This window comes from Heterodontus francisci, chromosome 42, assembly GCF_036365525.1.
Source record: "Heterodontus francisci isolate sHetFra1 chromosome 42, sHetFra1.hap1, whole genome shotgun sequence".
NCBI classification, from domain to species: Eukaryota; Metazoa; Chordata; class Chondrichthyes; order Heterodontiformes; family Heterodontidae; genus Heterodontus; species Heterodontus francisci.
In genome coordinates this window covers 29605324-30182039 of record NC_090412.1, presented here as the reverse complement: position 1 = coordinate 30182039, position 576716 = coordinate 29605324, and the positions used below count along the sequence as shown (strand labels likewise).

The 576716-nt window shown below is 46.2% G+C and overlaps 4 protein-coding genes across 16 annotated transcripts in view; 3 read left to right on the top strand and 1 right to left on the bottom strand.

The window, feature by feature from the left end:
- Positions 1–156165: 156165 nt before the first annotated feature.
- On the top strand, positions 156166–239701 carry bms1 (BMS1 ribosome biogenesis factor). 2 transcript variants are annotated; one of them, XM_068020285.1, is made up of 23 exons: positions 156166–156213; positions 166729–166911; positions 177152–177342; positions 185075–185154; positions 186226–186414; positions 190089–190231; positions 191229–191350; positions 192409–192605; positions 197107–197246; positions 204736–205382; positions 213634–213732; positions 217090–217244; positions 220975–221056; positions 221536–221618; positions 223631–223807; positions 224309–224497; positions 225931–226111; positions 226961–227019; positions 232847–232969; positions 233925–234072; positions 234752–234927; positions 235974–236135; positions 237876–239701. In XM_068020285.1, exons 2-23 carry the CDS (start codon positions 166736–166738, stop codon positions 238098–238100), a joined length of 3744 nt encoding a protein of 1247 aa, XP_067876386.1. In that variant the 5' UTR covers positions 156166–156213; positions 166729–166735; the 3' UTR covers positions 238101–239701. The 2 variants fall into 2 exon arrangements, with proteins under 2 accessions (XP_067876386.1, XP_067876385.1); XM_068020284.1 differs by having other exon boundaries at positions 156183–156281.
- A 30422-nt stretch (positions 239702–270123) lies between these two features.
- fam149b1 (family with sequence similarity 149 member B1) lies at positions 270124–474323 on the top strand. Of its 11 annotated transcripts, XR_010970903.1 has the most exons (18): positions 270124–270262; positions 276994–277107; positions 282461–282596; positions 282818–282960; positions 297455–297574; positions 301150–301323; positions 306977–307167; positions 316040–316167; positions 329367–329426; positions 352445–352548; positions 368374–368424; positions 368771–368995; positions 419005–419125; positions 426850–426975; positions 442187–442268; positions 467276–467410; positions 469429–469557; positions 473888–474323. XR_010970903.1 is itself a non-coding variant. In XM_068020279.1 (17 exons), exons 1-17 carry the CDS (start codon positions 270216–270218, stop codon positions 469503–469505), a joined length of 2031 nt encoding a protein of 676 aa, XP_067876380.1. In that variant the 5' UTR covers positions 270124–270215; the 3' UTR covers positions 469506–474323. The 11 variants fall into 11 exon arrangements, 10 of the variants coding, with proteins under 10 accessions (XP_067876380.1, XP_067876379.1, XP_067876381.1 ...); XM_068020279.1 differs by having other exon boundaries at positions 469432–474323; XM_068020278.1 differs by having other exon boundaries at positions 469429–474323.
- An 11270-nt stretch (positions 474324–485593) lies between these two features.
- Positions 485594–547386, top strand: psap (prosaposin). Its single transcript, XM_068020270.1, has 14 exons — positions 485594–485701; positions 502721–502854; positions 507062–507136; positions 508663–508788; positions 509365–509541; positions 518305–518445; positions 524840–524896; positions 530489–530584; positions 533389–533484; positions 533861–534044; positions 535014–535177; positions 535689–535769; positions 537109–537216; positions 546708–547386. The coding sequence occupies exons 1-14, from the start codon at positions 485656–485658 to the stop codon at positions 546741–546743; spliced, it is 1521 nt and encodes a 506-aa protein (XP_067876371.1). The 5' UTR covers positions 485594–485655; the 3' UTR covers positions 546744–547386.
- A 23007-nt stretch (positions 547387–570393) lies between these two features.
- LOC137355295 (tetraspanin-5-like) overlaps positions 570394–576716 on the bottom strand; it is an 89919-nt gene continuing 83596 nt past the window's right edge. Inside the window, exons 6-8 of one of the 2 annotated variants that reach the window (XM_068020269.1) lie at positions 574245–574292; positions 573016–573135; positions 570394–572350 (exon numbers count right to left, since the gene is read on the bottom strand). In XM_068020269.1, the coding sequence (XP_067876370.1) occupies positions 572279–572350; positions 573016–573135; positions 574245–574292 (240 nt within the window). In that variant the 3' untranslated portion in view covers positions 570394–572278. Of the gene's footprint in view, positions 572351–573015; positions 573136–574244; positions 574296–576716 lie in introns of both variants that reach the window. The other variant, XM_068020268.1, reaches the window with a different exon arrangement.

Sequence of the window (576716 nt, the reverse complement as noted above, 5' to 3'; positions counted from 1 at the left end):
GATAACGGTAGTGGGTAAGTTTCACATTCTTTTACCCTAAGGAAATCCGATATCGCTAGATTCCTACTGACATCATGAAAACATACCGAGGTGGAACTGAGCTTCGGCAGAGCGCAGAACAGACGATTGCAAATCCGCAGCACGGTTTATATAAGGCTGCATTTGCTGACAACGTAACCACGAGGTGGCACAGTACTGGCACATGCGCAAGTGTAGCCTCATCCACTGAAACGTCACTATCCACGATATCTCAGGCAGCTGCCAGTAATAAAGATGGAGCTGCTCAATTTGATACACAAAAAGCGAATTGAACTTAAACCTCCTCAATGGCCGCGATCGCATCGCCACCTCCATATCTCCCAGACAGTTCCTGGCTCCCTCCATGTTTGCCACTTCTCTTCCCCACTCCCTCCCACAATGACCACTTGGGAGGGTGTGGAACTAGGGGTGGAGGAAGGTGGAAGTGGTGCCAGGGGAAGGAGCTGGGAGAGGGGAAGTGAATGCAGGGATCACGGGAGGATCACACAGTGAATTTGTTGTTGTGTGTCAGGTTTAAAAGCAGACGGGCAGCGAAGAGCTCCCCTCTGCTCCCGGCACTGCGCTCCCCTCCTTTCCCCACTCCTCACTCTGTTCTTTTCCTGTTTCCCACTCTCTTCTCGGGTGCTGACGTAGGTTGTGCATGCACAGCATCATACTGGCAGGATGAAAGTGTTCTGCTCGTGTGCACGGTTCGGACTGCAGTGATGATGTCGGCGCTTGGCTGCGTTGTCAGGAAACACCAATTTTTCTTGCTACATATCTAACCTATCAACAAACCGATGATAATACCACAGTGGCAGCAAAACACCGGGATTTTAATTGCACTGAGTGTAGTGTTACCTGATGAGGCAGTGCCAGACTGTCAGGCCTTGTCACATTACCCATTTTACTCTCCGATAACCCAAACTGCGTGCTGAAATCATGTGGAATACTTCAACTTAACAGCATTGTGGTTTTCCATGTGTCTCACAAGATTTGCCTTTCGGCCTGAGGAGGCAGCAGGTGCATAGGGACACAGTCACTTCTACATTCCCCTGACTTGGACATATATCCTTATGCCACATGTGGACTGCATTAAGAAGGCCCACCATCACCTTGAAAACATTGATTAGGCATGGGTAATAAATTCCAGCCATTCCAGTGATTCCAGCAGCCAAAAGAACGACTCAAAATCAATCCCCCTAGCCCTTTATCTGATACAATCTCCAGGATTTGTGTTGTTCAGTCTTTTTCATTGTGCTTTCTGCCTCAGTTAAATTAGCAGAAGCAGGAATTTTAAAGCAATGGATTTTCTTAAATCTGCAGGTATTCCAAAATGCAAATACTGTGCTGTAACCGGATTTTGTTTTATTTTACACGTCGCTGATTACACTAATGAAGTCGTGAATTTCCCATTTTATGGGATCTCAGACCCCGATCTAAACACATTCCTTCAACTCAGCAGAATTGTTACTGAGTTAACAAGTTTTCCACAGCACAAGAAACTCAACAGATCAATTACTTATTTATTTTACCACAGATCCGCTAAAAACTCCAGAGATATCTCTTGATCAATCGACTGGAGTATATTTAGAAGGAGAGACTGTCACCCTTACCTGCAGGTTGAACCGAGACTATCGTCGCCCAATCTTCTACTTTTACAAAGATAATCAACTGTTGTCCTCTCATCAACTCTTCATTAAGGACAACACTGGAACATTGAAGGTTGCCCGAATAAACCAAGGAGGCATGTACCATTGCAAATATGGAACCACCATCAAAACAAGGTGGTTAGAATCACAGCTCAGTGAGGCTGTAACAGTCATTATAGCTGGTGAGTGAAGGGGAGCAAAGATTGTTAATATAGCAGAAAGAGAAGTGATGCTAACATCAAAACCCAGGGATCGTGACTGTATACTTCCAGTCTGAAAAAGAATCATTCATCACCACTCTCTAATTTCTATCCCTTCGCCAATTTCAGATCCACTCTGCCACTGCCCTTTTAATTACATTTTGATGATAAGTCTATAATGTGAGACTTTATCAAATGTCTTTTGAAAGTCCATTACATCAACTGCACTTGCCTCATTAACACACCCCCTTACTTCCCTCTGTTCATCGCCACCTTTGACATGGTGAAGGGGCTTGTGTGCTCCGACGATCTTTTCAGCGATGCTGTCGGGAGCTCCTTTCCCCTGGTGGCACGCTCAAGGTGAAGTTCCAGACAAAGTGTGGTCCATAAAGTCCTGAATGGAAGAGCAAGTGAAGGAAAACTGTGCGTCTCACTGGCTGCGAAGGTGGAAGAAGGCTGCAGCAGCAAGGTGGACCCAGTCATCGTGGCTCAACACCGAAATATAACCACCAACTAGGGTATGATCATGTGAACAAGGACAGTGTCCCAAGGTCCCCATGTTAAAGTCATGCGCAGGCTTCTACCTGGGTTAATTGTGTTATTCTCGAATCAAGGGACAGCCAACAACATTAACTGTCAACCAACTTAATCAGGATTTTCCTTCAACAAATCCATGTTGTCAGTTATTTAATAACCCATGTTGGCAAATAGAGCTTCCAGCTCTATTGAAATCATGAATTCCCCTTTTGCTCAAGCTCATTCTGTAATGTAAACACTTCCGTTCAACACAACACAATCATTATTGAGTAACCATAGCACGTGAATATCCACAGACCCATTTTGCATTGTTGCTTCTTTTACCACAGATCCGCTAACAACACCGGGGATATCTTTTGATCAATCGACGGGGGTGTATTTAGAAGGAGAATCCGTCACCATCACATGCACAGTGAACAAAGAATATCACGGTATAACCTTCTATTTTTACAAAGATAGTCAACAGCTGACATCTCATCAACTTTTCACGAGGGACAACATTGGAATATTCCCGGTTACCAATATGAACCAAGCAGGGCGTTATCAATGCCAATATGGAATCTCCATGAAAACAAGGTGGTTAGAATCCCAAACCAGCGATACTGTGACAATCACTATAGCAGGTAAGTGAAAGGAACTAGAGATTGTTAATACGCCTTTTATAAAACTTCTATGTTCTAAAATTTTACTTTTTTCACTGTAACTGCTTTATATTTATGGTGAGGATCTCTGAGATTGACTCTTGACAGCATCTCTGCAACAATAGGTTCTGAAAACATAGGCTGACCCTTTCCTGCCAGCTAAAGCATAAACAAAGATCATTTATTCACATCGATCTCAATGTTAATATATTGTTATGACCAGGTGAGAAAGGTGTCTAGTGGTCCCTTTTAGCCTTCACCTGATCTTACTGTAACAGGATTTAATTTTTTAAACAGCGTGCTTTAAGCTCCTCCTTGTTCACTACTTTCCAATTATAAGGCAAAGAAATGAGCACAAGCACGCTTTCTTAGGTTTAAAGAAGAAAAGTGAAATTTATTAAAACTTAAACTCTAATTCAATTAACGCCTATGGAAACATGCCTTGCCCCACGCTAGCATGCATATGTGATACACATATGTAAGTAGAGCCAGAAAAGAGCTGAAGAAAAATAGTGGAGAGGTTTGAAGCAATCTCTAAAGAGGGTTTTTTGTTACTGTGCTTCGAGCTCGCTGTAGTCCTGGCTTGTAGGTAGATCTTGCTTTTCGTTGGGGCCCAGTATTCTTCTTTAGACCTTGTTCACTGTAGCAGACTTTTCTCTCTCGGGTTTCTTGTGTCTTCATTGGATTCTGAAGCTGGTGAGAGAGTTGAGATCAGACAGGAGAGAGATGTTCTCGATCCAGGAGTCAGGAGCTTTCTATCTCAGTTCAAAATTCTGTGGCAAGTTCAAATTCCTGGAACAGCCAGTTAGTCATGTGACTAAACTGGTCTGACCGCATCTTCTGTGTATTGGGGGGAGCAGGGACTGGTTCCTTTGTTCCAACACTATCTGCTAGTATGCAAAAATTGCTTTCTGGCAAGGGACCTGGCAATTCCTTGTGACAGGCCCTCCTTTCTTCCCAGCAACAATTTTAAGTTTAATGTCCATGTGGTGAAATTAATATTCCTCATTCTTGGCAGGTGGGGCCTGCATGACATCTCCACACCCAGGGGAATGAAATGCAATTTGAAAACAAAAAGGTGCATTTCATTAAAAGGATTGAGAGAAATATAAGATACAGAAGGAAAAACTGTGCATTTCACGCTTTCGATTCCATTCATTCATCAATCTTAAAGCCATTAAAGTTGTCATTTCTGGCTGCCAGTCCTGCTTTAATTTCCCCTTTTTGGCATCCCCAGGAACCAAGTGGTTTGTTGAGGAAGCTTTTCTTCAGGAAAGTTAGTCACGGGTGGGTCTATCCTGAACTCTCTTTCAGTGCTTTGCTGAGTCCATAGAACCATAGAGAAATTACAGAACAGAAGGAGGCCATTCAGCCCATCGTGACCATGCCGGCTGAAAAACTAGCTACCCAATCTAATTCCACCTTCCAGCACCTGGTCCGTAGCCTTGCAGGTTACAGCACCTCAGGTGCAGGTCCAGGTACGTTTGAAAAGAATTGAGGGTTTCTACCTCCACCACCATTCCTGGCAGTGAATTCCAGACACTCACCACCCTCTGGGTGAAAACGTTTCTGCTCATGTTCCTTCTAATCCTTCTATCAGTCACCTTAAATCTGTGCCCCCTGGTAATTGACCTCTCTGCTAGGGGAAACAGGTCCTTCCAGTCTACTCTATCTAGGCCCCTCATAATTTTGTACACCTCAATTAAGTCACCCCTTGGTCTGCTCTTCGAAGAAAAACAACCCTAGCCTATCCAATCTTTTCTCATAGATGCAACTTTCAAGCCCTGGCAACATACTTCTAAATCTCCGCTGCACTCTCTCCAGAGCAACTATGTCCTTCCTGTAATGTGGCGACCAGAATTGTACGCAATACTCCAGCTGTGGCCGAACCAGCGTTTTATACAGTTCCAGCATTACATCCCTGCTTTTGAATTCTATACCTCCGACCAATAAAGGAAAGCATTCCATATGCCTTCTTTACCACTTTACCTGTCCTGCCACCTTTAGAGACCTGTGGACATGCACTCCAAGGACTCTCACTTCTTCTACCCCTTTCAATATCCTCCCATTTATTGTGAAGTCGATCACTTTATTTGCCCTCCCCAAGTGCATTACCTCACACTTCTCCGGATTTAATTCCATTTGCCACATTTCCGCCCACTCAACCAAACCATTGATATCATTCTGGAGTCTACAGTCTCTTCACGATCAACTGCATGACTAATTCTTGAGTCATCAGCAAATCGCCCAATCACGCCTCCCATATTTAAGTCCAAATCATTAATATATACCACAAACAGCAAGGGACCCAACACTGAGCCCTGTGGAACATCACTGGAAACCGCTTTCCATTCATAAAAATATCCGTCAACTACTACCCTTTGCTTTCTGTCACTGAGCCAATTTTGGATCCAACCTGCCACACTCAAGAGGTGAGGTGAGAGTGACTGCCCTTGATATCAAGGCAGCATTTGACCGAGTATGGCATCAAGGAGTCCTAGCAAAACTGAAGTCTATGGGAATCAGGGTGGAAACTTTCCACTGGTTGGAGTCATACCTAGCGCAAAGAAAGATGGTTGTGGTTGTTGGAGGTCAATCATCTCAGCTCCAGGACATCACTGCAGGAGTTCCTCAGGGTAGTGTCCTAGGCCCAACTAGCTTCAGCTGCTTCATCAATTACCTTCCTTCAATCATAAGGTCAGAAGTGGGTATGTTTGCTGATGATTGCACAATGTTCAGCACCATTCGTGACTCCTCAGATACTGAAGCAGTCTGTGTAGAAATGCACCAAGATTTGGACAATAGTCAGGCTTGGGCTGATAAGTGGCAAGGAACATTTGCGCCACACAAGTGCCAGGCAATGACCATCTCCAACAAGAGAGAATCTAACCATCTCCCTTGACATTCAACGGCATTACCATCGCTGAATCCCCCACTATCAACATCCTAGGGGCTACCATTGACTAGAAACTGAACTGGTGTAGCCATATAAATACTGTGGCTACAAGAGCAGGTCAGAGGCTAGGAATCCTGAGGCGAGTAACTCAACTGCTGACTCCCAAAGCCTGTCCACCATCTACAAAGCACATGTCAGGAGTGTGATGGAATACTCTCCACTTGCCTGGATGGGTGCAGCTCCAACAACACTCATGAAGCTCGACACCATCCAGGACAAAGCAGCCTGCTTGATTGGCACCCCATCTACAAACATTCACTCCCTCCAGCACTGACGCACAGTGGCAGCAGTGTGTACCATCTACAAGATGCACTGCAGCAACGCACCAAGGCTTCTTAGACAGCACCTTCCAAACCCGCGACCTCTACCAACAAGAAGGACAAGGGCAGCAAATGCATGGGAACACCACCACCTGCAAATTCCCCTCCAAGTCACACACCATCCTGACTTGGAACTATATCACCGTTCCTTCACTGTCGCTGGGTCAAAATCCTGGAACTCCCTTCCTAACTGCACTGTGGGTGTACCTACCCCACATGGACTGCAGCAGTTCAAGAAGGCAGCTTGAACCTTCTCAAGGGCAATTAGGGATGGGCAATAAATGCTGGCCTGGCCAGTGATGCCCACATCCCATGAATGAATAAAAAAAAAACTCCCCTCTATCCCATGAGCTTTCACTTTACTGACCAGTCTGCCATGCGGGACCTTGTCAAATGCCTTACTAAAATCCATGTAGACCATATCCACTGCACTACCCTCATCAATCCTCGTTACTTCCTCAAAGAATTCAATTTAGTTAGTAAGACATGACCTTCCCTTAACAAATCCACGCTGACTATCCTTGACCAGTCCGTGCCTTTCTAAGTGGCAGTTTATCCTGTCCCTCAGAAATGATGCTCATAATTTACACCATCGAGGTAGACTGACCGGCCTACAATTATTTGGCCTATCCCTCGCACCCTTTTTAAATCATGGTATGACGTGCAATCCTCTGGCACCTCATCCGTATCCATTGAGGATCCTCAGCGTATCCATTATTTCCTCCCTGGCTTCCTTCATCAACCTGAGATGCAATCCATCTGGCCCTGGTAATTTATCCACTTTCAAGGATGTCAGACCCTTTAGTACTTCCTTTCTCATTATTTAATCGTATCTAATATTTCACACTCCTCCTCTTTAACTACAATATCTGCATCATCCCTCTCCTTTGTGAAGACAAAGGCAAAAATCTCATTAAGAACCCTGCCCACATCTTCTGCATCCACCTGTGAGTTCCCTTCTACATCTGAGAGGCCCTTAGCCTTTCCTTAGTTATCCTCTTGCTCTTAATGTACTGATAAAACATCTTTGGGTTTTCCTTGATGTTACCTGCCAATATTTTTTCATGCAGACTTTTGACTTCAGGGGATGGGTGGTTCCCTTTTTCTTTGACTGTGGGAGAGGATTCTTTGTTAATCTTCCCTTTGTTCTCTGGGACACTCCTCCTTCTTTGGCCTCCTTTTCTCGAGAGACAATGGGTAAGCGCTTGGAGGTGGTCAGTGGTGTGTGGAGCAGCACCTGGAGTGGCTATAAAGGCCAATTCTAGAGTGACAGGCTCTTCCACAGGTGCTGCAGGTAAAATTGGTTGTCGGGGCTGTTACACAGTTGGCTCTCCCCTTGCGCTTTTGTCTTTTTTCCTGCCAACTGCTAAGTTTCTTCGACTCGCCACACTTTAGCCCCGCCTTTATGGCTGCCCGCCAGCTCTGGCGAACGCTGGCAACTGACTCCCACGACTTGTGATCAATGTCACAGGACTTCATGTCGCGTTTGCAGACGTCTTTAAAGCGGAGACATGGACGGCCGGTGGGTCTGATACCAGTGACGAGCTCACTGTACAATGTGTCTTTGGGGATCCTGCCATCTTCCATGCGGCTCACATGGCCAAGTCATCTCAAGCGCAGCTGACTCAGTAGTGTGTATAAGCTGGGGATGTTGGCCGCCTCGAGGACTTCTGTGTTGGAGATACGGTCCTGCCACCTGATGTCAAGTATTCTCCGGAGGCAGCGAAGATGGAATGAATTGAGACGTCGCTTTTGGCTGACATACGTTGTCCAGGCCTCGCTGCCATAGAGCAAGGTACTGAGGACACAGGGACACTCCTACCTGCAGCTATATGTGCAGACTTGACTGCACACTCCTGTGGCACTTTGACTAGGCGAGGCATCACCCTCAGGTTTCTGTGTCTGCAGAGGTCTCACTTTGTCTCTGCAGGTTCCTGTAAATGCTGTTAGCAACTCTGGTGGGGAGCTTCTAGAGTCTGCATTTACATAGGAGGATGTGGGGTCTAACTTTTCACATTTTTCGGGGTTAGTTGAGGGTTGGGGGTTTTCATCCGAGATTCTTCCTAAACTTCCTTTAACTTCCCTCTTGGTCATTTTTTCCCTTTCTCTTTCTAAACTTTTGCCAGCCGTGTGCCTGCCTGTCACCTTTTGTTCTCAGCGGGGGTCCCATACGGTTCACCAGCCCTTGGCTGGAAGTTCTTTTTTTTAAAATTCATTCATGGGATGTGGGCGTCGCTGGCCAGGCCAGCAGTTATTGCCCATCCCTAACTTCCCTTGAAAAGGTGGTGGTAAGCTGCCTTCTTGAACCACTGCAGTCCATGTGGGGTAGGTACACCCACAGTGCTGTTAGGAAGGGAGTTCCAGGAGTTGAACCCAGCGACAGTGAAGGAACGGCGATATTGTTCCAAGTCAGGATGGTGTGTGACTTGGACGGGAACTTGTAGGTGGTGTTCCTATGCATTTGCTGCCCTTGTCCTTCTAGTTGGTAAAGGTCACAGGTTTGCAAGGTGCTGTCAAAGGAGCCTCCTAACACCAGTACAGGACTTGGGGGTGCAGGTTTCACTGTAGGTTGGGGTTTCCCCTCAACCTAGCACATGTGGCAACTCCTGCAGTACTCCACCACAACATTGTGGAGCTTTGGCCAGTCAAACTTCTGTCTTATACGGACTTTGGTCTTTTGTATACCAACATGTACAGCCACTGTAGTCTCGTGGGCCCTTTTTTAATATTTCTCTCCAGTACCTCTGTGGCACCACTAACTGGTGAACTAACCATAGAGTCATAGAGATATCCAGCACAGAAACAGGCCCATCATGTCCACGCCGACCATCAAGCGCCTATCTATTCTAATCCCATTTTCCAGCACTTGGCCTGTAGCCTTGTGTGCTCTGGTGTTTCAAGTGCTCATCTAAATACTACTAAAATGTTGTGAGGGTTCCTGCCTCTACTACCCCTTCAGGCAGTGTGTTCTAGATTCAAACCACCCTCTGGGTGAAACATTTTTTCCTCAAATCTCCACTAAACCTCCTGACCCTTAGCTTAAATCTATGCCCCATGGTTATTGACCCCTCCGCTAAGGGAAAAAGTTTCTTCCTGTCTACTCTATGCCCCTCATAATTTTGTATACCTCAATCAGGTCCCCCCTCAGCCTTCTCTGCTCTAAGGAAAACAACCCTAGCCTATCCAGTCTCTTTTTTTTATAGCTGAAATGCTCCAGCCCAGGCAACATCCTGGTGAATCTCCTCTGCACCCTCTCCAGTGCAATCACATCCTTCCTATAGTGTGTCGACCAGAACTGTACACAGTACTCCAGCTGTGTCCTAACTAGCATTTTATACAGCTCCATCATAACCTCCCTGCTCTTATATTCTATTCCTCGGCTAATAAAGGCAAGTGTCCCATATGCCTTCCTAACCACCTTATCCAGCTGTGGCTGCTGCCTTCAGTGATCTATGGACAAGTACACCAAGATCCCTCTGACCCTCTGTACTTCCTAGGGTCCTACCATCCATTGTATATTCCATTTCCTTGTTAGTCCTCCCAAAATACATCACCTCTCACTTTTCAGGATTAAATTCCATTTGCCACTGCTCTGCCCATCTTATCAGCCCATCTATATCATCCTGTAATCTAAGGCTTTCCTCCTCACTGTTTACAACACCACCAATTTTCATGTCATCTGCGAACTTACTGATCATACCTTCTATATTCACGTCTAAACCATTAATGTACTCTACAAACAGCAAGGGTCCCAGCACCAATCCCTGCGGTAAACCACTAGTCACAGGCTTCCATTCGCAAAAACAACCCACGGCCATCACCCTCTGCCCCCTGCCAGTAAACCAATTTTGGATCCACTTTGCCAAATTGCACTGGATCCCATGGGCTCTTACCTTCTTAACCAATCTCCCATGCGGGACCTTATCAAAAGCTTTACTGAAGTCCATGTAAATTACATCAACTGCTTTACCCTCATCTACACACCGAGTCATCTCCTCGAAAACTTCAATCAAATTTGTCAGACGTGATCTCCCCCTGACAAAGCCATGCTGACTATCCCTGATTAATCCCTGCCTCTCCAAGTGGAGATTAAGCCTGTCCCTCAGAATTTTTTCCAATAGTTTACCTGCCACTGATGTTAGACTCACTGCCCTGTAATTACCTGGTTTATCCCTATTACCCTCCTTGAATAATGGTACCACATTCGCTGTCCTCCAGTCCTCTGGTACCTCTCCTGTGGCCAGAAAGGATTTGAAAATTTGTGTCAGAGCCCCTGCAATCTCCTCCCTTGCATCACATAGCAGCCTGGGATACATCTCATCTGGGCCTGGGGATTTATCTAATTTTAAGCCTGCTAAAACAGCTAATACCGCCTCATTTTCAATGCTAATATGTGAATACAGATGAAAAGTAATCATTTAAAACCTCACCTACATCCTCCAGCTCCACACACACATTGGCAATTTGGTCCCTAATGGGCCCTACTCTTTCCCTGGTTATCCTCTTGCCCTTAATATACTTATAAAACGCCTTGGGATTTTCCTTTATCTTGCCCACCAGTGTTTTCTCATGCCCCCTCTTCGCTATCCTAATTACTTTTTTAAGTACCCCTCTACAATTTCTATACCCCATTAGTGCCTCCACTGTTTTCAGCACTCTGAATCTGCCATAAGCCTCTCTCTTTTTTTTTCCTTATCCAATCCTCTACATCCCTCGACATCCCGGGTTCCCTGGACTTGTTGGTTCTACCCTTCAGCTTAATGGGAACCTGTTGGCTTTGAACTCTCACTATTTCCTCTTTGAATGACTGCCACTGGTCTGATGTTGACTTTCCTTCAAGTAGCTGCTCCCAGTCCACTTTGGCCAGATCCTGTTTTATCATATTGAAATCAGCCTTCCCCCAATTCAGTACCTTTATTTCCGGTCCATCATTGTCCTTTTCCATAACTACCTTAAATCTTATAGTTATGGTCACTATCTCCGAAATGCTGCCCCACTGACCCTTCTACCACTTGTCTGGCTTCGTTCCCTAAGATTAGGTCCAGTACTGCCCCTTCTCTTGTAGGACTATCTACGTACTGGCTCAAAAAGCTCTTCTGTATGCGCTTTAAGAATTCTGCCCCCTTTAAGCCTTTTGCACTAAGACTATCCCAGTTAATATTGGGGAAGTTGAAATCCTCTACTATTATTATCCTATTATTCTGACACCTCTCTGAGATTTGCCTACATATCTGCTCCTCTATCTCTCCCTGACTGTTTGGCAGCCTGTAGTGCACTCCCATTAAAGTGATTGCTCCTGTTTTTGTCTTTAGGTTCTACCCATATGGCCTCATTTGAGGAACCTTCTAAGATATCATCCCTCCTTACTGCAGTAATTGACTCCTTGATCAATAGTGCAATACCGCCTCCTCTTTTACACCCCGCACCCTATCATGCCTGAAGATTCTATACCCTAGAATATTGAGGTGCCAGTCTTGCCCTTCCCTCAACCATGTCTCTGTGATAGCAATAATATCATATTCCCATGTGTTAATCAATGCCTTCAATTCATCAGCCTTACTAGTAAGACTCCTTGCGTTAAAACAGATGCAATTCAGCCTTGCATTATTCACTTCTGCCGTAACAGGTCTATATTTGTTCTGCCTTCCAGATTGACTCCGTTTCTCTTCTCTATTTGGCTGTGCATCACCCCCCTACTGTAACTCCACTCTGTATCCCATCCCCTTGCCAAATTAGTTTAAAGTCTCCCCAACAGCACTAGCAAACCTCCCATTCGTTGCTCTCGGGTCTGTGAGGAGAACTCCATTTCTTCATCAGTACTTCATTCTTTAGATGGTATCAATCTGGGACTCCCTCTTCTTCCCTTTCAGACTGGGCAGCCTGTGCTAACTCTCATAATATGGGGTCGGCTCGTTGAGCCTCAGATCGGGAAAATCCATTTAATTCATTCCCTGTGTCTTCTAACTTTTCGAAGAACGTCTCGGCCAGGCAGACCTCGTAGTCATCTGCCTGCAGTGCCAATGCAGTCTCCTCTAGGGGAGCTGGTTTGATCATGGCCTGATCCATTACACATTCAGGGATACTGCAGGGGTCTGTCTCCTGCCACTGCCCTGTCTCTTGGACCTCCTGTGGTCTTTCTTTGACTACGGGGGGGGAGGGGGGCACCACCTTCACCTCTACCAGATCATTGCCTGTGTGGAGTTTGCAAGTTCTCCCTGTGTCTGCGTGGGTTTCCTCCGGGTACTCTGGTTTCCTCCCACAGCCAAAAGACTTGCAGGTTGATAGGCAAATTGGCCATTATAAATTTCCCCTAGTATAGGTAGGTGGTAGGGGAATATCGAGACAGGTGAGGATGTGGTAGGAATATGGGATTAGTGTAGGATTAGTATAAATGGGTGGTTAATGGTCGGCACAGACGCGGTGGGCCGAAGGGCCTGTTTCAGTGCTGTATGTCTAAATCTAAAATCTAAAAATTACCTCGGAGCAGGTCAACCCCATCCACATGAGAATTGGGCACAATCCCTACGGTCACCGGTCCCGAAACTAAGTCACACTCCAGGTGCCCCCGCTCTACAGATACAGCCAAACACTGCCCTCCAATACCATTCACCACCAGTTTGGTGTTCACTGCACTCTCTGGGGGAAAGGACAGGTCTTTTCCCTGTAAAAGGGATCTAGTGGCCCCTGTGTCCCTGATAATCATTATAGGCTTGCTTGGCCCACTCAAGGGGTATGGGCTTACTTTCCCTTCAGACACAAAACCCTGATAACCTTCAGGAATCCTATTAACTTTTCCTACACTGTCTGCTAGTATGCAGAAATTACTTTCTGGCGAGGGGCCTGGCAATTCCTTGTGATAGGGGCTCTTTTCTTCTCAGCAACAATTTTAAGTTTAATGTCCATGTAGCAAAATTAATGTGTCTCATTCTTGGCAAGGTGGGGACCTGAATGACAATATGCAATGAAATTAACCTTGCATGGCAGCAGTGAGTGGGTGATTGAGTATTGCAGCATGCACTTGATTTGGTGTTTTGTTTAATCCAAGTCAGGCTACCCCCAATCTGATTTTATACCCCACTAAATCAGACTGTTATCACTTCAACCTCAACTAAGTCTTGGCCTCATAACTCAAGGTGACATAATTGTTTTTTATCCTAACCCACAAAGGCAGAGTCTAAAATGGATTGTGGATTAAAGACATCACATTACTGGTGGGTGGGTTAGAGTGAAACTGCTGCCTTTACATCAATACTGAGTTAATGCTGCTTTCCAGAGACAGGTCTTTGATTCAGTCATTGACATTGTGCCTGCTCGGCTGTTTTGAGTCAATGTGGAATAAGCAGGTTGTGTGATATTACTAGCAGATCGCCAGGCTTTTATCGTCACTGAGTGTAGTGTGACCTCAAGTCACCACCAGGTAGGTAGAGGACAGTTCTCCTGCCCAGAGGCCAATTCAACTACTTAAGTGACCAATTAAGGGCCTCGTCCTGCTGCCACTGGCATTTTTACCAGCAGCAGGAGAGTGGGGCCCTCCGTCGTGTGGGGAAACCGTCAGGTGAATTCTGGCAGCCTCTCAATGAGCTCTAGGGGACCTTCCTATTCAGACACTTTTTGGCCCATGGAGTGGTGCCCGCCCCCGCCCCCCCCCCCCCCCCCCCGGCTGTAATGGCCTTCCCCATCGCCCCCCCCCCCACCCCCACACAAGGCAACTGTACCACCTACCCTTACTAACCCTACCCACACCCCTTGTCAGGGCCTACCTTAATACGGACAGCGGCCCCAGCGTAATTGACTGCTGCTGAAAAGATATGGCCCTGGTTCCTACAGACTGCCGATGTGGGGACACTCCCTGCTTTCGGGCTTGACAGTAGAACCCCTGCCATGATGACGAAATCCAGCCCTATATGTCAAGGTTCCTGAATGATCCTTTTCTGGGAATAATTTCACTTAATTATTTTGTGGTTATCCATATCTCTCACTAGATTGCATTTCTGAAGCACAGTGTAAACAAGCCACCTCCTCCACCCAGGAGGACAAGGGCAGCAGGCCCATGGAAAACCACCACTTCCAATTCCCCTCCAGGTCACGCACCATCCAGACTTTAATATAAAGACTTTATAAAAAGTAATTAACAATGGGTCAAAATGCTGTAAGTCCCTAAGCTAGTAATGCTGTTGATGAGCGCTTCATTGCACAGCCTGTAGCAGTTCAAGCAGAAAGCTCATCACCATCTTCTCAAGGGCTGGGTAATAAATGGGCAATACACACACCCAAACGCATGTTAAAACATTCCAGCTAACTAAAACATAACTCCTTTGTTTAAAATGTGAATCCCCATGGCTTCATGGAGACCTTTACTCTTTACTTGTGCTTGTGCCATGGCTAATTAGCAGAAATTGGAATTTCAAATGAATGGATTTTCCTTGTTGGTATCCCAAAGAGAAATCACTGGCCGGAAACCTGACTATGGAACTAGAAACCCCATCTGATTTATATTTTATTGGCTTCTGTTTGATTCTGCTCATGAAATTGTGAATTCCTCATTTATGGAATCTTGATCTCCAGTGTAAACACAAAGCCGTTCTTATCAAGTGACCAATCTCCCACTGTAAATTAAATACTACAGATCCGCTCACATCACCAGAGATATCGCTTGATCAATCATCTGGAGTATATTTAGAAGGAGAGACAGGTACCATTACCTGCAGCGTGAATAGAGAATACAGTGGTAAAATCTACTTTTACAGAAATAATCAACTGTTGTCCTCTCAGCAACTGCTCACAAAGGACAACAGTGGAACATTCATTGTTACCAGCTCAAACCAAGGAGGGAGATACCAATGTCAATATGGAACCTGGGTCAAAACAAGGCAATTATTATCCCCGCTCAGCAAGGCTGTGATGGTCACTATAGCAGGTGAGTAAATGTGAACAAAGACTGTTAATTGTCTTTCAGTTATTTTCCAATGAAAATAATCCTTGTTTCAGTATAACAGTGTTTAACATTTACAAAGAGGGTCTCTGCTGTCAGCTCTTCACTGGGTCTCTGTAATAAAGGGCCCTGAATGCATAGAATGAGTGTTCACTGCCAGTGTAGCCATTACTGGAGATCCCTATGTTACTACATCAAACTGTGGAGTGAAATTTGTCTGAAATGGTAACACACAATAGACCTATTTTGCATTCCACTGATGTGAATGGAAGAGAATATTGAGCAGTCAGATAGACTGCTGATAGTTGACCCCCTATTTTACCATACCAGAGAAGAATACTTTCACCCAAGTTTTATTCTCTGAGCACTTCTTGCAGATACTTTGGTAACTGCTGCTGTTGTCCTTCTAGGTGGTGGAGGTCGTGGGTTTCGGATGAGCTGACAAAGAATCCTTGACGAGTTGCTACATTGCACCTTTACACAGTACACTCCGCGAGTTGATGGTAAAAGTGGTGACTGGACTGTGGATCAGGTCGATTTTTGTCTTGTCCTAGATGAGGTTGAGCTGCTTGACTGTTACAGCTGCACTACCCAAGCAATCAGAGAGCATTCCATCTCATTCCTGACTTGTACCTTGCAGGTGGTAGAGAGGTCTAGGGGAGTTAAAAAGTGAGGCACTTGCTGCAGAATATTCAGCCTCAGATCAGCTTTAGTAGGCATGACATTCATGTGGATAGTTCATTTGAGTTTCTGGGTTCTTGACAATACCCAGGATGTTGATGATGGGGGATTTATTGATGGTAATTCTGCTGAATGGGGAGGTAGTTAGACTGTCTCTTGTTAGAGAAAGTCACTGTCTGCCTCTTGTGTGATGTGAATGTTACTTGAAATTAATCATTGCAAATCTGAATATTATCTTGCTGCATACAGACATCAACTGCTTCATTTATCTGAAGATCTCTGAATGCATTCATCACAGAATAATACAGAAAACAGAGCATTTGAATGAGCTTATTAGTTCCAGCTTTTTGAAAAATACCACTGTCCTGCCCTTTTCCCACAGCCCTGAACAGTTCTCCTTATTAACCATGTATCCAATTACCTTTTGAAAGTTAGTACTGAATCATCTTCCACCACATTTTCTGGTAGTCTGTTTGGGATTATAAGAACTCGCTGTGTTCCTCCTTTATTTACTGCTGGAATTTTACCCAATTTTCATAAATATTCCTCCTCTAGTTATTGACTGTCCTGCCAGTGGAAACAGTTTTTCCCGATCTACTTCATCAAAACCTTTCATTATTTTTAACGCCTCCATTACAACTCCTGTTACTATTTTCTATTCAAAGGAGAGTAATCTCAGTTCATCTACTCATTACATAACTGAAATCCATTATTCCGAGTAACATTCTGGCAAATCTCTGCACATTCTCCAAGTCCATGACATTCTTCTAAAGTGTGATGCCCTGAATTGGGTTCAATATTTTAACTGAAGCCTAAATGGTGATTTCTAAATTTTCATCAAAACTTTCTTATGTACTCTAATACTGTACTTATAAAGTCATGGATCTGGTACGATTTGATTAGTTAGGATTTGCTATGATATGGGAAGTATCTCAGACTGCCATCAACAGTAGGAAAGGTTGAGCCGTCTTCTTTCTATTATAGCAACATGAGATAAATCAATGAATGAGAGTTGCCTGTTTTAGAATCGGTCATTCTCCTCATCCACCAAGGCCCATTGTTTAGACATTGAACAGTGCCTGAGATATCTGTCTGTGTGCTCGGATCCTGTATATGAAGCAATCCCCAGAGCTAAAATGATGTTCATTCATTTATCAGCTGCAGGTCTGGCAGCAATGTGTAGAGTTTGGTGGCATTAGTTGCACCTGTTGTACACTGATCCAAACTGAAATATACCAAAATAAGGCTGAACTACCAATGAATCTATCGTCACTGCTTGTTCCTTGTGAATTACAGATCTACAGAAACCAATTTTATCAGTGGACTCCAGTCTTCTGGCGAAACATAGGAAAATTAATTTTAATTGTACAAGCCCCTGGAAGCGTTCTGGCTTCACATTTTACCTTTATCGACATGGAGAGATGAATTACTTGGATGTCCAGCCTACTTCAGTACAGAACAATTCAGCTACCTTCACCATGATGAATATAGATCATGCTAATGGAGGAACATACACCTGTCTTTATAAAGTAGTTGTGAGGGGAAGGCTGCTAACATCGGCTCAGAGTGATCCTGCACATTTAACTTTAAGAGGTGAGTTTCAAACAGCTACTGTGTTCATCTGAGAGGCAGAAAATATGTTTCTTTTTTATTTTAACACCAAACGTTTATTAGTTTTTATTGCTTCAATTCTGATCAAAAGTTTTATTCTCTGGTTTTGTCTGTAGTTCCTCACCGATCTCACAGAAACACAGAATTGTAACAGCACAGAAGGAGGCCATTCAACCTGTTGTGTCTGCACCAGCTCTCTGAAACAGCAGTTTACCTAGTGCCACACACTGGCCTTCTCCCTGTAGCCCTGCACATTCTTCCTTTTCAGATAACCGTCCAATTCCCTCTTGAATGCTTAGATTGAACTTGCCTGCACCACACTCTCGGGCCATAGAGTCATAGAGTTATACAGCACAGAAACAGGCCCTTCGGCCCATCGTGTCCATGCATCAAGCACCTATCTATTCTAATCCCACTTTCCAGTACTTGGCCCGTGGCCTTGTAAGCTATGGTGTTTCAAGTGCTCATCTAAGTACTTCTTAAATGTTGTGAGAGTACCTGCCTCTACCACCCCTTCAGATGATGTGTTCCAGATTCCAACCACCCTCTGGGTGAAAAATATTCCCTCAAATCCCCTCTAAACCTCCTGCCCCTTACCTTAAATCTATGACTCCTGGTTATTGACCCCTCTGCTATCAATGCCCCTCATAATTTTGTATACCTCAATCAGGTCCCCCTTCAGCCTTCTCTGCTCTAAGGAAAACAACCCTAGCCTATTCAATCTCTCTTCATCGCTGAAATGCTCCAGCCCAGGCAACATCCTGGTGAATCTCCTCTGCACTTTCTCCAGTACAACCACATCCTTCCTATAGTGTGGTGCCCAGAATTGTACACAGTACTCCAGCTGTGGCCTAACTAGCGTTTTATACAGCTCCATCATAACCTCCCCCTCTCTTGTAGGACGTTCTACGTGCTGGCTCAAAAAGCTCTCCTGGATGCACTTTTAAGAATTTCGCCCCCTTGAGGTCTTTTGCACTAAGAGTATCCCAGTTAATATTGGGGAAGTTGAAATCCCCTACTATTATTACCCTATTATTATTTCACCTCTGAGATCTGCCTACGTATCTGCTCCACTATCTCTCCCTGATTGTTTGTTTGTTTGTTTGTTTGTTTAGAGGCCTGTAGTATACTCCTAGCAAAGTGATTGTCCCCTTTTTTATTTGTTTTTAAGTTCTACCCATATGGCCTCATTTGAGGAACCTTCTAAGATATCATCCCTCCTTACTGCAGTAATTGACTCCTTGATCAACAGTGCAATGCCACCTCCTCTTTTATACCCCCTCCCTGTCATGCCTGAAGATTCTTTACCCTGGAATATTGAGCTGCCAGTCCTGCCCTTCTCTCAACCATGTCTCTCTAATAGCAATAATTTCATAATCCCATGTGTTAATCAATGCCCTCAATTCATCTGCCTTACTAGTAAGACTCCTTGCGTTAAAATAGATGCAATTCAGCCTTGCATTTTTCACTTGTGCCTTAACCGGTTTATATTTGCTCTGCCTTGCAGACTGACTCAGTTTCTCTTCTATATTTGGCTGTGCATCGCCCCCTACTGTACCTCCACTCCTGTATCCCATCCTCCTGCCAAATTAGTTTAAACCCCTACCCCAACAGCATTAGCAAACCTCCCAGCAAGGATGTTGCTCCCGTTCCGGTTCAGGTGCAACCCGTCCAACTTGTACAGGTCCCACCTTTGCCAGAAACAGACCCAGTGATCCAGGAAACTAAAGCCCTCCCTCTTGCACCACCTACTCAGCCACACATTCATCTGTTCTATCCTCCTATTCCTATACTCACAAGCACGTGGCGCCTAACCACTCACTTTGTGAAAAGGTTTTACTTCATGTCACTATTGCTTCTTTTGCCAATTACGTTAAATCTGTGCCCTTTTGTTCTCGATCCACCAATGGGAACAGTTTTCCCTCTCTACCCTCTCCAGATGCCACATGATTTTGAATACCTCCATCAAATCTCCTCTCAATCTTCTCTCCAAAGTAAACAGTCCCAACTTCTCCAATCTATCTTTGTAATTGAAATTCCTCATCCCTGGAACCAATCTAGGGAATCTTTTCTGAACTCCAATGCCTTCACATCTTTCCTAAACTGTAGCACTCAGATCTGGACACAATACTCCAGTTAAAGCTGAACCAGTGTTCTATACAAGTTCAACATAACTTTCTTGCTCTTGTAATCTATGCCCCTATTAATAAAGCCCAGGATCCCGAATGCTTTCTTAATTGCTCTCTTAACCTGTCCTGCCACCTTCAATGATTTATACACATAGACACCCAGGTCCCTTTGCTCCTGGACCCCCTTTAGAATTCATAGAATTCATAGAATGTTTAAGGCACAGAAAGAGGCCACTTGGCCCATTGGGTCTGTGCCGGCCGAAAAACGATCCACCTATTCTAATCCTTCCTTCCAGCATTTGGTCCGTAGCCCTTCAAATTAAGGCACTTGAGGTGCATATCCAGACTCCTTTTGAATGAGTTGAGGGTCTCTGCCTCAACTACTCTTTCAGGCAGTGAGTTTCAGATCCCTACCACCCTCTGGGTGAAAAAGTGTTCCTCATCTCCTCTCTAATTTTTCTACCAGTCACTTTAAATCTATGCCCCCTTGTCACTGACCTCTCTGCTATGGTAAATAGACCCTTCACCTCTGCTCTATCCCAGCCCCTCAAAATGTTGTACATTTCAATCACATCTCCCCTCAGCCATCTCTGTTCCAAGGAGAACAACCCCAGCCTATCCAATCTTTCCTCATAGTTGTATTTTTCCAGTCCTGGCAACATCCTGGTAACTCTCCTCTGTACCCTCTCTAGTGCAATTACATCCTTTCTGTAATGAGGTGACCAGAACTGCACACAGTACCTTTGAATTGCACCCTTTATTTTATATTCTTTTCTTTCTTCCTACCAAAATGAATCACTTCACACTTCTCTGCATTAAATTTCATCTGCCACTTGTCCGTCCATTCCATCAACTTGTCTATGTCCTTTTGAGGTTCTACACTACCCTCCTCACAGTTCACAGTACTTCCAAGTTTTATAACATTCGCAAATTTTGAAATTGTGCCCTGTACACCAAGGTCAAGGTTCCTAATGTATATTAGGAAGACCAAGGGTCCCAATACTGACCCTTGGGGAATTCCACTGCAAACCTTCCTCTGGTCTGAGAAACATCCATTAATCACTACTTGCTGCTTCCTGTCACTCAGCCAATTTTGTATCCAACTTGCTACCGTCCCTTTTATTCCATAAGCTATAACTTTGCTCTCAAGTCTGTTGTGTGGCACTTTATCAAATGCTTTTTGGAAGTCCATGTACACCACATTAACAGCATTACCTTCCTCAACCCTCTCTGTTACCTCCTCAAAAAACTCCAGCAAGTTATTTAAATATGATTTGACCTTCACAATTCTGTGCTGGCCTTCCCTAATTAACCCACATTTTCCCAAGTTACTATTAATTTTGTCCCAAATTATTGTTTCTAGAAGTTTCCTCACTACTGAGGTTAAACTGACTGGCCTGTAGTTGCTGGGCTTTTTTGAACAAGGGTGTAACATTTGCAATTCCCCAGTCCTCTGGCACCACCCCCAAGTCCAATGAAGACTGGAAAATTCTGGCCGTTCCACAATTTCCACTGTCCCTTCCTTCAGTATCCTTGGATGCAACTCTTCCAGTCTTCTTGCCGTATCAACTTTAAGTACAGCTAGCCGATCCAATACCTCCTCATCAATTTTAAATCCTTCAAGTGTCTGAATTATCTCCCCTTTCACCATGACTTATGCAGCATATTCTTCCTTGATAAAGACAATGCAAAGGATTCGTTTAATACCTCAGCCATGCCCCCTGCCTCCATGTGTCAATCCTCCTCTTTCTGGTTTCTGATCAGCCCCACTCCTCCTTTTACTATTAATATGCCAATAAAAGACTTTTGGATTCTCTTTTATATCAGCTGCCAGTCACTTTCCATACTCTCTCTTTGTTTCTCTTTACTTTTTCACTTCCCCTCTGAACCTTCTATATTCCGTCAGGTTCTCGGTTATGTTATCCACCTGACATATCCTCCAAATAGTCTAGGGGTGTCTCCCAGAGAATCTGAAAAATGATAACATCAACACTAGAAATCTTTTCAAAAGGTAATTTCACCTAGTTAACAAAAGACTCCTGAAGATGCTGTAAATATATAACACATTTTTGGAAAGAGCAAGTGAGTTTGCACCAAGGTCCACACCTAAACATTAGCTCATCTGTTCTGCAGTCATTGCTCATTAAGTATAAGAAAAGTAAGATTAATTAAATAAAGCAGCTTAATGTGTGGCTGGAGAAATGGTGCAGGAGGAAAGTGTTCACATTCCTGGGCCATTGGAGCCAGTTCTGTAAAGATGGAAAGAGTGTACCTCAACATGACTGGGTGCAATGTCCTCGAGGAGAGGTTAACTATTGTAGTGGAGGTAGGTTTAAACTAATTTAGCAGGAAATTATGCAAGGAAATTTAGCAAGGTGAAGCATCAGAGAGGAGAAACTATGTGCACAGAGGTCTGGGAGAGACTGGCAACATTAGAATAAAGTGGTTCAGATATTGGAGGGATCAGACTGGAGATAAATGCAATCCAGACTAAGGTGTGTTTGGAGTGCATGTTTATGAATGCATGGAGTGTGGCCTATAAGGTAAAAGTTTTTATGTGAGAAAATACAAAATAGTGGCAATAATGGGAAACTGGCTTAAAAGGGGGAGGGGGGGGGAAATAGGGCTTTAATATTCCTGGCTACAATGGATTCAGGATATATAGAGAAGGAAAAAGGAGAGGTGACAATAAGATGCTGTTAAAAAACTAGAGAGGGATAATGTAGTTGAGGGTTCAAAGCCAAAACCTATTTTGAAAGAGTTAAGGAACAGATGAGGATCTGTTATGCTGTTGGGTGCATACAACAGGCCACCAAATAATCAGAAGGAAATGGAGTAAATTTGCATAAAAATTACAGAAAGACACAAGAACTACAGGGAAATGATAATGGGAGACGCAATTATCCTGATGTAGACAGGACAGCAAGTGTGAAATACAAAGAGGCGGTGGAACTCCTGAAATGTGTACAGGAGAACTTCCTTGGTCAGTGTGGCCAGTCCAATAAAGAAGAAAGCGGTGCTGGATCGTGTCCAGGGAATGAATAGGGAAAGTGGAACATGTTTCAGTGGGAGAGCATTTAGGAAACACTGATCACACTATCATTCAGTTTAGAGTAGTTATGGAAAATGAGAAAGAAAAGTCAAATCTGAAAATACTCAATTCGAGGAGAGCGAATTTTAGAGAGTTAGAACGGAATCTGGCCCAGGTGGATTGGAATCAAAGATTGGCAGGTAAAACGGTAATAGCAATGTCAGGCCTTCAAACAGGAGATAGCTGGGGGACAGAATAGACACATTTCCACAAGGGGAACCAGGGGTAGAGCTCCCAAAGAACAAAGAATAGTACAGCACAGGAACAGGCCATTCGGCCCTCCAAGCCTGCGCCGATCTTGATGCCTGCCTAAACTAAAACCTTCTGCACTTCCGGGATCCGTATCCCTCTATTCCCATCCTATTCATGTATTTGTCAAGATGCTTCTTAAACGTTGCTATCGTACTTGCTTTCACCACCTCCCCTGGCAGCAAGTTCCAGGCACTCACTCTGTGTTAAAAAAAAACTTGCCTCGCACATCCCCTCTAAACTTTGCTCCTCTCACCTTAAACCTATGTCCCCCAGTAACTGACTCTTCCACCCTGGGAAAAAGCTTCTGACTATCCACTCTGTCCATGCCGCTCATAATTTTGTAAACCTCTATCATATCGCCCCTCCACCTCCGTTGTTCCAGTGAAAACAATCCAAGTTTATCCAACCTCTCCTCATAGCTAATGCCCTCCAGACCAGGCAACATCCTGGTAAACCTCTTCTGTACCCTCTCCAAAGCCTCCACATCTTTCTGATAGTGTGGCGACCAGAATTGTATGCAATATTCCAAGTGTGGCCTAACTAAAGTTCTGTACAGCTGCAGCATGACTTGCTGATTTTTATACTCTATGCCCGACCGATGAAGGCAAGCATGCCGTATGCCTTCTTGACTACCTTATCCACCTGTGTTGTCACTTTCAGTGATCTATGGACCAGATCTCTCTGCCTGTCAATACTCCTAAGGGTTCTGCTATTTACTGTATTCTTCCCACTTGTATTAGACCTTCCAAAATGCATTGCCTCATTTGTCCAGATTAAACTCCATCTGCCATTTCTCCGTCCGTGTCTCCAACCAATCTATATCCTGCTGTATCCTCTGACAATCCTCATCACTATCCGCAACTCCACCGACCTTTGTGTCGTCCGCAAACTTACTAATCAGACCAGCTACGTTTTCCTCCAAATCATTTATATATATATATATATATAATACAAACAGCAAAGTTCCCAGCACTGATCCCTGCGGGACACCACTAGTCACGGCCCTCCATTCAGAAAAGCACCCTTCCACTGCTACCCTCTGTCTTCTATGACCAAGCCAGTTCTGTATCCATCTTGCCAGCTCACCTCTGATCCCGTGTGACTTCACCTTTTGTACCAGTCTGCCATGAGGGACCTTGTCAAAGGCTTTACTGAAGTCCATGTGGACAACATCCACTGCCCTTCCTTCATCAATCATGCTCGTCACTTCCTCAAAAAACTCGATCAAGTTCGTGAGACACGACCTCCCCTTCACAAAACCATGTTGCTTCTCACTAATAAGTTCATTTGTTTCCAAATGGGAGTAAATCCTGTCTCGAAGAATCCTCTCTAATAATTTCCCTACCACTGACGTAAGGCTCACCGGCCTGTAATTTCCTGGATTATCCTTGCTACCCTTCTTAAACAAAGGAACAACATTGGCTATTCTCCAGTCCTCTGGGACCTCACCTGTAGCCAATGAGGATACAAAGATTTCTGTCAAGGCCCCAGCAATTTCACCCCTTGCCTCCCTCAGTATTCTGGGGTAGATCCCATCAGGCCCTGGGGACTTATCTACCTTAATGTTTTTCAAGACGCCCAACACCACTTTTTGATATCGACATGACCCAGACTATCTACACTTCCTTCCCTAGGCTCATCATCCACCAAGTCCTTCTCTTTGGTGAATATTGATGCAAAGTTCTCATTTAGTACCTCGCCCATTTCCTCTGGCTCCATGCATAGATTCCCTCCTCTGTCCTTGAGTGGGCCAACCCTTTCCCTGGCTACCCTCTTGCTCTTTATATACGTATAAAAAGCCTTGGAATTCTCCTTAATCCTGTTTGCCAATGACTTTTCATGACCCCTTTTAGCCCTCCTGACTCCTTGCTTAAGTTCCTTCTGACTTTCTTTATATTCCTTAAGGGCTTCGTCTGTTCCCAGCCTTCTAGCCCTTACGAATGCTTCCTTTTTCTTTTTGACTAAGCTCACAAAATCCCTTGTAATCCAAGGTTCCCAAAACTTGCCAACCTTATCCCTAACTAAAGATATAGAGATTAAAAGAAAAACTTGCATTTATATAAACCCATTTCACAACCACCGGATGTCTCAAAGTGCTTTAGAGCCAATGAAATACTTTTGAAGAGCAGTCACTTTTTTTTCTTATTCATTCATGGGATATGGGCATCGCTGGCCAGGCCAGCATTTATTGCCCATCCCTAATTGCCCTTGAGAAGGTGGTGGTGAGCTGCCTTCTTGAACCGCTGCAGTCCATGTGGGGTAGGTACACCCACAGTGCTGTTAGGATGGGGTAAAAAGGCCCCCTCGACATAAAAAAAAAGAAAACAAAAACAGTGCTGTTAGGAAGGGAGTTCCAGGATTTTGACCCAGCGACAGTGAAGGAACAGTGACATAGTTCCAAGTCAGGATGGTGTGTGACTTGGAGGGGAACTTGCAGGTGGTGATGTTGCCATGTATTTTATGCCCTTGTCCTTCTAGTTGGTAGAGGTCGCGGGTTTGGAAGGTGCTGTCTAAGGAGCCTTGGTGCATTGCTGCAGTGCGTCTTGTAGATGGTACACACTGCTGCCACTGTGTGTTGGCGGAGGAGGGACTGAATGGCACCCCACTAACAAACAATCAAGTGGGCTGCTTTGTCCTGGATGGTGTCGAGCTTCCTGTCAACCCTGCCAGTCTTCAGCCAATTCAATTCACTCCATGTGATTTCAAGAAACGACTGAAGGCACTGGATACTGCAAAGGCTATGGTTCCTGACAATATTCCGGCAATAGTACTGAAGACCTGTGCTCCAGAACTTGCCACACCCCTGACAAGCTGTTCCAGTGTGTACCCTGCAATGTGGAAAATTGCCCAGGTATGTCCCGTACACAAAAAGCAGGACAAGTCCAACATGGCCAATTACCGCCCCATCAGCTTACTCTCAATCATCAGTAAAATTGAAGGAAGGTGTCATCAACAGTGCCATCAAGCGGCACTTGCTTAGCAATAACCTGCTCAGTGACGCTCAGTTTGGGTTCCACCAGGGCCACTCAGCTCCTGACCTTATTGCAGCCTTGGTACAAACATGGAAAAACGAGCAGAACTCAAGAGGTGAGGTGAGAGTGACTGCCCTTGACATCAAGGCAGCATTTGACCGAGTATGGCATTAAGGAGCCCTAGCAAAACTGGAGTCAATGGGAATCGGGGAAAACCCTCCGCTGGCTGGAGTCATACCTAGTGCAAAGGAAGAAGGTTGTTGTTGTTGGAGGTCAATCATCTGAGCTCCAGGACATCACTGCAGGAGTTCCTCAGGGTAGTGTCCTAGGCCCAACCATCTTCAGCTGCTTCAGTGACCTTCCTTCAATCATAAGGTCAGAAGTGGGGATGTTCGCTGATGATTGCACAATGTTCAGCACCATTCATGACTCCTCAGATAATGAAGCAGTCCGTGTAGAAATGCAGCAAGACCTGGACAATATCCAGGCTTGGGCTGATAAGTGGCAAGTAACATTCGCGCCACACAAGTGCCAGGCAATGACCATCTCCAACAAGAGAGAATCTCTCCACCACCATTCACAGCTGGATGTGGCAGGACTGCACAGCTTAGATCTGATCCGTTGGTTATGGGATCGCGGGCGGCACAGTGGCGCAGTAGTTAGCACCGCAGCCTCACAGCTCCAGCAACCCGAGTTCGTTTCTGGGTACTGCCTGTGTGGAGTTTGCAAGTTCTCCCTGTGACCATGTGGGTTTGCGCCGGGTGCTCCGGTTACCTCCCACAGCCAAAAACTTGCAGGTTAATAGGTAAATTGGCCATTATAAATTGTCCCTACTGTAGGTAGGGGAATGGAGGGGATGTGATAGGAATATGGGATTAATGTAGAATTGCCTGGCACTTGTTAATGGTCGGCACAGACTCAGTGGGCCGAAGGGACCGTTTCAGTGCTGTATTTCTAAATAAATAAATAAACCATCTCCCCTTGACATTCAACGGCATTACCATCGCTGAATCCCCCACTATCAACATCCTAGGGGTACCATTGACCAGAAACTGAACTGGAGTAGCCATATAAATACAGTCGCTACAAGAGCTGGTCAGAGGCTAGGAATCCTGAGGCGGGTAACTCACCTCCTGACTCCCCAAAGCCTGTCCACCATCTACAAGGCATAAGTCAGGAGTGTGATGGAATACTCTCCACTTGCCTGGATGGGTGCAGCTCCAACAACACTCATGAAGCTGGACACCATCCAGGACAAAGCAGCCCGCTTGATTGGCACCCCATCTACAAACATTCACTCCCTCCACCACCGACGCACGGTGGCAGCAGTGTGTACCATCTACAAGATGCACTGCAGCAATGCACCAAGGCTCCTTTGACAGCACCTTCCAAACCTGCGACCACTACCAACTAGAAGGACAAGGGCAGCAAATACATGGGAACACCACCACCTGCAAGTTCCCCTCCAAATCACACACCATCCAGACTTGGAACTATATCGCTGTTCCTTCACTGTCGCTGGGTCAAAATCCTGGAACTCCCTTCCTAACAGCACTGTGGGTGTACCTACCCCACATGGACTGCAGCAGTTCAAGAAGGCAGCTCACCACCACCTTCTCAAGGGCAATTAGGGATGGGAAATAAATGCTGGCCTGGCCAGTGACGCTCACATCCCATGAATAAAAAAAAAAGTAGAGAAGTGGTGTTGGGGAAATTGATGGGATTGAAGGCCGATAAATCCCCAGGGCCTGATGGTATGCATCCCAGAGTACTTGAGGAAGTGGCCCTAGAAATAGTGGATGCATTGTTGGTCATCTTCCAAGATTCTGTAGACTCTGAAATAGTTCCTACAGATTGGAGGGTAGCTAATTTAACCCCACTATTTAAAAAGGGAGGTAAAGAGAAAGCAGGGAATTATAGACCAGTCAGCCTGACGTCAATAGTGGGGAAAATCCTAGAGTCCATTATCAAAGATTTTATAGCAGAGCACTTGGAGAACAGTGGTAGAATCGGACAGAGTCAGCATGGGTTTACGAAAGGGAAATCATGCTTTACAAATCTACTAGAATTTTTCAAGGATGTAACTAGTAGAGTTGATGAGGGACAGTCAGTGGATGTGGTTTATTTGGACTTTCAGAAGGCTTTCAACAAAGTCCCACATAAGAGATTAGCATGTAAAATTAAAGCGCATGGGATTGGGGGTAGTGTATTGCGATAGATAGAAAATTGATTGGCAGACAGGAAACAAAGGGAAGAGATAAATGGGTCTTTTTCCGAATGGCAGGCAGTGACTAGTGGGGTACCGCAGGAATCGGTGCTAGGACCCCAGCTATTCACAACATACATTAATGATTTAGATGAGGGAACTAAATGTAATATCTCCAAATTTGCAGATGACACAAAACTGGGTGGGAGTGGGAGTTGTGAGGAGGATGCAGAGAGGCTTCAAGGTGATTTGGACAAGTTGAGTGAGTGGGCAAATGCATGGCAGATGCAGTATAATGTGGATAAATGTGAGGTTATCCACTTTGGTAGCAAAAACAGGAAGGCAGATTATTATCTGGCTATAAACTGAGAGGGGGGAATATGCAGCGAGACCTGGGTGTTCTCATCCACCAGTCGCTGAAGGTAAGCATGCAGGTGCAACAGGCAGTCAAAAAGATAAATGGTATGTTGGCCTTCATAGCAAGAGGATTTGAGTACAGGAGCAGGGATGTCTTGCTGCAATTATTCAGGGCCTTGGTAAGGCCACACCTGGAATATTGTGTGCAGTTTTGGTCTCCTTATCTGAGGAAGGATGTTCTTGCTATAGAGGGTGTGCAGTAAAGGTTTACCAGTATGATTCCTGGGATGGCGGGACTGACATATGAGGAGAGATCGAGTCAGTTATGATTATATTCGCTGGAGTTGAGAAGAGTGAGGGGGGATCTCATTTAAACCTATAAAATTCTAACAGGACTTGACAGGGTAGATGCAGGAAGGATGTTCCCGATGGTGGGGGAGTCCAGAACCAGGGGTCATAGTCTGAGGATACGGGGTAAACTTTTCAGGACTGAGATGAGGAGAAAGTGGGAACAGGTTACTGAGTTGATTGATCAGCCATGATCCTAATGAATGGCGGAGCAGGCTCGAAGGGCCAAATGGCCTTCTCCTGCTCCTATTTTCTATGTTTCTATGTTTCTATGTTAATACTGCATGGAATTTTGGTCTCCATATTTAAGGAAGGCTATACTTGCATTGGAGGCAGTACAATGAAATTTCACTAGATTGATCCCTGGAATGAGAGGGTTGTCCAATGAGGAGAGATTGAGGAGACTGGGCCTATATTCTCTGGAGTTTAGAAGAATGAGAGGTGATCTCATTGAAACATTCAAGATTATGAAAGGGCTTGACAGGGTAGATACTGTGATGTTGTTTCCCCTGACTGGAGAATGTAGAACACGGGGGCACCGTTTCAGAATAAGGAGCCGATCATTTAGGACTAAGATGAGGAGAAATTACTTCACTCAGATGGTTTTGAATCTTTGGAATTCTCGACCCCAGAGGGTTCTGGGATGCTCCATCACTGAATATATTTAAGGCTGAGAGAGACAGATTTTTGGTGTCTCAGGGAATCAAGCGATATGGGGAGGGACAGGAAAGTGGAGTTGAAGCCAAAGATCAGCCATGATCATATTGAATTCTGGAGCAGGTTCGACGGACTGCATGGTCTACTCCTGCTCCTATTTCTTGTGTTCTTGTAGCAGATACTCTGATAACCACCTTCCAACCTTCCTTAGATATGGGAGCAGTCCCAGAATTCTGGAAGATTCCAAATGTTACACAGCTGTTCAAAACAAATTTGAGGGAATAAACATGTTAGGCTGACTAGCCCGTAGTACCATCAGTGATAGGGAAAAAAATGACAGACTATAATCTGGACAAAGTTATTTGGGATCGGAAAAATATATGTTAATTAATTAAGGCCAGTGCAGATTTGTTAAAGGTATTTGATGGAGTTCTTTTATGAAGCAACAGAGATGATTGATGAGGATAATGTTTTTGTTGTTGTGTATACGGCCTTTCAAAAGGCACTTAATAAAATATATAATTAACTTTTTAGCGAAATTGAAGCTTAAAGCGGTAGTGGCAGCACGAATACAAAATTGGCTATGGGAGCGAAAACAAAGACTAATGGTGAAAGGTTGTTTTTTAGACTGGAGGGAAGCTTACAGTGGTCATAGAGTCGTACAGCATAGAAACAGGCCCTTCGGCCCACTGCGTCCAGTGGTATACCTGTGGGGACAGTATGAGGACCACTACATATTGGTGCCCTGGAATTTGGTATACAGGGCATAATTTTAAAGTTTACAGATGGTACAAAACTTGGGAAAAGTAGTAAACAGTGAGGAGGACAGTAGGAAACTAACGAGCGATGTGAACAGGTGGTTGAAATGGGAAGACACATTTAACTGAGAAACATGAAATGTTGCATTTTGGAATTGAATGAGGAGAGGCAATATCAGCTAAATGCAACAACTTTAAAGAGGTTGCAGCTGTAGAGCGATCTGGGGTGTATGCACACAAGTCTTTGAAGGCGGCGCAGTGGTTAGCACCGCAGCCTCACAGCTCCAGCGACCCGGGTTCAATTCTGGGTACTGCCTGTGTGGAGTTTGCAAGTTCTCCGTGTCTGCATGGGTTTTCTCCGGGTGCTCCAGTTTCCTCCCACAAGCCAAAAGACTTGCAGGTTGGTAGGTAAATTGGCCATTATAAATTGTCACTAGTAGAGATAGGTGGTAGGGAAATATAGGGACAGGTGGGGATGTGGTAGGAATATGGGATGCGTGTAGGATTAGTATAAATGGGTGGTTGATGGTCGGCACAGACTCGGTGGGCCGAAGGGCCTGGTTCAGTGCTGTATCTCTAAACTAAACTAAAAGGCGACAGAAAATGTTGAAGAAAATCATATGAGGGCCTTGATTTTATTTATAGAGGCATCGTGTACAAAAGGCAGGAAATTATGCTAAACACTTATCAATCACTTTTTAGGCCCTGGCTAGTTTATTGTTTTTAATTCTGGGCACTACATTTTTGGAAGGATGTCGAGGCAGAGAATAGAGAAACTGGGTTGTTCTCCATTGAAGCAGAGAAGTTTAAGGAAAGGTTTAATTGAAGTGTTCAAAACCATGAACGCTTATCCTTATTTACTCTATCAAAAAGAGTTTCCACTGGCAAAGGACTCAGAGATTTAAGGTAATTGGCAAAAGATGAGGAATAAAATATATTTTGTGTCATAATGATCTGGAATGCACTGCCTAAAATGGTGGTGGAAGCAGATTGAAAAACAACTTTAAAAGGTAAATCTGTGTACTTGAAGAGGAGAAAATTGCAGGACTACAGGGAAAGAAGAAGGCAGTGAGACTATTTGGAAAGCTCTTTCAAAACTTTGTGTTGTGTCATGTTTTCCTCCTAGTGTATGATGTCCTCCGAGTCTCGTATCACTCGCGACCTTATCACTGATTCACTAATTGTGTATCACTGTTTTAATGTATCAGAACAGTGTAAAACCAAGGAAGCGAGTGTTGGAAACATTGTGTCATCTCAACATTTAATTTTGTTCTTCTATTCTGGAGCTCACTCCGGATTGCACAACATCCCAGTGCCTATTTTTTGTTCCATTAGCAACTAATTACTTATTTCACATAGGAAGTGCTGGTTCTAACTTTGTTCCACTTTGTCCCTTTATCTCTTTCAGATAATTCCACTAGGCTAGAGGCTGGTGTTGCCTCTGCTGTGGTTCTGATTCTCATCCTTCCTGTGTTGGGCTTGTGCTTCTGGAAGAAAGGTGGGTTGAACTATATTCAATATCCATTCATTACAAATACATGGACTTAGTTAACTGTCATCTCTTTTCTGTTCCACTGCTAACCATTTCCCCCAAACATCTACCACTGAAGCCCTAGCCTCGGACAGTAAAAGCAAAGATACTGAAAGGTGAAATAGCTAAGGCCGAAGTTAGAAATGACCTAAAGTCTTTGTAGATGCAACCCTCAAACATAGGAACATACGAACATAAGAAATAGGAGCAGGAGTAGGTCATTCAGCCCCTTGAGTCCACTCTGCCATTCAATAAGATCATGGCTGATCTGATTGTGGCCTTATCTCCATTTTCCTGCCTGTTATATAGAAACATAGAAAATAGGAGCAGGAGTAGGCCATTCGGCCCTTCGGGCCTGCTCTGCCATTCAAAAAAGATCATGGCTGATTGTCTAATTCAATATCTTGTTCCCGCTTTCTCCCCATATTCCTTGATTCCTTTGGAATTAAGAAGTATATCTATCTCCTTCTTGAATATATTTAAGGACTTGGCCTCCACTACCACAAGTTCACCACCCTCAGTGAAGAAATTTCTCCTCATCTCGGTTCTAAATAGCATACTCCGTATAACCTCTGTTGCCCAATAACCCTTGACTCCCTTGTCAAACGAATATTTGTCTAACTCAGTCTTGAATATATTCAATGACCCAGGCTTCAGTGCTCGCTGGGGAAGAGAATTCCAAACCAGAACAACCCTCTGAGAGAAGAAATTCCTCCTCATCTCTGTCTTAAATGGGAGATCCCTTATTTTGAAACTGTGTCCCCTAGTTCTAGGTTCTCCCAATGAGGGGAAACATCCTCTCAGCATCTACCCTGTCAAGCCCCCTCGGAATCTCATACATTTTAACAAGATCACCTCTCAATTTTCTAAACTCCAATGAGTATAGGCCCAACCTCATAGAATCATAGGCCAGGATTTATAAATCCCGCAGCATTCCCAGTGGCAAAACTGGAAGTTGGCGTAACTTCTGCTTTTGACATTTTTCCCATAGCCCAAGCAATTCTATATATAAATGAACAGTGCAGCGACGGGAACAGGAGACACGTGTGATCATGCGGTAGGGAGGGCCTTTCATTGGTGGAACCCATCATCACTCGGTAAAGTACCATGAGTGCCACGGCAATAAAGCATTCCACATTTCAAGCCGCAAGGAGCTGCAGCCTTTGTGTTATGTAAGTCCCATCAGAGTTACCGCAATTAAATCTTTTACTTACTTGCAACTGCTCTTTCCTTCCTTTTACTTTTTCAAACCCAGCACCAACTCTCCATTTATTTTTCACTGAAGCAAGAGCAAAGAAAAGGTCAGCCAGTCGGCGGCATCTGCTCCACGGTTCAGTGATGCCTCCCTGCAGCTTGTCCTCCAGGCCATCATGGAAAGGTGTGCGGTCCCCTTCCCTCCAAATGGAGTCAGAAGACCCTTCCACCTCACCAAGGCGGTCTGGATGGAGATAGCAGAGGAGGTCCCGAACCATGGGATGATGCAGCGAACGTGGGTTCAGTGTTGCAAAACATATCAATGACTTACTCTGATTGGTGAGGGGAAGTGGTCTTGGCGAAGCTGTTCCATTGTTTTACTCCATGGATCTGTGACTTTAAGACAGAGGGTAAACTAGACATGCAGTGGACTGCGTGAGAAGGCTTGGTGCCATATAATTATCGATTTATGTGCAAAGTTGATGATTGGCATTGTTTACGTGCTTAGCTGTGTCATGTGAAAGCCAGTTGATTCGTGTGTACAATGGGTGTGATCATCATCTTCCAAAATTGTATAGGTTCTGGAGCGGTTCCTGCAGTTTGGAATGTCACCCCACTATTTAAGAAGGGAGGGAGAGAGAAAACAGGGAATTACAGACCAGTTAGCCTTATATCAGTCATTGGGAAAATGCTAGAATCTATTCTAAAGGATGTGATAAATGGACACTTAGATAATAATGATATGATTGGGCATAGTCAACATGGATTTATGAATAGGAAGTCATGTTTGACGAACCTGTTGGAGTATTTTGACGATGTTACTAACAGAATTGATAAAGGGGAGTCAGTGCACATGGTATACTTGGATTTTCAGAAGTTTCTTGATAAAGTCCCCCACAGGATATTGGTTAGCAAAATTAAAGCACATGGGATAGGAGGTAATATACTGGCATGGATTAAGGATTGGTTAACAGGATGAAAGCAGAGAGTAGGAATAAACAGGTCATTCTCGTGTTGGCAGGCCTTGACAGTGGGATACCACAGGGATCAGTGCTTGGGCCCCAGCTGTTCACAATATATATCAATGATTTGGATGTGGGGACCAAATGTATTAACATGATAGAATTTTTCATTAAGATGGAGAGTGAGGGAGTTCATTCCGAAACTGGGGTCCTGAATCTAAATAAAGGAAACTATTAAGGTATAAGGTGTGAGTTGGCTATGATAGATTGGGGAACATTACTTAAAGCGTTGACAGTGGATAAACAATGGCGAGCATTTAAAGAGCACATGGATGAATTACAACAATTCATTCCTGCCTGGCGCAAAAATGAAACAGGGTGGCTCAACCGTGGCTTACAAAAGAAAAATTAGGGATAGTATTAGATCCATGGAGGTCAGAATGGCCAGAACAAGCAGCAAAGCTGAAGATTGGGAGCAGTTTAGAATTCAGCAAAGGAGGACAAAGGGATTGATTAAGAAGGGGGAAATAGAGAATGATAGTAAGCTTGCAGAGAACATAAAAACTGACTGTAAAAGCTTCCAGAGATATGTGAAGAGAAAAAGATTAGTGAAGACAAATGTGGGTCCCTTGCAGTCAGAAATGGGGGAACTTATAATGTGGAACAAAGAAATAGCAGACCAATTAAATACATACTTTAGTTCTGTCTTCACAAAGGAGGACACAAATTACCTCCCAGAAATGTTGGGGAACATAGGGTCTAGTGAGAAGGAGGAACTGCATGAAATCAGTATTGGTAGGGAAATGGTGTTGGGGAAATTGATGGGATTGAAGGCCGATAAATCCCCAGGGCCTGATAATCTACATCCCAGTGTGCTTCAGGAAGTGACCCTAGAAATAGTAGATGCATTGCTGGTCATTTTTCAAAATTCTATAGACTCTGGAACAGTTCCAACAGATAGGACGGTAGCTAATGTAACCTCACTATTTAAAAAAGGAGGTAGAGAGAAAACGGAATTATGGACCGGTTAGCCTGACATCAATCGTGGGGAAAATGCTAGAGTCCATTATAAAAGATGTAATAGCAGAGCACTTGGAAAACAATGACCAGATCGGACAAAGTCAATGTGGATTTACGAAAGGGAAATCATGCTTGACAAATCTACTGGAAGCTTTTGAGGATGTAACTAGTAGGATAAGGGAGAACCAGTGGATGTGGTGTATTTGGACTTTCAGAAGGCTTTCAATAAGGTCCCACATAAGAGACTAGCGTGCAAAATTAAAGCACATGGGATTGGGGGTAAGGTACTGACATGGATAGAGAACTGGTTGGCACACAGGAAACGAAGAGTAGGAATAAACGGGTCTTTTTCTGAATGGCAGGCAGTGACTAGTGGGGTACCGCAGGGATCAGTGCTAGGACCCCAGCTATTCACAATATATATTAATGATGTCGATGAAGGAATTAAATGTATTATATCCAAGTTTGCAGATGACACAAAACTGAGTGGGAGTGTGAGCTGTGAGGAGGATGCAGAGAAGCTCCAGTGTGATTTGGACAGGTTGAGTGAGTGGGCAAATACTTGACACATGCAGTATAATGTGGATAAATGTGAGGTTATCCACTTTGGTGGCAAAAACAGAAAGGCAGATTATTATCTGAACCGCAATAGATTGGGAAAGGGGGAAGTGCAGCAAGACCTGGGTATCCTTGTGCACCACTTGCTGAAAGTAAGCATGCAGGTGCAGCAGGCGGTTAAGAAGGCAAATGGTATGTTGGCCTTCATAGTGAGAGGATTCGAGTACAGGAGCAAGGATGTCTTGCTGCAATTTGCAAGGCCTTGGTGCGATCACATCTGGAGTATTGTGTGCAGTTTTGGTCTTCTTATCTAAGGAAGGATGTTCTGCTATGGAGGGAGTGCAGCGAAGGTTTCATCAGACCTGGGATGGCAGGACTGACGTATGAAGGGAGATTGGGTCGATTAGGCTTGTATTCGCTAGAGTCTAGAAGAATGAGAGGGGATCTCCTAGAAACAGGTTCCATCGCAGCCCAGAGAACATTTGATCTGCCAGTTCATCAATGTGCTGCAATGCTGTAGCTTTCTATGTGTACGAGTTAATACCTTGATGCAGGACAATATTTCCAATGGGGACGCAGGTCACTTTTAATGAAGTTGATTATCATACAGGCATTAGGCATGTCTCCACTGAAGGTTCACATGCTGTTGTCAGAAGAGCCCTTCTTTTTGAATACAGTAATGAATAAGACCTCAGACGTAAATGAACATATTTGGAGAATGTTTGTTTTTTTTCTCCTTCCAATGTTCTTTGTTTCTTTCTCCCCTCCCAACATTCTTTATGAAGTGGATTATTGTTGGCTGAACCGTGCATAAATTAGGTTCTCCCTGATGTCCCTTGCATGCCTCTCCATGCCCCTTATACCTATAACGGCATTGTTTGCATTGTTGTCCTGCTCCTCAGCCTCCTCATCATCATCCTTATCTGAGGAGAACTGGTGTTCCTCCACCTGCAGAATGTTGCCTTGTCTAATTGCCAGGTTGTGCAATGCACAGCAGACAACGATTATTCATGACACCCTCTGTGGCACCTACTCAAGAGTCCCTCCAGACTGGTCAAGGCAACAGAAGTGCATTTTCAGTATGAATGTGTGTTCGATAATGGCTCTGGCAGATGCGTGAGCAGCATTGTATCTCTCTCCAGCAACACTTTAGGGATGCCGCACTGGTGTCATCAACAATGTACAAAGGGGGTAACCCTTGTCACCCAGGATCCTGCCGTCTACTTCAACTGATGCCTCAAAAATTCCAGGCAGCTGTGAGTTCCTCAAAATGTATCAGTCGTGACAGGTCCCTCGGAAACGTGCACAAACCTGCATTATTCTTCTCCTGTGGTTGTAGCTGAGTTGTATGTTCAAAGAGTGGAAGCCTTTGTGATTGATGAAGACAGCAGGTTGGTCCCAGAGTGCTCTAATGGCCACATGAGTACAGTCGATCATCCCTTTCACTCTAGGGGACCCTGGGATAGTGCTGAAAGCCGCAGACCTTGCTGCCTGGCTGTCCTCAATCTACAGGTAACTAGATGAAATCAAGGGCATTGGTCTCCTCTTTGATACACCTATGGGTTACAGGCTGTGATATGCCATATATGTCACCCATTGATCCCTGGAAGGCACTGTTAGCAAAAATAGTGAGTGCATCAGTCACCTTGAGGGCAACTGGCATGAGATTCCCACCAAACAAAGTGGTTGCAGGTCGTGCTGCAGGATCCTACAAATTTCTGTGACCATTTCATGTGACAGCTTTAGGTGTCTCGGGCATTGCCTCACTGACATTTGAAGGTAATTTGTCCTTGTCCTGAGGATGCAATGATGTGTCAGCACCCACCTTCAATAATGCCTTTCCTGAATGTTATCATTTAGAGCATCCTCACCTCCTTGTTCTGCCTGTTGATGGCGTTCAGGAATCATGTGTTGAGGGAAAAGAGCCCTCCTTAGTTGTTGCTCTGCGCTGCTTCACATGGTACTAGATAACCTGGGTGTATGAGACCCATGTCGCTGCAGCTTTACAAATAATGAAATGAGCAGAGTTCCAATTCACCCTTCTGTTGCCAGTCAGCTGAACCATCGAGGCATGGAGCAGTTTGCTTTTATGTGCCTTAAAATTGCAGACAGCAGGAAATCCCACCCACCATCATTTGTCTCTACCCACTCGCCTTGCATTCAAACATGGAACTGTGGCAAACAGTGAGGATGATAGAAACTGCCTGCAGCATGACATAGATAGGCTAGTGTAGTGGGCAGACATTTGGCAGATGGAATTTAATACTGACAAGTGTGAGGTGATGGATTTTGGCAGAAGGAATAGGGAGAGGCAATATAGATTAATGGTACAGTTCTAAAGGGTGTGCAGGAACAGAGGGACCTGGGGGTGCATGTGCATTGACCTTTGAAGGTGGCAGGACATATTGAGAGAGTGGTGAGTAAAGCATATGGGATCTTGGGCATTGAGTACAAAAGCATGGAAGTTATGCTGAACCTTTATAAGGCTCTGGTTAGCCCTCAACTGGAGTATTGCATCCAGTTCTGGTCACCACAATTCAGGAAGGATGTGAGCATCCTTGAGAGGGTGCAGAAGAGATTTACCAGAATGGTTCCAGGGATGGAGGATTTTAGTTACAAGGTTAGGTTGGAAAAGCTGATATTCTCCCTAGACTAAAGGAGATTGAGGAGATTTAATAGAAATGTACAGGATTGAGAGGCTTAAGTAAGTTAGCCAAGAGAGTAACTACAAAAAGGAAGCGAGTGGTTAAAGTAAAAATTGGTCCATTAGAAGCAGAGACTGGAGAAATTGTAAAGGGGAATGAGGAAATAACGAAGGCATTGAACAAATATTTTGTGTCTGTCTTCACATTAGAGGACATAATTTTCATACCAACAATAGACTAACCAAGGGGCTAAAAAGAATGAGGAAATTAATATCAGCAGAGAAAAAGTATTTGAAAACATCAGGGACTAAAATCCAACAACTCCCCAGGAACTGATGGCCTACACCCTCGGGTTCTAAAAAGGATAGCTGCCGAGATAGTGGATGCGCTAGGTATGATTTTCCAAAATTCCTTCGATTCGGTAACAGTCCCATCAGATTGGAAGTTAGCAAATGTTACACGGCTTTTCAAGAAAGGAGGGAACTACAGGCCAGTTAGCCTGGCATCAGTCGTGGGAAAATACTGGAAACTATTATTAAGGAAGTCTTAACGAGGCTCTTAGAAAAGTGTCATATGATCGAACAAAGTCAACGTGGTTTTATGAAAGGGAAACCCTTTTTGACAAATTTATTAGAGTTTTTGAGAATGTAACCAGGTAGATAAAGGAGAACCAGTAGATGCAGTATACCTAGATTTCCAAAAGGCATTTGTTAATAGGCAAGATAAGGGCTCATGGAGTTGGGGGTAATATTAGCATGGATACAGGATTGGCTAACAGACAGGACGAGCAAAGAATGGGCATAAACAGAGAATTTTCAAGTTGGCAGGCAGTGAATAGTGGAGTGCCGCAAGGATCAGTTCTGGGGCTTCAGCTATTTACAAACTATATTAATGACCTAAATGAAGAGACAGAGTAATGTATCTAAGTTTGCTGATGATACAAAGCTAGGTAGAAAGGTAAGCTGTAGGGAGGACACTGAGGCTGCAAAGAGCTAAAGACAGGTTAATTGAGTGGGCAACAAGATGACAGAGGGAATATAATGTAGGAAAGTGTGAAGTTATTCATTTTGGTTGTAAGAATAGAAAAGCAGAATATTCTCAAAAGGTACGAAACTTGTAAGTGTTGCTGTTCAAAGAGACTTGGGTGTGTTTGTACAAAGAACACAAAACGTTAACATGCAGGTACAGCAAACAATTAGGAAGGCAACTTTTTGCGTGAGATCAACCATGATCGTATTGAATGGTGAAGCAGGCTTGACTGGCCATATGGTCTACTACTGCTCCTATTTCTTGTGTTTTTGTATATGCCTGCTCAATCTTTCCTCATAAGACAAGCCCCTCACCCCAGGATTGAGCCTAGTGAACCTTCTGTGAACTGCTTCCAATGCACGTATGTCCATTGTAAGGTAGGCTCCCCACCTGTCAAGACCGAGGCATGTATTATTTCACCACATAAGCATTAAAACTTAAAACTGCAAGCCCCTGACTGGAAAGACATTTTCATAGTAACAGACAATGTTGAAACAATGGGGACACAGTCGCTGCTTCCCCCAATACACAAAAGTAGTGGTCAGACTAGTTTCACAAAGGACAAAGAACAGTACAGCACAGGAACAGGCCATTCGGCCATCCAAGCCTGCGCCGATCTTGATGCCTGTCTAAACTAAAACCTTCTGCACTTCCGGGGGCCGTATCTCTCCATTCCCATCCTATTCATGTATTTGTCAAGATGCCTTTAAAACGTCGCTATCGTACCTGCTTCCACCACCTCCCCCGGCAGCAAGTTCCAGGCACTGACCACCCTCTGTGTAAAGAACTTGCCTCGCACATCCCCTCTAAACTTTGCCCCTCTCACCTTAAACCTATGTCCCCTAGTAACTGACTCTTCCACCCTGGGAAAAAGCTTCTGACTATCCATTCTGTCCATGCCACTCATAACTTTGTAAACCGCTATCATGTCGCCCCTCCACCTCCGTCATTCCAGTGAAAACAATCCGAGTTTATCCAACCTCTCCTCATAGCTAATACCCTCCAGACCAGGCAACATCCTGGTAAACCTCTTCTGTACCCTCTGCAAAGCCTCCACATCCTTCTGGTAGTGTGGTGACCAGAATTGCACGCAATATTCTAAGTGTGGCCGAACTAAAGTTCTGTACAGCTGCAGCAGGACTTGCCAGTTTTTATACACTATGCCCCGACCGATGAAGGCAAGCATGCCGTATGCCTTCTTGACTATCTTATCCACCTGCGTTGCCACTTTCAGTGACCTGTGGACCTGTACGCCCAGATCTCTCTGCCTGTCAATACTCCTAAGGGTTTAGTTTAGTTTAGTGATACAGCACTGAAACAGGCCCTTCGGCCCACCGAGTCTGTGCCGACCATCAACCACACATTTATACTAATCCCATATTCCTACCACATCCCCACCTGTCCCTATATTTCCCTACCACGGACCTATACTTAGGGGCAATTGCTAATGGCCAATTTACCTATCAACCTGCAAGTCTTTGGCATGTGGGAGGAAACCGGAGCACCCGGAGGAAACCCACGAAAACACAGGGGGAACTTGCAAACTCCACACAGGCAGTACCCAGAATTGAACCCGGGTCACTGGAGCTGTGAGGCTGCGGTGCTAACCACTGCGCCACTGTGCCGCCGCTTACTGTATACTTCCCACCTGTATGAGATCTTCCAAAATGCATTACCTCACATTTGTTCGGATTAAACTCCATCTGCCATTTCTCCGCCCAAGTCTCCGACCAATCTATATCCTGCTGTATCCTCTGACAATCCTCATCACTATCCGCAACTCCACCAACCTTTGTGTCGTCTGCAAACTTATTAATCAGACCAGCTATATTTTCCTCCAAATCATTTAAATATACTACAAGCAGCAAAGGTCCCAGCACTGATCCCTGCGGAACACCACTAGTCACGGCCCTCCATTCAGAAAAGCACCCATCCACTGATCCCTCTGTCTTCTATGACCAAGCCAGTTCTGTATCCATCTTGCCAGCTCACCTCTGATCCCGTGTGACTTCACCTTTTGTACCAGTCTGCCATGAGGGACCTTGTCAAAGGCTTTACTGAAGTCCATATAGACAACATCCACTGCCCTTCCTTCATCAATCATCTTCATTACTTCCTCAAAAAACTCAATCAAGTTAGTGAAACACGACCTCTCCGTCACAAAACCATGCTGCCTCTCGCTAATAAGTTCATTTGTTTCCAAGTGGGAGTAAATCCTGTCCCGAAGAATCCTCTCTAATAATTTCCCTACCACTGACGTGAGGCTCACCGGCCTATAATTTCCTGGCTTATCCTTGCTACCCTTCTTAAACAAAGGAACAACATTGGCTATTCTCCAGTCCTCTGGGACCTCACCTGTAGTCAATGAGGATGCAAAGATTTCTGTCAAGGCCCCAGCAATTTCTTCCCTTGCCTCCCTCAGTATTCTGGGGTAGATCCCATCAGGCCCTGGGGACTTATCTACCTTAATGCTTTGCAAGATGCCCAACACCAGCTCCCTTTTGATAACAACATGACCCAGACTATCTACACTCCCTTCCCTCGACTCATCCACCAAGTCCTTCTCTTTGGCGAATACTGATGCAAAGTACTCATTTAGTACCTCGCCCATTTCCTCTGGATCCACACGTAGATTCCCTCCTCTATCCTTGAGTGGGCCAACCCTTTCCCTGGTTACCCTCTTGCTCTTTATATACGTATAAAAAGCCTTGGGATTCTCCTTAATCCTGTTTGCTAATGACTTTTCATGACCCCTTTTAGCCCTCCTGGCTCCTTGCTTGAGTTCCTTCCTACTGTCTTTATATTCCTCAAGGGATCCGTCTGTTCCCAGCCTTCTAGCCCTTACAAATGCTTCCTTTTTTTTTGACTAGGCTCACAATATCCTGTGTTATCCAAGGTTCCCGAAACTTGCCAACCTTATCCTTCTTCCTCACAGGAACATGCCAATCCTGGATTCTAATCAACTGATGTTTGAAAGACTCCCACATGTCAGATGTTGATTTACCCTCAAACAGCCGCCCCCAATCTGAATTCTTCAGTTCCTGCCTAATATCGTCATAATTAGCTTTCCCCCAATTTAGCACCTTCACCCGAGGACTACTCTTATCCTTATCCACAAGTACCTTAAAACTTACGGAATTGTGGTCACTGTTCCCGAAATGCTCCCCTACTGAAACTTCGACCACCTGGTCGGGCTCATTCCCCAATACCAGGTCCAGTACGGCCCCTTCCCTCGTTGGACTATCTACATATTGTTTCAAGAAGCTCTCCTGGATGCTCCTTACAAATTCTGCCCCATCCAAGCCCCTAGCACTAAGTGAGTCCCAGTCAATATAGAGGAAGTTAAAATCACCCACTACTACAACCCTGTTACTTTTACATCTTTCCAAAATCTGTCTACATATCTGCTCCTCTGCCTCCCGCTGACTGTTGGGAGGCCTGTAATAAACTCCCAACATCGTGACTGCACCCTTCCTATTCCTGAGCTCCACCCATATTGCCTCGCTGCATGACCCCTCTAAGTGTCCTCCCACAATACATCTGTGAAATATTCTCCTTAACCAATAATGTCACTCCCCCACCCCTTTTACATCCCCCTCCATCCCGCCTGAAGCTTCTAAATCCTGGAAAATGTAGCTGCCAATCCTGTCCTTCCCTCAACCAAGTCTCTGTAATATAAACAACATCATAGTTCCAAGTACTAATCCAAGCTCTAAATTCATCTGCCTTACCTGTTATACTCCTCGCATTGAAACAAATGCACTTCAGACCACCAGTTCCGCTGTGCTCAGCAACATCTCCCTGCCTGCTCTTCCTCTTAGTCTTACTGACTTTAGTTTAGTTTAGAGATACAGCACTGAAACAGGCCCTTCGGCCCACCGAGTCTGTGCCGACCATCAACCACCCATTTATACTAATCCTGCACTAATTCCATATTCCGACCACATCCCCACTTGTCCCTATATTTCCTTACCACCTACCTATACTAGGGGCAATTTATAATGGCCAATTTACCTACCAACCTGCAAGTCTTTTGGCTTGTGGGAGGAAACCGGAGCACCCGGAGGAAACCCACGCAGACACAGGGAGAACTTGCAAACTCCACACAGGCACTACCCAGAATTGAACCCGGGTCGCTGGAGCTGTGAGGCTACAGTGCTAACCACTGCGCCACTGTGCCGCCCCAGTTCCCCCTCAGTTATTTCACTTGATGTCCTACTGCTCTGGTTCCCACCCCCCTGCCACACTAGTTTAAACCCTCCCCAGTGACGCTAGCAAACCTCGCAGCCAGGATATTTGTGCCCCTCCAGTTTAGATGCAACCCGTCCTTCTTGTACAGGTCCCACCTATCCCGGAAGAGATCCCAATGATCCAGATATCTGAAACCCTCTCTCCTACACCAGCTGTTCAGCCACGTGTTTAGCTGCACTATCTTCCTATTCCTAGCCTCACTGGCACATGGCACAGGGAGTAATCCCGAGATTACAACTCTGGAGGTCCTGTCTTTTAACTTTCTACCGAACTCCCCCTGCAGGACCTCGTCACTCCTCCTGCCAATGTCGTTAGTACCAATGTGTACCACAACCGCTGGCTGTTCACCCTCTCCCTGAAGAATGCCCTCTGTCCATTTAGTCACATGACTGACTGTTGGAGTTTTTTGAATTTGAACTTCCAACAAGGAAAGAAATCAGAAAGTACTTTTCTCCTGGACTTATAAGGCCTCTCTTCTGTCTGCTCTCATCTCGCTCAAACCAGCTTCGGAAACTACTGAAGACATGTGAACCTCAAAGAGAGAAAAGTCTCCTACGTTGAACAAGGTTTAAGGAGAATACTGGGCCCCAATGAACAGTAAGAGCTGCCTACAATCAAAGACTCCACAGCGAGCTGGAACCACAGAAACAGTAACCAGAAACGCCCTTCAGAGACTGCCTCAAACCTTTCACCTTATATTTTCCTCTCTCCTTTCTGTCCCTATCTGCATATGTGTATCACATGTGCATGCTAGCATAGGCACGTTGTATATTCATAGGCATTAACTGTACTAGAGTTTAAGTTTAAGCTTTAATAGATTTCACTTTCTTTAAACCTAAGGAAGCCTGTTTATGCTCATTTCTTTGCCTTATAATTGGAAAGCTGTGAACAAGGATTCACAAAGGGGGAGCTCAAAACACAGTGTGTTTACAAATTAAACCCTGTTACAATAAGACCAGGTGAAGACAACGAAAGACCCCGAGACCTCTCTCTCCTGGTTGGAACAGAAATTTGGATGCTAGCGTCCGGGATTTTACCCACAGACGAATAAGAAAAATTGTAAGTGGGAAGCCAAATTGTTCCCAAGCAAAAAGAGCAAATTTCAATACAGGTTTTCTTGTGGTTGTCTGTGACTGAATACTAACATGTCTGCAACTGAAGCGAGTAGCTCTCCAAGCCAGGCTGAAGTAACTTGGGATAAGTTAAAGCACTCTCTATGGAGGAGTTGAGAAAAATGGCTGAGCAGTGGGGGATCACTGTCCGTGGCAAGGCTAGGAAGTCTGAGCTAATGCTAGCGGCCAACCATTTTTCCCTTGAATCGGAAGAAGCAGAAACAGAGTTAGAAGTAGACCCAGACAGGGTGCTGTTAGCAAAGATACAATTGGAACAGAGGAAACTTGAATTTGAGGAAAGGGAAAAAGAGAGAAAGAGGCAGGAGAGGGAGAAAGAGCGAGCCTTCCAAAGGAACATGAAGAAAATGAAAATCAGAAGAAGGAAAGAAAGAAAATATTGCAGAAAGAATCCGAAGAGCGGGAGCTGAAGTGGCTTGAATTAAGTAGGGGGCGACAGAGAAACCCCAGTGAAAGCATAGCCAATATGGAGGAGCATAATTCAGAGCTGGGTACAAGATTGCTAAAACTCACTCAATTAATTTCAAAATTCAATGAGGAAGATGTGGAAGCGTTTTTTGTGTCTTTTGAGAAACTGGCAAGGCAGCTAAAATGGTCAGCTGAGACCTGGTCTCTCATTGAGGTTTATTCCTTGTTGCCAGATGAGAGTTCATCAAATTATGAACTGACCAAAAATGCTATCCTCGGGGCATATGAATTAATACCGAAGCCTATCGCCAAAAGTTTAGAACTCTCAAAAAGCAACCCAATATTATCTGGAGTTTGAAAGAAGTAAGCAGCTGGCCTTTGACCAGTGGCTGAGGGCTTTAAAAATACAGCTCAGCTATGAGACTCAGAAGTAATCCTGTTAGAGGAATTTTAAAACTCTCTCTCCCATTCTCAAAAAAACTCATGTCAAGGAGCAGCGGGTTCAGGGAGCCCAGCAAGCGGGCTTTCTGGCTGATGAGTTTGCTTTAATTTATGCCAGTTTCCCGGGGAGAACCTTTCCTAATCATTCCCATGAATCTGAAAAGGACAAAGGATGGGAAGGTGATCTCTGCCCAGGCAGTCCAGGGAGAGAAAGGAAAGCAGGAGACACAGGGAGCCTTCCTCCAGCCAAAATGGAATGTTCTGTGAGCAATAGTGAGACCTGGAGACCTGAGTGCTTCCATTGTAATAAGGCAGGGCATTTAAAAGCTGACTGCTGGAAACTAAAGGGGAAAGCAGTAGGGTTAATCAGGGCACACCCTCTCAGTGTAGATGAAAAGCACAGAGCAAACAGTGGCATTTAACTGCAGTAAGAATGCAACCCAGGGAGGTTACGACGGCCAGTGCAGGAAAAGTTAATAGGATTCCTGAAGGTTATCAGGGTTTTGTGTTTGAAAGGAAAGTAACCCCATACTCCTCGAGTTTAGTTTAGTTTAGAGATACAGCACTGAAACAGGCCCTTCAGCCCACCGAGTCTGTGCCGACCATCAACCACCCATTTATACTAATCCTACACTAATTCCATATTGCTACCACATCCCCACTTGTCCCTATATTTCCTTACCACCTACCTATACTAGGGGCAATTTATAATGGCCAATTAACCTATCAACCAGCAAGTCTTTGGCTTGTGGGAGGAAACCGGAGCACCAGGAGAAAACCCACGCAGACACAGGGAGAACTTGCAAACTCCACACAGGCAGTAGCCAGAAGTGAACCCGGGTCGCTGGAGCTGTGAGGCTGCGGTGCTAACCACTGCGCCACTGTGCCGCCCTGAGTGGGCCAAGCAAGCCCATAGTAATTCTCAGGGACACGGGACACTAGATCCCTTTTACTGGGAAAAGGCCTGACCTTTCCCCCAGAGCGTGCAACGAACAACAAACTGGTGGTAAATGGTATTGGAGAGCAGTGTATGCCTGTGCCTGTACACCGGGTGCACCTGGAGTACGACCTAGTTTTGGGACCAGTGACCGTAGGGATTGTCCCTAGTTTTCCTGTGAACGGGGTTGACCTGTTCCGAGGTACTGATCTGGCAGGGGTGAAGTGGTAGCCCCCCCAGTAGTGAATGAAAGACCGCAGAAGATCAGAGAGACAGGGCAGTGGCAGGAGATGAACCCCTGCAGTTTCCCTGAATGTCGAGTGGATCAGGCCATGATCAAACCAGCTCCCGGAGAAGAGATTGCATTGGCACTGCAGGCAAATGATCATGAGGTCTGCCTGGCCGAGACTTTCTTTGGAAAGTAAGGAGACCCAAAAATGAATGAGATAAATTTTCCCTAGGTGAGGCTCAGCGAGCCGACCTAGTATTGTGAATGTTAGCACAGGCTGCCCAGTCTGAAAGTGAAGCAGAGGGAGTCCCTGATTGCGACTATTTGACATGTGAGAGTCTTTCAACATCTGACATGTGGGAGTCTTTCAAACATCAGCTGATTAGAATCCAGGACCAGCATGTTCCTGTGAGGAAGAAAGACAAGTTTGGCAAGTTTCGGGAACCTTGGATAACACGGGATATTGTGAGCCGAGTCAAAAAGAAAAAGGAAGCATTTGTAAGGGCTGGAAGGCTACGAACAGACAAAGCACTTGAGGAATAGAAAGACAGTAGAAAGGAACTTAAGCAAGGAGTCAGGAGGGCTAAAAGGGGTCATGAAAAGTCATTGGCAAACAGGATTAAGGAAAATCCCAAGGCTTTTTATACGTATATAAAGAGCAAGAGGGTAATCAGGAAAAGGGTTGGCCCACTCAAGGACAGAGAAGGGAATCTATGTGTGGAGCCAGCGGAAATGGGCGAGGTGCTAAATGAGTACTTTGCATTAGTATTCGCCAAAGAGAAGGACTTGGTGGATGATGAGTCTAGGGAAGGGAGTGCAGATAGTCTCAGTCATCTCATTATCAAAAAGGAGGAGGTGTTGGGTGTCTTGCAAAGCATTAAGGTAGATAAGTCCCGAGGGCCTGATGGGATCTACACTAGAATACTGAGGGAGGCAAGGGAGGAAATTGCTGGGGCCTTGACACAAATCTTTGCATCCTCATTGGCCACAGGTGAGGTCCCAGAGGATTGGAGAATAGCCAATGTTGTTCCTTTGTTTAAGAAGGGTAGCAAGGATAATCCAGGAAATTATAGGCCGGTGACCATTACGTCAGTGGTAGGGAAACTATTAAAGAGGATTATTCGGGACAGGATTTACTCCCATTTGGAAACAAACAAACTTATTAGCGAGAGGCAGCATGGTTTTGTGAAGGGGAGGTCGTGTCTCACTAATTTGATCGAGTTTTTTGAGGAAGTGACGAAGATAATTGATGAAGGAAGGGCAGTGGATGTTATCTATATGGACTTTAGTAAAGCCTTTGACAAGGTCCCCCATGGCAGACTGGTACAAAAGGTGAAGTCACATGGGATCAGAGGTGAGCTGGCAAGATGGATACAGAACTGGCTTGGTCATAGAAGACAGAGGGTATCAGTGGATGGGTGCTTTTCTGAATGGAGAGATGTGACTAGTGGTGTTCAGCAGGGATCAGTGCTGGGACCTTTGCTGTTTGTATTATATATAAATGATTTGGAGGAAAATGGAGCTGGTCTGATTAGTAAGTTTGCAGACGACACAAAGGTTGGTGGAGTTGCGGATAATGATGAGGATTGTCAGAGGATACAGCAGGATCTAGATCGGTTGGAGACTTGGGAGGAGAAATGGCAGATGGAGTTTAATCTGGACAAATGTGAGGTAACGCATTTTGGAAGGTCTAATGCAGGTGGGAGGTATACAGTAAATGGCAGAACCCTTAGGAGTATTGACAGGCAGAGAGATCTGGGCGTACAGGTCCACAGATCACTGAAAGTGGCAACGCAGGTGGATAAGGTAGTCAAGAAGGCATACGGCATGCTTGCCTTCATCGGTCGGGGCATAGAGTATAAAAATTGGCAAGTCATGTTGCAGCTGTACAGAACCTTAGTTGGGCCACACTTAGAATATTGCGTGCAATTCTGGTCGCCGCACTACCCGAAGGACGTGGAGGCTTTGGAGAGGGTACAGAGGAGGTTTACCAGGATGTTGACTGGTCTGGAGGGCATTAGCTATGAGGAGAGGTTGGAAAAACTCGGATTGTTTTCACTGGAACGACGGAGGTGGAGGGGCGACATGATAGAGATTTACAAAGTTATGAGCGGCATGGACAGAGTGGATAGTCAGAAGCTTTTTCCCAGGGTGGAAGAGTCAGTTACAAGGGGACATAGGTTTAAGGTGCGAGGGGCAAAGTTTAGAGGGGATGTGCGAGGCAAGTTTTTACACAGAGGGTGGTGAGTGCCTGGAACTTGCTGCCAGGGGAGGTGGTGGAAGCAGATACGATAGTGACGTTTCAGAGACATCTTGACAATACATGAATAGGAAGGGAATAGAGGGATATGGGCCCCGGAAGTGCAGAAGGTGTTAGTTTAGGCAGGCATCAAGATCGGCGCAGGCTTGGAGGGCCGAATGGCCTGTTCCTGTGCTGTACTGTTCTTTGTTCTTATTTGAAGAATGAGGAAATGGAGTTCTTCTCACAGACCTGAGGGCAAGGAGTAGACAGTAGTTCACCGGTTAGTGGTGCCACAGAGGTACCAGAGAGAAATATCAAGAACTGCCCACGAGACTACAGTAGCTGTCCATCCGAAAGACCAAAGCCTGCATAAGACAGCAGTTTGACTGGCCAAAACGCCACAAAGATGTGGTGGAGTGCTGCAGGAGTTGCCACATGTGCCAGGTTGAGGGTAAACCCCAGCCTACAATGAAACCTGCACCTCTACGTCCTGTACTGGTGTCAGGAGGACCCTCCAGCAGAGGGCTGGTGAACTGTAAGGGCCCCCACCGAGAACAGAAGAGTTCAGGCAAGCACACGGCTGGCAAAAGTTTAGAAAGAGAAGGGAAAAAGTGACCGAAAGGGCAGGTTAAAGGAAGTCAGGGAAGAATCCCAGATGAAAACACCTACTATCTGGTCAACCAATCCCGAAAAATGTGAAAAGTTAGACCCCAAATCGTCCTATGTAAATACAGACTCTAGAAGCTCCCCACCAGAGTTGCTAACAGCATTTATAGGAACATGCAGAGACAAAGAGAGACCTCTAGGGGGCACAGAAACCATGAGGGTGATGCTTCACCTAGTCGAAGTGCCACAGCTAAGTCTGCACAAATACCTACAGGCAGGAGTGTCCCAGAGAACAAAGGGGAGAGTAACAAAGACTCCTCTCCCACAATCAGAGAAAAAGGGAACCACCCATTCCCTGAAGTCAAAAGTCTTTGCATGACTCAGAGTTCAGGATAGACCCTCTCACTACTAACTGTCCTGAGGAAAAAAAGGGAAAATTAGAAACAGCCCTGGCACCCAGAACAGACCATTTTTGATAAGCTTTAAGATTGGTGAATGAATGGAAATGAAGGAGAGGAACGCAGGGTTTTTCTTTCTGTATCTTGTATTTCTCTCAAACCCGGTAATGAAATGTGCTATTTTTCCTCAAATCTAATTTCATTCTCCTGGGTGTGGAGATGTCAGGCAAGCCCCCCACCTGCCAAGACTGAGGCACACGTTATTTCACCACATGAACATTAAAACTTAAAATTGCAAGCCCCTGACTGGAAAGACATTTGTATAGTACCAGACAGTGTTGGAACGATGGGAACACAGTCGTTGCTTCCCCAATACGCAGAAGAAGTGGTCACATGACCGACTGGAGTTTTTTTGAATTTGAACTTCCAACAGGGAAAGAAATCAGAAAGTACTTTTTTCCTGGACTAAGAAGACCTCTCTCCTGTCTGCTCTCATCTCGCTCTCACCAGCTTTGGAAACCATTGAAGACATGTGAACCTCAAAGAGAGAAAAGTCTCCTACGTTGAACAAGGTCTAAGAAGAATACTGGGTCCCAATGAAAAGTAAGAGCTGTCTACAATCAAAGACTCTACAGCGAGAAACTGTAACCAGAAAACCCTTCAGAGACTGCCTCAAACCTTTCACCTTGTTTTTTCCTCTCCTCTTTTCTGTCTCTATCTGCATGTGTATATCGCATGTGCATGCTAGCATGGGCCGTTGTGTACCTGTAGGCCTTAACCGTATTCGAGCTTAAGGTTTAATAAATTTCACTTTCTTTCTTTAAACCCAAGGAAGCCTGTTTATGCTCATTTCTTTGCCTTATAATTGGAAAGCTGTGAATAAGGATTCACAAAGGGGGAGCTCAAAACACAGTGTGTTTAAAAATTAATCCCTGTTACAATAAGACCAGGTGAAGACAGCAAAAGACCCCTGGACACCTTTCTCACCTGGTCGGAACACCCTCCATAAATAAGGTGACCAAAACTGTACTCAGTACTCTAGGTGCTGTCTCAACAATGCCCTATACAGTTGTGGCGCAACTTCCCTACTTTTATCCTTCATCCCCTTTGCAATAAAGGCCAACATTCCATTTTCCTTCCTAATTGCTGTGCCTGCATGTTGACATTTTGTCATAAAAACAGAAAGTGCTGGAAATACTCAGCAGGTCATAAATCTGTGGAGAGAGAAGCAGAGTTAACGTTTCAGGTCTGTGACCTTTCATCAGAACCATTCTGATGAAAGGACACAGACCTGAAACGTTAGTTCTGCTTCTCTCTCCACAGATGCTGCCTGACTTGCTGAGTATTTCCAGCACTTTGTTTTTATTTCAGATTTCCAGCATCTGCGGTATTTTGCTTTTATTTTAGTGCTGACCATTTGTGATTCTTGTACAAGGACACCTAGATACCCAGATTCCTCTGTATTGCAGCATTCTGCAGTCTCTCCATTTAAATGATATTCTGCTTTTCTGTTCTTCCTGCCAAAGTGAACAACCTCACATTTTCCCACATTATACCCCATCTGCCAAACTTTTACCCACTCACTTAACCTATCTATATTGTTTTGCATACTCTTTGTATCCACTTCACAACTTGCTTTCCTACCTATCCCTGTATTGTCAGCAAATTTGGCTACAATACTGTTGGTCCCTTCATCCAAGTCATTAATATAAATTGTAAATAATTGAGGCCCCAGCACGGATCTCTGGGGTACTCCACTAGTTACCGTTCGTCATCCTGAAAATGACGCATTTATACCAACTCTCTGTTTACTGTTAGTTAGCCAGTCCTCTATCCATGTTAATATATTACCCCCAACACCATGAGCTCATATCTTGTGTAATAACATTTATATGTGACACCTAATCAAATGCCTTTTGGAAATCCAAATACACTACCACTTCTGGTTCCCCTTTATCCACCCTGCTTGCTACATCCTCAATAAACTCTAATAAATTTGTCAAACAACATTTCCCTTGCACTAAACCATGTTAACTCTGCTTGATTGTATTATGATTTTGTCAATGTCCTGCTCCTACCTCTTTAATAATGGATTCTAGCATTTTCTCAATGACAGACATTAGGCTAACTGGTTTAATTTCCTGCTTTCTGTCTCCCACCTTTCTTGAATAGAGGTGTTACATTTGCGGTTTTCCTATCTGCTGGGACTTTCCAGAATCTAGGGAATTTTGGAATATTGCAACCAATGCATCCACTATCTCTGCAGCCACTTCCTTTAAGACCCTCGAATGCAGGCCATCAGATCCAGGGGATTTTAGTCCCATTAGTATTCCCATAACTTTTTCTCTAGTGATAGTGATTGTTTTAAGTTCCTCCCTCACTTTTGCCTCCTGAGTTTCTAGTATTCTTGGGATTTTTTTTGTGTCTTCCACTGTGAAGACAGATACAAAATACTTGTTCAGTCTCTGCCATTTCCTCATTTCCCACTATTATTTCCCCAGTCTCACCTTCTAAGGGACTAGTGCTCACTTTAGCTACACTTATCCTTTTTATATATTTGTAGAAGCTTTACTGGTTATTTTTATATTTCTCTCATACTCCAATTTCTCCCTCTTTATTTGTTTTTTTTAGTCATTTGTTGCTGGTTTCTAAAATGTTCCCAATTTTTTGGCCTCCCATTAATCTTCGCAGCATCGTACACCTTTTCTTTCAATTTTATACTATCCGAAACTTCCTTATTTGGTCACAGATGGAACATCCTTCTGGTAGAGCCTTCCTCACTGGAATATATCTTTGTTGTGAGTTACGAAAGCCACTGCTTCTCTACCGCCTTACCCTTTAACCTATTTTCCCAGTCCAATTTAGCCAACTCTGTCTTCATACCCTTGTAATTGCCTTTATTGAAGTTTAAGACACTAGTTATGGTCCCACATTTCTCACCCTCAAACTAAATATAAAATTCTATCATTCAGCCCTTTGAGCCTGTTCCACCTTTCAGTTAGATCATGGATGATCTTTATCTTAACTCTACTTCTAATGCCTTAAATCTATAGTCATGGGGTCATAGAATCATTTATGGCACAGAAGGAGGCCATTCAGCCCATCGGGTCCATGCTGGCTTTCCACGGAGCGATCCAGTCAGTCCACTCCCCCGCTCGATTCCTGAAGCCCTGCAAGTTTATTTCCTTCAAGTGCCAATTTCCTTTTGAAATCATTGATTGTCACTGCTTCCACCACCTTCATGGGCAGTGAGTTCCAGGTCATTACCACTTGCTGCATCAAAAAGTTCTATCTCACATTTCCCCTGCATCTCTTACCCAAAATCTTCAATCTGTGTCCCCTAGTCCTCCTTCCATCCATTAATGGAAACAGTTTTTCTTATCTAAGCCTGTCATAATCTTGTACATCTCTATCAAATCTCCCCTCAACCTTTTTTGCTACAAGGAGAACAACCCCAACTTTTCAAACCTAACCTTATCACTAAAATCCCCCATCCCTGGAACCATTCTGCTAAATCTCCTCCGAGAAAGTCAAGATCAAACTGTACAGGGCTGTGGTCAGTCCTCACTGTGAGCATGCCTGCTGGGGCTAATCTTACCACACTCTTTCCTGTCCCACTGATCCCTCCCACTGCTGACCACATGAACTCAGCCAGTGGAACCCTGACCTCTTCTGCAGCCCACATTTTTATCTCTCCACCATTGGTGTTCGAGCCTTCAGCAGTCTAGGCCATAAACCCTGGACTCCCTCGCCAAACATTACCATGACCATCAGTCAGAAAGTAAAATTGTGTGACAGGTGTCTGATCCGAACACTCCTGTTTGTCACCCGGCATGTTAGGTTAAAATTAAAGCATTTGGGTTTGCTAATAACATAGTTGGATGTTGTGCTGGGACAGTTGTTTAACTCAAGGCGTATGTTTTAATTGACCAATGACGTTTTCTGGTCCTTGAATTTTCTCATGTTACAATTTTGTAACCCAATAGACTCAAAGAATCATAGAATCACAGAATAGTACAGTACAGCAGGAGACCATTTGGCCCATCTAAGTCTATACTGACTGTTGCGAAGAGCAATCCAGTTAGTCGCACTCCCCCGTAATTAGCTCCAGATTTCTAACACTTATTCTTTCTTCTCAGGAAAATCGAGACGCAGCAGGGAAATCAGGTGAGAATATTGTGTTGAACTGTCAGCTTTTTCATTCATTGATTTGCTAAACTGGACTACTGACCACACACAACCAAATTAACACCCAGACAAAAACTGTTAGCTGACAGGTGTTCTTACTTATAATGTACCCCTTAAAGTAGTAGAGTTGATAGCATAGAATTTTTAAGAAATACAATAAGTATTAGCAGTAATCTAATGTACACTTAACAGCAGTTACAGTAAAACTTTGTGAGCTCTTAACTGAAGAATCCAAAACAGAATACTGTTTTGAACTTGTGTTTTTCAAGTTGATCAGACCTCAATCGAGTTCCAAAGTATCCATTCCAACAGCTACTATTTATGTCTTTTCCCAATCATTCTACCTGACAATTTGTGTGTATTTTTAGTTACATTATATGGCTTTCATTCAACAACGATTTTAGCGTCCTGTCCTGGCAACCATAGATCCCTAATTTATACATTCTCTAACTTTCCAGATTTATGGGCTGGATTTTCAAAGGGCCGTCGGGTCAGGAGCCAGAGCGGATGGGATTTTGAAGACCATGGCCCTCTAGAACACAGTGCCTCCAGGACAATCCATGATTTTCAATGTCAGGGCGGGTGGCAGAGAACGGGCAAGTCGCTCGCCTCCAATTAAGAGTCCATTAACCTCCTTTAGGAGCATGTGAACAGGACGGGAGGTCGGACCACAGTTTTGGAGGGAGGTTCCGGCAAACCCAAACAGTCTGGTGCACGACAGTGCATAACTGTCGGGTTCACTGCGGGGCAAAGGGAAAGTTTTTAATGTTTAGAATTATTGGGAGCCTCTGTATCCTGTGCAGGGACCTGCACGGTACCTTTGGCTTGGCCATTTCGCCTCCATTCCATTTTATATTTGGTGCTGTCCCTCTGAGGAGCTGCCTGCTCCCTTTGGCAAGGCAGTGGCTCGCCCCAATATTGGCTTCTGCCTGCCTTTGCCACTGGTGCCAGGTAGGCGACTTCCACACTGAGCTCACCTCCTGCCCAATTAGGGCATTACCATTTAAAAATAGCATCGTGTGAGCAACGCAGTGCAGTTACAAGGTTGGGATGCAGAAATTATCCAGGCTTCGGGTTCCTCACCCTGAATTGAAAATCAAATCCATGGTCGGTCTTGGGTGGGTGTTGATCTTCAAGTAGGGTTAAAGGTTGTCCAAAGAAAGGGAGCTTTTCTATCTGTTCTGTGTCTGTGCAAAAGCTTTGCTTTTAACAAGTTATCTTTACACGGACTGGTACAGCCTCCCCACCTGGTTATCTTTACCATTCCAAACCAATCTCCTAATCATAGAATGGTTACAGCACAGTAATAACTGGAATGTCTTTTGATTAGATTTATTGGTCAAACTGATCGTTGCTTTAAGGTCTTTCTTAATTCAAAAATTAAGTGGTCACTGCATCTACATTAAACATGCGTTTGCATAAAATAAAGTAAGCCTGTTTTCTGATTGTACCGTTAGCAGACTTCAAGATCAGTGGAGAAATGAGGTGAGGACATTAAGTGTTGAATTGTCAACTTTTTCATTCACTCTTTTATTAAATTGGACCATGAATCACAATTAACAGAAAAAATATCTAATCCCAAACATGAAACTTCAACACACACACACAAGAATGCGTACACACACTGTTACGTACACTGTAAGTACGATGATACAACAATCATGGACTAACTCTGAAGAGTTATGAAAAATGGACTTTGTCTTTAAAAATGAACCTTTATTTTAAATGGTCCAAAATAACCCCTAAAAAGGGGGATTGGCCTTTTGTGTATTCAAGCAGTCTGACAAAGACAAAGGACACATTTTCAAATGCAAAAGTGTTAATGAAAGCCATCTTACACCCGTTCTTAAAAAAAAAAATTCCAAAATTGATTGTCGTCTTCTGAAACAAAGGAGGTATAAAGTAGCCACATCCAGGGCCATTGTGCAATCACCATGGGCAAGAGAGGAGAATGCTTCCTACCAGGAGGTGAGAGGCGATACCGTTTTACCTTAAAAAAGAGAGAGAGACTAATCCAGAAGATGAAGCTACTTGTAACAACTGGCATTCCACCAAGCCAGAAAGCACATGGCCTGCTGAAAAAATCTGATGTCTACATTATACAGCAGAGAGAGCTGGAAGTGACCCACCATCGTCAACAGAACCTTCAATCAAGAGAGAAATCTACAATCATCTCGGGCCTGCATCCATCTAGAATTTGATTCTCAAGAGTTTAACATAACCTTTCTCCCCACTGAAATCCACCTTCCTTTTTCCTTTCTCTATCTATCTGTTGCTTGTGTGTGTGTGTGTGTGAGAGCAAATGCGTGTGGATGCAGTTGTGACAATTTCAGGATAAGGCATATTGAGCAATAAATAATTGACTTTCTGTTTTTTAAAACCTACAAGAAAACCCGTTTCTGTCTGTTTATTTGAAAATTAAAACACCAAGGGGCTAAACTCTAATACAAATTCAATTGCTGCGGTCAGGTGAGTAGTTGAACGGGCAAAACACCTACATCACACCAAGTGGCCATAACACATACACACAAACACAGGAATGGAAACACACAGGATTGCACACTTACACACAGACAACAGAAATTCAAATACATTGCAGCCAATTTGCACACTGCAATGTCCTACAAATAACAATGAGATAAAGAATCAAACAATCAGTTTTACCACTAAATGCTGGCCAAATTTTTATTCTTTAGATAGTACCATTTGTGATGGCAAAAAAGGCCTCATTTTAATGTCTTGTACTAAAAATAGCATCTCCAAATGTGCAATATTCCCTCAGAACTGTACTGAACAATCAATTATGTACACCAGTTTCTGGACTGGAGGTGAACCTTACGAGTTTCTAATTTAGAACCAAGTTTGATACTGACGTAGCCTGTATGTGGAGGCGGAAGATGTTGGTATGGTTCTTAATCAATACTTCACATCTGTTTTCATAAGAGAGAGGAGTGATACAGCCATTGTGATTGGAGGAGGAGTGTGAAATATTAGATGAAATTAACATAGTGAGAGGGGAAGCATTAAAGGGTTTAACATCTTTGAAAATGGATAAATCCCCAGGTCTGGATGAAATGTATCCCGGGCTGTTAAAGGAAGCAAGAGAAGAAATAGTGGAGGCTCTGACCATCATTTTCCAATCCTCTCTGGCTACATGTGTGGTGCCAGAAGACTGGAGGACAGCTAATATGTTTAAAAAGGGAGAAAGGGACTGAGTAATTGCAGACCAGTCAGCCTAACCTTGGCAGTGGGAAAATTATTGGAAAATTTCTGAGGGACAGGATAAATCTTCATTTAGAAATGCATGGATGAATCAAAGACAATCAGTATGGATTTGTTGAGGAAAGGTTATGTCTGACTAACATGATTGAATTTTCTGAGGAGGTAACAAGGAGGGTTGATGAGGGTAGTGCATTTGATATAGTCAATATGGATTTTAGCAAGGTTTTTGATGAGGTCCCACATGGCAGACAGGTTCATGAAATTAAAAGCCTATGGGGTCCAAGGCAAAGTGGCAAGTTGGATCCTCAGTTGGCTCAGAGAGAGGAAGCAAATGGTAATGGTGGATGGGTGTTTCCAGTGGGATTCCGTAGGGCTCAGTACTGGATCCCTTGCCTTTTGTGGTATAAATCAATGATTTGGACTTGAATATAGGGGGCATGATTAAGAAAGTTTGCAGACAATACAAAAGTTGGGCCATGTGATTGAGAATGAAAATGAAAGCTGTAGACTGCAGGACGATATCAGTGGACTAGTTAAGTGGTCAGAACAGTAGTAAATGGAGTTCAATCAGGAGAAGTGTGAAGTAATGCATTTAGGGAAGGCTAACAAGGCAAGGGAATATGCAATAAATGTTAGGATACTGAGAGGTGTACAGAAACTTCAGCGTGCATGTCCACAGATCCCTGAAGATGGCTGGACAGGTAGATACTTGCCTTTATTAGCTAACGCATAGAATATAAGAGCTGGAAGTCTATGCTGGAACTGTATAAACACTAGTTAGGCCACAGTTGAAATACTGCATGCAGTTCTGGTCACCACACAATAGGAAAGATGTGATTGCACTAGAGCGGGTACAGAGGAGATTTACAAGGAATGAGATTTAGTTATGAGGAAAGATTGGATAGGCTAAGGTTGTTTACTTTGAAACAGAGGAGGCTGAGGGGAGACCTAATTGAAGTGTATAAAATTATGAGGGGTCTAGAGAGAATGGATAGGAAGGCCCTATTTCCCTTGGTTGAGGATTCCATAACCAGGGGGCAAAGATTTAGGGTAAGAGGTATGAGGTTTAGAGGGGACTCGAGTAGAAGTTTTTTCACCCAGAGGGTGGTGGGATCTGGAACTCAATGATAATATTTAAAAAGTACTTGGATATGCACTTGAAGTGCCATAACTTGAAGGCTATGGACCAAGGCCTGGGAAATGGGATTAGATTGGATGGCTCCTTGTAAACAGACATGGACAAAATGGGCCGAATGGCCTCCTTCCAAGCTGTAAATTTCTATGATTTAATGATTGGCAAAGGCAAACTTGTCCTGAGGGATAACTGCTTAGTATGAATTTCCATTCTCCAGAAGAGTCATTAGACCTGGCCCAGTGAACCTGATCAGATAATGAATTGCAATGGCACTACTGCGAGAAAAAGAGGGCTGTTATCCTGGTCTCCTCGACAATATTTATCCCTAAGCCAACATCACTACAATAGATTAATTGGATATTTATCTCTCTGCTATCTGGGATCTTACTATACAAAAATTGACTGGTGCATCTTATATTACAACAGTGAGTCTGCTTCAAATGTACTTCAGTGGCTGATAAGGTCTTTGGAATGACCTGAGATGATAAAAGCCTGTATATAAATGCAAATTCCTCCTTGTTTCTTATGATTCATTGACAGGAAGAATATACATATGTAGGATCTTTGTTGATGCCAAAAATTCCAAGCAAACTAATATAGAATCAGGGACAGTGACTCATCAAAATTAACAAAAACAAAATAACAGTATTGAAGAAAGTAATGGCACTAAAGAGTGACAAATTCCCAGGACCAGATGGTTTCCACCCCAGGGTTTTAAAGGAAGTAGGTGCGAACATTGCAGACCCCCGAATTATAATCTCCCAAAGTTCTCTCAACTCGATAACTGTTCCTTTGATTGGAAAACTGTACATTTCACTCCGCTATTAAAGAAAGTTGAGAGTGGAAAACCAGGGAATTATAGACCAGTTAGCCTAACATCTGTTGTCAGGAAATTACTAGAGGCTATAATTAAGGATAGAATGTCTGAACACCTTAAACTTTTAGCTGATCAGAGCGAGCCAGTGTGGATTTTGTTATTAAAGTGATTTTTTTTTTGTTAAGTATTTTTAAAGGAATTTATGGTTGAGCTCAAAATGTTGGACCAGGTTTTTTTTAAAAGGAAGCCATCAAGAAGACTGAGGGAGCCGGATTGGCAACAGTGTTGCTGGTTGTCACATGGCTTGGCTTGGAACAGAAACCCTAGCAACAAGGGCAGAAAAGTGACAAGTGCTCCTTTGATTGGACAAGCCCAGCAGTAACATACAGCATATGAATGGGCAGAAAAAAACTGTCAAGCTTGTGTGTCAAGGTTGCGAGTCAGTCTGCGCGTGTATGGTTTTACCTTCTTGAAGGAGATAAAGTCAAGTCTGAAGAAGAAGTCTAAAAAGGACAGAAGACCACATCCAGCTCGCTTTCCAGAAATTCCCTAAAAGAATCTGTGAAGTTCATTGTGTCGATTCATCTTGTTTCCTGTATTTGACAAAGGCCTGCGAAATTACTTTTCAACATCGCCTGAAGAGAACTATTCTGGAAGATTCTAGTGACCTATCTGTGTGTACTCGGAGGTTGAACTGTATGCTAGTTTGGTGCAGTGTGTACATCTTTTTTTTTTCAGGGGTGGGCAAGTGATCTGCCTGGGTGTTTTTTTGTCAGGAAAAGAGCTCTGATCTAAAAATTCTTTTTTATTTTTTCGGTTAACCAGTGTAGATGTGTGTGAGTGTGAAGGGACTAAGGTAAAAAGGGACTTTAAAATTTGGTTACAGTAGAAAGGATACTTTTTAAAAATTTAATATTGGAACTTTAAAAATTCGATCTGCCTGTTTATGTTTTACCTTATTTCTAGTCAAGACTTGTTCTATAATAAACTGTTAATTGTGTTGTTCAGTAAAGAAACCTGGTTAGTGTGTTCTATCCTGGGAAAAATCGTGCATCTGATTGACTGTTTCAGTACGTGGGAGAATTTTTTTTAAAACGTTGTGACCTGTGGAGAATTGGGACTGAATTAACAGTGCACTTCTCCAGCCTCGGTCATAACAATTTGCAAAGGGTAGGTCATGCTTGACGTACCTGATTGAATTGTTTGAAGAGGTGACTGAAGTAGTGGATAAGGGAATGTCTATGGATGTTATTTATAAGGACTTCCAGAAGACATTTGAGTCCCTCATAGGAGACTGTTGGCTGAAGTTGAAGCTCATGGAACTGCAGCAATTATTGACCTGGTTAGGAAACTGGCTGAGGGGCAGGTACTCTAATTGGCAGAATGTGACAACTAGTAAACCACAAGGATCTGTGCTGTGGCCTCAATTACTCACCATATTTATAAATGACTTAGATGATGGGATAGAAAGCCACATCTCCAGTTTGCTGATGACACAAAGAGGGCATTGTAAGCAATGTAGATGGAAGGATGAAATTGTAAAGAGATATTGATAGATTAAGTGAATGGGAAAAACTATGGTAAATGGATGTCAATGTTGGCAAATGTGAGGTAATCTAATGTGGATCTAAAAAGGCTAGAACAGCGTACTTAGTGAATGGTGAAATGCTAGAAACAGTGGCGATCCAAAGAGATTTGGAGATCCACGTACATAGATACTTAAAATATCATGAACAGGTACAGCAAATAATCAAAAAGGGTAATGGAATGCTGGCCTTTATACCCAGAGGAACAGAATACAAGGGGTTAGCAGTCATGCTTCAGCTATACATAGCTCTGCTTAGACCACACCTGGAGCACTATGGGCAGATATGGCCACTAGACCTTATGAAGGATATATTTTCCTTGGAGGGTGTACAGCGTTAATTTACTAGAATGATACCTGGATTTCAAGGGTTAAATTATGAGGAGAGATTAGACAAACTGCAGTTGTATTCCATGGAATTGAGAAGGTTAAGGGGTGATTTGATCAAAGTTGTCAAGATATTAGGCAGAATTGATAGAGTAGATAGAGAGAAACTTTTGCTGCAGGTTGGGGACTGTAGGACTAGGCAGCAGAGTCTAAAAATAAGGGATATGGGGCAAAGGCAGGTATATGAAGTTAGGTCACAGATCAGCCATGATTTCATTGAATGGTGGAACAGGCTCAAGAGGCTAAATGGCCTCCTCATGTTCCTATGTCATTATAAGCTGGGAATTAAATGGCACTATATTTGGCAATTTATGAAGCAAGTACAGTTGGTTGGAGCATATAAGTATTAGTAATCCAGTAGCCTGGATTAATGATCCGGAGACAGGAGTTCAAATCCCAACAAGGCCACTGGTGGAATTTAAATTCAATTCAATAAATTTGGAATCAAAATGCTGATCCTGGTATTGGTGGCCATGGAACAAACTTCATCTAGTTCACTAATGTTCTTTAAGGAAGGAAATTTGTTATTCTTACCTGCTTTGGCTTATAAGTGACTCCAAACCTACAACAATATGGTTGACTCTTAACAGCCTCTGAAATGGCCCAGTAAGTGGTGTAATGGTAATGTCACTGGACTAGTAATTCACAGGTAATAAAAATAAAAAGTGCTGGAAATACTCAGCAGGTCTGGCAGCATCTGTGGAGAGAGAAGCAGAGTTAATGTTTCAGCTCTGTGACCTTTCACCATTCTGATGAAAGGTCAGAGACCTGAAACGTTAACTCTGCTTCTCTCTCCACAGATGCTGCCAGACCTGCTGAGTATTTCCAGCACTTTTTATTTCAGATTTCCAGCATCTGCAGTATTTTGATTTTATTTTAGTAATTCAGAGGCATAGGCTAATGCTCTGGGGACGTGGGTTCAAATTTCACCATGCAGATGGAGAAATGTGAATTCAATTAATAAATATGGAATTAAAAGCTAGCCTGATGATGGCCATGAAACCATTGTCAGTTGTCGTAAAAACCCATCTGGTTCACTAATGCCCTTTAGGGAAGGAAATCTGCCGTCCTCACCTACATGTGACTCCAGACCCCACAAAAATGTGGTTGACTCTTAAATTCCCTCTGAAATGGCCTAGCAAGCCACTCAGTTGTATCCAAACCGCTATGAAGCCTAAGAAAAGGAATGAAACAGGATGGATCACCCGGCATCAACTGGAAACAACAAGAGCAAACCCAGCCCTGTCAACCCTGCAAAGCCCTCCTAACTAACACCTGGGGGCTTGTGCCAAAATTGGGAGAGCTGTCCCACAGACTAGTCAAACAACAGCCTGATATAGTCATACTCATGGAATCATACATCACAATGTCCCAGACACCACCACCATCCCTGGGTATGTCCTGTCCCACAGGCAGGACAGATCCACCTGAGGTGCAAACATAGTCAGGAGGCAGTTACCTCAAATAAAAACAAGAAATGCTGGAATCACTCAGCAGGTCTGGCAGCATCTGTGGAAAGAGAAGCAGAGTTAACGTTTCGGGTCAGTGACCCTTCATCGGAACTGACAAATATTAGAAATGTAAAAGGTTTTAAGCAAGTAAAGCGGGGATGGGGCAAGAGATAACGAAGGTGAAGGTGTTGGTGGGACAGGGTCACAGAGAATAACTGACCAGAAGGTCATGGAACAAAGGCGAATGGTATGTTAATGGTGTGCTGAAAGACAAAGCGTGAGTACAGAGAGGGCGTGAATGACTGTAAAGCACAGAGCACTCCAAGCACAAACATAAAAAAACACATTAAAAGATACAAAACAGTGGGTAAGCACAGTGGATACAAACTGAAAATCCTAAAATAAAATAACCAAATAAAAAAAGGAAAAAGAAAAAATAACTAAGCATAAAAAGGGGGGCACATCATGCTCTGAAATGATTGAACTCAATGTTCAGTCCGGCAGGCGATAGTGTGCCTAATCAGTAAATGAGGTGCTGTTCCTCGAGTTTGCGTTAATGTTGGCTGGAACACTGCAGAATGTCAGGACAGAGATGTGAGCATGAGAGAGGTGGGATGTGTTGAAATGGCCAGCAACCGGAAGCTCGGGGTCATGCTTCCGTTTATTCCTACTCTTTGTTTCCTGTCTGCCAACCAATTTTCTATCCATCACAATACACTACCCCCAATCCCATGTACTTTAATTTTACACGCTTATGTGGGACTTTGTCGAAAGCCTTCTGAAAGTCCAAATAAACTACATTCACTGGCTCCCCCTCATCAACTCTACTAGTTACATCCTCGAAGAATTCTAGTAGATTTGCCAAGCATGATTTCCCTTTCGTAAATCCATGCTGACTCTGCCCAATTCTACCACTGTTCTCTAAGTGCTCTTCTATAAAATCTTTGATAATGGACTCTAGAATTTTCCCCACTACCGACGTCAGGCTGACTGGTCTATAATTCCCTGTTTTCTCTCTACTTCCCTTTTTAAATATTGGGGTTACATTAGCTACCCTCCAATCTGTAGGAACTGTTCCAGAGTCTATAGAATCTTGGAAGATGACCACCAATGAACAAAGAACAGTACAGCACAGGAACAGGCCATTCGGCCCTCCAAGCCTGTGCCGATCTTGATGCCTGCCGAAACTAACACCTTCTGCACTTCCGGGGCCCATATCCCTCTATTCCCTTCCAATTCATGTATTTGTCAAGATGTCTCTTAAATGTCCCTATCGTATCTGCTTCCACCACCTCCCCTGGCAGCAAGTTCCAGGCACTCACCACCCTCTGTGCAAAACACTTGCCTCACACATCCCCTGTAAACTTTGCCCCTTTCACCTTAAACCTATGTCCCCTAGTAACTGACTCTTCCACCCTGGGAAAAAGCTTCTGACTATCCACTCTGTCCATGCCGCTCATATCCGTATGCCTTCTTGACTACCTTATCCACCTTCGTTGCCACTTTCAGTGACATGTGGACCTGTACGCCCAGATCTCTCTGCCTGTCAATACTCCTAAGGGTTCTGCCATTTACTGCATACCTTCTGCCAGCATTAGACCTTCCAAAATGCATTACCTCACATTTGTCCGGATTAAACTCCATCTGCCATTTCTCCGCCCAATCTATATCATGCATCCACTATTTATAGGGCCACTTCCTCAAGTGCTCTTGGATGTAGATTATCAGGCCCTGGGGATTTATCGGCCTTTCCCCAACACAATTCTCTACTAATACTGATTTCCTTTAGTTCCTACCTCTCACTAAACCCTGTGTTCCCCAACATTTCTGGTATGATATTTGTGTCCTCCCTTGTGAAGACAGAACCAAAGTATGCATTTAGTTGGTCAGTCATTTCTTTGTTCCCCATAATAAATTCCCCTGTTTCTGACTGTAAGGGACCTACATTTGTGTTCACCAATCTTTTTCTCTTCATATACCTTTAGAAACTTTTACAGTCAGCTTTTATGTTCCCCGCAAGCTTGCTCTCGTACTCTATTTTCCCCTTCTTAATAAATCCCTTGGACCTCCTTTGCTGAATTCTAAACTGCTCCCAACCCTCAGGTCTGTTGTTTTTTCTGGCGAATTTATATGCCTCTTCCTTGGATCTAATGCTATCTCTAATTTCCCTTGTAAGCCATGGTTTGGCTACCTTTCCCGTTTTACTTTTGCGCCACACAGGAATAAACAATTGTTGCAGTTCATCCATGCGCTCTTTGAATGTTTGCCATTGCCTATCCACCGTCATCCCTTTAAGTAACATTTCCCAATCCATCATAGCCAACTCGCAGCTCATACCTTCGTAGTTTCCTTTATTAAGATTCAGACCCCTAGTCTCAGAATCAACAACATCACTCTCCATCTTGATGATGAATTCTATCATTTTATGGTCGCTCATCCCCAAGGGGTCTCACACAACTAGATTGTCAACTATTGCTCTATCATTACACAATACCCAGTCCAGGATGGCCTGTTCTCAAGATGGTTCCTCAACGTATTGGTCCAGAAAATCATCTCGTATACACTCCAAGAATTCCTCCTCTATGGTATTGTGATTAATTTGATTTGCCCAATCTATATGCAGATTAAAGTTACCCATAATTACATATGTTCCTTTATCGCATGCGTCTCGAATTTCCTGTTTAATGCCATTCCCAACATCACCACTACCATTTGGGGGTCGATAAACAACCCCCACGAACATTTTTTGCCCCTTAGTGTTTCTCAGCTCTACCCATACAGATTCCACATCGTCAAAGCTAATATCCTTCCTCTTTAACCAGCAATGCAACTCCACTGCCTTTTGCTTTTTGTCTGTCCTTCCTAAATACTGAATACCCCAGATGTTTATTTCCCATCCCTGGTCACCCTGCAGCCATGTCTCTGTTATCCTGACGACATCATACCCGTTTACATCTATTTGCGCGATTAATTCATCCACTTTATTGCGAATGCTCCATGCGTTAAGGCACAAAGCCTTAAGGCTTGTCTTTTTAACGTTACTTGTCCCCTTCCCACTATTTTTCACTGTGGCCCTGTTTGATTTTCGCCCTTGATTTCTATGCCTATCTCTTTTACATAGAAACATAGAAAATAGGAGCAGGAGTAGGCCATTCGGCCCTTTGAGCCTGCTCCACCATTCATTATGATCATGGCTGATCATCCAACTCAGTAACCTGTTCCTGCTTTCGCCCCATACCCTTTGATCCCTTTAGATCTTCTTATTCCCCTTACTGACTGTTGTTCTTGTCTTTGATCCCCCGTCCTCTGACTCCCTGCACAGGTTCCCATCCCTCTGCCATTTTCATTGAAACCCTCCCCAACCACTCTAGCAAACACTCCCCCTAGGCCATCAGTCCGGGTCCTGCCCAGGTGTAACCCATCCAGTTTGTACTGGTCCCACCTCCCCCAGAACCGGTCCCAATGTCCCAGGAATCTAAAACCCTCCCCCTCACACCATCTCTTCAGCCACATATTCATCCGATATATCCTGCTATTTCTAATCTGACTAGCACTTGGCACTGGTAGTAATCCTGAGACCACTACCTTTGAGGTCCTACTTTTCAACTTACTTGCTAACTCCCTATCTTCTACTTTTAGGACCAATTGAAAACCAATTGCAAGAAATACTGAGGGTAGCATAGACACAAAACGTACTCTGCGTAAGAGACTTCAATGTCCATCACCAAGAACGGTTTGGTACAAAGAACAAAGAACAGTACAGCACAGGAACAGGCCATTCGGCCAACCAAGCCTGTGCCGATCTTGATGCCTGCCTAAACTAAAACCTTCTGCACTTCCGGGGTCCATATCCGCTTGTCAAGAGGAAGAAGGCGGCTTATGTTAGGATGAGACGTGAAGGCTCAGTTAGGGCGCTTGAGAGTTACAAGCTAGCCAGGAAGGATCTAAAGGGAGGGCTAAGAAGAGCAAGGAGAGGACACGAGAAGTCATTGGCGGATAGGATCAAAGAAAACCCTAAGGCTTTCTATAGGTATATCAGGAATAAAAGAATGACTAGAGTTAGAACAGGGCCAATCAAGGATAGTAGTGGGAAGTTGTGTGTGGAATCAGAGGAGATAGGGGAAGCGTTAAATGAATATTTTTCGTCAGTATTTACAGTAGAGAAAGAAAATGTTGTCGAGGAGATTACTGAGATACAGCCGAGATGGGATTGAGATTCACAAGGAGGAGGTGTTAGCAATTTTGGAAAGTGTGAAAATAGATAAGTCCCCTGGGCCAGATGGGATTTATCCGAGGATTCTCTGGGAAGCCAGGGAGGAGATTGCAGAGCCGTTGTTGTTGATCTTTATGTCGTCATTGTCGACAGGAGTAGTGCCGGAAGACTGGAGGATAGCAAATGTTGTCCCCTTGTTCAAGAAGGGGAGTAGAGACAGCCCTGGTAACTATAGACCTGTGAGCCTTACTTCGGTTGTGGGTAAAATGTTGGAAAAGGTTATAAGAGATAGGATTTATAATCATCTTGAAAAGAATAAGTTCATTTGCGATAGTCAGCACGGTTTTGTGAAAGGTAGGTCGTGCCTCACAAACCTTATTGAGTTTTTCGAGAAGGTGACCAAACAGGTGGATGAGGGTAAAGCCGTGGATGTGGTGTATATGGATTTCAGTAAGGCGTTTGATAAGGTTCCCCACGGTAGGCTATTGCAGAAAATACAGAAGTATGGGGTTGAAGGTGATTTAGAGCTTTGGATCAGAAATTGGCTAGCTGAAAGAAGACAGAGGGTGGTGGTTGATGGCAAATGTTCATCCTGGAGTTTAGTTACTAGTGGTGGACCGCAAGGTTCTGTTTTGGGCCCACTGCTGTTTGTCATTTTTATAAATGACCTGGATGAGGGTGTAGAAGGGTGGGTTAGTAAATTTGCGGATGACATGAAGGTCGGTGGAGTTGTGGATAGTGCCGAAGGGTGTTGTAGGGTACAGAGGGACATAGATAGGCTGCAGAGCTGGGCTGAGAGATGGCAAATGGAGTTTAATGCGGAGAAGTGTGAGGTGATTCACTTTGGAAGGAGTAACAGCAATGCAGAGTACTGGGCTAATGGGAAGATTCTTGGTAGTGTAGATGAGCAGAGAGATCTTGGTGTCCAGGTACATAAATCCCTGAAAGTTGCTACCCAGGTTAATAGGGCTGTTAAGAAGGCATATGGTGTTTTAGCTTTTATTAGTAGGGGGATCGAGTTTCGGAGCCACGAGGTCATGATGCAGCTGTACAAAACTCTGGTGAGGCCACACCTTGAGTATTGCGTGCAGTTCTGGTCACCGCATTATAGGAAGGATGTGGAAGCTTTGGAAAGGGTGCAGAGGAGATTTACTAGGATGTTGCCTAGTATGGAGGGAAGGTCTTACAAGGAAAGGCTGAAGGACTTGGGGTTGTTTTCATTGGAGAGAAGGAGGAGGAGAGGTGACTTAATAGAGACATACAAGATAATCAGAGGGTTAGATAGGGTGGATAGTGAGAGTCTTTTTCCTCGGATGATGATGGCAAACACGAGGGGACATAGCTTTAAGTTGAGGGGTGAAAGATATAAGACAGATGTCAGAGGTAGTTTCTTTACGCAGAGAGTAGTAGGGGCGTGGAACGCCCTGCCTGCAACAGTAGTAGACTCGCCAACTTTAAGGGCATTTAAGTGGTCATTGGATAGACATATGGATGAAAATGGAATAGTGTAGGTCAGATGGTTTCACAGGTCGGCGCAACATCGAGGGCCGAAGGGCCTGTACTGCGCTGTAATGTTCTAATTCTAATTCTAATTCTAATATCCCTCTATTCCCATCTTATTCATGTATTTGTCAAGATGCCTCTTAAACGTCTCTATGGTACCTGCTTCCACCACCTCCCCCGGCAACAAGTTCCAGGCACTCACCACCCTCTGTGTAAACAACTTGCCTCGCACATCTCCTCTAAACTTTGCCCCTCGCACCTTAAACCTATGCCCCCTAGTAACTGACTCTTCCACCCTGGGAAAAAGCTTCTGACTATCCACTCTGTCCATGCCGCTTATAACTTTGTAAACCGCTATCATGTCGCCCCTCCACCTCCGTCGTTCCAGTGAAAACAATCCAAGTTTATCCAACCTCTCCTCATAGCTAATGCCCTCCAGACCAGGCAACATCCTGGTAAACCTCCTCTGTACCCTCTCCAAAGCCTCCACTTCCTTCTGGTAGTGTGGCGACCAGAATTGCACGCAATATTCTAAGTGTGGCCTAACTAAAGTTCTGTACAGCTGCAGCATGACTTGCCAATTTTTATACTCTATGCCCCGACCGATGAAGGCAAGCATGCCGTATGCCTTCTTGACTACCTTATCCACCTGCGTTGCCACTTTCAGTGACCTGTGGACCTGTATGCCCAGATCTCTCTGCCTGTCAATACTCTTAAGGGTTCTGCCATTTACTGTATACTTCCCACCTGCATTAGACCTTCCAAAATGCATTACCTCACATTTGTCTGGATTAAACTCCATCTGCCATTTCTCCGCCCAAGTCTCCAACCGATCTATATCCTGCTGTATCCTCTGACAATCCTCATCACTATCCGCAACTCCACCAACCTTTGTGTCGTCCGCAAACCTATCAGACCAGCTACATTTTCCTCCAAATCATTCATATAAACTACAGACAGCAAAGGTCCCAGCACTGATCCCTGTGGAACACCACTTGTCACATCCCTCCATTCAGAAAAGCGCCCTTCCACTACTACCCTCTGTCTTCCATGACTGAGCCAGTTCTGTATCCATCTTGCCAGCTCCCCTCTGATCCCGTGTGACTTCACCTTTTGCATCAGTCTGCCATGAGGGACCTTGTCAAAGGCTTTACTAAAGTCCATATAGATAACATCCTTCCTTCATCAATCATCTTCATCATTTCCTCAAAAAACTCAATCAAATTGGTGAGACACGACCTCCCCTTCACAAAACCATGCTGCCTCTCGCTAATAAGTTTGTTTGTTTCCAAATGGGAGTAAATCCTGTCCCGTAGAATCCTCTCTAATAATTTCCCTACCACTGATGTAAGGCTCACCGGCCTATAATTTCCTGGATTATCCTTGCCACCTTTCTTAAACAAAGGAACAACATTGGCTATTCTCCAGTCCTCTGGGACCTCACCTGTAGCCAATGAGGATGCAAAGATTTCTGTCAGGCCCCAGCAATTTCTTCCCTTGCCTCCCTCAGTATTCTGGGGTAGATCCCATCAGGCCCTGGGAACTTATCTACCTTAATGCTTTGCAAGACACCCAACACCTCCTCCTTTTTGATAATGAGATGACTGAGACTATCTACACTCCCTTCCCTCAGCTCATCATCCACCAAGTCCTTCTCCTTGGTGAATACTGATGCAAAGTACTCATTTAATCCTCGCCCATTTCCTTTGGCTCCACACATAGATTTCCTTCTCTGTCCTTGAGTGGGCCTCTTGCTCTTTATATACGTATAAAAAGCCTTGGGATTTTCCTTAATCCTGTTTGCCTGTTCTCATAACCCCTTTTAGCCCTTGACTCCTTGCTTAAGTTCCTTTCTACTGTCTTTATATTCCTCAACGGAATCGTCTGTTCCTCGCCTTCCATCCCTTACGAATGCTTCCTTTTTCTTTTTGACGAGGCTCACAATATCCCGCGTTATCCAAGGTTCCCAAAACTTCCCAAACTTATCCTTCTTCCTCACAGGAACATGCTGGTCCTGGATTCTAATCAACTGACGTTTGAAAGACTCCCACATGTCAGATGTAGTACACTACTGACCAAGATGGCCAAGTCCTAAAAGATATAGCTGCTAGACTGTCTGCGGGAGGAGTTGAGGTAACCAACAAGAAGGAAAAACCCTCTTGACCTCGTCCTCACCAATCTACGTATTTCAGATATATCTGTCCATGATAGTATTGGTAGGAGTGGAGGCGAAGTCCCGTCTTCACATTGAGGGTACCTACCATCGTGTTGTGTGGCACTACCACCGTGGTAAATGGGATAGATTTCAAACTGATCTGGCAACTCAAAACTGGGCATTTATGAGGCACTGTGGGCCATCAGCAGCAGCAGAATTGTATTTAACAACAAACTGTAATCTCATGGCCCGTCATATCCCCCACTCTACCATTACCCGCCATCCAGGGGACCAACCCTGGTTCAATGAAGAGTGCAGGAGGACATGCCAGGACCAGGGCCAGGCATACAAAAAAATTGTGAAAGCTACAACACAGGACTACTTGCATGCCAAACAGTGTGATAGACAGGGCTAAGCGATCACACAACCAACGGATCAGATCTAAGCTCTACAGTCCTGTCACTTCCAGTAGTGAATTGTTGACAATTTAATTTAAGCTAACAATTTTAAAGATTAACAGGAGGCTCCACAAATATCTCCAACGATAGAGGAGCACAACATATCAGTGTAAAACAAAATGCTGAAACATTGGCAACAATCTTCAGCCAGAAGTGCCGAGTGGATGATCCATCTCTGCTTCCTCCTGAGGTCCAAGGCATCACAGATGCCAGTCTTTAACCAATCTGATTCACTCCACGTGATATCAAGAAACGGCTGAAGGCACTGGATATTGTAAAGACTACGGACGCTGACAACATTCTGGCAATAGTACTGCAGACCTGTGCTCCAGAACTAGCTGCACCCCTAGCCAAGCTGTTCCAGTACAGCTACAACACTGGCATCTACCCTGCAATGTGGAAAATTGCCCAGGTATGCCCTGTCCACAAAAAGCAGGATAAATCCAACCCGGCCAATTACCACCCTATCAATCTACTCTTGATCATCAGCAAAGTGATGAAAGGTGTCGTCGACAGTGCTATCAAGCGGCACTTGCTCAGCAATAATCTGTTCACGGACACTCAGTTTGGGTTCCGTAAGGACCACTCAGCTTCTGACCTCATTACAGGAACAATTTATTTTATTATCCGTTCATGGGATGTGGGCATCGCTGGCTAGGCCAACATTTATTGCCCATCCCTAATTGCCCTTGAGAAGGTGGTGGTGAGCTGCCTTCTTGAACCACTGCAGTCCATGTGGGGTAGGTACACCCACAGTGCTGTTAGGAAGGGAGTTCCAGGATTTTGACCTGAGACAGTAAAGGAACGACGATATAGTTCCAAGTCAGGATGGTGTGTGGCTTGGAAGGGAATTTGCAGGTGGTGTTCCCATGCATCTGCTGCCCTTGTCCTTCTAGGTGTTAGAGGTCGCGGGTATGGAAGGTGCTGTCTAAGGAGCCTTGGTGCATTGCTGCAGTGCATCATATAGATGGTACACACTGCTGCCACAGTGCATCGGTGATGGAGGGAGTGAATGTTTGTGCTTGGGGTGCAAATCAAGCGGGCTGCTTTGTTCTGGATGGTGTAGAGATTCTTGAGTGTTGTTGGAGCTGCGCTCATTCAGGCAAGTGGAGAGTATATCACCGTTCCTTCACGGTCACTGGGTCAAAATCCTGGAACTCCCTTCCTAACTACACTGTTGGTGTACCTACCCCCCAAGGACAGCAGGGGTTCAAGAAGGCAGCTCACCATTGACAATATTGGAAATGCTGGTCCCTTTAATTAAACAGGACTCATTTCAGTGTTAATACAGAGCAGGTAATGCTCATTATAGTTTTGTATTTAAGGGCTGGGTTTTTGCCCAGTTTGCAGTTGCCTCTGGATAGAGTTCGTCCAGAAGGAAAGAGTGAGAACTGATGTTTGGACTGAACTGTGAATTGCCAATAAAATAGTTCTGGATCAGAGACTGTCATCGGCTTCCTCATTTTGGTGACTGGATATCTGCCTGTTTAACAACCACCACCTTCTCAAGGGCATTTAGTGATGGGCAATAAATGCTGGCCTAGCCAGCGACACCCACATCCCATGAACAAATTTTTAAAAAGTTATATTCATTGAGGCAGCACACCAGCAACTTCTTGAGGGCAATTAAGGATGATCATTAAATGCTGACCTTGCCAGTGATGCCCACATCCTGTGAATGAATTTAAAAAAACACTTTTTTTGCAGTACAGTCTGAGAAGTAAATTGAGATGCTACAGCGGTTGGTGTAATTGCAGAATACTATATAAGTAGTTTACATTATAAAAATGAATCTAGGAATTTATAACGATAAAAGTTGGCACAAAACTGTGTTATGATCCTGTAGTTTTTTTTTCTGGGAAGAATGCTGTGTGCCTTTAAGGCTGGAAAGAGACATACTGCTTTGATGCAGCAAGCTCTAAAGACTGAGTCAAAGAATGCATTCTCATTGCCTTGGATACAGCCATTCGGAGACTGCAATTCAAAGGGTGCATTCTCATTGCCTTGGATACAGCCACTTGGACTGATCATCGAGAGATACATTTGTTACAATTTAATTTTGAACTGACTTATAGTGCAAACAGACTGTTCTAACAAGGGACACAGACAAACAGCTGTGTGTTAGCACCTGAAAGGAAATCTCTCAGACCATTTAAACAGAAAGAAGAGAATTTAATCTGTTTATTTATTATTCTCTCTCAAAATCTAAAACGTCAAGCCAAAACAGAGATCTCTGATAATTTAAACTGAAGGAAGGGAAGTTAGACTGTGACAATCTTTTATCTCTCAAAAATTCTAAAGCCAGATTGATTCTATTGAAAGTGGTTGTGAGTCGTTGATCTACTGCGGTCATCGCTGAAGAAGGAAAGCATCACTTACTGCTGGAATTAGACTACGGACTGTTCTACTGTTGAAGAACCCTTTTTCTCCCCATCAGACAGCTGTGAGGGCTTCAAGCAACCTTGGACTTTTTCATCTCCGGCAGGAGCGTAAATTTGCAAGGACTGTAATTTTTCTTTTCATAGTGTTTAAGAATTTAGTTTTTCTAATTAAACAGTTGCTGCCAGACAAAAAAGCTTGGTGGTTGAGTGCCAGTAGCAATGAGAAGGCATAAATATCGTGTGACAAGTTTACAAAGCCAGATTCCAATATCAAAGTGGCAGAGGTAAATAATTCAAAAATATTGACACAAAAGCGGGTCCAAAAGAAAACAGGAAGTAAGGATTTGTTGACAGTGCGATGATATCACGACATTGCAGATATGCAATAGATCAAAATTAATTTCTTCCTTGTCTGCATTTGTAAAATTGTAAAGCGAGGATGAATATGTATTAATAGTCAAAATTGGAAAGTGAAACAGTTAAGCAATCACTGTGACCAAAGGACAACTGAAGACTTAGGACATTAATGCTGCATTTGTGATATTCCAAAAATATCAAGCCATGGAAGTTCCTCCCAGAGGAACTTTGGCCTCTCCATTTCCTGGAGACGGAGAGGAAATAGGATGTGAACCCCGCATAGGAGGTACATTCACTACCTAGTGAACAACCAGAGATTCAGTGAGGGTTGCTGGTTGTTGAGGACCTGCTACTCCTCACTTTGGGCATCGTGGTTGTGTTCCATTCATAAGATGGTTTAGTAAAATTTCCTCTGGAGAAGAGAGTAGCCAAAGAAATAGACATCTTTAACAAAATAGGACAATGCTTTAAGTATTAGGGGAAAAAATGTATTATTTTCTTTGTTTTGTTTTATTTAGCTGCTGTCCTACAGGCACCGCCAAGGAGGGATGATGTAAGTTACAAATAGTCTGGGGGGTGATATCTTTCCTTTGATGTTGTCAAATCAACTGAATGTGTGACCAATTGTACCGTTCATTTCAGGGTCAGCGAGACACCTACTCCAGCATCTCAGCAATGGTGAAGCTGTAGAACATCAGCAGGTCTTCTGGACACAAGGCGCCCTCAACAAGACATCCAGTGGCGAGCAAAGTGATGGTCTTCAGCATTTCATCCAATTTAATGTTATCCAGAGAGACTTTGTATTTGCAAATAGCTGTATAGATAAATGTAAATTATGGGAAATGTCCGGCCCCCTCCCTGGTATTTGGTTTACTTTAAATGGAATTTTAATGCCTCTGTTAGCAGATGAATCACTGCTTCAGCGCAGGCTGAACATAAATCTCAAAATTGGCTCCCAGTGTGTGAAATCTGCTGTCTAGTTAATCATGGGATTGGGGATGCCCAATTTTGCAAAGGCTCTCTATCAGCTGGCAGCCTGCGCTAGGAAGGTAGGAGTGGTCTCTTTTATTAAAATAAACCTTCTTAACAACCAAGCACATTAAAGGAGGCACTTAACCATGAGAAACTTAAAATAGATTAGGAAGATGCATGCGGCATCTTTGCTCCATCCTTTCCAGCTGCATTTTCCCCACAAGTGAATCTTGCTCAGAATAATTTGGTTTAAAGGGGTAGATTCTGGTCTTTCATCACCTGGGTGTTCAGTATCACCTGACAGGAGCGCCAAAAGGAAAATGTGCCAGCAGATGATCGTGTGATGAGGAATTCTTATTTTTGTGCAGTGAGGAATTATGATCTGGAATGCACGGCCTAAAACAATGATGGATGTAAATTTAATAATAACTTTCAAAGGGAAATGGGATATATACTTGAAGTGGACAGCAGATGCCCCTCTACATTGCTTTCATTGATCTCACCAAAGCCTTTGACCTCGTCAGCAGACGTGGTCTCTTCAGACTACTAGAAAAGATCGGATGTCCACCAAAGCTACTAAGTATCATCACCTCATTCCATGACAATATGAAAGGCACAATTCAACATGGTGGCTCCTCATCAGAGCCCTTTCCTATCCTGAGTGGTGTGAAACAGGGCTGTGTTCTCGCACCCACACTTTTTGGGATTTTCTTCTCCCTGCTGCTTTCACATGCGTTCAAATCCTCTGAAGAAGGAATTTTCCTCCACACAAGATCAGGGGGCAGGTTGTTCAACCTTGCCCGTCTAAGAGCGAAGTCCAAAGTACGGAAAGTCCTCATCAGAGAACTCCTCTTTGCTGACGATGCTGCTTTAACATCTCACACTGAAGAATGCCTGCAGAGTCTCATCGACAGGTTTGCGTCTGCCTGCAATGAATTTGGCCTAACCATCAGCCTCAAGAAAACGAACATCATGGGGCAGGATGTCAGAAATGCTCCATCCATCAATATTGGCGACCACGCTCTGGTAGTGGTTCAAGAGTTCACCTACCTAGGCTCAACTATCACCAGTAACCTGTCTCTAGATGCAGAAATCAACAAGCGCATGGGTAAGGCTTCCACTGCTATGTTCAGACTGGCCAAGAGAGTGTGGGAAAATGGCGCACTGACACGGAACACAAAAGTCCGAGTGTATCAGGCCTGTGTCCTCAGTACCTTGCTCTACGGCAGCGAGGCCTGGACAACGTATGCCAGCCAAGAGCGACGTCTCAATTCATTCCATCTTCGCTGCCTTCGGAGAATACTTGGCATCAGGTGGCAGGACTATATCTCCAACACAGAAGTCCTTGAAGCGGCCAACATCCCCAGCTTATACACACTACTGAGTCAGCGGCGCTTGAGATGGCTTGGCCATGTGAGCCGCATGGAAGATGGCAGGATCCCCAAAGACACATTGTACAGCGAGCTCGCCACTGGTATCAGACCCACCGGCCGTCCATGTCTCCGTTATAAAGACGTCTGCAAACGCGACATGAAATCGTGTGACATTGATCACAAGTCGTGGGAGTCAGTTGCCAGCATTCGCCAGAGCTGGCGGGCAGCCATAAAGACAGGGCTAAATTGTGGCGAGTCGAAGAGACTTAGTAGTTGGCAGGAAAAAAGACAGAGGCGCAAGGGGAGAGCCAACTGTGCAACAGCCCCAACAAACAAATTTCTCTGCAGCACCTGTGGAAGAGCCTGTCACTCCAGAATTGGCCTTTATAGCCACTCCAGGCGCTGCTTCACAAACCACTGACCACCTCCAGGCGCGTATCCATTGTCTCTCGAGATAAGGAGGCCCAAAAGAAAGAAAAAGAACTTGAAGTGGAAACAGTTGCAATGCTCTGGGGAAAGAGCAGGGCATGGGATTAATTGGATAGTTCTACCAAAGAGCTGGCACAGGCACGATGGGCTGAATGGTCTTTTTCTGTGCTGTATAATTCTATCACTCTATGATTGGAATGAAACTGATTTTCTTCCCACTGAATTACCACTTCCTGCACCAATCCTGCCCCCGCCCACCTTTCCACCAGGGTTTCCTCTCTGCTCTCCTCCCTAGCAATGCTTAACATTCAGAGGGTGAAGACAAAAATCAGTTGCAGTACTACAGTGGGACGCTAGTTCTTTGTTGTAGGGGAACAATTGTTACTGTTACAGGCATTTAAGATGTTTCTAAGAGCTTTGTGAAATAATGTGCATTTCATTGTACAGTCAGTATGCTTTCAGTTTCTGAATAAATGGGGATGGAGTTTCACTGAATTGTACTGTAACAGTACAGGTGTTTATGGAGTTACTGCAGTCCAGTTTCATTGGATAGATCAATAAACACAAAGCTCCATAACCCAAAAGAATAGAAATAATTTACATTATATTGAAAGTTTGATTACTATATTTTCTTCTCCTTTCCCTCCATTTACAACCAGGACATGATCAATTGTTCTCAATTGGAGCAAGGCCAATTTTACTAAACTGAGGAGTGATTGAGCGAAAGTGGATTGGAAACAGCTAATTGAAGGTAAACCAGTGTCAGAACAGTGGGAGGCATTCAAAGGGGAGATTCAAGGGGTTCAGGGTAAACATGCTCCCACAAAGAAAAGGGTGAGGCGGCCAATCTAGAGTCCCCTGGATGTCAAGGAGCCTACAGGGTAAGATAAGGCAGAAAAGGAAAGCTTATGTTCGACACCGAGAACTCAATACTACAGAAAGCCAAGAGGAGTATAGAAAGTGGAGGTGTGAGAAACGTAGCCCACTTAATAATAATTTACACCAAGTCAAACTCTGAAGAAGTAAGTTTATTTAACGTTCTTGCAAGATCGGGTGTCCTACAAGCAGGCACACCGATCAACATATTCAGTTCATGTTTATACAATACAAATCCATTTTTCCACGCCTTTAGTTTACATTATTGGTTATAACATATTATGACACTAACCTATCCTATAGTTGCTACAGTTTACTTCTGTTTACTTCTCCCCCTACTCTAACTTTCTAGCCCCTGACTCTTGTTTTTGTTTTACCTTATTTGGCTCTCCATTGTGTGTTTTAACTTGCAGCTGTCAGCCTTTATCTTAGTGGGGCAGTTTCTTATTCACTACATCCTTTGTTCTAACTCTTGCTGTTTTTCTTTTCTCTGCCTAAGCACAATTTTTAACTGCTGTACTGTCTCAAGGTCTTTACTTACATACCCTTATCAGTTCTCTTTTTCAGTGATTTAATTATGTTGTGTAGAAATTACTTCTCAGTAATTTTCCACAAGCTGTAGAAACAACATTTCAGTATTTCTTATTCTCACAATTCCCCCTTTTCTTTTACTTAATCCTTGTTGTTTTCTACATACTGAGGAGGGGTCTCATATGTCCTCTCAAATACTCTGAGCATTATTTCAGCCGCCTTCTCAATGTCTGTACTCCCGTTGATACTATCCATTCTGTCATTTGGTTTCGGGCCTTGAATTCATCAGGTACCCTTCTTGGGACCCCTATGGAATCCAAGTACACCTGGTGGTCAAAAGAGTTCGCTATCGCTTCCCTTTTACCCCTTTCCCTCGTTATTATCTTTTGTTTCTCAAATGCCAAGGTGAATGGTATTGCCAATTGAACAATTGCGCACGTCCCCTTCCACTGGGAGGGTAGGGTCTGTCTCAGGATTTTTCCTCCGCAATACCACCATAAATCGGCTCTGGGGACATTCAATGATGAGTAGTTCCCTCCCCTGACTCTTCCAGTTCCGTCCTCAGTCTCTATGCATGACTTCAACTCTCCCATATTTCTGGTTAGCTCCGCACCGTGTCGACTTACGCATGATGTGTGATTCACACTGGTGACTAAAAATGAAGGGGGAGTCCTTGAATCTTTTTTCTCTAGGGGAGGGAACATTAATGACAAGGATATGCAAGTTTGAATACCCCAAGCCGTCTTATCCTGATATAGGGCTAACATGCATTCCATGCCCTTTCGGTCACGCTCCCACCCCAGCGGGAAAGGTACTACTTGAGCTATCGGTCTACCAGATGCACAAGCATAGCAATTGTTTTTGTTCAAACTTTTTACAGTATATTTTATCCATTCTACCCAGGCATTTGTCTGCCCGTAATCTCAAGACAATCTCAATTGCCTTTCTCAGGTCCTTTACCTCTATTATTTTTACTATGTTAGGATCGTTATGAGAGGTCCCTTTTAGTTTGTTAGATGGTTTACCAGTCTTATCTATTGTTACCTGAAAACAACATTTTAATTCACCTTTCTTTTTCCCTTCTCTAACTGTTACTCCAAACACCTTGTTGTCTAATTGGAAGTGGGTAGTTTTGATTTGTCGTTCTTCTGTTATTGAGCCATTCCGATGGCGTTGGATGGATATTCCACTAGTCGTTTCTGTCCACTCGGTTCTTTTTATTGTCAAATATATATAGGGTTGCATTCCTTATCTGGACAATCTGGGCCTGGTTTTATGGGGCTCTGGTGAATGGATATAATCAGTGGGAGTGGGTCTCCTGTTAGTAGTCCATCCCCATAATAATGGAGGGACTCCACATAATAATTTCTTTGGTTATGTATGCCCCCACATGGGATTAGGAAACATAAGCCTACTTCTACCACCTGAGGGTCCTGGCTCTTGGGGATTTCAATTCGTGTACCGTTGTCCCCGTCAGTTCCGTCCCACATTGTTATTTTTCCCATTACTGGGATGACTAATACTGCATTCAAAAACATCCAACCCATTTTATTTCCTGGCTACTTTTGAAAAGAAAGAGAGAGAGAGAAGGCACACAATATTACAGACAGTATTTCCGCGCTCGCGCCGCTATATAAAAAAAAAGTTCGTTACTCAAAGTCATTTTAGCTTTATTTTCAATGGTTCTTCTGTTAATTCGGTTGTCCAAGTTCCTTCCTCGGCCGGGGGTTGTACCGGCCCCTTGATTCTTGTGTAGTGGGTCCAACCTCTTTCTGCCGTTCTTATGGCTGTTTCAGTGGTTAGGAGAGTCTGGTATGGTCCTTCCCAGTTCAGTTGTAGTTTAGTCTCTTTCCATGATTTCACCAGAACCCAATCTCCTGGTTGGATCTTGTGCACTGCAAATTCGATAGGTGGGGTCTGTGCTAACAGGCCTTGCTTCCTGAGGAATGACAATGAGGAAGACAACGCCAGTATATAGTTCTTGAGAAACGAATCTTTAGTTTCTAAGGTTGGCATCTCGCCCCTGGTTCCCATATAGGGTAATCCGAATAGCATTTCATAGGGGACAGTCCCACATCTTTTCTAGGGGCTGTCCGAATTCTGAGTATCACTATAGGTAAACATTTGGTCCAGGGTAACCTTGTTTCAAGTACCAGTGCCATGCCTTTCTGCTCACTTCCACATTCCCCCCTTTTATCATTCTATGATAACCTTCTCTCCACTGTGGGGCGGCACAGTGGCGCAGTGGTTAGCACCGCAGCCTCACAGCTCCAAGGACCCGGGTTCGATTCTGGGTACTGCCTGTGCGGAGTTTGCAAGTTCTCCCTGTGTCTGCGTGGGTTTCCTCCGGGTGCTCCGGTTTCCTCCCACACGCCAAAGACTTGCAGGTTGATAGGTTAATTGGCCATTACAAATTGCCCCTAGTATAGGTAGGTGGTAGGGAAATATATAGGGACAGGTGGGGATGTGGTAGGAATATGGGATTAGTGTAGGATTAGTATAAATGGGTGGTTGATGGTCGGCACAGACTCGGTGGGCCGAAGGGCCTGTTTCAGTGCTGTATCTCTAAACTAAACTAAACTAAACTTATATATGATTATATATATTCACGAGGATTATGTGGATCTATTTACTCAAATAACATTTAAACAGTATAATATAAAAGCAAATATAAAAAACTCAGCAACTGTTGAATCAGAAGGGTAGGCTGAGCCACCCTCTAACAAGGGGGCGTGTATTAGCCTGGTCGGTATGTTTTTCATTCTAACTTTCCCCTAGGATTGTCATGTCTGGGTGATAAGAAGAGTGCTGTTGAAGTACAAAGTCTCTCTCTCTCTCTCTCTCGCTGTACCAGCTGCAAGGCCAAGTTGCCTCTGCAGCCCTGAAGTTATGAAGTCATTTCTGATGAGCTGTCCCTCCCTGCAGCACTGAAGCTAGCTTGTTAGCAATACATGACTGATTAATTGTTTCATCTTAAATGTTCCCATGTAATTCTGTTCTTAAAAATTCTAAAATCTAAATTCTGTTCTCACAGTCCCCCCTTTGATTCTTCAAAACATTTTTAAAAATCAATCCCTTGATCCCACCTAGGTGCCTTTAATGGTCTCTATTTGTCTAGAAACAGCCTTCAACACCCAGAGGGGTCGCACTCAATACGTCGCCTGCTTGTGCCATAAGAGGGGCCTGCGGTAACTCTGTAAAGGCATAAGTTTTGCAGGGGCTTCAACTACTTGTTTACAACATAAAAGGGTGGAACACTTGTACAATTACCATCTCATTTAAGCTTCACTGTTTTTCTCTGGCTTCATCTCTATTAACGAAAACTTTCTGCGCTTCTCTGAGCAGGTCATCCAATTGTTTTTCACTCCATCCATCTATCTTTTGAATTTTCTTTTGGATGTCTGGCCATGATTTTGTTACAAAATGGACTCGAAGGAGTCCTTGGGCAACCAGGTCTTCTGGATCTAAACCTGAATATTTCCTCATTGTGTCCCGTAATCTCTGTAAGAAATTTGAGGGAGTCTCATCCTTTTCCTGTCTTACTTCGAAGGCCTTATTCAAATTTTGTGATTTCGGGACAGATTCCCTAATGCCTTTTACTATCAGATTTCTAAGGTCTTTCATCTGGCCCCTATGGCCGACGTTATTGTTCTGCCACTGCGGGTCTTGATTAGGGTATTTTTGTTCGGCTGGTTCGTTTCCCCCTACCCCGGGAGGGTTTTCTCTTTCCCAAATTTTCATTGCAGACCGTCTAATCATTCCCCTTTCTTCACTCGTAAATAAGATGTTCATAATGGACATTAATTCCATCCAAGTATATATACTTGGACCGAGAAATTGATCTACTTGGTCTGCCAATCCTAAGGGGTCTTCTACGAGGACTTTCATTTCCTTTTTAAACGCTCTTACCTCTCCTGACGTTAATGGTGCACTAACAAATCCAATTTCATTATTTCCTATTGGTACCTCTCTCAAGGGCATCATTGTCTTAGGAGACTCTCTGTCTCTATCGTCGTCGTTATCGTCGGGTTTAGGGGTGGTCCTTCTTGCTATCCTTAAATCATATTTGGGTCTTTTTCTCCTTGGTTTTTGACTCTAAATCCCAATACTCCAACATCCGTCCCAATGGACTTTCTGGAGGGATGTTGCCGGCAGACTTTCCTTGTCTCCCATCGTCTTCCTTTTTAGACGATTTATTTCCCATGGTCTACAGTATTCACCTCCTAACTGAAGGGTCTTGTACCCTACGGTATTCACTTCCTAACTGAAGGGTCTTATACCATACAGTACTCACCTCCTAGCTGAAGGGTCTTATACTGCAGGACTGTAAAATTCACTCCTCAAGGACTTTTAGTACTTAGAAGGTCTTATCCTACAGTTAACCATAAGTCACCAAGATAATACTTAAAAGTCGTTTTTCTTACCTTGGTCCGTGCATGGAGTTGCCTGACTTCACGTGTGTACCTGCCGCACTAAATACTCGTTCAGAGTGACTTCCCTAGGATCGTTTTCAGTCGATTACTCGGGGTCCGCTACCGGCGAGAGAAACGAGACCGTTTTTAAATTAACGGGACGCGTCTTCTCGTCTTTCGTCGGCCGCGGTCCCGGCAATGATGAAGAGATCCCGGACGAGCCCCCAATTGTGAGAAACGTAGCCCACTTAATAATAATTTACACCAAGTCAAACCCTGAAGAAGTAAGTTTATTTAACGTTCTTGCAAGATCGGGTGTCCTACAAGCAGGCACACCGATCAACATATTCAGTTCATGTTTATACAATACAAATCCATTTTTCCACGCCTTTAGTTTACATTATTGGTTATAACATATTATGACACTAACCTATCCTATAGTTGTTACAGTCTCCTCTTCTGTTTACTTCTCCCCCTACTCTAACTTTCTAGCCCCTGACTCTTGTTTTTGTTTTACCTTATTTGGCTCTCCATTGTGTGTTTTAACTTGCAGCTGTCAGCCTTTATCTTAGTGGGGCAGTTTCTTATTCACTACATCCTTTGTTCTAACTCTTGCTGTTTTTCTTTTCTCTGCCTAAGCACAATTTTTAACTGCTGTACTGTCTCAAGGTCTTTACTTACATACCCTTATCAGTTCTCTTTTTCAGTGATTTCATTATGTTGTGTAGAAATGACTTCTCAGTAATTTTCCACAAGCTGCAGAAACAACATTTCAGTATTTCTTATTCTCACAGAGGGATGAAATCAAAAAGGAAATTAGGAAAGCAAAGAGAGGGCATGAAAGAATATTGGCAAGCAAAATCAAGGTGAACCCAAAGATGTTTTATCAATACATTAAGAGTAAGAGGATAACTAAGGAGAGAGTAGGGCCCATAAAAGACCAAAAAGATACCCTATGTGTAGGGGCAGAAGATATTGGTATCATTCTTAATGAATACTTTGTGTCTGTCTTCGCAAAAGAGGGGGAAGATGCAGATATTGTAGTTAAGGAGGAAGAGTGTGAAGTATTGAATGTGATAAACATAGGGAGAGAGGAAGTATTAATGGGATTAGCATCCTTGAAAGTTGATAAATCACCAGGGCCAGATGAAATGTATCCTAGGCTGTTAAAAGAAGCAAGAGAGGAAATAGCAGAGGTCAGACCATCATTTTTCAGTCCTCACTGCATACAGGTGTGGTGTCAGAGGATTGGCAAATTGCTAACATTGTACCTCTGTTTAAAAAGGGAGCGAAGGATAGATCAAATAATTACAAGCCAGTCAGTCTAACCTCAGTAGTGGGCAAATTATTGGAATCTATTCTGAGAGACAGGATAAACTGTCACTTAGAAAGGCACAGGTTAATCAAGGATAGTCAGCATGAATTTAAGAGAAGATCTTGTTTGACCAACTTGATCGAATTTTTTGAAGTAACAAGGAAGATAGATGAGGGTAGTGCAGTTGATGTGGTTTACATGGATTTTAGCAAGGCTTTTGACAACATCCCACATGGCAGACTGGTTAAAAAAATAAAATCCCATGGGATCCAGGGAAATGCAGCAAGTTGGATACAAAATTGGCTCAGTGGCAGGAAACAAAGGGTAATTGTTGACGGCTGTTTTAGTGAACGGAGGGCTGTTTGCAGTGGCGTTCCGCAGGGCTCAGTACTGGGTCCCCTGCTTTTTGTGGTGTATATTAATGATTTGGACGTAAATGTAGGGTGCATGATCAAGAAGTTTGCGGATGACACAAAGATTGGCCGTGTGGTAGATAGCGAGGAGGATAGCTGTAGGCTGCAGGAAAATATTGATGGTCTGGTCAGATGGGCAGAAAAGTGGCAAATGGAATTCAACTTGGAGAAGTGTGAGGTGATGCATTTGGGGAGGTCAAACAAGGCAAAGGAATACATGATTAAAGGGAAAATACTGAGAAGTGTAGAGTAAGTGAGGGACCTTGGAGTGAATGTCCACAGATCCCTGAAGGTAGCAGGACAGGTCGATAAGGTGGTTAAGAAGGCATAAGGAATCCTTTATATAATAAGAACAAGAAATGCTGGAACCACTCAGCAGGTCTGGCAGCATCTGTGGAAAGAGAAGCAGAGTTAACGTTTCGGGTCAGTGACCCTTCTTCGGAACTGGCTGAACCCAGTTCCAAAGAAGGGTCACTGACCCGAAACGTTAACTCTGCTTCTCTTTCCACAGATGCTGCCAGACCTGCTGAGTGGTTCCAGCATTTCTTGTTTTTATATCAGATTTCCAGCATCCGCATTATTTTGCTTTTATATAAGGAATCCTGTCCTTTATTAACCGAGGTATAGAATATAAGAGTAGGGAGGTTATGCTGGAACTGTATAACTCATTGGTTAGGTCACAACTTGAGTACTGTGTGCAGTTCTGGTCACCTCTACGGAAAGGATGTAATTGCACTAGAGAGGGTACAGAGGAGATTTACCAGGATGTTGCAGGACTGGAAAAATGCAGCTATGAGGAAAGATTGGATTGGCTGGGGTTGTTCTCCTTGGAACAGAGGAGGCCGAGGGAGATCTGAATGAAATGTACAAAATTTTGAGGGGCCTGGATAGAGTGGAGGTGAAGGGTGCATTCACCTTAGCAGAGAGGTCAGCGATGAGGAGGCATAGATTTAAAGTGATTGGTAGAAAAATTAGAGAGGAGATGAGTAAAAGCTTTTTTACCCAGAGGGTGGTGATGGCCTGGAACTCACTGCTTGAAAGGGTAGTTGAGGCAGAAACCCTCAACTCATTCAAAAGCAGTCTGGATATGCACCTCAAGTGCAGTAAGCTGCTGGAAGGTGGGATTAGAATAGGGGGATCTTTTTCAGCCGTCACAGACACGATGGACCAAGTGGCCTCTTTCTGTGCCTTAAACTTACTCTGATTCTATGCCTCTCCCAAGCTAGGCCATTCTGTGTCTATTGAGTTGAATACTTTGGCTGCCACTCCAGCCCCAAGTCAAGTAGGGCGGCACAGTGGTTAGCACCGCAGCCTCACAGCTCCAGCGACTCGGGTTCAATTCTGGGCACTGCCTGTGTGGAGTTTGCAAGTTCTCCCTGTGTCTGCGTGGGTTTCCTCTGGGTGCTCCGGTTTCCTCCCACATGCCAAAGACTTGCAGGTTGATAGGTAAATTGGCCATTATAAATTGCCCCTAGTATAGGTAGGTGGTAGGGAAATATAGGGACAAGTGGGGATGTGTTAGGAATATGGAATTAGTGTAGGATTAGTATAAATGGGTGGTTGGTCAGCACAGACTCGGTGGGCCGAAGGGCCTGTTTCAGTGCTGTATCTCTAAACTAAACTAAATTACATCAATGCTTTATTTTGTTTCTTAAGGATGAGATGGAGAGAAGGGCCTTTCCTGTCATCCAGCACATTTCATTTCTTACATTTCGGGTACAGCCGCCTCCCTCTCTTGCCCCCAATCCGAGTGCCTGCCACAACACAGCACAACCCATCTGTCTTCCGACTGCCACCTGCTTGAATTACTCCTCGTATAAGACTTTAGTCACCCTCTGCTTCACTGGGCAGCTTCCAAATCCATTTTTGAGACACCCATTACTGCCTCATCATGGGCAACAACCCGATATACCCCTCGTCGTCCTCTCTTGCTAACCCATCCTCTAGTGAGGTTATAATCCTGTCAACCCCCTCCCCCCATCGATGACGTCAGCCACACTCCCACTGCACCTTTAGACTGCTAGTGGATCAGAAACCGCTGCAGCTGTTCTCATTTCACCTCCAGAATGAAGGTTATTTCACCGCCGAGGCCTTTGCCGTCCCAGACCTGATTCTAGATGATTCAATTGACATTGTGGTTTTGACTGAAATTTGGTTCCATGGTGGCAATACCCAGCCCTAAAGGGCAGCTAATTCAATATTGCCTATTTTTACTGTTGCCCATGTTAAAAATTATCCCCTTTAATTTGTGTCAGTATTTACAGTGGAGGACATGCCAGACATCCCAAGGAAACTGAATCAGAGATAGAGACTCAGAAAAATTAACTTTAGCAAAATAATCGTAATGAAGAAAACAATGACACTAAAGAGTGACAAATCCTGGGGACCAGATGGTTTCCATTCAAGGATTTTAAGTGAAGTAGGTGAGAACATTGCAGATGCCGATGTCCTAACTATAATCTTCCAAAGTTCCCTCTATTGGAGAACTTTTCCTGTAGATCGGATAAATATGCATGTCACTTTACTATTTAAAATATGCATGGTACTCTGCTATTTAAGAAAGATGAAAGAGAGAAACCAGAGAATGACAGTTGGTATAACATCAGTTGTCAAGAAATTATTAGAGTGTATAATTAAGGAATATTGATGTCTATAAGTAAGGATATCATGACTGAAATCCTTGAAAATTTTCAGCTGATCAGAAACAGCCAGCATGGATTTGTAATGGGTCAGTGATGCTTGATGCACCTTTTGAATTTTTTGAAGAGGTGACTAAAGTAGTGGACAGGGGGAATGTTTATGGATGTTATTTATATGGACCTCTAGAAGACATTTGATAAAGTCCCTCATAAAGAGACTGTTTGCTAAAGTTGACGCCCATGAAATTGAAGGAAAATTATTGACCTGATTAGGAAATCGGCGGAGCAGCAGAAGACAGAGAGTAAGAATAAAGGGCAGGACTCTAATTGGCAGGGTGTGACTAGTGATGCCCTGTAAGGATCTGTTTTGGGGCCTCTACTGTTCACTGAATTTATTAATGACTTAAATGATGAGATAAAAAGCCACATATCCAAATTTGTGGTGACACAAAGATAGGTGCTATTGTAAGCAGTATAGATGGAAACATGACATTACCAAGAGGTATTGTTAAATTAAGTGGATGGGCAAAATTGTGAGAAATGAATTTCAGTGTAGCTAAGTGTGAGGTCATTTACTTTGGATCGAAAATCGATAGAACAGAGTACTTTCTAAATGCTAGCAAGCTAGAAACAGTGGAGGCCCAAAGAGATTTGGGGGTCCATGTACATAGATTATTAAAATGTTACAAACAGGTACAGAAAAATAATCAAAAATGCTAATGGAATACTGGTCTTTATATCCAGAGGACTAGAATACAAGGGGATGAAGTCATGTTTCAGCTATACAAAGCCCTGGTTAGACCACAGCTGGAGAACTGTGAACAGTTCTGGGCGCCACAACCTTAGGAAGGAAATGCTTTGGAGAGAGTGCAGCATAGATTTACCAGCATGATATCTGGACTCCAAAGGATAAATTATAAGGAGAGATTCAATAAACTGGAGTTGTACTCCATGGAATTTAGAAGGTTAAGGGGTGATTTAATTGAACTTTTCAAGCTATTAAGGGGAACTAATAGGGTAGTTGGGGACAAACAATTCTGCTGGTTGGGAACTCTAGGACTTAGGAGGTATAATCTAAGCCAAGCCTTTCAGGAGTGAAGTTAGGAAATACTTAGACATGCAAAGGGTGGTAGAAGTTTGGAACTCTCTTCCACCAATTGCAATTGATTCTAGGTCAATTGTTAATTTTGAAACTGAGATTGATGGAGTTTTGCTAACCAAAGGCATAAGGGATATGGGGCAAAGGTGGATATATGGAGTTAGATCGCACTCATTGAATGGCGGATTTGAATTGGGGGGCTAAATGGCTTCCTCCTGTTCCTATGATGTGTGGTATCAGCCAATGTTCCTTTAAGCTTTGCAGGTGTGTGGCTGTGAAGATTAGATTAGAGATACAGCACTGAAACAGGCCCTTCAGCCCACCGAGTCTGTGCCGAACATCAACCACCCATTTATACTAATCCTATATTCCTACCAAACATCCCCACCTGTCCCTATATTTCCCTACCACCTACCTATACTAGTGACAATTTATAATGGCCAATTTACCTATCAACCTGCAAGTCTTTTGGCTTGTGGGAGGAAACCGGAGCACCCGGAGAAAACCCACGCAGACACAGGGAGAACTTGCAAACTCCACACAGGCAGTACCCGGAATCGAACTTGGGTCCCTGGAGCTGTGAGGCTGCGGTGCTAACCACTGCGCCACTGTGCCGCCCACAGCGGTGAAGCAGTCAGGAATGTTGCACAGGAAACAAACTGGCCCTGCACAAGCAGCAACCCCAATAAGATGTGTGCATGCACAGTCGTGCATCAATCTTAAAGGGACTGCGCAGTGCAAGAAACAGGCTGTGCATAGTGATGGAAAATCAGAGGGAACATTAGTGCCAGCAGTCAACAGCACTGCAAAAGTGAGATCTGGAGACTGGGGTGAAACACCATCTCACACTCCTCCTTAGGCCTCCACTATCACAAAAACCAATCTTCAGCCAATTTGATTCACTCCTCATTATATCAAGAAACGGTTGAGTGCACTGGATACAGCAAAGGATAGGGGCCCTAATTATTGTACGAACGCTTCAATGTCATGTCCCTTTAAGATCTCAGTATGCTAATGAACTAAGTGCCAATATGTAGTCATGTGACTAGAAGCCAGCGTCACTCTGCAACTGGAACACCCAGATGAAGGTTCTGTAAATAGTTTGCTCTATACTGAATACACTTGTTTAGCTGCTAATAAGCATCAGACAACATAAAGAACTCATTACACCAATGACATTCCAACTGTAGTGCTGAAGAATTGTACTCCAGTACTAGCCTCTAGTCAAGCTGTTTCCAGTACAGCTACAATATTGGCATCTACTGTGCAATGTGGAAAATTGCCCAGGTATGTCCTGTCCATAAAAAGCAAGACAAATTCAATCTAGCCAGTTATTGGCCTATCAGTCTACTCCTAATAATCAGCAAACTGATGAAAGGTATCGTTGACAGTGCTATCAAGCGGCCCTTACTCAGCCTGCTCACTGATGCTCAGTTTGGGCCACTTGGCTCCAGATCTCATTGCAGCTGTGGTCCAAACGTGGACAAAAGAGAGGTGATGTGAGACTGCCTGCCCTTGACATCAAGGCAACTTTTGACCCACTCAAGGAGACAAATTGGTGTCATTGGAAATCAGGAGAAAACTGTCCATGGGCTGGAGTCATAGCGAGCACGAAGAAAGATGATTGTGGTTGTTGAAGGCCAATCATAAAGGTCAGAAGTGGGGATGTCCGCTGATGATTGCCGTGTTCAGTTCCATTCTGGACTACCCAGATATTGAAGCAGTCCGTGCACACATGCAGTAAGTGGCAAGTAATATTTGTGCCACACAAGTGCCAGGCAATGACCATCTCCAACAAGTGAAAATCTAACCATCTCCCCTTTGCATTTAACAGCATTAGTGTCACTGAATCTCCCACTATAAACATCCTGGGGGATACCATTGACCAGAAATTTAACTGGACCAGCCCCATAAATATTGTGGCTACAAGAATAGGTCAGAGACTGGGAATTCTGTGGTGAGTGATTCACCTCCTGACTCTCCAAAGCCTGTCCTCTGTCTACAAGGCACAGGCCAGGAGTGTGATGGAATACCCCACGCTTGCCTGGGTGAGTGTAGCTCCAGCAACACTCAAGAAGCTCAACACAATCCAAGACAAAGCAGTCCACTTGATCAGCACCCCGTCCACCACCTTAAACATTCACTCCCTGGAGCAACGTGGCAGCAGTGTGTACCAACTACAAGATGCACTGCAGCAACTCACCAAGGCTCCTTCGACAGCACTTCCCGAACCAATAACTTCTACCAACAACATCTTGCATTGATATAGCGCCTTTAACATGTCAAAACATCCCAAAGCATTTTAGACAGATGATCAATAGATTGTTGAAAGAGTTAAGTTGTAAGGATCATCTTAAAGGAGGAGAAAGAGGTAGAGAGGTGGAAAGGTTTAGGGAAAGAATTCCAGAGCTTAGAGCTCAGGCAACTGACAGCACGACCACCAATGATGGATCGATTAAAATAGGGGATGGACAAGAGGCCAGAATTGGAGGAGCTCAGAGATTGCTCAGGCTTGTAGGGCTAGAAGAGGTAGCAGCGATAGCGAGGTACGAGGCCATGGAGGGATTTGAAAGAAAGGATGAAGATTTTAAAATTGAGGCATTGGCAGACCAAGAGCCAGTGTGAGTCAGTAACCACATGGGGTGATGGGTGAATCAGACGTGTTGCAAGTTGTTACGGGCAGCAGAGTTTTGGATAAGCACAGGTTTACGCAGGGTAGAAGATAAGAGGCCAGCAGAAGAGCATTAAAATAGTCAAGTCAAGGCAGAACCAAGGCATGGATGGGTGTTTCAACAGCAGATAAGCTGAGACAGGGTCCCTGGATGCAGGGATAGAAGGTACTATAGCCAAATTTGCAGATGACACTAAAATAGGTGGGATAGTAAGTTGCAATAAAGAAATAAGAAATTTACAAATGGATATGGATAGGTTAGGTGAATCTGCCAAATTTTGGCCCATGGAGTTTAACGTGGATAAGTGTGAGGTTATCCATTTTGGTCGGAAGAATAGAAAGGCAAATTATTATCTAAATGGAGAGAAACTTCAGAATGCTTCGGTGCAGAGGGATCTGGGTGTCCTCGTGCATGAATCACAGAAAACTAGTATGCAGGTGCAGCAGGTAATAAGGAAGGCAAATGGTATTTTGGCATTTATTGCTAAAGGAATAGAGCTAAAGGAATAGAGTAGGGAAGTGTTGCTGCAACTGTACAAGGCATTAGTGAGACCGCACCTGGAGTATTGCGTACAGTTTTGGTCCCCTTTCTTGAGGAGGGATGTAGTTGCATTGGAGGCAGTTCAGAGGAGGTTCACTAGATTGATTCCAGAGATGAGGGGTTTGTCTCATGAAGAGAGATTGAGCAGTTTAGGCCTTTATTCTATAGAGTTTAGAAGAATGAGAGAGATCTAATTGAGGTGTATAAGATGATTAAGGGGATTGACAAAGTAGACGTAGAGAGGATGTTTCCTCTTGTGGGGCAATCTAGAATGAGAGGTCATAGTTTTAGGATAAGGGGTAGCAGATTTAAAACAGAGATGAGGAGAAATTACTTCTCTCAAAGGGTCGTGAGTCTGTGGAATTCACTACCCCAGAGTGCGGTGGATGCCGGGACATTGAGTAAATTTAAGGAGGAGATAGACAGATTTTTAAGTGGTAAAGGGTTGAAGGATTATGGAGAATGGGCAGGAAAGTGGAGTTGAGGCCGAGATGAGATCAGCCATGATCGTATTGAATGGCAGAGCAGGCTCAGGGGCTGAATTACCTACTCCTGCTCCTAGTTCTTATGTCAGAGTTAGGTGATCTTATGGAGATGGAAGTAGGCAGTCCTGTTGGTGGAGCAGGATAGGTGATCGGAAGCTCACCTCAGGGTCAAACATGATGGACAGGTTGCGAATGGTCTAGCTAACCTGCAGACAATTGCCAGGGGAAGGGATGGAAACCGTTGTCAGGGAATGGAGTTTGTGGTGGGGACCAAAGACAAAGGTTTCGGTCCTCAGTCTGTTCATCTAATGCCGGATGTCAAACAAGCATAGAGTCATAGAGTTATACAGCACAGAAACAGGCCCTTCGGCCCATCATGTCTGTGCCGGTCATCAAGCACCTACCTATTCTAATCCCATTTTTCCAGCACTTGGCCCGTAACCTTGTATACTATGGCGTTTCAAGTGCTCATCGAAATACTTTATAATCTTGTGATGGTTCCTGCCTCTACCACCTCTTCAGGCAGTGTGTTCCAGATTCCAACCACCCTCTGGGTGAAAATTTATTTTCCTCAAATCCCCTCTAAATCTGGTCTGATTAGTAAGTTTGTGGACAACACAAAGGTTGGTGGAGTTGCGGATAGTGATGAGGATTGTCAGAGGATACAGCAGGATATAGATCGGTTGGCGACTTGGGCGGAGAAATGGCAGATGGAGTTTAATCTGGACAAATGTGAGGTAATGCATTTTGGAAGGTCTAATACAGGTGGGAAGTATACAGTAAATGGCAGAACCCTTAGGAGTATTGACAGGTGGAGAGATCTGGGCGTACAGGTCCACAGATCACTGAAAGCAGCAACGCAGGTGGATAAGGTAGTCAAGAAGGCATACGGCACGCTTGCCTTCCATCGGATGGGGCATTGAGTATAAAAATTGGCAAGTCATGCTGCAGCTGTACAGAACCTTAGTTAGGCCACACTTGGAATATTGCGTGCAATTCTGGTCGCCACAGTACCAGAAGGATGTGGAGGATTTGCAGAGGGTACAGAAGAGGTTCACCAGGACGTTGCCTGGTCTGGAGGGTATTGGCTATGAGGAGAGGTTGAACAAAGTCGGATTGTTTACACTGGAACGCCGGAGGTGGAGGGGCGACATAATAGAGGTTTACAAAGTTATGAGTGGCATGGGCAAAGTGGATAGCCAGAAGCTTTTTCCCAGGGTGGAAGAGTCAGTTACTAGGGAACATAGGTTTAAGGTGCGAGGGGCAAAGTTTAGAGGGGATGTGCGAGGCAAGTTTTTTTATACAGAGGGTGGTGAGTGCCTGGAACTTGCTGCTGGGGGAGGTGGTGGAAGCAGGTACGATAGTGACATTTAAGAGGCATCTTGACAAATACATGAAAAGGATGGGAATAGAGGGATACGGTCCCCAGAGCTGCAGAAGGTTTTAGTTTAGACAGGCATCATGATCGGTGAAGGTTTGGAGGGCCGAATGTTCTTTGTTCTTTTTAAACCTCCTGCCCTTTACCTTAAATCTATGCCCCATGGTTTTTAACCCCTCCTCTAAGGGAAAAAGTTTCTTCCTATCTATTCTATCAATGCCCCTCATAATTTTGTATACTTCTATCATGTCCCCCCTCAGCCTTCTCTGCTCCAAGGAAAACAACCCTCGCCTTTCCAGTCTCTCTTCATAGCTGAAATGCTCCAGCCCAGGCAACATCCTGGTGAATCTCCTCTGCACCCTCTCCAGTGCAATCACATCCTTCCTATAGTGTGCCGACCAGAACTGTACACAGTACTTCAGCTGTGGACTAACTAGCATTTTATACAGCTCCATCATAACCTCCCTGCTCTTATATTCTATGCCTCAGCTAATAAAGGCAAGTATCCCATATGCCTTCCTAACCATTTTATCTACCTGTGCTGTTGCCTTCAGTGATCTATGGACAAGTACACCAAGGTCCCTCTGACCTTCTGTACTTCCTAGGATCCTATCATTCCCTTGCCTTGTTAGTCCTCTCAAAATGCATCACCTCACACTTCTCAGGATTAAATTCCATTTGCCACTGCTCCGCCCATCTTACCAGCCCATCTATATCGTCCTGTAATTTAAGGCTTTCGTCCTCACTATTTACAACACCAATTTTCGTGTCATCTGCAAACTTACTTATCATACCTCCTATATTCACGTCTAAATCATTAATGTACACTACAAACAGCAAGGGTCCCAGCACCGATCCTTGTGGTACACCACTGGTCACAGGCTTCCAATTGCAAAAACAACCCTCGACCATCACCCTCTGCCTCCTGCCACTAAGCCAATTTTGGATCCAAATTGCCCTGGATCCCATGGGCTCTTACCTTCTTAACCAATCTCCCATGCGGGACCTTATCAAAAGCCTTACTGAAATCCATGTAGACTACATCAACTGCTTTACCCTCATCTACACATCTAGTCACCTCCTCGAAAAATTCAATCAAGTTAGACACGATCTCCCCCTGACAAAGCCATGCTGACTATCCCTGCTTAATCCCTGCCTCTCCAAGTGGAGATTAATCCTGTCCCTCAGAATTGTTTCCAATAGTTCCCCAACCACTGATGTTAGATTCACCGGCCTGTAATTACCTAGTTTATCCTTGCTACCCTTCTTGAATAATGGTACCACATTTGCTGTCCTCCAGTCCTCTGGTACCTCTCCTGTGGCCAGAGAGGATTTGAAATTTTGTGTTAGAGCCCCTGTAATCTCCTCCCTTGCCTCACATAACAGCCTGAGATACATCTCATCTGGGCCTGGGGATTTATCCACTTTTAAGCCCGCTAAAACAGCTAATACTTCCTCCCTTTCAATGTTAATATGTTCAAGTATATCACAATCCCCCTCCCCGATCTCTACACCTACATCGTCCTTCTCCATAGTGAACACAGATGAAAAGTAATCATTTAAAACCTCACCTATATCCTCCGTCTCCACACACATATTGCCACTTTGGTCCCTAATGGGCCCTACTCTTTCCCTGCTTATCCCCTTGCCCTTAATATACTTATAAAACACCTTGGGATTTTCCTTTATCTTGCCCGCCAGTGTTTTGTCATGTCACCTCTTTGCTCTCCGCATTACTTATTTAAGTACCCCACTACACTTTCTATACTCCTGCAGGGCCTCCACTGTTTTCAGCACTCCGAATCTGCCATCAGCCTCCTTTTTTTTCCTGATCCAATCCTCTATATCCCTTGACATCCAGGGTTCCCTGGACTTGTTGGTCCTACCCTTCATCTTAATGGGTACAAGTTGGCCCTGAACTCTCACTATTTCCTCTTTGAGTGACTCCCCCTGGTCTGATGTAGATTTTCCTACAGGTAGCTGCTCCCAGTCCACTTTCGCCAGATCCTGTTTTATCATATTGAAATCGGCCTTGCCCCAATTCAGTACCTTTAGTTCAGGCCCATCTTTGTCCTTTTCCATAACTACCTTAAATCTTACAGAGTTATGGTCACGATCCCCGAAATGCTCCCCCACTGACATTGTCCAGCTTCATTCCCTAGGATTACGTCCAGTCCTGTCCCTTCTCTTGTAGGACTTTCTACGAACTGGCTCAAAAATCTTTCCTGTATGCATTTTAAGAATTCCGCCCCCTTTAATCCTTTTGCACTCAGACTATCCCAGTTGATATTACAGAAGTTGAAATCCCCTACTATTATTACCCTATTATTTTTACATCTCTCTGAGATTTGCCTACATATCTGCTCCTCTATCTCTCCCTGACTATTTGGAGGCCTGTAGTACACACTCAGCCAAGTGATTGCCCCCTTTTTGTTTTTATGTTCTACCCATTTGGCCTCATTTGAGGAATCTTCTAAGATACCATCCCTCCTTACTGCAGTAATTGACCCCTTTATCAACAGTGCAATGCCACCTCCACTTTTATCCCCTCCCCTGTCATGCCTGAAGATTCTATACCCTGGAATATTGAGCTGCCAGTCCTGTCCCTCCCTCAACCATGTCTCTGTGATACCAATAATATCATAATCCCATGTGCCAATCAACGCCCTCAATTCATCTTCCTTACTAGTAATACTCCTTGCATTAAAATAGATGCAATCCAGCCTTGCATTGTTCGTTTATGCCTTAACAGGTCTATATTTGCTCTACCTTCCAGACTGACTCTGTTGCTCTTCTATATTTGACTGTGCATCACTCCCTACTGTACCTCCACTCTGTATCCCATCCCCCTGCCAAATTAGTCTGAACATCCCCAACAGCACCAGCAAACCTCCCAGCAAGGATGTTGTTCCCATTCCGGTTCAGGTGCAACCCATTCAACTTGTACAGGTCCCACCTTTGCCAGAAACAAACTCAGTGATCCAGGAAACTAAAGCCTTCCCTCCTGTACCATCTCATCAGCCACGCATTCATCTGCTCTATCCTCCTATTCCTATACTCACTTGCACGTGGCACCCTTAGACATCCTGCTTTTTAATCTGCTACCTAGCTCCCTAAATTCTTGTTGCAGGACCTCATCCCTCTTTCTACCTATGTCGTTGGCACCAATGTGTACCACGAACTCAGACTGTTCACCCTCCCCCTTCAGAATGTCCTGCAGCCGCTCCATGACATCCTGGACCCTAGCACCAGGGAGGCAACATACCATCCTGGAATCACATTTGCAGCCACAGAAATGCCTATTTGTACCCCTTATGATAGAATCCCCTATCACAATAGCTCTCCCACTCCTTTTCCTCCCCTCCTGTGCAGCTGAGCCACCTGTGGTGCCACAGACTTGGCTCTTGCTGCATTCCCGAGAAGCTATCTCCCCCAACAGTATCCAAAGTGGAAAATCTGTTAGAAAGGGAGATGGACCCAGGGGACTCCTGCATTACCTGCCTAGTTCTTCTACTCTACGTGGCAGTCATCCATTCCCTTTCTGTCTGAGCAGTCTTTACCTGTGGTGTGACCACCTCCCTGTACTTGCTATCCATGATGTTCTCAGCCTCGCGGATGCTCCACAATGTCTCCAGCCACCACTCCAGATCCAAAACGCGGATTTCTAGTAGCTGCAGCTGGAGACACTTCCTGGACACGTGTTTGCCCTGAACACTGGAAGTGTCCCTGACTTCCCACATTGCACAGGAGGAGCACTCCATGTTGCTGAGCTGCCCTGCCATGACTAACCCTTAATTTACTCCCCTTAAATTATCCAAAAATTAGATTATTTACACTAGGGACCTTGATTCCCTAAAAAAGAACACCACCTACTATTTCAAAAAAAACTGTAACTTTTCCCTTTACTTTACTTACTTACCCAGCTATTTAGTCATTGCCTAACAGCAGTGACTCACCACCAATCACCTTGCAGCTTTCCTGTGACGTCACTGTTGGCTTTTTTTCAAAACTCCGTTGTGCTTGAAGAGGTCCGAATGTTCTCCACTCGAAGTGAAGGCCCTGAGCCTCGCACTGGATTTATCCGCTCCTGGTTCTTGGTGTTTCCAGACAGCAGTGCAATAAATTTGAAACAGTGGAGGAGTCAAGAGAGATGGTACCATCTCGAAGAACAAGGGGAGACAGTGACGTAGTGGTAATCTCACTGAATGAGTAAACCAGAGCCCAGGCTAATGACGTGGGGACATGGGTACAAATCCTACCACAGCAGCTGGTGGAATTTAAATTCAATTAATCAATAAAAATCTGGAATTGAAAGCTGGTCAGTAATGGTGCCATGAAACCATCATCAATTTTCGTAAAAACCCATCTGGTTCATTAATGTCCTTTAGGGAAGGAAATCTGCCGTTCTTGCCTGACGATGGCCTACACATAACTCCAGACCCACAGCAATGTAGTTGACTCTTAACTGCCCTCTGTCTTGCTAGGTCATTTCATTCGGTTCAAGGGAAATTGGGGATGGGCAACAAATACTGGCCTTTCCAGTGACACCCACATCCCATGAAAGAATTTTTAAAAACAGGCATATTGGGAACACTGCCATCTATAAGTTCTCCTCCTAGTCAGATACCAACCTGACTTGGAAATATATTCCATTCCTTCATCGTCACGGGGGCGAAATCCTGGAACTCCCTATCTAACAGCACTATGGGAGTAGCTTCACGATATACATTGCAGCGGTTCAAGGAGGCAGCTCACTACCACCTTTTCAAAGGCCAGCAATGCCTATATCCTGTGAATGGATTTTTAAAAATAAATTTAAGTAGCCATGTAATGACCCAATAATCTAAGCTGACGTGTCTCAGCAGAATCAGGTTGTATTGTCAGAGGTGCACTTCTTCAGATAAGACATTGTTGAGGTCAACGTAAATAAAATTGCAAGGTGCTTTTTGAAAGAAGAGTAAGGAGTTATCCCAATGTTCTGCCCAACATTTCTCACTTAACCAATTCCACCAATTCAAGTAAAATTGTAAAATCATCCTTAATCAATACCACTGTGCCCCCTCATCTTTTTTCCTTTTCTCGCATTCCTGAATACTTTTGGAACCAGAAATATTAAGAACCCATTCCTAGCTTTGTTTGAATCATGTCTCTGTTAATGCAAACAGGTCATAATCCTCTGCAGCAATTAATGTCTGCAGCTCACCAACCTTATTAGTTATACTATGGACACAGAGTCAGAGTCATTTACAGCACAGAAGGAGGCCATTCGGCCCATCGTGTCTATGCTGGCTCTCCGCGGAGCAATCCAGACAGCCCCATTCCCGCGCTCGATCCCCATCGCCCTGCAAGTTTATTTCTTCCAAGTTCCCATCCAATTTCCTTTTGAAATCATTGATTGTTTCCCTTTCCACCACCCTCGTGGGCAGTGAATTCCAGGTCATTACCACTCGCTGCATAAAAAAGTTTTGCTTCACATTCCTCCTGCATCTCTTGTCCAAAACCTTCAATCTCTGTCCTCTAGTTCTTGTGCCATCAGTTAATGGGAACAGTTTTTTCCTTGTCCACCATATCTAAGCCTGTCAAAATCTTGTACATCTCTATCAAATCTCCCCTCAATCTCCTTTGCTCCAAGGAGAGCAACCCCAGCTTTTCCAACCTAACCTTGTAAATAAAATCCCCCATCCCTGGAACAAAGAACAAAGAACAAAGATAATTACAGCACAGGAACAGGCCCTTCGGCCCTCCAAGCCTGCGCCGATCCAGATCCTCTCTCTAAACATGTCGCCTATTTGCTAAGGTTCTGTATCTCTTTTCTTCCTGCCCATTCATGTATCTGTCTAGATACATCTTAAAAGACTCCATCGTGCCCGCATCTACCACCTCCGCTGGCAATGCGTTCCAGGTGCCCACCACCCTCTGCGTAAAGAACTTTCCACGCATATCCCCCCTAAACCTTTCCCCTTTCACTTTGAACTCGTGTCCTCTAGTAATTGAAACCCCCACTCTGGGAAAAAGCCTCTTGCTATCCACCCTGTCTATACCTCTCATGATTTTGTACACCTCAATCAGGTCCCCCCTCAACCTCCGTCTTTCTAATGAAAATAATCCTAATCTACTCAACCTCTCCTCATAGCTAGCGCCCTCCATACCAGGCAACATCCTGGTGAACCTCCTCTGCACCCTCTCCAAAGCATCTACATCCTTTTGATAATGTGGCGACCAGAACTGTACGCAGTATTCCAAATGTGGCCGAACCAAAGTCCTATACAACTGTAACATGACCTGCCAACTCTTGTACTCAATGCCCCGTCCGATGAAGGAAAGCATGCCGTATGCCTTCTTGACCACTCTATTTACCTGCGTTGCCACCTTCAGGGAACAGTGGACCTGAACACCCAAATCTCTCTGGACATCAATTTTCCCCAGGACTTTTCCATTTACTGTATAGTTCACTCTTGAATTGGATCTTCCAAAATGCATCACCTCGCATTTGCCCTGATTGAACTCCATCTGCCATTTCTCTGCCCAACTCTCCAATCTATCTATATTCTGCTGTATTCTCTGACAGTCCCCTTCACTATCTGCTACTCCACCAATCTTAGTGTCGTCTGCAAACTTGCTAATCAGTCCACCTATACTTTCCTCCAAATCATTAATGTATATCACAAACAACAGTGGTCCCAGCACTGATCCCTGTGGAACACCACTGGTCACACGTCTCCATTTTGAGAAACTCCCTTCTACTGCTACTCTCTGTCTCCTGTTGCCCAGCCAGTTCTTTATCCATCTCGCTAGTACACCTTGGACCCCAAGCGCCTTCACTTTCTCCATCAGCCTGCCATGGGGAACCTTATCAAACGCCTTACTGAAGTCCATGTATATGACATCAACAGCCCTTCCCTCATCAATCAACTTTGTCACTTCCTCAAAGAATTCTATTAAGTTGGTAAGACATGACCTTCCCTGCACAAAACCATGTTGCCTATCACTGATGAGCCCATTTTCTTCCAAATGGGAATAGATCCTATCCCTCAGTATCTTCTCCAGCAGCTTCCCTACCACTGACGTCAGGCTCACCGGTCTATAATTACCTGGATTATCCCTGCTACCCTTCTTAAACAAGGGGACAACATTAGCAATTCTCCAGTCCTCCGGGACCTCACCCGTGTTTAAGGATGCTGCAAAGATATCTGTTAAGGCCCCAGCTATTTCCTCTCTTGCTTCCCTCAGTAACCTGGGATAGATCCCATCCGGACCTGGGGACTTGTCCACCTTAATGCCCTTTAGAATACCCAACACTTCCTCCCTCCTTATGCCGACTTGACCTAGAGTAATCAAACATCTGTTCCTAACCTCAACATCTGTCATGTCCCTCTCCTCGGTGAATACCGATGCAAAGTACTCGTTTAGAATCTCACCCATTTTCTCTGAGTCCAAGCATAACATTCCTCCTTTGTCCTTCAGTGGGCCAATCCTTTCTCTAGTTACCCTCTTTCTCCTTATATATGAATAAAAGGCTTTGGGATTTTCCTTAACCCTGTTTGCTAAAGATATTTCATGACCCCTTTTAGCCCTCTTAATTCCTCGTTTCAGATTGGTCCTACATTCCCGATATTCTTTCAAAGCTTCGTCTTTCATCAGCCGCCTAGACCTCATGTATGCTTCCTTTTTCCTCTTAGCTAGTCTCACAATTTCACCTGTCATCCATGGTTCCCTAATCTTGCCATTTCTATCCCTCATTTTCACAGGAACATGTCTCTCCTGCACGCTAATCAACCTCTCTTTAAAAGCCTCCCACATATCACATGTGGATTTACCTTCAAACAGCTGCTCCCAATCTACATTTCCCAGCTCCTGCCGAATTTTGGTATAGTTGGCCTTCCCCCAATTTAGCACTCTTCCTTTAGGACCACTCTCGTCTTTGTCCATGAGTATTTTAAAGCTTACGGAATTGTGATCACTATTCCCAAAGTAGTCCCCTACTGAAACTTCAACAACCTGGCCGGGCTCATTCCCCAACACCAGGTCCAGTATGGCCCCTTCCCGAGTTGGACTATTTACATACTGCTCCAGAAAACCCTCCTGGATGCTCCTTACAAATTCTGCTCCATCTGGACCTCTAACACTAAGCGAATCCCAGTCAATGTTGGGAAAATTAAAATCTCCTATCACCACCACCCAGTTGCTCCTACATCTTTCCATAATCTGTTTACATATTTGTACCTCTATCTCACGCTCGCTGTTGGGAGGCCTGTAGTGCAGCCCCAACATTGTTACCGCACCCTTCCTATTTCTGAGTTCTGTCCATATTGCCTCACTGCTCGAGTCCTCCATAGTGCCCTCCTTCAGCACAGCTGTGATATCCTCTTTCACCAGTAATGCAACTCCTCCACCCCTTTTACCTCCCTCTCTATCCCGCCTGAAGCATCGATATCCTGGGATATTTAGTTGCCAATCATGCCCTTCCCTCAACCAAGTCTCAGTAATAGCAATAACATCATACTCCCAGGTACTAATCCAAGCCCTAAGTTCATCTGCCTTACCTACTACACTTCTTGCATTAAAACAAATGCACCTCAGACCACCAGTCCCTTTATATTCATCATCTGCTCCCTGCCTGCTCTTCCCCTTAGTCACACTGACTTCATTATCTAGTTCCTTACAGGCTTTTGTTACTACCTCCTTACTGTCAACTGACCTCAATTGGTTCCCATCCCCCTGCCACATTAGTTTAAACCCTCCCCAACAGCGTTAGCAAAAGCACCTCCAAGGACATTGGTTCCAGTCCGGCCCAGGTGTAGACCGTCCAATTTGTAATAGTCCCACCTCCCCCAGAACCGGTCCCAATGTCCCAAAAATCTGAACCCCTCCTTCCTGCATCATCTCTCAAGCCACGCATTCATCCTGACTATTCTTTCATTTTTACTCTGACTATCACGTGGCACTGGTAGTAATCCTGAGATTACTACCTTTGAGGTCCTACTTTTTAACTTGGCTCCTAACTCCCTAAACTCTGCTTGTAGGACCTCATCCCGTTTTTTACCTATATCATTAGTGCCTATGTGCACAATGACAACTGGCTGTTCACCCTCCCCCTTTAGAATGTTCTGCAGCCGATCTGAGACATCCCTGACCCGTGCACCTGGGAGGCAACATACCATTCGGGAGCCTCGTTTTCGACCACAGAACCGCCTATCTACTCCCCTTACAATCGAATCCCCTACGACTATTGCCCTTCCACTCTTTTTCCCGCCCTTCTGAACAGCAGAGCCAGCCACGGTGCCATGGACCTGGCTACTGCTGCCTTCCCCTGGTGAGCCATCTCCCTCAACAGTATCCAAAACGGTATACTTGTTTTGGAGGGAGATGACCGCAGGGGACTCCTGCGCTGCCTTCCTGCTCTTTCTCTGCCTTTGGGTCACCCATTCCCTTTCTCCCTCAGCAATCCTAATCTGCGGTGTGACCAATTCACTAAACGTGCTATCCACGACCTCCTCAGCATCGCGCATGCTCCAAAGTGAGTCCATCCGCAGCTCGAGAGCCGTCATGCGGTCTAACAAGTGCTGCAGTTGGACACACTTCCTGCACGTGAAGGAGTCAGGGACATCAGCCATGTCCCTGAGCTCCCACATTGAGCAAGAGGAGCATGACACGGGTCTGAGATCTCCTGCCATTTTTAATCTTAAGCTTAACTTAGTTAAATGAAAAAGGAACGAAAAGTTTTTACCAATCACAATAAAACCAGAGAAATCGAAAAAGCCTTACCTTATAAACACCCCACCGAGTCCTTTTTTTTTGGTTAGAGGAGGACGGCGGGTGGGAGACACGACAAGTGTGGTGTCTCGGGTTCAGAAACCGCCCAAATATATAGTGTTTTACTTACCCAGCAGCCCCCTGGCCTCCGCCGAAAAACAAAAGGAAATTAAATTTACTTTCAAACCGACCTTCCCAGCTGCTCACTCGCTCACACACTGCTCCCGAAAAAGCTGCTGCAATGAAAGGAAAGTTATTTTAAACCGCCCAAATATATAGTGTTTTACTTACCCAGCAGCCCCCTGGCCTCCGCCGAAAAACAAAAGGAAATTAAATTTACTTTCAAACCGACCTTCCCAGCTGCTCACTCGCTCACACACTGCTCCCGAAAAAGCTGCTGCAATGAAAGGAAAGTTATTTTAAACCGCCCAAATATATAGTGTTTTACTTACCCAGCAGCCCCCTGGCCTCCGCCGAAAAACAAAAGGAAATTAAATTTACTTTCAAACCGACCTTCCCAGCTGCTCACTCGCTCACACACTGCTCCCGAAAAAGCTGCTGCAATGAAAGGAACCATTCTGGTAAATCTCCTCTGCACCCTCTCAAGGACCCTCACATCCTTCCTAAAGTGTGGTGACCCGAACTGGACACAATACGCTAGTTGAGACCTAACCAGAGCTTTATAAAGGCTCAGTATAACTTCCCTGCTTTAGTACTTAATGCCTCTATTTATGAAGCCCAAGATAACATCTGCTTTGCCAACCACTCTCACAATCTTCAAATATCGATGCACATGCACCCCCAGGTCCCACCATTCCTGTACACTCTTTAGAACTGTATCATTAAGTCTATATTGCCTACCCTTATCCCTTCTGCCAAAATGCATCATCACACACTTCTCTGTATTAAATTCCAACTGCCACTTGTCTGCCCATTCTGCTAGCCTACCGATGTCCTGTTGCAGGCAGTTTATAGCATCCTCACTGTTTGCCACTCCTCCAAGTTTGGTATCATCAGCAAATCTTGCAATTCTACTCTGTATTCCAAGATCCAAGACATTTATAAATAGGAAAAAAAGCAGTGGTCCTTGGGGAACACCACTGTCGATCATCCTCCAGTCTGAAAAAATAACAATTTCCCACGCTTCCTGACATACATACAATTTAATATTTCCTTTGTCACTCTTGCTAATTTTATTAATCTGGTCCTTGCAATTTTTGGGATATTTTAATTTTGCTGCTTTTTATATCTCACTGGTCTCTGATCTTATTTATGCTCCATTCTGCTATTTTCTGCTTCCCCTCCCCCTGCCAAATTATTGACAATCACAACATTGAAGGGTTTAAACTAATTTGTTAAAAGTTAGAAAGTAGCTACTCTGCTTCCTGTGACAATTAAACCACTGAATGGCCAACAAAGATGCCGTAGATTGTGGTGTATAAGTCAACCCAGCGTAATAAGATGACCCAATTTCTCTGGCCCCAAAAATCATATTTTTGCATATACTCGGTGTATGTCACCACCCCGCGCCCCCACCCCCACCGCCTCTTTTCAGCCAAGGGATTAAGCAGGCGATACAGGCTGCGTTGCGAAGATGCACGGGAGTTTAAGACACGCCCACACAGTGCAGAGCCCACGTGGCAAACAACGAAGAGAAATGGGTCCTCCAGCAAAGCGAGTGAAGTATGAAGCTGGTTTCAAGCTAAAAGTCGTAAAATTTGCATCAAATAACTGTGCTGCAGTACGGGAATTCGGTGTTAGTGAAAAACCGGTGCGAGAATGGAAGAAGGAATCCGCCCTGACAAAGACACCCCAGACCAAATGCGCCGTGAGAACAGGGACCAGTCACTGGCCTGATCCTGAGAAACATGTATCAGAATGGGTCTGCAAAAATCCTCAGAATAGTTATATTGTTACCAGAAATTCAAGGCGTACATACACACTTAGGTGGGACAAATCAAACCAAGTCCAGCAAAGATTTCAGAACAACAGCTAGTTGGTGTAGCCACTTTATGGAATGAAAATGTCTAATGTTGCGGCAGAAGACCAAGATTGCTCAGAGACTAGTTCAGCAATTCATCATCAGACAGTGGCAAAAATGCTTTGATTGTGGTTAGAATTAATTTATTCAACACACTGTGGCACATTAATTTAATATGAATTACCGGTGTTACTTTTTTTTCACATTTCAAAATGGCGACCACCCACAATGGCAGATCACATTTTATACTCGGCATATGACTCAGCCCCCGTTTTTGGAACAATAGTTGGAGGCTTCAAAGGTCGACCTATATGCCATGATCTACAGTATTTGCTTTAGGTGAGATTCTAGTTGGGAGTCCTGACCTACTGTGTCCTAACTCCCAGCTCGGGCCCTGACCTGCTGTATCCTAACTCCCAGCTCAGGCCCTGACCTGCTGTGTCCTAACTCCCATGCTCAGGCCCTGACCTGCTGTGTCCTAATGCCCAGCTCAGGCCCTGACCTGCTGTGTCCTAACTCCCATGCTCAGGCCCTGACCTGCTGTGTCCTAATGCCCAGCTCAGGCCCTGACCTGCTGTATCCTAACTCCCAGCTCAGGCCCTGACCTGCTGTATCCTAACGTCCAGCTCAGGCCCTGACCTGCTGTATCCTAACACCCAGCTCAGGCCCTGACCTGCTGTATCCTAACTCCCAGCTCAGGCCCTGACCTGCTGTATCCTAACTCCCAGCTCAGGCCCTGACCTGCTGTATCCTAACTCCCAGCTCAGGCCCTGACCTGCTGTATCCTAACTCCCAGCTCAGGCCCTGACCTGCTGTATCCTAACTCCCAGCTCAGGCCCTGTCCTGCTGTATCCTAACTCCCAATTCAGGCCCTGACCTGCCCTCTCATGACCTTTGATGACTCTGGCTGACCCAGAACCTGGGTATTTCCTTTTTATTAATTCTGACCCCTGGAGGTGGAATCTCACCGGGTTACCCTGGCAAGTGCCCTTGCTGAGTTTAAAGGAATGGAATCAGTTGAACCAAAACAGGTGTGAGCAGTTACTGAAATATACAACTAAATTCCATTGTTGGAGGCTTCTGTTTCTGACACCCAGAGGCCATTTTAACCCAACCTCCCAGGCAGCAGGATGGATGGCTCTAGATCGGCTGTCCGTTTCACCTGTTACAACAGTAATGTTATTGAGCAGCATTATTAAAGTACAGGATTCTTATCAAAGTGTTCTGTCACATTTCAGGATTGCAGACTATGCAACCACAACGGGATCTTGAGATGGAATTTTATGGGCTGTGCAAGAGTGGATTTGATGGTGTGCAGGCTGATGCAATTAGGCGGGATTCCCGACAGTGGGATATTTTAGAGAAATTCAGTTGGTGGTGGGTTTTCTGCGTTGGGAGTTCCTCGAGCACGGTGCAGTTTGCAGCTTTGCATTCATTTAAATAACAGGAATACTCATTAACCTACGCACAGTTACAATTCAATCCTATCTGCCAGACTAAGTGAACGGTGAGCGATATTCCCGTGCCACCCAGTTCACGATTGTTTCACCATGGTGTGCAGCAGTCAGATTTGTGCAGTTGAGTCTCAGTTCTGTGCTCTTTTCTCTTTACTCATCCGCTAAACTAACCACAGCATTGGAGTGGATGTTTGCCTCCAGACCCGGCACCAGCAAGGGTGAATCTTCGAGGGCAAAAGCATGGGTGGGGGCTACATGGAGGATCAGGGCAGGGTACTCAGGGAAGGAAGGGTGGGTGCATTGAGGAGCAGGGGAGGGTGGAGTGGAGCATCCAGGATGTGGAATGGTTGCTGTCGATGCATGTTGTTGGCTGCGAGAGTGGTGGGTGGATTATAGCATTATTGTGTGAAGATATTTGGCAAGGGCCTAAAAGGAAGGAATGAGTGATGTCAACGTCGGGGAGCTGTGGCGCAAATTGAGAGTACTGGCAAGCAGAGGGAATGGTCACAGTCAATGGGGGGAAATGGATTCTGTGCGGGGGGGTGGGGGGTGGGTCAAAACTAATGGGTGGGTATTCGACAGCTTCATATGGAGGGGAACAGGACTTGGCAACAATGGCCAGTTCGATGTGAGGAGGTTCAAGGGTAAGAGTCCGGCATATTGATAGTAATGGGAGTAGGAACAGGAGGAGGGATGGCATGAATACATTGATGATTACACAGTGCACGTTAATGGGAGGAGGTTCAATGGTAACATTGGGTGGGTCAAGGGTGATAGGTTCAAGCTGGAAGGTTGCGGGATGAGGTTGGAAGGTGGGGAGACTTGCCCTGAATTCCACACGCACCATTTTCATAAATGATAATGGAAACCATGTGGCCACTCAAGGATTGCAAGGAGAGTGGGAGGAGACAAACAGTAGTGGGTGTGTCTACTACCTGGCTACAATTTGAAGGCAGATACAAGGGAGCTGTTCATTGCCTCGATGTTTCAGCTCAATGGCAATAGAGGGCTGAATCACCACACTCTGCTTATTTATTGAACAGAAAAGCCACAGCAACATGGGTATCATACACTCAATTTGTCTAGTACCACGGCAACAAGAGCAAAGGGAGAGACTAAGGAAGGCTCTTTTCTCTCAATGCATGATGCCTGAATGCCAGCAACAGGCGGAACAGGAAGGTGAGGATGCACAAAATGACAACATCCAGGAATGTCCTTATTGAAGATGGGCACTAGCACGTCATCGCATCGTCAGGACACGGACAGATTACCTACTAATGTCAGACAGGCAATGCCAAAGATGTCATGTGAATTGGCCACAGAAATGTGTAGGATCTTTTGGCATGACCTGCAGCCACTTGGCTGCAGTGGGAATCCCATGCCAGTTGCCTTCAGGGTGACTTGCTGCACTCAATATTTTTTGCTTATGGGTCCTTCCGGGGATGCACAGGTGATATATGTGCCTTCTTGCAGTCTGCGACCCACAGGTGTATCAAAGAGGTGACCAGTGCCTTTTGTCGTCGTGCCAATGATTTCATCTACTTACTTGTAAACGAGGGCAGTCGGGCAGCAAAGTCTGCAGCCTTTGCAGAGGTGCCATCGCTGGGTTCCCTGGAGTGCAAGGGGCGATAGGCTGTACTCAAGTGGCCATTAGAGCTCCCTGGGACCAGCCTGCTGTCTTTGTCAATCGGAAAGACTTCCACTCTTAACATTCAACTGTTTTGTGACCACAGGAGAAGAATCACGCATGTTTGCACGTTTCCCAGGCAGCTGTCATGACTCCTACATTTTGAGGAACTCCCAGCAGTTCTCAAGGAACCAGTCAAAGTGGATGGATGGATCCCAGGTGTCAAGGGTTACCTTCTTTGTACATGGTTGATGACACCAGTGCATCATCCCCAAAACGCTGCTGGAGATACAATGCTGCTCACGCAACCACCAGAGCCATTATTGAACACACCATTGGCATAGTCTGGAGGGGCTCTTCAGTACATGCCACAGAGGGTGCCACAAATAATTGCTGTCTGCTGCACATTGCATCACCTGGCAATTAAATGTGGCAACATTCTGCAGGCGGAGGAACGCCAGTCCTGCTCAGATGAGGATGACTATGAAAAGGGTGAGGAGGAAGACAACAATGACATCATTGATATGAGGGCCATGCAGAAACTTATCTATGCATGTTTGAGCCATCAATAAGCCACATCATCAAGGAACATTGGGAGGAGAAACATAACAATTCTCCACAGAAATTCACTTTTCCCTGCGGTCTTATTCATCTCTGCAACCTTAGCGAAACATTGCTGCACTTTCATATGATTGGCATATGAAATTATCTACGGGCATTGACGAATGCGACTGCACACCACTGCAAACAGAAAACAAAAGTAAGGCATGACCTTAGTGGAAAAAACTAATAATCATCAATAGGAAACCAGCCATCATTAAAGAGTAAAGGCTCAAATTCCAAAGAGAAATGGACACTGGACATTTTCTGAGATGCTTTGCAAACATCAATGCATTCTTGCCAAAGGCCTCCAAAGAACATTTTTATTTCCATCTGAAACCAAACAAAATATTAATGAGTGTATATCAAATTTTAAATGAAATAAATATGCATTGAAAAATATTTTCTCTTCTCACAATATGTACAGCACCCGTGCCACCTTCATACTCAAAAGTGTTTCAATTTCCTTTTTCTCCCAATACATCTAGGTGCTATTTTGACATTAGCAGCTGAGGTGGAGGCAATCTACTCAGTGCGCTGACCCGTTGCAGTGGATGACCGTGGTGGACGTCCTTTGGAGGAATGGGGTCTTGATGGCTCCATCCTACTGAGGGTCTGTAGCAATGGTGCTTGAGTATCCCCCGTGTGTTCGCCTGCTGGAGGTAAGGGGATCAATGTTGGGGGCGGGGGGGGAATGAGATGCCGCTTACTCTGGGGGCGTCCTGAGAAGAAGGCCCCGGGGCAGCTGGCACACGCTCACCCTCCATCTGTGTGCACAATGGCACCTGCCTGTATCCCTGAGGGGAAGGGGCACCCAGAGGGAGGTCCAGATTCCTCGTTCCCCCTCTTGCTTAGACTCTGCTACATGGAGCCCATGGCAACAGTGATGGAGTGCAGGTCAGATCGCAAATGGCTCAAGTGGTCAACCAGGCTCACCACAGAGCTTGCCAGACTCTCGACTGAGGAAGCCATATACTCAAATGCCTGGGACATGGCAGAAGTCATGGCTTGCATGGACTCCTCCATGGCACGCGCACAGCCATGCTTGACCTCAGGCATCTCCGACATATTTGCTGCACATCCAGCAGACTTCTTGAAGCAACAAACAGTGGGGCTGAGCAAGAGCCTGGCCCCCAACAGTCCTCCGATTGTCAGGGGCCCAGCTGGCATATGCTCCCTCAGCTGCTGGGACATATCTGTGTCTTGACCACCAGCTTGTGACCCAGATTCTAACCTTAAACCCCCCGTGGACCATGTGGATGTCTCTGTGCTGGCAGAGGTGGAAGAAGAGGCAGGTGACGGTGCAGCCTCTGGGGCATTGGCTTCTTCTTCCTCCCCAGAGGAGCAGTCTTAGGCCATGTGGCGTTCCACGACTCGAGCGTGGGCACCTGCAGTAGAGGCAGAAATAGAGGCACTTTAAGCATCTGATGCACTCGCACGATTTCCTTTAGTGTGCATACAGGGCTGCAAGAGTGGAGATGACACTTCATCCTTACGCTTTGTGGCTCCTGCCTCGCCATCTCCATTCACCCTGCCTCTGTCCTCTCTCAATCACTGATGCCTCCTCCTCAGCCGTGGTCAGCACCCTGATGTCAGGGACCCCTCCTCCTGTTCTAGTACAGACATGCTGGTTGTAGCTGCGCTTACCCTGCAGCAGACAGTACAGATTTAATGATATGGCAAATGATACATCGCTGTCATTGCATACATGCACCAGCATCACTCATTCTGCAGTGGCTTTCACAGGATACATCCAAGCACGTAAACAATGCCAATCTTCATCTTGGCGCAAAATCATTTAGTGAATGACACCAAGGCTGCTCACGCATTCCACTGCATTCCTAGTGTATCCTCTGCCTTAAGGACACAGAGACATGGAAGAAATCAATGAAGCTGCTTCACCAAGACCACTTACCCTCGCTGATCTGAGCAAGTCATAAGAACAACACTGTGGGCGGCACAGTGGCCTCACAGCACCGCAGCCTCACAGCTCCAGCGACCCAGGTTCAATTCTGGGTACTGCCTGTGTGGAGTTTGCAAGTTCTCCCTGTGTCTGCGTGGGTTTTCTCCGGGTGCTCTGGTTTCCTCCCACAAGCCAAAAGACTTGCAGGTTGGTAGGTAAATTGGCCATTATAAATTGCCCCTAGTATAGGTAGGTGGTAGGGAAATATAGGGACAGTTGGGGATGTTGTAGGAATATGGGATTAGTGTAGGATTAGTATAAATGGGTGGTTGATGGTCGGCACAGACTCGGTGGGCCGAAGGGCCTGTTTCAGTGCTGTATCTCTAAACTAAACTAAACTAAACATAAGAAATAGGAGCAGGAGTAGACCATTCGGCCCCTCAAGCCTGCCCCGCCATTCAATAAGATCATGGCTGATCTGCCCCAGACCTCAACTCCTCTTTCGTGCCAGCCCTCAATTTCCCGATATTTCAAAACACTATCTACCTCCTCTAAATACTTTGTGATCTAGCCTCCACAGCTCTCTGGGGTGGAGAATTCCAGACATTCACTACCTTCTGAGAGAAGAAATTCCTTCGCATCCCAGTTTTAAATGAGTGTCCCCTTATTGCGGGACTGCACCCATGTTCTGCGCATCATCCCACGGTTTAAGACCTACTCTGCTACCTCCATCCAGGCCTCCATGTGAGGCAGGGTGATCTTTGCACTTCATCTGCATGGAAGAGACTTCCCACCTTTCCCTGGCGGCCTGGAGGAGAACCTGCAGAGAGGTATCACTGAACCATGGGGCTGGTCTCTGCCTACTAGCAGACATCTGACTCACTTTGGCTGCAGGTAAAATAAATGATGTGATGTTGGTGGTGACTTTCACAAAATAAGGGAGGCAAAAACATTTTGAAAGCAGTAAAAGCTTCAATTTAGGTTAATCTGAATATACTTAAAAGAAAGGAAGGCTGATGATCCTGGAGGCTGCAAGCACAGAATGTTTTATATCTGTGGTGATCATGGTGCTTGGCCCAGTGATGGCTGGTTCCACCAATGAAAGGCCACCCCCACCGCCTGATCCCAAGTGTCCCCTGTGCCTGTCATATAAATCGCGTGTAAAATGGGAACTGCAATGGAAGCGGAAGTTACGCCAACTTCCAATTCCTCCGTCAGGAATGCCGCGGGACCCATAAAATTCCACCCTTGGTGTAAGATACATTACAAATGCTGTGACTGAGTTAAACATAGGTTAAATTCACAGGACAGCAGGCTGGAACATGTAGATTAACTGGGACAATGTTGGCCTAACCTGCTCGATAAGAAGGTGAAGTCAATGGAACCAGGTGGGTTGGAACAGACAATTAAAGTCCAAATTCAGCACATTAAGCAATGGGGAGGCTAAGGATGAGTTGCTGTTTGTACAACAAAATGGTGCATCATAAGAAAATCGACCAGCAAGTTCTTGAGATTTGCAATTCACGTCGTATCTCAATCTCCTGAACTTGTTGGGTGATTTGTGCATTAATAACCAATTAAGTTCCATTCCCCTGCTATTTCCCCATTGCCCTGTAAAATCTACTTTTCAATAATTTATCCAATTCCCTTTTGAAAGTTACTCATGAATCTGCTTCAACCACCTTTTCAGGAAATGCATTCCAGACCACAACTAGTTGATCTGTTTAAAAAAAATTCTCCTCATGTTCCCTTTGGCTTTTCAGCGATCTTAAATCCGTGTCCTCTGGTTACTGACCATCCTGCCAGTGAAAACAGTTTTTACTTATCTACTTTAATCAAAACAGAATCACAGAATCATAGAATCACAGAATCAGTACAGTGCAGAAGGAGGCCATTCGGCCCATCGTCTCTGCACCGGCTCTCCGAAAGAGCAATTCACTCAGTTCCATTCCCCCGCCTTCTGCCTTTTTCATATAACTGTCTAATTCCCTTTTGAATGCTTCAATTGAACCTGCCTCCAGCACACTCTCAGGCAGCACATTCCAGACCTTAACCACTCGCTGCAAGAAAAAGTTTTTCCTCATGTGGCTTTCGCTTCTCTTACCAAATACTTTAAATCTGTGCCCTCTCATTCTCGATCCTTTCACGAGTGGGAACAGTTTTTAGAGTCATAGAGAGATACAGCACTGAAACAGGTCCTTCGGCCCACCGAGTCTGTGCCAACCAACAACCACCCATTTATACTAATCCTACATTAATCCCATTTTCCCTCACATCCCCACCTTCCCTCAATTCTCCTACCACCTACCTACACTAGGGGCAACATACAATGGCCAATTTACCTATCAACCTGCAGGTCTTTGGCTGTGGGAGGAAACCGGAGCACCCGGCAGAAACCCCACATGGTCACAGGGAGAACTTGCAAACTCCGCACAGGCAGTACCCAGAACTGAACCCGGGTCACTGGAGCGGTGAGGTTGTGGTGCTAACCACTGTGCCGCCCTAACTACGCCCTTTTCTCTAACTACTCTGTCCAGACCCCTCATGATTTTGAATACCTCGATCAAATCACCTCTCAGCTTTCTCTTCTCCAAGGCAAACAGTCCTAACTTCTCCAATCTATCTTCATAACTGAAATTCCTCATCCCTGGAACCATTCTCGTGAATCTTTTCTGTACTCACTCAAATGCCCTCACATTTTTCCTAAAGTGCGGCGCCCAGAACTGGATGCAATACTCCAGCTGAGGCTGAACCAGTGTCTTATACAAGTTCAACATAACTTCCCTGCTCTTGTACTCTTCTTTGGCCTCCTTATCTCGAGAGACAATGGGTAAGCGCCTGGAGGTGGTCAGTGGTTTGTGGAGCAGCGCCTGGAGTAGCTATAAAGGCCAATTCGAGAGTGACAGACTCTTCCACGGGTGCTGCAGAAAAATTTGTTTGTCGGGGCTGTTGCACAGTTGGTTCTCCCCTTGCGCCTCTGTCTTTTTTCCTGCCAACTGCTAAGTCTCTTTGACTCGCCACACTTTAGCCCCGCCTTTATGGCTGCCCGCCAGTTCTGGCGATCGCTGGCAACTGACTCCCACGACTTGTGATCAATATCACAGGACTTCATGTCGTGTTTGCAGACGTCTTTAAAGCGGAGACATGGACGGCCGGTGGGTCTGATACCAGTGGCGAGCTCGCTGTACAATGTGTCTTTGGGGATCCTGCCATCTTCCATGCAGCTCACATGGCCAAGCCATGTACTCTATGCCCCTATCACTCTTGTACTCTATGCCCCTATTAATAAAGTCCAGGATACTGTATGCTTTATTAACTGCTCTCTCAATCTGTCCTGCCACCTTTAATGAATTATGCACAGAAACCCAGGTCCCTCTGCTCCTGCACCCACTTTAGAATTGTACCCTTTATTTTGTATTGTCTCTCCATGTTCTTCCTACTAAAATGTATCACTTCTCTTTCTCTGCATTGAACTTCATCTGCCACCTGTCTGCCCATTTCACCAACTTGGCTATGTTCTTTGGAGTTGTACACTATTCTCCTCACAGTTCACAATGCTTCCAAGTTTCACAAACTTTGAAATTGTGCCCTGCACACCAAGGTCCAGGTCATTAATCAGGAAAAGCCAGGGTCCCAACACTGACCCCTGGGGAACTCCACTACAAACCTTCCTCCAGTCCGAAAAAACATCCATTAACTACTACTCTGTTTCCCATCACTCAACCAATTCCGTATCCATGTTGCTACTGTCCCTTTTATTCCATGAGCTATAACTTTGCGCACAAGTCTGTTGTGTGGCACTATACCAAAAGCCTTTTGAAAGTCCATGTACACCACATCAACTGCATTTCCCTCAGCAACCCTCTCTGTTACCTCTTCAAAAAAAACTCCAGCAAGTTAGAAAAAAGATGGAAACATAGAAAATAGGAGCAGTACTAGGTCATTCGGCCCTTCGGCCCTTTAAGCCTGCTCCACCATTCATTATGATCATGGCTGATCATCCAACTCAGTAGCCTGTTCCCGCTTTCCCCCCATATCCTTTGATCCCTTTCACCCCAAGAGCTATATTTAACTCCTTGGCCTCAACTGCTTTCTGTGGTAGCGAATTCCACAGGCTCACCACTCTCTGGATGAAGAAACTTTTCCTCTCAGTCCTGAAAGGTTTATCCCGTATCCTTTGACTATGAACCCTGGTTCTGGACTCCCCCACCATCGGGAACATCCCTCCTGTATCTACCTTCCGGAAACGGAGTGGAGAAGAGAGCAGTCGAACCTCTTCCAGCTCACCAGAGTTTTGAAAAAAAAGGCAAACAGTGACGTCAGAGGAGAGCTGCAAGCTGATTGTTGGTGAGAAGCCGCTGTTAGAATATCTTAACAAAAAGGGGACAGTTGTTTTTTTGTTGGAAAAAATCCTCTGGTGATAAGGTGAGTAATACTAAATATTTTTTTTTTAAGGACTTTAGATTGGAATTGGTAGAACAAGGCCCCTAGTATAATTAGTATTTTTTAATTAATGGAGTAACTAATTAACCTAAGGGTAAGTCATGGTAGGAGAGCTCAGCCCCGTGATATGCTCCTCCTGCGCTATGTGGGAAATCAGGGACGCTTTCAATGTCCCTGGTGACCATGTGTGCAGGAAGTGTATCCATCTGCAGCTACTGGCTACCCGCATTATGGAGCTGGAGCTGCGGGTGGATTCACTGTGGAGCATCCGCGATGCTGAGGAAGACATGGATAGCACGTTTAGTGAGGTGCTCACACCGCAGGTAATGGCTGCACAGGCAGAAAAGAGATGGGTGACCACCAGACGGAGTGGTAGGCGCAGACAGGTAGTGCAGGAGTCTACTGTGGCCATCCCCCTCTCAAACAGATATACCGCTTTGGATACTGTTGGGGGGGGCGGGGGATAACCTCCCAGGGGAAAGCAGCAACAGCCAAGTTCGTGGCACCACGGAGGGCTCTGCTGCACAGCAGGGGAGGAAAAGGGTTGGAAGAGCTATAGTGATAGCAGATTCTATCGTAAGGGGTGCAGGTAGGTGTTTCTGTGGCCACAAACGAGACTCCAGGATGGTATGTTGCCTGCTTGGTGCTAGGGTCAAGGATGTCTCGGATCGGCTGCAGGACATTCTGAAAGGGGAGGGTGAGCAGCCAGAGATCGTGGTCCATATTGGTACTAACGACATAGGTAGGAAGAGAAATGAGGTCCTGCAAAGTGAATATAGGGAGTTAGGCAGAAGGTTAAAAAGCAGGACCTCTAGGGTTGTAATCTCAGGATTACTCCCTGTGCCACGTGCTAGTGAGGGTAGGAATAGGAGGATTAGCCAAATGAATGCGTGGCTGAAGAGCTGGTGTAGGCAGGAGGGCTTCAGCTACTTGGATCATTGGGATCTCTTCTGGTGCAGAGGTGACATGTACAAGAAGGAAGGGTTGCATCTAAACTGGAGGGGGACCAATATCCTTGCGGAGATTTTGCTAGTACTACTCGGGAGGGTTTAAACTAGACTTGCAGGGGAGTGGGACCCAAAGTAGTAGTCTCTCCGATGTGACAGTTGAGGCAAATGTAGAGGTTAAAGCAAGCAAGTCCAGTGGGCAGGCCGGGCAGGGGCAGGACAGGGAGCGTGGAAGGTCTGGTAGGCTAAACTGCATTTACCTTAATGCAAGAAGCCTTACAGGTAAGGCGGATGAACTCAGAGCATGGATCGGTACATGGGATTGTGATATTATAGCTATTACGGAAATGTGGTTGAGGGATGGGCAGGACTGGCAGCTCAATGTTCCGGGGTACCGATACTTCCGGCGTGACAGAGGTGGAGGTAAGAGAGGAGGGGGAGTTGCACTATTGATTAGGGAGGACATCACGGCAGTACTTAGAGAGGATATCCCGGGAGGAACATCCAGCGAGGCCATATGGGTAGAACTTAGAAATAAGAAAGGGATGATCACTTTGATGGGATTATCCTATAGGCTCCCCAATAGTCAGAGGGAAGTGGAGGAGCATATATATAGGGAAATCACAGATAGGTGCAGGAATTATAGGGTTGTAATAGTAGATGATTTTAACTTCCCTAATATTGACTGGGACTGTCTTAGTGCTAAGGGATCAGAAGGGGAAGAATTTGTTAAGTGTGTCCAGGATAGTTTTCTGAAGCAGTATGTGGATGGCCCTACTAGAGAAGGGGCTACACTCGACCTCCTCTTAGGAAATGAGGATGGGCAGTGGTTGATGTGTTAGTGGGGAGCACTTTGGGACCAGTGACCATAACTCTATTAGCTTCAAGATAGTTATGGAAAAGGATAGGACTGGTCCTCAGGTTGAAGTCCTAAATTGGGAGAAGGCTAATTTCGATGGCATCAGACAGGAAATCTCAAAAGTTGAATGGGAGAGGCTGTTTACAGGTAAAGGGACATCTGGCAAGTGGGAGGCTTTTCAAAGTGAGATAGGAAGAGTTCAGGGCCAGAATGTTCCTGTTAGATGGAAGGGCAAGGCTGGCAAGTTTAGGGAACCTTGGTTGACGAGGGATATTGAGGGTCTGGTCAGGACAAAGAAGGAGGCATATGTCAGGTATAGGCAGCTGGGATTGAGCGAGTCCCTCGAGGAGTATAGGGAATGTAGGAATACACTTAAGAAGGAAATTAGGAGGGCGAAAAGAGGCCATGAGATTTCCCTGGCAGATAAGATAAAAGGAGAATCCTAAAAGATTCTATAAGTATATTAAGAGTAAAATGGTAGCTAGGGAGAGAGTAGGTCCCCTTAAGGATCAGTGTGGCAATCTATGTGTGGAGCCACAGGAAATGGGCGAGCTCTTAAATGAATATTTCTCGTCCATATTTCCCGTGGAGAAGGTCATGGAAGCTAGTGAGTTCAAGGGAGGGAACACCAATATCCTGGAGCATATCAACTTTACAAAGGAGGGGGTGTTGGAGGTTTTGAAGCACATTAAGGTGGATAAATCCCCAAGGCCTGATCAGGTGTATCCTAGGATGCTATGGGAAGCAAGGGAGGAGATTCCCGGGGCCTTGACAGAGATTTTTGGAGGATAGCTAATGTTGTGCCTTTATTTAAGAAGGGCAGCAGGGATAAGCCAGGGAACCACAGGCCGGTGAGTCTTACATCAGTGGTGGGAAAGTTATTGGAAGGGATTCTGAGAGACAGGATTTATATGCATCTGGAAAGGCATGGTCTGATTACGGATAATCAGCATGGCTTTGTGCGTGGGAAATCATGTCTCAGGAATTTGATTGAGTTTTTCGAGGAGGTGACCAAGAGGATTGACGAGGGCAGGGCGATTGACGTTGTCTACATGGACTTTAGCAAGTCCTTTGACAAGGTCCCGCATGGTAGGCTGGTCCGGAATGTTTGAACACATGGGATCCAGGGTGAGCTAGCAAATTGGATACAAAATTGGCTTGGTGATAGGAGGCAGAGGGTGGGAGTGGAGGGTTGTTTTTCAGATTGGAGGCCGATGACCAGTGGTGTGCCTCAGGGATCAGTGCTGGGCCCTCTGTTGTTTGTCATATATATTAATGACTTGGATGTGAATGTTAGGGGCATGATTAGTAAGTTTACAGATGACAACAAAATTGGTGGTATAGTGGACAGTGAAGAAGGTTGTCTAAGGTTACAACAGGATATAGATAAACTGGGAAAGTGGGCAAGGGAGTGGCAAATGGAATTTAACGCAGATAAGTGTGAAGTAATGCATTTTGGGAAGTTAAACCAGGGCAGGACATATACAGTGAATGGCAGGGCCCTGGGGAGTGTTGTTGAGCAGAGAGACCTTGGGGTGCAAGTACATAGTTCCCTGAAAGTGGCAACACAGGTAGACAGGGTGGTGAAGAAGGCGTCTGGCATGCTTGCCTTCATCGGCCGAGGCATTGAGTACAAGAGTTAAGACGTCGTGTTACAGTTGTACATAATGTTGGTTAGGCCGCATTTGGAGTACTGTGTGCAGTTCTGGTTGCCGCACTACAGGAAAGATGTGATTAAGCTAGGGAGGGTGCAGAAAAGATTAGAAGGATGTTGCCTGGTTTGGAGGGCTTGAGTTATAAAAATAGATTGGATAGGCTGGGTCTGTTTTCCCTGGAGCGAAGGAGGCTGAGAGGGGACATGATAGAGGTATATAAAATTATGAGAGGCATAGATAGGGTAGATAGCCAGAGTCTGTTTCCCATGGTAGGAGTGACTAAAACTAGAGGGCAGAGATTTAAGGTGAGAGGGAGGAGGTTTAAAGGGGATCAAAGGGGTAAATTTTTCACACAAAGAATAGTAGGTATCTGGAATGAGCTGCCTGAGGAGGTGGTGGAGGCAGGAACAGTAGCGACATTTAAGAGGCATCTGGACAGGTACTTGAATGAGCAAGGCATAGAGGGATATGGAATTAATGCAGGCAGGTGGGATTAGTATAGATAGGCATTATGGTCGGCATGGACGCGGTGGGCCAAAGGGCCTGTTTCTATGCTGTACGAATCTATGACTCTACCCTGTCAAGTCCTGTTAGAATTTTATAGGTTTCTATGAAATCCCCCTTCACGCTTCTGAACTGCAGTGAATATAATCCTAACCGACTCAATCTCTCCTCATACGTCAGTCCCGCCATCCCAGGAATCAGTCTGGTAAACCTTCGTTGCACTCCCTCTATAGCAAGAACATCCTTCCTCAGATAAGGAGACCAAAACTGCACACAATATTCCAGGTGTGGCCTCACCAAAGCCCTGTATAATTGCTGCAAGACATCCCTGCTCCTGTCCTCAAATCCTCTCGCTACGAAGGCCAACATACCATTTACCTTTTTTACTGCCTATTGCACCTGCATGCTTACCTTCAGCGACTGGTGTATGAGAACACCCAGGTCTCGCTGCATATTCCCCTCTCTCAGTTTATAGCGATTCAGATAATAATCTGCCTTCCTGTTTTTGCTACCAAAGTGGATAACCTCACATTTATCCACATTATACTGCATCTGCCATGCATTAGCCCACTCACTCAACTTGTCCAAATCACCTTGAAGCCTCTCTGCATCCTCCTCACAACTCACCCTCCCACCCAGTTTAGTTAAACATGATTTTCCCTTAACAAATCCATGCTTTCTTTAATTAACCCACCTTTGTCCACGTGACTATTAATTTTGTCCCAAATTATTCTTTCTGGAAGTTTTCCCACTACCGATGTTAAACTGACTGGCCTGTAGTTGCTGGGCTTATCTTTACACCCTTTTTTGAACAAGGGTGTTCCATTTGCAATTCTCCAGTCCTCTGGCACCATCCACAAGTCTAAGGAAGACTGGAAAATTATGGCCAGTGCTTCTGTGATTTTTACCCTCACTTCCCTCAGTATCCTTGGATGCATCTCATCCGGTCCTGGTGCTTTATTCACTTTTAAGTACAGACAGCCTGTCTAATACTTCCTCTTTATCAATTTTAAACTCTTCTAGTGTCTGAATTACCTCCTATTTCACCATTGCCTGGGTTGCATATTCATCTTTTGTAAAGACAGATGCAAAATATTCATTTAATACCTCAGCTATGCCCTCTGCTTCCATGTGTAAATCCCCCTTCTGGTCCATAATCGGCCCCACTCCTCCTTTTACCACCCTTTTACTATTTATATGTCGAGAGTAAGGATACCCTTTAATGTTAAGTGCCAGTCTCTTTTCATGCTCTCTCTTTGCTTCTCTTATTTACTTCTTCACTTCCCCTGAGAACCTTCTATTTCAGCCTGGTTCTCAATAGTATTTTCTACCCAACATCTGTCATAAGCACACTTTCTTCTTTATCTTAATCTCCTTCTTTGGTCATCCAGGGAGCTCTGGATTTGTTTACCCTAACTTTCCCCTTCGAGGGAACATACCTTGACTGTGCCTGAACTATCTCTTCTTTCAAGGTAGCCCATTGTTCAACTACCTTTTCTCCTGCCAACATTTGAACCCAATTTATTCGCCCCAGCTGCATTCTTACCCCATTGAAGTTGCCTTTCCCCCAGATAATTATTCTTACTCTGGATTTTGAATCATAGAAATTTACAGCACGGAAGGAGGCCATTTGGCCCATCGTGTCCACTCCTGGCGACAGCAGCCATCCAGCCTCATCCCATTTGCCAGCTCTTGGTCCATAGCCTTCAAGTTATGGCACTTCAAGTGCAGATGCAAGTATTTTTTAAATATTATGAGGGTTTCTGCCTCTACCACCCTTTCAGGCATTGCGTTTCAGATCCAAGCCACCCTGTGGGTGAAAAAAATTCCCCTTGAATCCCCTCTAAACCTCCTACCTAAATCTTTGCCCTCTGTTTATGGACTCCTCAACCAAGGGAAATAGGGCCTTCCAATCCACTCTATCTAGACCATTCATAATTTTATACACTTCAATTAGGTCTCCCCTCAGCCTCCTCTGTTCCAAAGTAAACAACCCTAGCCCATTCAATCTTTCCTCATACCAAAATTCTCCAGTCTGGGCAAAATCCTCGTAAATCTCCTCTGTATCCTCTCTAGTGCAACAGATCTTTCCTATAGTGCAGTGAGCAGAACTGTACACAGTACTCCAGCTGTGGCCTAACTAGTGTTTATACAGCTCCATCATAACCTCCCAGCTCTTATATTCTATGCCTCGGCTAATAAAGGCAAGTATCCTGTATGCCTTCTTGGCCACCTTATCTACCTGTCCAGCCGCCTTCCTGGATCTGTGGACATCCATTCCAAGCTCCCTCTGTTTCTCTACACTTCTGAGTATCTGACCATTTATTTTGTCTTCTCTTGCCTTCCCCAAATGGATTACCTCACACTTCTCCAGATTGAACTTCATTTGCCACTGTTCTGCCCATCTAACTAGTCCACATTGATATCTTCCTGTAGTCCACAGCCTTCTTCTTCATCATCATCAACCACACAGCCAATTTTTGTATCGTCTGCAAACTTCTTAATCACGTCCCTTACATTCAAGTCCAAATCAAATTCTTTACTCTCTTCTTTAAGCTCCTTGACATCCAGGGTGCTCTGGATTTGTAAGTCCCACCCTTTTCCTTTAAGCAAACATACTTGCTCTGAAACCTCACTGTCTCTTCCTTGATGCCTCCCACTGAGCTGGCACTGATTTACCCTCAAGTATCTGTTTCCAGTCCACTTTAGCTGCATCTCAGCTTGGTAAAATTACCTTTTCCCCAGTTGAGAACTTTTATTCCTGGTCTATCTTTGTTCTTTTCCATAATTACCCTAAATCTAACTAAATTATGATCACTTCCACCTAAGTGCTCCCCAACTGATACCCCTTCCACCAGCCCAGCTTCATTACCTAAAACTAACTAAACTGAACCACTCCCTGTCTTGTTGGCCTTGCTACATACTGGCTAAAAAGGTTCTCTTGAATGCAATTTAAGAATTCTACGCCCTCTGTCTTTCACACTAATCCTATCCCAGTTAATATTAGGGTAGTTGAAATCCCCGACTATTACTTGTCAAAGATTTAAAAGATTTTTCAAAGATTTTTTTTTGCCTTCATATTTGCTCTTCTATCTCCCAAGACCGTTGGGGGTCAATAACAGACTCCTAACAGTGTGACTGCCCCTTTTTTATTCTTCAATTCAACCCATATGGCCTCATTTGATAATCCTTCTACCATATCATCCCTCCTCACAGTTATAATTGTTTCTTTAATCAGTATTGCGACCACCCCCCCACCAAAAACCTGGTAATCATGAATGATGAGTGCCATTCCTACTCTTCCTTCAGCCATGTGACAGTAATAGCTATAATACCATATTCCCACGTGTCAATGTGTGCTCACAGCTCGTCTGCCTTGTTCCCTAGAATTCCTGCATTTAGCACTGCCAAACTTTCTTCTTGCCTATTTTCTAGCCGTTGTTTCCTCTGCCTTCCAAACATGCTTACTAATTTTATGCCTTCCATTTCAAACATTTTTCTCTCCCTTCTGAAACTACCATCAAGTTCCCACTCCCATGCCAAGCTAGTTTAAATTCTCCCCAACAGCATGAGCAAAACCTCCTGTGAGGATATTGGGCCTGGTCCTGTTGGGGTGTAACCCTTCTAGCTTGTACAGGTCCCATCTCCCCCAGAAGTGATCCCAATGCTTCAGGAATCTAAAGCCTTACCTTCTGCACCATTTCTCCAGCCACCTGTTCATTATCTCCATCTTCTTAGTTCTTTACTCCATAGCGCATGGCAGCAGCAGTAATTCAGACCTTTGAAGTCCTGTTTTTCAATTCTCTCCTAGCTTCCTAAACAATGCCTTCAGGACCTCATCCCTCTTTCTGCCTATGTCATTGGCGCCGATATGGACTACAACCTTTGGCTGTTCACCCTCCCTCCTCAGAATGTCCTGCAGACAATCAGTGACATCCTTGAGCAGCGAAGCAACATATCATCCTGAAGTTACATCTGAGGTCGCAAAAGCGCCTGTCTGTTCCCTCACTATCAAATCCTCTACCACTAGTACTTTTCCACTCTTCTTCCTCCCCCACACTCCCCACCAACCCCGGGCAGCTGAACCACAGTTCCGTAGACTTGGCTCTGGCTGCACTCCCCATTACACTCCCCAGGAACCATTACTCTCACCGGTTGAACAGTGAGATGCACTCATAGGATTGATGCCCTGCCTGCCTGGTCCTTCCTATCCTTGTCATTTCATCTCTGCCGGCACATATTTAAGCTGCAGGGTGATCACTTCCAGAAACATGCTGTCCACAAAGTTCTGAGCCTCACAGTTGCCCTACAGTGACTCCAGCTGCCAACCAAGCTCCAAAGCCTGGAGCTCAAGCTGCTCTAGCTGGTGACACTTTCTACATATGGCCATCCAGGCCATGAGAAGGAGCAAGATTACCCACATGGACCAGGATGTGCATTCCACGGGGCTGAGACTCCCTGCCATGCCTTTACTTTCTAGACAATTATGTAGAAACACTTATCAGCTACTCACCAATCAGCTCCTTCCCTGATTGGTATGTCACTATAGGTGTTTTGCAGATGTTACTTTTGCTGTCAGGGAGTTCACTGGCGGCTCTCTCCCCTGCTGTAACGGTTCGATCATTGCGCTCAGTCGCCACCTTGAACTACTACTACCACTACTACGTCTCTCAAATTCCCAAGGTTAAGTCCTCTGTAGAAGCAGTATTCCATCAAACTAGTCCTACTTCATGAATTAGCAAAAGCATCCTGTATTTATACTAGCAAAACTTTCAAAGATCTAATTCAGCCCCTGTTGACCAGGTACCAGTTCTAACCAGCTACCTAATTAACTGTGCAGCTGTCATTAGCAATGAGCCTTTTTACCACTGACTAACACAGTTAAGGTGAGAGTTAAGTTAAAAGTGAAATGCAAAACTTGACTAGATTTGACAGAGAGAACAACTCTTAAAATTACCTCACTCACTAAATTCCCTGAGTTAAGTACTCTGACAAAGCATTACTCCATCAAGCTGGACTTGGTGCTACTTACTCTATTGAACTTAGGGCACTTAGAGAACAGTGGTAGAATAGGGCAGAGTCAGCATGGATTTACGAAAGGGAAATCATGCTTGACAAATCGACTAGAATTCTTCGAGGATGTAACTAGTAGAGTTGATGAGGGGGAGCCAGTGGATGTGGTTTATTTTTTTTTTAAGAGATACAGCACTGAAACAGGCCCTTCAGCCCACTGAGTCTGTGCTGACCATCAACCACCCATTTTTATACTAATCCTAGATTACTCCCATATTCCTACCACATCCCCACCTTCCCTCAATTCCCCTACCACTTACCTACACGAGGGGTAATTTACAATGGCCAATTTACCTATCAAGCTGTAAGTCTTTGGCTGTGGGAGGAAACCAGAGCACCCAGCAGAAACCCACACGGTCACAGGGAGAACCTGCAAACTCCACACAGGGAGTACCCAGAACTGAACCCAGGTTGCTGGAGCTGTGAGGCTGTGGTGCTAATCACTGTGCCACCCATATTTGGACTTTCAGCAGGCTTTCGACAAAGAGATTAGCATGTAAAATTAAAGCGCTTGGGATTGGGGGTAGTGTATTGGATAGAAAATTGGTTGGCGGACAGGAAACAAAGAGTAGGGATAAATGGGTCCTTTTCCGAATGGCAGGCAGTGACCAGTGGGGTAGCGTAGGGATCGGTGCTAGGACCCCAGCTATTCACAATATATATTAATGATTTAGATGAAGGAACTAAATGTAATATCTCCAAATTTGCAGATGACACAAAACTGGGTGGGAACGTGAGTTGTGAGGAGGATGCAGAGAAGCTTCAGGGTGATTTGGACAAGTTGAATGAGTGGGCTAATGCATGGCAGATGCAGTATAATGTGGATAAATGTGAGGTTATCCACTTTGGTAGCAAAAACAGGAAGGCATATTATTATCTGAACTGCTATAAATTGAGAGAGAGGAATATGCAGCGAGACCTGGGTGCTCTCAAAACCACTTGCTGAAGGTAAGCATGCAGGCGGTAAAAAAAGGTAAATGGTACGTTGGCCTTCATAGCGAGAGGATTGGAGTACAGGAGCAGGGATGTCTTGCTGCAATTATACAGGGCCTTGGTGAGGCCACACCTGGAATTTTGTGTGCATTTATGCTCTCCTTATCTGAGAAAGGATGTTCTTGCTATAGAGGGAGTGCAGCGAAGGTTTACCAGACTGATTCCTGGGATGGCGGGACTGATGTATGAGGAGAGATTGAGTCGGTTCAGATTACAGGGCGGCACAGTGGTTAGCACCGCAGCCTCACAGCTGCAGCAACCTGGGTTCGAGTCTGGGTACTGTCTGTGCGGAGTTTGCAAGTTCTCCCTGTGACCGCGTGGGTTTTCGCCGGTTGCTCTGGTTTCTCCCCACAGCCAAAGACTTGCAGGTTAATAGGTAAATTGGCCATTATAAATTGCCCCTGGTATAGGTGAGGGAATGTGGTAGGAATATGGGATTAATGTTGGATTAGTATAAATGGGTGGTTGACTGCCTGTTTCAGTGCTGTATCTCTAAATAAATAAATATATTCACTGGAGTTCAGAAGAGTGAGGGGGGGATCTCATAGAAACCTATAAAATTCTAACAGGACTTGACAGGGTAGATGCAGGAAAGCTGTTCCCGATGGTGGGGGAGTCCAGAACCAGGGATCATAGTCTAAGGATACGGGGTAAACCTTTCAGGACTGAGATGAGGAGAAATTTCTTCACCCAGAGAGTGGTGAGCCTGTGGAATTTGCTACCACAGAAAGCAGTTGAGGCCAAAGCATTGTATGTTTCAAGAATGAGTTAGATATATCTCTTGGGTCTAAAGGGATCAAAGGGTATGGGGCAAAAGCAGGAACAGGATACTGAGTTGGATGATCAGCCATGATCATAATGAATGGCGGAGCAGGCTCGAAGGGCTGAATGACCTACTCCTGCTCCTGTTTTCTATGTTTCTATGAGCATCTCTATTAATTCTCCCCTTAAACTTCTCAGCTCCACAGAAAGCAACCCCAGCCTGTCTAGTCTCTCCATGTAACTGATGTTGCTCATGTCTAGTACCATTCTGAGACCAACTCATCTGAATATTATCAGGCAGTAGAATAACCTTCACTAAGTCAGTACACTGGGCTAGCTCAGGGTTAGAAATGGTATACTTGCAGCATCCTAAAGCCAGGTCTCAGAGTGAGGGGACAGGGAGAAGTGTCACACTGAGCTCCAAGATGGTGGCCCTCATCCAGTAGAGGTGGTTCTGCAGTAGCTGTTGCCAAACTGAAATAATCTTTTCATGAGGTGGGGAGGAGCCTTGACTGTGGGGCAGCTTGGGCTGAATGGAGGGATATGTGGCCAAGACTGTTAATGTCATCCATTCAACAATGTCTTAACATCCTGACCGAGTCAGGCAAGGTAGGAGTACAGCACCTTTTTGCAATGCAGTGAAGCCTTTGCAAAACACCCCACATGTCACTGCTGCTTCATGGTCAACTCCCCACTCCTCCTTGGCCCACTTTCCACGAGATAGCCACCTTCTTAAACCGCTCTTCCCTGTACCATCCACCCTCACCTCCAACGACAAGTGCGAGGAGCTCATAGACTTCTTTGTTACTAAGGTTGAGACCATTCGATTGGCTTCCCCTGCCACGTCCCTCACTTTGACCAACCCACTGAGTCAAACTTTCTCCTGCCCGAAACCCTGAACTTGCATCCTTCTCTAGTTTCACTCCTATTTCCCCTCATGCCTTCTCCGAGCTCATTTTATCCATGAGATCTATCCTTGACCTCCTCCTATTTCTCATCCATATACTGCTCCTCGGCGACATCATCCAAAAGCACAGCGTTAGATTTCACATGTACGCTGACACCAGCTCTACCTCATCACCACCTCTCTTGACTCCTCCACTGTTGCTAAAGTATCAGGCTGCTTATTTGACATCCAATAGTGGATACCATACCATACGACCATCTGAATTAGGAGCAGAAGTAGGCCATTCAGACCGTCGAACCGACTCCGCCATTTAATAAGATCATGGCTGATCTGTTTCTGTCTTGAATTCCACACTCCCGTCTCCCCCGATAATCTCTGATTCCCTTGCCTAACAAGAATCTATCTACCTCCGCCTTAAAAATATTCAATGACCCCGCCTCCACCACCTTCTGAGGCAGAGAATTCCAAAGTCGCACAACCCTCTGAGAGAAATAATTTCTCTTCATCTCTGTCCTAAAAGGGCAACTCCTAATTTTCCACATTCACCCTGAAAAGACCGTTCAGGATCTTATATACTTCAAAGAACAAAGAAAGGGGGTCGAGTTTCGGAGCCACGAGGTCATGCTGCAGCTGTACAAGACTCTGGTGAGACCGCACCTGGAGTATTGCGTGCAGTTCTGGTCACCGCATTATAGAAAGGATGTGGAAGCTATGGAAAGGGTGCAGAGGAGATTTACTAGGATGTTGCCTGGTATGGAGGGAAGGTCTTACGAGGAAAGGCTGAGGGACTTGAGGTTGTTTTCGTTGGAGAGAAGGAGGAGGAGAGGTGACTTAATAGAGACATATAAGATAATCAGAGGGTTAGATAGGGTGGATAGTGAGCGTCTTTTTCCTCGGATGGTGATGGCAAACACGAGGGGACATAGCTTCAAGTTGAGGGGTGATAGATATAGGACAGATGTCAGAGGTAGTTTCTTTACTCAGAGAGTAGTAAGGGCATGGAATGCCCTGCCTGCAGCAGTAGTAGATTCGCCAACTTTAAGGGCATTTAAGTGGACATTGGATAGACACATGGATGAAAATGGAATAGTGTAGGTCAGATGGTTTCACAGCTCGGCGCAACATCGAGGGCCGAAGGGCCTGTACTGCGCTGTAATATTCTAATCTAATTCTAAACAGTACAGCACAGGAACAGGCCATTCGGCCCTCCAAGCCTGCGCCGATCTTGATGCCTGCCTGAACTAAAAACTTCTGCACTTCCGGGGACCGTATCCCTCTATTCCCATCCTATTCATGTATTTGTCAAGATGCCTCTTAAACGTCATTATCGTACCTGCTTCCACCATCTCCCCCGGCAGCAAGTTCCAGGCACTGACCACCCTCTGTGTAAAGAACTTGCCTCGCACATCCCCTCTAAACTTTGCCCCTCTCATCTTAAATCTATGTCCCCTAGTAACTGACTCTTCCACCCTGGGAAAAAGCTTCTGACTATCCACTCTGTCCATGCCACTCATAACTTTGTAAACCTCTATCATGTCATCCCTCCACCTCCGTCGTTCCAGTGAAAACAATCCGAGTTTATCCAACCTCTCCTCATAGCTAATGCCCTCCAGACCAGGCAACATCCTGGTAAACCTCTTCTGTACCCTCTCCAAAGCCTCCACGTCCTTCTGGTAGTGTGGCGACCAGAATTGCACGCAATATTCTAAGTGTGGACTAACTAAGGTTCTGTACAGCTGCAGCATGACTTGCCAATTTTTATACTCTATGCCCCGACCGATGAAGGCAAGCATGCCGTATGCCTTCTTGACTACCTTATCCACCTGCGTTGCCACTTTCAGTGACCTGTGGACCTGTACGCCCAGATCTCTCTGCCTGTCAGTACTCCTAAGGGTTCTGCCATTTACTGTATACTTCTCACCTGCATTAGATCTTCCAAAATGCATTACCTCACATTTGTCCGGATTAAACTCCATCTGCCATTTCTCCGCCCAAGTCTCCAACCGATCTATGTCCTGCTGTATCCTCTGACAATCCTCATCACTATCCACAACTCCACCAACATTTGTTTTCCTCCAAATCATTTATATATACTACAAACAGCAAGGTTCCCAGCACTGATCCCTGCGGAACACCACTAGTCACATCCTTCCATTCAGAAAAGCAGCCTTCCACTGCTACCCTCTGTCTTCTGTGACTGAGCCAGTTCTGTATCCATCTTGCCAGCTCACCTCTGATCCCGTGTGACTTCACCTTTTGTACCAGTCTGCCATGAGGGACCTTGTCAAAGACTTTACTGAAGTCCATCTAGATAACATCGACTGCCCTTCCTTCATCAATCGTCTTTGTCACTTCCTCAAAAAACTCAATCAAATCAGTGAGACACGACCTCCCCTTCACAAAACCATGCTGCCTCTCGCTAATAAGTTCATTTGTTTCCAATTGGGAGTAAATCCTGTCCCGAAGAATCCTCTCTAATAATTTCCCTACCACTGATGTAAGGCTCACCGGCCTATAATTTCCTGGATTATCCTTGCTACCCTTCTTAAACAAAGGAACAACATTGGCTATTCTCCAGTCCTCTGGGATCTCACCTGTAGCCAATGAGGATGCAAAGATTTCTGTCAAGGCCCCAGCAATTTCTTCCCTTGCCTCCCTTAGTATTCAGGGGTAGATCCCATCAGGCCCTGGGGACTTATCTACCTTAATGCTTTGCAAGACGCCCAACACCTCCTCCTTTTTGATAATGAGATGACTGAGACTATCTACACTCCCTCCCCTAGACTCATCATCCACCAAGTCCTTCTCTTTGCTGAATACTGATGCAAAGTACTCATTTAGTACCTCGCACATTTCCTCTGGCTCCACACATAGTTTCCCTTCTCTGTCCTTGAGCGGGCCAACCCTTTCGCTAGTTATCCTCTTGCGCTTTATATACGTATAAAAAGCCTTGGGATTATCCTTAATCCTGTTTGCCAATGACTTTTCATGACCTCTTTTAGCCCTCCTGACTCCTTGCTTAAGTTCCTTTCTACTGTCTTTATATTCCTCATGGGAATCGTCTGTTCCTAGCCTTTCAGCCTTTACGAATGCTTCCTTTTTCTTTTTGACTAGGCTCACAATATCCCGCGTTATCCAAGGTTCCCGAAACTTGCCAAACTTATCCTTCTTCCTCACAGGAACATGCTGGTCCTGGATTCTAATCAACTGACATTTGAAAGACTCCCACATGTCAGATGTTGATTTACCCTCAAACAGCCGCCCACAATCTAAATTCTTCAGTTCCTGCCTAATATTGTTATAATTAGCCTTCCCCCAATTTAGCACCTTTACCCGAGGACTACTCTTATCCTTATCCACAAGTACCTTAAAACGTATGGAATTATGGTCACTTCAATCAAGTCTCCCCTCACTCTCCTAAACTCCAGTGAAAACAAGCCCAGTCTGTCCAACCTTTCCTCATAAGACACCCTGCTCATTCCAGGTATCAATCTCGTAAACCTCCTCTGAACCACCTCCAATGCATTCACATCCTTCCTTAAATAAGGAGCCCAAAACTTCACACAGTATTCAAGACTTGGTCTCACCAATGCCCTGTATAACTGAAGTATAACATCCTTACTTTTATTTTCAAATCCTCTCATAATAAAGGATAGCATTCCATTAGCCTTCTTTATTACCTGCAGTATCTGCGTGCAAGCCTTTTGTGACCCATACACTAGAACACCTAGATCTCTCTGCATCTCGCAATTCTGCAGTCGTTCCCCGTTTAATGAGCAGAAATTTCCTTTGATTAAATATTGGGAAGACTGAAGCCATTGTCTTCAGTCCCTGCCACAAACGCAGTTCCCTAGCCACCAATTCCATCCCTCTCCCCGGCAACTGTGGAAGTAAAACCAGTCTGCTTGCAACCTTGGTGTCATATTTGTTCCCGAGGTGTGTTTCTGGCCACATATCCGCGCCATCACTAAGAGCGCCTATTTCCATTTCTAATTTCGTCCGACTTCGTCCCTGCCTCAGCTCACCTGCTGCTGAAATCCTTATTCATGCCTTTGTTACCTCCAGACTTGATACTTTCAATGCACTCCTGGCTGGCCTCCACCATTCTTCTATTACGAACAGATGGATAGGGTTGTGGGTGGTTCCCACTGTTCACCTCCCAACTGACCACAATCATGTTTCGCTAAAAATAATGCATTAGCCCCTGAGCGTCTTTCGGGTCAAATAAACAGACAAATGACAGGTTTTCTCATAGGTTAAAAAAAAACTATTTTTACACAATTCCCAAAATGGTCGCAACCTCACCCACACACACACATTCACTCACACACACATACACAAGAATAGATAGATAGAGAGAAAAGGATAGTAGTTTAAAGTCCAAGGTGAGGTAAGTGCTCGTGGTTTACAGTAAACCTGTTGAATCTTCTTCGGAGGAATGTCTTTTTAAAGCTGCAGGCCTGTGTGTTTTGTAGTCCTGAACTTGTTGAGGTGTTGTAGAGTTCTAGTGGTTACAACTCAGCACAGAGCTGGTGGAGTGGATTTTATTACCTTCACAGATGGAGAGTCTGAAATTCACTTTATGGTGTCTCTGCTGTAGTGGCTGTTCAGTTGTCGTTCAACAGGGTTCTTCTTGATTGACTGTGGCTGGACTGACTTTCTGAAGTATTGGCTTGAACTTCCTTATCTCTCCAGAGGGCTACCTTTTTGAGGTAAAAATCCATCACATTAGAGTTTTTGTTCGGAGAGACATGGCCCTCTTCCCTGGTGTGACCACACAATGGACCAGGATATGATAACCATGGCTATCAATTGATGTCTGAATGGGGGTCAATCCATTAGCATGGTGCTACTTTACATCCATTCATTTTGGTTTGGGCTGTGAGTCAGTCTGTCTCGAGAATCCTTTGTTAGTTTGTTCATGTCGATAAGAGTCACTAATATGCAATAGTGCTCCTTTCAATTTAAAAGGGCTTCTCCCCAGAGCTAATTCAGGCAAGGGTAACGAGTATCATCTTTGCAGACAGGTTTATTGATTTCCAGTACGGGAGGGGGTCACGTGACTGCTACTCCATTTTGACTGTGGTACAAGTTTCCATATTCTTGTGGTTTTGTTTAGTAATCATCGAAAAATTATGGCACAGAAAGAGGTCATTCAGCTCATCGTGCCAGCACTGACTCAAAAAACTAGCCACCCATTCTAATCCCACCTTTCAGCACCTGGTCCGTAGCCTTGCAGGTTACAGCAGTTCAGGTGCCAGTCCAACTCTTAAATGAGTTGAGGGCTTCTGCCTCCACCGCTGTTCCGGGCAGCAAATTCCAGACACCCAACCCCTCTGGGTGGAAACATTTTTCCTCATGTCTCCTCTAATCCTTCTACCATTCACCTTAAATCTGTGCCCCCTGGTAATTGACGCTAGGGGAAACAGGTCCTTCCTGTCTACGCTATCTAGGCCCCTCATAATTTTGTATACCTCAATTATGTCACCCCTCAGCCTCCTCTGTTCTGAGGAAAACAACCCTAGCCTATCCAATCTTTCCTCATAGCTGTAACTTACAAGCCCTGGCAAAATTCTTGTAAATCTCCTCTGTACGCTCTCTAGAGAAGCTATGTCCTTCCTGTAATGTGGTGACCAGAACTATACGCAATACTCCAGCTGTGGCCTAACCAGCATTTTATACAGTTCCAGCATTACATCCCTGCTTTTGTATTCCATACCTCGTCCAATAAAGGAAAGCATTCCATATGCCTTCTTCACCACTTTATCTACCTGTCCTGCCACCTTCAGGGTCCTGTGGACATGCACTCCAAGGTCCCTCATTTCCTCTACCCCTCTCAGTATCCTCCCGTTTATTGTGTATTCCCTCGCTTTGTTTGCCCTCCTCAAATGCAGTATCTCATACTTTGCAGATTGAATTCCATTTGCCACTTTTCTGCCCACTCAACCAAACCATTAATATCATTCTGGAGTCTACAGCTATCCTCTTCATTATCAACTACACAGCCAATTTTTGTGTCATCTGCAAATATCCCAATCATGCCTCTAACATTTAAGTCCAAATCATTAATATATACCACAAACAGCAAGGGACCCAACACTGAGCCCTGTGGAACACCATTGGAAACAACTTTCCATTCACAAAAACATCCGTTGACCATTTCCCTTTGTCTCCTGTCGCTGAGCCAATTTTCAATACAACACGCCACATTCCCCTGTATCCCATGGGCTTTTGCTTTTCTGACCAGTCTGCCATTTGGGACCTTGTAAAATGCCTTACTATGTAGACAACACTTACTGCACTACCCTCATAAATCCTCCTTGTTACTTCCTCAAAAAATTCAATTAAGTTAGTAAGATAAGACCTTCCCTTAATAAATTCATGCTGACTACCCCTGATTAATCCATGCCTTTCTAAGTGACAGTTTATCCTATCTCTCAAAATTGATTCTAATAATTTGCCTACCACTGAGGTCAGACTGACCAGCCTACAATTATTTGGCCTATCCCTCGCACCCTTTTTAAACAATGGTGCAATGTTTGCAGGCCTCCAATCCTCTGTTACCTCGCCTGTATCTGGTGTGGATTTGAAAATGATCCTCAGAACATCCGCCATTTCTTCCCTGGCTTCCTTTAACAGCCTGGGATACAATCCATCTGGCCCTGGTGATTTATCTACTTTCAAGGATGTCAGACCCTCTGGTACTTCCTCTCTCATTATGCTTATCATATCTAATATTTCACACTCCTCCTCTTTAACTGCAATGTCTGCATCAACCCTCTCCTTTGTGAAGACAAAGACAAAGTACTCATTAAGAACCCTGCCCACAACTTCTGCATCCATGCATAAGTTACCTCTTACATCTCTGATAGGCCCTAACCTTTCCTTAGTGATCCTCTTGCTCTTAATGTACTGGTAAAACATCTTTGGGTTTTCATTGACTTTACCTGCCAATATTTTTTCATGTCCTCTCTTTACTTTCCTAATTTCCTTTTTTACTTCACTCCTGCACTTTCTATATTCCTCTAGGCTTTCGAAAGTATGATGTTTTTGTGACTGTCATGAACTTTCCTTTTCTGCTTTATTTTACCCTGTATACAAAGAACAAAGAACAGTACAGCACAGGAACAGGCCATTCGGCCCTCCAAGCCTGCGCTGACCTTGATGCTTGTCTAAACTAAAACCTTCTGCACTTCCGGGGTCCGTGTCCCTCTATTCCCATCCTATTCATGTATTTGTCAAGATGCCTCTTAAACGTCGCTATCGTACCTGCTTCCACCACCTCCTCCGGCAGCAAGTTCCAGGCACTCACCACCCTCCGTGTAAAGAACTTGCCTCGCACATCCCCTCTAAATTTTGCCCCTCGCACCTTAAACCTAGTAACTGACTCTTCCACCCTGGGAAAAAGCTTCTGACTATCTACTCTGTCCATGCCGCTCATAACTTTGTAAACCTCTAACATATCGCCCCTCCACCTCCGTCGTTCCAGTGAAAACAATCCAAGTTTATCCAACCTCTCCTCATAGCTAATGCCCTCCAGACCAGGCAACATCCTGGTAAACCACTTCTGTACCCTCTCCAAAACCTCCACGTCCTTCTGGTAGTGTGGCAACCAGAATTGTACGCAATATTCTAAGTGTGGCCTAACTAAAGTTCTGTACAGCTGCAGCATGACTTGCCAATTTTTATACTCTATGTCCCGACCGATGAAGGCAAGCATGCCGTATGCCTTCTTGACTACCTTATCCACCTGCGTTGCCACTTTCAGTGACCTGTGGACCTGTACGCCCGATCTCTCTGCCTGTCAGTACTCCTAAGGGTTCTGCCATTTACTGTATACTTCCCACCTGTATTAGACCTTCCAAAATGCATTACCTCACATTTGTCCGGATTAAACTCCATCTGCCATTTCTCCACCCAGGACTCCAACCGATCTATATTCTGCTGTATCCTCTGACAATCCTCATTACTATCCACAACTCCACCAACCTTTGTGTCGTCTGCAAACTCACTAATTAAACCAGCTACATTTTCCTCCAAATCATTTATATATACGACAAACAGCAAAGTTCCCAGCACTGATCCCTGCGGAACACCACTAGTCACAGCCCTCCATTCAGAAAAGCACCCTTCCACTGCTACCCTCTGTCTTCTATGACCGAGCCAGTTCTGTATCCATCTTGCCAGCTCACCTCTGATCCCGTGTGACTTCACCTTTTGTACCAGTCGGCCATGAGGGACCTTGTCAAAGGCTTTACTGATGTCCATATAGACAACATCCACTGCCCTTCCTTCATCAATCATCTTCGCCACTTCCTCAAAAAACTCAATGAAGTTAGTGAAACACGACTTCCCCTTCACAAAACCATGCTGCTTCTCGCTAATAAGTTCATTTGTTTCCAATTGGGAGTAAATCCTGTCTCGAAAAATCCTCTCTAATAATTTCCCTACCACTGACGCAAGGCTCACCGGCCTATAACTTCCTGGATTATCCTTGCTACCCTTCTTAAACAAAGGAACAACATTGGCTATTCTCCAGTCCTCTGGGACCTTACCTGTAGCCAATGAGGATACAAAGATTTCAGTCAAGGCCCCAGCAATTTCTTCGCTTGCCTCCCTCAGTATTCTGGGGTAGATCCCATCAGGCCCTGGGGACTTATCTACCTTAATGCTTTGCAAGACGCCCAACACCTCCTCCTTTTTGATAACAACAGGACCCAGACTATCTACACTCCCATCCCTAGACTCATCATCCACCAAGTCCTTCTCTTTGCTGAATACTGATGCAAAGTACTCATTTAGTACCTCGCCCATTTCCTCTGGCTCCACACATAGATTCCCTCCTCTGTCGTTGAGTGGGCCAACCCTTTCCCTGGTTACCCTCTTGCGCTTTATATACGTATAAAAAGCCTTTGGATTCTCCTTAATCCTGTTTGCCAATGACTTTTCATGACCTCTTTTAGCCCTCCTGACACCTTGCTTAAGTTCCTTCCCACTGTCTTTATATTCCTCAAGGGCTTCGTCTGTTCCCAGCCTTCTAGCCCTTACGAATGCTTCCTTTTTCTTTTTGACTAGGCTCACAATATCCCTCGTTAACCAAGGTTTCCGAAACTTGCCAAACTTATCCTTCTTCCTCACAGGAACATGCTGGTCCTGGATTCTAATCAACTGATGTTTGAAAGACTCCCACGTCAGATGTTGCTTTACCCTCAAACAGCCACCCCCAATTTAAATTCTTCAGTTCTTGCCTAATATTGTTATAATTAGCCTTCCCCCAATTTAGCACCTTCACCCGAGGACTACTCTTATCCTTATCAACAAGTACCTTAAAACTTACAGAATTATGGTCACTGTTCCCGAAATGCTCCCCTACTGAAACTTCGACCACCTGGCCGGGCTCATTCCCCAATACCAGGTCCAGTACGGCCCCATCCCTAGTTGGACTATCTACATATTGTTTCAAGCAGCTCTCCTGGATGCTCCTTACAAATTCTGCCCCATCCGAGCCCCTAGCACTAAGTGAGTCCCAGTCAATATAGGGGAAATTAAAATCACCCACCACTACAACCCTGTTACCTTTACATCTTTCCAAAATCTGTCTACACATCTGCTCCTCTACCTCCCGCTGGCTGTTGGGAGGCCTGTAATAAACCCCCAACATCGTGACTGCACCCTTCCTATTCCTGAGCTCCACCATATTGCTTCGCTGCATGACCCCTCCGAGGTGTCCTCCCACAATACAGCTGTGATATTCTCCTTAACCAGTAATGCAACTCCCCCCACCCCTTTTCCATCCCCCTCTATCCCGCCTGAAGCTTCTAAATCCCGGAACATTTAGCTGCCAATCATGTCCTTCCCTCAATCAAGTCTCTGTAATAGCAACAACATCATAATTCCAAGTACTAATCCAAGCTCTAAGTTCATCTGCCTTCCCTGTTATACTTCTCACATTCAAACAAATGCACTTCAGACCACCAGTCCCGCTGTTCTCCGCAACATCTCCCTGCCTGCTCTTCCTCTTCGTCTTACTGGCCTTATTTACTAGTTCCCCCTCATTTATTTCACCTGCTGTCCTACTGCTCTGGTTCCCACCCCCCTGCCACACTAGTTTATGCTTCTAGATAACCAGGGGCTCTAGGTTTGGCAGTACCACCCTTTTTCTTTGTGGGGATATATCTACATTGTGTTCGTAGAATCTCGCTTTTGAATGCCTCCCACTGGTTTGCCACTGATTTCCTTCAAGTAACTGTACCCAGTCCACTTTCACCAGATCACCTCTCAGCTTCATAAAATTTGCCTTCCCCCAGTTTAGAACTTTTGCACCTGTTCTATCTTTTCCCTTTTCCATAATAATGTTAAATCTAACTGTATTATGGTCACTATCTCCAAAATGGTCACCCACTTCATCCCCTTGCCCAGCTTCATTTCCTAAGACTAAATCTAGAATTGCACCCTCTCTCGTTGGGCTTGTCATGTGCTGGCTATAAAAGTTCTCTTGAATGCAGTTCAAGAATTTTGTGCCCACTGTTTGTATCCCAGTTGATATTGGGGTAGTTGAAATCCCCAACTATTATTGCCCTATTTTTATTGCGCTCAGCAATTTGCCTACATATTTGTTCTTCTATCTCCCTCTCACTATTTGGGGGTCTATAGTACACTCCTAGTAGTGTGGCTGCCCCTTTTTTATTTCTGATCTCCACCCATATGGCCTCATTTGCTCATTCATTTAGCATAACATCCTTCCTCACAGCTGTAATTGATTCGTTAATCAATAATGCTACACCCCTCCTTTTTTATCCCCCTCTCTATCCCACCTGAAAACTCTATATCCAGAGATGTTGAGCTGCCATTTTTGCCCCTTCTTACGACCAGGTGAGAAAGAGGTCTAGGGGTCCCTTTCAGCCTTCACCTGGTCTTACTGGAACAGGGTTTTATTTTTTTAAACACACTGTCTTTTTAGCTTCCCTTTGGTGAATCCTTGTTCACCACTTTCCAATTATAAGGCAAAGAAATGAGCACAAACAGGCTTTCTTAGGTTTAAAGAAGAAAAATGAAAAAATATTAAACTTCAACTCTAATTCGGTTAATGCTTACGGATACACGATGTGCCCACGTTAGCATGCATACGCGATACACACATGCAGATAGGGACAGAAAAGAGAAGAAAAAATGAAGTGGAAAAGTTTGAGGCAATCTCTGAAGCATTTACAGGTCTTCGAGCTCACTCTATAGTCCTTGCTTGTAGGTAGATCTTGCTTTTCGTTGGGGCCCAGTATTCTTCTTAAACCTTGTTCACTGTCGGAGACTTTTCTCTCTTGGGGCTCATGTGTCTTCAATGGATTCCGAAGCTGGAGAGAAAGAGATGGGAGCAGACGAGATAGAGATGTTCTCAGTCCAGGAGCAAAACTGCCTCTGCCAGTTCAAACACTGTCTCTACTACATAAAACTCCCCATGTTGGCCAGCAGGGTGGTCACGTGACCGACTGGTTTGACCAGGTCTGTTCTGTGTATTGTATGGGAGTAGGGGATAGCTGCTTGGTTCCAACACTGTCTGTTAATATGCAAAGATATCTTTCCAGCCAATGGGCCTGGCAACTCCTTGTAACAGGCCTTCTCTTCTTCCCAGCAACAATTTGAAACTTAATGACCATGTGGCGAAATTAATGTACCTCATTCTTGGCAGGTGGGGGCCTGCATGACACATTCACACACACATTTGAGGAGAGGCGCATTTCATTAAAAGGGTTGAGAGAAAATAAAATTTAGATTTAGATTTCGAAATACAGCACTGAAACAGGCCCTTCGGCCCACCATTAACCACCCATTTATACTAATCCTACACTAATCCCATATTCCTACCACATCCTCACCTGTCCCTATATTCCCCTACCACCTACCTATACTAGGGGCAATTTATAATGGCCAATTTACCCATCAACCTGCAAGTCTTTTGGCTTGTGGGAGGAAACTGGAGCACCCAGAGGAAACCCACGCAGGCACAGGGAGAACTTGCAAACTCCACACAGGCAGTACCCAGAATTGAACCCGGGTCGCTGGAGCTGTGAGGCTGCGGTGCTAACCACTGCGCCACTGTGCTGCCCTAAGATACAGAAAACCATGCATTTTTCTCATTCATTCCCATTCATTCATAAATCCTAAAGCTTATTAAAATTGACTTTTCTGGGTGCCAGTACTTCTTTAACTTCCCTTTTTGGCATCCCAGTAACCATGTGGTTCTTTGGGGAGATTTTCTTCAGTTTGCCCATTGTCATGACTGCCTAGGGTCTTTTTTTCTACTGAGGTCTTTTTTTTCAGGAGAGTTAGTAGTTGGTGAGTCTGTCCTGAACTCTCTTTCAGTGCTTTGCTGAGTCATGCAAAGGCTTTTAACTTCAGGGGATGAGTGGTTCCCTTTTTCTCTGACTGTGAGGGAGGATTCTTTGTTAATCTCCCCTTTGTTCTCTGGGACACTCCTGCCTGCAGGTATTTGTGCAGACTCTGCTGCATTCCCCTGTGGCATTTCAAATGGGTGAGGCATCACCTTCACAGTTTCAGTGCCTCCTAGAGATCTTTCATTGACTCTGCAGGTTCCTGTAAATGCTGTTAGCAACGATGGTGGGGTGCTTCTAGTGTCTGCATTTCTTTGGCAGATGCGGGGTCTAACTTTTTACCTTTTTCGGGGTTGGCTGACTGGACAGTAGGGGTTTTCCCCCTATTCCTCCCAGACTTCCTTTAACCTGCCCTCTTGGTCACTTTTTCCCCTTCCATTTCTAAACTTTTGCCAGCCTTATGCCTGCCTGACCCCTTTTGTTCTCAGTGGGGGCACTTACAGTTCAGGTTCTCAGTGGGGACACTGCTAGGGGATCCTCCTAACACCAGTACAGGACTTAGGGGTGCAGGTTTCACTGTAGGTTGGGGTTTCCCCTCAAACTGGCACATATGGCAGCTCCTGCAGGACTCCACCACATCTTTGTGGAGTGTTGGCCAGTCAAACTGCTATCTTATGAGGGCTTTGGTCTTTCATATACCAGCATGTAGTCTCGTGGGCCCTTCTTAATATAAGATGACCAAAAATGCTATCCTGAGCGCATATCAGCTGGTACCAGAGGCATACCGTCAAAAATTCTGAACGCTCCGAAAGCAACCTGAACAAACTTACACCAAGTTCGAAAGGGTTACAACTCGCTTTCGATCGATGGATGAGCTTAAGATAGACCCATCTTTGAAAATCTCAGAGAGGTAATCCTTCTAGAGGAGTTCAAAAACTCACTTCCCCTTTCCATAAAAACACAAGTGGAGGAATAAAAGGTTCCAAGAGCCAGGCAGACCACAACACTGGTTAATGATTATACACTTGTCCACAAGCCATTGCCCCAAGGGACATCCTTCCCTAGTCACCTGCAAAAACCTGAAAAGGATGGAAGGTGGGAGGGTCATAGGAAGCTATAGGAACATAGGAGCAGGAGTAGGCCATTCAGCCCTTTGGGCCTGCTCTGCCATTGTAGATTATCTGCCTCAGTGCCATATTCTCGCACATTCCCCATATCCCTTGATGTCATTGGCAACTAGGAATCTATCGATCTCTGTCTTGAACTATCTCAGTAACTGAGCTTCCACCACCCTCTGGGGCAGAGAATTCCAAAGATTCAGCACCCTCTGAGTGAAGAAGTTCCTCCTCATCTCAGTCCTAAATGGCCTGCCCTTTATTCTGAGATTGTGTCCCTTAGTTCTAGACCCCACAGCCAGGGGAAAGATCCTTTCTTCAACTACCCTGTCTATCCCTGTAAGTATTTTGTATTTTTCCAAGAGATTGCCTTTCATTCTTCTAAACTCCAAAGAATACAGGCCCAGTATCCTCAATCTCTCCTCATAGGACAATCCCACTATCCCAGGAATCAGTCTGGTGAACCTCCACTGCACTCCCTCTATGGCAAGTATATCCTTCCTCAGGCAAGGGGACCAGAACTGCACACATTATTCAAGGTGTGACCTCACCAATGCTTTGTACAATTGAGGCAAGACTTCTTTGTTCCTGTACTCAAATCCTCTTGCAATAAAGGCTAACATACCAGTTGCCTTCCTAATTGCTTGCCACCCCCACCCACCCTCCTCCCCGGCACCGGATTGAGAGGCTGGCGGCTGCTGATCTCTGCTTGTTCCAGGTCCCGTTTACCGGGTGGTGGTGGCACCCCTCCACCGCCTTTGTTCGGCGGAGAGTTTCATCTGTTGACTTTTTTTTATTAAAATAAATCCACCCAGTTTGTATTGCTTGCTGCACCTGCATGCTAGCTTTCAGTGACTTATGAACAAGGACACCTAGGGCCCTTTGGACATCAACACTTCCCAATCTCTCACCATTGAGGAAATATTATGCATCTCCATTCCTCCTTCCAAAGTGAATAACCTAACACTTTATCCACATTATATTCCATCCGCCATGTTCTTGTTCATTCACTCAGCCTGTTCAAATCCTCTTGAAGCCTCTTTGCATCCTCTTCACAACTCACATTCCCACCAAGTTTGGAAATATTACAATTGGTTCCCACATCCAAATCATTGATTGTGAGGAGGGAAAGCTGGAAACACAGCAAGCCCTCCGCAGGCCAAAGAGGACTGTGCTGAGAACAGGAGTGATGCCCGAAAGCCTGTATGTTTCCATTGTAACAAGGCAGATCACCTTTGAGATGACTGCTTGAAGTCACGGGAAAACCCGTAGGATTATTCAACATACACGGGACCAGTGCAGGAAAAGGGACCCTGATGGAAAGCAATGGCTGTGGCTCTAACTGCAGCAGTAAAACACAGTAAACATACTACTGTGAGTGTGGGAGAAATTTTTAAAATCCCTGAGAGCTACCAGGATTTTGTGTCCAAAGGAAATGTGATCCCATAACCCTCAAGTGAGGCGAATAAGCCCATAGTCATACTTAGGGCTACAGGGAATACCCAATCCTTTCTGCTGGGAAAAGGCATAAACCTTCCCCCAGAGAGTGTATTGAATGCCAGAGTATTAGAAAATGGTATCAGGGGAGGGCATATGCTCATACCTTTATATCGGGTGCACCTGGAATGCAACCTTATTGCAGGACCAGTATCCATGGGAATTGTCCCTGGTTTACCTGTGAATGGGGTTGAACTGCTCCTGGGTAATGATCTGGTGGGGGCGAAGGTAGTAGTTTCCCCAGTAGTCTTAGAGGGACCGAATGAGATCAGAGAAACAGAGCAGTTAGGGAGAACATAGAACATAGAACATTACAGCGCAGTACAGGCCCTTCAGCCCTCGATGTTGCGCCGACCTGTGAAACCATCTGACCTACACTATTCCATTTTCATCCATATGTCTATCCAATGACCACTTAAATGCCCTTAAAGTTGGCGAGTCTACTACTGTTGCAGGCAGGGCGTTCCACGCCCCTACTACTCTCTGTGCAAAGAAACTACCTCTGACATCTGTCCTATATCTATCACCCCTCAACTTAAAGCTATGTCCCCTCGTGTTTGCCATCACCATCCGAGGAAAAAGGCTCTCACTATCCACCCTGTCCAACCCTCTGATTATCTTATATGTCTCTATTAAGTCACCTCTCCTCCTCCTTCTCTCTAACGAAAACAACCTCAAGTCCCTCAGCCTTTCCTCGTAAGACCTTCCCTCCATACCAGGCAACATCTTAGTAAATCTCCTCTGCACCTTTTCCAAAGCTTCCACATCCTTCCTATAATGTGGTGACCAGAACTGCACGCAATACTCCAGGTGCGGTCGCACCAGAGTTCTGTACAGCTGCAGCATGACCTCGTGGCTCCTAAACTCGATCCCCCTACTAATAAAAGCTAACACACCATATGCCTTCTTAACAGCTCTATTAACCTGGGTGGCAACTTTCAGGGATTTATGTACCTGGGCACCAAGCTTTTTTTTAGTTTCGGTGACTGCAGCTTTGATAGTAACGGAGGTGCGTGAGCGGGCTTACAGCTGTGAAGTCAATTTCTGTGTAAGTTTAAAAGTGAATTCCCTTTTGTTTTCGGAGGACCAGGGGACTGCTGGGTAAGTAAAAAGTATATATTTGTGTGGTGGCTGTACCCGAGACACTACACGTGTAGTGTCTCCCACCCACCCTCCTCCTCTAACCAAAAAAAAGGACTCTGGTGTGTTGATAAGGTAAGCTTTTTATTTTAGAAGTTCTGTCCGTTGGATTGCTAACCTAACAAGTTTTGACTTTTTGTTTTTGCTTTTTCAGTAGATTTGTTGGGAATTTGGAATAGTGGGAATGGAGGTTAAGGCAGTTGTTTGTTCCTCCTGCAGAATGTGGGAGGTAAGGGTCGCCACGAGTGTCCCTGCTGACTGCATCTGTGGGAAGTGCACCCAACTCCAGCTCCTCGAGAACCGCATTAGGGAACTGGAGCTGGAGTTGGATGAACTTCGGATCATTCGGGAGGCGGAGGAGGTTATTGAGAGGAGTTATGGGGAGGTAGTCACACCTCAGGTAAAAGAAGTAGGTAGATGGGTTACCGTCAGGGGAAGGAGAGGGAACCAGCAGGCAGTGCAGGGATCCCCTGTGGCCGTTTCCCTCAACAACAGGTATACCGTTTTGGATACTGTTGCGGGGGACGACTTACCAGGGGTAAGCAATGGGGTACAGGTATCTGGCACAGAGTCTGTCCCTGTTGCTCAGAAGGGAAGGGGGAAGAGGAGCAGAACATTAGTCATTGGGGACTCCATAGTTAGGGGAACAGATAGGAGGTTCTGTGGGAACGAGAGAGACTCACGGTTGGTATGTTGCCTCCCAGGTGCCAGGGTTCGTGATGTCTCGGATCGTGTTTTTGGGATCCTTAAGGGGGAGGGGGAGCAGCCCCAAGTCGTGGTCCACATAGGCACCAACGACATAGGTAAGAAGAGAGATGGGGATTTAAGACAGAAATTCAGGGAGCTAGGGTGGAAGCTTAGAGCGAGAACAAACAGAGTTGTTATCTCTGGGTTGTTGCCCGTGCCACGTGATAGCGAAGCGAGGAATAGGGAGAGAGAGGAGTTGAACACGTGGCTGCAGGGATGGTGCAGGAGGGAGGGTTTTGGTTTCCTGGATAATTGGGGCTCTTTCTGGGGTAGGTGGGACCTCTACAAACAGGATGGTCTTCACCTGAACCAGAGGGGTACCAATATCCTGGGGGGGAGATTTGCTAGTGCTCTTCGGGGGGGGTTTAAACTAATTCAGCAGGGGAATGGGAACCTAAATTGTAGTGCCAGTGTACAGGATGTTGAGAGTAGTGAGGTCAGGGATATGGTTACAAGGACGCAAGAGGGCACTGGCAAGCAAGAACCTGGTTTAAAGTGTGTCTACTTCAACGCCAGGAGCATCCGGAATAAGGTGGGTGAGCTTGCAGCATGGGTTGGTACCTGGGATCTCGATGTTGTGGCCATTTCGGAGACATGGGTAGAGCAGGGGCAGGAATGGATGTTGCAGATTCCGGGATTTAGATGTTTCAGTAAGAACAGAGAAGATCGTAAAAGAGGGGGGGGGTGTGGCATTGTTAATCAAGGAGAGTATTACAGTGACAGAAAGGACGTTTGAGGACTCGTCTACTGAGGTAGTATGGGCCGAGGTTAGAAACAGGAGAGGTGAGGTTACCCTGTTGGGAGTCTTTTATAGACCTCCGAATAGTTCCAGAGATGTAGAGGAAAGGATAGCAAAGATGATTCTCGACAGGGGCGAGAGTAACAGGGTAGTTGTTATGGGGGACTTTAACTTTCCAAATATCGACTGGAAATACTATAGTTCGAGTACTTTAGATGGGTCAGTTTTTGTCCAGTGTGTGCAGGAGGGTTTTCTGACACAGTATGTAGACAGGCCAACCAGGGGCGATGCCACATTGGATTTGGTACTGGGAAATGAACCCGGCCAGGTGTTAGATTTAGATGTAGGTGAGCACTTTGGTGATAGTGATCACAATTCGGTTAGGTTTACCTTAGCGATGGGCAGGGACAGGTATATACCGCAGGGCAAGAATTATAGCTGGGGGAAAGGAAATTATGATGCGATTAGGCAAGATTTAGGATGCGTAGGATGGGGAAGGAAATTGCAGGGGATGGGAACAATCGAAATGTGGAGCTTATTCAAGGAGCAGCTACTGCGTGTCCTTGATAAGTATGTACCTGTGAGGCAGGGAGGAAGTTGTCGAGCGAGGGAGCCGTGGTTTACTAAAGAAGTTGAAGCGCTTGTCAAGAGGAAGAAGAAGGCTTATGTTAGGATGAGACGTGAAGGCTCAGTTAGGGCGCTTGAGAGCTACAAGCTAGCCAGGAAGGATCTAAAGGGAGAGCTAAGAAGAGCAAGGAGAGGACACGAGATCTCACTGGTGGATAGGATCAGGGAAAACCCTAAGGCTTTCTATAGGTATATCAGGAATAAAAGAATGACTAGAGTTAGATTAGGGCCAATCAAGGATAGTAGTGGGAAGTTGTGTGTGGAATCAGAGGAGATAGGGGAAGTGTTAAATGAATATTTTGCGTCAGTATTTACAGTAGAGAAAGAAAATGTTGTTGAGAATACTGAGATTCAGGCTACTAGGCTAGATGGGATTGAGGTTCACAAGGAGGAGGTGTTATCAATTTTGGAAAGTGTGAAAATAGATAAGTCCCCTGGGCCAGATGGGATTTATCCTAGGATTCTCTGGGAAGCTAGGGAGGAGATTGCAGAGCCTTTGTCCTTGATCTTTATGTCGTCATTGTCGACAGGAATAGTGCCGGAAGACTGGAGGATAGCAAATGTTGTCCCCTTGTTCAAGAAGGGGAGTAAAGACAGCCCTGGTAATTATAGACCTGTGAGCCTTACTTCAGTTGTAGGTAAAATGTTGGAAAAGGTTGTAAGAGACAGGATTTATAATCATCTTGTAAAGAATAAGTTCATTAGCGATAGTCAGCTCGGTTTTGTGACTGGTAGGTCGTGCCTCACAAACCTTATTGAGTTTTTCGAGAAGGTGACCAAACAGGTGGATGAGGGTAAAGCAGTGGATGTGGTGTATATGGATTTCAGTAAGGCGTTTGATAAGGTTCCCCACGGCAGGCTATTGCAGAAAATACGGAAGTATGGGGTTGAAGGTGATTTAGAGCTTTGGATCAGAAATTGGCTAGCTGAAAGAAGACAGAGGGTGGTGGTTGATGGCAAATGTTCATCCTGGAGTTTAGTTACTAGTGGTGCACCGCAAGGATCTGTTTTGGGGCCACTGCTGTTTGTCATTTTTATAAATGACCTGGAAGAGGGTGTAGAAGGGTGGGTTAGTAAATTTGCAGATGACACTAAGGTCGGTGGAGTTGTGGATAGTGCCGAAGGATGTTGTAGGGTACAGAGGGACAAAGATAGGCTGCAGAGCTGGGCTGAGAGATGGCAAATGGAGTTTAATGTGGAAAAGTGTGAGGTGATTCACTTTGGAAGGAGTAACAGGAATGCAGAGTACTGGGCTAATGGGAAGATTCTTGGTAGTGTAGATGAACAGAGAGATCTTGGTGTCCAGGTGCATAAATCCCTGAAGGTTGCTACCCAGGTTAATAGGGCTGTTAAGAAGGCATATGGTGTGTTAGCTTTTATTAGTAGGGGGATCGAGTTTCGGAGCCACGAGGTCATGCTGCAGCTGTACAAAACTCTGGTGAGACCGCACCTGGAGTATTGCGTGCAGTTCTGGTCACCGCATTATAGGAAGGATGTGGAAGCTATGGAAAGGGTGCAGAGGAGATTTACTAGGATGTTGCCTGGTATGGAGGGAAGGTCTTACGAGGAAAGGCTGAGGGACTTGAGGTTGTTTTCGTTGGAGAGAAGGAGGAGGAGAGGTGACTTAATAGAGACATATAAGATAATCAGAGGGTTAGATAGGGTGGATAGTGAGCGTCTTTTTCCTCGGATGGTGATGGCAAACACGAGGGGACATAGCTTCAAGTTGAGGGGTGATAGATATAGGACAGATGTGAGAGGTAGTTTCTTTACACAGAGAGTAGTAAGGGCGTGGAACGCCCTGCCTGCAGCAGTAGTAGATTCGCCAACTTTAAGGGCATTTAAGTGGTCATTGGATAGACATATGGATGAAAATGGAATAGTGTAGGTCAGATGGTTTCACAGGTCGGCGCAACATCGAGGGCCGAAGGGCCTGTACTGCGCTGTAATGTTCTAATTCTAAAAAAAAAGATCTCTCTGCTCATCTACACTACCAAGAATCTTCCCATTAGCCCAGTATTCTGCATTCCTGTTACTCCTTCCGAAGTGAATCACCTCACACTTTTCCGCATTAAACTCCATTTGCCATCTCTCAGCCCAGCTCTGCAGCCTATCTATGTCCCTCTGTAACCTACAACATCCTTCGGCACTATCCACAACTCCACCGACCTTCGTGTCATCCGCAAATTTACTAACCCACCCTTCTACACCCTGATCCAGGTCATTTATAAAAATGACAAACAGCAGTGGCCCCAAAACAGATCCTTGCGGTACACCACTAGAAACTATACTCCAGGATGAACATTTACCATCAACCACCACCCTCTGTCTTCTTTCAGCTCGCCAATTTCTGATCCAAAACACTAATTCACCTTCAATCCCATACTTCTGTATTTTCTGCAATAGCCTACCGTGGGGAACTTTATCAAACGCCTTACTGAAATCCATATAGACCACATCCACGGCTTTACCCTCATCCACCTGTTTGGTCACCTTGTCAAAAAACTCAATAAGGTTTGTGAGGCACGACCTACCCTTCACAAAACCGTGCTGACTATCTCTAATGAACTTATTCTTTTCAAGATGATTATAAATCCTATCTCTTATAACCTTTTCCAACATTTTACCCACAACCGAAGTAAGGCTCACAGGTCTATAATTACCAGGGCTGTCTCTACTCCCCTTCTTGAACAAGGGGACAACATTTGCTATCCTCCAGTCTTCCGGCACTATTCCTGTCGACAATGACGACATAAAAATCAAGGACAAAGGCTCTGCAATCTCCTCCCTGGCTTCCCAGAGAATCCTAGGATAAATCCCATCTGGCCCAGGGGACTTATCTATTTTCACACTTTCCAAAATTGCTAACACCTCCTCCTTGTGAACCTCAATCCCATCTAGCCTAGTAGCCTGAATCTCAGTATTCTCCTCGACAACATTTTCTTTCTCCACTGTAAATACTGACGAAAAATATTCATTTAACACTTACCCTATCTCCTCCGATTCCACACACAACTTCCCACTACTATCCTTGATTGGCCCTAACCTATCTCTAGTCATTCTTTTATTCCTGATATACCTCTAGAAAGCCTTAGGGTTTTCTTTGATCCTATCCGCCAATGACTTCTCATGTCCTCTCCTTGCTCTTCTTATCTCTCCCTTTAGATCCTTCCTGGCTAGCTTGTAACTCTCAAGCGCCCTAACTGAGCCTTCACGTCTCATCCTAACATAAGCCTTCTTCTTCCTGTTGACAAGCTCTTCAACTTCCTTAGTAAACCACGGCTCCCTCGCTCGACAACTTCCTCCCTGCCTCACAGGTACATACTTATCAAGGACACGCAGTAGCTGCTCCTTGAATAAGCTCCACATTTCGATTGTGCCCATCCCCTGCAGTTTCCTTCCCCATCCTACGCATCCTAAATCTTGCCTAATCGCATCATAATTTCCTTTCCCCCAGCTATAATTCTTGTCCTGCTGTATATGCCTGTCCCTGCCCATCGCTAAGGTAAACCTAACCGAATTGTGATCACTATCACCAAAGTGCTCACCAACTTCTAAATCTAACACCTGGCCGGGTTCATTACCCAGTACCAAATCCAATGTGGCATCGCCCCTGGTTGGCCTGTCTACATACTGTGTCAGAAAACCCTCCTGCACACACGGGACAAAAACAGACCCATCTAAAGTACTCGAACTATAGTATTTCCAGTCAATATTTGGAAAGTTAAAGTCCCCCATAACCACTACCCTGTTACTCTCGCTCCTGTCAAGAATCATCTTTGCTATCCTTTCCTCTACATCTCTGGAACTATTTGGAGGGCTATAGAAAACTCCCAACAGGGTGACCTCTCCTCTCCTGTTTCTAACCTCGGCCCAGACTACCTCAGTAGACGAGTCCTCAAACGTCCTTTCTGCAGCTGTAATACTTTCCTTGATTAACAATGCCACACCCCCCCCTCTTTTACCCTCTTCTCTGTTCTTAGTGAAACATCTAAATCCCGGAACCCGCAACATCCATTCCTGTCCCTGCTCTACCCATGTCTCTGAAGGTCCGGTATGTTCCCTGACACTATGGTGACCTGGTTCATGGCCAAACAAGCTCTGTCCGTGGAGGCTGAATGGGCACTGCAGACAGATGACCCTCCTGTCTGGTCATCCGAAACCTTTCTCAGGAATTTAGAGGAACCAAAGGACGTGTTAAGCAGGGCTTCCTTGGTTGAGGCCCAGCAAGCCAACACAGCGTTTAAAAGTTAGCACAGACTGTCCAAACTGAAGCTGAAGCAGAGGGAGTTCCGGAGTGTTACTATTTAAAGGATGAGGTGATGAGGAAGTGAAAACCTCCTCACAGACCTGCAGATGAAGAGAGGACAGTGGTTCACTAGGTAGTGGTGCCGCCGAGGTACCATAGGGAAATACTGGGAAAAGTCCATGAGATTCCAGTGGCAGGACATGTTGGTATCAGAAAACCCCAAGCCCACGTAAGACAGCATTTTCACTGGCCACAACTCCACAAGGATGTGGTGGAGTTCTGTAAGACTTGCCACACGTGCCAGGTTGTGGAGAGGCCTCAATCTGCAATAAAACCTGCACCCCTAATTCCCATACTGGCTTGTGGGGCCCCTGCTGGAAACAAGAGGGGATTACCAATATCTGCTCATCATTATGGATGTGGCTACCCAATTTCCAGAGGCTATCCCTCTAAGAACTATCTCTGCCAAAGTAGTGGTGGAGGGGTTAACCCAATTCTTCACCCGATATGGGTTGCCTGCTGAGATCCAGTCGGATCAGGGCACAAACTTTATGTCCAGCATTTTTCAAAAGATCTTGGGGAAAAGCTGGGCATATCCCAGCTAAAGTCCTCAGCCTATCACCCACTGTCACAAGGGGCTTTGTCTTTAGGGTCTGGCGATATGCTTCAATGATCAGGGCATACTGCTATGAGTACCCCAAGGACCGGGACAAAGAGCTGGGATTTCTTCTGTTTGTCGTTAGGGACTCACCCAATGAGTCCACTGGCTTTAGTCCCTTTGAATTAGTTTATGAACACAGGGTGAGAGGCCCTCTTAAACTAATCAAGGACAGGTTTCTGGGATCCAGCGATGAATCTTCCCGTTAGTCTACATCTTCATGTTCCGAATACGGCTCACAAGAGTCTGTGTGGTGGCTCATGACCATCGAAAAACCTCCCAGACAGCCATGAAAAGGCAGGCAGATAAACATGCCAAGGCCGGAACATTTTGGCTCATGTGTTAGTGTTACTATCAATACAGGCAGAACGTTGAAGGCCCAGTTCAGTGACCCTTACAGAGTAGTAAAGAGGTTTAGTGCGGTGAATTATTTAATCGACACCCCAGACCGCAGGAAAAAGCAAAGGCTGTGCCACATTTTTTAAAAATTCGTTTTTGTAGGATGTGGGCGTTGCTGGCTAGGCCAGCATTTGTTGCCCATCCCTAATTGCCTTTGAACTGAGTGGCTTGCTAGGCCACCTCAGAGGGCATTACTGTAGGTCCGCAGTCACATGTAGGCCAGACCAGGTAAGGATGGCAGATTTCCTTCCCTAAAGGACATTAGTGAACCAGATGGATTTTTACAACAATTGGCATTGGTTTCATGGTCATCATTAGACTAGCTTTTTCATTCCAGATTTATTATTCAAATTCAAATTTCACCATCTGCCGTGGTGGGATTCAAACCCATGTCCCCAGAGCATTAGCCTGGGCTCTGGATTACTAGTCCAGTGACATTACCACTACGCTACTGCCACCCCATCAATATGTTAAAATGGTATCACAGCTGGGAAAGGGACAAACAAGCCTAGGTCTGTCAGGAAAGAGGAGGGCAAAAGGGACAGTGAGGACGAGTTAGAGGGAGGCCTGGAGGATTCCCAAATCGAATCCCCTACCTTTCGGTTAGCTAACACTGAAATGTTAGGAAATTAGACACTGTACTCTCCTATCTAAACACAGAACAGAGAGAAGACCTAACCAGGCTGCTCACAATGATTAAAGAGATCTGCAGGGACAAACCAGGGTGCACAACCCTAACCTGACACCATGTGGATATAGGAGAAACCCCTCCTGTAAAACAAAATCTCTATCGCCTATGCCCCGGAAAACTGACCCAGGTTCAGGAGGAAATCCAGTCAATGTTGGATCACAAGCTGATTGAGCCTCGTCAGAGCAGCTGGAGGTGCCCAGTTATGCTGGTGCCTGAGCCCGATGGCTCAACAAGGCTCTGCATTGATTAGAGGAAAGTTAATGCAGTGACCAGAGCTGACTCCTACCCAATTCCCTGCCTGGAAGACTGTATCGATAGGTTGGGAAACACCATCTACATAACAAAAATAGACTTGTTAAAAGGATAGTGACAGGTTCCCTTAACCACCTGAGCTAAAGAGATCTCGGCTTTTGTCCTCCCAGAAGGCTTATTCCAGTGCTGGGTGATGCCATTTGGTTTAAGAAATGCCCCAGCCGCCTTCCAAAGGCTGATGAACCAGGTAGTGGCCGACCTGCCCAACTGTGTAGTGTACCTGGATGATCTATTAGTATACAGTGACACGTGGGGTGTAGGGGGGAGGCGGGGGCACCGAGACTAGTTAGAAGCCCACTTCTGAAGGTTACAGTCGGCTGACCAAGTGGCAAATCTTGCAAAGAGCAAGTTCGCTAAAGCTTAGGTAACTACCTAGGGCACGTTGTAGGTTAAGGGCAAGCGCTCTCCTGAACAGAGAAAGGTCAGGCGCTGATGGATTTTCCCATCCCCGCGACCAAACGGGAAATAATGCAATTTTTGAGGATGTGTGGGTTTTACCACAAGTTCGTCCCAAACTTCAGCAGAATAGCCGCCCCACTGACAGACGTATTCTGGAAAAGAGCAAAGGTATTATGGTCAGGGAGGTGCCAAACAGCTTTCGAGAGGTTGAAAGCTATCTTAACTGACAAACTAGTGCTGGCAGCTCCAAACTTTAATAAACCATTTAAAGTGGCAGTTAATGCTAGTGACCTAGGGGTAGGTACCAACCTGCTCCAAGATGATGAGTCAGGCATTGAGAGATCAGTTGGGTACTTCTCCAAAAAGTTAAACAGACTTTAAAGGAGATACTCTATTGTGTAGAAGGAAAATTTGGGACTGTTACTGGTTCTCAAGCACCTTGAGATATACGTTCAAAATGGATATAGACAGCATAGCTTTTACTGACCACAATCCTCTGACATTTGTGGAGAAATTCAAAATCCAGAATGCTAGGCTATTTCAATGGAGCCTGGTTTTTCAACCCTACCACCTAAAGATTACTCACAATTGCTGGACAAAAAAACAATGTGATAGGTGATGCTTTATCCAGAGTTTAACTCAGCACCACATCATCCCGGATGAAAATAAACCAGAGCATGTGTGAGATTGAGAAATGAGTGTTTTAGGATGATTGGGTGTGTACAATTTTCTTTTTTTAATTATGACCTTATAATGAATTGCTCCTATTGTCACAATTCATTCCACGTGATAAGAAGGTGTCACGGAAACGTGCCATGCCGAATGCTGACTTTCTAATCCACCCTTTGGAAAACTGAATTAAATTTTTTAAAAAGAAAAAGAAACAGATAAAAGGTGACTTTGCTAGCAGCTTAGATGGCCATAGCAATTTGCACCACTATACCCTGCATTCCAATGCATCGAGGTGGAAACGAGTTGTTTAGATTAGATTAGAGATACAGCACTGAAACAGGCCCTTCGGCCCACCGAGTCTGTGCCGACCATCAACCACCCATTTTATACTAATCCTACACTAATCCCATATTCCCAACAAACATCCCCACCTGTCCCTATATTTCCCTACCACCTACCTATACTAGTGACAATTTATAATGGCCAATTTACCTATCAACCTGCAAGTCTTTTGGCTTGTGGGAGGAAACCGGAGCACCCGGAGAAAACCCACGCAGACACAGGGAGAACTTGCAAACTCCACACAGGCAGTACCCGGAATCGAACCCGGGTCCCTGGAGCTGTGAGGCTGCGGTGCTAACCACTGCGCCACTGTGCCGCCCTGGGCAGAGTTGTCTGCCCAGACCCCTCAAGAACAATGACCTGGTGAATTTGAGTGAACCAACTATCCTGCTTCCATTAGCAAGACATTACGGCAATCACTTGGAACATTACACTGGTAAAGGCGAACCACTCAAAGCTAATCACTTGAACAATGGGACCCTGGTTGAGAGAAGGGAATTTATAGACATGAACTGATTAAGTTGCAAGAGGGAATACACACTGACAGCCACCACGTTGAATCACTGAGTGAGTCATGTGACAGGCCCACCATCTATGTGTTTAAGCTGGTGTTTTCTCTGCAGCAACCGTGTCATGAACAGATGAGAACCAATTGTAAATTGTGTTTTGTGCACTTGGGTATTATTGTCAACTGCCATTTTATACAGCATGTTTAAGTTTTTACTCCTGTGTTCCAATTGTTAAAATGGAAGATGGAGATCAGGTGGGACAGCTACTTGAAGGGGTCCAGTCACAGGACACAGAAACCACCTTTTTCAGCCTGCCTGGATTTGAAACTATAGCAATTGAGGGATCATCTCGTTCAGAAGCCACAGCTGCCTGAAGCTGCACACTTCTCTCGAAGGCCTTCCAGAAAGAAAATTAAAAAGAAGACAATCTGCAAAAACAGCAAGAAAACCTGCTTTCTGCTAGTTTCCTCTCTGTCTAAAAAAAAGGTGACTTCAGCAATTAAGCTGCCTCCATTTATATCTGAACGCAATAAGAAGAAATGGTAAGAGAAGCAGTATTCCCAACGGCTCCTCTCCCACTCGGCCTTTCCAGTCGGTGATCTCCAGTTTGAACTTTCCATTAATTAAAAAAAGGACTCTAGTTTTAACTGAAATCCATGTTAGCTTGTTGTTGAGCTAATGTTCTATTTGGGAAATAGAAAAATTTACCAAATGTCCTTGCCTTTTTTTATGCTTTTAACCTTTCTTTGTATGTTTGTAAGTGTGCATTGCGAAGTTAATTCCCTTCCCGAGTTTAAAAGTGTGTGTTAATAAACCCTACTTCTTTGTTTTAACTCTAACAACCGTATTATTGTTACGGTCATTTACTAGTCAGGGTTTAAAGGAGAGAAAAATTCAAACATAATCTGTTTATGAGATTATAAACAGGTAGATGAGGAATTAACTCCTGAAATTGACCCATCTCCCATCGCCAGAATGGAACTGGAAAAGTTCAGGATGGAACTGGAGTTTCAGGAAAGAGAGAGAGAGGAGAGAGAAAAAGAGAGAGAAACGGTTTTCCAGATTTAAAAAAAATGGAAATGGAGCTGAAGGCTCAAGCAGAGAGAGAGGACAGCTGGAGGCTGCTAGGGAAAATCTCTCTTCACCCAGTAACTGTCCAAATCTCCCTAACCCAGAATCAGGCTTTGAGGCTCTTAAGTTTGCTACGTTCAGACCAAAATTTGAAGAGGGTTAGGTGGAATCCACTTTTGAGAAGGTAGTGGGACAGCTATGATGGCCACAAGAAATGTGGGCGCTCATAATTCAGGGTCAGATCAGGGAAGGCTCAAGAGGTCTATTCTATGCTGACCCCTGAAATGTCTGCTAATTACGAGCAGACCAAAGTTACCATCCTTAGTGCATATGAGTTCGTCCCAGAGGCATACCGCCAGCATTTCAGGAATGCTCGAAAGAAACCGGTGCAAAGTTATCTGGAATTCAAAAGGTGAAAACAAAGCGCTTGCAACTGGTGGGTCCGATCTCTGAAAATACAGCGCACCTATGAGGAATTATGCGAGCTAATATTGCTGGAGGAATTCAAAAATTGTCTACCCCACCCCCCCCCAACCTGAGAATGCACTTACAGGAGCAGAGAGTCCGTACAGATAGAGAGGTTGCAGTTGCTGCTGATAGCTATGACCTCTCACATAGGCCTGGCAACTCAGGCAGATCATTACAAAGCCACCCCCAAAAACAGTGGGAGGATAAGAAAGGACAGTAGATAGAGAGGGAGCCACACCTGGAAAGGGGAGTTCAAGCGAGGGAACAAAGAGTCCACCCCAAGCCCACAAAGAGAAACCCCAGAGACCTGTGTGCTCCCACTGCAACAAAATGGGCACTCCAGGCTCGAATGTTGGAGGTTAAAAGGAAAGTCAAGCGTCTAATAGGTCTCTGCAAGGGTGGTCCTAAGAAGGATACCCCAGTAGAGAATGGAGCAGGACCGGCAGAGGCCCTCATGGTAGAGCTTAGACCCTCTGTGAGTATTATCCTATGTGTTGCTGGACTGGACAAAATCCCTGAGAGTTACTGGAGTTTTGTCCTCAAAGGAACTGTGTCCCCCTACCTTTCCCAGATGAGCAAGTCTATTGACTGCTCAGGGATACAGGGGCAACTCAGTCCTTAATGTTAGAGAACAGCTTAAGCCATTCCCCCGAAACCTCCATGAAAGCCAAGGCCCTGATCAACGGAGTGGGAGGAGGTTACCTGTCTGTCCCTGTCCATTGGGTCCACCTACAGTGTGACCTAGTCTCAGGCCCCGTAACAGTAGGAATTGTCCCAGAGTTACCGGTAGCAGAAAGAGACTTCCTACTGGGAAATGTCTTAACTGGCAGCTAGATAATAGCAACCCCTATAATCTCAGATCAGCCCAGTGGAACCAGGGAAACCGAACAGGAGGAAATACCAGGGATCTTCCCCGATTGTGTAGTGACAGGCCAGATTAGCTGAGAGGGAATCACTGCCCCAGCTGGATGAGCCGGAGGCCAGTATAGCTGAAACTTTCAAGGACCAGTCCAAAGGGGAGGAGGTGCTCAGCCGAGCCTCCCTAATTAACACCCAGCAGGCAGATCCAGAAATACAGCGCATAGTACAGACTGCTTGTTCTGAGGCAGAGATCACCCCGAAGCCAGCCAAGTCACCAACCTCCACAGACTGTATAACCAGTTTTTATTGCTCCAGACTCTAATCTGATCAAGCTATCCTTCCCCAGTCTGTAACCTATTTTGTATGTGTGTGTGAAAGTTTAATTTATTATTTTACTTTGATCAGTTTCAGTACAATAAAGCTAAACTCTTTCTTTGTTAAATGCAAGAAAACCTGTCCAATTTGTTCTTTTTTTGATCATAGCAGGTAAATAGTTAAACATTCACTGAATTGGCAAGTATGTCCACTTTAAAAAAACAAACAAACCTGTTGTGGTCAAACAAGGAGGGAAATCCTTCGACCCCTCCTCACCTGATTGTAGCATAAAAGATCCACGGTGTTGTTTCAAAGAGCTGGGGAGTTCAGCTTCGGGTCTTGACCAATATGTTTTTGTCATCCAACACCTAAAAATATGATTGCCTGATCATTGTCACTTAGCAGTTTGTGGGATCTTGCTGTGTAACTTGGCTGCTGTGTTTCCCATATGAGAGCAGTGATTACTTCAAAAGTAGTTCCTTAGCTATAAGGAGGACATGAGACGACCTGAGTATGAATTAACCTGTGTTCTATTTTAATAGAAATCACAGTTACTGTAAAAGAAAAACACATTTTCAGGAATTTATGGAATTCCAAAAGACAGAATTCCCTCAAGGCAGCCAATCAGAACCTGGGAATAGCAACCGGAAGTTGTCAGAGACCCGGAACCAAGGTCTCAGCAGACGGAGGCGGAGGGACAGTTTGAAGGGCGCACCGCCGACTTCCGGTAGGGAAACTTCATCGATAAAAACTGTTCAACTACACGTGCAGCAAGAAAAATAGGAAGAGACTGGGGTAAGAGTGAGAGAGAGAGTGAGAGGGGCGCAAGAGGGAGAGTGGCGAGGGAGGGGGAGCTGGGGAGAGAGAGAGAGAGAGAGAGTGAGTGAGTGGCGGGGGAGAGTGGCGTGTGTCCATGTGAGGGGGAGAGGCGTGAGGGAGAGGAGGGGAGAGGGAGAGGAGGGGAGGAGGGGCGTGAGGGAGAGGAGGGGAGGAGGGGCGTGATGGAGAGGGGGGGGGAGAGGGGCGTGATGGAGAGGGGGGGGGGAGAGGGGCGTGATGGAGAGGGGGGGGGAGAGGGGCGTGATGGAGAGGGGGGGGGAGAGGGGCGTGATGGAGAGGGGGGGGGGAGAGGGGCGTGATGGAGAGGGGGGGGGAGAGGGGCGTGATGGAGAGGGGGGGGGAGAGGGGCGTGATGGAGAGGGGGGGGAGAGGGGCGTGATGGAGAGGGGGGGGGGGAGAGGGGCGTGATGGAGAGGGGAGGGGAGAGGGGAGAGGGGCGTGGGAGGGGAGAGGGGGGGGAGAGGGGCGTGGGAGGGGAGAGGGGGGGGAGAGGGGCGTGGGAGGGGAGAGGGGGGGGAGAGGGGCGTGGGGGGGGAGAGGGGCGTGATGGAGAGGGGGGGGAGAGGGGCGTGGGGGGGGAGAGGGGCGTGATGGAGAGGGGGGGGAGAGGGGCGTGGGGGGGGAGAGGGGTGTGATGGAGAGGGGGGGGAGAGGGGCGTGGGGGGGGAGAGGGGCGTGATGGAGAGGGGGGGAGAGGGGCGTGATGGAGAGGGGGGGGAGAGGGGCGTGGGGGGGGAGAGGGGCGTGATGGAGAGGGGGGGAGAGGGGCGTGATGGAGAGGGGGGGGAGAGGGGCGTGGGGGGGGAGAGGGGCGTGATGGAGAGGGGGGGAGAGGGGCGTGGGGGGGAGAGGGGCGTGATGGAGAGGGGGGGGAGAGGGGCATGGGGGGGGAGAGGGGCGTGGGGGGGGAGAGGGGCGTGATGGAGAGGGGGGCGAGAGGGGCGTGGGGGGGGAGAGGGGCGTGGGGGGGAGAGGGGCGTGATGGAGAGGGGGGGGAGAGGGGCGTGATGGAGAGGGGGGGGAGAGGGGAGAGGGGGGGGAGAGGGGCGTGGGGGGGGAGAGGGGCGTGATGGAGAGGGGGGGGAGAGGGGCGTGGGGGGGGAGAGGGGCGTGGGGGGAGAGGGGCGGGAGAGGGGCGTGATGGAGAGGGGGGGGAGAGGGGCGTGATGGAGATGGGGGGGAGAGGGGCGTGATGGAGATGGGGGGGAGAGGGGCGTGATGGAGAAGGGGGGAGAGGGGCGTGGGGGGGAGAGGGGCGTGATGGAGAGGGGCGGGAGAGGGGCGTGATGGAGAGGGGGGGGAGAGGGGCGTGATGGAGAGGGGGGGGAGAGGGGCGTGATGGAGAGGGGGGGGAGAGGGGCGTGATGGAGAGGGGCGTGATGGAGAGGGGGGGGAGAGGGGCGTGATGGAGAGGGGGGGGGAGAGGGGCGTGATGGAGAGGGGGGGGGAGAGGGGCGTGATGGAGAGGGGGGGGGAGAGGGGCGTGATGGAGAGGGGGGGGGAGAGGGGCGTGATGGAGAGGGGGGGGAGAGGGGGGGGGAGAGGGGCGTGATGGAGAGGGGGGGGAGAGGGGCGTGATGGAGAGGGGGGGGAGAGGGGCGTGATGGAGAGGGGGGGGAGAGGAGCGTGATGGAGAGGGGGGGAGAGGGGCGTGATGGAGAGGGGGGGGGAGAGGGGCGTGATGGAGAGGGGGGGGGAGAGGGGCGTGATGGGGGAGAGGGGCGTGATGGGGGAGAGGGGCGTGATGGGGGAGAGGGGCGTGATGGGGGAGAGGGGCGTGATGGGGGAGAGGGGCGTGATGGAGAGGGGGGGGGAGAGGGGGGGGGAGAGGGGGGGGAGAGGGGCGTGATGGAGAGGGGGGGGAGAGGGGCGTGATGGAGAGTGGGGGGGAGAGGGGCGTGATGGAGAGGGGGGCGAGAGGGGCGTGGGGGGGGAGAGGGGCGTGGGGGGGGAGAGGGGCGTGATGGAGAGGGGGGGGAGAGGGGCGTGGGGGGGGGAGAGGGGCGTGATGGAGAGGGGGGGGAGAGGGGCGTGGGGGGGGAGAGGGGCGTGATGGAGAGGGGGGGGGAGAGGGGCGTGGGGGGAGAGGGGCGTGATGGAGATGGGGGGGAGAGGGGCGTGATGGAGATGGGGGGGAGAGGGGCGTGATGGAGAAGGGGGGAGAGGGGCGTGGGGGGGAGAGGGGCGTGATGGAGAGGGGCGGGAGAGGGGCGTGATGGAGAGGGGGGGGAGAGGGGCGTGATGGAGAGGGGGGGGAGAGGGGCGTGATGGAGAGGGGGGGGAGAGGGGCGTGATGGAGAGGGGGGGGAGAGGGGCGTGATGGAGAGGGGGGGGAGAGGGGCGTGATGGAGAGGGGGGGGAGAGGGGCGTGATGGAGAGGGGGGGGAGAGGGGCGTGATGGAGAGGGGGGGGAGAGGGGCGTGATGGAGAGGGGGGGGAGAGGGGCGTGATGGAGAGGGGGGGGGAGAGGGGCGTGATGGAGAGGGGGGGGAGAGGGGCGTGATGGAGAGGGGGGGGAGAGGGGCGTGATGGAGAGGGGGGGGAGAGGGGCGTGATGGAGTTGGGGGGGAGAGGGGCGTGATGGAGAGGGGGGGGAGAGGGGCGTGATGGAGAGGGGGGGGAGAGGAGCGTGATGGAGAGGGGGGGGGAGAGGGGCGTGATGGAGAGGGGGGGGGAGAGGGGCGTGATGGAGAGGGGCGTGGGGGGGGAGAGGGGCGTGGGGGGGGAGAGGGGCGTGGGGGGGGAGAGGGGCGTGGGGGGGGAGAGGGGCGTGATGGGGGAGAGGGGCGTGATGGGGGAGAGGGGCGTGATGGGGGAGAGGGGCGTGATGGGGGAGAGGGGCGTGATGGGGGAGAGGGGCGTGATGGGGGAGAGGGGCGTGATGGGGGAGAGGGGCGTGATGGGGGAGAGGGGCGTGATGGGGGAGAGGGGCGTGATGGGGGAGAGGGGCGTGATGGGGGAGAGGGGCGTGATGGGGGAGAGGGGCGTGATGGGGGAGAGGGGCGTGATGGGGGAGAGGGGCGTGATGGGGGAGAGGGGCGTGATGGGGGAGAGGGGCGTGATGGGGGAGAGGGGCGTGATGGGGGAGAGGGGCGTGATGGGGGAGAGGGGGGGGGGAGAGGGGGGGGAGAGGGGCGTGATGGGGGAGAGGGGGGGGGGAGAGGGGGGGGAGAGGGGCGTGATGGAGAGGGGGGGGGAGAGGGGGGGGAGAGGGGCGTGATGGAGAGGGGGGGGAGAGGGGCGTGATGGAGAGGGGGGGGAGAGGGGCGTGATGGAGAGGGGGGGGGAGAGGGGCGTGATGGAGAGGGGGGGGGAGAGGGGCGTGATGGAGAGGGGGGGGGAGAGGGGCGTGATGGAGAGGGGCGTGGGGGGGGAGAGGGGCGTGGGGGGGGAGAGGGGCGTGGGGGGGGAGAGGGGCGTGGGGGGGGAGAGGGGCGTGATGGGGGAGAGGGGCGTGATGGGGGAGAGGGGCGTGATGGAGAGGGGGGGGGAGAGGGGGGGGAGAGGGGCGTGATGGAGAGGGGGGGGAGAGGGGCGTGATGGAGAGTGGGGGGGAGAGGGGCGTGATGGAGAGGGGGGCGAGAGGGGCGTGGGGGGGGAGAGGGGCGTGGGGGGGGAGAGGGGCGTGATGGAGAGGGGGGGGAGAGGGGCGTGGGGGGGGGAGAGGGGCGTGATGGAGAGGGGCGTGATGGAGAGGGGGGGGGAGAGGGGTGGGGGGGAGAGGGGCGGGAGAGGGGCGTGATGGAGAGGGGGGGGAGAGGGGCGTGATGGAGATGGGGGGGAGAGGGGCGTGATGGAGAAGGGGGGAGAGGGGCGTGGGGGGGAGAGGGGCGTGATGGAGAGGGGCGGGAGAGGGGCGTGATGGAGAGGGGGGGGAGAGGGGCGTGATGGAGAGGGGGGGGAGAGGGGCGTGATGGAGAGGGGGGGGAGAGGGGCGTGATGGAGAGGGGGGGGAGAGGGGCGTGATGGAGAGGGGGGGGAGAGGGGCGTGATGGAGAGGGGGGGGAGAGGGGCGTGATGGAGAGGGGGGGGAGAGGGGCGTGATGGAGAGGGGGGGGAGAGGGGCGTGATGGAGAGGGGGGGGAGAGGGGCGTGATGGAGAGGGGGGGGAGAGGGGCGTGATGGAGAGGGGGGGGAGAGGGGCGTGATGGAGAGGGGGGGGAGAGGGGCGTGATGGAGAGGGGGGGGAGAGGGGCGTGATGGAGAGGGGGGGGAGAGGGGCGTGATGGAGAGGGGGGGGAGAGGAGCGTGATGGAGAGGGGGGGGGAGAGGAGCGTGATGGAGAGGGGGGGGGAGAGGGGCGTGATGGAGAGGGGGGGGGAGAGGGGCGTGATGGAGAGGGGCGTGATGGAGAGGGGCGTGATGGAGAGGGGCGTGATGGAGAGGGGCGTGATGGGGGGGAGAGGGGCGTGATGGGGGGGAGAGGGGCGTGATGGGGGGGAGAGGGGCGTGATGGGGGGGAGAGGGGCGTGATGGGGGGGAGAGGGGCGTGATGGGGGGGGAGAGGGGCGTGATGGGGGGGAGAGGGGCGTGATGGGGGGGAGAGGGGCGTGATGGGGGGGAGAGGGGCGTGATGGGGGGGAGAGGGGCGTGATGGGGGGGAGAGGGGCGTGATGGGGGGGAGAGGGGCGTGATGGGGGGGAGAGGGGCGTGATGGGGGGGAGAGGGGCGTGATGGGGGGGAGAGGGGCGTGATGGGGGGGAGGGGCGTGATGGGGGAGAGGGGCGTGATGGGGGGAGAGGGGCGTGATGGGGGAGAGGGGCGTGATGGGGGAGAGGGGGGAGAGGGGCGTGATGGAGAGTGGGGGGGAGAGGGGCGTGATGGAGAGTGGGGGGGAGAGGGGCGTGATGGAGAGTGGGGGGGAGAGGGGCGTGATGGAGAGTGGGGGGAGAGGGGCGTGATGGAGGGGGGGGGGAGAGGGGCGTGATGGAGAGGGGGGGGGAGAGTGGCGTGATGGAGAGTGGGGGGGGAGAGGGGCGTGATGGAGAGTGGGGGGGAGAGGGGCGTGATGGAGAGTGGGGGGGGAGAGGGGCGTGATGGAGAGGGGGGGGGAGAGGGGGGGGGAGAGGGGCGTGATGGAGAGGGGGGGGGAGAGGGGCGTGATGGAGAGTGGGGGGGGAGAGGGGCGTGATGGAGAGGGGCGTGGGGGGGGAGAGGGGCGTGGGGGGGGAGAGGGGCGTGATGGGGGGAGAGGAGTGTGATGGAGAGGGGCGTGGTGGGGAGAGGGGTGTGATGGAGAGGGGCGTGGGGGGGGGAGAGGGGTGTGATGGAGAGGGGCGTGGGGGGGGAGAGGGGTGTGATGGAGAGGGGCGTGGGGGGGGAGAGGGGCGTGATGGAGAGGGGGGTGATGGAGAGGGGCGTGATGGAGAGGGGGGGGAGGGGCGTGATGGAGAGGGGGGGAGAGGGGCGTGATGGAGAGGGGGGGGAGAGGGGCGTGATGGAGAGGGGGGGGAGAGGGGCGTGATGGAGAGGGGGGGGAGAGGGGGCGTGATGGAGGGGGGGGGGAGAGGGGCGTGATGGAGGGGGGGGGGAGAGGGGCGTGATGGAGAGGGGGGGGGAGAGGGGCGTGATGGAGAGGGGGGGGAGAGGGGCGTGATGGAGAGGGGGGGGGGAGAGGGGCGTGATGGAGAGGGGGGGGGAGAGGGGCGTGATGGAGAGGGGGGGTGAGAGGGGCGTGATGGAGAGGGGGGGGGGGGGAGAGGGGCGTGATGGAGGGGGGGGGGAGAGGGGCGTGATGGAGGGGGCGTGGGGGGGTAGAGGGGCGTGATGGAGAGGGGCGTGGGGGGGGGAGAGGGGCGTGATGGAGAGGGGCGTGGGGGGGGAGAGGAGCGTGATGGAGAGGGGCGTGGGGGGGGAGAGGGGGCGTGATGGAGAGGGGCGTGGGGGGGGAGAGGGGTGTGATGGAGAGGGGCGTGGGGGGGGAGAGGGGCGTGATGGAGAGGGGCGTGGGGGGGAGGGAGGGGCGTGATGGAGAGGGGCGTGGGGGGGGAGGGGGGCGTGGGAGGGGGGGGGAGAGGGGTGTGATGGAGAGGGGCGTGGGGGGGAGGGGAGGGCGTGATGAGAGGGGCGTGGGGGGGAGGGGAGGGGCGTGATGGAGAGGGGCGTGGGGGGGAGGGGCGGGCGTGATGGAGAGGGGCGTGGGGGGGAGGGGAGGGGCGTGGGGGGGGAGGGGCGTGAGGGAGAGGGGAGGGAGAGGAGGGGCGTAGGGGGGAGGGGGAGGGCGGAGTGAGAGGAGGGGGCGGAGGGGGAGGGGAGAGGGGCGTGAGGGAGAGGGGAGAGGGCGTGAGGGAGGGGAGGGGCGTGAGGGAGAGGAGGGGGAGGGGTGTGAGGGAGGGGGCGTGAGGGAGAGGAGGGGGGGAGAGGGGCGTGAGGGAGAGGAGGGGGGGGAGAGGGGCGTGAGGGAGAGGAGGGGGGAGAGGGCGTGAGGGAGGGGGGAGAGGGGCGTGAGGGAGGGGGGCGAGGGGCGTGAGGGAGGGGGGAGAGGGGCGTGAGGGAGGGGGGAGAGGGGCGTGAGGGAGGGGGGAGAGGGGCGTGAGGGAGGGGGGAGAGGGGCGTGAGGGAGAGGGGAGGGGGCGTGAGGGGGAGGGGAGGGCTTGGGGGGGGGGGGGAGAGGGGCGAGAGGGGAGGGGAGGGCGTGGGGGGGGAGAGGGGCGTGGGGGGTGAGAGGGGCGTGGGGGGTGAGAGGGGCGTGGGGGGTGAGAGGGGGCGTAGGGGGGGGGAGGGGGCGTGAGGGAGAGGGGGGGGAGGGGGCGTGAGGGAGGGGGAGGGGAGGGAGGGGCGTGAGGGAGAGGGGAGGGGAGGGGGCGTGAGGGAGAGGGGAGGGGAGGGGGCGTGAGGGAGAGGGGAGGGGAGGGGAGGGGGCGTGAGGGAGAGGGGAGGGGAGGGGGCGTGAGGGAGAGGGGAGGGGAGGGGGCGTGAGGGAGAGGGGAGTGAGGGAGAGGGGGGAGAGGGGCGTGAGGGAGAGGGGCGTGAGGGAGAGGGGGGAGAGGGGCGTGAGGGAGAGGGGGAGAGGGGCGTGAGGAGAGGGGCGTGAGGGAGAGGGGCGTGAGGGAGAGGGGCGTGAGGGAGAGGGGCGTGGGGGAGAGGGGGGGGGGAGAGGGGCGTGGGGGAGAGGAGGGGGGGAGAGGGGCGTGAGGGAGAGGAGGGGGGGAGAGGGGCGTGAGGGAGAGGAGGGGGGGAGAGGGGCGTGAGGGAGAGGAGGGGGAGAGGGGCGTGAGGGAGAGGAGGGGGGAGAGGGGTGTGAGGGGGGGGGGGGAGAGGGGTGTGAGGGGGGGGGGGAGAGGGGTGTGAGGGGGGGGGGGAGAGGGGTGTGAGGGGGAGGAGGGGGGGAGAGGGGTGTGAGGGGGGGAGAGGGGTGTGAGGGAGAGGAGGGGGCGAGAGGGGTGTGAGGGGGCGAGGGGTGTGAGGGAGAGGAGGGGGGGAGAGGGGTGTGAGGGGGGGAGAGGGGTGTGAGGGAGAGGAGGGGGGGGAGAGTGGTGTGAGGGGGGGGAGAGGGGTGTGAGGGAGAGGAGGGGGGGGGAGAGGGTGTGAGGGAGAGGAGGGGGGGAGAGGGGTGTGAGGGAGAGGAGAGGGGGAGAGGAGAGGGGGGGAGAGGGGTGTGAGGGAGAGGAGGGGGGGGGAGAGGGGTGTGAGGGAGAGGAGGGGGGGGAGAGGGGTGTGAGGGAGAGGAGGGGGGGGAGAGGGGTGTGTGAGGGAGAGGAGGGGGGGGGGAGAGGGGTGTGAGGGAGAGGAGGGGGGGGGAGAGGGGTGTGAGGGAGAGGAGGGGGGGGAGAGGGGTGTGAGGGAGGAGAGGGGAGGAGGGGGGGGGAGAGGGGAGGAGTGGGAGGGGGGGGAGAGGGGAGGAGTTGGGTGGGGGGGGGAGAGGGGGGAGTGGGAGGGGGGGGAGAGGGGAGGAGTGGGAGGGGGGGGAAGAGGGGAGGAGTGGGAGGGGGGGTGAGAGGGGAGGAGTGGGGTGGGGGGTGAGAGGGGAGGAGTGGGGTGGGGGGTGAGAGGGGAGGAGTGGGGTGGGGGGGTGAGAGGGGAGGAGTGGGGTGGGGGGTGAGAGGGGAGGAGTGGGTGGGGGGTGAGAGGGGAGGAGTGGGTGGGGGGGTGAGAGGGGAGGAGTGGGCGGGGGGTGAGAGGAGAGGGGGGAGAGGGGGAGAGCGGCGTGAGGGAGGGAGGCGTGAGGGAGAGGGGGGGGAGGCGTGAGGGCGAGAGGGGGGGGAGGCGTGAGGGCGAGAGGGGGGGGAGGCGTGAGGGCGAGAGGGGGGGGAGGCGTGAGGGCGAGAGGGGGGGGGAGGCGTGAGGGCGAGAGAGGGGGGAGGCGTGAGGGAGAGAGGGGGGGGAGGCGTGAGGGAGAGAGGGGGGGGGAGGCGTGAGGGAGAGAGGGGGGAGGGAGGCGTGAGGAGAGAGGGGGGGGGGGAGGCGTGAGGGAGAGGGGGGGGGGAGGCGTGAGGGAGAGAGGGGGGGGGAGGCGTGAGGGAGAGAGGGGGGGGAGGCTGTGAGGAGAGAGGGGGGGGAGGCGTGAGGGAGAGAGGGGGGGGAGGCGTGAGGGAGAGAGAGGGGGGGGGGAGGCGTGAGGGAGAGAGGGGGGGGGAGGCGTGAGGGAGAGAGGGGGGGGGAGGCGTGAGGGAGAGAGGGGGGGGGGAGGCGTGAGGGAGAGAGGGGGGGGGAGGCGTGAGGGAGAGAGGGGGGGGGAGGCGTGAGGGAGAGAGGGGGGGGGGAGGCGTGAGGGAGAGAGGGGGGGGGAGGCGTGAGGGAGAGAGGGGGGGGGAGGCGTGAGGGAGAGAGGGGGGGGGAGGCGTGAGGGAGAGAGGGGGGGGGAGGCGTGAGGGAGAGAGGGGGGGGGGAGGCGTGAGGGAGAGAGGGGGGGGGAGGCGTGAGGGAGAGAGGGGGGGGGAGGCGTGAGGGAGAGAGGGGGGGGAGGCGTGAGGGGGGGGAGGGGCGAGGAGGGGCGTGAGGGAGAGGGGCGTGAGGGCGAGGAGGGAGAGGGGCTGTGAGGGCGGGAGGGGCGTGAGGGCGAGGAGGGGCGTGAGGGCGAGGAGGGGAGAGGGGCGTGAGGGCGAGGAGGGGAGAGGGGCGTGAGGGCGGGGAGGGGAGAGGGGCGTGAGGGCGGGGAGGGGAGAGGGCGTGAGGGCGGGGAGGGGAGAGGGGCGTGAGGGCGGGGAGGGGAGAGGGGCGTGAGGGAGAGGAGGGGAGAGGGCGTGAGGAGGGAGAGGAGGGGAGAGGGGCGTGAGGGAGAGGAGGGGAGAGGGGCGTGAGGGAGAGGAGGGGAGAGGGGCGAGGTGGAGAGGGAGAGGGGCGAGGTGGAGAGGGAGAGGGGCGAGGTGGAGAGGGAGAGGGGCGAGGTGGAGAGGGAGAGGGGCGAGGTGGAGAGGGGAGAGGGGCGAGGTGGAGAGGGAGGAGGGGCGAGGTGGAGAGGGAGGAGGGGCGAGGTGGAGAGGGAGGAGGGGCGAGGTGGAGAGGGAGGAGGGGCGAGGTGGAGAGGAGGGAGGAGGGGCGAGGTGGAGAGGGAGGAGGGGCGAGGTGGAGAGGGAGGAGGGGCGAGGTGGAGAGGGAGGAGGGGCGAGGTGGAGAGGGAGGAGGGGCGAGGTGGAGAGGGGAGAGGGGGGAGTGGCGTGGGTCCAGGCGAGGGCGAGGGGCTGGGGCTGAGGGAGGGGGAGAGGGGCTGGGGTGAGGGAGGGAGAGAGCCCTGCCCCACTCGCTATTCATGCTGTTGATTGCAGCCTCGCGAGGGGTCAATCTCTTCAGCTGAGAGTAACATGGAGGTTCTGAACAATTTGGCGCACGTGGGGCTGGGGGTAATATTCTGCAATGGATTGAGAACTGATTAACGGGCAGCATGTATGGGTCATTCTCAGGATGGCAGGCTCTTACTGGTGAAGTACTGCAAGGATCAGTAGTTGAGCCACAGCTATTGACAATCTATAAAAATGTCTCGTGAGGAGAGATTGCAGAAACTGGGGCCTGTATTCTCTAGAATTTCCAAGAATGCGAAGTGATCTCATTGAAACTTGCAAGACTCGTAGAGGGAATGATGGGCTGGATGTAAATAGGATGTCTGGCTGGTGAGTCTCGAACAAGGGGACACAGTCTCAGAATAAGTGGCAGGCCATTGAAGACCGAGATGAGGAGTAATTTCTTCACTCAGGGTAGTGAATCTGTGGAATTCTCGACCCCAGAGAGCTGTGGAAGCTCAATCATTGAGCATGTTCAAAACAGAAATCAATAGATTTCTCAATACTAATGACATCAAGGGATATGGAAATAGTGGGGGAAAATGGTGTAGGGTTAATCAACCATGTTCTGTTTGAATGGTGGAGCAGGCTCGACAGGCCAAATGGCCTGCTCCTGTTTCCTATGATCCCATAATTTAATGAAATGTGAACAGCTGCAGATGTAATTGATTTTGTCATTGGGCCAGGAGAACCATGGAGGAGGAGAAGAAGAAGGCACATCGACAGCGACACAGCGGGCCCAAAGCAGCAAGGAAGAAGCAGCGCCGCCTGAAGAGGCTGGGGGTCGGAGATGAAGAGGATCCAAGGAAGAGAAATCCCAAGGCTTTCACTGTTCAGTCTGCAGTGCGCATGGCTAAAACTTTCCACAGGTAACTAAGCAACAGCTGGAGAATTTGCTCTGCTGGTGACGGAGGGAGATCAAATTTGGCTCAAATACAAAAGCAAAATACTCCAAATCTGAAACAAAAACAGAAAATGCTGGCAGCACTCAGCAAGTCTGGCAGCATCTGTGGAGAGAGGAACAGTTTCAGGTCAATGACCTGAAATGTAATAGGTTTTGAGCAAGTGAAAGTGGGAGAGGGAGGAAGAACAAAAGGGAAATTCTGTGATAAGATGGAGAGATTAATGACAAAAAGTTTTACGGTAAACAGCATTCTGAAGGGGCCATTCCCTTTGTGACACTCCGGTCCACTCCTTTGTCATCCCCAATATCCTGCCCCTTTCCTACAACACCTTCCCATACAAGCACAGGAGATACAATACCGGCCCTTTTACCTCCTCCATTCCCGTTGTCTAGGGTCCCAAACACTAATTCACTTGTACTTCTTTCAATGTAGTAGACGGTGTTCGCTGCTCACAATGTGGTTGCCTCGACCTTGGGGAGATAAAACGCGGACTGGGTAACTGCTTTATGGAACACTCCGCTCAGTCTACAAGCGTGATCCAAGCATTATGTCGTTTGTCATTTCAATTCTCCACCTTGCTCCCACTCTGACCTTTGTCCTTGGCCTGCCACAGTTTTCCACTGCAGCTCAACGTAAGCTTGAGGAATAGCACCTCATCTTTCAACTGGGCACTTTACAGCCTTCTGGATTCAACATTCAGTCCAATAATTTTACATCATAACCTCTTTTTGCTGGTTTGTTTCTACCGCCCCCCCCCCCCCCCCGTTTCTTTTTTAATCCCTTAACTTTGTGTTCGAATGACTGCTATCTTTCCATTTACGCCTCATCCAGACACATCTTTTGTGTCTTTACTTCGCTTTGTCATAGTTATACAGCACAGAAACAGGCCCTTTGGCCCATTGTGTCTGTGCCAGCCATCCAGCAATCAACTATTCTAATCCCATATTCCTGCACTTGGCCCGTAGCCTTGTATGCTATGGCGATTCAAGTGCTCACCTAAATACTTATTAAATGTTGAGGGTTCCTGCCTCCACCACCTCTTCAGGCAGTGCGTTCCAGATACGGACCACCCTCTGGGTGAAAATTCTTTTCCTCAAATCCCCCCAAACCTCCTGCCCCTTACCCTAAATCTATGCCCCCTGGTTCTTGGCCCCTCCGCTAGGGAAAAATTTTCTTCCTAACTAACCTATCATAATCTTGTACACCTCAATCATGTCCCCCCTCAGCCTTCTCTGCTCCAAGGAAAACAACCCTAGCCTTTTCAGCTTCTCTTCATAGCTGAAATACTCCTGTCCAGGCAACATCCTGGTGAATCTCCTCTCCACCCTCTCACATCCTTCCTATAGTGTGGTGACCAGAACTGTACACAGTACTCCCGCTGTGGCCTAACTAGCATTTTATACAGCTCCATCATAACCTCCCTGCTCTTATTCTATGCCTCCTGCCACAAAGCCAATTTTGGATCCAATTTACCAAATTGCCCTGGATCCCGTGGGCTCTTACCTTCTGAACCAATCTCTCATGCGGGACTTTATCAAAAGCCTTACTGAAATCCATGTATATCACATCTACTGCTTTACCTTCATCGACACATATAGTCACCTCCTCGAAAAATTCAATCAAGTTAGACATGATCTCCCCCAACAAAGCCATGCTGACTATCCCTGATTAATCCTGGAGATTAATCCTGTCCCTCAGAATTTTTTCCAATATTTTCCCAACCACTGATGTTAGGCCTGTAATTACCTGCTTTATCCCTACTACCCTTCCTGAATAATGGTACCACATTCGTTGTCCTCCAGTCCTCTGGTACCTCGCCTGTGGTCAGAGAGGATTTGAAAATTTGTGTCAGAGGCTCTGCTAGCTCCTCCCTTGCATCACATAACAGCCTGGGATACATCTCATCTGGGCCTGAGGATTTATCCACTTTTAAGCCCGCTAAAACAGCAAATATTTCCTCCCTTTCAATGCTAATATGTTCAAGTATATCACAATCTCCCTCCCTGATCTCTACACCTACATCATCCTTCTCCATAGTGAACGCCGATGAAAAGTAATCATTTAAAACCTCACCTATGTGCTCCAGCTCCACACAGATTATCGCGTTGGTCCCTAATGGGCCCTACTCTTTCCCTGGTTATCCTCTTACCCTTAATATACTTATCAAATGCCTTACGATTTTCCTTTATCTTGCCCGCCACTGCTTTTTCATGAATCGTTTTGTCATTTAATCTCTCCTGTCCTCCACGCTATCACTGACCTTCCCTTTTATTCTTTTCCCCACCCTCCTCACCGAGGAGGTGACTAGATGTGTAGATGAGGGTAAAGCAGTTGATGTAGTCTACATGGATTTCAGTAAGGCTTTTGATGAGGTCCCACATGGGGGATTGATCAAGAAGGTAAGAGCCCATGGGATCCAGGGCAATTTGACAAATTGGATCCAAAATTGGCTTAGTGGCAGGAGGCAGAGGGTGATGGTCGAGGGTTGTTTTTGCGATTGGAAACCTGTGACCAGTGGTGTACCGTAGGGATCGATGCTGGGACCCTTTCTGTTTGTAGTGTACATTAATGATTTAGACGTGAATATAGAAGGTATGATCAGTAAGTTCGTAAATGACATGAAAATTAGTGGTGTTGCAAATAGTGAGGAGGAAAGCCTTAGGTTACAGGCTGATATAGATGGGCTGGTAAGATGGGCAGAGCAGTGGCAAATGGAATTTAATCCTGAAAAGTGTGAGGTGATGTATTTTGGGAGGACTAACAAGGCAAGGGAATATACAATGGATGGTAGGATCCTAGGAAGTACAGAGGGTCAGATGGACCTTGGTGTACTTGTCTATAGATCACTGAAGACAACAGGGCAGGTAGATAAGGTGGTTAGGAAGGCATATGGGATACTTGCCTTTATTAGCCGAGACATAGAATATAGGAGCAGAGAAGTTATGATGGAGCTGTATAAAACGCTAGTTAGGCCACAGCTGGAGTACTGTGTACAGTTCTGGTCACCACATTATAGGAAGGATGTGACTGCACTGGAGAGGGTGCAGAGGAGATTCACCAGGATGTTGCCTGGGCTGGAGCATTTCAGCTATGAAGAGAGACTGGATAGGCTAGGGTTGTTTTCCTTAGAGCAGAGAAAGCTGAGAGGGGACCTCACTGAGATATACAAAATTATGAGGGACATTGATAGGTTAGATAGGAAGAAACTTTTTCCCTTAGTGGAGGTGTCAGTAACCAGGGGGCATAGATTTAAGGTAAGGGGTAGGAGGTTTAGAGGGGATTTGAGGAAAAATGTTTTCACCCAGAGGGTAGTTAGAATCTGGAACGCACTGACTGAAGGGGAGGTAGAGGCAGGAACCCTCACAACATTTAAGAAATATTTAGATGAGCACTTGAAACACCATAGCATACAAGGCTACGGGCCAAGTGCTGGAAAATGGGATTCGAATAGATAGGTGCTTGATGGCCAGCACGGACACAATGGGCCAAAGGGGCTGTTTCTGTGCTGTATAACTCTGACTCCTCCTTGCTTAAAACCTATTACATTTCTAACTTTTCCCAGTTCTGATGAAGGGTCATCCCTGAGTGGAATGGGCCTATACTCTGTGGAGTTGAGAAGAATGAGAGCTGATCTCATTGAAACTTACAAGATTCTGAGAGGGTTTGACAGGATAGACACTGAGAGGCTGTTTCCCTTGGATAGAAAGTCTAGAACTAGGGGTCAGAGTCTCAGGATAGGAGGTTGGCTATTTAAGGCTGATAAGAAATTTCTTTACTCAGAGGATTGTGAACCTTTGGAATTCCCTGCCCCAGAGAGCTGTCAATCCTGAGTCATTGCATGTATTCGAGATTGAGCGATACGCTTTTTGATTCTACAGGAATCATGGGATATGGGAATCGGGCGAGATGGGGAAGGTGGAGTTAAGGTTGAAGATCAACCATGATTTTATTGATTGGCAGACTGTTTTACTCCAGAAAGCCAGTTGGTGAAGGATAAAACTGGAGCCAATCTTTACACACTTATATTTATTTGCGGAGTTACATATTACAAGTATACACCTCCCAACCTAACAATCACAGTTTTGTATGTATAAAGGGGGCTCAAGTGAAACCCCAGTTAACGCCCGCCACGTGCATACAATTAAATGCAATTAGTATAGAATTAGCACAGGCTCAAGGGGATGTATCGCCAATTCCTGCTCTTATTTCTTATGTGACTAATCTGGGCTAACATTCTTTGAAAGAGCTATCCAATTGGTCCCGCATCCCTGCTCTTCGCCTGTGGTCCTGCAAATTTCTCCCCTTCTAGTATTTACCCAATTTCCTTTTGAAAGTTACTGATGACTCTGCTTCTGCCACCCTTTCAGACAGAGCATTCCAGATCACAACAACTCGCTGCGTTTAAACAAAAACTCATCTTTGTCTCTTTCACAAGTTACCTTTTATGTGTGTCTTCTGGTTACCGACTCTTCTGCCAGCGAAAACCGTTTGTCCTTATTCTATAAGCAGGAGACATATATAACTTTATAACATGAAAATAGATTGTTCAGCCCAACCAATCAATGTTGGTGTTTACCCTTCATGTGAGTTGTAGATTGTACAGTAATTGTCCTGTGAATTAGATGGGGTGCCCAATACTGTAATTGGCCTGTGGATTAGGAAATATAATTTAAAATCAGGAAGTAGCATATTTGCTAAATAATTGCTTTGCATCAGTCTTGATCGTTTTTTTTTATTCATTCATGAGATGTGGGATGTGCCCATCTCTAATTGCCCTTGAGAAAGGTGGTGGTGAGCTGCCTTCTTGAACCGCTGCAGTCCATGTGGGGTAGGTACACCCACGGTTAGATGCAACTGAGTGGCTTGCTAGGCCATTTCAGAGGGCATGTAAGAGTCAACTACATTGCTGTTGATCTGGAGTCACATGTAGGCCAGACCAGGTAAGGACAGCAGATTTCCTTCCCTAAAGGACATTAGTGAATCAGATAGGTTTTTACAACAATCGACAATGGTTTCATGGCCATCATTAGATGTTTCCAGATTTATTAATTGAATTCAAATTCCACCTTCTGCTGTGGTGGGATTTGAACCCATGTCCCCAGAGCAATACCCTGGGTCTCTGGGTTACTAGTCCAGTGACAATACCACTACGCCACTGCTTCCCACTTAGTAGAGCTAAAAAACTGAAACTAGATCAAGGAGAGGCACTTACTAGATTTAAAACAAGGGAGAAGATGGTAATGATGAAAGTAATGAGTCTAAAGATAGATAAATCTCTGGGCCTTATGGTTTCCACCTTTTAGGTATTAAAAAAATATGGGTGAGGAAATTCCAGATCTTCTAGAACTCCTATGATTCAGGAATTTTCCCCCTTAGGTTGAAAAATTACTGATGCCACTTTGTTATTGTCTGACGGGTAGGAGAGATGTGATCAGGAAATTAAAGGCCTATTACTTTAACATCTATAGGTATATCAGGAATAAAAGAATGACTGGAGATAGGTTAGGGTCAATCAAGGATAGTAGTGGGAAGTTGTGTGTGGAATCGGAGGAGATAGGGGAAGTGTTAAATGAATATTTTTCGTCAGTATTTACAGTGGAGAAAGAAAATGTTGTCGAGGAGAATACTGAGATACAGACTACTAGGCTAGATGGGATTGAGGTTCACAAGGAGGAGGTGTTAGCAATTTTGGAAAGTGTGAATATAGATAAGTCCCCTGGGCCAGATGGGATTTATCCTAGGATTCTCTGGGAAGCCAGGGAGGAGATTGCAGAGCCTTTGTCCTTGATTTTTATGTCGTCATTGTCGACAGGAATAGTGCCGGAAGACTGGAGGATAGCAAATGTTGTCCCCTTGTTCAAGAAGGGGGAGTAGAGACAGCCCTGGTAATTATAGACCTGTGAGCCTTACTTCGGTTGTGGGTAAAATGTTGGAAAAGGTTATAAGAGATGGGATTTATAATCATCTTGAAAAGAATAAGTTTATTAAAGATAGTCAGCACGGTTTTGTGAAGGGTAGGTCGTGCCTCACAAACCTTATTGAGTTTTTTGACAAGGTGACCAAACAGGTGGATGAGGGTAAAGCCGTGGATGTGGTCTATATGGATTTCAGTAAGGCGTTTGATAAGGTTCCCCACGGTAGGCTATTGCAGAAAATACAGAAGTATGGGATTGAAGGTGAATTAGTGCTTTGGATCAGAAATTGGCTAGCTGAAAGAAGACAGAGGGTGGTGGTTGATGGCAAATGTTCATCCTGGAGTTTAGTTACTAGTGGTGTACCGCAAGGATCTGTTTTGGGGCCACTGCTGTTTGTCATTTTTATAAATGACCTGGATGAGGGTATAGAAGGGTGGGTTAGTAAATTTGCGGGTGACACGAAGGTCGGTGGAGTTGTGGATAGTACCGAAGGATGTTGTAGGTTACAGAGGGACATAGATAGGCTGCAGAGCTGGGCTGAGAGATGGCAAATGGAGTTTAATGCGGAAAAGTGTGAGGTGATTCACTTCGGAAGGAGTAACAGGATTGCAGAATACTGGGCTAATGGGAAGATTCTTGGTAGTGTAGATGAGCAGAGAGATCTTGGTGTCCAGGTACATAAATCCCTGAAAGTTGCCACCCAGGTTAATAGGGCTGTTAAGAAGGCATATGGTGTGTTAGCTTTTATTAGTAGGGGGATCGAGTTTAGGAGCCACGAGGTCATGCTGCAGCTGTACAGAACTCTGGTGCGGCCGCACCTGGAGTATTGCGTGCAGTTCTGGTCACCGCGTTATAGGAAGGATGTGGAAGCTTTGGAAAAGGTGCAGAGGAGATTTACTAGGATGTTGCCTGGTATGGAGGGATGGTCTTACGAGGAAAGGCTGAGGTACTTGAGTAAAAGCAAAATACTGCGGATGCTGGAAATCTGAAACAAAAACAAGAAATGCTGGATTCACTCAGCAGTGAGGTACTTGAGGTTGTTTTCGTTGGAGAGAAGGAGGAGAAGAGGTGACTTAATAGAAACATATAAGATAATCAGAGGGTTGGACAGGGTGGATAGTGAGAGCCTTTTTCCTCGGATGGTGATGGCAAACACGAGGGGACATAGCTTTAAGTTGAGGGGTGATAGATATAGGACAGATGTCAGAGGTAGTTTCTTTACTCAGAGAGTAGTAGGGGCGTGGAACGCCCTGCCTGCAACAGTAGTAGACTCGCCAACTTTAAGGGCATTTAAGTGGTCATTGGATAGACATATGGATGAAAATGGAATAGTGTAGGTCAGATGGTCGGCGCAACATCGAGGGCTGAAGGGCCTGTACTGCGCTGTTATGTTCTATCTGTTGTAGGGATGTTACTAAAATGTGTTATTAGGGACAGAGTAACTGAGCATTTGAACAAACATGAATTGATCAGAGAGCCAGCATAGATTTGTAAAGGGTAAGTCTTGTCTAATAATCCTAGTTCGTATTTTGAATGTGGTAGACAAAGGAGTATATATGACGCATAACTTAGAAATGTGATAGTAAGGAAGGTAATAGATTTCAAGAGGACTTTGACAAACTGGTGGAATGGGTGGATACATGGCAGATGAAATTCATCGCAGAAAGGTGTGAGCTGATGCATTTTGGTAGGAAGAATGGGGGGGGGGGGGGGATGGGAATATAAGCTCAATGATACAATTTTGAAAGGGTGCAAGAATCGAGAGACCTGGAGGTGTTTGCACACAAATCTTTGAAGCTGGCAGGACAGGTTAACAAAGCAGATAATAAAGCATGTGGGATCCCGAGCTTAATAATTGGAGGCATAGCGTACAAGAGCCAGGAAGTTATGCTAGACCTCTATAAAACACTAGTTCGACTCCAGGTGGAATATTATGTCCAAATCTTGATTGTTTTTTTTAAATTCATTCATGGGATGTGGGATGTGCCCATCCCTAATTGCCCTTGAGAAAGGTGGTGGTGAGCTGCCTTCTTGGAGCGCTACAGTCCACGTGGGGTAGGTACACCCACGGTTAGATGCAACTGAGTGGTTTGCTAGGCCATGTAGGCCAGACCAGGTAAGGACAGCAGATTTCCTTCCCTAAAGGACATTCGTGAATCAGATAGGTTTTTACAACAATCGACAATGGTTTCATGGCCATCATTAGATGTTTCCAGATTTATTAATTGAATTCAAATTCCACCTTTAGGAATGATTGATGGCTTTGGAGGTGCAGAAGAAATTTACCGGGATGCTTCCTGGGATAGGGATTATTGTTACATGGATAGACTGGAGAACTTGGCCTTGTTCTCTATAGAGCAGCGAAGGCTCAGGGGACATTTGATAGAGGTGTTTAAATCATGAAGGGTTTAAATAGAGTAAATAAAGAGAAACTGTTTCCAGTGGCTGCAGGGGCAATAATCAGAGGAGACAGACTTAATGTGATGGCGAGGTGAGAGGTGAACATGAAAAATGTGTCTATGCAATGAGTGGTTGGGATTTGGAATGCACTGCCTGATAGGGTGGTAGATACAGACTCAATAGTGTCTTTCAAAAGGGAATTGAAGAAATACTTGAAGGAGAAAAAATTGCAGGGATATGAGGAAAGAGCAGGGCTGTGGGACAAACTGGATTAGTCTTTGAAAGAGCTGGCAGAGACTTGATGGGCTGAATGACCTCCTGTGCTATACTATTCTGTGACTCAATGCTATTTATGTGGACTTCCAGAAGTCATTCGATGTGGTTCAGTATAAGATACTGTTAACAAAAATGTGTGTGCATGGAATTGGAAGTTACCAATTGATGTGGGTAGAGAATTGGTTAGGAGGTAGGAGACAGAGTAGGGATAATGGGCATATACTGAAATTGGCAGGATGTGACGGGGTGACCCCCTAGGAATCTGTACTTGGGCCTCAGTTTTTTTTCTATATTTATAAATGATGGCTGAATGAATGAATATTGAGCTATATATCCAAGTCTGCTAATGACACCTAGTGAGGTGGCACAGGTTCAATGTTGGGGAAGTATGAGGTCATCCACTTTGGACCTAAGATAGATAGATCAGAGGATTTTCTAAATTGAGAGGTCAAAATACAGAAATCACTAAAAACTAGTGGACAGGTACAAAAAAAATTTAAAATCCAATGGGATGTTGGCCTTTATCTCAAGGGGGCTATAATACAAAGGAGTGAAAGTTGTTACAGTTTATATAAAGCTCTGGTTAGATCCTATCTGGAGTACAGGAAGGATATATTGCAGTGCAGATTTACCATAATTGTACTGGGGTTGGAGGGGTTAAATTATGAGCACAGGTTGCATAAACTCAGGTTTTATTTCCTTGAATATAAAAAATTGAATGGTGATATAATTAAGGTGTTTATGATGGTTAAAGGAGTTGATAGGGTAGATAGAGATAAACTATAATCTCTGGTGGGGAAGTTCAGAGCAAGGAGGTGTAGTCTTAAAATTAGAGACAGGCTGTTCAGGGGTGATGTCAGGAAGCACTTCACACAAAGGGTAGTGGAAATCTGGGACATTCCCTAAAAAGCTGTTCCATCAATGGGTCAGTTGGAAATTGCAAAACTCAGACTGATGCATTGTTGCTAGGCAGATGAACTGAGACAGGCGAAGTTGGAGATGGAAATAGTGTTGGCACAAATATGAAATCGGAAGCTCATCTCAGGGTCAAATGTAACACCAAGGTTGCAAACAGACCAGCTTAATGTCAGACTGTTGCCAGGGACAGGATGGAGTCGGTCGCTAGGGAATGGAGTTTGGAGCAGGGACTGAAAACAATAGCTTCAGTCTTTCCAATATTTAATTGGAGGAAATTTCTGCTCATCCACTGCTGGGTGTTGGATAAGCAGTCTGATAATTTAGCAACAGTGGAGGAGTCAAGAGAGGTGGTGGTGAGGTAGAGCTGGATGTTGTCGGTATACATGTCAAAACTAATGCTGTGCTTTTGGATGATGTGACCAAGGGGCAGTGTGGAGATGAGAAATAGGAGGGGGCCAAGGATAGATTCTTGGGGGACACCAGAGATAACAGTGCAGGATCAGGAAGAGAAGTCAATACAAGTAATTCGCTGGCTACAACTAGATGGATACGCATGGAACACACTCGAGTCTGACTGGCCTACTCTTGTTGCCATGTGAAGCACCCTATATGGTAAGTACCCTATTCAACCTGTAGCTTGAGAAAAGGAACCCTGTGTGATTACAATTAAGTTTATTTAACATTATCATGAACAGGGCCCAGGACTTGAAAACTAAAAAGCACCACATTCCCATGATTGACCGAACACCATTGGAGCCCCCACCTATTGTAGTTGTTGTCGTAGGACCCCCAAAAGTGGGAAAGAGTACTTTGATTCGGTGCCTTATTCGAAACTTCACCAAGCAAAAACTAACAGACATCAGGGGTCCAGTTACTATAATTACAGGTAAGTCTATAAATGTAAGTATTTGAAGTGATTTGAATAAAATGTCTGATCCACATAGTTTGCCACAGAACAACTGGCATTGATATAGTACCTTTAAAACAAAAAAGACACTTACGACTGAGGCGGGAGGAGTGCACTGTTTATTCTAGTCCCACTTCTCCACAGGCCATAACATATATTTAAATTTTCTCACTTGCCAGAACAGTCAATCATATGCTCTCTTTTCCCCAGAATAAAGCACACCAACCACGTTTCTTGAATAAACAACAGAATTATAAGATTATTATAAACCAAGTTTTAACCAATAATGAAGTAAACCGTGTACACAAATTGAAATATTAAAGCCCCTTTTGATCCTAGCCCTCACACGCACACACAGACATACACACACACCGATTAACCAAGAAAGAAAGTGTTTTTTGTTTCTTTCTTTTGGGCCACCTTATCTCGAGAGACAATGGATACGCGCCTGGAGGTGGTCAGTGGTTTGTGAAGCAGCGCCTGGAGTGGCTATAAAGGCCAATTCTGGAGTGACAGGCTCTTCCACAGGTGCTGCAGAGAAATTTGTTTGTTGGGGCTGTTGCACAGTTGGCTCTCCCCTTGCGCCTCTGTCTTTTTTCCTGCCAACTACTAAGTCTCTTCGACTCGCCACAATTTAGCCCTGTCTTTATGGCTGCCCGCCAGCTCTGGCGAATGCTGGCAACTGACTCCCACGACTTGTGATCAATGTCACACGATTTCATGTCACGTTTGCAGACGTCTTTATAATGGAGACATGGACGGCCGGTGGGTCTGATACCAGTGGCGAGCTCGCTGTACAATGTGTCTTTGGGGATCCTGCCATCTTCCATGCGGCTCACATGGCCAAGCCATCTCAAGCGCCGCTGACTCAGTAGTGTGTATAAGCTGGGGGTGTTGGCCGCTTCAAGGTTTTTTGTTTACAGCTGTTACAAAGCAATAGAAGGAATAATAATAAAACCATTTAGGCTGAAAAGGTATGGAAAGTTGACCTTTATTTTGGTTTGGCGTCCCAAATGCGTGTCGATGGCTGTCAATGGGATCTTCCTAGAAAAGTTTTTTCCAAGTGGTGTTAATGATCAGTTTGGGTAGGCTTTCCAAGAGCTGCAGCTACAGAGGACAAATAGGTTGTACAGCAAGAATGCAACAAGAAGGTTTTAGTTCCCACACATTCAACATGCAAAGTTTCTTCAAATACTGGAGGAAATAGGAGACTGTCATGCTGGAAATCCAGGGTTTCTTTTCAAGCGAAAGATATGAGTTGTCTTCTCCTGGCAGGCAAGAAGTAGTTAGCTTTTTTTAAACAGTTCAAATTGAAACCAAAACTTTCCAGGAGTCAAGTCTCCTGATGTCTATAAATCTTGGCTTGTCACTCCTTGTAAACATCTCTCCAAGTCAAAAACAACCCCTGTTGGGTTTTTATTTGAAAACGGATGCCTTCCAGTAACTGTTTACAGTTTAAACTCAGTCCAAACTTTCCAGTGACCTTTTATTAAAAAACACTTAAATTAACAGTCAGCCTGACGTCGGTAGTGGGGAAAATTCTAGAGTCCATTTTCAAAGATTTTATAGCAGAGCACTTGGAGAACAGTGGTAGAATCGGGCAGAGTCAGCATGGATTTACGAAAGGGAAATCATACTTGACAAATCTACTAGAATTCTTCGAGGATGTAACTAGTAGAGTTGATGAGGGGGAGCCAGTGGATGTGGTTTATTTGGACTTTCAGAAGGCTTTCGACAAAGTCCCACATAAGAGATTAGCGTGTAAAATTAAAGCGCATGGGATTGGTGGTAGTGTATTGCAATGGATAGAAAATTGGTTGGCAGACAGGAAACAAAGAGTAGGAATAAATGGGTCATTTTCCAAATGGCAGGCAGTGACTAGTGGGGTACCGCAGGGATCGGTGCTAGGACCCCAGCTATTCACAATATATATTAATGATTTAGATGAGGGAACTAAATGTAATATCTCCAAATTTGCAGATGACACAAAACTGGATGGGAGGGTGAGTTGAGAGGCTTTAGGGTGATTTGGACAAGTTGAATGAGTGGGCAAATGCATGGCAGATGCAGTATAATGTGGATAAATGTGAGGTTATCCACTTTGGTAGCAAAAACAGGAAGGCAGATTATCTGAACGGCTATAAACTGAGGGGAATATGCAATGAGACCTGGGTGTTCTCGTACACCAGTCGCTGAAGGTAAGCATGCAGGTGCAACAGGCGGTAAAAAGGTAAATGGTATGTTGGCCTTCATAGCGAGGGGTTTCGAGTACAGAAGCAGGGATGTCTTGCTGCAATTATACAGGGCCTTGGTGAGGCCACATCTGGAATATTGTGTGCAGTTTTGGTCTCCTTATCTGAGGAAGGATGCTCTTGCTATAGAGGGAGTGCAGCGAAGGTTTACCAGACTGATTCCTGGGATGGCGGGACTGGCGTATGAAGAGAGATTGGGTCGGTTAGGACTATATTCGCTGGAGTTCAGAAGAGTGAGGGGGGATCTCATAGAAACCTATAAAATTCTAACAGGACTTGACTGGGAATATCCTTCCTGCATCTACCCTATGGTGGGGGAGTCCAGAACCAGGGGTCATAGTCTCAGGATATGGGGTAAACTTTTCAGGATTGAGATGAGGAGAAATTTCTTCACCCAGAGAGTGGTGAGCCTGTGGAATTCGCTACCCCAGAAAGCAGTTGAGGCCAAAACATTGTATGTTTTCAAGAAGGAGTTAGATATAGCTCTTGGGTCTAAAGGGATCAAAGGGTATGGGGCGAAAGCCGGAACAGTCTACTGAGTTGTATGATCAGCCATGATCGTAATGAATGGCGGAGCAGGGTCGAATGGCCTACTCCTGCTCCTATTTTCTATGTTTCTATAGAATTCTCCTCAGTTTTAAACACATGCTCAAATTTTAACAAAAACTGGGAATACTCGTAACAACTCCCAAGGTATTTCACTGATAGAAAGCACCTGTTGAACCATGGGGACAAATGGGAGGGTGACTGAAACCTGTCCACAGTCACAACCTTGGCCCAGTGGCATCAGCTGTTGTACTTTAGTGAGTCATCTGACCTTTGTGAGAATTTACTCACAACCCTAAATCCACTGGTATGGTAGTGAGACCTGAGGGTGTAACAGTGAAACCCCTTGTGAAAGATGAGGGCATCTGCTCCACATCAGATGTCTTTCTTCATCTCTGTGGTGGTGGCCCAAGTTATTACTATATTAGACTAGGCTTGGTTTTAAGCAGCTTTATTGTAGAATATGGTGAAAGGAAGGAGTTGTGATCAGACGGTACAACTTCACTATCTGCAATAACAAGAAAATGCATCCACTTAGGTGGGTCACTGTGCTTGGTTTACACTAACCCAGCACCCTGTCCTACAGACCAGGGTGGAAATACTGCCTTTTTAGTGTCTATGGAAAAAAGATACTGCGCTCTGTAGTTGAGAACGAGTCTCAAAGGCTGTATTGCCTGTCTGGTGCCAGGGTTAAGGACATCTTGGGGCGGGAGGGGAAGGATCCAGTTGTCATGGTCCATGTAGGTGCCAACAACATAGGTAGGATTAAGAAAGAGGTTTTGCCAAGGGAGCATGTGTGGCTGGGGGCTAAATTAAAAAGCAGAATCACAAAGGTGTGATAATCTCTGGATTACTACCTGAGTCACAAACAATTTGGCATAGGGTAAATAAGATTAGAGTTGAATGTGTGGCTCAAAGATTGGTTTAGGAGAAATGGGTTTTGATTCATGGACACTGGCACCAGTACTGGGAAAATAGGGAGCTGTATCATTGGGACTGGCTTCACTTGAACTATGCTGTGACCAGTGTCCTGGAGAATTGTATAATTAGGGCTGTAGAGAGGCTGTAAAATAATGGCACGCGGTTGGGGTGGGGGAGGGGGGGAGAGATTTAGAAAGTTAACGAGAAAGGATAAGGTAATAATGCAGTGTAGCGATACGGGTAGTAACCAGTGTGATGGGAAGGGACAGAGTGTACAAACATAAGAGTGCACCAGAAAATAGGGTCAGACTAGGGGAAAATAGTAAAATGACAGAATTAAAGGCTCTTTATCTGCATGCATGCAGCATTCGTAACCAGATGGATCAATTGATAGCACAAATAGAAATAAATAGGTATGATATAGCCATTAGAGAGATGTGATTGCAAGGTGACCAAGGCTGGGAACTTTATATTCAACGGTATTTGACATTCTGAAGGATAGGAAGAAAGGAAAAGGAGGTGGGGTATTTCTGTTAATAAAGCATGAGATCAGAAGGGTAGTGAGAAATGATCTTGGCTTAGATGATCAAGATGCAGAATCAATTGGGATGGAGATAAGAAATAGGAAGGGAAAGAAGTCACTAGTGGGAGTAATTTATAGGCCCCCTAAAAGTATCCATACTGTAGGACAGTGTATCAATCAAGAAATAATGGGGGCTTGTAAGAAAGGTACTGCAATCGTGGGCAATTTTTAATCTTCATTTAGATTGGACAAATCAAATCGACAAAGGTAGCCTTGTGGATGAGTTCATAGTGTATATTCAGGACAGTTTCTTAGAACAATTAAGGTCATAAGAACTAGGAGCAGGAGTAGGCAATTCAGCCCCTCCAGCCTGCTCTGCCATTCAATACAATCATGGCTGATCGCATTGTGGAACCAACCAGGGAACAGGCTATTTTAGACCTGGTAATGTGTAATGAGACAGGCTTAATTAATCTCATAGTAAAGGATCCTCTAGGCAAGAGTGATCATAATTAATTTCAGTTCAATCTGAGGGTGAGAAACTTGGATTTGAAACTAGGGTCTTAAATAAAGATAATTACCAAAGTTATGAAGACAAAGTTGGTTACAGTGGACTGGGAAAATAGGTTAAAAGGTAACACAGATAAGCAGTGGTAGGCATTTAAGGAGATATTTCATAATCCTCAACAAAGATGTAGACCATTGAGGAAAAAAGACTTTACGAGAAGGATACACCATCTCTGGCTAACTGAGAAAGTTAAGGTTGGTATCAAATTGAAAGAAAAGGCGTACAATGCTGTGAAGATTAGTGATAGGCCAGAAGATTGGGAAAATTTTAGAAACCAGCAAAGGATTACAAAAAAAAAGAGGGAGAAATGAGAGTAAACTAACAAGAAATATAAAAAAGACAATAACCACTTCTAAAAAAAGCTAAAGTATGCATTGGTCCCTTAGAGTATGAAACTGGGGGATTAATAATGGGAAACAAGGAAATGGCAGAGACTTTGAACAAGTATTTTGTAATAAAAACAAGAAATGCTGGAATCACTCAGCAGGTCTGGCAGCATCCGTGGAAAGAGAAGCAGAGTTAACGTTTCGGGTCAGTGACCCAGTATTTTGTATCTGTCTTCACAGTAGAGGACTCAAAACAAAAAAATCCCAAGGATAGTAGAAAAGCAAGGGGCAAAAGGGAGGGAGGAACTTAAAACAATCACTATCACTAGAGAAAAAGTACTAGGAAAAGTAATGGGAGTAAAGACTGACATGTGTCCTGGTGCCTGCATTCCAGGGTCTTAAAAGAAGTGGCTGCAGCAATAGTGGATGCATTGGTTCTAATCTTCCAAAATTCCCTAGATTCTAGAAAAGTCCCAGCGGATTGGAAAACAGCAAATGTAATACCTCTATTCAAGAAAGGAGGGAGACAGAAAGCAGGAAACTATAGGCCAGTGAGCGTAACACTTGTCATGGGGACACGGGTTTGAATCCCACCACGGCAGATAGTGAAATTTGAATTCAATTAATAAATCTGGAATTAAAAGCTACTCTAATGGTGACCATGAAACCATTGCTGTAAAAATCTATCTGGTTCACCAATGTCCTTTTAGGGGAGGAAATCTGCTATCCTTACCTTCTGTGGCCTACATGTGATTCCAGCCCCACAGCAATGTGGTTGACTCTTAAAATGCCCTCTGAAGTGTCTTAGTAAACCGCTCAGTTCAAGGGCAATTTGGGATGGGCAATAAATGCTGGCCTATCCAACGACGCCCACATCCCACAAAAAAACGAATTTTTAAAAATTGGGATAATGCTGGAAACCATTTTTAAGACAGTAGTAGCACAACGTTTAGAAATATCATGATAAAATCAATCAGAGTCGGTGTGGTTTTGTGAAAGGAAAATGGTGTTTGACAAGTAGATGTAGTGTATTTAGATTTCCAAAAGGCATTTGATAAGGTGCCACAACAGGTTACTGCACATGATAGGAGCTTATGGTATTGGGGGTAATATATTAGCACGGATAGGGGATTGGCTAACAGAAAACAGAGTCGGGAAAATTGGGTCATTTTTAGGTTGGCAAACTAACTGGGGCGCCATAGGGATCAGTGCTGGGGCCTCAACTATTTACAATCTATATTAATGACGTGGATGAAGAGACTGAGTGTATTGTAGCCAAATTTGCTGACAATTTTACGATGGGTATGAAAGCAAGTTGTCAAGAGGACATAGAGTCTGCAAAGAAATATAGATAGGTTAAGTGAGTAGGCAAAAATTTGGCAGATGGAGTATAATGTTGGGAAAATGTGAGGTTGTCCACTTTCGTGGGAAGAGTAGAAAAGCACAACATTATCTTTTTGTCCAGAGAATGTGCCTCAGAGCAGCTGTATTGTACTAGTGCAACAATTACCATATCCAAATCTTCCATTGTATACCCTGTAACTGTTGTCAATTATCACCAAACAAGCGATAGTTTTGTGGTATTGGCCCATGCATCCTAGAAGTCTGTACAAAACCTTAAGACCTCAGTTGGAGTAATGGGCTCCATACTAGGAAGGAATTAGGCTTCAGAGATGGTACAGCACAAATTCAATAGGTGCTGCCTAGTATGAGGAAAGACCTGAAAATTTAGCCCATTTTTAGAACAATGTAGATTAGGAAGGGGGAAATGATAATGTTTATGATTTATTTATTTAGAGATACAGCACTGAAACAGGCCCTTCGGCCCACCGAGTCTGTGCCAACCAACAACCACCCATTTATACTAATCCCTATATTAACCCCATATTCTCTACCACATCACCACCATTCTCCTACCACCTACCTACACTAGGGGTAATTTACAATGGCCAATTTACCTATCAACCTGCAAGTCTTTGGCTGTGGGAGGAAACTGGAGCACCCGGCGGAAACCCACGCAGACACAGGGAGAACTTGCAAGCTCCACACCGCATGTATGTGTGGGACAGAGTAGTTAGAAGATGGATGAGGGTCAGGAAAGAGGGACCATTGATGCAAGACAGGGCAAGAGGAACTTCCTTACACACTGGGAGTTGTGAGCCTCTCCGATTCACTTCCAGCATTAGTGTTTGAGGCAGAAAGTGTCAGCATTCAAGCTTAGATTGGATAGGTGGGTGAAGGGATTTTGGAATGGGGCAATTGGGCCAAATAGCCTATTTCTGTGTTGCAACCTTTGTGTTGCTATGAACTAGAATGAGATTGTTGAAATTGATTTTAATTGAGATCATTTGAGGACACTTTCATCCGAGGTCCCAGGAGTGAAAAAACATTGACTGATCCATCAGTTCCTGTATCCCTATTGTGAATATTCTATTATTTTAAACATGCTCTCCAAGATTTATCATCTTTAGTTTTTCCGTGTGGAATCTGGGCTTATTTTCTTCATCTTCTTGGTCTTCCTTTGCATAGTCCTTACAAGTCTTTGTAAGTAATCAGATGCTTTGGTTTCCAATAGGCAAAAAGCGGCGTCTGTCCATCATTGAATGTGGGAATGATATGAACTCGATGATCGATTTGGCCAAAGTGGCCGATCTGGTGAGGAATCATTTTGCATTCTGAAATTTTAAAGTTTAAAAACTTGGCTGTTTTGTTAAATTGCTTGGTAAAATGAGTGCTGCTGCCAAATGGCATAGACCACAACATGCATTTATATAGCACCTGTTAAAATAGTAAAATGTCCAAGGCCCTTCACAGGAGCGTGATCCAACAAAATTTGATCCACAGCCTGTGAAGAGATATTGCGGCAAGCTTTATCAGAGAGACTTTAAAGTGCGCCTTCATGGAGGGTAGAGGGGCGGAGAGGTTTGGGGAGAGAATTCCAGAATCTAAGGTCGAGACAGCTGAAGGCATGGTCGCTGGTGGTGGAGTGATGAAAGTCAGGGATGTGTAGGAGAGCAGAGATCCCAGAGGCTTGTTGGGCTGGAGGAGGTTACAGTGATCGGGAGGGGTCAGGCCGTGGAGGGATTTGAGCACAAGGATGAGAATTTTCAAGTCAAGCCATTCCAAGATTGTCAGCCACTTTAGGTCAGCAAGCAAGTTAGAATACAGGCAGCAGAGTTTTGGGTGAGCTGCAGTTTTTTGGAGGTTGAAGATGAGATTTCAATTAAGCCTGTATTGCTTATTTTGCTAAATAAAGAACTACTTTAAACTATTAAGTGACCAAGTGGCACAGCGAGTTAGCACACTGCCCTTTTTTATCTTATAGAGCGAGGTTTTAAATGTGGTTTAGCTTGTAAGAAAGTCTCTGCCAGTTGGCAGGCCTGCATTGAGGAAAGATAGTCTACAGGGGTGTTGGGTACTTTCACTCTGATGCATTAGGCAGTTTATGGATGTGGAAAATAGCAATGTTTTACAAATGAGTGGGATCCTTTTTCTGAGGTTAAGCGAGTGTGAAGGAAGCGTTTTGCTGTATCAAAGCCATGCTATAACTGATAGTATTTGAATGGACACTGCTGGCAATGAAAAGCTATTGACTCCTCACCTCAAAAAACACTAATTCATGAAAATATAAGAGGTAAATGAAACACACAGAATCTTCCTGAAGACTTTTCTCGAGGTATGTTGTGTGTACAGCCACAGTGGACTAAGTAAACCTCTCTTCTTCAGGTTTTAATGCTGACAGATGCCAGCTTTGGCTTTGAGATGGAGACATTTGAGTTCCTGAACATCTGTCAAGTTCATGGTTTCCCCAAAATCATGGGGGTCCTCACCCATCTCGACACCTTCAAAAACAACAAGCAGCTGAGGAAGACCAAAAAAAGGTTGAAACACCGGTTCTGGACCGAGGTCTACCAGGTATGAGCCATTGAGGGGGAGATCAGAGAGCTGATCGACCCTTGAAAATGAAGACATCCTGTAATGTGGCACGGAGCCATGGCTATCAGGAAGATCCTGAGTTGGATCCACGCTCAGTGATGGATTAGCTAATCTTAGCCGCATGTCTGATCAAGTTAGTTCAGTTTGTTTCAGGCTGTATCAAAGGTGGCAATCAATAGGGATGCAATCCCAATCCATGATTACTGCCAAGTGCCCTTGCTGGAAATGCTTTGCTTTGATTTGAGGATAGAATCGATCTTTGCTATGATCTCTATCAAGTTGAATAGTTCACTGAGCCCTGTCTAGACATACTCTCAAATGTCACTTGGGTAATGTACTGCAAGGAGCATTGGTGTGTTTGATTACAGGAAGCCCATTATCCAGAAACTAGTTCTGTTTTAGTGATTGGGGATATTTTCAGTGCTGTCCTATCCTGAAGGTTGGGCAGTGGTTCCACAGGTACTGACAGTCTCCAGTACTTGACAAATGGCCGTTTCTTGAGTTTGAGTCCACTGAGCATTGACAGACTGTTTATCTTTGGATGTCATCATCACAAAGATTTCCAGCACAAGTTACTGTACAGCAATTAGGAGCACTAACCTCCTTCCCTCCCTCCGCCATAGCTCACAGGTGCCCAGGTTAATTTGTGCACATCAACTTTTGCACAGTAAGAAATAGGAGCAACAGTAGGCTGTCTCAGCACAAACTGGGATCAAACTTGGGCTCATGTGACCTGTAGGGTTTAGTCTCCTATTGGGTAATGCATTAACCCACTCAGCTACTGGGGGGCTTGTGTTAAATTTCATTTGTTAGTAAAACATCGAGGCTTCTTGCAGAGTTCTGAGTGTGGTTCTTGCAGACATATTAAACAATTTGGATTTCTATAGCACCTTTCGTGACTTCAGGATGTCCAAAGCACATCACAGCCAATGAAGTACTTCTTGTTGTATAATCACTGGTGTAACATAGGAAGTGCAGCAGCCAATTTGTGCACAGCAAGATTCCACACAAACAGCTGAGAGATAATTACCTACAGGTAATATATACTACAGGTCTTCTCAACCAACTGGTCCATTCCACACGAGCCGCCTCCTGCCCTATTTCATCTAGCCCAGTCAGCATAACCTTTTATTCCTTTCCCCCTGTGCTTGTGTAGCTTCCTCATAAATGCATTAATGCTATTCAGCGCAACCACTCCCTGTGATAGCAAGTTCCCCATTCTCAACACTCTGTTAGTAAAGAAGTTCCCCCTGAATTCCATAAAGAATTTATTAGTGGCTATCTTGTATTTATGACTAGATAGTCTTTAGTGACGCAGTTGAGGTAGAAGTAATAGACAGGACATGAGGGAACACTTCTGCTGTTCTGCGAACAATGTCATGGGATCTTATACATTCACCTGAGGGGGAAGATAGGGCCTCAGTTCAACATCTCATCTGAAGGACAGCACCTCCAACTGTTGTTACGACCGACCGCTCCAGTCAAAGCCCCCAATCTGAATATACGATTCTGATTATGGTGGGAGAAACGCACTGTTAATTCAATCCCGTCCCTCCATAGATTGCCTAACACATCATTTTAATCTTTCCAAATTAAAGAAAGATGCAGCCAAATTGTACCATCTGTTAACCCCCGAATGAGGCTAACCAAACCAGGTGTTTTTAAATCAATAAATTAACTGTTTAATTAGAAAAATTAAATTCTTAAACACTAAGATATAAACAACATTTAACATACAAAAATTTAGAGTCCTTGCAGATTTACACTCCTGCCGGATGTGGAACAGTCCAAGGTTGCTTGAAGTCCTCACAGCCGTCCGATGGGGTGAAAAAAGGTTCTTCAACAATAGAACAGTCTGTAGTCTAATTCAGAAGTTGCAATTGCTTCTCCTTCTCCAGCGATGAATTTCAACAATTAATAACTTGCAAGCATTTTTTAATGAACCAATTTGGCTTTAGAATTTTTTGAGGGATAAAAGATTGTCACAGTCTAACTTCCCTTCCTTCAGTTTAAATTATCAGAGATCACTGTTTTGGCTTGACATTTTAGAATTTTGAGAGAATAATAAATAAACAGACTAAATTCTCTTCATTTAGTTTAAATGGTCTGAGAGCACTCCTTTCAGGTGCTAACACACAGCTGTCTGTCTTTCTCAGAACAGACTGTTTCCACTATAAGCCAGGTCAAAATTAAATTGTAACATGTGTCTCCCGATCTCTGGTTCTGAATGGCTGTATCCCGGGCAACTAGAATGCATTCTTTGACTCAGCTTCTGGAGCCTGCTCCCTTTCCTGCCTTAAAGGCACACCGCATTCTTCTCGGAAAAATAACTATAGGATCATAACACTGTGCAGTATTGCACTGAAGTGTCAGCCTGGATTATGTGCTCAAGTTATGGAGCTACAACATCTGACTCGGAAAAGTGCTATTTACTGAGCCACAGCTTATACCTTGGTGTTGTTGAAACATTGATGTATTTAAGGGAGGCTTAATGCATGCGTGTGGGAGAAAGGAATCCAGAGATACAGGGTCAGGATGATAAGTAATTATAGTGGAAGGAGGCTTATGTGGAGCATTGACCAGATGGCCTGTTTCCTTGCAGTAAACACATAAATTAAAGAAAAAGAGATGCCAAAGGCAGAAATGCATGGACACTTCTTTTAAAAATTACTTCAATGCAGTGAGGCTTTTATAAGGGACTTGTAAATAAACTCTCTGTAAATGTTAAAACTAATTAAGGAGCCAGACAGTTTTGTAGTGCCTTTTCATCAGTATGTTCTGTAACTATCAGTGAACCAATAGAATCCATCCCTGGGCCTGGCCTTTCTTATCCGATAACATAAATGCGAACAGGAGTAGACCATAGGCCCCTCGAGCCTGCTCTGCTATTCAATCCGATCATGGCTGATCTTCTGCCTCAACTCCATTTTCCTGCTCACACCCTATATCCCTTGATTTCCTGAGTGACCAAAAATCTCTATCACAGCCTTAAATATATTCAGCGATGGAGCATCCACAACCCTCTTGGATAGAGGAGTGACGAAATTTCTCCTTATCTTGGTCCTAAATGATTGGCCCCTTATCCTGAGTCTGCCCTGTGTTCTAGATTCATCACCAGTAGAAACCATCTCTGTGTCTTCCCTGTCAAGCCCCTTCAGAATCTTGTATGTTTCAATGAGATCACCTCTTATTCTTCTAAAGTCCAGAGAATATAGGCCCAATTTACTCAGCCTCTCGTCAAAGGACAGCCCTCTCATTCCAGGGACCAATCTAGTGAACCTTCACTGTACCGTCTCCAAGGCAAGTTAAAGTGCTGCCTCCATCACCAACCTCTGAACTGTTTCTGGTATTGGAGGGAGGGAGTTGTTTATTAAAACAATCTGGGACTGACGGCAAAAGATCAGCTTCCACAAGCAAAGCACAAAATATTTTTCAATGGCAGAGCCCATCACAGTTCACACTGAAAAATGTATTTATGCCACCCAGTGGTGGTGTATGTCAGTGCAGCAGGTGAGAAATGCATTGATGGTGAAAAGCCAGATTGCTTATAATGTGGCTGTTGGTGAGGCGCTGCCCCGCAATTTCTGATGACTGCCATTGACTATACTTTGTTCACTAAAGCAAACCTCAGCAGCATCTTCTGGGTTTTCCAGGGTGCAAAGCTCTTTTACCTATCGGGAATGGTTCACGGAGAATATCAGAAACAGGAGATTCACAACCTGGGCCGATTTATCTCTGTGATGAAGTTCCGGCCACTAGTGTGGCAAATGGCACATCCTTACCTCTTGGCTGACAGGTATGTACAAGTATCCAGCTTTTCTTGGGAAATCTAGATGAAGAGCTATTGAAGTAGTCGAGACGTAATCCGGGTAGATGACCCTAGATCAAAATTGCAGGAGGAGGGACATGAGGCTGGGAAGAATGATTTAGTGTGAGGATAGGGGTTGTACCCCTCCTAGAATTCCTTCCCTTTCCCACATAAATTACATTAACTCCCATCTGTCTTTGGATAGTTTATGTCACCAGTTTTATTGCCCTGTTCCTTTTATTTTTTTTAAATGTCTTTTCTCTTTTGTTAATTTTCTAATTGGGCTGATTTCTTAGAGTTTTCCCAAAAGTAATGCTTTGGGTTAGGAATAGAGAGGGGAATGCACTTTTAGACAGAATAGTGCTCATAAACTAGCAGGCATTGTGCATTATTGTATCAAATGTGATGAGAGCAGACAAAAGAACCCAACCAGCTCTTAGATGAGAGGTGTAAGACCTCACTTCGGTGAGTGAATTGTGGTATTTTCTGTGGTATATGCAAGGAAGCAAACTACTGTTATGTCCGAGGAGCTGTCAGTGCTGGGAGATGGGCTGCATTCATTTTGCATCTATTTATTTTAAAGCAGTAGCTGCTGAATCAAGAGGTGTTGGTATTTGAATCTGTAGTCAGTATTCCTTTTCTCCATTATTTCTGAACTCCGAATTTGTGTATATGAAGGAGAAAATGGTTTGCTGCTCCAAGGAGGTCTGGTGTATATTATACATTCTGTAATCTATGTATTACTGTGGACTCCTCCTCCCAAAGCTCCACAAATGGCAATGGCCCAAAACTGCAGAACTGCCTCTGGAACTGTGGATTCCCCCAACCAAGCAAGCCTTGGGGATCATCAACAAATGCCTTGCCCTCCAAAAAGTGTGCTGTACCCAGCATGTGCTCAGCCATGCCAAACATCACAATGTAGCAACATGTGATCATTGAGTGGAAAAGTGAAAACAAAATTGAGAAAATGTCACTGCTTTTTCAGAATGGAAGATCTGACCAATCCTGAGGACATACGCCAAAACCATAAATGTGACCGTAAAGTTTCAATGTATGGGTACCTGCGCGGGACATACCTCAAGAACAACAGTCAGATTCACATTCCAGGTAGTGTACGCCTTAGATCCATTGAAATTGCTTATGGGCTTAAGCGTGTCATGTGGTGAGGAGCTACAAACCAGAAGAGACCAGGTTCAGCCTGTAGTTTGTGCTGAATTAGTTGCTCTCAGTTGGGGCAGTTTGAACACCATAAAGGGTTTCTGTGCTGGTCGTATAGGGAGGGCAAAAAAAAAATCAGCCATAGTTCTACTCTGGATCCCAATGAAACAATTTATGCCAGAAAAAGTTCATATGTATAGGACACAGTCAGGTTCAACTGTGATGATGGGGCATTAGAAGAGGGGTAGGTCATTCAGTACCTCAAACCCATTCAATCAGATCATAGCCTATCTACACCTCAACTCCATTTACCCAGCTTTGCTTCACGTTCCCTTGACATCATTGCCTCGCAAAGATTTATCTCTGTCTTGAAAATTCTAATTGACTGCAGCCTTTTGGGAAACAGAATTCCAGATTTCCACTACCCTCTGTCAGGAAAAGTCTATCCGGATTTCATTCCTGAATGGCTTAGCGCTAATTTTTAGATGTCCCTTTGTCTGGATTGCCCCACCAGAGGGAATAATTCTTCTGTCTACACTGTCAAATCACAGAATCTGACAACACAGAGGGAGGCTGCTTGGCCTGTCTTGTCTGTGCTAGCTCTTTGAAAGAGGTATCTGAGTGGTCCCACTCCTTTTTTGGCATTCTAAATATCTGTTGGATCATTCCTCAACCTTTCTAAACTCAAGTCAAGTTTATGCAACCTGTCCTCATAATCTAACCCTTTAAACCCAGGGATGGAAGAGAAGCTGCTTATAGTAAATATGACCACTTCTTGGAGGGTTATTGGCAGCTTTTGAATGGATCTCAAGTTTCGGGGGAGGAGGGAACCTTTTGGAGTTTTTAAATGTGTTATGTTGTGTGGCTTGTAAAATCTGCAATCTTTGCTAATCAGACACTGTAATGAGGTGTGTTCTGTGATACTACAGTATATCTGACCTATTCGTTCAGAACATCACTTGGACACAATCCACATACTTAAAGGTATGTCCTTTTTTGCTTTCTAGGTGTAGGTGATTTCACCGTGAATGAAGTTGGCTTCCTTCCGGATCCCTGTCCCCTCCCAGAGCAGCAGAAGAAACGGTCCCTGCATGAGAAAGAGAAGCTGATCTACGCCCCAATGTCTGGTGTTGGGGGTATTGTTTATGATAAGGATGCCGTATATATTGATCTGGGTGGGAGCCATGCTCATAGAGATGAGGAGGTAATGAGTACGCTTCAACTCTCTCATATTTAATTTTCCTCTTGCCAATTTATCTTTAGTTTCCTTCCTTCCCATGAAATATTTTGATTGCTCCCAGCCCTCCAGTGCCTGACCCAACTAGCTGTTGAACTGTGATCTTGGTAAGTAGCGTTGATATTCTGTTCAACAATAGATGTCACAACTGAAAATGGTCCTGTTGTTAAAGGGCACAGCTGTGCACTATGCAACACAGGCAGTGGTCTGGGATGGATGTCATGCTTGGTTTTACCCCATGGGCTGCTGAGGCTAGTTGTAACCAGCTTTGTTTTAATTAAAATCTTCATAATTAGACCCCATTTTACTGCCCCCTTATCTAGCAGTGGAACCTCTTCCTTTCCAGACTGAACTGGGAGTGGAAGCTGAAATAAAAACAAAATGCTGGAAATAGTCAACAGGTCAGGCAGCATCTGTGGAGAGAGAAGCAGAATTAACGTTTCAGGTCTATGACCTTTCAATAGAACTGGCAAAGAAAAGAATTAGGTTTTAAGCAAGTGAAGGTGGTTGGGGGGGGGGGGTAGTGGTTGGTGGGGACGAAAACAAAAGGGAAGATGTGTGCTAAAGCAGAGGGCAGGAGAGATTAAATAACAAAGCTGTCATGGGACAAAGGCAATGAGCGTGTTAATGCTGGTGTAAGACAAAGCATTAGTTCAGAGAGAGTGTTAATGGCAGAGTAATGAGCAAGTCTGACTACATGAAAAAACATTCACATGGTTTAACAAAAAGAAAAGAAAATTTTTTTTTTAAAGTCATGCTCTGAAATTGTTTAACTCAAGGTCGAGTCCACGAGGCTGTAGAGTGCTTAATCGAAATATCAGGTGCTGATCCTCTAGCTTGTGTTAATGTTCAGTGGAACACTGCAGCAGGCCAAAGACACAAATGTGGGCATGAGAGTGGTGGGGGGGGGGGAGTGGGGGTTGGGTTTGTTGAAATGGCCGACAACCAGAAGCTTGGGGTCATGCTTTCAGACTGAGTGGAGGTGTTCCGCAAAGCGGTCACCCAATCTACGTTTGGTCTCCCCAATGTAGAGGCATTGTGAGCAGCGAATGCAGTATACTAAATTGAAGGAAGTGCAAGTAAATCACTGCTTCACGAGTGAGGAGAGAGGAGGTAAAAGGTATTACACCTCCTGCTTGCATGGGAAGAGGATGAGGTGTCTGGGGTGATGGAGGAGTGGACCAGGGTGTTGCGGACGGAATGATCCCTTCAGAATGCTGGCAGGGGAAGGGAAGATGTGTTTGGCGGTGGCATCACGCTGGAGTTGGCAGAAATGGCGGAAGATGATCTTTTGGATGGAGGCTGGTGGGGTGGAAAGTGAGAACAAGGGGGACCCTGTCGTGGTTCTGGGAGGGAGGGGAAGGGGTGAGGGCAGAAGTGAGGGAAATAGGTCGGACACGGTAGAGGGCCCTGTCGACCATAGTGGGGGGGAATCCTCGGTTGAGGAAAAAGGAAGACATGTCACATGTCAGAAGCGCTGTTGTGGAAGGTTGCATCATCAGAGCAGATGTGTTCCACTTTCCACCCCATGAACTTGTCTGACAGGTGAAATGTGAAGTGACAGAGAAGTGTGAAGTGATGAATTTTGGTAGGAAGAATGACAAAGGGCAGTGTAAAATAAATGGTGTAAGTTTATTGGGGTTGCAGGAATAGAGAGGCACAAATCTTTGAAGGTGACAGAATAAGTGGATGAGACTATTTAAAAAAAAAAAAATACGAGATTCTAGGTTGTGCAAATAAAGGCTTCAAAGTACCTTTAAAGCTGCGCTGACCCTGTATAAATCATTGGTTAGGCTCCAGCTCCGAGTATTGTGTAATAGTAACTTCCGAAAGGGAATTGGATAAATACTTGTAAAGGGAAAATTTACAGGGCTCTGGGGAAAAACCAGGGAAGTGGATCTAATTCGATAGCTCTTTCAAATAGTCAGCACAGGTACGATGGGCTGAATAGCCACCTGTGCTGTAAGATCCTGTGATTGTTCTCTCCACAGACCTGACCTGAGTGTTTCCAGCATTTACTGATTTTATTTCAGATTTGCAGCGTCTGCAGTATTTTGCTTTTCGTTCACTGGTTTAGATCCTGCAGTTTCATGATTTGCACTGGGAGTTTTATAGATTGAATTGTGCTGACCAGTTTCAGAAGTGGCCAGTATGTTAGAATTGTTTTACATCTAGAAGTACGTTGAAACTACAACATGAAAACAGACCGATCAGCAAATCCAGTTTGTGTTGCCATTGGCCTCCAATGCACGCACATAATCCCAATCACAGGCACCTGCCCTGTTCCCATATCCCTGCTGTCTGATGTCTCGAGTGCCTTTCTGTTCTGTTAATTCAAACCCTGAGGTCTTATTTAAACTGTACCAAGGCTCCTTAGACAGCACCTTCCAAACCCGCAACCTCGACCACCTAGAAGGACAACGGCAGCAGATGCATGGGAACACCACCACCTGCAAGTTCCCTCCAAACCACGCACCATCCTGACTTGGAACTGTATCGCCTTCACTGTCACTTGGTCAAAATCCTGGAACTCATTTCCTAACAGCACTGTGGGTGTACCTACCCAACATGGACTGCAGCGGTTCAAGAAGGCAGCTCACCACCACCTTCTCAAGGGCAATTAGGGATGGACAATAAATGCTGTCCTACCCATGAAACGAATAAAAACAAAAGGAAACTGGCCATGTAAACTGTCACGCTGTAATTGCACCACCCTGCTCCTCAGCTTGTATGACACAGGCACTCTAGCACTGCAATCAACTCTACTTCTCAAATGCTGCAAGTTTTTTGGAAGTATATAAACATAAGGATGCATCACTTTAAAATGGAGACTGAATTACTTCTGAAATTCCCTACCCTAGATTAGATTAGAGATACAGCACTGAAACAGGCCCTTCGGCCCACCGAGTCTGTGCCGAACATCAACCACCCATTTATACTAATCCTACACTAATCCCCTATTCCTACCAAACATCCCCACCTGTCCCTATATTTCCCTACCACCTACCTATACTAGTGACAATTTATAATGGCCAATTTACCTATCAACCTGCAAGTCTTTTGGCTTGTGGGAGGAAACCGGAGCACCCGGAGAAAACCCACGCAGACACAGGGAGAACTTGCAAACTCCACACAGGCAGTACCCGCAATCGAACCCGGGTCCCTGGAGCTGTGAGGCTGCAGTGCTAACCACTGCGCCACTGTGCCGCTCAATCCTGTTTCCCTGAAGACTATGTTCTACTTTCGCTCCCATGAACACTGTCTCCGGTGAACGATAGACCTTAATATGCTGCGGCTGGCTCGTTGTGGTTCTGGCTTTTTATTGTTCCTGGAAAGTTTTTCTCTATATTCCATTATACTTTCAGAACCCCCACTCCCCACCACCAAGACCGTGACTGAAATTTGCAGTAGGGGTTGTATAATGTCTGACCTGTGATGGACATATGTTTTTGGATATACTGGTTGACCTCCCGTTGCATTCTGCAAATTAAATAAAACAGTAGTTTGGTCTCTGTTGTCCTCATGTTTGCTGTTTCTGTTTGTGTCTCTCATGCTCCACTTTTCTGCTTTTCTCTGTTTTCTTTCTCGCAAGATCCTTTTGCTTCTCTCTCTCTCTCTCCAGTTCTTCTCTGTGCCCTTTTTCTTTTGGTAGTGTTGTGGAACAAACAGGGCCCTCAGCAGCTCCCGTTGCATCTGCTACCCCATCACCGTCCCACTGCTAAAACCCTATCCTATCACCGCTCACTTCAATCTCTATCACTACCCCTACATCGTCCCATGTGAGAGCATGAAGTAAGGTTTTATAGCAGAAAGATTGTTAATGGAATATGGACTTCCTTTTAATGGCTTTCAGTTCTTCACTCCTCTTCATCCCATCTTCCCCAGATGCTATCACCTGTAATCCTATTGAGTATTCCCTCATCCAGTTCTTCTACACTCCATTGCTTCTGGCTGCAACCTCCTGTCTCCAGCCACCATTTCCACCTGCCCCTTCTCCCACCAGCATCCCTGTCAGTCTTTCCTGTGATTCTTTCTTGAGCACCTTCTCTCTCAATCATCCATGTTGCTCAAGCTGCACTATACATTGCCCCTCACCCTCCTGCATTCCCTAAGCCTTAAAGAAAAGCATGTTAGTCATACTTAGATTTGTGACATGCAAAAGAGAGAGGAAATCAAGGAAGGACAGATTTATAGAAAGGAGACCAAAATAATGAAAGAAAGTTTATAATGCACCACCGTGTAACAGCCTTTGAGAGAAAGGGGGGAACAGACATTCAGGGCAATTGACAAAGCATTCAAGTGGGAAATATAAAATAATTTTGTCCCTGAGCAATTAGTAACGTTTCAGTTATGTATTATAATGGTGATGACGCTATGCAAAAGGGTATCCTTAACACACTATTAACAATACTATGGAAGATTTTGTTACTACATGTTTATATAAAAATAGTATCATCTTTGTCTGTAGGAGGAGCAAAGGCCAAACCATGAACTTGTGCAGAGCCTCATTGCAACGCACAGCACCATCGACACCAAGATGGCATCTAGCAAAGTTTCTCTCTTCATGGACTCAAAGCCACTGGCATCTGAGGAATTGGAAGAAAGCGGGTAGGCAAAAACTTTGATATATTCAATTTCAGCCCATCACTTTCAAACCTGGCCATTCTTCACACCCTAGGTGCTTGCCCAGTCCTGATGTGATTCTGAGAAATGGTATTTTTGCTCCTTGTGTCATGATATTGCTGCCCTGCAGTCTTAGTAATCACCTGCTTCTTGTATAGTGGGCTAGGAAGTCCCAAGTTGTCCAATTTTCTTCCCTCCTCGGGTTTTGAGAAGTACTTGAAGCGCCAGTGTTGCCTTCAAAGCCTGGCACAGCAGTTGCTAAGCTGTTGGTGTTTTGCCTGTTTTTCTCTGTTTAACTCTGTGAGCTCAGCAGAGGGTGATTACTGCCTCTGCTATATCTCCAGTAAGTTAGTCTTTCTAGATAATCTAGCAAGGTCATCTCCCTTTAAGACCAGATTCATTATTTGCAAAGCCTATTAGTGTCCTTCCTCTGTGTACAAGCTTAATTAATGAAGTAATCAATTCCCAAAATGCTTGAGCAACCAGCACAATCCTTTCAATTGAACTAGTATGTTTACAGAAATATAGTGTCTTTTTTTTTTTAGAAGAAACACCTTTAGCTGAGATTTTAACCAATGGTTTATCTTCCTCTGCTACCCTCCTCCAACTTGTCTACCCTCTGCCCTTACTCTGTCTCATTCTGCACACTCGTTGTCCTATCCATTCCTATGGCTTTAGCCACCTCTGAAGATCTCTCTCCATGCCATTTCTGGTCACTTTCTCCTTTCCTCTTCTACCCTAATCCTCTGTTATCACACTCCATTGCTGTAAAGGTACTACTGCCTCCTTGAGCCCCCTGAACAACAACTTTGCCTCCACTTTCAATACCCTCCTCTCTATCAAAACATTCTCAATGCAAAATCCAGTATCCCATCCTCGAATTCATGGGCTGTCAGATCAATTGCTTATCGAGTGCGCTGCCCAATGCAACTTGAATTAGTACCATTTTCTAATTCTGGAAAGCAAACGCATCCTAAAGATTTTTAAAACAATTCTCAATTACATTCTTATCTATCGAATATAGCCAGAGAATCACCTGCAATGGCTTCTCTCCCCGCTCCCGCACTGTTACCTCTGGTGTCGTTCCGCCTCCCCCCACACCCGGCCATGGTCTATCCTTGGCCCCCTCCTATTTCTCATTTACACACTGCTTCTCGGCAACATCATCCGAAAACACGACGTCAGTTTTCACATGTACGCTGGCGACACTCAACACTATCTCACCACCACTTCTCTTGACCCCTCCACTGTTTCTGATTTGTGTCTCAACTTGTTTGACATCTTTATTGGATGTGCAGAAATTTGCTATTGGGGAGCCATTGTTTTTGGTCACTGCCACAAATTGCATTTCCTCATCACTGACTCCATCCTTCTCCCTGGCAGCTGTCTGAAGCTGAGCCAGGTTGTTCGCAACCTTGATATTGTATTTGACCCTGAGATTCTAACCAGATATCCACATTCTCACTAAGACCTCCTGCTTCCATATCCAACATCACCTGATGCCAATCCTGCCTCAGCACATCTGCTGAAACCCTCATTCGTGCCTTGGTTACCACTAGACTATTCCAATGTTCTCCTGGCTGGCCTCTTTTCTTCCCTCCATAAACTTGTGCTCATCCAAAACTCTATTGCCCATAAGTTAATTGACACTAAATTGTGTTCACCCATTGGCCTACACTGGCTCTTGATCCGGCACGTCTCAGTTTTAAAATTCTCATCCATGTTTTGAAATTCCTCATTTGCCTTGCTGCTCCCTATCTCTAACTCATACAGCCCTAGAAGCCTTTGAGACCTCTGCAATCCCATCATAATATCTTGAGCATTCCTGATTTTAATTGCTTTATCATTGGCCATGCTTTCGGCTGCCTTGGCCCTAAGCTGTGGCATTCCCTCCCTAAATCTCTCTGCCTCTCTACCTCCCTTTCCTCCTCTTAAGATCCTCAAAACCTACCTCTTTGACCAAGCTTTGGTCATTTGACTTGATATCTATCTCCTTATGTGAGTCGGTATCAGTTTTTAATGCTCCTGTGAAGTACCTTGGGATGTGTTGCTATGTTAAAGGTGCTATATAAATACCAGTTGTCTTTGTTAAGTACCTAGCAACTCTTGAGTTATCTCTGTCATTCATAACTAATGTCAGATGTGCTGAAATTAAGAGCTGATGTATTTCTTTGCCTCTAACTTCGAGACTGACATTCTGTCCAGCTTCACTTCAGCTGTCAGACCTAACTCAGCTTTAACCTCACAATTCTGTGATAAAGCAATAGCTTTGTTCCTATCACAACCCCAGCGCTTAGCAGGCTAAAATCTTCCATTAAAACTCTCCTTGTGCATTCTTGACTGCCTTCAGCTCCAGAATACTCAATTATCCCTCCTAGGCCCTGCTTCATTATACATTACATCTCACCTCAAAGTCCTCCATAAACTCTTCCTCTTTAACTTGCCTCCCCTAGTCCTCCAGTACTTTTTAAAGTTCATTCTTGTGATGTGGGCATTGCTGGCAAAGCCAGCATTTATTGCCCATCCCTTATTACTCTTGAGAAGTTGGTGGTGAGCTACCACCTTGAACCACTGCAGTCTGTGTGGTGACTGTACTCCCACGGTGTTACTATCTAGGGGGGGGTTTCTGGATTTTGATTGAGCAATGAAAGAGGAATGGTGACGTGTACAAGTCAGGATAGTGTGTGACTTGTAGGGAAACTTGGAGGAGCTGGTGTTCCCATGCACCTGGTGCCCTTGTCCATCTGGGGCGGAAGCTGTCGGTTTGTGGGGTACTGTCAAAGGTGTGTTGCTGCAGTACATCCTGTAGATAGTGCGCACTGCAACCAAAGTGCACCGGTGGTGGAAGGGGGGAATATTTAGGCGAGTGGATAAAGTGCCAATCGATTAGACTGCTTTGTTTTGGATGGCGTCAAGCTTCTTGAGTTTTCAAGCTGCACCTATCAGAGTAAGTGGGGAGTCGGGAGGTGAGCCACTCTGCACAGAGTACTCAACTTCTGGCCTGCTCCAGTAGCCATGGCATTTATGTGGTGGCCAGTTAAGTTTATGGTGGAGGATTTTGTGATGGTAATGTCAGAGGTGGTTAGACTAAAATAAAAGCACAATTCTGCAGATGCTGGAAATCTGAAATAAAAACAAAGTGCTGGAAATACTCAGCAGGTCAGGCAGCATCTGTGCAGAGAGAAGCAGAGTTAACGTTTCTGGTCTGAATCCAGTTCTGATGAAAAGTCACAGTCCTGAAACGTTAACTCTGCTTCTCTCCACAGATGCTGCCTGACCTGCTGAGGTGGTTAGACTCTTTCTTTCTTTGGAGATGGTCATTACCTGGCACTCGTGGGCATGAATGTTACTTGCCACTTATGAACACATACCAGAGTATTGTCCTGGTCTTGCTGTATGAAGACATAGACTGCTTCATTACCCGAGAAATTGCGAGTGGAGCTGACACTACAATCCTCAACAAACAGCCCCACTTCTGACCTTATTTTAGAGGCAAGGTTATTGATGAAGCAGCGGCCTAGCACGCTGCCCTGAGAAACTCGTGCAGCGATGTCCTGGGATTGAGATGTGAGACGACTTTTTGAAAAGAGGGACAGTGATGTTTCAACACAAAGCATTTTCTCTATGCTGGTTGATTTCTTGTAAAGCAGAGAAGTTACGTATAACTTGTACAGAACCTTTGCTAGACTGCACTTCGAATACCGTGAACAGTACTGGTCGTCAGAAGATAAAAAGTTCGGGTCTCTTGCTGTCAGTAAGGTCCTGCGCATGCGCAGTCTCCGTTTTTGGCAGGACTAGTTTGTGCATGTACATGAAAACATCATCGCGTACTGGAATGGCATCCAGCCCCCACCACCTGGCAGGAACCCACCTTCCTCCCTCCATCAGTCTCTCGCTTGCAGTCTCCCACCCCTCCCCTGCCTATCCCAATCTTGCCACTCTCCCTCCCCCGCCACCCCCGAGCTTCACCAGATGACCTCTCAGCTTTACAAAATTTGCTTTTCTCCAATTTATAAGTTTTACTCCTGTTCCATCCTTGTTCTTTTCCATAATAATGCTAAACCTAACTGTATTACGGTCACTATCTCCAAAATAGGCACCCACTGCTCTTTCATGCACTTGTCCAGCTTCAATTTCTAAGACTAAATCTAGAATTGTGCCCCCTCTCATTGGGCTTGTTACATACTGGCTAAACAAGTTCTCTTAAAGAGGTGACCTGATAGAGGTCTTCACCATTATGAAAGGGTTTTATGGTGTAGATGGAGAGATAATGTTTCCACTTGTGGGTGAGACCAGAACCAGAGGCCATCAATATAAGACAGTCACTAATGAATCCTTAGGGAATTCAGGAGAAATATCTGTACCCAGAGAGTGGTGAGAATGTGGAACTTGTTACCACATGGAGTAGTTGAGGCAAATAACATAGATGCATTTAAGAGGAAGCCAGATAAGCACGTGAAGGAGAAAGGAATAAAAGGATACGTTGGGATTAGAGGAAGACGGGGTGAAGCATCAACTCCAGCTTGTGGAGCAGAATGGCCTCTCTCTCTGCTGTAAATAACATGCACCTGTGATTTACTGTTGACTAGCTCGTAGACAATTAAAATTGGTTACTGTTAGCCTTTGCAAATAAAAATTGTGATTTGGTATGCCAAAACATTCATTGCTTTTAAATGTGTTGCTGTTGAAGAAAAGGATGTTTCATATACTCGGGGGCTGTGGGGTCAGTTTAAAGAAATAGTAATGTTGAAACTGAGGAGACTCCATTGTGTAGAACCAATGGAGCACCTCCATTAATTTGCCAATCTTCAATACTCTTGTCAGGGAGAGAGTTGAGGGAGTGGTGGAGAATCCTGTTTCCTTGCCAATGTTCACAGCCAGTTTCTCCCCCAATTCTCTTCTGGCCTGAATATATCTCCCTACAGACTTTGGGCACACTTTTTGCCTTGTGCAATTAGCGATTTTTGAGTCTGCAACCAGGAGGGATATTATGGCTGGCCTCGCCTGAAATCCACACTAGCCATTTCTGGCAGGGGTTGGTGGGAAGTAACCAGATTGGATTTTCCCCTTCCCTAACCCAGAGGCACTGGGGATAGCTATGTTTCAGCTATCATGCTAGATGTGATCTGCTAATTTACAGACTAAGGATTGACTCTGGGACCTTTTAGTCTGTGGGTCAGTAGCACACCTGAGAATGTCTTTATCCAATAAGCTATTGAGCAAACTTGCCACTTCTTAATAGAATGTTTCAGCACACAAACAGACCATTCAGCACAATTGGCCTGTGTGCTGTGCTCCAGATGTCCTAGTATCTTATTCTGGGATTGTACTAAAGAACAAAGAACAGTACAGCACAGGAACAGGCCATTTGGCCCTCCAAGCCTGGCCGATCTTGATGCCTGCCTAAACTAAAACCTCTGCACTTCTGGGAACCGTATCCCTCTATTCCCATCCTATTCATGTATTTGTCAAGATGCCTTTTAAACATCGCTATCGTACCTGCTTCCACCACCTCCCCCGGCAGTAAGTTCCAGGCACTCATCACCCTCTGTGTAAAGAACTTGCCTCGCACATCCCCTCTAAACTTTGCCCCTCTCACCTTAAACCTATGTTCCCTAGTAACTGACTCTTCCGCCCTGGGGAAAAGCTTCTGACGATCCACTCTGTCCATGCCACTCATAACTTTGTAAACCTCTATCGTGTCGCCCCTCCACCTCCGTCGTTCCAGTGAAAACAATCCGAGTTTATCCAACCTCTCCTCATAGCTAATGCCCTCCAGACCAGGCAACATCCTCGTAAACCTCTTCTGTACCCTCTCCAAAGCCTCCACATCCTTCTGGTAGTGTGGCGACCAGAATTGCACGCAATATTCTAAGTGTGGCCTAACTAAGGTTCTGTACAGCTGCAGCATGACTTGCCAATTTTTATACTCTATGCCCCGACTGATGAAGGCAAGCATGCCGTATGCCTTCTTGACTACCTTATCCATCTGCATTGCCACTTTCAGTGACCTGTGGACCTGTACGCCCAGATCTCTTTGCCTGTCAACACTCCTAAGGGTTCTGCCATTTACTGTATACTTCCCACCTGTATTAGATCTTCCAAAATGCATTACCTCACATTTGTCCGGATTAAACTCCATCTGCCATTTCTCCGCCCAAGTCTCCAACCGATCTATATCCTGCTGTAACCTCTGACAATCCTCATCACTATCCGCAACTCCACCAACCTTTGTGTCGTCCGCAAACTTACTAATCAAACCAGCTACATTTTCTTCCAAATCATTTATATATGCTACAAACAGCAAAGGTCCCAGCACTGATCCCTGCAGAACACCACTAGTCACATCCCTCCATTCAGAAATGCACCCTTCCACTGCTACCCTCTGTCTTCTATGACCGAGCCAGTTCTGTATCCATCTTGCCAGCTCACCTCTGATCCCGTGTGACTTCACCTTTTGTACCAGTCTGCCATGAGGGACCTAGTCAAAGGCTTTACTGAAGTCCATATAGACAATATCCACTGCCCTTCCTTCATCAATCATCTTCGTCACTTCCTCAAAAAACTCAATCAAATTAGTAAGACACGACCTCCCCTTCACAAAACCATGCTGCCTCTCGCTAATAAGTTTGTTTGTTTCCAAATGGGAGTAAATCCTGTTCCGAATAATCCTCTTTAATAGTTTCCCTACTACTGACGTAAGGCTCACCGGCCTATAATTTCCTGGATTTTCCTTGCTACCCTTCTTAAAGAAAGGAACAACATTTGCTATTCTCCAGTCCTCTGGGACCTCACCTGTAGCCAATGAGGATACAAATATTTCTGTCAAGGCCCCAGCAATGACTTCAGCTCCATAAAATAGCCTGTATTTCATGCTGGTGAATGATGAGAAAAAAAGATTCACCGGAACCAACCTGTTGGTCAGTTCCTACTTGAAATGAGAATTTTCAGTTTCTTTTCCCTTTTCCCATTATAAATGTTTACATAATGATTTTCAGTATTAAATGGTCACAAAAGGGTTGACTCAGTCTTGATACAGGCTGTAATGTGGACAGAATTTTTAAAAACAATTTGTATTTTTTGATACATATTTACTTGTTAGTCTTTTTTTTTAACAGTTTTGCTTAGAAGTTTAAACCTGTAATCATCTGAGGTGATGCAGTGTCATTCATTAGCGACTGAAAGATTCTGTGAAGACATTGGAATAAATCCAGTGGCATGAAAATGGGTGGGGATTTCTGTACAAGATGCTTGAACATGTTATTGACTGTTTGCCACATAGTGAGGATAGTGAAGTCACTGCCCAAGATGCAGGGAGTTGGGACTTGACAATGAAAGTGATCTAAGACGCAAAAGCTGACACACTGTAAGCAAATGGAGCAATGTGTTTGTCCTGTTCCTGGCACAGGCTAAATGTGGAAACCAATTTTCTGTAACAAAACTATTAAAATTCCAAATTCTGTCCATAAAACAGGTGCACAATGCCGAAAGAGGAGAAGCTGATTGACCCAGAGAGTGGACGGGTGCGACGCAGAGCTGTCTTTGATGATGATGAAGAATTGAATGAAAGTGAGGACCAAGAGAATGATTCTGAAAGTGGGGAAGAAGCAGAGAATGAAAGTGAAGAAGAGGTTGGCAATCAGGACCAAATTGATTGTGAAAGAGAAACTTATCCTGAACCCCACACAGTCTCGAAACTGGGGGAAGTTACAGTTGAAAGACCAGTATTTGCAGATGGTGATGACGACTTTGACTTGGATGCAGAGGCAACTGATGAGGAAGATAATGAGTCTGATGATGAGGAACAGGACTTGACTGGTGATTCTGAAGAAGTTTTTGTGAATTCTAGTAATAAAAAGGCGAAGGGGTCAGTGGCAAAAATAGATTTGCAAAGGACTTTGAATGGCAGACAGATAGATGAGGAAATAACTTTATGCTTGGAGATAGATACTTCTGATGAAGGTGAAGAAGATTTGGACTCCACAGTGGACCTGACACAAGAAAAAAAATTGAGTGATCCAGAGAGATCAGAGAGCAAGGTCCTGAAACGAACAAGCAATGACATTGAAGAACTTAAGGAAGATGATGAAGAAACGATCAATTCAAGTCTAGAAACCACAGGTACTTCAGGTTATTTCTGGACCCGTTTGAACAAGATGTTGCTTCGGACTTTATCTGTTGCATTTGGTTGAACAATTAAAACAGGCAAACCTTGCAGCCTTTAACATTAAATCCCTCCTGCCCATCGTCCCTGCCTCATCAGCTGACCTGTGCTGGATCCCAACATATTGAATTTTAAACCTTTGTCTTTAGACCAATCTGCTCCCTCATTCGTATTAAGAACAAAGAACAGTACAGCACAGGAACAGGCCATTCGGCCCTCCAAGCCTGTGCCGATCTTGATGCCTGTCTAAACTAAAACCTTCTGCACTTCCGGGGACTGTATCCCTCTATTCCCATCCTATTCATGTTTAAGAGGCATCTTGACAAATACGTCGCTATCGTACCTGCTTCCACTACCTCCCCCGGCAGCAAGTTCCAGGCACTCGCCACCCTCTGTGTATAAAAAAAAAAAACTTGCCTTGCACATCCCCTCTAAACTTTGCCCCTCGCACCTTAAACCTATGTCCCCTTGTAACTGACTCTTCCACCCTGGGAAAAAGCTTCTGACTATCCACTCTGTCCATGCCACTCATAACTTTGTAAACCTCTTATCATGTCGCCCCTCCACCTCCGTCGTTCCAGTGAAAACAATCCGAGTCTATCCAACCTCTCCTCATAGCTAGTGCCCTCCAGACCAGGTAACATCCTGGTAAACCTCCTCTGTACCCTCTCCAAAGCCTCCACGTCCTTCTGGTAGTGTGGCGACCAGAATTGCACGCAATATTCTAAGTGTGGCCTAACTAAAGTTCTGTACAGCTGCAGCATGACTTGCCAATTTTCATACTCTATGCCCCTTAATGGTAACAGACACCAAGCCAGAGGTGACAGAATTATGAAAGCTTGGTCAGAAAGGCTAAGGTTTTTAAAGGTGGATAGTGGGGTTAAAAAAAGCAGAAGAATTGAGAGTGGAGGGCTAAGGGGTAAGTTTTGTCCTCATCACCTCAGTCCTAGAGTTTTTTTGATGTCGTCCCCTGTCCCCTTCACCCTGTCATTGTTGACATACCCCTCAGCCCTCCACTCTCTCAATTCTTCTGCTTTTTTTAATCCCTCTAGCCACCTTTAAAAACCATAGCCATTTCTGACCAAGCTTTCTCACCTCTGGCCTGGAGTCTGTTACCATTGATTTACTCTGTTTCCCTGTTGTGTAAAGTGCTTTGGTGAATTTTCTTCATTAAAGGCACAAAGAATCAGCAGATTAAGAACTGGAACCCCAGGATTGCTCATCACTCGTCGCTGCTCGGTGTGGTTAAGTTGATCAGTTATTGGACAAAAATAGATCTTTTTTGGTAGGCTTGCGTCTGGACACTTTTTAGAAATTGCACAGTCGTTAACTCTAAATTTTTTTATATAAAGAACCTACTACAAGTTTAAAATGGTGAACTGGAGGTGTGGCGGGGTTGGTGGGGGGGGGGTGCGGTGTGCTCCCAGGCTGTTGGAGGCGGGGCGCAGGAAAGAGGACGTCCAACTGGTAACCCAATGTCTTTCTGCTTCGCTCTGGATTTCCTTGGGTGGGTTGCCAGCGCAGAGGGGAACCACGTGGGTGAAACGCGCAACCAATTAGAACAGTTAAGCCAATGAAGAGCCATTTTGCACATGTAGTGGCTCTTTCCCACTGGCGCAAGAGTTTCATGCTGTGTCAACTAGGCTGAAGGTAAGGAAGGCGAGTACACAGCGGGCAGTTAGTGAGGGCTCAGCCCACCATCATTGCAGCACCATAAAGGGGGAAAGCAGCCAGCCATAGTGTAACTTTAACTGATGGGAGAAACTCCTTGAGGCAAGTAGTTTGGAGCAAGAGGAACTTGGTGTCATTTTATTGAGACCAGTTGGAGAGATAAATGGCTGTATTGACCTTTTAAGGCTGTGTCCTTACAAAGGGACATGGGTTCCACGTATTCTGAGGCTGGCTGGCCTACTGTTGCCGTCCTTTGGAAAGAGCACCTGCCTCCATGCCCTCACATCTTCCACCTGAAGTACCGCATTTGTGATTTCCCCTTCTGGCATCCTTCTTCCTTCTCTTTTTGCTTCTCCAAATATGTTAGCCACAGCTCACACTTCTGCCACTGTACATGCTGCCAGTGTCCCTTTTTAAATAATCAACCCTCATTTGGGCTTCTGACTGCTCTGCCTGCCTGCTGCACCTAACTGGTTGCCAAACCCTGGCTGGCCCCCCAAAAATTCATCTAGAAGACCAGCAATGCCTTGATTTTAAAATTCTCATCCTTGTTTTCAAATCCCTCCATGGTCTCACCGTCCCCTCTGTAACCTCCCCAGCCCCAGAACCTTCTGAGATATCTGTGCTCCTTTAATTCTGGCCTCTTGACCATCCCCAATTTTAATTGCTCCACCATTGGTGGCCATGCCTTCAGCTGCCTGGGCCCTAAACTCTGGAAATCCCTCTCTCGACCTCTCCGCCTCCCTACCTCGCTTTCTATCTTTAAAGCTGTCCTCAAAACCAACTCTTTGACCAAGCTTTTGGTCATCTGCCCTAATATCTCCTTTTGTGGTTCTGTCATATTTTGTTTTATAATGCTTCTGTGAAGCGCCTTGGGACATTTTATTACATTAATATGAACATACAAATTAGGAGCAGGAGTACGCCATTCAACCCCTTCGAGCCTGCTCCGCCATTTAATAAGATCATGGCTGATCTGATTGTGACCTCAACTCCACTTTCCCGCCTACTTCGATACCATTTGACTCCCTTGTTAGTCAAGAATTTATCTACCTCTGCCTTAAAAATATTCAATGACCTTGCCGCCACCACACTCTGCAGAAGAGAGTTCCACAGAATCTCAACCCTCAAAGAAAAAATTCTCCTCATCTTCATCTTAAATGGGCGACCCCTTATTTTTAAACTCTGTCCCCTAGTTCTAGTCTCTCCCACAAGGGGAAACATCCTTTCAGCATCCACCCTATCAAGTCCCTTCGGGATGTTATGTGTTTCAATAAGATCACGTTTCATTCTTCTAAACGCCAATGGATACAGACCCAACCTGTCTAACCTTTCTTCATAAGGTAACACCACGCATCCCAGGCATCAGTTGAGTGAACTTTCTCTGAACTGCCTGTAATGCTATATATCCTTTCTTAAATAAGGAAACCAAGACTCTACACTGTACTCCAGATGTGTTCTCACCAATACCCAATACAACTGTAGCAAAACATCTCTACTTTTATATTCCATTCCCCTTGAAATAAATGACAACATTCCATTTGCCTTTCTAATCCCTTGCTGTATCTGCGTGCCAACCTTTTGTGGTTGTACCAGGACACCCAGATCCCTCTGTACCTCAGATTTCTGCAGTCTCTCTCATTTTAAATAATATGCTGCTTTACTATTCTTCCTGCCAAAATGGATTTGTTCACATTTTTCCACATTAAACTCCATTTGCCAAATTTTTGCCCACTGACTTAACCTACCTATATTCCTTTGCAGATTCCTTATGTCCTCTTCGCAATTTACTTTCCTACCTATCTTTGTGCCATCAGCAAATTTAGCAACCATACATTGTTTGTAAATAGTTGAGGTCCCAGCACTCATGCTTGTGGCACTCCACTTGTCACATCTTGCAAAACTGAAAATGACCCATATATGCTTACTCTGTTTCCTGCTAACTAACCAATCCTCTGTCCATGTTAATATGTTACTCCCAATGCCATCCGCTCTTATTTTGCTTTGTAACCTTTGATGTGGCACCTTGTCAAATGCCTTCTGGAAATCTAAGTAGAGCACATCCACAGCCTCCCCTTTATCCACATTGTTACTTTCTCAAAGAACTCCAATAAATTAGTCAAACACGATTTCCCTTTCATAAAATCATGTTGACTCTGCCCGATTACAGTGAGATTTTCTAAGTGCCCCGCTATAAACTCCTTCATCATAGATTCCAGCATTTCTCATCTGCAGATGTTAAGCTAACTGGCCTGTAGTTTCCTGCTTTCTGTCTCTTCCCTTTCTTGAACAGAGGAGTCACATTCGCTATTTTCTTATCCAGAATCTAGGGAATTTTGGAAAATTAAAGCCGATGCATCTGTCTCAGCAGCCACTTCTTTTAAGACCCTAGGATGAAGTCCATCAGGACCTGGGGACTTGTCAGCTTTTAGTTCTAATAATGTTCGCAGTTTCCTTTCCCTAGTGATTGTTTTTTTTTAATAGAGATACAGCACTGAAACAGGCCCTTCGGCCCACTGAGTCTGTGCCGACCAACAACCACCCATTTATACTAACCCTACAGTAATCCCATATTCCCTACCTACACTAGGGGCAATTTACAACGGCCAATTTACCTATCACCTGCAAGTCTTTGGCTGTGGGAGGAAACCGGAGCACCCGGGGAAAACCCACGCGGTCACAGGGAGAACTTGCAAACTCCACACAGGCAGTACCCAGAATCGAACCCGGGTCCCTGGAGCTGTGAGGCTGCAGTGCTAACCACTGCGCCACTGTGCCGCAGAGGGTATCTCTCTCCCCTTTCACCTCCTGATTCACAATTATTTCTGGGAAGTTATTCGTATCCTCTACAATGAAGACAGATGCAAAAATCTGTTCAATTCTATCGGCCATCTCCTTATTTTCCATTATTAATGCTCCAGACACACACTAGAGGACCAACGCACACTTTTCTTTTTTTTTTCCTTTTTAAATACTTGTAAAAACTCTTACTATCTGTCTTTCTATTTCAAGCTAGCTTTCTCCTGTACTATAATTTCTCCCTGAAAGAACAGTACAGCACAGGAACAGGCCATTCGGCCCTCCAAGCCTGCGCCAATCTTGATGCCTATCTAAACTAAAACCTTCTGCACTTCCGGGGTCCGTATCCCTCTATTCCCATCCTATTCAGTATTTGTCAAGATGCCTTTTTAAATGTCGCTATCGTACCTGCTTCCACCACCTCCCCCGGCAGCAAGTTCCAGGCACTCACCACCCTCTGTGTGAAAAAAAAACTTGCCTCGCACATCCCCTCTAAACTTTGCCCCTCTCACCTTAAACCTATTATTAACCTTTTAGTCATTCTTTGTGGCTCTTTACATTCTGCCCAATCTTCTGACCTGCCACTCATCATTGTGGAATTATAGAATCATAGCAAGTTTAAGGCACAGAAAGAGGCCACTTGGCCCATCGTGTCTGTGCTGGCCGAAAAATGATCCACCCATTCTAATCCCACCAGCTTTTCATCCATAGCCCTGCAGATTACAGCACTTGAGGTGCATATCCAGACTCCTTTTGAATGAGTTGAGGGTCTCTGCCGCAACTACCCTTTCAGGCAGTGAGTTCCAGACCCCCACCAGCCTCTAGGTGAAAATGTTTTCCCTCATCTCCCCTCTAATTTTTCTACCAATCACTTTAAATCAATGCCCCCCCCCCCCAGCCCCCAGTCACTGACCTTGATCTCCACTCTACCCAGGCCCCTCAAAATTTTGTACATTTCGATCATCTCCCCTCAGCCTTCTACAACCCTAGCCTATCCAAACTTTCCTCATAGCTGTATTTTTCCAGGCCTGGCAACATCCTCATAAATCTCCTCTCTACCCTCGTGAGTGCAATTATATCCTTTCTGTAATGGGGTGACCAGAACTGCACGCAGTACTCAAGTTGTGGCCTGACCAATGAGTTATACAGTTCCAGCATAACCTCCCTGCTCTTATATTCTAAACCTTGGCTAATAAAGGGAAGGATTCCCTCTGCTGCCTTAACCACCTTATCGACCTGTCCTGCTACCTTCAGGGATCTGTGGACATTCACTCCAAGGTCCCTCACTCCCTCTGCACCTCTCAGTATTTTCCCATTAATTGTCTATTCCTTTGCCTTGTTTGACCTCTCCAAATGCATCACCTCACGCTTCTCCGAGTTGAATTCCATTTGCCACTTTTCTGCTCATCTGACCAGACCATCAATATCTTCCTGCAGTCTACAGCTATCCTCCTCACTATCTACCACAGGGCCAATCTTTGTGTCATCTGCAAACCTCTTGATGCCCCCTACATTTATGTCCAAATCGTTAATATAGACCACAAAAAGCAGGGGACCCAGTACTGAGCCCTGCAGAACGCCACTGGAAACAGCCCTCCAGTCACTAAAACACCCATCAACAATTACCCTTTGTTTCCTGCCACTGAGCCAATTTTGTATCCACCTTGCTGCATTTCCCTGGATCCCATGGGATTTTATTTTTTTAACCAGTCTGCCATGTGGGACCTTGTCAAAAAGCCTTGCTAAAATCCATGTAGACTACATCAACTGCACTACCCTCATCTATCTTCCTTGTTGCTTCTTCAAAAGATTCAATTAAGTTGGTCAAACAAGATATTTCCTTAGTAAATCCATGCTGACTATCCTTGATTAACCTGTGCCTTTCTAAGTGACAGTTTATCCTGTATTTCAGAATAGATCCCAATAATTTGCCCACTACTGAGGCTAGACGGTCTATCCGTTGCTCCCTCTTTAAACAGAGGTACAACATTAGCAGTTCTCCCAATCCTCCGGCACCATACCTGTATCCAGTGAGGACTGGAAAATGAGGGTCAGACCTTCTGCTATTTCCCCTCTCGCTGCTTTTAACAGCCTGGGGTACATTTCATCCGGCTCTGGTGAGTTATCAACTTTCAAGGATGCTAATTCCATTAATACTACTTCTCTCCCTGTGTTTATCACATCCAATACTTCACACTCCTCCTCCTTAACTACAATTTTTCCATCGTCCCCCTGTTTTGTGAAGACAGACGCAAAGTTTTCATTAAGAACCATACCAACATCTTCCGCCCCTACACATAGGTTACCTTTTTGGTCTTTTATGGGTCCTAATCTCCTTTTCTTTTTGAGATATACAGCACTGAAACAGGCCCTTTGGCCCACCAAGTCTGTGCCAACCAACAACCACCCATTTATACTAATCCTACATTAACCCCATATTCTCTACCACATCCTACCACCTACCTACACTAGGGGCAATTTACAATGGCCAATTTACCTATCAACCTGCAAGTCTTTGGCTGTGGGAGGAAACCGGAGCACCCGGCAGAAACCCACGCAGACACGGAGAACTTGCCAACTCTGCACAGGCAGTATCCAGAACTAAACCCGGGTCGCTGGTGCTGTGAGGCTGCATTGCTAACTACTGTGCCACTGTGCCGCCCCTTAGTTATCTTCTTACTCTTAATGTATTGATAAAATGTCTTTGTGTTCACCTTGATTTCCCCTACTACCACTACGTTCCTGTTGGCTCCTCCCATTTGAATGGCTTCCTGTATCATGGTGACATGATCAGTTTGCTCATCCACCATTCAGCCCCCGCTTTCATCCATTCAAGTTGCAAGAACCTTTTGGACAATTGCAAAGGCTGAAGCTCCTCTACTTCTACATTCTGGGCCCCCATACCTGCCTCACTTGCAGTCATACCTTCCTGTCCCTGACCATGGACCAAATCAGAAGACCCTATCCTAAGAGATGTGACCGCCTCCTGATACAAGGTGTCCAGGTAACTTTTCCCCTCCCTAATGCATTGCAGTGTCTGCAGCTCAGCCTCCAGCTCACTGACTCTGAGCTGAAGTTCCTGCAGCCGCAGACACTTACAGCAGACGTGTTTGCCCTGGATCACACTGGCATCCAGAAGCTCCCACATCATGCAGTCGCAACACATCAACTGCCCTGCCATTTCTATTATGTGGTAATTAATTTATTTACTTGTCTTACAATTAATAAACCCTGGTGCTCTCAATAAGCTTTATTACTGCTCGTAAACTTCTCTAATACTAATAAAATATACAATTACTGATAAATTACCTGAGTTTTGAAAGAGAAAGCTCTTGGACCGCTCTCCTCAAAGCAGCAAATCTCACCAGCCTATCGGTTTATGACTTTGCTGTGATTTGAGTTCCTGTGCTGTTTCTAATCTTTCTTCCCCCCACACCCCCCCCCCCCTCCCCCTTCCCCTTCCCGATGTGCTCTGCCATTAAAGGTGCTATATAGATATCGGTTGTTTTTGCTTATTGGTGGCACTATGAAGAATCATATGTGAATGAACCTTCCAGTGACAGCTCAGTATTTCCTCTCTTCTCCCCCTCCTCCAGCCTACTCTGTCTAATATTCTCATTTGTTCTTGGCCCCTTCTTCCTCTTGTGTCTTTCCAGCATTTTCTGTTTATATTTCTATTTTCCAGAATCTGCAGTATTTTGCCTTTGTATGAATACATTTGCTTTCTTATTTCTGAAGGATCATTGAAGTGGAAAGAAGGACTAGCACAGCGAGCAGCTGATGTCTTCTTAAAGCAGCAGTCGGCTGTAAACCTCCGGAAACTGGTCTACGGAACAGGTATAGAAGCATAGAATAGTACCTGGCAAACTGGTCAGAAAAGTAAATGCCCATTGGATCCAAGGGAAAGTTGGATCCAAAATTGGCTCAGTGGCGGGAAGCAGAGGATAATGTTTGGGTGTTTTTATGCTTGGAAGGCTGTTTCCAGTGCGATTCCGCAGGTACTTGGTCCCTTGTTCCTCGTGGTGTATATCAGTGACTTAAATTTAAATGTAGGGCGCGTGGTTAAGAAATTTGCTAGTAATACAAAAACTTGGCTCTGTAGTTGATGGTGAGGAAGAAAGCTGTATGCTGCAGGAAGATATCAATGGACTGGTCAGGTGGACAGAAAAGTGGTAAATGGAATTCAGTCCAGAGAAGTGTGAGGTAATGCATATGGGGAGGACAAACCAGGCAAGGCAGTACACAACAAATGTTAGGATTCAGAGAAGTGTAGAGGAACAGAGGGATCTTGGAGTGCATGTCCACAGATCCCTGAAGATAGGGCAAGTCGATAAGGTGGTTAAGAAGGCATATGGGATATTTTCCTTTATCTAAGGCTTAGAATATAAGAGCAGGGAGGTTATGCTACAACTGTATAAAACGCTAGTTTGGCCACAGCTGGAGTACTGCGTACAGTTCTGGTCACTGCATTATGGGAAGGATGTGATTGCAATAAAGAAGGGAGATATGAGAATGTTGCTCGGAATGGAGAATTGTAGCTTTAGGAAGGATTGGGTAGGCTAGGGTTGTTCTCTTTGGAACAGAGGAGGATGAGGTGTATAAAACTACAAGTAGCCTAGATAGAGTGGATAGAAAGGTCCTCTTTCACTCTGCAGAGGGGTCTGTAAGCAGTGGGCATAGATTTAAAGTAATTGGTAGAAGGACCAGAGGGGAGTCGAGGAGAAATCTTTTTGCCTGGAGGGTGGTGGGGATCTGGAACTCACTGTCTGAAAGGTTGGTAGAGGCAGAACCCTTCATTACTTTTCAAGAGTACTTGGATATGCACTTGAATGGCTGTAACCTACGTGACCACAGACCGAAAGCTGGATAATGGGATTAAGCTGGATAACATTTTTTTTTGGCCAGCACAAACGTGATGTAAGTTTCTTTGATTCTGTGATTCTATACAGCACAGAAGGAGGCCATTCAGCTCTTTGTGTCTGTGCTGGCTCTTTCGAAGAGCAAGCCAGTTAGTCTGACTCCCTCCGCTCTTTCCCCTAGTTCCCATAATTTTTACTCCAAAGCATTTGTCCAATTCCCTGTTGAAAGTTACTACTGAATTTGTGTCCACCACCCAATCAGGCAGTGCATTCTAAATCTTAATCACTCATTGCATGAAAAATGTTTTTCCCCATGTCTGTTTTATTTTTGCCAGTCACCTTAAATCTGTGCCTGCTATTGGAAATATTATCATATTTACTCTATCTAAATCCTTCATGATTTTAAACACCTCTAACAAATTTCCTATTCGGCTTCTCGATTGTAAGGAGAACAACCCTGGTTTCTCTACTCTATCCACGTAACTGTAATCCTCGTGCCTGGAACCAATTTAATAAGTACCCTCTCCAAAGCCTTCACGTCATTCCTAAAGTGTGTTGCCAGCTGGGGCCAAACTAGTGTTTTATCTCGGTTTAGCACCATTTCCTGCCCGTTGCATTTTATGCCTCTATTTATAAGCCCAAGATCATATATGCTATATGTTAATAAACTGTTTTGTCAACCTGTCCTGCCTCCTTCAAAGATTTGTGCACAAGCACCCCCAGGTTTCTGTCATCTTGCACCCCTTTTAAAATAGTACCATTTAGCATATATTCTCTCTCCTTGTTCTTGGTACTAAAATGTATCGCCTCTCTTTTCTGCATTGAATTTCATCTACCATCTATCCACCCATTTCACCAGCCTGTCTATGTCCTCTTGGAGTCTTCTATGTTCCTCACTGTTTACTGCACCTCCAAGTTTCATGTCATCTGTATATTTTGAAATTGAACCCCCAACTGCATGCCATTAATGTGCATCAAACAATGTATATCAAAGCTCGTACTAAACATTGGGAAACTCCACTGTATACCCCTCTCAGCCCAAAAAACAGCCAATCACCACAACTGTTCCCTAACCAGTAGCCAATTTTTGTATCCATCCCGCTATTGCCCTTTTTTATTTCATTGGCTACATGGTGCATTATCAAATGCCTTTTGAAAGGTCGTATACATTGTACAATATCAACTGCACTGCCGTCATCCACTCTGTTACCTCATCAAAAAACTCAATTGAATTAGTTAAGCATGATTTTCCCTGAACACATCCATGCAGCCTCCTTTATTAGTTCATGCTTATTCAAGTGGCTGTTAATTGTTTCTAAAGACTTTCCCCACCACTGACATTAAACTGATTGGCCTGTAATTGCCAGATTTATCCTTACACCCTTGTTCAAAAAAGGGGACAACATTTGAAATCCTCCAAACCTTTGGCACCATCCCGGTATCTAAGGAGAATTGGAAGATTGTAGCCAGCACCTCGGCAATTTCCACCTTTTGATTCCCTCAGCACTCTAGGATGCATCCCACCTGGACCGGGTGACTTATTCACTTGAAACACTGCCAGCCTTTTTAATACCTCCTCGAATTATATTTATCGCACCCGTAACCCAGCTATCCAGCTGATTTATTATTTTTTTAATGTTTTTGGTGAATATTGTGCTGATCAAGGAATAGAACTCTCTCAATTTCAATCACCAAAAACCACCCAGGTTGAGCACAGTTTAACACATTTCCACTGTCACCTCCTGTGGTCTCTGAGTGAGGCTGCAGATTAGGAGAGTTGTGTGTGGTGGAGTCTTGCGTCAGGTGCAGCCCAAACCTCATTTCACACAAGACCCTTGGAGTGAACTGTCTGGAGGCTTCAGCCCATCAGTCAGGACTGCATTTCAACCCAATTCCCAGAGAGTGTGGTGGAGGCAGGTACAATCAGGACTTTCCAAAGGGAATTTAATAAGCACCTGAAGAGAAAAAAATTGCAGGGCCATGGAGAAAGGATGGGCAGATGGGATGAGCTGAATTACTCTTGCAGAGAGCCAGCACAAACACAAAGGGCTGAATGGCCTCCTTCTGTGCTGTAACCATTCTATGATTCAAAGTAAAAGATGGGCATCAACCCCATTACAGCACCATATTTTTGTTAAAGGTGGCTAAATGCAGTTGAGAAAATGATCATGATCTAAATGAATAGAGGGGCTAGCCAGAAGGGCTGAGCAGCTTCCTCCTGGTCCTGTGTATCATTAATGTGCTGCAGACAATATCTATCACTGGCATTTTAAGGGGCTGATGGGCTCTTTTCATGGGAGTGAGATAAAATATTCCTTTTACATCTTTCTTTCAGTCAATGAAGACAAAGAGGAAGATGAGGAAGGTGATGATACATTGGGAGGAATCTTCCACATTAGCAGACCTGACAAAGGATCCAAAAGGAAGGGCAGTGGCCTGGATTCCTCAGTATTTCCTGTTAAAAACCCTCGTGACTGGGACTTAGAAGAGGTGAGGCCATCAGCAGAAAATGATAAATTGTGGAGTGGATTTTCTTTTAGCTGCCATAGTTTGAGTTCTGTTTTACTGCATTGTTCTGTGTTCCCGTGGTGCAGCTGTTTCCCTGCTTAATCTAAACATCTTCATTACATATCCTGGTTTCCAAGTCCAGCTCCCTGACCCCAGATACCATCCTGGTGAATAGGCAATGGATTTTCTCCAAGGTCAGTGTATCTCCCCTAAGGGACTGGTCCTAAGACTGAGCACAGTATTCCAGGTGAGACCTGACCAGCACACTATAGCTGTAGGTGTACAGCCATGCTTTTATCTTCTAAACTCCTTGTGATGGAGTCCCACATCTCCTGAGGTCACTGTTTAATCAGTGGGCTAGTGGAATGTCATGTGTGCCGAATTCCCAAATCTCTTTGTTTATTCAGTCCTCTCCTCTACTTTTGGTCCAGAGAGCCTTCCCATTTTTATAATCATATGCCCAAAATGTGCTGCCTTGCACTTTGAGTTAAACTGCTTTTACCATCATTCTGCCCACTTAGTCTATCTGTGTCTTGCAATCTTCTTCATTCCTTCATAATTCACTACATCACCATATGTGTTTGTACCTGGAGTATCAGACCAGCTGACATAGCGCTGTGGCGATTTTTAAAAGCCCTTTCCCCTGCTGGTTTAGTGGGTAAATGCACACATACTAATGCATAGAGCCTCTGTTCTCGTACACCAGTCGCTGAAGGTAAGCATGCAGGTGCAACAGGTGGTAAAGAAAGGCAAATGGTATGTTGGCCTTCATAGTGAGAGGATTCGAGTACAGGAGCAGGGATATCTTGCTGCAATTATACAGGGCCTTGGTGAGGCCACACCTAGAATATTGTGTGCAGTTTTGGTCTCCTTATCTGAGGAAGGATGTTCTTGCTATAGAGGGAGTGCAGCAATGGTTTACCAGACTGATTCCTGGGATGGCAGGACTGGCGTATGAGGAGAGATTGAGTCGGTTAAGATTATATTCGCTGGAGTTCAGAAGAGTGAGGGGGAATCTCATAGAAACCTATAAAATTCTAACAGGACTTGACAGGGTAGATGCAGGAAGGATGTTCCCGATGGTGGGGGAGTCCAGAACCAGGAGTCATAGCCTAAGGATATGGGGTAAACCTTTCAGGACTGAGTAGAGAAATTTCTTCACCCAGAGAGTGGTGAGCCTGTGGAATTCGCTACCACAGAAAGCAATTGAGGCCAAAACGTTGTATGTTTTCAAGAAGGAGTTAGATATAGCTCTTGGGTCGAAAGGGATCAAAGGATATGGGGGGAAAATGGGAACAGGTTACTGAGTTGGATGATAATGAATGGTGGAGCAGGCTCGAAGGGCCGAATGGCCTACTCCTTCTATTTTCTATGTTTCTATCAGGTCCTAGTGCCGGTCCCTGGGCTATGAGTTAAGGCTGTTTTTGTCTGTGGTGCTGGTATTAGAATTGGCTTCATTTTCTGTATGGAAGGGACGATGAACTGCTGCTGCTGACTACCATCAAGTGTAGATGTGAGCTGAGGATAGCGAAGGTTGAATCAGCATGCTGACTTTTCTTCGTGAGGTGCACGCTGTCAAACTGGTCCCAGGGAGTCCGCATCGGCAAGGAGTGAGAAATAATTTGAAGAAAAACCCAGATTCCAAAAACTGTATAGGAGCATTTACACACTCTGCATGTTCCTGTTTCTGGAAATGGGTATCTAATATTTCCTGAAGTCTTTTTTAACTCTGGTGAAGTCACTGAACAGTTAAAAGTAAACAGAAGAACGATGGAACATTTTAGTCTCCACGAGATATTCTTTCTGGCTTAACATTGCAGACTGGGTGTGCCCAATATCGTTTTTTAAATTCTTTTTCATGATGTGGGCTTTGCCGGCAAAGCCAGCATTTATTGCCCATCCCTATTTGCTCTTTACAACTGAGTGGCTTGCCAGGCCATTTCAGGTGGCAGTTAAGAGTCAACCGCATCTCTGAGAGTCTGGAGTTACAAGTAAGCCAGACCATGTAAGGATGGCAGATTTCCTTCCCTAAAGGACATTAGTGAGCCAGATGGGTTTTTAGGACAATCGATAGTTTCATGGCACCATTACTGAGACTAGCTTTCAATTCCAGATTTTTATTAATTAATTGAATGTAAATTCCACCAGCTGCTGTGGCTGAATTTGAACCCATGCCCTTGGGGCATTAGCTTGAGCCTCTGGACTACTTAATATCACTGACGTTACCACTATGCCACCGCCTCCCCATATTGTTTGCTGGATTGACACACAGAACCACTGTGAGTGCTTGCTGCTTAGTGGCTTTGTGAGGAGACTTGACAGTACATCTTTGTTCCACTTAGTCTATCGGACTCACTGTCAATGAGCATTTCTTTGCTTGCTCATAAACACAGCAATACTTTCTGCTTTTTAGCCATGTGCTGATAAGGTTTCTTGGCCATGAATTGGCATTATTCCCTTTCTTCCCACAGCTCTTGCTTTTTTTAATCAAAACGCAACTAAACAATTTGCATTTATAATGCCTTTAACATAAAACATCATAAGGCATTTCACAGGAGGATAAACAGACAAAAGTTGGCAAGGCATAGAAGGTGATATTAGGATGGCTAACTAAAAGCTTGGTCAAAAAGTCAGGTTTTAGGGAGTGCCAAAGCAGATGGTGAGGTGGAGAATTTGGGGAGGGAATTCCAGAACTTAAGGCTGCAGGCACAACTGTCAGTGTTGGGGCAAAGGGAATAGAGGAGGCACAAGAGGACAGAGTTGGAAGAATGCGGAGTTCTTGGAGGATTGTAGGGCTGGAGGACGTTACAGATATAGGGAGGGGCAAGGTGTTGGTGGACCAAGAACCGGCATAAATGACTGAGCATAGAAGATGGATGAACAGGACTTGTGGGTTAATCGGAATATGGGCAGCAGAATTTTGGCTGAACTCGTTTATGGCAGGTGTACATGGGAGGCTGGCCAGGCTAACATTGGAATAGTAGATTCTGGAGCTCACAGTCATGGATGAAGGTTTCCTGAGTTCCCAAGATAGAAAGAACTTGAGTATATATGGCACCTTTCATGACTTCAGGATGCCCCAAAGAGTTTAACAGCCAATTAAGTACTTTTTTTGACGTGTAGTCACTGCTGGATTGTAGGAAACATGGCAGCCAATTTGATTTCAAAAGGAAATTGGATGGGCAATTGAAGGAAATAAACTTGCAGGGCTATGGGGGATAGAGTGGGAAAATGGGACTGACTGGATTGCTCTGCAGAGAGCAGCATGGACTCGAATGGCCGCCTGTGCTGTAATGACTGTATGTAAAAACTGGTTCCCCATCTGTAGTTAATGTGTCCAAAGAGCAGCAGGGAGCTGAGGGAGCCAAGAATGGATCCTTGTAGACTCCTGAGATGACACTGTGAGGTGGAATTAGAAGCTATTGCTGGAATACGCTTGATACAGTTAGGTGGAGCCAAGCTGGACAATTGAGGATAAAAGAGGTGGTCAAGATGTTGTTGAGAACAGAATACAGACAGACTCTTTCCCAGACCCAGCAAGCTAAAAGCTTTTGTTTTCCTGGCCCTTTGAAAGAGCTATCTAATTAGTCCCACTCATTCCATATAGCTATGCAATTTTTTTCTTTTTCAAGGAGTTGATACCTCACCCGTTAAAAGTGAAGGGAAGAATTCATTTTAAAATGTGCTGAAAGTGTTTATTCTGTCTGCATAGGTAATGAACAGTGTCCGGGATTGTTTTGTGACGGGAAAATGGGAGTCAGATAAGGATGCAACTACTGTCCTTGAAGAAGATGGTAGGTGTGAGATGCAGTAAGACCATTGAATTCTCTATTGCTGAACAACACCCAGAGATACGATTATAGACCCTGTCCTTCAAACATGGCTTATATTGAAGAGGGCTTTGAGCTTATAAAATTATTGTCCTGGGTAAAATTTGAGGCGAGAAAATCATCCCACTGCGAAGAGCGTCACCCGACAATGATTTTTGTTCCTTTGTTGCCAACATTTACAGTCACTTGGCATTGATTTAGGTAATCTCTTGGCTGAATTTGATGTGTATTTCACTCTGACCCCTTCCCATTCACTCCACCCTCCTCTGACCTGCAGAAGGAACATATTTGCACAGATGAGTTCCTGATGGGAAGGGAAAACGCAGTTTATTCTCCACCCCGGCTGATTTTTTTTCTTCCATTATGGATCTGCTGCTGACTTGCGGCCGCAGTGAACATCACCCTCATCTCTTACTGTTTTCACCTGTTGTTTTTTCTTCCAGATTCTGTGTATGGAGCATTTGAGGACCTGGAGACAGGAGAAGTTCACGAGGGGAAACCTGTTGAACTAAAACAAAACCAGGAGGTTTGGGTTTCTTCATCCTAAATGGCACTTAATGCATGGAAAACCTTTTTTGAAAGATTCAGGCTTAATAATAAAAATTGCTATGGAGTTTATACAGATGGCTTTATTGCACCAGTCTCAGACTTGGTGAATCTTCAGTCTGCAGATATCCTTGCTTCACAAGATACTGTCCAGTCAACTGACCAAAGTACCTCGTAAGAGACTGACAACAAGGCACTGGCTATTAAAGGGAATCTAGGCTAATGGATTGCGGGGTCGGTGGAGCAGATACAATTTAATGTGTGTATTACATTTTCAGAGAAGAACAGTTAAATTGTAAGATGTTTAAAGGTGAGGGTACGGATAGAAAAGGCTGATTTTTTTTTTTAAGGAAACGGCAAATAGGATTCTACATTTTTGCTTGGGCTATGGAATATGAAAGGAAGGAAGTGATGTATGAGACATTATTTAGACCATTTTTGGAATATTACATGATGTTTCGGAGTCCCTGAAATGTCTCAGCATGCAGCATCAATTCTACATCAGTGTTTCTCCACATTGGCTCCCTTGTTGAATCCCACTCTCCTGCTCTCTCCCCTTACCCTTTAAAATTCCACCTGGGAAGAGGTTGCATTTTTGTGGGATTAATTGAACATCTCTATCAAAGCAGTGGTACAGACGTGGTGGGTCGAATGGCCTCCTTGTGTGCTGTATCATTATATAAAGCCTTGAACTCTGACGTGGTTTCAAACAAAATTCCCTTATAGGTCAAGTTGCTGATAATCTCTAATCGTGATCTTCCTCTAATTCTTTTTGTGATTGTAAATATGTGTGCCTTTTGTTATCATCTCATTAAGCAGTGCAGACAATCAAATGCTGTTTATTCTAATGTGGCCCTTCATAATGTGGAAGCCCTGTATGGGGTTACCCGTTGTCGTCTCAGTTCTTGTGGGAAAAGCCTCTCCCTCCTGGTCTCTCCACAACTGCAAACTCACGTCACATGCAGCAGGCTTGTCCTCAAACTACAGAATGCTTCTGCTGTTGCCTAACTAACGTTCAATGTAAATTCAATACCATTTCCTTGCTTTTGTGTTCTATGCTTTTTTTGCCTAAATCGGTCCCTAGATGGGCAAAGGAGGCACTTAGAAGAAATGTTTTCAAATGTCAGGTTATTAGAACATAGTCATTTATGGCACAGAAGAGACAATTCAGCCCATCGAGTCCATGCTGGTTCTCCACAGAGCAATCCAGTCAATCCCATTCCCCTGCTTGATCCCCGTAGCCCTGCAAGTTTATTTCCTTCAAGTGGCCATCCAATTTCCTTTCGAATTCATTGATCGTCTGTTTCCACCACCAGTGTGGGCAGCAAGTTCCAGATCATTTCCACCCGCTGCATCAAAAAAGTTCTTCCTCACATTCCCCCGATCTCTTGCACAAAGCCTTCAATCTGTGTCCCAGAGTCCTTGTGCCGTTAGTTAATGGGAACAATTTTTCCTTGTCTAGTTTATCTAAGCCTGTCATAATCTTGTACACCTATTAAATCTCCAATCATTCTCCTTTGCTCCAAGTGACTGACACTGAGCTCCACAGTGGCTTTATGAAACCGTGTGTCAGTAGAATCTCTGCTTTTCTGGTCTATGCAGCATTAATGGATGTTAGGCAGTTAGCCTCAGTCACCCAAAGGGATGGGGACATCAGCCAGGTCCCTGTTGCTTTTGGCTGTACACTTAGCTCAGCTGTAAAGTACATCTGAATGGCCGTCACCTGAAAACAGGATTGGGATGGGCTATCATATCCAGCAAAATCTGGCAACACTGGCTGTCTTGGCTCAATGATTAGAACTGGCCATTGAAGCAAGCTGCTGGAACTTGTGGGATCATATCCCAGGGAACAAGTTGGAAATTAGTCAAAATGTTCCAAGCTTCAGGATTTGATGGTTGGAAACAGCAGAATCAGACATGTTTTACTTTGTGTTGTAACATCTGGATGTAGAAATTAGCTTTAAAACTGAACAGAATTGTCTGCTGTATTAGGGAGAGGATGAGGAAGATGATGAAGGTATTGGTGATCCCAGAGGCACAGAAGAGGAGGAACAGACCAAGCGTTTGGAGAAGAAGCGCAAACTGAAGGCAATGTTTGATGTGGAGTACGATGATGGCGAAGGAACCTATTTTGATGATCTTAAAGATGAAATGCAGAAGCAGGCACAGGTAGGGATAAACATTCACAAACTGCTTGAATTCTACACCTGCTCTAATGTCATCACTAGTGTAACTGGTGAAACACACTGGTCAGGAATCTAAACATCTAAAGTTCAAGATTGTATGAACGCGTTAGCAGTGCTTTGCTTGGCCCAGCTTCTCCTTTCTCTTTTATTGACTGCTCCTGTTTGGTTGTTTTCATTCCTCAGTAGTCACTTAGTTGCTCGCTTTTCATCCGTTCCCGGCTCACTGAGCTGCGTTTCCTTTTTTTTATGAATGAAATTTGAGCCAGTTTGGTGCAATTGTAAGACGGATTTTGTAAGTGAAATGCAGAGTTATTAATAAGATGCATGCATGGATAGAGGAATTCCCTTGCACTTTTCCTTTGGGTGAATGCTGTAAGAAATTGCTATAATAACAAAGTTGTGTCTCCCATATAACCCACAACCCCTGCACTGTCCAGTGCCCTGGTAATTTCTTTACTCTAACGTGCTTTTCTTTTTCAAACAGCTTAACCGTGCCGAGTTTGATGACCAAGATGATGAGACCCGAATTCAGTACGAAGGTTTTAGACCCGGAATGTATGTACGGGTTGAGATTGAGAATGTGCCTTTTGAGTTTGTCGTGAATTTTGACTCCTGCTATCCACTGATACTCGGTGGCTTAGGAAGCAGCGAAGGAAATATTGGATACTTGCAGGTAATAGTTCAACAGTCACAAGAACTTGCATTTATATAGTATCTTCAACAAAGGAAAACATCCCACGGTTTTTCACAGGAGCGTTGTCAGACATAAATTGGCACTGAGTTAAAGAAGTCGATATTATGACAGGTGACCAAAAGCTTTGTCAGAAATATAGGTTTTAAGGAGGCTCTTAAAAGAGGCATAGAGAGGTGGAGAAGTTTAGGGAGGGAATTCCAGAGCGTAGGACCGAGGTAGGTGAAGCGATGAAAATCGGGATGCTCATCAGTCAGCAGCAACCCAGTGTGTTTGAAGTATTGCTGTAGCCAGTCTGATGGCAGAGGAGCAGTATGGAGGCCTGTGCCCATAGACACACAGTTGTTGCACACAGGCAGAATACCAGCTTTCTGATTTACTGTTCATGACCGAAGCTAAAACATGTCAACACTGCTGCAGTGTAGCAAATTGATGTAATGTGAGTTCTAGTTTTTGAGAACTTTACACTCCAATAGTAATCATTGTAGGAATCTCATTGAGTTGCAGTATCATAAAATGTATATTCCAAAAGAATCCCCACTGCTTGGTGCCACTGAAGGAGCCAGGGGTCTGGGCTGCTCCCTGGTTTTGGCTTTGGAGGCCAAGTGCACAGGAGCACTTGCAGGCTACTGAACAGCAATACTGCCTGACTTTCCTGTTTCCTGACCCAGGAGTGTTACAGCCAACTACTGTTGCAGCTGATGATTTAGCTGTACCCATAAAGAACAAAGAAAATTACAGCACAGGAACAGGCCCTTCGGCCCTCCAAGCCTGCGCCGATCCAGATCCTCTATCTAAACATGTCGCCTATTTTCTAAGGGTCTGTGTCTCCTGCCCATTCATGTATCTGTCTAGATACATCTTAAAAGGCGCTATCGTGCCCGCGTCTACCACCTCCGCTGGCAACGCGTTCCAGGCACCCACCACCCTCTGAGTAAAGAACTTTCCACGCATATCCCCCCTAAACTTTTCCCCTCTCTCTTTGAACTCGTGACCCCACTCTGGGAAAAAGCTTCTTGCTATCCACCCTGTCTATACCTCTCATGACGTGCAAACGCGCCACAATGCAAGCCCTACTGACAATCTTAAATTGATTGTCAGCGTAATTCTTAGCACACTGAGGATTATTTAGCAAATGTTGTCCAGTTTAATGTTGGACACTGTGTTTTGAGTTTTGCAAGCATGGGCTGGAATCTAAGACCTTACTGCAGTCTGTTATTCAGACTTTCACCATAGAGAGCGTTACATTTGGCAGATGAACCATCTGTTGAGAAGAGTTACATTTGTCATAAGCGCAAAGTTTAACCTACATAATTGCAACAAGTATCTAGGTGCAATGCTACTGAGATGGCTGCAACCAAAAGGGTCATTGTAACTAGCATCCACTAACATTCCTTTGTTTCCTGCTGAACCAGATGCGTTTGAAGAAGCATCGATGGCACAAAAAGATTCTGAAGACCAGAGACCCTCTGATCTTCTCCCTTGGCTGGAGACGCTTTCAGACCATCCCAATGTATTACATTGAAGACCACAATGGACGCCACAGACTGCTCAAATACACACCTGAGCACATGCATTGCTGTGCTACCATCTGGGGTAAGAGACTTCCCCACTTCTCCCTGTCCTCTCCCAAAGGGTGACTCCTGGGTGTGGGGCCATGGGTGATGGCGCACACATTTTCATGTGAGTTCAGACAGTGAGTGCCAGTGATGTCATTGCTTCCAAGGCACAAGCTCAACTGAATTTTTGCCTGATTCAGGAGGAATCCAGCATGATGATCAGAAGTGGAAACTTTGCATTTTAGCCTCCCTCTCCCTCCCCTGTGGCCGAAGCAGTGAGCTCAGTTTATCGTTCCCAGCTGCTGCCTGGTTGAGTTTACCTGACTCGATCTAAACTATTGATTTAAAGCTGAGGCTTTGTAAAGTTGTAAGAGCTTTCTGACTCCCTGGGACAAGCCCTTGTATAACTCATCACCAAAAGCAAGGCTGAGGTTGGCTCTATCTACGTAAGAACATAAGCAGGAATAAACCATTTGGTACTTCGAGCCTGCTCTACCATTCACTGCGATCATGCCTGATCTTCTACATGCTCAGGGGTCACATAACTATAGGTCTAAAGGTTTATAGACCTTTCTGTCCAACTGTGCCAATAATCGGGTTGGGCAGTGCAGGGGCAGCCTGATTGAATCAGATTTGACGAACATGGATTAAAGGGGGATGCTGTAGAGAGCGCTGCTGGCAACTGAGGCTGTTAATGTGACATCAGATACTTAGTCATCAGTCTTAAATTATTCCCACAGCATTTGGAATCATTGCCAAGGAGTCCCCCACTACCCTCTCCAGATTAATACTGTTGGAGCCTATGCTGTAATGCAGCAAGTCCTGTTCATGTTTTCAGTACAGAAGTTTTGTATAACTTCCAGATCTTCTTCTTTCCCCACTCCAGGTCCGATTACTCCACAAGGCACAGGGTTTTTCGCCATTCCATCTGTAGCTGGTGTTTCGGTAAGTTTCTGCAGATGGGGACATAAAGCAGCTGATCTGGGAGTAGGGCTGACAGTTAGTTCCAGCAGTCTTCTCTCATTCCACCTCCCCCCACCCTCTAACATCTTCACTTCTCAACCCTCCCTCGTTGCTCACTGACTGATGATGTCATGGAAACTTGTAAAGATGAGTCAACATTGTCTGCCATGTATCTGCCCATTTCACCAGTTCTGAAGTCTGCTACAATCCTGCTCACTAGTCACTACGTTGCCAAGTTTCGTATTATCCGCAAACTTTGAATACCCAAGTCCAGGTCATTCATGTCTAACAAGAAAAGCAATGGTCCTAATGCCAACCCCTGGCGAACCCCGCTGCATACTTCTCTCCAGTCCAACAAGCATCCATCCCCAGTACTCTCTGCCTCTTATTCCGTAGCCAATTACAAACCTAAGTTACCACCTTCCTTTTCATCCCAGGTGTTTCTATTTTTTGAGTAAGTCTGTTATGTGGTACTTTATCAAATACACGTTCTTCATCAAGGAACTCAATCAGATTAGCTCTGCAAAATTTGGCTTTAACAAATCCTTGCTGGCTGTCCATTATTAGTATGTGCTTCTCCAAGTGAGAATTTTGTCCTTGACAATGGTCTAGAAGTTTTCCCACCACTGATGTTGGACTGCAGTTACCAGTTTTATCCCTCTTCCCTTTTTTAAAAGATCTTCTGGCACCACTTCTACACCCAAAGATGATTAAAAGATGGTTTCAGAGTTTCTGCTGCCTGCTATCTCCAACCCAGCTTCCTCAGCAACCTAGGGTGCATTCTATCTGGAGCAGCTTTGAGTGATGCCAACCTATTTCTATCCCCTCCAATATCTTTCCCCCCCCCTCTCCAAAGGTTACATTAACTTATCCATTTGTGAAGACAGATGCAAAGTACTCATTTCAGTACCTCAGCCATGCCCTCTGCCACACTCCAAGAAAATTTTGTTTCTTTTTTGTCCAAATTGGTTTTGCAATTTTTTTTAACTATTTACCTTTTTAATATGTTTATAAAAGATTTTTGATTTCCCTTTTACGTTATTTGGTTATAGTTATAGTTTCTCAGACTCTCTCTTTGCCCTTCTTAGTTGCTTTTTCAGTTTCCCTCTGTATTCTGCCTGGTTTTCAGTTGTATTCTGTACTTGACATTTGTCATGACCTCCATTTTCTGTTTTATTTGAGCCTCTACTTCCTTTGTCATCCGGGGCGTTCTTGTTCTGGATGCCCCGTCGTTCCTCCTCTTGGGAATATGCTTGGTTTGGACCCAAAGTAAAAGAAATAAAGAATTGCATTTATTATAACGCCTTTCATAACCACCAGACGCCTCAGAGTGCTTTACAGCCAATGAAGTACTGTTGAAGTGTAGTCACTGTTGTAATGTAGGAAATCTGTAAATGTAGTTTAGTTCCCATTCCTGCCCACGTATAAGCCAGGTCTCTATTTTGTCACTATATCATAATACATTTTGGCAACTTGCCCCTGCAGCTTATCAATCTTATTTATAACACTCCTCACATTACCACCCATGCATTCCATTACCATGCTAGCCTGCTTTGTGTGTGTTTTTTTTCTCCATTTGATTCCTGCTATTAATACGCTATTCTTTATTCTGTTGCTGTTTGTTTCTCCTAGGCTAGGTTTTTTTATTCATTTAGAGCATGTGGGCATTGTTGGCAAGGGCAGCATTTATGCTCATCCCTAATTTCCCATGAGAAGATGATGGTGAACCACCTTCTTGAATACAACTGAGTGGTTTGTTAGGCAATTTCAGAGGGCAGTTAAGAGTCGACCATATTGCTGCTGTGTCACATATAGACCACTCTGGGTAAGGACAGCAGATTTCTTTTCCAAAGGGCATTAGTGCACCAGGGGAGGCGGTGGCATAGTAGTATTATCACTGGACGAGTAATCCAGAGACCCCTGGTAATGCTCTGGAGACATGGGTTCGAATCCCACCACAGCAGAAGGTGGAATTTGAATTCAATTAATCTGGAATTAAAAGCTAGTCTAATGATTGTCATGAAACCATTGTCGATTGTTGTAAAAACCCATCTGGTTCACTAATGTCCTTTAGGGAAGGAAATCAGCTGTTGTTACCTGGTCTGACCTACATGTGACTCCAGGCCCACAGCAATGTGGTTGACTCTTACATGCCCTCTAGCAAGCAACTCAGCTGTAACTAACCACTATGAAGTCAATAAAAAAGAAGGAAACCGGACAGACTACCCAGCATCAATCTAGGTACCGGAAATGACAATGGCAAACCCAGCCCTGTTGACCCTGCAAAATCCTCCTTACTAACATGCCAAAGTTGGGAGAGCTGTCCCACAGACTAGTCAAACAACAGCCTGACAGTCATACTCTCAGAATCATACCTGACAGACAATGTCCCAGACACTGCCATCACCATCCCTGGGTATGTCCCGTCCCACCGGCAACACAGACCCAGCAGAGGTGGTGGCACAGTGGTATACAGTCGAGAGGGTGTTGCCCTGAGAGTCCTCTACATTGACTCCGGACCCCATGAAGTCTCATGGCATCAGGTCAAACATGGGCAAGGAAATCTCCTAATTGCCAAATACCGCCCTCCCTCAGCTGATGAGTCAGTACTCCTCCATGTTGAACACCACTTGGAGGAAACACTGAGGGTGGCAGGGCACAGAATATACTCTGGGTGGGGGACTTCAATGTCCATCACCAAAAGTGGCTCGGTAGCACCACTACTGACTGAACTAGCCGAGTCCTAAAGGACATAGCTGCTAGACTGGGTCTGCGGCAGGTGGTGAGGGAAAAACATACTTCACGTCGTCCTCACCAATCTGACTGCCGCAGATGTATCTGTCCATGACAGTATTGGTAGGAGTGACCGCCGCACAGTCCTTGTGGAGACAAAGTCCCGCCTTCACATTGAGGATACGCTCCATTGTGTTGTGTGGCACTACCACCGTGCTAAATGGGATAGATTTCGAACAGATCTAGCAATGCAAAACTGGGCATCTATGAGGCGCTGTGGGCCATCAGCAGCAGCAGAATTGTACTCAACCGCAATCTGTAACCTCATGGCCTGGCATATCCTCCACTCTACCATTACCATCAAGCCAGGAGACCAACCCTCGTTCAATGAAGAGTGCAGGAAGACATACCTCAAAATGAGGTGTCAACCGGGTGAAGCTGCAACACAAGACTACTTGCATGCCAAACTGCTTAAGCAGCATATGATAGACAGAGCTAAGAAATCCCATAACCAACGGATCTGATCTAAGCTCTGCGGTCCTGTCACATCCAGCTGTGAATGGTGGTGGACAATTAAACAACTAACTGGAGGAGGTGGCTCCACAAATATCCCCATCCTCAATGATGGGGGAGCCCAGCACATCAGTGCGAAAGATAATGCTGAAGCATTTACAACAACTTTCAGCCAGAATTGCCGAGTGGATGATCCATCTCGGCCTCCTCCTGAAGTCCCCAGCATCACAGATGCCAGACTTCAGCCAATTCAATTCACTCTGCGTGATATCAAGAAACAACTGAAGGTACTGGATACTGCAAAGGCTATAGGCCCTGACAATATTCCGGCAATAGTACTGAAGACCTGTGCTCCAGAACTTGCCGCGCCCCTAGCCAAGCTGTTCCAGTACAGCTACAACACTGACATCTACCCAGCAACGTGGAAAATTGCCCAGGTACGTCCTGTACATAAAAAGCAAGACACTTCCAACCCAGCCAATTACCGGCCCATCAGTCTACTCTCACTTTGCATCACGTTACTGATGATTATCATCAGCAGTGCAATCAAGCGGCATTTGCTTAGCAATAAACTGCTCAGTGATGTTCAGCTTGCGTTCTGCCAGGGCCACTCAGCTCCTGACCTCATTACAGCCTTGGTTCAAACATGGGCAGAAGAGCTGAACTCGAGGTGAGAGTGATTGCCCTTGACATCAAGGTAGCATTTGACAGAGTATGGCATTAAGGAGCCCTAGCAAAACTGAGGTCAATGGGAATCGGGGAAAACCCTCTGCTGGTTGGAGTCATACCTAGCACAAAGGAAGATGGTTGTGGTTGTTGGAGGTCAATCATTTGAGCTCCAGGACATCACTGCAGGAGTTCCTCAGGGTCGTGTCCTAGACCCAACCATCTTCAGCTGCTTCATCAATGACCTTCAATCATAAGGTCAGAAGTGGGGATGTTTGCTGATTGCATAATGTTCACCATTCGTGACTCCTCAGATACTGAAGCAGTCCGTGTAGAAATGCAGCAAGACCTGGACAATATCCAAGCTTGGGCTAATAAGTGGCAAGTAACATTCGTGCCACACAAGTGCCAGGCAGTGACCATCTCCAACAAGAGTGAATCTAACCATCTCCCCTTGACATTCAATGGCATTACCATCACTGAATCCCCCACTATCAACATCCTAGAGGCTACCATTGACCAGAAACTGAACTGGAGTGGCCATATAAATACCATGGCTACAATAGCAGGTCGCATGCTAGGAATCCTGCGGCGAGTAACTCACCTCCCGACTCCCCAAAGTCTGGCTGCCATCTACAAGGCACAAGTCAGGAGTGTGATGGAATACTCTCCACTTGCCTGGATGGGTGCAGCTCCAACAACATTCAAGAAGCTTGACACCATCCAGGACAAAGCAGCCCGCTTGATTGGCACACCATCCACAAACATAAGCTGCCTCCACACCGACGCACAGTGGCAACAGTGTGTACTGTCTACAAGATGCATTGCAGCAACGCACCAAGGCTCCTTGGACAGCACCTTCCAAACCCATGACTTCTACCAACGAGAAGGACAAGGGCAGCAAATACATGGGAACACCACCACCTGCAAGTTCCCCTCCAAGTCACACATCAACCTGACTTGGAATTATATCGCTGTTCCTTTACTGTTGCTGGGTCAAAATCCTGGAACTCCCTCCCTAACAGCACTGTGGGCGTACCTGCCTCCCATGGACTGCAGCGGTTCAAGAAGGCAGCTCACCACCACCTTCTCGAGGGCAATTCGGGATAGGCAATAAATGCTGGCCTAGCCAGTGATGCCCACATCCCATGAATGAATAAAAAACTTGGATTTTTACAGCAATCCAGTAGTTTCGTGGTCACCATTACTGAGACTAGCTTTTTATTCCAGTTTTGTATTTAATTGAATTTAAATCCCCCAGCTACCCTAGTGAAATTTGAACTCTCAGCTTTAGATCATTAAATACTTGGATCCCATATGCCTTTTTAACCGCTTTCTCAACCTGCCCTGCCGCCCTCAGTGATTTGTGCATATATACCCCCAGGTCTCTCTGTTCCTACACCACCTTGTCGCTCCTCATTGCTACATCCTGGTTCCCTTCCCCCTGCAAAATTAGCTTAAACCCTCCCCATAAGGAATTGGTCTCTGTTTAGGTACTGTGCATCTGACTTGTACAAGTCCTTCCTGCTCAGAACCAGGCTCATTGTCCTAGGAATCTGAAGCCTTCCCTCCTGCACCACTTTGAACCACACATTCACCTCCACTATCCTCCTGTTTCAGTAATCACTCACACATGGTACTGGGAGTAATCCAGAGATTTTCCATTTTTGAGATTCTGTTCTTTAATCTTTTTCCTGCCTCCTGAAACTCTGCCTATAGGACCTCAGCCCTTTCCCCATCAATGTTATTAGTTCCAATATGGACCATGACTTCTGGTTGACCCCCTTCCCCTTACGGAATACTCTCCACCTGCTCAGTAATAACCTTTCTTCATTATTTTCCTTGTCATTGGTGTGAGTCAAGCTCTTGAGACTAACTGTTGGTTTTATCTTTGCAGAAAGATTTCAGGATAGCAGCAACGGGTGTGGTGCTGGACCTCGATAAATCTGTAACTATCGTTAAAAAACTCAAGTTGATTGGGTGCCCATTCAAGATCTACAAGAACACGGCCTTCATAAAGGTGACCAGCTTCTTTACTGCTGCCAGCAGTAATCTTCCTCTTCTACTCTGCCCATCCCCTCCTTCCTCCACATCATTTACTCCCCTCCATCCCACTCCGTTATTTCAGTGAAGAACTCAAGTTTATCTGACACTGTTTGCCTTTTGGCTATCATTTATTAGCCAGTGTTCTTTCAAGGGATTATTAATTTTGTCTCGGATTATGATCTCTGGAAGTTTCCCTACGACTGATGTTTGCCTGATTAATATGTAGTTACCAGGTTTATATCTCCCCTTTTTTGAACAAGTGTGTGACATTTGCAATCATCTTCATCTATTTTTATCCTATCTAATTTCTCCATCTCTTCCTTTGCTGTGACATTGGTCTTCACTAAAGAAGAGAATACAGCCAATGTAAAGTACACATTAACTATCTCAGACATGCTCTCTGCCTCCACAAGAAGATATTCTTTCTGATTCCAAATTAGCCCCACCCTTCCTTTGACTATCCTTTTAAGATTAATTATTAATAAAAGACTTTTGGGTTCTCTTTTCTGTTGCTCTTTTTTGCTTTTACAGTTCTCCTTTGCACTTTCTGTATTCTGCTTGATTGATTCTTAACTGTATTATGATCCTGACATTTATCACTCGTCTCATTTTTCTGTTTTTAAGTTCCCAATTTCTTTAGTCACCCAAAGATCCCTCGCTTTGGATGTGCTTCCTTTCCGTCTCATGGGAATGTGTTTAGTCTGTACCTGAACTACTACTCCTTGATGGCCTCCTATTTTGTTATTAGGTCATTTGCTAATTTTCCCGATAATCTTTGTTTCATTCCACCTGGACCAGATCCCCCTTCAACTCCCTGAAATTACCCCTGTCACCATGACAGACTTTGGGTGATTGGTTGATCAGGTGTGTGGTGTGACAGTCAGTCTGTTCTCTTGGGTTGCTGATGGATGCTTTGTCTCTAAACACAGGGAATGTTCAACTCTGCCCTGGAAGTTGCTAAATTTGAGAATGCGTCGATCCGAAGTGTAAGTGGGGTTCGTGGTCAGGTGAAGAAAGCTCTTCGCACCCCAGAGGGTGCATTCCGAGCCTCCTTTGAGGACAGGTTGCTAATGAGCGGTGAGTGATGTGTCTTCAAATGCAATAGTTAAGGAAAAGGTCTCAATGTGATATTACAGAGTTCACTGAATGCTGACATCCCTGTTCTTTAACAACAGATTTTTTTTGTTCCCCATGAATTTTGTGGCCGTTGAGGTAGGGGCATTAGCACTGAGCAGTTGGAACGCTTTCTATTTCTGGCAGCATCAAGCCGTCTCAGGTCTGGCGGAAGTTATACCCCTCGCTCAACAATAAGCTTCAGCCCAACCTAGAGCACCCATGCTTAAGCCTTAGTGCATCTGTGCCACCTAATCTTACCAGCCATCCTGTGACTTTACTGAGTGTGATTGCCATTTGAATGCCTGCTAGAAATTGTTTTCAGGCTGTTGGGGCTTTTCCAATAATGACATTGGAGCAAGTGCAAGGCTTTTTCTTTTTTTTGGGCATTCTGTCTTTCCCCCCTTCCCATCATGGGAATCAGCTTGAACCTGTGTCCCACCATCTGTAATATCCACAGTTTGAGTTTGAATGAGCTATCATAGAAAACCCTTAACTTTCATCAATTTGGAGACTGACTTTAGTCTACCAGTAATCACTTTTTTGTTTTAATAATTTTAATAATTTAATAATTTTGTTCAGTAATCGTATTGTAATGTGTTAGCCAGTATAAAGCTAAATTGCTTGCTTTGTTGATTCTCAGATATTGTTTTCATAAGAACATGGTATCCAGTTTCACTACCAAAGTTGTATAATCCAGTCACGTCGTTGCTTAGGCCAAGCAGTGAGAGGGAGACCTGGGCTGGAATGAGAACTGTTGGACAACTCAAACACGACTTGGGCATTAAGATAAAACCAAATAAGGATTCCTTGTACAGGGTAATGTCAGATTTATATATTTCTAATGTCAGCAGTACAGTTTAGCAGCTTAGGACTGGGCTAATGCCAAGTGTTGAACTTCACATATAGAATCCTGAGGAGAGGCACTGGAGGGCTGCAGCACTTGTGATTCTGATTCCTTGTACCAATTGGGTCAGTGCCCTCAGGAAAGGAGTGGAGAAGATTGGGTTCGGACTCCTTAGGGAGCTGTAACAATATCACAGGTTCAGGATGGAAGTCTGATGGTATCTGAATAAGCTCTTAGATTAAGCATGTTACATTAAACATTTATAAATCACTGGTTAGGCCCCAGTTGGAGTATTGTATCCAATTCTGGGCACCACATTTTAGGAAAGATATCATGGTCTTGGAGAGGGTGCAGAAGAGATTTACTAGAATGGTACCAGGGATGTGGGACTTCAGTTATGTTATGAGACTGGAGAAACTGGGGTTGTTCTCCTTTGAGCAGAGAAGGTTAAGGACAAATTTGATAGAGACATTCAAATTATGAATCATTTTGACAGAGTAAATAAAAACAAACTGTTTCCAGTGGCTGAAGAGTTAGTAACCAGAGGATACAGATTTAAGGTAATTATCAAAAGAATCAATGGGGAGATGAGGAATTAGTTTTTTTTTTTACACAGCAAGTTATGGTCTGGAATGCACTGCTTGTAAGGGTGGTGGAAGCAGATTCAACAATAACTTTCAAAAGGGAACTGGATAAATACTTGAGGGAAAGGGGAGACAAGCGGGACTAATTGGAATATCTCTTTCAAAGAGCCGAAACAGACCTCATAGGCCAAATGGCCTCCTTCTGTGCTGTATGATTCTATGATCTATTTCAGACCTGTGGCTTAGAATCCAGGCAGTAAAGAATCAATACATCGAGGCACCGAGTCCCTGATAGTGAAACATCTTTACACTGCCATGGTGTTTGTGTTCCCCAGTAATTGATTTTATTACTGGTTCAGATCCTGTGACCCTGAGGTGATTGAGCTGTGTTGTGCTGTATTTGCCATGTTTCTAATTGTATGTGTTTCCTGTAGCCCATCGAAAGGAAGGTGAAGCATTTCAATCCCCTCTACGTCCCCAAGATGCTGCAGAAAGCCCTGCCCTTTAAGAGCAAGCCCAAAAATCAAGAGAAACCGGCCAGAGAAACGCGGGATAGGCAGCGGGTCGCCGTTATAAAAAGCGCACACGAGAAAAAGGTATTGTGCAAAAAACCGAAGAAATTCACAGCCCCCTGTTCAGGGTCAATGGGTGACGTTAGTGCACCAAGAAAACCAGCTGTCTCAGGCTGCTGTCTGCTCTACCTTTTTCTGTCCATCCTACAGTCTTGTAGGATTCCTCCTCTGGAGATGATTTTTATGATCCTTATTTTAGTGTCTCTGTCATTGGATATCTTTTGTCTGATTGTTTTCTTTTGGCACACCTGTACATTTTAGCAGCCAGAATTTGAGCCGCAGAATTCGCTACCTCTTTTCAAACCTTAGGATGCAGGCGATCAGATCCAGGGGATTTATTGACTTTTAGTACCCATTAAATTCCTCCAATACTATTTATTTATTAATACTATTTAATTTCCTCATTCTCACTAGACCTTTAGTTCCCTACTATTTCCAGAATGTTTTTTGTCTCCTCCCATGAAGTCAGATACGAAGTATTCATTTAATGTCTCTGACATTTCCTAATATAATTTCTCCTCTCTGCCTCCAAGGACCCATGTTTACTCTCCCTCATCTCTTCTTTACCTATAGAAGCTTATGCAATAAGTTTTGATGTTTCTAACTAGTTTTTTGTTGTCCTATTTTCTCTTCCTTGGTCATCCTTTGCTGAATTTTAAAATTCTTCCAGGCTTTTACCACTATTCTTAGCAACATTATAAGCCTCTTCCCTTAATCTAATTCTATATTTAATTTCTCTCATTAGCTGCTGTTGGACCACTATTCCTGTGGGGTTTTTAATTCTTAAGGGAATGTATATTTGTTGTGAATTATGAAATATTTCTTTACTTCAAATGTTTGCCATTGCTTATCTACCATCTAATCTTTTGATCTAAGATAGATATTATCTAAATGGTGAGAGATTGCAGAGCACTGAGATGCAGAGGGATCTGGGTGTCCTAGTGCATGAATCACAAAAGGTTATGCAGGTTCAGCAAGTAACTAGGAAAGCTAATAGAATGTCATCATTTATTGTGAGAGGAATTGAATACAACAGTAGACAGGTAATACTTCAGTTATACAGAGCATTGGTGAGACTGCATCTGGAGTACTGTGTACAGTATTGGTTTCCTTATTTAAGAAAGGATGTAAATTCATTGGAAGCAGTTCAGAGAAGGTTTCCTAGACTAATACCTGAAATGGGTGGGCTGTCTTATGAGGAAAGGTTGGACTGGCTAGGCTTGTATCCACTGGAGTTTAGAAGAGTAAGAGGCGACTTGATTGAAACATGTATGATCCTGAGAGGTCTTGATAGGGTGATTGTGGAAAGGATGTTTCCCCTTGTGGGAGAATCTAGAAGTAGGAGTCACTATTTAAAAATAAGGGGTTGCCCATTTAAGACAGAGATGAGGAGAAATTTTTTCCTCAGAGGGTCGTGAGTCTTTGGAACTCTCTTCCTCAAAAGACAGTGGAAGCAGAGTCTTTGAATACTTTTAAGGCAGAGGTAGGTAGATTCTTGATAAGCAAGGGGGTGAAAGGTTATTGGGGGTAAGCGGGAATGTGGAGTTGAGATTACAATCAGATCAGCTGTGATCTTATTGAATGGCAGAGCAGGCTCGAGGGGCTGAGTGGCCGACTGTTAATTTGTTTGTATGCATGATCTAGTTCCCCAATCTATGCAACTCCCTAAGTTCATGGCAATCATCAACATTCTCCACATTTAATCTGCAGTCAATGCCAGATAATAGGCTTCATGTGTTTAAAAAAACAATGTTTTGTCCTCAGATCTCAGCCCTGCTGTCTGCTCTGAGCACAGTGAATGCGTACAAAGTACAGAAACAGCACAGAAAAGCACACCAGCAGCACAAAGAGTTCCTCACACAGAAACAGAAACAGCAAGAGGATAAAATTAAGAGGCAAAAAGAAGCCCGCAAGAAAATCTATCGTATGTTGGGTCAGAAGGAGAAGCGTAAAATGAAATCCAGCTTAAAGGGATCTGAAGAAGCCTGAAACAGTAGGCCTTGCCACTTTTCATGCAGAGAAAGTCGCCTACAGAAGCTGCAAACTGTTGTCTGTATTAACACGAGAGGCCATTGGTCACATCTGTAAAACTTTTAAATTGTATCTTTCTGGGACAGTTACTTTACGAGGTAACTGCGAACAACTTGGTCTTGGTGCAGATTTTGATCCACAAAGGCTAAAGTGGAGTGTGACAAACACACGATGCAGAATTAAATACTCCGTGCTCTATGATGCACAGTGTATTTATGAAAACAGTAAAATTCTTCTTAATGTACTGCATGGCTAATGATTTCTTTTCCAGTTCCTATCTTCCAACGTGGCTTGTGGAATTGGTGTCTGATACAACCTAGTTCTGGAGGGCAACGTTGGTTTTAAGGGTACTGAGTTTCCTGAAGTGGGAGGCAATAGAAAAGTACACCACTAGGGCCCTGTCTTTCTGGGGTGCACAGAAGATCTCCATGGAGTTAGCTTGTAAAAGTTGCTGGTGTCAGGCTGACCTATTTAACTCCACTTGTAAGGAAAATTGTGTACTGGAATAATTGGTGCCCTGCTCCAGGGAGCACATCCCTGCTCTCACCTACACTGTCCACTATTGGGAACCACATAGTCACCTCCAGGCAGCTGTTGTGCAGGATGTTGTGCAGAGAGACCTAGAAATAGAAATGAGAGAAAATACCTTAAAGAATATGGAGTCTCATCCTAAGAACAAAGGCAGGGGTTAGTGAGAGATGTACAAGTGTGTAAGAATTCTTCCTAATTTTCCATATCTGCTATTTTGGGGTCGTCAACAAACTTTAATATTATTCCTTGTACCTGTATTCAAATGAAAAGGTGCCAGTAGATAGAGAGATCTCGGGAACTCTTCCTACCAATCTGAAAAACACCAGCTTACCCCTTGGTTTTTGCTGTCTGGCCTCTAACTATCCAGGATTGAGCTGAATCTGTGATTGTGCTATGGGATGTCTGTCCAAAGAACATAAGAAATAGGAGCAAGAGTAGACCATACGGTCCCTCACACCTGCTCCACCATTCACTCCGTTCATACTGATCTTCTGCCTCAACTCCACTTTCCTCCCCACTCCCCAAACCCCTTGATACCCTAAGAGACCAAAATCAATCTATCCCAGGCTTAAATATATTCAACAAAGTAGCATCCATAACTTTCTGGAGTAGAGAATTCCAAAGATTCACAACCCTTTGAAGAAATTTCTCCTCATCTCAGTCCTAAATGATCAACCCCTTATCCTGAGAATGTGCCCTCGTTTTCTAGATTCCCCAGCCAGGGAAACAGCCTCTCAGTATCTACCCTGTCAAGCCCCTTCAGAATTTTGTATGTTTCAATGAGGTCTCCTTTTATTCTTCTTAACTCCAGAAAGTATAGGCCCAATTTACTTAGCCTCTCATAGGACAACCTTCTCATCCCAGAAATCCTCGTTGTACTGCTTCCAAGGCAAGTATATCCTTCCTTAGATATGGAACCCAAAATTGCACAGTACTCCAGATGTAGTCTCTCAAAAGCCCTATATAATTGTAGCAAAATTTTCTTATTCTTGTACTCCAATCCACTTGCAATAAAGGTCAACATGCCATTTGTCTTCCCAGTTGCTGTTAACTGCATAACCCACCTGCGTGTTAACTTTGTGTTCCTCATACGAGTACACACAAGTCTCCCAACATCAGCATTTAGAAGTTTCACACCTTTTTTAAAAAATCTGCTTTTCTATTAAAAATTGAATAACCTCACACTTCCCCACATTATACTCCATCTGCCACCTTGTTGCCCACTCATGTTTTTACAGCCTCTTTGTGTCCTCCTCACTGCTTACATTCCCACCTATCTTTGTATCATCAGAAAACCTGGACACATTACTCTCAGTCTCTTTGTTTAAGTCATTCTTATAGATTATAAATAGTTGGGGCCCCAGCATTGATCCTTGTGGCACTCCATTAGTTACAGCCTGCCAACTTGAAAATGCCCCATTTATCCCTACTCTCTGCTTCCTATCTGTTAACTAATCCTCTATCCATGCTAATATATTACCCCCAACTCCATGAGCCCTCACGTATTAATCTTTTGTATGGCACCTTATCAAATCCAAGCATATTACATCTACTGGCTCCCCTCTATCCTAATAGTTACATCCTCCAAAAAAACTAAAATTTGTGAAACATATTTCCCTTTCGTAAAACCATGTTGACTTGTTCTGATCATACTTTGATTTTCTAAGTACATTAAGACTTCCTTAATAGATTCCAGTGTTTCCCCAATGACTGATGTCAAAAGAGAGTAGTTCTCTCTTTTTTTCACTCTCTCCTTTTTGTGAATCGAGGTGCTACATGTGTTAACTTCCAATTCTCTAGAATTGTTCTTAAAATCTAGTGTACTTTGGAAAATCATAAGCAGCGCATCAACGTCTCTGCAGCTACCTATTTTAGAACCCTTAGATGTAGGCCATCTGTTCCTGGGGATTTGTCAGCTTTTAGTCCCTTCATTTTCTCCAATACTTTTTCCTTTGCTGATATTAGTTACTTTAAGTTCCTCACTCTTATTAGCCCCTTGGGTACCTTCTATTTCTGGTATATAATTTGTCGTCTTCTGTGAAGACAGACACAATATTTGTTCAAGGTCTCTGACACTTCCTCATTCCCCACAGTAATTTCCCCTATCTCTGCCTCTGGAGACCAATGTTTGCTCTAGCTACTCTCCCCTTTTTATGTACTTATATAGAAGCTCTTGCAATCCATTTTTATATTCCTGGCTAGTTTACTCTCATTCTATTTTTTTCCCCTTTTTCTCAACTTTTTGATGGCCCTTTGCTGGTTTCTAAAACTTTCCCAATCCTCAGGCTTACAATTATTCTTTTAATCTAATATGATCCTTAACTTCCCCTGTAAGCCATGGATGGATCTTTCCTTTTGAGTTTTGTTTTTTAATGGGATGTATTTTTGTTGAACATAGTTTCTTTAAATGTTTTGCACAGTTTATACATTGCCATAACTTTAATCTATTTACCCAGTCAACCTCAGCCAGCTCTTCCCTCATACCTATGTAATTGGCTGTATTTAACTTTATAGTTAATATAGTATTGTTATCACCTTTTCCCAGCAGGCCGTTTACTTCAATTACTAATTAAACCTGTTCCATTGTACAATACTAGATCTAGTTGTTATGGGAAACTGTCATGAAAGCATTCTACAAACTCATCTTCCAGACCACCTTTGCCAATTTGATTTGTCCTGTTACAACCATTTCTTTGACATAGACTCAGAACTTAACAGCTCCCAGACTTTGAGAGGTGAGGCGTTAGTGCCTGAACCTTTGCTACTCCCTCGATGCACATCGATTGTTCTCATCAATGGTTCAGCATTTGATGAGATTAGATTTTCTACTGTCACCTATTGTACTGACATTTCAATTAAGCTGTTTTATGCATCAAGCCACTATTTCAGTCATGTAATTTTACAGTAGAGGTCACTCAGCCTGTACCAGTAGACCTGTATAGAGCATTAAATAGAATAAACTAATTGGCATTTTATAATAGGTTACAATTCACATGAAATACGTACACAACTGAAACAGACAGGCGTTTACCACAACAGGGAGTATGGAGATGGAATTTCAATAGTGCATGTAAGAGGAGTCCTTTCTTTGGCAATAAAGATTGCAAGAGATCAAACATCCAATGTGGACACAACAAAAGGCAACAACTTTTTTTTAAATTCCTTCGGGGGCTGTGGACATCACTGGCAAGGCTAGCATTTGTTGCCATCCCTAATTGAACTGAGTGGCTTCCTGGGCCATTTCAGAGGGCAATTAAGAGGCAGCCACACTGCTGTGGTCCCAAAAGAGCATTAGTGAACCAGATGGGTTTTTATACCAATTGGTCATTTCATGGCACCATTACTGAGACTAGCTTTCAATTCCAGATTTTATTAATTTATTGAATTTAATTGAATTTAAATTCCACCAGCTGCCATGGTGGGATCTGAGCACATGCTCCCAGGCCATAGTTTGGGCCTCTGGATTATTGGTTCAGTGACATTACCACTACACCGTCTCCCTGAAGTAATGTTGACATCTGATCCACACATTTGTCCTACTTAATAAAGCGTACAAGAATACAACATTCTGACGCTCAGCAAACGATCTCAATTTATTCTCTCTGAGGCTAGCATATGTAGCAAAGATGTCTTCTGAAGAGTGAGCATTATTTTCTTTTATTCATTCATGGGATCTGGGCATCAATGGCAAGGCCAGCATTTATTGCCCATCCCAAATTGCTCTAGAGAAGGTGGTGGTGAGTCACCGCCTTGAACTGCTGCTGTCTGTGTGGTGTAGGCACACCCAGGGCTGGATTTTATGGTCCCCCAGTGTTGGGGTCCATGGAATTGCAATGGGTGGTGGGGACGGAGGACCCATTGCCGCCCCATCACCAAACAATTTTACTGAGGGCAGAATAGGCCAATGACGGTCTTCCTGTCCAGAGGCCAATTGAGACCCTTATGTGGCCTTTGATAGGCCACTTTTGGCGTGCCTCTGCCATGCGGGGAGGACACCTTGTAAAACGAGATGCCCTCCCTGTGGGCTTGGAGGTGGTAACCTCTTCTGGGCAATCTGTAGCCCACAGAGGACCCCTGCCAGCAAAACACCCACCTTCATGTACACCCCCTTCCCCTTGGACATCACGCCCATCCTCTCACCCCACCTCGCGAAGGCTTTTCGGACTGTTCCCAGCAACCCCACCTCATCTACTGCTGTTCGGGGTTCCAGCGCTGGGCTTGCCTCTGCGATAGTGCTGGTGCTGCCAGTCCTGTGATTAGCCGGCAGCTCGTGGAGACAGGATCCCTGTCTTTTAAGGGACAGGGATCCCGGCAAGGGACACTGGGGCAGCAAAATGATGGAGGATCGCTCCGAAACGCACAAAAAGGCCAAGACAGCGTTTTTCCTGCCTTTTTGGCCTGGCACTGGGAGCCCTGCCTTCTCTACAATTTATGTGGCTGTTAACCTTTTGATCAATGGTGCCCCCGCGCCCCCTGCCCCCCCCCCCCCCCCCCCCCCCCCAAACTAGAATATTGATGGTGGGAGGTTCAGCAATGGTAATGCTGTTAATTGTTAGGGGAAGAGGCTCAACTCTCTCTTGTTAGAGATGGTCATTGCCTAGCACTTGTGTGGCACGAATGTTACTTACCACTTATCAGTAAAAGGTTGCATGTGGATACAGATTACTTCAATGTCTGAGGAATTGCAAAAGGAACTGACCACTCTGCAATCATTGGTAAACATCCCCACTTCTGACCTTATGGAAGGAAGGTCATTGATGAAGCATCTGAAGATGGTTGGGTGTAGGACACTGCCCTGATGAATATTAGATTAGATTAGATTAGAGATACAGCACTGAAACAGGCCCTTCGGCCCACCGAGTCTGTGCCGACCATCAACCACCCATTTATACTAATCCTACACTAATCCCATATTCCTACCAAACATCCCCACCTGTCCCTATATTTCCCTACCACCTACCTATACTAGTGACAATTTATAATGGCCAATTTACCTATCAACCTGCAAGTCTTTTGGCTTGTGGGAGGAAACCGGAGCACCCGGAGAAAACCCACGCAGACACAGGGAGAACTTGCAAACTCCACACAGGCAGTACCCGGAATCGAACCCAGGTCCCTGGAGCTGTGAGGCTGCGGTGCTAACCACTGCGCCACTGTGCCGCAGCAGTGTCCTGGAGCTGAGATGATTGCCCACCAACAGCCACAACCTTTGCACCAGATATGACTCCAGCCAGTGAAGAGTTTTCTCCCAATCCCCGTTGACTTTAGTAGGGCTGTTTGGTGCCACATTCAGTTAAATGCTGCCTTGTTGTCAAAGGCAGTCATTCTCACCTCAGCTCTGAATTGAGCTACTTTTGTCCTTCTTTGCACCAAGGCTGTAATGAGGTCCAGAATCGAGAGAATGTGGCAGAACCCAAACTGGCCATCAGTTAGCATTATTGATGACATTTTCCATCACTTTGCTGATGGTTGAGAGCAGGTTCCACTTCCAAGTTCTCCACCATTCTGACCCAGAAATATATTGCCGTTCGTTCATTCTTGCTGGGTCAAGATCTTGGAAACCCCTACCCAACAGCATTATGGTTGTATCTTCATATAGAGTGGTTTAAGAAAGCGTCTCACCACCACCACCACATTCTCAAGGCAATTAGGGATGGGCAGTAAATCCTGCCAGTGATACCCAGATCCTAGGCCCAACCATCTTCAGCTGCTTCATCAATGACCGACCTTCCTTCAATTATAAGGTCAGAAGTGGGGATGTTTGTTGATGATTGCACGATGTTTAACACCATTCGTGACTCCTCAGATACTGAAGCTGTCCGTGTAGAAATGCAGCAAGATTTGGACAGTATCCAGGCTTGGGCTGATAAGTGACAAGTAACATTCACTCCACACAAGCACCAGGCAACGACCATCTCCAACAGGAGAGAATCTAGCCATCTCCCCTTGACATTCAATGGCATTACCATCGCTGAATCCCCCACTATCAACATCCTAGGGGCTACCATTGACCAAAAGCTGAACTGGAGTAGCCATATAAATACTGTGGTTACAAGAGCAGGTCAGAGGCTAGGAATCCTGTGGCGAGTAACTCACCACCTGATTCCCTAAAGCCTGTCTACAAGGCACAAGTCAGGAGTGTGATGGAATACTCTCCACTTGCCTGGATGGGAGCAGCTCCAACAACACTCAAGAAGCTCGACATCATCCAGGAGAAAGTAGCCTGCTTGATAGGCACCCCATCTACAAACATTCACTCCCTCCATCACTGATGCACAGTGGCAGCTGTGTGTACCAGATGCACTGTAGGAACACACCAAGGCTCCTTACACAGCACCTTCCAAAACTGCAACCTCTACTAACGAGAAGGACAAAGGCAGCAAATGCATGGGAACACCACCACCTGCAAGTTCCCCTCCAAGTCATACACCATCCTGACTGGGAACTATATCGCCATTCCTTCACTCGCTGGAAAAATCCTGGAACTCCCTCACAGCACTGTGGGTGTACCTACCCCACGTGGACTGCAGTGGTTGAAGAAGGCAGCTCACCACACCTTCTCAAGGGCAATTAGGGATGGGCAATAAATGCTGGCCTGGCCAGCGACACCCACATCCCATGAATGAATTTTTTAAAAATCCTGTGAATGATTTTTTTTTTAAAGTTTGATGGGGCAGTTATTGGCCAGGTAAGATTTATCCAGCTTTTTGTGGACAGGACAAATCTGGGCCATTTTTCACTTTGTCAGATAGCTGCCAATGTTGTAGATCTACTGGAACAGCCTCGCTACTGCCACAGCTAGTTTTAAAGCACAAGTCTTCAGCACTATAGCCAGGATGTTGTCAGGTCCATAGCCTTTGCTGCATCCAGTCTTCTCAGTTTTCCTTGATATCATGTGGATGCCCCATCCACTGACCATCCTGCCAAACCTGGCTTCCAAATTCCTAGATTCTGGACATTAAGACTATACTCCTGCACTGGACTATACCTAAGACTCAGGTGTGCTTTGTTACTTAAATTTTAAAGTAATTTTGTTCAGTCTGTCAATCCAGCTGGCACTTCCCAGTACTAACTCTGCTAGCGGATCAGCTCTCTCCACTCCTTTCGGCACCTCCCTCCAGCATGTCTATTCACTTGTGCACAGGGCCCTTGCCATCCATGAGCTCTTTGTGGATGATTGCATCGACATCATAGCCTGAATGGAAACCTGATGGGTGTGATTACACCTTCCCTCTTAATGAAGCCTCCTTGGCTGGCTATCCCTTCCATCACTTGCCCTGTCCAGACCATTACGATGGTGGTGTGGCTCATCACCAAATTACACCTTGGTCTGACCAACAACCCCCGGCTCCTCTGGCACTTCCTGCTCCATTGAGCTTGTCACCTTCCACCCTCCCACTTCCCATTTAAAATCCTTTCTCTCTACCACCCACCTAAGTACCATAAAAATGTTACTGAGATATCTTCACTGCTTTCCTCCCTCAGCTTCTGCACTGAGTGACTTCTCATTCTTAGTGATTTTGACCTCCATCACAACTCATCATGTTCTCTTTACTCTTGAGTTCACTGCCCTCTTATCTTCCTAAATCTCTCCCTCCATGTCAACTCCCCAAGCCATATTCATAGTCACCCCCTTGACCTTGCTGTCTCACATGACCTTTCTACTCCCATCATGTCAGTCAAAGATAAGGCCATCTCTGATCACTTCCTTGTATTGCTTTCAACCCACATACCCCTTCTGCCTCTCAACCCTACTTTCTTCTGTGTCCGCCGCTGGAAGAATTCTCCCCCAATTTACTTGGGCCCTCCGTTCACCAGGGCATTTCTGCAGTTATCAATCTGCAGCTATCCATGCAAACCTGAATGGATGTGGCAGACAAATAGTTTAGCCATCACAACATAAAGTCCTGCTCTCAACTGTCCAGGATCATCCTGAAATGCAAAGATAGCCCCGAGCTTCTTTTCTCTACTGAAAACCCTCTTAAACCTCCCTCCCCGTCTCCTCCATCCTCACCTCCAACAAGTGCGAGGAGCTCATAGACTACTCTGCATTAAAGATTGGGACCATCCAATCAGCTACCTCTGCTGCTTCCCTCCATTTCCCCAAGCACACCAGACCAACCTCTAAGGTTCATCCCAGTCCTAGCCCTGAACACATATCTGTAAAATTTGATAAGATGGGGTGGTTTATGCCCCTTTCTAAGGTGGGAACAGACTTGGCAGCACAAAGCTTGTTGTAAATCAACCTGATTGAGATAAAGGCAAGCACAAGTTTATTAAGTTTTCAGATAAACCATATTCACAAAGTCAGGCAGTGATTAACAGTCTAACACAGGTATTACCCTCATTAGAGACTGGACGTCAGTACGCATAACTCTCTAGAAGCTTTTGGTCTTCAAGTTTTTTTAGTTTAGTTTAGAGATACAGCACTGAAACAGGCCCTTCGGCCCACTGAGTCTGTGCCGACCATCAACCCATTTATACTAATCCTACACTAATCCCATATTCCTACAATATCCCCACCTGTCCCTATATTTCCCTACCACCTACCTATACTCGGGACAATTTATAACGGCCAATTTACCTACCAACCTGCAAGTCTTTTAGTCAGTCTCTCTCTCTTGTTTCTTGTTCGAAAACTCTCTGCTGAATTGGGACACAGTCAAGGCTTCTTTTGTCCTGGCTTCTTTCCAATTAGCCCTCCCTTTCCCCAATTGGTGATTAGTCTTATATTAAAGAATGCCTTTCTTAACCAATTAAGGATCATTCTTTGGCTATTGCTAACCTTTCGGATTTACATAGGTTATACCCCCTTTGTGTTGACTACTTTATCTCAATGCTTTTACATTTCGTGGTCCCTTATCTCATTACAAGACAAATCCACATCTTGTTCTCACAGAAGCTGTTTTCACTGTCTGCTCTCAAGGTCTCACCCTTTTACTGCAAAGTAAGCATTTTAAAACTTGACAATCTCCCAGAATCCCTCTACCTTGAGATCTTGTCTATACTGTGCTCTGTTTCCTAAGTTTTCCCACTTTACCATACTACAAAGAAGGGTTCTAATAAAGCTAAATGTTACTTTATAATAAGTCAGTTGTTAGTTTATATAATATATTTTAACAACTAGTATTCTGGTTAGTAACTTTTTAGTAGCCTAATAATCTTACACATCTTTCTCTAGTTTCTCTCCTATCTCACCTCATGCCTTCTCTGAGCTCATCTTGTCCATGAGAGCCACCTCCTGTTCCCTTGATCCTATTCCTGAGTCTGATGACTACCAAACTTCTTTTCCTGGCTCCCACATTAGTTGATATTATTAACGGTTCACTCTCCTCAGGTACTGGCCCCCTTTCCTTCAAAATCTGTTGTCATCACCCCTCCTCAGAAAAACATACCTTCACTCCTCCACCCTTGTAAACTAGCTCCCCATCTCTAAACACCCTTTCCTCTCCAAAGTCTTTGAAAATATTGTCACTAAAGGCCTGCTCAGGTCTGCAAATGAAACCCGACCCGAGTCCGACAGAACCACATCTGACCCGGCCCGAGTCCTTTGACCTTTTCCCACGGCCAACCCGACCACCAATCAACTTTATTGAAGAGGTTGTGCTCTACCTTGGATGGAATTCCTCACGGCAGACTAGTGAGGAGTCCAAATGCATGTTTCCCGCCTTGATGTCCTGGCTGTCACTGTGTCTGAGCTCGAATGCTGGACCCGGAAGAGTGACCTAACCCGACCTAATTTGTGTCGTCGGGTTCAGGTCAGCTAGCCATGCTCTAATTGTCACCTCCCAAATCTGTGCACATCTTTCCAGGAGCTTAATATTTGAATCCTTCCAATCAGGTTTCTGCCCCATCACAGTACCGAAATGGCTTTAATCAAATACACAAATCTCATCCTATGTGACTGTGACAAAAGTAAACTACCCCTCCTTCTCCTTCTTGACTTGTCCTCAGCCTTTGACACAGTTGACCACGCCATCCTCCTCCAATGCCTCCCCACTCTCATTCATCTGGCTGAGCCTGCGTTCACATGGTACTATTCTTATCTATCGAGTCATAACCAAAGAATAACCTGCAATGGCTTCCCTTCCTGCTCCCACACCATTACTCCTGTACCCTAGCCTTGGCCCTCTCCTATTTTTCATCTATATGCTGCTCCTCAGTAATATTGTCCAAAAACACAATGTCCAGTTCCCACATATAAGCTGATGATCCCCAGCTTTTCCTTACCACCCCCCTCTCTCGACCTCCGACATCTAGTACTGGATGAGCAGAAATTGAGCAGAAGAACTGCAATCCTATCGCGTGAGCTATCAAGACTCCAAATTGGCATTTCCGCCCACAGCAAGACCCACCTTCCAAGGGAGGGGCAGCTTATTTTTTATTTGTTCATGGGATGTGGGCATTGCTGGCTAGGCCAACATTTATTGCCCATTCCTAATTGCCCTTGAGAAGGAGGTGGTGAGCTGCCTTCTTGAACCGCTGCAGTCCATGTGGGGTAGGTACACCAACAGTGTTGCTTGGAAGAAGTTCCAGGATTTTAACTCAGTGACAATGAAGGAACAGCGATATAGTTCCAAGTCAGGATGGTGTGTGGCTTGGAGGGTAATTTGTAGATGGTGGTGTTCCCATGCATCTGCTGCCCTTGTTCTTCTAGGTGGTAGAGGTCGTGGGTTTGGAAGTTGCTGTCTAAGGAGCCTTGGTGCATTGCTGCAGTGCATCTTGTAGATGGTATACGTTGCTGCCACTGTATGTCGGTGGTGGAGGGAGTGAATGTTTATGGATGGGGTGCCAATCAAGTGGGCTGCTTTGTCCTGGATGGTGTCGAGCTTCTTGAGTGTTGGAGTCACACTCATCCAGGCAAGTGGAGAGTATTCCATCACACTCCTGATTTGTGCCTTGTAGATGGTGGACAGGCTTTGGGGTGTCAGGAGGTGAGTTACTGGCCGCAGGATTCCTAGCCTCTGTCCTGCTCTTGTAACCATGGTATTTATATGGCTGATCCAGTTCAGTTTCTGGTCAATGGTAACCCCCCCAGGATGTTGATAGTGGGGGGTTCAGCTATCATAATGCCATTGAATGTTATACAGTCAGAGTTATACAGCACAGAAACAGGCCCTTCATCCCACCATGTCCGTGCTGGCCATCAAGGGGAGATGGTCATTGCCTGGCATTTGTGTGACGTGAATGTTACATGCCACTTATCAGCCCAAGCTTGGATATTGTCCAGGTCCTGCTGTATTTCTACGCGGACTGCTTCAGTATCTGAGGAGTTGCAAGTGGTGCTGAACATTGTGCAGTCATCAGCGCACATCCCCACTTCTGACCCAATGATTGAAGGAAGGTCATTGACGAAGCAGCCGAAGATGGTTGGGCCTAGGACACTACCCTGAGGAACTCCTGCAGTGATGTCCTGGAGTTGAGGTGATTGACCTCCAACAACCACAGCCATCTTCCATTGCGCTAGGTATGACTCCAACCAGCGGCGAGTTTCCCCCGATTCCCATTGACTCCAGTTTTGCTGGGGCTCCTTGATGCCATACTCAGTCAGATGCCGCCTTGATGTCAAGGGCAGTCACTCTCACCTCACCTCTTACGTTCAGCTGTTTTGTCCATGTTTGAACCAAGGCTCTAATGAGGTCGGAAGCTGAGTGGCCTTGGCGGAACCCAAACTGAGCAGGTTATTGCTAAACAAGTACCGCTTGATAGCACTGTTGACGACACCTTCCATCACTTTACTGATGATTGAGAGTAGACTGATTGGCCAGTTTGGACTTGTCCTGCTTTTTGTGTACAGGCCGTACCTGGGCAATTTTCCACATTGCTTGGTAGATGCCAGTGTTGTAGCTTTACTGGAACAGCTTGGCTAGGGGCACGGCAAGTTCTGGAGCATGGGTCTTCAGTACTATTGCCGGAATGCTGTCAGGGCCCATAGCCTTTGCAGTATCCAGTGCCTTCAGTTGTTTGATTATGACCTGGAGTGAATCGAATTGGTTGAAGACTGGCATCTGTGATGCTGGGGACTTCAGGAGGAGGCCGAGATGGATCATCCACTCGGCACTTCTGGCTGAAGATTGTTGCCAATGCTTCTGCCTTATCTTTTGCATTAATGTGCTGGGCTCCCCCATCATTGAGGATGGAGATATTTGTGGAGCCACCTCCTCCAGTTAGTTGTTTAATTGTCCATCACCGTTCACGACTGGATGTGGCAGGACTGTAGAGCTTAGATCTGATCCGTTGGTTATGGGATCGCTTAGCTCTGTCTATCACTTGCTGCTTATGCTGTTTGGCATGCAAGTAGTCCTGGCTTGTAGCTTCACCAGGCTGACACCAGCAGAAGGAACAAGCAGATTAGAAACACCTTCTACTGGAAAGGAAAGGCTGAACGTGACCCTCATGTCCAGGAGCTGGTTTTGCCATCCAGAATAGGAGCTTCGATGCACTGTCAGAACTCCCCAACTGCATAAATGCTAGAATCATGAAACTTCACCTACAGCTCAGCGATAATCAATATGAGAACATCATCACTTTTGCTCTGACCCTTGACTCTGATGAAGAGGTTAAGGAAAAGTTCTATTCTGACCTTGATGAAGTCCTCACTGCCATCCCAAAATAAGATCATCCTTCTGGGGGACTTTAATGCCAGGGTTGGCCGTGACTCCGATGTCTGGAGAAGAACCATTGGGAAAAACGGGGTGGGAAAAGCCAATACAAATGGTGTCCTCCTGTTGACGAAGTGTACTCAGCATAGCCTCATTATAAAAACATCCTCTTCTGCCAGAAGGACAAATACAAAACCACATAGAGGCATCGTAGATCAAAGCACTGGCACTTTCTGGATTATGTCATTGCTTGAGTCAAAGATCTAAGTGATGTCTGTATCGCTCAATCCATGTAGGAAGCTGAAGCTTGCTGGACAGATCATCGACTTGTTTGATTGGTGATGATCATCCACCTAGCACCAAGGTATGGCAAGACCCAAAAGTCCAAGAGGAAGATTATCAATGTCTCAACCACAGAGCAGTCCGACCAAAGAGAGGAATTCCTAGTGCTACTCACAACTAATCTGGAAAATCTTCACACATCCAACTCAATTTCTGAACAGTGGGAACAAATAAAGTCAGCTGTACTAGACTCCTGTGTCCAGACCATTGGGTTCGAGCATCATCGTCACCAGGACTGGTTCAACGAAAACAATGCTGAAATACGTCACCTCCTGGAACAAAAACGAGCAGCCTTCATTACCTGGCAGAACAACACAAGGTCGCAAGTCAAGGAGGCAGCATTCCAACAGCTCAAGGCTGACACACAAAGACAAATCCAGAAGATAAAGGACAACTGGTGGGAAGAGAAAGTCCAAGAGATCTAACAATTTGCTGACCATCATAACAGACAAAGCTTTTTTGAAGCCAACAGGTCCAAATAATCAAGGTCAAATGGACAAAATCCCCTTCACTCACAGTTCTTAAGGATGACAATGCCATCCATCAATGCTGGAAAGAATATTTTCAACAATACCTCAACTCTGAATCCACAATTTCAGCTGATATTCTTCAGGCTGTCTCCCAGTATCCTGTGGTAGAATCCATGGATGAACCACCATTGATGGGAGAGAACCATAGAAAAGTTTTGGCACAGAAAGAGGCCATTCAGCCTATCGTGTCTGTGCCGGCTGGAAAAAAACAGCCGCCCATTCTAATACCACCTTCCAGCACCTGGTCCGTATCCTTGCAGGTTACAGCACTTCAGGTCCAGGTCAAGGTACCTGTAAAATGAGTTGAAGGTTTACAGGCAGCGAATTCCAGACACTCACCACCTTCTGGGTGAAAAAGTTTTTCCTCATGTCCCCTCTAATCCTTCTACCAATCACCTTAAATCTGTGCCCCTGGTAATTGACCTCTCCGCTCGAGGAAACAGGTCCTTCCTGTCTACACTATCTCGGCACCTTATAATTTTGTACACCTCAGTTAAGTCACTCCAAACCCTCCTCTGTTCAAGGAAAACAACCCTAGCCTATCCAATCTTTCCTCATAGCTGCAGTTTTCCAGCCTTGGCAACATTCGAGTAAATCTCCTCTGTACTCTCTCCAGAGCAATTATGTCCTTCCTGTGTGGTGACCAGAACTGTACGCAATACTCCAGCTGTGGTCGAACTAGCACTTTATATAGTTCCTGCATTACATCCCTGCTTTTGCATTCTATACGTCGGCCAACAAAGGAAAGCATTCCATGTGCCTTCTTCACCACTCAATCTACCTGTCGTGCCACCTTAAAGGTCTCTCACTTCCTCTCCCCATCTCAATATCCTCCCATTTATTGTGTATTCCCTTGCTTTGTTTGCCCTTCCCAAATGTATTACCTCACATTTCTCCGGATTGAATTCCATTTGCCACTTTTCCACCCACTCAACCAACCATTGATATCATTCTGGAGTCTACAGCTATCCTCTTCACGATCAAGTACATGGCCAATTTTTGTGTCATTTGTAAATTTCCCAAGCATGCCTCCCACATTTAAGTCCTTCTTTCTTCTTTGGCCTCCTTGTCTCGAGAGACAATGAGTAAGCGCCTGGAGGTGGTCAGTGGTTTGTGAAGCAGCACCTGGAGTGGCTATAAAGGCCAATTCTAGAGTCACAGACTCTTCCACAGGTGCTGCAGATAAAATTGGTTGTTGGGACTGTTACACAGTTGGCTCTCCCCTTGCGCTTCTGTCTTTTTTCCTGCCAATTGCTAAGTCTCTTCAACTCGCCACACTTTAGCCCTGCCTTTATGGCTGTCCGCCAGCTCTGGCGATCACTGGCAACTGACTCCCACGACTTGTGATCAATGTCACAGGACTTCATGTCGCGCTTGCAGACGTCTTTAAAGCGGAGACATGGACGGCCGGTGGGTCTGATACCAGTGACGAGTTCGCTGTACAATGTGTCCTTGGGGATCCTGCCATCTTCCATGTGGCTCACATAGCCAAGCCATCTCAAGTGCCGCTGGCTCAGTAGGGTGTATATGCTGGGGATGTTGGCTGCCTCGAGGACTTCTGCGTTGGAGATACAGTCCTGCCACCTGATGCAAAGGATTCCCCGGAGGCAGCAAAGATGGAATGAATTGAGACGTCGCTCTTGGCTGACATACGTTGTCCAGGCCTCGCTGCCGTAGAGCAAGATACTGAGGACACAGCTTGGTACACTCGGACATTTGTGTTCCATGTCAGTGTGCCATTTTCCCACAATCTCTTGGCCAGTCTGGACATAGCAGTGGAAGCCTTTCCCATGCGCTTGTTGATTTCTGCATCGAGAGACAGGTTACTGGTGATAATTGAGCCTAGGTAGGTGAACTCTTGAACCACTTCCAGAGCGTGGTCGCCAATATTGATTGACAGAACATTTCTGACGTCCTGTCCCATGATGTTCGTTTCCTTGAGGCTGATGGTTAGGCCAAATTCGTTGCAGGCAGCCGCAATCCTGTCGATGAGTCTCTGCAGACACTCTTTCGTGTGAGATGTTAATGCAGCATCGTCAGCAAAGCGGAGTTCCCTGATAAGGACTTTCTGTACTTTGGTCTTTGCTCTTAGACGGGCAAGGTTGAACAACTTGCCATCTGATCTTGTGTGGAGGAAAATTCCTTCTTCTGAAGACTTGAACGCATATGAGAGCAGCAGGGAGAAGATGATCCCAAACAGTGTAGGTGTGAGAACACAGCCCTGTTTCACACCACTTAGGATAGGAAAGGAGTCTGATGAGGCGCCGCTATGCTGAATTGTGCCTTTCATATTGTCATGGAATGAGGTGATGATACTTAGTGGCTTTCGTGCACATCCGATCTTTGCTAGTAGTCTGATAGGACCACGTCTGCTGATGAGGTCAAAGGCTTTGGTGAGATCAGTGAATGCAACATAGAGGGGCATCTGTTGTTCAAGGCATTTCTCCTGTAGCTGGCGAAGGGAGAACAGCATGTCAATGGTGGATCTCTCTGCTCGAAAGCCACACTGTGCCTCAGGGTAGATACGCTCAACCAGCTTCTGGAGCCTGTTTAAAGCAACTCGAGCGAAGACTTTCCCCACTATGCTGAGCAGGGAGATTCCACGGTAGTTGTTGCAGTCACCGCGGTCACCCTTATTCGTATAGAGGGTGATGATATTGGTAAAGCGCATGTCCTGTGGTACTGCCCCCTCATCCAAGCAGAGGCAAAGCAGTTCGTGGAGTGCTGAAAGTATAGCAGGCTTGGCACTCTTGATTATTTCAGGGGTAATGCCGTCCTTCCCAGGGGCTTTTCGACTGGCTAGCGAATCAATGGCATCACTGAGTTCCGATTTTGTTGGCTATACGTCCAGCTCATCCATGACTGGTAGAGGCTGGGCTGCATTGAGGGCGGTCTCAGTGACAACATTTTCCCTGGAGTACAGTTCTAGGTAGTGTTCCACCCAGCGGTTTATTTGCTTGCGTTGGTCAGTGATCGTGTCCCCTGATTTAGATTTGAGGGGGGCAATCTTCCTGATGGTTGGCCCAAAAGCTCTCTTGATGCCATCATACATTCCTCTGATGTTTCCAGTGTCGGAGGCCAGCTGAATATGACTGCATAGGTGTTGCCAGTCGTCATTTGCGCAGCGCCTGGCTGTTCTTTGTGCAGCGCTTCTGGCTCCTTTAAGTGCTACGGATGTTAACTCGCTGGGGGCTTTCTTGTAGTTCAACAGTGCAATGCGCTTAGCGGCTATGACAGGTTCCAGCTCTTCAAAGTGAGATTGAAACTAGTCTGCATTCTGCTTCACACGTTTGCCATAGGTGGTCATTGCTGAGTCATAGATAGCACCTCTGATGTGGGCCCACTTGGTCTCTGCATCCCCTGTCGGAGTGTTTTGAAGGGCTTTTTCAAGTGAATTTAGAAACTTATGTAACAGCTGTGGATAAGAAATTTTGCTAGTGTTGATGCGTGGGCGGCCCTTCTGCTTGGAATGATGCAGCTTCTTTGGTTAGAGTCTAACCTTGCTGCACACCAGGGAGTGGTCGGTGTCACAGTCCGCACTGTGGAAGCTGCGTGTGATTTGAACGCTGTTTAAAGGGGCTCGCCTTGTGATGATGAGGTCCAGCTGGTGCCAACGACGTGATCTTGGGTGCCTCCAAGAAACCTGGTGACAGGGTTTAGTATGAAAGAACGAGTTGGTGATGCAGAGGTTGTGATAGGTACACAACTCAAGCAGTCTCCGTTCATTCTCATTTGTCCTTCCAATGCCATAGCGCCCAAGGCAGGAGGGCCATGAGTCATGGTCAGCCCCAACCCTGGCATTAAAGTCCCCCAGCAGGAATGGTGTTCGGTATTGGGAATGCTACTAGTGGAGTTCCTTGGAGAACTGGTCTTTAACTTCAGGTGGGGAGCAGAGTGTTGGAGCATAGATGCTGAGTAGGTGTACTGGACCAGAGGCGGTCAGCAGTCGGATGGACAGTATGCATTCCGAGCCATTTGAAGGTGGCTCTATCATGCTGAGCAAGGAGTTTCTGATGGAGAAGCCCACTCCATGCTGTCTTGGTTCTTCAGGATCCCTACCCTGCCACAAGAAGGTGTCGTCTTGCTCTCTTAGAGATCCACTTGCAAGGAAGTGTGTCTCCTGAAGTGCTGCAATGTCTACATTGAGTCTACTGAGCTCGTTGTTAATGATGGCGGTCTTCCGAGAATCGTTGATTTGTGTAAGGTCTTACGACAGGCCAGGACACATAGTTCTGACGTTCCTGCTTGCAAAATGAAGGGCTGGTACCTTCTTTCCTTTTTTTGTCGTGCTGTTTGGTGCGGTGTTGCAGTCCACTTGTTGGGCAATGACCCTGAGCTCCAAGCACCCATTGAAACAGGTGGACTGTGGCGGGATAGAACCTTACTGACTGGGGGCTGCCCGGTTTGAGGCGGGCAGTAGCTGTCCAGTGAGATGCGATGACCTCTCACACCGACAAAGGCAACCCGTGGCACCCAATCTCTACGCCAATTGAGCAGGACTTATAACCCGTAACTGCTGCCTTCCGTGTTGTTTTGGTCGCTGTGAGGCGACTATGGAGTGACCTCTCCATGGCGCATGCCTGGGCAGATGTCTGGAGGTTGTGAGTTGCCCAAGCATCAAAACCCACCTCTCGGCCTTCCTGGTTTTGGGGGAGCATGGGGTCCGTGAACAATGGGGAGGTTGTGACTGAGCTGGAAAACACTGTTCCTATATAAGGTTAGGATAGAGTGCCAGAGCTGGCGGGCAGCCATAAAGACGGGGCTAAAGTGTGGCGAGTCGAAGAGACTTAGTAGTTGGCAGGAAAAAAGACAGAGGCGCAAGGGGAGAGCCAACTGTGTAACAGCCCCGACAAACAAATTTCTCTGCAGCACCTGTGGAAGAGCCTGTCACTCCAGAATTGGCCTTTATGGCCACTCCAGGCGCTGCTTCACAAACCACTGACCACCTCCAGGCGCGTATCCATTGTCTCTCGAGATAAGGAGGCCAAAGAAGAAGAAGAGTGCCTGAGTGCAGTAGTAGTGCTGAAGGGTGTTAAATGCACCTGGAAAACTCCATCTATGATTTCGAGTACATTATTCAGTGCGAAAGGCGGCACGAGTGCCCATGAAGCAGTTGTCAAGGCTCAGGACCTCAATCCGGCCTCAGTCATCCTTCCACCATCACTGCTGGGAGCCAGGAAAGAAACTCCACCGTCCGCCTGGAGGACGCTGATATCGAGGAGGCCGTGCAGGCTGTGGACTGGCCCATTCGCCAGGAACGCAACCCCTGCCGGATGCCTCCCCCCTGGCATCCCCTTCCCAGCTCACCCCGCACCCACCCCTGCTTGGAGAGTAAAAGGCATTAAAAGCCCCTGCTCCTCAAAATTCTTGGTGCAGTGAGTGAGGGGTAGACCTGGCAGGATCGATTTCATCCCATGAATCCTAGAAGAAAATATCACGAATAAATCACGGTAGTTTTAAACTTTTTTTAAAAATTAGACCGGCAAAATTTTGTGTCGAGGTTGAAACTACACAAGGCAACCCCAACCTGACATGGGGACTGCATTGTGAGGGAGCTGATGAAATGATTTATTACCTGCACCCCCTCCCTCCCCGCATCCCCTTCCCCCACCACCTCATACCGGCATCCACCTATTCCTGAGCAGGGGCCCTAACAACCCCACTGCCTTGTGGGCGTCTCGGGAGAGACCAAAGCTAAGGGAGTAAACCCTAACAGAAAATCCGGAACGGAACCCCAAAGTCAGTCATGTGTCACCTTTGGCATGTTTCCGGCAGTTCCTGCAGCCATACCGGTGCCAAACATTTATGTCCAAATCATTAATATATACCATAAACAGCAAGGGACCCAACACTGAGCCCTGTGGAACATCACGGGAAACCGCTTTCCATTCGCAAAAACATCCGTTGACCATTACCCTTTGTTTCCTGTTACTGAGCCAATTTTGAATCCAACTCGCCACATTCCCCTGTATCCAGTTTTTCTGACCAGTCTGCCAGGTGTCCTTGTCAAATGCCTTACTAAAATCCATGTAGATAACATCCACTGCACTACTATCATTAATCCTCCTTGTTACTTCTTGAAAGTTGGTAAGACACGACATTCATGCTGACTATTCCTGATTAATCCGTGCCTTTCTAAGTGACAGTTTATCCTATCACTCAGAATTGATTCACCACTGAGGTCAGACTGACCAGCCTATAATTATTTGGCCTATCCCTCGCACCCTTTTTAAACAATGGTACAATGTTTGCAGACCTCCAATCCTCTGTTACCTCGCCTGTATTTGGTGTGGATTTGAAAATGATCCTCAGAGCATCGGCCATTTCCTCCCTGGCTTCCTTTAACAGCCTGGAATACAATCCATCCTGCCCTGGTGATTTATCTACTTTCAACAATATCAGACCCTCTAGTACTTCTCTTATTATGCTTAACGTATCCAATATTTCACACTCTTCTTTAATTACAATGTCTGCATCATCTCTCTCCTTTGTGAAGACTGAGAAAAAGTACTCACTAAAAACCCTGCCCATATCTTCGGCATCCATGCATAAGTTACATTGTACATCTCTGATTGGCCCTACCCTTTCCTCAGTTATCCTCTGCTCTTAATGCACTGATGAAACATCTTTGGGTTTTCATTGATTTTACCTGCCAATATTTTTTCATGTCGACTTTTTTCTTTCCTAATTTCCTTTTTCATTTCACCCCTGCACTTTCTATACTCAAGGCTTTCTAAAGTATGAAGTTTTTTTGTGACTATCATGAGCTTTCTTTTTCGGCTTTATCTTACCCTGTATGCTTCTAGATAACCAGGGGGCTCTAGATCTGGCAGTACCACCCTTTTTCTTTGTGGGGACATGTCTACACTGTGCCTGTAGAATCTCGCTTTTAAATGCCTTCCACTGGTTTGCCACTGATTTACCTTCAGGTAGCTATATCCAGTTCACTTTCGCTAGATCATCTCGCAGCTTTGTAAAATTTGCCTTCCTCCAATTTAGAACTTTTACTCCCATTCTATCTTTGTCCTTTTCCATAATAATGCTAAATCTAACTGTATTATGGTCACTATCTCCAAAGTGGTCATCCACTGCTACTTCATCCATTTGCCCAGCTTCATTGCCTAAGACTAAATCGAGAATTGTGCCCCCTCTCATTGGGCTTGTTATGAGCTGGCTAGAAAAGTTCTCTTGAATGCAGTTCAAGAATGTTGTGCCTTCTGTGCCCTTTGCACTGTTTGTATCCCAGTTGTTTGAGGGTAAATCAACATCTGACATGTGGGAATCTTTCAAACGTCAGCTGATTAGAATCCAGGACCAGCATGTTCCTGTGAGGAAGAAAGACAAGTTTGGCAAGTTTCGGGAAGCTTGGATAACACGGGATATTGTGAGCCTAGTCAAAAATAAAAAGGAAGCATTTGTAAGGGCTGGAAGGCTAGGAACAGATGAAGCACTTGAGGAATATAAAGACAGTAGGAAGGAACTTAAGCAAGGAGTTAGGAGGGCTAAAAGGGGTCATGAAAAGTCATAGGCAAACAGGATTAAGGAAAATCCCAAGGCTTTTTATACATATATAAAGAGCAAGAGGGTAACCAGGGAATGGGTTAGCCCACTCAAGGACAGAGATGGGAATCTATGCGTGGAGCCAGAGGAAATGGGTGAGGTGCTAAATGAGTACTTTGCATCAGTATTCACCAAAGAGAAGGACTTGGTGGATGATGAGCCTAGGGAAGGGAGTGCAGATAGTCTCAGTCATCTCATTATCAAAAAGGAGGTGTTGGGTGTCTTGCAAAGCATTAAAGTAGATAAGTCCCCAGGGCCTGATGGGATCTACCCTAGAATACTGAGGGAGGCAAGGGAGGAAATTGCTGGAGCCTTGACAGAAATCTTTGCATCCTCATTGGCTACAGGTGAGGTCCCAGAGGATTGGAGAATAGCCAATGTTGTTCCTTTGTTTAAGAAGGGTGGTAAGGATAATCCAGGAAATTATAGGCCGGTGAGCCTTACGTCAGTGGTAGGGAAACTAGAGAGGATTCTTCAGGACAGGATTTACTCCCATTTGGAAACAAACAAACTTATTAGCAAGAGACAGCATGGTTTTGTGAAGGGGGGGTCGTGTCTTACTAATTTGATTGAGTTTTTCGAGGAAGTGACGAAGATGATTGATGAGGGAAGGGCGGTGGATGTTGTCTATATGGACTTTAGTAAAGCCTTTGACAAGGTCCCGCATGGCAGACTGGTACAAAAGGTGAAGTCACACGGGATCAGAGGTGAGCTGGCAAGATGGATACAGAACTGGCTCAGTCACAGAAGACAAAGGGTAACAGTGGATGAGTGTTTTTCTGAATGGAGGGATGTGACTAGTGGTGTTCCGCAGGGATCAGTACTGGGACCTTTGCTGTTTGTAGTATATATAAATGATTTGGAGGAAAATGTAGCTGGTCTGATTAGTAAGTTTGCGGACGACACAAAGGTTGGTGGAGTTGCGGATAATGATGAGGATTGTCAGAGGGTACAGCAGGATATAGATCGATTGGAGACTTGGGCGGAGAAATGGCAGATGGTGTTTAATCCGGACAAATGTGAGGTAATGCATTTTAGAAGGTCTAATGCAGGTGGGAGGTATACAGTAAATGGCAGAACCCTTAGGAGTATTGACAGGCAGAGAGATCTGGGCGTACAGGTCCATCGGTCACTGAAAGTGGCAACGCATGTGGATAAGGTAGTCAAGAAGGCATACGGCATGCTTGCCTTCATCGGTCGGGGCATAGAGTATAAAAATTGGCAAGTCATGTTGCAGCTGTACAGAACCTTAGTTAGGCCACACTTAGAATATTGCGTGCAATTCTGGTCGCCACACTACCAGAAGGACGTGGAGGCTTTGGAGAGGGTACAGAGGAGGTTTACCAGGATGTTGCCTGGTCTGGAGGGCATTAGCTATGAGGAGAGGTTGGAAAAACTCGGATTGTTTTCACTGGAACGACGGAGGTGGAGGGGCGACATGATAGAGGTTTACAAAGTTATGAGCGGCATGGAAAGAGTGGATAGTCAGAAGCTTTTTCCCAGGGTGGAAGAGTCAGTTACTAGGGGACATAGGTTTAAGGTGCGAGGGGCAAAGTTTAGAGGGGATGTGCGAGGCAAGTTCTTTACACAGAGGGTGGTGAGTGCCTGGAACTTGCTGCCAGGGGAGGTGGTGGAAGCAGATACGATAGCGACGTTTAAGAGACATCTTGACAAATATATGAATAGGAAGGGAATAGAGGGATATGGGCACCGGAAGTGCAGAAGGTGTTAGTTTTGGCAGGCATCAAGATCGGCGCAGGCTTGGAGGGCCGAATGGCCTGTTCCTGTGCTGTACTGTTCTTTGTTCTTTGATATTGGGGTAGTTGAAATCCCCAACTATTATTGCTGTATTGTTTTTGCACTCAGAAATTTGCCTACATATTTGAGCTTCTATCTCCCTCTGACTAGTTGGGGTCTATAGTACACTCCTAGTAGTGTGGCTGCCCCTTTTTTTTATTTCTGAGCTCAACCCATATGGCCTCATTTGATCATTCATTTCGCATATCATCCCTCCTCACAGCTGTAATTGATTCCTTAACCAATAATGCTACATTTTTTTTATTCCCCTCTCTATCCTGCCTGAAAACTCTATATCCAGGGTTGTTGAACTGCCATTTTTGCCCCTCTTTAAGCCAACTTTCAGTTATAGCAATGACATCGTGTTGTCATGTGTCTATCTGTGCTCTCAGCTCCTTGGCTTTATTTGTTATACTCCTTGCATTTAAATAAATACCTTTTAACACTGCCAAATAGTGTACTGTACTTTGCTTCTTCTGCCTTTCAGTCACTCATTAATTTTTGTCCTCCCGTTGCCTGCTCTGAATTTGTCCTATCTTAAACTGCCCTCAGGTTCCCATCCCCCTGCCAATCTAGTTTAAACCATCCCCAACAGCACCAGCAAACCTTCCTGCAAGGATATTTGTCCCAGTCCTGTTCAGGTGCAGACTGTCCGGCTTGTACAGGTCCCACCTTCCCCAGAACCGGTCCCAATGCCCCAGAAATCTGAAGCCCTCCCTCCTGCACCATCTCTCCAGCCACGCATGCAACAGGTATATTTTCCTATTCCTATACTCACTAGCACGTGGCCTCGGGAGTAATCCGGAGATTACTAATAACGAGCAATCAAACGGATGAAAAACAACGACGATGTTCTTGGCCACGATGGTATTCTAGCTGAAGTCTTCAAAGTTGGTCGGCTTTTTCACACTTCAAGACTCCATGCACTCATCCTACGGATTGGGAAGAAAAATAAACTCACTCCACCACACCCCCACGCCCACCTCACCCCCAACCTGACTTCAGGAATACAACAATTGTCATTATCTTCAAGAGAATTTAACCCTGAAAAGTGTGAGGTGATACACTTTAGAAGGAGTAATGTGACACACAAGTATTCATTGAATGGCCTGACACTGGAAAGTTCCGAGGAACAAAGGGACCTTGGCGTGTTTGTCCATAGATCTCTGAAGGCAGAAGGGCAGGTTAATAGGGTGGTGAAAAAGGCATATGGGACGCTTGCCTTTATCAATCGAGGCATAGATTACAAAAGCAGGGAGGTCATGTTGGAGTTGTATAGAACTTTGGTAAGGCCATAGCTGGAGTACTGTGTGCAATTCTGGTCGCCACATTATAGGAAGGATGCGATTGCACTGGAGGGGGTGCAGAGGCGATTCACCACGATGTTGCCTGGGATGGAATATTAAGCTATGAAGAGAGGTTGGATAGGCTTGGGTTGTTTTCGCTGGAGCAGAGAAGACGGAGGGGTGACCTGATCGAGGTGTACAAGATTATGAGGGGCGTGGACAGGGTGGATAGGGAGCAGCTGTGCCCCTTAGTTGAAGGGTCAGTTACGAGGGGACACAAGTTTAAGGTGAGGGGCAGGAGGTTTAAGAGGGATTTGAGGAAGAACCTTTTTACCCAGAGGGTGGTGACGGTCTGGAATGCACTGCCTGGGAGGGTGGTTGAGGCGGGTTGCCTCACATCCTTTATAAAGTACCTGGATGAGCACTTAGCATGTCATAACATTCAAGGCTATGGGCCAATGCTGGCAAATGGGATTAGGTAGACAGATCAGGTGTCTTTAATGCATCGGTGCAGACTCGATGGGCCGAAGGGCCTCTTCTGCACTGTATTATTCTGTGATTCTGTGAGGGGAGATATATCTTGCTCTGGAAACTGTTGAGGTATTTCCCTCTTGTCCATTGCAGGGAAAATCCTGACACGCATTCTCTTGAATCACCTACTTCCTGTGACTGAGGAAATCCTCCCGAGACAGTGTGGCTTTAGACCTTCCAGAGGAACCTCTGACATGATCTTTGTTGCTCGACAAATCCAGGAAAAATGACTAGAACACCAGGAACTCTTCATTGCATTCATTGACCTGACCAAACCATTTGACTAAGTAAATTGCAAGGCTCTGTGGATTGTGCTTCAAAGATTTGGATGTCCAAGAAACTTCATCACAGTCCTGCAATTGCTCCACGATGATATGACTGCACCTGTCTTGAGTGGGAAATCTGAAACAGAGGCCTTCAAAATCCAGACTGGGGTCAAGCAAGGCTGTGTGATAGCCCCCATACTATTTACAGTCTACCTGACAGTGGCTATTCACCTCCTCAAAGATCAGCTACCCTCTGGTGTGAGCCTTAAATACCGCCAAGATGGAAACTCTTTAACCTCAGTCGCCTCCATGCCAGAACCAGAGGGCATAGATTTAAGGTAAGGGGCAGGAGGTTTAGAGGGGATAAAAACAAGAAATGCTGGAAATACTCAGCAGGTCTGGCAGCATCTGTGGAGAGAAGCAGTGTTAGCGTTTCAGGTCAGTGACCCTTCTTTAGAACTGGCAAATATTAGAAATGTAAAAGGTTATAAGCAAGTAAAGCGGGGGTGGGGCAAGAGATAACAAAGGAGAAGGTGTAGATAGGACAAGGTCATAGAATAGCTGACCAGAAGGTCGTGGAGCAAAGGCAAACAATATGTTAATGGTGTGTTGAAAGACAAAGCATTAGTACAGATAGGGTGTTAACGGACTGAAAATTGAACAGCCGCAAGTACAAACATGAATAAAACAGTGGGTAAGCAAACTGAACAAACTAAGATGAAATAAAATAAAATAAAATAAACACAAAAAAATACATATATAAAAAAAGGAAAAAGAAAAAAATAACTAAAACTAAAAGTAAAATGATGTGAACATCAACGCAAGCTCGAGGAACAGCATCTCATTTCCGAATTAGGCACGCTCCAGCCTGCCGGACTGAACACTGAGTTCAATAATTTCAGAGCATGACGGGCCCCCCATTTTACTTTTAGTTTTAGTTATTTTTTCTTTTTCCTTTTTTATATATATATATTTTTTTGTGTTTATTTTATTTCATCTTAGTTTGTTCAGTTTGCTTACCCACTGTTTTTTTTCATGTTTGTACTTGTGGCTGTTCAATTTTCAGTCTGTTAACACCCTATCTGTACTAATGCTTTGTCTTTCAACACACCATTTAATATATTTGCCTTTGCTCCACGACCTTCTGGTCAGCTATTCTGTGACCTTGTCCTATCTACACCTTCTCCTTTGTTATCTCTTGCCCTACCCCCGCTTTACTTGCTTATAACCTTTCACTTTTCTAATATTTGCCAGTTCTGAAGGGTCACTGACCTGAAACGTTAACTCAGCTTCTCTCTCCACAGATGCTGCCAGACCTGCTGAGTATTTCCAGCATTTCTTGTTTTTCTTTCAGATTTCCAGCATCTGCAGTTTTTTGCTTTTATTTGAGGTTTAGAGGGGATTTGAGGAAAAGAATTTTCATCCAGAGGGTGGCTGGAAGGGGTGGTAGAGGCAGGAACCCTCAACATTTAAGAAGTATTTAGATGAGCACTTGAAACGTCATAGCATACAAGGCTACAGGCCAAGTGCTGGAAAATGGGATTAGAATAGCTAGGTGCTTGATGGCCGGCACAGACATGATGAGCTGAAAGGCCTGTTTCTGTGCTGTATAACTCTATGTCTCTATATGTTGAAGCAGAGACTTTGGAATATGTTGAGCACTTCTTGGCAGCCACCTCTCTCAAAAGGCCACCATTGACGAGGAGATCCAACACCAGATCAGCTATGTCAGCTCAGCCTTCTACAAACTATGACAGCGTGTGTTTAACAACAAAGACCTCTGCAAGTCAACAAAAGTCCTAGTGTACAGAGCAGTTGTTTTCACCACACTCCTGTACTGCAGTGAGACCTGGACTGTATATCAGCAACACATAAGTGAGCTAGAGAAATTCCATCAGCAATGCCTCTGCCGCATCCTCCGGATTCAATGGGAGGACCGTCGAATAAACACTAGTGTCCTTCTTGAAGCCAAGGCAAAATTCCTACTTAACCAACTTCGAAGGACTGGACACTGTGTCCGGATGGCCGAAAACTGTCTCTTCCGCCAGCTCCTGTTTTCTCAACTCTCAACTGCCCAGTGTTCCGGGGAGGACAAAGAAAACACTTCAAAGACACTCCGAAGCTCCCTTTGAAATGCAGCAGCAGTGACATTGATGACTGGGAGGAGCTTGCTACCGATAGTTCAAAATGCCCATCAAGCAGCATAATGCTTCAAGTCGAAATGCCTTAATGATGAGGCAGAGAGGCAGCAGAGAAGGCAAGAAAAAGAAGCAAATCTTGCATCCGGATCCCACTACCTCATTGAATGTTCTGCCCATGTGCCCAAAGATCTGTGGATCGAGAATTGGACTGTTCAGTCACCTGAAGACTTGTGACCTTGAGTAGATATCATCCCCGAATCGAAGGACAGATGACGACTCAATGCCTCTCTTTAAGAATCACACCAGGTCTGCAGTTTACCAGTGACAGATGGCAAGTTGAATGAGAACAGCCAACGCTTTATTGAAACCGGCAGTGGAGAGCTTATTAAGATTATTGAAGATCCAATTTAATGGCATTTTACCTGGCTGTTCGAATTTTACGAAGATTGCACCGGACATTGGAGCCGCAGCAGATATTTAAGGGCAGTGACACGGCGGCAGCTGAAGTTGTTGCTGCATTCAGCAGCCGTGGGGTTAGGCAGTTTGCCTTCACAGAAAGGCTGGTGCAGCGTGACCACAATGTTTAATGTGGAAGAGGGGGAGTTGAGGAGCCAGGGATCTGGACTCGAGCCTCCATCACACCATCAAGCCTCTGGTACGGGGGGTCAGTCAAGAGGGGGCTGGGTGGGCACTGTTGAGAAAGCAAGTGGTGGGGGGCCCTTCAGACCGGTAAGTGCCATGGGCATCATCCATTCAAGAGGCGGGTCCTCCATTGAGGAGAAGAACCTGAGAGGGAAGGAGGCGCAGGCACACAGATCTGGTCAGCAGCAACTCAGGGCTACCTGCAGGGGCGGCCTTGGGATGGGCAGGTGGCAGGTGCCCGCACTGGTGACCTCTTCGCCCTCTCCCAATGGCAGGTCCACACTGCTGGTTGGATGTCTTCTGAGGCTGCTGGGCAGTAAGGTCACTGCTGTGCTGGGCTAATGCTGTTGGGCGGGAATGGTCACTCTGCTGGGCAGGATGGTCACTCTGCTGGGCGGGATGGTCACTCTGCTGGGCAGTAAGGTCACTGCTGTGCTGGGCTAAGGCTGTTGGGCAGGATGGTCACTCTGCTGGGCGGGATGGTCACTGGCTGCTGGGCAGGATTGTCACTCTGCTGGGCGGGATGGTCACTGGCTGCTGGGCAGGATTGTCACTCTGCTGGGCGGGATGGTCACTGGCTGCTGGGCGGGATGGGCTGAAGTGGGGTTCCGGTGCTGGCTGCCCTTTAAAGAAGGTGTTTGCACATCCCACCCTGTTAACTGACGATGCATCTCCCGCCATCAGTCCCTGCCTCCAGCCGGAGAAAGATCCAGACCCGGCCGAGTGCAGTGAGATTGCTGCAAGAGCGGAATCGCCAGCGGCCGCCGCTTCCAGTCCCTCGCCGTCGGCTCACACAAAATACCGGCCTTGGAGTGGCACCGGCTTTTCCACCAGCTCATCTATAGAGACATCCTGTCTGCTTATTCCACTCATACTCTCCATTCCCTGTTCAGCGGCCGGCTCCTGATCCTCAATCCGTTCCCGGTTTTCCTCCAAGAATATGTCCCATTCCATCTCCCAGCAAGCCCTGGGCCTTAGCTGATTTCCACGGCAGCGGAGCCCAGAGAGAGAGAGAGAGAGAGCCCGGGGCCCAGAGAGAGAGCACGGGGCCCAGAGAGAGAGAGAGCCCGGGGCCCAGAGAGAGAGAGAGAGAGAGCCCGGGGCCCAGAGAGAGAGAGAGAGAGAGAGCCCGGGGCCCAGAGAGAGAGAGAGAGCCCGGGGCCCAGAGAGAGAGAGAGAGCCCGGGGCCCAGAGAGAGAGAGAGAGCCCGGGGCCCAGAGAGAGAGAGAGAGAGAGAGAGCCCGGGGCCCAGAGAGAGAGAGAGAGAGAGCCCGGGGCCCAGAGAGAGAGAGAGAGAGAGCCCGGGGCCCAGAGAGAGAGAGAGAGCCCGGGGCCCAGAGAGAGAGAGAGCCCGGGGCCCAGAGAGAGAGAGAGCCCGGGGCCCAGAGAGAGAGAGAGAGCCCGGGGCCCAGAGAGAGAGAGAGCCCGGGGCCCAGAGAGAGAGAGAGAGCCCGGGGCCCAGAGAGAGAGAGAGCCCGGGGCCCAGAGAGAGAGAGAGAGCCCGGGGCCCAGAGAGAGAGAGAGAGCCCGGGGCCCAGAGAGAGAGAGAGAGCCCGGGGCCCAGAGAGAGAGAGAGCCCGGGGCCCAGAGAGAGAGAGAGAGCCCGGGGCCCAGAGAGAGAGAGAGAGCCCGGGGCCCAGAGAGAGAGAGAGAGAGCCCGGGGCCCAGAGAGAGAGAGAGAGAGCCCGGGGCCCAGAGAGAGAGAGAGAGCCCGGGGCCCAGAGAGAGAGAGAGAGAGAGCCCGGGGCCCAGAGAGAGAGAGAGCCCGGGGCCCAGAGAGAGAGAGAGAGAGCCCGGGGCCCAGAGAGAGAGAGAGAGAGAGAGAGCCCGGGGCCCAGAGAGAGAGAGAGAGAGAGCCCGGGGCCCAGAGAGAGAGAGAGAGAGCCCGGGGCCCAGAGAGAGAGAGAGAGCGCCCGGAGCCCAGAGAGAGAGAGAGAGAGCCCGGGGCCCAGAGAGAGAGAGAGAGAGCCCGGAGCCCAGAGAGAGAGAGAGAGCCCGGGGCCCAGAGAGAGAGAGAGAGCCCGGGGCCCAGAGAGAGAGAGAGAGAGCCCGGGGCCCAGAGAGAGAGAGAGAGAGAGAGCCCGGGGCCCAGAGAGAGAGAGAGAGAGAGAGCCCGGGGCCCAGAGAGAGAGAGAGAGAGAGCCCGGGGCCCAGAGAGAGAGAGAGAGAGAGCCCGGGGCCCAGAGAGAGAGAGAGAGAGAGCCCGGGGCCCAGAGAGAGAGAGAGAGAGAGCCCGGGGCCCAGAGAGAGAGAGAGAGAGAGCCCGGGGCCCAGAGAGAGAGAGAGAGAGAGCCCGGGGCCCAGAGAGAGAGAGAGAGCCCGGGGCCCAGAGAGAGAGAGAGAGAGAGCCCGGGGCCCAGAGAGAGAGAGAGCCCGGGGCCCAGAGAGAGAGAGAGAGAGAGAGCCCGGGGCCCAGAGAGAGAGAGAGAGAGAGCCCGGGGCCCAGAGAGAGAGAGAGAGAGAGAGCCCGGGGCCCAGAGAGAGAGAGAGAGAGAGAGCCCGGGGCCCAGAGAGAGAGAGAGAGAGAGAGAGAGCCCGGGGCCCAGAGAGAGAGAGAGAGAGAGAGCCCGGGGCCCAGAGAGAGAGAGAGCCCGGGGCCCAGAGAGAGAGAGAGCCCGGGGCCCAGAGAGAGAGAGAGCCCGGGGCCCAGAGAGAGAGAGAGCCCGGGGCCCAGAGAGAGAGAGAGCCCGGGGCCCAGAGAGAGAGAGAGCCCGGGGCCCAGAGAGAGAGAGAGCCCGGGGCCCAGAGAGAGAGAGAGCCCGGGGCCCAGAGAGAGAGAGAGCCCGGGGCCCAGAGAGAGAGAGCGCCCGGAGCCCAGAGAGAGAGAGAGCCCGGGGCCCAGAGAGAGAGAGCGCCCGGAGCCCAGAGAGAGAGAGCGCCCGGAGCCCAGAGAGAGAGAGAGCCCGGGGCCCAGAGAGAGAGAGAGAGAGAGAGAGCCCGGGGCCCAGAGAGAGAGAGAGCCCGGGGCCCAGAGAGAGAGAGAGAGAGAGAGAGCCCGGGGCCCAGAGAGAGAGAGAGAGAGCCCGGGGCCCAGAGAGAGAGAGAGAGAGAGAGCCCGGGGCCCAGAGAGAGAGAGCCCGGGGCCCAGAGAGAGGGAGCCCGGGGCCCAGAGAGAGAGAGAGAGAGAGAGAGAGCCCGGGGCCCAGAGAGAGAGAGAGAGAGCCCGGGGCCCAGAGAGAGAGAGAGAGAGCCCGGGGCCCAGAGAGAGAGAGAGAGAGCCCGGGGCCCAGAGAGAGAGAGAGAGAGCCCGGGGCCCAGAGAGAGAGAGAGCCCGGGGCCCAGAGAGAGAGATAGAGAGCGAGCCCGGGGCCCGGAGAGAGAGAGAGAGAGTGAGCGAGCCCGGGGCCTGGAGAGAAAGAGCGAGCCCGGGGCCCAGAGAGAGAGAGAGCGAGCCCGGGGCCCAGGAAGAGAGATAGAGAGCCCGGGGCCCAGGAAGAGAGATAGAGAGCCCGGGGCCCACCAAGAGAGGCAGGGAGAGCCCGGGGCCCGGAGAGAGACAGGGAAAGCCCGGGGCCCAGGGAGAGAGAGAGAGAGAGAGAGAGAGAGGCAGGGGGAGCCCGGGGCCCAGGGAGAGAGAGAGAGAGAGAGAGAGAGAGAGAGAGACAGGGAGAGCCCGGGGCCTGGAGAGAGACTGGGAGCCTGGGACCCAGAGAGAGACAGGGAGAGAGCAAGACAGAGCCCAGGGCCCAGGGCAAGAAAGAGAGCCCGGAGCCCAGGGAGAGAGAGAGAAAAAGGCTGGGGCCCAGGGAGAGAGAGAGAAAGCCCAGGGATTGGGTCCGGGTTGAGGAGGCAGTGGACAGGACGATGCACTGTGCCCGGATCACCCTACAGAACAAAGCGGCGGAATGATCCACAGATACAGTCGGAGGCCAGTCTCTAACAGGCCGGAGATGTGAGTGAGGGGCTGCGGGCCGGGGTCACTGTGGAGCTGACCTGATCCTTTGGTGGGATGGGGAGCCAGGCCCTCGGTTCCTCCCCAATGGGACAAACTGAGGCCTTTCAGCCCCTCCACCCTTTGTTGGTGTTTGGGCAGAAGCTGCTGCGTCTCGACTGGTGTACAGTGGCAGCAGTGCGTACCATCTACAAGATGCACTGCAGAAACTCACCAAGGCTCCTTAGACAGCACCTTCCAAACCTACGACCTCTGCCACCTAAAAGAACAAGGGCAGCAGATGTATGGGAACACCACTGCCTGTGAGTTTTCCTCCAAGCCACACGCCATCCTGACTTGGAACTGTATCGCCGTTCCATTCACTGTGGGTGAAACATGTGGGATTCCAGTTATGTGGAGAGGCTGGAGTTGATCTCCTTAGAGCAGAGGAGGTTAAGGGGAGATTTAATAGAGGTGTTCAAAACTACGAGAAGGTTTTGTAGAGTAAATAAGGAAAAACTGTTTCCAGTGGCAGGAGGTTCCATAACCAGAGGGCACAGATTTAAGATAATTAGCAAAAAGATCAGAGGGGAATGAGAATTTTTATTATGCAGTGAGTTGTTCAGGTCTAGAAGGTTTTGCCTAAAATGATGGTGGAAGCAGATTAAATAATAAATTTCAAAAGAGAATTGGAATAATATTTGAAAAGAAGAACATTGTAGGGCTATGGAGAAAGCAGGAGGAGTGGCAGTAACTGGATTGCTGTCGAAGGAACCAGCACAATGGCTGAATGGTGGCCTCCTGTGCTGTTGGAGTCTCTTGATTCCTTCACCAGTCTCTTTCTCTCTGACAGCAAATGTTCTCTCTCCCTCTCAGCTTTCAGAAGTTTATAGAATACAAAATCAATAGCAAGTAAAGTCATTTTCTTTGTCTCCTCTCTTTCAAAAGAAATTCATATTATCTTTATCCGAATGAAACATTTTGAAATTTGCCTTCTAGTTTTTCAAATACTTTTGAAAAGCGAGAGTGGAAATTGCTAGAAAAACATTTAATCGATACAGCTGACTAACCAGTGTGGAATCATGTTGGGAAAATGAAGTACACTGCACTTGTTCAGAGATTCCAAACTCTGTCACAAGTTTAGGTGGAAATATGAAATCTGAGCCCAGGTTTTACAGAGACGGGCACCCTTTAAGTGGAAAGTTTAATGAAAAGACATATGAACATAAGAAATAGGAGCTGGAGAAGGTCTTGCAGTCCTTCCAGTCTGCTCTTCCATTCAGTAAGATTATGGCTGATCTACCTCAGCTTCAGCTTCCCACTCTGTCCCCATATTCTTTCATTTCCTTAGATTCACTAGATAAGTTTAGTCATGTGATTGTACAATATGTAATCACTCAAATCTTTATCATATCCAGGATTCAAAATGAGGATTCCAACATAAAGAGAAAGAAACAGATCATATATTTCATAATGATGTGCTTAAGCTTGGCGAGAAAATGGTCCTTTGTGTCTGAGTAACTAATTTAAGTGACGATACTGCCACCGAGGGCCATGATTAAAGACTGTGAACCAGGGAAAACAACAGGGGAAGGCCAGGAGTGAGGCAAGACCATGAGCTCCCCAATCCTCCATTGGCGAATTTATGCTAGAGTTTGTTGTAGAACTCATTAGAAGCGGTGGAGCGTGGCAATCCAGGAGTGCGGATACCTGTGATCCCAGAGTGTGGAGCATAGATAACGGCAATGTGGGAGTGCATATAGCTCCAATCCAGGAGCATGGAGCACGGATAGCACCGATCTAGCAGTGATGATAGCTGTGATCCAGGTGTGCACAGCATGGCAATCCAGGAGTGTGGAATGTGACGATCCAGTGAACGGATAGCTGCGATCCAGGAGCGCGGAGTGCAGGCGACGGCAATGCAGGATTGTGGAGTGCAGACAGCTTTGATCCAGGAGCATGGATAATGGGAGTGTGGAGTGCAGATAGCTCCGATCCAGGAGTGATGATAGCTGTCCAGTATGCGGAGCACGGCAATCCAGGAGTGTGGAATGTAACGATCCAGTGAACGGATAGCTGCGATCCAGGAGTGCGGCGTGCGTTGATCGAGTCCGTGAATAGCTGCGATTCAGAAACGCGGGGTGTGGCAAGCGAGGAGCGGCCAATGTCTTGGTCCCGTTGCTAATGGTGCGTCAGGCCAACCCCACTTTCCAGAAACTGTTACAATACTCTTTACATTTTCCTCAGTCTATCCCAGTATCTTGGAGGTTTTTCCCAAATTAGGAAGCTGGAAGATTTCACAAAATGATTATCAAGTGCTGATATTTTGTTTTACATCAGAGAGACAGCCAACTGGGGGGAAATTCAAGCGCTGTGCTTCATTCTGTTTTCACTGTGAATTTTAGATTAGTCATTGGCAGATTTATTTTGAATCGCAGGCTGATTAAAAACTGTAGCACGGAAAGAAACTAGTTGACCAATCACACCTGCTCCACTGCTGAATTTTCAACTGAAGAGATCTGCTCTGATCCCCTTTCTCTGTATTCTTGTATATTTTTAATTTTCAAATACTTTACATTTCCTTGTAATTCAACTTACAGTCTCAGCAGCAATAGCCACTAACGCTGATACGTTCCATGTTCTAATAACTATTGTCTGTACTCCTTTGTTATTTATTCACTGACCAGAGAAAACAATCTCTCCCTATTCACCCTCTCATTCTTTCATCATTTGAAAGACCGGTATTAGGACGCACTGTTTCAGTGGGAGAAATGCCAATTTTTCAAGCCTTCATAACTGTAACCTCTTATTCCTGGTGGTGTTCTAATAAAATTTTATTCTTTTTCTCTAATATTGTGCAGCTGTGCTCACTAGTTATTTAGCTGCCTTGGGTTGGGGGAATATTGCGTTCCAGAAACCAATCAAAAAGAATTCATTTTCACTGGACAGAAGCTTCTTTGCAAACTCTTTCAATGGAGCTGAGCATTTCTCTCAAACTTCTAACCCCAGCATCATCTCAGACTCACCTTGAAAATATCTGTGTGATAGGTATCTAGAATCATAGTTTAAGGCAGAAAGAGGCCACTTGGCCCATTGTGTCTGTGCTGGCCAAAAAACAATCCACCTATTCTAATCCCACGTTCCAGCATTTGGTCCATAGCCCTGCAGATAATGGCACTTGAGGTGCATATCCAGATTCCTTTGAATGAGTTGAGGGTCTCTGCCTCAACTACCCTCTCAGGCAGTGAGTTCCAGACCCCCACCACCCTCTGGGTGAAAACATTTTTCTCCTCTCCCCTCTAATTTTTCTACCAATCACTTTAAATCTATGCCCCCTCGTCACTGACCTCTCTGCTAAGGTGTCTAGACTCTTCAGCTCCACTCTATCCAGGTCGCTCACAGTTTTGTACATCTCAATCAAATCTTCCCTCAGCCTTCTCTGTTCCAAGGAGAACAACCCCAGCCTATCCAATCTTTCCTCATAGCTGCATTTTAGCAGTCCTGGCAACATCCTCGTAAATCTCCTCTGTACCCTCTCTAGTGCAATTACATCCTTTCTGTAATGAGGTGACCAGAACTGCACACAGTACTCAAGTTGTGGCCTGACCAATGAGTTGTACAGTTCCAGCATAACCTCCCTACTATTATATTCTATGCTAATGAAGGAAAGGATTCCATATGCCTTCTTAACCACCTTATCGACCTGTCCTGCAACCTTCAGGGATCTGTGGGCATTTTCCCATTAATCGTGTATTCCTTTGCCTTGTTAGACCTCCCCAAATGCATCACCTCACAAGTGTCCGGGTTGAATTCCATTTGCCACTTTTCTGCCCATCTGACCAGACTTGCAGCCTCGCTATCTACCACAAGGCCAATCTTTGTGTCATCTGCAAACTTCTTGATCATGTCCCCTACATTTACTTCCAAATTGTTTACATATACCACAAAAAGCAGGGGACCCAGTACTGAACCCTACGGAACACCACTGGAAACAGCCCTCCAGCCTAGAGGCCTGCTTTAGGTCGGGAAAAAGAACCCAACTGAACCACAGCGGGCCCGACCCGGCCTGAGTCCCTCCGATTTCGCCCCGAGCCCGACCCGACCCGACCCGACCCGAACCCGCCACTAGTTGGCCGGACCCGACCATCACTTTACTTACGTTCCTGACATCAAACCTGTAAGAAGCTGCAGCGCATGCGCATGACGTCATAGTGACGTCACACGCTCACTGCGCAGACTCAGTTTCGTCCCGGACTCCCAGCTCAGTTAAGTTTTTATATTTTTAATACTTATCAGCAGAGCACTTACCATGTGTGTCCGGCCCGACTCGATCTGGACTCGGCCCGACCGGGCCTAAGCCCGAAAGCCGGCCCCGGAAGATGGGCCCGACCCGATCCAAACCCAACATGTCGTCGGGTCGGGTCGGGTAGCAGTCCTCTACTCCAGTCGTTGAAACACTTTGTTTCCTGCCACTGAGCCAATTTTGTATCCGCCTTGCTACATTTCCCATGGGATTTTTTTTTACCAGTCTGCCATGTGGGACCTTGTCAAAAGCCTTGCTAAAATCCATGTAGGCCACATCAACTGCCCCACCCTCCTATATCTTCCTTGTTACTACTTCAAAAAATTCGATCAAGTTGGTTAAACAAGATCTTCCCTTAACAAATCCATGCTGACTATCCTTGATTAACCTGTGCCTTTCTAAGTGACAGTTTACCCTGTCTCTCAGAATAGATTCCAATAATTTGCCCACTACTGAGGTTAGACTGACTGGCCTGTAATTATTTGGTCTATCCTTCGCTCTCTTTTTAAACAGAGTTACAACGTTAGCAGTTCTCCAATCCTCTGACACCACACCTGTATCAAGTGAGGACTGGAAAATGATGGTCAGACCTCTGCTATTTCCTCTCTTGCTTTTAACAGCCTAGGGGACATTTCATCTGGTACTGGTGATATATAAATTTTCACAGATGCTAATCCCATTAATACTTCCTCTCTGCCTATGTTTATCACGTCCAATACTTCACACTCCTCCTCTTTGACTACAGTATCTGCATCGTCCCCTTCTTTTGTGAAGACAGACGCAAAGTGTTCATTAACAACCATACCCAACATCTTCGGCCCCTACACGTAGGTTACCTTTTTGATCTTTTATGGGCCCTACTCTCTCCTTCATTCTCCTCTTACTCTTAATGTATTGATGAAACATCTTTGGGTTCACCTTGATTTTGCTTGCCAATATTCTTTCATGCCCTCTCTTTGCTTTCCTTATTTCCTTTCTGATTTCACTCCTCCACTTTCTATTACTCCTCTCCACTTTCTATAGTATTGAGTTCTCGGTGTTGGACATAAGCTTTCCTTTTCTGCCTTATCTTACCCTATAAGCTCCTTGACATCCATGGGGCTCCAGATTTGGCCTCCTCACCCTTTTTCTTTGTGGGAACATGTTTACTCTGAACCCCTTGAATCTCCCCTTTGAATGCCTCCCACTGTTCTGACACTGATTTTCCTTCAAGCAGCTGTTTCCAGTCCACTTTCACTAAATCGCTCCTCAGTTGTAAAAATGGCCTTGCCTCAATTGAGAACTCTAACTCCTGTTCTATCTCTGTCCGTTTCCAAAATTATGTTAAAACTGACTGAATTATGATCACTATCACCAAAATGCTCTCCCACTGCCTCCCCTTCCACCTGGCCATCTTCATTTCCTAAAACTAAGTCTAAAACTGTACCCTCTCTTGTTGGACTTGCTACATACTGGGCAAAACAGTTCTCCTGAATGCACCTCAAGAATTCTGCTCCCTCAATTCCTTTCACATCAAAACTATCCTAGTTAATATAGGGGTAGTTAAAATCCCCTACTATTACTGCCATATTGTTCTTGCACTTCTCAGAGATTTGCCTACTTATCTGCTCTTCTATCTCCCTCTGACTGGCAGTCTATAGTACACTCCCAGCAGTATGATTGCTCTTTTTTTGTTCCTAAGCTCAATCCATATGGCCTCATTTGATGAACCTTCCAACATTTCCTCCCTCCTCACAGCTGTAGTAGTTTCCTTGACCAAAATTGCCACTCCCCCTCCTTTCTTCTCCCCCTCCCTATCGCGTCTGAAAACTCTGTAACCAGGAACGTTGAGCTGCCATTCCTGTCCCTCCCTAAGCCATGTTTCTGTAATAGCTATGATATCATACAGCCATGTGTCTATCTGTGCCCTCAGCTCATCTGCTTTATTTGCTATACTCTTTGCATTGAAATAGATACCCTTGAGCACTGCCAAACTCTTCTTTTCTTTTTTCTAACCTTTGTTTCCTCTGTCTTCCAGACTCATCCATTAACTTTCTGCTTTCCATTTTCATTTCTGATTTTGTCCCAACTGAGTCTACCCTCAAGTCCCCATCCTCCTGCCAGGGAACACTTTGTTACAAATGCAGAAGCCTTTCAATAAAGAGACAGAATGACGGTCATTAACCTGGAGCCAGAAATCTACAAATTTAAACTTCTATAATAAATGACCTCATCAGCTACATTCGCTGGGTTTGTCTATTGAGAACAGTGACCTTAAAAGAATAGGCCAGGTTGTCAGCTAACTGTGCTCGCGACCCTGCACTAGATGTGAGCAAATGCATGGGAAAGTCACCTATCTATCTATCCTATTTTTTATCTATCTGCAATATAATCAGAATAATTATTTGTGTTTTTGGAAAGGTGAAAAAAACAACCAATTTGATTTAAAAGTTGGCTTCTATTTCCACAGACAAGACCTGTTGCGACGCAGCATAGAAAATCACCCACCGCCAGACAAACTTGAAGAGTTTTCAACTCCCTCTCCCATCACCAGTGTTGAGGACACGGACTCCACCTGTAGTGGGTATGAGCTTCACTTGTTCCAGCTCCTTATTAACAAGTATCACAACAGTGTGTCTGCAGCAACTGAAGAGTCAGCCTAATGGGTAAAAGCACCGTTTGTGCAGAATCATGCTGACCAGAGTGTCCGAGACAAGATTTGTAGTCAAGGTTGATGGAGTTTATCTCAGGAAGGATACAGTTACCAACCCCAGCACCGTTGTGCTACAGAGGGGAGAAATCAAGCAGGGCTCCTGCTTGTTCTGTGCAGGGAGAGAAGTTTGTAAGGATGTCTGGTGAGGATGTCTGTGAGCTGGTTCGAGCCTGTTGATACTGCTGCCTCACACGTAAAGAATGGTGACAGTTCGAGCTGTCGATGCAAGGTTCATAAATAACGTTCTGGCCATTAATTATCCCTCAACCAAATTCAGTAGTCACATTACTGTTTTTGGGACCTTGTTCCAAATTGACGTTTGTTACGGCCATGTGGTGAGTCGTGTGAGTGGTTCCCACTGTTAAACTCCCACCTGACCGCAGCAAGTGTTTTTGTTATTGGAGTATTAACCCCTTTGTGTTTTATTTGTCAAATAAACAGATAGCAACGGATTTTCTTGTAGGTTTAAAACAGAAGATGAATTATTTGTTGAGCGATATGATCCCAAAATGATCGCAACACCACTCACGCACGCATTCACTTTCATACACACTCTCGAGATAGATACAAAAGTACAGGGTGAGAGGTGTTCAGAGTTCAGGTTGTAAAAGTCTTTTGTTTCAGGAATAAACTGTGGGATCTCTTTGGAAGGTGAATTTTTAAAGTTGAAGGCCTGTTTGTTGGTTGTCTGGTATTCATAGAAACATAGAAAATAGGAGCAGGAGTAGGCCATTCGGCCCTTCGAGCCTGCACCACCATTCAATACAATCATGGCGGATCGTCCAAACTCAATAACCTGTTCCCGCTTTCTCCCTGTATTCCTTGATTCCTTTAGCCCTAAGAACTATATCAAACTCTTTCTTGAATATGTTTAATGATTTGGCCTCAACTGCTTTCTGTGGTAGAGAATTCCACAGGTTTACCACTCTCTGGGTGAAGAAATCCCTCCTCATCAAAGTCCTAAATGACTTACCCCTTATCCTTAGATTGTGACCCCTCGTCCTGGACTCCCCTACCATCGGGAACATCCTTCCGGCATCTAGTCTGTCCAGTCCTGTTAGAATTTTGCAGGTTTCTATGAGATCCCCTCTCATTCTTCTAAACTCTAGCGAATACAAGCCTAATCGACCCAATCTCTCTTCATATGTCAGTCCTGCCATCCCAAGAATCCGTCCTGTGAACCTTTGCTGCGCTCCCTCCCGAGCAAAAACATCCTTCCTCAGATAAGGAGACCAAAACTGCACACAGTACTCCAGATGTGGTCTCACCAAGGCCGTGTATAATTGCAGCAATTCAATCCCATCAGTTTCCCTAACACCATTTCCCTACTAATACTGATTTCATACAGTTCCTCCTTCTCACTATACCCTATGTTCCCCAACATTTCTGGGAGGTAATTTGTGTCCTCCTTTGTGAAGGCAGAAGCAAAGTATGTATTTAATTGGTCTGCCATATCTTTGTTTCCCATTATAAATCCCCCCATTTGTCTTCACTGGGTTGTTGCAGTCTCATGGCGGTTCACTTTGGGTTGGAGATGGTACTGATGTCTTAGGTCAATTTTCACCTGTAGAAAAGTCGTTTTTGCAAAGGCACTCTCTTGTCTCTTTCTGATGAAAGGTCACTGACCTGAAACGTTAACTCTGCTTCTCTCTCCACAGATGCTGCCAGACCTGCTGAGTATTTCCAGCATTTTTTGTTTTTATAATTCTCTTGTCTCTGTTGTACCTAGCTTCCACTTGTCCCAGCAGGGTTCAACTGTATTGGCTGGGAATGATCTCTCTCTCACTCAGCCTTGCTGGAATTCAAGATGGCTTTTGTTGCATTGTGTGGCTGAGGAGAGACCAGACTGATGATGATCTTTCTAGTCCTGTCCTGAAAAGACTACCCCTTTGTTTCACAAAGCGATCATCTTTTCTTCTTCTGCTTCTTTGGCCTCCTTGTCTTGAGAGACAATGGGTAAGCGCCTGGAGGTGGTCAGTGGTTTGTGAAGCAGCGCCTGGAGTGGCTATAAAGGCCAATTCTAGAGTGACAGACTCTTCCACAGGTGCTGCAGATAAAATTGGATGTCGGGGCTGTTACACAGTTGGCTTTTAAGGTGAATATTTTTACAAAGGTTGGCTTCGCCCATGTGACTTCAGGTTTCACTCCCAGCTGGGCTGTATAATGGCCTTGATGATGGCCCCATTCTGAAGGAGGTTATTTGGAGACGAGAATTCTGTGTAAGGTCTGAGTGTGTTTGAGTATAGCTCATGTGATTATCTGTCACATTTCCATGCAGACGGGCTAAATTGAATGTCATTATCGTACCTGCTTCCACCACCTCCCCTGGCAGCAAGTTCCAGGCACTTACCACCCTCTGTGTAAAGAACTTGCCTCGCACATCCCCTCTAAACTTTGCCCCTCTCACCTTAAACCTATGTCCCCTAGTAACTGACTCTTCCACCCTGGGAAAATGCTTCTGACTATCCACTCTGTCCATGCCGCTCATAACTTTGTAAACCTCTATCATGTCACCCCTCCACCTCCGTCGTTCCAGTGAAAACAATCCGAGTTTATCCAACCTCTCCTCATAGCTAATGCCCTCCAGACCAGGCAACATCCTGGTAAACCTCTTCTGTACCCTCTCCAAAGCCTCCACATCATTCTGGTAGTGTGGTGACCAGAATTGCACGCAATATTCTAAGTGTGGCCTAACTAAAGTTCTGTACAGCTGCAGCATGACTTGCCAATTTTTATACTCTATGCCCCGACCGATGAAGGCAAGCATGCCATATGCCTTCTTGACTACCTTATCCACCTGCGTTGCCACTTTCAGTGACCTGTGGACCTGTACGCCCAGATCTCTCTGCCTGTCAATACTCCAAAGGGTTCTGCTATTTACTGTATACTTCCCACCTGCATTAGATCTCCCAAAATGCATTACCTCACGTTTGTCCGGATTAAACTCCATCTGCCATTTCTCCGCCCAAGTCTCCAACCGATCTATATCCTGCTGTATCCTCTGACAATCCTCATCACTATCCGCAACTCCACCAACCTTTGTGTCGTCCGCAAACTTACTAATCAGACCAGCTACATTTTCCTCCAAATCATTTATATATACGACAAACAGCAAAGGTCCCAGCACTGATCCCTGCGGAACACCACTAGTCACATCCCTCCGTTCAGAAAAGCACCCTTCCACTGCTACCCTCTGTCTTCTATGACCGAGCCAGTTCTGTATCCATCTTGCCAGCTCACCTCTGATCCCGTGTGACTTCACCTTTTGTACCAGTCTGCCATGAGGGACCTTGTCAAAGGCTTTACTGAAGTCCATATAGATAACATCCACTGCCCTTCCTTCATCAATCATCTTTGTCACTTCCTCAAAAAACTCAATCAAATCAGTGAGACACGACCTCCCTTTCACAAAACTATGCTGCCTCTCGCTAATAAGTTTGTTTGTTTCCAAATGGGAGTAAATCCTGTCCCGAAGAATCCTCTCTAATAATTTCCCTACCACTGATGTAAGGCCTATAATTTCCTGGATTATCCTTCTTAAAGAAAGGAACAACATTGGCTATTCTCCAGTCCTCTGGGACCTCACCTGTCGCCAATGAGGATGCAAAGATTTCTGTCAAGGCCCCAGCAATTTCTTCCCTTGCCTCCCTCAGTATTCTGGGGTAGATCCCATCAGACCCTGGGGACTTATCTCCCTTAATGCTTTGCAAGACACCCAACACCTCCTCCTTTTTGATAATGAGATGACTGAGACTATCTGCACTCCCTCCCCTAGGCTCATCATCCACCAAGTCCTTCTCTTTGGTGAATACTGATGCAAAGTACTCATTTAGTACCTCGCCCATTTCCTCTGGCTCCACACATAGATTCCCTTCTCTGTCCTTGAGCGGGCCAACCCTTTCCCTGGTCACCCTCTTGCTCTTTATATATGTATAAAAAGCCTTGGGATTATCCTTAATCCTGTTTGCCAATGACTTTTCATGACCCCTTTTAGCCCTCCTGACTCCTTGCTTAAGTTCCTTTCTACTGTCTTTATATTCCTCAAGGGATTCATCTGTTCCCAGCCTTCCAGCCCTTACGAATGCTTCCTTTTTCTTTTTGACTAGGCTCACAATATCCCGCGTTATCCAAGGGTATCCCGCGTTATCCAAGCTGAGGGTCATGCGTTGTCCTCCATTTTGCTGACAGTATATTGACCACGTTTTAAAAGTCTATTTTTATAATTCTTCAGTTTGAGTTCTGCATTTTCAATTGTTGCATTTTACATGAGCATAACACTGTTATATTTCCTAAATTACAAAAGTGACCACACTTCAATAGCAATTCATTGGCTGTAAGGTGCTTTGGGATGCCCTGAGGTTGTGAGAGGTGCTATGTAAAGTTATTTTGTTTTAAAAAAGCTAATATGTGGGGAGAGAATGAGGCATTGCATTCTGGTGGGAAATTTCTCCATTCCTGTCATTTCTCCTTTGTAAACTTTTTTTCTCCTGGTGCATTTTTTAACGTGTGAAAGTAAACAGTGGAGCGACAGGCTAGCCGCGTTTGTTCCTGTTTTCACACGATGTCCATACGTGCAGCTCCAGCAGGTGCCACTGGACGGTCAGGGACAGAAACTGTGGTCAGTGTTTCCCTCTGTAGTTCATAGAGGTCATATCCCAAGTGCTGCCGTGACTAGCTCCGCACAGTGTATGGAGTCTCACACCTTGTGATTTGCACAGCTAGTCAAACAGAACCAATGGACACAGGGAAAACAGCCTCATAATCTGAGTGCTTTCAAGGGATTGCTATTTAACTTGTTCCAAAGATCCCTTTTAATCAGGTGTCTGTATAGATGTGCAGAAGGACAGATGTGGAACACTATCCCAGCATGAGTCAGCACCACCAGGAAGGGGAAGAATTTCTGACAGCGTAATAATGGGTCATGTAAAGATTGAAGATGGAGTTTGTTTTCCCTGGCTGGTGTGTTTGGAACTTGAGGAATATTTGGAGGAGCATTGGTATTAATAAGGAAACCAGAAAGCTAAAAATATTGGTATTATCTTGACTGCTTTCTAATCAGCATCCCAATTTAATATTTTCAATATATCCTTCAAATGGTTGCTTTCTGCTGGGCAGGACTTGAGAAATTTGGGTTCTGTTCCTCCAATAGATGTTTTGCTTCTGTGCATGCAGCATTTTTCCCACGGTACAGGTTTGCACTGATACCTAACTGATGATGTTGCAGTGACTCCGAGATTTCTGAAGACACTAGCAGCCAGCCTTTGCTGGACGATTTTGGACGCCCTTGGTCTGCCATCAATAGCTACTCAGGAACCCGACTCTCCACTGCCTGCAGCTCTACCTTCTCCTGGGGTGACAATGTGAGTAGTGCTTTCCCAAGTGTCTGTACTGCATGTTGAGTGAGTAAATTCTCTGAGTGGTGCAGCTCTGTGCCGTACAGATAGGAAGGTCTTGTGTGGTGCTACAGTGCTTTTACCCCACTGGCTGTCAGAGGACCTCAGTCTTTTTTAAAATCCTGTTTAAATTTCAGTGCTGAAAGTGAAAGATGTATTCTTCTTTTCCATTGTATTGCATGTCCTAGGAGTTCGAGAAAGCAACTTCACAGCAGGTTCAACAGATGTTCAGTGAGATTGATGAGCTTCTGTTTGAAGAGAAGAAATGTTCTCGTGTACAGAGCTTGGAGAAGGAGTGTCAGGAATGGAAATGCAGCTTCCCACATTTTCGGTAAGGAAAGAATAAAGTGCTTAATGTCTCTGACGAGATGTTTCTATTCTCTCAGTGCACAAGTTACAGATAACAAAAATAATCTCTTCCACAGCACCACCCCTCACCACCTCATTACCCTTTTTTTCATCTTGTCTCCTGAAGGCATTGCTTTTTCTTGGGATACAGTTTCATGACCTGTATAGAATGTTGGCGCACAGAAACAGGCATTTGGACCTATGCCGGTGTTTGTTTCAGACAAGCCTCCTTCAACCCCTCTTCATCTTTTTGATGACTGGCTGCTTAGGATCATATGAAACAACAAGGACGTTGATGCTGAAATAACTGGTATCAGCTGGAGTGAAAGCCTGTTTTGGATAAATTATAGACCAGTTAGCCTAACATCTGTTGGTGGGCAATTACTTTCTTTCTTTTGGGCCTCCTTATCTCGAGAGACAATGGATACGCGCCTGGAGGTGGTCAGTGGTTTGTGAAGCAGCGCCTGGAGTGGCTATAAAGGCCAAATTACTAGATTATAAATAAGGATAGGGTGACTGAACACCTTGAAAATTTTAAGCTGATCAGAGAGAGCCTGCGTGGGTAAAGGGTAAGCCATAGTTGACTAATCCAATTGAATTTCGTCCCTCATAGTAAGACTGTTAGCTAAGGTTGAAGTATATGGAATTGAAGGCAAATTATCGACCCAGTTAGGAAATTGGCTGAGCAGCAGGAGACAGAAAATGGGGCTGATGGATAAGTACTTTAATTGGCAGGGTGTGTCTAGTGGTGTCCCGCAAGGATCTGTGTTGGGGCCTCAACTATTCATTGTGTTTATTAATGACTTAGAGACAAGAGTCATTGCAGCATAGAAGGAGGCCATTTGGGCCATCGAGTCCATGCCAGCTCTCTAGAGCAATCTAGTCAGTCCCATTCCCCTGCTGTGTCGCCTTAGCCTGCAAGTTTATTTCCCTCGGGTGCCCATCCAATTTTCCTTTTGGAATCCTTCATAATTTCTGCTTCCATTACCCTCATATGCAGCGAGTTCCAGGCCATTACCACTCACTGCATAAAAACATTCTTCTCCTCATCCTCCCTGCAGCTCTTAGAGTCATAGTGTTATACAGCTCAGAATCAGGCACTTCGGCCTATCGTGTCCGTGCCAGCCATCAAGCACCGAACTATTCTAATCCCATTTTCCAGCACTTGGCCCGTAGCCTTGTATGCTATGGCATTTCAAGTTCTCATCTAAATACTTCTTAAATGTTGTGAGGGTTCCTGCCTCCACCACCTCTTCAGGCATTTTTTGGACAGCAGCTGTTAGTAATGATTCTGCTTTTTCCATTTCCACACCCTCTGGACTCTTTTTTACTTATCCTATTGCAATCCTCTTTTGCTTGCATTATCATCCCTTTCCTGCCTTCCACCCTATCACAGATCTTCCCTTTTGTTCCTCCCTTCCCTCCCCCTTGCCCTGCCTGTCTACTTGCTTAAAACAATAACAACTTATGTTTATAAAGTGCCTTTAACATAATTAAACATCGCAAGGTGCTTCACAAGCATTATAAAGCAAAATTAGACACCGAGACACACAATGCGATATTATCCGGGCAGATGGCCAAAGGTTAGTCGAAGGTTTTAAGAGTGTCTTGAAGAAAGAGAGGTAAAGAATCGGAAAGATTTAGGGAAGGAATTCCAGAGCTTAGGGCCTAAGCATCTGAAGGCAAGGCCACTAATAGAACAATTAAAATTAGGGATTCTCAAGAGGCCAGAGTTAGATGAGCGCGGATATCTTGGAGGCATGTGGGGCTGGAGGCGATTATAGAGATGGGGAGGGACAATGCCATGTAAGGTTTTGAAAACAAGGGTGAGAATTTTAAAATCAAGGTGTTGCTTGATTGGGAGCCAATGGAGGCCAGCGAGCACAGGGATGGTGGGTAAATGAGACTTGGTGCAAGTAAGGACAAGGGCAGCAGAGTTTTGGATGGCCTCAGGTTTACAGAGAGTAGAATATGGGAGGCCAGCCAGGAATGCATTGGAATAGTCAAGTCTGGAGGTCACAAAGACACGAAGGAAGGTTTCAGCAGCAGATGAGCTGAGGCAGGGACGATGTTCCGCAGGTGGAAATAGGCAGTCTCAGTGATGGAGTGGATATGTGGTCAGCAGCTCAGCTCAGGATTAAGTATGACCACAAGGTTGGGAACAAACTGGTTTAGTCTCAAACAGTTGCCAAAGAGAGGGATGGTGTTGGCAGCTAGGGAACAGAGTTGGAGTCGGACCAAAGATAATGGCTTCACTCTTTCCAATATTTAATTGGAAGAAATTTCTGCTCATCCGGTACTGGACGTCAGATAAGCAGTTTGATAATTTAGTAACAGCAGAGAAGTCGAGAGAGCAGGTGGTGAGGTAGAACTCATCTCTTTTTGTAACCGATATAGTTCAATAATGTGTCTCCTTTCTATATCGAGCTAACAAAGGTCTATTGTGTTCGGTGACTGTATGTCTGCGTGGATTAACTGGTTCATTTCAGCTGTCGTCAATATCTATTAACCATTTCTGCTTATGTCTCTCAAATCTACACTGTGTAGGGGCCAGATTGTATACTTACAGGGTGATGAGTTTTCATGGAAATTATTAATGTGGATATAAGAACTTATTTTGGAACAAAAGTTGACACGAAAGGTGACCAGAAACATAAAATAAGATTTTGTGAAATTGTGCTTGGGACAATATCAATTTCCCTTGTCACATAGAGCAGGAGTTGCGGTCAAGCAGGTTAGAGGGCGGGTGATAATTGGGTGGGGTGCTGAGGGAGGAGGGTGAGAAGAGGTGGAAGGGTGGAGATGGTTTGAGGTGGATGAGGCAGAAGATAAAGTAGGTTTGTGAGCAGGGAAAAGTAGACTAGAATTATAGGCATGAGAGAAAGGGTGAAGGTAAAGCAGGGATGCAAGTCAGGGATAGGGTGGAGGAGGAAGGTGAAGGATTAGAGGCCAAGGAGAGGGGGAAGGTAAAACATAGTAAGAGGTTATGGTAGAGTTGAAGGTCTGAGGAGGAGAGAATCAAAGAATAACTAGCGCTGAGAATAAAGACTGCAAGGAGGATGGGCAATTTGACTGTGGCACAACGGACAGAAGGCTATTCAAGTTGTGGGTGGGGGTGGTAGTGGTATAAAGGAATGTGGTAGTGATTGAGGATAATACAATCAGGGGGATAGATACTGTTCTCTGCAGCATGACCGGGAGTCTGAAGTTTTTGTTGCCTGTCTGGCAACATAGTGAGAGAGGAAGTACTAAGGGGTTTAATACCTTTGAAAGAAGATAAATCCCTAGGCCCGGACGAAATGTATCCTCGGCTGTTAAGGAAAGCAAGAGAAGAAATAGCAGAGGTTCTGACCATCATTTTCCAATCCTCTCTGGCTAAAGGTGTGGTGCCAGAAGACTGGAGAATTCCTAAATTTATACCATTGTTTGTTGAATAGGATGGGAATAGAGGGATACGGACCCCGGAAGTGCAGACGGTTTTAGTTTAGACAGGCATTAAGATCGGCGCAGACTTGGAGGGCCGAATGGCCTGTTGCTGTGCTGTATTGTTCTTTGTTCTTTGTTTAAAAAGGGAGAACAGGATAGACGGAGTAATTACAGGCCAGTCAGCCTAACCTCGGTGGTGGGAAATTATTGGATAAAAAAATCTGAGGGACAGACTAAATCTTCATTTAGAAAGACATGGATTCATCAAAGACGGTCAACAAGGATTTATGCCTGACTAAAATGATTGAAATTTTTCAGGAGGTAATAAGGAGACTAATTGAGGGTTTTTTTTTATTCATTCATGGGATGTGGGCGTCACTGGCCAGGCCAGCATTTATTGCCCATCCCTAATTGCCCTTCAGAAGGTGGTAGTGAGCTGCCTTCTTGAACCGCTGCAGTCTATGTGGGGTAGGTACACCCACAGTGCCGTTAGGAAGGGAGTTCCAGGATTTTGACCCAGCGACAGTGAAGGAACAGCGATATACTTCCAAGTCAGAATGGTGTGTGGCTTGGAGGGGAACTTGCAGGGGTGGTGTTCCCATGCACCTGCTGCCCTTGTCCTTCTAGTTGGTAGAGGTCATGGGTTTGGAAAGTGCTGTATAAGGAGCCTTGGTGCGTTGCTGCAGTGCATCTTGTAGATGGTACACACTGCTGCCACTGTGCGTTGGTGGTGGAGGGAGTGAATGTTTGTAGATGGGGTGCCAATAAAGCAGGCTGCTTTGTCCTGGATGGTGTCAAGCCTCTTGAGTGTTGTTGGAACTGCACCCATCCAGGCAAGTGCCATCAAGTATTCCATCACACTCCTGACTTGTGCCTTGTAGATGGTGGACAGGCTTTGGGGAGTCAGGAGGTGAGTTACTCGCCGCAGGATTCCTAGCCTCTGACCTGCTCTTGTAGCCATGATATTTATATGGCTACTCCAGTTCAGTTTCTGGTCAATGGTATCCCCTAGGATGTTGATAGTGGGGGATTCAGCGATGGTAATGCCATTGAATGTCAAAGGGAGATGGTTAGATTCTCTCTTGTTGGGGATGGTCATTGCCTGGCACTTGTGTGGCGTGATTGTTACTTGCCACTTATCAGCCCAAGCCTGGATATTGTCCGGGTCTTGCTGCATTTCTACACGGACTGCTTCAGTATCTGAGGAGTCACGAATGGTGCTGAACATTATGCAATCATCAGCAAACATCCCCACCTCTTTCCTTTGCGATAGGTATGACTCCAGCCAGCGGAGGGTTTTCCCCCTGATACCCATTGACCTCAGTTTTGCTAGGGCTCCTTGATGCCATACTCGGTCAAATGCTGCCTTGATGTCACCTCTTGAGTTCAGCTCTTTTGTCCATGTTTGAACCAAGGCTGTAATGAGGTCAGGAGCTCAGTGGCCCTGGTGGAATCCAAACTGAGCTTCACTGTGAAGGTTATTGCTAAGCAAGTGCCACTTGATGGCACTGTTGATGACACCTTCCATCACTTTACTGATGATTGAGAGTAGGCTGATGGGGCGATAATTGGCAGGGTTGGACTTGTCCTGCTTTTTGTGTACAGGACATACCTGAGCAATTTTCCACATTGCAGGGTAGATGCCAGTGTTGTAGCTGTACTGGAACAGCTTGGCTAGGGGCGTGGCAAGTTCTGGAGCACAGGTCTTCAGTACTATTGCCGGAATATTGTCAGGGTCCATAGCTTTTGCAGTATCCAGTGCCTTCAGTCATTTCTTGATATCACGCGGAGTGAATCGAATTGGCTGAGGTCTGGCTTCTGTGATGCTGGGGACTTCAGCAGGAGATGGATCATCAACTCGGCACTTCTGGCTGAAGATTGTTGTAAATGTTTCAGCCTTATCTTTCACACTGATGTGCTGGTCTCCCCCATCATTGAGGATCGGGATATTTGTGGAGCCACCTCCTCCAATTAGTTGTTTTATTGTCCACCACCATTCATGGCTGGATGTGGCAGGACTGCAGAACTTAGATCTGATCCGTTCGTTAAGGGATCGCTTAGCTCTGTCTATAGCATGCTGCTTACGCAGTTTGGCATGCAGATAGTCCTGTGTTGTAGCTTCGCCAGGTTAACACCTCATTTTGAGGTATGCCTAGAGCTGCTCCTGGCATGCCCTCCTGCACTCTTCTTTGAACCAGGGTTGGTCTTCTGGCTTGATGGTAATGGTAGAGTAGGGGATATGCCGGGCCATGAGGTTACAGATTGTGGTTGAGTACAATTCTGCTGCTGCTGATGGCCCACAACGCCTCATGGATGCCCAGTTTTGCATTGCTAGATCTGTTCGAAATCTATCCCATTTAGCACGGTGGTTTAGCACCCCTTCCCCCCACCGGCATCCACCTGTCCCTGAGCAGGTGCCCGAACAACCGCACTGCCTTGTGGGCGTCTCAGGAGGGACCGAGGCTAAGGGAGTAAACCCTAACGGAAAATCCGGAGCAGAACCCCGAAGGCGGTCATGTGTCACCTTTGGCATGTTTCCGGCAGTTCCTGCAGCCATACCGGTGCCAAACGTCGTGCTCTGCACTCCTTTGGAGCCCACCAGGAAGGCCGAGAGAGGGGCTTTGAAGTGTGGGAAACTCAACCTCCATACATCCGCCCAGGCATGCGCCATGGAGAAGTCACTCCATAGTCGCCTCACAGCGACCAAAACAACACGGAAGGCAGCAGTTACGGGTTATAAATCCAGCTTAATTGGCGTAGAGTTTGGGCGCCACGGGTTGCCTTCATCGGTGGGAGAGGTCATCGCATCTGACTGGACAGCTACCGCCTGCCTCAAACCGGGCAGCACCCGGTGAGTAAGGTTCTGTCCTGCCACAGTCCATCTGTTTCAATGGGTGCTTGGAGCTCAGGGTCATTGCCCACCAAGTGAACTGTAACACCGCACCAAACAGCACGACCAAAAAAGGAAAGAAGGTACCAGCCCTTCGTTTTGCAAGCTGGAACATCAGAGCTGTGTGTCCTGGCCTGTCGGAAGACCTTACACAAATCAATGATTCTCGGAAGACCGCCATCATTAACAACGAGCTCAGTAGACTCAATGTGGACACTGCAGCACTTCAGGAGACATGCCTCCCTGCGAGCGGATCTCTAAGAGAGCAAGACTATACCTTCTTCTGGCAGGGTAGGGATCCTGAAGAACCAAGACAGCATGGAGTGGGCTTCGCCATCAGAAACTCTTTGCTCAGCATGATAGAGCCACCTTCAAATGGCTCGGAACGCATACTGTCCATCCGACTGCTCACCGCCTCTTGTCCAGTACACCGACTCAGCATCTATGCTCCAACACTCTGCTCCCCACCTGAAGTTAAAGACCAGTTCTACGAGGGACTCCCTAATATTAGTAGCATCCCCAATACCGAACATCTGTTCCTGCTGGGGGACTTTAATGTCAGGGTTGGGGCCAACCATGACTACTTCATCCGGAATAAGGTGGGTGAGCTTGCAGCATGGGTTGGTACCTGGGATCTCGATGTAGTGGCCATTTCGGAGACATAGGTAGAGCAGGGGCAGGAATGGATGTTGCAGGTTCCGGGATTTAGATGTTTCAGTAAGAACAGAGAAGATGGTAAAAGGGGGGGGGTGTGGCATTGTTAATCAAGGAGAGTATTACAGCGGCAGAAACGACGTTTGAGGACTCGTCTACTGAGGTAGTATGGGCCGAGGTTAGAAACAGGAGAGGAGAGGTCACCCTGTTGGGAGTCTTCTATAGACCTCCGAATAGTTCCAGAGATGTAGAGGAAAGGATAGCGAAGATGATTCTCGACAGGGGCGAGAGTAACAGGGTAGTTGTTATGGGGGACTTTAACTTTCCAAATATTGACTGGAAATACTATAGTTCGAGTACTTTAGATGGGTCAGTTTTTGTCCAGTGTGTGCAGGAGGGTTTTCTGACACAGTATGTGGACAGGCCAACCAGGGGCGATGCCACATTGGATTTGGTACTGGGTAATGAACCCGGCCAGGTGTTAGATTTAGATGTAGGTGAGCACTTTGGTGATAGTGATCACAATTCGGTTAGGTTTACCTTAGCGATGGGCAGGGACAGGTATATACCGCAGGGCAAGAATTATAGCTGGGGGAAAGGAAATTATGATGCGATTAGGCAAGATTTAGGATGCGTAGGATGGGGAAGGAAACTGCAGGGGATGGGCACAATCGAAATGTGGAGCTTATTCAAGGAGCAGCTACTGCGTGTCCTTGATAAGTATGTACCTGTCAGGCAGGGAGGAAGTTGTCGAGCGAGGGAGCCGTGGTTTACTAAAGAAGTTGAAGCGCTTGTCAAGAGGAAGAAGAAGGCTTACATTAGGATGAGACGTGAAGGCTCAGTTAGGGCGCTTGAGAGTTACAAGCTAGCCAGGAAGGATCTAAAGGGAGAGCTAAGAAGAGCAAGGAGAGGACACGAGAAGTCATTGGCGGATAGGATCAAGGAAAACCCTAAGGCTTTCTATAGGGATATCAGGAATAAAAGAATGACTAGAGTTAGATTAGGGCCAATTAAGGATAGTAGTGGGAAGTTGTGTGTGGAATCAGAGGAGATGGGGGAAGCGTTAAATGAATATTTTTCGTCAGTATTTACAGTAGAGAAAGAAAATGTTGTCGAGGAGAATACTGAGATTCAGACTACTAGGCTAGATGGGATTGAGGTTCACAAGGAGGAGGTGTTAGCAATTTTGGAAAGTGTGAAAATAGATAAGTCCCCTGGGCCAGATGGGATTTATCCTAGGATTCTCTGGGAAGCCAGGGAGGAGATTGCAGAGGCTTTGTCCTTGATCTTTATGTCGTCATTGTCGACAGGAATAGTGCCGGAAGACTGGAGGATAGCAAATGTTGTCCCCTTGTTCAAGAAGGGGAGTAGAGACAGCCCTGGTAATTATAGACCTGTGAGCCTTACTTCGGTTGTGGGTAAAATGTTGGAAAAGGTTATAAGAGACAGGATTTATAATCATCTTGAAAAGAATAAGTTCATTAGCGATAGTCAGCACGGTTTTGTGAAGGGTAGGTCGTGCCTCACAAACCTTATTGAGTTTTTCGAGAAGGTGACCAAACAGGTGGATGAGGGTAAAGCAGTGGATGTGGTGTATATGGATTTCAGTAAGGCGTTTGATAAGGTTCCCCACGGTAGGCTATTGCAGAAAATACGCAAGTATGGGGTTGAAGGTGATTTAGAGCTTTGGATCAGAAATTGGCTAGCTGAAAGAAGACAGAGGGTGGTGGTTGATGGCAAATGTTCATCCTGGAGTTTAGTTACTAGTGGTGTACCGCAAGGATCCGTTTTGGGGCCACTGCTGTTTGTCATTTTTATAAATGACCTGGAAGAGGGTGTAGAAGGGTGGGTTAGTAAATTTGCGGATGACACAAAGGTCGGTGGAGTTGTGGATAGTGCCGAAGGATGTTGTAGGGTACAGAGGGTCATAGATAGGCTGCAGAGCTGGGCTGAGAGATGGCAAATGGAGTTTAATGCGGAAAAGTGTGAGGTGATTCACTTTGGAAGGAGTAACAGGAATGCAGAGTACTGGGCTAATGGGAAGATTCTTGGTAGTGTAGATGAACAGAGAGATCTTGGTGTCCAGGTACATAAATCCCTGAAAGTTGCTACCCAGGTTAATAGGGCTGTTAAGAAGACATATGGTGTGTTAGCTTTTATTAGTAGGGGGATCGAGTTTCGGAGCCACGAGGTCATGCTGCAGCTGTACAAAACTCTGGTGCGGCCGCACCTGGAGTATTGCGTGCAGTTCTGGTCACCGCATTATAGGAAGGATGTGGAAGCTTTGGAAAGGGTGCAGAGGAGATTTACTAGGATGTTGCCTGGTATGGAGGGAAGGTCTTACGAGGAAAGGCTGAGGGACTTGAGGTTGTTTTCATTGGAGAGAAGGAGGAGGAGAGGTGACTTAATAGAGACATATAAGATAATCAGAGGGTTAGATAGGGTGGATAGTGAGAGTCTTTTTCCTTGGATGGTGATGGCAAACACGAGGGGACATAGCTTTAAGTTGAGGGGTGATAGATATAGGACAGATGTGAGAGGTAGTTTCTTTACTCAGAGAGTAGTAGGGGCGTGGAACGCCCTGCCTGCAACAATAGTAGACTCGCCAACTTTAAGGGCATTTAAGTGGTCATTGGATAGACATATGGATGAAAATGGAAGAGTGTAGGTCAGATGGTTTCGCAGGTCGGCGCAACATCGAGGGCCGAAGGGCCTGTACTGCGCTGTAATGTTCTAAAAAAAAATGACTCATGGCCCTCCTGCCTTGGGCGCTATGGCATTGGAAGAATGAATGAGAATGGACAGAGACTGCTTGAGTTATGTACCTATCACAACCTCTGCATCACCAACTCATTCTTTCACACTAAATCCTGTCACCAGGTTTCTTGGAGGCACCCAAGATCACGTCGTTGGCACCAGCTGGACCTCATCATCACAAAGCGAGCCTCTATAAACAGCATTCAAATCACACACAGCTTCCACAGTGTGGACTGCGACACCGATCACTCCCTGGTGTGCAGCAAGTTTAGACTCAAACCAGAGAAGCTGCATCACTCCAAGCAGAAGGGCCGCCTGCGCATTAAAACTAGCAGAATTTCTTATCCACAGCTGTTACATAAGTTTCTAAATTCACTTGAAAAAGCCGTTCAAAACACTCCTACATGGGATGCAGAGACCGAGTGAGCCCACATCAGAGGCGCCATCTATGAGTCAGCAATGACCACCTCTGGCAAACGTGCGAAGCAGAATGCAGACGGGTTTCAATCTCACTTTGAAGAGCTGGAACCTGTCATAGCTGCTAAGTGCATTGCACTGTTGAACTACAAGAAAGCCCCCAGCGAGTTAACCTCCCTGCACTTAAAGCAGCCAGAAGCGCTGCACAAAAAACAGCCAGCATGCGCAAATGACTACTGGCAACGCCTATGCAGTCATATTCAGCTGGCCTCCGACTCCGGAAACATCAGAGGAATGCATGATGGCATTAAGAGAGCCAACCATCAGGAAGATCGCCCCCCTCAAGTCTAAATCAGGGGACGCAATCATTGCCCAACACAAGCAAATGGACAGCTGGGTGGAGCACTACCTAGAACTGTACTCCAGGGAAAATGTTGTCACTGAGACCGCCCTCAATGCAGCCCAGTCTCTGCCAGTCATGGATGAGTTGGACGAGCAGCCAACAAAATCGGAACTCAGTGATGCCATCGATTCTCTAGCCAGTGGAAAAGCCCCTGGGAAGGACGGCATTACCCCTGAAATAATCAAGAGTGCCAAGCCTGCTATACTTTCAGCACTCTACGAGCTGCTTTGCCTGTGCTGGGATGAGGGAGCAGTACCACAGTTGATGCGTGATGCCAATATCATCACCCTCTAGAAGAATAAGGGTGACCGCGGTGACTGCAACAACTGCCGTGAAATCTCCCTGCTCAGCATAGTGGGGAAAGTCTTCGCTCGAGTCGCTTTAAACAGGCTCCAGAAGCTGGCTGAGCGCGTCTACCCTGAGGCACAGTGTGGCTTTCGAGCAGAGAGGTCCACTATTAACATGCTGTTCTCCCTTCGCCAGCTACAGGAGAAATGCCGCGAACTACAGATGCCCCTCTACTTTGCTTTCATTGATCTCACCAAAGCCTTTGACCTCATCAGCAGACGTGGTCTCTTCAGACTACTAGCAAAGATTGGATGTCCACCAAAGCTACTAAGTATCATCACCTCATTCCATGACAATATGAAAGGCACAATTCAGCATAGCAGCACCTCATCAGACCCCTTTCCTATCCTGAGTGGCGTGAAACAGGGCTGTGTTCTCGCACATACATTGTTCGGGATCTTCTTCTCCCTGCTGCTCTCACATGCGTTCAAGTCTTCAGAAGAAGGAATTTTCCTCCACACAAGATCAGGTGGCAGGTTGTTCAACCTTGCCCGTCGAAGAGCGAAGACCAAAGTATGGAATGTCCTCATCAGAAAACTCCTCTTTGCTGACGATGCTGCGTTAACATCCCACACTGAAGAGTGTCTGCAGAGACTCTTCGACAGGATTGCGGCTGCCTGCGACAAATTTGGCCTAACCATCAGCCTCAAGAAAACGAACATCATGGGACAGGACGTCAGAAATGCTCCATCCATCAATATCGGCGACCATGCTCTGGAAGTGGTTCAAGAGTTCACCTACCTAGGCTCAACTATCACCAGTAACCTGTCTCTTGGTGCAGAAATCAACAAGCGCATGGGAAAGGCTTCCACTGCTATTCCAGACTGGCCAAGAGAGTGTGGGAAAATGGCGCACTGACACGGAACATAAAAGTCCGAGTGTATCAAGACTGTGTCCTCAGTACCTTGCTCTACGGCAGCGAGGCCTGGACAACGTACGTCAGCCAAAAACGACGCTTCAATTCATTCCATCTTCGCTGCCTCTGGAGAATCCTAGACATCATGTGGCAGGACCATATCTCCAACACAGAAATCCTCGAGGCGACCAACATCCCCAGCTTATACACCCTACTGAGCCAGCGGCGCTTGAGATGGCTTGGCCAAGTGAACCGCCTGGAAGATGGCAGGATCCCCAACAACACATTGTACAGCGAGCTCGTCACTGGTATCAGACCCACCGGCCGTCCATGTCTCCGCTTTAAAGACGTCCGCAAACGCGACATGAAGTCCTGTGACATTGATCACAAGCCGTGGGAGTCAGTTGGCAGTGATCGCCAGAGCTGGTGGACAGCCATAAAGGCGGGGCTAAAGTGTGGCGAGTCGAAGAGACTTAGCGGTTGGCAGGACAAAAGACAGAAGCACAAGGGGAGAGCCAACTGTGTAACAGCCCCGATAACCAATTTTATCTACAGCACCTGTGGAAGAATCTGTCACTCTAGAATTGGCCTTTATAGCCACTCCAGGCGCTGCTTCACAAACCACTGACCACCTCCAGGCACTTACCCATTGTCTCTCGAGACAAGGAGGCCAAAGAAGTGCCACACAACACAAAGGAGGGTATCTTCAATGTGCAGGTGGGACTTCGTCTCCACAGTGACTGTGCGGTGGTCACTCCTACCAATACTATCATGGACAGATGCATCTGCGGCAGGCAGATTGGTGAGGACGAGGTCAAGTATGTTTTTTCCCCTCTTGGTTCCTTCACCACCTGCCGCATACCCAGTCCAGCAGATATGTCTTTTAGGACTCGGTCAGTAGTGGTGCTACTGAGCCACTCTTGGTGATCGACGTTGAAGTCCCCCACCCAGAGTACATTCTGTGCCCTTGCCACCCTCAGTGCTTCCTCCGAGTGCTGTTCAACATGGAGGAGTACTGACTCATCAGCTGAGGGAGGGCGGTAGGTGATAATAAGCAGGAGGTTTCCTTGTCCATGTTTGACCTGATGCCATGAGACTTCATGGGGTCCAGAGTTGATGTTGAGGACTCCCAGGGGAACTCCCTACTGTATACTACTGTGCCGCCACCTGTGCTGGATCTGTCCTGCCGGTGAGATGGGACATACCCGGCGATGGTGATGGCAGAGTCTGGGACATTGTCTGTCAGGTATGATTCCGTGAGTAGGACTATGTCAGGCTGTTGCTTAACTAGTCTGTGGGACAACTCTCCCAACTTTGGCACAAGCCCCCAGATGTTAGTAAGGAGGACTTTGCAGGGTCGACAGGGCTGGGTTTGCTGTTGTCGTTTCCGGTGCCTAGATCGATGCCGGGTGGTCCATCCGGTTTCATTCCATTTCATGTGGGCTATATGGATCTAAGTAAGGTTTTTGATAAGGTCCCACATGGCAGATTGGTCAGGAAAGTAAAAGCCCATGGGATCCAAGGGAAAGTGACAAATTGGATCCAAAATTGGCTCAGAGTTAGGAAGAAAAGGATAATGGTTGATGGGTGTTTTTGTGACTGGAAGTCTGTTTCCAGTGGGTTTCTGCAGGGCTCAGTACTAGATCCCTTGCTTTTTGTGGTATATATCAATGATTTGGACTTGAATGTAGGGGACATGATTAAGAAGTTTGCAGCTGATACAAAAACTGGCCGTTTGGTTGATAATGAAGAAAGCTGTAAACTACAGGAAGATATCAATGGACTAGTCAGGTGGACGTAACAGTTCAATCCAGCAAAGTGTGAGCTAATGCATTTGGGGAAGGCTAACAAGGCAAGGGAATACACAATAAATGGTAGGGTACTGAGAAATGTCGAGGAGCAGAGGGATCTTGGTATCCATGTCCACAGATCCATGAAGGTGACTGGACAGGTAGATAAGGTGGTCAGAAAGCAGACGTGATACTTGCCTTTATTAGCTGAGGCAAAGAATATAAGAGAAGGGAGGTTATGCTGGAACTATATCAAACACTAGTTAGGCCACAGCTGGAGTACTACGTGCAGTTCTAGTCACTGCACTATAGGAACGATGTGATTGCACTGGAGAGGGTACAGAGGAGATTAATGAGGATGTTGCCTGGACTGGAGAATTTGTTGTGAGGAAAGATTGGATAGGCTACAGTTGTTTGCTTTGGAACAGAGGAGGCTGAGGGGAGACCTAATTGACGTGTATAAAATTATGAGGGGTTTACAGGGAGTGGGTTGGAAGGCCCTATTCCCCTTGATTGAGGGGTCCATATCAAGGGGGCATAATTTAGGATAAGGGGTACAAGGTCTAGAGGGGATTTGAGTGGAAATCTTTTCACCCAGAGGGTGTTGGGGGTCTGGAACTCACTGCCTGAAAGGGTGGTAGAGGCAGAAACCCTCATAACATTTAAAAAGTATTGTGATATTCACTTGAAGTGCCTTAACCTACAAGGCTATGGACCAAGAACTGGAAAGTGGGATTTGGCTAGATGTCTCCTTGTCGGCTGGAGCGGACAATATGGGCCAAATGGCCTCCTTCCGTGCTGTAAATTTCTATGATTCTGTGATTCTATAACCTCTGAACCTTCTATGTATTGTCCCATTTGATGTAATTTAGCATTAATATGCATGCTCATTAATTGGGATCCTTACTACTAGGAGTATTTATTTTTTTCTGGCAGAATTTTGGGAAAACAAATAGTGGCTCCTGTTGATGAAGCCTATTGCTGGTATCCTGGCCCAGAGCGGATTACTACTCCACTACCAACATCCAGCCCAGGCCCTGGTGCAGATGTGAATGAGTAAGTATAAGCAAGGATTAACAATAGAATCTAACTACTCAGATTAAATGTATTTACACTCTCAGTTTTTAAAGCCACATTAATTGGTGTATTCAGGTTGAAGTCCGCCTATTGTGGCTGTCCCTGTGTATCATCTTTTCAGTTTGGAAATCCTGATCACATCTATACATTTCCCATGTTCTTCCCGTACTCTAGCCATACATCTAGCTATGTGCTTTGTGCTGGCTGGAAGTGCAGGCTGCTGCCAGTTTTGTTTTTGATCCAGCTATTGACATGCATAAGAATAATCCAGGGTGAAATGAGAGGCCAGTGAGAGGGCAGGCAGCAAAGGGTGTTTGGCTTGAATTGGAGTTCAACACTGAAGTGTAGTTAGTTGGCTTGAAGCTGCTTTTATTTACTTTAGTCTCTGTCTATTTAGTATGGCAGAACACTGGAAGGCAGTGTTGAGAGAAACTTCCCTGATATGGGAGTTTCTGGCAGCTATTAATGTCCCAAATAACCACGAGTATAAGTAGAGTCTCCAGGTAGAGGTTAAGGAACTGAGCTTGGGGAATAGTTGGAAGCATTCCACACTGAGAGTTTCTGGAGTACGCATTGGTGGAAATGGACAAGCCACAGCTAGAGAGGAATCGTGAGAACTGACGGCAGCTAGTAGACGCAGTTGTGATACGGTGGACTTTTAAATACTATTAATTTCAGGAAGACCAATGTCGAGGATAAGCACTGCTTGGTACAAATGACAGTGGAATATATTCTGAGATGAAATTACAGGACTGTGCAAACAAGTACACTTCATCAGGTAAAAAGTAAAGCAGAGAAGGAAGAAATCTACAATGGACAGCAAAACTTCTCAGAATCTTTGGAAACAGAGTTGTGTCTAAGACTGGAAGGTAGCAAATGTGTGTACTGCTGTTAAAGAAATGGAAAAGGGCTAAGCCAGGAAATGATAGACCTGTCAGTCTATTGTGAGCTGTGTAAATTTGAAGGGTTAAGAATAGAGTGTGAGATTAGTGAACAACTTAGAAAGTCAGGGAGAGTCGGCGGGGGAGGTTAACAGGGGTAGAGTCAGCCGGGGGGGTCGGGGGGACGGGGCGGGGGGGAGAGAGTCGGCGGGAGGGGGCCACAGGGGGAGAGTCGGTGAGGGGGGCTAACGGGGAGAGTTGGAGGGGTGGGGGGGGGTGCTAGTTGTAGAGAGGTAGTGTCAATTTGTAAATGGTGATGCATAAATTATTTGGTGAAATTAGAGTTTATTGATTTATAAAATTTTAATATATATATAACTTTAAATTTATAAAACTCTGGTTTGGCCTCAGCTGGAGTATTGTGTTCAATTCTGGGCACCATACTTTAGGAAGGATGCGAAGATTTTAGATTGGTGCAGAAGATTTACGTCAGTGGTTCCAGGGATGAGGGTCTTCAGTTAGGTGGATAAATTCCTTCAGGAAGAGAAAGTTGTGATGAGATTTGATAAAGGCACTCAAAATCCTGAGGTCCTAGACACGGTAGATAGGGAGAAACTGCTCCCACTAGTGGAAGGGTTGAGAACCAGGGGATACTGATTTAATGTGATTGCCAAAAGAAGCAATGGTGACAGAGGAAAACCTTTTTTATGTGGTGAGTGGTTATGATCTGGAATGCACAGCCTGAGTGTGTGATGGAGGCAGATTCACTTGTGGTTTTCAGAAGGGAATTGGATAAGCACCTGAAGAGAGAAAATTTACAGAACTTTGGGGAAATAGTGAAGGAGTGGGACAAGCTGCGTTCTTCTTGCAGGCAGCTGGCACAGACAGGATGGACCAAATGGCCTCCCCCTGTGCTCTAACCATTCTATGATTAAAGAAAATAAGTGGTTAATTTATTATGTATAGGAGATTTTATCAATTACTTCATGAAGCATATACCAAAATGAAGGCCTGTGGGAGTAAAGGGGAACACGAGTCTGAATTTATTAGATTGGCGAGATTTGTGACCCAAGGACCTGTAAAAAAAGATTTTATTTTGTTTTCTATTTTATATAAATAAATGATTTGGATATTGGTGTTAGAGGAAATTATTTGAGTTTGCTGATGGTGCCATTGCCAACATGCCAAATTGTTAGACTAAATTGGCAGGAGATGCAGCGCAAAGTCACATTGTGCATTCGGGACAAAGAACAATACAAGGATGCAAGTCCTAAAGAGTAATATCCTTACCAGACTGGAGAAGCAAGAAGATCTAGGAGTGAGATACAATGATCTTGATCACGGGTATACATATTTACTACCTTCCAATACTTTTAGAAAAGTTCATCAAAGGAGGTTTATACATGGGACATTGAACATAAACCAAGGACAAGACATTGCTCAGTTGGAGTATTACTTGTATTTCTGGGCTGCACAATATCAAAGATATGAGAACCACAGAATGATCTCAGTAATGGAAGATTATGGTTATAAAGAAAGTCTTGAGAAATTGAGTTTTTTTTTACTGGAACAGAGAAGATTAAGGGGGCTGTAGTAGAGGGTGAATGATGCAAGACTGTCTCAACTAATAACAATGTGGCAGAGACTGAGGATTATCACCAGCAAAATCTTGTGCTTTACTACTAGTGGCTGTTGAGTACAGACTAATAAGATGATTTAAAATGGAATTGGATAGGTACTTAAACAATATGGGAAAAGGGTGGGGTAATGCAATTAGAGTAACATGCTCCAGTCACGAGTGATGGCAGAATTGCTTGTATAGACCAAAAGGTTCTCATGTGCAGCCTAATGTATGTAATGAATTAATTGATTGAGGTTAATCAATTCCCAATGAATCCTTGTAGCTAGCAGACAGAGCAGACTTCCATCACGTTAAACCAGGCTGAATTTAAATCCAGATGTGAGGGGTTCGTATCTATGTTTTATTCCAGTTTTCTCTGCTGAAGGCACTGATTTGTACAGGAATTGGGCTCATTGGTGCTGAGTACTCTTCATTCAGGTGGTTGTTCATATGTAGTTCTGACAGTCAGCAAGTGATTTGACTATGGAGATATTGCAACCAAGCTTGATCATGTCTTCACCCATTGTGAGGAGCAGGAGCTCTGGTTCAATTTTCTGCTCCCAGCCCTGGACACTCAGGATAATTGCAGCAACTCAAGCACCACCCTGTTTACAATCAGCTGACTGGCTCTGGATCAACCCTGGAACCTTCCCAGTCAGTATGGCTCAGCTGCATGCTGTCTTTACCAACTGATTATTGGGCAGCCGAACGAGCAATACTTAATTCATTACACAACTACCTTTCCCAGTTTACTTTTAACTACTAAAATAAAAGCAAAATACTGCAGATGCTGAAATCTGAAATAAAAACAAGAAATGCTGGAAATACTCAGCAGGTCTGGCAGCATCTGTGGAGAGAGAAGCAGAGTTAACGTTTCAGGTCAGTGACCCTTCATCAGAACATCATCAGCTCTGATGAAGGGTCTCTGACCTGAAACATTAACTCTGCTTCTCTCTCCACAGATGCTGCCAGACCTGCTGAGTATTTCCAGCATTTCTTGTTTTTATTACTTTTAACTACATCTGTAGTTAATTATCTTTTCTTTCTTTTAGACTCTGTGTTCTTGGTAAAAAAGTGACCTTCTCGGGGCTTCCTCAGTGCAAAGAAAGTGACTTTATGCAGAAGATTGCCACATTTCCTGGGGAAGAGGATGAAGAGGCAGAGAACGGTGTGATTGTTGCAGAAGGCTTTGTGGAGGAATACCTGGCATTTCATCACAGAGACCTGTTAGTATCAAGGAAACATGATTCCTATTTAATAACTAATTTCATGACTTTTTGAATTAGCACGAACAAAACATTCTCTGTTCAGAGCCTTCTGGTAAAGTTTAGTCCCTACCCAGAGGACTGGTCACCAACACTTTGTGATGACAATTGGTGCTCACTCTCCGATCTCTTCAACAACAAGATCAACTTTCATCTATATAGCACATTTAATGTAGTATAATGATCCAGATGCTTCACAACAGTGTAATCAGACAAAAAAAATTGGCATTGAGCCAAAGGAGACATTAGGATAGGTGATCAAACAAATGTTTAAAGAGGTTTTAAGCAACATTTTAAAGGAAGAGAAAGGTTTGGGGAGGGAATTCTAGAGCTTAAGGGCCTAGGTGCCTGAAGGCACAATCGCTGATAATAGGGTGAAGGAGATGCACAAGAGGCCAGAGTTGCAGGAACACAAAGTTTCGGAAGATTCGAGTGCTGGAGGAGGTTACAGAGGTAGGGAGGGTCAAGGCCATGAGGGGCTTGAACACGATAATGAGAATTTTAAAAATGAAGCTTTGCTGGACCGGGATCCAATGTAGGTTTGTGTGCAAGGGTGATGGGTAAACTGGACTTGGTGTAAGTAAGTATACGGGCAGAGAATTTGGATGAGCTCAAGTGTATGGAAGATGGTTAAAGAGGAAATTTACTCTATTTGGCCAGTTGTGTCTTTACCAGCTTAAAAAAATCTATCCTGCCGAATTCTACTTCCCAGCCCTTGGTCCATAGCCCCGTAAGTCACAGCATATCCAGGTATTTTTTAAATGCAAAGGAGGGTTTTTGCCTCTATCACCCTTTCAGGCACTGAGTTCCAGATCCCCAGCACCCTCAGTGAAAATGTTTCTCCTCAACTCCCCTCTAATCCTTCCTATGTGTTGGCATCCTTCCATCTACAAAAGATGATGGACATGCAGCAAACAGTCTATTTAGGTGGGGTGTCTTCTCATGGTGCACCTTTGCTGATGGCTGTGAAGGCCAATCCTTGAGAAACAGGTTCTGCTACAAGTGCTGCACGTGAAGCTGCCAAGTGACGCTGTGACCCACTTGAAATCTATGCCTTTCTGCTAACGGAAATAAATCTCTCCTCTCCACTCTAGCTAGCCCCCTCATAACTTTATATGCCCCAATTAAATTGCCCTTCAGCCTCCTCTGTTCCAAAGAACATAACCCGAACCTATACAATCTTTCCTAGTGGTTAAAATTCTCCATCCCTGGCAAAATCCTCATAAGTCTCCTCTATACCCTCTCTAGTGCGATCACATCCTTCTTGTAATGTGGTGACCAGAACTGCAGTGCTCTGGCTGTGACCCAACTAGTGTTTTATTCAGTTCTTGCATAACCTCCCTGCTCTTCTATTCTATGCCTCAACTACTAAAGGAAAGTATCCCATATGCCTTCTTAACCACCTTATCTACCTGTCCTGTTATCTTCAGGAATCTGTGGACATGCACTCCGAGGTCCCTCTGTTCCTCTACATTGTCACTGTCCTACCATTTATTGTTTACTCCTTTGCCTTATTTGCCCTCTCCAAATGCATTACCTCACACTTCTCAGCATTGAATTCCATTTACCACTTTTCTATCCTCTTGACCAGTCCACTGAAATCTTCCTGCAGTCATTCTTCCTCACCATCAACCACATGTCTAATTTTGTATCGTCTGCATACTTAATCATTCTCCCTACATTTAAGGCTAGCTCATTGATTATATACCACGAAAAGCAAGGAACTAGTACTGAGCCCTGCAGAATACCACTGGAAACAGCCTTCCAATTACAAAACAACCGTCGGCCATTACCCTTTGCTTTTGCGACTGGGCCACTTTTGGACCAACTTGCCACTTACCCTCAGATCCCATGGGCTGTTACTTTACGAACTCATGGACTTCTTTGTCACCAAGATTGAGATCATCCGATCAGCTGCCTCTTCCCTCTCTTAACCCACCAGACCAAATCTGCTCTTAAGTCTTCCACTTGCCTGAACCCTGAATATGTATCTTTCTGTAGTTTCTCCTCTCTCCCCTTGTGCCCTCTCTGAGCTCATCTTGTCCATGCAACGTACATCCTGCTCCCTCGACCCTATTCCCATTAAACTGCTGACCATCCAACTTGCCTTTCTGGCTCCCATGTTAACTCTTATTGCTTACAATTCTCTCTCCTCCGGTACTGCCCTCTCTCCTTAAATCTGCCATCATCACCCCTCTTGTCAAAAAACAACCCTCGACTCCTCCACCTGCGCAAACTACAGCCCTATCTCCAACTTCCCTTTCCTCTCTAAAGTCTTTGAACATGTTATCATCTCCCAAATCCATGCCCGTCTTTCCCAGAAGTCCATGTTTGAATCTCTTCAATCAGATTCTTACCCCTCCCTCAGTACTGAAATGGCTTATATCAAATTCACAACCTTGTGACTGTGATAAATGTAAACTATCACTTCTCAACTTGCCTGCAACCTGTGACACGCTTGACCACACCATTCTCCTCCAGTGCCTGTCCATCGTTGTCTAGCTGGGTGGGACTGCACTCGCCTGGTTCCATCTTATCTCTCCGGTGGTGGCCAGAGAATCCCTGCAGTGGCTCCTCTTCCTGCTCCCGCACTGATACTTCGGGTGCCCCCCCTAGGTTCTATCCTTGCCCCTCCTATTTCTCATCTACATGCTGTCCTTTGGTGACATCATTGGGAACTATGTGTCAGATTCCACATGTAAGCTGATGACACCCAGCTCTACCTCATCACTATCTCTCTCAACCCGTACACTGTCTGTAAATTCTCTCACTGCTTGTCCGATATCCAGTACCAAATGAGCCGAAATTTCCTCCAACTAAATGGCAACATTTTCTATTTTTATTTTAGATTTCCAGGATCTGCAGTATTTTGCTTCCTGACCTGCTGAGCATTTCCAGCATTAGCTGTTTTTACTGTAAATTGCTTCATTCCCTGTCACAAACTCCATTCCCTCGCTATTGACGCCATTCCTCTCCCTAGCAAACCTGAGGCTGAACCACACTGTTCGCAACCTTGATATCGTTTTTGACGCCGAAATGAGTTTCTGACCACACATCCATGTCATCACCAAGACCATCTAATTCCATCTCTGCAATATTGCCCAACTCTGCCCCTGCCTCAGCTTATCTATAGTTGAAACCTTCATCTATTTCTTTCTTAACTCTAGACTTAACTATTCCAATACTCTCCTGGTCAGTCTCACATCTTCCACCCTTCATAAACCTGAGGTCATCCAAAACTCTACTGCCCATATCCTAACTTGCCCTTAGTCCCATTCACCCAACACCCCAGTGCTCATTGACCTACCTTGGCTCCTGGTCTGACAGCGCCTCAATTTCTCTAATCCTTGTTTTCAAATCCCTCGACGACCTCAATATCCCTATCTTTGTAATCTCCTTCAGCCCTACAACCCTCCGAGATATCTCTGCTCCTCTAATTTTTACCTCTTCAGCATCCCTGATTTTAATCACTGCACCTTTGGCAGCTGTGCCTTCAGCTGCCAAGCCCTAAGCTCTGGAGTTCTCTCCCTAATCCTGTCTGCCTTTCTTTCCTCCTTAAGATGCTCCTTAAAACCTATCTTTTTGACCAAGCTTTTGGCCATCTACCCTAATAACTAATTAGGTGGCTCGGTGAAAAATTTTGTTTGAAGCTCCTGTGAAGGGCGCTGGGACGTTTGATGTTAAAAGCGCTTTATAAATACGGGTTGTTGTTGCTGTTGACTTCTTTCTACATGTTTCTGACTAGGGTGTTCTAATTCTCTCTTTGTGAGTCACTGTTGATGCATTTTTACAAATATTATAGGATCAGCAATGGCATAACACAAACCATCATTTCTAGAAGCTCCAGTTACAAACTATATAAAGCGTATAAATGTAGTATCTGTGTCCAGTCCAGGGGGAATGTGACGTTTACATTACTCATGCAGCATTTGTTGGTTAAAAAGCTATTCTCCTAATTTTTACTTTATGGCTGTCCTTTTTTCAAATTCATTCATGGGATGTAGGTGTCATGGACAAGGCTAACATGTAATGTCTATCCCAAATTGCCCTGGAGAAGGTGGTGTGGTGGGCTGCCTCCTTGAACCACTACAGTCCATGTGGTGAAGGTGCTCCCCCAGTGCTATTAGGTGGGGAGTTCCAGGATTTTGACCCCCTGGGCATTGAAGGAATGGCAATATATATCCAAGTTGGAAGGGGGTGCGACTTGGAGGGTAAATTGGAGGTGATGGCGTCATCATTCACCTGCTGCCCTTGTTCTTCTAGGTGGTGGAGGTTTGAAAGATGCTGCTGGAGAGTCCTTGGCGAATTGCTATAGTGCATCTTGTAGATGATACACACTGCAGCCACGATGTTCCAGTGGTGTTGGGAGTGAATGTTTAAGCCAGTGGATGGGGTACCAATCCTAGTTCTATCCTAGTGTCAAGCTTACACAGTTTTGTTTGAGCTGCATCCATTCAGGCAAATGGGCAGTGTTCCTGGAAAGGCTTTGGGGAATCAGGAAGTGTGCCGCTTGCCTTTTGCCCCAACCTCTAGTCGGCTCGAGTAGCTATGGCATTTTTGTGCCTGGTCCAGTCAGTTTCTGGTCAATGGTCACTCCCATAATGTTGAAGGTGAGGGAATCGGCAATGACATTGCCCCTGAATGTCAAGAGGTGGTGGTTATGTTTCTCTTCTTGGAAATGGTCATTGCCTGTCACCTATGTGGCCGTGAGCTTTACTTGCCACTTACCAGCCAAAGCCTGGATGTTGTCTAGGTCTTGCTGCCTACAGGCACAGACTGCTTCATTATTGGAGGAGTTGCAAATAAAACAAAACACTGCAATCCCACTTCTGATATATGGTGAAGAGAAGGTGATGAAGTAGCTGGAGATGTTTGGGCCTATGACACTACTCTGAGGAACTTGCACTACGATGTCCTAGGGATGAAATGATTGGCTTCCAACTACTACAACCATCTTTCTTTGTGCCAGTTATGACTCCAGCCACCTTTGTGAAAACTATTGCTGATGAACGGTACTTCAACTAAGTGTGTCGTCTTTTTTTGTGAGCCTAGCCAATGAATGTTGGTAGGCTGTTCATCTGTAATAGGCATTGCAAGTGAGTCTGATCTATTTTCATCCGATATCCACACATGCACTTTCTAGCAGAGGTGATTGGCTAAGAATCAGAAGGGGTAATCCTATATGATTCCTGAACCACTCCCACCTCTTCCGCCTCCTCCACCCCCCACCACTCCCAACCCCACCTGCCTCTAACCCAGACACTAAAGCGAATTGTGGTACCCTGCTGAGATCAGCTAACTTAGCCCAGAATAGAAATCGAACCCAGGATTCTCTGGTGTAGCCTGTAGCTTTGCCCACTGCAACACTGTGTTTATAAGGGAGGGTGTTGGGCTAAATGGTCTATACAAACACTAAAGTGTTATTCTCTATGATCCGTGGTCATGCAATATTCATGGCAGATATTGCCAACTGGTCTATTGTGGAGCCTAATTTGCTATTGTTTCAGACTCCTGGTGTTCTCTGGATGTAACTGTAGAAATCAGTGCAAGTGAATGTGTTTTCCTCTGCATGTTAATTTGCTATGCTTAAGGTTTGTGCCATGTGTCCACACAGGGAAGATGACTCCTGTGAGAAGAAGGTGGGTCTTGTCTTGCAATATGAAAGCAGGCTGGGGTTGCCTCCAGTCTCTCCAAGGCAATGCAGGAGGAATACAATCGTGGCAGAACTCTTTGATGAGGTGTGGCTGGAAGTCCTGGGGTGTATGGAGGAGCTGATCCATAAGCACTGGGAAGGGCATGTTTCAGGTACAAAGGCAACTGAACTAGAGGTAGAACATTATGAAAATTGTTCCCGTAGTGATGAAACACATTATCAGTTTCAGAGCCTGTAACTCTAAGCTGTGACATATCAGCTGCTATGTGAAGACTTGTGTTAAATGCTAAATCTGGAATTTACTTCTGTCTAAATCACTTTATAAAAATTGTATACAGCTCTCAATGAACTCGTCAGTCAACATGCTGCTGAGTGAGCCTTAAGCTTCATCAATCAGATGGCTCCAGATTCACACTCTACTGTCTGCTAAGTTGGCTGATCTGGACTGGTGCAGCAGGTGGATTCTGTGGGTGGCCATGGTACCTCTGGGCTTGGGAGGGGAATAAATCACTAAGTGTTCCTGCTTCTGATTGTAATCCAGTATCTTTGTTGGAAAGTATGGCTGTGTGTGTTGCTGTGATACCCTTATGAATGAATAACATGTCAGCACTGGCAGACATGAAATGTGGCCCTTGGATGGTGATCATTGCTGATGGAACCATAACTCAACAAGAGTTGTGAGAGAAGAGGAATACTTTAAAATAAGATGGCATTTGATTTTTCATGGATCTATTGCACCAGTAATTATCAGACTGCCAACTTGATATTCATGGAGTAGGCCAGAGCAACTGAACACCTTGAAAATTTTCAGCTGATTAAAGACAGCCAGCATGGATTTGTAAAGGGTAGATAATGCCTGACGAATCCGATTGAATTTTTTGAAGAGGTGACTAAATTAGTGGACAGAGGAATATCTATGGATGTTATTTATATGGACTTCCAGACAACATTTGATGAAGCCCCTCAGAAGAGACTGTTAATCAAAGTTGCAGCTCATAGAATTGAAGGCAAATTATTGACCCGCTTAGGAAATTAACTGAGCGGCAGAGAATAGAGATAGTGGACAGATACTCTAATCACAGCCCGTCGTGTCTGTGATGGTTCTCCGGAAGAGCAATTTACCTTGTGCCACTCATCCACCTTCTCCCTGTAGCTTTGCACGTTCTTCCTTTTCAGATAGCAATCCAATTCCCTCTTGAATGCCTTGATTGAAAGAATGTGACTAGTGGCAGCCTGCAAGGATCTATTGTGAGGACTCCAGGGTTAAGGTACAAGGAGTGATTAAACAAACTATGGTGTTTTCCCTGGAATTTAGAAGGTTAAGGGGTGATTTGATTAAAAGCTTTCAAGATATTAAGGGGAACAGGAAGAGTGGATTGGGAGAAACTATTTCTGCTCATTGGGGAGTCTAAGACTAGGGGGCATAGTCAAAAAATTAGACCCTGGCCTTGCAGGATTGAAATAAGGAAACACTTCAATACACAAAGGGTGGTAGAGTTTGGAACTTTCTTCCACAAATAGTGATTGATGCTAGATCTATTGTTAATTTTAATACTAAGATTGATAGATTTTTATTAGCCAAAGGTGTTAAGGGATATGGGGACAAGGTGGTTAAGTGGAGTTAGGTGGCAGATTAGCCATGATCTAATTAAATAGTAAAATCAACTCGAGGTGTTAAATGGCCTACTCCTGTTCCTACGTTCCTATGCTCTGTTACTGATTTACCCTGTAATCACCTTTTCCAATCTACCTGTCCTGGGTCCCTTCTTAAATCACTGAAATTAGCTCCTCCCAAGTTGAGCATTTTTACCTTCGATAGTTCCTGGTCTCCTTCCATAATTGCTTTAAACCAAATTCTGTTGTGGACGTGAGATTAGAAGGAAGAGATCAAAAAGATATAAAGACATTTAGGGTAGAAAGGGAGAGATTATTGATAAACTAATAAAGCTTAAGATAAACCCCTGGTTAGGATGGATTGCATCCTCACATATTAATGGATGTTAGGGAAGAGACTAGTGGGGTACCACAGGGATCAGTGGTAGGACCCCAGCTATTCACAATATATATTAATGATATAGATGAGGGAATTAAATGTAATATATCCAATTTTGCAGACTACACAAAGCTGGGTGGGAGTGGGAGCTGCGAGGAGGATGTAGAGAAGCTTCAGTGTAATTTGGACAGGTTGAGTGAGTGGGCAAATGCATGGCAGATGCAGTATAATGTGGATAAATGTGAGGTTATCCATTTTGCTGGCAAAAACAGAAAGGCAGATCATTATCTGAATGGCGATACGTTGGGAAAGGGGGAGGTGCAGCGAGATCTGGGTGTCCTTGTGCATGCAGGTGCAGCAGGCAGTTAAGAAGGCAAATGGAGTATTGTGTGCAGTTTTGGTCCCCTTATCTGAAGGAGTGCAGTGAAGTTTCACCAGACTGAATCCTGGGATGGCAGGACTGACGTATGCAGAGAGGTTGGGCTTGTATTCGCTAGAGTTTAGAAGAATGAGAGGGGATCTCATAGAAACCTACAAAATTCTAACAGGACTGGACAGACTAGAGGCAGGAAGGATGTTCCCAATGGCGGGGGAGTCCAGGACCAGGGGTCACAGTCTAAGGATAAGAGGTAAGCCATTTAGGACTGAGAGGAGAAATTTCTTCACCCAGAGTGGTGAACCTGTGGAATTCTACCACGGAAAGCAGTTGAAACCAAATCATTAAATATATTCAAGAAAGAGTTAGATATAGTTCTTGGGGCTAATGGGATCAAGGGATACAGGGAGAAAGCAGGAACAGGTTACTGAGTTTGGATAATCAGCCATGATCGTATTGAATGGCGGAGCAGGCTCGAACGACTGAATGGCCTACTCCTGCCCCTATTTTTCTATGTTTCTATAACATGTATAGTAAAATTCGTGAGAAAAGTAAATTGTGCCAGAGGATTGTCGGACAATTAATGTGGTTCCGAGATGCAGAGAGGATGTTCCTGATGGCTGGGGAGTCCAGAACCAGGGGTCATAGTCTCAGGATACAGGGTATGCCATTTAGAACTGAGAAGAGAAATTTCTTCGCTCGGATGGTGGTGAACCTGTGGAATTCTCTACCGCAGAGGACAGTGGAGGCCAAGTCATTGAGTATATTCAAGAAGGAGATAGATATATTTCTTAATGCCAAAGGGATCAAGGGATATGGGGAGAAAGCGGGAACAGGGTACTGAATTAGACGATGAGCCATGATCTTTTTTGAATTGCCTACTCCTGCTCCTGTTTTCTATGTTTCGATGAAATTCAGTTGCGTGTGCAGGCTCACTAACTCAATTGCAATACAGGGGCAACACTCATTGCTACAGTGGGAAAAAAATGGACCGCAATTTTACATTAAGTTTAATTTTTTAAGGGACTCTGATGTTGTGGATCCTTTTTTAGCATATCAGAGGTAACTAAAAAGCCACTTGCTCCTGAAGGATTTTGGCAGAATAAATCAGGAAAAATTGTTGCCAGTGACAGGACAGTTGGTAACCAGAGGTTGCAGATTTAAGTTATTTGGCAAAGAACCATAGGGGAGATGAGAATTTTCTTCATATGACAAGTTTTTATGATCTAGATTGCATTGTCTGAAAGGGTGGTGAAGGCAGATTCAGTGGAAACTTTCAAAAGGAAATTGAATAAATACTTGAAGAGGAAAAATTTGCCTGGCTGTAGGGAAGAGTGGGGCTAATTGGGTATCTCTTTCAATCTGCCAACCCAGGCATAGTGAGCCAAATGGCCTCCTCATGTGCTGTATCATTTTATGATTCCATATTTAAAAAGAGAGATAGAACAAGTCCAGGGAATTCTAGACCAGTTGGTTTAACGTCTGTGGTAGGAAAGTTAGTAGAATCCTTACTCAAAGATGTGATAGAAAAACATCTAGAAACCAGTTGAAAAGGGAAGATTGTGCTTTACCAACCTTATTAAATTCTTCAAAATAGTAACATTTAGGTTAAATGAGGGTAATATAGTAAACGTAATATATTTGGATTTTGTTAAGGTATCATACAATGGCCATTGAAGGAGGCCATTCGGCCCATTATGTCTTTGCCAGCTCTCTGCAAGAGCAACTCACCTAGTTCCATTCCCCCACCTTTTCTGCGCAGCTCTGCAAATGTTTTCTTGGCGCAGTGGTTAGCACCGCAGCCTCACAGCTCCAGCGACCCGGGTTCAGTTCTGGGTGCTGCCTGTGCGGAGTTTGCAAGTTCTCCCTGTGTCTGCGTGGGTTTCCGCCGGGTGCTTCGGTTTCCTCCCACAGCCAAAGACTTGCAGGTTGATAGGTAAATTGGCCATTGTAAATTTCCCCTAGTGTCGGTAGGAGAATGGTGGGGATGTGGTAGAGAATATGGGGTTAATGTAGGATTAGTATAAATGGGTGGTTGTTGGTTGGCACAGACTCGGTGGGCCAAAGGGCCTGTTTCAGTGCTGTATCTCTAAATAAATAAAAAAGTAAATAAGATAAATAATTATCCAATTCTTTTTTGAAGGCCTTGATTGAATCTGCCTCCACCACCCTCTCAGGCAGTGCATTCCAGATCCTAACCACTCACTGTGTAAATAGTTTTTGCTCATGTCGCCGCTGCTTGTTTTGCCAATCATCTTATCTCGGTGTCCTCTGATTCGGGATCCTTCCGTCAATGGGAACAGTTTCTCTCTATCTGTCCAAACCCCTCATGATTTCCGAAAGTGTGGTGCCCAGAACTGGACACAGTAGGCCAGTTGAGCGAACCTGTGTTTTATACAGGTTTATCATAACTTCCTTGCTTTTGTACTTTATGCCCCTGTTTATAAAGCCCAGGATCGCATAGGCTTTATTAAACGCTTTCTTAACCAAACCCTGCAACCTTCAATGATGTGTGCACATATACTCCCAGGTCCCTTTGCTCCTGCACCCCCTTTAAAATTGTACCTTTTAAATTTATATTGCGTCTCCTCATTCTTCCTACCGAAATGAATCACTTCACACTTTTCTGTATTAAATTTCATCTGCCACTTGTCTGCCCAGTTCTATGTTCCCTTGAAATTTATCACTATCCCCGTTACAATTCACAATACTTCCAAGTTTTGTATCATCCGCAGATTTTGTCTTGGGTGTACAGGACACAATTTCTAGGTCATTAATCTATATCAAGAAAAGCAGGGATCTTGTCACCGATCTCTCGGGAACCCCACTGTAAACCATCCTCCAGTCCGAAAAACAACTGTTCATCACTAGTCTCTTCTTCTTATCACTCAGCCATGCTGCTTCAGTCCCTTTTATTCCTTGGGCTCTAACTTTGCTGACAAGCCTGTTATGTGGCACTTTATCAAATGCCTTTTGGAAATCCATGTAACCTCATTGCCCTCATTAACCCTCTCTGTAACCTCATCAATAATCTCAAGCAAGTTAGTTAAACACAATTTTCCCTTAACAAATCAATGCTGGCTTTCCTTAATTAATCCACATTTGTCCAAATGACTATCAATTTTGTCCAGAATTATCATTTCTAAAAGCTTTCCCACCACCAAGTTAAACTGACTGGCCTGTAGTTGCTGGGCTCATCCTTAGGCCCTTTTCTGAACAGGAATGCAACATTTGCAATTCTCCAGTCCTCTGGCACCGGCCCTGTATCTAAGGAGTGGAAGATTATGGCCAGTGTCTCTGCAATTTCCACCCTCACTTCCCTCAGTATCCTTGGATGCATCTCATTCAATCCTGATGACTTATCAACTTTAAGGATGGCCATCCTATCTAATACCTCCTCTATCAAATTTTAGCCCATCTAGTGTCCGAACTACCACTTAGTAGACTCAACAAAATCAGAGCATATGGTATCAGGGGACAAGTTAGCAGCATGGATACCAAGCTGGTTATTAAACAGAAAAGTATAGGTGTTAAGGATAGTTACTCAGACTGAAACAAGGTGGGAAGTGGTATTCCACAAGGATCGGTTCTGGGATCACTGTTCTTCACCATTTACATGAATGATTTGGACTGAGGAATTGGAAATACAATTTCAAAATTTGCAGTCAACACCAAATTGCGGGGTATAGTTAATACAGAGGAAGACTGTGACAGATCACAGGAAGACATTAATAAACTTGCAGAATGGGCATAGAAATGGCAAATGAACTTCAATATAGTTAAGTATGAGGTGGTACATTTAGGCAGAAAGAATAAGGGTGCCATGCACTCCTTTGAAAATAAGAGTCTAAATGGGGTAGAGGAGCAGAGGGATCTGTGGATACAGATACAAAAATGAGTAAAAGTAGCAATGCAGGTTAGTAAGGCATAAAGAAAGGAAACTGGGGTTCATTTCTAGGGGATAGAATTTAAAAAACAGAAAAGTTATGCTTAACTTGCACAGAACCTTGGTACTTGGAATAATTCTGGTCCCCATATTGTTCAAGGGATATAACGGCACTGTCGAAGATGTAAAACAGATTCACTTGAATAATACCAGAACTGAGAGGTTACACCTATTTGGAAAGTTTGAACAGGCTAGAGCTCTTTTCTCATGTCTGGGGGTGACCGAATAGAGGTCTTTAAAATTATGAAAGGATTTGATAGGGTCAGCGTAGAGAAGATGTTTTCACTTGCGGGAAAGACCAGAAGTAGGGGCCATCAATATAAGAAAGTCACCAATAAATGCAATAGGGAATTTTGGAGAAACTTCTTTATCCAGGGAGTAGTTAGAATGTTGGACTTGCTACCACAAGAAGTTGAGTTGACCTGTATAGATGCATTTAAGGGAAAGCTAAATAAACGTATGAGGGAGAAAGGAATAGAAGAATGTGTTGATGGGATTAAATGAAGGGAGCAGGGAGGACGCTCATAGAGAGCATAAACACCAGAATAGATCTTTTGGGCTGAATGGCCTGTTTATGGACTTTGGAACTAATCCACATCCTGAGCACTTTTGAGGCTTAACCCCTTAGAGACCAAATGTGAATTTACAACAAAATTAAAATATAAAGTAACCCAAAATCCCCTTCTAGACTAAAAAGGCTAAAACTTGCTAAAACAATGGCTGAATTCTGGATTTCAAAGGATTGAGTTGGGATGGAGTAATTTCTTTTCAGTGAGAAACTGATTGACAAGCTTGCTAAAATTATAAAGCAGATTGATTTGGCATGTGAATTGGATAGTGGTTTGATGGGTAGAGGAACTGCTTGAGCTATTCGGAACACCCCAGACTCTCTCCCCAGGTCTGTGCTGAATTTGCACATCGTGACCAGCTGGGACATTAAAATTACTGTGAGCTCCCCTCCGCTGCCACCCTGCACTGGAACAAGTTCACACTGCTCATCTGCATCAAGTGAGTGCTGCTGACACTGTGCAGCTATCAGATAGGCTTCAAGAGGACATAGATAGGCTGGTGGACTGGGCGGACAGTTGCCAGATGAAATTTAATGCAGTAATACCTTTTGGTCGGAAGAACCAGGAGAGGCAATATAATCTAAAAGAGTACAATTCTAAAGCGGATGCAGGAACAGAGGGATTCGGGGTATATGTGGGTGTACCTACCTCACATGGACTGCAGCGGTTCAAGAAGGCAGCTCACCACCACCTTCTCAAGGGCAATTAGGATGGGCAATAAATGCTGGCCTAGCCAGCGATGCCACATCCCATGAATAAATTTTTTAAAAATACTTCAATCATGAAAGGAGGCAATGCAGACTGAGAATGTGATTAAAAGGTATATGGGATCCTCGGCTTCATAAATAGAGGAATAGATTACAAAAGCAATGAAGTTGTGATGAACCTTTATAAAACGTTGGTTCAGCCTTTGCTGGAGTATTGTGTCCAATTCTAGGCACCACACTTTAGGAAGGATGTGAAGACTTTAGAGAGGGTGCAGAAAAGGTTTACGAGAATGGTTCCAGAGATGAGAGACTTCAGTTATGTGGATATCTGGGGCTGTTCTCTGAGAAGAGAAGATTGAGAGGAGATTTGATAGAGATGTTCAAAATCATGAGGGATCTAGACAGTGTAGATAGGGAGAAACTGCTTCCATTGGTGGAAGGAGCGAGAACAAGAGGGCACCGATTTAATGTAATTGACAAATGAAGCAATAGCGACACGAGGAAAAACCTTTTTATGCAGTAAGTGGTTAGGATCTGGAATGGAATACAGTGCCTGAGAGTGTGGTGGAGACAGATTCAGTTGTGGTTTTCAAAGGGAATTGGATAAGCACCTGAAGAGAAAATAATTTGCAGGGCTATGGGGAAAAGGAGGGAGAATGAGACTAGCTAATTTGGTCTTACAGAGGGCTGGCATAGACACAATAGGTCAAATGTCCTCCTTTTGTGTTGTCACCATTCTATAATTCTTTGATTCATTGAGGGTGAGATCGAGCTCAGCTATAGTGTTCCATAGCCTCGCACACTTTGGTAAGTTCCAGTGGTGACTGGTGCCAGTGAAACTGTCTCTCAGCAAGTGGTGTTATTAGGATGTGAGGAGAGAAAGCCATTTTCTTTAAAAAAAAACCTTGCTATTGGGTGAGACAGCAGGTTGATTTCTCCTGTCTATAGCTTTAGTTTTGTACATTGAGTTTCCATTATTGGCTGGGGTGCAAGACCCTTGGATGGAGGGAAAAGATGAGGGACGGTTTCAAAGAATTATAGAATGGTGACAACACAGAAGGAGGACGTTTGGCCCATTGTGTCTATGTCAGCCCTTTGTAAGAGCAAATTAACTAGTCTCATGTCCCCCCACACCCCCCACTGGAGCTCGGCATCTCACCAGCCTGAGGAGCTTGGGAATCCATCAGCCCTCGGAGTCTCACTGGCCCACCATTTTCAGAGTGGGGCTTGCAGAGATTTGGAAGGAACAACAAAGAACAGTACAGCACAGCACAGGAACAGGCCATTCGGCCCTCCAAGCCTTGCTCTTAAAGGAAAACTCAATGGGATGGGGGAAACCCCAAGAATAGAAAGGGAACAATTGTCTTTCAGAGATTATCATGTTTAACCTTCATAGCTGAGACTGATCTTTATTCAATCTGTGTGTTCTGCAGATGAAGAGAAGAGTATTGCCTCAGACGAAAGTGCAGGAATGGAACCTATGAATTTATTCTTGCCTCTTAAAACACAGTTGTCACAAGTTCAAGTGCCAGCTTTCAGCTCATATTTCACAAAATCTCAGGTTAGTGTGGACGTACGAATGGAATGTAAATTAAAGCACTAGTTAGGCCACAGCTTGAGTACTGTGTACAGTCCAGATCACCACATTACATGAATGATGTGATCACACTTGTGAGGGTACAGACGAGATTCATGAGGTCGTTGCCAGGACTGGAGCACAGGAACATAGAAATAGGAGTCGGACATTGAGCCACCAACCCCTCTCTTCCCCCCCCCCCCCACCCCCGGCCGCCCCCACCCCGAGCCTGTTCCACAATTCAATGAGATCATAGCTGATCTGCAACCTAACTCCTTGGGCCTTTGCCCCAAATCCCTTAATATAATTGGTTTAAAATATCTATCAATCTTAGTTTCAAGTTTAACAATTGGTCTAGCATCAATTGCTGTTTGCGAAAAAGAGTTCCAAACTTCTGCGACCCTTTGTGTGTAAAAAAGTTTCCCAATTTCATTCCTGAAAGCTGAGACTCTAATTTTTAGCCTATGCCCTCAGTCCTCAACTCCCCAACCCCCCAGTGGAAATAATTGCTCTCTATCTACCCTATCTATTCCCCTTAATATCTTGAAAACTTAGATGAAAATACCCCTAAACCATCCAAATTCTAGGGAATACAATTGTAATTATTGTAATCTCTTCTCATAATTTAACCCTTGGAGTCCGGATTCTTCTGTCTTTTTTTCTTTCTTTTGGGCCTCCTTATCTCGAGAGACAATGGATATGCGCTGGAGGTGGTCAGTGGTTTGTGAAGCCTTGGAGTAATTTAACCCTTGGAGTCCGGGTATCATTCTGTTAAATCGACAATCCACTCCCTACAAGGCCAATATATTCTTCTTAAGGTGTGGCATCCAGAACTGCTGATCGTTCTCCAGGTGTGGTCCAACCAGGGCTTTGTATAGCTGAAACATGACTTCAATCTCTTTGTATTCTAGTCCTCTAGATATAAAGGCCAGCATTCCATTTGCCTTTTTTGATTAGTTTCTGTAATTGTTCAGCATGTTTTAATGATCTATATAAGTGGACGCCCAAGTCTGTTTGGACCTCCATGTTTCTAGCTTTTCAGCAATTAGAAAATATCCTGTTCTATCCTTGCTACATCCAAAGTGGATTTTCCCACTTTGAAATCCATTTGCCACAGTTTCTCACAAAGATACAAGAAATAGGAGCAGGAGTAAAGCAGCCCGTCGAGCCTGCTCCGCTATTCAGTGCGATCATGGCTGATCTTGGGCTTCAATTCCACATTCCCACCCACCCGTCATGTCCCTTGATTCTCTGAGAGACCAAAAATCTGACATTCTCAGCCTTCAACGATGGAGTATCCACAACCCTCTGGGGTAGAGAATTCCAAAGGGTCACAACCTTTTGAAGTAATTTCTCCTCATCTTAGTCCTTAATGATTGGCCCCTTGTCCTGAGACTGTGCCCCCATGTTTTAGATTCCCCGACCAGTGGAAACAATCTCTCAGCGTCTACCCTATCTAGTCCCTTCAGAATCTTGTATCTTTCAATGAGATCGTCGCTCATTCTTCTAAACTCTGCCTAGTTTACTCAGCCTCTCATCCTAGGACAACCCCCTTATCCCAGGGACCAATGTAGTAAACCTCCAATGCAAGTATATCCTTCCTTAAATATGGAGACCAAAACTACACACAGGACTCCAGATGTGTTCTCACCAAAGCCCTGTACAATTGTAGCAAGACTTTTTTATTCTTGTACTCCAATCCCCTTGCAATAAAGGGCAACATGCCAGTTGCCTTCCTAATTGCTTGCTGTACCTGTATGCTAACTTACTGTGTTCCTTGTAGCACACCCAAGTCTCTCTGAACATAGGCACTTACAAGTTTCACACCGTTTAAAAAATATTCTGCTTTTCTATTCTTACGACCAAGGTGAATAACTTCACATTTTGCCAAATTATACTCCATCTGCCATCTTGTTGCCCACTCACTTATCCTGCCGATATCTTTACAGCCTCTGTGTCCTCTCCACAGTTTACCTGTCCATTAGCAAACCTGGATACGTTGCCCATTCACTTAATCTAGCAATATCTCTTTGTAATATTATGCTTGCATCTACACTGCTGAAAATTCTGCCTATCGTTTTGTCATCACAGATTTGGATATGTGGCTTTCTCTCCTGTCATCCAAGTCGTTAATAAATACGGTGAATAGCTGAGGCCCCAACTCAGATTTTTGTGGGACACCACTAGTCGTATCCTGTCAATTAGAGTACCTGCTTAGTATGTGGGAGTTTGAGGACAGCAAGACTGTACTGAGCGAACACATCTGCAGGCATGTCTCCAACTGGAATCTCTCTGACTCAGAGTCATTGAGCTGGAGCGTGAATTGGAGACACACAGGCACATAAGGGAGGGGAAACAGTATGTGGACAGTTTGCTGTAGATTTCAGTGACATCTCAGAGAGGGGTTGGTGTGACCAAGAGTGCAAAGTAAGCGGAATCCAGGTGAGATAGAGAAGGAGCAATCACAGAAACTGATCCTAATCAAACTGTGAGGATGAGAATAAAGACTGTCAAAGGGAAACCAAAACATGGACCATGGCACCTTGGCACAGGAGGCTGTCCAAAGGAGGGAGGAGGAGGGGAGGGGAGTGTAATTTGGTAGTTGTGGATGATTCAATAATTAGGGGGACAGAAAGCATCCTTTGTAAGTAGGATCAAAAGCCCCACATGGTATGTTGCTGTGGTCCATTTTGAGACCAACAAGATAGGGAAGAGCAGGCAAGACATCAATATTTGAAGAGTACCAGGAATTCAGAGCTGAATTAAAAGAACAGGACCTCAAGGGTTATAATCTCTGGATTATTAACTGAGCCATATGCAAATTGGAATAGGAATAAGCCGATTAGGGAGTTGAACTTGTTCATTAGAGCAGAAGCACAGGATACGTTGTGTGACCCAAATAAGCATTCAGTAAATAAATGCAGAGAGTATAAGGAATCTCTTTGGCCTCCTTGTCTTGAGAGACAATGGGTATGTGCCTGGAGGTGGTCAGTGGTTTGTGAAGCAGCGCCTGGAGTGGCTATAAAGGCCAATTCTAGAGTGACAGATTCTTCCACAGGTGCTGCAGATAAAATTGGTTGTCGGGGCTGTTACACAGTTGGCTCTCTCCTTGCGCCTCTGTCTTTTTTCCTGCCAACTGCTAAGTCTCTTCGACTCGCCACGCTTCAGCCTCACCTTTATGGTTGCCCGCCAGCTCTGGCGATCGCTGGCAACTGACTCCCACGACTTGTGATCAATGTCACAGGACTTCATGTCGTGTTTGCAGACGTCTTTAAAGCGGAGACAAGGACGGCCGGTGGGTCTGATACCAGTGACGAGCTCGCTGTACAATGTGTCCTTGGGGATCCTGCCATCTTCCATGCAGCTCACATGGCCCAGCCATCTCAGGCACCGCTGGCTTAGTAGGGTGTATATGCTGGGGATGTTGGCCGCCTCGATGATTTCTGTGTTGGAGATACGGTCCTGCCACCTGATGCCAAGGATTCTCCGGAGGCAGCGAAGATGGAATGAATTGAGACGTCGCTCTTGGCTGACATACTTGTCCAGGCCTCGCTGCCATAGAGCAAGGTACTGAGGACACAGGCTTGATACACTTGGACATTTGTGTTCCGTGTCAGTGCGTCATTTTCCCACACTCTCTTGGCAGTCTGGACATAGCAGAGCAAGCCTTTCCGATGCGCTTGTTGAATTCTGCATCGAGAGGCAGGTTACTGGTGATAGTTGAGCCTAGGTAGGTGAACTCTTGAACCACTTCCAGAGTGTGGTCGCCGATATTTATGGATGGGGCATTTCTGACTTCCTGACCCATAATGTTCATTTTCTTGAGGCTGATGGTTAGGCCAAATTCGGTGCAGGCAGCCGCAATCCTGTCGATGAGTCTCTGCAGACACTCTTCAGTGTGAGATGTTAATGCAGCATCGTCAGCAAAGCGGACTTCCTTGATGAGGACTTTCTGTACTTTGGTCTTCACTCTCAGATGGGCAAGGTTGAACAACCTGCCATCTAATCTTGTGTGGAGGAAAATTCCTTCTTCTGAAGACTTGAACGCATGTGAGAGCAGCGGGGAGAAGGAGATCCCAAACAGTGTAGGTGCGAGAACATAGCCCTGTTTCACACCACTCAGGATAGGAAAGGGGTCTGATGAGGCGCCGCTATGCTGAATTGTGCCTTTCATATTGTCATGGAATGAGGTGATGATACTTAGTAGCTTTGGTCGGCATCCAATCTTTTCTAGTAGTCTGAAGAGACCACGTCTGCTGATGAGGTCAAAGGCTTTCGTGAGATCAATGAAAGCAATGTAGAGGGGCATCTGTAGTTCACGGCATTTCTCCTGTAGCTGGCAAAGGGAGAACAGCATGTCAACGGTGGATCGATCTGCTCAAAAGCCACACTGTGCCTCCGGGTAGACACGCTCAGCCAGCTTCTGGAGCCTGTTTAAAGCGACTCAAGCGAAGACTTTCCCCACTATGCTGAGCAGGGAGATTCCACGGTAGATGTTGCAGTCACTGCGGTCACCCTTGTTCTTATAGAGGGTGATGATATTGGCATCGCACATGTCCTGTGGTACTACTCCCTCGTCCCAGCACAGGCCAAGCAGATCGTACAGTGCTGAAAGTAGAGCAGGCTTGGCACTCTTGATGATTTCAGGGGTAATGCCGTCCTTCCCAGGGTTTTTCCGCTGGCTAGAGAATCAATGGCATCACTGAGTTCTGATTTTGTTGGCTGTTCGTCCAGCTCATCCATGACTGGCAGAGACTGGGCTGCATTGAGGGCAGTCTCAGTGACACCATTTTCTCTGGAGTACAGTTCTAGGTAGTGTTCCACCCAGCGGTCCATTTGCTTGCGTTGGTCTGTGATTGTGTCCCCTGATTTAGATTTGAGGGGGGCAGTCTTCTTGATGGTTGGCCCAAAAGCTCTCTTAATGCCATCATACATTCCTCGGATGTTTCCGGTGTCAGAGGCCAGCTGAATATGACTGCATAGGTGTTGCCAGTAGTCATTTGCGAAGCGCCTGGCTGTTCTTTGTGCAACGCTTCTGGCTGCTTTAAGTGCTACGGATGTTAACTCGCTAGGGGCTTTCTTGTAGTTCAGCAGTGCAGTGCGCTTAGCGGCTATGACAGGTTCCAGCTCTTCAATGTGAGATTGAAACCAGTCTGCATTCCGCTTCACACGTTTGCCATAGGTGGTCATTGCTGAGTCAGAGATGGCGTCTCTGATGTGGGCCCACTTGGTCTCTGCATCCCCTGTGGGAGTGTTTTGAAGGGCTTTTTCAAGTGAATTTAGAAACTTACGTAACAGCTGTGGATGAGAAATTCTGCTCGTGTTGATGCGCGGGCGGCCCTTCTGCTTGGGGTGATGCAACTTCTTTGGTTTGAGGCTAACCTTGCTGCACACCAGGGAGCGGTCGGTGTCGCAGTCCGCACTGTGGAAGCTGCGTGTGATTTGAACGCTGTTTATAGAGGCTCACCTTGTGACGATGAGGTCCAGCTGGTGCCAACGACGTGATCTTGGGTGCCTCCAAGAAACCTGGTGACAGGGTTTAGTGTGAAAGAATGAGTTGGTGATGCAGAGGTTATGATAGGTACACAACTCAAGCAGCCTCTGTACATTCTCATTCATCCTACCAATGCCATAGCACCTAAGGCAGGAGGGCCATGAGTCATGGTCTGCCCCAACCCTGGCATTAAAGTATTCCAGCAGGAACAGCTGTTCGGTGTTGGGGATGCTACTAATGATATTATGGAGTTACTCGTAGAACTGGTCTTTCGCTTCAGGTGGGGAGCAGAGTTTTGGAGCATTGATGCTCAGTAGGTGTACTGGAACAGAGGCAGTGAACAGTCTGATGGACAGTATGCGTTCCAAGCCATTTGAAGGTGGCTCTATCATGCTGAGCAAAGAGTTTCTGATGGCAAAGCCCACTCCATCCTGTCTTGGTTCTTCCGGATCCCTACCCTGCCAGAAGAAGGTATAGTCTTGCTCTCTTAGAGATCCACTCGCAGGGAGGCGTGTCTCCTGAAGTGCTGCAATGTCCACATTGAGTCGACTGAGCTCGTTGTTATTCACCTTATATTGGCATGTTCTGGTTCTCAACCCTTCCTCCAATGGGAAATGTTTCTCTCTATCTGCTCTGACTTTATCCCTCATGATTTTGAACACCTCTATCAAATCTCCTCTCGGCTTTCTCTTTTCTAAGGAGGACAATCCAGTTCGTCAATCTATACTCATAACTGAAGTCCCTCACCCCTGGAACCATTCTGGTTAATCTTTTCTGCATCCGGTCCCATCCTTCCTAAAGTGTGGTGTCCAGAACCGGACGCAATACTCCAGTTGAGAGCCAAGCCAGTATTTCATAAAGGTTCACCATAACCTTCCTGCTTTTGTACTCTATGTCTCTATTTATAAAGCCCAGGATCCCGAACCATTTTCTCAACCTGCTCTGCCACCTTCAACTATTTGTACACATATACCCCCAGGTCCCTCTGCTCCTGCACCCCCTTTAGAATTGCATCCTCTGTTTTACATTGCCTCTCCTTGTTCTTCCTTCTAAAATGCATTACTTCACACTCATCTGCATTAAATATCATTTGCCACATGCCTGCCGTTCCACCAGCCTGTCTGTGTCCTCTTGAAGTCTATCACTATCCTCCTCACAATTCACAATACTTCGAGGTTTTGTGTCATCTGTAAATTTTAACAGTGTGCTCTGCACACCAAGTCTAGGCCTTTACTATATATCAAGAAAAGCAGTGGTCCTAGTACCAACCCCTCGGAACTCACTGTATACCTTCCTCCAGTCCGAAAAACAACCATTCACCACTACTCTCTGTTCCCTGTCACTCAGCCAACTTGGTATCCATGCTGTCACTGTCCCTTTCATTCCATGGACTCCAGCTTTGCTGACAAGCCTGTTATGTGGCACTTTATCAAATGTCTTTTGAAAGTCCACATACACCATATAGAAACATAGAAAATAGGAGCAGGAGTAGGCCTTTGGGCCTGCTCCGCCATTCAAAAGAGATCATGGCTGATCATCTAATTCAGTACCCTGTTCTCGCTTCCTCCCCATTTCCTTTGATCCCTTTGGCATTAAGAAATATATCTATCTCCTTCTTGAATATATTTAATGACTTGGCCTCCACTGCCTTCTGCAGAATTCCACAGGTTCACCACCCTCTGAGTGAAGAAATTTCTCCTCATCTTGGTTCTAAATGGCATACCCCGTATCCTGAGACTATAACCCCTGGTTTTGGACGGCCTAGCCATCATTCAAATTAGGAGCCGAGAAATTAAAAATGTCAATGGGGCTAAATATGACAGTAGATGACTATTAGCACAGAGCACATCTAGAGTTGTTAATTAAAATTAATAGTTGAAACAAAGTACTAACTAAATTCGAACAGAGGGAATGGAGATTTTTTAGATCATGGATGGGCAGATGAGACCTGTTGCTTGCAATTCTTGCACCATTTGGGAACTTCAGGTCACTTCATGTGTCTTAGGGGATCACGGGCTGAACTTAGTGGCGCCAGCAGGGCTCCCAGCGCTGGGCTGAAAAGGCAGGTAGAATCCCACCTCGGCCATTTGGAGCCCTCCCCGGTGTGATTCTATGGCGCCCGGTCAGTAACAGCGCAGCGTCAGGATCCCTACCTCCAAGAGCTGCCGGTCAGTCACAGGGCCGGCAGCTCAATAGTATCGGCAGCGCCACCAGGAGAAGTGGCCACTGTCAGTACTGCACTGGGCCTTGGACCCAGGCCCAGCATTGGAGACCCAGACCTTAGGTAAGGGAGGCGGGGGGTTGGTGGGCATTGAGTACATGGGCAGGGGGGCCAGGTAGGTGGGTTGTTAGCTAGCGGTGGCCCTCAGTAGGCCACAGATTGCCCACGGAGGGCCACCCTCACCCCAAGCCCATAGGGAGGTTGTCTCGTTTTACTGGGCGACCTCCCATATGGTGAAGGCCCACCACCCACTGCTGGCTTAATGTCAGCAGCAGGGGGAAGTGGCCCACAGTGCTGTTAATTGGCCTCTGGGCACGAAGCCTGTCTTCGGCCAGTCCCGCCCCTGTCTAAATTGCAGTGCGACGGGAAGGTGACAGGCACCCCACCTTGTGTCGCAATTCGATGGGTTCTCCCCCCCGACCTTCTATCCTGTCTCCAGGGTTCCATAAAATTCAGGCCCACGTATTTAGGAAGTGTATCCAGATGCTTGATCTCTGGTGCAGTATTTCTGAGCTTAAGGCGAAGCTGGAGTCACTGCAGAGCATCAACATCCTGGGGGTTACCATTGGCCAGAAAATTAACTGGACCAACTATATAAATACCATGGCTACAAGAACAGGTCAGAGGCTATAAATTCTGCAAAAGGTAACTCACCTCCTGGCTCCCTAAAGCCTGTCCACCATATACAAGGCACAAGCCAAGAGCATGATAGAAACGTAGAAAATAGGAACAGGAGTAGGCCATTCGGCCCTTCGAGCCTGCTCTGCCATCCATTCTGATCATGGCTGATCAACCAACTCAGTAACTTGTTCCTGCTTTCGCCCCATACCCTTTGATCCCTTATCTAACTCCTTTTTGAAAACATACAATGTTTTGGCCTCAACTGCTTTCTGTGGTAGCGAATTCCACAGGTTCACCACTCTCCGGGTGAAGAAATTTCTCCTCATCTCAGTCCTGAAAGGTTTACCCCGTATCCTTAGACGATGGCCTCTGGTTCTGGACTCCCCCACTGTCGGGTACATCCTTCCTGCATCTACCCTGTCAAGTCCTGTTAGAATTTTATAGGTTTCTATGAGATCCCCCCTCACGCTTCTGAACTCCAGCGAATATAATCCTAACCGACTCAATCTGTCCTCATACGTCAGTCCCACCATCCCAGGAATCAGTCTGGTAAACCTTCGCTGCACTCCCTCTATAGCAAGAACATTCCTCCTCAGATATGGAGACCAAAACTGCACACAATATTCCAGGCGTGGCCTCACCAAGGCCCTGTATAATTGCAGCAAGACATTCCTGCTCCTGTACTTGAATCCTCTCGCTGTGAAGGCCAACATACCATTTGCCTTTTTTACCACCTGTTACACTTGCATGCTTACCTTCAGTGACTGGTGTATGAGAATACCCAGGCCTCGCTGCGTATTTCCCTCTCTCAGTTTATAGCCGTTCAGATAATAATATGCCTTCCTGTTTTTGCTACCAAAGTGGATAACCTCACATTTATCCACATTATACTGCATCTGCCATGCATTTGCCCACTCACTCAACTTGTCCAAATCAACCTGAAGCCTCTCTGCACCCTCCTCACAGCTCACCCTCCCACCCAGTTTTGTGTCATTTGCAGATTTGGAGGTCTTACATTTAGTTCCCTCATCTAAATCATTAATGTATATCGTGAATAGGTGGGGTCCTAGCACCGATCCTTGCGGTACCCCACTAGTCATGGCCTGCCATTCGGAAAAAGACCAGTTTATTCGTACTCTTTGTTTCCTGTCAGCCAACCAATTTTCTATCCATCGCAACACACTACCCCCAATCCCATGCGCTTTAATTTTACACGCTAATCTCTTATGTGGGACTTTGTCGAAAGCCTTCTGAAAGTCCAAATAAACTACACCCACTGGCTCCCCCTCATCAACAACACTAGTTACATCCTCGAAGAATTCTAGTAGATTTGTCAAGCATGATTTCCCTTTCGTAAATCCATGCTGACTCTGTCCGATTCTACCGCTGTTCTCCATGTGATGGAATACTGTCCACTTGCCTGGATGAGTGCAGCTCCTACAACACTCAAAAAGTTCAACACCATCCAGGACAAAGCAGCCCACTTGATTGGCACCCTATCCACCACCTTAAATATTCACTCCCTCCACCACCAATGCACAGTGGCAGCAGCAGTTACCATCTACAAGATGCACTACAGCAACTCAACAAGGCTCCTTCAACAACACCTTCCAAACCTGCAACCTCTACCACCTAGAAGGATAAGGGCAGCAGATGCATGGGAACACCACTGCCTGCAAGTTCGCCTCCAGGCCACACACCATCCTGACTTGGAATTTTATCGCCGTTCCTTTACTGCTGCTGGGCCAAAAACCTGGAACACCCTTCCTCACAGCACTATGGGTGTACCTACACCACATGCAGCGGTTCAAGAAGGAAGCTCACCACTATTAAACTCCAGAAAGCATGTTGAAGGATTATGCTGGAACCGATCTTTACTTACTCTTGCATTTATTTTATAAAATAAAAATGTAACAAACATGCATCTTCTCACTCAAACCTTCACCCAGTTTCAGTAAATGACTCACAAACAAGAAATGCTGGAAATACTCAGCAGGTCTGGCAGCATCTGGAGAGAGAAGCAGAGTTAACATTTCAGGTCAGTGACCCTTCATCAGAACTGGGCAATGAATGCTGGCCTTGCCAGCAATGCTCACATCCCATCAAAGAATTAGAAAAAAATCAGGGAGGCTGAGAGTTTCCTAGATGGTGGTGGAGGTCTGTAATATGGCATGCCCCCTTGTTGGATGGAGGACATATTGTTTCAGATAACTTTTCTGGACACACTCAAGAAATTTGTTATCTTTCTCGCATGATTATCCCAAGCTTATATGAAAGTTAAAATCCTGCATTAAAACCACTCTGCCTCTATGACATGCCTGTCTAATTTCAGCATTTATGTATTCTGCCACTTCACAGCTGCCACCAGTGGGCCTGGACACAGTTTTAAACACTCTCCCTCTACAGTCTTAAATCCTTTTCTATTTCTTAATTCTACCCATGGAGTCTCCACTCCCTGCATACCTCTTGTGAGATCTTTTATCATTTCATGCTTAATCACAGAGGATACTCCTCATCCCATACTAGATTTCCTTTCCTTATAGGAGACCTTATAGCCTGGTATATTTAGTTCCCAGACCTGCCTATCTTGCGGCCATGTCTCAGTAATGTCTATCTTGCCATACCCTCTTCAGTTGAATTTGTGCCTGCCATCCATTCAATTTGTTCATTATACACTTTTTTTGGGCCTCACACCTGAACCTGTCTCTAATATTTTACTGACGTCATTTCTTATTTCCCTCTCCTCATTAAATTACTTCACATCTTTTATATTTTCCTTTACCTAGCTCAATTTCTGACAGTTACTGTACTTCCTTTTCGTTTCTTTTACAACTATTATTTATATTACCTCTTCCACCTCACCCCTCTCTTCTCCCCCCGCCACTGCCCCACCAATTTACTAGTTTAAAGCCCATGCAACGACCCTATTCATCCTTTCCACCTGGACCCTGTTCCGAGCCTGGTTCAGGTACAGTCCTTCCTTTCCCAGTACTAGTGGGAATGAAATGGAACCCCTCTTTCGCACACCACTCTACCAGACACGTGTTCACCTCCCTAATCTGTTTTATCTATGCAAATTTTTATGTGGTTCAAATAAAAATCCAGAGATTAAACACTTGAGGCCCTGGTTTTTAATTAAGCTCCTGTTGCCCTCTGAACAGGATCTTTTGAGTTACTGAATGATATCTATAACCCCTGGTCTGTGTGTCCCCACCCTCTAACACTGCCTGCACCTGATGGCAATATTTGATGCTAACTTCTCTTGCACAATACCATAAGTGTTCAACTTATAATATATTCTAATTCTAACCTAAGACACACACTCCACTTTGAATCTCTTATGTTAACCTTACATATGAGCATACTACTTTTCTGTTCCATTTCTCTGTAGGGTCAGTAGGGTGGATTTTATCTCAGCTACGGGGGTCTCGGCCACCAGCTGAAGTGCTGGTGAGAGCCCCGCGTCACCTCCTCTGGGGAAGGTCTGCCACATTACATGCCAATTAGGCACTTAAGTGGACAGTGGCGGGCCTTCCTTGGGATTAAGGATCCCGGTGACGGAAATCCTGCCTACTGAGAGCTGACGGTGGCTGCTGCAGGTAATGGACTGACCGGAGGCGAGGGACCAAGGCCACAGGTAAGTCAGGGTGGGAGGAGTTTTACGGGGGAGGATGTAGGGGTTTTAAGGGGATTGGCAGCAAGGGCAGGGGTTGGCTCTGAGCGGGCCCTTCGATCAGGCACTAAGTGCCTTTGAACAAGGGACCTATCCCCTCCCCCTCCCAAGGTAGAGCACAACCTCTTCAATAAAGTTGATTATATTCTGGTGGTCGGGTCAGGCATGGGGAAAAAATGAAAGGACTTGGGCTGAGTCGGGCTCGGGTTGGATGGGGTTCTGTCGGGCTCGGGTCAGGTTTCATTTGCAGACCCGAGCAGGCCTTTATTGCACTCTACTTTTATACACCTTTTGAACCACACCTAAGTTAGAACTGCTCAGTCAGATTCCAGCTCACAATAATTACCCCATTCAAGCAGTCACAGCTAATTGACAAGTCATCTGTTAATTCCTTTGCAGTTTTTAAAAGTTCAACATTAAATTCTAAATGCTAAGATTAAATTTCAGTTTGACCAACTCGCCCAGTACTTAGCAGAGAGTCCAACTTCCCACTCTCATCAAATTCTCAACTTCTCACTTTGTTTATGTTGCAGTCATTTCATGTTGTGATCTGTAGTTTGACTCACCTGACAGAGTGGTGAAGACGAGGTCAAGTAGGTTATTCCTTTGTGTTGGTTCTCTCACCACTTGCAGCAACCCAGATTGGCACCTATGTCCTTTAGTACTTGGCCAACTCGGTAGGTAGTGGAACTACTGAGCCATTCTTGGTGATTGACATTGAAGTCCCCCATCCAGAATACATGCTGTATCTTTGCTACCTTTAGTACTTCCACCAAGTGGTGTTCAACATGGAGCAGTTCTGATTCATCAGCTGCGGGAAAATGGTAGGTGGTAATCAGCAGCAGGTTTCTTTGTCCGTGTTTGATCCATTGGCTTGAGTCGTCATTGGGTCCGGAGTCAATATTGACAACTCCCAATGCTCCACTGTCCAAGGATAGTGATATTTGGGATGTTGGATGATACATATGATTCTTGACTTGTCTGTGGGACAGCTGTGCCCAACTTTGGCACCATTCTGCACATGTTAGTAAGGAGAACTTTGCAAGGTTACCCAGGATGAAATCTTCCTTTCTCATGTTCTGATTCAGCACCAAGTTGAGTAGTCCATCCGGTTATATTTGTGTTTTCCTTTCTAGCGTTTTGATACAACTAAGTGACTTGCTTTGCAATTTCAGAGGGCAGTTAAGAGTCAACCACGTTGGTGTGAAACTGGAGTCACATGTAGGACAGACGAGGTAAGGATCCTAAACGACATTAATAAAACAGTTGGATTTATATGACAATCCAACAGCTTTGTGTACTAGTACCAGCTTTTTATTTCCAGAGTTTTTGTTAAATTGAATTCCAAAACTGGATTTGTATCCCCTGGATATTGATCAAACCCTCTAAATTACCAGCCCAGTAACATAACCACTACAAAACCCATACCATAAACAGCACAGAAAGAAGCTGTTTGGCTCTTTACACTTGTAGTGGATTTCTAAAAATAGATTTCCAGTTAGTCCTTTGCTCCACACCTTTTTAAAGTAAAATCAGAATTTTACAATGTGGAGGTCTGTGAGTACATTGGAATCTTCCCAAGTGCCAGTCTGTATTCAGCTTCCTGTATCCCTGTCTTTCCTCCTATAATTTTCATACCTTTGATAATGCCTAACTAATTTCCTGATTTTCCATGTCTTTTACTCTTACAAAGTTTGGCAACAGTCTGCACTGCGAACCTTGGCTCTTCAACTCTACGGAGTGAACCTTTTTACAAAGTATTTACAACGCAGGAAAAAAAACATTCAGACCAACAGGTCCATGCCAGTGTTTATGCTCCACATGGGCCTCCTTCTATCCTACTTCATCTCATCCCGTCAAAAGATCCATCTATTCCTTTCTACCAAATGTGCTTATCTAGCTATCCCTTAAATGCATCTATGCTATTCACCTCAGCTACTCTTGGTGGTATCGAGTTCCACATTCTCACCACTGTTTGGGTAAAGAAGTTTCTTCTGAATTCCCTATTGGATTTATTAGTTGTACCTTATATTGATGGCCCTGAGTTCTGGTTTCGCCCATAGGTAGAAACATCTACTTCTACCCTATCAAACCCTTCATGATCTTGAAGACTCCATCAGGTAATAGAGTCACTTACGGCAGGGAAGAAAGCCATTCAGCCCATCGTGAGTAAGCCAGCTCTCCGTAGAGCAATCCGGTCTGTCCATTCCCCAATTCTATCCCCTTAGTCCTGCCAGTTTATTTCCTTCAAATGCCCATCCAATTTCCTCCTGAAATCATTCATGGTTTCACTTTCACCACCCTTGTAGGCAGCAAGTTCCAGGTCATTACCACTCGCTGAGTAAAATGTTCTTCCTCACATCGTAGATGCATCTCTTGCCCAAAACCTTAAATCTGTGTCCTCTAGTCCTTGTCCATCAGCTAATAGGAACAGCTTCCGGTCTATCTTATCCAGACAGTCATAGAGAGATACAGCACTGAAACAGGCCCTTCGGCCCACCGTGTCTGTGCGACAAACAACCACCCATTTATACTAATCCTACATTAATCCCATATTCCCTACCACATCCCCACCATTCTCCGACCTACCTACACTAGGGGAAATTTACAATGGCCAATTTACCTATCAACCTGCAAGTCTTTGGCTGTGGGAGGAAACCGGAGCACCCGGCAGAAACCCAGGCGGTCACAGGGAGAACTTGCAAACTCCGCACAGGCAGTACCCAGAACTGAACCCAGGTCGCTGGAGCTGTGAGGCTGCGGTGCTAACCACTGCGCCACTGTGCCATCTAAACGTGTCATAATCTTGTACACCTCTATCAAATCGCCCCTTAATCTCATAGGAACAGAGGAAATAGTAAAGGTGTAGGCCATTCGGCCCCTTGAACCTGCTCCCACTCAACTAGATCATGGCCGATCTTCTACCTCAATTCCATTTTCCTGCACTATCCCAATATCCCTTATTAACTTTAATATCTAGAAATCTATCAATCTCTGTCTTGAATATACTCTATAACTGAGCCTCCACAATTCTCTGGGGTAGAGAGTTCCAGGGATAGGCACCAACATGTTGCACCACGGATACTTGACAAAATTACCAAACACCAAAGTGTACCGTCTACAAGATGCAGCAACTCACCAAGACTCGTTCGACAGCACCTTCCAAACCCACGACCTCTACCACCTAGAAGGACAAGGGCAGCAGATGCACGGGAACACCACTACCTGCAAGTTCCCCTCCAAGCAACGCACCATCCTGACTTGGAACTATATCGCCGTTCCTTCACTGTCGCTGGGTCAAAATCCTGGAACTCCCTTCCTGACAGCACTGTGGGTGTACCTACCCCACATGGACTGCAGCGGTTCAAGAAGGCAGCTCACCACCACCTTCTCAAGGGCAATTAGGGATGGACAATAAATGCTGGCCTAGCTAGGGACGCCCACATCCCTCGAACGAATAATAAAAAAAATTGACTTAGCCACGGACATGGGGACAATTAATCTGTATATAAAATGTATAGCCAACCTAATGCCATCAAAACACAGTCCGATTTAAAATGCAGTTAGAGTCATAGAGAAAGAGAGAGATACAGCACTGAAACAGGCCCTTCGGCCCACCGAGTCTGTGCCGACCATCAACCACCCATTTTATACTAATCCTACATTAATCCCATGTCCCCGACCACATCCCCACCTTCCCTCAATTCCCCTACCGCCTACCTACACTAGGGGCAATTTACAATGGCCAATTTACCTATCAATCTACAAGTCTTTGGCTGTGGGAGGAAACCGGAGCGCCTGGCGGAAACCCACGCGGTCACAAGGAGAACTTGCAAACTCTGCACAGGCAGTACCCGAAATTGAAACCGGATTGCTGGAGCTGCGAGGCTGCGGTGTTAACCACTGCGCCACTAGTTCTCTCTATTTAGTGAGATACCTGGCATTGTTTTTGATTGCACAAGTAGTCAATGTCTGCTGCACAGTTGATGGAGCGATGTGGGAAATCTGGATAGATGTCCATCTATCCGGAGTGATCTTGATCGCTTTTTCTCCGCTCTTTTTTGCTCTGTCCCTCTCTGTATCAATCCCTATTCTTTCTCTTGTTTCCATCTCTCACCCCTCTCACTCGCCCCTTTCTGTGTCCATCTCCTACCTCTGTTGGTGTCCATCCTCTCTCTCTCTCTCTCCCCCCCCCCCCGTCTCTTTGTCGCTCCCCCCGCCCTCTGTCGCGCCCCCACTCTCTCCACACTCTTCCTCCCTCCCTCACTTCCTCCCTCTCTCTCCCTCTTTCCCCTCTCTCCCTCCCTCCCTCTCCCACCCTCCCTCTCCTCTCTCCCTCTCCCACCTGCCCTCTCCTCACTCCCTCCCCCTCCCAACCTCCCTCTCCCTCTAACTCACCCTCTCCCTCTCCCCTTCCCAGCCTCCCTCTCCCTCTCTCCCCCTCCCAGCCTCCCTCTCCCTCTCCCCCTCCTCCCCCACCCTCCCTCTCTCACCCTCCCTCTCCGTGTCTCCCCCTCGCACCCTCCCTCTCCCTGTCTCCCCCTCCCACCCTTCCTCTCCCTGTCTCCCACTCCCCCTCCCGCCATCCCTCTCCCTGTCTCCCCCTCCCACCCTCCCTCTCCGTCTCTCCCTCTTCCCCCCCCCTCTCTCCCTCTCTCCCTCTCTCCCCCTCTCCCCTTCCCACTCTCCCCGTCCAACTCTCCCCTTCCCACTCTCCCCCTTCTCCCTCTCCCTCTGTCCCCCTCCCACCCTCCACCTCCCTCTGTCACCCTCCCTCTGTCCCCCTCCCACCGTCCCCCTCCCACCCTTCCTCTCCCTCCCTCTCCCTGTCTCCCCCTCCCACCCTTCCTCTCCCTGTCTCCCACTCCCCCTCCCACCATCCCTCTCCCTGTCACCCCCTCCCACCCTCCCTCTCTGTCTCTCCCACCCTCCCTCTCTGTCTCTCCCACCCTCCCTCTCTGTCTCTCCCACCCTCCCTCTCTCCCTCTCCCACCCTTCCTCTCCCCCCTCCCACCCTCCCTCTCTCCCTCTCACCCTCCCTCTCTCCCTCCCTCTCTCCCCTTCCCACTCTCCCCGTCCCACTCTCCCCTTCCAACTCTCCCCTTCCCACTCTCCCCCTTCTCCCCCTCCCTCTGTCCCCCTCCCACCCTCCACCTCCCTCTGTCACCCTCCCTCTGTCACCCTCCCTCTGTCCCCCTCCCACCGTCCTCCTCCCACCCTTCCTCTCCCTCCCTCTCCCTCTCTCCCCCTCCCACCCTCTCTCTCCCTCTCTCCTCCCCCTTCCACCCTCTCTCCCTCTCCCACCGTCCCTCTCTCCCTCTCCCACCCTCCCTCTCCCCCTCCCTCTCTCCCTCCCTCTCTCCCTCTCTCCCCTTCCCACTCTCCCCTTCCCACTATCCCCGTCCCACTCTCCCCTTCCAACTCTCCCCTTCCCACTCTCCCCCTTCTCCCGCTCCCTCTGTCCCCATCCCACCCTCCACCTCCCTCTGTCTCCCTCCCACCGTCCCCCTCCCACCCTTCCTCTCCCTCCCTCTCCCTCTCTCCCCCTCCCACCCTCCCTCTCCATTTCTCCCTCTCCCTTTCTCCCTCTCCCTTTCTCCCTCTCCCTTTCTCCCTCTCCCTTTCTCCCTCTCCCTTTCTCCCTCTCCCTTTCTCCCTCTCCCTTTCTCCCTCTCCCTTTCTCCCTCTCCCTTTCTCCCTCTCCCTTTCTCCCTCTCCCTTTCTCCCTCTCCCTCTCCCTCTCCCACCCTCTCTCTCCCCCTCTCTCTCCCCCCCTCTCTCTCCACCTCTCTCTCTCTCCCCCTCTCTCCCCCCCTCTCTCTCTGACCCCCTTTCTCTCTCCCCCCTCCCTCTCGCTCTCTCTCACTCTCTCCCCCCCATTTTCTCCCCCCTCGCTCTCTCCCCCCCACTCTCTCCCCCCCCTCGCTGTCTCCCCCCCTCCTCTCTCTCCCCCCCCACTCTCTCCCCCCCTCTCTCTCCCCCCTCTCTCTCCCCCCTCTCTCTCCCCCTCTCTCTCCCCCTCTCCCCCCCTCTCTCCCCCTCTCTCCCCCTCTCTCTCTCCCCCCACTCTCTCCTGCCCCTCTCGCCCCCCTCCTCACCCCCCCTCCCTCTCCTCCCCCCCCTCTCTCTCTGTCCCCCCCTCGCTCTCTCTCTCCCTCCCATTTTCCCCGCCCCTCTCTCCCCCCCTCTCTCCCCCTCACTCCCCCCCACTCTCTCCCCCCCACTCTCTCCCCCCCCTCTCTCCCCCCCCACTCTCTCCCCCCCACTCTCTCCTCCCCCTCATCCCCCCCACCTCTCCCCCCCTCTCACCTCCCCTCTCTCTCCCCCCTCTCTCCCCCCCCCTTCTCTCCCCCCGCCTCTCCCCCCTCTCTCTCCCCCCTCTCTCTCTCCCTCCCTCTCTTCCCCCCCCCATCCTTCCTCTCCCTCTGTCCACCCCCACCCTTCCTCTTCCCTCTCCCTCTCTCCCGCTCCATCTCTCCCCTCCCACCCTCCCTCTCCCTCTCTCCCCCTCCCCACCCTCCCTCTCCCTCCTCCCCCTCTCTCCCCCTCTCACCTTCCCTCCCTCTCCTCTCTCCCCCTCAAACCCTCCCTCTCCCTCTCTCCCCCCTCCAATCCTCCCACTCTCCCCCTCCCCCTCACCCCCTCCCTCTCTCTCACTCCCACCCCCTCTCTCCCCTCTCTCTCTCTGTTCACCCCCTCTCCCCCTCTCTCCCTCCCCCCCTCTCTCTCGCCCCCTCCCCCTCGCTCGCTCTCTCTCCCCCCCGCCCCCTCGCTCGCTCTCTCTCTCTCCCCCCCTCCCCCTCTCTCTACCCCCCCTCGCTCTCCCCCTCTCTCTCTCCCCCCCCCCTCTCTCAACCCCCCCACTCTCTCTCCCCCCCCACTCTCCCCCCCCCCACCTCCACTCCCCCCCCACTCTCTCTCCCCCCCCACTCCACTCCCCCACCCACTCCCCCCCCACTCTCTCTCCCCCCCCACTCTCTCTCCCCCCCCCCACTCTCTCTCCCCCCCCACACTCTCCCCCCCACTCCTCACCCCACCCCCACTCTCCCCCCCCCACTCTCCTCCCCCCCACTCTCTCTCCCCCCCCACTCTCTCTCCCCCACCCACTCTCTCTCCCCCCCCACTCTCTCTCCCCCCCCACTCTCTCTCCCCCCCCACTCTCTCTCCCCCCCCACTCTCTCTCCCCCCCACCACACTCTCACCCCCCCCCCACTCTCTCTCTCCCCCCCCACACTCTCCCCCCCCCACTCTCTCCCCCCCCACTCTCTCCCCCCCCCACTCTCTCCCCCCCCCACTCTCTCTCCCCCCCCCACTCTCCCCCCCCCCACCTCTCCCCCCCCCCACTCACTCTCCCCCCCCCCCACTCTCTCCCCCCCCCACTCTCTCTCTCCCCCCCCACACACTCTCCCCCCCACTCTCTCCCCCCCCCCCACTCTCTCTCCCCCCCCCACACTCTCTCCCCCCCCCCACTCTCTCTCCCCCCCCCTCACCTCCCCCCCCCACTCTCACCCCCCCCCACACTCACCCCCCCCCACTCTCACCCCCCCCCACTCACTCTCCCCCCCCACTCACTCCCCCCCCCCACTCACTCTCCCCCCCCCCACTCTCTCACCCCCCCCACCCACTCTCTCCCCCCCCACCACTCTCTCCCCCCCCACACACCTCTCCCCCCCCACACACTCTCCCCCCCCACACTCTCTCCCCCCCCACACTCCTCCCCCCCCACTCTCTCTCCCCCCCCCACTCTCTCTCTCCCCCCCCACTCTCTCTCCCCCCCACACTCTCTCCCCCCCCACACTCTCTCCACCCCCACCTCTCACCCCCCCACTCTCACTCCCCCCCACACTCTCTCCCCCCCCCACTCTCTCTCCCCCCCCACTCTCACTCCCCCCCCCACACTCTCCCCCCACCCCCACTCACTCACTCCCCCCCCACTCTCTCTCCCCCCCCACTCTCTCTCCCCCCCCCACTCTCTCACCCCCCCCACTCTCTCTCCCCCCCCCACTCTCTCTCCACCCCCCACTCTCTCTCCCCCCCACTCTCTCTCCCCCCCCACACTCTCCCCCCCCCCCCCACTCTCTCTCCACCCCCACTCTCCTCCACCCCCACTCTCTCTCCACCCCCACACTCTCTCCACCCCCACTCTCTCTCCACCCCCACTCTCTCTCCACCCCCACTCTCTCTCCACCCCACACTCTCTCTCCACCCCCACTCTCTCTCCACCCCCACTCTCTCTCCACCCCACACTCTCTCCCCCCCACTCTCTCCCCCCCCCCACTCTCTCCCCCCCCCCCACTCTCTCCCCCCCCCACTCTCTCTCCCCCCCCACTCTCTCCCCCCCCACTCTCTCCCCCCCCCACTCTCTCCCCCCCCACTCTCTCTCCCCCCCCACTCTCTCTCCCCCCCCCACTCTCTCTCCCCCCCCACTCTCTCACCCCCCCCCACTCTCTCCCCCCCCACTCTCTCTCCCCCCCCACTCTCTCCCCCCCCCCACTCTCTCCCCCCCCCACTCTCTCTCCCCCCCCCACTCTCTCTCCCCCCCCCACTCTCTCTCCCCCCCCCACTCTCTCTCCCCCCCCACTCTCTCCCCCCCCCACTCCACTCCCCCCCCCACTCACTCTCCCCCCCACACTCTCTCTCCCCCCCCCACTCTCTCTCTCCCCCCCCCACTCTCTCTCCCCCCCCACTCTCTCTCCCCCCCCACACTCTCTCCCCCCCCACTCTCTCCCCCCCCCACTCTCTCCCCCCCCCACTCTCTCTCCCCCCCCACTCTCTCTCCCCCCCCACTCTCTCTCCCCCCCCCACTCTCTCCCCCCCCCACTCTCTCTCCCCCCCCACTCTCTCTCCCCCCCCACTCTCTCCCCCCCCCACTCTCTCTCCCCCCCCCCACTCTCTCTACCCCCCCCACTCTCTCTTCCCCCCCCCCACTCTCTCTTCCCCCCCCCACTCTCTCTTCCCCCCCCCACTCTCTCTTCCCCCCCACTCTCTCTTCCCCCCCCACTCTCTCTTCCCCCCCCACTCTCTCTTCCCCCCCACTCTCTCTCCCCCCCCACTCTCTTCCCCCCCCCACTCTCTCTTCCCCCCCCACTCTCTCTTCCCCCCCCACTCTCTCTTCCCCCCCCACTCTCACTCCCCCCCCACTCTCTCTTCCCCCCCACTCTCTCTTCCCCCCCCACTCTCTCTTCCCCCCCCACTCTCTCTTCCCCCCCCCACTCTCTCTTCCCCCCCCACTCTCTCTTCCCCCCCCCACTCTCTCTTCCCCCCCACTCTCTCTTCCCCCCCACTCTCTCTTCCCCCCCACTCTCTCTCCCCCCCACTCTCTCTCCCCCCCCACTCTCTCCCCCCCACTCTCTCTTCCCCCCCCACTCTCTCTTCCCCCCCACTCTCTCTCCCCCCCACTCTCCTTCCCCCCACTCTCTCTTCCCCCCCACTCTCTCTCCCCCCCCCACTCTCTCTCCCCCCCACTCTCTCTCCCCCCCACTCTCTCTCCCCCCCACTCTCTCTCCCCCCCCACTCTCTCTCCCCCCCCACTCTCTCTCCCCCCCCACTCTCTCTCCCCCCCCACTCTCTCTCCCCCCCACTCTCTCTCCCCCCCCACTCTCTCTCCCCCCCCACTCTCTCTCCCCCCCCACTCTCTCTCCCCCCCACTCTCTCTCTCCCCCCCACTCTCTCTCCCCCCCCCCACTCTCTCCCCCCCCCACTCTCTCTCCCCCCCCACTCTCTCTCCCCCCACTCTCTCTCCCCCCCACTCTCTCTCCCCCCCCCACTCTCTCTCCCCCCCCACACTCTCTCTCCCCCCCCACACACTCTCTCCCCCCCCACACTCTCTCCCCCCCCACACTCTCTCTCCCCCCCCACACTCTCTCTCCCCCCCCACACTCTCTCTCCCCCCCCCACACTCTCTCCCCCCCCCACACTCTCTCTCCCCCCCCACTCTCTCTCTCCCCCCCCCCACTCACTCTCTCCCCCCCCCCACTCACTCTCTCCCCCCCCCACTCACTCTCTCCCCCCCCCCACTCACTCTCTCCCCCCCCCACTCACTCTCCCCCCACACTCTCTCTCTCCGACCCCCACTCTCTCTCTCCGACCCCCACTCTCTCTCCCCCCCACTCTCTCTCCCCCCCACTCTCTCTCCCCCCCACTCTCTCTCCCCCCACTCTCTCTCCCCCCCACTCTCTCTCCCCCCCCCCCATTCTCTCACCCCCCCCACTCTCTCTCCCCCCCCCACTCTCTCTCCCCCCCCCACTCTCTCTCCCCCCCCCACTCTCTCTCCCCCCCCCACACTCTCTCCCCCCCCCACTCTCTCTCCCCCCCCCACTCTCTCTCCCCCCCCACTCTCTCTCCCCCCCACACTCTCTCCCCCCTCACTCTCTCTCCCTCCCCACTCTCTCTCCCCCCCCCACTCTCTCTCCCCCCCCCACTCTCTCTCCCCCCCCACTCTCTCCCCCCCCACTCTCACTCCCCCCCCACTCACTCTCCCCCCCCACTCTCTCTCCCCCCCCACTCTCTCTCCCCCCCCCACTCTCTCTCCCCCCCCACTCTCTCTCCCCCCCCACTCTCTCTCCCCACCACTCTCTCACCCCACCCACTCTCTCTTCCCTCCCCACTCCCCCCCCACTCCTCTTCCCTCCCCACTCCCCCCCCACTCTCTCCCCCCCCCCTCTCTTCCCCCCCCTCTCTCTTCCCCCCCCCACTCTCTCTCCCCCCCACTCTCTCTCCCCGCCACTCTCTCTCCCCCCCCCACTCTCTCTCCCCCCCACTCTCTCTCCCCCCCCACTCTCTCTCCCCCCCACTCTCTCTCCCCCCCACTCTCTCTCCCCCCCCACTCTCTCTCCCCCCCCACTCTCTCCCCCCCCACTCTCTCCCCCCCCCACTCTCTCCCCCCCACTCTCTCTCCCCCCCACTCTCTCCCCCCCCCACTCTCTCCCCCCCCACTCTCTCTCCCCCCCCACTCTCTCTCCCCCCCACTCTCTCTTCCCCCCCCACTCTCTCTTCCCCCCCCCACTCTCTCTCCCCCCCACTCTCTCTCCCCCCCCACTCTCTCTCCCCCCCCCACTCTCTCTCCCCCCCCACTCTCTCTCCCCCCCCACTCTCTCTCCCCCCCCACTCTCTCTCCCCCCCCACTCTCTCTCCCCCCCCACTCTCTCTCCCCCCCCACTCTCTCTCCCCCCCCACTCTCTCTCCCCCCCCACTCTCTCTCCCCCCCCACTCTCTCTCCCCCCCCACTCTCTCCCCCCCTATTCTCTCCCCCCCTATTCTCTCCCCCCTATTCTCTCCCCCCCATTCTCTCCCCCCCATTCTCTCCCCCCCATTCTCTCCCCCCCCACTCTCTCTTCCCCCCCCACTCTCTCTTCCCCCCCCGCTCTCTCTTCCCCCCCGCTCTCTCTTCCCCCCCCCCCGCTCTCTCTTCCCCCCCCCCGCTCTCTCTTCCCCCCCCCCCGCTCTCTCTTCCCCCCCCCCCGCTCTCTCTTCCCCCCCCACTCTCTCTTCCCCCCCCACTCTCTCTTCCCCCCCCTCTCTCTTCCCCCCCCCACTCTCTCTCCCCGCCACTCTCTCTCCCCCCCACTCTCTCTCCCCCCCCACTCCTCTCCCCCCCACTCTCTCCCCCCCCACTCTCTCTCCCCCCCCCCACTCTCTCTCCCCCCCCCACTCTCTCTTCCCCCCCCACTCTCTCTCCCCCCCCACTCTCTCTCCCCCCCCCACTCTCTCTCCCCCCCCACTCTCTCTTCCCCCCCCACTCTCTCTTCCCCCCCCACTCTCTCTTCCCCCCCACTCTCTCTTCCCCCCCCACTCTCTCTTCCCCCCCCACTCTCTCTTCCCCCCCCACTCTCTCTTCCCCCCCCACTCTCTCTTCCCCCCTCACTCTCTCTTCCCCCCCACTCTCTCTTCCCCCCCCGCTCTCTCTTCCCCCCCACTCTCTCTTCCCCCCTCACTCTCTCTTCCCCCCACTCTCTCTTCCCCCCCCGCTCTCTCTTCCCCCCCCGCTCTCTCTTCCCCCCCGCTCTCTCTTCCCCCCCCGCTCTCTCTTCCCCCCCCGCTCTCTCTTCCCCCCCCGCTCTCTCTTCCCCCCCCGCTCTCTCTTCCCCCCCGCTCTCTCTTCCCCCCCCGCTCTCTCTTCCCCCCCCGCTCTCTCTTCCCCCCCCGCTCTCTCTTCCCCCCCCGCTCTCTCTTCCCCCCCCGCTCTCTCTTCCCCCCCGCTCTCTCTTCCCCCCCCGCTCTCTCTTCCCCCCCCGCTCTCTCTTCCCCCCCCGCTCTCTCTTCCCCCCCCGCTCTCTCTTCCCCCCCCGCTCTCTCTTCCCCCCCCGCTCTCTCTTCCCCCCCCGCTCTCTCTTCCCCCCCCGCTCTCTCTTCCCCCCCGCTCTCTCTTCCCCCCCCGCTCTCTCTTCCCCCCCCACTCTCTCTTCCCCCCCCTCTCTCTCCCCCCCACTCTCTCTCCCCCCCACTCTCTCTCTCCCCCCCCACTCTCTCTTCCCCCCCCACTCTCTCTTCCCCCCCCACTCTCTCTTCCCCCCCCACTCTCTCTCCCCCCCCCACTCTCTCTCCCCCCCACTCTCTCTCCCCCCCCACTCTCTCTCCCCCCCCACTCTCTCTCCCCCCCCCACTCTCTCTCCCCCCCCCACTCTCTCTCCCCCCCACTCTCTCTCCCCCCCACTCTCTCTCCCCCCCACTCTCTCTCCCCCCCACTCTCTCTCCCCCCCACTCTCTCTCCCCCCCACTCTCTCTCCCCCCCACTCTCTCTCCCCCCCCACTCTCTCTTCCCCCCCCACTCTCTTCCCCCACCCCCACTCTCTCTCCCCCCCCACTCTCTCTCCCCCCCCCACTCTCTCTCCCCCCCCCTCTCTCTCCCCCCCCCACTCTCTCTCCCCCCCACTCTCTCTCCCCCCACTCTCTCTCCCCCCCACTCTCTCTCTCCCCCCCCACTCTCTCTCCCCCCCACTCTCTCTCCCCCCACTCTCTTCCCCCCCCCACTCTCTCTCCCCTCCTCTCTCTCTCACCCATCGCCCCCCTCTCCCCCCCACCCACCTCTCTCTGCCCCCCCCCTCTCTCTTCTCCTCTCTCTCTCCCCCTCTGTTTCTCTTTCCCCTCTCTCTCTCTCTGACTCTTGCTAAAAGCACCCACAGCACTTTCTGATCTCCGGACAGATAAAAAAAAAATCTGAACCCGCCGGAAAAGCCAAATCTGTTTGGAGTTCAGAAGTGCTGTTCCCACTCAGGAGCACCTGTCAACTGTGAAAGTGACACTTGCGATTTTTTATTTGAAAGCCGGTCTGAAGAAGCCAATGGGAAATTTCTCATCCCTGAAATTATCAGTCATAGACTCAAAATCTTTTATCACGGACACTGGTGTCTCTGTTTGGGCACGTTGCCAACCTGTAGAGAATTCCAAAGATTCGCCACATTCTGAGCAAAGAAATTTCTCCTCATCTCAGTCCTAAATGGCCTACTTCTTATTCTGAGGCTCTGTCCCCTGGTTCTAGACTACCCCTCTCCCACAACCAGCAGAAACATCTTTCTTGCATTTACTCTGTTGAATCCTGTAAGAATTTTGTATGCTTTAATAAGATCACCGCTCATTCTTATAAACTCTGGAGAATAGAGACTCAGACTCTTCAATCTCTCCTCATAAGACAATTGCGCCATCCAAGGAGTTGTCTGGTGAACCTCCTTTACACTCCCTCTCTGGCAAGTATATCCTTCCTTAGATGAGGAGACCAAAACTGTACACAGTACTCCAGGTGAGGTCTCAGCAAGGCTCTATACAATTGCAGCAAGACTTCTTTACTGCTGCACTCAAATCCTCTTGCAATAAAGGCCAACATTTTGTTCTCCCCCAGGCATTGGGGTTCATGGCGGGGGTTGGGGGGGTGGGTGGGTGGCCTGAAGATGCCCGCCACACACTGCAACTCTGGAGAGCCCAGCCCAGTATGACCAGCGTTGGCGAGGCCTCGTGGCGGCCCCACCACCGCTCAGCGATGGGACCCCCATTTGACTATTTAAATAAATTAAAATGAATGCAGTAATGATACTCACATCACCGTCAGATGTCCTGCTGCAATCTTCAGCCTAGTGGCCAGCGCTCCTGCGCCTTTGGATCCCTGTCCGAACACATGGAGGCAGAGGGCATAGCTGAGGTACTAAATGAATACCTTGCATCTCTCTTTACCAAGGAAGAAGATGCAACCCAGGCAATGGGAAAAGAGGAGGCATTTCAGGCATTGGAGGGGTTTAAAATTGATAAAGAGGATGTATTAGAGAGGAAGAACAAAGAACAGTACAGCACAGGAACAGGCCATTCGGCCCTCCAAGCCTGCACCAACCTTTATGCCTGCCTAAACTAACACCTTCTGCACTTCCAGGGTCCGTATCCCTCTATTCCATTCCAATTCATGTATTTGTCAAGATGTCTCTTAAACGTCGCTATCGTACCTGCTTCCACCACCTCCCCTGGCAGCAAGTTCCAGGCACTCACCACCCTCTGTGTAAAAAAACTTGCCTTGCACATCCCCTCTAAACTTTGCCCCTCGCACCTTAAACCTATGTCCCCTAGTAACTGACTCTTCCACCCTGGGAAAAAACTTCTGACTATCCACTCTGTCCATGCCGCTCATAACTTTGTAAACCTCTATCATGTCGCCCCTCCACCTCCGTCGTTCCAGTGAAAACAATCCGAGTTTTTCCAACCTCTCCTCATAGCTAATGCCCTCCAGACCAGGCAACATCCTGGTAAACCTCCTCTGTACCCTCTCCAAAGCCTCCACGTCCTTCAGGTAGTGTGGCGACCAGAATTGCACACAATATTCTAAGTGTGGCTTAACTAAGGTTCTGTACAGCTGCAACATGACTTGCCAATTTTTATACTCTATGCCCCGACCGATGAAGGCAAGCATGCCGTATGCCTTCTTGACTACCTTATCCACCTGCGTTGCCACTTTCAGTGACCTGTGGACCTGTACGCCCAGATCCCTCTGCCTGTCAATACTCCTAAGGGTTCTGCCATTTACTGTATACCTCCCACCTGCAATAGATCTTCCAAAATGCATTACCTCACATTTGTCCGGATTAAACTCCATCTGCCATTTCTCCACCCAAGTCTCCAACCGATCTATATCCTGCTGTATCCTCTGACAATCCTCATCATTATCCGCAACTCCGCCAACCTTTGTGTCGTCTGCAAACTTACTAATCAGGCCAGCTACATTTTCCTCCAAATCATTTATATATACTACAAACAGCAAAGGTCCCAGCACTGATCCCTGCGGAACAACACTAGTCACATCCCTCCATTCAGAAAAACACCCATCCACTGTTACCCTCTGTCTTCTATGACTGAGCCAGTTCTGTATCCATCTTGCCAGCTCACCTCTGATCCCATGTGACTTCACCTTTTGCACCAGTCTGCCATGCGGGACCTTGTCGAAGGCTTTACTGAAGTCCATATAGACAACATCCACCGCCCTTCCCTCATCAATCATCTTCGTCACTTCCTCAAAAAACTCAATCAAATTAGTAAGACACGACCTCCCCGTCACAAAACCATGCTGTCTCTCGCTAATAAGAGCAATAGTAATAGGGGATTCTATAGTCAGGGGAACAAATAGGCGCAACTGTGGCCGTCAACGTGACTCCAGGATGGTGTGTTGCCTCCCTGGTGCCAGGGTCCGGGATGTCACTGAACGGCTGCAGGGCATCCTGAAGGGGGAGGATGATAAGGCAGAGGTCATGGTACATGTTGGTACCAATGGCATAGGTAGAAGGAGGGATGAGGTCTTGCATCAAGAATTCAGGGAGTTAGGCAGTAGACTAAAAAGCAGGACCTCTCGGGTTGTAATCTCTGGATTACTCCCAGTGCCACGTGCTAGCGAGTATTGAAATAGGAGAATAGCACAGATGAATGCATGGCTTAAGACTTGGTGCAGGAGGGAGGGTTTTAGATTCCTAGACCACTGGGACCGTTTCTGGGGAAGGTGGGACCTGTACAAGCGGGACGGTCTACATCTGAACCAGAGGGGGACTAACATCCTTGCTGGCGGGTTTGCTATTGCTGTTGGGAGGAGTTTAAACTAATTTGGCAGGGGGAGGGGACGCAGACTCCTAGCAGAATAGGGACACAGCTAAACACAGGAAAGCAAACAAGTTGGAGGGAAGACAGCGGAAGTAAGTTTCAAGGGCGTAAGACCAGGATGGATGGCCTCTACTTTAATGCCAGGAGTATTACAGGTAAAACGGATGAGTTAAGGGCAACGATTGACATGTGGAATTGTGATATAGTAACCATCACGGAGACATGTTTGTGGGAGGGGCAGGATTGGCAGCTCAATATCCCGGGATATAGAATCTTCAGGCGAGACAGAGGAGGGGGCATTGCAATATTAGTTAAGGAGTCAGTTACTGCAGTAAGAAGAGATGATATCTTGAAGGGGGCATCAAATGAAGCTTTATGGGTAGAGTTTAGGAATAAACAAAACAAGGACAGCCATATTGCTAGGTGTTTATTATAGACTCCCAGATAGTCAGCAGGAAACTGAGGAGCAAATATATGCGCAATTCGCAGAGGTGTGTAAAAATAATAATAGGGTAATTATATTAGGCGATTTCAACTTTCCCAACATTAATTGGGATAGTCATCGTGTTAAGGGCTTAGATGGAATGGAGTTCTTAAAATGTATACAGGAGAACGTTTTAGCTCAATATGTAGAGGATCCAACAAGGGAGGGTGCAGTGCTGGACCTAATTCTGGGGAATGAAGCCGGACAGGTGGATGATGTGTTGGTGGGGGAACATTTTGTTGTTAGCGACCACAACATGGTACAATTTAAGCTTGTTATGGAGAAAGAAATAGACAAGTTGCAAAAAAAGGTTTTGGATTGGGGGAGAGCCAATTTTAGTAAAATAAGGCAGCATCTGGCCAAGGTCGACTGGAAAGAGTTACTTGTCAGGAAATCTACAGAAGAGCAGTAGGGGGCATTCAAAAAGAAAATGTGGAGGGTACAGGCCCAACATGTTCCCTCTCGGGTAATAGGTAGGAGCAACAAGCCCAGAGAACCATGGATAACCAGAAACATTCAGGGTACGATGAGAAGGAAAAGAGAGTCTTTTAGCAAATAAAAGGAGACAAATCAATGGAAGCATTAGTGGAGTACAGAAAGTGTAGGATGGAGCTTAAGAAAGCAATTGGGAGAGCAAAGAGGAGATATGAGAAAGCTCTGGCTGGTAAAAGTAGGGAAAATCCCAAGATATTCTATAAGTATATCAATGGAAAGAGGATAATCAGGGAAAGAGTAGGACCCTTTAGGGACCAAGAGGGAAATCTGTGGGTGGAGCCAGAGGACATTGGTAGGGTGTTGAACGAATACTTCACATCTGTCTTCACCCAAGAGAATGAGGATGTAGATATGGAACTCAGAGAGAGAGACTGTGAGGTTCTTGAGCAAATTGTCAAAGGGAGTGACAAGGTATTGGAGGTTTTGGCAGGCTTAAAAGTGGACAAATCTCCAGGTCCGGACGATTTGTGTCCCAGGTGAGTTACCATTCACCAGAAACTGAGCTGGAGTAGCCATATAAATACCGTGGCCACAAGAGCAGGTCAGAGGCTCGGAATCCTGTGGCGAGTAACTCACCTCCTGACTCCCCAAAGCTTGTCCACCATCTACAAAGCACAAGTCAGGAGTATGATGGAATACTCTATTTTACATCGAATAGCAAGACTCTTTCGATGACCTCAATGTGTTGACATCACCAAACCTAAAGCAAGTAGAGCTTTTATACTCCCTAACTTATATTCCTTGCATCGATCCTCACTACTGAGTGAATCAAAATAACTCTTTAACTAATCTGTTCCACATAGTGTAGATGTGCAAGCACTATCTAAAACGGCACAGTTGAACAAGTCCATAACTAACGCATTCATCACAGGACTAAAACTCATTATGACTAGTGCGATTCATTTTGATTCATCATTGTCTTCATTTTCTGCCTCAGACTTTTCTGTGTCATGTGTCATTTTGAGAACCTGGCCTTTCCACTTTGGGCAATTCATTGCATAATAATACTTCGAGTCACACCTGAAGCTCCTATTAACTGTTCAGTGGGCATTCCTGGGATTCATGTGCCTATTATTGCTGTTCCAATTCTGTCTTCTGCTGTAATAGCCAAATCTGCTCAAGATGCTTCCATCCTCATTCCACCTGTCTGTAACCGTTCCATCATACTGAAACCTGCGTCCAGTATCTGGACCATTTCGAAATCTGGCAATCATTGAGTCCTCTATTCTGTCACCACGGAATGTCCTATTTGTGCCACCAAGGCAGCAGGGAATGACTGTTTCCCCAGGAATTGTTTCAAGGCAGCAGAATCTGATCTGGTAGGGAGTCTTCACCAAGAACCAAACGCCAGTTCGAACCAGGAGCCTGTCCCTATGTGACACTTCAGCACAATCCAGCTATTTAAATACTCGCACTGAACCAAGGATCTCTAAATTGAATTTCCTCAATCTTCTGTGCAGTCTGTTAAAGTCCATGATATATTCCTCCATTGAATAATCATCTGTTTTACGAACCTATCAAAGTTTTACCTGCCTCATGTGAATTTAACAGATCATCTTTCTGGTAAATATCATCCACGAACTTTCATGGAAAGTTCAAACGTTCATCACTATCTAACTTATGGGCATCCAGTTTTCACAAAATACTTTATTTCTGATTTTACTTTTAGTAGGAAGCGTCACTGTCAAGGCGATACCTTGTTGCCTCTTTGTTAGGGACATATCCCGTGTCTACATATCACTTAATCCTTCCAATGGCTATATGGCTCAAGATTCCAAGAACATTGAAGGGTAATCATACCCTGATAATTTACACTTGCTTTCTGCCATTTCTCACAATGGCTACTAGGATTGTAGTCTTCTGTCTGAATTTTCTTCTTAGTTTCCTACCTACGCCTATAGGCAAATATTGTCTTCTGTCATGTTATATTCCAGAAAGCCAGTTGGTGAAGGATAGTACTGGAGCCAATCTTTGCGCAGTCTATAATATTTATTTACAATGTGAAACATTACAAGCATACCCCTTCTAACTCAACTACACCACAGTTTCAGTAAATGTCTCCTTATATATGCTCAAGTCAAACCCTAATTAATGCCCTCCTCCTGCGTATAATTTAACACCATTGATATAAAATTAACAATGAACCTTGGTCCGTCCTTCTGCTGAATGAGCCTTGGCCTTTGCCCTGCATTGTGCCTCTTGGCCCTTTCCTTTGCGGAGTGAACCTTGGCCTTTACTCTGCAATGTACACATTGGCCTTTTCCTCTGCAGACTGAACCTTGGCCCTCTCCTGTTCTGTGTTAATGTTGGCCCTTCCCTCTGCAGAGTCAACCTGAGCCATGTCAGACATAGCTCAGCTGTTGACACTCTTGCCTCTTGAGTCAGAAGTTTGTGCGTTTAAGTTCAACTCCAGAGACTTGAGCAGAAAAACCTAGGGTGACACTCCAATACAATACTGTCAGAGGTGCCATCTTTTGAATGAGACATTAAATCGGGACCTCGTATGCCCTCTCAGGTGGACTTATAAGACCCCTTGGCACTATTTTGAAGAAGAGCAGGGCAGTTACGTCTGGTATCATGGACAATATTTATCCCTCAATCATCGAGTCATCATGGCACAGAAGGAGGCTATTCGACCCATCAAGTCATAGAATGATAGAAAGTTTAAGGCACAGAGAGAGGCCACTTGGCCCATCATGTCTGTGCCGGCTGAAAACGATCCGCCTATTCTAATCCCACCTTCCAACATTTGGTCTGTAACCCTGCAGATTACAGTACTTGAGGTGCATATCCAGACTCCTTTTGAATGAGTTGAGGGTCCATGCTGGACAACATCACTAAAACATTAGCTTGTCATTATCACACTGCTGTTTTGTGGGATCTTGCTATGCACAAAGAGGCTACTGCTTTTCCTACATCACAACAGCGACTGCACTTCAAAAGTATTTCATTGGTTGTAAAGTGCTTTGGGACATCCCAATGTCATGAAAGCCTTTCAAGTCTTTCCTTTTGACTCTTCCCTTTGCAGGGTGAACTCTATCCCTTCTACAGTATGGCCATGAACTTTTCCTCCATAGAGTGAAGCTTGGCCTTTCTGCAGTGTGAATCTTGGCCCTCCCTCCTCGCTCTGGCACCCTGTCCTTTGATGCTGCTAACGTTGATGCAGCTGGTGTCGCAAACTATGTGGTATTAAGGGTTCAGACTGCACATCATCACTGCTGGGCAAGGAATGTAATGATCGCAAAGATAACAACAGATCAGAGAGGCCATTCAGCCCATCTTGTGTCTAGCTGATCCTCAAATGACTGCAGAGTTTTTGTCTCTACTGCCCAGACATTAATGACTGTGGGAAGAAGTATTTACTGACCTCAGTCTTGAATTTGCTTTTAGTTTGTAATGTGTCTCCTTGTCCTGCAGTCTGAGGCTAACTTGAAATTGTGTTTGCAATTCCACTTAATATCATAAGGTTCTGTCTCATTTGCCTCCCTTCATGGTTGAACAGTGTGATTATTTCTAACCTTTTGGTCCTCTATGGATCAGCCTCAAGCTCTTTACTGTACCGTTTCCAGGGAGTGAACCTAAATGGTTCTGGTCCAACAAGTACAAGGCATTACTGGATCGAATTCTAAGAAAGAAAGTGGGCAAAATACAGAATGTAAAGTTGGGGAGCATGTAGGAAAAGCAACCATAAGACCCTAAGAATTAGGAGCAGGATTAGGCCATACGGCCTTTTGATCTTGGGCTTCCAGCCCACTCCCCATATCCCTTAATTCCCTGAGAGACCAAAATTCTGTCTATCCCAGCCTTAAATGTATTCAACGATGCAGTATCCACAACCCTCTCAGAATTCCAAAGATTCACAACCCTCTGAGTGAAGTAATTTCTCTTCATCTCAGTGCTGAATGATTATACCCTTCTCCTGAGACTGCACACTCGGCTGTGGGGGGGGTGTGGAGGGGCGGCATAAAATTCCAGCCCTCATGTTTTATATTCCCCAGCCAGCGGAAACAACCCCTCAGTGTCTCCACTGCCAAGGCCTTTCAGAATCTTCTAAGTTTCAATGAGATCACCTCTCATTCTTCTAAACTCCGGAGAATATAGGCCCAATTTACTCTGCTTCTCATCATAGGACAACCCTTTTATTCCAGGGATCAATCTAGTGTACCTTGACTGTACCGCCTCCAATGCAAGTATATTCTTCCTTAAATATGGAGACCAATACTGCACACAATATTCCAGATGAGATTCTGTGTTACTTGTATGAGTACACCCAAGTCTCTCTGAACATCAACATTTCCAAGTTTCACACCTTTTAAAAACTATTCTGCTCTTCTATTCTTACAACCAAAGTGAATAAAGTCACACTTACCCACATTATACTCCATCTGCCACCTTGTTGCCCACTTCCTTAACCTGCTCTATATCTCTTTGCAGCCTGTGCCCTCCTCACAGCTTACATTCCCACCATAAGATAGGTTAAATATAGAAAAAGAGAAGGAACAATTAAAAATAAAGGTACCTGACTGAGAGGAATGGCCAATTTCAATGAGATAAAAAGGAGACCAACCGAGATAAACCAAAAGGAAAAATTGACAAATATTACAGTATCACAAGTAATGGGAAATATTCATCTGGGAGATGATTCAGATACAGACTAGGCACATTCCCACAGGGTGTAAAAGTGGTGCATCAAAATCTGGAGCTCCTTGGATTAGTAATGAAATTAAAATGTAATCAAAAAAGGCAAATAATAAACCTAGTGCCATTAATATACAAGAAAAACAAGGCAAATATGGAGGGCAAGCAAAAAAAAATTAGGATGAGGGTGCTTAGTAAGAAAGACTGGCAAAGGAGTTAATAGTAAAGGAAACAATAAGAGATTTTCTAAACACCTTAAAGGAATAGTTAACGGGTGGGTTGATTAAAAATGAAAAACAATATTTTACGGAGTTTGAAGAAATGGAAAATACTAAATGGAGACTTTAGGAATGGAACTGGTGGGGGTGGATGGGGATGCAGTTTTGTGTTTGGGAAACCCGGAAGAGCAGGTTGTCCTCAGCTGCTGCCGAATTTAACACCAGGACCCGATTAACATTTTGGCCACAGCCAAGGAGCGGAGAGCAGGGAGGGAGGGATCAGAAGGGGGAGGGAGATCAGAGGCCAGTGTGGGAGAGATTGGATCAGATGTTGGGGAGTTCAGAAGTGTCAGGAGAGATAAGAGGCTGGTATGGGGAAGATCAGAGGCAGGTGCAGGGGTGATCAGAAGGGTGGAGGAGGGTTGTGCAGCGGAGGCTGGGAAGGATCAGAAAGACCAGGCTGGTGGAACATTGAGACTTGGGGTGGTTTGGAGGGTGGGGGGGGGGGGCAAGGTGGAGATCCTATCACAGAGGTCCTAGCACACAGGGGACTGGCGATTGTGGTTGGGAGAGGGGGCAAGCAAGTTAGCTTTGTGGCTGGGTTGAAGCACTCCAGCTCCTTTCAAATCATAGCCTAGGCCCCCATTATTTGTTTCTTTCATTGTTGGTATTGATTCTGCTATTCCCATTAAAATCTCCTCTACCTTTATTTTGCTTCTTTACTTGTTCCATTACCATCTTCTTTTGCCTTGTGCCATCATCCCTTTTGTCATCTAATCTCTTCTGCCTTCCACCCTATCACTGACCTTCCTTTTTCTTCAAAAGTAAAATACTGCAGATGCTGGACTCTGTTCTGACGAAAGGTTGTCCACCTGAAACATTAAGTGTACCTCTCTCCACAGATGCTGCCTGACCTATTGAGTATTTACAGCATTTTTTGTTTTTATTTCTATCTCCCCTTCACTGATGCTGTGTTGTCAAACTTTTTGTCCAATTTCTTGGATGAGCCACAATTTCTTCCAGCTAAGCATTGCAAAGACCAACACCATTGTCTTCAGCCTCCATCAGAAACTCCATACACTTAGCACCAAATCCATCCTCCTCAGCCACTGTCTCAGGTTGAATCAGATTGTACATACCTGCGGTGTCCAATTCAACCCCAAGCTGAGCTTCTGACCTTATATCCTCTCCCATCACAAAGATACCTACTTCCATCTCTGTAACATTGACTGCCTCAACCCCTATCTCAGCAAATCTGATGGTGACATCCTCATCCATGACTTTTTCGAGTCATAGAGTTGTACAGCACAGAAACAGGTCCTTCGACCCATCGTGTCTGTGCTGGCCATCCAGCACCCAACTGTTCTAAACCCATATTCCTGCACTTGGCCCATAGCCTTGTATGCTATGGCGTTTCAAGTGCTCATCGAAATACTTAAATGTTGTGAGGGTTCCTGCCTCTACCGCCTCTTCAGGCAGTGCATTCCAGATTCCAACCACCCGCTGGGTGAAAAATTTTTTCCACAAATCCCCGCTAAACCTCCTACCCCTTACCCTATACCTATACCCCCTGGTTCTTGACCCCTCCGCTAAGGGAAAAAGTTTCTTACTACCTAACCTATCAATGCCCCTCATAATCTTGTACACCTCAATCATGCCCCCTCCTCAGCCTTCTCTGCTCCAAGGAAAACAACCCTAGCCTTTCCAGTCTCTCTCCATAGCTGAAATGCTCCAGCCCAAGCAACATCCTGGTGATTCTCCTCTACACCCTCTCCAGTGCAATCGCATCCTTCCTATAGTGTGGTGACCAGAACTGTACACAGTACTCCAGCTGTGGCCTAACTTGGCCAGCCCCTTATTCTGTTCCCTCATTCAAAAATCTGCCCAGGTTCTGTCACACAAATCCTATTCAGCCATCACTCCTGTTCACACTGACCTACATGGCCCTATATCTCAAATGTAAAATGGTTAAATCCTCTCATGACTTCATCCCATCCTATTCCTGTTAACTCCTTCAGCCCAGTAATCTTTTTCTTCAACCCCACTGAACTCTCCATTCCTTTGAATTTGGACTCTTTTGTCTTCTCCCCTCTTTTTACCACTCCGTTGGTGGTCATGCTTCACTGACTAGGCCTCACATCCTGCAGTTCCATGCCTAAATCCCTCCATCTCACTCGTCCTTCTGATAACCCACCTCATTGACCAAATCTTTGGTCGCCCTTCCTAATAGCTCCTTCTTTGGCTTGGTTGCCATTTTTGTCTGATTGCACCACTGAAATATCATAGGAGCTTTTTCTACATTAAAGATATTATATAAGTGTAAGTTGTTGTATTCTGTCCTTATTTTTGCATGCAGGTTCCGCAAGCACACATTGGGACAGTACAGAACCGGCCAAATAGTTTGCAGATCCAAGGATTTCCCTTTCATCAGAGAAACCCCCCACTTCCTGGGAAGATTCAGTAAGTACTGTTCCTAGATTTGGACCTTATTGTCAGTTCATTAGCAAATGTCTTGAGTCCCGTGGTGTTGCTCACTTTCTCAGTGTCACTCTTGTTTTTTATTGAGTTGTCTCTGTCCATCACATTGAGAGAACTGGGAGAAAAAGACCACATCCAGTACTCAGAGAGGGTTTTAAAAAATCAAGTATGTATCTGGTTATGGTGGAGGCAGAACCATGCTGCAGCCTCTGTATATTATCTTTGTTTTTTTTTCATTCGTTCGTGGGATGTGGGTGTCGCTAACTAGGCCAACATTTATTGCCCATCCCTAATTGCCCTTGAGAAGATGGTGGTGAGCTGTCTTGAACTGCTGAAGTCCATGTGGGGTAGGTACACCAACAGTGCTGTTAGGAAGGGAGTTCCAGGATTTTGACCCAGCGACAGTGAAGGAACGGCGATATAGTTCCAAGTCAGGATGGCGTGTGGCTTGGAGGGGAACTTGCAGGTGGTGATGTTCCCATGCATCTGCTGCGCTTGTCCATCTAGATGGTAGAGGCTGCGGACTTCGAAGATGCTGTCGAAGGAGCCTTAGTGAGTTGCTGCAGTGCATCTTGTAGATGGTACACACTGCTGCTACTGTGCATCAATGGTGGAGGGAGTGAGTGTTTGTGGATGAGGTGCCAGTCAAGCGGACTGCTTTGTCCTGGATGGTGTCGAGCTTCTTGAGTGTTGTTGGAGCTGCACCCATCCAGGCAAGTGGAGAGTGTTCCATCACACTCCTGACTTGTGCCTTGTAGATGGTGGACAGGCATTGGGGAGACAGGAGGTGCGGGATTCCTAGCCTCTGACCTTCTCTTGTAGCCACAGCATTTATGTGGCTGGTCCAGTTCAGTTTCTGGTCAATGGTCACCCCCAGGATGTTGATAGTGGGGGATTCAGCGATGATAATGCCATTGAACATCAAGGGAAGATGCTTAGATTCTCTCTTATTTGAGATGGTCATTGCCTGACACTTGTGTGGCACGAATGTTACTTGCCACTTATCAGCCCAAGCCTGGATGTTGTCCTGGTCTTGCTACATCTGGCCATGGCTGCTTCAGTATCTGAGGAGTCACGAATGGCACTGAACATTGTGCAATCATCAGCGAACATCCCCACTTCTGACCTTATGATGGAGAGAAGGTCATTGATAAAGCAGCTGAAGATGGTTGGGCCTAGGACACTACCCTGAGGAACTCCTGCGGTGATGTCCTGGAACTGAGATGATTGACCGCCAACAACTACAACCATCTTCCTTTGCGCTCGGTTTGACTTCAACCAGCGGAGAGTTTCCCCCTGATTCCCATTGACTCCAGTTTTGCTGGGGCTCCTTGATGTCAAGGGCAGTCACCTCTGGTGTTCAGTTCTTTTGTCCATGTTTGGACCAAGGCTGTAATGAGGCCAGAAGCTGAGTGGCACTGGCGGAACCCAAACTGAGCGTCAGTGAGCAGGTTATTTCTGAGCAAGTGCCACTTGATAGCAATGTCGACAACCCCTTCCGTCGGTTTGCTGCTGATCGGGAGTAGACAGATAGGGCAGTAATTGGTTGGGTTGGATTTGTCCTGCTTTTTGTGTACAGGACATACCTAGGCAATTTTCCACGTTGCTGGGTAGATGCCAGTGTTGTAGCTGAACTAGAACAGTTTAGAGTTGTTTGGCAGAATTCCCGTAACCTGGGATGGAAAATATCTCCAGCTGATTGCTTGAGGCATTGCTCATGGTGAGTTGGACAACACACTGTTTTATAATGGTAGGAGTGTTATGTAATAGACACGATGATTTATAGTCATGCCCTGGGGTTTGTACCTCCTGAGTGGCCTTGATTGTGATATTTACAGATCAAAACCCCAGGGAGCCAGGGAGGGTTGGGGGGGGGAGTGAGGTACTGCTGGGGACATGGAGACCCTGCTGAATTTAACAGAAGGCCCCATTGTATTTTCTAACCACCTGGCAGCCAGGCAGATTGACAGGCTACTTGGCTGCCAGGCAGGAAAACCCCAATGGCAATTCAGAGAGCCCGGCAACGCGAGAGAGAGGGATCAGAGAATGGGAGGAAATTGCCAATCTCGGCAGCAAGAATTGGCTGCGATTGGCAGAAGAGAAGACGACGGCTTTCTTGAGTGGCCAGGGAGCAGCATTCCCGATCCTCCTGGCCCACCAGGAGTGCTATTAAAAGCACAAACCTGCTGGAGCCTGGCAGCTTTCACCTCCATTATGATGGGCTTCCTGAGCCGTGGGAAACATTGTCTGCAGTAGTTAAATTTAAATCAGGCTCCCAGTTGCACTGTGGGTGCCTGAATTAAATATAATGAAATGTCCTGCCTTTCTAAAATGGCACACATGCACATCATACAACTGATTGCCATATAAATGGCAGGTGTGTTTGCAGCAGATTGGGGATGTGTTATCTGATTTTTAATTATTAACCCCCCCCCCCCCCCCCACACTGCCCCCGACTCTCTGCCACCTGTCAAAATTGGGCAGGGATGAAGGGGGTGTTGGTTGGAGGTAAATATCAAGGCTGTAGAATCATATAGTACAGAAGGAGGCCACGTGATTAGTTGTCTATGCCGGTTCTTTGAAAGAGCTTTCCAATTCATCCCACTCAACTGCACTTTCCCCATAACCCTGCAAATTTCTCCTTTTCAAGCATTTATCCAGTTCCTGTTTGAAAGTTGCTTTTGAGGCTGCTTCCACGACCTTTTTAAGGTAATGCATTCCAAATCGTAACAACTCACTACATTGTAGCAATGATCAGATAAGTATTTAGTGATGTTGGTTGAGTGTTTAATATTGCCCAGGACACTGGGGAGAAGTCCACTGCTGTTTTTCAAAGTAGTGTACTAGGATATTTTCAGAACATAAAAAAAGGAGGCCATTTAGCCCCTCGGGCCTGTTCTGCCATGCAGTGAAATTGCGGCTGATTTGTGATCTAACTCCACATACCTCCATTCCCATTAGCGATAAAGAAAAGCTGTTCCCATTAGCTGATGGTAAAAGGACCAGGAGACACAGATTTAAGGTTTTGGGCAAGAGATCCAGGGGGTTGTGAGGAAGAACTTTTTTATGCAGCGAGCGGTAATGACGTGGAACTCGCTGCCTAAGCGGAGATGATGAATGATTTCAAAAAAGGAAATTGGATGGACACTTGAGGGAAATATTTACAGGGCTATGGAGATAGAGCCGGGGAATGGGACTGATTGGATTGCTCTGCAGAGAACTGGCATGGACACAATAGGCCTAATGGCCCCCTTCTGTGCTATTATGACTCTGTGTCCCGTATCTGCCGGCTGAAAAAGAGCTATCCAACCTTATCCCACCTGCCAGCTCTTGCTACGTAGCCCTGTAGGTTACGGCACTTTAGTGCATATCCAAGTTATATCCTTATTTATAGACTCTAGTAATTTCCTGATAACAGATATGAGGCTAACTGGTCTATAATTCCCAGATTTCCCTCTCTCACCTGTTATACTCCAGAAAGCCAAGCGGTGAAGGATAGAACTGGAGTTAATCTATACACACTTTTATAAGCATTTATTTACAGAGTTACAAATTACGCGCATGCACCTCCTAACCCAACAACCACCGTTTCAGTCTGTTCCTTTTTATCGGAGCACAAGTGAATCCCTAGTTAATACCCAGCACCTGCATACATTAAAAGCAACTGATATACAATTAATTGATCCCTTCTGTCTCTTTAAACAAAAGGTAGACTTTATATGTACAAAATTTCAAAACATATTCAATCAAAGACCTCCATATTCCGTACAAAGCATTACATTGTGGGATGCACCTCCTCTTCAACACTTAATAATTTCTTCACATATGCATTTCTTTTTGTAAAACAATCCAACAGTTGATAACTTGCATCCACCCATTTAATTATGGCTGCATTTCCTGACAACGCAGCTACTTGGTGGCGCAGTACTGGCACATGCACTGTCACTGTTTGTGACATCTCAGGCAGCTGCCAGTAATAAAGATGGTGCTGCTCAATTTGACACAAAAATGAATTAAACCTAACCCCCCTTTAGTGACTGCAATCGCTGCCACCATCCCAGCCCCAACAGTACCCTGCTCCCTTTCGCCATTGCTGTTTCTCTTCACTGCTCCCTCTGGCGACTATCTGCTCGCCGCTCACTCTTGGCCTCACCGCTTCTGCCACCCTGCTCGTGCTTGCTCCCTGCCGTGCTGTCTGGAGCGAGCAGCCGAATCAGCAAGGTGGGAAGCGGCGAGGCGAGGTGGGGAGAGAGCAGCCGAGGGGGAGAAGCGACACTGCAGGGAGCGAGTGGCCGAAGCAGCAAGGGGGGGAGCGAGTGGCCGAAGCAGCGAGGTGGGGAGCGAGGGGCCGAAGCAGCGAGGTGGGGAACGAGCGGCCAAAGCAGCGAGGGGGGGAGCGAGCGGCCAAAGCAGCGAGGGGGGGAGCGAGCGGCCAAAGCAGCGAGGTGGGGAGCGAGGGGCCGAAGCAGCGAGGTGGGGAACACGTGGCCGAAGCAGTGAGGTGGGGAGCGAGCGGCCGAGGGGGGGGGACGCGGCATTGCAGGGAGTCAGCGACCGAAGCAGTGAGGTGGGGAGCGAGCGGCCGAGGGGGGGGGGACGCGGCATTGCAGGGAGTCAGTGACTGAAGCAGCGAGGTGGGGAGCGAGTGACTGAAGCAGCGAGGTGAGGAGCGAGTGGCCGAGGGGGGGGGGGGACGCGGCATTGCAGGGAGTCAGTGACTGAAGCAGCGAGGTGAGGAGCGAGGGGCCGAAGCAGCGAGGTGAGGAGCGAGCGGCCGAGGGGGGGGGGATGCGGCATTGCAGGGAGTCAGTGACTGAAGCAGCGAGGTGAGGAGCGAGGGGCCGAAGCAGCGAGGTGAGGAGCGAGCGGCCGAGGGGGGGGGGGACGTGGCATTGCAGGGAGTCAGTGACTGAAGCAGCGAGGTGGGGAGCAAGTGGCCGAAGCAGCGAGGTGGGGAGCGAGTGGCTGAAGCAGCGAGGTGGGGAGCGAGGGGCCGAAGCAGCGAGGTGAGGAGCGAGGGGCCGAAGCAGCGAGGTGGGGAGCGAGGGGCCGAGGGGGGGGGGGGACGCGGCATTGCAGGGAGTCAGTGACTGAAGCATCGAGGTGGGGAGCGAGTGGCCGAAGCAGCGAGGTGGGGAGCGAGGGGCCGAAGCAGCGAGGTGAGGAGCGAGGGGCCGAAGCAGCAAAGTGGGGAGCGAGGGGCCGAAGCAGCGAGGTGGGGAGCGAGTAGCCTAAGCAGCGAGGTGGGGAGCGAGGGGCCGAAGCAGCGAGGTGGGGAGCGAGTGGCCGAAGCAGCGAGGTGGAGAGCGAGTGGCCGAAGCAGCGAGGTGGGGAGCGAGTGGCCTAAGCAGCGAGGTGGGGAGCGAGTGGCCTAAGCAGCGAGGTGAGGAGCGAGGGGCCGAAGCAGCGAGGTGGGGAGCGAGTGGCCTAAGCAGCGAGGTGGGGAGCGAGTGGCCTAAGCAGCGAGGTGAGGAGCGAGGGGCCAAAGCAGCGAGGTGGGGAGTCAGCGGCCGAGGAGGGGGGGGACGCGGCATTGCAGGGAGTCAGTGACTGAAGCAGCGAGGTGGGGAGCGAGTGGCCAAAGCAGCGAGGTGGGGAGCGAGGGGCCGAAGCAGCGAGGTGGGGAGCGAGTGGCCAAAGCAGCGAGGTGGGGAGCGAGCGGCCGAGGAGGGGGGGGACGCGGCATTGCAGGGAGTCAGTGGCCAAAGCAGCGAGGTGGGGAGCGAGTGACTGAAGCAGCGAGGTGGGGAGCGAGTGGCTGAAGCAGCGAGGCGGGGAGCGAGTGGCTGAAGCAGCGAGGTGGGGAGCGAGTGGCTGAAGCAGCGAGGTGGGGAACGAGTGGCTGAAGCAGCGAGGTGGGGAGCGAGGGGCCGAAGCAGCGAGGTGGGGAGCGAGAGGCTGAAGCAGCGAGGTGGGGAGCGAGAGGCTGAAGCAGCGAGGTGGGGAACGAGTGGCTGAAGCAGCGAGGGGGGGAGCGAGGGGCCGAAGCAGCGAGGTGGGGAGCGAGGGGCCGAAGCAGCGAGGTGGGGAACGAGAGGCTGAAGCAGCGAGGTGGGGAGCGAGAGGCTGAAGCAGCGAGGTGGGGAGGAGTGGCTGAAGCAGCGAGGTGGGGAACGAGTGGCTGAAGCAGCGAGGTGGGGAGCGAGTGGCTGAAGCAGCGAGGTGGGGAACGAGTGGCTGAAGCAGCGAGGTGGGGAGCGAGTGGCTGAAGCAGCGAGGTGGGGAACGAGTGGCTGAAGCAGCGAGGTGGGGAACGAGTGGCTGAAGCAGCGAGGGGGGGAGCGAGTGGCTGAAGCAGCGAGGGGGGGAGCGAGTGGCTGAAGCAGCGAGGTGGGGAGCGAGGGGCCGAAGCAGCGAGGTGGGGAGCGAGAGGCTGAAGCAGTGAGGTGGGGAGCGAGTGGCTGAAGCAGTGAGGTGGGGAGCGAGTGGCTGAACCCTCATCACAAAACACATGAGCATTTGAGGTACAAAGTGCTTGTTTATTTCTATCAGCCGCTCAGAAATCGAGATTTTGCAGTTAGTTCCAATTAATCGTGAGGAATGAACCTAAACAGTTTGATTGCCTGTTTGATAAGCTACTGTAATACCGTCACGACCTTACAAGGATTTTCTATTCCCAATGACCCTCTCTTTTATAGTAGACTGAAGCTCCTGAATTGAGGTCCAATATGATGCCTCAGTACTCTCCAAATTTGCTCTGAGACATCAGCCTAGAGGAAAGCCTGTCTCCCTACATGCAAAGCATTCAAATGTGAAGAAAAAATTGATCTAATTGTAGTAGCTTCCAGAGCAGGAGGACTCTCGCAGATGCAGCTATCCATGACGGTATTGATAGGAATGATGAACCCAAACAAATTATCCTGATCACAAAAAGTTTTAGTCCTGTGATGAAAGTGTTAATCGCACACTCCGAGAACTGTGCATTTATCTTTCTCCTCTTGCTCAGAATTTTCCTTGTCATGTGTCATTTCAAGGATCCTGCCTTTTTGCTTTGGGCAGTTCACAGCATAGTAATACTTTGAGTCACACCTGCAGCATCTATTAACTGTTCCTTGGGCATTCCTGGGACTCTTTCGCCTATTGATGCTGTTCCAATTTTGTCTCCTGCTGTAATAGCCAGATCTGCTAAAGGTGTTTTCATCTCATTCTACGTGCCTTTAATCCTTCTGTCATATTGACTCCTACGTCCGGTATCAGGACTGTTTTGAAATCTGGCAAATATCGAGTCTTCTATTCTTTGTTTCACTGTGGAATGTCACATTTGTTCCATGCGGGCTGAAGGAAATGACTGTTACCCCAGGATTTTTTTAATGCAGCAGACATCTAATCCAACAGAGTCTCCTCCTCTGAGAACTAAACACCAGTTGGAACCAATTGCCAGTCCATATGAGACACCTTTGTGCAATCCAGTAATTTAAAATGCCAGCACCTATTCAGGGTTCCCTAAATTGTACTTTGGCAACCTTTTATACAGTCTGTTGAAGTTCATGATATATGGAATGACCATCAGTTTTCCGAAATCTATCAAAATCTGAATCTGCCTCGAAGGCATTTAATAGAACATCTTTCTTGTAAATTTCATTCAAGAACTCTAATAGACAGTCCAAACCTTCATTACTATCCAACAGACGGGCATCCGACTCACAGAAATGACAACGCTAAGGAAATACCTTGTTTTCTCTTTATTAGCTCGTAACCCATGTCCACCTTGCACTTCATTCTTCCAGTGGTCATATCAAATATCAGAGGGTAGTTGCTTTTCCACAATGGTCACTAGAATTTTAGTTTTATGTCTGAAAAATTTTTCATGGTTTCCAACCTTCACCTTTCGGTAATCATTCTCTGCTACCAACTTCTACTCCATGAAGTCAGGCAGTGAAAGCAGAACTGGAGCCTAAATCTTTACACACTTTTATAAGCTTTTATTTGCAGAGTTTTAATCTGTTTCTATTTCTAGGAGCACAAGTGAATCCCCAGTTAATGCCCCTAGCTGCGTAAATTAAACACTCAATTTATGTACAATTAACAACAATTTCCCTTTCATAAATCCATGTTGACTCTGCTGAATCGTTATGATTTTCTAAGTGCCCTGTTAACACATCGCTAATAATAGATTCTAGCATTTTCCCTACTACTGATGTCAGGGTAACTGGCCTGCAGTTCCCTGTTTTCTCTCTCCCATCTTTCTTGACTAGTAGGGTTACATTTGCTACCTTCTAATGCACGAGATCCATGCAAGAATCTAGGAATTCTGGAAGATCAAAACCAATGCATCCACTATCTCTGTAGCCACCTCTTTTAAAACCCAAGGATGTATGCCATCAGGTCCAACAATTGCCTCCTGTGATGGGATTTGAACTCACCACCTCCAGTTTATTAGTCTAGTGCCATGACTTTTACACTATTTCGGCCACCAAAGCTGAATCCTGGAAGGATGCTTTTCACAGCCCTGGTCTTGCTGTAGCCATTCCTACCCTTAGTAGCAGTATAGCTTTAAGTTGGTCAGTGTAATATTGTACTATTGTAACACAACGTCAGATGGTTGTACTAGTGCTGCTTACAGTCCCAAAGGGAAAGCACTCCCAATGTCATATAGCCAATATCATATTAGGAGCCTCATAGTATTTTATATAATCATTATTCAAATTTGGAGGGAGATTCTGAGTAAAAATCCTGTACTTAAAATGTTTCACCTCTTCAGGCAAGATTGATAAAACGTTTTAAATGCAAAATTTGTACACCTGGCCCAGCATGGATTTTTAAGACCCAGCATGCCTTTAAGACCCAGAATTCGCTTTTTATTTTGGCTGCATTTGCTAACAATGCTACCACTAGGGGGCGCTGCTGTGGCACATGCGCAAATGCAGCATGTGCCACTAACACGTCACAGACTGCGACTTTAGGCAGCTGCCAGGACTGAAGATGGCGCTGCTCAAATAATCACACGGAGGCAACATAACAAACACATGTCAGCACACAATGGCGGAGTGAGACAGCGAACGAGCGTGCCGGGGCGTGGGGAGGGGGGTGGTGTGGACCAGGCCTGGTAGGAGTGGAGCGGCTGGCGAGTGGGCGACCGAACGGCCCGATGATGGAGGGGAGCGGTGCGGGCCTGGGGGGAGCGGAGTGGCCGGCGAGTGGGCGAACGAACGGCCCAGTGACGGAGGGGAGCGGAGCGGCCAGCGAGTGGGCGAGCGAAAGGGCTGGTGATGGAGGAAGCAGAGCAGCCGGAGACAGCAGCGTGGCGTGGGGTGGGGGGGAGGTGCGTTTTTCTGCGCATGCGCCATAAATTTGCAACGTCAAAAGACTTACCCGCACCCGGCGACACCAAGGTCTTCAGCCACTCGCTCCCCGTGGCTCTCTACGGCCTCTCGCTTCCGGTCCCCTCCATCCAGCCGTTCCCTCCAGCTGCAGATCCCCCATCCAGCCGCTTTCCCCCTTACTTCTCAACTGTACTTCAGGCATTGCAACTGTCTGGTCCCTGCCTTTTGCATCCCCCTCCAGGAACTTCTGAATTTAACTCCCTCCCACTACACCCCCACACCCCCTCTCCCCCCACCCACCTCTCTACCTCCCCCTACCCCCTCTCTACCTCCCCTTCTCCTCCCCTCTCTTCCTCCCCCTCTCCTCCCCTCTCTACCTCCCCTTCTCCTCCCCTCTCTACCTCCCCCTCTCCTCCCCTCTCTACCTCCCCCTCTCCTCCCCTCTCTACCTCCCCCTCTCCTCCCCTCTCTACCTCCCCCTCTCCTCCCCTCTCTACCTCCCCCTCTCCTCCCCTCCCCCCCCCCCCACCTCCCCCTCTCCTCTCCACCTCCCCCCACAAATCACCTCTCCCAAAGGCCACACCACAGTTGAATATCTGAAGTGCAGTTGCAAAGTCGGAAAATATCATCAAAAACCTCAACAATTCCAGTTTTAATTATTGAGAAATTTTATTAAGTACATTAAGCATTCAAGGCACTGCTGTGCATGGATACATGAGTGTTGTGTCGCCAGCATTCCCGTGAGACAGACAGGCCAAGTCTCTGCTATGCAGAACTAAAGAGATTGTTCCTGGAGAGCCTTGTGGTGAATGAACGCTTGGCTCTCTATTCCACTACTGTATTGTCCATGTGAAGAAGGCAAAGTCACAAGAGTCTGAGCTCAGTCTATTCTTGGTGAATATTCCCCAAACGCATCCCAATGTGCGTTCCCACTACCTCCATAAATGCAAGGTTCCTTTCCACATCGTGACAAGCTCCGCAGCATGATCCAGTTGCTTGAATGCTGACCTTAAATCTCAAGGATTGTTTTCTCGACGGCATGTTTTACATGAAAAGAAATAAGGAAAGAACATCAGTGTCAGAGCTTTCCACCTCCAATGAAATTACTGTTGAGCATGCTTTATGTTCTGCAGTATAGGCATGTACTGATAACACCGCCAATGAATCACTTAGTACCCACCTCAGCTGTAGGAGTCAGGATGATGTTACTGCCCCTATCTCGTGATGGTTCAATGCTGCTCTCAGGCAAAACATGAATGATTTGAGGGGGCTGGAAAAAGAAGGACATTTCTTTTGGACTATGAACCTAAAGCAGGCCATTTAGCCCAGCAGTTCCCTGCTAGTGGTTATGCTACTCGTGCGCCTTCCCATCCGCTCCCATTTAATCCTGCCTACTACTGTCAGCATCACCTTCCATTTCTTTCACTCTTATCTACCTTTGCCCTAAAACAATATTGAGGATGGAGAACGGTGTGGCTGCACTCCCACCTCACCAGTTGTGTACACAGCAAGAGCATTCACATTTGTGCTACCACTGGACACGGAATGCTTGTTTCTTTTAGTGCTCAGTCTCTTGCTGAATGTTCCCCAAGTTATTGACTGTTTTGGATGCCCTCTCTGCTTGACATCAGCAGCTGGCAATTGCGGAGTCTCACAAGGCTCTGCATGGTTGTTTCAAGGGCGGATGGGGATACATGTGGCTGTGTGTCCATGTGCACGGCTCTGATGGGTGCAGGAGCAGGTGGCTATGTGTCCATGTGCACTGCTCTGATGGGTGCAGGAGCAGGTGGCTGTGTGTCCATGTGCACTGCTCTGATGGGTGCAGGAGCAGGTGGCTATGTGTCCATGTGCACTGCTCTGATGGGTGCAGGAGCAGGTGGCTATGTGTCCATGTGCACTGCTCTGATGGGTGCAGGAGCAGGTGGCTGTGTGTCCATGTGCACTGCTCTGATGGGTGCAGGAGCAGGTGGCTGTGTGTCCATGTGCACTACTCTGATGGGTGCAGGAACAGAGCAACTTATAACAGGGACTGGAGCACATGTACTGCCTGCACATAGTCCCAGACAATGGAAAGGATTTTAGTGCAGTGCAGTGGACTGGAGCACATGTAGTGCCCCAGACAATAGAAATGTTTTCAGAGCAACTTACAACAGGGACTGGAGCACATGCAGTGCCCCAGACAATGGAAATGTTTTCAGAGCAACTTACAACAGGGACTGGAGCACATGCAGTGCCCCAGACAATGGAAATGTTTTCAGAGCAACTTACAACAGGGACTGGAGCACATGCAGTGCCCCAGACAATGGAAATGTTTTCAGAGCAACTTACAACAGAGATTGCAGCACATGTAGTGCCCCAGACAATGGAAATGTTTTCAGAGCAACTTACAACAGGGACTGCAGCACATACAGTGCCCCAGACAATGGAAATGTTTTCAGAGCAACTTACAACAGAGATTGCAGCACATGTAGTGCCCCAGACAATGGAAATATTTTCAGAGCAACTTACAACAGAGACTGCAGCACATACAGTGCCCCAGACAATGGAAATATTTTCAGAGCAACTTACAACAGGGACTGGAGCACATGCAGTGCCCCAGACAATGGAAATGTTTTCAGAGCAACTTACCTTGGAGCAATCTCCTCTTTCTGATAAAAATGAAACAGACTGAAATCTTCAAAACGACTAAATAATTGCGACAAAATGCCTGACAAAACCTCTCCTCCTTCCACTTTCAGAAACTCGCGCCGGAGTTTGACGCATGCGTGAATATCCAAAGGTTGACGCATGCGTGAATACCCGTTAGCGTTGCATAAAGCGCATGCACAGAGGTCGCCCAGGCACGTTGTCCGAAGATGCAGACGTCATGCGATGATGTCATCGGTGCATGCGCTTAACCAGTCCTGGCAAGCCGGAACGCAGCGGATGCGTGGAGAGCAGGAGACCATCTGCGCATGTGCGCACCACAGCGCAGCCTGATGACGTTAGTGGCGGCCAGCGTTGTTAGGAATCACTTTGTTTTATTTTTGACAGCAAGACTGGCCAATCACAGAGATATAGGAATAGGCCACTCAGACCCTCAAGTCTATTTCACAGTTCAGTTAGATCATGGCTGATCTGTATCTCAACTTCATTTACCCATCTTGGTTCCATATCCTACACATAACAAAAAATATCGATCTTTGTGTTGAAGATTTGTAGTGACACAGCATCCACAGCATTTTTCGGGAAGTGAGTTCCAGACTTTCCACAATGCTTTGAAAAATGTGAAAAGTGCTTCCTTGTTTCACTCCTGTATGCCTTGGCTCTAATTTCAAGATTATACTTCCGTGTTCTGGATTCTGCCAGCAGAGGAAGTAGTTTCTCCATACCTACCCTATTGACTCCATAATCATTTTAAATACTTTAATCAAATCACCCCTCAACCTTCTATACTTGAGAATACAAGCAATACAGGTTATGCAACCTGATCGCATAGTTTTTCTTTGATATATTTTGCATCGGTATTCACCAAGGAGAGGGACATGAGGTTAGGGACAGATGTTTGATTACTCTACGTCAAGTCGGCATAAGGAGGGAGGAAGTGTTGGGTATTCTAAAAGGCATTAAGGTGGACAAGTCCCCATGTCCGGATGGGATCTCTCCCAGGTTACTGAGGGAAGCGAGAGAGGAAATAGCTGGGGCCTTAACAGATATCTTTGCAGCATCCTTAAACATGGGTGAGGTCCCGGAGGACTGGAGAATTGCTAATGTTGTCCCCTTGTTTAAGAAGGGTAGCAGGGAAAATCCAGGTAATTATAGACCGGTGAGCCTGACGTCAGTGGTAGGGAAGCTGCTGGAGAAGATACTGAGGGATAGGATCTATTCCCATTTGGAAGAAAATGGGCTTATCAGTGATAGGCAACATGGTTTTGTGCAGGGAAGGTCATGTCTTACCAACTTAATAGAATTCTTTGAGGAAGTGACAAAGTTGATTGATGAGGGAAGGGCTGTAGATGTCATATACATGGACTTCAGTAAGGCGTTTGATAAGGTTCCCCATGGTAGGCTGATGGAGAAAGTGAAGTCACATGGGGTCCAGGGTGTACTAGCTAGGTGGATAAAGAACTGGCTGGGCAACAGGAGGCAGAGAGTAGTAGTGGAAGGGAGTTTCTCAAAATGGAGACGTGTGACCAGTGGTGTTCCACAGGGATCCGTGCTGGGACCACTGTTGTTTGAGATATACATAAATGATTTGGAGGAAAGTATAGGTGGTCTGATTAGCAAGTTTGCAGACGACACTAAGATTGGTGGAGTAGCAGATAGTGAAGGGGACTGTCAGAGAATACAGCAGAATATAGATAGATTGGAGAGTTGGGCAGAGAAATGGCAGATGGAGTTCAATCAGGGCAAATGCGAGGTGATGCATTTTGGAAGATCCAATTCAAGAGTGAACTATACAGTAAATGGAAAAGTCCTGGGGAAAATTGATGTACAGAGAGATTTGGGTGTTCAGGTCCATTGTTCCCTGAAGGTGGCAACGCAGGTCAATAGAGTGGTCAAGAAGGCATACGGCATGCTTTCCTTCATCGGACGGGGTATTGAGTACAAGAGTTGGCAGGTCATGTTACAGTTGTATAAGACTTTGGTTCGGCCACATTTGGAATACTGCGTGCAGTTCTGGTCGCCACATTACCAAAAGGATGTAGATGCTTTGGAGAGGGTGCAGAGGAGGTTCACCAGGATGTTGCCTGGTATGGAGGGTGCTAGCTATGAAGAGAGGCTGAGTAGATTAGGATTATTTTCATTAGAAAGACGGAGGTTGAGGGGGGACCTGATTGAGGTGTACAAAATCATGAGAGGTATAGACAGGGTGGATAGCAAAAAGCTTTTTCCCAGAGTGGGGGATTCAATTACTAGAGGTCACGAGTTCAAAGTGAGAGGGGAAAAGTATAGGGGGGATATGCGTGGAAAGTTCTTTACGCAGCGGGTGGTGGGTGCCTGGAATGCGTTGCCGGCGGAGGTGGTAGACGCGGGCACGATAGCGGCTTTTAAGATGTATCTAGACAGATACATGAATGGGCAGGAAGCAAAGAGATACAGACCCTTAGAAAATAGGCGACAGGTTTAGAGAGAGGATCTGGATCGGCGCAGGCTTGGAGGGCCGAAGGGCCTGTTTCTGTGCTGTAATTTTCTTTGTTCTTTGTTATCACAAACAAGGTAAAAGCATATACCAGCTAATTTTGAAAGCACAAGCTACATTTACTATGAATAGACTATCTACCACAAGTTTCTTTCTTTTGGGCCTCCTTATCTCGAGAGACAATGGATACGCGCCTGGAGGTGGTCAGTGGTTTGTGAAGCAGCGCCTGGAGTGGCTATAAAGGCCAATTCTGGAGTGACAGGCTCTTCCACAGGTGCTGCAGAGAAATTTGTTTGTTGGGGCTGTTGCACAGTTGGCTCTCCCCTTGCGCCTCTGTCTTTTTTCCTGCCAACTACTAAGTCTCTTCGACTCGCCACAATCTAGCCCTGTCTTTATGGCTGCCCGCCAGCTCTGGCGAATGCTGGCAACTGACTCCCACGACTTGTGATCAATGTCACACGATTTCATGTCACGTTTGCAGACGTCTTTATAATGGAGACATGGATGGCCGGTGGGTCTGATACCAGTGGCGAGCTCGCTGTACAATGTGTCTTTGGGGATCCTGCCATCTTCCATGCGGCTCACATGGCCAAGCCATCTCAAGCGCCGCTGACTCAGTAGTGTGTATAAGCTGGGGGTGTTGGCCGCTTCAAGGACTTCTGTGTTGGAGATATAGTCCTGCCACCTGATGCCAAGTATTCTCCGAAGGCAGCGAAGATGGAATGAATTGAGACGTCGCTCTTGGCTGGCATACGTTGTCCAGGCCTCGCTGCCGTAGAGCAAGGTACTGAGGACACAGGCCTGATACACTCGGACTTTTGTGTTCCGTGTCAGTGCGCCATTTTCCCACACTCTCTTGGCCAGTCTGGACATAGCAGTGGAAGCCTTACCCATGCGCTTGTTGATTTCTGCATCTAGAGACAGGTTACTGGTGATAGTTGAGCCTAGGTAGGTGAACTCTTGAACCACTTCCAGAGCGTGGTCGCCAATATTGATGGATGGAGCATTTCTGACATCCTGCCCCATGATGTTCGTTTTCTTGAGGCTGATGGTTAGTCCAAATTCATTGCAGGCAGACGCAAACCTGTCGATGAGACTCTGCAGGCATTCTTCAGTGTGAGATGTTAAAGCAGCATCGTCAGCAAAGAGGAGTTCTCTGATGAGGACTTTCCGTACTTTGGACTTCGCTCTTAGACGGGCAAGGTTGAACAACCTGCCCCCTGATCTTGTGTGGAGGAAAATTCCTTCTTCACAAGTACAGTCAGCAATTACAGTAAGAATCAAACACAGGCAAGATTGAGGAGAAACTCGACTAGTGGTGACAGACATGAGTGGCAGTGTCTCAAAGCAGGTCTTTATAGTTTGTAACGTATTATAAATATTTGCAGCAGCTGCACTTATTTTATTTGTTTTACTATCTAGAACTCAAAAAACAACTATAAGCAGTGGCAACTTCTGGATGGACTGTACCATGTAAGTTTGGAGAGAGATTCTTGATTTTTTTTAAAAATCTGCAATTTAAACATGTATACTTAAGTAAAACATTTTGGCAATGCTGTTTACTGCTGTTTCAGACTGGGACAGGATTGATGCTGAGCTGCAATGTCGGTAACATTTGACCTGTTGGTTCTTGCACTGTAACGCAGCACATAGATCTCCAAACATGTGTTCTCATATATTGCTGACACATCTGGGGTTGTGTTATTGGCAGTGAAGGAAGAGTGGGGCAGTCTTGGGAGTTGAGGTATGTGTGTGGGGAGAAGGAGAAGGAGGTGACAGATGGATTGTTGATGGTGTTTTATGGTGAACTTGATTACAGGGATCCAGATGAGCGACCTGTTCTACGACCACGTTCAAGCACCACCTCTTCAAACCGTTTTCGTACGAACCATCTGCAGGAGCATAGTGTTTCCTCTCTGCCCCACTCTGTCCATTCTGCACGAAGACGCAATCCTCCTCGGACACTCCACCCAATACATTCCAGTTTATTCCACTCTGGAACTCCAGTTGGATCCATTGATGATGTGGTGCAGGGAATACGGCTGTAAGTACAATGTATGACAGTGTAGAACGTAGGGAAGTATAGAACTGGAAAACATTCCAGAATGCAGCTGGCAGCTCCCAAAATTAATGGCTTCATCAGTCATTCCACCTTAGATCTCTCAAATTCTCCCTTAGATTCTCTCACTTCATTGTACCTCCACTCCCTTTCATGTTGACCACTCAGCATAAAATAGTCCATCCTAAACTGTGCATCTTTCCTCTTAAGAGTTCTGTTCCTGGTACTAAAGTTTATGACCATCTCATATATATCTGTTCTGTTAAGAATCTTGAATATTTGTGTCTACTATTGTTTCTTACAGTTCTTACAGTGACTTACAGTTCTCTTTCAGTTAACCACTTTAACTATCTTTTTAGTGTTGCAAATGTTGCTATTGTGTTACCCTATATCAATCCAGACCATTTACATATATTAATTAAAACAGTGATCTTAACACTAATCCCTGAGGAGCGCCAGTACTCACATCCCTCCAGACAGAAAAGCAACAAACTTTATCAAAAGCCTCCTATATAGCACCTTATCGAACACAACCTTTACTGCATGTAAATTTGAGCTGTCCGTATCCTAACTTGCAGTAAATGTTACATTCTTAGTTGAGAGTGTTAACTTTAAGACGAGATATGAACTCCCCAGACCGATTATGAGGATTACATGACAAGATTTCACGTTTTAAGACTTTTACTATAAAAACTAAACTAAAAATCAACATGAACTAAACAGGTCTTCGGAAGCTCATACAATAAATTACAGAGAAAGGTATTTCCCAATAACTTATTGAAACACTTGAAAATATCACACCACATTTATATGTTACACAGTGTCCTCATCAAAAAGGTATCCTTGCAGTTCAAGGTCCCAAACTACTTCCATTTGCAGTGGTTGGATCTTCCAGCGTCCTTAACAAAGCCAATGTCCTCTTCACTCACTTCTTCCAAGCACACTTGATTGGTCTTCTGTTAATAAGGCAATTTCTGGTGACCCACTGTTTTTTTTCATGTTTGTACTTGTGGCTGTTCAATTTTTCATTCCGTTAACACCCTATCTGTACTAATGCTTTGTCTTTCAACACACCATTAACATATTGTTTGTCTTTGCTCCATGACCTTCTGGTCAGCTATTCTGTCCTATTTACACCTTGTCCTTTGTTATCTCTTTTCCCATCCCCACTTTACTTGCTTATTACCTTTCACATTTCTAATATTTGCCAGTTCTGAAAAAGGGTCACTGACCTGAAACGTTAACTCTGCCTCTTTCTCCACAGATGCTGCCAGACCTGCTGAGTATTTCCAGCATTTCTTGTTTTTCTTTCAGATTTCCAGCATCCACAATATTTTGCTTTTATTGTTATAACCTTGCACTCAGTTTTCAAAACGGCCTTTGATCTGGGTTCCTTGTGTCATGGTAACCAAGACCGCTTGGCTTCTCTCTGGGCAGACATTACTGCAGTAATGATTTTTCTACAACATTATCAACATATAACATTGTAAACATTCCAATCATTTACATTTTACACAAGTAACAACAGTATTTTCATCTCTCCAAGTTGTTTTCCTTCATTATGCCCTTTCTTTAAATTCTGGACAGAGCATCTGCAATTACATGTACAATCTTTAGGGTAAATGGTTGATAAGTTAAGCTCCACCAGAATAATCTGGCGTTCTTGGTCTTGAATTTTTCTAAAAACCTTAATGGGTTATGGTCCGTATAAATACCCATCTGGTTCACTAATGTCCTTTAAGGAAGGAAATCTTTCATCCTTACCTGGTCTGTCCTACATGTGGCTGCAGACTCTCAGCAATGTGGTTGACTCTTAAATGTCCTCTGAAATGGCCCAGCAGGCCACTCAGTTCAAGGACAATTAGGCATGGGCAATAAATGCTGGCCTAGCCAGCAAAGCCCACATCCCATGAATGAATAAGAAAAAAAAATGGCTATTTCCCCTTGGCTACCTAGCTACTTTAAAGGGCTTGCTAAATTTTGGTGCTGCTAGGACAGGTTCATTTATCAAAATGGCCTTTAATTTTTCAAATGCAATTTTGGCACGATTCTGTTCACTTGACCTTCATGTTTTTCTTTAATAAATTCATTAGTGTACTAATGTACTACTGTACGGAAGTTAGGAACAAAATTTTGGTAGAACCCACACATCCCTAGGAATCGTTGTATCTCCTTTTTTTGTCTTGGGGACTGAAAAGTCTATTATCGCCTGAACCTTACTCTCTCTAGGAAACACTTGACCTTGACCCATGACATGCCTCAAATAGGTGACCTTAGCCTTGGCAAACTCCCTCTTTGCTAAGTTCATTACTGAATTGGCTTTCTCCAACTTTTCGAATGGAGCCTTTAAGTGTTCCACTTGATCTTTTCAAGTGTCACTGTATACCAACAGATCATTAAAAATAACAGCACAATTCTTAGTCCAGCAATCACCTGGTTAGTCAATCTTTGAAATGTGGCCGGTGCATTTTTCATATCAAACGGCGTGATCTTACACTGAAATAGGCCATCTACGATCCCAAAGGCAGGAACCTCTTTAGTGTGATCAGTCAAGGGAACTTGCCAATATCCTTTCAGTAAATCAATCTTACCAAAAAAAAGGCTGAATTCCTCACTGTCAATACAATCCTCAAGTCGTGGGATTGGATAAGAGTCTGTTTTAGTCACTGCATTGACTTTCGATAATCAATACAAAATCTTTTGGAGCAGTCTGATTTTGGTACCAGTACAACTGGAGAACTCCAGCTGCTTTGACTGGGTTCAGTTATATAATTCTTTAGCATATACTGAACCTCTTCTCTGACTTGAACCAATTTGTCAGGGTTGAGTCAGTAAGGGTTCTGTTTAATGGGTGTAATTGTCCCTACATCAGCCCCATGAATGGCCAGAGGAGTTCGACCAGACTTATCTGCACGTACTGCTTTAAATTTTTTTAACAGCTCAGCTATGTCCTTTTTATGTTGCTCAGAAAAATAGTGTGGAACTGTGCCTAAATTTTCTCACATTAAGGTGTTTGCCAGTTTCACCACAAAGGGTTCAATTTGAGAGTTCTTGGTCTGTGCCTCTCTATCCAGCACGTTAAAAGTAACACTATCCTTATTCTCGTCTTCTGTCATTTGGCATACATTTACTGGCCGACAATGTTCCCGGTCATAGTATGTTTTCAACATATTCATGTGACACACCCGATGACTTTTCTGTCTGTCTAGGGTACTAAACAAAGAGTTCACCTCACTGCCCTTCCTCTTAATGAAGTAAGGTCCACTGAACCTAGCTTTCACTGGTTCCCCAGTCAAAGGCAACAAAACTAACACCTTGTCTCCAAGTTGAAAACTACATGCCTTAGGTTTTCAACACTTGCTGAGAAACCTTGAGATGTTCTCCAGCCATCACACAAGCTCTTGAGAATTTCTCTTGAAACTCTTGACACATAATCTAGGAGGGCAGTTTCCTCTTCCTGTGCTTAAAATCTCTCCTTAATGAGTTTAAGGGGACCCCTAACCTCATGCCCGTAGACCAATTCAAATGGACAGAAGCCAATAGATTCATTTGATGTGTCCCTGGTGGCAAATGATGAAAATATCCCAAACATGGGGATACTCAAAACAATAAGCCTTTATCAAACTCTTTAGGGTTTGGTGATATCTTTCTATAGCACCTTGTGACTGCGGGTAACATAGAAACATAGAAAATAGGAGCAGGAGTAGGCCATTCGGCCCTTCGAGCCTACTCCGCCATTCAATACGATCATGGCTGATTATCCAAACTCAGTCACCTGTTCCCACTTTCTTCCTCTATTCCTTGATCCCATTAGCCCTAAGAACTATATCTAACTCTTTCTTGAATATATTTAATGATTTGGCTTCAACTCCTTTCCTTGGTGGAGAATTCCACAGGTTCACCACAGGTGAAGAAATCTCTCCTCATCTTAGTCCTAAATGGCTTACCCCTTATCCTTAGACTGTGACCCCTGCTCCTGGACTCCCTCGCCATCGGGAACATCCTTCCTGCATCTAGTTTGTCCAGTCCTGTTAGAATTTTGTAGGTTTCGATGAGATCCCCTCTCATTCTTCTGAACTCTAGCGAATACAAGCCTAATCGACCCAATCTCTCTTCATACGTCAGTCCTGCCATCCCAGGAATTAGTCTGGTGAGCCTTCTCTGCACTCCCTCCATAGCAAGAACATCCTTCCTCAGATAAGGAGACCAAAACTGCACACAGTACTCCAGATGTGGTCTCACCAAGGCCTCGTATAATTGTAGCAAGACATCCTTGCTCCTGTACTCGAATCCTCTCGCTATGAAGGCCAACATACCATTTGTCGTCTTAACTGCCTGCTGCATCAGCATGCTTACTTTCAGCGACTGGTGCACAAGGACACCCAGGTCTCACTGCACTTCCCCCTTTCCCAATCTATTGCCGTTCAGATAATCTGCCTTTCTGTTTTTGCCACCAAAATGGATAACCTCACATTTATCCACATTATACTGCATCTGCCATGTATTTGCCCACTCACTCAACCTGTCCAAATCACACTGGAGCTTCTCTGCATCCTCCTCACAGCTCACACTCCCACCCAGCTTTGTGTCATCTGCAAACTTGGATATAATACATTTAATTCCCTCATCTATATCATGAATATATATTGTGAATAGCTGGGGTCCTAGCACTGATTCCTGCGGTACCCCACTAGTCACTGCCTGCCACTCGGAAAAAGACCTCTTTATTCCTACTCTTTGTTTCCTGTCTGCTAACCTGTTCTGTATCCATGTCAGTACCTTATCCCCAATTCCATGTGCTGTAATTTTGCACGCTAATCTCTTATGTGGGACCTTATCGAAAGCCTTCTGAAAGTCCAAATACACCATATCCACTGGTTCTCCCTTATCTATTCTACTAGTTACATCCTCAAAAAATTCCAGTAGATTTGTCAATCATGATTTCCCTTTCGTAAATCCATGTTGACTTTGTCCGATCCTGTCATTGTTTTCCAGGTGCTCTGCTATTACATCTTTTATAATGGACTCTAGCATTTTCCCCACTACTAATGTCAGGCTAACCAGTCTATAATTCCCTGTTTTCTCTCTACCTCCGTTTTTAAATAGTGGGGTTACATTAGCTACCCTCCAATCCATTGGAACTGTTCCAGAGTCTATAGAATTTTGAAAAATGACCAGCAATGCATCTACTGTTTCTAGGGCCACTTCCTTAAGTACTCTGAGATGTAGATTATCAGGCCCTGGGGATTTATCGGCCTTCAATCCCATCAATTTCCGTAACACCATTTCCCTGCTAATACTGATTTCATACAGTTCCTCCTTCTCACTAGACCCTATGTTCCCCAACATTTCTGGGAGGTAATTTGTGTCCTCCTTTGTGAAGACAGAACCAAAGTATGTATTTAATTGGTCTGCCATTTCTTTGTTCCCCATTATAAATTCCCCCATTTCTGACTGTAAGGGACCCACATTTGTCTTCACTAATCTTTTTGTCTTCACATGGAAGCTTTTACAGTCAGTTTTTATGTTCTCTGCAAGCTTACTCTCAAACTCTATTTTCCCCTTGTTAATCTATCTTTTTGTCCTCCTTTGCTGAATTATGAACTGCTCCCAACCCTCGGGTTTGCTGCATGTTCTGGCTATTTTATATTTCATCTCCTTGGATCTAATACTATCCCTAATTTCTTTTGTAAGCCACGGTTGAGCCCCCCTTCCTTTTTTATTTTTGCACCAGACAGGCATGAACAATTGTTGTAATTCATCCATGCGCTCTTTAAATGCTAGCCATTGCCTATCCACTGACAACCCTTTAAGTAAGGTTCCACAATCTATCATAGCCAACTCGCGCCTCATACCTTCATAGTTTCCTTTATTTAGATTCAGGACCCTAGTCTCAGAATCAACTCTCTCACTCTCCATCTCAATGAAGAATTCTATTATGTTATGGTCGCTCTTCCCCAAGGGACCCCGCACAACAAGATTGTTAACTAATCCTTTCTCTTTACACAATAGCCAGACTAGGATGGCCTTCTCTCTAGTTGGTTCCTCAACCTATTGGTCCAAAAAACCATAACGTACGCACTCGAGGAACTTCTCCTTTACAGTATTATTGCTAATTTGGTTTGCCCAATCTATATGTAGATTAAAATCACCCATAATTACAGTTGCACCCTTATTGCATGTGTCTCTAATTTCCTGTTTAATGCCATCCTCTACATCACTGCTGTTTGGGGGTCTGTATACAACCCCCACCAACGTTTTCTGCCCGTTGCTGTTTCTCAGCAGATGATTTGAGCTGTCTCACTCCCAAATTACACATGATCTCTTGAAACATGAATTTTGACCCCTGGTCTTACTGAATTTCTTCTAGCAACCCGTATTGAGTGAAAAACTGAATCAACCCCTCAGTCACAATTTTCGCTGTCTTTTTCAAGGGTATTGCCTCTGGAAACTGAGTGGGCAAATCCATAATGGTTGGGAGAAACTTGTGACCTGACGTTAGTCAAAAACAGCTATCAGTATTAATGGTGCTGGCTTAATCGAAGGCTGTGGCTTCCCAATCATCTGATGTGTGGCATGTCTTACAGAAGTCGGCCGCATTCCTGTGCAGCTTCGGCCAGTAAAAATTCATCATTACCCTAGCCTGTGTCTTCCGAATACCCCAACTGACCTCCTACTGGAATCTCATGGGCAGTTCTCAAAATTTCACTGTGATTTTAGACAGCCGGATTTTAGGGCGGCACAGTGGCGCAGTGGTTAGCACCGCAGCCTCACAGCTCCAGCGACTTGGGTTCAATTCCGGGTACTGCCTGTGCGGAGTTTGCAAGTTCTCCCTGTGACTGCGTGGGATTTTGCTGGGTGCTGCGGTTTCCTCCCACAGCTAAAGACTTGCAGGTTGATAGGTAAATTGGCCATTATAAATTGCCCCTAGTATAGGTAGGTGGTAGGGGAATTGAGGGAAGGTGGAGATGTCAGAGGGTAATGGGATTAATGAAGGATTTGTATAAATGGGTAGTTGATGGTCGGCACAGACTCGGTGGGCCGAAGGGTCTGTTTCAGAGCTGTATCTCTAAATAAAATAAATAAATAAATCCAGCTTGTCCTTTATAACCACTGATTCTTTCTCATCTTGTTTAATCCTTTTTTTAAATTTTATTTTAAGATGCAGCACTGAAACAAGCCCTTCAGCCCACCGAGTCTGTGCCACCAACAACCACCCTATTTTTAAACTCTAACCCCCTAGCAATTAAGGCCAAAATTCCATTTGCCTTCCAAATTACTTGCTGCACCTGCATGCTAACCTTTTGTGTTTCATGCACAAGAACACCCAGATCCCTCTGTACTGCAGTATTTTGTAGTCTTTCTCCATCTAAATAATAATCTGCCTTTTTATTCTTCCTACCAAAGTTGATTACCTCACACTTTCCCACATTGAACACCATCTGCCACATTTTTGCCCACTCACTTAACCTATCTATATCCCTTTGCAGATTCTTTGTGTCTTCATCACAACGTGCCTTCCCACCTATTTTTGTATCGTCAACAAATTTGGATACACTACACTCTGTCCCTTCCTCTAAGTCATTAATGTAGATAGTAAATAGCTGTGGCCCTAGGACCAATCCTTGTGGCACCCCACTAGTTACGGCTTTCCAACCTGAAAAAGACCCATTGATCCCGACTTTCTGCCTTCTGTGTGTTAGCCAATCCTCAATCCATGCCAACACATTACCCCCAATACCCTGAGCTCCTATTTTGTGCAATAACCTTTTATGTGTCACCTTATCAAACGCCTTCTGAAAATCCAAATACACAACATCTACTGGTTCACCTTTATCCACTCTGCTTGTTATCTTCTTCTTTGGCTTCCTTGTCTCGAGAGACAAGCTCCTGGAGGTGGTCAGTGGTTTATGAAGCAGCGCCTGGAGTGGCTATAAAGGCCAATTCTAGAGTGATAGACTCTTCCACAGGCGCTGCAGATAAAATTGTTTGTCAGGGCTGTTACACAGTTGGCTCTCTCCTTGCGTTTCTGTCTTTTTGCCTGTCAACAGCTAAATCTCGTTGACTCGCCACTCTTTAGCCCCGCCTTTATGGCTGTCCGCCAGCTCAGGCGATCACTGGCAACTGACTCCCACGACTTGTGGTCAATGTCTTCATGTCGTGTTTGCAGATGTCTTTAAAGCAGAGACATGGACAACCAGTGAGGCTGATACCAGTGATGAGCTCGCTGTACAATGTGTCCTTGAGGATCCTGCCATCTTCCGTGCGGTTCACATGGCCAAGCCATCTCAAGCGCCGCTGGCTCAGTAGGGTGTATATGCTGGGGATGTTATATCCTCAAAGAACTCTAACAAATTTGTCAAACATGATTTCCCTTTCATAAAACCATGTTGACTCTGTTTGATTGCATTATGTTTTTCTAAATGTCCTGCTATTTCTTCCTTAATAATCGACTCGAGCATTTTCCCAATGACTGATGTCAAGCTAACTGGTCTATAGTTTCCTCCTTTCTGTCTGCCTCCTTTCTTGAATAGGGGTGCCACATTAGCAGTTTTCAAATCTCTGCAGCCACTTCTTTTAAAACTCTTGAGTGCAGGCCATCAGGTCCTGGCGACTTGTCTGCCTTTAGTCCCATCATTTTGTCCAGCACCTTTTCCCTTGTGTTGGAGATTGTTACAAATTCCTCCCTCCTATTTGCACCTTGTTCATCTATTATTGTTGGGATGTTTATAGTGTCCTCCACCGTGAAGACTGATGCAAAATATTGGTTTAAATTATCTGCCATTTCCCTGTTATTAATTCCCCATTCTCATCCTCTAAGGGCCCCACACTTACTTTAGCTACTCTCTTCCTTCTAATATACCCATAGAAGCTCTTACTTTTTTTATATATTTCTTGCCAATTTACTTTCATAATCAATTTTCTCCCTCTTTTTTAGTTTATTTAGTCATCTGCTGCTGGTTTCTAAAAACTTCCCAATCCTCTGGCCTACCACTCGTTTTCGCCACATTATATGCCTTTGCTTTTGATTTGATACTCTCCTTAACTTCCTTTGTTATCCACGGGTGGCTCATCGTTCTCTTCGAGTCCTTCCTTCTGACTGGAATAAATGTTTGCTGAGTGTTATGAAATATCTGCTTAAAAGTCTGCCACTGCTCATCTACTGAATTCCACTGTAGTCTATCTTCCCAGCCCGCTTTAGACAACTCTTTCTTCATACTTCTGTAATTGCCCTTGTTTAAGTTGAAGAAACTGGTTTGAGACATGAGTTGCTCACCCTCAAACTGTATTTGAAATTCTACCATGTTATGATTGCTTCCCCCTAAAGGATCCTTAACTATGAGATCTCTTATTAATCCTACCTCATTACACAATACCAAATCTAAAATAACCTGTTCCCGGGTAGGTTCTGCAACATATTGCTCTAAGTAACAAACCCTGAGGCACACTACAAATTCATCTTCCATGCTACCCTTGCCAATTTGATTTGTCCAGTCTATATGCAGGTTAAAATCACCTATGATAATTGCAGTGCCCTTCTTACATGCCTCCACATTATTTCCTGATTAATATCTTGTCCTACAGAGAGGCAACTCTTCGGGGGCCTATAGACCACTCCCACCCGTGAATTCTTTCCCTTGCTGCTCCTTATTTCCACCCAAACTGATTCTACATCATGATCTATTACACCTATATCATTACTCACAACTGCACTGATCCCTTCCATTAATAACAAAGCTACCGCACCTCCTTTTCCTTTCTGCCTATTCTTCTGGAACGTTGAATATCCATGAACATTTAGATTCCAGTCCTGGTCATCTGCAACCAAAGCTCAGTGATAGCTATCAAATCATACTCATTTATTTCTATCTGTGCCGTCAGCTCATCTATCTTGTTACAAATGCTACGTGCATTCAGATAAAGAGTCTTAATCTTTGACTTTTTACCATTTTTACCTACCCTGGTTCTAATTTCTGCTGTACTCTTGTGCATGTAGTATCCAAATCCACCCCTTCAATATGCAATTCAGGGACGATTCCCACTGTTACAGGACCAGTGACTAAATCGCATTATAAATTAACCTTATATAATGGAATGGGTAAAAAAAACTCCCTCTGTCCCCTGCACTAGGACTTTCTCATTCATTAAACTACTTGGAGGAAAATTCACATCCCTTGCTACCATTAATGACTGGGTTGCCCCTGTATCTCTAAGCAGCATGATCGGCTTGCCTGCTTCACCAGATGGATATGGGGACACCTTACTCTTGAACACAAAGCTTCTATAATCTTCAGACACCTGATTTAATTCATCGGCATACAGGGGAGAACACCTCCTTAGTCAAATTCACTGGATTGTCAGTAGTGCCTCCTCTTGGGGCATCCTTTTCAGTACAGGTTTCTGGCAAACCTACCGCAGGTTTGGCTTTTAACTTCTAGAATTCTGATTTCACATGCCCTCTTTTATTACAAAAATAACACATTGGTCCTTTTGACTCAACCCTGGTCTCCTGATTATCTTTTTACTACTCTGAGGATTGCCTGTATCGCTCACCAAAACCAAATCTCTTTTCAACCTTCCTATCTCTCCAACTTCTCTGAAAGCTTCCAAACTGAGGCCTGTAACTGCTTTTTGTGCATCAATTCGTGCAGCATCCCTTATTTTACCAACTTTATGTCCTTTCAGGTAGGACCTTATTCCAGGCGGGGCACTATTTTTAAATTCCTCTATAGGATATTAGGATTACTTCCTTAAGGGTCTCAAAAGTCTTGCTCATTGACCTATACCACCTATAAAACACCACTTTTTAAAAAATTTATTTTTGTGGGATGTGGGCATTGCTGGCTGAGCCACCATTTATTGCGGAGTTGAATTAAATTCATCCTCAAACCTTCCTGTTCATTGAACCTAAGCTTTTCTTTGTCCATTGCAAATTTCCTGGCTTCTCTTTCTGTAAGTCTATTTTTCTTCTGAGCTCAAGCTTTTTCAATTCAAGTTGTAAGTGTCTTTTTTTCCTTCTTTTTCAAGTTCCACTTGCCTCATTTGTAACTGAATTCATTTTGGAAGGTCGAATTTGAATGCAGAATACAGGCTTAAAGACAGGATTCTTGGTAGTGTGGAGGAACAGAGGGATCTTGGGGTCCATGTCCATAGATCGCTCAAAGTTGCCACCCAAGTTGATAGGGTTGTTAAGAAAGCATATGGTGTGTTGGCTTTCATTAACAGGGGGATTGAGTTTAAGAGCCGAGAGGTTATGCTGCAGCTCTATAAAGCCCTGGTTAGACCACATTTGGAATATTGTGTTCAGTTCTGGTCGCCTCATTATAGGAAGGATGTGGAAGCTTTAGGGAGGGTGCAGAGGAGATTTACCAGGATGTTGCCTGGACTGGAGGGCATGTATTACGAAGAAAGGTTGAGGGAGCTAGGGCTTTTCTCATTGGAGCGAAGAAGGATGAGAGGTGACTTGATAGAGGGGTACAAGATGATGAGAGGCATAGATAGAGTGGATAGCCAGAGACTTTTTCCCAGGGTGGAAAGGGCTATCACCAGGGGGCATAATTTGTAGGTGATTGGAGGAAGGTTTTGGGGAGATGTCAGAGGTAGGTTCTTTACATAGAGAGTGGTGGGTGTGTGGAATGCACTGCCAGCGGTGGTAGTAGAAGCAGATACATTAGGGACATTTAAGCGACTCTTGGATAGGTACATGGATAATAGTGGAATGAAGGGTATGTAGGTAGTTTGATCTTAGAGTAGGTTAAAGGTTCGGCACAACATCGTGGGCCGAAGGGCCTGTACTGTGCTGTACTGTTCTATGTTCTATGAATTCTAGCTAACTCAATCTGAGAGCTACCAAGATCACTCTTTTCTTCCCCAAGGTTAAAATGCCAAGCCAATACTTCACCATTTTCTGCCTTTTTAGCTTTTGATTTTAAACTAACCCCACTTGCTCTGCTATAGCTATTAACACATCCACTGTTAACTATGTTAAATTATTAAGGGTCAAATCTTCTCTCTACACAAAGGCGTTAAAAGTAAGCATGCTGACTTTTCTTTGAGTACAGCAGAAGTAATTGCGAAATCGTGTTCATTTAAATTCTAGCAAATTCCAATGTACCCGTTTTACAGCCTCTGAATTCATATCCCAGACCCGAGCCCCCAATTTGTTACGACATCGGTTGAGAGTGTTAACTTTGAAACAAAAGATATGATCTCCCCAGATCAATTAAAGGATTACATGACAAGAGTTCATGTTTTAAGACTTTTATCATAACAACTAAACTAAAAATTAACATGAACTAATCAGTACTTAGTATGTTGCTAATACACAAAATTACAAAGGTATTTCCCATGAACTTATTAGTTTAGTTTAGTTTAGAGATACAGCACTGAAACAGGCCCTTCGGCCAACCGAGTCTGTGCCGACCATCAACCACCCACTACACTAACCCTACACTAATTCCATATTCCTACCACATCCCCACCTGTCCCTGTATTTCCCTACCACCTACCTATACTAGGGGCAATTTATAATGGCCAATTAACCTATCAACCTGCAAGTATTTGGCATGTGGGAGGAAACCGGAGCACCGGGAGGAAACCCACGCAGACACAGGGAGAAATTGCAAACTCCACACAGGCAGTACCCAGAATTGAACCCGGGTCGCTGGAGCTGTGAGGCTGCGGTGCTAACCACTGCGGTGCTAACCACTTATCACACTTGAAAATGCCACACCACATTTATACATTACACAGTGTTCCAATCAAAAAGGTATCCTTGCAGTTTTAAATACCAAACTCCTCCCAGTTGCAATGGGTTGGATCTTTCAGTGTCCTTAACAAAACCAATGTCCTCTTCACTCACTTCTTCCGAACACACTTGACTGATCTTCTGTTAATAAGGCAGTCTCTGGTGACCCTGTTCGTCTTTTCCGCAAAGCATGAGCCTTCAAACTGGGTTAAAATCTTAGCAGCCTTTCACTGTATCAGTGTTCTGAGAGCGGTTGTTTTTTTCTCTCTCTCTTTCATTTCTGAGGATGTGCAGATCTTTCTGGTTTCTTCATGTCTTCCTTTTTTACTTTCTTCCTTACAACCTGTTGGACTTAAGAAAACCTGTTGAATTTAGTCAGAACCAACGTCAATAGTCGTTTTCTTTTAACAATATTCAGAGTCCGTAAGTCTGGCCATATCAAAGCCACATGGGCCTTCCTTTGTTTCCAGGTGTCAGCAATTGCAACTCGAATTTGCATTTTCAGAGCCCCTGGCTCCTTGTTTACAATCTGAGAGTCTGGGAGAGTGGAACTCATTATCCATCAGGTGTTATAACCTTGTACTCTGCTTTCAAAAGGGTCTTTGATCTGGGTTCCTTGTGTTCATAGTAACCAAGACTACCTGGCTTGTCTCTGGGGAGACTTGATGTGAGGTCACATGTCTCCTCCAAATCCTTTTTTTTTAAATCCAGTTTTTAAAACATAGTCATACTACAAAGTTTCGTGTTCATAACGCCATGCCCTGTGCACCCATCACCCCTCTGCTCACTGATGTCCACTGGCTTCTGGTCCAGGATTTAACATGTGTTTAAATCCCTCCATGACCTTGCCCCCATCACTGTAACCTCCTCCAGCCCTAAAACCTTCTGAGCACTCGATGTTCTTCCAATTCTTGTGATCCCTGATTTCTATCACTCCACCATTGGCTCCATGCCTTCAGCTGCGTAGGTCCCATATTCAGAAACTCCCTCCCTAAAGATCTCTCCCTGTCCACCTCTCTCTCGACCTTTAAGACACTCCTTAAAACCTACCTCTTTGAGCGAGCTTTTGGTCACCGGTCCACATATTTCTTCAAGTAACTCAGTGTCAATTTTTGTTTGATTGCTCCTCTGAACTGACATAGGATGTTTTACTACGTTAAAGGTGCAATATAAATGCAAATTGTTATTATAATGTTCCAGTTCTCTCTCAAATTTATTTGAGCTCATTTCCTTTTTATTTCATTGAAATTTGTATTTTCCAGTTATTCAAAAAGGGAGGGAGACAGAAAGCAGGAAACTACAGGCTAGATAGCTTAACATCTGTCTGAGGGAAAATGTTAGATGCTATTATTAAAGACATTATAGCACGGCACTTAGAAAAATTCAAAGTAACCAGGCAGAGTCAACATGGTTTTGTGAAAGGGAAATTATGTTTTACCAATTTATTGGAATTCTTTGAAGAAGTAGCATGTGCTGTGGATAAAGGGGAACTGGTGGATGTACTGTGCTTAGATTTCCAGAACGCATTTGATGAGGTGTGACATCAAAAGTTATCGCGGAAAATAAAAGCTCATAATATAGGGGGTAACATTTTGGCATGGATAAAAGATTGGCTAGTTAACAGGAAACAGAGTAGGTATAAATGGGTCATTTTCTGGTTGGTAAGATGTAACAAGTGGTGTGCCGCAGGGATCAGTGCTGAGGCCTCAATTTTATACAATTTATATAAATGGATGAAGGGACTGAAGGTATGGTTGCTAAATTTGCCGAAGAGACAAAGATAGGTAGGAAAGTAAGTTGTGAAGAGGACATAAGGAGGCTGCAAAGGGAAAAAGATAGGTTAAGTGAGTGGGCAAAGATCTGACAAATGGAGTATAATGTGTGAAAATGTGAAATTGTCCATTTTGGAAGGAAGAATAAAAAAGCATATTATCTAAATGGTGAGAGATTGCAGAGCTCTGAGATGCAGAGGGATTTTGGTGTCTGAGTGCATGAATCACAAAAGGTTAGTATGCAGGTACAACAAATAATTAGGAAAGCTAATAGAACGTTATTTATTGTGGGGGAATTGAATTCAAAAGGAGGGAGATTATGCTTCAGTTATACAGGGCCACATCTGGAGAACTGTGTATAGTATTGGTCTCCTTATTTAGGAAGGATGTAGATGCGTCGGAGCAGTTCAGAGATGGCTTACTAAACTAATACCTGGACTGGGAGGATTATCTTATGAGGAAAGGTTGGACAGGCTGGGCTTGTATCCACTGGAATTTAGAAGAGTAAGAGGCGACTTGATTGAAACACAAGATCCTGAGGGGTCTTGACAGGGTGGATGTGGAAAGGATCTTTCACTTGTGGGAGAATCTAGAACTAGGGGTCACTATTTAAAAATAAGGGGTTGCTCACTTAAGACAGAGATGAGGAGAAACTTTTTCTCTCAGAGGGTGGTGAGTCTTTGGAATTCTCTTCCTCAAAAGGCGGTGGAAGCAGAGTCTTTAAATATTTTTAAGGCAGAGGAAGATAGATTCTTGATAAGCAAGGGGATGAAAGGTTATCGGGGGTAGGCAGGAATGTGGAGTTCATGTTACAGTCATATCAGCCGTGATCTTATTGAATGGCAGAGCAGGCTCGAGGGGCTGAGTGGCCTACTCCTGCTCCTAGTTCGTCTGTACCTTCTATTTGTACCAACTCCTTTACAATTTTTATGTTAGTCCCCATTGTTTTGTTGATGTTTCCCTATATTTAGATTATCCACTTCCTTCATTTCTTTTCCTAGAAATGGACCCAACACTTCCTGGTTAGATGAAGGTAATTATTGAACTTGAGGGCATTCCTGGACACGTTGTTGAAACTCCTTACCTTCTTTGTCACTTACATTACTTTCACTCCATCTTTAGACAGAACTGTTATTACTGCATTTTACTCACATTTGTTTACATATCTGGTTCCTTTACCTCCTTTCCACAGTTCAGTGACCTTTAAAAACTCCAGAGTGTTCCTTCATTCTTGACCAAATAGTTCAGCTTTTGCTCCATCCCCTGATTTCATCCTTTGATATCTGCTGCCATAGTTTTTACCCGACGATCCTGATTATCCAAGAATAATTAGTTTCCAGTCCAGCACTGATAGCATCTCACTTAATGTCATTAAATATACTCCAATAGCAATTCATCCCTCGAGCTCTCAGAATGCTTTGTGGATTTACATGCACAGAACTCAAGCTTATCTCTGGCAAGCCTTTTAATCCCTCCTCATTCTAATCTGTTCTTAATGATTTCTGTTCTTCTCTGTACCTCCATTGTTCCCTTACTCTCTTTTTCCCTTACCCTACTTTATTAGCACAATCCCTCCTCTCTGCACAATTTTTCCTCCAACTCCTGCCCTAAAATTGTTCCAATGCCCCAGGAAATTGAATCCTTCCTTCCAACTGTCTCTCCAGCCATACAATTACCTGTTCTCCTCCTGTACTGAACTGGAATGTGACAGTGGGAACAATGCTGAGCTTACTCCCTTGAGCCACACTCTGAACTATCTAATTCATGAAACTTCCTTTGTAGAATGTCAGTTCAATTCCGTCCTATGTTGTTACTTCCAACAGGAACCTCTAGCTGTCCTTCCTACTCCAAAATCTTTTGCACCCACTCCATTGTATCCTGTCCCTGGTACCCAGTAGGACCATTGGCTGTGGCTATCTAAGTGTCTATATCCCTGACAACGGAATCCTCTGTTACTACACTTTCTGCACTTCAATTCTCTCTGCCCCCTCCCCCCCCCCCCCCATCCCCCCAGCTTTCACTTGATTCATGATGCTCATGATTAATGACCTCAGAGTAAAGGCACCTGGAGGTAGCAGCGACCACAATATGATTGAATTTTACATCCAGTTTGAAAGAGAGAAGAGTGAGTCTAAGACTTTTAAACTTAAATAAGGACAAGTATGTGGGTATGAAAGCTGAGCTAGCTGAAGTCAGGGGGAGATCGCAAATTTGATTTAATTTTTCGAGGAGTTGACTAAAGGTATAGAGGGTAAAGCAGCTGATGTAGTATACATGGACTTCAGTAAGGCTTTTGATAAGGTTCCGCATGGGAGATTGGTTCGGAAAGTAAAAGCCCATGGGATCCAGGGTAATTTGGCAAATTGGATTCAAAATTGGTTTCGTGGCAGGAGGCAGAGGGTGATCGTCGAGGGTTGTTTTTGTGAATGGAGGCCTGTGACCAGTGGTGTACCACAGGGATCGGTGCTGGGACCCTTCCTGTTTGTCGTGCACATTAATGATTTAGACGTGAATATAGGAGGGATGATCAGTAAGTTCACAAACAACACGAAAATTGGTGGTGTCGTAAATAGTGAGGAGGAAAGCCTTAGACTACAGGATGATATAGATGGACTGGTAAGATGGGCGGAGCAGTGGCAAATGGAGTTTAATCCTGAGAAGTGTGAGTTGATGCACTTTGGGAGGACTAACAAGGCAAGGGAATATACAATGGATGGTAGAAACATAGGGCGTACGGAGGGTCAGAGAGACCTTGGGATGCTTGTCCATAGATCACTGAAGGCAGCAGCACAGGTAGATAAGGTGGTTAGGAAGGCATATGGGATACTTGCCTTTATTAGCCAAGGCATAGAAAAGCAGGGAGGTTATGCTGGAGCTGTATAAAATGCTAGTTAGGCCACAGCTGGAATACTGTGTACAGTTCTGGTCACCACACTATAGGAAGGATGTGATTGCAATGGAGAGGGTGCAGAGGAGATTCACCAGGATGTTGCCTGGGCTGGAGCATTTCAGTTATGAAGACAGACTGGATAGGCTGGGGTTGTTTTCCTTGGAGCGGAGAAGGCTGAGGGGGGACCTGAATGAAGAATACAAAATTATGAGGGGTGTTGATAGGATAGATAGGAAGAAAATTTTTCCCTTAGCGGAGAGGTCAATAACTAGGGGGCATAGATTTAAGGTAAGAGGAAGGCAGTTTAGAGGGGATTTGAGGAAGATTTTTTTTCACCCAGAGGGTGGTTGGAATCTGGAACACACTGCCTGAAGGGGTGGTAGAGGCAGGAACACTCACGACATTCAGGAAGTATTTAGATGAGCACTTGAAACATCATAACATACAAGGCTATGGGCCAAGTGCGGGGAAATGGGATTAGTTAGGACGGGTGCTTGATGGTCGGCGCAGGTATGTTGGGCCGAAGGGCCTGTTTCTGTGCTGTAAAACTCTATGACTCTATGAAGTGAACTGGGATACTAGGCTAGGAGTTAGATCAATAGAGGAGCAGTGGCAAACATTCAATGGGATGTTTCAGAATACTCAGGATAAGTATGTCCTACTATAAAGAAAAATTCGAAGGGGAGGACCCATCATCCGTGGTTAACTAAGAAGTTGAGGAAAGCATAAAACTTGAGGAAAGAGCATATAATTGCTCAAAGATGAGTAGCAGGCAAGATGATTGGTCAGAATATAAAGAACAGCAGAGAATGACAAAAAGGTTAATCAAGAGAAAGAAGTTAAGAGTATGAGAGGAAGCTAGCTAGAAATGTAAAAATGGATAGCAAGAGTTTCTACAGGTATTTAAAAAGGAAAAGAGTAAGTAAAGTGAGTCTTGGTCCTCTAGAGAGTGAGAATGGGGAGCTAATAGATAATAATGAAATGGCGGATGAAATGAACAAATATTTTGCTTCAGTCTTTACTATAGAGGATACAAAAAACATTCCAGTCATAGCTGTAAATCAGGAGGTGGAAGGAAGAGAGGAACTTGGTGAAATTACATTCACCAGGGAAGCGGTGCTGACCAAACTGTTGGAGCTGCGGGCTGACAAGTCCCCGGCTTCATCCTAGAGTCTTAAAAGAGGTGGCTAATGAGGTAATAGATGCGTTGGTGTTAATTTTTCACAATTCACTAGATTCTGGAAAGGTTCCATCAGACTGGAAAGTAGCAAATATAAACCCTCTATTCAAGAAGTACGGGGGAGGCAGAAAACTTGTTAGCAGTTAGCTTGATGTCTGTCATGGGGAAGGTGTTAGAATTGATCATTAAGGAGGCTATAGTTGGGCACTTGGATTGCCCTTTTAAGACAGAGATGAGGAGAAATTTTTTCTCTGAGGGTTGTGCGACTTTGGAGCACTCTACCTCAGAAGGTGGTGGAGGCAGGGTCATTGAATATTTTTAAGGTGGGGGTAGATAGATTCTTGTTAGGCAAGGGAATCAAAGGTTATCGTGGGTAGATGGGAGTGTGGAATTCCAGACACACACACATCAGCCATGATCTTCTTGAAAGGCGGAGCAGGCTAGAGGGGTCGAATGGCCTACTTCTCATAATTCGTGTTCGTATGTTTGTATCATGGGATATCTCTCCCTGCTGCACAAACTCCTTAGCATTAAATGTGGCCATTTCTTTTGTTCCTAGCACTGTAGAGGAAAACAGAAGAGTACAAGAAAACCTGTTTGTTTACCCTTCCACAATTTAGAGGTCAATTTTCCCTCCCGTTTTCCAAATTTCCCGTTTGTCTGGCAGTTCAGATCCCAGACAAGCCCCCAATTGGTTACGGCCACCTGGTGAGGGTGGTTTGCACTGTTCAACTCCCACCTGACTGCAGCAAGTATTTTTTGGTTATGAGGGTATAACCCTAACTTGTTTTATTTGTCAAATGAACAGCTGCCTTGTGGGCGTCTCGGGAGAGACCACGGCTAAGGGAGTAAACCCTAACAGAAAATCCGGAGTGGAACCCCGTAGGCGGTCATGTGTCACCTTTGGCATGTTTCCGGCAGTTCCTGCAGCCATACCGGTGCCAAACGTCGTGCTCTGCACTCCTTTGGACCCCACCAGAAAGGCCGAGAGGGGGGTTTTGACGCTTGGGCAACTCTCAACCTCCATACATTCGCCCAGGCATGCGCCGTGGAGAGGTCACTCCATAGTTGCCTCACAGCGACTGACACCACTGACCACCTCTAGGCGCTTACCCATTGTCTCTCGAGACAAGGAGGCCAAAGAAAGAACCCTAACTTGTTTTATTTGTCAAATGAACAGCTGCCTTGTGGGCGTCTCGGGAGAGACCACGGCTAAGGGAGTAAACCCTAACAGAAAATCCGGAGTGGAACCCCGTAGGCGGTCATGTGTCACCTTTGGCATGTTTCCGGCAGTTCCTGCAGCCATACCGGTGCCAAACGTCGTGCTCTGCACTCCTTTGGACCCCACCAGAAAGGCCGAAAGGGGGGTTTTGACGCTTGGGCAACTCTCAACCTCCATACATTCGCCCAGGCATGCGCCATGGAGAGGTCACTCCATAGTTGCCTCACAGCGACTGACACCACTGACCACCTCTAGGCGCTTACCCATTGTCTCTCGAGACAAGGAGGCCAAAGAAAGTTGGGCACTTAGAAAAACTCAAGGTAATCGGGAACAGTGAGCATGGCTTTGTGAAAGGGAAATCATGTTTAACCAATTTATTGGAGTTCTTTGAAGGATAACATGCGCTGTGGATAAAGGGGAGCCCGTTGACGAACAGTACTTGGATTTCTAGAAGGCATTTGACAAGGTGCCAAAAGGTTATTTGTCCAAAGTAGGAGCTCATCGTGTAGGGGGTAACATATTAGCTTGAATAGAAGATTGGCTGGCTGGCAGAAAACAGCGAGTATGCATAAATGGGTCCTTTTCTGATAGGCAGGATGTGATGAGTGGAGTCCTGCAGGGGCCTGTGCTAGGGCCGCAACATTTTACAATTTATATCAATGACTTAGATGAGGGGAGTGATGGCATGGCAGCTAAATTGTATAATGTTGCAAAATGTTCGAAGTGTTCACTTTGGCAGAAAGAATAAAAAAGCAGAGTATTACTTAAATGTAAAACAACAGCAGAATTCCGAGGTGCAGAGGGATCTTAGTGTTCCAGTGCATGAGTCACAAAAGGTTCGTATGCAGGTACAGCAAGTAATAAAGAAGGCTAATGGAATGCTATCCTTTATTACGAGAGGAATTGAAAATAAAAGTAAGGATGTTATGCTTCAGTTATACAGGGCATTGGTGAGACCACATCTCGAATACTGTCTGCAGTTTTGGTCTCCTTATTTAAGGAAGGATGTAAATGCATTGGAGGCGGTTCAGAGGAGGTTTACTAGATTGATACCTGGAATGAGTGGATTGTCTTATGAGGAAAGGTTGGACAGACTGGGCTTGTTTTCACTGGAGTTTAGAAGAGCAAGGGGAGACTTGATTGAAGTTTATAAGATCCTGAATGGTCTTGACAAGGTGGCTGTGGAAAGAATGTTTCCTCTTGTGGATGAGTCCAGAACGAGGGGGCACTGTTTTAAAATTAGGGTGGTCCCTTTAGGACAGGGATGAGGAGAATTTTCTTCTCTCTAAGGGTTGTGCGACTTTGGAAGTCTCTACCTCAGAAAGTGGTGGAGGCGGGGTCATTGAATATTTTTAAGGCGGAGGTAGATAGATCCTTGTTAGGCAAGGGAATCATAAGTTATTGGGAGTAGATAGGTGTGTGGAATCCAAGACATAAACAAATCATCCATGATCTTATTGAATGGCAGAGCAGCCTCGAAGGGCCGAATGGCCTACGTCTGCTCCTAATTCGTATGTTAGTCTTGCTCCTGATTGCTCTCCTCCAAGTTATCATTGTCTCAGCTTTCAGCACTTCCTCCTGTCTCCTGCTCCTACCATGATAGATGGTCACCTACTTCCCTTCTTCAGTATTCACTCTGCTTAAGGGATGACCATCAGGAAAATCCAGGAACATTTGAACCACCAACCACCAAAAACTTTGATAAAAGCAAAATACTGCGGATGCTGGAAATCTGAAATAAAAACAAGAAATGCTGGAACCACTCAGCAGGTCTGGCAGCACCTGTGGAAAGAGAAGCAGAGTTAACGTTTCGGGTCAGTGACCCTTCTTCGGAACTAGCAAATATTAGAAATGTCAAAGGTTATATGCAAGTGAGCCGGGGGTGGGGCAAGAGATAACAAAGAAGGTGTAGATTGGACAAGGCCACATAGCTGACCAAGAGGTCATGGAGCAAAGGCAAAGAATATGTTAATGGTGTGTTGAAAGACAAAGCATTAGGACAGATAGGGTGTTAACAGACTGAAGATTGAGCAGCAGCAAGTACAAACATGAAAAAAAAACAGTGGGTAAGCAAACTGAACAAACTACAATGAAATGAAATAAACAAAATAAAAAAGATTGTAAAAAATGTAAAAAAGAAAAAATACCTTTGCTCCATGACCTCTTGGTCAGCTATGTGACATTGTCCAATCTACACCTTCTCCTTTGTTATCTCTTGCCCCACCCTGGGCTCACCAAAAACTTTGAACTTCCTTCACTTCATTTCCTTGACTAGAACCAACACAACCTCCTTCCTTGTGGGTTTGAAGTAATTGCTGAAGTCGAGAGCAGTGCTGGATATATTGTTGTGCTATAGGATACTTTACATCCACTTGAGAGGACAGACGGGGGTTTAATGTCTCATCTAAAAGACGGTTCCTCCAACAATGCAGTTCTCCCTCTGACAGTACTGCACTCCCTCAGTACTTTGCCTCTGTCAATGCACCGCTCCCTCAATATTGCGTCTTTGGCAGTGCAGCACCCTCCCGCTCAGTACTGCCCCTCCAACAGTACAGCACTCCCTCAGTACTGACCCTCTGACAGGACAACACTCCCTCAGTGCTGCCCTCATGACAGTACAGAACTCCTACAGTACAGCCCCTGAGACAGAACAGCATTCCCTCAGTACTGACCCTCTGACATGACAGCACTTCCTCAGTACTGCCCCTATGACAATACAGCACTCCCACAGTACTGCCCCTATGACAATACAGCACTCCGTCAGTACTGCTACCATGACAATACAGCAGTCCCACAGTACTGCCCCATGGCAGCACAGCACTCGTTCAGTAATGACCCTGCACAGCACTCCCTCAGTACTGACCCTCTGACAGGACAGCACTCCCTCAGTACTGCCCCTATGAAAATACAGCATTTGCATGGTACTGCCCCTATGACAGTGAGCATTCCCACAGTACTGCCCCTCAGTATTGCACTAGGAATGTCAGCTGAAATTATGTACTCTGGTCTGGAATGGAACTTGAACCCGTGACTCTCTGACTCAGAGGCAAGTGTTGCCACTGAGCCGAGACTGACAGTTTGGATTACTGTAATGTATAATGTAAAACTCATACAAGAGACATTAAGGGTAAAAGACAATGCTTCACACAAAAGTTATAAATGTGTAATGCTTTGCCACAAGTGGTGATTGAAACTGCATCAGAAAGAAATGTGTAACATCTTGAAGAAAAATTTGTAAGAATATGGAGGCAAAGCTGTGAAATTAGATTGGAGATGATAGCCCAGATTTTCCATTGGACTTGCACCATTCTAACAGCACATTTACATTGTAGGGCCCCTTGAGTGGAGGAAAAGAACAAAGAAATTGTGGAGTAAGTCAATTACTCTGTTACGTATGCTAAGTAATATTTTCTTGGGGATTTTGTGTTGTTCCTCCAGCAGTGCAACACTCCCTCAGCATCGGCCCCCATTTTAGCTGATACCATCAATGGTTCTCTCTCCTCAGGAACTGACCCACCCCTCCTCAGAAAAACAGCCCTTGACCCCTCTGTCCTTGTAAACTACCACCCAACTCTAACCTCCCTTTCCTGTTGACCCCTCTGTCCCAACTCTAACCTCCCTTTCCTCTCCAAAGTCCTTGAACGTGCTGTCGCCTCCCAAATCTGTGTCCATCTTTCCCAGAAATTTAGGTTTGGAGCCCAGCTTGATGAGGTGAAAGTTTCTTCTGCTGCTATAATTGTTCTAAATGAAAGGAGCCTCAGAGAATTACTGTAAGGCATTTTTTTACAGCTTAACAATGCCCCTAATTCAGCATTAAGCTGGAGTGTCCATAAGGTGGTAGGTATGGAATATAGAAAATGCCACTCTGAGCCACTAGACCTTTGTTGTTCTGAGGCACATGTCGGCTGGACTCTGCATCTAACTAAGCTTCACATTCAAGGTGTCCCCAAGTTAGCATGTGTATATGCAGATGATTATCTGATCTAATACTGACACTGCTGACAAAAATAGGAAGTGTTCCATCTAACAATACTGCCATCCATCACAAAACTCAAAAAAGAAAGTTTTTTAAAGACTCATTTGATTATGAGGCTCAGGAATGTCAGCTTGGCTCAGTTAGTAGCAGTTTTGCGTAAAGGTGTGATTTGAAGCCCCACTCCACACTGTTACTTAAATGCTGTACTGAGGGAATGCTGCTATGTTCAGAGTGTCTTCTTTCAGAGAAGCCATATAAGAATACAGATGTTCCAATGATTTGTGAACCTGACAGTAGCCAGCCAAAGAACATCACACTGGTCTAGATATTAATCAAAGTTACCTTTAATGACAATATGGCAGACAGCATTAAAACAGTTTACAAAACACAAAGACAGCATCAAGCAATACATACAACCTTTAAACCCAGGAATTCAGCATCAAGGCAGAAACACAATCAGCTCATTTGTAATTCTTGATTTTTTTCTTGTTCTTGAGCATCCTTCCAAGGGGCGAATCTTCTTAAGTCTCCTCCTACTTGTCATAATGTCTTCTTTTCATGTTGTTTCTGCTGATTAAGGTGTAAGTATAAGTTAGGCGAAGATCCATTTTGTCCAATCAGGCATTAATGACGGATGGTTAGTTGTTTAGATGTGTTACTTAGCTTTCCTGGATGTTACACCAGGTGCAACCCTTCACCCACAGCCTGTCCTTCTAGCTCACTTGTACCAGACTCTGGAATGCATAGGCCACTCTTATCAGTATCAAAACTCTCTCAAAGTCTGCTTCACACAGACATGTCCTGCTCTTCCCAATGATTTCTAATGGTAGCAGCCTTTCATCAAAGATTGTTTAAGTTTACTCATTCCATTCGTATCAGGTGTTTTGGGGTTTTTGCAGCAGTTTCTGTACAGGCTGCCTTTTTGTTTTGAATTCATATTATCCCAGTGATTTAAATGTGCAATGTCTTAGGGATCAATGTTAACCCTTTTCAATCCTTCAGACATTAAACTGAGGTCTTTAGGGCAATATAAAAGATCTTTTAAGACTCTTTGAAAAAGGGCAGGGAGTTTTCCCAATATTGTGGCCAAAATTCAGCCTGCAATCAAACAGATTAAGGAGTCATTCATTTCATTGTCGTTTGTGCACAAAAATTGGCTCCTGCATTCGTCTACATAGCAATAGTGACTATACTTCAAAAGTAATTTTGAAACAGAGTAATAGGCCATTCATCCCCTTGAGCTTGTTCTCCCGTTCACTTAGATCATGGCTGATCTGTATCTCAACTCCATCTATCCACCTTGCTTCTGTCATCTTTAATTTCTTTGCCTAACAATATTCTACCAATCTCACTTTTTACATTTTCAACTGACTTAGCATCCACAGCTTTTTGGAGGAGAGTTCCATATTTTCATTACCCTTTACATTAAGAAGTGCTTGGGACATTGTGTATAAGACGACATAAATAAAGTTGCAGAATCAGTATGCAATTGGCAAATTAATCTCAATATAGTCAAGTGTGAGATGTTACATTAAGCAATAAGGAGGACAAATACTGTTTAGGGAATAAGATTTTAGATGGGGTAGAGAAGCAAAGGGATCTCTGAGTCCAGATACAGAAATCATTAAACGGATCAACACAGGTTAATAAGGCCATACGACCATAGGAGCAGAAGTAGGCCATTTGGCCCCTCAAGCTTGCTCCACCATTCAATAAGATCATGGCTGATCTGTTTGTGTCTCGAATTCCAAACTCCCATCTCCCCCGATAACCTTTGATTCCCTTGCCTAACACGAATCTAAGAATCTATCTACCTCCACGGTAAAAATATTCAATAACCCTGCCTCCACCACCTTTTGAGGCAGAAAGTTCCAAAGTCCCACAACCCTCTGAGAGAAAAAAAATTCTCCTCATCTCTGTCATAAAAGGGCAATCCCTAATTTTAAAACAGTGCCCCCTCGTTCTGGACTCACCCACAAGAGGAAACATCCTTTCCACAGCCACCTTGTCAAGACCGTTCAAGATCTTATAAACTTCAATCAAGTCTCCCCTCACTCTTCTAAACTCCAGTGAAAACAAGCCCAGTCTGTCCAACCTTTCCTCATAAGACAACCCACTCATTCCAGATATCAATCTAGTAAACCTCCTCTGAACCGCCTCCAACGCATTTACATCCTTCCTTAAATAAGGAGACCAAAACTGCAGACAGTATTCGAGATGTGATCTCACCAATGCCCTGTATAACTGAAGCATAACATCCTTACTTTTATTTTCAATCCCTCTCATAATAAAGGATAGCATTCCATTAGCCTTCTTTATCACTTGCTGTACCTACATACTAACTTTTTGTAACCCATGCACTAGAACACCTAGAGCCCTCTGCACCTCGCCATAAAAAAGTAAACCAAGCACTTGGATTCATTTCTAGTGGAGCAAAATTGAAAAGCAGAGAAGTTATGCTTAATTTGTATAGAACTTTGGTGAGACCACGCTTGGAGTTCAGTGCACAGTTCTTTCTGGTCCATATTATACAAAGGATACAGAGGCACTGGAGAAGGTGTAAGAAGGACTCACCGGGATGATACCAGAACTGAAAGGCTAAACAGTCTGGGCTCTATTCTCCAGAAAAACAGAAGGTTGCAGAGTGACCTTGTATGATCTTTAAAATTGTGAAGAGGTTTGATAATGTAGATGTAGAGAAGATATTTCCATTTGTAGTGTAGAACAAACTATGGCTATAAGTAGAAGATAGTCACTAGTAAATCCTATCAGGAATTCGGAGAATCTTCTTTACCTGAAGAGAGGTAAAAATGTAGAACTCAGTATCACAATCCTTCCAGAATCATAGAAACATACAGCACAGAAGAAGGTTATTCGGCCTGTCATGCCTCTGCTGGTTCTTTAAATGAGCAGTTGTGCTTCATCCCATTTCCATAACCCTGTAAGTCCTTCATCTTCACCTACCTGTCCAACTTCCTTTTAAATGTATTTATGGAATAAGCTCGACCTACCTTTCCAGAATCATCTTGATTATTAACTAAATCATGCTCCTCATTTCCCGGCGGAGCAGCAGGAGAAGGTAGCGACTCTTCGGTGGGTGGGTGAAGGCATCAGGAGCTGTGTTTTAAAAGTAAGTACTTACTGTTTTACTTACTGTTTTCCTTGTCTTTGAGTTTCTTTTGGCGCCGGAGGAACCGGAAGCTGGTCGGCAGCGAGGACTCCTGGGTAGGTATTTTCCTTAAAGGTGCGGAGCTGAGTAAACCCGAGCCACTACACATGTAGTGTCTCCCACCCATCCTCCTCCTCTAACCTAATAATAAGACCCTTTTTACCCTCCTCCTCTAACCAAAAAGGACTGAGCAGGTAAGCTATTTACTGTTTTTGTTAATATCTATAGTTGTACTTAACTAAGGGGTAATTGAATAAAAGAAATGGCAGCCAGTGTAGTGTATTGCTCCTCCTGCAGAATGTTCGAGGTGAGGGAAACCTCCGGTGGCCCTGCCGACTTCACCTGCTGGAAGTGCATCCGTCTCCAGCTCCTATCAGACCGTGTTAGGGAATTGGAGCTGGAGCTGGATGAACTGAGGATCATTCGGGAAGCTGAGGGGTTGATAGATAGAAGCTACACGGAGGTCGTTACTCCACAAATCAAAGGCAGCTGGGTAACAGTTAGAGGTGGGAAGAGGTCAGTGCAGGGATCTCCTGTGGTCGTTCCCCTCAACAACAAGTATACAGTTTTAGATACTGTTGGGGGGGACGGCCTATCGGGGGCAGGCTGCAGTGACCGGGCCTCTGGCACGGGGTCCTGCACTGTGGCTCAGAAGGGAAGGAGGGAGAATGGGAGAGCACTAGTCATCGGGGACTCGATGGTGAGGAGTACGGACAGGCGGTTCTGTGGGCGCAGGCGAGACGCACGGATGGTTTGTTGCCTCCCTGGTGCCAGGGTCCGTGATGTTTGTGATCGCGTCTTCAGGATCCTTAAAGGGGAGGGGGAGCAGCCAGAGGTCGTGGTGCACATTGGCACCAACGACGTAGGAAGGAAGGGTGGCACAGATGTTAGAAGTGAGTTTAGGGAGTTAGGCTGGAAGCTGAAAGCTCGGACGGACAGAGTTGTTATCTCTGGTTTGTTGCCGGCGCCACGTGATAGTGAGGCTAGGAATAGGGAGAGAGCACAGCTGAACACGTGGCTGCAGGAATGGTGTAGGAGGGAGGGCTTCCAGTTCTTGGATAATTGGACTGCATTCTGGGGAAGATGGGACCTGTTCAAACAGGACGGGCTGCATCTGAACCAGAGGGGCACCAATATCCTGGGAGGGAGGTTTGCTAGTACTGTTCGGGAGGGTTTAAACTAGTTTGGGAGGGGGATGGGAACCGGACTTGTAATCCAGGGACCAGTGGGTCCACTCAGAAAGACAAAGAGTGTAGTGAGGTATTGGGGAAGGTAGCACTGTCACAGAGGACAGATGGGCACGGAGAAGGGTTAAAGTGCGTATACTTCAACGCAAGAAGCATCAGGAATAAGGTGAGTGAATTGAAGGCGTGGATGGGCACTTGGGACTACGATGTTGTGGCCATCACTGAAACGTGGATAGGTGAGGGGGAGGAATGGTTTTGTTGGGGGAGGGGGTGGGGGGGAGGGGGGGGGGTGTATAAAGGAGGTATTGTGTATAGGGGGGGGGGGTGGGGAGGGTGGAGGGGGTGTGGGAGGGGTGTAGGGGGGGATGGGTGGGGGGGGGGGGGGGGGGGGGGGGGGGGGGGGGGGGGGTGGTACTTAGTCCTGTGATGTATGAGGAATGGTTTTTGGAGGTACCTGGTTATAGATGTTTTCATAAGATTAGGAATGGTGGTAAAAGAGGTGGGGGGGTGGCATTGTTAGTTAGAAATAGTGTAACAACTGCTGAAAGAATTTTCGAGGAGGATCTGCCGACTGAGGCACTGTGGGTTGAGGTCAGGAACAGGAAAGGAGCAGTCACCTTGATGGGAGTTTTCTATAGGCCCCCCAATAGCAGCAGGGAGGTGGAAGAGCAGATTGGGAAACAGATTTTGGAAAGGAGCAGAAGTCACAGGGTAGTAATTATGGGGGATTTCAACTTCCCAAATATTGATTGGCAACTCTTTAGATCGAATAGTTTGGATGGGGTAGTGTTTGTGCAGTATGTCCAGGAAGCTTTTCTGACTCAGTATGTAGACTGCCCGACCAGAGGGGAGGCAATATTGGATTTGGTACTAGGTAATGAACCAGGGCAAGTGATAGAGCTGTTGGTGGGCGAGCACTTTGGAGATAGTGATCACAATTCTGTAGCATTCACTGTGGTAATGGAGAGGGATAGGTATGTGCAACAGGGCAAGGTTTACAATTGGGGGAAGGGTAGATATGATGCTGTCAGGCAGGAACTGAGGAGCATAAGTTGGGAGCATATGCTGGCAGGGAAGGGCACGGTCGAAATGTGGAACTTTTTCAAGGAGCAGATAGTAGGGGCCATTGATAAGCATGTCCCTGTCAGACAGGGAAGGGATGGTCATGTGAGGGAACCGTGGTTGACAAGAGAGGTTGAGAGTCTTGTTAGGAAGAAGAAGGATGCGTATATAAAGTTGAGGAAAAAGGGCACAGGCATAGCTCTGGAGGGATACAAGATGGCCAGGAAGGATCTGAAGAAAGGGATTAGGAGAGCTAAGAGAGGGCATGAAAAATGCTTGGCGGGTAGGATAAAAGAAAACCCCAAGGCCTTTTACGCGTATGTCAGAAATATGAGGATGACTAGGGGGACCATAGGTCCGGTCAAGGACAATAGCGGGAGACTGTGTGTTGAGCCGGAAGAGATAAGTGAGGTTTTGAATGAGTACTTCTCTTCGGTATTTACGAATGAGAAGGGGTGTATTACTGAAGAGGACGGTGTGAAACAGACTGGTAAGCTCGAGGAAGTGCTCGTTAGGAGGGAAGATGTGTTGGGGTTTTTGAATAACTTGAAGATAGACAAGTCTCCCGGGCCTGACGGGGTATATCCAAGGATGTTATGGGAAGCAAGGGATGAAATTGCAGAGCCGCTGGCAATGATCTTTTCATCTTCTCTGCTGACGGGGGTGGTACCAGGTGATTGGAGGGTGGCAAATGTTGTGCCCCTGTTCAAGAAAGGGAATAGGAACAACCCTGGGAATTACAGGCCAGTTAGTCTTACTTCGGTGGTAGGCAAGTTGATGGAAAAGGTGCTGAGGGATAGGATTTCTGAGCATCTGGAAAGACACTGCTTGATTCGGGACAGTCAGCACGGTTTTGTGAGGGGTAGGTCTTGCCTCACAAGCCTGATTGAATTCTTTGAGCAGGTGACCAAGCAAGTGGATGAGGGTAAACCAGTGGATGTGGTGTACATGGATTTTAGTAAGGCATTTGATAAGGTCCCCCATGGTAGACTTATGGAGAAAGTCAGGAGGCATGGGATAGTGGGGAATGTGGCCAGTTGGATTAAGAATTGGCTAACTGATAGAAGGCAGAGAGTGGTCTTAGATGGTAAATACTCAGCCTGGAGCCCAGTTACCAGTGGCGTGCCGCAGGGATCAGTTCTGGGTCCTCTCCTGTTTGTGATTTTTATTAACGACTTGGATGAGGAAGTCGAAGGGTGGGTCAGTATATTTGCAGATGATACAAAGGTTGGTGGAGTTGTGGATACCGAGGAGGGCTATTGTCGTCTGCAAAGGGACTTGGATAGGTTGCAGTGCTGGGCTGAAAAGTGGCAGATGGAGTTTAACCCTGAAAAGTGTGAGGTCGTCCATTTTGGAAGGACAAACACGAATGCAAAATACTGGGTTAACGGTAGGGTTCTTGGGCATGTGGAGGAGCAGAGAGACCTTGGGGTCTATGTGCATAGATCGTTGAAAGTTGCAACTCAAGTGGATAGGGCTGTGAAGAAGGCATATGGGGTGTTAGCGTTCATTAGCAGAGGGATTGAATTTAAGAGCCGTGAGGTGATGATGCAGCTGTACAGGACCTTGGTAAGGCCTCATTTGGAGTACTGTGTGCAGTTCTGGTCGCCTCATTTTAGGAAGGATGTGGAAGCCTTGGAGAGGGTGCAGAGGAGATTTACCAGGATGTTGCCTGGAATGGAGAATAAGTCTTACGAGGAAAGGCTGAACATTCTAGGCCTCTTCTCATTAGAACGGAGAAGGATGAGGGGTGACATGATAGAGGTTTATAAGATGATCAGGGGAATAGATAGGGTAGACAGTCAGAAACTTTTTCCCCGGGTGGAGCAAAGCGTTACAAGGGGTCATAAATTTAAGGTGAAGGGTGGGAGATATAAGGGGGATGTCAGGGGAAGGTTCTTTACCCAGAGAGTGGTCGGGGCATGGAATGCCTTGCCTGGGGAAGTTGTTGAGTCAGAAACTTTAGGGACTTTCAAACGGCTTTTAGATAGGTATATGGATAAAGGAGAATGATGGGGTATAGATTAAATTGTCCTTGACAGAGGACAAAGGATCGGCACAACATCGTGGGCCGAAGGGCCTGTTCTGTGCTGTATTTTTCTATGTTCTATGTTCTATGATATTTGTCTTAAACCTCTTTTTACTGTTTTATTTTAACTTTTTATTTCCTTTGTCATCCAGGGTGCATTAGCTTTAGTTGCCCAGCCTTTTCCCTTCAAAGGAATATACCTAGTTTGTACGTAAACTATCTCTTCTCTGAATGCCCTCCATTTCTCTGTTACTGCTTTACCCTGTAATAGCCTTTTCTAAGCTGCCTGTGCTGGGTCTTTTAAATTACTGAAGTTGGTTCTCCAGTTGAGTATTTTTATCTTTGATATTATAGATCATAGAACATAGAACATTACAGCGCAGTACAGGCCCTTCGGCCCTCGATGTTGCGCCGACCTGTGAAACCATCTGACCTACACTATTCCATTTTCATCCATATGTCTATCCAATGACCACTTAAATGCTCTTAAAGTTGGCGAGTCTACTACTTTTGCAGGCAGGGCGTTCCACGCCCCTACTACTCTCTGAGTAAAGAAACTACCTCTAACATCTGTCCTATATCTATCACCCCTCAACTTAAAGCTATGTCCCCTCGTGTTTGCCATCACAATCCGAGGAAAAAGACTCTCACTATCCACCCTATCTAACCCTCTGATTATCTTATATGTCTCTATTAAGTCACCTCTCCTCCTCCTTCTCTCTAACGAAAACAACCTCAAGTCCCTCAGCCTTTCCTCGTAAGACCTTCCCTCCATACCAGGCAACATCCTAGTAAATCTCCTCTGCACCCTTTCCAAAACTTCCACATCCTTCCTATAATGCGGTGACCAGAACTGCACGCAATACTCCAGGTGCGGCCGCACCAGAGTTTTGTACAGCTGCAGCATGACCTCGTGGCTCCGAAACTCGATCCCCCTACTAATAAATTTTTTGGTCTCTTTCCATAATTATTTTAAACCAAGTTATGATGTGGTCACTGTTAGCTAAATGATCTCCTACTTTAACACATTCTACTTGCCCAACACATTTCCCAGAAACCAGATCCAATACTCCTGCTGAAAGATCACTGACCTGAAACATTAACTCTGCTTCTCTCACCACAGATGCTGCCAGATCTGCTGAGTATTTTCAGCAATTTCTGTTTTTACTTCCACTACTCCTTCCTTCCTTCCGCATTGAGAAAGTTCTCCTGTGCACATATCAGAAATTCCTCTCTTTTCCTACCCTTAGTATTATGCTTTTCCCAGTCTAGAATAATGAAAGTCTCTTAATATTTATACTCTACTTTTATTCCACACTTTTGAAATTTGCTGACAAATTTACTCATCTACTTGTCACTGTTCGGAGCTCTATATAAAAAAAACTGTCCCTCTGTTCTGCAATTCAATCCAAATTTTTATTCGTTCGTGGGATGTGGGCGTCGCTGGCTAGGCCAGCATTTGTTGTCCACCCTAATTGCCCTTGAACTAATTGACTTGCTAGGCCATTTCAGAGAGCATTTTAAGAGTCAACCACATTGCTGTGGATCTGGAGTCACATGTAGGCCATGTCCCTAAAGGACATTAGTGAACCAGATGTGTTTTTATGACAATTGACAATGGTTTCATGGTCACCATTAGGCTAGCTTTTAAATTCAAGATTAATTGAATTCAGTTTTCACCATCTGCCATGGTGGGATTCGAACTCATGTCCCCAGAGCACTAGCCTGGGACTCTGGATTACTAGTCGGGTGACATTACCACTACGCCACCACCTCCCCTGTAAGTAAATAAATTCTGTAAATAAATTCGGTCCTAGAACCATCTAGTAAATCCTTTCTGTTTAGAACTGTATCATCATCCTTAATCAATGCTGCTGCGTCCACTCCTCTTTTTCTATCATTCCTGAATACTTTAGAACCAGGAATATTAAGAACCCATTCCAAGTCTTGCTTGAGCCATGGCTCTGTTCATGAAATCAGGTCATAATCCTATGTAGCAATTACTGTCTGCAGCTCTCCAGCCTTATTAGCTACACTTAGTTTAGAGATACAGCACTGAAACAGGCCCTTCGGCCCACCGAGTCTGTGCCGACCATCAACCACCCGTTTACACTAATCCTACACTAATCCCATATTCCTATCACATCCCCACCTATCCCTATATATTTCCCTACCACCTACCTATACTAGGGGCAATTTCCAATGGCCAATTTACCTATCAACCTGCAAGTCTTTTGGCATGTGGGAGGAAACCGGAGCACCCGGAGGAAACCCACGCAGACACAGGGAGAACTTGCAAACTCCACACAGGCAGTACCCGGAATTGAACCCGGGTCGCTGGAGCTGTGAGGCTACGGTGCTAACCACTGCGCCACTGTGCCGCCCTAAATATCCACACTATGGATATTGACATACATACAATTTAACATCTCCTTCGTCATTCGTGTTATTTTTCTCAATCTGCTCACTGCTATTAATGGGATATTTCTAATTTTGCTGCTGGTTATATCTCTCTGACCTCTGATCTTATTTCTGCTCCTCTCTGTTATTTTCTGGTTCCCCTTCCGCTAGCTAACAGTACTAGTTAACCTCTCAGTAAGAACATTGGTCCCAGCTTTGTTCAGGTGCAACCAGTTCCTCTTGCACAAATGTTTCTTTCCTAGAACTGGTCTCAATGCTCCAAGAATCTGAAACATTCCCTCCTACACCACTTCTCCAGCCATGCATTTACCTGCATTATCTTCCTGTTTCTGTACTCACTGGCATGTGGTACTGGAAGTAATCCTGAGATTACTAATAGACTTTTAGAACCATTTTAAAACATCTTTTTCCTGAAACCTTGCCTGGAGTACTTCAACACTTTTTATACCTATGTCATTAGTTCAACATCAATACTTATATTTATATAGCGCCTTTACCATCATAAAATGTTCCAAGGCACTTCACAGGAGCATTAGAAAACAAAATATGACACTCAGTCACATAAAGAGATATTAGGGCAGATGTCCAAAGAGGTAGGTGTTTAGGAGTGTCTTAAAGGAGGAAAGTGAGGTGGAGAGGTGTAGGGAGGGAATTCCTGAGTTTAGGGCCAGGGCAGCTAAGGTAAGGCCATCAATGGTGGGATTAAAATCAGGGATGCTCAAGAGGCCAGAATTAAATGAGCTTAGATATCTCGGAGGGTTGTGGGTCTGGAGGAGATTACAGAGATAGGGAGGGACAGGGACATGGAGGGTTTTGAAAACATGGATGAGAATTTTAAAATCAAGATGTTGCTTGACCAGCAGCCAGTGTGGGTCAGCAAGTCATCGGGTGATAGGGGAACGGGACTTGTTAAAGTTAAGTTACAGGCAGCAGAGATTTGGATGACCTCAAGTTTACGGTGGGTAGAATGTGGGAGACCAGCCAGAAGTGCGTTGGAATAGTCAAGTCTAGAGGTAACAAAGGCATTTCAGCAGCAGATGAGCTGAGGCAGGGGTGACATCGAGCAATGTTATGTCGGTGAAAATAGCTGGTTTTAATGACCTGAATATGTGGTCAGAAACTGATCTCGGGGTCAGATATGACACCAAGCCTGTGAACTGTCTGGTTTAGTCTCAGGCTGTTGCCAAGGAGAGAGTTGGAGCTGGTAGCTAGGAAGTGGAGTGTGGAGTGAGGATCGAAGACAATGGCTTCAAGTCTTCCCAATATGTAATTGGAGGAAATTTCTGTTCATCCAGTACTGGATGTCGGATGAGCTGTCTGATAATTTAACAACAGTGGAGGAGTTGAGAGAGGTGGTGGTGAGGTAGAGCTGAGCGTCACATCATACATATGAAAAGTAATGCTGTGCTTTCGGATGATGTTGCTGAGAGGCAGCATGAAGATGAGAAATAGGAGGGGGACAAGGTTAGATCCTTGGGGGACAGCAGAGGTAACGGTGCAGGAGCGGGAAGAGAAGCCACTGCAAATGGTTAACATTAGATAGATAAGAATGGAACCGGGTGAGAGCAGTTCCACCCAGCTGGACAGCATTGGAGAAGTGTTGGAGGAGGATGGTGTGGTCAACCTTGTCCATGGCTGCAGAAAGGTCGAGAAGGACGAGGAGGGAAAGCTTACCTTTGTCACAGTCACATAGGATGTTATTTGTGATTTTGATAAGGGCTGTTTCGGTACTGTGGCAGGGTGGAAAATGATTGAAAAGATTCAAACATTGAATTTTGGGAAAGATGAACACAGATTTGGGAGGCAACAAGGCATTCAAGGAATTTGGAGAGGAAAGGGAGATTGAAGATGGGAGATGGGGCAGTAGTTTGCAAGGGCAGTGGGGTCAAGGGTTGTCTTTTTGTGGTGAGGGGCAATGATGGCAGATTTAAAGGAGAGAGTTTAGTTTAGTTCAGTTTAGAGATACAGCACTGAAACAGGCCCTTCGGCCCACCGAGTCTGTGCCGACCATCAACCACCCGTTTACACTAATCCTACACTAATCCCATATTCCTATCACATCCCCACCTATCCCTATATATTTCCCTACCACCTACCTATACTAGGGGCAATTTCTAATGGCCAATTTACCTATCAACCTGCAAGTCTTTGGCATGTGGGAGGAAACCGGAGCACCCGGACGAAACCCACGCAGACACAGGGAGAACTTGCAAACTCCACACAGGCAGTACCCGGAATTGAACCCGGGTCGCTGGAGTTGTGAGGCTGCGGTGCTAACCACTGCGCCACTGTGCCGCCCCGAAGAGGGACAGTAAGTGAGAGAACTGTTAACAATATTGGCTAACATGGGCACCAAGGGGAAGTTGTGTGGTCAGCAATTTAGTGGGAATAGAGTTCATGGGAGCAGGAGATGGGTCTTGTGGACAAGATGATCTTGGAGAGGGTATGAGGGAAGGTAGGAGAGAAACTAGAGAAAGATGCAAGTTCAGGGTTAGGGCAGCCGGGAACTTTAGAGGAAGCGTGATTAAGTGGGCTAGTGGAAGGGAGTGATGTGGCAGAAGCAGCTGATTGGATGGTCTCGGTCTTAGTGACAAAGGATTCCATGAGCTTCTCACACTTATTGTTCGACATGAACCAAAACTTCTGGCTGTTCCGCTTATCCTCACGGAATGTCCTACCCCTCTTGATGGCATCCTTTGCTCTGACACCAGGGAAGCAATATACCATTCAGGAATCATGTTTGCATTTATAGAAATGCCTGTCTGTGCTCCTAATTATTCAATCCCTGTGACTACTGCATTTCTATTTTTTTTTTTTACCCCTGTGTGCAGTCAAATTTCCCACGATGACGGGGATTTTATTCTTACTGCATTCCTCCAAGGAGTTGTCAACTCCCCGGTATTCAAAACTGGAGGGATTCCCTGCACTTTCTGTGTCTTCTACCTACCCTGTCTAGTGGCAATCCATTCCCTCGCTGAAATCTCGTGGAGTTCCCATATAGAACTGGATGCATGTGCAACGGGTCCCCACTGGCCTGCAGTGGTAGTCAATCACTGAGACCCTGAAGATGAGAACACTTGAGACTGAACTCTAAATATGTAAGAAAATAAGACACTGAGACACTGACCTATAAAAACACTAAGAATATAACTGAAAGACAGAGATACTAAAATGGTAAAAAGTTAACTAAAGGCACTGGAAACCATATCAGTAAATCCAAAACAAAACAGAAGTGACCATCCAGTGAATTTCTACAGTGAAACAACAAACAATTTAAAAAAACAAGCAGACACTTAACTGTTACCCACCAATCCACTTGCTTCACTGCAGTGATGTCACTTTTAAATTTGCTTCTTAATTTTCTACTTTCAACACGTGCTCTGGCTCTCACTTGCCCTCAGGACCACTCTCACTGACTCTCCGCCCTCACTGACTCTCTCTCTGCTCTCACTGACCCTGTCTCCGCTCTCACTGTCTCTCTCTCCGCTCTCACTGACTCTCTCTCTGCTCTCACTGACTCTCTCTCTGCTCTCACTGACTCTCTCCGCTCTTACTGACTCTCTCTCTGCTCTCACTGACTCTCTCCGCTCTCACTGACTCTCTCTCCGCTCTCATTGACTCTCTCAGCTCTCATTGACTCTCCCTCCGCTCTCATTGACTCTCCCTCCGCTCTCACTGACTCTCTCCGCTCTCACTGACTCTCTCCGCTCTCACTGACTCTCTCCGCTCTCACTGACCCTGTCTCCGCTCTCACTGACCCTGTCTCCGCTCTCACTGACCCTGTCTCCGCTCTCACTGACTCTCCCCGCTCTCACTGACCCTGTCTCCGCTCTCACTGACTCTCTCTCCGCTCTCACTGACTCTCTCTCCGCTCTCACTGACTCTCTCTCCGCTCTTACTGACTCTCTCTCCGCTCTCACTGACTGCTCTCACTGACTCTGCTCTCACAGACTCTCTCTCCGCTCTCACTGACACTCCGCTCTCACTGACACTCTCTCCACTCTCACGGACTCTCTCTCCGCTCTCACTGACTCTCTCCGCTCTCACTGACTCTCTCCGCTCTCACTGACTCTCTCCGCTCTCACTGACTCTCTCCGCTCTCACTGACTCTCTCCGCTCTCACTGACTCTCTCCGCTCTCACTGACTCTCTCCGCTCTCACTGACTCTCTCCGCTCTCACTGACTCTCTCCGCTCTCACTGACTCTCTCTCCGCTCTCACTGACTCTCTCTCCGCTCTCACTGACTCTCTCTCCGCTCTCACTGACTCTCTCCGCTCTTACTGACTCTCTCTCCGCTCTCACTGACTGCTCTCACTGACTCTGCTCTCACTGACTCTCTCTCCGCTCTCACTGACTCTCTCTCCGCTCTCACTGACTCTCTCTCCGCTCTCACTGACTCTCTCTCCGCTCTCACTGACTCTCTCTCCGCTCTCACTGACTCTCTCTCCGCTCTCACTGACTCTCTCTCCGCTCTCACTGACTCTCTCTCCGCTCTCACTGACTCTCTCTCCGCTCTCACTGACTCTCTCTCCGCTCTCACTGACTCTCTCTCCGCTCTCACTGACTGCTCTCACTGACTCTGCTCTCACAGACTCTCTCTCCGCTCTCACTGACTCTCTCTCCGCTCTCACTGACTCTCTCTCCGCTCTCACTGACTCTCTCTCCGCTCTCACTGACTCTCTCTCCGCTCTCACTGACTCTCTCTCCGCTCTCACTGACTCTCTCTCCGCTCTCACTGACTGCTCTCACTGACTCTGCTCTCACTGACTCTCTCTCCGCTCTCACTGACCCTCTCTCCGCTCTCACTGACACTCTCTCCGCTCTCAGTGACCCTCTCTTCGCTTTCGCTGACCTTCTCTCCGCTCTCACTGACTCTCTCCGCTCTCACTGACCCTCTCTCCGCTCTCACTGACCCTCTCTCCGCTCTCACTGACCCTCTCTCCGCTCTCACTGACCCTCTCTCCGCTCTCACTGACTCTCTCTCCGCACTCACTGACACTTTCTCCGCTCTCACTGACCCTCTCTCCGCTCTCACTGACTCTCTCTCCGCTCTCACTGACCCTCTCTCCGCTCTCACTGACTCTCTCTCCGCTCTCACTGACTCTCTCTCCGCTCTCAATGACTCTCTCTCCGCTCTCAATGACTCTCTCTCCGCTCTCACTGACCCTCTCTCCGCTCTCACTGACTCTCTCCGCTCTCACTGACTCTCTCCGCTCTCACTGACTCTCTCCGCTCTCACTGACTCTCTCCGCTCTCACTGACTCTCTCCGCTCTCACTGACTCTCTCCGCTCTCACTGACTCTCTCCGCTCTCACTGACCCACTCTCCGCTCTCACTGACTCTCTCTCCGCTCTCACTGACTCTCTCTCCGCTCTCACTGACTCTCTCTCCGCTCTCACTGACTCTCTCTCCGCTCTCACTGACACTCTCTCCGCTCTCACTGACACTCTCTCCGCTCTCACTGACGCTCTCTCCGCTCTCACTGACGCTCTCTCCGCTCTCACTGACGCTCTCTCCGCTCTCACTGACGCTCTCTCCGCTCTCACTGACGCTCTCTCCGCTCTCACTGACGCTCTCTCCGCTCTCACTGACGCTCTCACTGACACTCTCTCCGCTCTCACTGACACTCTCTCCGCTCTCACTGACACTCTCTCCGCTCTCACTGACACTCTCTCCGCTCTCACTGACACTCTCTCCGCTCTCACTGACACTCTCTCCGCTCTCACTGACACTCTCTCCGCTCTCACTGACACTCTCTCCGCTCTCACTGACACTCTCTCCGCTCTCACTGACACTCTCTCCGCTCTCACTGACACTCTCTCCGCTCTCACTGACTCTCTCCGCTCTCACTGACTCTCTCTCCGCTCTCAATGACCCTGTCTCCGCTCTCACTGACGATCTCCGCTCTCACTGACGCTCTCCGCTCTCACTGACTCCGCTCTCACTGACTCTCTCCGCTCTCACTGACTCTCTCCGCTCTCACTGACTCTCTCCGCTCTCACTGACTCTCTCCGCTCTCACTGACACTCTCCGCTCTCACTGACACTCTCCGCTCTCACTGACACTCTCCGCTCTCACTGACACTCTCCGCTCTCACTGACACTCTCCGCTCTCACTGACTCTCTCCGCTCTCACTGACTCTCTCCGCTCTCACTGACTCTCTCCGCTCTCACTGACTCTCTCCGCTCTCACTGACTCTCTCTCCGCTCTCACTGACTCTCTCTCCGCTCTCACTGACTCTCTCTCCGCTCTCACTGACTCTCTCTCCGCTCTCACTGACTCTCTCTCCGCTCTCACTGACTCTCTCTCCGCTCTCACTGACACTCTCTCCGCTCTCACTGACACTCTCTCCGCTCTCACTGACACTCTCTCCGCTCTCACTGACACTCTCTCCGCTCTCACTGACACTCTCTCCGCTCTCACTGACACTCTCTCCGCTCTCACTGACACTCTCTCCGCTCTCACTGACACTCTCTCCGCTCTCACTGACACTCTCTCCGCTCTCACTGACACTCTCCGCTCTCACTGACACTCTCTCCGCTCTCACTGACTCTCTCTCCGCTCTCAATGACCCTGTCTCCGCTCTCACTGACGATCTCCGCTCTCACTGACGCTCTCCGCTCTCACTGACTCCGCTCTCACTGACTCTCTCCGCTCTCACTGACTCTCTCCGCTCTCACTGACTCTCTCCGCTCTCACTGACTCTCTCTCCGCTCTCACTGACGCTCTCTCCGCTCTCACTGACGCTCTCTCCGCTCTCACTGACGCTCTCTCCGCTCTCACTGACGCTCTCACTGACACTCTCTCCGCTCTCACTGACACTCTCTCCGCTCTCACTGACACTCTCTCCGCTCTCACTGACACTCTCTCCGCTCTCACTGACACTCTCTCCGCTCTCACTGACACTCTCTCCGCTCTCACTGACACTCTCTCCGCTCTCACTGACTCTCTCCGCTCTCACTGACTCTCTCCGCTCTCACTGACTCTCTCTCCGCTCTCACTGACTCTCTCTCCGCTCTCAATGACCCTGTCTCCGCTCTCACTGACGATCTCCGCTCTCACTGACGCTCTCCGCTCTCACTGACTCCGCTCTCACTGACTCTCTCCGCTCTCACTGACTCTCTCCGCTCTCACTGACACTCTCCGCTCTCACTGACACTCTCCGCTCTCACTGACACTCTCCGCTCTCACTGACACTCTCTCCGCTCTCACTGACACTCTCTCCGCTCTCACTGACACTCTCCGCTCTCACTGACACTCTCCGCTCTCACTGACTCTCTCCGCTCTCACTGACTCTCTCCGCTCTCACTGACTCTCTCCGCTCTCACTGACTCTCTCCGCTCTCACTGACTCTCTCCGCTCTCACTGACTCTCTCTCCGCTCTCACTGACTCTCTCTCCGCTCTCACTGACTCTCTCTCCGCTCTCACTGACTCTCTCTCCGCTCTCACTGACTCTCTCTCCGCTCTCACTGACTCTCTCTCCGCTCTCACTGACACTCTCTCCGCTCTCACTGACACTCTCTCCGCTCTCACTGACACTCTCTCCGCTCTCACTGACACTCTCTCCGCTCTCACTGACACTCTCTCCGCTCTCACTGACACTCTCTCCGCTCTCACTGACACTCTCTCCGCTCTCACTGACACTCTCTCCGCTCTCACTGACACTCTCTCCGCTCTCACTGACACTCTCTCCGCTCTCACTGACACTCTCTCCGCTCTCACTGACACTCTCTCCGCTCTCACTGACACTCTCTCCGCTCTCACTGACACTCTCTCCGCTCTCACTGACACTCTCTCCGCTCTCACTGACTCTCTCTCCGCTCTCAATGACCCTGTCTCCGCTCTCACTGACGATCTCCGCTCTCACTGACGCTCTCCGCTCTCACTGACTCCGCTCTCACTGACTCTCTCCGCTCTCACTGACTCTCTCCGCTCTCACTGACTCTCTCCGCTCTCACTGACTCTCTCCGCTCTCACTGACTCTCTCCGCTCTCACTGACTCTCTCCGCTCTCACTGACTCTCTCCGCTCTCACTGACACTCTCCGCTCTCACTGACACTCTCCGCTCTCACTGACACTCTCCGCTCTCACTGACACTCTCCGCTCTCACTGACACTCTCCGCTCTCACTGACACTCTCCGCTCTCACTGACACTCTCCGCTCTCACTGACACTCTCCGCTCTCACTGACACTCTCCGCTCTCACTGACTCTCTCCGCTCTCACTGACTCTCTCCGCTCTCACTGACTCTCTCCGCTCTCACTGACTCTCTCCGCTCTCACTGACTCTCTCCGCTCTCACTGACTCTCTCTCCGCTCTCACTGACTCCGCTCTCACTGACTCTCTCCGCTCTCACTGACTCTCTCCGCTCTCACTGACTCTCTCCGCTCTCACTGACTCTCTCCGCTCTCACTGACTCTCTCCGCTCTCACTGACACTCTCCGCTCTCACTGACACTCTCCGCTCTCACTGACACTCTCCGCTCTCACTGACACTCTCCGCTCTCACTGACTCTCTCCGCTCTCACTGACTCTCTCCGCTCTCACTGACTCTCTCCGCTCTCACTGACTCTCTCTCCGCTCTCACTGACTCTCTCTCCGCTCTCACTGACACTCTCCGCTCTCACTGACACTCTCCGCTCTCACTGACACTCTCCGCTCTCACTGACACTCTCCGCTCTCACTGACTCTCTCCGCTCTCACTGACTCTCTCCGCTCTCACTGACTCTCTCCGCTCTCACTGACTCTCTCCGCTCTCACTGACTCTCTCCGCTCTCACTGACTCTCTCTCCGCTCTCACTGACTCCGCTCTCACTGACTCTCTCCGCTCTCACTGACTCTCTCCGCTCTCACTGACTCTCTCCGCTCTCACTGACTCTCTCCGCTCTCACTGACACTCTCCGCTCTCACTGACACTCTCCGCTCTCACTGACACTCTCCGCTCTCACTGACACTCTCCGCTCTCACTGACACTCTCCGCTCTCACTGACTCTCTCCGCTCTCACTGACTCTCTCCGCTCTCACTGACTCTCTCCGCTCTCACTGACTCTCTCTCCGCTCTCACTGACTCTCTCTCCGCTCTCACTGACTCTCTCTCCGCTCTCACTGACTCTCTCTCCGCTCTCACTGACTCTCTCTCCGCTCTCACTGACTCTCTCTCCGCTCTCACTGACACTCTCTCCGCTCTCACTGACACTCTCTCCGCTCTCACTGACACTCTCTCCGCTCTCACTGACACTCTCTCCGCTCTCACTGACACTCTCTCCGCTCTCACTGACACTCTCTCCGCTCTCACTGACACTCTCTCCGCTCTCACTGACACTCTCTCCGCTCTCACTGACACTCTCTCCGCTCTCACTGACACTCTCTCCGCTCTCACTGACACTCTCTCCGCTCTCACTGACACTCTCCGCTCTCACTGACACTCTCTCCGCTCTCACTGACTCTCTCTCCGCTCTCAATGACCCTGTCTCCGCTCTCACTGACGATCTCCGCTCTCACTGACGCTCTCCGCTCTCACTGACTCCGCTCTCACTGACTCTCTCCGCTCTCACTGACTCTCTCCGCTCTCACTGACTCTCTCTCCGCTCTCACTGACGCTCTCTCCGCTCTCACTGACGCTCTCTCCGCTCTCACTGACGCTCTCTCCGCTCTCACTGACGCTCTCACTGACACTCTCTCCGCTCTCACTGACACTCTCTCCGCTCTCACTGACACTCTCTCCGCTCTCACTGACACTCTCTCCGCTCTCACTGACACTCTCTCCGCTCTCACTGACACTCTCTCCGCTCTCACTGACACTCTCTCCGCTCTCACTGACTCTCTCCGCTCTCACTGACTCTCTCCGCTCTCACTGACTCTCTCTCCGCTCTCACTGACTCTCTCTCCGCTCTCAATGACCCTGTCTCCGCTCTCACTGACGATCTCCGCTCTCACTGACGCTCTCCGCTCTCACTGACTCCGCTCTCACTGACTCTCTCCGCTCTCACTGACTCTCTCCGCTCTCACTGACACTCTCCGCTCTCACTGACACTCTCCGCTCTCACTGACACTCTCTCCGCTCTCACTGACTCTCTCTCCGCTCTCACTGACTCTCTCTCCGCTCTCACTGACTCTCTCTCCGCTCTCACTGACTCTCTCTCCGCTCTCACTGACACTCTCTCCGCTCTCACTGACACTCTCTCCGCTCTCACTGACACTCTCTCCGCTCTCACTGACACTCTCTCCGCTCTCACTGACACTCTCTCCGCTCTCACTGACACTCTCTCCGCTCTCACTGACACTCTCTCCGCTCTCACTGACACTCTCTCCGCTCTCACTGACACTCTCTCCGCTCTCACTGACACTCTCTCCGCTCTCACTGACACTCTCCGCTCTCACTGACACTCTCTCCGCTCTCACTGACTCTCTCTCCGCTCTCAATGACCCTGTCTCCGCTCTCACTGACGATCTCCGCTCTCACTGACGCTCTCCGCTCTCACTGACTCCGCTCTCACTGACTCTCTCCGCTCTCACTGACTCTCTCCGCTCTCACTGACTCTCTCCGCTCTCACTGACTCTCTCTCCGCTCTCACTGACGCTCTCTCCGCTCTCACTGACGCTCTCTCCGCTCTCACTGACGCTCTCTCCGCTCTCACTGACGCTCTCACTGACACTCTCTCCGCTCTCACTGACACTCTCTCCGCTCTCACTGACACTCTCTCCGCTCTCACTGACACTCTCTCCGCTCTCACTGACACTCTCTCCGCTCTCACTGACACTCTCTCCGCTCTCACTGACACTCTCTCCGCTCTCACTGACTCTCTCCGCTCTCACTGACTCTCTCCGCTCTCACTGACTCTCTCTCCGCTCTCACTGACTCTCTCTCCGCTCTCAATGACCCTGTCTCCGCTCTCACTGACGATCTCCGCTCTCACTGACGCTCTCCGCTCTCACTGACTCCGCTCTCACTGACTCTCTCCGCTCTCACTGACTCTCTCCGCTCTCACTGACACTCTCCGCTCTCACTGACACTCTCCGCTCTCACTGACACTCTCTCCGCTCTCACTGACACTCTCTCCGCTCTCACTGACACTCTCCGCTCTCACTGACACTCTCCGCTCTCACTGACTCTCTCCGCTCTCACTGACTCTCTCCGCTCTCACTGACTCTCTCCGCTCTCACTGACTCTCTCCGCTCTCACTGACTCTCTCCGCTCTCACTGACTCTCTCTCCGCTCTCACTGACTCTCTCTCCGCTCTCACTGACTCTCTCTCCGCTCTCACTGACTCTCTCTCCGCTCTCACTGACTCTCTCTCCGCTCTCACTGACTCTCTCTCCGCTCTCACTGACACTCTCTCCGCTCTCACTGACACTCTCTCCGCTCTCACTGACACTCTCTCCGCTCTCACTGACACTCTCTCCGCTCTCACTGACACTCTCTCCGCTCTCACTGACACTCTCTCCGCTCTCACTGACACTCTCTCCGCTCTCACTGACACTCTCTCCGCTCTCACTGACACTCTCTCCGCTCTCACTGACACTCTCTCCGCTCTCACTGACACTCTCTCCGCTCTCACTGACACTCTCTCCGCTCTCACTGACACTCTCTCCGCTCTCACTGACACTCTCTCCGCTCTCACTGACACTCTCTCCGCTCTCACTGACACTCTCTCCGCTCTCACTGACTCTCTCTCCGCTCTCAATGACCCTGTCTCCGCTCTCACTGACGATCTCCGCTCTCACTGACGCTCTCCGCTCTCACTGACTCCGCTCTCACTGACTCTCTCCGCTCTCACTGACTCTCTCCGCTCTCACTGACTCTCTCCGCTCTCACTGACTCTCTCCGCTCTCACTGACTCTCTCCGCTCTCACTGACTCTCTCCGCTCTCACTGACTCTCTCCGCTCTCACTGACACTCTCCGCTCTCACTGACACTCTCCGCTCTCACTGACACTCTCCGCTCTCACTGACACTCTCCGCTCTCACTGACACTCTCCGCTCTCACTGACACTCTCCGCTCTCACTGACACTCTCCGCTCTCACTGACACTCTCCGCTCTCACTGACACTCTCCGCTCTCACTGACACTCTCCGCTCTCACTGACTCTCTCCGCTCTCACTGACTCTCTCCGCTCTCACTGACTCTCTCCGCTCTCACTGACTCTCTCCGCTCTCACTGACTCTCTCCGCTCTCACTGACTCTCTCTCCGCTCTCACTGACTCCGCTCTCACTGACTCTCTCCGCTCTCACTGACTCTCTCCGCTCTCACTGACTCTCTCCGCTCTCACTGACTCTCTCCGCTCTCACTGACACTCTCTCCGCTCTCACTGACACTCTCTCCGCTCTCACTGACACTCTCTCCGCTCTCACTGACACTCTCTCCGCTCTCACTGACTCTCTCTCCGCTCTCAATGACCCTGTCTCCGCTCTCACTGACGATCTCCGCTCTCACTGACGCTCTCCGCTCTCACTGACTCCGCTCTCACTGACTCTCTCCGCTCTCACTGACTCTCTCCGCTCTCACTGACTCTCTCCGCTCTCACTGACTCTCTCCGCTCTCACTGACTCTCTCCGCTCTCACTGACTCTCTCCGCTCTCACTGACACTCTCCGCTCTCACTGACACTCTCCGCTCTCACTGACACTCTCCGCTCTCACTGACACTCTCCGCTCTCACTGACACTCTCCGCTCTCACTGACACTCTCCGCTCTCACTGACACTCTCCGCTCTCACTGACACTCTCCGCTCTCACTGACACTCTCCGCTCTCACTGACACTCTCCGCTCTCACTGACTCTCTCCGCTCTCACTGACTCTCTCCGCTCTCACTGACTCTCTCCGCTCTCACTGACTCTCTCCGCTCTCACTGACTCTCTCCGCTCTCACTGACTCTCTCTCCGCTCTCACTGACTCTCTCTCCGCTCTCACTGACTCTCTCTCCGCTCTCACTGACTCTCTCCGCTCTCACTGACTCTCTCCGCTCTTACTGACTCTCTCTCCGCTCTCACTGACTGCTCTCACTGACTGCTCTCACTGACTGCTCTCACTGACTGCTCTCACTGACTGCTCTCACTGACTCTGTCTCCGCTCTCACTGACCCTGTCTCCGCTCTCACTGACCCTGTCTCCGCTCTCACTGACCCTGTCTCCGCTCTCACTGACCCTGTCTCCGCTCTCACTGACCCTGTCTCCGCTCTCACTGACCCTGTCTCCGCTCTCACTGACCCTGTCTCCGCTCTCACTGACCCTGTCTCCGCTCTCACTGACCCTGTCTCCGCTCTCACTGACCCTCTCTCCGCTCTCACTGACCCTCTCTCCGCTCTCACTGACCCTGTCTCCGCTCTCACTGACCCTGTCTCCGCTCTCACTGACCCTGTCTCCGCTCTCACTGACCCTCTCTCCGCTCTCACTGACTCTCTCTCTGCTTTCACTGACTCTCCGCTCTCACTGACCCTCTCTCTGCTCTCACTGACACTCTCCAAATACACTCAGGATAATCTCTACTTTTTGTTCTGCTTTACCCAGTCCATGGGAAAATTATTACCACTGTGATTTTGCAACAATCCTCTCTGATCTCTGCATTTATTCATCCTGTTATTTTCTTACTGCTGTCAGGAAGTCTGTATACAATTCCCACCAAAGTCATACAACTTTTTCTATTCCTCAATTCTACTCATTGTTTCTACTGCCGGCTCACTCTTACTGATATCCCCTCTCTGTAATGCTGTAATTGTGTCTGTTCTCAGTACTGCTACTCCTCCTTTTCCAATTTCTTTGTCCTTTCTAAAAACCTTATAAACTGGAATATTTATCTCTCGATCAATCCATTTGTAGTTAAGTTTCAGTGATGGCTGCTGTGTCATACCTTTTAAGGTGGATGTGCTCTCTTAATTCACTTGTTCTAACTCTCACTATATTTAAGAAGTATTTAGATGAGCACTTGAAACGCCATAGCCTACAAGGCTATGGGCCAAGTGCTAGAGAATGGACTTAGAATAGATAGGTGCTTGATGGCAGGCAGGGACACAAGGGACCGAAGGGCCTGTTTATGTGCTGTAGGACTCTATGACTCTATTCTTTATGCCACGTGCATTAGTATACAGAGCTCTTATTTGGGCAACAGATCTTCTGCATAAAATGGACAGCAACAACCTGCCCTTTTGCCCAAATGCTGTCTGAGCCTCCCTTGCACACACAGCTCACCCCGCCCAGCCAATTTTATTGCTTTAAAGCTCTTTCTGCAGCCCTATTTATACTTTCATCTGGGCCCTTAATCCCAGCATAGTTCAGATGCAGCCCAGCCAAATGCTACTGCTCCCTCCTCTCCCAGTACAAGTGCCACTGTCCCTCTTTGACACACTAATCCTTCAGCCACATGTTTACTTTCCTGATCTATTTGGCCCTACACCAATTTGCGCTCAGAAATAATGTGTTCATAGTGTAGGCTTTGGGATGGCCTGAGGGTGAATCTGTGATGTTCTTTCTGTCCCCTCCTCTGCACACCACCAGTCTCTGTTGCCTTAGTTTAGTGCCACTGTAATACTCGGACAATTATTATCCATCTATACAGCTGGCGTGACCATTTCTTCAAACATAGAGATACTCTTGTCAGACTGAGTTGGAGAGTTATTGGCATGTTATCCTTTTCATTTCTGGCACCAGGTTTGAATTCAGGCTAGACTGGGGAAATGGGACTGACTGGATTGCTTTACAGACATGGATGCGATGAGACAAATAGCCTCCTTCTGTGCTGTTTTGACTCTATGATGGAATGAAGGTCTTCTCCCTGACCCCAGTACAACTGCTGCATAAAACCATAGAATTGTAGAATAGTTACAGCATGGAAGGAGGCCATTTGGCCCATCATGTCTGTGCTGGCTCTCTGAAGGAGCAATTAACCTATTGCCACTACCCCGCCTTGTCCCCATAGCTCTGCACATTCCTCCTCCTCCTTTTCAGATAATAGTTCAATTCCCTTTTGAATGCGTCAATTGAACCTGTCTCCACCACACTCTCAAGCAGTACTTTCCAGATTCTAACCATGACAATCATGATTCAAGCCAAAGTCAATCATCTTATCCATTAGGCCACATGGTGACTGCAAAGCCAAGCCTATTCGTGCAGTAGTTATCACGATATTAACTTCCCCCTTTCAGGGAATTGAACCCTGGCTCCTGCATGACAGCCAGGGATACTAACTACTACACAAACATAATAAGTGTTTGTCATAGTATCATTGCATGAGTGCTTTGCACAAAATTACCCAATAATATGACACATAGCATCATTCATTAGCATAACTCAAGCTGGCTGTTTTTTGCAAGTTGAACAATTCACACAAGGGATGATTCCTTTTAGAGATTTCATTTTGGGCCAATATGGCGGCAGCTTTATCTTTTAATTCCTGTCATACCAAACCTGGAGAAGTTGGCTGCTGAAACTGGTACCTTAGGTGGAAAAGCAATCCATTCATACCTTAGTGAACACAAAATTCACCAATGAAAATCTCAACTATCTTCACTCTGTCTGAACATTAATGGGAAAATCCTGTATTTGAATGTGGCTTTTATTTTGAAAAAAGCACACCACACGTGACTGTCTAGCTTATAGATGATCTTTGTTCAATCAGAGTAGATTTTAAATGTGATCATTCAAGTCATCCTGTACTGGTTTGAAAATGATGTCTGTCTGTGGTGAAAGTGTTTCCTTTCCCTTTCCTGAGGTAACTGGGTAATACACTGTCGGCTTTGGTAATATGCTATATTTTAACTGTCAGAGTGTCGGTCATGGCTCAGTTGGTAGTGCTCGTGCCTCTGAGTCACAAGGTTCCAGGTTTAATTCTCATTCTGTGGCTTGAGCGCAAAATTCAAAACTGACTGGCAGTCCAGTACAGAACTGAGGGAGTGCTGTGCTGTTAGAGGTGTGGTCTTTTGGATGAGACATTTAAACTGAGGTCCCCTCTGCCTGCTCAGTTGGATATAAAAGATCCCATGGCAGTATTTCAAAGAAGAACAGGGGAGTCATCCCCGGTGTCCTGGCCAATGTTTATCCCTCAAATCAACATCACAAGAACAGATTATCTGATCATTATCACATTGCTGTTTGTGGGAGCTTGCTCTGCACAAAATAGCAGCCACGTTTCCCATGTTACAACAGTGACTACACTTCAAAAAGTACTCCATTGACTGTAAAGCACTTTGGAATGTCCAGTGGTCATGAAAAACATTATATAACTGCAAGTCTGTCTTCCTTTCTTTATATGGACAGCAATGCGAGTCCAAGTCAGGTTCAGTGAGAGCAGTCTTGACATTTCGCAAGTTCAAGGAATCAAAATTAATTTTTGCTTCTTTTTGATTCTAGACAGACAGCAAGTGATCGCCTGTCTGCCCCAACTCTGCCTCTCAGACACAACGCTCTCCTTCCACCTATTGGCAGCACTGATATCGATCATTCAGCTGCAAAGTTAACTGCTCGACCACAGGTACTTGAGCAACTTTCCCAGCTGTAACCTGCTTCAGTTATTGCCACACATCATGGGTCATATGTTCATGTCATTCCTATCTCCAACTAACATGCACTTGCTTACTGATTATCTACAACTGTCATGTATGCTTTAATGATAATCTGAAACTAGCATTCACACACTTATTGATAATCTGAAATAATTATGCTGACTCCTGTTGATAATCTGCTATTTTATGCATTTCTGATCTGAAGTGTTGAGCAGCAGTAGACAAACTTGTAATCATAAAATATTCCTTAATTGCAGTATTTTCTGAAGCTTATTTACTGCTATTGGACCACAGATATTGGCATTTCTGTGATGTCAGTGTCCAGTTTGTTGGTCACTGGGGCTCTAAACAGGTCAGACTCATGAGAATAAAGAACTGCACTTGATGTTCTGTTTAGAATCATACAGCATAGAACAGGGTTGTAAAGCATACGGCCTGCGGGCCAGCATCCAGCGCGCCAAAGGTTTCCATCCACCTTGTGGCTGTAAACTATACTGGGGCCGTTCCTCATCCTTGCCGGGGGTCCGTAACTGAAGATGAGAAATTCCGCATTGTCAATGTTGGGTGAGTGGGCAAATGCATGGCAGATGCAGTATAATGTGGATAAATGTGAGGTTATCCACTTAGGTTGTAAAATCAGAAAGGTAGATTATTATCTGAATGGGGATAGATTGGGAAGGCGGGAGGTGCATCGAGACCTGCGTGTCCTGTACACCAGTTGCTAAAAGCAAGCATTCAGGTGCAGTAAGCAGTTAGGAAGATGAATGGTATGCTCGCCTTCATTGCAAGAAGATTTGAGTACAGGAGCAAGGATGTCTTACTGTAATTATACAAGGTCTTGGTGAGGCCACATCTGGAGTATTGTGTGCAGTTTTGGTCTGAGGAAGGATGTTCTTGCCATGGAGTGAGTACAAAAAAGATTTCGTAGGCTGATTCCTGGGATGGCAGGATTGACATATGAGGAGAGATTGGGTCGATTAAGCCTATATTCACTAGAGTTTAGAAGAATGAGAGGGGATCTCATAGAAACCTACAAAATTCCAACAGAACTAGACAGGCTAGATGCAGGGAGGATGTTCCCGATGGCTGGGGAGTCCAGAACCAGGGGGTCACAGTCTCAGGATACGGGGTATGCCATTTAAAACCGAGATGAGGAGAAATTTCTTCATTCAGAGGGTGGTGAACCTGTGGAATTCTCTACCACAGAAGGCAGTGGAGGGCAAGTCATTAAATATATTCAAGAAGGAGATAGATATATTTCTTAATGCCAAAGGGATCAAGGGATATGGGGAGAAAGCAGGAACAGGGGACTGAATTAGACAATCAGCCATGATCTTTTTTGAATGGTGGAGCACGCCCAAAGGGCCGAATGGCCTACTCCTGCTCCTATTTTCTATGTTTCTATGTTTCAGACTGGCTTTTAGAAAAGATTGCAAGTCAGTTTCACAACTGACAGATCCTGACATCGGGAACAGCAGTTTCTGAACTTCGAACAGATTCAGGATTTTTAAAACCCCGAATCTGTCCAAAGTTCAGAAACTGCTGTTCCCGATATCAGGATCTGTCAGCTGCGAAACTGACTTGAGATTTTTAAAAACTGATCAACCATCTGCTGAGTGTTCCCACTGTCTACAGCTGTCAGAGAGAGAGAAAAGGGGACAGTGACGAAGGGGCATAGATTTAAAGTGATTGGTAGAAAAATTAGAGAGGAGATGAGGAAAAGCTTTTTCACCCAGAGGGTGGTGATGGTCTGGAACTCGCTGCCTGAAAGGGTAGTTGAGGCAGAGACCCTCACTCATTCAAAAGGAGTCTTGATATGCACCTCAAATGCCATAAACTGCAGGGCTACGGACCAAATGCTGGAAGGTGGGATTAGAATAGGTGGATCGTTTTTCGGTCAGCACAGACACGATGGGCCAAGTTGCCTCTTTCTGTGCCTTAAACTTTTGATGATTCTATAATTATCCTTTTTTCTATCTTGTTCTCTTGCCTTCTCCTCTCTCTTTAAATTATCACATCTTCCCTCACTTGATCCCTCACCCTCACTATTTAGTGTAAAGCCATCTCTACAGCCCAAGTTATACAACTCACCAGAACGCTGGTCCCAGCAATGAAGACTGTCCCGACAGTACAGCTCCCACTTTCCCCAGTTCTGGTGCCAATGCCCCATGAATCAAATCCCATTTCACCCACACCAATCTTTGAGCCTCCATTTAACTGTCTAATCTCATTTACCCTGCGCCAATTTACTTGTGGCTCAGGTAATAACCCAGAGATCATCACCTTTGTGGTTCTGCACTTTAATTTTCAATAGCTGCTCATATTCTCTGTGCAGAACCTCTTTCCTAGTCCTATCTATGTCATTGGATCCACATGGACCATGACAACTGGATCCTCCCCCTCCCACTGCAGCTTCCTCTCCAGCCCTGAGTAGATGACCCAAACCTCTGGTCTCTTGCTCTTGGCTACAGAGAACTGTGTCTATCTCCCTGACTATACTGTCCCCTACTACCGCTACATTCCCATTTACTCTCCTCCCCCGCGTTCCCCCGATGAATCACAATGCTGTACTACAATGCTACGGTCACCCTGCAGCCCTCGCACTCAACCATACAAGCTGAAAGAACCTCAAACCTGTTGGACAATTGCAAGGGCTGAGCTTGCTTTACTTCTGCCTTCTCGATCCCCTTACCTGCCTTACTTGCAGTCACATCCTCCTGTCCCTGACCACTGACCAAATTAGTTGACGCTATCCTATGGGGTGTGACTGCCACCTGGAACAAAGTGTCCAGGAACCTTTCCCCCTCCCTGATGTATTGCAGTGTCTGTAGTTCGGCCTCCAGCTCACTGACTCTGAGTTGAAGCTCTTGGAGCTGCAGGCACTTACTACAGACATGTTTGCCATGGATCACACTGGCATCCACTAGCTCCCACATCCTGCAGCCACAGCGCATCACTTGCCCTGCAATCCTGATTGTGTTTTTAATAGCTAATTATTTACTTAATTAAGTAATAGGAAATATTCACCAGCCAATCAGTTAAGCTTCACTAGTATAAGTAAATAAAATCTTACAATTCATAAGTATACCCGAGTTTTGAAAGATAAACGATAAAAAAAAACTCAGCAACCAATCAACTACCTGTTTTCCTGTGATGTCACACTTTTCTCCTCAGAACGAGATCAGTCTGCTCTGGTGGCCTAGACAGTCTAGGACTAGATAGTTCTTTTACACTGCTCACTGGTCTCGCGCTCTCCCTCTCTCTCTCTCGCTCGCTCACTCTCTACTTCCTGCCGCCGCTGTTTTAAACTGCTTGCTTGGCCTGCTGTCCTCTCCTTCCCGCCACCGCTCTTTTGACTTGTCTACTGGTCCCAGCATCGTTACATCCGCTATAACAAACTCCTTCACAAAGACCTCTTATCAGGTTACCCCTCGGACTCTTTTTTTAGGGAAAACCGCCCCAGCTTGTTCAGTCTTTCCTGACAGTTGTACCTTCTCAGTTCTGGTATCATCTATTTTGCATTTTCTCCAGTGCTCCGATATCGTTTTATAATACAGTGCTTAAAGTGTGTTCTTACAAAGATTCTATATAACTCCTTTGCTTTTTGAATTCAGTTCATTTAGAAATGAATACCAGTACTTTGTTTTCACTTATGGCTTTGTTAACCAGCATTGCTATTTCCAATAATTTGTGAATCTGTACTCTTTAATCCATTGCGCTTCTACCCCATTAAAACCCTTATTTTCCAAGGAGTAGGTGACCTCCTTATTCCTCTTACAAAAATGCACCCCCTCACTTTCCTCTATATTAAAAATAATTCTGCAACAATGTTAACATCATCTTGCATTTTGCCACAGTCCTTCTCTTGTGTTAACAGTATCCCTAATTTGGTGCCATTCACAAATGTTGATATTGTACTTCCAATTCCTGAAACCAAATCATTTCTGTAAATGGTGAATAATAGTGGTCCTAGCATTGATCCCAGCATGAAGTGCCGAGTGGATGATCCATCTCGACCTCCTCCTGAGGTCCCCAGCATCACAGATGCCAGTCTTCAACCAATCCGATTCACTCCATGTGATATCATGAAACGGCTGAAGGCACAGAATACTGCAAAGGCTATGGGCCCTGACGACATTCCAGCAATAGTACTAAAGACCTGTGCTTCAGAACCAGCTGCGCCCCTAGCCAAGCTGCAATACTGGCATCTACCCGGCAATGTGGAAAATTGTCCAGGTATGTCCTGTGCACAAAAAGCAGGACGAATCCAACCCGGCCAATTACCACCCCATCAGTCTACTCTTGATCACCAGCAAAGTGATGGAAGGAGTGCTATCAAGCGGCACTTGCTGATGCTCAATTTGGGTTCCACCAAGAACACTCAGCTCCTGACCTCATTACAGCCTTGGTCCAACAATGAACAAACGAGCTGAACTCCAGGGCTCAGGTGACATCAAGGCAATATTTGATCGAGTATGGCATCAAGGAGCCCTAGCCATATTGAAATCACTGGGAACCGTAGGGAAAACTGGTTGGAGTCATACCTAGCACAAAGGAGGATGGTTGTGGTTGTTGGAAGTCAATCATCTTAGTCCCATATGCAGCAAGACCTGGATAACAACCAGGCTTGGGCTGATAAGTGGCAAGTAACATTTGCACCACACAAGTGCCAGGCAATGACCATCTCAAACAAGAGAGAATCTAACCATCTCTCCTTGACATTCAATGGCATTATGATCGCTGAATCCCAAGCTATCAACATCCTGGGGATTACCATTGACCAGAAACTGAACTGGACCAGCCACATAAATGCTGGGGCTGCTAGAGCACATCAGAGGCTGGGAATTCTGTGGTGAGTAATTCACCTCCTGTCTCCCCAAAGCCTGTTTGCCATCTACAAGGCACAAGCCAGGAGTGTGATGGAATACTCTCCACTTGCCTGGATGAGTGCTGCTCCAACAACACTCAAGACGCTCAACACCATCCAGGACAAAGCAGCCTGCTTTGGCATCCCATCCACCATCTTCAACATTCACTCCCTCCACCACCGACGCAAAGAGGCAGCAATGTGTACCATCCACAAGATACACTGCAGCAACTCACCTTCGACAGCACCTACCAAATTTGCGACTTCTACCACCTAGAGGACAAGGGCAGCAAATGTATGGGAACACCACCAGCTGCAAGTTCTCCTCCAACCCATACGCCATCCTGACTTGGAACTATATCGCCGTTCCTTCACTGTCGCTGGGTCAAAATCCTGGAACTCTCTACACCCCAAGGACTGCAGCAGTTCAAGAAAGCAGCTCACCACTACCATCTCGAGGGCAATTAGGGATGAGCAATAAATGCTGGCCTAGCCAGCGATGGACACATCTCCCAAACAAATTAAAAAAAAATGTTGGGGAACACCACTTTCCATCTTGCATCAGTCTGAATAATCACCTTTATCCCTACTCTCTGTTTCATGCTTTGTAGTTAGTTTGCTATCCATTCAACAACAACTTGTATTTATGAAGCACCTTTAACATAGTAAAATGTCCTAAGGCTCTTCATAGTTGTGTTATCAAGCAAAATTTTACCCCGAGCCACATAAGGAGATATTCAGGTGGATGACCAAAGCTTGGTTAAAGAGGTAGGTTTTAAGGAGTGTCTTAAAAGAAGAAAGAGAGGCGAAGAGTTCTCAGGAAAGAATTCCAGAGCTTAGGGCCTTGATAGGTGAAGGACCGACCACCATTAGTGGAGCAGTTGAAAATCAGGGATGCACAAGAGTCCAAAATTGGAGGAGCACAGGTATCTCAGAGGGTTATAAGCCTGGAGGAGATTGCAGAGATTGGGGGAGGAGGAATTTGAAAACAAGGATGAGAATTTTAAAATCGAGGTGTTCTTAACCAGGAGATAATGTAGGTCAGCGAGCACAGGGGTAATGGGTATGAGTTAGGACACGTGCAGCAGAGTTTTATATTACCTCAAGTTTACGGGGAGTAGAATGTGGGAGACTGACCAGGTGTGCGTTGGAATAGTCAAGTCTAAAAGTAATAAAGGCATGGTTGTGGGTTTTAGCAGCAGATGAACTAAGCAATCATTCTGCTGTTTATCCCCTGACTCCACATGCATGAACTTACTTATGAAGCTATTATATGGTACCTGATCAAAAGCCTTTTGGAAGTCCAGGTACAGTACATTCACCTGACTAAATTGCTGAATAAATTGGGCCTATATTCTCGAGAGTTTAGAAGAATGGGAGGCGATATCACTGAAACATACAAGATTCTGAAGGGGCTGACTAGGATAGATGCTGAGAGATTGTTTCCCGCTGGTTGGGGAAACACAGTGACACAGTCTCCGGATAAGGGGCCAGTCATTGAGGACTGAGATGAGGAGAAATTACTTCACTCAGAGGCTTGTGAATCTTTGGAATTCTCTGCCTCAGACAGTTGTGGATGCTCCATCGTTGAATACATTTAAGGCTGGGAAAGCTGGATTTTTGGTGTCTCAGGAAATCAAGGGATATGGCAAGTGGGCAGGAAAGTGGAGTTGAAGTCTAAGATCAGCCATGATCGTATTGAATAGCAGAGCAGGCTACTCCTGCTCCTATTTCTTGTGTTCGCTATTTAAAAAATGAGGGAGAAACCAGATAACTACAGACTCATCAGTTGCAGGGGTTTTACTGGAATCCGTCATCAGGGTGTGAGTTACTGACCACTTGGACAAGTATGATCTGATAAAACAGCTTCTGCATGAAATTATGAAGGGTAGGTTATGGACATATCAAGGGATATAGAATTAAGGTCGGTAATTGGAGATGAGGTACAGATCGACCATGATCTAATTGAATGGCAGAGCAGCCTCGAGCGGCTGGCCAATTCCTCTGAAATAACACTGACAACTTCCAAGCATCCCTAACAAATTTCATCTAGTATCAGTTTAATAATAGGACTGATTTAACCAGTATCAGTTTAGTGGCAGGACTGCTTGGTGTAGTGCTGAGCCATGCAGCTCACGTAGGTCTGGGTTTGATCCTTGTTCTGTCCTGAGTTAGCCAGGCAACAGTTGGGGTGCTACAATTAGCCTCTATTTTTGGGCTAGAGAAAGTATGAATCAGAGTTGTCATTTCCGATTGCTGTCGGATGACTCCTGTTAAACGAGTGCATGTGTCCATTGTGTGAGGGGTGTGATACCTTCATGACATCATTGGACGAGACAGTCACAAAAAGAATAGCTGAGGTGAGATATGAGAGAACACCTAGTGCCCATGGAAACTTATCCCATCAAGAGTCATAGCCTTCAGGAGAGGAGGGAAATAAACTGAGGTATTATAAGCAAAATACTGCAGATGCTGGAAAGCTGAAATAAAAACAGAAAATGCTGGAAATACTCAGCAAGGTCTGGTAGCATCTGTGGGGGGAGAAACAGAATTAACATTTCAGGTCTGTGACCTTTCATCTGGTTCTGATGAAAGGTCACAGACCTGAAACGTTAACTCTGTTTCTCTCTCCACTGATACTGCTAAAGAAACTGAGGTATTTGAAATGTAGACCTGTGAAGGCTGGGGAGAAATCTGAAACCAAACAATTGTAAGTCAATGCAAGTAATTCAGTGTACCTTGTCACAGAAACAGCACAGTTGCTGTCTGTCAGGCTGAGAATGTTGCTAATAACAGGCAGCTAACATGTTTTTTTTTCCCCTATAGAAAATGCGAATGCATTCAAACCGGGCTCACAGTGCAGTTATGGATGATACAAGCCATCTGCCTCCAAGAGACAGATTTCTGGGGCATGAAAACTTTACCAGGCCCAAAACCACACACACCTTCCGGGTAAGGAGGAACATAAGTTTTGGCTTTGCCAATACCTCAACAGGTTTAACCACTGGTTGGCTGAGCACTACAGAGCAGAAAGGTCTCTGGGTTGGATCCTTGGTCTCTTAAGTTACCTGATTAAATGGGGACGCTGGAATTGCCCCAATTTGCCCTAGGAGAGGAAGTGGTAGGGATGGTTGAAGAGTGAGCTTGGGAAGGGAGAACGAAGATCCAGTGATGGGACCAATGATGTGGGGAAGAACAGGGAGGAGATCCTGCTGAGGAATACCAGGAGATGAGAGCTAATTAAAAAGCAGGATCTCATGGGGAGCAATCTCTGAATTATTAGCTGAGCCACATGCTAATTGGCATTGGGACAACAGGTCAGGAAAGTAAACACATGGCTGAAGGACTCTTGTAGCAAAAATGGGTTCCATTTCATGCAACATAGTACTGGGACAGGAAGGAGCTGTTCCGCTGGGATGGGCTGCACCTGAACCCGGCTGGGATCAAGGGACGAGCTGAAAGGATAGATAATGCTGCAAGAAAGACTTTAAACCAGTAAAGAAGGGGAAGCCTGTGGCCCAAATAATAAACGTGAGAATAGCTGTAAGATAAGAAAAGGGAATAAGCGTGAAGTCCTGATAATCAATAGTGTTAAAGACAAATACTTCAGGTTCAGAAAATTATATAGAAAATAATTCTAAAAAACTGATTAAAATACAACAGAAATGATGAAAAACAGAAATGTAATCATTTAAAATATGTGAGAAAAACATCAGAGCAGGGTAGGGTCTGTTGCCCAATAAGAGTTCTATACACTAATGCACTTGGCAGAAAGAATAAAATAAGTAAATTAGAAGAGAGCATGTGCCTTAAAAGGTATGACACAGTGATTATCACTGAGACTTGGCCACAATTGACATGACTGAGATAAATATTCCAGCTTATAAGGCCCTTAGAAAGAAAAGAGAAATTGGAAAAGGAGGAGTAGCAATATTGATGAGGGACAGAATTACAGCATTACAAAGAGGGGATATCAGTAAGATTAAGCAGACAGTAGAAACACTCGAGTAGAATTGAGGAATAAACAAAGATGTGGGCCTTTGGTGGAAGTTGTCTACAGACCTCCTGACAGCAGTGATAAAATAGCAGGATGAATAAATGCAGAGATCAGTGAAGCCTGTTACAAAAACAGCATAGTTATGATGGAAGACTTTAATTTTCACATAGACTGGGGGAAGCAAAACAGCTCGAGTTCCAAAAGTAGAGAGCATCTTGATTGTATTTGGGACAGCTTTCTGGAACAATATGCTCTTGAACTAACAAAAGAGCAGACCAGATTAGATTGAGTAATGAGCCTGAATTCGTCAATAATCTAAGAGTTCTGCTATTCCCGTTTACACCTCTTTGACCCATCTTTTGTTTCATTTGTCCCATTATCATGTCTTTATGCCTTCACCATCATCTCTTTTGCCAATTAATCTCTCCTGTCTTCCGTCCTATCACATGTTTTTGAAAAGAAAATACTGCAGTTGCTGGAATCTATTCTGATGAAAGGCCATCAACCTGAAATATTAACTGTTTCTGTCTCCACAGATGTTGCCTGACCTATTGTGTATTTCCAGCATTTTCTGTCTTTATTTCAGATTTCCAGCATCTGGAGTATTTTGCTATTGTATTAGTAGAAATCCGAGACACACTCTCCCAAAATATTGTTGAGGCTAGGGCTCTGTTGTAAATTTCAAAACTGCACTTGATAGATTATTGTTAAGCAAGGGTATTAAGGGCTACAGAACCAAGGCGGGTAGATGGAGTTAAGATACAGATTCACTGTGATCTAACTGAATGGCAGAATCTAATTGAGGGGCCGACGACCTGCATCTGTTCTATGTTCCCATGTTTCAACTGAGCCTTACTGTAACACTACCCCCAATCCCATGCACTTTAATGTGAGGGACGCAGTTGACAGGAACATAGCCCTTTGAATCTTTTTCACATTCAATGAGATCATGGCTGATCTGTGACCTAACTCCATATACCTGCCTTTGCCCCATATCCTTTAATGTCTTTGCAAATTTTGATATGCGGACTTCGTCTCAGCCGTTAATGAATGCGGTGAATAGTTGACAGACCCTTGCGGATACCGCCAGTCACATTCTGCCAATTAGAGTACCTGCCCATCATCCCTATTCTGTCTTTTTCCACTCAGCCAATGGGGATGTGCTGGAGTAGGAGCATAGTTGATGGGGATATCCTGGCATAGAGGGAACACTTATTGCTCATTTATTGCCCATGCCTGATTGCCCTTGAGAAGGTGGTGATCACCCGCCTTCTTGAATCGCTGTAGTCTTTGTGGTGAAGTTACACCCACAGTGCTGTTAGGAAGAGAGTTCCAAGATTTCGAGCCAGTGATGGTGAAGGAACGGCGATATAGTTCCAAGTCAGGATGGTGTGTGACTTAGAGGGGAACTTGCAGGTGGTGATTTATTTATTTATTTAGAGATACTACAGCACTGAAACAGGCCCTTCGGCCCACCGAGTCTGTGCCGACCAACAACCACCCATTTATACTAATCCTACATTAACCCCATATTCCCTATCACATCCCCACCATTCTCCTACAACCTACTTACACTCGGGGCAATTTATAATAGCCAATTTACCTATCAACCTGCAAGTCTTTGGCTGTGGGAGAAAACCGGAGCACCCGGCGGAAACCCACGCGGTCACAGGGAGAACTTGCAAACTCCGCACAGGCAGTACCCAGAACTGAACCCGGGTCGCTGGAGCTGCGAGGCTGCAGTGCTAACCACTGTGCTGCCCTTGTTCCTTTAGGCAGCAGAGGTCGTGGGTTTGGAGGGTACTGTCAAAGGAGTGTTGGTGAGTTGCTGCAGTGCATCTTGTGTTTTATTGTTCTTTCATGGGATGACAGCGCCACAGGTAAGGCCAGCATTTGTTGCCTATCCCTAATTGCCCTTGAGAAGGTGGTGGTGAGCCACCTTCCTGAACTGCTGCAGTCCTTGGGGTGTAGGTACACCCACAGTGCTGTTATGGAGGGTGTTCCAGTTTTTTCACCCAGGCACAGTGAAGGAACGGTGATATAGTTCCAAGTCAGGATGGTGTGTGGCTTGGAGGGGAACTTGCAGGTGGTGGTGTTCCCCTGCATCTGCTGCCCATGTTCTTCTAGGTGGTCGAAGTCTTGGGTTTGGAAGGTGCTGTCGAAGGAGGCTTGGCAAGTTACTGCAGTACATCTTGTAGACACTGCTGCCACTGTGCACAGGTCATGGAGGAAATGAATGTTTAAGGTGGTGGGTGGGATGCCAATCAAACAGGTTGCTTTGTCCTGGAAGGTGTGGAGCTTCTTGAGTGTTGTTGGAGCTGCACTCATCCAGGCAAGTGAAGAGTATTCCATCACACTCCTGACTTATGTCTTGTAGATGGTGGACAGGCTTTGGGGAATCAGGAGGCGAGTTAACTCACCACAGAATTCCCAGCCTCTGTCCTGTTCTTGCAGTCACAGTATTTATATTGGTGGTCCAGTTAAGATTCTGGTCAATGGTAATCCCCAAGATGTTGATGGTGGGGAATTCAGTGATGGTAATGCCATTGAATGTCAAGGGGAGATGGTAAGATTCTCTCTAACTGTCTGTTGATGGGGATATCCTAGGGTGGAGGCACAACTGATTGGAGGATAGCCTGGATTCAAGAAGGTGAGAGGTTTTCAAGATTACAAAAGGTTTCAAGGATAGCAGTGGGGTTGCTGTAATATAGTGGTTATGTTAGTGAACTAGAAATCCAGAACCCTGGGTTGATAATCTGGAGGCATGAGTTCAAATCCCACCATGGCCGTTTATGAATGTGGGCTCGGTTAATTAAATAGATCTGGAATAAAAAGCTAGTATCCGTAAGGGTGACCATTTATAATTGTCGTAAAAACCCAACCGAAAGAAAGACTTCCATTTGTGCCTTTCATGACTGCAAGGTGTCCCCAAGCACTTCACAGCCAATGGAAGTAGTCACTGTTGTATTGTCATGAATGTACAATTTGTACACAAGTTCCCACAAACAGCAATGTGATAATGATCAGATGTTGATTAAGGGATAAATATTGGCCACGACACTGGGAACAACTCAGTTGCTCTTCTTCGAAATAGTACCATGAGATCTTTTACATCCACCTGAGAGGTTTAAAGTCTTATCTGAAATATGGCATCTCCATCAGTTCAGCACTGAGTGGGGGAGAGCAATAAAGGGAGGGAATTCCACAACTTCGGGCATAGGCAGCTGAAGGAATGGCCACCGGTGGTGTAGTGATTAAATCAGGAATGCTAAAGAAGATAGAATTGGCAGAGTTTAGTGATCTTGGGGGTGTTGCAAAGCTGCAGGAGGTTACAGAGTTTGGGAGGAGCAAGGCCACGGAGGGATTTAAAGCAAGAAAGAGAACTTTAAAATCAACACACTGCTTGATTGGAAGCCAAGGTAGATCAGCGAATGCAGTGGAGATGAGTGAGCAGGACTTGGTGTGAGTCAGGACACGGGCAGCAGAGTTTTGAATGTTCTCAAGTTTGAGTGGAACGTGGGAGGTCGGCTAGGGGTGCAATGGAATAATCAAATCTGGAGCTAACAAAGGCATGGTTGAGGGTTTCAGCAGTGAAAAAAGCTGCGACAAGGGCAGAGTCAGGCAATGTTACAGAGGTGGAAACAGAGCGTCTTAGCGATGGTGCGGATAGAATTATAGAATGGGTACAGCACAGAAGGGGGACATTCAGCTTGTTGAGCCCATGCCAGCTCTCTGCAAGAGCAATTTCGCTAGTCCCATCCCCCCGCCCTTTCCTTGTAGCCCTGCAATTTTCTTCCCTTCAGGTGCTTATCCGATTCCCGTTTGAAAACCACGATTGAATCTGCCTCCACCACCCTTTCAAGCAGTGCATTCCATATCGAAACCACTCAATGCATAAAGAAGGTTTTCCTCATGTCGCCTTTGGTTCTTTTGTCACTCACCTTAATTGTCCTCTAGTTCTAGGCCTTTCCACCAAAGGGAGCAGTTTCTGTCGATCTACTCTCTATACACCCCTCATGGTTTTGAACACCTCTTTCAAATTTCCTCTCAATCTTCTCTAAGGAGGTGTGTTAGGAAGTTCATCTCCGGGTCAGATGTAACCCCAAGGCTGCGTGCAAACAATCCGGTTCAGCATCAATACAGTTGCCAGGGCGAGGGATGGAGTAGGTAGCTGAGGAACGATGTTTGTAACAAGGAAAGAAGACAATGTCTTCTGTCTGTCCAATATTTAATTGGAGGAAGTTGCTGCTCATCCAATATTGGATGTTGGACAAGCAGACAGGCAACTTAGAGATAGAGGAGGGGTCAAGAGAGGTGGAGGAGAGGTAGAGCTGGGTATCAACAGCGCATATGTGGAAACTGCCACCATGTTATCAGATGATGTTGCCAAGGGTCAGCATATAGATGAGGAAAAGGAGGGGGCCAAGGATAGATCCTTGCTGAGCACCAGAGGTCACAATGTGGGAACACCACAAAGAGGAGAAACTATTACATGTAATTCTCTGGCTACAACACTGTTTGGAGTCATACCTAGGAAAAAAGAAGGTGGTTGTTGGAGGCCAATCATTTCAGCCCCAGGATATTGCTGCAGGAGTTCCTCGGGGCAGTGTCTCAGGCCCACCATCTTCAGCTGATTCATCAATGATCTTCCCTCCATCATAAAATCATAAGTGGGGATGTTTTCTGTTGTTTGCGCAGTGTTCAGCTCCATTCACAATTTCTCAGATAATGTAACTATCCATGCCACATGCAGCAAGATCTAGACATCTAGGCTCGAGCTAATAAGTGACCAGCAACATTTGTGCCACACGTGCAAAAGAGATAATCTAACCACCTCCTCTTGACATTCAATGGCATTGCAATTGCTGAATAACCCACCATCAACATCCTGGGGGTCATCCTTGACCAGAAACTTAACTGGACATAAATACTATGGCTACAAGAGCAGGTCAGAGTCTGGGTGTTCTGCACCGAGTGACTCCCCTCCTGACTGCCCAAAGCCTTGCCATCACCTATAAGGCACAAGTCAGGCGTGTGATGGAGTACACTTGCCTGGATGAGTGCAGCCCCAACAGTACACAAGAAGCTTGACACCATAAAGGACAGAGCAGCCAGCTCGATTGTCACCCCATCCACCACCTTAAACATTCAATCCCACCACCACTGGCGCACATTGGCGGCAGTGTGTGCCATCCAGGGGTAGGCAGCATGTCCATACACAGAAACCAGAGTCTCTGGTAAAAAAAATTTTGAGGTCGTGACTGGAAATCGCAGAGATGAGAAATTTCCCATTGTCTTCTTCTGATCAGATTGGCTTTTAAAAAAAATCGCACTGTCAGTTTCACAGCTGAATTGGAATTTCTAAGCTTAGATCTTTATATAATGCTCATTAACACTCCTTTCCATATTCACAGCTGACAGGTGCTGAGAGCGGGAACAGCAGTTTCTGAATTTCGGACAGATTCGGGATTTTCCAGTGGGTTAACTGGTTAAACAGGTTCCAGTGTAATGGGGCTGAATGATATTGGCAAAAACAAGATGCTGCTGACCCATATACTATAGTTAGTAAATCTCAATGGAATGGATAGCTTTAATAAACGTTAATCTATCATGAACTGTCTCTGATTCCTTTACAAAATCCATGCTCCATTTGCAGTTTTAAAAACTGTTAGGGAAGACATAGTAAAAATGTATTACGTTTCAATGATCATGTTACAAACAGTCATTAACTGATTTTTCTGCTGCAAATTGGATTAAAGGACACGTAGAAAGTCCTACAAGAGGAGGGGCGGTACTGGACATAACCCTAGGGAATGAAGCCGGACAAGTGGTAGAAGTGGCAGTAGGGGAGCATTTCGGGGATAGTGACCATAACTCTGTAAGATTTAAGGTTGTTTTGGAAAAGGACATAGAGGGACTGGAAATAAAGGTACTGAATTGGGGAAAGGCAGATTTCAAGATGATAAAACAGGATCTGGCCAAAGTGAACTGGGAACAGCTTCTTATAGGAAAGTCTACATCAGGCCAGTGGGAGTCATTTAGAAGGTATATTGTGAGGGTTCAGGTGCAGCATGTTCCTGGAAAGGTGAAGAGTAGGACCAACAGGTCAAGGGAACCCTGGATGTCAAGGGATATAGAGGATTGGATAAGGAAAATAAAGGAGGCGTATGGCAGATTCAGAGTGATGAAAACAGCGGAGGCCCTAGAGGAATGTGTAGGGGAGTACTTAAAAAAAGTAATTAGGAGAGAGAAGAGGGGGCATGAAAAATCACTGGAAGACAAGATAAAGGAAAATCCCAAGGCATTTTATAAGTATGTTAGGGGCAAGGAGATAACCAGGGAAAAATTTGGGCCCATTAGGGATCAAAGAGGCAATGTGTGTGTGGAGCCGGAGGATTTGGTGAGGTTTTGAACGATTACTTTTCATCTGCGTTCACTATGGAGAAGGACGATGTAGTTGTAGTGATCAGGGAGGGGGATTGTGGTATACTTGACCAAATTTGCATTGAAAAGTAGAAAGTATTAACTGTATTAGCGAGCTTAAAAGTAGTGGATAAAACCCCAGGCCCAGATGAGATGTATCCCAGGCTGCAATGTGAGGCAAGGGAGGAGATAGCGGGGGCTCAAACACAAATTTTCAAATCCTCTATGGCCACAAGAGGTACCAGAGGACTGGAGGACAGCGAATGTGGTACCATTATTCAAGAAGGGTAGCAAGGATAAACCAGGTAATTACAGGCCTGTGAGTCTAACTTCAGTAGTAGGGAAATTATTGGAAAAAATTCTGAGAGACAGGATTAATCTCCACTTGGAGAGGCAGGGATTAATCAGGGATAGTCAGCATGGCTTTGTCAGGGGGAGATCGTGTCTAGCAAATTTGATTTAATTTTACGAGGAGGTGACGAGAGGTGTAGGTGAGGGTAAAGCAGTTGATGTAGTATACATGGACTTCAGTCAGGCTTTTGATAAGGTCCCACATGGGAGATTGGTTAAGAAAGTAAAAGCCCATGGGATCCAGGGTAATTTGGCAAATTGGATTCAAAATTGGCTTAGTGGCAGGAGGCAGAGGGTGATGGTCGAGGGTTGTTTTTGTGAATGGAGGCCTGTGACCAGTGGTGTACCACAGGGATCGGTGCTGGGACCCTTCCTGTTTGTAGTGCACATTAATGGTTTAGACGTGAATATAGGAGGTATGATCAGTAAGTTCACAGACAACACGAAAATTGGTGGTGTCGTAAATAGTGAGGAGGAAAGCCTTAGACTAAAGGACGATATAGATGGGCTGGTAAGATGGGCGGAGCAGTGGCAAATGGAGTTTAATCCTGAAAAGTGTGAGGTGATGCACTTTGGGAGGTCCAACAAGGCAAGGGAATATACAATGGATGGTAGGACTCTAGGGAGTACAGAGGGTCAGAGGGACCTTGGGGTGCTTGTCCATAGATCGCTGAAGGCAGCAGCACAGGTAGATAAGGTGGTTAGGAAGGTATATGGGATACTTGCCTTTATTAACCAAGGCATAGAAGAGCAGGGAGGTTATGATGGAACTGTATAAAATGCTGATTAGGCCACAGCTGGAGTACTGTGTACAGTTCTGGTCACTACACTATAGGAAGGATGTGATTGCAATGGAGAGGCTGCCGAGGAGATTCACCAGGATGTTGCCTGGGCTGGAGCATTTCAGTTATGAAGACAGACTCGATAGGCTGAGGTTGCTTCCTTGGAGCGGAGAAGGCTGAGGGGAGACCTGAATGAAGTATACAAAATTATGAGGGGCGTTGATAGGATAGATAGGAAGAAAATTTTTCCCTTAGCGGAGAGGTCAATAGCTAGGGGGCATAGATTTAAGGTAAGGGGAAGGAGGTTTAGAGGGGATTTGAGGAAGATTTTTTTCACCCAGAGGGTGGTTGGAATCTGGAACACACTGCCTGAAGGGGTGGTAGAGGCAGGAACACTCACGACATTCAAGAGGTATTTAGACGAGCACTTGAAATGTCATAACATACAAGGCTGCGGGCCAAATGTGGGGAAATGGGATTAGTTAGGACGGGTGCTTGATGGTCAGCGCAGGTGTGTTGGGCCGAAGGGCCTGTTTCTGTGCTGTAAAACTCTATGACTCTATGACAGATTTTACAAGTATGTCAAAGCTCAGTAACTGCAAAGTGCACCATCTTCTATCCAGTTTCAGGGCAGGTAACCTGAATAGCCAATGTCATTTGAAAGTTGTCTGTATCATGTAACTACATTATGTTAAAAGTGCATCTTTACTAACAGCTAAGTGATTTGGCTTGGATCTAAATTGGTTAGTCTGGAGTGCAATCGTAAAGCTACTGACTGAACACTTTGTTACTGCTTGCATTATTCAGTTACAATCACTCAACCTTTTGCAGAAAAGCTTTTTGTTAATAATTATCTTGTTAGAACTGAATCAGAATCGACAGTGATCGACTGAGATATAGACATGTGAATTTAAGAGAATTGTTTTATTGGAGGAGTTGAAGGGCGCTCTTTATTTGTAATTGTGTTTATCAAATTTTGTCACTAGCTTTGGTGAGTAGATGACATTTTGTCCATGAGAGATGCTGTTGTTTCTGTATTTTAGAATCCAAGACCTAGTTTCTGACAAGATGCATAAACTAGTTTTGGCTACCTACTGTTAATCTCTCTGTCCCTTCATGTCCCACTCTGCTTTTCTGTTTTACTTGACTCTTCTGAAGTATTATCTGCACCATCCTATAAAATTCTCCTGATTTGGAGATCACTGCCCTTTTGTTGTCTGCCCTGTCTTCAAACACATATTACAAGCAGGTGGAGAAGTTGCACAAACATTGACCATCACAGGTTAAATTGTCTTGTGACAACAGCAGTGTGAGAAATGGTCCGTCTTCCTATTGCTGATTTTTCTACTGCCTCACCTCAATAACCACAATAACAATCCTCTCCTTGAGTTTCATTGTTTATTGGATGAATTTTCACTCCTGTCACAGTGTGAATCCACAGAGGTCATCTGATAAGGTCCATCTACCATTCCGTGACATGGTGTAGGCTAGCTCTATTCTGTCAAGTAATTTGCATTGGCATTGCATGCTATTTTGCTTGTTAACTAGCTAATGGAGTTGTGCTGCTCTACATTGATGTTTGTATGCTTAGCTACTTTATAGGGAAAAATGTGTTTAAAATCGGGCTGTATTTTGTTGGCATTAGATTGGCTATGCACTATTTATGCAGATTAATTGCCCCCATTTCTGTGGCTGAGTCAATAGTTTTGTCAAATGTCTGTGGTGCAACATGCTGTGCCTATCCCTGGTGCCATCTACAAGATGCTTGTGGCAACTTGCCAAGGCTTCTTCAACAGCACCTTCCAAATCTGTGACCCCCACCACCTAGAAGGACAAGGATAGCAGGCACATGGGAACACCACCACCTGCAAGTTCCTCTCTAAGCTACTCACCATCCTGACTTGGAAATATATTCCCTTTCCTTCATTGTCATTGGCTCAAAATCCAGGAACTCCCTCCCTAACAGCAGTTTGGGTGTACCCACACCACATTGACTGCAGCAGTTCAAGGCGGCAGCTCACCACCACCTTCTCAAGGGCAATTAGGGATGGGCAATAAACCATCCACATCCCATGAATGAATAAACTAAATATTTGCACCATTGGGCAAGATGGTAATGAAGGAAACATAAATTCAAGAAAGGAGTAAAGGTGAGGTTAGGAAAGATTCTTCACACAGGGTGGTTAGAATATGAAAGTTTCTGCCACAAATTGTTGTTGAAGTAGAATCCATAACTTCTTTCAAAATGTAATTAGATGCTGGGAGAAAAGTAATATTTAAAGATATAGGAAGTGAGCTCGAGAGGAGGAATAGACTAGGTGGCTTATGTGGAGAAAGAACACTGGAAATTTGATGGTCCTTATGGGCTGTTCCTCGACTGTAACATTAAAAGAGACAGAAAGTGGTCCCTGGAGTTTGGTTGGGTTGGGTGTTATCGGTCTTACCCTTTATAGGGTTCCAACCTTGTACTTTGTGATTATTTGCTTTGCATATTTCTCATAGACTGTAGATCACCCTTTCTAACTAGGACATTTTTTTTTCAATTAGTGTAATTTATTAAGGACTTTAGATTGTATTGGGTAGTGTTTGGAGTAGAACAAGGCCCCTAGTGTAATTAGTATTTTTTAAAGGGAGTAACTAATTAATTTAAAGGTAAGTCATGCCAGGAGAGCTCAGCCCCGTGGTATGCTCTTCCTGCGCCATGTGGGAGATCAGGAATGCTTCCAGTATCCCTGACAACCATGTGTGCAGGAAGTGTATCCATCTGCAGCTACTGGCTACCCGCATTACGGAGCTAGAGCTGCGGGTGGATTCACTGTGGAGCATCCACGATGCTGAGGATGTCGTGGATAGCACGTTTAGAGAGGTGGTCACACTGCAGGTAATGGCAGCACAGGCAGAAAAGGGATGGGTGACCACCAAGCGGAGCAGTAGGCGCAGGCAGTTAGTACAGGAGTCCCCGTGGCCATCCCCCTCTCAAATAGATGTACTGCTTTGGATACTGTTGGGGGTGGGGGAGAGGGTAGTCTCCCAGGGGAACGCAGCAACAGCCAGATCCGTGGCACCAAGGATGGCTCTGCTGCACAGCAGGGAAGAAAAAGGAGTGGAACAGCTATAGTGATGGGGATTCTATCGTAAGGGGTACAGATAGGCTTTTCTGTGGCCGCAAACGTGACTCCAGGATGGTATGTTGCCTCCTGGTACTAGGGTCAAGTATGTCACGGAGTAGCTGCAGGACATTCTGAAGGGGAAGGGTGAGCAGCCAGAGGTCGTGGGACACATTGGTACCAATGACATAGGTAGAAAAAGGGATGAGGTCCTGCAACAAGAATTTAGGGAGCTAGGTAGTAGATTAAAAAGCAGGACCGCTAAGGTTGTAATCTCTGGATTACTCCTGGTGCCACATGCTAGTGAGTTTAGAAATAGGAGGATAGAGCAGATGAATGCGTGGCTGAGGAGATGGTGCCGGAGGGAGGGCTTTAGTTTCCTGGATCACTCGGTCTGTTTCTGGCAAAGGTGGGACCTGTACAAGTTGGACGGGTTGCACCTGAACTGGAATGGGGCAAGCATCCTTTTCGGGAGGTTTACTAGTGCTGTTGGGGTGGGGGATGGGATATAGAGTGGAGGTACAGTAGGGGGTAATATAGAACAGAAACTGAGTCAGTCTGGAAGGCAGAGCAAATATAGACCTGTTAAGTGAAAAATACAAGGCTGGATTGCATCTATTTCAATGCAAGGAGTCTTACTAGTAAGGCAGATGAATTGAGGGTGTTGATTAACACATGCGAATATGATATTATTGCTATCACAGAGACATGGTTGAGGGAAGGGCAAGACTGGCACCTCAATATTCTAGGGTATAGAATCTTCAGGCATGACGGGGTGGGGATGTAAAAGAGGAGGTGGCATTGCACTATTGATCAAGGAGTCAATTACTGCAGTAAGGAGGGATGATATTTTAGAAGGTTCCTCAAATGAGGCCATTTGGGTAGAACTTAAAAACAAAAAGGAGGCAATCACTTGGCTGGGAGTGTACTACAGGCCTCCAAACAGTCAGGGAGAGATAGAGGGGCAGATATGTAGGCAAATCTCAGAGAGGTGTAAAAATAATAGGGTAACAATAGTAGGGGATTTCAACTTCCCCAATATCAACTGGGATAGTCTTAGTGCAAAAGGCTTATAGGGGGCAGAGTTCTTAAAATGCATACAGGAGAGCTTTTTGAGCCAGTACATAGAAGGTCCTACAAGAGAAGGGGCAGTACTGGATGTAATCCTAGGGAATGAAGGTGCAATTGGTAGAAGTGTCAGTAGGGGAGCATTTTGGGGATCGTGACCATAACTCTGGAAGATTTAAGGTAGTTATGGAAAAGGACAAAGACGGGCCGGAAATAAAGGTAATGAGTTGGGGGATGTCCGATTTCAATATGATAAAACAGAATCTGACCAAAGTGGACTGGGAGCAGCTACTTGTAGGAAGGTCTACATCACATCAGTGGGAGTCATTCAAAGAGGAAATTGTGAGAGTTCAGAGCCAACATGTACGCGTTAAGATGAAGGGTAGGCCCAACAAGTCCAGGGAACCCTGGATGTCAAGGGAAAGAGGATTGGGTCAGGAAAAAAAAAGGAGACTTACGGCAGAACCCAAGCGCTGAAAACAGCGGAGGCACTGGAAGAGTATAGAAAGTGTAGGGTGGCACTTAAAAAAGTAATTAGGAGTGCGAAGAAGGGACATGAAAAAACACTGGCAGGCAAGATAATGGAAAATCCTAAGGCGTTTTATAAGTATATTAAGGGTAAGTGGATAACCAGGGAAAGACTAGGGCCCATTAGGGACCAACGTGGCAATCTTTTTTTGGAGCCGGAGGACATAGATGAGGTTTTAAATGAGAAGGACGATGTAGGTGTAGAGATCAGGGACGGGGATTGTGATATACTTGAACATATTGGCATTGAAAGGGAGGAAGTATTAGCTGTTTTAGCAAGCTTAAAAGTGGATAAATCCCCAGGCACAGATGAGATGTATCCCAGGCTGTAATGTGAGGCAAGGGAGGAGATGGCAGAGGCTTCGACACAAATTTTCAAATCCTGTCTGGCCACAGGAGAGGTACCAGAGGACTGGAGGTCAGCAAATGTGGTACCATTATTCAAGAAGGGTAGCAAGGATAAACCAGGTAATTACAGGCCGGTGAGTCTAACATCAGTGGTTGGGAAAATATTGGAAAAAATTCTGAGGGACAGGATTAATCTCCACTTGGAGAGGCAAGGATTAATCAGGGATAGCTAGCATGGCTTTATCAGGGGGAGATCATGTCTGACTAACTTGATTGAAATTTTCGTGGTGGTGACTAGATGTGTAGATGAGGGTAAAGCAGTAGATGTAGTTTGATCTTAGAGTAGGTTAAAGGTTCGGCACAACATCGTGGGCCGAAGGGCCTGTACTGTGCTGTACTGTTCTATGTTCTAATACCCAGATCAGCTAAATGAGGGTTCAGGATGAGAACCTCTCTGTGATTTGCCCAGCGAGGGTGGAATCTGAGAACCAGTTACAGGCGGTGACAGGCTCGCTGTGTTATCTTGAGCTGACATTGCTTTATCTTAATATAGGTAGGAGTTGTGAGGGCCTTCCTCCGTACATCACCCATTCCTCCTATGTTATGCAGCAACTGTGGCTTGCTTCCCAGGCCACTTCAACATGTTAACTTTTGATTTGAGTAAAGGTGTCTGCCAGTGGCTATGAGGAAAGAGCGAGGCAGTGGAATTAATTTGGGATTGGTCTAGTAAAGAGCCAAAATGGGCAAAAGCTCCAACAAGTATGTTCGGTGCTACAATGGACTAAACCAAGAAATAGTTGGGAAAGATTTTTTTTGCTCCCCCCTCTGTGGAGTGTGCAGCAGCCATGGAGAAAGGAGGACTGGATGGAGCAGGGAGGGGCAGGTTGGGTGGAGCAAGGTGCGGTCTGAAAGATGGTGTGGAGTGGGGAGGAGAGGGAAACAGGGTGTGGAAGGCAGGTGAAGTGGGGAGGAGCAGAGCAAGTAGGAAGGATCAGGTTGGGTGGAGTGGGGAAGGGGTTAGTGAGTGGAGCAGGATGGTTAGGGTGAGTGGAGCAGTGGGGAGCGGGGTGTTGATGGGTGGAGCAGAGAGGTGAGTGGAGCAACCAGGGGAGTTGGTGGGTAGAGCAGGGAGGTGAGGGGTGGGTAGAGCAGGGGGGTGAGGAGTGGGTGGAGCAGGGGGGTGAGGAGTGGGTGATACGGGGGGGGGGGTGATTAGTGAGTGGAGCAGGGTGGTGAGGGGTGAGTGGAGCAGGGTGGTGAGGGGCGTGTGGAGCAAGCGGGGTTAGTGAGTGGAACAGGGTGGTGAGGGGTGGGTGATGCAGGGAGGGGCGGAAGGATCTGGTTTGGGATTGGCATAAGGAATATTGTCTAGGTGGTTGCAGGCTCTTATTTCCATTAGCTCAGTGATTGTACCGTCAGTGAAGTAAATGCTAATTGTTTGCAAAATGGCAACTTCCGATGTAGACTTCCATCTTCAGGGCCTCAGTGATGTATTTTGTTTGAAACAAAATGAAAAGGGACAGTAATAAAAAACATTGTCTTCCTGTGGTCTTTTCCAGTCAGATATTTCTTACCACCGGTCCTTCACAGCTCTGGAATATGCTCATCAGTCACACACTGGCAGGAGGTCTGCGGGGCCAGGTAAATTCATGTTGTGATTTTAACTGCTCGAACTTACATTTGTACAGACCCAGTGGTTAACGGCACTGTCCCTGATATCGAGTCCTACAAACAGAGAGGTGCAGAGAAGAAAAGAGCTTACAGTAAGATAGTGCATTTCATGATCTCAGGATGACCCAAAACACTTCACAGCCAGTTCATAACTTTTATACTGTTCTAATGTAGAACAAGTGAAAGCCAATTGCCACACAGCAAGGTTACACAAACAGCAATGAGGGAATCTGTTTTTTAATGATGTGTCATAGAAGGATGTATGTTTACTTGGAAAGGTGGACTCCCCTGCTCCTCTCCAAACAGTCCCATTGAGATCATCTTCATTCCCCTGAGGAGGCTCAGTACCTGATTTTAACATTTCACCAGCAGTGCAGTGCTATCCAGTGCAGCGCTCTGTTCATTGTGTATTAATTGAGTGCTTTAACTGTATGAATGTAGGGCATTAACTGGGGATTCACTTGTGCTTCTATAAATAGGAGCAGATTGAAACTGTGGTGGTTGGATTAGGAGTTATATATTTGTAATGTGTATCTCTATAAATAAATACTTATAAAGGTGTGTAAGGATTTAGGTTCCAGTTCTATCCTTCACCACCTGGCTTCATGCAGTAGAAGATGGTAGCAGAGGATAATCGCCTAAAGGTGAAAGTTGGAAACTAAAAAAAAAGACAAAATTCATATCTTAGTGGCCACAAAAACAGAAAGTGCTGGAAATACTCAGCAGGTCAAGCAGCATCTGTGGAGAGAAAAAAATTGTCAACTCTGTTTTTCTCTCCACAGATGCTGCCTGACATGTTGAGCATTTCCATCATTTTCTATTTTTGTTACCCAGTCAGTACATTGTTGTATCCCCTTAACAAAACCTGATGCTTCTTCTCAGGATGTTAGACAATTATTAATGGCATTAGATCATCAGGATCAGAGAATAAAAGCAAATTGTCTTAAAGTTACATAGACAGTTTCTTCACCCTACTTGTCAAAGGTTAAAGGTCGTGCTAAAAGATGCAGGTGTGGCTGATGAAGAGTATACGAGGCTAATAAAAGAGATTCGTGAGAATTGTGAAATTTGGAAAAAGTATCAAAGGTGCCACCATGTAACTAACGATGTAGTTGCCATGGATCTAAAGGTATGGGGAAAATTTTCATCCCACATTTTATTGATCTGGTGACAAGATTTAGTATTTTTACAATAATACATACTAAGGACAAAAGGTTTATTATAGGCAAAACTACAGAGAAATGCATAGGGAGCGGACTTGGGACACCAGCAAAGTTTCTGACTGATAATGGAAGAGAACTTGCTAATGATGAGTTCAGAGACATGTGTGAAAACATGAGCATATGGTCATGAATACCACAGCTGGAAGTCCTTTTAGCAATGGTCTTTGTGAAAGAAATCATACAGTGATCGATGAAATGCTGTGTAAATTGATAACTGGCCTGGCATGGGCAGTTCATGTAAAGAATTCTGTCCAGATGGTTAGAGGATTTAGACCTTATCAATGAGCGTAATCCCAAATTGCTTTCCATGCTGTGTGACAGTCCTCCTGCTCTTAAAGGGACTACAGCTAGTTCCATTTTTTCCTGCACATTTGAATGCTTGACATGCGGGGAGACAGGGTTTAATCAAGCTGTCAGAATATTCATAGAGTTCGGAGGCAATGTATTAGACCATCTGAGACAGAGTTCAATTCAGGCGATTTGGTATACTATAAAAGAAAGGGTCACAGGGAATGCAAAGGCCCTGGTGAGGTAATAGGTTGTGATGTTACCATCAAGCCAGGAGACCAGCCCTGGTTCAATGAAGAGTGAAGGAGGGCATGCCAGGAGCAGCACCAGGCATACCTCAAAATGAGGAGTCAACCTGGTGAAGCTACAACCCAGGACTACTTGCATGCCAAACTGCATAAGCAGCATGCAATAGATAGCGATCCCATAACCAACGGATCAGATCTAAGCTTTGCAGTCCTGCCACATCCAGCCGTGAATGGTGGTGGAAAATTAAGTAATTAACTGGAGGAGGTAGCTCCACAAATATCCCCATCCTCAATGATGGGGGAGCCCAACACATCAGTGCAAAAGATAAGGCAGAAGCATTTGCAACAATCTTCAGCCAGAAGTGCCGAGCTGTTGATCTATCTTGGCCTCCTCCTGAAGTCCCCAGGGCGGCACAGTGGCGCAGTGGTTAGCACTGCTACCTCACAGCTCCAGGGACCCGGGTTCGATTCCGGGTACTGCCTGTGTGGAGTTTGCAAGTTCTCCCTGGGTCTGCGTGGGTTTTCTCCGTGTGCTCCGGTTTCCTCCCACAAGCCAAAAGACTTGCAGGTTGATAGGTAAATTGGCCATTATAAATTGTCACTAGTATAGGTAGGTGGTAGGGAAATATAGGGACAGGTGGGGATGTTTGGTAGGAATATGGAATTAGTGTAGGATTAGTATAAATGGGTGGTTGATGTTCGGCACAGACTCGGTGGGCCGAAGGGCCTGTTTCAGTGCTGTATCTCTAATCTAAAAAAAAATTACAGATGCCAGACTTCAGCCAATTCAATTCACTCCGCGTGATTTCAAGAAACGACTGAAGGCACTGGATACTGCAAAGGCTATGGGTCCTGACAATATTCCGGTAATAATACTGAAGACCTGTGCTCCAGAACTTGCCGCACCCCTAGCCGAGCTATTCCAGTATAGCTACAACACTGGCATCGACCCGGCAATGTGGAAAATTGCCCAGGTATGTCCTGTACACAAAAAGCAGGACAAGTCCAACCCAGCCAATTACCGCCCCATCAGTCTACACTCAATCATCAGCAAAGTGATGGAAGGTGTCATCAACAGTGCCATCAAGCAGCAGTTGCTTAGCAATAACCTACTCAGTGATACCCAGTTTGGGTTCTGACAGGGCCACTCAGCACCTGACCTCATTACAGCCCTGGTTCAAACATGGACAAAAGAGCTGAACTCAAGAGGTGAGGTGAGAGTGACTGCCCTTGACATCAAGGCAGCATTTGACCAAGTATGGCATCAAGGAGCCCTAGCAAAACTGGAGTCAATGGGAATCGGGGGAAACTCTGCTCGTTAGAGTCATACCTAGCGCAAAGGAAAATTGTTGTGGTTGTTGGAGGTCAATCGTCTGAGCTCCAGGACATCGCTGCAGGAGTTCCTCAGGGTAGTGTCCTAGGCCCAACCATCTTCAGCTGCTTCATCAATGGCCTTCCTTCAATCATAAGGTCAGAAGTGGGGATATTCGCTGATGATTGCACAATGTTCAGCACCATTCGTGACTCCTCAAATACTGAAGCAGTCTGTGTAGAAATGCAGCAAGACCTGGACAATATCCGGGCTTGGGCTGATAGGTGGCAAGTAATATTTGTGCCACACAAGTGCCAGGCAATGACCACCTCCAACAAGAGAGAATCTAACCATCTCCCCTTGACATTCAACGGTATTACCATCGCTGAATCACCTACTATCAACATCCTAGGGGCTACCTTTGACCAGAAACTGACATGGAGTAGCCATATAAATACCGTGGCTACAAGAGCAGGTCAGAGGCTAGGAATCCTGAGGCGAGTAACTCACCTTCTGACTCCTCAAAGCCTGTCCACCGTCTACAAGGCACAAGTCAGGAGTGTGATGGAATACTCTCCACTTGCCTGGATGGGTGCAGCTCCAACAACACTCAGGAAGCTCGACACCATCCAGGGCAAAGCAGCCCGCTTGATTGGCACACCATCCACAAACATTCACTCCCTCCACACACAGTGGCAGCAGTCTGTACCATCTACAAGATGCACTGCAGCAACGCACCAAGGCTCCTTAGCACCTTCCAAACCCGCGATCTCTACCACCTAGAAGGACAAGAGCAGCAGATGCATGAGAACATCACCACCTGCAAGTTCCCGTCCAAGTCACACATCAAGAAGCAAGAAAGGAAACAGTGGAAGGTCTGACCATCATTTTCCAGTCCTCACTTGATACAGATGTGGTGCTGCAGGATTGGAGAACTGCTAATGTTGTACCTCTATTTAAAAAGGGGGCGAGGGATAGACCGAATAATTACAGGCCAGTCAGTCTAACCTCAGTAGTGGGCAAATTGTTGGAATCTATTCTGAGAAACAGGATAAACTGTCACTTAATCAAGGATAGTCAGCATGAATTTGTAAAGGGAAGATCTTGTTTCACCAACTTGATCGAATTTTTTGAAGAAGTAACAAGGAAGATAGATGAGGGTAGTGCAGTTGATGTGGTCTACATGGATTTTAGCAAGGCTTTTGAGAAGGTCCCATGTGGCAGACTGGTTAAAAAAATAAAATACAATGGGATCCAGGGAAATGCAGCAAGGTGGATACAAAATTGGCTCAGTGGCAGGAAACAAAGGGTAATTGTTGACGGCTGTTTTAACAACTGTAAGGCTGTTTGCAGTGGCGTTCCGCAGGGCTCAGTACCGGGTCCACTGCTTTTTGTGGTATATATTAACGATTTGGACTTAAATGTAGGGGGCATGATCAAGAAGTTTGCGGACGACACAAAGATTGGCCGCGTGGAAGATAGCGAGGAGGATAGCTGTAGGTTACAGGAAGATATTGATGGTCTGGTCAGATGGGCAGAAAAGTGGTAAATGGAATTCAACTTGGAGAAGTGTGAGGTGATGCATTTGGGGAGGTCCAGCAAGACAAAGGAATACATGATTAATGGGAAAATACTGAGAGGTGTAGAGTAGTGAGGGACCTTGGAGTGAATGTCCACAGATCCCTGAAGGAAGCAGGACAGGTCGATAAGGTGGTTAAGAAGGCATATGGAATCCTTTCCTTTAATAGTCGAGGTATAGAATACAAGAGCAGGGAGTTTATGCTGGAACTGTATAACTCATTGGTCAGGCCACAACTTGAGTACTGTGTGCAGTTCTGGTCACCTCATTACAGAAAGGATGTAATCGTACTCGAGAGGGTACAGAGGAGAGTTACGAGGATGATGCCAGGACTGGAAAAATGCAGCTATGAGGAAAGATTGGACAGGCTGGGGTTGTTCTCCATGGAACAGAGAAGGCTAAGGGGAGATCTGATTGAAATGTACAAAATTTTGAGGGGCCTGGATAGAGTGGAGGTGAAGGGTCTACTCACCTTAGCAGAGAGGTCAATGACGAGGATGCATAGAGTTAAAGTGATTGGTCAAAAAATTAGAGGGGGGATGAGGAAAATCTTTTTCACCCAGAGGGTGGTGATGGTCTGGAACTCACTGCCTGAAAGGGTAATTGAGGCAGAGACCCTCGACTCACTCAAAAGGAGTCTGGATATGCACCTCAAGTGCTGTAAGCTGTAGGGCTATGGACCAAATGCTGGAAGGTGGGATTAGAATAGGTGGATCGTTTTTCATCCAGCTCAGACACAAAGCGCCAAGTGGCCTCTTTCTGTGCCTTAAACATTCTATGATTTGATTCTATATTGGCAGACCTGCAAAAGACGATAGCATTAGTGAATTCCCAATTCCTACTTCTGACCAAGATCTTCAACAATTCCTTGGAATGGTTAATCAGTTTGGCACAATTTCTGCCCAATCTAGCACAAGCTACTGAACCTTTACGACAACTATTAAGGACAGTTCAAGCATGGTATTGGAATGCACATCAGGAGCAGGCATTTCAAAGGATCAAGAAAATGCGGATTTTGCTAGATATCTTAGCACATTATAACTCCTTGCTACTGACCACAGTTGCAGCAGATGCCTCATCTACAGGGTTAGGGACAGTTGTTTTTCCAAGAACAGCCAGATGGATGTCACAGACCGGTTTATTATGTCTCTAGAGCATTGACTGCGATGAGGTATGCTGTAATAGAGAAAGAAGCTCTTGCAGTCACGTGGGCTTCTCAGATTATATCGGCTTAAAGGTCATCATAGAGACAGACTACAAACCCCTAGTTTCCTTACTTGATGAAAAGGAACTTGCTGGAATGCCTCCGAGAATCCAGAGATTCCGGTTGAGGCTAATGCAATTCACCTATGAAGCGGTATATGTACAAGACAAGCTGCAAACGAGAGCAGATATATTGTCCAGAGCTACTGTTGACCATCCTACACAAGAGGATGTTTACTTCATTAATGATATTGAGTCATATTCTCAGTTCACTACGTCAGAATGGCTGGCAAGCTCAAAAAAGGTCCAAGAAATTTGTCATGCTCCAATACAAGATGAGGAATGCGTCCGTATCCGCCAATATTGCACACAAGGTTGGCCACAGCTTGTCACAGTGGTAAGGTGATGAAAATGTTCCTTGAGTACAGAAAGCACTTCACTATTGTGAATGATTTGCGGGTATATGACCAGAGGTCGGTGATTGTAGTCTCACTCTGGGCAGACATCTTGGAGAAAATATACCAGGGCCGCATGGGTATTACGAAATGCAGGGCACGGGCTCAGTTGTCTATGTAATGGCCGGGAATATTGAGAGATATAGAAGAAATCATTTCTAATTGCCAGAAATGTGCAGTGCTCAGACCAGACCAGAGGGAACCTTTATCTCGACCCAATTTCCAACCAGATCGTGCTAACATCTGGGGATGGATCAATTCATGTTTAATAGAAAATCCTGCCTGATATTGATTTTTTTTCCACCTGGATCGAAGTCAAACATTTGTACACAACAACTACTGAGACAGTCATTCGAGTTTTGACAGATGGCATTCCTGACCAGATTGTTTCCGATAATGGTCCACAATTTGCAAATGGCTACTTTATGCACTATGTGGAAAACTGAATTTGTACATCCTACAAGTTCCCCTAGATATCCTCAATCTAATGGTGAAACTGAAAGAGGATTTAGAAATATCAAAGCACTGTTAAAGAAGAATGAAGATTTTCAAAGAGCACTCCTCAACTACAGACCTAATCCATTGCTATGTGGATTAGCACCATCAGAACTGTTGAGAGGAAGGAAGTTTAGTAAACAACTTCCCATCCTACTCAAAAAAAAACTTCCAGGGCTAGAAGTCCAGGATTATTGGAGAGTTCAAGACAGAGATAAATCTTATTGGAAACACCAAGCTTATAACAGGAGAAAACATACCAGGAACCTACCCAAGTTGATGGAAGGAGAAAAGATATGGATATGAGACCAAGGCAGAGAAGGAGTAGTCGCCCAGAGAGATGATAATCAACAGAGATCTTATTTAGTACATACTTCAGAAGGTACTATAAGAAAAAACAGGAGAAATCTTAATTCTATTCATCAAAGATGTCAATCAGTCATACATTTGGATGAACCAGATGTTGAACGTGAAATTCAGAAAGCACTGGATACTACAAACCTCAAGAAGGCCATTCAAGTCAAGAAACAAGCGTTCAGAGAAAGACTTCTGATCTTCCGAGTCTGACAACAACACTATCGGGGAGAATTGTGAAGCCTCCTGACAGATTGCAACTGATGTCAGAGACTTGGGGGGAGATGGGGTAGTATGTAAAAGTTAAAATGAATGTACAACAAAAAATATATGGACAAAGACTTGGGGGTGGGGGGGGGGGGGGGGGAGATGTAGTAGAAGAGTTTGAAAGGGTTAATGTTTGGGACAATGTGAGTAATACCTCCCACTATGACGATGCAAGAGATCACATGAGAGAGAGACTTGAAGGAGAAGCAACATGGCATCAATGGAGTCAGACGTACTTGTGTAAAGTTGTATATTGTTCTCTATATATGTCATAAACTGTTATTGTTAAAACTTTCTGAAGACTCGGTAATCTCTCCCAGCTAGACTAACCAAACATACAACATAAACACATTTGTTTATGGCCTGAGTGATATTTTTTGGTGAGATCTGTTTTGCTGAAAATACGTTGTATTGAACTAAAAGCAGATCCCGCAAACTTTCAGGCATGTTCACGATGCATGTTGATGATTTCATATGGTACTGTGGAATTTGAGAATTGTCATGCATACAAGAAGTGCAACAATGAAAAATTAGGGACAAAAACTGAAGAGTAATAAAAATTGCCTTTGTCTTTTAAAATATGGCCCTTTCTTTGAAAAAGTGATCAGTGTGCTTCAAAATGGCCATCGAAGTTTAAAAGATTTGGCCTTTGTATATTCAAACTGTCGGACAGGGACAAAGGAAAATCTTCAAAGCTAAGAGGTGTCTACTGCACCCATCCTACACCATCTTGAAATATTCCGGAATTGAATGGGTTCTTCTGAAACAAAGAAGGTGTGAAGTGGAAACATTATAACTGGATTATTCTCATCCTGAACCCTTTTGAATTGTGAATTGATTCTTCTGAAACAAAGAAGATGTGAAGTAAGCACGTCCTGGGCCATTGTGTGATCACCAGTGCAGCCCTCCCTCAGTACTGTCAATCTGACAGTACAGCACTCCCTCAGTACTGCACTCCCTCAGTAAAGCCCCTTCCTTAAAGGAGATTAGTGAACCAGTTGAATTTTTACAACTATCCAGTAGTTTTATGGTTACCATTACTGGCACTAGCTATTTATTCTGGATTTATTTAATTAACCGAACTAGAATTTCTTAGCTGCTATGGTGGGAACTGAACTCATGTCTCTGGATGATTAGCTCAAGCCTTCAGAATACTAGTCCAGTAACATCATCACTATGTTACCTTAACGTCTTGTCTCCAGCCAGGGAAACATCCATTCACCACTACTCTCTGCCTCCTAACTCTTGGTCAAATATGCACCTAAGTTAACATCGTTCCTATAATCCCATGTGCTTCTAACTTTTGACTAATAATATTATGTGGTACTTTATCAAATGCCGTTTGAAAGTTCGAATGTACAATATCTACAGCATGGGGGAGGAAATAGCAGAGTTGTCTAGAAATTTTAGTTCAGGGTTCTGTTGAGAGTGGATGTGTGCCAGAGGGCTGGAGAGTGGGCAATGCTATAACAACATTTAGAAATGAAGATAGGGCTAAGCTGGGTAGTTATAAGACAATTAATTTAAACATCTGTGGCAGAGAAAAATTTGGAATATTTAAAAATGAAATTACTAAATATAGGAAGGTAGGAACAGGAGTAGGTCATTCAGCCCCTTGAGCCTGTCCCGCCATTCAATGAGATCATGGCTGATCCGCGGCCTAACTCCATATACCTGCCTTTGCAATTTTATACTATCATCTAGACTGTCCACAATGCCGCCTAACTTTGTATCATCAGCAAATTTGGATATATGACCTACTCTGCCATCATCCAAGTCGTTAATGAATAATGTGAATAATTGAGGCCCCAACACAGATCCGTGCGGGACACCATTAGTCACATCCTGCCAATTACTTACCCATTATCCCCACTCTCTGTCGTCTACCACTCAACCAACTTCCTAACCATGTCAATAATTTGCCCTCAGCTCCATGGGCTTCTACCTTAGTTAACAGTCTGTTATGTGGGACTTTATCAAATGCCTTCTGGAAGTCCATATAAATAACATCCATAGACATTCCCCTGTCCACTACCTTAGTCGCCTCTTCAAAAATTTCAATGAGATTTGTCAGGCATGATCTACCCGTCATGAATCCATGCTGGCTGTCCCTGATTAACTGAAATTTTTCTAGGTGTTCAGTCAGCCTCTCCTTGATTATAGACTCCAGCATCTTGCAGTACAGATGTCAGACTAACTGGTCTGTAATTTCCTTGGTTCCCCCTTTCACCCTTCTTAAAAAGTGGAGTGACATGTGCAACTTTCCAATCCAGAGGGACCACTCCTGAATCTAGGGAACTCCGAAAGACTATAGTTAGGGCATCTACAATGTGCTCCCCTACTTCCTTTAACACCCTCGGATGGAAACCATCCTGGGGATTTCTCACTCTTTAGTTCCATTAATTTCCTTGTTACTGATGTTTTACTTACGTTAATTGTGTTGAGTCCCTGTCCCCTATCGGCTATTAATTTTTTTGGGACTTCCAGCAAGTTATTCTCTTTTTCAACCGTAAATACTGAGGCAAAGTAATTGTTCAACATGTCTGCCATTTCCCCATTATCAATGACAATATCTCCATTTTCAGCTTTTAGTGGGCCTACATTGCTCTTGACCACCCGCTTTCCCTTTATGTAACTATAAAATTTCTTCTTATTGATTTTGATGTCCCTTGCAAGTTTCCTTTCATAATCTCTTTTAGTAACTCTTATAAGCTGCTATGTGACCTTTTGCTGGTCTTTGTATTGATCCCATTCGGCCGGATCTGTGCTGCGTTTTTCATTTTTGTCAGCCCTTTCTGTTTGTTTTATGCTATCCCTAATCTCTTTGGCTGTCCATGGCTGTTTTTTCTGTGAAGTGGAGCTTTTTCCTCTCGGGTATATACTCGCTCTGTATTTCGTTAAATATTCTCCACTGTTCTTCAGTCGTTTGACCCATTAACAGATCTACCCAGTTTACTGTGGACAGTCTGTGTCTCATCCCAGTAAAGTCAGCCTTACCCAAGTCTAAAATTCTAGTAGCTGATTCGTGCTTTTCACTTTCAGACGCTACCTTGAATTCAGTCATGTTGTGATCACTATTAGATAAATGTTCACGTACAGTTAGGCTACTAATTAAACTTGGCTCATTACTCATGACTAAATCTAATATTGCCTGTCCCCTTGTTACATCTATGACATATTGCTGTAGGAAACTATCCTGGACACATTCCAGAAATTCACTACCTTTCTGTCAGGTGCTAGTCTGCCTCTCCCAATCTATGTGTAAGTTAAAATCCCCCTTTATATTACTCTGCCTTTGTTACACACTTTGTGCATTTATACAATCTAACACCTCAGAACTGAATTGAAAAAAAATTATAGGCTGAACTGAGATATTTGTAAGATGGTGGAATGGGCAAAAAAACAGAAATGTGAGATACAATTTGATTTTTTTTTAAAGTAATGATTAAACGTTGAGTGTTGGGTAATGTGGAAGATTGGAGGGATTTGGGGATTCAGGTTCATGAGACACAGACAGCACCTCTTATATAATGGTAGCAAAATCAATTGGAATATTGGGTTGTATTGCACAAGATATCAAATAGAAAAGCTGTTATCATAAATACTATCATTATATAAAATCATAGAAATTTAGGGCACAGCAGGAGGCCATTCAGACCACGCCAGCCAAATAAGTGCAATCCAGTCTCATCTCACTTTCTAACTCTTGTCCATAGCCTTGTAGGTTACAGCACTTCAAATGCATATCCAAATAGTTTTTAAATGCGCTGAGGGTTTCTTCATCTTTCAGGCAGTGAGATCCAGATCCCCATCAAACTCAAAGAACAGTACAGCACAGGAACAGAACATTCAGCCCTCCAAGCCTGCGCCGATCTTGATTCCTGACTAAACTAAAACCTTCTGCCCTTCCGGGGACCGTATCCCTCCATTCCCATCCTATTCATGTATTTGTCAAGATGCCTCTTAAACGTCGCTATCGTACCTGCTTCCACCACCTCCTCCGGCAGCAAGTTCCAGGCACTCACCACCGTCTGTGTAAAGAACTTGGCTCGCACATCCCCGCTAAACTTTGCCCCTCTCACCTTAAACCTATGTCCCCTAGTAACTGACTCTTCCACACTGGGAAAAAACTTCTGACTATCCACTCTGAGTCCATGCCACTCATAACTTTGTAAACCTCTATCATGTCGCCCCTCCACCTCCGTCGTTCCAGTGAAAACAATCCGAGTTTATCCAACCTCTCCTCATAGCTAATGCCCTCCAGACCAGGCAACATCCTCGTAAACCTCTTCTGTACCCTCTCCAAAGCCTCCATGTCCTTCTGGTAGTGTGGCGACCAGAATTGCACGCAATATTCTAAGTGTGGCCTAACTAAACTTCTGTACAGCTGCAGCATGACTTGCCAATTTTTATACTCTGTGCCCCGACTGATGAAGGCAAGTATGCCTTCTTGACTACCTTATCCACCTGCGTTGCCACTTTCAGTGACCTGTGGACCTGTACGCCCAGATCTCTCTGCCTGTCAATACTCCTAAGGATTCTGCCATTTACAGTATACTTCCCACCTGTATTAGATCTTCCAAAATGCATTACCTCACATTTGTCCGGATTAAACTCCATCTGCCATTTCTCCGCCCAAGTCTCCAAACGATCTATATCCTGCTGTATCCTCTGACAATCCTCATCACTATCCGCAACTCCACCAACCTTTGTGTCGTCCGCAAACTTACTAATCATACCAGCTACATTTTCCTCCAAATCATTTATATATACTACAAACAGCAAAGGTCCCAGCACTGATCCCTGCGGAACACCACTAGTCACATCCCTCCATTCAGGAAAACACCTTTCCACTGCTACCCTCTGTCTTCGATGACAGAGCCAGTTCTGTATCCATCTTGCCAGCTCACCTCTGATCCCGTGTGACTTCACCTTTTGTACCAGTCTGCCATGAGGGACATTGTCAAAGGCTTTACTGAAGTCCATATAGACAACATCCACTGCCCTTCCTTCATCAATCATCTTCGTCACTTACTCAAAAAACTCAATCAAGTTAGTGAGACACGACCTCCCCTTCACAAAACCATGCTGCCTCTCGCGAATAAGTTAATTTGTTTCCAAATGGGAGTAAATCCTGTCCCGAAGAATCCTCTCTAATAATTTCCCTACCACTGACGTAAGGCTCACCGGCCTATAATTTTCTGGATTATCCTTGCTACCCTTCTTAAACAAAGGAACAACATTGGCTATTCTCCAGTCCTCCGGGACCTCACCTGTGACCAATGAGGATACAAAGATTTCTGTCAAGGCCCCAGCAATTTCTTCCCTTGCCTCCCTCAGTATTCTGGGGTAGATCCCATCAGGCCCTGAGGACTTATCCACCTTAATGCTTTGCAAGATGCCCAACACCTCCTCCTTTTTGATAACAACATTACCCTGACTATCTACACTCCCTTCCCTAGACTCATCATCCACCAAGTCCTTCTCTTTGGTGAATACTGATGCAAAGTACTCATTTAGTACCTCGCCCATTTCCTCTGGCTCCACACATAGATTCCCTCCTCTGTCCTTGAGTGGGCCAACCCTTTCCCTGGTTACCCTCTTGTTCTTTATATACGTATAAAAAGCCTTGAGATTCTCCTTAATCCTGTTTGCCAATGACTTTTCATGACCTCCGATTCAAAAAAATTCTTCAACTCCCCGCCAATCCTCTACCAATTACTTCAAGGCCGAAAACGTCGGTGGTGATTCTACCTCCATCTGGCCTGGGGAGTAACACCAGGATTTTTCATTCCCCAGGTCCTTAATTGACCTTGGGCGGGACTTCCACCTCCTTAAGGCTCACCGCTCTCTGGGTGAAGTAATTTCTCCTGATCTCAGTCCTGAAAGGTTTACCCCGTATCCTTAGACTATGAACCCTGGTTCTGGACTCCTCCACCATCGGGAACATCCTTCCTGCATCTACCCTGTCAAATCCTGTTAGAATTTTATAGACGTCAATGAGATCCCCCCTCACTCTTCTGAACTCCAGCGAATATAATCCTAACCGACTCAATCTCTCCTCATACGTCAGTCCTGCCATCCCAGGAATCAGTCTGGTAAACCTTCGCTGCACTCCCTCTATAGCAAGAACATCCTTCCCTCAGATAAGGAGACTAAAACTGCACACAATATTCCAGGTGTGGCCTCACCAAGGCAGCAAGACATCCTGCTACAGTACTCGAATCCTCTCGTTATGAAGGGCAACATACCATTTGCCTTTTTTACCGCCTGTTGCACCTGCATGCTTACCTTCAGCAACTGGTGTACGAGAACAGCCAGGTCTCGTTGCATATTCCCCTCTTTCAGTTTATAGCTGTTCAGATAATCTACCTTCCTGTGTTTGCTTCCAAAGTGGATAACCTCACATTTATCCACATTATACTGCATCTGCCATGCATTAGCCCACTCACTCAACTTGTCCAAATCACCCAGAAGCCTCTCTGCATCTTCCTGACAATTCACCCTCCCACCCAATTTTGTGTCATCTGCAAATTTGGAGATATTACATTTCGCTCCCTCATCTAAATCGTTAATATATATAATAGGGACAGGTGGGGATGTGGTAGGAATATGGGATTAGTGTAGGATTAGTATAAAATGGGTGGTTGATGGTCGGCACAGTCTCGGTGGGCCGAAGGGCCTGTTTCAGTGCTGTATCTCTAAAAAAAAATATTGTGAATTGCTGGGGTCCTAGCACCGATCCCTGTGGTACTCCACTAGTCACTGCCTGCCATTCTGAAAAAGTCCCATTTATCCCTACTCTTTATTTCCTGTCTGCCAACCAATTTTCTATCCATCGCAATACACTACCCCCAATCCCATGCGCTTTAATTTTACACACGAATCTCTTATGTGGGACTTTGTCGAAAGCCTTCTGAAAGTCCAAATAAACCATATCCACTGGCTCCCCATCATCAACTCTACTAGTTACATCCTCGAAGAATTCTGGTAGATTTGTCAAGCATGATTTCCCTTTCGTAAATCCACACTGCCTCTGTCCGATTCTACCAATGTTCTCCAAGTGCTCGGCCATAAAATCTTTGATAATGGACTCTAGAATTTTCCCCACTACCAACGTCAGGCTGATTGGTCTATAATTCCCTGTTTTCTTTCTACCTTCCTTTGTAAATAATGGGGTTACATTAGCTACCCTCCAATCTGTAGGAACTGATCTAGAGTTTATAGAATCTTGGAAGATGATCACCAATGCATCCACTATTTCTAGGGCCACTTCCTTTCATACTCTGAGGTATAGATTATCAGTCCCTGGGGATTTATCGGCCTTCAATCCCATCAATTTCCCCAACACTATCTCTCTACTAATACTGATTTCCTTCTGTTCCTCCCTCTCACTAAACCCTGTGTTCCCCTGTGATATTTGTGTCCTCGTTTGTGAAGACAGAACCAAAGTATGCATTTAGTTGGTCAGCCATTTCTTTGTTCCCCATAATAAATTCCCCTATTTCTGACTGTAAAGGACCTACATTTGTCTTCACCAATCTTTTTCACTTCACACCTTGATAGGTAAATTGGCCATTATAAATTGCCCCTAGTATAGGTAGGTGGTAGGGAAATATAGGGACAGGTGGGGATGTGATAGGAATATGGGATTAATGTAGGATTAGTATAAATGGGTGGTTGATGGTCGGCACAGACTCGGTGGGCCGAAGGGCATGTTTCAGTGCTGTAACTATAAATTTAAAAAAAACATACCTATAGAAACTTTTACAGTCAGTTTTTATGTTCTCTGCAAGCTTGCTCTCATACTCTATTTTCCCCTTCTTAATCAATCCCTTGGTCCTCCTTTGCTGAATTCTAAACTGCTCCCAATCCTCAGGTCTGTTGTTTTTTTCTGGCAAATTTGTATGCCTCTTCTTTGGATCTAATACTATTTGTAATTTCCCTTGTAAGCCATGGTTTGGCTACCTTTCCCGTTTTACTTGCCTATCCACCGTCATTCCTTTAAGTAACGTTTCCCAATCCATCATAGCCAATTTGCACCTCATACCTTCGTAGTTTCCTTTATTAAGATTCAAGACCCTAGTCTCAGAATCAACTACGTCACTCTCCATCTTGATGAAGAATTCTATCATATTATGGTCGCTCATCCCCAAGGGGTCTCACACCACTAGATTTGTCAATTATTCCCCTCTCATTACACAGTACCCAGTCTAGGATGGCCTGTTTTCCAGATGGTTCCTCAGCGTATTGGTCCAGAAAGCCATCCCATATACAGTCCTCTACGGTATTGTGACTAGTTTGATTTGCCCAATCTATATGCAGATTAAAGCCACCCATAATTACAGATGTTCCTTTATCGCATGCGTCACGAATTTCCTGTTTAATGCCTTTCTAAGTGACAGTTTATCCTGTCTCTCAGAATCGATTCCAATAATTTGCCCACTACCGAGGTTAGACTGACTGGCCTGTAATTGTTCGGTCTATCCCTCACTCTCTTTTTAAACAAAGGTATAACGTTAGCAGACCTCCAATCCTCCGGCACCAAACCTGTATCCAATGAGGATTGGAAGATGATGGTATTTCCTCTCTGGCTTCCTTTAACAGCCTGGGGTACATTTCATGCAGCCCTGGTGGTTTATCCAATTTCAAGGATGCTAATTCCCCTAATACTTCATCTCTCCCTATCTTTATCACATCCAGTACTTCACACTCCTCCTCCTTAACTACACTGTCTGCACCGCCCCCATTCTTTTGTGAAGACAGACGCAAAGTATTTATTAAGAACCATGCCCACATCTTCTGCCTCTACGCTTAGGTTACTTTTTTGGTCTTTTATGGATCCTACTGTTGCCTTAGTTAACTTCTTCCCCTTAATGTATTGATAAAACATCTTTGAGTTCATCTTGATTTTACTGACCAATATTTTTCCATGCCCTCTCTTTGCTTCCCTAATTTCCTTTTTGATTTCACTCCTCCACTTTCTATACACCTCTCAGCTTTCTGTCGTATTGAGTTCTCGGTGTCTGACTTGAGCTTTCCTTTTCTGTCTTATCATACCCTGACATACTTCTTTGGATTGACTTCCATTTGCCATTTTTCTGCCCACCTGACCATTCTATTGTTATCTTCTTGCAGTCTACAGCTTTCTTCTTCACTAGCAACCACACAGTCAATTTTTGTATCATTTGCAAGCTTCTTAATAATGCCCCTATACTTAAGTCTTAATTGTTGATATACACCAGAAAAAGCAAGGGACCTAGTACCATGCACTGCTGAACCCCATTGGAAACAACGTTCCAGTCAGAAAAACACCCTATGCTTCCTGCCACTGAACAAATTTTGGATCCAACTTGCCATTTTCCCTTGGATCTCAGGGCTTTTACTTTTCTGAACAGTCTGTCATGTGGGATGTCATCAAAAGCCTTGCCAAAATCTATGTAGGCTACATCAAATGTGTTACCCTCATTGACCCTCCTTGTTATCTCCTCAAAAAATCAATCAAGTTAGTCAGACATGACCTTTCATTAACAGATCTATGCTGACTGTCCTTGATTAATCCCTGCATTTCTAAATGACATTACTGTAATGGAATGTTTGTCCAATAATTTGCCCACCTTAGTTTAGGCTGACTGTAATTGCTCAGTCTATCCTTTTCTCCTTTTTTGAACAATGGTACAATGTTAGCAGTCCTCTGGCACCACACCTGTAACCAAAGAGGATTGATAAATGATGGTCAGAGTCTCTGTTATTTCCTCTCTTTTTAACAGCCTGGAATACAGTTCATCCAGGCCTGGTGACTTATCTACTTTCAAAGATGCTAAACACCTTAATATTTCCTCTCTCGCTATGTTTATCCAATCCAGTATCTTGCACTCTTCCTTTTTAACTACAATGTCTGCATCGTATCCACCTTTGTGAAGACAGATGCAAAGTATTCATTTCAGAACCATGCCCACATCTGCCATCTCCATCCACAGGTTATTTGTCGGCCTCTAATAGGCCCTATACTTTCCTTGGTTATTCTCTTACTGTTGATGTATTTATAAAACATCTTTGCGTTTTCCTTGATTTTATTTGCTAATATTTTTCATGCCCTCTTTTTGCTTTCCTAATTTCCTTTTTAATTTCACACCTGTGCTTTCTATCCTCTTCTAGGCTTTCTGCAGTATTGAGCTCAGTATGTGACATAAGCTTCCATCTTTTGCTTTGTCCTACTCTGAAAGTTCTTTGACATCATTGTGAGAACATATTTGTTCTGAACCCTCAATATCTCCTCCTTGAATACCTCCCACTGCTCCATGACACTGAGGTACCATCAAGTGTCTGTTTCCAGTCCACTTTTAAAGTCATAGAGTTTTACAGCACAGAAACAGGCCTTTCGGCCCATCGTGTCTGTGTCAGCCATCCAGCACCCAAATATTCTAATCCCATATTCCAGCACTTGGCCCGTAGCCTTGTATGCTATGGCGTTTCAAGTGCTCATCTAAATACTTCTTAAATGTTGTGAGGGTTCCTGCCTCCACCACCTCTTCAGGCAGTGCGTTCCAGATTCCAAACACCCGCTGGGTGAAAAAAAATTTTCCTCAAATCCCCTCTAAGCCTCCTACCCTTAATCTAAATCTATGCCCCCTGGTTCTTGACCCCTCCGCTAAGGGAAAAAGTTTCTTCCTATCTAACCTATCAATACCCCTCATAATCTTGTACACCTCAATCATGTCCCCCCTCAGCCTTCTCTTCTCCAAGGAAAACAACCCTAGCCTTTTCAGTCTCTCTTCATAGCTGAAATGCTCCAGCCCAGGCAACATCCTGGTGAATCTCCTCTGCACCCTCTCCAGTGCAATAACATCTTTCCGAGAGTGTGGTGCCCAGAACTGTACACAGTACTCCAGCTGTGGCCTAACTAGCATTTTATACAGCTCCATCATAACCTCCCTGCTCTTCTATTCAATAAAGGCAAGTATCCCATATGCCTTCCTAACCACCTTATCTATCTGTGCTGCTGCCTTCAGTGATCTATGGACGAGTACACCAAGGTCCCTCTGACCCTCTGTACTTCCTAGGTCCTACCATCCATTGTATATTTCTTTGCCTTGTTAGTCCTCCCAAAATGCATTAGCTCAAAAATGCATTAATCACATTGCTATAGGTCTGGAGTCACATGTAGGCCAATCCAGGTAAGGACAGCAGATTTCCATCCCTAAAGGCCATTAGTGAACCAGATGGTGTTTTTATGACAATCGATGCTTTCAGTTCCAGATTTGTATGAATTAATTGAATTTATTATTTTTTTGAATTCAAATTCAGTTGCCATGGTGTAGTAGGAACCTGTATCCCCTGGACATTAGCATGGGCCACTGGATTACTAGGCCACTATTTCCCCCTCCATCCGATCAAGCTCCTTCCTCAGCCTCAGCTGTTTGCAATCTAAATTAATGACATAGGCAAAGAGATTGAGAATAATGTATGTAAGTTTGCTGACCGTACAAAGCTAGGTGGGAATGTAAGCTGTGAGGAGGACACAAAGAGGATGCAAATAAATATAGACAGGTTAAGCGAGTGGACAACAAAGATGACGGGTGGAGTATAATGTCAGGAATTGTGAGATTATTCACTTTGGCAACAAGAAAGAAGTAGAAATTTTAAAGCTGTGAAACCTGTAAGTGTTGATGCTACTTGCACAAAGAACACAGGAAATTATTTTGCAGGTACAGCAAGCAATCAGGAAGGAAAATGACATAGAACATCGAACATAGAATCACCTACAAATTATGCCCCCTGGTGATAGCCCTTTCCACCCTGGGAAAAAGTCTCTGGCTATCCACTCTATCTATGCCTCTCATCATCTTGTACCCCTCTATCAAGTCACCTCTCATCCTTCTTCGCTCCAATGAGAAAAGCCCTAGCTCCCTCAATCTTTCTTCGTAAGACATGCCTTCCAGTCCAGGCAGCATCCTGGTAAATCTCCTCTGCACCCTCTCTAAAGCTTCCACATCCTTCCTATAATGAGGCGACCAGAACTGAACACAATATTCCAAGTGTGGTCGAACCAGGGCCTTATAGAGCTGCAGCATAACCTCGCGGCTCTTAAACTCAATCCCCCTGTTAATGAAAGCCAACACACAATACACCTTCTTAACAACCCTATCAACTCGGGTGGCAATTTTGAGGGATCTATGGACATGGACCCCAAGATCTCTCTGTTCCTCCGCACTACCAAGAATCCTGTCTTTAAGCCTGTATTCTGCATTCAAATTCGACCTTCCAAAATGACATGTTAGCCTTTATTACAATGGAATGGAATACAAGAATAAGGAAGTGTTGCTACAATTGTACAAGGCTTTGGTTAGACCACACCTTGAGTATTGTGAGCAGTTTTTGTCTCCATACTGAAGGAAGGATATACTTGCCTTGGGGGCAATAAAGTAAAGGTTTACTACATTGGTCCCTGAGATGATTGTGTTGTCCAAAAATGAGAGGCTGAGTAAATTGGGCCTGTGCATTTTGGAGCTATGAAGAATGAGAGGTGATCTCACAATTATGAAGGGGCTTGGCAAGATAAACACTGAGAGGTTTTTTTTCCCTGGCTGGAGAATCTAGAACACGGGGCACAGATAAGGGGCTGGGATGTGGCGGAATTTCTTCACTCATTGTGTTGTAAAACTTTGGAATTTTCTACCTCAGATGGTTATAGATTCTCCATCTTTGAATATTTTTAAGGCTGGGACAGACAGATGTTTGGTCACTGAGGGAATCATGGGACATGGTGAGCGGGTGGGAAAATGGAATTGAGGCAGAATATCCTAGAATAGCAGAATAGCCTTCCCTTATATAGAGAAAAGAGCCCCAATCTGTTTAACCTTCCTTGATAGTTACAATCTTTCACTTCTGGTATTATCCCTGTAAAAATATTTGCGCCTTCTACAGTGTCTCACTATCATTGTTTTTGCAATATGGAGACCAGAATTATACACAGTACGCTAGGTGTGGCATAACCAAGGCTCTATATATATTTATTATAACCTCTTTGTCTTTCAATTGCATTCTCTATAAATGAACCCCAGTGTTTAGTTTGCATTTTTATGGTCCTGGTTAACCTGTGTTGCTGCATCAAATGACTTGAACATCTGCTGATGAAAGCCTTTTCCTTGCTACCCAATTCAGATGCTTGTTTTCCATGGAATATTTGGGAACTTTATTCTTCCGACTGAAATGCTGCAGCTCACACTTAGGTCTACAGAAATTTGTTTACAATTTTAACATTCATTGTGCAAGTTTATTAATGATTATTCATGTCTTCAGGTTTTTTTATTCAATTCTTCCGATGTATTAACTATACTCTCAATTTGGATTTGTCTCCAAATTTTGAATTTGTACTTCTGCTTCCTGAGTCCACATCGTTTATGCAATTGGTAAATAACTGTGGCCCCAGAGCTGATACTTGTGGAACACTACTAACAACCTTCCAACACTCTGAGTAAATACCTTTACACTCTCTGCTTTCTGTTTTTATAGCCAACTTGTTCTCCATGAAGGGTCACTGACCCGAAACGTTAACTCTGCTTCTCTTTCCACAGATGCTGCCAGACCTGCTGAGTGGTTCCAGCATTTCTTGTTTTTATTTGTTCTCCATTCAGCTGCTCTTCTCTAAATCTATTCACTTTGAGATTAGTCATGAGTTAGCTGTGTGGTATCTCATTGAAGGCCTTTAGAAAATGTACATTAAATCTACTGTATTAGTCGTATCTACATTTTCTGATACTTATTCGAAGATTTCACTAAGGTTGGGCAAGTATGGCCTTCATTTTCGAATATGTGCTGACTACACTTTATTGATTATGTGTTTCTTGTGTTTCCATTACAATTTTAATAAGGATTGCATTATCTTTCAAACCACTGATATTATACTAACTGCTCTATAGTTCTTTGGACTAATTCTATCTTCTGTTTTGAATGCAAGAATAACATTCGCTCACTGTCAGTCCTTTACCACTATTCCTTATTCTGATTATTATTAATGAACAAAGAATAATGCCTCTGCTATCTCATCCCAATCATTTTTAGTATTTTTGGATACAATCCATCTGAACCAGAAGTTTTATCTTTGCTGCGATTACCTTATCAAATATTTCCTCCCTTTCTAACTTAAATGCCTTGAATTTTTTTTAATTTATTCACTATTATTGGACTGTTTAGATCCTCTCCTGCGAAGTCTCTCCCTTCTTCAGGCATTGAATCCTCTTGCACTGGATCATTCTGCTCCGACTGTCCCACAATATGCCCTTCCCTGTAAGAAGCAAGAGAAGGTTCCCCTTGTCCTCAGTTTTCAGCCTTGCTAAATCATATCTCAGCTTAGTAAAATTGGCCATTCCACAATTTAAAACTTTTACTCTTAGTTTATCTTTTTTCCTTTGCCATAACTACACTCAATCTAACCAAATAATTATCACTACCGCCAAGTGCTGTCGCACTGATGCTCCTTCCACCTGCCCAGCTTCATTCCCTAAAAACTAAGTCCAGAACTGCCTCTTCTCCTGTTGAGCTTGCTGCCTACAGACTAAAAAAATTCTCCTGAATGCATATTAAGAATGCTGCTCTCTTTATACCTTTTTCACTGATTCTATCCAGTTAATATTAGGGTAGTTGAAATCGTCTACTATTATTGTTCTATCGTTCTTGTACGTCTCAGAAATTTGTCGATGTATTTATTCTTCTATCTCCCTCCGACTGTTTGATACATTGTCAGCAGTATGATTGTCCCTTTTTTGTCCCCCAGTTCAACCCATATCACCTCCTTTGATGATTCTTCTAGCATATCATTCCCCCTCACAGCTGTGATTGTTTCTTTAACCAATATTGTGACCTTCCCCCTCCTTTTTTATGCCCCTCTTAGACCCATAGAACAGTTACGGCACAGAAGGAGGCCATTCAGTCCATTGTGTCCACGCCGGCTGAAAAAGCTAGCCGCCCAATCTAATCCCACCTTCCAGCACCTGGTGAAAGCCTTGCAGGTTACAGCACTTCAGGTGCATGTCCAGGTACATTTTAAAACAATTGAGGGTTTCTGCCTCCACCACCATCAATCCTTGCAGTGAATTCCAGACACCCACCACCCTCTGGATGAAAAGTTTTTCCACATGTCCCCTCTAATCCTTCTACCAATCACCTTAAATCTGTGTCCCCTGGTAACTGAACTCCCCGCCAGGGGAAACAGGTCCTTCCTGTCTACTCTATCTAGACCCCTCATAATTTTGTACCCCTCAATTCAGTCACCCCTCAGCCTCCTCAGTTCCAAGGAAAACAACCCTAGCCTATCCAATCTGTCCTCATAGCTGCAACTTTCAAGCCCTGGCAATGTTCCTGTAAATCTCCTCCGGTGTCTCCAGAGCAATTGTGTTCTTTCTGTAATGTGGTGACCAGAAGTGCACGCAATACTCCAGCTGTGGCCTAACCAGCGTTTTATACAGTTCCAGCATTACATCGCTGCTTTTGTATTCCATATATTCTATTCTATATCTTATATTTTCTTGTCTCATTTGAAAACCCTGTAACGTCCATGTTTTGATTAAACCTATGTTATCATACTTCCAAGTGTGTCTCTGTGCCCTCAACGTATCTGCCTTATTCACTAGACTCCTTGCATTGAAGTATATACCATTAAGTACTGTCAAACTCATTTGTTGTCTATTTTCGAGCCATTGTTTCCTCTGCCTTTCACACTCACTCACTAATTTTCTGCCTTCTATTTCCAGCTTTGCTTCTCTCCCTTCTGAATTTACATTCAGGATCCCATATGCCTGCCAAGCTTGTTTAAACCCTCCCTAACTGCACTAGCAAACCCAAAACATTAACTCATTTCTCTCTCTCCAGAGATGTTACCAGACCTGCTAAGTATTTCCAGCATTTTCTGTTTTTATTCCAAATTCTACCGTTACCAGACCAAAGTCATCCAGAATGTTGTGACCTGTTGTATCTTGATCGCCACGAAAGCTCACCACTCCACAGGCTTGCAGAGGATTGACTTCAAGAGACTTGTCCTTTTTTAAAGTCTCTCCAGGATCTCCTCCAGGCCTGTGTTCACCCTCCATGCACCAAGACCAGTCCTGTGCCCATGTTCACCCTCCATGCACCAAGACCAGTCCTGTGCCCATGTTCACCCTCCATGCACCAAGACCAGCGCTGGGCCTGTGTTCACCCTCCATGCACCAACACCAGTCCTGTGCCTGTGTTCACCCTCCATGCACCAAGACCAGCCCTGTGCCTGTGTTCACCCTCCATGCACCAAGACCAGCCCTGTGCCTGTGTTCACCCTCCATGCACCAAGACCAGCCCTGTGCCTGTGTTCACCCTCCATGCACCAAGACCAACCCTGTGCCCGTGTTCACCCTCCATGCACCAGCACCAGTCCTGTGCCTGTGTTCACCCTCCATGCACCAAGACCAGTCCTGTGCCTGTGTTCACCCTCCATGCACCAAGACCAGTCCAGTGCCTGTGTTCACCCTCCATGCACCAAGACCAGTCCTGTGCCTGTGTTCACCTTCCATGCACCAAGACCAGTCCTGTGCCTGTGTTCCCCCTCCATGCACCAAGACCAGCGCTGGGCCTGTGTTCACCCTCCATGCACCAAGACCAGCCCTGTGCCTGTGTTCACCCTCCATGCACCAAGACCAGTCCTGTGCCTGTGTTCACCTTCCATGCACCAAGACCAGTCCTGTGCCTGTGTTCCCCCTCCATGCATCAAGACCAGCGCTGGGCCTGTGTTCACCCTCCATGCACCAAGACCAGCCCTGTGCCTGTGTTCACCGTCCATGCACTAAGACCAGCCATGTGCCTGTGTTCACCCTCCATGCACTAAGACCAGCCCTGTGCCTGTGTTCACCCTCCGTGCAGCAACACCAGCCTGCTTCTTATTTCCTACTCCACCATCAGCAGCTTCTCCGTCAATGATCTGCCCTGTCTTCAAAAACCTATATGGTGTCCTCTTCAGCCATTATCTTGCCCCCTCCTGACCCTCTTCCACCCCTCCCTATGGTTCGGAGTCCCTCTTTGTGTAGTTGCTGCTATGGAATAGCAAGTTACTATGAGCATCTTTTGCAGGAAGGCTCCAGAGGCTGAGAAATTTCTCAGAGGGCATCAGGCAAATAAGTTTGAGAACCATTGCGTGAGCTGTAAATAAATATTTACAGTTTCGCAGTGGTTAGCACTGCAGCCACACAGCTCCAGCGACCCGGGTTCGGTTCTGGGTACTGCCTGTGCCGAGTTTGCAAGTTCTCCATGTAACCGCGTGGGTTTCCGCAGGGTACTCTGGTGTCCTCCCACAGCCAAAGACTTGCAGGTTGATAGGTAAATTGGCCATTGTAAATTGTAGGTAGATGGTAGGAAAATTGAGGGAAGGTGGGGATGTGGTAGGGAATATGGGATTAATGTACGATTAGTATAAATGGGTGGTTGATGGTCGGCACAGACTCGGTGGGCCGAAGGGCCTGTTCCAGTGCTGTATCTCTCTATTAACCGCTAAAGTAACTCAATTTGGTTGTGTTTTATTTATTTCAGATTCTAATTCTATTGGAGTGACTGGGATCAGCTTGGGTATTTCCAGCTCCTCGCACCTCGATATGTTAGAACATCACAGCCACGTTGGCTCACTGATTGAAACTGAAGAGAAGATGGAGGACCAGACATCATTGGGTAGGGCGTGGTGGGACAGGGTTAGGAACAGGAGCCCCTCGAGTCTGTTCAGCCATTCAGTTAGATCATGGCTGATCTGTATCTTAATGCCATCTACCTGCCTTGGTTCTGTAACCCTTAATACCCTTGCCTAACAAAATCTACTGATCAAACTTTTGAAATTTTCAATTGACCTTCAGTCGCAACAGCTTTTTGGGAGACAGTTTTCCAGATTTCCACTAAACTTTGCATGAAGAAGTGTTTCCTGACATCACCCCTGAACAGCCTAGCTCCTATTTTAAGGTTATTCCCCCTTGTTCTGGACTCTCCCACTGGAGGAAGTCATTTTTCTCTATCTACCCTTTCAATTCCTTTATTCATCTTGAACACCATAATTAGATCATCCCTTTATCTTCTATTCTCAAAGGAATACAAGCCTAGTCTATGCAGCTTGTCCACATAACTTAACCCTTTAATTTCTGGTGTCATTCCGGTGAATCTGCGCTGCACCAACTCAAAGGTTGATATATCATTCCTGAGGTGCAGTGTCCAGAACGGAATGCAGTACTCCAGATGGGATCGAACCAGAGATTTATAGAACTGTAACATAATTTCCACCCTCTTGAAAAAGATGAACATTCTATATCTTTAAAATATTTATTGTACCTGTCCACTAGTTTTTACTGATTGCTGTACTTGGACTCCTGAATCTCTCTGCTCCTCCACAGTTCCTAGTTCTCACCGTTAGCAAATACTCTGATCTATCTATCATACGTCCAGACCGGATGACCTCTCACTTTCGCACAGTGAATTCCATCTGCCACAGTTTTGTCCACTCACTTAATATGTTAATCTTCCTTTGCAACTTTCTACTCCCATTTACATGATTTACTGTGTCACCTAACTTAGCATGGTCAGTAAACTTGGATATATGGCTATCTATTCCTTCATCCAAGTTGTTTATAAATATAATGAAACCCTGTGGGCCCAGTACAGATCCCTGTAGAACTACACAAGTCACATCCTGCCCACTGAAATATATACACATTATCCCTACTCTCTGTTTCCTACTTCACAACCAATTTCCTCGTTGGTTGCCTCCAATTCTATATTGTCTCATTTTTCGAACTTTATGTGAACCTTGTGTGCCCTTCTGTAAGTCCATATAAATAACCCATGGACACTCTCTTATCTACCATGTTAATTACCTCCTTAAAAATGTATCTGAGTTTGTTAGACATGACTTACCCTTTGCAAATTCATGCTGGCTCTCTCTGATCAGCTCATTGTTGTCTAAATACTCAGTCATTCTGTCCTTAATAGAGAATATAATAACTTACCCACAATAAACATTAGTCTTATAGGTCTATAATTTCCTCATTTATCTCTCCTACCCTTCTAAAATAATGGAGTGACATTGATAATTTTCCAATTACTGAATCAAGAGAATTTTGAAGATCATGACAATAGCATGCTCACTACCTCAGCTACAATTAATACCCTGAGGTTCACATTATCAAGTGCTGGAGATTTGTCTGTCTTTACTCTCATTAGTTTCTCCATAACCATTGTTTAACTTAAATTGAATCTAGTTAGTTCCTCCCCTTGTTTACTTTTAGTTTCCTTAGATCTCTGGTACATCCTCTACTGTGAAGACCGATATTTAATAAATCTCCCTTTCCTGATTTCCAATTATACTATCACCTGTATCTGTCTTTAAGAGGTTTATGTTACCCTTAGCCACCACCTTTCTCTTAATAAACCTTTAATATTGTCCTTGATATCCCTCGCAGGTTTTTTCTCATATTCCCTTTTTGCAGCTTTTACCACTTCCTCCAGGGCAGGAGCGGGGCAGGGAGAGGGTCAGAGGCAGTTAGGGGACAGGGCGGAGGGAAGGCCAGGGACAGTGTTATGGGAGGAAAGGGTGGAGAGAGGGCCAGGGTTGTGCGGTGGGCAGGACAAGTAGGGAAAAAGGAAAGGACAATACCGGGACAGGGATTATGTGAAAATAAATGGAAAATCTATCTTTCTTTCTGTAGCAGGTCACCGTTTACCGCTCCCCATCCCACCTCATATTCGTGGAGGCATTGGCTCAAGAAGCAGGACTGCGTTATAGCAAGCAATGAAAGAGAGCTACGTGGAAGCAAGAGTCTGCACCTTCCATCCTTGTGAGTGACCTCTGGCACCAACATGGAATGTGCTCTGTTTGCACTATCCAGGAGTGTGGCCAGGACAGCAAAGCAGCACAACCTCTCTGTCTAGCTGAGTGATATTCATTGAGAGGAAATAATGATGTAAAACCAGCCATCCCTCTAGGTTGAAGTGCAATGAGAAAGGAATTTCCAGTCCATTTGCTGCAATTACCAAGAAGTGATGATTTGATCAAATTCCTGTCTGCCGGTTAAGTAATGTCTTTGTGCACACATTGATATTTACAATGACAGAACCATGTCCAATTTAATCTGAGGTGTTTGCTTCACCTTCTCCACACAAACTACTGCTAGCCAGTAGCATGTTCTCTAAAGAAGTCTTAGCCAGGTTTAGAGCACTTTCTGCCTCCAGTCACTATGACTAGTTAGGTAGTAGTAGTGTTTGTTTTAGAAGTGACTGTTGAGAATACTTTCTTATCAAGCAACCCTGATCTGTAGGGCCTGGAAACATGTTGGAGTGAGGAGCCCTGGGAATTGGATTGAGGACCCAGGAACATGATGGAGTGAGGGGCCCCAAGGAATGTGTTGGAGTGAGTGGACTTAGGAATGGTTTGAATTGAGGGGACCCAGAATGTGTTGGATTGAGGACCCAGGAGTGGGTCCAAGTGAGGGGCCCCGGGAGTGGGTCCAAGTGAGGGGCCCCGGGAGTGGGTCCGAGTGAGGGGTCCCGGGAGTGGGTCCGAGTGAGGGGCCCCAGGAGTGGGTCCGAGTGAGGGGCCCCAGGATTGTTTTTTTTTGTAATGAGGGGCTCCTGATTTTACATTCTCATCAAGTGGCATCCCATTTTAATTTTTTTCCTGATCTTCAGCTTTTTCTGGGCCATTGATCAGTCACCAGCCAGGAAGAGGGTGGCTGGACCTCTGTCCATGCCACTTGAAAACTGACTGCCAAGAGTTGCTGAAAGCAATCTGAGCTACTATTATCACCCAGGGACTTATTTAGATGATTCCTAGCACCTTCCCAGGACAGCAGGGTTAGGGACATAGGGAATAGGAGCAGGAGCAGGCCATTCGGCCCATCGAGCCTGTTGCTCCATTTAAACAGATCATAGCTGGGAAGTGTGTAAAGGGCTTAAAAGGAGGGATCTTTTTATAAATGGAGGATGAGTAATACAGACTGACCCTGGAGTGGTAGGTCAGAAACCTGTGGCAAGGATGGCCAATAGCAGTGAGTAAAGCACAGAAGAGAACAAATTCTGGTCATTTCTCACTCTTGAAGTTGGCTTTTGGAAGAAGTTGTCCAAATTCTCAGTTGTGAACCTTAAAGTGCAGAGCATAAAGGTCCAGGTCTCTCGCTGTGGCCTAGGAGAGGCCCTAGTAGACATAGGGCCCACTCCTCCACAGCCTCTCCCACTGCCTATCCTCCCCCATCCACCGCCTCCCCCCACTCCATCCAATCAAAGGGGTTAAATGTCAGGCTGCCTGGCTTGAAAATGGTGTAATGACAGAGACCAAGGGTTAAGTCTTGTGTCAGCAAAGTCTGATACACACTGATTTAAAAAGTATAAAGAGTTTTTTTAGCTCCCAGAGTGGTGCAGCTTCCTAAAATGTAGAACCTACAGGAACTTCCCACTTCATTTTGATCAAAACGCAGGAATCCATTTGAGTGAAGCCTTGTGAATGACCCAAGTGGGAATGAAAAATAATGTCTATTGATGCACATAGAGCTAAGTGAAGATGAGGATGAAAGTATCCCTGTATTCAACCCTCTTTTGCTGTTGAGATTTAGAGCTCAAAAGCATCTTTTTGAACGAGTTTCCAGAGTATAGGACGATAAAATGTCTGATTGACAGGGCTCAAAACCACAATGTGTCACTTTATCATCAACATCAGGCTCACGGCTCCATGCTTTAGAGAATCCAGTGATACTAAGTCTATGGTACCCTGTTATTATTACAATATTACATGCAAGAACATACATCAGCATTAAAACTCCTAATGGTAACATTGCTGGTCAGCTGCATCAAGAGAGAGAGATATATTTTACAAAGGGTTAGTGATGTTCAGCTCAACAATAGTCCACAGGAAGAGTGAGTTCACTTCAATGACAATAAACCTCCCTGTACTGATCTGAACAGCTTGATTTTTAGAGTATTTGACCAGACATCATCTAGGATCAGAACTGAAAAGTGCCATTGGTATATTTTAAGCTGCTATTATGTTAAATGTGAACATGGGAACAGGAGGAGTCCATTTAGCCCCTCAAGCCTGTTTGGCCATTCAGTGTGATCAGGCTGATCTGCGACGTAACTCTATATACCCACCTTTATCCCATATCCCTTAATATCTCTGTTAGCAAAAATCTATCAATCTCAGTTTTAAAATTAACAATTGATCTAGTATCATTAGCCATTGCAGAAGAGAATTCCAAACTTCTACTATCCTTTTGTGTGTAGAAGTGTTTCCTAATTTTACTCCTGAAAGGTTTGGCTCCAATTTTCAGACTATGCTGCCTAGTCCTACAGTCCCCAACCAGTAACAATAGTTTCTCTCTATCAACCCTCTGTCAGTTCCCCTTAATATCTTGAAAACTTAGATAACATCATCCCTTAACCTTTTAAATTCCAGCGAATACAACCCTAGTTTGTGTAATTTCTCCTCATAATTTAACCCTTGGAGTCCAGGTATCATTCTAGTAAATCTACACTGCACTCCCTGCAAGTCCGATACATCCTTCCTAAGGTGTGGTGCCCAGAACTGCTCACAGTAACTCCAGGTGTGATCTAACCAGGGCTTTGTATAGCTGTTGATAGACCTCGGCTTTTGTTTAAACAAAGGATAACTTTGGAAAAATAAACCCTCAAAGTCTTCAGTGTGAAACATTGGAATGTAGAATTACTGCCACAGTATAATGCTTGATTCTTATTTTAATACATTCAAAATAAAATCTATCTGCATAAATCTCCATATTAACGTCAGTTTCCTTTGATTCTAGCTCGGATCATACACACTTATCGATTCATCCCACTCATCTTCCACCACTTTGTTAGATTTTAGTTCCGTTTATTACTTTCTGCTTCTCTCACCATCACCTCATTGAGCTTATGGTTTGAGATTAAGCTGCTGTGAGGTTTACATTTTTTGCACTTGAATCTATTAAATGGCAAACCAGGTCAGCTCGTGGCCTTCACATTTCCACGTCCCGTGACTTTTCTCCTATTTCCAGCATTGAACGTTGCATGAGGCTTCTATTGGTTTCTTATCAACTTCAACCAAGTCAGATCTAGTTACGTTGTCCCTGCTTGCCGCCTTCCAAAACTCCATGTCCTGAGGCAAACTGGGCCCTGTGTCAGATAGAACTGCAAACCTGCTCTCTGGGTTCTTCCTGCCTCCAAGTAAAGCTTTGTGTGCGAAGGTAATCTGTCTGAGGTCCATGCTGAATCCAGTCATGCTCCTCTACCCCTTAACCTCCACTCCTTTACCTCCATCTCTCTCCCTCCACCCTCTCCCTCAACCCCTCTCCTTCCATCCTTTCACCTCCACCCCTCTCCCTCCACTCCTTCACCTCCATCTCGCTCCCTCTGCCCCCTCCCTCTACACTTTCACCTCCAAGCCCTCCCTCTACCCCTTCTCCAACCCTCCACCTCCATCTCTACCCCTCCACCCCTCACCCTTGACCCCTTCACTTCCAGCCTTCCTCCTCCCTCCACCCTACTTCCCCCTGCACTCCTCCTCTACCCGTACCTCTCCCCTGCAGCACTATCTCACCTAATGCCTGGCTACCCGACCCGAACCTGACTAGACCCAACAATATGTATCGGGGTCGGGTCTATATTCCGAGCCCAGCATTTGGGCTCAGGTCAGGTCGGACAGTGCTGCCTCCAGGAACTCACTGGATCAGGCTCACCTATGATTCACCACTACTCCATCTCAGGAATAGCCTGCTGCCGGAGTGGATGAACAGAATCACAAGTATTACCATTTGAACAAGGTAGAGCACAATAACATGTTTGATATCATTAAATTTATTGCGATATTCAGGTCGGGTTGGGTGCAAAAAAAAATTGAAGGACTTGAACCCTGGTTCAGCCCAGGTTGGGTTTCAATTTTATACCCGAGCAGGCCTTTAATTTCAGCCCCTTCAAGGACCTTATGTCCCTCTGCTCTTTGACTATGCTTTTGCCATCCCACGACTAGTCCTTTCTCACCCCATCCATGTATGGTGAACACTCACCATCCACTGACCTGCAGAGTGCTACATATATCTTTGTCCATCAGTTGTTCTGCAGTGTCAGTTGCAACTTTTTAACAATCTTCATGCCTGCAATTTCTGTTCTCTACCTTTTCAGGTGCCCTGCCAAATAATTTCTGACCAATATTGCTGTGTTAGGAGATGTGGGAGAGTGGGTCTGGAGCACTGGACATTACAAATAGCAAGTGCTTGGTATCCACATGGTGACATTCATGAGTCATGAATTGATGTTGAGTAGTACATCGTGAGCACCACATCATTGTGCTGCCTCATATTTGGACCATTAAGAACATTGAGTATGTATTGGGAGTGTACTGGCTGGGGTATGTGTAATGGTCTGTTGGGTCAATGTGCGATGGTGCTGAATTGATTAGAGAGTCAATTTAGTGAAGTGCACAGTCTGTCTTAGCGCTCCCAGGAAGATTAAAGTACTATTTTTGCTGATGTTATTGGATTTTTGTAAATCTGTATTCCAGAATATTTATAAATGTACCCTAGTTTTGATTACACAATAAAATTTGCGCTAATGAGAAGTATTTGCAATCATTCCTGGTTCGGTGATTGAGAAATTAAGGATGAACACAATCATTGTTCCCTATCAAAGATGCACTTGAATTCTCTCTCTGTTGTCCATTTCTCATTCAGTTCCTTCTCTCTTTTCCATTTCTTTTCTCTCCTGGTTTTCGTATCGTCTGTTGCATGTAATCCAAACAGCTTTTTCTTCGTTTCCTTTGGTGAGTGGGTGCTGAGTAAAGCCGATGGTTTTAGTTTTTGAGCAGGAGACATGGAGAGATTGGCATTGCAGTGGATGTGAAAACTTCTAGCTTACTGCAGAACAATAGTGCAGCCATGAGCCAGTTGGGAGCATACGAAAGACGTTCTCCATCCCTCAATGAAAGACCAACACACATTCTAACAACTGGTCAAGTCTGGCATGTGTGGCAGAGGCTGCTGGTGGGGACACCAGAGGTGAGAACATGGGCTTTCCTGCACACTTCTCAGCTGGGATTTTACTGAGTTCCCGACGTTGGGCGGCATGGTGGCGGGGGCCAGAAGTCCGTTTCAGCAGCGGCCCACCACGGAGTCTGACAGAGTGCGGGGCCCAATCTTCCCGGCAGTGGTGAGGCTCCATGGTGTCCCCCGCCACCGTCCAGGGAAAGCAGTCGCCACCATGGTGGGGAAGGGGGGAGCTTATTTTTAGTATAGTGGAGGAGAGGAACGGGATCAAATGTAAACTACTAGTGTAGGGAAGGGTGGGAAAAGGTGACTTCTGCACTTTGATCCGTTTGGGGGGGGAAGGTCAAGTGTTGCAGGTAAGTGTTTTGGGGGGGGCAGTGAGCATTTAATTGTTATGGGGGGAGGGGCAAGAGTTTTTTTGCAGTACATTGGGGGGTAGCCTTTTAAAAATGTAACTACTGGCAGGACTGACTGCCCTTTAAAAATGTGCACAGGCAGCTGACGCCATAGCCGGCATTGCAGAGCCCACCCCCTCCATGAGATTGGGGGGTGTTATCTTGGGCCTCCGTGAGGTCGATCACAGCAGCATGGAGGCACGTGGCCCGCACATGCTGGCTGTCATTTTTCTCGCCCGCCGCCAGGAGAAGAAATCAAGTGGAACCACTTGTCCCTGTGCTGTTACCAGAGCTGGCAAATCTCTCAGGTGAGATGGTGAAGGATGTTGAGAGGCTCACTGGGCAATTCAGAGTTGGCAGGTGCTACAATAACAACAACTTGCATTTATTTAGCAGCTGTAGCATAGTAAAATGTCCCAAGGTGCCTCACAGGAACATTGCCAAACAAAATTTGATACAGAGTCACATGAGATATTAGGGGAGGCTTGGTCAAAGAACATAAGAAATAGGAACAGGAGCAGGCCATACGGCCCCTCGACCCTGCTCTGCCATTCAATATGACCATAGCTGATCTGATCTTTGCCTTAAATCCACTTTCCTGCCTGTTCCCCATAACCCTTGACTCCCCTATAGTTCAGGAATCTGTCTATTTCGGCCTTCAATATATTCAATTAGTTGTAAGATTCATGACCCTCTGAGAGAAGAAATTCCTCCTTATCTCCATCTTAAATGCATGACCCCTTATTCTGCCGGCCGAAAAAAACAAGCCACCCAATCTAATTCCACCTTCCAGCACCTTGTCCATAGATGGTTATGAGGGATCAATATGTGGCAGTATAAACAGGTTCACATTGTTCCAAGGCAAGTTGCACTGATCCCAGGATGTGTTGAATCTAAGGGTGGCACAGTGGCGCAATGGTTAGCACCGCAGCCGCACAGCTCCAGCGACCGGGGTTTGATTCTGGGTACTGCCTGTGTGGAGTTTGCAAGTTCTCCCTGTGACTGCGTGGGTTTCCGCCGGGTGCTCCGGTTTCCTCCCACAGCCAAAGACTTGCAGGTTGATAAGTGAGTTGGCCATTGTAAATTGCCCCTAGTGTAGGTAGGAGAATTGTGGGGATATGGTAGGGAATATGGGATTAATGTAGGATTAGTATAAATGGGTAGTTGTTGGTTGGCACAGACTCGGTGGGCCGAAGGGCCTGTTTCAGTGCTATATATCTAAATATAAAATAAATATAAATAAAATAAGCTGAGTAATGACACAATATCCCTCACAAGTTATAAAACATGACGACCCTTCACCCCCAGTCCAAACTGCCAGCATTGCACATCACACCAGATGCTCTTGCATCAGACTGGACTTTGAGCAGTGCAAAGCATAAGAATAGAAGTCCTTTCTCTATAACATTAATCAATACCATTCTTTGATGGATCAGACTGAGGCTACAGAAGGTCAGGAATGAGGAATAAAAAAGGTTCTCTTCCCTCATGGCTGAACCTTGACTCTGCTGCAAGGTCCTGTCCCACAATGTTACCTACTTGAATTGGGTTTGGGACTTTTTCCTTTCGGTGGATTTAGGTGAAACAGTGACCACACTGGGTATACTGGAGCTGGTTTTCTGGCAATAACATTGGTATGGAACATCTGGTCACCTCCGGGCCAACAGCAGGTGAAAGGCTTGCTGAGCTGAGGAGGACAGTACCAAGACTGCGTGGCTGCGCTTTTGCCGGATGGAGTGATAGTCGTAAAGACGAACATCACTTTCCGAATGATATATCCACGGGCTGTGACTGACTGTCATTTGAGCAAGCCAGAGAAAAGGGGATTGCAAGGATACTGGAAATTACATGATCGGACATTGGAAAATCACGGGCATCAAGGCTGCTATTGCTGGTAGCACCAGTGACTACGCCTCAATGATTGATTTTCAGTTCACCAGTTTGCACTTCTAGGGCACTCCAGTCAGATGCATTTTGCCCCCGAGTTCCAAGTCCTATTTGGCAGACATCCTTGAAACCCTTGTGGACAGCTAGACCCCCTGGTTGAGGAACCCTGACATAGGAAATATGGCAGCCAATTTGCACATGAGATCCTACAGTTTTAATGATGTTTGTTGGGGGATAAATATTGGGGAGGGCACCAGGAGAATTCCTCCATTCTTTGAAATAGTACAATGGAATCTTTTACATCCATCTGAGGGGGCAGCCAGGGCCTCAGCTCAATGTTTCATCTGAAAGACGGTACCTGTGACTGTTCAGCACTCCCATTGGTACTGCACTGTAATGTCAGCTTAGATTTTGTTCTCAAGTCTTTTGAGTGGGATTTGAACCCACAACCTTCTGATGCATCGGTGCGAATGCTACCCACTGAATCAGGTTCAGGCATGGGGCTATATGATTGTAGGAGATTGTGGAGCGAGGGTGAAGAGGCCACCAAGGGATTTAAAGATGAGAACTAAAATTTAACTTTATTGTGATAAGGATGGCAGTGATAGGCAAGTGGAACATGGTGCGACACTGGATGCTGACAGAAGAGGTTTGCAAATGTTGGAGTTTATGAAGAGTGAGATGTTTGCAAGGTGAGTCCTAGGATAGTCGTGTGTGGAGGTGATTTTTTTTAATTTGTTCGTGGAATGTGGACACCCCTGGCTAGGCGCAGTGGCACAGTGGTTAGCACCGCAGCCTCACAGCTCCAGCGATCCGGGTTCAGTTCTGGGTACTGCCTGTGCGGAGTTTGCAAGTTCTCCCTGTCACTGTGTGGGATTCTGCCGGGTGCTCCAGTTTCCTCCCTCAGCCAAAGACTTGCAGGTTGATAGGTAAATTGGCCATTGTAAATTTCCCCTAGTGTAGGTAGATGGTAGGAGAATGGTGGGATGTGGTAGGGAATTTGGGATTAATGTAGTATAAATGGGTGGTTGTTGGTCGGCACAGACTCGGTGGGCCAAAGGGCCTGTTTGAGTACTCTGTATTTCTCTCAAGGCCAGCATTTATTGCCTATCCCTAAATTGCACTTGAGAAGGTGGTGGCGAGCAGCCTTCTTAAACCACTGCTGTCCATCAGGTTTAGGTACAGTGCTGTTGAAGGAGGCTTGGTGAGTTGCTGCAATGCATCTTGCACCGGTACACACTGCTGCCACTATGCGCTGATGGTGGAAGGAGTGAATGCTTAAGGTGGTGGATGGGGTGCTTTTTCCTGAATGCTGTAAAATTTCTTGATTGTTATTGGAGCTGCACTCATGTGCTGGGCTCCCCCATCATTGAGGATGGGAATATTTGTGGAGCCACCTACTCCAGTTAGAACATAGAACATTACAGCACAGTACAGGCCCTTCAGCCCTCGATGTTGCGCCGACCTGTGAAACCATCTGACCTACACTATTCCATTTTCATCCATATGTCTATCCAATGACCATTTAAATGCCCTTAAAGTTGGCGAGTCTACTACTGTTGCAGGCAGGGCGTTCCACGCCCCTACTACTCTCTGTGTAAAGAAACTACCTCTGACATCTGTCCTATATCTATCACCCCTCAACCTAAAGCTATGTCCCCTCGTGTTTGCCATCACCATCCGAGGAAAAAGGCTCTCACTATCCACCCTGTCCAACCCTCTGATTATCTTATATGTCTCTATTAAGTCACCTCTTCTCCTCCTTCTCTCTAACGAAAACAACCTCAAGTCCCTCAGCCTTTCCTCGTAAGACCTTCCCTCCATACCAGGCAACATCCTAGTAAATCTCCTCTGCACCTTTTCCAAAGCTTCCACATCCTTCCGATAATGCGGTGACCAGAACTGCACGCAATACTCCAGGTGCGGCCGCACCAGAGTTCTGTACAACTGCAGCATGACCTCGTGGCTCCTAAACTCGATCCCCCTACTAATAAAAGCTAACACACCATATGCCTTCTTAACAGCTCTATTAACCTGGGTGGCAACTTTCAGGGATTTATGTACCTGGACACCAAGATCTCTCTGCTCATCTACACTACCAAGAATCTTCCCATTAGCCCAGTATTCTGCAATCCTGTTATTCCTTCCGAAGTGAATCACCTCACACTTTTCCGCATTAAACTCCATTTGCCATCTCTCAGCCCAGCTCTGCAGCCTATCTATGTCCCTCTGTAACCTACAACATCCTTCGGCACTATCCACAACTCCACCGACCTTCGTGTCATCTGCAAATTTACTAACCCACCCTTCTACACCCTCATCCAGGTCATTTATAAAAATGACAAACAGCAGTGGCCCCAAAACAGATCCTTGCAGTACACCACTAGAAACTATACTCCAGGATGAACATTTACCATCAACCACCACCCTCTGTCTTCTTTCAGCTAGCCAATTTCTGATCCAAAGCACTAATTCACCTTCAATCCCATACTTCTGTATTTTCTGCAATAGCCTACCGTGGGGAACTTTATCAAACGCCTTACTGAAATCCATATAGACCACATCCACGGCTTTACCCTCATCCACCTGTTTGGTCACCTTGTCAAAAAACTCAATAAGGTTTGTGAGGCACGACCTACCCTTCACAAAACCGTGCTGACTATCTCTAATGAACTTATTCTTTTCAAGATGATTATAAATCCTATCTCTTATAACCTTTTCCAACATTTTACCCACAACCGAAGTAAGGCTCACAGGTCTATAATTACCAGGGCTGTCTCTATTCCCCTTCTTGAACAAGGGGACAACATTTGCTATCCTCCAGTCTTCCGGCACTATTCCTGTCGACAATGACGACATAAAAATCAAGGACAAAGGCTCTACAATCTCCTCCCTGGCTTCCCAGAGAATCCTAGGATAAATCCCATCTGGCCCAGGGGACTTATCTATATTCACACTTTCCAAAATTGCTAACACCTCCTCCTTGTGAACCTCAATCCCATCTAGCCTAGTAGTCTGTATCTCAGTATTCTCCTCGACAACATTTTCTTTCTCCACTGTAAATACTGACGAAAAATATTCATTTAACACTTCCCCTATCTCCTCCGATTCCACACACAACTTCCCACTACTATCCTTGATTGGCCCTAATTAGTTAGTTACAAGAAATGCTGGAACCACTCAGCAGTTCTGGCAGCATCTGTGGAAAGAGAAGCAGAGTTAACGTTTCGGGTCAGTGACCCTTCTTCAGAACTAGCAAATATTAGAAATGTCAAAGGTTATAAGCAAGTGAGGCGGGGGTGGGGCAAGAGATAACAAAGGAGAAGGTGTAGATTGGATAAGGCCACATAGCTGATCAAAAGGTCATGGAGAAAAGGCAAACAATATGTTAATGGTGTCTTGAAAGGCAAAGCATTAGTACAGATAAGGTATTAACAGACTGAAGATTGAACAGCAGCAAGTACAAACATGTCCACCGCTACCTGGACTACACTTCTTCACACCCTACCTCCTGTAAGGACTCCATTCCATTCTCCCAGTTTCTCCGTCTCCGACGCATCTGCTCTGATGATGCTACCTTCCACGACGGTGCTTCTGATATGACCTTTTTCCTCAATCGAGGATTCTCCCCCACTGTTGTTGACAGGGCCCTCAACCGTGTCCGGCCCATTTCCCGCACCTTTACCCTCACCCCTTCTCCTCCCTCCCAGAAACACAATAGGGTTCCCCTTGTCCTCACTTTCCACCCCATCAGCCTCCATATCCAGAGGAACATCCTCCGCCATTTCCGCCACCTCCAGCATGATGCCACTACCAAACGCATCTTCCCCTCCCTTCCCAGGAGGTGTAATACCTGCCCATTTACCTCCTCTCTCCTCACTATCCCAGGCCCCAAACACTCCTTTCAGGTGAAGCAGCGATTTACTTGTACTTCTTTCAATGTAGTATACTGTATTCGCTGCTCACAATGTGGTCTCCTCTACATTGGGGAGACCAAACGCAGACTGGGTGACCGCTTTGCGGAACACCTCCGCTCAGTCCGCAAGCAGGACCCTGAGCTTCCGGTTGCTTGCCATTTCAACACTCCCCCCTGCTCTCATGCTCACATCTCTATCCTGGGCTTGCTGCAGTGTTCCAGTGAACATCAACGCAAACTCGAGGAACAGCATCTCATTTACCGATTAGGCACACTACAGCCTGCCAGACTGAACATTGAGTTCAATAATTTCAGAGCATGACAGGCCCCCCCCATTTACTTTTATTTTTAGTTACTTTTTCTTTTTTATATTTTTTATAATTTTTTTTTTTGTTTATTTCATTTCATCTTAGTTTGTTCAGTTTGCTTACCCACTGTTTTTTTTCAGGTTTGCACTTGCTGCTGTTCAATCTTCAGTCCGTTTACACCCTATCTGTACTGATGCTTTGCCTTTCAAGACACCATTAACATATTGTTTGCCTTTGCTCCATGACCTTTTGGTCAGCTATGTGGCCTTATCCAATCTACACCTTCTCCTTTGTTATCTCTTGCCCCACCCCCGCCTCACTTGCTTATAACCTTTGACATTCTAATATTTGCTAGTTCCGAAGGGTCACTGACCCATAACTCTGCTTCTCTTTCCACAGATGCTTCCAGACCTGCTGAGTGATTCCAGCATTTCTTGTTTTTATTTCAGATTTCCAGCATCCGCAGTATTTTGCTTTTATATTACTCCAGTTAGTTGTTCCTCCACCACCGACGCACAGTGACAGCAGTGTGTACCATCTACACAATGCACTGTAGCAACGCACCAAGGCTCCTTAGACAGCACCTTCCAAACCCACGACCTCTACCAACTAGAAGGACAAGGGCAGCAAATGGTTGGGAACACCATCACCTGCAAGTTCCCTTCCAAGTCACACACCATCCTGACTTAAAACTATATCGCCATTCCTTCACTGTTGCCAGGTCAAAATCCTGGAACTCTCTTCCTAACAGCACTGTGGGTGTACCTACCCCACATGGACTACAGCGGTTCAAGAAGGCAGCTCACCACCACCTTCTCAAGGGCAATTAGGGATGGACAATAAATGCTGGCCTGGCCAGCGACACCCACATCCCATGAATGAATAAAACAAAAACTATCCCCCTCACAGTTCACAATACTTCCAAGTTTTGTGTCATCTGCAAACTTTGAAATTGTGCCCTGCATGTTCAAGACTAGGTCATCAGTATAGATCAAGAAAAACAGGGATCCTAAAACCAACCCCTGGGGAACTCCACTATATATATATATTCCTCTAGTATGAAAAACAACCGTTCACAACTAGTCTCTGTTTCCTGTCACTCAGCCAACTTTGTATCCATGCTGCTTCAGTCCTTTTTATTCTATGGGCTCTAGCTTTGCTGACAAGCCCGTTATTTGGTCGCTGGAGCTGTGCGGCTGCGGTGCTAACCATTGCGCCACTGTGGTTACATGAACTTTTGGAAGTTCATGTAACCACATCAACCGTATTACCTTCATTAACCCTCTGTTACCTCATCAATAATCTCAAACAAGCTAATTAAATACAATTTGCCCTTAACAAATCCATTTGGCTTTCCCTAATTAATCCACATTTGTCGAAGTGACTGTTAATTTTGTCCCGAATTATCGTTTCTAAAAGCTTTCCCACCACTAAGGTTAAACTGACTGGCCTGAAGTAGCTGAGCTTATCCTTGCTCCCGTTTTTTGAGCAAGAGTATAACATTGTGCAATTCTCCAGTCCTCTGGCACCGTCCCTGTATCTAAGGAGAATTGGAAGATTATGGTTAGTGCGTCTGCTATTTTCACCCTTACTTCCCTCAGGATGCTCGGATGCATCTCACCCAGCCCACATGACTTCTCAACTTTAAGCACAACCAGCCTATTTAATACACCTCTTTATCAAATTTTAGCTCATCCAGTGCCTCAACTACCTCCTCTTTAACTATGATTTTGGCAGCATCTTCTTCTTTGATAAAGGTAGATGCAACATACTTATTTATTCCCTCAGCCCTGCCCTCTGCCTCTCTGCATTAATCCCCTTTTTGGTCCCTAATTGGCCCATCTCCTCCTTTTACCACCCTATATCTATAGGCCTATAGAAGACTTTTCTATTCTTTCTTATGTTAGCTGCCAGTCTCTTCTCATATTCTCGCTTTGCTTCTCTTATTTTCTTTTTCACTTCCACTCTGAACTTTCTATATTCAGCCTGTTTCTCACCTGCATTATCAACTTGATAGGCCCCCTTTTTTCTGCTTCACGTTACTCTCTATCTCGTTCTTTATCCAGGGTGCTCTGGATCTGTTTGCCCTACCTTCCCCCCTTGTGGGAATGTACCCTCAACTGTACCCAAACTATCACCTCTTTCAAGGCAGCCCATTGTTCCATGAGAGTTTTTATTTATTTATTTAGAGATACAGCACTGAAACAGGCCCTTCGGCCCACCGAGTCTGTACCGACCATCAACCACCCATTTACACTAATCCTACAACCCTCTCACATCCCCACAATTCCCCTACCTATACTAGGAGCAAATTATAATGGGCAATTTACCTATCAACCTGAAAATCTTTGGCTGTGGGAGGAAACCGGAGCACCCGGCGAAAACCCATGCGGTCACAGGGAGAACTTGCAAACTCCGCACAGGCAGTACCCAGAATCAAACCCAGGTCACTGGAGCTGTGAGGCTGCGGTGCTAACCACTGCGCCACTGTACCATCCAATCAGCAACTTGCTATACAATCTTTGATTCCAGTTTATCTGGGCCAGATCCATTCTCACCCCAGTGATACTGACCCTCCTCCGATTAATTATTTTTATTCTGGATTGCTCTTTGTCCTTTACCATAGCCAACCTAAACCTTATGATGCTATGATCACTGTCCCCTAAATGTTGCCCTACTGACGCTTGATTCGCTTAACCCACCTCATTTCCCGGATTCAGCAAATTTTAGTCGTGGTTGCAATGATATGGGATTTGAAACTGAGCTCAAGTTCGAATACGCTGACTGTAAATGTTTGGTGAGTTTCGTTTGGTGACTCCAAAACCACCCTGGAGTTTTCAGCTGTCTGTTTTGGCTGCTCCTTCCTACATTACAGCAGTGACTACACTTCAACAGTACTTCATTGGCTGTAAAGCGCTTTGGTTCGTCCTGTTGTTGTGAAAGGCCCTATATAAATGCACGGCTATCTTTTTATTCTTTTTGACAGTAGTAGGCATTCGTCTGTCTCGGAAAATGATGGACTGCGGCCAGGGTGTATGTCACCTCTGAGTTGACTGGGTGTGACAATCCCTTCCAAAGCTGGCACAGATGAATAGCATTGGTCCGAGATCGACTGATATTTTTCCTTCTGCCGGGCCCTCTTTTCTACCGTCTGGTTATTTCTTTTGACCTCTGCTTTTTCCACGCCCCTACTGACTGCCATTCTCCAGGAACTCCAGTCAGCAGCAAGGACTTGTCATGTATAGACGCTGAACCCGGTCAATTTGAGGTCTTGCTTGCAGACATCCTTATATCGCAGATGTAGTGACCTGCTGATCTCATGTCAGTAGCAAGCTCACCACAGAGCATGTATTTGGCGATGCAGCATCATCCATTCGCCACACATGACCCAACCAATGGAGTCGCCATTGACTCAAGAGGCCAAGTTTGCTGGGGATCCCGGCACACTGGTGAACTTCCGTAGTCAGCACTCTGTCCTGCCAGGTGTTGCCGAATATCCATCTGAGGCAGCTGCTTTTCTTGGCTTGCATAAGTTATCCATGCTTCACTATTATAAGGAGGAACACAAGTCTAGTTCATGCAGAGTGTTGTATTTTCTGTTAATTTTCTGTTGTTCGACAGGGCGGCACAGTGGTTAGCACTGCAGCCTCACAGCTCCAGGGACCCGGGTTCGATTCTGGGTACTGCCTGTGTGGAGTTTGCAAGTTCTCCCTGTGTCTGCGTGGGTTTTCTCCAGGTGCTCCGGTTTCCTCCCACCGCCAAAGACTTGCAGGTGATAGGTAAATTGGCCATTATAAATTGCCACTAGTGTAGGTAGGTGGTAGGGCATATGGGATTACTGTAAGGTTAGTATAAATGGGTGGTTGTTGGTCGGCACAGACTCGGTGGGCCGAAGGGCCTGTTTCAGTGCTGTATCTCTAAAAAAAAACTCGTCTTCTCAGCCTTGCCAATCCTGCTGCTGATTGCAGCATCAAGGGACAAGTTGTTGGTAATTGTTGATCCAAGGTATGAGAAGCTGTCCACAACCACCACAGTTTGTATACAGGAGCTGCCATATCTCACAGTCCTACCCCTCCCAGGCTGCTGGCTCCCGGACTGGGGGCGGCGCTGTGGCGGATCCTCCAACGCCTCCCCATGATGTTGTAATTGGTCCTCCCGGACTGGGGGTGGTGCTGTGGCGGCTCCTCCAGCTCCTCCTCCTGATGTAATTGGTCCTCCCGGGCTGGGGGTGGTGCTGTGGCGGCTCCTCCTCCTGATGTAATTGGTCCTCCCGGGCTGGGGGTGGTGCTGTGGCGGCTCCTCCTCCTGATGTAATTGGTCCTCCCGGGCTGGGGGTGGTGCTGTGGCGGCTCCTCCAGCTCCTCCTGAGGCGGCGGCTGCGGACATTCCGGGGAGCGGCAGGATGAGAATGGCTGCTGTTTTGATTGCAGTGTTCTGCGTTAGCGCAGGTAGGAGGTCGGGTGCGGGAGGCCTGACTCGGGGAATGGTCTGTGTGTTTGCCGGTTCGGTATTGACGGGCCGCGGGTGTGGTGCGAGACCCGGGCGGGTGACGCAGGTTTGGGACGATCCCTAGGCCAGGGCTAGGGCGGGCTGGATTCGGCCTCCCGGCCGCATGTTTACTGTCTCTGCTCCCGGTGAGTGCGGATTGGGCCCTCAAGGCGCCGGTTCCGGTCTCCCTTCAGAGTGATTTATTTATTTACGGCACAGCAGGAGACTATTCGACCCATTGAGTTTATGCCGGCTTTCTAGAAGAATCCAGTCAGTCCCACCCCCATTCCCGTAATCCTGTAAGTTTATTTCCCTCAAATGCCCATCCAGTTTCCTTTTAAAATCATTGATCGTCTCTGCTTCTACACTCGCTGTATTAAAAAGTTCTTCCTCACATTCCCCTGTATCTCTTTCCCAAAACCTTCAATATGTGTTCCCTAGTCCATCTTCTTCTTTGGCCTCCTTATCTCGAGAGACAATGGATACGCGCCTGGAGGTGGTCAGTGGTTTGTGAAGCAGCGCCTGGAGTGGCTATAAAGGCCAATTCTAGAGTGACAGGCTCTTCCACAGCTGCTGCAGCGAAATGTGTTTGTCGGGGCTGTTACACAGTTGGCTCTCCCCTTGCGCCTCTGTCTTTTTTCCTGCCAACTACTAAGTCTCTTCGACTCGCCACATTTTAGCCCTGTCTTTATGGATGCCCGCCAGCTCTGGCGAATGCTGGCAACTGACTCCCACGGCTTGTGATCAGTGTCATAGGATTTCATGTCGCGTTTGCAGACGTCTTTAAAGCGGAGACTTGGACGGCCGGTGGGTCTGATACCAATGGCGAGCTCGCTGTACAATGTGTCTTTGGGGATCCTGCCATCTTCCATGCGGCTCGCATGCCCAAGCCATCTCAAGCGCCGCTGATTCAGTAGCGTGTACAAGCTGGGGATGTTGGCCGCCTCGACTTCTGTGTTAGAGATACGGTCCTGCCACCTGATGCCAAGTATTCTCCGGAGGCAGCGAAGATGGAATGAATTGAGATGTCGCTCTTGGCTGGCATACGTTGTCCAGGCCTCGCTGCCATAGAGCAAGGTACTGAGGACACAGGCCTGATACACTCGGACTTTTGTGTTCCGTGTCAGTGTGCCATTTTCCCACACTCTCTTGGCCAGTCTGGACATAGCAGTGGAAGCCTTACCCATGCGCTTGTTGATTTCTGCATCTAGAGACAGGTTACTGGTGATAGTTGAGCCTAGGTAGGTGACCTCTTGAACCACTTCCAGAGCGTGGTCGCCAATATTAATGGATGGAGCATTTCTGACGTCCTGCCCCATGATGTCCATGTACCATCAGTTAATAAGCAGTTTTTTCTTGTCCTAACTTATCTAAGCCGGTCAATCTTTTACACCACTATCAAATCTCCCCTCAATCTCCTTTGCTCCAAGGAGAACAACCCCAGCTTTTCCAATCTAACCTTGTAACTAAAAATCCCCCCCATACCTGGAACCATTCTGGTAAATCTCCTCTGCACCCTATCAAGGATCCTCACATCCTTCCTAAAGTGTGGTGACCAGAACTGGACTCAACGCTCCAGTTGTGACCTAAAGAGAGCTTTATAGAGGTTTAGCGTAACTTCACTGTTCCATTCATGAAGCTCAAGATCCTGTATGCTTTACTAACCACTCTCTCAATATGTCCTGCCACCTTCAAAGATCGATGCATATGAACCCCAGATCCCTCTGTCCCTGTGCACTCTTTAGAACTGACCTTTCCCTATCGCTTCTGCAAAAATGCATCACCTTGCGCTTCTCTGTATTAGATTCCATTTGCCACTTGTCTGCCCATTCTGCTAGCCTATCTATGCCCTGTTGCAGTCGATTGGTGGTAAATTTTGAAATGTTATTCTTTATTTCAGTAATTAAGTCATTTATATGGATTAAAAAATGCAGTGGTTCCAGCACTGAACCTTGGGCAACACCACGATCTACCATCCTCCTGTCTTTAAAAAAAAAACAACCATTTACCACAACCTTCAGTTTTCTGTCCTTAAGCCAATTTTTTATCCAAGCTGACACTGCCTATTCCATGAGCCTCAATTTTGTAAACCAGCTTTTATGTGGTACTTTGGAAAATGCTTTCACCAAAGCTGGTGATTCCCCGCACCCCTGCCCCCATCCCTGGTGCTTTTTGTTTTTCTAAATCCATCAAACCCCACTTTTCTCTGTAGGTGTTGTTTCAGCTTCTTGAAGGTTAGCCTTCCTAGAAAATAACAATTTGTATTTATACAGCATCTTTAATGTGGTAAAACATGCCAAGGCACTTCATTGGTGGCCTGCCATGAGCCACCTAAGCCCCAAGCTCTGGAATTTCCTCTCTGTGCCTCTCTGCCTCCACCTCGCTTTCCTCCTTTAAGACACTGCTTAAAACCTACCTGTTTGGCCAAGCTTTTGGTCATCTGACCTAATATCCTTAATATGGCTCAGTGTCAGATCTCTTGTGCCTCCTTGTTTCACGATCCTGTTGGCAGAAAAAATGTTCCTGATCCCTAGTGTTGCTGGAGACTTGTGTATTTAGTGTCCTGATCATCTGTACTTACCCACTGAGTCAAATCACAACCTCAGTTAAATAATGTCTGGTGCATATTCTCCCTGTGTAGATCAGGGGCAAACTCCAGTCTACATCGATCCAAAGACCCTGCAAGGGATCCAGTGAGACATCCCTCCCTGTGAGATGCTGATCACAATGCTGCCATTCCCTGGAACCAGTTCTGTGTAAGGCTGCAGCATTGCATGTAGTCTTATTGACGACAAGAGCTGAATAACTCATTATAGTGAATTTAAAGAGTTGTGTTAGAAAATCCAAGTCGCCATAAACTGATTACTTGCTTCTTCAAAGACCTGTTTGTTGAACAGGCAGTGAGACTGGAGTTGCTGTGAGAGATTTGGTGTTCTGCTTAATGTTATTACAAATGGGTTATTTTGATCTTGTTGGGTTTGAAGCAGTCTCACTGTTGCCATCAGTATCTCCAATCTCGCAATCCCTGGCAATGGTTTGTAGCCCCAGCCATAGTAGGTCTCCTTTCAGATGGCAGTGCTGTGGAGGACTTCACAGGCACTTCAGTGCAATGACTGCCTGGCTGATTTTATTTTTTCTCTCGGTTCCAGTTCTGCAGCATCAGCCTGATGTCCAGACAGGATGAATTTCTAGCATGAGTCACTCACTAGCTGGCAATGAGCATTGATTCCTATCCAGCCCAGGGATGTTGATGGGGTATGGGGTGGTGGAGTCTTGGATGACCCTGGAGGATTCATCAGGGGATCTGTTGCTGTTTTACATATTGCCCTTCAAGCTTACCCAGACCTACCAATTGGTTTCACTGACCTTGCTGTGAGCTCCAGACGAAGTCTACCTAATAAGCTGTTTACTTCGTCAGAGCTGTGACATATTGCTTTGCTTTCTCCTCCCGTGCAATAAGGATGTTGACCACTGCCATACTGGCAGCCCTCAAAATCTTGCCCAAGGTGAAGACCTGTGACTGTAGTTGGAGTTTTGACAGGCTGTTTGATTTTTGAACAGCATCACAACCAAGCATAATTCAGCCTTCAACATCCATGTGGGATGTGGCACTGTGGCTGATTTCCCTTCCCTGCCAGCACAGGCATGATGGGCTGAATGGCCACCTTCAGTATCATTTGATGATTCTTAGCCGAGGGTGGTTGTATCATTGATCTTTGACCCATCCTGCAGTCAACCCTGAGATGTGCTAACTTGATGCACCATAAAATTCAATCTGGCTGACTGGTCAGTATTGTGTAACAATGCTGTGGTCAGTCTTATCAGTATCGAGATTGGCTACTAAAACTTTGTCCTTTTCACTGCACAACAGGTATTGGCATTGTTGAGTGTATTATGATAGCACATGAATGGATTTTAGAAACTCACAAGATACTTTAGTTTGGCATTAACTTTTAGTCCAAAGTCCAACCAAGCTTCAATAATCAGATTTCCAGCATCTGCAGTATTTTGCTTTTATTCAATAATCATTGTGTTGATAGCTACATATTAATGCTACAAGACTTACTCTATTACAAGAAATTCCATTATTTAAAAGAAAAATGCTGGAAATCTGAAATAAAAACAAAGTGTTGGAAATACTCTGCAGGTCTGGCAGCGTCTGTGGAGAGAAGCAGAGTTAACATTTAAGGTCAGTGACCCTTCATCAGAACTGGCAAAGGTTAGAAATGTGTTGGGTTTTAAGCAAGTGAAGGGTTGAGGGGTGATGGGGAAGAGAACAAAAGGAAAGGTGATTGATAGGACAGGAGAGATTAAATAACAAAAGATGGCTTGAGACAAAGGCAAAGGGAGTGTTCATGGTTGTGGTGAAAGACAAAGCATTAGTCCAGAGAGATTGTTAATGGCAGAATAATACCCAAAAGCACAAACATGAAAAACAGGCACATGATTTAAAAAAATAATTTAAAAAAAAATAAAAAAGGGGCAAGTCAAGCTCTTAAATTGTTGAACTCCGTGTTGTCTGGAAGGCTGTAAAGTGCCTAATTGAAATATGAGGTGCTGCTTCTCGAGCTTGCATTAATGTTCACTGGAATACTGCAGCAGGCCTAGGACAAATGTGGGCATGAGAGCAGGGGACCCTTCAGTTCCGATGAAGGGTCACTGACCCGAAACGTTAACTCTGCTTCTCTTTCCACAGCTGTTGCCAGACCTGCTGAGTATTTCCAGCATTTCTTGTTTTTATTTCAGATTTCCAGCATCCGCAGTATTTTGTTTTTATTTTTATCTTAGAGCAGGGGGGTGTGTTGAAATGGCAAGCAACTGGAAGCTCGGGGTCATGCTTTCAGACCGCAAAGCGGTCACCCAATCTACATTTGGTATCCCCTTTTGTTCTCTTCCCTGCCCCCCCCCTCTCACTTGTTTAAAACCTAATACTTTTCTAACCTTTGCCAGTTCTGATGAAGGGTCACAGACCTGAAACGTTAACTCTGCTTCTCTCTCCACAGATGCTGCCTAGCCTGCTGAGTATTTCCAGCACTTTCTATTTTTAAATTCCATATGTAGACAGTTAGGACACCCTGCCAGGGTCTTGTTCTCTCAGCCCCTGCTAACCACCTTCCCTCCCTATAACATTCATTACAGTGTGTTGTGGAGAGAACTTGCTTGGGGAACATGAAGGGCCCATTCCTCTTTTCATTTTCGAAATGACATTCCTCAGAACATATTGGTGCTCTTGCCACAATCCAATCACGCTCATGCTTACTGTCGGGATTGAATGGGGAGGTGTGAGGAAGGCAAGCAGAGGTGGAGGGGGTTCATGGGATAGGTCTGAAACAGCATAAGGAATGCCATAGTCAACAGGCAAGTCAGGAGGCTAAGGAACAAGGTGGAGACTGGAGAAGGGTGGGGAGAGACTGGAAGGTTTTGATGAGAAAGTCTATGTTTTAAATTTGTCGTTTTCAGGGATCAGCGTGATCACTGAGGCTGAGGTTTTGGTGAGCAGAATAGGATTCAATCTGCTCAGTATTGGAGTGATTGGACTTTATGAAAGTTAGGTTACAAGGAGAGGGTTGGAGAAGTCAGGTTTGCAGTTTCTAAAAGTGCTGATCAGAGTTTCAGCAGGATTGGGCAAGTTAATGGCTTTTGGTGATTGACAAGATGTGGGATCTGAAACTGAGCTGTGGTTAACACTGGGACTTTAAGCCACACTTGGTTGGGGAGGGAGTTGGAGGTGAGGGAGCAGAGTTTACGATGGGATCTGAAACTGAGGCTTCTCTCTTCAGTTTTGTTATTGATTTTGATTGCAGGCAGTATAAAGAACAGCACAGGAACAGGCCATTTGGCCCTCCAAGCCTGCGCCGATCTTGATGCCTGCCTAAACTAACACCTTCTGCACTTCCGAGGTCCATATCCCTCTATTCCTTTCCTATTCATATATTTGTCAAGATTTCTCTTAAACATCGCTGTTGTATCTGCTTCCACCACCTCCCCTGGCAGCAAGTTCCAGGCACTCACCACCCTCTGTGTAAAAAAAACTTGCCTCGCACATCCCGTCTAAACTTTGCCCCTTGCACCTTAAACCTATGTCCCCTAGTAACTGACTCTTCCACCCTGGGAAAAAGCTTCTGACTATCCACTCTGTCCATGCCGCTCATAACTTTGTAAACCTCTATCATGTCGCCCCTCCACCTCCGTCGTTCCAGTGAAAACAATCCAAGTTTATCCAACCTCTCCTCATAGCTAATGTCCTCCAGACCAGGCAACATCCTGGTAAACCTCCTCTGTACCCTCTCCAAAGCCTCCACGTCCTTCTGGTAGTGTGACGACCAGAATTGCACGCAATATTCTAAGTGTGGCCTAACTAAGGTTCTGTACAGCTGCAACATGACTTGCCAATTTTTATACTCAATGCCCCAACCGATGAAGGCAAGCATGCCTTATCGAGGGGGTGGAGAGGGTTACAAATGCTTGCAATGCAATTAGATTAAAATGTGAAGCTTGGTGAGTAATTTCATCCCGTGATGTGTTATGCTGTGTTGTTCAATCATGTGAATATCCAACCACAGGCACATGACTGACTGACTGTAGTGTGTTTACAATTCCAGTTCCATCTTTCAGTTCCGTATGTTCTCAATTGTCCTTTGTCCTGAACCAGCTTGACAGGTTTGCTTGGTAACTGAACAAGTCAAACTCTGAGATGGATGATTTTCATGACCTGACAGCACAGTGGTTCAGAACTCAAAAGTGCTCGGCTGCTTCCATTTCTCACTGAAAGATCAGTAAAATCAGTGTTTGTCAGTATCAGGAAATTCCCTATTCTGAAACTGACATCAGCACTTTTGAAACAGGCTGGGCTGTATTCATTGCAGTCCAGCTGCTGCTTGTCTGCTCTTCCTCTGCCCTGTATCATTCCAACCAAGAAATTAACGAAAACAGCTTTTAATTAAAAACAAGGATGAGAGGTGACTTGATAGAGGGGTACAAGATAATGAGAGGCATAGATAGAGTGGATAGCCAGAGACTTTTTCCCAGGGTGGAAAGGGCTATCACCAGGGGGCATAATTTTAAGGTGATTGGAGGAAGGTTTCAGGGAGATGTCAGAGGTAGGTTCTTTACACAGAGAGTGGTGGGTGCGTGGAATGCACTGCCAGCGGTGGTAGTAGAAGCAGATACATTAGGGGCATTTAAGCGACTCTTGGATAGGTACATGGATGATAGTAGTATGAAGGGTATGTAGGTAGTTTGTTCCTAGAGTTGGTTAAAGGTTTGGCACAACATCGTGGGCCGAAGGGCCTGTAATGTTCTATGTTCTAAGCCCCACACAGTTAGTTGTATTTCACAGCAATGAGCATGGAAACTATTGACTCAAGAAGCTCTGGAAATACAAGCTGCACCTGCATTTTTAAAAATTCATTCATGGGATGTGGGCATCACTGCAAAGCCAGCATTTATTGCCCATCCCTAATTGCCCTTGAGAAGATGGTGGTGAGCAGCCTTCTTGAACCACTGCAGTCCATGTGTAGGTACATCTATAGTACTGTTAGGGAGGGTGTTCCAGGTTTTTGACCCAACGATAGTGAAGGAACGGTGATACAGTTCCATGTCAGGATGGTGTGTCACTTAGAGGGTGGCGGTGGTCTGCTGCCTTGTCCTTCTAGGTGGTAGAGGTCACAGGTTTTGAAGATGCTGTCAAAGAAAGCTTGGTGGGTGCATGCAGTACATCTTGTATATGGTACACACTGCTGCAACTGTGCGCCGGTAATAGATGGGGTGCCAGTTCAGTGGGCTGCTTTGACCTGGATGATGTCGAGCTTCATGAATGCTGTTGGAGCATGTGTCCAGGAAGTGGAGTGTATTTGATTACACTCCTTGTCGAAGGTGGACAGGTTTTGGGGAGTCAGTTGCTGAATTCCCAGCCTCTGACCTGTTGTAGCCACAGTAATTATATGGCTGGTGCAGTTCACTTTCTGGTCAATAGTAACCCCCAGGATTGTGGTGGTGGGGTTTCAGCGATGTTAATGTCATTGAATGTTAAGGGGCGGTGGTTAGATTCTCTCTTGTTGGAGATGGACATTGCCTGGCATGTGTGTGGCATGAAGGTTGCTTGTCTCCGCCCAAGTCTGAATGTTGTCGGGTCTTGATGCATGCAGGCCCAGACAGCTTTAGTATCTAAGGAGTTGCAAATAGTACTGAACACTGCAATCGTCAGTGAACATCCCCATTTCTGACCTTATGTTGGAGGGAATGTCATTGATGAAGCAGTTGAAGATGGTTGCACTTAGGACACCACCTTGAGGAACTCCTGCAGCAATGTCCTGGGACTGAAATGTTTGACCTCCCACAACCATCTTCCTTTGTGCTAGCTATGACTCCAACCAGTGGAGAGTTTTCCCCTGATTCCCATTGACTTCAGTTTGGCTAGGGCTCCTTGAAGTCATACTCGGCCAATTCTGCCTTGATGTCAAGAGCAGTCAGTCTCACCTCGCCTCTGGAATTCAGCTCTTTGTCTGTGCTTAGACCAAGGCTATGATGAGGTCTGGAGCTGAGTGACCCTGGCGGAACCCAAACTGAGCATCACTGAGCAAGCTACTGCTGAGTAAGTGCTGCTTACTGTCGATGACACCTTCCATCGTATATTACTAATGATTGAGAGTAGACTGATGGAGCAGTTGTTGTATATTCAGAGTAAAGCTAACATGAGGTCTTTAGTGGGGGCAACCATGTTGGGAACTTTATTTACAGCTCCCAGCAGAGAGGCAGTATACAAAAGATATTACTATTCAATTAGCCAGTTTAATGTAGTATGCTACACTCTCTCCCCACTTCAAAAAAATTACATTAAAATATAATATGGTACTTAATTTCCCAGAATACAATAACAATACTCGGAAATTTATAGGTTGAGTTGCACACTTGTTACTGTAATCACAACTAAAACATATATAAGCAATATTTGTAGAATAATTGGACTATAGGAGGTTTCTAATGTTCTCCCCTTGTCAGATTTCCTCTTCCAAGCAAATGATCTACATGACGCTGACCGAGTCTCTCCCCAACCTTCACTAGATATGTGAATGTACCTAGTCTTTTTACAACAAACTCCAAACACATACTTCTCCTTATCACCTTAGTGGTTTTTCACCATGACCTTCTGGCCAGCACTGAACTCTCTAAGTTTCATGCCTGGAGTATCATGACTCATCTTCATTTTGTCTTGCTTTTCTCTTACCTTGCTATTGACATCTGGCTTAAGCAAACTAAACCTTGTCCTAGGCGCATGTTTAAACACCAGCTTGTAAGGTGAGCAACCTGGTGTAGTCTGTAGGGTTATTCTGTAAGAAAACAGAAAATTATTTAGCCTGTGTCGTAGAGAAACCTGGAAATTACTGTCTAGCTCGTCACCTAGAAAATACTTCTGCAAAGACCGCTTCACAATTTGTACACTTTCTGCAGAACCTTTTGATGCTGGACGATGTGATATCTGTGTGTTTCTTCCATTCTTACTCAGAAATATTTCAAACTCTTCTGACATAAACTGTGGACCATTATCTGACACCAACACTTCTGGCAACCCATAAATTGCAAACCAACTTCTCAAAACCTCAGTAGTTTTGGCGCTTGTGGTATTGGGCATAAACTCTACTTGCTATAACTATCAACCAAAACAAAGCACTCTTTACCTTCCACTTCAAAGAAATTGATATGTACTTGTTCCCGTTATTTTCTTGTGTTTGACCATGGAATAAAAGGAAGTTTGGTCAGATTATTTCTCATTCTGAGACACACTTCACAACTTTTCACCAACTCTTCAATATCTCTATCTACATTTGGATACCAAAAATAGCTGCTAGCTGCTGCTTTCATACGGACTATCCCTGTGTGCTGTTCATGAAGTTCCCCTAACAATCTAAACCTTAGCGGAATAATGACTCTTTAGCTCCATAGGAGACAGCTTTGATCTACACTTGGTTTGTTTCTATGTGTAAAATACTCATGCAATTTCTCGTCAGCACACTCTTTAGATCAGCCATTTGTGACGTAATTGAGTACTTTACTGATCACCACATTCTTGGGAGTTTCTTCAGAAATTTCTCTGGCAGACACTGGCATGTCAATTGTGTAAGTAAAGTAATTTATAGGTAACTCATGGGCTAAAAATGAGTCAGTCTTCACTTCTTCAATACAGAAGTACTCTTACTAATCCTTAATGGAAATAACTCCGCTCAGTTTAAACTTTATTTCCTTAAGCAAATTTCTTCCCATCAAGGAAAATTTGTTCCCTCCTACTACTACCAATGGCAAATAGGATGCATAATTGTATTCCACCTGAACACTCACTTCACCTAATACTGGAATACTGTTATTGGAATAACTAGTCAGTTTTTCATAAGCGAATGTGACTGAGGGACTTCTTGTACTCTCTCCTTCTGAGATAACAGACACTGTTGCAGCAGGAATCAATGACAAAAGTAAGCTGTAACTCTTTAACTTTCATTTTTACTGTGGGTGCTAGAATTATATCTTCAGCCCTTTTTCTCTCAACATCCATAAGCTGTTTTCTTGCTCTGAATACAACTCTTGATCTTCCTGCTCTATAACATCAACTTCTGTTTCCATATCTACCATATGTGCATTTGAGGACTTCCAGGATCCTGACCTAGCTTTAGGTCCAGCACCACCTTGACCTGGTGCATTTTTGCAACCTGAAACTTTTCCACAACCTGGAGCATGACTGTTTCCTCTACTCCTGCATGCTGTCTGGATATGACTGACTTTCCCACAGGTATAGTACTTTAACTGAAAATGGGAGCATTTGGATGGTTGGTGGCTACCATGACAACAATAGTATCTAAATTTTGAACTGAGTCTGTGAACTTGGCTGCCTGGTTCCCGCTGAAATCTGGTGGACCTCCCCTGCCAGCTCAGGAAAAGAACTTCCTTGCGATCTGCAGTTATCTCTTCCTGCCATTTCCATGGCTATAGCCTGATAACAGGCCTCTTTCCGTGTCAGCTTATTGCTTTTACACAAAAGCTTGGCCTGGATTTTACTTTCTTTAGATTTCCAGCGAAAGTTAGGTTGGCTTCTACGTTGGCACCATAACCACAGTGACAAACCAGTTTCTTTAACTCAAGAATATGATCTGCAATGGACTCATTTGGCAACTGCTTCCTTCCACAGAATGTAACTCTTGAGTGCAGTTTCGTTTTTAGTCATGTCGTAATAAGAGTCCAGAATCTCATTTATTTCAGAATAGTCCAAGTACTGGGATCTCACGGGCAACATTGGTTAAAGACCACCTCAAATGCATTCGGCCCCATCATGACGAAGAAAACATTCACTTTATGCTCATCTAGGATTTTATTAGCTTGCAGCCAAATGTGTAACCTTCATTCAGAATTCCACCAGTAGTCCCAAAATATGTCTTCATGCCATATTTTTAAAATGATGTACTTACTGAGTTGTAGCTGGACACAAATTACAGGCACGCAAAGCAATCTTTCAGATTGCTCAAAGTTCCTCAAAATCAACTTTGGGAGTTCCGAAGAAATGTCAGAATGTTTGTCAGACTGTAATATCTCGAATGAAATGTAAAAAAAAAAATCAGTCTCATCCTTTTGTTGTCATGTTTCTGTTGTGTATTCGGAGTAAAACTAATGAGTTCTTTACTGGGGCAGCCATGTTGGAAATTTTGTTTACACCTCCCAACATAGGCAGCAGAGAGAGAGAGTTTACAAAATATATTACAATGCAATAGAGCAGTTTAATGCAGTATACTACAGCAGAAATTAGCCGGATTGAATTTGCCCTGCTTTTTTGTGGACAGGACATATAGCTGTACGGGAACAGCCTGGCTAGGTGCGCGGCTAGTTCTGGAGCACAAATCTTCAGTACTACTGCTGGGTGCTGTCAGGGCCCATAGCCTTTGCAATATCCAGTGCCTTCAGCTGTTTCTTGATATCACGTGGAGTGATATCCCTGCTCCACCCTCTCAGCTCACCCCCTCACAACCCCGTCCCAGCCCGCCCCCCCTCGCACCATCTTCACCCCGCACCCCCTTCCCCTGCACCCCCCCCCACCCCCTCCCTCTACCCCTCCCCCTTGCATCCCCTCCTCCCACCGGCACCATCCTACACCTGTGTAGGGGCCCCAACAACCCCACTGCCTTGTGGGCGTCTCGGGAGAGACCAAGGCTAAGGGAGTAAACCCTAACAGAAAATCCGGAGCGGAACCCCGTAGGCGGTCATGTGTCACCTTTGGCATGTTTCCGGCAGTTCCTGCAGCCATACTGGTGCCAAACGTCGTGTCCTGCACTCCTTTGGACCCCACCAGAAAGGCCGAGAGGGGGGTTTTGACGACTGGGCAACTCTCAACCTCCATAAATTTGCCCAGGCATGCGCCATGGAGAGGTCACTCCATAGTTGCCTCACAGCGACTGAAACAACACGGAAGGCAGCAGTTACGGGTTATAAGTCCAGATAAATTGGCGTAGAAACTGGGCGCCACGGGTTGCCTTTGTCGGTGGGAGAGGTCATTGCACCTCACTGGACAGCTACCGCCCGCCTCAAACCGGGCAGCCCCCGGTCAATAAGGTTCTGTCCCGCCACAGTCTGCCTGCTTCAATGGGTGCTTGGAGCTCAGGGTCATTGCCCGAAAGGTGGACTGATACACCGCACCAAACAACATGAAAAAAGGAAAGAAGGTACCAGCCCTTCGCTTTGCAAGCTGGAACGTCAGAACTATGTGTCCTGGCCTGTCGGAAGACCTTACACAAATCAACGATTCTCGGAAGACCGCCATCATTAACAACGAGCTCAGTAGACTCAATGTGGACATTGCAGCACTTCAGGAGACTCGCCTCCCTGCGAGTGGCTCTCTAGCAGAGCAAGACTACACCTTCTTCTGGCAGGGCAGGGATCCTGAAGAACCAAGACAGCATGGAGTGGGTTTCGCCATCAGAAACTCCTTGCTCAGCATGATAGAGCCTCCCTCAAATGGCTCGGAACGCATACTGTCCATCCGGCTGCTCACCACCTCTGGTCCAGTACACCTACTCAGCATCTATGCTCCAACACTCTGTTCCGCACCTGAAGCTAAAGACCAGTTCTATGAACAACTCCATAACATCATTAGCAGCATCCCCAACACCGAACACCTATTCCTGCTGGGGGACTTTAATGCCAGGGTTGGGGCCGACCATGACTCATGGCCCTCCTGCCTTGGGCGCTATGGCGTTGGAAGGATGAATGAGAACGGGCAGAGACTGCTTGAGTTGTGTACCTATCATAACCTCTGCATCACCAACTCGTTCTTTCACACTAAACCCTGTCACCAGGTTTCATGGAGGCACCCAAGATCACGTCGTTGGCACCAGCTAGACCTCATTGTCACAAGGCGATCCGCCTTAAACAGTGTTCAAATCACACGCAGCTTCCACAGTGCGGACTGCGACACCGACCACTCCCTGGTGTGCAGCAAGGTTAGACTCAGACCAAAGAAGTTGCATCATTCCAAGCAGAAGGGCCACCCGCGCATCAACACGAGCAGAATTTCTCACCCACAGCTGTTACTAAAATTTCTAAATTCACTTGTAACAGCCCTTCAAAACACTCCCACAGGGGATGCTGAGACCAAGTGGGCCCACATCAGAGACGCCATCTATGAGTCAGCTTTGACCACCTACGGCAAAAGTGCGAAGAGAAATGCAGACTGGTTTCAATCTCATAATGAAGAGCTGGAACCTGTCATAGCCGCTAAGCGCATTGCACTTTTGAACTACAAGAAAGCCCCCAGCGATTTAACATCCGCAGCACTTAAAGCAGCCAGAAGTACTGCACAAAGAACAGCTAGGCGTTGCGCAAACGACTACTGGCAACACCTATGCAGTCATATTCAGCTGGCCTCAGACACCGGAAACATCAGAGGAATGTATGATGGCATGAAGAGAGCTCTTGGGCCAACCATCAAGAAGATCACCCCCCTCAAATCTAAATCGGGGGACATAATCACTGACCAACGCAAACAGATGGACCGCTGGGTTGAGCACTACCTAGAACTGTACTCCAGGGAGAATGCTGTCACTGAGACTGCCCTCAATGCAGCCCAGCCTCTACCAGTCATGGATGAGCTGGACATACAGCCAACCAAATCGGAACTCAGTGATGCCATTGATTCCCTAGCCAGCGGAAAAGCCCCTGGGAAGGACAGCATTACCCCTGAAATAATCAAGAGTGCCAAGCCTGCTATACTCTCAGCACTACATGAACTGCTATGCCTGTGCTGGGACGAGGGAGCAGTACCCCAGGACATGCGCGATGCCAACATCATCACCCTCTATAAAAACAAAGGTGACCGCGGTGACTGCAACAACTACCGTGGAATCTCCCTGCTCAGCATAGTGGGGAAAGTCTTTGCTCGAGTCGCTCTGAACAGGCTCCAGAAGCTGGCCGAGCGCGTCTACCCTGAGGCACAGTGTGGCTTTCGTGCAGAGAGATCGACTATTGACATGCTGTTCTCCCTTCGTCAGATACAGGAGAAATGCCGTGAACAACAGATGCCCCTCTACATTGCTTTCATTGATCTCACCAAAGCCTTTGACCTCGTCAGCAGACGTGGTCTCTTCAGACTACTAGAAAAGATCGGATGTCCACCAAAGCTACTAAGTATCATCACCTCATTCCATGACAATATGAAAGGCACAATTCAACATGGTGGCTCCTCATCAGAGCCCTTTCCTATCCTGAGTGGTGTGAAACAGGGCTGTGTTCTCGCACCCACACTTTTTGGGATTTTCTTCTCCCTGCTGCTTTCACATGCGTTCAAATCCTCTGAAGAAGGAATTTTCCTCCACACAAGATCAGGGGGCAGGTTGTTCAACCTTGCCCGTCTAAGAGCGAAGTCCAAAGTACGGAAAGTCCTCATCAGAGAACTCCTCTTTGCTGACGATGCTGCTTTAACATCTCACACTGAAGAATGCCTGCAGAGTCTCATCGACAGGTTTGCGTCTGCCTGCAATGAATTTGGCCTAACCATCAGCCTCAAGAAAACGAACATCATGGGGCAGGATGTCAGAAACGCTCCATCCATCAATATTGGCGACCACGCTCTGGAAGTGGTTCAAGAGTTCACCTACCTAGGCTCAACTATCACCAGTAACCTGTCTCTAGATGCAGAAATCAACAAGCGCATGGGTAAGGCTTCCACTGCTATGTTCAGACTGGCCAAGAGAGTGTGGGAAAATGGCGCACTGACACGGAACACAAAAGTCCGAGTGTATCAGGCCTGTGTCCTCAGTACCTTGCTCTACGGCAGCGAGGCCTGGACAACGTATGCCAGCCAAGAGCGACGTCTCAATTCATTCCATCTTCGCTGCCTTCGGAGAATACTTGGCATCAGGTGGCAGGACTATATCTCCAACACAGAAGTCCTTGAAGCGGCCAACATCCCCAGCTTATACACACTACTGAGTCAGCGGCGCTTGAGATGGCTTGGCCATGTGAGCCGCATGGAAGATGGCAGGATCCCCAAAGACACATTGTACAGCGAGCTCGCCACTGGTATCAGACCCACCGGCCGTCCATGTCTCCGTTATAAAGACGTCTGCAAACGCGACATGAAATCGTGTGACATTGATCACAAGTCGTGGGAGTCAGTTGCCAGTATTCGCCAGAGCTGGCGGGCAGCCATAAAGACAGGGCTAAATTGTGGCGAGTCGAAGAGACTTAGTAGTTGGCAGGAAAAAAGACAGAGGCGCAAGGGGAGAGCCAACTGTGCAACAGCCCCAACAAACAAATTTCCCTGCAGCACCTGTGGAAGAGCCTGTCACTCCAGAATTGGCCTTTATAGCCACTCCAGGCGCTGCTTCACAAACCACTGACCACCTCCAGGCGCGTATCCATTGTCTCTCGAGATAAGGAGGCCCAAAAGAAAGAAAGAATTGAACTAGCTGAAGACAGGCATCTGTGATGCTGGGGACTTCAAGGGGAGGCCAAGATGAATCATCTATTCGGTACTTCTGGCTGCAGATGGTTGCAACTGCTTCAACCTTGTCTTTTGCGCCGATGTGCTGGGCTTCCCCCCCCATCGTTATGGGTAGGATTGTTTGTGGAGCCTCCTCCTCCGGTTAGTTGTTTAATTGTTCACCATTTACGACTGGATGCAACAGGACTGCAGACCTTTGATCGAATCCATTTGATCTCCAACCCCTGCCTCAGCCCATCTGCTGAAACCCTCATCTGTGCTTTTGTCACTTCCAGGCCTGACCATTCCAATGCTGTCTTGGCTGGCCTCCCTCCCTGTGTAAACTTCAGCAAACCCTGCTGCTCATCTTCAGTCTTGCACCAAGTCACCCTTGTGCTTATTGACCTGCATTCACTGCTGGTCCAGCAATGCCTCAAGTTTAAAGCGCTCATCTTCCTTTAATCCTTTCATGGCCTTGCCGTTCCCTATTTTGCATCCCTCCACCCCTTGCCCCACCATTGGTGTCTGTACTTTAACATCCAGAACACTCTTCAGCCTCTTCACTTCCTCCTTTTAAGACCTTTCTTAAAATCCAGAATTTGATCAAGGTTATGATCACCACTCCTAATATCGCATCCTTTCTCTGTTAATTTTTGCCTGATTATGCCGCTGTGAAGCACCATGGGACGTTTTGCTGTTAAAGACTGTATATAAATGCAAATTACTGTTTTTTCAGTATGGAGTGTACGCACACTCCAGATCAAGACCCTACTTAGCCAAGTCAAGAGACTTGGGTACAAATTGGAAAGTGTTGGAAACCCTGACGTTTCTAACTGAGCTACAGCTAGATTCACCAGGAATGGAAAACTGTGGTTATGAAGAATGACTCAAGACTGGGTGTGTTGGATGTGGGAGAGCACAAGAGTCTGTCAGGGTTCTCAACCCGATCACTTGTTGCTCCTTCATTTAATGATTGTATGTTTCTTCTGAAGTGAATTACAAATTTTGGTTTTTCTCCTTGCAGCTGTAGCCAGTCCCCTGTTGGGGCAGGAACAATGTGCCGAAGGGCCCACCTTTTGGTGTCAAGATGTAAAGACTGCTTCAGACTGCGGAGCTGTAAAGCACTGTCAGCAGACTGTCTGGAGACAACCAACTGTGGTAAGTCAGTGGGAACGTTTTGTGTAATTGCCCTATATTTCTGTAAATCATGAGTGTTGTAGCCTGTTAGCACAGTCTCCATGTGAAATTAGCAGAATTGCTGAGTAACAATTCATGGGTTCTGGTGGAATTTGATTTTGACTAGAATTATTAATGGTAGGATCAGTAGGGAAGAATTAGCAGGGCATGCATTGATTCTGTTGCAATTCTATCTAACAGGAGGCTGGAGTAATTTGAGATCCTGAATTAATAGTGTCACAGCACTGTACTGGGTGGCAGCTTTTCTTGCAGCTTACTGTGACTAAAATGCATAATAAACTTGATGACAATATTGCCTTATTGCATGGCTCTTTGTCACAGCTGAATGCCTTAGGATGAATCACAATTTAGTGTTTATCTTCTGAATCAGATCTTGTAATTACATACATGAATGTGCCAGCACAGCTTGGGATGGAATCTGTGCCTGGTAAGATCAGTGCTTTTTGTGCTTGCTTTAGCTTGTGATGTTCTGTGCCAGTATTCTTCAATTGCAAAGCGTCAGTTATCAGAGGATGTGGGTTGGTGAGGTAGTATTGAGGAGCTGATCAATTGGGGAGTCAAATCTCATTACGAAGCATTAGATGACCATTAAGGTTTTATAACAACGGAAAATGATTGTAGTATTTGGACACTGACCTTTCACCTCTGGATTTAAATGTCCAGATTGATGGGATGAAAGCTTGCTTCGGTTTCCATGTGAAGTGAATTTGGGCAGGTTCAGTCCAGTTCCTAGTGGGGCATGGGCTGTCGGTAAACTGGAGTAAGGAGAAAGAACAACTATTAGGAGTCTGAAGTTGAGATACACTGACAGTGGAGTGAACTGAATGCTGCATCTAACAGTCTGCACCTGGCCTGAGTGCTTCTCCGTAACACTGACCCACACCAAACTCTTTCCAGCTTTAATATTTGAGGGCATAATTTCAAAGTTTGCAAATGACACAAAACTTGGAAATGTAAACAGTAAGCAGACTTGGAGGACATAGATGACCAGTGAAATGGGTAGACACGTGTTATGACTTCAGTGAGACCATTAATGTTAAAAATACGAGATGTGAGTCCCCAGACCAATTTAAGGAATTACACAAGATTTCACCTTTTAAGACTTTTAATATAATAATTAAGCTAAAAGAAATCCCCATTAACTGAATATTATTTTATAAATAGCTGATACCCCAAATCACAAAGAAAGGTATTTTGTTTACTTATTAAAATACTTGCAAACCTCATCCCACACTTATACATTACACAATCCTCTTTGATGGAGCAATCTTTTTGGTTAAAAGTCCCAAACTCCCCTCTCCTACTCCCATCATGGCAGCTGATGGCATTTAGATTCAATTAATTTAAAAAGTCTGAAATTGAAAGCTGTTCTGGGTACATGTGACTCTAAACCCACAGTAATGTGGTCAACTCTGAAATAGCCTAGCAAGCCACTCAGTTCAAGGGCAATTAGGGATGGGTAATAAATGCTGGCCTTGCTAGTGAATCTCTCATCCCATGAAGGAATAAAATATAGTTAGTGAGGGGTTAACAAAGAGTAGATGAGAAACAATTTCCATTGGCAGCAGGTTTGGTTAGGGAGGACACAGATTTAAGATAATTGACAAAAATCCAGGAGGACCTGAGAATTTTTGTATGCAGCAAGTTGTTGTGATCTTGAATATGCTGTCTGAAAGGGTGGCAGAAGCGGATTAAACAGTTTTTTAAAAGGGAATTAGATAAGTACTTGAAACTGAGAAATTTGCAGGGCTATTGGGGAAAGAGCAGTGGGAGTTGGACTAATTGGGTCACTTCCATAGCACAGGTATGCTGGGTCAAATGGCCACCTGTGCTGTACAATTCTATAAAGTTTTGTTAAAATTATTTAGCAATTGATTTAAACTAAGTAAAATTCCTAGAATTCCCTATTGTGGGAGTGCTATCAGCATAGGAACTGCAGTGATTCAAGAGAAAACCCACCGCCATCTCAGCAAGGGAACATGAGCAATACATGAATGCTAGCCAGCATTGACCACAACTGCAAACAAATGGAAAATAACCCTTCATTGGATTCTGGGGTTACTGGCCTGGAGCAGGGAGCGATAACTTGATTCATCATCATCTGACCCTTTTGCCTTTTTCTGCACAATCCTGATCTTAATTGGGTTCAATCAGACAAGGGCTATTGACTCTAATTCTATGTAACCAGGCATTTATGGGCGGCGCAGTGGTTAGCACTGCAGCCTCACAGCTCCAGGGACCCGGGTTCAATTTTGGGTACTGCCTGTGTGGAGTTTGCAAGTTCTTCCTGTGACCACGTGGGTTTCCGCCGGGTGCTCTGGTTTCCTCCCACAGCCAAAGACTTGCAGGTTGATAGGTAAAGTGCCCATTGTAAATTGCCCCTAGTGTAGGTAGGTGGTAGGAGAATGGTGGGGATGTGGTAGAGAATATGGGGTTAATGTAGGGTTGGTATAAATGGGTGGTTGTTGGTCGGCACAGACCAGGTGGGCCAAAGGGCCTGTTTCAGTGCTGTATCTCTAAATAAATAAAAATAAATAAATAAATCACTAGCATACTCGAATGATTTATTAATTCCCATTTTACCCAAATACACTACAGCTTTATCCAATTGATCTGAGCTTATCCCTAATAATCCCATCTAGCAAATCAAAATCATGGAACTCTACAGCAGGAGGGAGCTATTCAGTTCATTGTCCTGTGCCAGCTTCATGAAACTGCTCTCCTTTTAAGAAAGATCTGCATTTATATAGTACTCTATACAGCCTCGGGATGTCCCAAAGTATTTTGCAGCCAATGAATTACTACTGAAGCATAGTCAGTTATATGTCTGATTTTTTTTTTTTCTCCTGCCATTTTCCCATTCACCCATAGTGCCAATGTTAGCTCTCTGAAGGAGTCTCTTTTTACTCCCATTCCTTTGGTCTTTTCCCATATCCTTTTAATTTTTCTTTCAATTGTTTTCCAAGTATTTGTCCACTAACCTTTATCAAGCCATTAGCAATTTGCTTCCACTGCTGTGACTGGTAGTGTTCCAGATCCTAACAACTTTGTATAAAAAGAATTTGAACCTTTTCAGGACCCTTAAGTTTATGACCTCCAGTTACTGACTCACTCTCTAATGGAAATAGTGTTCTCTAATTTAGCTCATGAAGACCCATCATAATTCTGAGGGCCTGTTTCAAATCTGATAACCATTTCTGCTGTAATGACGATTGCCCGTTTCTCTTGTCTCCTTATAATTGATGCTTCCCTACCAACATCCTACAAATCTTTTCAGCAGCCTTTCCATTGTCTTGACACAAGCTGCCTAAAACTGGACACAATATTCTAACTAGTCATAGACAAATTGACTTCTATAGTGATCAGTGTCCTGTAACCAAGGCCACTGTTTGACAACTTTCATCTAAATAGAACTCTGGAATTTCATTCCAAAGCACTGGGTGTAATCCTGGAATCTAGTCCCAAAAGCAGAGCTTTTATGTTCACCTGATCAGGCAGATGGGATAATGCGCCATGGTGATAAGGAATGTTAATTACTTGGATTTGGGCTGCTATGGTGCCGTGGGAGGAACAGTAACTGGATTAGAGATTCATCATGGAGTTATGGTAAAGATCGGGAGATGATGGCACTTTCAAGAAGAAAAGTTGGTGGATGTTGTGTAAGGAGTGGCTTGGAGGGCCGAATGGCCTGTTCCTGTGCTGTACTGTTCTTTGTTCTTTGAGTGATGATAGCAATGCCTGAGGAGAGGAAATTGTAAACTATTAGCTAGTGCAGGGACCCAGAGCAGGTTTGCTGAGGGGTAGGATGGGTTGAGATAGCAGGAGAAAGATCGTGTGGATGAGACAAGAAAAGGGTATGGGACTTTCGGCAGAGAGTAGGCTCCTTGGTGTAAGGGGTGAGTGAATTGTACATAGGAAATCTGTTCTTCAGAGGAATTTTATATCCAAGGATAAATTGCAGTTTCAAAGTCTCTCAATTAAGCCCTCTTACTTCATTATAAGTACAGCTCATTCATTGTGGCCCTGTTTACCTCAGAGGCTGTTCTGCATTTATGCTTGATCTGATCTTGAGTTTGGTACTTCTGTCCTTGATTGTGGAATTAAATGCCAGATATAAAGATCTTTTCTGGACTATATTTGCACTTACTATGTTCTTGTTTTATTTCAGAAAACTGTCCCGTGTGATCTTTGCAAAGAAGTTGTGTCTGTGATTGGAAGCCTTCTGAAGGACAATGCCACAGAGGTAGAGAGAGTGTGGACTTGTTCTATGTGCAGTAGCTCTTTTAGAGGCAGAGCTGTATTGTAAATTAGATGAGATGTATGACTAAAGATCCAAAAGCTACCAAATATCTCCAGAGTCAAAATGCTACTGGCAACCAAGGCAAATGGTGCTATTTTGATCCAATTCCCCAGAGATTGAGTTCTGAACTCTGTGACCCCCAACAATCCCTGGAGCTGGGGTACCCCTCAGTGCTGTTAGGGAGGGAGTTCCAGGATTTCGACCCGGTGACAGTGCAGGAGCGGTGATATAGTTCCAAATCAGGATGCATTGTGGCTTGGAGGGGAACTTGCAGATGGTGGTGTTCCCATGCTTCTGCTGCCCTTGTCCTTCTAGGTGGAAGAGGTTACATGTTTGGAAGGCGCTGTCGAAGGAGCCTTGGCAAGTTGCTGCAATGCATCTTGTAGATGGTGCACACTGTGTGTCAGTGGTGAAGGGAGTGACTACTTAAGTTGGTGGTTGGGGTGCTGATCAAGCAGCCTGCTTTGTCCAAAATGGTGTCGATCTTCTTGAGAGTTGGAGCTGCACTCAACCAGGCAAGTGGGGAGTATTCCATCACGCTCCTGACTTGTACCTTGTAGATGGTGGACAGACTTTAGGGAGTCTGTCCTATCTACAGTCTGTTACCTGTTAGTATAGTTGACAGTAAACACTGGTATCTATGATATGATTGGTCATCTTGGAATACCAGACAATGTTTAACAATCAGGTCACATCCAGAAAGGGCCAATATCTTCGGGTCGAGGAGGGGAACGAGAACTTCAATCGAGGAAATGCCATCAAAACACAGATGAGCTAATCCTTGAATTAACCAACGGCATCCACTACCTGTGAACCATGACCCAGCCACTGTACAGAACATGTCAATGAGAGAGTGACTGTGGACAGTCCCAAATGAAACCGGGTTCATGTCCCTGCCCTATAAAGGTGCCGACCGATGATATACGGTAACTCCTAGTGCATGTGGTAACTTCTGTTTGCTGATATGTGAAAAGAAAAATGCAATGTTCCATCACTTAGGTGAAAATGGCCTTTTCTTATAAAAATTTGTGTTATAGTATATTGATGAATAGTATATTAATGGGCTAATAAGAGCATAATCATACTGGTCATACTTTCCCTGTCCCATTATCTCTCCAGAAACGCATTTATTTGTCTATTGAACCCTTTGTATTTGTCTGCTTCAGGTTTTGCCTGTTTGGTCTTTTCATAGAAGAGTTAAACCAAATGGCCCTGTAGGATGTGGCTGCATGGTGGCATGGAGCGCAGGTCCAAGAAGGACAGTTCAGTGAAAACATGACTGTGGATTTAATAAGAACGTGCAACATTGTCAGATGTTGCAGTCTTCCAGTGCCGTCTTAACCATGCCTGGCTATCTCAGCATCATAATCAAATATAAGTTGTTTTCCAATGTGCTTACTCCTCTCCTCTTGAATTCTATGAGAGTTTGTTGAGAGTTTTGGTTTGGTGTGCTTGTTTTTATCCTTCAGGGGGAGATGCGAAATTACTTGGACAAAGCCTGTGACCTGCTTCCAAACCCAACCTTGACAGCACAATGTGACGAATTAGTAGATGACTACTTGCCAATCATCTTGGATGTTCTCAAGGCAGAGCTGGTAAACCGGGCTTTTCTTTGTCTTGGATCTTATGTTGGTTCTCCAAAGGAGTAATATGATAGAAACGATTGAAACAAGAAATAATCTTTCTTCCCTTTCTCCTTGAAGTCCTTCCCCCACCTACCCAGTTGAAGGCAGGAGAAAGGTCTTTACCTAAGACTGGCTAGAATGTGGAATTTGCTACCACATGGATAGATGCATTTAAGGAAAAGCCAGATAATTGCTTGAGTAGGGAATAGAATGATATGCTGATAGGATTAGATGAATTAGGGTGGGAGGAGGCTCGTGTGGATCATAAACATAGGCATCGTGTATTTGGGTTGAATGACCTGTTTCTGTGCTGTAACATTCTCTGTAATAGGAGGTGGATCAGACTCACTGTGGTACTTTCCATGATCAATTCTGCTGGCCCTATGTCTCAGCTCACTCATCAATAGTAGGCATCCATGGAACCACATTCCAGAACCTTGAGAGATGACAGGCAAGGGAAGAAAATTGGGGGTTGATTCTTGCATTACTGGGACTCTTGTGAGTTTGAAAATGGTCTAAATTTCACTTTGTCTCCACCTTTGACAGGACAATCCTGAGGTGGTGTGCAGTGCTCTGCGCTTGTGCCAGTCGCTGCAAGAGAATCTTGCTGAGAAAAATATTCTCTCCAATGAGATACCAGAGGTGGACATGTCCAAATTAGTCTCCCCTTTCATTGCCAATGTTCCTCTTCTTCTTTATCCACAGCAGATTACCAAGCCCAAGGTAAGTAGAAACCAGAATGCTGTTGTATTGATATCTTTTTTTAAAAGTTGATACTGTTATGCAGTGATGATTTTGACTGCTGTCTGGTGCCCCTCGCACCTCTATCCATCATCACCTCTTCATCTCTCTTTGAAAGACTTCGGTCAGGCAGCAAATGTGGGGAGAGAATTAACATTTCAAGTTAGTGACGTTTTGTTAAATGATGATTGACCTGAAATACTAACTCTTTTGCTCAGATTTCTAGCTTCAGCAGTATTTTGCCTTCATCTATATCTTTATTTGTTCTTAACTGTGTCCCTCCCTAATGTTAAACAGGCAGATTTCCATTCACCAAAATGAGGAAGCCGATGACTGTCTCTGATCCACAACTGTTTTATTGTCGATTCATAGTTCAGTCCAAATATCAGTTCTCACTCTTCCCTTCTGGACTAACCCTTTGTCCCAAGACAACTCCCCCACTGGGCAAAAACCCAGCCTTTAAATGCAGAGCGATAATGAGCATCACCTGCTCTCTATTAACACTGAAATGAGAGCTGTTTAATTAAAGGGACCAGCATTTTCAATATTATCACCAATTGCTCAGATCTCCCTCCCCATGTGTCAACACATGCCTGCCAAATTCCAATCGTAGTTTAGTCTCTGGCACTTGTTTCCCTGGAGCAGTATATGACCTCCCTATGCTGTGATCTGTTGCCTTGCTCATTGTAGTGTTCATTGCTGCTTCCTAGAAGTCTGTCAAACTCTCATCTTGACATTCACGCGTCTGTCATGTTCTTCAGATTCAACTGTTCGAAATGTCTTTCCTCCAGCGCCCCAGTTCATCGATTCATGCAATTATGCAGCTTAAAAACAAAGCCCTTCAGCTCATTGTGCCAGTGCCAGCTTGTTCAAAGAGCTATCCAATTAGTCCCACTCTCCTACTCCTTCCCCATAGCCCTGTAGGTGTTTATCAGGTGTTTATCAGGTGCTTATCCAATTCCCTTTTGAAAGTTACTGTTGAAATTGCTTCTACCACCATGTCAGATCATAACAAGTTGTTGCTGTCCAACTGCTGCCATCAAAGGTGTTTCCTCCTAGGACATACAGAAGCCCGTTGATATTATGAGCCTGACTATGATCTGTCTCACTAACGTCTCCTTCCTTACAGAGGCAGCTATTTTCTCCCATTTCTCCTTTAAGATCCTAATTATTTGCTGTCCTCCCAACCAAAGCCCTTGGGTTCCTTTCTGAATAAATCTCTATGAATTTTACTTGGTTTCTGCTCTCTTTCCTCCTTTAACCACTACCTGGAGTAAGTATCGGCTTGGCTTAGAGAAGGCAGTCTCACTTCCTGAGTCAAAGTTAATAGTTTAAGTCCCCCTGTCGGATTTGAGCATTTAATGTGGGCTGACGCTTCAATGCAGTATCAAGGGAGTGGTGCAAATTGTTGAAGGATGAGATGTTAAAGGAGGCTCAAGCTGCATGTTCAGGCAGATGTAAAAGATCCCATGCCATTATTCAAAGAGAAGAGAGTTCTCTTGGTGTCCAGGTCAACATGTATCCCTCAACCAAAAGAGTCCTTTTTCTCATTGCTTTTGGTGGGACATAGTTGTGAGCAGGTGAGCTAACATACTAGCCTATGTGACAATGGCAGCACTTCAAAAGTTAATTCATTAGCTGTGAAGTGTCCTGAGTATGTGAAGGGTGCTATATAAATACAAGGGATTGCTTCACAAACTCCCCCAGCCCCATGTACAGGCTACTCGATGACTGTTCAGTACCACATGGCCTCAGTATCTCAAAAAATGCAACCACATTTTCATCTCCTTTCTCATTGATCTCCTATAAGAGGGGTGTCCAACCTTTTCATGTTGGGGGGGCGGGGGCGTGGTGGGCCACAGACAATTTTCATCCTACTTAGTGGACCGGTGAGTAAATTTGGGAAAGATTAAAGGCATTAGAAGTTTATCTTACTATTAATCAATATACCAAGCGTGCATTTTTGTGAGGAAGCTTTAACTGTGAAGACTTGCGTTCTTGCCACGATGTTGAACACTGATTGAATCAATGAGATACCTGGCATTGTTTTTACTTGCACAAGTAGTCATAGAGTCGTACAGCACAGAAACAGGCCCTTCGGCCCACTGCGTCCATGCCGACCATAATGCCTATCTATACTAATCCCACCTGCCTGCATTAATTCCATATCCCTCTATGCCTTGCTCATTCAAGTACCTGTCCAGATGCCTCTTAAATGTCGCTACTGTTCCTGCCTCCACCACCTCCCCTGACAGCTCATTCCAGATACCCACTATTCTTTGTGTGAAAGATTTACCCCTTTGATCCCCTTTAAACCTCCTCCCTCTCACCTTAAATCTATGCCCTCTAGTTTTAGTCACCCCTATCATGGGAAACAGACTCTGGCTATCTGCCCTATCTATGCCTCTCATAATTTTATATACCTCTATCATGTCCCCTCTCAGCCTCCTTCGCTCCAGGGAAAACAGACCCAGCCCATCCAGTCTCTCTTTATAACTCAAGCCCTCCAAACCAGGCAACATCCTTGTGAATCTTTTCTGCACCCTCTCTAGCTTAATCACATCTTTCCTGTAGTGCGGCGAACAGCACTGCACGCAGTACTCCAAATGCGGCCTAACCAACGTTATTTGCAACTGTAACATGACGTCCCAACTCTTGTACTCAGTGCCTCGGCCGATGAAGGCAAGCATGCTATATGCCGCCTTCACCCTGTCTACCTGTGTTGCCACTTTCAGGGAACTATGTACTTGCACTCCAAGGTGTGTCTGCTCAACAATACTCCCCAGGGCCCTGCCATTCACTGTATATGTCCTGCCCTGGTTTAACTTCCCAAAATGCATCACTTCACACTTGTCTGCGTTAAATTCCATTTGCCACTCCCTTGCCCACTTTCCCAGTTGATCGATATCCTGTTGTAACCTTAGATAACCTTCTTCACTGTCTACTATACCACCAATTTTGGTGTCATCTGCAAACTTACTAATCATGCCCCTAACATTCACATCCAAGTCATTAATATACGTGACAAACAGCAGAGGGCCCAGTACCGATCCCTGCGGCACACCACTGGTCACCGGCCTCCAATCTGAAAAACAACCCTCCACTACCACCCTCTGCCTCCAGTCACCAAGCCAATTTTGTATCCAATTGGCTAGCTCACCCTGGATCCCATGTGTTTGAACCTTCTGGACCAGCCTACCATGCGGGACCTTGTCAAAAGCCTTGCTAAAGTCCATGTAGACAACGTCCATCGCCCTGCCCGCGTCAATCCTCTTGGTCACCACCTCAACCAAATTCGTGAGACATGATTTCCCACGCACAAAGCCATGCTGATTATCCCTAATCAGATCATGCCTTTCCAGATGCTGTCTCTCCGAATCCCTTCCAATAACTTTCCCACCACTGATGTAAGGCTCACTGGCCTGTAGTTCCCTGGCTTATCCCTGCTGCCCTTCTTAAATTAAGGCACAGCATTAGCTATGTTCCAGTCTTCCAGTACCTCACCCATGGCTAACGATGATACAAAAATCTCTGCCAGGGCCCCAGCAATCTCCTCCCTTGCTTCCCGTAGCATCCTAGGATACACCTGGTCAGGCGCTAGGGATTTATCCACCTTAATGCGCTTCAAAACCTCCAACACCTCCTCCTTTGTAATCTTGATATGCTCCAGGATATCGGTGTTCCTCCCTTGAACTCACTAGCTTGCATGACCTTCTCCACGGTAAATACGGGCGAGAGATATTCATTTAAGACCTCGCCCGTTTCCCATGGCTCCACACACAGGACTGATCCTTAAGGGGACCTACTCTCTCCCTAGCTACCCTTTTACTCTTGATATACTTATAAAGAAGAATCCTAAAAGATTCTATCTTATCTGCCAGGGAAATCTCGTGGCCCCTTTTCGCCCTCCTAATTTCCTCCTTAAGTGTAGTCCTACATCCCCTATACGCCTCGAGGGACTGACTCGATCCCAGCTGAATATACCTGACGTATGCCTCCTCCTTTGTCCTGACCGCAATGTCCCTCGTCAACCAAAGTTCCCTAAACTTGCCAGCCTTGCCCTTCCATCGAACAGGAGCATGCCGGCCCTGAACTCTTCTATCTTACTTTTAAAAGCCTCCCACTTGCCAGATGTCCCTTTACCTGTAAACAGCCTCCCATTCAACTTTTGAGAGTTCCTGTCTGATGCCATCGAAATTAGCCTTCCCCTAATTTAGGACTTCAACCTGAGGACCAGTCCTATCCTTTTCCATAACTATCTTGAAGCTAATAGTTATGGTCACTGGTCCCAAAGTGCCCCCCACTGACACATCAACCACCTGTCCATCCTCATTTCCTGTGAGGAGTTCGAGTGTCGCCCCTTCTCTAGTAGGGACATCCATATCGCCATTGTGTGCAGTTTTGGTCTCCTTATCTGAGGAAGGATGTTTTTTGCTATAGAGGGAATGCAGCAAAGGTTTACCAGACTGATTCCTGGGATGGCGGGACTGACGTATGAGGAGAGATTGAGTCGGTTAGGATTATATTCGCTGGAGTTCAGAAGAGTGAGGGGGGATCTCATAGAAACCTATAATATTCTAACAGGACTTGACAGGGTAGATGCAGGAAGGATGTTCCCGATGGTGGAGGAGTCCAGAACCAGGGTTCATAGTCTAAGGATACGGGGTAAACCTTTCAGGACTGAGATCAGGAGAAATTACTTCACCCAGAGAGTGGTGAGCCTGTGGAATTCGCTACCACAGAAAGCAGTTGAGGCCAAAACATTGTATGTTTTCAAGAAGGAGTTTGATCCCTTTAGACCCAAAAGCTATATCTAAGGGTATGGGGCGAAAGCGGGAACAGGTTACTGAGTTGGATGATCAGCCATGATCATAATGAATGGTGGAGCAGGCTCGAAGGGCCGAATGGCCAACTCCTCCTATTTTCTATGTTTCTATGGATGCCCAGTTTTGCGTTGCTAGATCGCTTCAAAATCTATCCCATTTAGCACAGTGCTAGTGCCACACAACATGATTGAGAGTACCCTCAATGTTAAGACAGGATTTTGTCTTCACAAGGACTGTGCGGTAGTCAGTCCTACCAATACTGTCATGGACAGATGCATCAGCGGCAGACAGATTAGTGAGGATGAGGTCAAGTATATTTTTCCCTCTTGGTTTCCTCACCACCGGCTGCAGACCCAATGTAGCAGCTATGTCCTTTAGGGCTTGGCCGGCTGTGGTACTACTGAGCCAGTCTTGGTGATGGACGTTGAAGTCCCCCCCCCCCCCCCCCCACCTCCAGAGTGCATTCTGCGCCTTTGCCACCTTCGGTGCTTCCTCCAAGTGGTGATCAACATGGAGAAGCAGTGATTCAATAGCTGAGGAAGGGCGGTAGGTGATAAACAGCAGGAGGTTTCCTTGCCCATGTTTGACCTGATGCCATGAGGACTACCAAGACAGCTCCGCCCCACCCCCGGACTGTATATCACTGTGCCGCCACCTCTGCTGGGTCTGTCCTGCCAATGGGACAGGACAGACCCAGGAATGGTGATGGCGGTGTCTGGTAGGAAGGAGGACTTTGCAGAGTCGACAGGGCTGGGTTTGTCATTGTCGCTCTGGTGCCTAGGTCGATGTCGGGTGGTCCGTCCAGTTTCTTCCTGTTTGATTGACTTTGTAGCGGTTAGATACAACTGAGTGGCTTGCTTGGCCGTTACAGAGGGCATTTAAGAGTCAACCACACTGCTGTGGGCCTAGAGTCACCTGTAGATCAGACCAGGTAAGGACAGCAGATTTCCTTCCCGAAAAGGAATTAGTGAACCAGATGGGTTTTTACAACAGTCGACAATGGTTTCATGGCCATCATTAAACTTGCTTTTAATTCCAGATTTGTTAATTGCATTCAAATTCCACCTTCAGCCGTGGTGGGATTCGAACCCATGTCCCTGGAGCAATACCCTGGGTCTCTGGGTTACTAGTCCTGTGACAATAGCACTATGCCACCGCCTGCTCATAGTGTTGAATGGTTCATGAGAAGGGGAGGGGTGCGAGGGGAGGAGGGAGAGCGAGGGGGATGAAAGTGGGATGGAAACTTTGAAGAGGGAGAATGAGCCCAATCAAAGGTGAGCAATGGTCATTCTAAGATGCATATGTGAGGATCCACACAGCATTCTAGAATGTACTGTACATTGAAGTAAACAGGCGGCTCTCAGCTTCATGAAATGTAAGTGATTTTTGAAATGCCCCAAGTTGGCCATGGACAAAAAAGTAATGTTCAGTGTTTGTAGGCCACCCAGCAGAAAGAAAATTTAGAGGAAACAATCCATCCAATCATTTCCATCCATACTAGTTTTAGCTTATCTGGTTTCATGTGTTCATTTGTCTTTGTGCACGTCTCTAGAGGGCTCCTTGTCTCTGCTGCTCTTATTGTGATACAACATTTACTTGTTATATTTCTTAGCTTATTTAATCGATCCTTTCCAGGAAATGATTAGCATCAATGTGGCTTACAAATTTCCGTTACTTGTCTGTTACAAGCAATGACCTGTTTGAACAGAGGTCCATACAGTTTACATTTTAAAACATTATTTATTTATTTAGAGATACAGCACTGAAACAGGCCCTTTGGCCCACCTGGTCTGTGCCGACCAACAACCACCCATTTATACCAACCCTACATTAACCCCATATTCTCTACCACATCCCCACCATTCTCCTACCACCTACCTACACTAGGGGCAATTTACAATGGGCACTTTACCTATCAACCTGCAAGTCTTTGGCTGTGGGAGGAAACCAGAGCACCCGGCGGAAACCCACGTGGTCACAGGAAGAACTTGCAAACTCCACACAGGCAGTACCCAAAATTGAACCCGGGTCCCTGGAGCTGTGAGGCTGCAGTGCTAACCACTGCGCCGCCCATAAATGCCTGGTTACATAGAATTAGAGTCAATAGCCCTTGTCTGATTGAACCCAATTAAGATCAGGATTGTGCAGAAATGCTGATTGCTATATTACCAAAGAATTCTGTGAAATAAGACAAACGCTAGTAAATGAATAGAAGGATTATTTGTTAGGTTATCATGGATTGATTTACTTACAGCTGTCATTGCTCCATTTTTGAGGGGGGGGGGGTGGGAACGTACCCTGATCCCACTTTTTAATTCCCACCCTATGTCCAACCTGCCATTTAGAGCAAAGGTTCTTGGAGGTGAAACTATGCACATGCCTCTGTTTAAATCTCTGCAAATAATTTTTTCACTGCTTATCATATGAGTCCACAAAGTTACCAATGATGTCTTGTTACTGCTGCCATGGATAATTACCCCTAACCTCATTGCTTGTCAGCTATTTTAATCTTCTCATCAGCTCTGCTCTACAGTTCATCTCTATGGTAGCATTCTTTTCTGGTTCCATTGCTACCCCTGCCAATGCAGGCACTTCATGTCTTCTATTTCTTCTTCCTCTTTCTTTTTCTCTCACTATTTCTTTTTTATGCCACAATTGGTCATCCAGGGATTGGTTGAAGTTGACAGAAAAGTAACACAATAATTTGCTATCCAGCTGAAATTAAATTCCGTTATTTTCTAGAACATCCTAAAGGAACACTGAGAAGTTTTATAAAAGAAAAGTGTTTTTAATCTCTTCTGTGGCAGACTGTTCAGCTCTGGATATTCTTCTGGCAGAAATTGGAGATCAGCAGTTGTAACAGATTACACAAACCTTTCGCTCCCTTCTTCGGGTTATGACCGGGTGAGGAAGGGGTCTCAGGCTTCCCTCTTGCCCCTTTCCTAGTTTGGCCGTAACAGGGTTTGTCTTTTTAAACGTGTTTTTAGCTTAACACCTCAGTGAGTTCTTGCTCACTGCTCTCTAAGTGTAATTGCAAATGAACTAATCAGACAGGTTTTCTTAGGTTTAAACAAGAAAGATGTAAATTTATTAGCCTTATCACTCTAACTTGATTAAAATTACTAAAATACGCGACACAACCATGCTAGCATGCATTCGAGATAAACACACGCAGATAGATCAAGAGGGGAAGAAAGAATTGGAGGGGGGGGGGCGGAGAATGATTGAAGTAGGGTTGGCAATAAAGGGAATTCAGTTGCTGTCTTTTATTTTTGCCGTAAAGTCCTTGGATGAAGTTGAGGTCTTGGAGTTCTCGCTGGGGCCCAGTGCACACTTTCTTCTCTGCTACCAGAAGGCTGAAGAGTGTTCTGTCTTGAGGCTTAAGCTACTACCGTAGATCCCTGGGACTTTGCTTCAGAGAGAGCAGAGACCTTCCTCCTTGGTTCTGAGCTTGCAGTCTGTTACCTTTCTGTGAGGCATAATTCAAATAGTCCCCAGTCTGGCCAGCCGGCAAGTAATGTGGTTATCTTTGTTTGAAATAGCAACTTCTCAGAGGGTTGCTGGACTTCAGTCTTCCGGACACTCGGTAGGGGGGCGGAGGTTTGTCTCTTACAATTTCAGTGGCTCTCAATGTCTTTTTATCATCACTATTGACAAAGCCCATCTCGCTAATTGAATCAGGGCACACTGCCATTGTGTCTCTATGCAACTGTGTCTCAGAATGCAAGTACGCAACCAGGTTTTCAGCTGGTTAGCTGTGTTGGTTTTTTAAGCAAGTTATGTGCAATGTCCAGTAAAAAGGTTCAAGTAGTGTTTTATATGAGTAAATTAATATGTTTCCATTTGGCAGATGTGGTTTCCGTCACATTGAGGTGAGTGGCTTGGTGATGGCCACCTAATTCTTATCCATTTGTTTCAGAGCAATGACGCTGTGTGTCTGGACTGCACCCAGTTCGTAACTGGTATTCAGATTGCTGTTAAAGAGAAGGCCGTCGTCGTGGATGAACTCATTGCTCAGTTAAAGCAGCAGTGTAATCTGGGACCCGGCTTAACAGAACTGGTGAGTAGTATTGGGTGTGTGTCACACAGCCAGTGCATGTTAGGACATGAGTAGCAGAATTTTGGTTGGTCTCAAGTTTATAGAGGGTAGAAATTGGGAGGCCAGCCAGGAATGCATTGAAATAGTCAAATCTAGAGGAACAAATACTTGGGTACGGATTCAATAGCAAAAGAGCTGAGGCAGTGGCAGAGTTGGGCGATGTTACAGAGGTAGAAATGGGCGGTCTTAGTGATGGCGCATATATGCTTATCTTGGAGTCAAATATGACGTCAGGGTTGCAAACAATCCAGTTCAGCCTCCGACAGTTGGCAGGGAGAGAGATGGAGTCGGGAGCAAGGGAACAGAGTTTGTGGCGGGGACCAGTCAAATGGCTTCGGTCTTTCCAATATTTAAGTGGAGGAAAATTTTGCTTATCCAGCACTTGAAGTCAAAAAAGCTGTGTGACTATTTTAGAGACAGTACAAGGGTCAAGAGATAAAAACAAGAAATGCTGGAAATACTCAGCAGGTCTGGCAGCATCTGTGGAGAGAGAAGCAGAGTTAACATTTCAGGTCAGTGACCCTTCAAGGGTCAAGAGAAGTGGTTGAAGTAGAGCTGAGTGTTGTCAGTGTACAAGTGGAAACTAATGCTGTGTTTTCAGTTGATGTCACTGAGGGGCAGCATGTAGATGAGAAATAGATGGGGGCTGAGGATAGATCATTGAGAGATACCAGACATAATGATATGGGAGTGGAAAGAGAAGTCATTGATGATGATTCTCTGGCTGTGATTAGATAGATAAGACTGGATCCAGGCAAATGCAGTCCCACCCAGGCCAGATGACAGTGGAGAGCCATTGAAGGCGTAGTCAGCCGTGTCAAAGGCTGCAAACGGGTCAAGAAGGATAAAGACAGATAGTTTACCTTTGTCACAGTCTCTGTCATTTGTGACTTTGTAAGAGCGGTTTCAGTACATTAGCAGAGGTGAAAACCTGATTGGAGGAATTCAAACATGGATTTCTGAGAAAGGTGGACACGGTTGGGTAGAGATGGGACTGTAGTTTTCAAGGATGATTTTTTTGAGGAGAGGGATGATGATGCAGATTTAAAGGAGAGAAGGGCAACACTTGAAGAAAATCATTAACAATATCAGCCGACATGAGAGCCAGGAGCAGAAGTTGGATGATCAGTTTAGTGGTTGAAGGAGCAGGAGGTGGGTCTCATGGGCAAGATGAGCTTGGAGAGAACATGAGGTGAGATAAGAGAGAAATAAAAAGATACAAGTTCAGACTAGATGAATGGGAGAGCCTTAGAGGAAATTAAGCCCTGTGGGCAAAGGGAAGAGACATAGGCAGATGATTTTAGTGACAAAGAAATCCATGAGCTCCTTGCATTTGTTGGAGGTGAGGATGGAGGAGACTGGGAGAGGAGTTTAAGGAGATAGCTTGCAGTAGAGAAAAGAAGCCAGGCATTATCTTTGCATTCCAAGATGATCCTGGAATAGTGAGCAGTTTTGGCGGATGAAAGCGGGAAGGATGTTCCCGATAGTGGGGGAGTCCAGAACCAGGGGTCATAGTCTAAGGATATGGGGTAAACCATTCAGGACTGAGATGAGAAATTTCTTCACCTAGAGAGTGCTGAGCCTGTGGAATTCACTACCACAGAAAGCAGTTGAGGCCAAAACATTGTATGTTTTCAAGAAGGAGTTTGATATAGCTCTTGGCTCTAAAGGGATCAAAGGATACGGGGCGAAAGCGGGAACAGGCTACTGAGTTGGGTGATCAGCCATGATCATAATGAATGGCCTGCTCCTGCTTCTATTTTCTATGTTTCCATAGTGCTTTCTGTGATCCAGCCAAATCTGATGGTGACTGGCTAAACCAGTTTTTTTTTTAAAAAGAGATACAGCACTGAAACAGGCCCTTTGGCCCACCGAGTCTGTGCCGACCATCAACCACCCATTTATACTAATCCTACACTAATTCCATATTCCTACCACATCCCCACCTGTCCCTATATTTCCCTACCACCTACCTATACTAGGGGCAATTGCTAATGGCCAATTTACCTATCAACCTGCAAGTCTTTGGCATGTGGGAGGAAACCGGAGCACCCGGAGGAAACCCACGCAGACACAGGGAGAACTTGCAAACTCCACACATGCAGTACCCAGAATTGAACCTGGGTCGCTGGAGCTGTGAGGCTGCGGTGCTAACCACTGTGCCACTGGGTCCACTATATCCATTCAAGTCTCTTGGTCTTAAAGGAACGGAGCTGCGGAGCGTATAGGGTGAACAGTCAGGATAAGAGTGAGTGGTAATTTTAATGGGGGTGAGGGCATCAAAGATGGAGGTGAGGGTGTGGCTGCACAGATCAATAGCTACAGATGTGTCAAGGTGAACAGAGGGTCAAAGACCAAGTAATTGGGACTTTTGAAAGTGCAGTTGTGGCGGGGCGAACTTTTTCCAGGGACGGACACAGAAGGAAGAAGGGTTGGGAGGGAGAATGGTTTAGTTTAGAGATACAGCACTGAAACAGGCCCTTCGGCCCACCGAGTCTGTGCCGACCATCAACCACCCATTTATACTAATCCTACACTAATCCCATATTCCTACAACATCCCCACCTGTCCCTATATTTCCCTACCACCTACCTATACTAGTGGCAATTTATAATGGCCAATTTACCTACCAACCTGCAAGTCTTTTGGCTTGTGGGAGGAAACCGGAGCACCCGGAGAAAACCCACGCAGACACAGGGAGAACTTGCAAACTCCGCACAAGCAGTACCCAGAATTGAACCCGGGTCGCTGGAGCTGTGAGGCTGCGGTGCTAACCACTGCGCCACTGTGCCACCCTCACCATGAGAATGGTGATGTGGGTGAAGAGTGATGGCCATATCTGTGACTCACAAGATGTGAGTAGCAGTATCACGTGAGATGGTAACGTCAAGGGGGTGGCTGTGAATGAGTTAGTAAGTTTATATGGAGGGAGAGATTGAAGGGCGGCAAGGAGACAGTGAACTCAGGAGAGAGAGCATGATGAATTGAGATGGAGGTTTAAATCACCGAAGATGCGAAGTTGCTCAGTGTAGAGGCTGAGGGTAGAAAGCAGTGAAGGTGAAGAGAAGAAGGATGGGCAGCAGAGACTGAGGATTTTAAATGAGAGGTGAGAGGGGTGGAACAAGGTGAGATGCTCAAAGGAGGAGAAGGTTCCAAAGGAGCAGGGGATCAGATCAGAATGTGATTTGGTGGTAAGAGCCCATCACCACTGAGACTGTCTGGGCAGGGCCCAAACTGATGAAGCTGCAGACTGACAAATCCCTGGGTCCTGATGGGCTTCATCCTAGGGTCTTAAAGGAGGTGGCTAATGAGATTATAGAAGTGTTGATGTTAATTTTTCAAAATTCACTAGATTCTGGAAAGGTTCCATCAGACTGGAAAGTAGCAAGTATAACTCCTTTATTCAAGAAGGGGGTGAGGCAGAAAACAGGTAACTGTAGGCCTGTTAGCTTGATATCTCTTGTGGGGAATCGATCATTATGGAGGCTGTAGCTGAGCACTTAGAAAAATTCAAGGTAATTGGGAATAGCATGGTTTTGTGAAAGGGAAATTATGTTTAACCAATTTATTGGAGTTCTTTGAAGGAGTTAATGTGCGCTGTGGATAAAGGGGAGCCCGTTGATGTACTGTACTTGGATTTCCAGAAGGCATTTGACAAGATGCCACATAAAAGGTTACTGTGCAAAGTAGGAGCTCATGGTGTAGGGGGTAACGTATTAGCAAGGATAGAAGGTTGGCTAGCTGGCAGAAAACAGGGTATGCATAAATGGGTCCTTTTCTGATTGGCAGGATGTGACAAATGGAGTCCCGCAGGGGTCTGTGCTGGGGCCTTAACTTTTTACAGTTTATATCAATGACTTAGATGAGGGGAGCGATGGCATGATAGCTAAATTTGCAGATGACACAAAGATAGGTAGGAAAGTATCTTGTGAAGAGAACATTAGCTTGCAGACCTATATAGATAGGTTGTGTGAGTGGGCAATAATCTGGCAGATAAAGTATAATGTGGGAAAATGTGAAGTTGTTCACTTTGACAGAATAAAAAAGCAGAGTATTACTTAAACGGAGAAAGACTGCAGAATTCCGAGGTGTAGAGGGATCTAGGTGTTCTCGTGCATGAGTCACAAAAAGATAGTATGCAGGTACAGCAAGTTATAAAGATCACTATTGGAATGCTATCCTTTATTACAACAGGAATTGAAAATAAAAGTAAGGATGTTATGCTTCAGTTATACAGGGCATTGAGACCACATCTCGAATGCTGAGTACAGTTTTTTGCTCTCATTTAAGGATGTAAATGCGTTGGAGGCGGTTCAAAGGAGGTTTATTAGATTGATACCTGGAATGAGCACGTTGTCTTATGAGGAAAGGTTGGACAGACTGGGCTTGTTTTCACTGGAGTTTAGAAGAGTGAGGGGAGATTTGATTCAAGTAGACAAGATTCTGACGGTCTTGACGAGGTTGGTGTGGAAAGGATGTTCCTTCTTGTGGGTGAGTCCAGAACTAGGGGGCACTGTTTTAAAATTAGGAGTCAGCCTTTTAGGACCGAGAGGAGGAGAAATTTTCTCTGAGGGTTGTGCGACTTTGGAATTCCCTGCCTCAGAAGGTGGTGGAATATTTTTAAGGCGGAGGTAGATAAATTCTTGTTAGGCTAGGGAATCAGAGATTATCAGGGGTAGATGGGAGTGTGGAATTCGAGACCAAAACAGATCAGCCATGATCTTATTGAATAGCGGAGTAGGTGCGAGGGGCCAAATGGCCTATTTCTCCTAATTCGTATGGTCATATGGTAGGGCAGGTGATGAAAGACATAGCCAGATGGAGAGGCTTCATTTAGGGGGAAGGTGTCATCACTGCTCAGCCAGGTTTCCATCAAGTCCATGATGTTGACGCAATCATCCACAATGAGCTCATTAATGGCAAGACAAGCAGACATTCTGGAGGGAGTTGCAGAGAGGGACCGTGAGAGCTGGTCCACAGAGTCAGCTTTGGGAGGGGTGAGGTGGCCAGGGAGAAGGCTGGAAAGATCAGCCCCAACAGGCGTGTCAATCACCAATGGACATGAGGGAGCAATGTCAGTGTGTCTGCTTCCCCCTCTTTGTGGGGTGTACTTGACCTCTTGGCACTATGGCGGTGGTGCAGTTGTTCATGAGTGTGGATATGAATTTTCATTGGGCAACATTATGTAATCATGCCTTGTAAACAGTTCAGTAGTTCAGATTTACGATTTCCCAAATTATCACGATATAGGGTGGCGCAGTGGTTAGCACCGCAGCCTCACAGCTCCAGCGACCCGGGTTCAGTTCTGGGTGCTGCCTGTGTGGAGTTTGCACGTTCTCCCTGTGACCGTGTGGGTTTCCGCCGGGTGCTTCGGTTTCCTCCCACAGCCAAAGACTTGCAAAGAGACGTTTAAGAGGCATCTTGACAAATACATGAATAGGATGAGAATAGAGGGATACGGACCCCGGAAGTGCAGAAGGTTTTAGTTTAGGCAGGCATCAAGATCGGCGCAGGTTTGGAGGGCCGAATGGCCTGTTCCTGTGTTGTACTGTTCTTTGTTCTTTGGTTGATAGGTAAATTAGAACATAGAACAGTACAGCACAATACAGACCCTTCGGCCCACGATGTTGTGCTGAACCTTTAACCTATTCTAAGATCAAACTAACTACCTACCCTTCATTCTACTATCATCCATGTCGCTTAAATATCCAAGAGTCGCTTAAATGTCCCTAATGTATCTGCTACTGTTGTAACTTGCCCGTATAGTAGGTAGGTGGTAGGAGAATTGAGGGAAGGTGGGGATGTGGTAGGGAATATGGGATTAATGTCGGATTAGTATAAATGGGTGGTTGATGGTCGGCACAGACTCGGTGGGCCAAAGGGTTTGTTTCAGTGCTGTATGACTCTATGATTTGTGAGCATTAAGCTTGTTTCTGGTTTAATTTTTACATTTCAGATATTTGGGTTTGGCAGTCAGGATTATGTGGCACCTCGGTTTTCGTCCTAGTGGACAGAGGATGCCAGCTGTCACCAACGATTCCAACCGAACGTGTTTGTGTTTTGGACTGAAGCAGCCAGTTTGCCAAGGAGAAGTTTCAAGGCCATCAAATGAAAGTTGCAGTTTGATCTCATTCCCCAGTGGATATTTCCATAAATGCTGACAAAGACTGCCCCTTCCATCAGTGGCTCTGTAATTTTCACTCTTAATCTCTGTTTCCTTTTTGTAACCAGGTGCAGTGTTGCCATATCCAATCACCCTTGTCTCTTCACCCAGTGATTTGTGTACAAGTAGTGATTAAAATGCTGTGCAACAATGTCCAAATGTGTATTAACAGGCATTTACTTGTCATTTCAGTGTGAGAAGTACATTGCTCTGCATGGACCGCAGGTGGCTGAGGTATTGATGCAGACCGTGAGTATTTGAACAATCCTTGTACAAACATAACATTTAAATTACAGAATTGCACTTTCTGACTGGCTTCCTAATCATCCTGCCCTTCTCTATTCTGGGATGTGGTTGGGGGAGTAATCTGGAGATTATTGCCCTAAAGTCCTGCTCCTCAGCCTACCTCATCTCCTAATTCAGTGCAAGCTTAAGGAATAGCACCTCATCTTTCTGTTAGGTACTTTTCAGCCCTCTGGCCTTAACATTGACTTTAACAGCTTCAGACCATAACTATAGCTCCCATTTTCTCTAATGGTTGATGTTGGCAATATAGAGTGGGTACGTGAACATTTCTAGGATGGGGGAACTCGAGAGGGGAGTGCGTTGGTGCATGAGATCCGCTTTGGAACACCATACGACAGAGTGGTCTTGCTTTTTGCCTCTTCTACCAGACTTCAGGCGATTTGATGGGCCTGTCTCAGGTCTTGACCCTCCTACAAGGAGCCAATGTTTTCAGAGAGGGAAAGTTTGCTACCTTGAGCACTCTGTCTGGAGTTTTCCTGTATATGGTTGAAGTATGTACCAGAGCAAAATAAAGTGGCTTTATTGAATGTTTTAAAATGACTCCCAAGCGCTGTGATTCTTGCTAGTTAATCACGCGACACTAAAAAGTCCCTGTAGGAGTCTGCTACAGGCTCTCTGGTTAGTGAATCGAACACTGCTGCTGATGAAGTCAAGTAAGCTTATCACAGAAGTGTACCCTATTTTAGAAACCACTTCCAAAATAAATTGATAAAATTCCATGAATTCTATTTTGGAATGCCATCAGGAAATATTAAGGACAGTTAGGCAGTGGGTTAGATGTGTAGCTAGAGTGGAATAATGCACATTCACAATCTGATAGCTTGCTGAGTGTTGTAAAAAGGCTGAATGTTTGATACTGAAAGCTAACTTTCTCAATGATGGATTGCCAAAGCAATGTTGGTTTTATTAACTCGAACTGCCAGCAGTTGATGGCTTCTCTTCAGAATCACAGAATCATACAGTGCAGAAGAGGCCCTTCGGCCCTTCGAGTCTCCACCAACAAAGAACAAAGAAAATTACAGCACAGGAACAGGCCCTTCGGCCCGCCAAGCCTACGCCGCTCCAAATCCTCCCTCTAAACCTGTCGCCTATTTTCTAAGGGTCTGTATCTCTTTACTTACTGCCCATTCATGTATCTGTCTAGATACATCTTAAAAGACGCTATCGTGCCTGCGTCTACCACCTCCGCTGGCAATGCGTTCCATGCACCCACCACCCTCTGCGTAAAGAACTTTCCACGCATATCCCCCCTAAACTTTTCCCCTTTCACTTTGAACTCGTGTCCCCTTGTAATTGAATCCCCCACTCTGGGGGAAAAAGCTTCTTGCTATCCACCCTGTCTATACCTCTCATGATTTTGTACACCTCAATCAGGTCCCCCCTCAACCTCCGTCTTTCTAATGAAAATAATCCTAATCTACTCAACCTCTCTTCATAGCTAGCGCCCTCCATACCAGGCAACATCCTGGTGAACCTCCTCTGCACCCTCTCCAAAGCATCCACATCCTTTTGGTAATGTGGCGACCAGAACTGCACGCAGTATTCCAAATGTGGCCGAACCAAAGTCCGATACAACTGTAACATGACCTGCCAACTCTTGTACTCAATACCCCGTCCGATGAAGGAAAGCATGCCGTATGCCTTCTTTACCACTCTATTGACCTGCGTTGCCACCTTCAGGGAACAATGGACCTGAACACCCAAATCTCTCTGTACATCAATTTTCCCCAGGACTTTTCCATTTACTGTATAGTTCACTCTTGAATTGGATCTTCCAAAATGCATCACCTCGCATTTGCCCTGATTAAACTCCATCTGCCATTTCTCTGCCCAACTCTCCAGTCTATCTATATTCTGCTGTATTCTCTGACAATCCCCTTCACTATCTGCTACTCCACCAATCTTAGTGTCGTCTGCAAACTTGCTAATCAGACCACCTATACTTTCCTCCAAATCATTTATGTATATCACAAACAACAGTGGTCCCAGCACGGATCCCTGTGGAACACCACTGGTCACACGTCTCCATTTTGAGAAACTCCCTTCCACTGCTACTCTCTGTCTCCTGTTGCCCAGCCAGTTCTTTATCCATCTAGCTAGTACACCTTGGACCCCATGCGCCTTCACTTTCTCCATCAGCCTACCATGGGGAACCTTATCAAACGCCTTACTGAAGTCCATGTATACGACATCGACAGCCCTTCCCTCATCAATCAACTTTGTCACTTCCTCAAAGAATTCTATTAAGTTGGTAAGACATGACCTTCCCTGCACAAAACCATGTTGCCAATCACTGATGAGCCCATTTTCTTCCAAATGGGAATAGATCCTATCCCTCAGTAGCTTCTCCAGCAGCTTCCCTACCACTGACGTCAGGCTCACCGGTCTATAATTACCTGGATTATCCCTGCTACCCTTCTTAAACAAGGGGACAACATTAGCAATTCTCCAGTCCTCCGGGACCTTACCCGTGTTTTATTATGCATTAAAGACACCTGACCTGTCTACCTAATCCCATTTGCCAGCACTTGGCCCATAGCCTTGAATGTTATGACATGCTAAGTGCTCATCCAGGTACTTTATAAAGGATGTGAGGCAACCTGCCTCTGGCACCCTGCCAGGCAGTGCATTCCAGACGGTCACCACCCTCTGGATAAAACAGTTCTTCCTCAAATCCCCCTTAAACCTCCTGCCCCTCACCTTAAACTTGTGTCCCCTCGTAACTGACCCTTCAACTAAGGGGAACAGCTGCTCCCTATCCACCCTGTCCATGCCCCTCATAATCTTGTACACCTCGATCAGGTCACCCCTCAGTCTTCTCTGCTCCAGCGAAAACAACCCAAGCCTATCCAACCTCTCTTCATAGCTTAAATGTTCCAACCCAGGCAACATCCTGGTGAATCGCCTCTGCACCCCCTCCAATGCAATCGCATCCTTCCTATAATGTGGCGACCAGAATTGCACACAGTACTCCAGCTGTGGCCTTACCAAAGTTCTGTACAACTCCAACATGACCTCCCTGCTTTTGTATTCTGTGCCTTGACTGATAAAGGCAAGTGTCCCATATGCCTTTTTCACCACCCTATTAACCTGCCCTTCTACCTTCGTAATTACAAACTGCTGGCTGGTCAAACAATATCGACTAAATTCCAAGTGAAAGCTCTGTCAATTCTGACACCATCCTCTACAGTGCCTGGAATGTGTTTTGGTGGCTAGGCCTCCAAATGGGCCTTGCTAGCTAATGCTAGACTACTTTCCGATACCTTTAGCAGTGATGTCAGAGCAACTTGAGAGAGTGCAGAAACTGCACGTTAGGGTGATATATTGGAACGTTACCCTTTCACCTCTGGAGCCTATTTGATTGCGGCTGAGCGAGGGAATCATTTCCCCCTGTCCATTCTGCTGAGAGCTGAAACTTCACTGGTTACAGTTCCAAGGGTAGTGATTCCCCTCACATTCCAGGGCTATAATTCATGTTTAACCTTATAGTCACAATGCAAATTAAATTTGCTGCAGTTGTTCAGTCCAATTAACTGAAATTGGATTTATTGCTGTGATTGGAAGACTTCCTGATCTAGCTTCTTCTAACAAGTGGATATTTTAATGTAAGTATAGATGCCAAGTTATTAAGCTGCACAGCCAATAGAAGCCAGGCCAAATTTTGTTCATACCCGATATTAACACAAGTATGCTCCCCTGCCTGGAGCCTGCATGCATGCTCATTCCAGCCTGGGTCTCTGAATAGTGATTAGAAGGAATAATAATCGCACTAAGATAAAGAATAATAACCCGTCTAAGAGCGAAGTCCAAAGTACGGAAAGTCCTCATCAGGGAACTCCTCTTTGCTGACGATGCTGCTTTAACATCTCACACTGAAGAGTGCCTGCAGAGTCTCATCGACAGGTTTGCGGCTGCCTGCAATGAATTTGGCCTAACCGTCAGCCTCAAGAAAACGAACATCATGGGGCAGGACGTCAGAAATGCTCCATCCATCAATATTGGCGACCACGCTCTGGAGGTGGTTCAAGAGTTCACCTACCTAGGCTCAACTATCACCAGTAACCTGTCTCTAGATGCAGAAATCAACAAGCGCATGGGAAAGGCTTCCACTGCTATGTCCAGACTGGCCAACAGAGTGTGGGAAAATGGCGCACTGACACTGAACACAAAAGTCCGAGTGTATCAGGCCTGTGTCCTCAGTACCTTGCTCTATGGCAGCGAGGCCTGGACAACGTATGTCAGCCAAGAGCGACGTCTCAATTCATTCCATCTTCGCTGCCTCTGGAGAATACTTGGCATCAGGTGGCAGGACCGTATCTCCAACACAGAAGTCCTCGAGGCGGCCAACATCCCCAGCATATACACACTACTGAGTCAGCGGCGCTTGAGGTAGCTTGGCCATGTGAGCCGCATGGAAGATGGCAGGATCCCCAAAGACACATTGTACAGCGAGCTCGCCACTGGTATCAGACACACCAGCCGTCCATGTCTCTGCTTTAAAGACGTCTGCAAACTCGACATGAAGTCCAGTGAAATTGATCACAGGTCGTGGGAGTCAGTTGCCAGCGTTCGCCAGAGCTGGCGGGCAGCCATAAAGATGGGGCTAAAGTGTGGCGAGTCGAAGAGACTTAGTAGTTGGCAGGAAAAAAGACAGAGGCGCAAGGGGAGAGCCAACTGTAACAGCCCCGACAAACAAATTTCTCTGCAGCACCTGTGGAAGAGCCTGTCACTCTAGAATTGGCCTTTATAGCCACTCCAGGTGCTGCTTCACAAACCACTGACCACCTCCGGGCGCTTATCCATTGTCTCTCAAGATAAGGAGGCCAAAGAAGCAGCTGCACAGCCAATAGAAGCCAGGCCAAATTTTGTTCATACCCGATATTAACACAAGTATGCTCCCCTGCCTGGAGCCTGCATGCATGCACATTCCAGCCTGGGTCTCTGAATAGTGATTAGAAGGAATAATAATCGCATTTTTTCCTCTTTTGTCCAGTCACAGAGGCCAGTTATAGCCCTTATACTCCCCTGGCTGCAATCAGGCAACTTATTACCATCTTGGGATATTTCCTGGTCTCAGTGGGCCCTGAGGGTCAGTGTAACAGCCCATAATACCCACTGGGTCTCAACTGACAGCCCAGCTGGGCAAAGATGTTGAAAGTTGAGCCAGAAAGTGTCACATTTAGCGCAGTCTGTATAAAGTTAGCTGGTCACCAAAAAGAACTGTTACCTGAAGTCAAGTTTAAAACATGTAGCCAAATATAAAAAGACTGACAGCCCATTGTTCCTGGTTATGGCCTCGCATTGCCCTGCCTCTGCCCCTGCTTCTGTCCAATATTCACTTTGATTTGCACTGCTGGTGAATTTAGCTGACAACTGCATCATGCAGGGATTAAAACTGTACCTTGGTTGCCAGTGGCTGCAACACACCCAAGACTGTCCTCTGTTTTTATTAAATAGTACTTGTTACGACTTTTGCTGTTTTCATATGGAATTTTTTTGATTAAGGAATTGTACTTTAATTCCTCTTATTTTTAGGATGCAAAAGAGATCTGTACAGTAAACGGATTCTGCCAGAGACCAGCCACTGTGCCACTGCAGCTCCTCCAGAAAGCCATTGTAAACCCCATCCAGGTACAGTAAAGTGCCATTCCTGTGTTCAGGAGTCTGGGAAGTGTCTGTGGATAATTTCCTCCATATCAGGTTTTAGCTGCTTGTCCTCTGAAGCTGGGGTATAGGGCATGTGGTCATAAAATAGAGGCATAGAGTACAAAAGCAAAGAAGTTATAAATCACTGGTTTGACCTCATTTCTGGAGGGGGCAAGTTCCACATCCTAACCGCTCTGGGTAAAGAAGTTTCTCCTGAATCCGCTATTGGATTTATTAGTGACTGTTATATTTATGACACTTAGTTTTTTTACTCCACCACGTGGAGATATTATCTCTCTACCCTATCAAACCCCTTCATAATTTAAGACCTCTATTAGGTCAGTCCTCAACCTTCTCCCCTCTAGAGAAAAAAGGCCCAGCCTGATCAATCTTTCCTGATATTTAAAATCTCTCCGTTCTGGTATCATCCTTGGAAAGAATTTCCAAAATCATATCAGGGATGGAGGACTTCAGTTATCTGGAGAAGTTTAGTTTAGTTTAGAGATACAGCACTGAAACAGGCCCTTCGGCCCACCGAGTCTGTGCCGACCATCAAACACCCATTTATACTAACCCTACACTACTTCCATATTCCTACCACATCCCCACCTGTCCCTATATCTCCCTACCACCTACCTATACTAGGGGAAATTTATAATGGCCAATTTACCTATCAACTTACAAGTCTTTGGCATGTGGGAGGAAACCGGAGCACCCGGAGGAAACCCACGCAGACACAGGGAGAACTTGCAAACTCCGCACAGGCAGTACCCAGAATTGAACCCAGGTCGCTGGAGCTGTGAGGCTGCGGTGCTAACCACTGCGCCACTGTGCTGGGATTGTTCTCATTGGAGCAGAGAAGATTAAGAGGAGATGTAATAGAGTTGTTCAAGATTGAGCAGTTTTGATCGAGTAACTAAAGGAAGAATGTTTCCCCTGGAAGCATGGTCAGTAACCAGAGGATTGGCAAAAAATCCAGAGAGAGATTGAGGAGAAATATTTTTACGCGGCAAGTTATCTGAAATGCATTGCCTGAAAGGGTGGCAGATTCAATAGTAACTTGTAAAAGACAATTGGATAAATACTTGAAATGGCAACATTTGCAAGGCTATGGGGAAAGAGCAGGGCAGTGGGACTAATTGGAGAGCTCTTCCAAAGAGCTAGCACAGGCACAATGGACTGAATGGGCTCCCTCTGTACTATATGATCTATAATAAATCTAGAGCATTTTGGTCTGTGTAATCACTCAGTACAACACTGGAAATTTCATCCTGTCTGGCACCATCTTGCCCTTTGAACAGGACCTCTGTGGATTGGGGTAATGATTTCTACATAACTCACTATTTGTTGTACTGATCACTTTTTGGAACAGATGTAAACCCTGAACATAATCATACACAATGACAGCTTACCAACATTCTCATATACTGTTTCACTTTGTCCCATCCACATACAGCACAGAAGGGGACCATTCGGCCCAACATGTCTGCTGGCTCTTGGCTAAAGCAATTGGAAGTTTTAATCCTCTGCACCGCGCTCTTTTCATAGCCCTAAATCTTCCTCTGCTTCAAATATCTACCCACTGTTCCCTTAAAATTTGCAATGGGTTTTGGCTCATTTATTCTGTGACAAAACAATCCATTCTCCTAACTGCTATCCTCACTCTTTAAGGTAATTTTAGTCTTTACCTGTTCACTGTCAAAACCCTTCCTAATTTGAAAGCCTCTGTTGAATACTTGCTGTCAAATTCACTGCATCACACTGACTGCTACAGTTAGTGCCCACTGCATCGTACTGACTGCTACTGATGACTGCTCACTCCACCAATGTACCATGTATGTACCATGTTTCCTGCCTTCCCTGTCTTGTGCGTAGTACCTCGCAGTGTGGAGCTTGAGCTGTATCTGTTGATCAGCCATGCCACTCTGGAGTGAGCATCAATTGGGAGCCTGTATAGGGCTCTGTTAATATCAGAGTTCTCATCTGACTAGGTGACGTGTATGAATTGTCGCAGTTGTTGGAGACCGTGTTTGTGCTATGTGCTTTCTGATCTCCGCATTCCTGACAGTTTTTGTTGCAGACGCCATTGATCCATGGCATCCAGTCATGATTCATTACGCACAGTAGGAGCCCATGTGTTGGTTCCTTTTATCAGGACTGGGATAATAAGGCCATCATACAGTCTGGTTGCATGTTGGATTCTTGTCTCTCACACATTCCTGTCGCGATCACATGCATTTCTGGCAATCTGTTTACCGGCATCTCATTCAGAAGCACCTGACAAGCTCCCACAATAGTTGAAATTGTCGACTGTCACTGTGCTTTTACTGTTCACAGTGGTGGGAACTGGAGGATTTGTAACTTCAGGCTGCTGCTCTTTGGTTGTCTGCTGATTGAGCTCAAGGCTGAATGATTTAAGCTCGTCTTTGTGGGTCCTCAGTGCCAGATTTATTATCTCTAGTATTACTGCAGGAATGGCAACTGCATAGCCCTGGCAAGGTTCCCAAACTAAAAGTGCCTAGCTGCCTTTTCTAAGAAGTACTCTGGTTAATTTCTTATTTTTTGACATAATTGTGTTCTCTTTTCCATTAAAGTTGGCCAGGAACTGGGAGCTGTGTTAAACCAGTATGGTTCTTGAAACAGGAGTTGGGAATCAGTCATGGTCCCGTTTGCTATAATGGGGGGGAAAATCCTTTAATTTAGGCATGGCTGCATTTTTCAAGTATTCATCACACACTGACTTTAGTTACTTTGATCATTTCCTCATGTTAAATGTTTTCTGTCTTTAGAAAAGCCCAGTGTCTGTGGCCACATCACAGGGATGTGTAATCTGTGAGTTTGCCATGCAGCAGATTGACAAACTTCTGCAGCTGAATAGAACTGAGGTGAGCACCTGAAACTTCTGACCAAAAAAAGAGATGTTGTAACTGTTTCCAACCTGGGGGAAGAGATGAAAGAAAGACTTGCATTTATATAGCTCCTTTCAAGACCACAAAGTATCTCAAATGACTTTACAGCCATTGAACATTGTAAGTGTGGGAAACACTTGTGGGAAAGGCAGCCGTCATTTATGCACAGCAAGCTCCCACAAACAGCAATGTCATAATGACCAGATAATCTGTTTCTGTGGTGTTGATTGAGGGATAAATATTAGCCAGGACACTGGTGGCAGGAGCGGGGGATGATGTAGGCTGGAAGAGTTGTACGGCTGCACGGAATTCTGCTTAATTAAATGAATATTGACATGTTTCTCACCTACAGGAGGCGATCATAGAGGCTGTGGAAAAAGTATGCTCCATTCTGCCAGCCACTGTCAAAGTTGAATGTGAAGACTTTGTCCAACAATATGGGAAGGCTGTAGTAGAGATTCTTGCACAGGAATTGGATCCTGCTTTTGTATGCACAGCGATTGGCCTCTGCAAGAGTGCAGAACGTGTGGTTGTTGGTACGTGGAATTTCTCTCTTCCATTGTGGTTAAGATACAAATAGATCACAATAGCCTTAGCCTTCCAGCCATCCCATGAGTTTTCCAACAGGATCTGGCTTAGAGAGAGCCTGAAGTGTGCTGAGGCTCCTGTCTTGCTGCACCCCACTTCGCCCACAGTCCTGGCAGCATTAGACCTGCGATCCATTTGTGAGGGGGCAAAGACAAACTCATTTACTCAGCTTTGGTGATGGATTTGAACCACCTGATAGATTGCAGCCTTCACATGTTAATGACCTTAGGGCATGAAATATTGCTACAGTCGGGTGCATCTAGGGCAGGCAGAATCTCCACCCACTGGAGGTGTGTTACAATTAAGAAGGTGGAAAGCCTAGGCTGGTTTTCATAAAGCCAAATCCCTTGTGGTTTTGCACTCGTGTGATCTTTTGTTACCAATATCTGAATTTCTCAAATGACAGCCCTTAACGTACTGTTCTGCTGTATATTGTGCATTGAATGTGAAGCCTTGAAGCAGTCAGGTGGTCAAAGTTCAAGCTTTTTCTGACTTTTGTGTAAAACAGTTCAGAATTGTTGGGTAATGTATATTTGTCATGTTATATTGAGCAATCTATCTCTGAAACAGTCACAAGAGGACATGGAACAAAGTGAAGCCTGAAACTGGAGGATTGGCTGGCAACTCATAGTTAGCACCACATTTATTATTTCATTATTCTGTTCAGTCTCACTGACTAAAATGGTAGATGCTTAAGTTTAGTCATGAAATTGAGGAGGATCAGCAGAGAAGTGAACAATTGCTCTGGTCTTCAACTGGACGATTGCACATTGGTATTGGTTATCCCAAGGCTGCAGTGTTATTCGTCTGGTTGTGTATGAATTTTTTTTTTTGAAGGAGCTTCCCTTTTAATGGGTGCCACCTCTAGTAAATATGGATTTGGTTTGTGTTCTGATGCATGTCTTTTCTAACCTCAGAGAAAATTAAACTAAAGCCACTGAAAGGGGGTGCTTTGTGTGAAGTCTGTAAGTCTATGGTACAGTATCTGGATTATGGACTAGAAAAGAATGCCACTGAAAAGGAGATCGAGGCTGCCCTGGACAAAATCTGTGGCTTGTTGCCAGATGCAATGCATGATCAGGTAAGAGACCAGCAAGGTTCCCAGCTTTACAATCTGAGAGAACCAATAATGTAACTCCAGGTTCTAGCCTGGCCAGCACAGGCAGGGTGGGTTGAATGGCAGCCTCCTGTGCTGTACATTCTATACAGGTGGGACATGGGGCTGTGTTATTCAGGGGCTTCCTGTTTAAGGGAGTGATGTTACCTGCTCATTGCCTGGCTTGTGATGATGTAGGCTGTGTGGAACCACAGTCTCCAGTGGCAGCCACTAGGATAGGGCTGCATGTTTGGTGACTGTCTTGTATTTCTGGGGAGAGCTGGAGGGCCAAGCAATGGGCAGATTTCACTTACTGTTTGCACCTCCCTTCAGCGTCTGTACTGGGCGTGTGGGGGGTGCATTTGTTGTTTGAAGAGATCACTGCTCAGGTCCTCCAGTTCCATCATGTCACTGAATGCATTTGGAGCTGTAACTGCATGAGATTCCCTGCAGTGTTTTAATGACTACCTGCTGCAACAACTGCTTTGTGTTTCAGTGTGACCAGCTGGTAGCTCAGTACAGGCGCATGTTACTGCAAGTTCTGTTGCAAGCTATGGACCCAGACTTTGTTTGCACAGTGAGTATGATTTAGCTTTCTTCTAATGAGTGCAGTCCTGCCATTTCTCTGTGCTATTGTGTGTAAGCTGCCATTTTGAAAAGCATTTGGATCTACTTCACAGTGGGTTTAGTGGATAGCATGAAACTGCCACCAGTTTAGCACATTTCAGCAGTGTCATTTGGAGTTTGCAGGATTGCTCAGAACTTACCTCCCTGATCCTTGTGGCAATACAGGCCTCTGCTCAGTCCTGATCTTTTAACCTGGCTCTGACCTGTCTACTGATTCCTGGTCCTGTCTATCAAAAACAGAATTGGGGCAGAAATTCAATTTAAACAGCAATGCCTGTTAATGTCATCTAGTCTTTAAAAATACTGGATCAACACTCAGCTGTACAGTGAGAAAATATTCACTCATCAATAAGACATCTCAATGCGTCTGTTTGTAATTTTACAATTACGCTTAATTGCAATTAAAACAATTAAATTACTATTATTCCTCTTTATCCTTCGCCTCATCTTGTTTCTTAATAGTCTAAACAGATGTAATAGATATGCACAGCCATACTACACTTGGCCTTCACTCCCCATGTGCTACCCACATGTAGAATGGCAACTGCTTACATAAACTTATCACACTAGTTACACAAAGGGGCAAGTCAGTTTTAGCACCCTCTATTTTAGCAGCACTATAATACATTGTGTGGCACAGAACCAGTCGTTGTGAACAATGTTCCCTCTAAATTGCACGGCTGCACAGCAACCCAAAAGTTCCCTTTAAGTTACTGAGCATGTGCACCCATCCAAAAAAATTTAAAGGGTCCGTGCACTTAAACCACCCACACACTCCAAATAAAAATTAGAGGATATGTTGATTGTGAATCAGTCATACAAAAGCAAAGTACTGCAGATGGACAAAATCTGAAATCAAAAGAAAATGCTGGAAGTACTCAGCAGTTCAGGCAGCATCTGTGGAGAAACTAGTTAACATTTCATGTCGATGTTATTGCAAAAGGTCACAGACCTGAAATGTTAACTGTTTCTCTCTCCACAGTTACTGCCAGACCTGCAGTATTTTCTGATTTTATTGTGAAACAGTATTTTGCTGTGAGCAGCACCATGGAAAAGCCAGTCGTGAGGAGGAGTGTGTCTGACCGGGGTGGGGGGGGGGATAAAATTCTATTTTTCTTGCTGTTCCGTCAGGTATAGCAATAGCTGTAAATTCAGTGAACTCGGGATTAGGGAATAATGAGAAAGACTTTTCAAATGAACCACTGGCTTTTAGTGCAGCACACCTATAGGGATTTCTTGGATCTTGCAGTTACATCTGTCTGTACCTAATTCCTTTTTTCCATGAACAGAAAATTGGAGCTTGCACAAGTGCAAAAAAGGAACTCTTGGGAGCAAATAAATGTGTCTGGGGTCCATCGTACTGGTGTAAGAACATGGATACTGCAGATGAGTGCAATGTAAGTACCTGCACTGTACCAGCATTGCAAAAACTGTTGCACTGTGGATATGCTTTGAGATATTTGTATAAGATGTGGTGGATGAGAGGTTCCACAGTGACTCAGAAGGTTCACATTCTGATCCTGGCTATGTATTGAGCTGAGAGATGTTGCCCGTGTTGCAGTCCCAGGTGGCCTCCTCATTCCAGGGCTAGAGAGGCAGAAATCGCACTCTGTTCCCTTGCTGAAAAGTATGGGCTTTGATAGGATTGAGTTTGCTCTGATATCCTTCACTGCTGATGAAATCTCACCCCTCAGTTCAGTGTTTCCAGCAGAGGGAGACTGTGTATCAGACACAGATTGTAGCTATCATACTTGGCTTAGCTTAGCACTCTGACATCTGTTAGAAGTTCAAGTCCCACTCCAATAATCTCACAATCCATCTGACAATCCTGCTACACTGTCAGATGAGATGTTAAATCTCAGATGGACATTTCTGACAGTGCAGCACTCCCTTAGTACTGCATTGAAGTGACAGCCTAGATTATGAGCTCAAGTCTCTGAAGGGGGACTTCACCCCACAACCTTCTGACTCTTGGGTGAGATTGTTACCCACTGACCACAGCTGACATCTTACATTTGTATATTCAAATAGTTCCAGAGAGTTGCATCATATTTTGAGGTGGTTTGGAAGCAGTCAGAGTAACAGCAGTATCTTCGATGCAAGTGTCAAAAAATCCATGAAATTTGCCGATGCTCTTCTTTGGATCTGAATTGGCTGTGCTTAATGGATGTAATTTTAAATACTGATCTTGAATTGTATGGATTACAAAGGTTGACAAACACATGAATAGGAAGGGAATAGAGGGATATGGGCCCTGGAAGTGCAGAAGATTTTAGTTTAGGCAGGCTTGGAGGGCCGAATGGCCTGTTCTTCTGCTGTACTGTTCTTTGTTTACCCACAGCCTACGAAAGACTATAGTTGCATTATAATGAAAAATCAAAGTGAAGGATTCATTAAGACAAGAGGACCTGCTCCAAATTAACTGGATCAAAGTTTTTCTTTTATTGTCAAGACGTGGGCATCGCTGGCAAGCCAGCATATATTACCCATCCCTAGTTGTCCTTGAGAAGGCAGCAATGAACCACTTCAGTCCATGTGATGAAGGTGCTCCCACAGTGCTGTTAGGTAGGGGTTTTCAGGAATTGGACCCAGCGCGGCTGAAGGAAAAGTGGTATAGGAAGAACCTAGAAGTGATGGATGATCCCATGTGCCTGCTGCCCTTGTCCTCCTAAGTGGTAGAGGTTGCAGATTTGGAAGGTGCTGCTGAAGAAGCCTTGGCAAGATGCTGTAGTGCATCCTGTAGATAGTACACACCAGGCCTACCTAAATATGAGGTGCCAACCTGGTGAAGCTACAACACAAGAATCATGCATGCTAAGTGGCAGCATGCCAGAGATAACATGTTATATCCCATAACCAATGTATGAGATCAAAGCTCTGCAGACCTGCCACATAAATTAACCCACAAACCGGAGGAGGAGGCTCCAAAACATTCCCATCCTTAATGATGGGGGAGCCCAGCACGTCAATGCAAAAGACAAGGTTGAAGCATTTGCAACCATTTTCAGCCAGAAGTGCTGAGTGGATGATCCATCTTGGCCTCCTCCTGAGGTCCCCACATCATACATGCCGGTCTTCAAACAATTCAGTTCACTCCCCAAACAATCAAATTGTTTGAATACGGGTATCTGTGGTGGTGGGCTAGGAGGCAGAGATGAATTATCAACTTGACTCTTCTGGCTGAAGAAGGTTGCAAATGGTCTGTGGGGTGAGAGCTGAGCAGTGAGATTTGTCTTTTTGATCCTGCTAACCAAGCCATGAAGCACAATGGGCTGAATGACCTACTATAAATTTCTATGGTTCAAGAATTAAATTCTTTGTGTACTTTAGATTTGTGTCAAAAGCTATTGTGGAACAAGGGGAGGTTTGTAATTTGTCTGCAATTAAGGCATGGCCTAGTGTAGGACAAAGTTTTGCTGGCTACAGATCCACGTGCAGTTCCACGTCTGTGCGCTTAATTGATCTCACTTAGGCAGTAGGTTCGATCACGGTGTGTCTGTCTTAGAAAGGGAGAACGCAACATAGTTTCTCCTCCTGATTTCTATCCAGTGATTCCTGTTCTGTTGGGAAGTGTGCATGTGTAGACATTGGGGACAGCAGGGTTAGACTCAGCTGCGATGCTACCCGTGGTTGAGTCGCCTTTTGACATTGCTGCCATCTTGGTTGAAATATGGAAGCGTGTAATTGTGTGGAACTGTAATTATGGGTGACTTCAATCTGCATAGAGATTGGGCAAATCAAATTAGTCACAATACCGTAGAGGAGGAATTCTTGGAGTGTATATGGGATGGTTTTCGGGGTTAATGCGTTGAACCATCTAGAGAACAGGCCATCCTAGACTGGGTTTTGTGTAATGAGAGAGGAATAACTGACAGTCTAGTTGTGCGAGACCCCTTGGGGACGAGCGACCATAATATGATAGAATTCTTCATCAAGATGGAGAGTGACGTAGTTGATTCTGAGTCAAGGGTCCTGAATCTTAGTAAAGGAAACTACGAAGGTATTGGGCCCGATTGGGAAATGTTACTTAAAGGGATGACGGTGATAGGTAATTGCAGACTTTTAAAGAGCGCATGGATGAACTGCAACAATTGTTTGTCCCTGTGTGGCGCAAAAGTTAAACGGGCAAGGTAGCCAAACCATGGCTTACAAGGAAAATTAGAGATAGCATTAGATCCAAGAAAGAGGCATATAAATTTGCCAGGAGAAACAACAGACCTGAGGATTGGGAGCAGTTTAGAATTCAGGAAAGGAAGTCCAAGGGATTGATAAAGAAGGGGAAAATAGAGTACGAGAGCAAGCTTGCGGGGAACATAAAAACTGACTGTAAAAGTTTCTATAGGTACGTGAAGAGAAAAAGATTGGTGAAGACAAATGTAGGTCCCTTACAGTCAGAAACGGGAATTTATTATGGGGAACAAAGAAATGGCTGACCAACTAAATGCATACTTTGGTTCTGTCTTCACAAAGGAGGAAACAAATATCATACCAGAAATGTTGGGGAACACAGGGCTTAGTGAGAGGGAGGAACTGAAGGAAACCAGTATTAGTAGAGAAATGGTGTTGGGGAGATTGATGGGATTGAAGGCCATGAAATCCCCAGGCCCTGATGGTCTGCATCCCAGAGTACTTAAGGAAGTGGCCCTAGAAATAGTGGATGCACTGGTGGTCATCTTCCAAGATTCTATAGACTGGAATAGTTGCTACAGATTGGAGGGTTGCTGATGTAACTCCACTATTTAAAAAGGAGGGTAGAGAGAAAGCAGGGAATTGTAGACCAGTCAGCCTGATGTCGGCAGTGGGGAAAATCCTAGAGTCCATTATCAAAGATTTTATAGCAGAGCATAGTGGTAGAATCGGACAGAGTCAGCGTGGATTTACGAAAGGGAATTCATGCTTGACAAATCTACTGGAATTCTTCGAGGATGTAACGAGTAGAGTTGATGAGGGGGAGCCAGTGGATGTGGTTTATTTGGACTTTCAGAAGGCTTTTGACAAAGTCCCACATAAGAGATTAGCGTGTAAAATTAAAGCGCATGAGATTGGGGGTAGTGTATTGCAATGGATAGAAAATTGGTTGGCGGACAGGAAACAAAGAGTAGGGATAAATGGGTCTTTTTCCGAATGGCAGGCAGTGACTAGTGGGGTAGCGCAGGGATCAGTGCTAGGACCCCAGCTATTCACAATATATATTAATGATTTAGATGAGGGAACTAAATGTAATATCTCCAGGTTTGCAGATGACACAAAACTGGGTGGGAGGGTGAGTTGTGAGGAGGATGCAGAGAGGCTTCAGGGTGATTTGGACAAGTTGAGTGAGTGGGCAAATGCATGGTAGATGCAGTATAATGTGGATAAATGTGAGGTTATCCACTTTGGTAGCAAAAACAGGAAGGCAGATTAATATGTGGCTGTAAAATGAGTGAGGGGAATATGCAGCGAGATCTGAGTGTTCTCGTACACCAAAGAAAGAACAAAGAAAATTACAGCACAGGAACAGGCCCTTCGGCCCTCCAAGCCTACGCCGATCCAAATCCTCTATCTAAACCTGTCGCCTATTTTCTAAGGGTCTGTATCTCTTTCCTTCCTGCCCATTCATGTATCTGTCTAGATACATCTTAAAAGACGCTATCGTGCCCGCGTCTACCACCTCCACTGGCAATGCGTTCCAGGCACCCACCACCCTCTGCGTAAAGAACTTTCCACGCATATCCCCCCTAAACTTTTCCCCTTTCACTTTGAACTCGTGTCCCCTTGTAATTGAATCCCCCACTCTGGGGGAAAAAGCTTCTTGCTATCCACCCTGTCTATACCTCTCATGATTTTGTACACCTCAATCAGGTCCCCCCTCAACCTCCGTCTTTCTAATGAAAATAATCCTAATCTACTCAACCTCTCTTCATAGCTAGCGCCCTCCATACCAGGCAACATCCTGGTGAACCTCCTCTGCACCCTCTCCAAAGCATCCACATCCTTTGGTAATGTGGCGACCATAACTGCACGCAGTATTTCAAATGTGGCCGAACCAAAGTCCTATACAACTGTAACATGACCTGCCAACTCTTGTACTCAATACCCCGTCCGATGAAGGAAAGCATGCCGTATGCCTTCTTTACCACTCTATTGACCTGCGTTGCCACCTTCAGGGAACAATGGACCTGAACACCCAAATCTCTCTGTACATTAATTTTCCCCAGGACTTTTCCATTTACTGTATAGTTCACTCTTGAATTGGATCTTCCAAAATGCATCACCTCGCATTTGCCCTGATTTGAACTCCATCTGCCATTTCTCTGCCCAACTCTCCAGTCTATCTATATTCTGCTGTATTCTCTGACAGTCCCCTTCACTATCTGCTACTCCACCAATCTTAGTGTCGTCTGCAAACTTGCTAATCAGACCACCTATACTTTCCTCCAAATCATTTATGTATATCACAAACAACAGTGGTCCCAGCACGGATCCCTGTGGAACACCACTGGTCACACGTCTCCATTTTGAGAAACTCCCTTCCTGTTTCCCAGCCAGTTCTTTATCCATCTAGCTAGTACACCCTGGATCCCATGCGACTTCACTTTCTCCATCAGCCTACCATGGGGAACCTTATCAAACGCCTTACTGAAGTCCATGTATATGACATCTACAGCCCTTCCCTCATCAATCAACTTTGTCACTTACTCAAAGAATTCTATTAAGTTGGTAAGACATGACCTTCCCTGCACAAAACCATGTTTCCTATCACTGATAAGCCCATTTTCTTCCAAATGGGAATAGATCCTATCCCTCAGTAGCTTCTCCAGCAGTTTCCCTACCACTGACGTCAGGCTCACCGGTCTATAATTATCTGGATTTTCCCTGCTACCCTTCTTAAACAAGGGGACAACATTTGCAATTCTCCAGTGCTCCGGGACCTCACCCGTGTTTAAGGATGCTGCAAAGATATCTGTTAAGGCCCCAGCTATTTCCTCTCTCGCCTCCCTCAGTAACCTGGGATAGATCCCATCAGGACCTGGGGACTTGTCCACCTTAATGCCTTTTAGAATAGCCAACACTTCCTCCCTCCTTATGCCGATTTGACCTAGAGTAATCAAACATTTGTCCGTAACCTCAACATCCGTCATGTCCCTCTCCTCGGTGAATACCGATGCAAAGTACTCGTTTAGAATCTCACCCATTTTCTCTGACTCCACGCATAACTTTCCTCCTTTGTCCTTGAGTGGGCCAATCCTTTCTCTAGTTACCCTCTTGCTCCTTGTATATGAATAAAAGGCTTTGGGATTTTCCTTAACCCTGTTTGCTAAAGATATTTCATGACCCCTTTTAGCCCTCTTAATTCCTCGTTTCAGATTGCGCCTACAATCCCGATATTCTTTCAAAGCTTCGTCTTTCTTCAGCCGCCTAGACCTTATGTATGCTTCCTTTTTCCTCTTAGCCAGTCTCAATTTCACCAGTCATCCATGGTTCCCTAATCTTGCCATTTCTACCCCTCATTTTCACAGGAACATGTCTCTCCTGCACGCTAATCAACCTCTCTTTAAAAGCCTCCCACATATCAAATGTGGATTTACCTTCAAACAGCTGCTCCCAATCTACATTCCCCAGCTCCTGCTGAATTTTGGTATAAAAAGAGTTGGTCTTCCCCCAATTTAGCACTCTTCCTTTAGGACCACTCTCGTCTTTGTCCATGAGTATTCTAAAACTTACGGAATTGTGATCACTATTCCCAAAGTAGTCCCCTACTGAAACGTCAACCACCTGGCCCGGCTCATTCCCCAACACCAGGTCCAGTATGGCCCCTTCCCGAGTAGAACTATTTACATACTGCTCGAGAAAACCCTCTTGGATGCTCCTTACAAATTCTGCTCCTTACAAATTCTGCTCCATCTAGACCTCTAACACTAAGTGAATCCCAGTCAATGTTGGGAAAATTAAAATCTCCTATCACCACCACCCTGTTGCTCCTACATCTTTCCATAATCTGTTTACATATTTGTACCTCTATCTCACGCTCGCTGTGGGAGGCCTGGAGTACAGCCCCAACATTGTTACCGCACCCTTCCTATTTCTGAGTTCTGCCCATATTGCCTCACAGCTCGAGACCTCCATAGTGCCTTCCTTCAGCACAGCTGTGATATCCTCTTTGACCAGTAATGCAACTCCTCCACCCCTTTTACCTCCCTCTCTATCCCACCTGAAGCATCAGTATCCTGGGATATTTAGTTGCCAATCATGCCCTTCCCTTAACCAAGTCTCAGTAATAGCAATAACATCATACTCCCAGGTACTAATCCAAGCCCTAAGTTCATCTGCCTTACCTACTACACTTCTTGCATTAAAACAAATACACCTCAGACCACCAGTCCCTTTGCTTTCATCATCTGCTCCCTGCCTACTCTTCCCCTTAGTCACGCTGACTTCATTATCTAGTTCCTTAGTTACTACCTCCTTACTCTCCACTGACCTCATTTGGTTCCCATCCCCCTGCCACATTAGTTTAAACCCTCCCCAACACCGTTAGCAAAAGCACCCCCAAGGACATTGGTTCCAGTCCGGCCCAGGTGTAGACCGTCCAATTTGTAATAGTCCCACCTCCCCCAGGTCCCAATGTCCCAAAAATCTGAACCCCTCCCTCCTGCACCACCTCTCAAGCCATGCATTCATCCTGACTATTCTTTCATTTCTACTCTGACTATCACGTGGCACTGGTAGCAATCCTGAGATTACTACCTCTGAGGTCCTACTTTTTTAACTTGGCTCCTAACTCCCTAAATTCTGCTTGTCGGACCTCATCCCGTTTTTTACCTATATCATTGGTGCCTATGGGCACAACGACAACTGGCTGTTCACCCTCCCCTTTCAGAATGTTCTGCAGCCGATCTGAGACATCCCTGACCCATGCACCTGGGAGGCAACATACCATTCGGGAGTCTCGTTTTCGACCACAGAACCGCCTTTCTACTCCCCTTACAATCTAATACCCTATGACTATAGCCCTTCCACTCTTTTTCCCGCCCTTCTGAACAGCAGAGCCAGCCACGGTGCCATGAACCTGGCTACTGCTGCCTTCCCCTGGTGAGCCATCTCCCTCAACAGTATCCAAAACGGTATACCTGTTGTGAAGGGAGATGACCGCAGGGGACACCTGCGCTGCCTTCCTGCTCTTTCTCTGCCTTTTGGTCACCCATTCCCTTTCTCCCTCAGCAATCCTAATCTGCACTGTGACCAATTCGCTAAACGTGCTATCCACTACCTCCTCAGCATCGCGGATGCTCCAAAGTGAGTCCATCCGCAGCTTGAGAGCCGTCATGCGGTCTAACAAGAGCTGCAGCTGGACACACTTCCTGCACGTGAAGGAGTCAGGGACATCAGCCGTGTCCCTGAGCTCCCACATTGAGCAGGAGGAGCATAACACGGGTCTGAGATCTCCTGCCATTTTTAATCTTAAGTTTAAACTTAGTTAAATGAAAAAGGAATGAAAAGTTTTTAACCAACTAATAAAAAAAAGAGAAATAGAAAAAGCCTTACCTTATCTACACACCACCGAGTCCTTTTTTTTTGGTTAGAGGAGGAAGGCGGGTGGGAGACACTACAGGTGTAGTGTCTCGGGTTCAGAAACGGCCCAAATATATAGGGTTTTACTTACCCAGCAGCCCCCTGGTCTCCGCCGAAAACAAAAAGAAATTAAGTTTACACCAGTCGCTGAAGGTAAGCATGCAGGTGCAACAGGCGGCAAAAAAGGCAAATGGTATGTTGGCCTTCATAGCGAGAGGATTCGAGTACAGGAGCAGGGATGTCTTGCTGCAATTATACAGGGCCTTGGTGAGGCCACACCTAGAATATTGTGTGCAGTTTTGGTCTCCTTATCTGAGGAAGGATGCTCTTGCTTTAGAGGGAGTGCAGCGAAGGTTTACCAGACTGATTCCTGGGATGGTGGGACTGATGTATGAGGAGAGATTGAGTCGGTTAGGATTATATTCGCTAGAGTTCAGAAGAGTGAGGGGGGATCTCATGGAAACCTATAGAATTCTAACAGGACTTGACAGGGTAGATGCAGGAAGGATGTACCTGATGGTGAGGGAGTCCAGAAACAGGCGTCATAGCCTAAGGATTCAGGGTAAACCATTCAGGACTGAGATGAGGAGAAATTTCTTCACCCAGAGAGTGGTGAGCCTGTGGAATTCGCTACCACAGAAAGCAGTTGAGGCCAAAACATTGTATGTTTTCAAAGAGTTAGGTATAGCTCTTGGGGTGAAAGGGATCAAAGGTTATGGGGTGAAAGAGGGAATAGGCTACTGAGTTGGATGATCAGCCATGATCATAATGAATGGCGGAGCAGGCTCGAAGGGCTGAATGGTCTACTCCTGCTCCTATTTTCTATGTGTACGTGTAGACCATTTCTGCCACCCAGTTAGCCCCAGAGTTCATTGGCTTTATCTCTCAAATTGATTTTCTTGCCAAGTGCCTGCCAAACTCGATGAAATGATTGTGATCAGCCCATCCTGCCTGTCATGGCAATCTTTCACAAATAGTCAGCACCCTCTGCATGCACTAGTTCCATGGACCTGTCCATTCTCCTTTCATCTAAAAGTTCCATCTCATGTCCTTTGTTTTTAGGGCCATGTTTCTTCAACTTCAGCATGTTAATACCCTTAACGACCAAGCATACCTCAATAAAATTCACTCTCAGTGCTGTCAAATTCAGCTGCTGTCTTCTCTAAGAAAAGGCCTCTTAAGCTGAATACCAAGGGGTGTTCGTGCCAGTCGACCTGTACTCTGTTATTTAGTGACTTCAGAAACTGAGGCAACAGTATTTGAGTCAGTATTTGTACTGCCTTTGATCACTGACCTTGTGATTTCTAATAATATCTACTTTCCTGTTTCCTAATAGGCAGTTGAACATTGCAAACGTCATATCTGGAACTGAAAGGCATAATTTTCTGGATAAATACAATAATAGTTTTAAAATGAGAATCTGCTTTGTTTCTGTCAAATATTTTTCTGTTCTGTTAGCTTGCAATGAACTATGCCACATTAGGCAGAAATATGTCTGTTGTAACAATCTGTAAAATATCCTTAAAGCCATGGACCTGACATGACTCGAGAATATTTTACAATCTAACTGCCCTGTGGTGATTCAGTAGATCTGTAAATGCTTCCTAACTTTGAACCCACTTGTGGTGAGTTGTGGTTCTAGCCGTACTGTGGGCTGCTAACTATTCTGCATTGCAGATTGTATTTCAAGGTATTTCCCTAACGTGGGCTTTGTACATTTGAAAGAAAATGCAACAGTGTAATAATTATTTTGCAAGTTTGAGACTTACTGTATAATTTTGTGGATCAATTTGAGCAGTTTACTAGAAGATTAGCTGGACTGTATTCCCCTAACTGAGACTATGATTGGTCTGAATGGCATGAGCTTACACATTCAATGTTTCTGAAATATTAGTGTTTTTAAACCAAAATTGTTTGCTGATCTGTTTATCAATCATTACCTTGGTTTGTTAGATGACTTTTAATCTAATAAAATGTGTGTAAATTGTTTTGTCAATAAAGTCTGTCCTAAATCCTGTCTGTGTGCTGGTCATTTTCTTCGGACTGTAGGAGTTGCTGGAAGTTTGTTGCTTCCAGTTTATACTAAAAGGAAGTTCAGTGTGAGCAAACTTTTCTTGCCAATTCTGTATTCCGTATCTTGTAATGGTGACTGCCTGCCCCGGGGGTACAGGTGTTCAGTATGTACCAGCCTGAACATGTCATGTGATTTCCAGACAGTGATTAAAAAATCCCATTGGAAAATACATAACACACAAAATGTCACCCAACTTCACCCCTGCCTCAGCTCATTTACTGTTTAAAAACCCTCATCTATGCCTTTGTTACCTCTAGAGTCAACTATTCTTCACGCCTGATCGGCCTCCCACATTCTACCCTCTGTAAATTTGTGGTCATCCAAAACTCTGCTCCTCTTGAGCAACTTACAACAAGTCCCATTCGCCGATCTCCTCTGTGCTCACTGACTTAAATTAGCTCCCAGTTAAGCAACATCTCATTTTTCTGTTTTTAAATCCCTCTATTGGCTCGCCTCTCCCTATCTCTAATTTCCACCAACCCTACAACCCTCTGAGATATCTGCACTCTTCCAATACTGGCCTCTTGGGCATCCCTGATTTTAAATAACTGACCACGGGAGGCCGTGCCTTCAGCTGCCAAGGTCCTAATTCTAGAATTCTCTCCCTAAATCTCTCTGCCTCTTTACCTCTGTGCTTCTATAAGATGTTCCTTTAAAATCTTGATTGAAGGAGTAGATTTGGTTATCTGCCCTAATATCTCCTTGTGTCAAATCCTGTTTGAAAACGCTATTGTGAAGCAGCTTGGGACATCTTACTATATTAAAGGAGCTATGTATAATAGAGCACGCCAGGAGCAGCACCAGCTACACTTAAAAGTAAGGTGCCAATCTGGTGAAGCTGCAACACAGGACTAAATGCAGACTAAACAGCAAAAGCAGCATTCTATAGGAATATAGGAGAAAGGGTAGGCCATTCAGCCTATCGAGCTTGCTCTGCAATTCAATATAACCATAGCTGATCATCCACTTTAATGCCTTTTTCCACACATTATCCCCATATCCCTTTCTGGCATTGGTGTTTAGAAATTTGTCAATCTCTGCTTTAGATATAATTACTGAGCTTCCACAGCCCTGTGGGGTAGAGAATTCCAAGGATTCACAACCCTCTGAGTAAAGAAATTGCTCCTCATCTCTGTTCTAAGTGGCTTCCCCCTTGTTTTGAAATCGTGTCCTCTGATACTAGACTCCTCAACCACTGGAAACATCTTAGCTGCATCTACCCTGTTTATCCCGAAGTATTTTGTAGGTTTCAATGAGATCACCTCATTCTTTGAAACTCTACAGAATATAGGCCCAGTTTCCCCAATTTTTTTTTATATAGAGATATAGCACTGAAACAGGCCTTTCGGCCCACCGAGTCTGTGCCGACCATCAACCACCCATTTATACTAATCCTACACTAATCCCATATCCCTACTTGTCCCTATATTTCCCTACCACCTACCTATACTAGGGGCAATTTATAATGGCCAATTAACCTATCAACCAGCAAGTCTTTGGCATGTGGGAGGAAACCGGAGCACCCGGAGGAAACCCACGCAGAGACAGGGAGAACTTGCAAACTCCACACAGGCAGTACCCGGAATTGAACCCGGGTCCCTGGAGCTGTCAGGCTGTAGTGTGCCGCCCATACAATTAGCCTTCCTAATTGTTTGCTGCACCTGCATCTTAGCTTTCAGTGATTTATTGAGCAGGATACCTAGGTCCCTTTGTACACCTACATTTTCTAATTTTTCCACATTATATTCCATCTGTCATCTTCTCGCCTACTCACTAAGTCTTTCTAAATCCCCTTGAAGCCACTTTGCAACTACCTCACAACTCAGATTCCCACCTAGTTTTGTGTCATCCGCAAAGTTGGAAATACTACATTTGGTCCCACACGTCCAAATCATTGATAGATATTGTGAACAGCTGGGGCCCCAAGTACTGATCTTTGCAATACCCCACTAGTTATAGCCTACCAATGTGGGAATGACCTGTTTATTCTTGCTATTTTCTGCCTGTTAACCAATCCTTATTCCATGCCAGTATATTACCTCCTATCCCATGTGCTCGCCAACCTCCTATCAAAAGCCTTCTGAAAATCCAAGTTTACCTACACAGCTAAGCAATCCCACAACCAATGAATCAAATAAAAGATCTGCAGTCCTACCACATCCAGTCGTGAATGGTGGTGGACAATTAAACTAACCAGAGGAGGCGGCTCTATCAATATGGCAGAACCCAGCACATTAGTGCAAAAGACAAGGCTAAAGCATTTGTAACCACCTTCAGCCAGAAGTACCTGAGTGGCTGATCCATATTGGCCATGTCCGAAGGTCCCCAGCATCACAGATGCCAGTCTTCAGTCAATCCAATTCACTCAATGTGATACCAAGAAATGGCTGAAGGCACTGGATAGTACCCTGACAACATTCCAGCTGTAGTACTGAAGACTTGTGCTCCAGAACTAGCTGCACCCCAAAATAAACTGTTTAGAGCTACAACACTGGCATCTACCCAACAATGAAAAACTGTTAAGGTCTGTCCTATCCACAAAAAACTGGACACATTCAACCCGACCATCAGTCGACTCTCAATCATCAACAAAGTGATTGAAGGGGTCATTGACAGTGCTATCAAGCAGCATTTGCTCACCAATAAACTACTCAATGCTCAGTTTGGGTTCTGTCAGGGCCTTTTGGCTCCAGCCCTCATTACAGCCTTGGTCCAAATATGCACAAGTAACTGAATGCCAGAGGTGAGAGTGACTGCTTTTAACATCAAATCAACATTTGACTGAGTGTCGCACAAAGGAGCCTTAACAATATTGAAAAGGCTGCATTGGTTGGTGTCATATCTAACACAAAGGAAGATGGTTGTAGTTGTTGAAGGCCAATCATTTTCAGCTGCATCATTAATGACTTTCCCTCTTGTCATAAAGTCAGAAATGGGGACGTTTGCTGATTATACAGTGTTCAGTACCATTCTCAACTTGCATTCTGAAGCAGTCCATGCCCACATGCAACAAGACTCGGACAACATTCAAGTCTGGACTGATAAGTGGCAAGTTACATTCGCATCTCACAAGTGCTAGGCAATGACCATCTTCAACAAGGGAGAATCTAACCACCTCCCTAAACATTCAACAGCTTTACCATCGCTGAATTCCCCACCATCAACATCCTAGGGGTTACCAATGATGAGAAACTTAACCAAACCAGCCATATACCTACTGTGGCTACAAAAGCGGCTAAGAGGCTGGGAATTCTGTGGCATGTAACTTATTTCCCCAAAGCCTGTCCACCATCTACAAGGCACAAGTCAGGAGTGTAATGGAATACTCTCCGCTTGCCTGGTTGGGTGCAGCTCCAACAACACTGGGGCGGCACAGTGGCGCAGTGGTTAGCACTGCAGCCTCACAGCTCCAGCGACCCGGGTTCAATTCTAGGTACTGCCTGTGTGGAGTTTGCAAGTTTTCCCTGTGTCTGCGTGGGTTTCCTCCGGGTGCTCCGGTTTCCTCCCACATGCCAAAGACTTGCAGGTTGATAGGTAAATTGGCCATTATAAAAATTGCCCCTAGTATAGGTAGGTGGTAGGGAAATATAGGGACAGGTGGGGATGTGGTAGGAATATGGGATTAGTGTAGGATTAGTATAAATGGGTGGTTGATGGTCGGCACAGATTCGGTGGGCCGAAGGGCCTGTTTCAGTGCTGTATCTCTAAAACTAAAAAAAAACCTAAAAAACACTCAAGAAGCTCGACACCATCCCAGACAAAGCCGATCATTTGATCGGCACCCCTTCCACCACCTTAAAATTCACTTCCTCCATCACCAGCACCAACTCGCCAAGCCTCCTTCAACAGCACCTTCCAATTATGTGACCTCTAGAACATGGGACAAGGACAGAAGATGCCTGCTGCTGCTCAGGGCTGGCGAGGAACTTGCAGTGGGTGGGGGGAGTGGTCCACGTGGGTACCAACAACATAGATAGGACTAGGAAAGAAGTTCTGCAGAGGGAGTATGAGCAGCTAGGGGCTAAATTAAAAAGCAGAACCTCAAAAGGAATAATCTCCAGATTATTACCTGAGCCAGGAGCAAATTGGCATAAGGTAAATAAGATTAGTGACTTAAGTGCATGTGTCAAAGATTGGTGTGGGAGAAATGGGTTTCGATTCATGGGGCACTGGCGCCAGTACTGGGGAAAATGGGAGCTGTACCATTGGGCCGGTCTTCATCTAAGCCGTGCTGGGACCAGTGTTCTGTCGAGTCATATAACTAGGGTGGGAGAGAGGGCCTTAAACTAAATAGTGGGGGGGCAAGGGATCAAGTGAGAGTAGATGTGATGATGTAAAGAGGAGAAGGCAAGAAAGAAAGGTAGCAATAAGGGTAATGATAATCAGATTATTTCTTAAATAGTGAGAGATTAGGAAGTGTTGATATCCGAAGACACCCCCCGGGTGTCCTTCATAAGTCACTGAAAGCTGACACGCAGGTGCAGCAAGCAATTAGGAAGGCTAATGGGATGTTGACCTTTGAGGATTTGAGTACAGGAGTAAAGAAGTCTTGCTGCAATTGTAGAGAGCCTTGGTGAGATCGCACCTGGAGTATTGTAAACCGTTTTGATCTCCTTACCTAAGGAAGGATGTACTTGCCATAGAGGGAGTGCAACGAAGTTTCACCAGATTGATCCCTGGGATGGTGGGAAAGTCCTGTGAAAAGAGATTGAGGAGACAGGGGCCGTATTCTCTAGAGTTTAGAAGAATGAGAGATGATCTCATTGAGGCATACAGAATTCTTCCAGGGCTCGACAGGTTGATTCAGGAAGGATATTTTCCCAGAATAAGAGGTAGGCAATTTACGATTGAAATGAGGAGGAACTTATTTTATTTTTTTTAATTTGTTCATGGGATGTGGGTGTCGCTGGCTAGGGCAGCATTTATTGTCCATCCCTAATTACCCTTGAGAAGGTGGTGGTGAGCTGCCTTCTTGAACCGCTGCAGTCCTTGTGTTGTAGGTACACCCACAGTGCTGTTAGGAAGGGAGTTCCAGGATTTTGACCCAGTGACCTTGAAGGAACGGTGATATACTTTGCAGGGTCAACAGGGCTGGGTTTGCCGTTGCCGTTTCCAGTGTCTTGGTCGATGCCGGCTGGTCCTTCCAGTTTCAATCCTTATTGACTTCATAGCGGTTCATTACAACTGAGTGGATTGCTAGGCCATTTCAGAGGGCAGTTAAGAGTCACAATCACATTGCAGGGGTCTGGAATAACACGGGGGCCAGACCAGGAAAGAACAGCAGATTTTCTCCCCTAAAGGATATTAGTGAACCCAAATAGGTATTTACAATAATTTCACGGCCATCATTAAACTAGCTTTTTAATTCCAGATTTATTAATTGAATTGAAATTCCACCTTGTGTTGTGGTGGGATTCAAATGCCTGGCCCCAGAACAATACACTGGTCCCATGACAATACCACTACGCCACCGCCTCCCTAGAGGGTACTCAGGTACTCAAGAGGGTGGTAAATCTTTGGAATTCTCTACCCCAGAGGATTGTGGAGGCTCAGTCATTGAGTACATTCAAGATAGAGATGGATAGATTTCTAGACAGTAAGGATATAAAGGGATATGGGGATAGTGCAGGAAATGGAGTTGAGGGAGAAGATCAACCATGATATGAAGAGAGACTGAAAAGGCTAGGATTGTTTTCCTTAGAGCAGAGAAGGCTGAGAGGGCACATGATTGAGGTATACAAAATTATGAGGGGCATAGATATGTTAGATTGGAAGAAACTTTTTCCCTTACTGGAGGGGTCAGTAACCAGGGGGCATAGATTTAAGGTAAGGGGCAGGAGGTTTAGAGGGGATTTGAGGAAAGATTTTTTCACCCAGAAGGGTGGTTGGAATCTGGAACACACTGCCTGAAGGGTGGTGGAGGCAGGAACCCTCACAACATTTAAGAAGTATTTAGATGAGCACTTGAAATGCCATAGCATACAAGGCTAAGTGCTGGAAAATGGGATGAGAATAGTTAGGTGATTGATGGCCAGCATGGACATGATGGGCCGAAGGGCCTGTTTCTGTGCTGTATAACTCTATGATCTAGTTGAATGGTGTAGAAGGCTTGCAAGGCCAAATGGCCGACTCCTGCTCCGATTTGCCACCACCACCTGAAAGTTCCCCTCCAAGCCACACACCATCCTGTCTTGCAATTATATCGTTATTCCTTCACTGTCATTGGGTGAAAATCCTGGAACTCCTTCCCAAACAGCACTGTGGGTGTACCTACACCACATGGACTGCAGTGGTTCAAGAAGGCAGCTCACCACCACCTTCTCAAGGGCAATTAAGGATGGGCAACATTTACTGTCCTTGTCAGTGACATTCACATCTCATGAAGGAATTTTAAAAAAACAAAAACACAGCAAGAAAGATCCTTCCTGGTTTACTAGGGAAGTTAAGGATTGCATTAGATTAAAATAAGAGGCTTTCTTTTGAAGAATAGTTGTAAGCATTGATTTAGGAGAGTTTGAGAAAGCAGAAAAAGGTGATCAAAAAGATGATAAAAAGGGGGGGGGGAAATGAAGAGTAAATTAGCCAGGAATGTAAAAATGGATTGTAATTATATAAAAAGGAGAGTAGTTAAAGTAAGAGTTGGTCCCTTAGAGGCAGAGGCAGGAGGAAGCCCAAAAGTAAAGGCAGTTGACCGTGGATAACAAAAGAAGTTAAGGACTGTATGAGATTAAAAGAAAAGGCCTATAAAGTTGCCAGAAATAATAGTAAACCTGAGGATTGGGAGGATTTTTGAATACAGCAAAGGAGAACAAAGAAACTGATAATGAAAGGGAGAATAGAATATGAATGTAAGCTAGCAAAAAATATAAACACGGACTGTAAAAGCTTCTACAGGTACGTACAGTGTTTGGCTAAGACACGTGTGGGCCCATTACGGGCAGAGTCAGGAGAATTTATAATGGGGAATAGAGAAATGGCAGAGAAGCTAAATGATTACTTTGTGCCTGTTTTCACTGAGGAAGATACAAGAAATCTCCCAGATTTAGAGATCCAAGGGATTAGGGGGAATGAGGAATTGAAGGAAATTAGTATTAGTAAGAAGGTTGTATTGGAGAAATTAATGGAGCCGAAGGTTGATAAGTCCCTGGGACCTGATATTCTACGTCCCAGAGTGTTGAAAGAGGTAGTGGATGCATTGGTGATCATCTTCCAAAATTCTGTCGATTCTGGAGCGGTTCCTGCAGATTGGAAGGTCGCAAATGTCACCCCACTATTTAAGAAGGGAGGGAGATAGAAAACAGGGAATTACAGACCTGTTAGCCTTACACCAGTCATTGGGAAAATGTTAGAATCTATTTTTAAAGGATGTGATAAATGGACATTTGGATAATAATGATCTGATTGGGCATAGTCAACATGGATTTATAAATGGAAAATCATGTTTGACGACCCTGTTGGAGTTTTCTGAGGATGTTACTACTTTGATTTTCAGAAGGCTTTTGATAAAGTCCCCCACAGGAGGTTGGTTAGCAAAATTAGACGGTAATGTACTGGCATGGATTAAGGATTGGTTTTAGAGGCAGAAAGCAGAGATTAGGAATAAACGGGTTATTCTCGCATTGGCAAGCTGTGACTCGTGGGGTACCGCAAGGATCAGTACTTGGGCCCCAGCTGTTCACAATATATATCAATGATTTGGATGTGGGGACCAAATGTAGTATTTCCAAGTTCGCAGATGACACAAAACTAGGTGAGAATGTGTGTTGTGAGGAAGATGCAAAATGGCTTCAAGGGGATTTATACAGGCTTAGTGAGTGGGCAAGAACATGGCAGATGGAATATAATGTGGAAAAATGTGAGGTTATCTGCTTTGGTAGGAGGAATAGATGTGCAGAGTATTTCTTAAGTGGTAAGAGATTAGAAAGTGTACATGTACAAAGGGACCTGGGTGTCCTTGTCAATAAGTCACTGAAAGCTAACATGCATGTGCTGCAAGCAATTAAGAGGGCTAATGGTATGTTAGGCTTTATCGCAAGAGGATTTGAGTACAGGAGTAGTGAAGTCTTGCTTTAATTGTATAGAACCTTGGTTATACCGCACCTGGAGTACTGTGTGCAGTTTTGGCCCCCTTACCTTAGGAAGGATATTATTGCCATGGAGGGAGTGCAACGAAGATTCACCAGACTTCTTCCCAGGATGGCGAGACTGTCTTATGAAGAGAGATTGTAGAAACTAGGCCTGTATTCTCTAGAGTTTCAAAGAATGAGAAACCGACAAAATACTTGAAGCGATAGACAGGGTAGATGCAGCTAAGGTGTTTCCCCTGGTTGGGGAGTCTAGAACCAGGGGACGCAATTTCAAAATAAGGTGGAAGCCACTTAGCACAGAGATGAGGAGAAATTTCTTTACTCAGAGGGTTGTGAATCTTTGGAATTCTCTACTCCAGAAGGCTGTGGAAGCTCAGTCATTGAGTATGTTTAATATTGAATGGTGGGGCAGGCTTGATGGGCTGAATGGCCTACTCCTACTCCTATGTTCCTATGAATTAACATAGGAAATGAGAAAATGGCAGAACATTGAACAAATATTTTGTGTCTGTCTTCAGAGTAGAAGTTACATACCAGAAATAGAGAGTAACCAAAGGACAAATAAGAGTGAGGAACCCAAAGTAACTCATATCAGCAGAGAAAAAGCTGACACATCCCCAGGATCTGATGGCCCACATGCTAGTGTTCTAAATGAGGTAGCTGCAGAGTTAGTGAAAGCACTGGTTATTATTTTCCAAAATTTCCTAGATTCTAGAATGGTTCCAGCAGATTGGAAGTTGGCAATCGTAACATCGCTGTTCAAGAAAGGGAGGAGAGAAAACAAGAAACTACAGGCCAATTAACCTGACATCAGTCATTGGGAACGTGTTGGAACCATTATTAAGGAACTCCTAACTTCAAAACTCATAGTATGATCAGAACAAAGTCAACATGGTTCTACAAAAGGGAAATCTTATTTGACAAATTTGTTAGAGTGCTTTGAGGATGCAACTAATTGGGTAGATAAAGGGAGCCAATCGATGTAGTATACTTGGATTTCCAAACAACATTAGATAAAGTGCCACACAGAAGGTTAATGTTAAAGGTGGGTTGGGGGTAATATATTAGCATGGATGAAGGATTGGTTGACAGACAGGAAGCAGAGAGTTGGGATAAATTTCAAGTTGGCAGGCTGTAACTAAGACCGCTTGTTTCCATCTCTGGAACATCGCCTGACTTTGCCCCCTGTCTCAGCTCATCTGCTGCTGAAACCCTCTAGACTTGACAATTCCAACACATTCCTGGCTGGTCTCCTACATTCTGCACTCTGGAGACTTGAGATCATCCAAAATTCTGCTGCCCATGTCTTAACTCGCTCCAAGTCTCATTCCACTGACATTCCTGTGCTCACTGACCGACGTTGGCTCCCATTCAAACAATATCCTGATTTAAAAATTCTCATCCTTGTTTTCAGATCCCTCCATGGCCTCACCCTTCCTGATCTCTGTAACCTCCTCCAGCCCCACGACCCTCAGATATCTATGTTCCTCGAATTCTGGCCTCTTGTGCATCCCCGATTTTAATTGCTCCACCATTGGTGGCCGCAGCCTCAGTTGCCTGGGCCCTGAGCTCTGGAATTCCCTCCCTACACCTCTCCACCTCATTTTCCTCCTTGTGCTATCTGACGCAATCAAGGGTTAAAAAACCAGCTTCATACATGGGAAAGAAAAAGCAATTGATCAATATCTGACAAGTGTTCAAGAGTGGGGCTATAAGCTGCTCAATTTAAACACAAACACCTTATACGATTGACAAATACTTTGGAGTTTTCCCAGGCAGATGCTCAAATTTACTTGGCCCTAGTAACTTTTGGAATTCTTGTCTAAGCTGTCTGCTGCAAATTGGAGAATCTGAATCCTTTGGCGAGAGTGAGAGAACAAGACCAGCAACACTGTGATCCTAGCAATTGTGCAATGTACCACTGCTATAGGTCCTTTATCGGTACTGGTTATTATATTTGGTGGGCCAAGTCTCCGGCTCATGACGTAGTCTGCTGCCTTCCAAAATCAAGGAAGGTTATCTGATGACATGTACCAAAGTCAGTAATCCAGAGCTAAGTAGAGGGTTTGTTGCTCATTCCTGGGGCAAGTTACAAATTTACCTTGTTACAACCAAGTGGTAAATGGGTGTGGGCGGTTCCCACTGTTCACCTCCGAATTGACCGCAGCAAGTGTTTTTGTGACTAGGGTTTTAACCCCTTTTGTTTTATTTGTCAAATAGACAGCATCAGGTTTTCTTGTAGGTTTAAAACAGAAGATTATTTATTGAGCAATATTCAGTCTCGAAATTGCCCCAACCTCACCTACACATGCAGTCACTCGTGCACACGCACACAAAGAGATAGATAGAGAGGAAAACGGGTAAGTAGTTTGAAGTGGCGTAGATGTTCGGGTTTCACGGTAAGCCTGTTGAATCTTCTCGGAGGTCAATTTCTTTTTTTTAAAGTTGCAGGCCTGGGCTGCTTATAGATTCTTCTGTTGGTTGAGATTTCAGTCTGGAAACAGTGATCACTTTCAGTTCTCTGCTTCAGCAAGTTGAAGTGTCACTTTCACAAACCACCTCCTTCTTTGGTTTTTGCTGGAGGTTTCAGCTCTCAGCTGGACAGGCTTTTGTGATGTAGTTCTGATTCTCTCTCTCTCTCCAGACAGCTACTTTTAAGCTAAAAGTCTCTCATGTGGTGCCTCTGTTGGGAGATGCAGAGCTCCCTCCCGGTGATAGCCAACAATGGACCAGGATGTAGCTACTTCATATCTTCTATGTTTCAGAAAAACTCATTCAATTCAAAAATGTCTCTTGATGGGTTTCGGATGGGTGTAATTAACACCTTGGAATGTATCCTTTTGTCCTTAACAGACAGTACGACAGTTTGAATATACAGGGCCAGGCCAGTTGGCCTTCGGTGGCTATTTTTTTTTTAGAATTAGAATTAGAATATTACAGCGCAGTACAGGCCCTTCGGCCCTCGATGTTGCGCCGATCATCTGACCTACACTATTCCATTTACATCCATATGTCTATCCAATGACCACTTAAATGCCCTTAAAGTTGGCGAGTCTACTACTGTTGCAGGCAGGGCGTTCCATGCCCCTACTACTCTCTGCGTAAAGAAACTACCTCTGACATCTGTCCTATATCTTTCACCCCTCAACTTAAAGCTATGTCCCCTCGTGTTTGCCATCCTCATCCGAGGAAAAAGACTCTCACTATCCACCCTATCTAACCCTCTGATTATCTTGTATGTCTCTATTAAGTCACCTCTCCTCCTCCTTCTCTCTAACGAAAACAACCCCAAGTCCCTCAGCCTTTCCTCGTAAGACCTTCCTTCCATACTAGGCAACATCCTAGTAAATCTCCTCTGCACCCTTTCCAAAGCTTCCACATCCTTCCTGTAATGCGGTGACCAGAACTGCACGCAATACTCAAGGTGCGGCCTCACCAGAGTTTTGTACAGCTGCATCATGACCTCGTGGCTCCGAAACTCGATCCCCCTACTGTCCAATTTTTTTCACAGAAAAGTCAATTTTTATAACTCTTCAGTTTAGGTTGTGTATTTTCAATCGATGCACTTCATGTGAACCTGAATAATTGAAAATGTGAAGTGTATCTGCTGGAATATTATAAGCTCTAAGCAGGCCAATCATCACAACCAGTCCATGCTGATCCTGTACATGAGCAGTAGCCCAGTCCCATGTTCCATTCCAGTTCCCATTTCCCTTTATTCCTATTTTCTTAACCAGTTATGTGATCTATTTTTAAATGATCGAATAGTCTCTGCTTCAGTCACTAGCTTGGGTAGTGAATTCTGCAGCCTCATAACCCACTGTAACATAAACTCTGGCTTGTACAAGGAATACAGAAAGTTAGCATGCAGGTGCAGCAAGCAATTAGGAAGGCAAATCGCATTTTGGCCTTTATTGCAGGGGGATTGGAGTACAGGAATAAAGTCTTGCTACAATTGTACAGGGTTTTGGTGAGACCACATCTGGAGTGCTGTGTGCAGTTTTGATCTCCACATTTAAGAAAGGATATACTTGCATTGGAGGCAGTACAGTGAAGGGTCACGAAATTGGTCCCTGGAATGAGGGGGTTGTCTTAGGATGAGAGGCTAAATAAATTGGGCCTATATTCTCTGGAGTGTAGAAGAATGAGAGGTGTTCTCATTGAAACATATAAGATTCTAAAGGGGCTAGTTAGGGTCGACAGTGAGAGATTATTTCCGCTGGTTGGGGAATCTAAAACACGGGGGCACAGTCTCAGGATAAGGGGGCTGATCATTGAGGACTGCGATGAGGAGAAATTACTTCACGCAAAGGGTTGTGAATCTTTAGCATTCTCTACCCCAGAGGGTTGTGGAGGCTCCATTGTTGAATATATTTAAGACTGGGATGGAGAGATTGTTCGTCTCTCAAGGCATCAAGAGATTTGGGGAGTGGGTGGGAAAGTGCAGTTGACTCCTAAGATCAGCTCCTAATTCTTGTGTCCTTGTGTTCGCTCCTACTGTGGCTCATAAATTGCTTATATCTATGTTTACATGTTCTAGCTCCTGAACCACTGAAAACAGTCCAACCCTTTCATATTTTCAAACACCTCAATAAAATCACCCCTTTGCATCCTCTGTTTTAAGACTTTTTAAGTCTTTGTATTTTACAAACCAGGCAGTCTCCTGATGAATTTGTGCTGTAATCCTCCCCATCATCTCAACAACTTCCCATAGTGTGGAGCCAAAACTGTGGTTTGTATAAATTCATCATTCCATCATTGGATGTTTAACTGTCAGTATAGATTGTGATGACCAGGTGAGAAAGGTGTCTCGGGGTCTTTTACTGTTTTCACCTGGTCTTATTGTAACAGGGCTTTATTTTTAAACACACCGTGTTTTGAGCTCCCCTTTGGTGAATCCTTGTTCAATTATAAGGCAAAGAAATGAGCATAAACAGGCTTTCTTAGGTTTAAAGAAGAAAAGTGAAATTAATTAATGGGCGGCACCGTGTCGCAGTGGTTAGCACTACAGCCTCACAGCTCCAGCGGCCCAGGTTCAATTCCGGGTACTGCCTGTGTGGAGTTTGCAAGTTCTCCCTGGGTCTGCGTGGGTTTCCTCCGGGTGCTCTGGTTTCCTCCCACAAGCCAAAAGACTTGGAGGTTGGTAGGTAAATTGGCCATTATAAATTGCCCCTAGTATAGGTAGGTGGTAGGGAAATATAGGGACAGGTGGGGATGTGGTAGGAATATGGGATTAGTATAAAATGGGTAGTTGATGGTCGGCACAGACTCGGTGGGCCGAAGGGCCTGTTTCAGTGCTGTATCTCTAAACTAAACTAAACTGAAACAAACTCTAATACGACGCGCCCATGCTAGCATGCACACATGCAAATAGGGACATAAAGGAGCAGAAGAATAATAAAATAGAGGGGTTTGAGGCAGACTCTAAAGGGTGTTTCTTGTTACTGTTTCAGTGTTTCCAGCTTGCCATAGAGTCCTTGATTGTGGACAGATCTTACTTTTCATTGGGGCCCAGTATTCTTCTTAAACCTTGTTCACTGTAGCAGACTTTTATCTCTTGGTGTTCATATGTCTTCCATGGTTTCCGATGCTGGTGAGAGTGAGATGAGAGCTAACAGGAGAGAGGTGTTCTCAGTCCAGGAGAAAACAGCTTTCTGATTTCCAATTCCTTGTTGGAAGTTCAAATTTTTTTTAAAACTCAGTCAGTCAGTTAGTCATGTGACCCAAACTGGCCTGACCACGTCTGTGTATTCGGCCATCTTAGTAGTTAACCTGGAATGTTTCAACGTCTGGTAATCAAAAGTCCATTGTGGATTACATTGGAGCAGATAATAGCTCCTTTGTCCTTTGAAGTACTTGTCTGTTGCTATGCTAATGTCTCTCTCCAGCCAAAGTCTCCAATTGTTTTTTAAAGCCAGTTCTTTCTTCACCATCAATAGTTTAAAATCAATGTTAGTGTGGCAAAATTAATTTTCCTCATTCTTGGCAGGTGGGTTGGGGGGGGGCGGGGCTTGCCTGACAAGATAACTGCAACATAATACATTTTTCTAGGAAGACTAAAGCCTTGGAAAATAAGTTACTAAACCGGGTAGAGGCAGAGATGACTCTAGGAGTATAGATACACAAATCACTAAAAGCAGCGACACAGTTAACAAAACCAATTAAAAAAACAAGCACTGAAGTTCATTTCTTGAGGGATAGAATTGCAAAGCAGAGAAGTTAATATTAAACTTGTCATGAAGATGCTTCCATTGTTAATATCTTTTTGAGGTTTTGTGTTTGAAAGATTGTGAAAATTGTTTCATTTGAAAGACTGAGGCGATGCAGGATTTGTTTGTTTTAAAAAGGTTACTGGAAGGACACTTTGAATTTTTTTTTAAAACCACTTACTGGAAAGAGACAATTGAAGTAAAATAAACATAGGGAGCCTGGCCAGCTACTGGAGTTGTTTACAGAGAAGTCACATGTCTAGGTTTATAGTTGTCAGGAGTTTTGGCTTTCTGATTTGGGCGTGAACGGTTTGAAAGCTCAATTGAGGTATAGGCCGCTAAGAGCAAAGCCACCCAACTCATCTCTTTCCACCTGGTTTGAAAAATCTTCTGAGAATCCAGTGTGATAGCCAAACCCACTGATGCAGTAAATGCTCCTGAAAAGCCCTCAAGACATCTCAAACAGAATTACCCCAGAAAGATCCCAGTGACAGCCGTCTACATGTACCCAGACGCCAGACCAGAGGCCATCCGGAATATTCTATATCTTATCCTTTTTCTTCAAGAATTGACTAGCCAAAATACTTTATAAAAAAAGTTGATCTCTACAGAGCCTGTTTTTTCATTTGTCTTAATTTTTTTTCTTTCACCGGTGTGTTGGGCTTGCACGTTAGGTTATTTTAGAGGTGTAGATATTTTATACTTTCATATTTCAGTGTGTTAATAAGCTTTACATTTTTATTGAATAAGTCTTGTTTTTATAATAAACCAATAATTTTGTTGTTTATTAAAGAAACCTAGTTGGCAGGTTTTTATTCTGAAACTTATATGGTATATAATTGGCCCTATCGGTAACTGGGTAAAACATTTACCCCGTAATATATGGAACTAGCGACAGACAGTACATTCCTCCCACTTCACTCATAACTCTTATATAGGAGATTAGTGTGATCACACTTGGAGGACTGTGAACAGTTCTGGTAATTATAAAAATATGAGGAACTGCAAAAGGTGCAAACATGATTTACTAGATTACTAGATTTGAAAGTTTATAACTATCAGGAAAAATTGCACAGGCTGGGACTCATTTCTTCAGAAAAGACTGAGGGGTGATAGAGGTCCTCTCGATTATGAAAGGGTTTGGCAACGTAGACATAGAGAAGGTGTTTAATTTGCGGGGGAGACCAGAACTAAGAACGATTAATGTAAGTCACTAATAAATCCAATAGAGAATTCAGGAGAAACCCGAAGTGTGGTTAGAATCTGGAACTCCCTACCACAGGGAGTCTTTGAGGCAAATCACAGAGGTACTTTTAAGAGGAAGCTAGATAAACACATGATGGAGCAGTTTTTGTTTTGGATGGAGCAGTTTTTGTCAGGTGTGTCCAGGAAGGTTTCCTGACTCAATATGTAGATAGGCCGACTAGAGGGGAGGCTATGTTGGATTTGGTGCTTGGCAACGAACCAGGCCAGGTGGCAGATCTCTCGGTGGGAGAGCATTTCGGTGATAGTGATCACAACTCCCTGACCTCTACTATAGTCATGGAGAGTGACAGGAGCAGACGGGATGGGAAAATATTTAATTGGGGGAGGGGGAATTACAATGCTATTAGGCAGGAACTGGGGAGCATAAATTGGGAACAGATGTTCTCAGGGAAATGCATGACAGAAATGTGGAGGTTGTTTAGGGAGCACTTGCTGCAACTGCTGGATAGGTTTGTCCCGATGAGGCAAGGAAGGGATGGTAGGGTGAAGGAACCTTGGATGACAAGAGATGTGGAACAGCTAGTCAAGAGGAAGAAGGAAGCTTACTTAAGGTTGAGGAAGCAAGGATCAGACAGGGCTCTAGAGGGTTACAAGGTAGCCAGGAAGGAACTGAAGAATGGACTTAGGAGAGCTAGAAGGGGACATGATAAAGTCTTGGCGGGTAGGATTAAGGGAAATCCCAAGGCGTTCTACACTTATGTGAGGAACAAGTGGATGGCCAGAGTGAGGGTAGGGCCGATCATGGATAGTGGAGGGAACTTGTGCCTGGAGTCGGAGGTGGTAGGGTAGGTCCTAAATGAATACTTTGCTTCAGTATTCATTAGAGAGAGGGACCTGGTCGTTTGTGAGGACAGCGTGGAACAGGCTGATATGCTCGAACAGGTTGAGGTTAAGAGAGAGGATGTGCTGGAAAGTTTGAATGATATGAGGACAGATAAGTCCCCGGGGCCAGACGGGATATACCCAAGGATATTACAGGAAGCGAGGGAAGAGATTGCTGCACCTTTGGCGATGATCTTTGCGTCCTCACTGTCCACTGGAGTAGTACCGGATGTATGGCGTGTGGCAAATGTTGTTCCCTTGTTCAAGAAAGGGAATAGGGATAACCTTGGGAATTATAGACCAGTCAGTCTTATGTCAGTAGTGGGCAAATTATTGGAGAGGATTCTGAGAGACAGGATTTATGATTATTTGGAAAAGCATGATTTGATTAGAGACAGTCAGCATGGCTTTGTGAGGGGCTGGTCATGCCTCACCAGCCTTATTGAATTCTTTGAAGATGTGACAAAACACATCAATGAAGGAAGAGCAGTGGATGTGGTGTATATGGATTTTAGCAAGGTGTTTGATAAGGTTCCCCATGGTAGGCTCATTCAGAAATTGAGGAGGCATGGGATACAGGGAAAGTTGGCTCTCTGGATACAAAATTGGCTGGCCCATAGAAGTCAGAGGGTGGTAGTAGATGGAAAGTATTCAGCATGGAGCTCGGTGACCAGTAGTGTTCCACAAGGATCTGTTCTGGGACCTCTGCTCTTTGTGATTTTTATAAATGACTTGGATGAGGAAGTGGAAGGCTGGGTTAGCAAGTTTGCCGATGACACAAAGGTTGCTGGAGTTGTGGATAGTGTGGAAGGCTGTTGTAGGTTGCAATGGGACATTGACAGGATGCAGAGCTGGGCTGAGAGGTGGCAGATGGAGTTCAACCTGGAAAAGTGTGAAGTGATTCATTTGGAAGGTCGAATTTGAATGCAGAATACAGGCTTAAAGACAGGATTCTTGGTAGTGTGGAGGAACAAAGGGATCTTGGGGTCCATGTCCATAGATTGCTCAAAGTTGCCACCCAAGTTGATAAGGTTGTTGAGAAGGCGTATGGTGTGTTGGCTTTCATTAACAGGGGGATTGAGTTTAAGAGCTGTGAGGTTATGCTGCAGCTCTATAAGGCCCTGGTTCGACCACACTTGGAATATTGTGCTCAGTTCTGGTTGCCTCATTATAGGAAGGATGTGGAAGCTTTAGAGAGGGTGCAGAGGAGATTTACCAGGATGCTGCCTGGACTGGAGGGCATATCTTACGAAGAAAGATTGAGGGAGCTAGGGCTTTTCTCATTGGAGCGAAGAAGGATGAGAGGTGACTTGATAGAGGGGTACAAGATGATGAGAGGCATAGATAGAGTGGATAGCCAGAGACTTTTTCCCAGGGCGGAAAGGGCTATCACCAGGGGGCATAATTTGAAGGTGATTGGAGGAAGGTTTCGGGGAGATATCAGAGGTAGGTTCGTAACACAGAGAGTGGTGGGTGTGTGGAATGCACTGCCAGCGGTGGTAGTAGAAGCAGATACATTAGGGACATTTAAGCGACTCTTGGTTAGGTACATGGATGATAGTAGAATGAAGGGTAGGTAGTTAGTTTGATCCTAGAGTAGGTTAAATGTTCGGCACAACATTGTGGGCCGAAGGGCCTGTACTGTGCTGTACTGTTCTATGTTTTATGTTTTATGTTCTATGTTCTATGTGGGAGAAAAGAATAGGATATTTTGATGGGATTAGATGAAGAGAGAAGGGAGAAGGCTTGTGTGGAGCATAAGTCATGCATGGACCCACTGTGTTGAATGGACTTTTTCTGACCCGTAAGTACTTGGCAATTCTTTGTCATCTCAGCTTTTATATTCTATACCTCTTGCCAAACAAACCCATAATTTCATGACCTTTTTCATGGTGTTGTTTCAATGTGAACCTGAACACTCAAATCACTCTGCTCTTCCTCATCAATTGCCCACCCCCCACCACCACTTTATCTCTGCAGCCCCCACCCCCCAACAAATAGAATTACTTTACTTAAAACAAAATACACCACCTCACAGTCACTGGTGTTGAATTCTATCAGCCATACTTTTGCCCATCCCCCCAGCTTCAAATCCCCATACAGTTCCTCTCATCCTCAGAATTATTTACTGTGCCTTCTGCAAAAATCCTGTGGAACATCAAAGAAAGAACAAAGAACAGTACAGCACAAGAACAGGCCATTCGGCCCTCCAAGCCTGCGCCGATCATGATGCCTGTCTAAACTAAAAGCTTCTACACTTCCGGGGTCCGTATCCCTCTATTCCCATCCTATTCATGTATTTGTCAAGATGCCTCTTAAACGTTGCTATCGTACCTGCTTCCACCACCTCCCCCGGCAGCAAGTTCCAGGCACTCACCTGGAAAAAATACTCACCTCGCACATCCCCTCGAAACTTTGCCCCTCGCACCTTAAACCTATGTCTCCTAGTAACTGACTCTTCCACCCTGGGAAAAAGCTTCTGACTATCCACTCTGTCCATGCCACTCATAACTTTGTAAATCTCTATCATGTCGCCCCTCCACCTCCGTCGTTCCAGTGAAAATAATCCAAGTTTATCCAACCTCTCCTCAAAGCTAGTGCCCTCCAGACCAGGCAGCATCCTGGTAAACCTCTTCTGTACCCTCTCCAAAGCCTCCACATCCTTCTGGTAGCGTGGCGACCAGAATTGTACGAAATATTCCAAGTGTGGCCGAACTAAGGTTCTGTACAGCTGCAGCATGACTTGCCTATTTTTATACTCTGTGCCCCGACCGATGAAGACAAGCATGCCGTATGCCTTCTTGACTACCTTATCTACCTGCGTTGCCACTTTCAGTGATCTGTGGACCTGTACGCCCAGGTCTCTCTGCTTGTCAATACTCCCAATGGTTCTACCATTTACTGTATACTTCCCACCTGTATTAGACCTTCCAAAATGCATTACCTCACATTTGTCCAGATTAAACTCCATCTGCCATTTCTCCGCCCAAGTCTCCAACAGATCTATATCCTGCTGCATCCTCTGACAATCCGCAACTCCACCAACCTTTGTGTTGTCCGCAAACTGACAAATCATTTATATATACTACAAATGGCAAAGGTCCCAGCACTGATCCCTGCGGAACACCACTAGTCACAGCCCTCCATTCAGAAAAGCACCCTTCCACTGCTACCCTCTGTCTTCTATGACCGAGCCAGTTCTGTATCTATCTTGCCAGCTCACCTCTGATCCCATGTGACTCCACCTTTCGTACCAGTCTGCCATGAGGGACCTTGTCAAAGGGTTTACTGAAGTCCATGTAGACAACATCCACTGCCCTTCCTTCATCAATCATCTTCGTCACTTCCTCAAAAAACTCAATCAAGTTAGTGAGACACAACCTCTCCTTCACAAAACCATGCTGCCTCTCGCTAATAAGTCCATTTGTTTCCAAATGGGAGTAAATCCCGAAGAATCCTCTCCAATAATTTCCCTACCACTGACGTAAGGCTCACCGGCCTGTAATTTCTTGGATTATCCTTGCTACCCTTCTTAAACAAAGCAACAACATTGACTATTCTCCAGTCCTCTGGGACCTCTCCTGTAGCCAATGAGGAAACAAAGATTTCTGTCAAGGCCCCAGCACTTTCCTTCCTTGCCTCCCTCAGTATTCTGGGGTAGATCCCATCAGGCCCTGGGGACTTATCGACCTTAATGTTTTTAAAGACACCCAACACCTCCTTTTTGATAACGACATGACCCAGACGATCTACACTCCCTTCCCTAGACTCATCATCCACCAAGTCCTTCTCTTTGGTGAATACTGATGCAAAGTACTCATTTAGTACCTCGCCCATTTCCTCTGGCTCCACACATAGATTCCCTTCTCTGTCCTTGAGTGGGCCAACCCTTTCCCTGGTTACCCTCTTGCTCTTTATATACGTATAAAAAGCCTCGGGATTCTCCTTAATCCTGTTTGCCAATGACTTTTCCTGATCCCTTTTAGCCCTCCTGACTCCTTGCTTAAGTTCCTTCCTACTTTCTTTATATTCCTCAAGGGCTTAGTCTGTTCCCAGCCTTCTAGCCCTTATGAATGCTTCCTTTTTCTTTTTGACTAGGCTCACAATATCCCTCGTTATCCAAGGTTCCCGAAACTTGCCAAACTTATCCTTCATCCTCACAGGAACATGCCGGTCCTGGATTCTAATCAACTGACGTTTGAAAGACTCCCACATGTCAAATGCTGATTTACCCTCAAACAGCCTCCCCCAATCTAAATTATCCAGTTCCTGCCTAATATTATTATAATTATCCTTCCCCCAATTTAGCACCTTCACCCGAGGACTACTCTTATCCTTATCCACAAGTACCTTAAAACTTACGGAATTATGGTCACCGTTCCCGAAATGCTCCCCCACTGAAACTTCGACCACCTGGCCGGGCTCATTCCCCAATACCAGGTCCAGTACGGCCCCTTCCCTAGTTGGACTATCTACATATTGATTCAAGCAGCTCTCCTGGATACTCCTTACAAATTCTGCCCCATCCGAGCCCCTAGCACTAAGTGAGTCCCAGTCAATATAGAGGAAGTTAAAATCACCCACCACAACAACCCTGTTGCTTTTACATCTTTCCAAAATCTGTCTACATATCTGCTCCTCTACCACCCGCTGGCTGTTGTGAGGCCTGTAGTAAACCCCCAACATTGTGACTGCACCCTTCCTATTCCTGAGCTCCACCCATATTGCCTCGCTGCATGACCTCTCTGAGGTGGCCTCCCGCAGTACAGCTGTGATATTCTCCTTAACCAGTAATGCAACTCCCCCACCCCTTTTACATCCCCCTCTATCCCACCTGAAGCTTCTAATTCCCGGAACATTTAGCTGCCAATCCTGTCCTTCCCTCAACCAAGTCTCTGTAATAACAACAACATCATATTTCCAAGTACTAATCCAAGCTCTAAGTTCATCTGCCTTACCTGTTATACTTCTCACATTGAAACAAATGCACTTCAGACCACCAGTCCTACTGTGCTCAGCAACATCTCCCTGCCTGCTCTTCCTTTTAGTCTTACTGGTCTTATTCACTAGTTCCCCCTCATTTATTTCACTTGCTGTCCTACTGCTCTGGTTCCCACCCCCCTGCCACACTAGTTTAAACCCTCCTGAGTGACGCTAGCAAACCTCGCAGCCAGGATATTTGTGCTCCTCCAGTTTAGATGCAACCCGTCCTTCTTGTACAGGTCCCATCTGTCCCGGAAGAGATCCCAATGATCCAGATATCTGAAACCCTCCTCCTACACCAGCTGTTCAGCCACATGTTTAGCTGAACTATCTTCCTATTTCTAGCCTCACTGGCCCGTGGCACAGGGAGTAATCCCCAGATTACAACCCTAGAGGTCCTGTCTTTTAACTTACTACCTAACTCCCTGAACTCCCCCTGCAGGACCTCGTCACTCTTCCTGCCTATGTCATTGGTACCGATGTTCACCCTCCCCCTTCAGAATGCCCCCTGCCCGTTCAGAGACATCCTTGACCCTGGCACCAGGGAGGCAACATACCATCCTGGAGTCTCTTCCCCATCCACAGAAACGCCTAACTGTGCCCCTGACTATAGAATCCCTTATAACTGTTGCTCTTCTGCGCTTTGTCCCTCCCTGAACAGAGCCAGCTGTGGTGCCACTGCTCTGGCTGCTGCTGCTGTTTTCCCCTGACAGGCCATCCCTCCCAACAGTATCCAAAACAGTTTCCTTGTTAGAGAGGGGGATAGCCACAGGGGATTCCTGCAACGACTTCCTGTCCCTTCTAGCGGTCACCCATCTATCTGCCTGCACACTCGGTCAAACGCTGCCTTGATGTCAAGGGCAGTCACTCTCACCTCATCTCTGGAATTCAGCTGTCTTATCCATGTTTGAACCAAGGGTGTAATGCGGTCTGGAGCCAAGTGGCCCTGGCGGAACCCAAACTGAGCATCACTGAGCAGGTTATTATTGCTCAGCAAGTGCTGCTTGATGGCACTGTTGATGACACCTTCCATCACTTTACTGATGATCGAGAGTAGACTGATGGGGGGGTAATTGGCCGGGTTGGACTTGTCCTGCTTTTGTGGACAGGCCATACCTGGGCAATTTTCCACATTGTTGGGTAGATGCCAGTGTTGTAGCTGTACTGGAACAGCTTGGCTAGGGGCACGGCAAGTTCTGCAGCACAAGTCTTCAGTACTATTGCCGGAATATTGTCAGGGCCCAGAACCTTTAGGATATCCAGTGCCTTCAGCTTTTTCTTGACATTGTGTGGAATGAATCGGATTGGCTGAAGACTGGCATCTGTGATGCTGGGGACCTCAGGAGAAGGCCAAGATGGATCATTCACTCGGCCCTGCTGGCTGAAGATGGATACTTCAGCTGCTTCTGGGGGCCGTGGTGGGTTGGACTGGACAGGATGTCCTTGACACACCATCAGATGCCCTCCCGGGTGGTCACATTCTCCCCAGTTACTGTGTGGTGCGTGACAGAGCCCACCCTCAGTCTCTGTGGGAGTGGGTGCGGGTGTTTTACAAGAGACAAAACACAAAGAGGACACGACTCAATCACACAGATTTATTGCTTTTGTTTGTGCAAATCAATTAAAAAAACACAGCAGTAAAAATTCTTGAAATCTCACGCCACAAATACTGATGCAATCATTCAAGAAATATACAAATTAATACAAAAATTAAAAGCATTTTAAATAAAAAATACTCTAGTGGTTTTTAATATTTTGGATGGTGACTGAAATCAACGATCCTCATTGTAAAATGTAACTGAAGAAAACTCTATCTGGTGAGGGAGGGGAACAGGGGCTGGGATGGGGGAGTAGTTGTGGGGAAGGGCGAGGAACAGCTGGGACTTGTACTGGCTCAATTATGCTGACAGAGTTCTTTTAAATGGGCCTTCCCTTTGCTCGGCCTATGATGGGCTTCATATAGGCCCAGGTTGCAGCCAGCTCCTCACCCACAGCACAGTTAAACCCACCATCCAGAGACTTGTCGTCACTGTGGACTTATCCAAGCTCTCCGAACACCCGATGGGATCTCCCCCATATTCAGGTTCACTCCTTACCCCAGTCTTCCCAATGTCTGGCCTCCACTTTTCACACTCAGCTGTTCCCCCGACTAGTGTGAGCATTCCCCGCCCCTCTTCACACTCATTGTCTTTGACCCTGAGGAGTTTAGCATCACCAGGTTCTGAGTGGCCATGAACTGACTGAGGTGGCAGAATAAAAACACTGGAGCAAGATACGAGCGACTCAACTGAAGCCAGAGTGTACAGGAGGGAAGTAGGCAAAGCTGAGGTAAGCTGATGTGGAATTTGGGTTGAAACAGGCAGTGGGAGGGAGGTTTCGAAGTACTGAACAATACACAAACTGTACAAACATGCAGAAGATTCCAACTCCTCAACCTGATTAGACAAAAGAAACCTCTCCTTGGGATGGAAACTGCAGGAGATCGCAAGCACATCCAAACTCCATGTGACTCGTGGAAATCAGTGGGCTTGAAATCCCACAGTATCAGCCTGACACCAGCTCTAAAACCTCAACAACACAGTTGAAAAGGGTACATTGCAAAGCTGCCCCAGGGGATGTAACTGACCCAGACTCTTGCCCTCCCCTCCGTCTGTCTGCCCTGGTGGTGGGTGGGACTGGCACATAAAACTCTTCCCTCCTCTTACTGTTTTGAGAAGTGCCTGTTACCAGCACAGTCTGTGTGTGCCTTTCACCTTAAGGCACAAACCACGACAGCCACACCCCAGCCTACAGTCCAACATGGACACAAAGCTGCTACCTCTGGGCTTCCTCCATAACCATCAGCTCATAAGGCAATCCTCCTTCAAGTAACAGCACGTAAAGTTTCTACAAGTCAATGGAAAGCATTACAAGCAGCTGGGTCACGCAGCCTACGACCGACAGGCACTGTTACCTGATTTAAACCCTGTGGGACAATCACTTACCCCATCCCCAGCACATTTAAACAGCACAAAGAATGGGCTCAGATTGCTGATATTTACTGGTTGCTAGGCTATCTGGGAATTCCATAGCAACAGTGGCAGCATATGACACTCCTAACGGGAGTGTATTTTGACCATATATCTCTCCCCTGTACATTCTGGCAGTAATTAACACATTTATAAATAGTCAGTATGTATCAGCACAAGAATTGTACAAAGGCATTCTCTTACACAAATGCACACTCGCAGTTAGGAGCACTGTAATAAGGCACAGGGTGTGACTGGTGCTTGATCATTGATATGCAGTCCAAGCAGATTACAGCTGAACCAAAAATTGAAGAAAAAACAAGGACAGAAAGATCGGGAACTCAAGTCATGGAAATGCAATGAAGTTAAAGTCTCTCAAATACAAAAATATATATTTTGGAACAGTTTGTAACTTTGAACTTCGGATACTTCAGTGTACTCCCTACTGCATGTGGGACTCAGTAACGCCAACCAGCTTTCAATGACTCGATATCACTGATCAGTGAGCGGGCAAGATAAATCGAGAACATCTGTGCAAAATAGAGAATGTTGATTAACACATCAAAGAGCATTCAAGTAGTTAACCAAAAAAACAACTGTATATAGAATGAAAATGAACTCTGATCACACTTTCCCCATCATGCGTACCCCAGTGAGAGTCAGTGTGTGTGGAACTGTCCCTCAGTGAGAGTCAGTGTGTGTGGAACTGCACCCCAGTGAGAGTCAGTGTGTGTGGAACTGCACCCCAGTGAGAGTCAGTGAGTGTGGAACTGCACCCCAGTGAGAGTCAGTGAGTGTGGAACTGCACCCCAGTGAGAGTCAGTGTGTGTGGAACTGCACCTCAGTGAGAGTCAGTGTGTGTGGAACTGCACCTCAGTGAGAGTCAGTGTGTGTGGAACTGTCCCTCAGTGAGAGTCAGTGTGTGTGGAACTGCACCCCAGTGAGAGTCAGTGTGTGTGGAACTGCACCCCAGTGAGAGTCAGTGTGTGTGGAACTGCACCCCAGTGAGAGTCAGTGAGTGTGGAACTGCACCCCAGTGAGAGTCAGTGTGTGTGGAACTGCACCTCAGTGAGAGTCAGTGTGTGTGGAACTGCACCTCAGTGAGAGTCAGTGTGTGTGGAACTGTACCCCAGTGAGAGTCAGTGTGTGTGACTGGTATCGGGTACAATATGCCAAGAGAAAGTTTGACTCTAACCTGCAGGAAGGCGATAACAAGAAAAGCTCCTGCTACAATGTAGATGTTCCGAGGGAGCCAATCCTCAAATGCTTGGACACAGCCCTTGCTGTAGATGACCAGACTGTTCTTTGTGCTATCCTTGAAAGGGCCAGGAATAACAATGGTGTATGGATTAGTCCCTTTTCAACTCTGCCCTTCAAGCCCCATTCCCAACTCAACCCCACCCCCCGACCAGCCCATTCCCAACTCAACAACAACACCCTCACCACCCCGCAGCCCAGTCCCAGCTCTCCTGTCCGATTCATCTGACCACAACTGGCGCTCCAGCAGCTTCAAACTGAATATGCACTGAATGACTGCCTGTCCATCTTGTACACTTTTCCTCTGTCCCTTCCTGTGCTGCTGATTCTGGTGATGGGACAGGGGCTCCGAACCGCCCGATCCTGGTGATGGGACACGGGCTCCGAACCCCCCGATCCTGGTGTTGGGACAAGGGCTCCGAACCCCCCCGATCCTGGTGATGGGACACGGGCTCCGAACCCCCCGATCCTGGTGTTGGGACAAGGGCTCCGAACCCCCCGATCCTGGTGATGGGACACGGGCTCCGAACCCCCCGATCCTGGTGTTGGGACAAGGGCTCCGAACCCCCCGATCCTGGTGTTGGGACAAGGGCTCCGAACCCCCCGATCCTGGTGATGGGACACGGGCTCCGAACCCCCCGATCCTGGTGTTGGGACAAGGGCTCCGAACCCCCCCGATCCTGGTGATGGGACACGGGCTCCGAACCCCCCGATCCTGGTGTTGGGACACGGGCTCCGAACCCCCCGATCCTGGTGATGGGACACGGGCTCCGAACCCCCCGATCCTGGTGTTGGGACAAGGGCTCCGAACCCCCCGATCCTGGTGTTGGGACAAGGGCTCCGAACCCCCCGATCCTGGTGTTGGGACACGGGCTCCGAACCCCCCGATCCTGGTGTTGGGACACGGGCTCCGAACCTCCCGATCCTGGTGTTGGGACACGGGCTCCGAACCCCCCGATCCTGGTGTTGGGACACGGGTTCTGAACCCCCCGATCCTGGTGTTGGGACACGGGCTCTGAACCCCCCGATCCTGGTGTTGGGACACGGGCTCCGAACCCCCCGATCCTGGTGTTGGGACACGGGCTCCGAACTCACTCTCTTCCTGCATAATTTTAAACATGGCACCAGGGAGGGATTATAGGAGACAGGATGGTCGATGTTTAATACCTTAATCTTGGACCGGATGTCGTAGCCGCACTGCGTATTCACAACATTCTGCTGTAAAAGAAAAAACAGTTTCAAACTTTATCTTGAACATGGACAATGTCAGCAACAGTGTGACCGTCACACCCGCTGCACAACAGAGAGTGACCGTCACACCCGCTGCACAGCAGAGAGTGACCGTCACACCCGCTGCACAGCAGAGCGTGACCGTCACACCCGCTGCACAGCAGAGAGTGACCGTCACACCCGCTGCACAGCAGAGCGTGACCGTCACACCCGCTGCACAGCAGAGAGTGACCGTCACACCCGCTGCACAGCAGAGAGTGACCGTCACACCCGCTGCACAGCAGAGAGTGACCGTCACACCCGCTGCACAGCAGAGCGTGACCGTCACACCCGCTGCACAGCAGAGCGTGACCGTCACACCCGCTGCACAGCAGAGCGTGACCGTCACACCCGCTGCACAGCAGAGCGTGACCGTCACACCCGCTGCACAGCAGAGCGTGGCCGTCACACCCGCTGCACAGCAGAGCGTGGCCGTCACACCCGCTGCACAGCAGAGCGTGGCCGTCACACCCGCTGCACAGCAGAGCGTGGCCGTCACACCCGCTGCACAGCAGAGCGTGGCCGTCACACACGCTGCACAACAGAGCGTGACCGTCACACACGCTGCACAACAGAGTGACCGTCAAACCCGCTGCACAACAGAGAGTGACCGTCAAACCCGCTGCACAACAGAGAGTGACCGTCAAACCCGCTGCACAACAGAGTGTGACCGTCAAACCCGCTGCACAACAGAGTGTGACCGTCAAACCCGCTGCACAACAGAGTGTGACCGTCACACCCGCTGCACAACAGAGAGTGACCGTCACACACACTGCACAACAGAGTGTGACCGTCACACACACTGCACAACAGAGAGTGACCGTCAAACCCACTGCACAACAGAGAGTGACCGTCTCACACACTGCACAACAGAGAGTGACCGTCACACACACTGCACAACAGAGAGTGACCGTCACACACACTGCACAACAGAGAGTGACCGTCACACACGCTGCACAACAGAGAGTGACCGTCAAACCCGCTGCACAACAGAGAGTGACCGTCACACCCGCTGCACAACAGAGTGTGACCGTCACACACGCTGCACAACAGAGTGTGACCGTCACACACGCTGCACAACAGAGTGTGACCGTCACACACGCTGCACAACAGAGTGTGACCGTCACACACGCTGCACAACAGAGTGTGACCGTCACACACGCTGCACAACAGAGTGTGACCGTCACACACGCTGCACAAGAGTGTGACCGTCACACACGCTGCACAAGAGTGTGACCGTCACACACGCTGCACAACAGAGTGTGACCGTCAAACCCGCTGCACAACAGAGAGTGACCGTCAAACCCGCTGCACAACAGAGAGTGACCGTCAAACCCGCTGCACAACAGAGAGTGACCGTCACACACGCTGCACAACAGAGTGTGACCGTCACACACGCTGCACAACAGAGTGTGACCGTCACACACGCTGCACAACAGAGTGTGACCGTCACACACGCTGCACAACAGAGTGTGACCGTCACACACGCTGCACAACAGAGTGTGACCGTCACACACGCTGCACAACAGAGTGTGACCGTCACACACGCTGCACAACAGAGTGTGACCGTCACACACGCTGCACAACAGAGTGTGACCGTCACACACGCTGCACAACAGAGTGTGACCGTCACACACGCTGCACAACAGAGTGTGACCGTCACACACGCTGCACAACAGAGAGTGACCGTCACACACACTGCACAACAGAGTGTGACCGTCACACACACTGCACAACAGAGTGTGACCGTCACACACACTGCACAACAGAGTGTGACCGTCACACACACTGCACAACAGAGAGTGACCGTCACACACACTGCACAACAGAGAGTGACCGTCACACACACTGCACAACAGAGAGTGACCGTCACACACACTGCACAACAGAGAGTGACCGTCACACTGGAGTAAGCCTGTAGCATCAGCAACAAACAAATTAATTTTTTTTTGTCCACCAAATATCTTCAAAGGGTGCTGACACTCACTGGGATACTGATCCCCTCTCCTGACAGTACTGACTCCCACTGGGATACTGATCCCCTCTCCTGACAGCACTGACTCCCACTGGGATACTGATCCCCTCTCCTGACAGCACTGACTCCCACTGGGATACTGATCCCCTCTCCTGACAGCACTGACTCCCACTGGGATACTGATCCCCTCTCCTGACAGCACTGACTCCCACTGGGATACTGATCCCCTCTCCTGACAGCACTGACTCCCACTGGGATACTGATCCCCTCTCCTGACAGCACTGACTCTCACTGGGATACTGATCCCCTCTCCTGACAGCACTGACTCCCACTGGGATACTGATCCCCTCTCCTGACAGCACTGACTCCCACTGGGATACTGATCCCCTCTCCTG

Bases quoted from the DNA above. Each gene is read 5' to 3' on its own strand.
- bms1 (XM_068020285.1), top strand. From the start codon at position 166,736: ATGGAGGAGGAGAAGAAGAAGGCACATCGACAGCGACACAGCGGGCCC. The intron at 185,155-186,225 runs GTGAGGAATCAT...TCTCTTCTTCAG, and splicing joins TGGCCAAAGTGGCCGATCTG to GTTTTAATGCTGACAGATGC. The intron at 232,970-233,924 runs GTGACCAGCTTC...CTCTAAACACAG, and splicing joins AGAACACGGCCTTCATAAAG to GGAATGTTCAACTCTGCCCT.
- fam149b1 (XM_068020273.1), top strand. From the start codon at position 270,216: ATGATCCACAGATACAGTCGGAGGCCAGTCTCTAACAGGCCGGAGAT. The intron at 307,168-316,039 runs GTACAAAGGCAA...TGTGTTCTGCAG, and splicing joins CTGGGAAGGGCATGTTTCAG to ATGAAGAGAAGAGTATTGCC. The intron at 368,425-368,770 runs GTAAGTTTGGAG...ACTTGATTACAG, and splicing joins TTCTGGATGGACTGTACCAT to GGATCCAGATGAGCGACCTG.
- psap (XM_068020270.1), top strand. From the start codon at position 485,656: ATGAGAATGGCTGCTGTTTTGATTGCAGTGTTCTGCGTTAGCGCAG. The intron at 507,137-508,662 runs GTAGAGAGAGTG...TTTATCCTTCAG, and splicing joins TGAAGGACAATGCCACAGAG to GGGGAGATGCGAAATTACTT. The intron at 508,789-509,364 runs GTAAACCGGGCT...CACCTTTGACAG, and splicing joins ATGTTCTCAAGGCAGAGCTG to GACAATCCTGAGGTGGTGTG.